The 487,587-nt window shown below is 34.2% G+C and overlaps 4 protein-coding genes, 5 long non-coding RNA genes and 4 other non-coding genes across 40 annotated transcripts; 8 read left to right on the forward strand and 5 right to left on the reverse strand.

Annotated features, from left to right (window-relative positions):
- Window positions 1-41,438: 41,438 nt before the first annotated feature.
- Root (ciliary rootlet coiled-coil, rootletin) lies at window positions 41,439-146,482 on the forward strand. 16 transcript variants are annotated; one of them, XM_074136213.1, is made up of 41 exons: window positions 47,958-48,185; window positions 49,464-49,604; window positions 51,566-51,747; window positions 55,611-55,736; window positions 60,997-61,103; window positions 64,428-64,704; window positions 68,610-68,885; window positions 77,664-77,808; window positions 78,497-78,651; window positions 92,905-93,168; window positions 93,612-93,852; window positions 116,066-116,155; window positions 118,030-118,236; window positions 119,281-119,468; window positions 120,656-120,821; window positions 120,892-121,101; window positions 121,804-121,950; window positions 122,029-122,207; window positions 122,313-122,424; window positions 122,521-122,757; window positions 124,209-124,345; window positions 126,001-126,161; window positions 126,260-126,390; window positions 127,397-127,564; window positions 128,058-128,252; window positions 128,749-128,925; window positions 129,012-129,194; window positions 129,276-129,468; window positions 130,094-130,277; window positions 130,528-130,703; window positions 130,795-130,980; window positions 131,075-131,319; window positions 131,584-131,799; window positions 131,873-132,190; window positions 132,286-132,620; window positions 133,611-133,755; window positions 133,848-134,036; window positions 134,137-134,430; window positions 134,998-135,275; window positions 141,233-141,353; window positions 141,698-146,482. In XM_074136213.1, the coding sequence occupies exons 13-41, from the start codon at window positions 118,045-118,047 to the stop codon at window positions 141,953-141,955; spliced, it is 5,721 nt and encodes a 1,906-aa protein (XP_073992314.1). In that variant the 5' UTR covers window positions 47,958-48,185; window positions 49,464-49,604; window positions 51,566-51,747; window positions 55,611-55,736; window positions 60,997-61,103; window positions 64,428-64,704; window positions 68,610-68,885; window positions 77,664-77,808; window positions 78,497-78,651; window positions 92,905-93,168; window positions 93,612-93,852; window positions 116,066-116,155; window positions 118,030-118,044; the 3' UTR covers window positions 141,956-146,482. The 16 variants fall into 16 exon arrangements, with proteins under 16 accessions (XP_073992310.1, XP_073992314.1, XP_073992306.1 ...); XM_074136209.1 differs by lacking the exons at window positions 47,958-48,185; window positions 92,905-93,168; window positions 93,612-93,852 and adding exons at window positions 41,439-41,661; window positions 42,511-42,630; XM_074136205.1 differs by lacking the exons at window positions 92,905-93,168; window positions 93,612-93,852 and having other exon boundaries at window positions 51,566-52,729.
- On the forward strand, window positions 42,829-44,977 carry LOC141458352 (uncharacterized). The gene has a single exon (XM_074136223.1). The coding sequence runs from the start codon at window positions 42,950-42,952 to the stop codon at window positions 44,552-44,554; it is 1,605 nt and encodes a 534-aa protein (XP_073992324.1). The 5' UTR covers window positions 42,829-42,949; the 3' UTR covers window positions 44,555-44,977.
- Window positions 95,518-107,080, reverse strand: LOC141458353 (isocitrate dehydrogenase [NAD] subunit gamma, mitochondrial-like). 3 transcript variants are annotated; one of them, XM_074136226.1, is made up of 8 exons: window positions 106,856-107,080; window positions 103,377-103,548; window positions 102,986-103,113; window positions 100,433-100,575; window positions 98,732-98,851; window positions 98,425-98,564; window positions 98,088-98,248; window positions 95,518-95,749 (listed from the first exon to the last, which is right to left on the reverse strand). In XM_074136226.1, the coding sequence occupies exons 1-8, from the start codon at window positions 107,018-107,020 to the stop codon at window positions 95,726-95,728; spliced, it is 1,053 nt and encodes a 350-aa protein (XP_073992327.1). In that variant the 5' UTR covers window positions 107,021-107,080; the 3' UTR covers window positions 95,518-95,725. The 3 variants fall into 3 exon arrangements, with proteins under 3 accessions (XP_073992327.1, XP_073992325.1, XP_073992326.1); XM_074136224.1 differs by lacking the exon at window positions 95,518-95,749 and adding an exon at window positions 95,817-96,582 and having other exon boundaries at window positions 106,856-107,078; XM_074136225.1 differs by lacking the exon at window positions 95,518-95,749 and adding an exon at window positions 95,818-96,582 and having other exon boundaries at window positions 106,774-106,998.
- On the forward strand, window positions 99,809-99,927 carry LOC141459018 (5S ribosomal RNA). The gene has a single exon (XR_012461363.1). It is a non-coding gene; the product is annotated as a 5S ribosomal RNA (ribosomal RNA).
- LOC141459030 (5S ribosomal RNA) lies at window positions 111,026-111,144 on the forward strand. The gene has a single exon (XR_012461367.1). It is a non-coding gene; the product is annotated as a 5S ribosomal RNA (ribosomal RNA).
- On the forward strand, window positions 114,535-114,653 carry LOC141459041 (5S ribosomal RNA). Its single transcript, XR_012461370.1, has one exon. It is a non-coding gene; the product is annotated as a 5S ribosomal RNA (ribosomal RNA).
- On the forward strand, window positions 118,417-118,535 carry LOC141459008 (5S ribosomal RNA). Its single transcript, XR_012461358.1, has one exon. It is a non-coding gene; the product is annotated as a 5S ribosomal RNA (ribosomal RNA).
- Window positions 146,483-148,702: 2,220 nt separating the features above from the next.
- LOC141458356 (uncharacterized) lies at window positions 148,703-153,195 on the forward strand. The gene is made up of 5 exons (XR_012460898.1): window positions 148,703-148,963; window positions 149,048-149,188; window positions 149,696-149,802; window positions 150,896-151,049; window positions 151,639-153,195. It is a non-coding gene; the product is annotated as an uncharacterized lncRNA (long non-coding RNA).
- On the reverse strand, window positions 153,132-160,257 carry LOC141458357 (uncharacterized). The gene is made up of 3 exons (XR_012460899.1): window positions 160,033-160,257; window positions 153,668-153,850; window positions 153,132-153,265 (listed from the first exon to the last, which is right to left on the reverse strand). It is a non-coding gene; the product is annotated as an uncharacterized lncRNA (long non-coding RNA).
- A 22,697-nt stretch (window positions 160,258-182,954) lies between these two features.
- LOC141457966 (uncharacterized) lies at window positions 182,955-191,034 on the reverse strand. The gene is made up of 5 exons (XR_012460681.1): window positions 190,612-191,034; window positions 185,207-185,385; window positions 184,666-184,901; window positions 184,095-184,329; window positions 182,955-183,272 (listed from the first exon to the last, which is right to left on the reverse strand). It is a non-coding gene; the product is annotated as an uncharacterized lncRNA (long non-coding RNA).
- Window positions 191,035-210,603: 19,569 nt separating this feature from the next.
- On the reverse strand, window positions 210,604-485,009 carry LOC141457941 (tyrosine-protein phosphatase non-receptor type 13-like). Of its 4 annotated transcripts, none has more exons than XM_074135343.1 (13): window positions 484,830-485,009; window positions 249,656-249,964; window positions 237,079-237,275; window positions 234,254-234,409; window positions 232,807-232,959; window positions 226,773-226,936; window positions 221,748-221,875; window positions 221,118-221,243; window positions 220,872-221,041; window positions 218,473-218,724; window positions 215,988-216,143; window positions 215,394-215,504; window positions 210,604-214,154 (listed from the first exon to the last, which is right to left on the reverse strand). In XM_074135343.1, the coding sequence occupies exons 1-13, from the start codon at window positions 484,915-484,917 to the stop codon at window positions 214,143-214,145; spliced, it is 2,022 nt and encodes a 673-aa protein (XP_073991444.1). In that variant the 5' UTR covers window positions 484,918-485,009; the 3' UTR covers window positions 210,604-214,142. The 4 variants fall into 4 exon arrangements, with proteins under 4 accessions (XP_073991444.1, XP_073991443.1, XP_073991446.1 ...); XM_074135342.1 differs by having other exon boundaries at window positions 210,604-214,309; window positions 484,830-485,006; XM_074135345.1 differs by lacking the exon at window positions 484,830-485,009 and adding an exon at window positions 364,030-364,409 and having other exon boundaries at window positions 210,604-214,309.
- On the forward strand, window positions 364,483-368,216 carry LOC141457964 (uncharacterized). The gene is made up of 5 exons (XR_012460679.1): window positions 364,483-364,596; window positions 364,987-365,064; window positions 365,737-365,929; window positions 367,517-367,732; window positions 368,082-368,216. It is a non-coding gene; the product is annotated as an uncharacterized lncRNA (long non-coding RNA).
- On the reverse strand, window positions 368,344-377,795 carry LOC141457963 (uncharacterized). Of its 8 annotated transcripts, none has more exons than XR_012460673.1 (6): window positions 377,354-377,795; window positions 372,412-372,578; window positions 370,684-370,936; window positions 369,803-369,912; window positions 368,551-368,727; window positions 368,344-368,481 (listed from the first exon to the last, which is right to left on the reverse strand). It is a non-coding gene; the product is annotated as an uncharacterized lncRNA (long non-coding RNA). The 8 variants fall into 8 exon arrangements; XR_012460674.1 differs by having other exon boundaries at window positions 370,688-370,936; window positions 377,354-377,794; XR_012460676.1 differs by lacking the exon at window positions 370,684-370,936 and adding an exon at window positions 369,649-369,721 and having other exon boundaries at window positions 377,354-377,713.
- Window positions 485,010-487,587: the final 2,578 nt, after the last annotated feature.

The following is a 487,587-nucleotide window of genomic DNA, read 5'->3' on the forward strand; positions in this document are numbered from 1 at the left end:
TTTTAAAAATAAAAATATTTATTTTTTCCCCAGTGTGCAAAAAAATAAATAAGTGAACTAAAATAAACTCTTTTAGTGAGTTTGTACAGCAAGGGTAGTTTGTATTTACTGAGAGAACAACACAAGTAGGTAGATAGAGTTCTGAGTAAACAACGGTATATCTTTTCTAAATGAACTCTAAACTTTTTTAATGAGTTTTAAAAAAAGCTTTTTTGAAGTGCAAAAATAAAATGAAAATGTCAAAGGTAACTTTTTCTTTTAATACACCGAATCTTCAATAATTTTTGTATTCCTGTTTTTTGGAATCAGATCTTTCTTTTTAATTTTTTTTTTTAATATACCAAAGAATGTCTTAATAAATGAATACATTTTCTATGAATTCATTACCCAAAAAATCTGGTGGTGCCTTTCTGCTGTTCTGATACAGTTGTTAATAACACATCTACCTTCAAACCTGGTAGTTTTTACTAAGAGTTAGCTTGCTTCAATATTACACATTTAGAGCAAGATGGAAAGTAGTCTCGAAAGTTGCTAAATCTCATCCACAATAACAAATCAGCTGAAAAAATTAATTAATTTATTTTTAAATATGGCCACAAAATTCGTTTAAAGAATTGCGATACTCATATTGAGCTAAGCTTATTTATTTCTTGTTGTCAAATGTTCTCCACTCGTTTTCTCTTCTAGTACGATTGCAGTTTCATTCCTCTCATAGTAGAATCCCTTGATGGAAGAAGTGTCTTCCACTTTCCTGGAATTCTAGCACCAACTTCTAAAAATGAAGACACCAGAAATTAGTGCAATTTCAGTACAATCAATTCGAGCAGGTACAAATCACTTTCGAAGTTGGAGTGCCTAAACTCGCGTATCCGGAAAGCCCTTAGACTCTGCAAGACAGTTATTAATTCAACAAGAGAACATTTCCAAGAGTGCACTCTCAACGATAGGGCACTGTTTCTTCCCCAGACCTTCCATCCATTTTGGAAAAATCTGTGTGACACTTTAAAGAAAATATCTAGTATGACGCTAGACGAGAAAACTTAAAACTGGCCAATTCTATTTTCCTGTACCTACTCTCACTTAAGTAAAATAAAAGGAAGTAAAAAAATTAAAACGTTTAAAGGTAAAGAACATTAAAGTATTCTTTGAACAATGTAGTGGAGTGGGCGTGGTTTTCTTTTCTTGTTTTTGAAAGAACGTAGCTAAAAAACAGTAGCTGCAGTGAGCCAAATAATGCTTTTGTGTGTGTGTTTTTTTTAAAGAGGAAAACGAGCTACAATTAGTGCAAATGAAATGGGTTTTTCTCTTTGTTATCTTTCCTTAGGTTTTTCCCTTTCATTTCATTTTTGTTAGCACCCTGCTCACTTCCTTCACCATCAACGGGGGTGGTTTCCTGTTCTTCGTTTTACTCTGGAAAGTAATTTATCTCCCAGATAATAGATGTCGTTATGTATGTAGTGAACACTGTTTCGTTTGTCTTACAATTATTTTTTTTCTGAGTTTCTAACTTGGTTAGTAAAATCTTGTAATACTTGTTGTTAGCAATTTGTTCAAATTCTATTCTATTCTATTTTCTGTTTTCGATTTACTAGATTAGATTAGATTCAAGGAGCCACGGTAGCCGAGCGGTTATAGGCTAGACCCGCAAAGCTAAGATGTATTGTTGGTTTAGTGGGTTCGATTCCCGGTCTAGTGGCCTTGGATTTTATTTAATGGTTAATGTGAGAAATTTATAGTAAAGCATGTTAAGCGGTTATAGGCTAGACCCGCAAAGCTTAGATGTACTAGGTTCGATTCCCCGGTGTCTAGGCCTTAAATTTTATTTAATGTTTAAAATGAGAAATTTATAGTAAAGTATGTTTGCTAGTCGCCTCCGTCCACGACACCTAATTAGTAGTTGGACGTTAAGCCCCGCCTGAAACAATTGGCGATTACTTTACTTTTAGATTAGATAGGGAGTAGAAAGCCTATCAATGCTACCTAGAGGATATTATAATACCCAATGGCTGAACTCCTCTTTGAGGAGAATACCACCCCTGTTTGCTTGATTAGAATTATGGTTCTAGGGCAAAATATGAGGGTAGATGTTTCTTCTAAAGTTTAGCTCTTCAAAAATATTCTTTTTCCATACAAAATCGGCACAGAATATCCATTCTCAGGTACATTTAATGCTTACGATTCTTTAGTTTACTTCACTGGCTCGTCTTTAAACCCTCCTATCATCCGGAATGGCCACTCCACTTTGCTAGAGTTTTTCCGTAGTGAACTTTGGTTAGCTGCCTAGCTGTCAGTTATGTGAATCTAAGGATGTATCACCCACAGATCTTTAGATTCAATTCTAATTTTTTTTAAAAAAAATGTTAAAATTAATTAATAAAAGTACAGAGCTCACGTTTTCTTAATTTTCTTCTTCTTTACTGGCACACAGTCGATCATTAAGGCTGTAGCCTACTTTAACCTCCACTGCCACTGGGTTTAACTATATTGTTTTCTACAGTTTTCCAATCGTGATTCGCGACAGGTCTAAAAAAATTTCTAGACCAAAATTCTAGCAGTAGCTTCTGTCCTTTCAGAACTGTATTCTATGCCCAAGACCATTGATGATCATTGGGAGAAACTAAGGGGACATTTCTATATGCTCAGAACTTAATTAACTCTCTACCTTTCTGGAACAGATTGCAAGCATGATATTTGACAAAATATTCACGCAGTTTTAAGCTACTAGAGAACAATTGTCTTTGCCTGGATATTGGGACACTCATTAGCACAGGGAATAAGTCTTGTTAAGGTATTAAACATGGAGTAAAAGAGATTCATGCTGCCAATTCATGGTGACCGATTGTACTAAGAGATTATTTCATTAAAAATTGTGGTGGGACGAATGGATCTCTGTAAGCTGCATCAGAATTAACCGTGATCAAAAGGCTTTAGTTGGAGGAGGGGTGATTAGTGGAGGTTGGACGATTGCGAATCATTCATAAAAGGATAACCTATGAATATCTGAGATGAGTACAGATGTGGTCCCGATTTGTCGTTCACATAGCCCTTTTTTTTAATCTATGGTTGCCATTATCTTAAAATCAATTAAAAGATGTAATCAATACTCATGGTACAATGCTATAAAAAAACGGACAATAGTATTGAAGTTTGAAATCTGAGGAAATTAAAATGTAAAAATTGATTAGTTAAAAAAAAAAAAGTTGGGTACAAAAATAGACCGGAGCAAGAAGCGATCCAACAAGAATGAAGTGTCAAATCTCTCTCTCCATCGCCTGGTCTATCAAAGCCAACTTCTAAATCAATAGACTGGAAAAAAATCGGTTAAAGAAAAAAAAAATGGGTAACTTTTGAGCTTGTCCAATAAAGTGGAAACCATTCTTCCAGTCAGTTTCCACAAAGTCTACAACCCCCCATCGTCCAGCGACTTCCACAGTATCCCCCCCCCCCGGGGGGTCTCAAGAGAAACCTTCTCTTTAGTACTCAACAATGCATGTCAGTCCCAATTTTTATTATTTTCGTCAGAATACAGTTTATTGAGATTCTTTATTTACTTTCTCTAACTAATATGCTTGAGAAAGAGCTAAGATAATATTTCGTTTGACTGATAAAAAGTCAACCTTAAGATTCTGGTTAATATCACAGAAAATGTTAAACAATTATTGGATTTTTCACTTTCTCAAAACAACCATACTAAATTAAAATATCTACTATATTTTGAAAATTTGATTTAAGGCAAGAATGGCGGTTGGACTAACCTCTAAGGTCCCATCTTTAAAAAAAAACAACAAAAAAATGTGTCAAGTTTCAAGAAGTACATTGCGGTAATCGTGTGAGTTATCCACTACAGATTTTTTTGTATAAGATACAAGGAGATGGTTCAGGAATGCAAGTGCAAACAAGATTATCTTATCATGTGCATCCTCACAAGGGTATATTGTGTGCATATACATACTATATCCAACCCAAACCCCTGCTGACGGAGCAGACGACAACAACATCTGTCCACGTCCAACCAACTCCAAGAATGGAATCCTAAAAGAGAGACGACAGTTGGATGAATAATTATTTAAAACACTATACTATAATATTAATAACACTCCAGTATGTAAATTAATACTCCCATAGTATTATGTAAATGTATCCAGATGTGTTATGTAAATGGAAATGTATTTTAATTTGTACTTGTAAATGGATTATCTCTCAGATATGAGGTTACAGTTTAATTGAATTACATCTACCATGGGATAACCCATGGCCATGGGTTATTTCAACCAATATTGGGATTGTTAATTAGAACCGCAATTCCTGTGCAATGACTGCATGTGGTTTTGCATCCAGAGTTTGCTGAATTTTTTTTTTTTTTTTATTGCTTATTTAGCTATTTTAGTCCTTTTAATATGATTATTTATTTATTTATTGAAAGATCTGTACTTATTAATATCACCTGCATAGTGATGAAATTCTGGCGCTTAACTATCACCACGAGTTTGAAATTTTCTTGGATCTAAAATAAAATTTGCTTGAACAAATCTCTAAAAAGCAAAGTTGCATCTCTGTTCAACAGCTTTTATTTCTTTTTAATATTTATATAATTTGGAGATTTGCTTACAAATTCAATCTCTTTTATTATTCACAGGTGGTATAGCCGCACGTTAAACTTAAATGGCACTTTTAAAAAAAAAAAAAAAGGAGCTAATCCTCCTCCAGAACTGCTTTATAAAAGGAGCTTTATGAAACAACTGTAAAGAGAGAGAACTTAAAGGAATGCTAAAAACCGTTTTTTGATGAAGTATTCTTTGTAAAGACCCACCCACGGGTAACAAGCCTCTTCTAGAAAATCATATTTTATAAGTATTTCTTCGGCTAACTAGCCAGTTAATTAATTTTTCGTACTTATAAAGTAGGATCATAACTGGTTGGAAGGTTGATAAATCCTGAATGGAGGAGAGTTTTTTAAAGTGGGCCAGTTATACGAAGAAAAAGCGGCCCCGGTGGGGGGGGTCTTAAAGTTGAACGAGTTTAATAACTGTGAATCTGGGGGGGCCGTGATTTTGGCCCAAATATAACTTCTTGGTCAATCTTAAAACTTCTAATTATACATTCCTTTATGTACTTGTATTTTATAGACGGAAAATTGTTCTCCAGTTCTCTATCTCAAGTTATATAAGCAGCAATAGACTATAATAAGTCCCCTTAATAAGTGCCCTTGGCTAATAAATTTATTATTTCAGTCTTGATTAATAAAATTTCTCTAATAACATTATTTGAAATTATTTAATTATGACGTTCTTAAAATTTATGAAAATGATTTCGTCTTATCATAAAGTAGTATCATACTTACATTAAATGTGGGTAATTTTTGAAATTATTTGCTACAATAAAATTTCTTAGGAATCCTAAATTACTGCTATAAAACAGAAAAGTTGCTATGCTGGCAAAATTTTGCTTTATTATGTTAAGTAAAGTCTGTGCATTTTTCAAGATATGTATCGAGGATTTAAACTTAAGGAGTTGAAAAATATAGGAAGGCCTTTGAGACTGGGATGACTTAAAAAAGAAAAGAGGCCAAAAGATATTGGCGGCGATGGACAGGAAAAAACCACTTCAACTCATTGTAGCAGTGCGAAATGCGAGAGTCGCTGGAAATGCTGAAAATAAATCTTATAAAGCAGTTCATGAGACGCTTGACCTTAGCTTCAATATCACCAGAATGACCGCGTCATACACTAAGCAACCATAGTGGAAATGGGGGAAAATAAGAGAGGAAACTAGGAGTTGCCGGGGTCTTAATTGGAGGAAAAAAGGTGTCAGGGAACTATTAAAACTGCTTTAGGATATGGATGGAACGACGAGAAATTTGGGAAACATGGTTTTTCCAGGATAAGTTTTGATCAAAAGTGATACCAAGGTTTTTCACAGAGGAACAATATTTTATTGGGATTATTATAGAGGAAAAGATTAGGAAGAGGAGCCAATGATTTAAGGAGTGGGTTGGAGCCAATAACAATAGCTTTGGTCTTTTCTACATTCAGGGTTAGCTTATTGTTCGGGGCCCATGCTGAGATATAATGACTGAAACTGGCATTAATTTTTCATCCTATTGAAACTATGATTCAGTCTCCAAAAATAATGAACAGTAATTATATTTATCCAAAAGGTGGGAATTTAAGCTTGCCAAGTATATGTCAAAAGTGGTGAGCAATTTAATTGATAACTAATCCATGTATCTCTTGAAAGAATTTGGAAGATTTTTTTTTGAAGGTACAAATGTTTATTTTTCATGTTTTTTTATAAAAAGTGAAGCAGCAGAGTGGATACTAAGTAAAGTAATCGCCATATTTTGTTTTCAGGCAGAGTTTAAGGCCCAACTAGCAATTAGGTATCGATGGACGGAAGCGCATGCTGTATAGTAAAAGTAGCCATACGCAGGATTTAAACTGGGGATCTTCCACTTACAAAGCCACGCTCTTCACCACAAGACCAACACTCGCCCCGGATATTTAGTACTCAAAGAGTCATTCTCTCTCTCTCTCTCTCTCTCTCACTCTCTATTAACTTACTCTCACTAAAGTTTGTCTGGCCATCACTAAATAAAGATGGGTTTGTAGCAGCCACCCCGCCAGTGAATGTTCACCAGCCCCGTTATACGGTTCAACGATTTAACTTTGATAATGCCCCAACCTCCCTTTGTGGGTTTCAACCAAACGTAACTATAGAAATTTTCAAAGAGGAAGAAAAAGCCTAAAATATTTGACGTTTTTTATTTATATACATTATAACAAAATATGTCGGACAAAGTTAAGTCTAAACCCAAAAACTTAATCTGGGATTAACTTTGTTAACAACTTTTTTTTTTTTTTTTGCTCAAATATTTATTTATAGCCTTCACTTTGTTTTATTAATAATTTATTTTTATTAAAGAATTTATTTTTATTTGTTTCTTTCTTTTACTTTTCTTAAGATGAAGTGAAAATTTGCTATCAAGAGTGGTTTATTAATTGAGGTCTGCGTTGTGTACATCCATCCAACGAAATTCAAAAAGGAATAAGCACCAGAATTTCAAATCTGATATTTCGCTAAGGTGCTCCTAGAGTGCACCACAAGTAGATTTTGATCAAAATCCGTATTAAACAAAAGTTAATATTTTAATAGATTTTTTAAAATTTTTTGGTGATTTACTTGAAAGACTGGCGGAAAAGAGGCGCCACGGTAGCCTCCGTTTTTAGAGGCGACGACCCACAAAGTTAAGATGTATTGTTGGTTTAGTGGGTTCGATTCCCGGTCTCTTGGTCTTGCATTTTTATTTATTGCTTAATATGAGAACTTTGTACTTAAGTATGTTTGCTCATCGACTCCGTCCTCGACACCTAATTGGTGGTAGTTGGACGTAATGCTCGCCCTGAAAAAAAATAGGCATTACTGGACTGGCGGTAAGGATTCATCAGTGGCCTCCTTATAAAAAGTTATATTTCTGTTTAAATCATTTAAGGCTTTTATGGTTCTTCATCAAAATATTTACTTAAATATTATTCTCAGATTTATTTCATTGAACTGCCAAAATTTTGTATTTTTGTTTGCCCCCCCCCCCGCAGTCACTATAATTGAATTGTGACTTTAATATTGGTCACTAATTTCACAATTAAATAATTCTATTACATGTCTTCTCTTATATCTGTTAATAGCGGACTTGGCGGGGGTCAAACTCTGGCTTCTGCTGTACAGAATCAACAGCACAATCAATCTCAGCAACAGCAACAACAAACTACCCAACAACAGCAACAATCATCTCAACAACAACAACATGCTAATCCAAATCTTAATCATAAGACAAGGAATCAAATTATTGGCAATCAATTACAATTGCAACAACATAAAATTGATTTTTTATCAACTACGCAAACAACAATGAGAAGGGCGCCAGTAAATGTGAGCAATTTTTTCCATTCTTTCTCTCACTCTCTATTAATGTTTTTAAATTTTTATTTAATAAAATTCACAATTTTATTGTTTTTAATTTGTACTTAAAAACAAGCAATGGCTCATTAAAAACAAAGAAAATTTTTTTTTAGAAATTCCAGAATTTATTATTCAAACTTGAAAAGAAATTTATAACTTCTTCATTTCGTTTTACACAACTTTGAGGACAAAAATACACAGCTGTTATATTTCTTCAAGTTGTTGATTTGGGTTTTTATTCTGACTTTTGTATTTCCCCTTTTCTTTGGTGCTGAGCAAATATACATCATGCCAAAGCAGCTTTTTTTATTTATCTGAGCAAATTCAGAATCTATAAAAGTTTAACTTTCCATGCCTTTCTTAAACAACTGGTAATTCAACAGCACCCAAATCATCTTTGAATGATAGCATTGATGTCAGTTAGGAGATTTAGCGTATCCTCCATTTCTAGGTCAAGCTTTACCAGCTTTAATGTCTTCTTAGTCGACATTAAGTCCGGCTGAGGTATCCCAATGATCCTTGAAGAAAATTTGCGGAGCTTCTTTTTTACTCCGGCCTAGCCTATATTATTCTCTTCACCTCAGATCTCTGTTGGGTATATTTGCCTTGAAGATATACCCTCAGTCATGGGGGATTGATCCTGAACTTCTCTAAGGGATCTCTTTATCCGTCCCACAAAAAGGGTTTCAGAGCTCTGTATGGCCTTTTCTTAACACCCTATGTTTATATATCTTCTTTGCTCAAGTCATTGAGCTTGCCAAGCACATTTTAGTAGCAGTATCTTATCTAGTTACGAGCCCGAACTTAGTGGCTTTTCAAACCATAAGGTGCAAAGGTGTATGAACGGAGATATTAACAACCTATCATTAAAACCAAATTATGCGTCTATATATTTGATATTTTCAAAAAACCCTGCAAGTTGTTTCAGCGACTTCATACTTTAGCCTTATAACTAAATTTTTCAGAGGGACACCCCTCCCCCGGTGCCAGCACGAACAAGACCTCCTGCAACCACCTGCACCGCCCGTCAGCGACCGCCTCCTCCACCAAGACCACACAGAGTGACAGTCGATCCGCCTCCACCTTCTACAGCGATAACAGCTCCATTAATCAAAGAAGAAACAAATAAGAACGTAATACCACCACCAGCATACTCAGAATTGTATCCGCCGATGACTTCGCAAACTATTTTAAGAAGATATTCCCATGGACAAGTTCCGCCAGATAATAGAGATGAAATCCATAAATTACCACCGCCAAGGCCAAATCCACCGAATAGGAAGTTTTCTGAAGGTAATCTACCGGCTGATATAAATTACAAGTTCAATCATAAACGAAACGCAACCATAATCTTACCTCCACCCATCCAAACGGATTTCCACGCTGAAGAGCCAGTTTCAAATCTCACTGAAAGTGATAAAATCTCCGAAAGACAAGATTCAAATGTGTCTAGTGATAGTTTCTCACAAACCTCTTCACCTAGTTATACAACTAAAAGTATGGAGGCCCCTCTTTTACCTGGTATCACAATAAAAGGTGGTGGACGTAAGAAGAAATATCACAGTGAACGGATAAAAGATGTAGGACCTATTAAATTTGAAAGGGATCAAAGCGTTGTGGCTGAAGCTTTAGAAGATCCAAACACTTCACCGATAACAAAGAGTCATTCAACGCCAGCCAGTCTGCAGACTATAGTCAGATTTCATAATGGTTCAAATATGTCACTGCATCATAGGGTAAGTTTCGAAATTCTCTTTTATTAAATATAACCTTATAAACATTAACAATTATTAACATAGACATATATCTTTCTGGGGTAGAGAGAGAATTAATGCCAACTTTCTTTTATCCATGGTTTTGTCCTGTTATGATAAAATCCGCTCATAGGCGTCGTCAGGAGTTCCCCTAAAGCCTTGGAACTTTAAAGCATGGAGAAACATGGAGAAATTAGCGAAAGAAATCAAGTTTCCATACAAATGGCACCATAACTAAAATATCGTGTTTATTTTGAAGGAAATAAACAGTGTTGGACCCGTTTAATGTGCTATTACATTCACACCTGTATATGCTCATTCAATACCTTTGACCAACATCTAAACTACTAGCTAAAAACATTACACGACTCTGGTGAAGTAAAGTTTCAGGCTTGAAACTATCTCATTTTATTAACTAAGTAGTGAATTATTTCAAGTAGCATGTATGCTCCTAAACAATTCATTCTTGTCATTAAGTTGCTTGGATTATCAATTGAAAACAAAATGCTGTTTTGATGATTTGGAAGTTTTTCAAGGCCATCTTTCAGGTTCCTTATTAGATTTCTTTTTTGGGTATTGTAACGTGCACTCATGCTGTACTTAATGACTTCATCTTGGATTGGTTTGATGTTTTCGCTGTCTTTGAAGGTTAGGAACTCTGAAAGAAATCTTAACACCTTCCATTATCTGTTATTTAGACATTAGAGTGGTTTAGTCTTTGCAGTCGAACAATAATTTATTAAGCATAGTCATTTTTCAGTTCTTAAAGTTTGTTCTCGATCTAAAGGATCTCGTTATCGTCGAGCTTTTTAATACGATTGATAAAGTTCAACTGCCAACAAAAAGGTTGAGCTGAAGATTCAATTAGTCAACGGCAACATTCAAGCGCAATCCAGCATTCAAGGAGAACAGTAAGCTGATCTCTCTTCTGAGGGAAGTGAGCTAAACTCGGGAATAATTTTTGTAAAAATACTTATTTTAAATTTCATATAAAAAAAATATTTTTTTCTAGGAAAGGTTACTTTATTATATATTTGGTGCACCATTTGCTTGGGTTCTCGATCTAAAATTCATACAATATGTTGTATACATCGGAAAGCATCGGATCTAAAAATCAAAATAAAGAAGAGTTATGGAAATGGAATGTTTTGTCTAAGGGATGTGTTTGGATCTCACCACCAGCCGTTAGATATTTGCAATGCTAAACGACATGCTCAAGGAGAATATCCAATCCCTGCCGGGGAGAAACATCCAACATGTCAGCATTGTTGTTTTGCCTATTGGGAGGGTTTTCTGGTAGAGTAGTTTCGATTAAGAAATCCTTCTTAGCTAGGAATGTTATAAAATCAAAATAAAGTTTCAAAGTGATAAGTCAAATCCAAATATGAAACGATGGCTAATATACAAGCAAGAAAGATTGTTGCCAATTTCAGTTAGTTTCTTTTTTAATTGCTGCACGGTACTACACTTCTTGAAACAGGACTTGAATCTCATCAATAAGTTACTTTATGATACTTTATGTGTTGCTCAAAAAGACATAAACAGTGGCTCAGTGACTACACTTTTAATATTGTAATGCGGTGAAAACGAAGCTGATTTAGTGATTCCATGATCGGAGGAATCGGTGAAAAATAAGACTATATTAAGTCATTTAAAAGAATCATTTTTACATTTATCCATTCGCATACAAAGATTTTGCTGAATCAATTATCAGACAAACATGTGTGAGGTAACAATGTAGGAAATGAAATTCTTTCACAATTTCAATGTTCAATATTTTTTAATAATGCTGTTCTCTTTCTTTAATGGCATAAATACAAAATTATTACATAAATAAAATAAATAAGGTAATTCATATAATAAAACATGATCCGATGTGACCATAAGGGTACAGGGCGTTAACCGAGATTGGCGAATGGAATGTTAATTATTTTATCATTAGAAGGCTATTTAAATTATTAAATAAAATAAAAAATATGGATAATAGAATTTAAACAAACCTTTATTGGCTTTATTGGGTTCATTATATTTGGCTCTCTGTGAAAATTTGTCACGTTCATTATATCTTTGAATTACCCATTCATCGTTCAACCCATTTAGGAATTTCCTTTCCCTAATTCAGGCAATCTGCTCATTCTCCTTGTTTCCCTATTCACGACATTTTAGACTGCCTCTAACGAAAAAGCTGGAATATTTTACCTCTAAACTGAATTAGCCATTCTTATATCTCGTATATTCTGGGTCACCATGAGATGTGCTAACTTTGTTTTAGATTCATTGATCTTATTGTTATAAGAAGGTTATGTTTCTTCCCAGCTTCTTCTTCCAGTTCCTCCTTGGATCGCTTTGTCTCTGTCTGTAATCAGTACATCGTCTTCTTTTTAGGCCAGGTGTTTGCGTTAGACTAAATTAGATTGTGCAACCTGCGTTAGTTCATTTTCTATGTGTAAATCTTTTTTCTAGGGAGCTGAGATTGAATAGCGGCTCTCGCTGTTTGGAGCCTGCATTTACTCTTTACGTGACAGTGTATTGTATACTTCCTCTTTGTAAGATAAGTCGCAAGAGTCTCTTTGTATTCGGACTAGCTTTCTCGGGGATCCCAAAAACGCTGGTACTCCATACATTACAGCACACTGTAACATTACATTCTCAAGTCATCATCATTATCTATCCTCTTCTACCGCCTAGGCAGTGTTGAGGCCTTACATAATCTTTTCCGTTCACTCCCATCCCTGGCAAGCTCCTTCCCCTTCCTCCATTCTACTCCCTTCTCCAACAGGTTCTCTCTTATTACTCTTAAGACTTCCCTAAAATCTGCCTGAACATGAAATGGTAGTTAATCTTCTTTCCAGAATACACACTGGTATTCGACAATTTTTTCAGCTTATATCATCAATTTTTTGTTTTGTAAATGTTTTAAATTGAATTAAAAATTTTCTTATTAAATACTTCTCTTTAATTTACAAGAATTCCGATAGAATGAAGCAAGTTGCCAATATTACCCATCTTCTAATCGTATAAGCATTTTATTCTGTGAGGGAAGAGCCAGTTTAAAACGGTACAGAAATGATAAAATGTTTACCTTATAATTTTTTCACTACTTTTCACACTTAAGTAATAAATATATTCATTTATTTATTTTTTCATTGAAAAAATGTTACTTTGTTGTAAAGCAGATAATTCAAGACATGAGACGTCCATCAAATCATTATATAACCAATGGAAGATTGAAATTCCAATTCGTACAAGTCTTATTAAATGCACTGGCAATCATGATTATCGCCGGAGGTTTTGCATTATATTTGAAAGGTAATACTTTATAACTGTATTTTCAGTTACTTATTTTGTGCAATATATGCTGAACATTACATTAATCCATTGATCATTGCTATTTTTCAGCTAATCCTAGAACCGTCAGATATGTAAATAATACCATAACAACCACAAAAGTGACATATGTCCCGCAAGATGCAAATCCAGCTAGAGGTTAGTAAATAATTCTTTTATAATATTAATTTTTATTGAAAATATACAGTTTTATAATTAATGTGATTGTAAATGAATATTTTCCTTTAGACTAGCAATTTTTAAGGTATAATTAAGGTCCCATAGAAAACTTATATTGGGTATTTACCTTTAAATTAGCCCAAGAAAGAACTCTTGAATAATGATCTGAATTCATCTCAAAGAAATAGAAGAAAGGGTTTTAATTGATAACTGAAAGCCAGTCTTTTTTTAAAGGCGCTTCTTTCACATTCCTCTAGATCTCAACGCTGCCCGACCTGGATTGGGATGAGCTGCATTAGTTATTGTTGAAGCGTGAATGGATTCATTAACAGATGGGTTTTGCGGTCTTAGTGTACGGTAAAATTGGTGGAAGCTTAGCAAGGACCAATACGACGAAGGACTTTAGGATGCTTGAGCAGGATCGAAATTTGCAGATTTTATTACACTATCATTTACATTGATTGTAATCAAGGTTTTAGAATGGGTGGGAAAATTATCTGTCATTACTGTATCAAGAGTGGACCATGGAAGAAGCTTCTTATCTGTCATGCCGTTGTGGAACAGCTCTTAATTAATTAAGTGTAAATCTTGAATAAATCTTAAGAAACAATACTTAAGAAAATTCAGTAAGTGTTGACTTAACTTAAAACTAAACTTTGTAAACACATAAACCAAGAAGAAGAAGAAAACAATTAATAAATGCTCTTTAATCAGTTATCCTTCAGTTCTCAGAGCACTAATTTAATTGATTATGATTCACTGATTGTTACAACAAATGAAGGGTCATAATGAAATTAATAAATCTAATGAAATAAGCTGTTTACTTTAAATATAAACAAGATAATTATTATGCTGTAATTATGATGTATATAATTAAGGAATGTCTACATTAATAACACCAAGTCGTCAATAGACTTCAATTATAATTAATAAAAGGTTGTATATCAAGTAAGGTTGCCTTGCAAGGTTTTGTTGGCTAGATAGTTTAAAGATATTGTCTTCTATTTTTACTGCTTAGGTCCTAATTACTTCTCAAAACACGCCCAAGTAATTATACTTTATATATAACTCTCCTGGACGTAGAAGGTTTTTTTTTTTTTTTGTTTTTCCCAGAAGTTGAACCTCAAACTGATCTAGAAACAGTGAAAACATATTGCAATAATAGGAAAAATGGACTATTATTCAAAAGGACTCTATCCTCTGCTCTCTTCCCAATTCAAATGTTAATCAAACTTACAGTTTTGGTTTGAATCCAAGTTTGAAATCTTGGTAAGATTCTTAAGTATTCTTGTGAAAAAAAAGATGCCCGGATGTACAGAACATGCTTGAAGTAATAGAGATTAAAGGTGAGGGCGGGGAGTGCTTTGAAGGTCGTTCAGCGAAGTTGTCTCCAAGGGTTTCTTCTAGGTTCATAAATGAGTTATGTACTGTTCAATGGGTTCCTAGAATAATTACAAGGGAAGAAGATCAAAACGAGAGCTGAATGGATGATCTGTGTGTTGTAAAGAAAGAAAGAATCCTGGCCGAGGCTATTTGAAAAGCTGGGAATAGTAGCAGCGGAAGTTATTTTTGAATGAGGAAAAGGCTTTCAGGATTAAGGATTTCCAGAAAAAGTCGGCGAGTATGTTGAGAAGGGGGGACTTATGATCAGTGTTATAGTAGACGATGCCTCAAAGTGGAAACCTGTCAGTGTGTGCATTTTATTTTATTTTTTTTATTCAATCCGGAGGCACACCTCAGATCTGTTCCGGATATAATTATCTCAGCGTGCCTCAGACCAAGAAGGCAGTTTGTTCAGAGCGTAGCTCTGTAATAAGTAAGCACATAAAATAAATTATTACGAAACATTTTTAATTTCAAAAACGTTTAAATTATCGTGGAAGAAAAAAATATATACATATAAACAAGACCTTGAAGTAAAACTAAATGTACAAATAAGACAGAAGAAAGTAAAGAGAGAAATAACTTTTGCAGATTGCCCTTGTAATTAAGAGTTGCTATTAAGAGGGCTAGGATGCTGGAGGGAGGGCCAGAGTACAAGGTAGTTATGTAGGTCGGGAAGAGAAAATAAACAACTAGGAAAGGGTGGGTGGTGATGAAGAAGGGAGTATGTTTAATTAAATGGCTATACTAATGAAAGACTCTTCATTTAATCAGCTACAAAAGTGTACAACCGCTGGCCACTAGACCGCAAGCTCTACTGATATTTCTCTAAATTTACATTCTAAATTACATTCAATGGCCATTGGTGAAATATTCAAAGCAAGTACTCTGTCTCTCCTTCCCTAAGGGGTTGCCTCAACAGATCTTTTAAGGTAGTAAATGCACAAACAGCACTCACTTTGGATTGGTTTATTTCGTATTACATTGATACAAAATTTTAATAATTTCTCTCTTTCTCATTTTAAGCATCTCTAAACAAAATCTGTACTTATATAGAGAAAAAAAATCTTGTGTCCCTAATGGTCTTTGCAATATTTTAAATATTATTTATTACCTGTATAAAAAAAACAGACGTAAACCTCATCAAAACATTGTGATATATTCTTAATCCCTGTCAACTAATTCACTACACATTTCTTTTTTATCTGAAGCATGTTGTTGCACTTAACTGAAAGCCCCCAAAAATATTCAGTTATCTTTAAAATAATCTTTTAAATACACATGATCAGCTTAACAAAGAACTTACTTACAAAATTTTCTTCGAGAAATGATGGGGACGTTAAGACATACACTGGGCCAAAAAAGTCTGTGAACACTAACCTAAATTTTATTACTTTTATTATTATCTTATTAGAAACTTCTTTTATTTTCAAATGAAATATACTATTCGATAGAGAGAAACCAGAATTTTTCATTTTATATTCAATCTTTTATTTTTGTTCAACAGGAATATCACAATTAAATGTTTAACAAAACAACACCCCAAACGAATGCAAAAAAAGTCTGTGAACACTTTGCAGAAATAAATCATTCTTACACATTGTACGTGAATTATAAATTTTAAAAACTTGTAGGACCTCCTATGTTCCTAATCACTTCCAACAAGCGAGCTTTCATCGATCCTAATAATTTTGTGGTCGTCAATGTTGGAATTTTATCCCACTATTCTAAAATAGCGTTTTTTAGTTGTTCACGGTTTCTTATTCCTCGTTTCACGGCTGATTTCATCCCACAAATGTTCTATTGGGTTAAGGTCTGGCAATTGTGGAGGGGTGTTTAGGCGCCAGAGTGTATTAATTAAAAGTCATTCCCGAGTTTTTAGTGCGGTATGTTTCGGGTCATTGTCTTGTTGGAAGACAAACGTTCCCTCCAACCCTAATTTTTTTGAATTTTCTTTTAAATTGCGTCTTAATATATCCACATACACATATTGGTCCATCATACCATTAATTAGATCTAACTTGCCCACTCCTTTAGCACTCATGCACCCCACACCAGAATGTTGCCTCCCCCATGCTTAAAAGTAGGCTTCATATTTTTCATTTTCATAGCTTCATTTCTTTTTCGCCACACTTTTTGTCGTCAATCAGACCCACATACATTGAATTTCGACTCATCTGAAAAGATTACGGTTTCCCAGAAACTAGAAGGCTTAGAAACATATTCATTCGCGAAATCCAATCGGCGGTTACTATTTATTTTATTGATTAAAGGTTTTTTCCTCGGGACTCGACCGCAATAATCGTATTCATGTAATTTATTTCTAATTGTCTGTGGTGTTACGCTTACACATAACCACTTGATAATTCTTGACTGATTTTTGAGCGCTTGTCCTGGGTTCTTCTCGAACAGACTTCAGAATTTGCAGTTTATGAAAGGAATTAAGTTTTGGTGGCCGTCCACTGCGTGGCCTACTAATCACATTTCCGTACTTTTTAATTATATTATGCACCGTTGAAGGGTTTTTTTGAACTATCTTCCCTATTTCTCGAATACTTTTTCTTTCATTTCGCAACGTCACAATAAGTTCTCGAATTGGTCTGGGAACTTCCATATTAGTGGTTAAATATGTACTAATTAGATTATTTATTCACAAAACTGACTGTAGTGGTTTCTACAATACAATAGAGAACTTTGAAACTTTATTCAATCGTTTTTCTGTTTGTTATCTTAATGTTTTTACATATTTATACAGCTGTTCACAGACTTTTTTTGCATTCGTTTGGGGTGTTGTTTTGTTAAACATTTAATTGTGATATTCCTGCTGAACAAAAATAAAAGATTGAATATAAAATGAAAAACTCTGGTTTCTGTCTATCGAATAGTATATTTCATTTGAAAATAAAAGAAGTTTCTAATAAGATAATAATAAAAGTAATAAAATTTAGGTTAGTGTTCACAGACTTTTTTGGCCCAGTGTATATTACATTCGAATAGGAGAAATTAAGATAATATTTCAACATTCTAGTTTGAAAAGCAATTTAAGGAATTAAAAATTCGTTAGCCCTTAGACACAAAAATTTATTATAAAAATAGAGAAATTGAACTCTGCGTTTCTATTTTAAAGTTTATACATATATAAAAAAAGAAAACTGTAGACTCTGTTCGTGTCTAATTAACCAAGCTTTCTAAGCGCAAATTAAAAAGAAGGCATTCTTCCTCTCAAGAATCAGGACGTAGCAATTCTAATCCTCTTCGTTTCTCATTAAAAAGGAACTCTATATAAACTGGTAAAGAAGAGGAACCTGATTTTAAATCTAGTAAGTATACAAGCCACGGAATACGATGTGCAATTTCCTTTTTAGCTTGGTGGCTGAAAATAAATTTTCCTATTCAATTTCCGCTTTTGTTTCCGTTGTTTCCAAACTCACATTATTCTAGCGGAAAGAGGATGATGTTCTCATTTTTCTTCCTTTTTTTTTTTTTTGTATCAAGTACTCTGTAAACAACATACATGATTTTCCAAATTGAATTGAAAACCAGAAATTACCTTACCACATAGCTTCATAGTTATAACAGTACTGTTAGGTTTTACTAGGTGATAGAAACGTAAAATTATCTGGTTCGTTGTGTTCAAGTATGCGGAAAATGTTTCGAAAAATCACTGTTGATATTCCATCTAAATAAATAAATGGAGTGCCGTTTTGATATGAATATGGTACATCGACCATACGTACTCGTACATTCACAAGTAAACAGCTCATCACCAATGTTATATACGGAGAACAAATAAATAATTTTCGATGGATAATTAGCCTTGTTTTAATACTTTATTTTAAAGAAAACAAAAAAGAAATGAACAACCTTTCATATTTCATCCGGTAAGTTATTTTGAGTACGCCTACAATCTAGTGTCTTGAGGCTACTGCTGGTCTTAAAAAGCTTCTAGCAATGGTTCTTGGTTGGAGTCTTTTCGCTGTTTGATTCATTAAAGAAACCATGCAGTTGACTGAGAAGAAAGAAAGCAGTTTCATCCAGTAGGTTAAAAACATGTCTTGTGCATTGGCGTGTCTTGTGTCCTTCTGTATGTTTTAGATTTTATCGCTAAATCTAGATCGTAAGAGGGCGTAATTATACGGATTTACTTATTTTTATTGATAACGCTGATTAGTGAATGGGCTAATGGGTCAGTAATTAGGACAGTTTTTTCTTCCTTAAAAAACGTCTTGTTTTAAGAAAATGTGGCAATTATTGTCTTAATAATTACACAGTGATTGTTAAACATCAGATTTAGTTCATCATTAAGTAATCACGTATTTTTCAAGCGTGACTTAACGTCCAGTAACCAAATTTATTATTTAATAATTTTTGTAACTATAATTTTAATATTTTATTTTTTTTTAGGTTTGTGTCTACCAGTGATAGTTCCTTTTTGCATACAACATAAAGTACCATATAATTTTACAATGTTTCCGAATTATATTGGACACTTTAATCAAAGAGAAGCCTCTCAGGTAAAACTCCCTAATAAATATGTATTTATAAGAGTAACTGTTATTTTTTTTAAAGTAATTTCTGATGATTGTTGTCAATTTAATATTTGAGATACATTTTCGTAGTTGTTAATTTTTGAAATCTTGTAGTAATTTTATACAGAGTAGCAAATCTTTTTAAGAATCTCACCAGAAATGTAGACGATAAGTTCATAATTTTTAAAATAATAACCATCTAAGTATTCAAGAGTATTCTGGTCCATGCTTAAACCCCTAGAATACTGACAGTTTGAAAACAAAGACGTTCGTGGCATTCCTTTTATAATTTTGGAACGATTCTAATTCCTGATCTAACTTAAGATCAGGTTGTTTTTGAAAGAGCGTTATAATAATTAAGGTGCATTCAAGTAAAAAGACATTCCCAATCCTCATGTAGAGTAATCTACAGTAGGTTTTTATGCCCTAACCCGTTGTTATTTGCCTAATAAAAAGGTGCGTATCATTTTATTTCCATTTTAAATTAAAAAGCATGTTGTAAAACATTAACTACTTATATTTGCTATGTGGTTTCCCAGTTTTAACTCTCAAATTTTGCACCCTTGTCATCCACCACTATGTTCTCACTGGACTTTGCTGCAAAGACATCGATCCAACGCGTAAAAGAAACTTGGATCACAATTTTTTTCTGTATAGATTCCTACTTTTGCCGGACACATTTTCTTGTCACAATAAAAGAGAGATCGAGAAAGTTTATTTAAGGCTGTATTCTCAACGTGAGAACGTATTAAACCTAACGTGATGTGCACTTTAGGAAATGGGAACTTCTTTCAATTTCAATTAGTATCGGTCGGTATTTATCTCTATAGATAGAATTTAATAAAGAGGATACATCTTGGCAGCTGTCTGACCGCTTTTTCATACATCGTTTTTTATTCTGGCTTTTTCATAATTCTCAATTGTAAAGTTAGAATTAATATGTTAGTTATATTATTGAAACAGTTTTTTTTTTTTTTTTTTGTGAATTTATGATGTTATTGAATATCACAGGAATTAGAAGTTTACGATGCCGTGGTAGATGTGAGGTGTTATGAACTGGCTGCATTGTTTCTTTGTTCTGTGTTCGTACCAAAATGTGGACCAGAAGGGCAATTGGTGAGACCTTGCAAAAGTCTGTGTACAGGTAAGTAACTTTAGAAACATCTTTTGGAAACTGGTTTAGCATTCACTTTAATAGAAATTTTAAGGAGTGGCATTATCTAAGTAAATGTATCTAATGACTACATTATCACTTTTCCCTAGAAACTAAAAGAAGATGTGGTTTCTTCCTAGAAGTATTCGGTCTTACTTTACCAAATTATCTAGATTGTGATCTGTTTCCCGAATCTGAGGATCAAAATGTTTGCATTGGACATAAAGAAGTAAAATTAGCTGAAATTAGAGCCCAAAGACCAGGTAATAAAAAAAAAATCATTTTTTTATCCTTACTTAGAAATCCAATTTAAAAAAAGGCTATAAATGTTTTAACATGATTACTTTTTTAAAAAAATAGTATGCAAAAGTGGATTCCAGTGTGACGTGAGAAGATGCATACCTTCTGATTGGAGATGTGATGGTCATGTGGACTGTGAGGACCAATCAGATGAATTAAACTGCAAGAATTGTGCTCCAGGTAAAGATTTCGGTTCCATTATTAAAAAATTTTAATAATTTGTATGTTGTAATAAAAAATTATCTCCGCTGTTACGATAGTCATCAGTATTGATTAAATGTTAGTTTAGATTCTGTAAGGGGTGTTAACTAACACTGAGGTAAGGTGTTAGGATTCCACTGGTAGAGTAGGAAACCATACAATTTACTCACACTTCAGGAGAGATTCTCCTAATTAACGTTGAAGATTTAGTCTTTCTCTTTTTTGCCTCTCTCTCTCTCTCTATATATATATATATATATCACTAACTCTTCTTAAGTCTACAACAGCCAAAAATAAGCATTGTTACCCAGAGTAGCTTATTTATAGGGATCATTGATTAAAAAACCTTAACGAATAGATTTATTAAGAACTTTCTACCATGCCATCGACGAGGCGTTTACCAATCACCAATTCTTAGCAAGCCAATTATGAGTTTTGTTGGCTAAAGAGATCTGTCTCAAACAAGGAAATCCTTCCGTTTCGTTGCCTTTATAACCTTTATATGTCATTATTTTAGCTACTTCATTTTGTCAGAGTTGCCTCATCAGTTATTAATTGACTTATTAGGTATTATTATTTCAAGAAAATGACGAACCAGATACTACCATACCCCGGCTAACGATCTCAGCAGCACTGACGACTATGCTTGAAATACTTCGACTATCTACCGCTGCTTGGACAGATATTAAAGCTCAGTGTTGCCCTTGTGATCCATTTCCTCTGCATTTTGATTCGTGGAAATGTCTTTATTTACTAATTAGTATATCCTGACATTTTCGGAATATCTTCTAAGCATCTTTACGATCTTAGATCATCATCATACTCACAATGATTTTATGTATCATCTTTACGTATTTAAGACTTAAAAGGGCATTTGCAACACTTAGAAGCTTGATTAAAGAGATGGATAGGATAATAGATTGATTAGTTTAAAGTCTTGTTTTTCCAAAAATACGTTCGTACATGTATGTATACAAGACTCGTCAAAAAAAGAAACCAACGCTACAATACTTGACCAAAAACGATAAAAATAAATGGAAACCATAGGAATATAAATATAAATGAAAACAAAAAAATAAGTGCAATTCGGGAATTATATTAAAAAATTCAAATTATTACTTAAAATAAATTTTTGGCTTAGTTTTAATGGATGGATTAGATTATATTTGTTCAAAATCAGAAGATTCAGCTTTCTCTTAAAGTTTTTAAAAGATGACAGTTTACTGGAATGTGGTAAGATTTTATAAATTTGTACAGCATGGAGTAGCTCGAAAAAGGACAGATTGAATCCTTACTTCCTTGTTTTTATACAGACACTGTTTTATTTGTCAACATTTCATTTTTATACCTAAACACCGGCAATGCTAACTTATAAATGTATAAAAGTGGAAGTGTCAGGCTTAAAAGTGACTTTTGTAACACTCCTTCCGATTAGTATTAGGCTTAATACCAATCCATTTCTTCTGCATTTTAGATAGCCTTGTATAGTTTCCTAATTTGTTTCCTAATCTATATTTATAGGTAAAATACATTGTGGCGAAAATAATTGTATCGAACAGAAACATATGTGCGATGGAGTGATGAACTGTCCTTGGGCTCAGGATGAACGAAATTGCAGTAAGTTTTTTGTATTTATTCTATTAAAGCAGGAGGCCTCCATAAGTATTGTACTTTGCTAGATGTGGTAAAGCTTATTTACCTAAATATGTAGACGTTCAATTATCTTATTTAGTAAACAATATAGATGAACTGTCCCCTACACTATTATTATTTACATATTTTACGTTAACTGTTTATTTTATAACAGTGAGATTAAGTGAACGAATGGGAGATGAAGCACATGGAAAACTGGAAGTATTCCAGCCGGAGTTACAGAGCTGGAGACCTGCTTGCATTACAAACTGGGATCCAGATAACTCGCCGAAAGCTATTTGTAATTTTCTTGGATATGCGTAAGTAATCAGGATTAATTTTAATTTAAGAAATTCATTGAAATTAAACCGTAATTCGGCCATTTTAGTTTACCAATACAGTGCAAAAACGTTTGGCTATCGTTCCAAGATTTTAACAATCTTTTCTTCACATTTTTAGGGAATCTAATACAAGTCATCTAGCGTTGAAAGGCAGCAATAATGTTCCGCTAAGTAAATTCAGAGACGTAATGCCACGAAGATCCCATAAAAAGAAGAGATCAAATCTTTTGAGTGAACTAAGATCTTGTCCTAGCCCAAGAACGGATACATATCGAACGGTTGATTTATCTTGTAAAAATATTGGTGCGTATGTTGTTGAATTTTTATTTACTTTTTTTTATAGAAAGAGAAAACCTGTTTTCGAAAAAGAAATAATTCCACTTTTTCTCCAGTTTGCGGACAAAAACGTGATTATCAGTCTGCTAAGCCGTCTAAGAGAATTATCGGTGGAACAGAATCAACTCCTGGTGATTGGCCATTTTTAGCCGCCTTGTTAGGTGGTCCAGAACAGGTATTTTATTGTGCGGGAGTACTCATATCTGATCAGTGGGTACTCACAGCCTCTCACTGTGTTGGAAAGTAAATATCTTTACTAATAATCTATTTAAAAAGTTCCCTAATCCTGACTCTAATCTGATTAACTATTCTTGTTGCTAACCTAGTTTCAGTCATGGTGAAACATCTGGTTGGACAATTCAGCTAGGCATAACTAGAAGACATGCTCATTCATATTTTGGACAAAAAGCAAAAGTAAAACGAGTCGTACCACATCCATTGTACAATATTGGCATAGCTCATGACAATGATGTTGCACTATTCCAGGTATTTTTACGAAACTTTTACTTTTTGAAAGGATAAATTATGTCTGTTTATCATCGCAATCAAATCAAAATAGTATGTGAAATTGATAAAACAAAAAAGAAAGTAAAAAAAACAAAAACACTTTTCGTGCACGACAAACTTTGCGAGACAACTCCACTAAAAACTCTGTAAGAGACTGATGCCTCTTAAATGTTAAAACCCTTCATACCCTTCTCAAGTATGTTCAGTAAGATCATTGTCCTAGCATCACTAAGTAAAGTGTTAAACGGATAGCTCCAGAGTGAATAGTTTGTTTTATGGGTAAAGCAGTGTATTTTAATTTAATTTAATTTTTAATAGCAGTGCTATTGGAATTCTTCAGAAGTCTGGAGGAAGTTTCTTCTGGTTTTAGTGCCAGTATATGGTGGGAATTTCGGTAATTGAGGAGTGAGGATAGGTTGGCCAAATTAAGCGCCATCTATCCTGCATTGGTCTCCCGAACTTGCTGCTGTAGGGGTGTCTTAGGATATTAGGCTTCTAAAAATAAACTACTTTACAGCATAAATCCTTATGGATTAACTAAGGTGGTTGTGCGGCAATCTAAATACCTCATTGGAGGTCCAGACGGAACTGATAGTTTCCATATATTTTTTGGCCATCTCCAATCAGGTATTTTTGAAGAATAGTAATGCAAAAATTGATGAACTTGCGCATTATAGACAGCAGCAACATCTCCACCATGGAAAGTTAATGGAACTGAATGAAAAGTAAGAGAAACATTTCCAGCCAGCGAGAACTCAAATCAATCAGTTTAAGGTAGCTCAAAGACCAGATCGCCAAACATTTTGGATGCTAACACCTTGGAGTTAAACAATTTTAATTGGCATTCCTATGAAATGACTTATTTTCCTTTAATAAACTATTATTTGAACGGTTATCAGCTAGTGCATTTATTCTTCTAATTTGAAAGTTAAGTTAATTGAATGTTAAAGTTGCTACGTACATTATAATTTCATCAAAATTTTAACATTTTTCAGCTACAACAGCGGGTTACCTTCCATGAACACTTGTTGCCCGTTTGCTTGCCACCGCCTAATCATGATCTAAAACCGGGAACCATGTGCACTGTTATCGGATGGGGGAAAAGGGAAGATACGGACAGTAAGTAAAAACAATATTCTTTTTTTTATTTATTTCCTTTGGAGAAGGTATCATGGATCTAGTTGTTTGTTAATAAGAAAACATTTGTTGTTAAATTAAGTGTAAGAAATCATTTAAGTAGAGCCCTTAGAAGAAAAACATGGTGGTTTTCTTCTAACTTATGACACTTACTGTACTCATAGTGGTCTAAATTTATTTGAAATTACGTATATTTTCCAGGATATGTTCAAATTTAAATAAGAGCGAAGAAGTGATCAGGATTTCCTCTAAAGCGCCATTTTTATTAATTATATTGTCTTGCTATTTGCATAATAGTAATATTAGTGTAAAATGTGAAACTAAATGTCTACATTTGGAAAAAATCGACTTCAAGATTTTCACGAAAACGACTTTCGTGATTATATTTAAACTTTGAACAGAAAAAAAAACACCTTATGCATTTTGTCCTTTAAAAAAAGAAAAATCGGTTATTTCTGGGAAAGAGAGTGAGGAAATTTCCTCTTAAGTGCCAAAAGTAAGTACCTCATTTCTCAATATATTGATCACTCTCGAAAATGGTTTTTCCTTGTTTTTCCTGTAAACTTCATAATAAACATCACCATACTTATAAGTTAATAACTTTTTCTATTATTATTTATCTATGGAAAAATTGTTTTACGGCAGTTTTCGGTATAGGGTGGGGGAAGATTGTCTTGTTACAATCCAGAGTAATGAGCGGTTACAAACACAATGTAGATAAAGATTAAATATGGCTCAAATATTCACAGTTTGTTGGAAATTTGTAATATAGATCCTTGAGAATAGTAGAAAGAGAAAATGATTAACACTAGATTTTTTTTTTTAGTGTCAGAATACGAAGCCTCAGTGAACGAAGTTCAGGTACCAGTACTAAACAGGACAGTATGTAACAAATGGCTTGAACCTAGGGAACTGAATGTAACGCAGGGTATGATCTGTGCCGGATATGAAGCTGGAGGCAAAGATGCGTGTCAGGTAAGTTAAAAACTGATATATCATATCCCAGTATTTTTGTTTTTCCAATTTAACTGGACAACTGATTCTCTACAGGGTGACTCTGGTGGGCCATTACTTTGTCGTACCCCAGAAAATCCGGACAGATGGTTTGTTGGTGGAATCGTCAGCTGGGGTATTAAATGTGCTCATCCAAGACTACCTGGTGTTTACGCCTATGTACCTCATTATGTTTCTTGGATCAAAGAACAGGTAGCACTTTATTCTACTGATTAATTTAATAATTGTAAAAATTCTTCCATATCATTTATTATGACGAATAAAAAAAAGGAATAAACAAAACAAATCTATTATAATGAATGGCCACATATCAATGAAACTTTTTTTTTACTAATAAAGGAAAAAAACTATTCTATGACACATCACAAGATCATTGTTTTGGCTTTAAAGTAATAAAAATGTGAAATAAAATATTTATTCATTGTCGGCAAAAATATAAATATATTTCAAATGGGGGCAACGAAAAAAAAATACCTTGTACTCTAGGGTACCCACCAAAGAAAATTAAAAATGTTCATTATTATTATTTTTTGTTTCTTGTTATGACACTTGTAACGAAATTGTTTGAAAATTATAGACAATTTACCAGCGAGACGACTAATAATAAGGAAATCACTGTAGTAATAATAAAGGACAATAAATTGTTAACATCTGCACAAATTAGAAAGGTCATAATAAAAAAATAATTTGACAATACTCTCAATTTAATGACAATAAAGCGCAAAATTAATTTCATGAACTTTGCGCTTTATTGAAGTAAGGACAATAAATTTTAAAAAAACACGATTGAAATAAGAAGACATAAATGAATCATGCAAAACGAACACAAAAATCTATTATTAGAATGTAATAAATTCTTCTTTCTTTTTTTTATTACTCTTTTCAATTTTATTTTTTAGGAGTAAAAAAAATTGCAATTGAGATAAGGTTTTTTTTTAGGATTCCATCCTAAAATATACTGCAAATGACAATAAAAGAAAACAATTATTAATTGCATTAATTAAGGTTAAGGAAAAACAAAAATATAACAAAGAATTTTTCCACGGAAAGGTGAAAAAAGAAAGTTCTTGTCTCCCTGTTGTTGTTAGAAAAACGAATTTTTCTGATTAATAGCGAAGAAGTTATTGAATTTTCTTTGTTTTTTTTTTTTTTTTGCATTCCTACTTTTCTTTTGAATTCATTGAGGCGGTATCCATTTCACTACACTATCTACATCTGGAAAAAAAAGTTCTCTCGTTACTTAGCACTGTTAACACTGAACGTGAATGCTAACACCAAGGAAAATGAAGAAATGGCAATTTAAGAGCACCCAATGGCCTTGAATCTCTGCGCTTCCAGACTTACGTTTATTAAATCTTTATAATCCTCTAATATCATAGTTGATTGCGTTGCTACAGCTAAGCTTATGTCATTATAATCACTATGTCCATGGGTTCTTGAGGTCAGAATGGAGAATATCGCAAATATAACGAGTGGCGAAGATCCTGGTTCTGGTAAAGTGAGGTGGCTTCCAAATTAGCCACTCTAGGAGTTGACACAATGAATCGATCATTTGGCTGCAATTCCATGGGACCAGGAACTGCTTTAGTCTATAGCAATTATCTCAATCTTAAAAGCCCTTTAATTTTTTTTTTCCTAGAAAATATGTGGCAAGAACATTGTTGACGTCTTAGAATTATGTGAGGAAATTGGTGCAGAAAGAAACTAAATATGATCTGAGCGTTGCATTCGTTGGTCAAAAGTTGTGGTGAACTCATTTTGCTGTTCTGAAAATGCTCTTTATTTAACACACAGGTTTATTCCTACTGATTTCCAAAGAGAAGAAACCGAATCTAGTTCTCGAATGACTGGTATGTTACTTGACGCTGCAAGAAGGCTGCATTCACTTTAAATTGCCCTAATTCTGCGTAGAAAACTGGCTAACCCAAGTTATCGATGAAATTGGGGGACATAATTTTTATGTTATCATCTCTTCCCGTTCTCCCATAGAATCCAAATTGCCGCCTCATATGAATTTATTACCTCTTAACACTTATTAGTGTAAAAAATTGTCAAAGTTGGGTGTTTTTCAACGTTACGCTTTTTCGTGCACTTTTTGACGATCAACCCTTATACAACTGTCCTACCGGACAGTTTTAATAGAATACCCTTTTTTTTTGTCGGAGACTTGAAAAGATTCCTGCATTAGGGAGTGAAAAGAACAATTTTTAACAAACAAATTTTAAGATCTTTTTTTTTGTACAAAATTTACTGAAATATAAATTGTCAAAAATTTTGTTTCATTTAAAATAAAAAGTACAAGTGGAAAAATAATTTGTTAATATTTAAAAAAAACTTAGACAATAAATTTAAAAAGAAAAAATTTACTTGTAACTTCCAGAAAATGACAATACTTAAATGTTTAGGAAATCAATTTTATTATTTTCCCTTCGTAGTTTTCCCCTCATCGAAAAGATCAAAGAAATTGATGTTAAAAAGTAAATTGACAATAATATTTAAGTAAAGGAACTAATTTATGGGACTAGTTGATTAATAAGTAATTTAGATATGTTAGAAAAATGAAAACATGTCTTCTTGTGTATGTAATGTGTATGTATATATGTACATAGACAATAATTTCAAGGCATAAAATGTACATGTATAAACACAATTATTCAATTTTTTTATTTTTTGGTTTATAATAGTATCATTTTTAAAGAAACAGATGCGTGTCCAGAGGAAATTAACAAAGAAAATAACTAACATAACAGAAATGTTTACAAAATTCAAGTCAAAAGTCTTTATTATGTAAAAAAAAACCAAAAGTTTTTATGTAGAAATAAAATGAAATAAGTTACCGCAAAACATAAAGTTGCATTCTAAAAAATAATTACAATAACTAATGTTTTTATTTAGCCATGAAGTTGTACTCGTCAAATTAATTATTTTTAAAAATATAATATTTTTAGACAAACGTGAAATTCCATGCAATAACTGTACCTCTTTTCTAATTGAAACAAAAACAAAACAGTACGTTATGTGTTATGTAAAAAAAAGTATATTTAAGTTATGTATGAAGTTTTTTGTTAATTAAAATGAATGCATTGATGGCAAACAATGAAATTAATTAAATCTGGGTACGCTACTGAAATTGCTCAGAAATTTTTGGTTTATGGCTTTGTAATTTTTTCTTTTTCTGGTTAAAAAACAGGTAAAGAATATATTAATAGAAAAAAAAAATACATAGTAGTGAGTTTGGTTAGGCTAATAATATAAATTTCAAAAAAAAGGCTCCTTTGCATGAAAGAATTTACTACCTTTTGTTAAAAAAATTTAAAAACCAAAAAATGGGCTGTTACTTTTTTATAATAATCTCTTTCTTATGAGCAAAATAATATTTTCTTAACTTTTTTACATAATTATAAATAAAATATATCTTAGACTTTACTTAAAAAAAAAAAACAACAAAATAAATTTGATGTTTTTGCTCAGAAAGCGTTCTTCAAAAAGTAAAAAAATCTAAATTTAAATTTCTTCCTACTGGTGGGTTTTATTTAAAAATAGGGAAAAAAATAAAATAAAGAAACAACATTACAATTCCCTTTTATTTCTATCATTAATCAAGAATATCTTAAAACTTGAATCATATCATTCATCATAAAGTTTATGAATCAATCATATCATGAAGAAGAGTCAAGTTTCAAAATTTAAAAAAAAAATTAAGACTAAAATCTTAAAAATCAATTAATTTTGCTCTTATTTCAATAAAATTAATTTCTTGTCTCTCTCTCTCTCCCGAGTAAAAAAGCTATTCTGTTCCTTGTTTTACAATATCTATTTGATAGAATGGTTACGTTAATTACAGTGTTTTTTCTTTGTAATGTAAATTTTCTTGAACAAATCTCTTGTAAATCAATTTATTGGCGTGATTTCAGGATTGAGCATTTACTGTATATGTTGTATTACGCAACGGTTTAGGTTTGCTATTTTTTTTTTTTTTTATTTCCTGTTACTGTACTAAGTAAAAGGAAATATTTCAATTGGCCGCAAAGTTTTCTGATTCCTTTTACCATGCAGTAGAAATACTTACTTTTTAAGAACTGGTTAAACTGCTCGAGTTTAACAGTTTAAATATTGATAACAGCGTACCTTCCACCAAAGCCCTCGATTTGTTTTTAGAGGTTTAAACCTTCTAAACATACACTACTTCAAGGTGTACCTCAAGGTTCTTCCCTATCTCCCACCCTCTTCTCAATTTACATCAATGACCTTCCTCTTTCCATCTCTCATTCCCAGTATCACCTCTATGCTGATGATTTTCAGATTTACGTATCCTTTTCCCCATCGGATTTGTTTGAAGCTGTATTTAAACTTCAAGAAGACCTCAATAATATCTCAGCATGGGCCATGAACAATAAGCTTACCCTGAATGTAGAAAAGACCAAAGCTATTGTTATTGGCTCCAATCCACTCCTTAAATCATTGGCTCCTCTTCCTAATCTTTTCCTTTACAATGCCCCAATAAAATATTGTTCCTCTGTGAAAAACCTTGGTATCACTTTCGATCAAAACCTATCCTGGAAAAACCATGTTTCCCAAATCTCTCGTCGTTCCATCCATATCCTTAAGCAGTTTAATAGTTCCCGTCACCTTTTTCCAATTAAGACCCGGCAACTCCTAGATTCCTCTCTTATATTCCCCCATTTCGACTATGGTTGTTTAGTGTATGGCGGTCTTTCTGGTGATATTGAAGCTAAGCTTAAGCGCCTCATGAACTGCTTCATAAGATTTATTTTCAGCATTTCCAGAGACTCTCGCATTTCGCACTGCTACGATGAGTTGAAGTGGCTTTTTCCTGTCTATCGCCGCCAATATTTTTGGCTTCTTTCCTTTTTCAAGTCATCCAGTCTCAAAGGCCTTCCTATATTTTTCAACTCCTTAAGTTTAAATCCTCCATCCATTCCCGTAACACTAGATCTCGCTCATCTGATCTCTATATTCCCTCTCACCGTACCTCATCCTTTGACAAGTCCTTCCTAATACGTGCTACCTCTCTCTGGAACTCCTTGCCTTCATCTGTCCGCCATGCTCCTACCCTATCCATCTTTAAATCCCGTCTATTCAGTTATCTACTTTCTATTCAGCTTCCTCCAAAATTCTAATTGTTTTAATTTATTTCCTTAATTTCGGCTGTTATTTTTATTTTCACTTTTTGTAAATACTTATTTATTTATTTTCTGCTTAATCACAGGCCAAACTGTTAAGGCCTCTATTTGTTCCTGTATTTATTCTTAGGGGACAATTGTCCCAGAATAATAAATTTCTTTTCTATTCTATTCTATTCTACTTTTTTACTTCGAACCATTTAAGCCAGAAATATATGTTCAATTCTGGGTAATAGAAACGAGGAAGAGGATATATTATATTTTATAGCCATATGCCCTATTTAAAAGAATTTCGGTTGAAATTTATAAAAAAAAAAAAGGCATATTGACTTATTAAATGGTAAGGATTGAGACAATCTGGTTAAGTTTGCTAAGACAGGATGGAAGTATAGATATTCTCTGATGCAGGAATTTAATTATTGAATTATAAATATAAGTATTATTTTCTTTTTGGTTTTTTGTTTCTTTATTTTGTTGAAAAAAGTTATGGGTAGATAAAGGGTAATATTGTAAGAAGACATCTTCCTCCGACGGTCATGGACCAGTGTGGTATGTCTACAAGAATGTATTTTGTTTTTCATTTATTTTGTATTTTATTTCTGAATAATTATTATTATATGTTCAATTTTTTTTTGTTTAATCAAAAAACAGATTCTATTGATGTAAACTCAATCCTGGAATTGACCCAAAAAAAAGAATTAAATCTTTTTTCATCGAAACTAAATAATATAACTAATATTTATTAAATGCTTTTGGTAAAATAAAGTAGCAAAAAAAAATTAATTCAAGTTTAAAAAATTAGAAAATAAAAATGGATCTCTTTAAAATTTACCAGAATCAGTTAAATAAAACTAGAGATTACCTCAAAAAAATTTTAAAATAATTAAATAACTAAGTAATTAAAAAACACATTTTTATTTTATAACAATTCAATCGGAAATAGACACAATTTATTCTAGCAGCAGTACAAATTAGTACAAAATAATTATAGCAAAAATGACATTAATTTAAATATTTTAAAAATATTTGTAGCATTTAGACAATAAATTATTGCAACAGAAAAAAGAAAACGCTCAAAAAAAAAGTAATTTATCTTTAAAAAATAAATAAATAAATAAAAGAAAAATATAAGTTAAAGGTAAAAAAAAACAAACGTAATAACTTTTGAAACACGAAATATATACATATATTTCGAGCAAATAAGAAATACCAAGTTTTTATTTATTCTAATATTTATTAAATGTTAACCAATCATAGTAGTTAAAAGATTAGATCATTATTAATGATAATAATATTATATTAAATAAGTATAAATAATTGTTTTTGTTTTTAAATGTCAAAAATAATTTATTAAAAGATCTAATATATAACTATTATAAATTAACGCACAAAATAAATTCAATGAAACAGTTGGGAAAAAGTTAATTAATTGATAATTATAATGATTAATGAACAAATAATTTCTTGAAAAAAAATCTATTTTTTCTAGTATGTCTCAATGTGTGTAAGTGTATATTTAAATGTAATAAGGGACATTTGTTTTTTTTTGAAATAAGTTATTCTAAATTTACCATTGATTGATGTATTAATTTTCAAGAATTTAATATTATATTTGACTATTATGTGAAATAGTATGAGAATGTGCAGTTTTTAGAAGAACTTGATTTGATATCGCATTTTTTTTTTAAATTTCTTAATTAGGTAAAAGATTAGGTTTTGCGATTACGGCAAATTTCAAAGTTTTGAGTATTCAGCGGTAATGCCCGTTTTGAAGTCCCACTAAGTTCGAAAAAAAAATGTTTATTTTTTATTGGCTTTTCGTGTACGAGTTTTTTTTTGTAGGTTCAGACCAATCATGGGGACGTAATTGTAACATTTTTATCATCAAATCAGCTGAGTTATATATTTTTTTTAATGGAGGATTTGTTCATTTTACTGAAGTGGCTCATTTTTTTTTTTTTTTTTTTTAGAGAAGTCTAAACCCCACCCATTCTGCAGAACTATCTTAATAATAATTTTTCCTTTTTTAAATAAAAGTTATTGATGAACATTTGTTCAAAGAAAGTGGTGCCAGAGATTTAAAATTAAAATTAAAAAAAAAAAAAGAAATCCATAAGTTTTTAAAATCGTTGAAGAATTTGGATCACTAACGGAATCTGAAAGTGGAAACCCTGGGGTATCAAAAAAAAAAAAGAAAAGCAATATAAAAAATTTCAAGTTTACTGCAGTTTCTCCTTTTTTTTTTGAAGTATTTTGTTCATCCCAATTACTTGTTCAATTATTTGAAAACCAATTTCTGTTTTCTCACTAAGGGGACCTCAAAAGGTTATTTTGTGGAAAGCTCAAAAATAGAAAATTTGTATACGGCTGTCCTTCCTTGCAAGCAGTAAGATAAAAGTGAAATAAGGAAGTTACATCTCGTAAGTTCTTTTGTTTTTCCTGTTTGCATCGGAACACGTTCTTAAAAAATGTGAGATCAAAAAAATAAAATATTTTCTTTTCTCTCCCTTTATTTAAGTTTTTCTTATTACAATTTAATTTAGGGAAATTATAAGAAATAATACTTAAATATACATTAAAAACTATTAGTTTAATCAGTAAAATTTTAAAAAAATAAAAACAGCTATATAATTATATATATCTATATAAACCAAAAAAATTAAAATAAATGTGTGGTAAATGTAATTGTTTAAAATTAGATGAAATGTTTAATGAATAACAAAAGATTTTCTTTGTTTTCTTGTTATTTGTTTAATTTGAACAAAGAATATTTTTGTGTATGTACTCGTAAAAGAAATCATACTTTTAGCCCGGTCTCAGAGATATATATATATGTATAAAATGTGTAATGCCTTAAATGTTTTAAGAGAAGAATATGCTTACATTAAAAATTTAAAAAAATCCCTCTGTTGAAAAAATACAAATTAAAAACGGAGAGAAATTTTTAATGTAGAGAAAAAAATTAAAGCCAGTTCAAATATTTTTTCTCAGCCATAAGAGTGTTTAGCTTAAATATCTGTATATTTTTTTGTTATTAGACTAAAGTGAAAATAACAGTTTTTATTTTTAACAGAACAGGATCTAAATATATTTTATAATATAGTTTATTGATATATTTATTTGTATAAAATTATGATTAACGAAAAAGAAAATTTATAGAAGTGATCCATTTATGAGAATGTTTATGTTAATGAAAAGATTCTTTATATAATTAATACTTTTGTTTAACTTAACTAAGAAAAAAAAAAGCTTTAACTGCTTACTCTTCTTCAGTTTTAGATTGAAAAATAATATTGGATGTGGTTAGTGAGTTGTATGTTTAGTAAAAAAATTAATAATATAACATTTCTAGTTAAAACATAAGTGTATATTAGATAATTAAGAAAATTCTGTGTATAGTTTTGTTGTATAAATAATACCTTAATGGTATATTATGATAATTAGAGAAATATTTAAAATACTATCGCGAAAAAAACAAAAAATATGGGCATTCTCTATTTTTCAAATTAGGACTTATATTAATATTTCTCTGGCTCACTATTTAGGTATTTAAATAAACAAATCTTCTTCTTCTTCTTCTTTTTGTCTAAAAATACTGACACGGTTTTAGAGAATTTTTTTTTCATCGGTGTAATTATGAGCAAGAGATAGTTGGTTAGTTTTTTCACACCAGTTCAGTTTGTAGTCAACCTGAGAGCAGCTTGTTTTACCTTCGCTGGTGTAGAAAGCTTTAGATCATGAGGCCATTGTCAAAAGACGTCTATTTTGGATTAGGTGGAATTGTCTAAAATAAAAAAAAAAAAAAGATTCTAGAATTCTGGAAGTGTGGCTGTGTAGGTTAAAATAATGTTTTCTGTATCGAGTTATAGTGATTTGGTTGGACGCTAAATATATTCCGGTAACTATGAAGTATTTTAGATTGTAAAGATTGATTTTTTGGTTGACCTTGTCTCAATTTCACTCTTAAGTTTCAAATTAGATGTAAACAAATTAAGTCTTTTGTTCGTCAGTAGAGATATTAGAACTACTGATTTTAAATCGGTGAAACCCTATCTGCCCTTTTAAGTCTTGTTTTGAGGATTCAAAGAAAGTCTTCGGTCCAAGTGAAGCTCAGAGAAGCGAGCGAAGTTAATAAAAAAGATGAAGGTATTAGGTTATTAAAGATGTATGTTATGGCATTGGAGAATGCAAGTGATGTTTTTTAGACATACTTTCATTAATCCTTAATTGCCCATTTCTTGGAAGCACAGTTCTAAGGAGGTTTGTTTGCAGGTTTCGATGTGCTATTGCAGGATCATAATTGGCGTATGTGAGAAATGTAGTATCAGGATCGATTTGTATGTCCTAGCGTAACCAGAGTGGTGAACTGGTCCCAGGATGCTGCCATATGGAACTTAGCTTCAATATTCTTGAATGAGGTGAAGAATGATCGATCCTATTGGTGCTCCAAATTTCCTTTCGAACAAGTAAGCTTTTTTTATAAGTCCATGGTGGCTGGCAAAATATTCTTGAGCTTCCATTAAAGTTCAGTATGCAAAATGTGATCGAAGGTCTCTGCTGTAGATCGAGAGCTTTCTTCTCAAGAATGGTTGCAATGACATCCATACATTATGTTGCCGCAAACTAGAGTAGTGTAGTCTAAATCCTAGCTGATGGTAGAGTACAGCTTCAAATTTTTCTAGAATTAGAAGGATATGTTTAAGGGATTTTACGAAAAATTCAACGTGAACTATAGTAAGGCGAAGGGTATTTATGGGGTTTATTAGAGTTGGGGATGAGACAAACTACGGCTAACTTCCACAAAATGGGCAATTGCCCATTGAGGATTCGAAGAAAGTCTTCGGTCCAAGTGAAGCTAATTCACTAAATCTAATTCGATTGTTCGGAGAATCGCGTTTTGTACGATAGGTTAGCAATACCACAGCTCTTCTTTTTTTTTCGCGAAGAATGGTTGGAGTCACAAGATCAAATTTAAGCGCCTTCTTACATGAGAGATGTTTAATGACGTGTTGAACATTGGAAGGTGTAAATTGTTTGAATGAAGAGCAGTGTGTGAAATCAAGATCTTCTAGAAAAGTTAAAAAATTGAGAATCGAGCATTCAGAAAGTGGAATAGTTGAAAAATAAATACAAGGAACGAAGCTTTATTGCAAAGGATCCTTTTTTGAAGAACTCCAGAAAGATTTGTCTTTGCCACATCTTACGTACTTACCTTGTAACCTCAACATCGCAGTACTCTGATGTCTAATTTGTACCACGGTATAGAATGATTATTTTGTTTGATATGTTTCCTACACTACTCTAACCTCTACTAACGAACTATTATGAAATTTGGTAATTCTTCTTAGTTTTGATTTTTGTAGGGTTATTGATGTAGGTTCTCGCAGAGATGGTATCCTTTTTTTTAATTGTTTTTATGCAATCTGTTATAATTGTAAAATCCAGTATCAAAGTCTACTTATGCCTCTGCCTTAAAAATATGAATGAAGCTCAGAAAAATCTATCGGAGTTCTTATTACAGGCTTAAGCTTGCTTGAAATTGAAGACTAGTTGGGTTGTAATCCTAATGCTCTTGAAAAATGTTACAATTTTCACAATTAAGCAGGGGATTTATTTATCGAAAAGGGCCATCGTCCTGCCACCTTTAACATTAACATAATCCAGTCATCCATATAGAGGATTTATGGGTTTAGAGCGTGACATATCCATCATACAACCAATATCCACCATTATCCACTTAGGCCAGCAAATTCAGGAAAACAAATTTATCATCCTTATTCTTAATTACCTTTTTCTAAAAGTCGTTCTTCTGATAGTGAGGCGTGCTATGGATTGATCGGTGGTAAACGAATTGTTAACGATTTGACATTGAGGGAAAAATAAAGAAATTTTTCTTGATCTTGAAAATGCTCATATCTCCACTTATTTATGTATATAAACAAAAAAGTTTTTTTCGCATTGTGGCTCCAAAATTGTGTAGTCCAGTGCTCTCGGAGCTCCGTCATTTATTTACTTACGCTTAGCTGGGGGGGGGGGGGGCACCTCAGATTAATTTGTTTTATGATTACAGTGGAGTCTTGGTTATCCGTCATGACCGGGACCGGACACGGGACGGACAGTCGAATAGGCGGATAATGGAAAAAAAACAGGAAAATTTCCAGATTCTTTTGTTCAACGTGTATAAAACTTTGTAATTAACTGGTATACATATTTTATACGTTTATACGCTTAAGCCTTAAAGTTCAGGTATCTTTCATTATTCAATTCATTCTATTGTGTATTAAAATTAATGAATACAATGTCTGCGACATCTAATCGGTTTTGTGGGCGGTTTTGTTTGTGGTTGATCTCTTTAGGAAAAAAACCCACAAACTGTCGAATGATGGACACGAGTATGTACCTAAAAGACAAAGGAAAAAATCTCAAAAGAAAGTTTTCTTTTTAAAATAATTTTTTGGGTTTTTTTAAAAAATTTTAAATACTGAGGACGGTGATGGTTAATTGGAATAGACGGATAAAAGGGTGAGGGATAACCGAGACTCCACTGTATTTTAAAAATTGAAATTAGAAGAGCTTACAGCCTGCTTTGTTTTGTACCTCTTCCCGTTTCTACAACAAAACGATGCTCCTTCTTTACTCTTGTTCTTAATTAACCAAAACTTTAAGTAAATAAATAGTTTAAAAAAATCTTCTCTACACTTCCATTAAGTACTAATTATTTTATATACTACATAAAAACTTTTTATTTTTATAGTGCAAAATTTTTAGATAAATTTTTGGAAATGCATATATTATGAAAAAAAATGAAAAACAAAAATGGACAATAAACCTTGTTGAAAAGGTAAAACATTGGGACAATAAAAAAAAACCAAAGCTTGGTAATATGGAGCTTTATTTATTGGAAGGCTGTTCATGCATTTCTAAACCAAATGTTTAAAAATAAATAACAATTATATAAAAATAATTCAACAAAAGAACAAACAAACAAACAGTGCTTCCTTCTTTTACGCTGTGTTCTATCACAGTTATTAAATGTAAGCTGTGTAGAAAAATATTAAATGTATTATGCAAACAAACCAAAAACAAAAAAGAGAAAAAAATAAATAAATAGAAGAGAATTTAGAAAATAATGTAAGTATAAATAAATAAAGTTGAGTGTGTGTTTGCTTTATATAAATATAAAAATAAATGTAGGAGTCTCTGTCACGCTTCAGCTTCACTATGTGATAAAATGAATAGAATCTATATTTGTACATGTATGTTTAATTATAAATAACAATGCAGAAAAAGTGTATTTATTTTCTTTATTTTATTTGTGTTGGCTTTAAAATTACTAATTTATTACGGATTTTTTTATATATATATATATATATATATATATATATATATATATATATATATATATATATATATATATATATATTAAAACTGTCCGGTAGGACAGTTGTATAAGGGTTGATGGTCAAAAACTGCACGAAAAAGCGTAACGTTGAAAAACACCCAACTTTGACAATTTTTTTCTCTTTTTCTATAAAAGATAAAATTCCCAAATTTTCTTTAAAATAAAGGGCAAATCCTCCTTTATGACTGTAATTTTTTGCAACAACCCAGATCTAATATATTAAAACTGTCCGGTAGGACAGTTGTATAAGGGTTGATGGTCAAAAACTGCACGAAAAAGCGTAACGTTGAAAAACACCCAACTTTGACAATTTTTTTCTCTTTTTCTATAAAAGATAAAATTCCCAAATTTTCTTTAAAATAAAGGGCAAATCCTCCTTTATGACTGTAATTTTTTGCAACAACCCAGATCTAATAGGTTTTGAGAAAAAAGTTGCTGAAAATGAGCAAAAACGGCTTTTTCAAAAATTGTTGTTGTTCTTGTTCTTGTTGTTCTTCTTCTTCTTCTTGTTGTTGTTACCTTTTTTGTAAACAACGTAGCGCCTAAACGCGTGAACCGATTTTCATGAATGAGGTGTCATTCGATTCGGAATTTTATGTAGATGTGCCTTTTGGGGGTCTCGGCCCTGTACATTGAATGGGAGAGGAGTTAGCCCCCTTTATGTAAGGCCCCCTCCAAAATTATTATTACTAATTACTCTGTAAATCTTGGCCCGATTTTGATAAAATTTGGTAGGATGATAGGGTTAGGGCTCCCCTACCTAACAATAAAGCGACGATCTGCTCTTACACTTGTTAAGGGGAAGTATAGCAATCGTTTCAAATTATCGACACGTGAACCGATTTTCATGAATGAAGTGTCATTCGAATCGAAATTTTGTACAGATTTGTACTTTAAAAGTCTCGACGCTATGCCTCATAAGGAGGGGAGTTCGCCCCACCCAAATAAGGCCCTTTCTGAAACTATTATTACCAATATTTCTACAAAGCTTAGTCCGATTTTGATAAAATTTAGCACGAAGAAGTGATTAAAGCTCCTCTATGTGGCTGTGAAGTGCCATCATGCTCTTACACCTACTAAGAGGAAGTACTGCAATCGTTAAAATTATCAATGAGTGAACCGATTTACATCAATGAATTGTCGTTCGATTCAAAATCTTTGCCTTTTAGGGAGAAGTACTGTAATCGCAGTTTATTTTTCTTGCTCCTCTTAAAAGGAAGTACTGAAATCGCAGTTTAATTTTGCTATTTACGTACAAATACCTTCCTATTTTATTCAAAACGCTTTCTCAAAAAAATGGTTATTGAGGATGGTTTGGGGACCGTAACTATAATCATTCTTTAAAAAGATCTCTCCAGTGGTAGTTACGGTTCCGATTTAACACCTTATCAGGTTATAATGATAGAATACCTTATTCCAAATTTTAAAAAATCTGTAAAGCAGACGTAACTTTGCAAATAGACAAAAAGGAAAATCTATCCAAAAGGTACAAAAATCTCCTTAACAAAAACTTACAGTTTTAAAAGTTAAGTATAAGGGTTGATTAAACGCCAAAAGGTACACAAATCAGCAGTTCCCAACATTTCATTAATACTTCATTGATATAATTTAAGTAATTTTACTGCATTAACTTTTCCTTCACATTTTTTAGAATTTATTAGATGTCACAGACCCTTATGCTGGCCAGTTCATTCATAATATTTTTTTATTATAATTATGATAAAATGAGTGATGAATTATTCTGAGTAGTCACATATACATGCATGTTAAAGTAGAAAAAAACAAAGTTAGAGTCGGCCACTTTTTAAATTTCAATCACGGAGGATTCAAAACAATATTTCAGTCTTAAATTCGTCTTACCGAAATATTCGTGAGCACAAATAACATACATTTAATAACAAGTAGATTATTCAACAATATTTACTCATTTCTCAATTGTAATTTAATTTAGTCCCCCTAATTTTACTTATGGTAAAATACTGGAATAATTAGCTGTCCTAAAAATATGCATATCTTTATTTTCTTTATTTTATATTACATATATATAACATTGTGGGAAGAACACCTAGATTGAGAATGTAATTGAAGAAAACTATATTATTTGCGATAAAGCCAGATTATTTATTACTTATTATTACAAACGTTTGACTACAACATAAAATAACAATTACTTTAATCGAAGAATGAACTTAAACCAATGATTTTTATTTAAAAATAAAAATAAATGCATAAAATTATTGATGTAAAAAAAGTTTATGAATTTTTTAGCCTCTTATTTTTTTTATATTTTTTATAACGTTTTCTTTTTCACCTGTGATTAATAGTTTGATTATTATAGATAAATAGATATTACAGTCAATCTAAGTTAAATGGTGTGCTACTTGAGTAAATATTTTGTAGACGAAAATGGCCAGCATAAGGGTCTGTGACATCTAATAAATTCTAAAAAATGTGAAGGAAAAGTTAATGCAGTAAAATTACTTAAATTATATCAATGAAGTATTAATGAAATGTTGGGAACTGCTGATTTGTGTACCTTTATATATATGTGTATGCAATTTTAAATTTTTTTTTTGTCTCCCTTGTAAAGAGAAAGAGAGAAAAATAAATTTTGTATTCAGGACAGTTTTTCTTTGACTTTATGATTGCCTTTTGCTTATACTCGTGAGAAAAAGCTCTACCGAAATTGGGGGGGGGGGGGTAAATCGAAATCCAGTAATCTTGTTCACTCGAGTTTTTGGGTAGGAGGATATTTAAGCATACGTGATTTTAATTTCGGTTAAGCTATAAGGATGGCAGGAATATAGGAGTACTGATCCATCCATTAGTTGTAAGTTTATACGTAAATAGTTGTAGAGGGATGAATGTGTGAAACGAATGTATTTATAAGTAAGAATGGAGAGTGAGTGATATTCTAGTGATAAGCACCTAGACGATGCTGGATGTATAGCGGAAGCCAATGCCTAGAAAAAAGAAAACAAATTTAAAGCATCATTGATTTTAATGGACTTCGACGCATTTAACCAGTTTCTGTTATCTTTTTGGTATCAGAAGGCGCACCACCTCATCTAAAAAAAAATTCCAAATTATTAATGATTCTAAAACATTTCTTTTATACAATACAGCAGTGTTGTTTTCAATTTAACATTTTGAGAAAACCATGAAACAGCTCTCTATCAGTCAGCGAGTTTGGCTAATTAAAGAAACACATTGGAAGTCATATTCTCTAAACATACTCATCTATCAACCTATGAAGGATGGATTAAAATCCAGAAACATAAAAAACAGATGCGCCCTTCGACGGAGAATATCAGCATCAAATATTTATTACTACTTTAATCGAACAATTTTTTTCTAAACATCAGGTAAGAAATGTTCATTTTTGTTTTGTTGTGTTTTGGCAGGCAAATAGAGATCTACAATAGTTGTAATAATATAATCCTGGATTACGCGGAGATCCGAGTTCAAAATTCAGCTGCAGGCCTCTAGGTTTTCCTCTTCCTATGAGGTTTCTACAACTCTCAGACAGTAATGTGTAACGAGAGAACAGGATGCTAACGGAGTATATTGAAAAAGACTCCGGATGTCAATTATTTCTCAATTTTTACGATTATTCTTGAAAAAGTGTGTAAAGACACTCTGTTATTTATACTACTTTCTATTACTGGAATAAGAGCAACACAATTAAGAAAATAAACTACTATTTTGCAAAATTAAATGAATCTAATTGAAGTATTATTTTATTTAAACAAATTACAATTAATTCACGTATTTAATTTCATCACATCAACTAAAATTACAAAAATTTGTATTTTAACATGGTCGTTGATTTAGTTCATTGTAGCTCGCATCTGACTGTTTCGAATTTCTAATACAAAATCGATGAATGAAAAGAATTTGTTAAGAATGGCTCTCTAAAAGGTTTACCAGTAAAGGAGTCTTGCATCACAGCATCCCTTGAAGTCTAATGAAATGATTTACACTGATAAATTATTAAATGATTTTGTTGAAGCGAATTTTAAGAGATTAGATGAACTAGCTTCGATAAAACTGAAAAAAACAATGAATTCATTCAATAGGGAAACGCTTTCGCTTCAGCAATATGTACTAAAACGTTTGAGAACTCCTGTTCATTTGTTAGATTATCTGGTAACTTTTCGTTGTTCCAAAACACAGACTATTGAACTCAATCAACATACGTTTACTTGTTTCAGTGATCACTTAATCAAGAAAATGCGATCCCCAACTTTTACAAATGTAAATGAAAGTAGAAAAGTAAGCGCTACAGATGCACAGGTGTACTTTAAATATTGATAACTCAGGTTCAAGGAAAGGTAAGTTGTTTACTTGTTAGAAATTTTATTTATAATAGAATAACTGTGCAAACAATCGTTTGATCTTTTGGACTTGCACTTATGTTTATAATTGCTAAATCTAATCACCATAGTTTGAAGATAGATACAAAAACAAAACGGAATATTGCATAATTGAGTGGTGGAGAAAAGATAAGTCATTAAGAAAAAAAGGGGAAAAATTAAGGAGGGGTATGGGTATAGATAAGATTATGGCGAGCGTTTAGATGAAGTGAATGTATCGGGGATACATCCAGTGTCAAAACAGTTTAAGTGGCTGTATAAACAGGATCCGGGTAAGATGCCAGCCTGTGCGGATGAAAGTGTTGGTCGATTGTGGCGGCCGAACAACGGCGGTTCGACGCCGCCTTCACCTTCCACACCAATCTCATGTTCACCGCCTCCTAGACTTCTTCGTTCTTCATCTTCCACGTTTACATTGTTGGACCGGCGTTATCTTACACCTTCACCACCACCACCAGAACCAGATCATGGTATATTACAAAACCTAATCGGTTGGTATCCAACATTTATCTTAAGATTTTCCCGCAATCTGTTAGCCACTTTTATCTACCTTGTGTGGAGTCAAATTTTTATGATGGGACCAACTTTATGGTTGTCCGCTTGGTTGTGGATCTTTTGGAAATGTGTACAACTGCCGTTATCAGTTGTTAAGTGGATACTTACTTTAATTATTACACCGGCCACAGAATTGGCTCGCAAAAAAAGGACTGTACTAATCAGTGGCGGAGGTTCTGTACAGACTTTACATCTGGCTAGAAACTTTTACTGTGCTGGTGCTAGAGTTGTTGTTGTGGAAGTTGAAGGTCTCTTTGGTTTGACTAAATTCTCTACAGCTGTGGACAAGTTCTACACAGTACCAAAACCGAACGGTGATCGGGCTGAAGAATACATAGAAGCACTGAAGACCATAGTAATGAAAGAAAAAGTGGCCTATTTTATACCAGTCTGTGTCACAAATACAGCTTATTATGATGCACTAGCCAAACCGCATCTGGAACTTTTAGGTACAACAGTGTTTTGTCCCGGATTAAAAGAAGTCTGCCTATTGGATGATGTGATGGAACTTTTAAGAAAGTGTCAAACAGAAGGTATGTCAACACCAGAATATTATCCAGTTATGTCGAAAGAAGATATCTACAGACTATACGACGAGGAAGTGTTAAAAACTGGCCGCCATATAATGTTCAGCTCTGGACCTCTCGGCTGTAGAGATAGGATGAAAATCTTATTGCCAAATGTAAAAAGAGAATTCAAGTCGCCACATCATGTATCAATGCACAGGCCATGGGTTATCGTCAAGGATTACCCTGGAGATCATTTCATCACTTGTACAACGGTTAAAGAAAGTAAAGTTGTGGCAAATGTAACCTGTCGTGTAGAAGGTTCAGCCGGTCGGCTTGTACCAATGGAGCATAAAGAAATTGAATTGTGGTTGAATCAATTGTTTTCAAAATTGAAATTTACTAGGCCAGTATCCGGTCATATGAGTTTTAGATTCGTTGAGTGTACAAACAGTGGTAGTGTGGTACCGATTGGTTGTAGAGTGGGCGTCTCACTTCCTTATATCTGTCATACTAGTGTGCACGCAAGACTTGTCTGGAAACCGTGTCGCCACTTTACTAGACAAGCTTCTGGTCCACTGGTAGCACCGCAAGGTCGTTATTGGATGCATGAAGCTGTCATAGACACGCTGAAACATCCCAGTGTCCAAGCAGTGAGCAAACTGATAGGTACAGTCTTAGATAAAAGAGAAGCATTATTCTCTTACTGGGATCCATTGCCTTATTGTGCTTATTATCACATTCAATTACCATTTACAAATGTCCAGAGGATCATTCAAGGACAAAATAATAATAGGCGACATAATTTCCATACGCTGTAGGTAAATTTTTTGAAAGATTCTCAAATAAATGACTCTTAAATGTGTGATAATTGTGCGCATTAAACAGATCTTTTCTCAGTTTATGTGCGCCCGTAAAACATTTTTCAAAATACTAGTGCAACAAAAGACTGAATCTATTTTCTTTTTCTTTTTTTTTTAATGAAATTTAAGTTTATATTTTGAATGGTAGATGAATGAATGTATTTAAATTGATTATGGATCAATGTGAAAAATATTAATTAAAAGAATTATTACATACTTAATTTTTATTATTGTGATATGAATTTTTTTGTACATAAATAAATATATTTTTTGTTAAATAAATTCTTAGAAGAAAAGTTTAATATTTATATTTATTTTCTAAAGTAGTTTGTGGTCTGGTTCTATTCCAAGTTTATCGCTACAGGGTCAAAATGGCTTGACTTCTCACCTTAATATCATTTTGATTACTTTACTTTATTGTCAACAATAAATTTTGTAAAATATTCTTAAGAATTAAAATTTTTAAAAGAAGTAACTTAAATTTAAAATAACTTCACAGTTTTTGGTTACCTGCTTAGTAGTTCTCACAATAACTATGATTATTGGTGGTTTCATTCTAAATTTCTTAAATAATCTTGAATTATATTTAACTCTCCATTTACCTGTTACCACTGTTCGCTATCAGGAAAAACAAACAAATTATTGTCTATCATCTATCATAATAATTATCTATCATGCAGAAAACTAATTGTAAAAATATTTATTTCGAGGCGCGTGCCCTAAGGCATAAGACCTACGACTTAGAAGGGTCTCTTTCCAGTTCGGTAGTAAAGCCTGTCACTCCTAGAAATTCTACGATCAATCCTCACAATAGTTACCTTTAAACCTACCAATCTCGTTACAATACTTTTAATAAATCCTTAATGGCAAGATTACAAAATGGTCACTCTGAATCTTATCCACTTCAAAGCTACTTCTGCGGTACAGAAAGCATGGACATTCTTCAAGGTAATGTGCTTACAGACTCTGTGAACTTCTTCTCTGATCTTACGCCTTCATGTTGAATAAATGACGTGCTCCAAGTGTATAGCAGTATATAGATTTTTTTCTCCTACACCACTTCCATCATCAAAGTTTGCTTAAAGATGATTTTTCTTCCGTATTCAACGTTTCACTTACAAACTACAGTTAATTAATGGATCAAACAACTGTAATGATTGAACTACATTGATTAAATAATTTAATAGTAATACAATTCAATAATGTGAAATAAAAAAAAGAAAGAAAATACGCTGGCATTGACAGATGCTATCAGAAATCTTATCCAGCAATGCAGAACTTACTTCTCTTCATTTGGCGCTTTTGTTTTTAATCCTGGTAATTTTTTTTTACTATAAGAAAGAAATTCCAATAGGAAGGCGATTATCCAAATAACAAGAATCTTTTGATGAGTGACAGGGTGAATGAATAAGCTTGCTAATATGCAAGTTTGCGAACAATAACTCCTATTTCATGTTTTAAAAGCCACAGATATCAGCTTACTTAGTTTTCTTGAAAATAGCATTATAATAGCAGGAACTTTGCAAGGTTCATTCAATAATTTAATCTCACAAAAGTTTCACACAGTTCAGATACAATTAAGAGTATAAAACTTGAAAGTTCTTTCTCTTAAACTTTAAAATCTTTTCAAAATTAGGAGAGTCGTAAATAACGTAAAAAAATTGAACTCATGAAGCTTGTCTTACTTTTCTCCAGTTTCATATATTTCGGAGGAAACGTATCTTGCCTTTTTAAACTCTTTAATTTAGTGTCCTAGATTTTTCCAACAATTATGTATGTATATACATAGTTCTCGAAGTACAAGTTACAGAATATTACATACTTCGAAATTGTTCGCTACTTGTTTACATGATGTTTAATCTGTGCTGTAGATTGACATTATTTTTAATACTTTTTTTTTTTATAGTATACTCGTACTTCACTTTGGGTAGAACCTTTAACAACCTTATGTTTTTCGCTATTGTGTTACCAACCTCGATGAGCTAAAAACTTGTGAAGCGCTAATCTACAAGATAAGCAAGTACTTTTACTAGGTTGTTAAATGATCTGTGATTTGCAGTGCACGTCAGGATACAAAATTAGAAAACTGATCATTTAATAAAACATTTATTCATAATAGGTGTACAAGTATAATAGTATTACAAGAATTAGGATTTAAACTAAACATTCTTTGCTAGTGATATCTTAAATTAATTCTTAAAAAATTTAAATAAATGGTTAAACGCTACCATTGTCTCGTCGCAGAATTGCTGGTGAAATTGTATTTAGTCCTAACCACGCCGAAAGAAGATAGCCAAAAACCTCTTGGAGAGACCTTATTTTGACAGAGAAGCGAAGTGAAGAGCCTTCGCTAGTCTTTTTCTGCTCCCTTCAATCTGTTAGATAATAGTTTTTTTTTCTCTTTCACATGCACTATTATTGAATTAGGTTTGATTTCTCTATAACACAGTTTGGCCTTCGGCTATTATCTCTGGGATTTCTTTCTTATAATGTAAAGGACTCCTCTCTAATATATCTGCCACAGCAAGTTGCGCTAGACTGACTTCAAGAATAGTGTGAGAAAGAGGCGCTAACATTTCATTCCGAATCTCTCAGGTTTCTAGAATATCTTAAAATACAATAATATATTAATACGCAAATAGTATATAATCTTGCAGATCACATTCCCGTAATCACAGTGCTAGAGGGGTAGTTCGGATTTACTTTAAAGAATCATTTTAATGAAATGAACGGAAAATTGGCTGACCGTAAGTGCATTCAACCAAACAAATTTTTGTAGATTTCAACAGTTTTTCCGAAAATTAAAGAGAATATATATAAAATTAAATTCAACAAATCTTAAGTTTCATGCAAAGAGATAACCCGGCGAGTGTTAACACCAGGTTATTCAAAATCCTATGCTATAGCTCTATTCAAGATAGTTATATATGTGAAGTTCTACAAAATGTACCTGTTTTGCACCAACTCCTTAGATTCCTAATTTACACTGATTTGTTAATTATGCATCTTGGATATAATAATTTATTAAAAATCGTCGAAATCTAATAAATTTTACTCTTTCCAGAAGAGGTTACTTAATCAGGCTTTATTAATCCAGAGTCTTCAATTAAGTGCTTAACGTAACTGTTGTCATTATAGTTCTGGAATAGTGTTCTAAAAACTAAAAATATAACTAAAACGAAATAATCAAATCGACTAATGTAAATGAGACAAAGCAACAAATTTTAAGCATATATTCACGGTAAATGTCAAGTTTAGGTGTGAGATATAACATATATGAGATGTGTATTATAATAATTAAGTATTATAATACAGTAATAAATTATGTCAGCTGGTAAATATGAATGACGTAAGGTCTTCAGCCATGCAAATTGCCGCCATCATTATTCAAAGTTTGTCTTCCATTGTCCGTCATACTTCTTTACGATATTCAATTATGTTTAATTAGAACGATTTTATCTTACAAAAGAAATTGTTTTCCTGCCTAAGAGTGTCAACTTGTAATGGGTTTTAGGCATGTAAAAAGAATTTGAATTAACAACTAATTATTATTTGCTAAACAATCAAGTTTGGATCTTAAAATATAAAGGTAAAAGTATTCTATTTATTTAGGCAGATAAATCTAAACTTTCTAAGTTCGTAAAGTGCATTGTATATACAATTTGTGGAATTATTTTTAATCACTATAATCCGTGGATATTCTTATTATAATACACCTCTCATATATGTTATATCTCACACCTAATCTTGACATTTACCGTGAATATATGCTTAAAATTTGTTGCTTTGTCTCATTTACATTAGTCGATTTGATTATTTCGTTTTAGTTATATTTTTAGTTTTTAGAACACTATTCCAGAACTATAATGTTCTTCGAATTTAATGTAGAACAGAATAAATCTATTTAAGCTTCATTCATAGGTATCCACATCAGTGTAAGTGCGTTTTATATCATAGTGCTGTATCATTACAGGGTAGAAGTGCATGTTAACTTAGTTCCGATATCAAATATGGTATATAAGAAAGCAAGTAGGCTGAACGGAATTTTTTGTGTACAATTTTGCCTTAACAAAGAAATTTTACAGATTTTTCCCTTGATTTCGTAGCATCCTTTTTCTCCATTCTCGATCACATTACATTGTTTAGGCTTTTTTTTTTTTTTTTTGAGTACACATTCGTTTTCTTTCCTTTTTTTACTTTTATTTATAAATAATATGCATTATTTTTATCCTTGTTTACCAAGTTGCACTCCATTTGATAGTAATAAGTATTAAAAATTCGCCAATTTTGAATCTTTCTTATGAAATCTTGTTGTACCGTTCGTGTACGTGAGTTTGAAGTCTGTTAAGAAGCTCGTACTATTGAACGGTTCTCTTCTAAATACAATTTTGATGTTCATCAACGAGATGTTCTTTGTTTACTATTTGTCAGCAATAATGAATAAATGTCTATACATCTGCAACTAATTGCTGACGTGAGCACATGGCTGTTTTTATGAAAATTATCGATAGTAACTGTAACACCTACTGGTATCAGTACAACATTTAGCATGGTAGCTTGAAATTCATTTTAGGCTGCTATTCACTTTATTGGAAAAGGCAGCATGTATTTTATGAAACAATTACAGTTGGTTTGGAATAATAGACCGAAAACTGCGAGTATATGAATTTAAATGAAAGTACCCCATTAATTAATGGATTTTTCATAATTATTCTTCTACTTGGTTCTTTCTACCAAGGGTAAATTTATTTCTTCACTGTGAGAGTAAGGACCTACAGTGCTGATTCCTTGTGGTTCTTTATTGTTAATATATTTAATAATAATTTATTTTAATTTTTCTTCTTCTTGGATTTATTTGGCGATAAAGAGTGCGGTGGCTGCAGGACTTGGAAGAATAGAAGACGTGCGTTTATTGGCCAGACTGTGGATGAGGAGTTAAATAGGAATTAAAACTGCGTGGATAATCTAACCAAATGAAAAAGAACATTTGCACTTGGATGATGAAATGGTAAACATATATTTTTATTTGTTATTTATGTATAAACATGTTCAATATTTCTTGTATTTCAGTACATTTCATTACATCACTTTTTTTTTTTAAGTATGGAAACTGGACAATAATCAAACATAAATGAGATTATCCTCAAAAATGTTTATCTGACATATTTAATGGTTATATTTTTAAAAAATACTTAAGAATTTCCGCATTTTAATTAGCCAAACATATTTTTTCAATTAATTTTCGGTAGATATCTCTGGTATTGCAAAACCTCACTCAGAGTCCTTTGCCCTGTGTCTAATAATTTGTTTATTCATTTTTTACTTTCAAGTGTAATAAAAAAAAAGAACAGACGAGGTCATTCGGATTTTTTTATTAAATTAAGTAATTAGGCTAATCATATGTATACTAATTAATTTTTATTTCAATGTAATAAAATGTGTAATGGGGTTCAAAGTTTAAATTGCATCAGCAATTAAATTTGTAATGATTATTTGCAAAAGTTATAAAATTAGTTTGCTAGCTAAAAAATTTCTAGGTTCATTTAAGTAGAGTGGAAACCCAGGCTTGAAGTTTTCACTGATGTAACCTTAGCAATAAATGATTTCTTGGAAGGGGACTACAATTAAATTGAAAGTTTATAGTACGGTGGTCACCTAGGTATCAGCCACTCTTTGAAAGCAGTAGGGTAACGCTTTGAATGAGGAGATCAGTGTCCTCTTAAGGCATGCACCTTATCCTGGGCTTGCTGAAGGTGACAACTTTACTTCTCTAATTTTTGTTTTTTACTTATTAATCAGCACTTCCACAGTCTGGCCATCAACGCAAGTCTTCTATTCTTCCAAGTTCTGCAGCCAGCACACTCTTTATCGCCGTATTCAGCACCGTTCAACTGGGTTTTTGTCAAGACAAAAAAAAAGAAAAAAGAAAGAAAACTCTTGCATCACCAGGTTAAACCATGCTCATTTCAAAGATTGGATGAACCATGATATTTTACCTAGCTAAATTAGTCTTGAAAGTCTCGTTGAAGTATAAATAAATAGTATTTGGTTGGGTTTAGTAATGAGCCTTCAGATTAAAAGGTTTAAACGGAAGTAAAGATGGTTTGTGATTGGAAGAAATTGCAAAAGTGGGATTCTCTTTTTAGATCGCGCAACCTGTGGGCGTTGAGCAAAAAACCTAGTCCGTAATAATGAGTATTTCTTACCGACAGGCTATGAAAACTTGACATATTATGAAATACCATGTTATAACAAGATATGAAGATCCAAGCCTTATTAGGTTCAAGTCTTGGGTCCTTGAGCTTCCTATTAATAATAATATTAGTATTAGTAATTATTAGTTTTAATAATATAATAATAATAAAGGATCCTTCTAAGCGAATTTTGCAACTTAATTAATAGTAATTTTGTAATTCTGATTTCTTAAATCGTTTCAAATCTTGGATTCTCTCTTGGTTTTGCTCTTGCACCTTCTCTAGTACTCAGTTTCTACTATACTTAACTTACCGTTCTCCCTCTGGTTCTATGAGATTGCTCAAGTCTCGATGCCGTAGAGGGGTATAATCGCGACAATGCGATAAAACATTTTCTTTATAGCTTTTTTTTGGTGATGAACTGATCTCCAATTTTCTTTTTTTTCCTATGAAGTGTATCACAATTTAATTACTTTTCTCTGAACTTTTTTTAGTAACTTATAGATTTAAACCTACCCTTTGTGGGGGGGGGGGGGGGGGTGGAGGGGAGTAGTTTGGAAAAGAAGACTTTTGTGTCATAAATTGAATAAACATAAGAATGACATAAATTTGTGGACCCTCTTTCAAATTTATGTCATTACAATCTTTCACCATTTATTTTGTGAAATGTACACATATTTAAATTTGTTTTTAGGAAAATCCATAAATTTAGATTTAGTGTACTTGCATTTACTTACGTACTTACTTATTTACTTCTAAGTTTTTTTTTTTTTAGGCATTAAAGACGAAAGTAAAAGGAAACAAACAAACCTTGATTTGAACACAAGTTTTTCTCGTCTTTTCATCTCACCGGAAAACTAATCAAGTTTTTTTTGGTCTTTTCCTGGAAAAAAAAGAAAGAAAAATGGCCTAGTGATGGAAACAGCAGACAATAGAGTGGAGGGTGATGGGAAAAAAGCAAGTAGTCAGGTTGTTTGTTAAGAAAGGATGGGCGTTTATATCGACAGTGCGAGAGAGAGCGGTGAGAGGGTAGGCTCTCTGGAGTCAGGTAGATGTGCGTACCAGTTCACTGACTGTCACTGGGCCAGCAGTCACGCAGTCACTTCTCCGGGCACTAATCTATATGGCTGTCACAACGCACAGCCTTAACTATCGCACGCAGTACGCACATACACGCATATTATCTACCATCTTTCCTATTTCTTCTAGCAGCCTTTATGTATGTCTTCAGCCCAGCGCACTAGGTTCTCTGACCTTCTCTATTCCATTAGCAACCATCTAGAAGCTATGCCTTCTACGATCATTACGAAAATATATTTCCATTTTTTCGCGTGATCTAAGAATATATCTATTAAGATATTTGGAAAATTAGATATGAAAATAGAATTATAATAAATGTTCCTTTTAAATAAATATAGCAGTAGGATTTTCTTTTTTTTTTCTTGAGGGGAGAGGCTCAGGACCGTATTACTCTGGAATGGTACCTTAGAAGGATAATGTGTTCCACACAATCAATCTCCCCGAAGAGCGTTACTCTATTTTTCGTAAGGAAATGTTTACAATTCAAATACAACTTATAGACTAACATTAGTACAACGTGGTACAGATAGCCATTTTGAAGAAAAGCTGAACAAAAAAGTAAAAATTCATTTCTGGTAGAGGCGTTTTGATGAATAAGTTCCCGTTGGTTCAAACTGGTCCAACCTAATCGAAAAAAGATTTTAGTTATTTTCGAATTTTCGTCTTTGAAATATATTATATGTGTAATATAATAATAATTTTTTAAAAACTACTTTTTCGTGATCAGGACACCCTTGACTGTATTTCGAAAGTTTGGCATGGTTGCAGTACTTTCCTTACTTGTAAAAGTAGAAATCACTTTTTATTGTGACAATAGAGCAACGTGGACTTTGCCCACAAAGGGGCTTCAGCAATAAAGGTTTGAAGTATTTTTTTTTTTTTTTCTCAACAGATCTGGCATCCTTTTGCTTTCACATAATGTAGTTTGTGGTTAGAAATCTTTTGAAGAGTTGGAAGAGCCGTTTATTCGATTCATTTGGACTAAGTGCATTGATCCGAAATGAGGCTTTGTAAAAGCAATTTTGAACTTAAAAAAAAAAAACACTGTTTCACTGCCAGGCCGAGATCGTTTCTTGCCTGCACTTGCATCACCCAAAACCAGACGTACACTTATAAAAATTTTATTTCCTGTACAGGAAGTGCTGTAAAGTAAATATCGAAATCCTCAAAAGGTGTAAGAGGTAGTTTTAATATATCCTAGAATAGTTTTTTTTTTAGAAAGCTCATTTTACGGTTCGCTGTATATACTATAACCAGAGAGTATAAAATGACATTTTCTCTCTAGAATGGCCCATTTCCGTGTTACCAGAAGCAATATTAAATCACTTCCTGTGTAATAAAAGTTTGGGGTCCCCACCCAAACTTTCAGCTACAAAACAAATCAATAATAAACTGTATAAACAGTAAAACTATTATTAGCTATAAAGAATAAATGTAAACAAAATAACATTTTGTATTAATTTTATATTGTTAATAAGAATTATCATTTTTCAAATATAAGACTGAATATGCTATAATTTTAGAAAGGGTTGAGTCTTTAAGGTAGCATCCAGGCGACCGTATTGTCAATAACCTAAAATAGACTCAATTGAAGAATTTGACAGCAGGAGTATGGAAAATTTTATGGATTATAACAAGACACCAGAAAATTCTGATTGTACACATGAATGGAGCATTGCACCCCGTTCTCTTCAAAAATATCATCCTAGTTTTTTAAGTGGGAAATAAAAAAGTGAATGTGGATAATATGGACTTTAGAAAAAATGAAGAAAATCTCCTACCATCCAATGTAAATGGTACAACTATCCCATTTGCAGAAACTGAAGTAGGTTCAGGCTAGAAAATATAACAGTTTTATTATATGTTAGAGAGAAAGAAAAAGAGAGATTTTAAGTTTTTAATATATTTTTTATTAATTTTATCTATGTATCACACAATCCCATTATAATGTAGAGCCTAATCTGCTATTACATAATATTATCAACATCCTCTGATACATAGAACTGACCTACAGCTACTCAAATCTAAAGATAGGAACAAAAAAAATACAAAAAGTTTGGATATAAATGTTTTGTATTTACAAATTAAAAACGTTGAATAACGGAGGTTGGGTTTTTATGTTTTAATTGTAAAGTGAAGAGAAAGAATTTAATAAATTCTTTAAAAAAGTATAAGAGAAAAAGAACACCGTGATGAAAAATAATAGAATAACTAATTGGAAACACATTGCTCTCGTATGGAACAATTAACTGTGCCTAGAAGCCCTTCTAAAATTCTAAAGATGACTAACCGATGTAAGTTTAAAGTCAAGAACGTTCATCCGTCTGTAAAGCAGTTTAGTTTTCGAGATAATTTATAAGAACAAAGTGTTAATGTGCTGATTTAGAATAGTGTTGAAAGGCTCCTCCGTACGGGGATAATTGTCTGCACTAGAAATATACTGTTCTCAACACTTGGATAATAAGAATATTCTGGAGTCTTGAGATAATTTATATCATACGCTTGTGGTCAAATACTGAAAATAAAGGTCCTTATTTTAGGTTATTATCAATAAGGCCACCTAGGTTGTAGCTTATAAACTGCCTCTCTCTAAATTATAGTGTTTTCAGTCTTACATTTGAACATTTATAATTTTTATTAAAATGTTATTTACATCTTAAGACTGATACGCAACGTTCAGAACGCCATCGTCAGAAGTGCAAGTGGCAACGTGAATTCTGCTCTTCGTAGCCTTTTAAGACATTCAAATTTAAAAACTTACCTGTGAAGTTCTTACAACCTCTTGGACGATACCATTAAGAAGTGGGTAATCAATCGGACACTAATTAGAAGGTTAAGGGACGAAAAAATTAGTTCCCTTGTAATTATTTCTTATTTATTTTAAGAAATATTACAAAAAAATTAAAATATCGTATTATATCTGAGAAGTAGCGAATATTTTATTTATTCTTATTTTTTGAAAAATAAATTAGCTATTATAATTATGTAAGTGAAAGAGATTCCAATATCGGCATTCCCATATCTCAAAATTCTTCTAGTTACTGTACCATTTCTGATAACCCAGAATGACTTTATTTTGACCTCTGCCAAAATTAATTTTTAGAATTAATATGCAACAACTTTAAAATTAAACTATTGCCAAATTTAATATAAATTCAGAATAGGGCATAAATTTCTGGTAACTAGCTTTTTTTTGTTCTTGACTTAGTATGAGTAAAATTGATTACATTGTAAATCAAAATTGATTACATTTCTGTCCTACAGATGGAAACAGTTGTGGCGAAAGAGGCTGCTCAGTTCAAGTAGTTCCTGAGATGTTTTGAAAGTATGAATTAAGAGCTAGCAATTACACCCATAGATCTCATACATAGTCCGTTTTCTGTAAACCAATTTTTCGGAATAAGTGAACCTCCAATGAAAATTCGATTTCGAAAATTGCCGGTTATCACAATACTTTCTCTTAATTGTTAGAATAATAACAACGGGTTTGCCATCTGCATCTTTTTCTCTTTCACAGCTGTAAGATATGCGCAAATTCATTGGAGTTTTGTACGAATTGGGTCTTGCAGTTTCATAAAACCAATACTTTATGAAGACAATTTTTAGATTATATTCATTTAGCCATAGAATAGAAATAAGAAATGATATTTATGTGATGTGAAATGGAAATTCAAGAAAAGCTAATTTTCAGTAAAAATATACGTATATGTAAAAAAGTGTAATTCCTTGTTGTCGTGCAGGGATGGCGGTTGATTGGAGAATTGAAGGAGCGGAGTGGTGATGATAGCTGCTATACTATGTCTTTCATCACGTCGGCATTGAAATGTAGATAATTCTAAAGGATGCGTGATCGGCTTGGAAATATAGTGAGTATAAAAGAAAAAATAATATTTTGTAAAAGAAGTAATATTACAGAAGCAATCGAGAGGGCAATTCTTTCGCAGTTACTATAACAATAATTACAAGTTCAAAAAAGTCTGGTGAAAATACTTTTTATGCGTTTTATGTAATCAAATTTTGTTCTAAATTGTGTTGATTGGCTACACTGTTAATCACAATTATACAACGCTGTAGGATGTATAATGTCACTGCTTCCTCAGAACCCTGCCTGAAATCTGTTAGGTTGGAACAACGTTCTGATCGTCAAGGAACTGCAGCTTCTTGGTAGTTAGCAAGCGATCTCTCCTACAAAACATGATGACTGTCTTTCACAATGAAGAACGTTTTATAAAACCCTAAAAGGATTCCACAATTACTTTCAAGAGTTTGTGGGAGTCACTTTTTATGTAGTATGTACATACATACATAAAGAAGCATTTTATTCTATTTTCCATTCTTCTTTTCATATCACATTCTGCTCCCAATCTGAGATTTTGAAGCATACTACCTACGGTAAATCATTCTAACACCTATTTCAAAACAATCTCCTTCAAATTCTGCAAGTTAAACGTATGACTTTGCCTCAGGTGCTTTACAGACCAGATAACGGGCTATCAGATTTCTTTTTATTTAGGCCCCCCTCGTAGCCATTAGATCTCAGCCTCAACAACCTAAGAATCAGGCCTCAGCAACATAGTAAGACTGTTTCATACTTTCAAGTCGAAGAGGCATACATTTTGTCAAATATTTAGATTAAGATATCTCATTTTCTTAAAGAAATATTATTTAAATTTATCGAGTAGTAAATGAACAGAAAAGAAATAAGATTTAGTAAAGAAAACTGTAAATATAATATTTATACTAAATATTTGTTCTAGTAATTTGTCGCCCAAATGTCCGGCGCCTTCTCGACTATCGCGCCCAGTAGGCCATAGTTTATTGTTATCCATTGTTACCGGTAATGAAGACACCCATGTTAGTTGAATATTAACTAGTAGAATTTCTCTGCAAATCAGATTTATGTTTGTTATTGTGTTTTTTAAAGATTAATGGTATAATGACGATGCCGAAATTTCAATTAGTTCCCCCCTTTTGCTTATCTACTAATCAGTATTCTTTGGTATCTGAAAACTGCAAATTTTATAATGCAGATAATTGTTAAAATGATTCACTATCTAAACAGTCCAGCCTTTACTTGCGATAAGAGTTAAGGAATATACAAAAAAAAATATATAAATATACAGAATCTAAATGTAATTGGGTCATCTAAAATTTGATCCCTGTAAAGTTATAATTTTTATTTTCTAATTTATCTGTAAGGTGAAAAAACTGGATATCATTTGATAGTAAATTTAAATTTTCATTATTTATTTATTTTTAGGTTTACGTAATATTATGAGATTGTTTACTAAATTTTCTCTTCTACTTTTCGGATTAACGTAATGTTCAAAGCAAACGTTTAAAAGAAAATGTTAATCAACACCACCGAAAGGTTACAATGCATGGCTCCTAATCGTAAGATAAGTGCTGTAAGTTGTTTTGTCAGTGTCAGCAGATATCTTACCTAGGGCCAATGAATCGCTCACAATTATGATACGTTTATATTCTGAGCTTTTGGTAGCTATATTCCTGAGCTTTTGCCAGCTCAGTATTCACCTATATGAGCTACAAGCGAGCCTTGTTATCTCTTGAATTGAAACTGAAGTGTCTTCATCATTGCTTCATTAGCAGTGTTGAGTGTTTGTTCATGACCACTCCTAAAGACCTTAGATCTTGGCCTTCAGGTTATTTGTGTTGTTCCTTTCAATTAATTTTGGTGACATCTCACCAGGATGCAATGCGATGTTATTTTAAAGTTTTTTTTTGTAGACATTTATTCTAGTAATTCCATTAATAAGAATGCCTTGTTTCTTAACTTAAATAAAAGCATAGAAGTGGTAAGAAGCCAGCATAAAGTGGCTAAATGTAGGGTTCTTCATGGAATAGGTGTAGCCACTCATCTCAAGCTTGTGTATTTTTGTTTGTTTGTACGTAGTAAGGAAGTTTAATGGTAAAGATATCCTCTCCTTAAAATATGCTTGGCTAGATATACGACGGAACGCCAAAATGCCTGAAGTAGTGGCTAGCCTCTCATTTTATTTTGAAATGAAAATGTCTCCCTCATCATTCAAGAAAAAATGAACTAAAAAATTAATAATTCCAAAATATGCGTAAATAATAAAAAAAAAAAATCCCAAAACAGAAATAAAAAAGATTTATTCAAAAATAACAGCAAACATAATGTCTAGAAATAAGATTATTTTATAATTCCAAGAGAAATAATCTAAAAGAAAAATGTACTTTGCACTCTTAATTTAATTAAATATTAATTTCTTTTATTTACATAATTTAGAAAATATTTATCATCGTGTATTATTTCTGTGTATGACGTGAAAGAATCATTAAAAAGGAAGATAAAAACAGATGACTACGTCATAAGAAATTGTGATGTCATATAATTAGGCTGAAGAAATTGTGATTGAAGAGATTGCATTTTGGGGAATTTATTATCTAAGACTTGGAAAAGAAACAAAAAAAAAATCAAACATATGAACTCAATGTTTCAAAACTCTTATGCCAGCAATTTCTTGACTTCGAAGAATCTGTAGCAATCTTAGTTGACACCCTTATTTTTATTTATTTTTAATTTGTTATTCAGGTAATGAAGTGGTTGGTACATTACCTTAAATTAGGGGGGCAAGTTATAATTATTTATACAAGAAAAGAACATTTTTACAATTTATAATAATTTATTAGGAACAAAATAATTTGTTTTTACAAGTTATAATGATTTATAAACAAAGAACATTTTTACTATTTATAAAAAGATGTGTTAAATTTTCAATTTTGAAAACTTCACTCTTCGAAATTGTTTGCAATCACATGAAATTTCAAATGTTGGAACGTAAAGTGACGACGATCTGGGCGTAAGATGGACTTGTAACGACTAAAAGATCGTTCAACATCTACAGATGTTATAGGTGCCTTGCTGAAAGAAGTTATCTCGTTGGTTGTAAAGGGTACACGATATTCTGAGGTGACTTCTGTTCCACTGATAATATCAGAAATCTGGCAGATGGTCTCCCACCCTTTGTTCTTGCTCAGTACTTCTACCAGTTTTGATCTGATCAGATCTCCCTTACTCCCAGGTATTCCTTCCACCTTTTCGATGACTTTTTTAAAGTTGGACACGTTTTCTGTCAGTCGAACATTTTGGGACTCAAGTTGGGTAATGGCTTGTGCAAGAAATACGCAATTGTCAGAAATGAATGCAATGTCGTTCCTTAAATTAGGTTTCTCGAATAAAGACTTGGCTGTATTTATCGCTACTGCTTCGTCTTCGAGATGTGAAAGGACATTCTTGATTTTATTGTAGTTTTCATAGTAATACTGAGCTGCTTCCAGCCAAGTATCCCATCTTGTCAATATTGGTTCTGGTGGAAGGCACAAGTCTGGATAGAGATCTTTTAGCATTTTAATGCGACTTGGTGCTTTTAAGAACTCTTTTTTAACCGAGGAGATTAAGGAATCTACGTCACTGAACAAAGATCGGACAGTTTCTGCTACTCGATGCAAGGCATGAGCAATCCACGTCACTTGAATTATCTTAGGATAAAATACCTGAATAGATTGCCCAGCCATGACCATGTTGGGGCAGTATCAGAGAGAAACAAAAGAACTTTTTCGTTCAAAACTCCACTGGGCCATAGGATATGCATTGAGGCATCGAAGAATGGTGGAATGATTGCATTTTTCGAGAACCTCACAGTTCAAAAGGAATGGCTTTGAATCCACATCAGCATCACAGTCAAGTTTTCCAATACCTGCATTGGCAATATACCTGCCCTCAACGTCAGTGGTTTCATCAATTGACACCCAAATCGGTCCATCTTTGATATGTTCTCGAATTTTGTGTTAGTGTATCTTTATAGATATCTTCCAGGTAGTTTTTCCGCAGAGTGCTCTCGTCAGGCATTTTTTTCCCAATATAGGTCACTAAGAATCCTTTGAAATGAGGATTTTTAAGTTTGTGGAAAGGGATATCTGCTCTAACCAAAGCCCGACACAGATCTGTACTCAGAGTAGACTTACTTGATGATGGAGATGTAAAGGAAGGCTTGATAGGACGTCCTCTCTTTCTTTCTGTTTTTATACTCTATGTGCGATCCGGTGGCAATATGTTGGGTGACTTGGGAACGTTGAGAGCAAGAAACGCGCTTGTCACAAGCTGTGCAGTACAAAATGTCTCCATCACTTCGAAAAAGTTCTGCTGGAAACTCGCGAAGATATTTAGCAACCAGTTGTTTGTTTGAGGCCAATGTTCGTGGCATTTCACCCAAAAAAGAATACACTAAGTGACCGAACGAAATGAATTGGACACTTCAACGAACGAGCTGAAAGAACAGACAACGTCAGACAACTTCAAAGAACTAACAAGTGCCCGTCACTGTTTAGCAGCATTCTGTGTAAATTACAATAACCATTGTACCCACTGTGATTCACAGCCCTACAGTCTGTGGTTCTCAGTTCCTGTCAACCACCTCCCAATTATGAAAATATGCCCAAAATGAAAAATTTGAAAAAATATGTACATATTTTGATTAAATATGTAGAAATATTTATTTATTTTAATCAAATATGTATAAATATGCGATAACATCCAAATATGTGAAATAAAAGTAGACTCAAACGGCTTAAAAAGTGTCAGTATGAATACTTCTAGTTGGAAAACGTCTGTAAATTGCCTAGAAAAAAATATGTAAATACATACGAATCCGTTCCCTACTTATAAGAACATCCAGAGAAAATATTTTAAACAAAAGTGACAAGTATGCGATACGCTTTATGGTGAGTATATCAAATTTAATAGTAATTAAAAACGGATCTCGTTGGAGCCGTTTTGGAGCAAAAAAATATTTCAGTAAAACTTGTACGTTCCATAAGTTCCAGTAAAAAATATCATATATTTGGGTACAAACTTATTTCCCAAATATATTTGAAAAATACGATTAAACGTACAACTGGGAAAGGAAGTGTATAGATTCCCTCTAAACTGCATCTTTGCTTCTTTTTTTGTAATGTACGGTCGTATCTCTTGTGTATTCCGGAGGGTAAATGTGTAAATTCTGATATTCTGCTTTTCTGTAAACTTCTTATATTTATTGCATTCACATGGATGACTAACTACTTTTTTTTATTATTTTCTAGAAAAAAATAATTGTAAAGCCAATCTTTGGAAGGAATTGGAGAAAGCATCTGTTTCCGTGTAATTAACGGTGTTTGGAATCTTGAGAGTATTAGTAAAAGAAATATATGTGAGTAATAATAATAAGAAGCTGTCTTTATTTATAAATATACATAAGGACAGATACCCTTAGTATAAAACCATCAGGGGAGAGGGGTATTTTTATTAGAAAACAGAAAAATATAAATAATTTTTTTTCCTATAAAATAACTTAAAATAATTTTCTGGTCTAAAATAAACCTTATGCTACAATAATACAAAACTAAGTAGAAACTTAAATAAAATTAAATTCAGCCACAAGTTGTTGCCTATACTTAAGAGCCATCCTACAATATTTCGATACTAAATCCCACTTCTTTCCGTTTAAGTATTCCTCTAATTGGGCCATTGACAAAAAATCCTTATTAAAATACAATCATCTGAATTCTTTTAATATGGGACAAGTCGCCATAAAATGAAATATAGACTCTAATTCTTTTGTGTTACACATTAAACATTTTTTTGGAATCTCACTATTGTATCTCTTATAATTTAAATTTAATAACTCGGCTCTTATCTTTATAATTAGGCTTATATCATTTATATTGAAATTGTTATTAAAGTAAGCTGCTTCATCTTTTAAATTATAATTTAATAGCTTATAAGTCTCACTAAATAAAGAATTCCTTGCCTTGATACCAGCTGTTTCCACAATAGTTAACCTAATTCTGTCTCTAAGTTTTACAAAGAACTTTTTCCATTCGTTATAACTATTGTTTTTGAAATCATATACTAACCCGTACTCATTATTTACATTTTGAAGCTCCCGATACCAATATACACCTCTCTTGATAACCTCAAGCGCCAGGGGCTTCGGATATCTGTCTTCTGGTAGGATTGAAACTTTAATTATATAATCATGATGGAGCTTTAATGTGTAGAGCTATATTGGCGGAATCTGGGTTTCTAATATTATGGCATTATTCGGTGTATTGTGAGGTAGTTGCAATAATTTTTTGATAAAAAAAAGCAAATAACCGGTCAACCTGGTGATATTTCTTCCCGCCCCCACACCTGTGCCCCATAACAATTCATGTGAGTATTCAAACCATATTTTTATTCTTACCAATTTATGCACAATATAGTTGAACACTGAATATTTATTCACGTTTTATTCGGTATCTTCCAAAATCTTTAGTAAGATTGGATGTAAAGGAAGTACAAGATGGTATGTCCAAGGTAAAAAGTTAGATACTACTATCTCTGCAAGAATATTGATAATGTAGAATTTGTATTTGCCATATTATTTAATCACATTATTTATTGATTATTATATTTATTTATTTTTTTCTCTTTAGTTACAATATCTATAACATTGCAAACAGTTATTATTGTACCTTTGTTTATGCACGCGTGTTTATTGTATCCTGGACCGGTTTCGGACTTTCAAACTAGATTAGAGGTAGAAATATCAGTTTGATGTAGATTTTCAAACAGTATTTATCTTCGCAGCTAAAGTTTCAAAATTTCTTAAGTATTCAAACGTTCAAGGAAAACACCGCTTTATTAATAATTATTTGTAGGAGAAAAAAACGTTTTGCAATATTCTCTTTTTTAAAAAAAATCTGTATTAATGAACATAATTAATGCAAGGCCTCTTTCCTTATCTAAACTGTCTCCGAAGAAAATGAAAACAAATGTATGTATTTATTAGAGGGAAACAATCTAATCTTAAAATGGAATTTGAGGCAAAAAAAATGTTAATAACTTGCCCTCAATTTATGGGCAAAAAGGCAATGAACTATAACAGTTAAGAAATAATTTTTGATAATTAATCTAATCCCTAATTAGGAAAAAGATCTCTTGTGAACAAACACAATTTTCTCTTTACTATAATTTTTCTTAACTAAAATATATTTTTCTCTGATTAAGTGGTAAAAACTTATCCGTTCTTACCATGTACGGTTGCCTTCTACGAAGAATTGTTCAGGTTCCAGTTAGAGTGAGAGGAGATCTGGTTATGGCCTTCTACTTTGAGACTGTTTAATATCACTTGGTGATGCCGCTACCACTGTTTTGGATGAGCGGTTTCGTAAATCCTCGGTGAAACGGTTTTGACTCGGTTCAGCTTGACAGGTTGCGTTGAAGGTGATGAAATCGTTTGCTTTCCATCTCCAATCTGGTATTAGAATGTTCTAAAAGACTAGGAGAGCTGATTGCTTTTAAGATGATCTTCTAGACCAGCATTTCCCAACCTTTGTTTGGCTCGCGTACCACTTGGTAGTACCTCATGCTAAATTGTACCACTTGGTAGTACCTCATGCTAAATTGTACCACTTGGAAAAATGATTGTATTTCGTGAAATTTCTTATTCCGAGAGTTCTATTTTATTATTATTATCTTTATTTGTATAGAGATACAATGTATCTGCTACAAAGGGGTTCATGTTCACTTTATAAACTTCGTAAAGTGTAAGATCTTGGTTTTAACATTTTTTTTAAACAATTAAAAATTGCGTAGGTACATATTTTTCTCTTCAAAATTATTAATTAATTTACAAAGTTCTTCTTTAGGATTATCATATTTGAGCCCCAATCTTCTAAATTAATTTCTTTTAAGCATTCAACTACCTGTAAGTACCAGTTAAATTTAATGTTGCTTGGATTAGAGCTTACAATCAGTCTCTTTAAGCAGATTTTTACATAGTTATCATTTAAGTTCTATTCCAATTATCATTTGTGATTTCGGGTTTTGAAAAATACTCCATGAAAGACAATTTTAATTCTGTTAAATGTATTATATTTTGTGAATGTAATTATTTAAATCAGTTAAGTGCAAATGTTTCCTATTTTATTATAGAAATATTAGGTTTGTGATATTTATTATTCTAACGAGCAATTCTAATTCTAGTTTGGGGTTTTGAAATTCAATTATCATTTGTGTTTTCGGGTTTTGGGAAAATACTTCATGAAAGACAATTTTAATCCTGTTAAATATGCTATTATATTTGCTCGTATATCTTGAGACAGACTAACCTTATTACCCTACATACTAACAACTTTACTGTATAATATTATTAATTAAAATAATTTTTATGAATTATAGGAAAGGAGATTTTTATGCTTTGATTTTTTTTTTTTTTTTTAAATTTTTTATGTCCGCCATTACTGTTTATTTTTTGCGTACTACCAACCAGCAACTGGCGTACCACAGGTTGGGAAACGCTGTTCTAGACTGGTTACCGGGTTACGTAAGGGGTTACTGGTAACGAGAAACTTGACAGGCATACTTCCTTATTTCCCTTCATCGATCCCCCGTATATGTTTGCGGGTGTAACTGGCCTCGCAGCATACATCCTTATGCTCTGTGGGCTATTGTGAGGCGAAAATACTGATACTGTCTTTTTTTTTTTTAGAAACATGTTGTTCCAGTCTCTTGCGGTTGGTTCCCTCGCTGGGCAATCTAAGATTAAGAAGCCATTTCTTATCTACGAAATGAGGCTTAATACTCGATCCTTTTTTATAAAGGTTGTGAGATGAAAGAGTAACCACCCATCCATCTTTTACAGCTTACAGTTACAGATAAAAGGACTACTTCCGAAAGTTCTGGAAAGAATTTATGGGGAAAAAAATCCCATTCAGTGTGATGCAGATACCTCGTTCTCTTGTAAATCTCTTTTAGGTAGGGGAAAGGTTGGTACTATAAACTTAATGTAATAAATTTTATTAGAGGATGACTAAACAGATAAACAAAGAGGTAATTTAAGTTATAAAAACAATAATATTAATAAGATCTACACAGCTAATTGTAGTTATTTAAATTGAAGAAGGTCGGCCGGTCAATTGGTACTTATAATTTTTGTCTTTTTAATCTAGAAAAAAAAAAATAATCTACACTTATATTAAAAATAATTTTTTTTAGAGATAGGAGAAAGATTTGTTTGGAAAGTTTGCGACGTAGAAAAACCAGGTTTGTATTGAAGTATGGTTTCTTAAGAATTATCGTTTGTAGAACTGGTATTCTTTTCCACTCTTGTATTTTGAGTTGTCGATTCAACATTTTTGCTCTCTTTATCGCTCTTGTAGGTCCAGTATTCCCCCCCCAAAAAAAAATTGACCCAGATCATTTTATAAGAGTGCCCCTTAACATTCGCAAGGTTCGGGGGGGGGGAAGTAAAATGTAAGGCACTCACAATAAATTTGGTTTTATTTTTATTTTAAAACTTGATTTATGCCACTATTTTTTTTTTTTTGCTTTTTTTTGGCATTGGCTTTCGCCATACAGACAGCATCGTCTAGATGCTTATCACTAGAATATCACTCACTCTCCATTCTTACTTATAAATACATTCGCTTCACACATTCATCCCTCTACTATATCCAACTATTTACATACAAACTTACAACTAATGGATAGATCAGTACTCCTATATTCCTGCCATCCTTATAGCTTAACCGAAATTAAAATCACCGTAATCCTTCTCTAATCATTTTCTTGCATTCATTCTACAACTTTTAAATACCTTCATATTTCATTGCTAGCTCTGCTATAGACTTAAGCACATTGGTGGAAAATATAATGTCTTCGTAGCGAAATGGTGCATCTAAATACCTGTATATATCGTCAAACATTCGTTTCCTTTCTACCACATAACGTGGAAATATCATTATTACATGTTTGAAATCCTCCCCCTCATTGCAATGTACGCAAAGAGGGGAGGACCTATTGTTGATCCTGTATAGATACGATACGCACACAGCGTGGTTCGCTCTCAGCCTGCTTATTGTCGTAACAACCCATTTATTTAGTGACAGTTCCCTTAAACCAAGGTTGTCTAGGTAACTGATCTGCCATAGTTTTATAGAATCTCCCTTTATCACCATTATTGTAATCTGTCTGCCATTTTTTTTTTTTTCTCACTTATCAATTGATAGCTAAATGATTTTAAGATTAGTTGGTTACACGATCTGGCCGACCTTTACCAGAGAAATCTATTTCGACAGCTCGAAGCTTTTAGATTTGTTTTTTTTTTTTTTTTGGTGAGGGTCCAATAATAAACCCTCCATGTGTAAATTTGTTTGTTTGTTATTGTTTTTTCCGGTCTATTGTTGCCGTTAACTGACTTCACAATATGGAATTCATCACATTCTTAAGACTTATATTTAGGACTTTTTTTTTTTATGTAAGAATTTAACCGTTTTGTTCAAACCAAAAGAAACAATAACGGGTTACGTGAGGGATTACGGGTAACGAGAAACTTGACAGGCATACTTCCTTACTTCCATTCATCGATCCCCCGTATATGTTTGCGGGTATAGTTGGCCTCGCAGCCTACATCCTTATGCTCTATGGGCTATTGTGAGTCGAAAATACTGATTTAAAACACAATTTTTATTTATTTATTTGTTATATTACACCAGCGCCTAGATACGCCATAAGTAACAATGACAATAACTGACCACTTACAAACTCACTAATTGAGGGGAAAAGTTACCCAGTGATAATCACTCCCTAAGTCATCACCCAGGATTAGCTACTCTCTTCAGAAGAGAGAAAATCGCGAGGCCACTGACGTTTCAATCGTCTGGGAGGATGATCTGGATGGTGATGAGATGATAAATGGCGGACAAGAGGATTGGAATGAGAGTGGAAGTTCTGATGAAAATTTTTATAACGAGTTCGTGCAACCTGGACCTACAAATGGAATTTACAATCATTTAAATACAGATTCAACATAAAATTAACCTAATTTCATAAACATTTTCTTTAAATGCCATTCTTTATGCACACAAATGATCTCATATTGCCCAGAAAAGTAGTTTTCGTTAAAAATGTGGAATTAAAATAAAAATACTAATTATTATTTTTTATCAATGATATTAATTAGAATTTTTTTATTTATAGTTATTTATAATAATAATCAGCAGTTATATCAAATAATAATCAGACGAATAATTAGTTATAATTGCGCTTTTGAAATTTTCATATCACATACAGTTAATAAAATACTGATAAGCTATTAGAACAGTTTCTCCAGATTCCAAGGGCTTTTCAATGATAAACTAATTAGCTAATATTTAATTAGATTAGATTTTTATTTCATCAAGATTTTTTGTTTTTTATAGTTTATTAATCATAGCGCACAAATTTATTACAATTTATTGTTAAAGTAAATTTTAAGTTTTTCGTACTACTTTAAGAGAAAATTAACAATCGTTTAAAATACTTTATAAAAGAAAGCTTTGATTCTATGGACGAAGTAATAACAAATCAAGTCACTATCAATTGAAGAACTTGGTGCAAAAAGGAGTTATCTACATTTTTTTCAGAAAATGTGTTTAGTGGCGCCCCCTATTGTATGTTCAATTCTACTTCTTTTGGTGCATAAACGAGTCTTTATGCAGACTTGTTTATTATTACTTATTCTCTAACCTAGGTTAGATTTGAAGCAAAAATGAGTTTTCTACAACAGTTAACTTTCTATTACATTCCTTGGAAAAAAAAAAATTGTTAGGTTTATTTAATGTTTATATTAGGTAGATATTATCATTTTCATTTTTGACAGGCATAATAATATATCTATCATTCGCTTCGACAAGACACAAAATGCCACTTAAAAGCTCAAAAAATCTGTTGACTAAAGTACCTTAATATGTACTCAAGTATTACTGAAAATTATGATTTTGGTGCAAAAAAGAATTAGCTGCAATATTAACATATAGCAAGCTTAAAAAATGCCCTAGAAAGTTCAAATTGAACCCCAAATGACCCCATCACAATATATTAACTAACCCTTACAGCAGTCACAACAAAAGAAATACATCTTAAAGCATATTTAGTATTTTGTGCCTACTAAAAATTTTAAAAAACTGAAGATAACTCCTTTTTATGGTAAAGTGCCTTGCAACTTCATCTTTCCAGGAGTTTTCCTTACTATTGCTAAGATGGTACAATTTAGAACATATCATCCTGGACTAATTCTCAAAAGAATTACCAGTATTCCTTATTTGATGAGAAATATCTGCATATATAACTTTACAAAATCGTCAGGAGATTTGTTACGAGTTTACTCTTCCGACTCCCGTTGAAACAGTAGGAGCTGTTTCTTCTAAGGCACCTCTGAGTTAGTAAATCCTTGAGTGGAATTCTATTAGCAAAACACAGATTCTCAGTTCTTTTGTGATTGTAATTGCTCAGGCAGTTGTAGCCTATCCCTTGTAGTTGAGCATCTAGAGTCATTCTCTCTTTTGTTTGTTTTTCCGTCTTATTTCTGTGATCTTCATTACACACTTAACCCTCAGAAAGGTTCTGGTTGCATAAAAGAGTTCGCTTTCCTTCTCATTGCCAGGATATTGAACTTAACAATAAAGTTGAGCTTGCTCGTATTACTGAACTGTTAATACTGATGCTAGAAAAGAAAAGTTCAATGGTGGCTTGATCCTCATATAGAATAATTATTTCCTTTAAGACGAACCAGATGCATCGTCCAGTTGCATAATGTACTGGATATCAGGTTCAAATTAACCTCAAAGTAATAAATTGTTCTTTAATAAAATAACATTCAATCTATAATAGTAATTATTAAATCTGTCCGCAGGTGCTGAACAAGTTACTAGATGGATAATAAGGAAAAATACCATTAATATCAACACTGACAGCTCATTGTTAAGGTCTAAAGGCAGTAAATTCTATGGTGCTAATAAAATCGACAAACATGTTCTTCAGTTTGACTCCAGACGCCGACTAAAACTAGTCTTAGAGTTTTTAATACTTGTGAAGTGATTTTTTTTTTTTTGCTGAAGAATGCAATCAAATATATCTAAATCTTCAGAAGAACAACAATGTCAGCTGTTGGATTTTGGTATTCTCAAAGGTATCTTTTTATTTTATCTCATTAGTTTTCTTATTCTCAAAATTCAAGGAGTAATTTCTTATTTTTGAATTACTGAAACATTAATGAAAAATATTTTGAAACTCCATCTTAATTTTCTGTTCGTGTTTTCCTCTTGATTATAAGCAGAATTCAGCAAGAATCTTTCGTCATTTTTCTTGAAAATAGCTTCAAAGATTTTTTTATCGTTATTACCTATCAAGGTTTTATACAGAAATAAGCATATTCAACAAAAAGACATTTTATAAATAAACAAAAATCGACGATTCGATGACAAGTATAGTTTAGAACTTATTACACGTGACAGCTACGGCAACGCTGTAGAAGTGCGTGCTCATCCTTCACGAACTTTCAATACCGCCGCTTTTTACCCCACGTGGGACCACGCAAATTCCATTTTAAGACAGCGCACTTTAAGTTCTTGCGTTTCTTTACATTGAACCCTCTTTCTACGTCAGCTATTGAATAAATACAACTACACAACGATCCACTACTTCTGATTTATTTGTTCTCAACAATAAGAGTTAGGTGACACGAACGCACTAACGGGGGTGGACTATAAATATCAGAGGGTTAAAGTTCTCATATCTCATGATTTAGTTATATTTATACATAGTATTCCTTTAATAGATTTGTAATAATAGATCTTAGTTGAATTTTCTACCACTGATAGGCACTGTTATCTTTCCAATAAGGGAAAAGCTTCCTTCTAATCACGCATGTTAAGAGTTGCAAAGGAAATTTTAAAAAAACATTGTGGACAAGTACTTATAATTCGTCTACCAAAGACCATCCAGAACAATTCAATAAATCTGTCAAAAGTTTATGAGTTATACTTGGATAAAATTAACTATCAATCTCCATACCTTATTTTAAACGAATTTATTTTGGCTTTACTAAAAATAATGGCTGATTTAGCTTACTTGTAATTGCAACAACAATCCAGCTGTAAACGACTCCTAGGCATCTTCAAGTTTTATGATGACTAATTACAATTGATTTTGATTATATATCCAAATTACATTTTTCACATGGTAGTTAGTTAAAAAACTAAGTCAATGTTTTATTATTAGTTCTTATTACGGTTGTTTGTAATATTCTTAACCAACTAACATGTAAAAAAAAAAAAATGTCGAAAGTGTAATCAAAACCAATTTACATTGTTAACTAGTCAACCTAAGCCATAGAAAGAAGACACATTCTAGGTAAAAGCTTGGCAAAAACAAGATAGACTAAATTAGCCACAATTTCCTACTCTCTCGGATACAATTAGGCTTAAATCAATCAAAAACTGGTTTGTAAGTACTGGTTGAAGTTGCGACCGTAAGCCGATCATCGTGATAATCTTTCTTACCCAATTATTCTGCATAAAATTACTCATGCTGTTTATTCATATCTTATAGTGAGATAACCATGTACTATACTTTATTTTCATTTGTATCTTTTTTTAAAAAATATTAACCACTGTTAATGTCGTTAACAGTTCGTCATCTTATATTACTTTAATTCTAGAATCTACATTGACGAATTATGCTAACTAAGCACCACACAAACTTACGTCCAAGTCTAATTATATTCTATAAATCTTACGAACTCTTTGCTGTAACATCTAACGGGAGCCAGTGGTAGATCTTTTAGGACGCAATGAATTGGGACTTAATGTCTCGCCACTTAATATGAACATCTATTCTAAGAAAAATTATCAATGTATTAAAATTAATTTCCAATAAATTTACGAATTAATTAAAGAAAAGACAGATTAGTAAAAAGAAGGAGACAGAAAATGATAAAAGTCTTGATCCATATTATATTTTGTGAACCTTGTACGTATATATAATATTCTATTTAATCATCTTGACTCATCAATAATGGGCACAACTGTTACTAAATTGCAACTCTATCTTTATTTTATTATATTTTTTTGTATTAGTTTTATTGTATCCACATAATTGGTTCCTATTTAATGATAATATTCTTGATTATTAAATTTCTTTCTTAATTTTACTTCACGGTGAATGAGACATTTCATCATTCACCTAATCTTATAAAATTTACAGATTAATTATTATTATTATTGGCCATCGGTAGGGTCCGGTTCCCCATGGAATTCCAGCCATAAGTATTATTGAATTTTATCCTGTGATGGTCTTATAGGTAAATACCCCCTCTTCTTTCAAGCTCCAGAATCTTCCTCCTCTTAGTCACTGTTGCGAGATGATCCCTTCTGGCCACAGGGAACCAAATATCTCAAAATCGCCACCTCGGAAGGCTTATAGATAGAAATTTGCTCCTCATCTTTCTTGGAAAAGCCTAGGTTCTGCGTCGATAATTAATCACATCGTGTGATGGATGTTTCCAAGACATACTGTGCCCTGTAAGAAGGCCAGGGTTTAATCTGGTTCCTATGTTAAATTCATGGTTTCTTCTGTATTAAATTTACTATATTTACTTGCTTTTTAACTGTATCTAATTCCTGGAGTGGCCCTCTAGGATATGTCGTGTTCCTTCCAAAGTCATTGAGATCACGGCTCTGAGTTCATGCCGTGCTGGAGCCATCTGAAAATTAAATGAAACCTCTATAGGATGAAAAAATAAATGCCAGTTTCAGACGTCATGATATATTTTTATTATGCCGAACTTTCGACCTAGAGACTAGGTCATCTTCAGGGCTAATTTACAATGTAATATTTTTACATCATTAAAGGGTTGGTGTGTCTTCTGTCTTGTCTGTTCCTGGACTGGCCAGTCATTTGATTAGTCATATAATTAATTATTTATCACAGATTTTTTAGTTTGCACAGATTCAAGTAGATAATGCTGATTAGCCCGTTATCAATTTTGCTACAAATTGAACTCTTTTGAAGATAAACTATCTTTTAAGCAGATATCCCCCATACTTTGAGGCAAATTATTTTCTGAATTTCGCTCTTGATCGTGCGTGTTGTTGGCGGAATGACGTGCCACTTTAAAGAAAATGGTTTAGTTGGTAATATTTGTTCTTTATTGAATATTGGGGAACACTTAAATATATTTTTTAAAAAAATTGAAAATTTATTAACACCACTTGGCACCTTGGTGTAATAATCATGCAGTTCAGTTTTCGAACTCCATACTAAAAATTTGGTCACGATAACAAAAACTCCAGTTAGTGGCGGTAAGAGAAAGAGAAAGTCAACAGAGATAAGAATAGAAAGTAACTACGTGACGTTGCACACATAAAATTTGATAAATTAGATATAAAAAGACGTCATCATCTCAATTGTTGTTATTAAATAACAACCTTACTCTTTGAAATGAGACTAATTATCTATTGGTTTTTGATAATGATAATTTAATAGTAAATACGATTCAAATGTGAAGAAAAAGGTTAGTTTGAAGTTGTGTGGAGTCTAGATAAAGTACTGAACTGGGGTAGCATAAAGATTTACTGTAATGTCAGTAGAGTGGTAACAAGTAGAGACATGCTCATGGCTCCCCCCCCCCCCGTTAATAGATAAAATAATTACGTGTCCATTTAACTAACTTTATCATGACACTGTTCAATTAGTTTTCGTGCTCTCTCGCTAAGTTTACTGTAGACAACAAGCGGCTTTAGTATGGGTAGTTGCAAGTCTAACTTGAAGTACTTATTTCCTTGTTACTCGGATGATATTTAAATTGGACATTAAACACATTGTATATTTTATTGTTTGTCATTCTGTCGCTAATTATTATATTATATATTTTTTAAAATTATGTTTTAACTAGAAAATGCATGATTTTAAAAACTCTTGAATATGATCTGAAACGTCATACGATTTAGCTGTTTTATTATAGATTAAAGAAGGTGTGGCTTAATTAAGCCAGCTTTAGTGCGACCTAAAAGCTCTAATCTTTTCCTTTATAATATCCCAATAAAATATTGTTCCTCTGTGAAAAACCTTGGTATCACTTTTGATCAAAACCTATCTTGGAAAAACCATGTTTCCCAAATCTCTCGTCGTTCCATCCATATCCTAAAGCAGTTTAATAGTTCCCTGACACCTTTTTCCCAATTAAGACCCCGACAATTCCTAGTTTCCTCTCTTATTTGTCCCCCTCCATTTCGACTGTGGCCGGTCTTGCTGGTGATATTGAAGCTAAGCCCAAGCGCCTCCATGAACTGCTTCATAAGATTTATTTTCAGCATTTCCAAAGACTCTCGCATTTCTCACTGCTACGATGAGTTGAAGTGGCTTTTTCCTGTCTATCGCCGCCAATATTTTTTGGCTTCTTTCCTTTTTCAAGTCATCCCAGTCTCAAAGGCCTTACTATATTTTTCAACTCCTTAAGTTTAAATCCTCGGATACATTCCCGTAATACCAGATCTCGCTCATCCGATCTCTATATTCCCTCTCACCGTACTTCATCCTTTGACAAATCCTTCCTAATACGTGCTACCTCTCTCCTCATGGAACTCCTTACCATCATCTGTCCGCCATGCTCCTACCCTATCTATCTTTAAATCCCTTCTATTCAGCTTCCTCCGAAATTTTGTTTTAATTTATTTCCTTAATTTCTATTGTTATTTTTATTTTCACTTTTTGAAAATACTTATTTATTCATTTTCTGTATAATCACAGGCCAAACTATTAAGGCCTCTATTCGTACCTGTGTTTATTCTTAGGGGACAATTGTCCCAGAATAATAAATTTCTTTTCTATTCTATTTTGGCATTCTTAAGTACGGGTGTTTCTCAGTAAAATGGGCGTCTATAAAATGGACACTATGTGTTGAACTAGAGTTGGTCTGAGGATACGCTAAAACCAAGGTTGTACACAACTACCACTGCAAGCCTCAAGTGTATAGTTTAGATATAGAAGGTTGCTTGTGTTATTCTAGGATTTTTTATAGTTCCAATTTCCATTACGTTTTAGCTGGTCCACTTCCCGTACAGGAAAATGTGGGGGTTATAAAATTGAATTCATGAATCCTCTTCAGAAACAACTTAAGCCTTCATAGTTGCACGAAACATAAAACTAGTATTTTTTACTTCTTAAACTGCTCTCTCAAGCAACCAGTTATGTTGTTTAACTGCAATTTAACCATTCCATTATAAACTTCTTAAAAGTTTAGCTTAATGGGAGCCACGACAGATGATGAATCCCCGTAAAAGATGATTAGATGGTTTGTAGGACGTTTTGGGAAGAAAGACCCCCGAGTAGGTGACGTCCTACGTGGTAAAATGCACTGAAGGAGGTTCAGATCCTTGTTAGATCTTAGTGCAATGGGAGAGGCATTTAGGAAGAAAACAAAAAGAAGAGCAATATTGACCGAATGACCTAAATTCAGTTCAAATCAAGTAAAATGACATTGAATTTCCTTTAACGGATCAACTGTATCATTTTTCCTCTCTTTTTAATTTTTTACTTTGCATTTAATAAAAGTATTTAGATTAATTTTGATGATGGATATGAAACTGATAAAAGTATTTATTTTTATGAATACTTAAAATTAATTGCCACTAAATATAAATGACATATCATATTTCTAAAATATGAAAATAATTCTAATCTTCAAATATTTTTGGATTGAAAACAAAAATTAGACATTCAAAAGGATTTCCTAATTTTTATTTTGCTAATTAATGATCTTAGAGATTATGATTGTTTTATTTGTTTGTAATTAAATAAAAGCTCTCTCTATTCACACTCTGTGAGCGTGTGTGTGTGTGTGTGTGTGAGTGAGTAAGAAAGAGCGAGAATATATTGATGAAATTGTTGTAATTAAGAACTAATCTTAAAACAAGTAATTAATATTATCTCGAAGTAGACTTTGCTCTGTGAATTTATAGATAATAAAATTTTATTTAAAATAGAATAACATACAGATAATTACTGATTTACATGGCTACCATAGTGGGGAGATTTTTCCGAGCACAGCTATTGGAAAAACAGTTTCTCTTTATTAAAAAAAAAAAAAATCTGAAAATGAAAATAAGAAAAGTTTTCCAATAATGTGCATAGAAAGTGTAATTGCAATGAGTCCATCTGGTGTTTGCATTTTCAATACAATCCTCTTAATAGTAAGTTAGTCGTATATTTATGTCAGTATAAAGTCCGTGAAGATTGGCAATTCAGCCTAGTCACCGCGGAGTAGGAGATATGTTCTTTTGCACCCTTAAGTTGGAGCACCACTTCAGTTCTGACTGTTTGATATCTCTGGAGTAAAGCTTGTGGGAACTAGTTTTCCTCCTTTAAAAGTGTCGGGTCTCTACCACGCTCTCATAGGAAGAAGGATTTCAATCCTGTGGGTGTGTGTGTTTTTTTTCCCTCCCATTTCTCACAAGTCTTCACAGGCTAACCGCTGCACAGCAGTTGTGTTTCCACAGTTTGCAGTGGTGTAGTTGTTAACATTGCTCGGTGTTTGGATGAAGGATTTTGTGTTAATAAAGGCTCTTGTCCTTGAGTTCTTATTGAACTTTGAACATATCAAAACAGTGCCCACATGATAGGCGGGAGAACCTCCTGAATGTCATGTTGAAACATGTTGTACTTGCCTCGATTCTGATAGGTTTTTCAAATCTCTGACTTGGAGTATTTTTTTTTCTTGGTTTGCGTATTTCTCATTAACTAATAACATTTTTTGATCCTGTCATACTACGGGATAATTTTTGCAAACTGACAGAAGACACACTTCTGTTTAAAAGTTGATTTTGATCATTCTTTGCTGTGGTCTTTAAACGTAATCTACTGAACGCATTATATACATGCAGTTAGCATATCAGTTTCTAAAGGAAATCGTTTTTTAATCAGAACCTTTTCTGAAAATGTTACAATGACGCTTTTATTAGCCCTTACGGGATATTACGATAGATTGTACCACATGGTCGCAGATTGAGATAGCAGCATTTCAAATAAACGTGATAAGCTTTTTTTAAAATTGCTAAAAAATCTTTGTATTAATTTAAATAGGATAAATTAATCTCATTAATCCCCGATTAATAATTATGAATTATTTTTTGTATAATTATTATTATTTTTTTTTTATCTCAGACAATAACTAGAGTGCACGGACTAACATCTTCATATTTTATGACGTAACTAACACTTCACTCTGTCTAGACAAACCTAATGTTTTTATTTCTTTTGTTATGTATCTGTTTTGTTTTCAACATTAACTATTACACAATTTTATTTCCCTTTATAACTAACTTTAAAAAATATATATATATCTATCCGTACGATTAAGAATTTGTTTCATTTATTATCTTACGTCGTGAAGTGTCTTAAATATGTACCTGGACATTTTTAATCCTTTAAAGTGGATTTTCCAAATTTATAAGTTCTGCAGTATCCAGTAGCTTGACTTAGATATGAAAAATAATTATTTTCGTTCAGTCTGGCTAATCATGAGAGTATATTAAGTTCGTGTCGTTTCTTCTATCACAGGCTGTTGATTTGTAAGATTTAAAAAGGATATAGAATTGATGTACCAATAATGTGCCAATTCTGGGGATCACCAAGGGTTCAGTTCGTGAGGCTCTCAGAGATTGGATCTGGAGAGAGCATGAAAAGAACTGGGTGATGCTTCCTGAAGTCAAACACGGCAAGAGGGCTATGCCCTTGCTGTGTAAACAAAGAACCAAAGAGACTCTGTGTCTGGGCACGGTAGGTTCAGAAAGCACCTGCACAAGATAGGGCTTTTTAGCTCGGAACCATTGAGCAGACTGTGCCAGTAAGAGGAGGAAACGGCCTCTCACCGGTTAGAGACTGCGCTACGATATCTTTGGAACTCTGAGGCCAAAGAAGATTGTAGCGCAGAAGGAACTTGTAGAGAAAGTCCTCAACCTTTTTAGTAGTGGAGGTTTCATCTACTAGGCTTGAAAGGGGGCTGGCATAATAAGCCTCTTGTGGCTGCGGTGCCGTGGGGGGCATGGGTCCCGTTCCGCCTTTCAAAATCTAAAAATGTACCAAACAATGGCGTAACATAAAGCATTCTGCAGGACATGTGTAGTTTTGAATTCGGAGCTTCACAGAGATGTGAGAAGTGTAAAAAGCTTGCCCCACTAGTGATTCTTATTTTGAGTTTACGGTTTAAAAGACGATAAATTTAAAAGAGAGTTGGGAGAGATGGGATAGTTGAGTTTTGGTTGGTTTGGTAGGTTTCAAGTAAGGCGCCTGTCTAGGCCTCTAAATATTACTGATTCATTTGCTGTTTTATGTGGCACTTACGGTCTTCAATGCATCAAGTTTGTTACCATTTAATTGCAGCTTCCATATATTAAACCAGATTTACCTAAATATTTCGAAAATTTAGCAGAAGTTATTGAATGGTTGATAGGGTTATTAAAATTTCATTTAATTCAATTCTATTACAAAAAACGACAAGCGTAAACCACTTATTTCATATAATTATTATTATTTATTAAACAATGTTCCTCAATATACCATTTTTATGAATGACAGTCTAATCTATAAAGTATGAAGATTATTGATTTGTTCGCGGTAAAAAATAAATAAATGAAATATTATTGAGTGAACATCATTAAAATCATTAAATGCTTACTGTAAAAGCATTACTCTCATTAAAAATCATTCAATCAGTTTAAATATAAATAAATGAAGATGTTAAATTCATTACGAATGCATTTATTAATTTCATTAAACCTATTGTTATGCAGTTGACTGAGTTTGTGTATAAAATTAGCCTAATCCTTGAATTTTGTTAATAACAACAAGGCTTAAATTATAAAAGCACTCCTCCTATCTCGTTAATTGATTATTGTTATTTAATTTTCAGGTCATAAACAATTTTTTGGATGCATTTTATGATTGAGCAGCAACTAGGGTTTAAGAATGGTTAAACCAGTTCTTGAAACACAGCTATTAAAGTATAGTCGAATAGAAATGAAGGGAACCAAATCAAAGTACATTTTATATCAAAGGTATGATTCAACTTATATTAATAGTTCGTATTTGCTGGAAGTTGTGAGCAAATCGAAGGATTTCATGGGGAAATATGTTTCGTAAAGGGACAGTGCGATAAAAATCTCTCGGATCCTTATGTTTGGTTTGTTTCAAATAAAGATAATACTTTTAGATAATTTAAATCGCACATGAACCGAATATCTACGAGTATTGTCAGGAAATCTTCCAATGAATTTGAAAGTTAGCTATGTGGTCATAAATTATTTTTTGTGAACGGGAGAAATAATGAGTTTGGGAGTGATTACAGTAGCTTCACGACTTTGGCTTGTTGGTGAGGGTCACCGACAAGTTTTAGCCTGAAATGGCCAGGGTTAAAGGATTATTCCACTAGCTAAGCTAGTGACTAGGTAAGAAGGTAATAGTTTTCGTTGAGGCACATAGGAAGCGATGGAATACATCACTTTCTGTGAGCTGTTAGGAGCTCCTCAAAAGCTTACTTATCGATGACTTTGTTTTAGGCATCATTTCCTGTCCTCTTTGCATATCTTTTGCTTAAATCCTCTCTAATTCTCTAGGAAGTTGTGCCCTACAGATTTGATGGGAGAAATTCCTTGTTTTCAACTGTTTCAATAAAATATGTATCTATAAAAGCATATTAAAAATTGAGAAGAAGAGTTGGTGATAGAAACGCATTTTCATGTTTAGATACGAGCGGCGGATTAGAGTGGCCGCCCCCGGACCAGGTGGGAGTGGTTGAGTGGGGCACTGAGGGGCGGTGTAGGCGGCCGCTGCCTCCAGCTCTGGCACACCTTGACTTGCTGCAGTCTCCACCGTCACTTTCGCCCACACACATGCCCAGGGTAAGATTGTTTACAATAAATATATACATTTATATGTTCGTAAAGTATTTGAAAAATTGGGGAAAACTAATTTTTTCTTTTAATTTTGATCTGGAAAAAATAACAATAAATCTAATGGAGAAACGCGTACTCAATGTTCATTTTCTGTGAACTTCACAGTGATACAAATTCCCGTCGAGTCTGGAAGTTTTAGCTATTTTTATTTATCTTCAACAGTCTGAAATTGGTAAAACCCTAAATTATATTAAGAATGATGGTAATCTAAAGACAGTTTCACGGAAAATCACTTAGGAAATGATGTCTTCGGAAAAGTAATTCTAATCATATGGATTTAGATTATATTGGTTACTATTTTTAACAGTTTCCTAAGCAATTGTCAAGTTCGTACTTTTCTTGATTGTATTTTTTTTCTTTTCTGATCCTGTATCTAGTATCCTGACGTAGCACAAAACAAACAGCACAACATACCAATATAAGCAATGCTTATCTTTGCACAAAATCAATTTTTATGGTACTCCAAAGTTTTCTTAGCCTTCAGAGAGGAGCTTTGCGAAATCATCGAAAATTTATTTGTGTAAACTTAACGCTTAACTAAATGGTCATCTTCCTGTTATATTAATTTTGGTAAAAAACAATTCCTGTACAGTTTTTTTTTTTCTTTTTGTTTTCAAAATAACATATTGAAATCAATCGTCATTCTTATGAACCAATAAAAAAAATTCAAACCTTTTCGTTTCCAACAACTGTGGATGATTTCACCCTTAGAGAAGGCTGTGGAATGTCGTTAAAGTTCCTTATGAAGTGACACTTCAGTTTCATTTTTCGAGTCTACCACTTGTATTAACGATAGTACTCAAATATATTCGCTAGAAATCGTTTGTTTGAAGGAAATCGTTCAGGTGTAGTTGTTTGTCTTCTTAGATTACATTTTCAACCTTAGGCTGTTTACCAAGACTCTTGTCCTAGCATTTCTTCACTTGCCTCTTCCAGCCTTATCTCCATCAAATATCTCATCTCTGCAGCATCGATCCTACATTAATGATGATTGGTTACGTTCAAGTTTCCTATTATGGCGGTAATTTGAATACGTATTTTATTTTTCAATTGTTGAACTGGTTATTGTACTCTAAATAGACAAATTTGGTTTTAAGTCATTCCTCTCCTTTTTGTAAATGGCAACAACGGATTCTATGAAACTTTTCCTATTATTTTTAATCATAGTTATACGCCTATCTTCATCATTTGAATAATTTTTCTGGGATAAATTGATTTTTAAAGGATTCTCTGGGATTTATAACGTGCTGTCTCAGAACAATGCACGATTTTCGTAATGTCGTTGTAATATTAAGGTTGTAATGTATTTTTGTTGAGTAACAATTAAAAAAAAAAACAATTCCTAAAGTAATAGATCTAATGGTTTCTTTAGAATCAGTGTTTACACAGTAATATTTAAAAGTTAGTACTGATCAGCTAAGTCCAAAGGCTAGGTGTGTTAGCTGGAATAGCCGCAAGTTTTAAAGATCTTTGAGGAGGTGGTTCCTTTCATTAAGGAGGAATCTTAACTCCAACTTTATTAAAAGGTTCTCTAAGTCAATATTAATAAGAATTTTATTATTAATATTTTAAAATGTTGGTACATGTTCTATCATGCTAAATGTTGTCCGTCAGTGATTAAGTAATGTTATATATTGATAGCAAGCAACACCGACGACCATTTGTTGCTAGTTCCAAATATATGTTCAAATAGGACATTTTTTGGAAGTTCTAGTAAACTTTTAAGTTGACAGCTTTCCTTCAAACGTTATGTCCGCGTTTTATTCGCCGAAAAATTCAATAACCTTCTGTTCAATACGGGATGAACATTTTTTTTTTTTTTTATCTTTCCATGGTCCACCGCTCAGAACCGCTTATGAGAACAGGTCTCTCAGTGTTTTATAAGTCTCTTGACTTTCATGGCCTTAGAAAGAATAAAAAAGAATCCGGAGAGGCTTCCTCAGGAAGATGTAGCATCGAGTAGGGAAGCAAAAAATTTCTAAACAAACTTGCTTTCAACAAACGGGAGGAATTCCTTAAAATCCAAAGCCCTTCAATGAAAAAAAAAAAAAAAGGAGTTGGGCGAAAAAGTTCGCATTTCCCACTCTAGTCGAAGGATCTAGGATACTGCTTTCTGTTTTCCTCGATTTTCTTTAAAAGTCCTCAACAATTTCTTTAAATTGATTTTTGGTTTAGTGGTTCATTTTCAAGACTTTTTTTTTTTGTGGCATAAAGCGTCGTTCACATGATAATGTAATTGACACTTTATTTAATATCTTAGATGAAATACTAAAAGATAAAAAATGAAATTGTTGAATGTGCAAAAGGAGAATCTAGTGAGTGTTTGGTATCAGAATTGTTTACTAAACTATCCTAATTTGTTTCTTATTTCTTGTATAAAACTAACCTAAAAAGTACATTGTTTTTGTGCTTGTATATAAGTTTAGAAGAACTAGAGTGATATAAAAATAATGCCTTGGCAACCAGGTGAAGAGTCGCTCTCCCCTGTTGAGTTGATCAATTCTTAATTCTATGAACACGAACATCCTCTAAGTTTCTTTCCTTACAGTTCTTCCTCACATAGCTGGGCAACTTTTGCTACCATAGCGATGTTTGTCCTGATTAAAAATAAATATGACGTATATTGTTAACAAAACATATGACTTTCTTTTACTGCGATAGGTGAAGATGATTAACCATTTCGAAATTGGGAGTTAAGATTTGAGAAACTTTGCAGTTGAATAAAGTGGTTTTTAGAAAGGTCTGTGGGTAAAATGTGAACAGTTTAGCTTAAAGAATACCCACTGTGTTTATACATCTTACGGGATCTTGGGGTCCCTGCAGGTATCCCAGCCTAACAATGCGAATACCACTTAAAAATTGTAATCAACCTCCAGCACTTAAACAATGACACGTAGTGTTTTCAGAGCAATGTTGATGTGGGCAACTATTTCGGTTTAGCGAACCCACAAATAAACTCTAGCTCACCATATCTCTCTCTCTCTCTCTCTCTCTCACTCACTCACTCACACACACAAGCACAAACTTGTGTACTCCTCATTTATTTAACAAACACCGGTACTTAAAGACGCCTCAATAGATGTTTTTTTTTCGTTTCAGAGGTTCTAAAAATTTGTGGGACATGAATACATTAGCAATTTGTTAGATATAAACAATAAAAAGATTAGATGGACTTTATAAAACCAGCTTATATGACTTACATTACCAATTCTATCTGCCAGTACCAGTATTCTTTTCATTGCCATTTAGAGTAAATCTAAATCCAAGCTAAAAAGTCTATTAAAGCACACTTAAGAGAAAAGCTAAGTTTTGTAAACCAATCTGGAGTTAAAATCTGTAGGATAGATTAGATTAGATTAAATTTGGGCGGCCTCAAGGCCTACGCCACCTCGACCCCCATGGATCAATTGTGGCTCCCCGACTTTAGAACTTGCCCTCCAGACCCGTCCGCTTAATCAGACTCTTAATTCTGGAGAGTGGCTCCTGGGTAAAGCTCTCAGGCCTTGGGTTTTCCTCCCCGAGAAGTAACATCCTTAGCCATACAAGCCCTTATCTGTGGGAAAAGAGCAACTATATTTATACTTGAACCTTTTCATTTTCCGTGTGGCCTTCAGATTGCTTTCGCAAATTGTAATATTCATAGTAATAAAAATAATACCATGCGATGTTATTAATGAACTATTTAGCAGCTGTTCTTGATTTAAATAACAACTTTTTCCTTCACATAATTGGATGATAACGTTTCTATTGAACCGTTTCCTTGGTCTAATGAAGATAGGATTAGTTAGTTATCAATAAAATATATTATTTTTCAATTTATATCAATCGTATTTAAAATCAATTAACTTAAAATTTTCCATAAATTTATCTATTTAAGAAAATATAGGAAAGTATCGTTTTTAAATCCTCAACAATATTAAGATCTCTGAAGCATAAAACTGATGGTTTCTTCTTCAGTGAAGGCACCACTTTGAGGTGCCCCAAGAGAGCTTCTATAAATAACCATCAATAGTCGTAGTTTGGAAATTTTGTAACTTAAAAACCTAAATTTGTAAAAAATTAATTACAAAATTATTATTGGTTACATTATTTGGATTTCTCAGTTGCTCTCAGACATTTTACCACGGCTGTCTAAAATTTTTAATCTCTGATTGAAATAATTTTAAGTTTTTAAGACGGCCCATTTCTTTCAAAAACTTGACTAAGTTTGGGATTTTGAACCCGATTTTCATAAAAACCACTTGGGAATGTAGAAAGTATTTTTTGTTTTCCCCAGGGTAGGGCTTTTTCGAAAAGTCCTACTCTGGGATGAAGGATTTTTTCTCCAATCTTATTTAGAAAAAACAAATTTGCTGGCGCTCGTCATGTTAAACATTTCTCACCATACTAATTGAGTTGAACATATTACTTAAGAAACAATGGAATTATAAAAATCATTTTTTAATAAAATCTTAGTTTTTTAGTTACTTTAAGGTACAGTACGCTTGAAAATAAACCTAGTGAGATTCTAAATATCCCCAAGTTGCAATAAAAAGGGAAACAAATTTTGTGGAGATCATAGGAGAGTTCAATAAAACGGGGAACTCTTGAAGGAATTTTAATTAAACAAAAGGAATTCTACTGTGCCTATTTTTTCTTTAAAGATGGCTGAGCTATCTGCCACAATATGATACTTTGCAGAATATGTACGTAAGCCAAGTAATTTATGTATTGCACTCTTTATTGTTACAAATGATAATAATTTATTTGATTTCCGATTAATATGCAAATATATTCCACTACCCTTCCTCTGCTATCAGTTTAGCCGTGTAGCTGAATGCACTGTTATCTAATCTAGCGATTATTTGTAGAATTATTAGGAGGGAAAAAAATCGAGAGGATTTTATATGTCTATTTACAATTTAAAATAACACTTGTTTATGATCACATTGTTGATGTATATTTATTTACTACAATACAATAATACAATAAAAAAAAAAAATAGACCAATGGTTGAAGGCCAACAATTTATATAAAGAGGCCAATGACCGTACCCGTACTACTTCTATTCAGAAAGGAAAACTGTTATTCCCTAATTTTCTCTTAATCACGCTTCACCAGCTGTGATCGTTCCCACAGCTTTGCTTTTAACCCTTTCCCTTTTTTCCAACTAATTCCCGGTAGCTAGGCTAGAGAATCTACGCATCTTGGCCATACAATAATTAATACCACTATCTAATCACCTATAACCCAAAATCTATATTTTCCAATTAGAGCCAACGCTAAAAATGTTCCTCTTCCCCTCATTCCAGCCTGCTTTAATGAGGTTATCAAACTCTGACTGTTACCAGATACGTGTGAATTATAATAGTTATTTCCTTTTTAGTAATAAACATGAACACTAATACATCAGTTGACTCGCTATTATAGATCAATCATTGGTGGTATACGGCCAGACAGTTGTTGGATATTATGGGTGATATTTTGGAGAAATACTGTTTGTAACAAATCTTACTGTAAAGATTATTGCAATCCCTTCAAATTATTTAAATAAACGTTCAAAAGGAATACAAATATTTTATAGACATTTCGCCTCAAACTGTATCTTCGTGAATGGATAATGTCTTGCCTAGGTCTAAAGTCTGTGATGCTATCTTTGTTGTATTTTGGATAAGCTTGCTAGGAAATCATCCTCTAAAAGGATTTATATCTGCACTGGAAGTCAGACTGTGCTGTGGGCATTAAAATTTCTTATGTCTTCGGCTCGAAGTTGGTGGTAGATTGTTGAAGGAAACTGGAGAAAGTAATAAGGATGTCAGGGGATGAGGTTAGAAAATGAGGAAATAGATAGATAGCCTTGTCCAAATTAAGTACCTCATTCCTCTAAGTTAGCCCTAATATGGAAGGAACTTAGCTTAAGGCTGATTTAGATGGCCCAATTTTGACGATCATTACGGTTGTTTCATCAGGAGTTTTGTTAATTCGTGGTCAGTGAAATGGTCAGTTCATTTCAAAAGTGGAACCGAAAGAGCGTTCCCATGCTACAATGATTCGCACCTATCTTCACGTAGTAAAATGATATCTTTATTTGGCAAAGGAGTAAAGAACTTTAAACATCTTCCAATAATTCAAAATTTAAGAAACTGGAAATTGCGAGTTACAATTACTGTTATATTTTTTTTTTTTTTTTTTTTGGCGCATTAACAGCTGAGGTTATTAGCGCTCGGAGCTTTTTTCAGTGCATTGCCGGCCTCCGGACAGTGTTCTCTCGTTACAGACAACACTGTCCATCACCGGACAGTGAGCTGTAAGAAGCTCCTAGGAAGAGAAAATCTAAGGGTTAGCAGCTGGATTCGAACCCGGGACCTCCGCATGGGAATCGAGTACGCTAACGCCATAGCTAATCCCTCCCCTAATTACTGTTATAGTTATTATTATTATTATTATTATTTTATTTATTAATTTTAGGCGGAAATTGGGACTAAGACTTTGAACTTAACTGGTATACTAGAGGAATAAATGGTACTTACCATCTTCTACAGCGTTTTACATGATAAAAGAAACTTACAAATTAATTAAAATTGTTACTAAAATGTTCATTTTGAATGAGACAACTTGTCAGTTTTTACGACCGCTGTACTTGCCATGGCGAGCCATATGTAAAATTATTTATTTTTAAAAATTAAAGGAAAAATTTATTGTTTTATATAGGGTATCCATCAAATATTTAAAACAGATAAAGAGGTCATTAATAAACTGACAAGGGAGTAACTAACAAATTATCAAATAATAATACAACTAGTGTCCAATGTCCACTGAAATATGATTTGATTAAACATTGATCCGCAAGCAATACTATCTTTGTAAACAGTACACCGTTTTCTTTCCTAGTAAATATATAAATACTATAAATAATCTATGAGTATTGTTTCAAATTAATTGTCCGTGAAATGGTACAAAAGAATTTATTTTTAATTAGTTATAAAAAAAAATATTACTGTTTTAAATACATTAAGATGCGTTAATTGATTTGAAGTACATTCACCGCGATGTTTCACCGGACACAGCCGAGCACAGGGTAGTGTTATCTCGATACTGGCAAATCTCTGCACTGGACAATTTAGCAGTACTGAATCCTGAGAAGAGACGGTCTCATCGCACCTCGGAACTGGAATACGGCTTCTTGCCTGCTGAACTACTGAATTAATATTATTAACTAACATTATTCTAAATACGTCCTCTAGTGATTGTAGCCATTTGACGGTGGGCAATCGAATATAAATTCGAAATATAATTAGAAGTATTAGCTTGCCAGGTGGGCAGTTAGTTAGTTGCCCCAATGTCAGAACAGTGTCGGACACTCATTTAGTATTTTATTGCGATCAGAGTGCCACTCCACTCCTAAAGAGAGGGCAAATCGGTCTATTCAAACCACCCCCAATCCGATACAAGTAGGCGTGTAGAAAATCGTGAACAGTGTGGCTAATCTAAAAAAAACGCCACTAAATTGGTTTCGGAGCAAGTTAAAGGGAATGTGATAAGAAGGTTCTCATAGCGAACTCCCGCTTCTCGGATGGGAGTACTGAAGACACCTCGATCTTTTTCAGTGTCGTTTAAGTGATCCTATCGACGTTGTAGAACAGAGGTGGAGCAGTGGATTTTGAAAGAACATCGGAAACGGTGGAGATCCCGAACTGACTGCCGCCAGGCTAAGGAAATCCTTGGCCTGTCAAGAACGGATATGGTTGGTTTTAGCAGGTCCCGGATCCGCCAGTTGGTTCAGGTGTTGAGTGGACATGCGAATTTAGCGTATCATCTTTTTAAATGCGGCCTTATCCAGTCGCCAAATTGTGCTGGCTGTGGTGAGTCCGATGAAACTGTGAGGCACTTCGTTGAGGTGTGCCCAGTTTATTCTAAAACTAGATTCTTCGTCTTCGGAAGGTCAAATGTCTCCCTACCGGAGATTGTAGCATCTGGTAATCTTAACGAACTCTCTAGGTTTATTCAGTGCACTGGGCGATTGATTCGTCAAGCTCCCTAGTGCCCTGTTGCTACTTTTTTAGGTTACTATATTAGCATCTGGCAACTTTTAGCCGGATTTGTTTTTCTTTTAAACCCCGGTATCTCTCATGAGATGAGGGGTGGGCGGGGAACAATGGGCATTAGGATTGCCTGCGTTCCTTCCCCTTTTTTTTGGTGGAACCGCCCGTCTTAAGCAATCTAATCTAATCTAAGTAATCCTCTTAAGTGTTCCTAACTGCATCACTTGCGGCTGCATTTTTTGGGATTAGTTTTTTGATCTTCCTATTCACACGAATCTGCCAGGGAGATTCATAGTGCTACTATCATCCTAGCTATCATCGACAGTGCAATTATCGCGCTGTAATCGTATTATTCATTTCGATCGATGTAGAGTACAGCACACTGAATGGCTGATTTGACATGATTTAAAAAATCACATAAAAGTAGGGGGCCAGTTTCCCAACTTTGTTTTACTATTTTTCCCTTACATAGCCAAATTAAAAAATTCTTACCCTTAATATTTAATAGCTGTATTTAAATAAAATCTACCGCATTATCCCTAACATATAACCTACATTTTCTTGTTATAACGTAATCTTTTTTTTTATTTTATTTTATATTATTTTTGGTGAATCTGGTGATCACGCGAGATTAAAAAAACACCGAAGAAAGAAACGTGATTCAAGCAACGTACACTCTTCACAGACAGAATAAAGGGAACTTTGAACGTCTGACCCAGAAACTTACATACACACGCTCCTCACATGCGTCAAAACCAAATATTGTAGACAATTATTTAAAAATTTCCAGACTATTGTCTATTGTCCTTGCACTAATTTCGAACCTCTTAATTAATTTATCATTGATAATGTCTATAGGAAATGTACTGTAGTTAAACTGCAATTATGTTTATTACTTCCTGGGTTTCTCATTTTTATAGTTATGAACGTGTCTTCTTTTTTCGTTTTTGTTTTGCTGTTGTATTTTAGATCATTAATTAATAATGAATTAACTCGTTCTATAAAACTCTTGAAATACAGCCTCCAATCTCTATCCAAAAAGCCTCTCCAATTCCCTCAACTTCTACCACTTCCCGATAATCCTGTCCAGTATATTGTTTCGAAAATGCCGACGCTAGTTCGAGTCCCCCCAAAATGTGCTGGACATCCTTTTCATATCAATTTTATTGTAAGAAGGTGAGTTTAAAAACAAAGTGAATACCTTAAATTTTAGTACATTTTGTGTATCGTCTATAATTAAGAGGTAATGCACACAGTCAGCTATGCAACCTCAGCAAAATTAATTAATAGACACAGATAATTTAAATTATATTAAAAATAATAGTCACAAACTTAATGAAAAAGGCAGTGTCAACAGCCGCCATTAATGTCACCTTAATTTATAACCATTACTAAGTATAAACTCTGCAAGTAATGTATTGCAACTTCGTCTTTTTACAAAAGCCTAGGTTGAAAGATTTACAATAGTGTCGAAGTGTTGTATCCTTTGTTAGAAATGCTTTTTCAAGGTCTTCGCCCAATATATAGAATTTCAAAACAAGCAAACAATGAAAACGTCAAGAAATAAGCGCCATAGAAATGTGCACTACTTGTAAGTTTATTAAGTATTTTTAGTTCGAATAAAATTACTCATACAGATTTAGTAACTAATTTATAACTACATTTTTAAAAATAGTTTTGTAAAGTTAGCGAAACAAAATTAATATTAAAAATTACTATTAAGTTTGCTTTTAAAACTTCTTGTGAAGTCTGGAACTTTTAATGGGCGATTTTTTTAATTAAACAACTTATTTAACAGAATAGATGAGCTTAGTAGATCCCGGTTTTGAAACCTGTAACCTATCCTTAAATTTACTCGTATAACTTACTGCCCTTACTTTAGAGTTTTTATCGAGTGAACCTTGTTCGGTAGCCGGCAGCAGACAATGAACTCAAGCGTTGATGTGCCCTAATAAAAAAAAAAAAATAACTGCTTCTAAAGATAAATGAGATACTAGACATTATGAAATTAATTCTTTTTTAGAAGATTGTAGAAATAATAATTTACTATTTAATAGTAAAAGTTATAGGAAAACCTGACATGCTACTGTCACGTGTATCAGTGCTGATAAGCGTACTTCGGTCCTTGATCTATCATCTAACTGGACATATCATGTTAATTAGTCTACGCTTTATTAATAATGATAGCTACGCTTTTGTGTGAATTCATGGGAAGTTGTTAACCAACTTCCTGCTGTGATGTCAACTTTTTTGTATAATAAGAGCGTAGAGCAACCATTCGTCTGATTAAGAATTCAGATGAGCTATATAATTTAAATACTGCTGATATTCATTTATCTGATTTAGTTGGCTAAAGTAAGTCTTTGATAACTTAGGAAAGGTTCACTTGTAAATAAAGGAGAGGTTAGTGTTATTTTTTAATGCAATGCGTTTTCTATAGATGGAGTAGGCGAAAACTAGATTTACTGGTGTACATCCCTAAAGTAGGTTATTAGAATCAGAGATTTCATTTTCCTTGAGAGTTTGATACGTGTCAGTACACGATAATGCCAGTCAGTACTGGGCATACGATAGTGTCTAGTTCAGTGGTTCCCAACGTTTTTATGACCAGGGACCATTTTAATATTTTTTTGTTAGCAGGGACCACAAGGTTTACTTTAATTAACATTGCAATTATGTTTTCAGTTATATTAATGTGCTTTTTGAGCTTGCATTTTCTTAACAAGATGGGGTAAACCTGGGATTGATCAGATTGCTTAAAGCGACACGCATATCATCATTTGCTTTTAGTTGACTCCTAGACTTGTTTTTAGGCGCTCTCGCTCGACGTCCTACTCACCGCGCTGTCGCCGCACCCGCGGCCGCATAAATCAAATAAATATAATTTTAAAAATGTTAAGTGTTTCGTGGACCATATTTTAGTTCTTGCGGACCACAGGTTGGGAACCACTGGTCTAAATAGTAATTCAAAAAGATAGACTGGGAAAAGGTGTGCCTACCTAGGTTAGTAGACCGTTTAGTCGAGAGGCTTACTCTCAAAGAAATGCTTGGAAGATTTGGGACTCAAGGATACTCTTACGGTATAAGACAACCGGAAGGTTGCTTCTGGAGAAGGGCCTCACAGGGGTTTTTAGGAGTATGGGAGAACTTGAGCTTTAAGAACTACATTAGGCTCAGGTCCCACGTCTTTCAGCCAAACCTAACAGTAATACCAAATCTAAATTTTTATCAAATGAAAGAAAAAAGAGAATTTTAAAGGTTGTTAAATATTAAGCAATGATTTAGGTATTTTTCAAAACAACACAAATGTTAAAAAAAGTTTGATTGTTAATAAAAATTGTAGCACCTATCAAGAGAAATTTCGTAATTATGGTTAAAAAAAAAAAAAAAAAAAAAAGTAAAAGTTAGCCAATTGGGAAGAGACACGCTATCTGTGTGAGTCGGAATAAGTTTTAATACGTACTGAAGAAATAAAAACTGTTCTAGAAGCGTGAAGAGAAAGAGGCGAACATTAAGCGCCAATTATTGGTATTACCGAACTTGGAGTGAGATAATGGGTTTGAGATTCTTGTTGAAAAAACACAATGGGAATGAAATGAATATACAACATTCGGGTTTTGTTCTACTCACTTCTTTCATTGAATAAATTTCTTAACTTACAGATAACAGCGAGAGGTTCTTTTTAAATCAAGTTTTTTCACGGGAATATTAGTAATTAAGAAAAATTTATCACTTTCCCTTAGAGGCTTTACTTTAGCTGGAAAAATAATGTCTTTCAGAGCAGTAGATTTTCACCTTTTTAATAGAGTTAGCTTTTCTTTGTTTGTTTGTATGTATTTCTTAATATTTGTTTGGTTGGTTTAGAATTTCAGTAAGAGCTTTTTTTTTTCATGTTATCTCTTTCCACTTGGCAGTCTAGCTAGCCACACTTCTATGGACTCTATGGGCATCCCAGCCACACAACCCCAAGTAACACTCAATACTGGATACCACCCAACACTCTTCAATGCACACACGGTCTGTAAAAATAGTTTGGCAACTATTTGGGTTTGGCGAAGCCATAGGTAATCTCTAGCTAATTATCACTCTTGGTAGGTGTCTACTTTTTACAAATATATGTGCAAATCTGGCCACTTCAGCTGGGGTTATAGTAGATCTTTTAAAATAGCTATCCTCATTTGAGACCTAATTTGACCGCCATCATTTCCATGTTATGAAGAGATAGTTTGGTCTAAGGGAGTTAGATATCTAGTCCTGGATGTACACTGATTAAGTCTAGGCTATTGCGGGAAGCATCTTGAGAATGGCCTCTCGGCAATTAGCAATGGTGATCCCTTCCGACTTTGATTAAAGACGATGACCAGATGGCTGATCCGGGGAATACCCTATTCTAATTACTTAGTACCAGCATGTATTCTATAACTTAGTCCAACTAACTTAAGAATTGGTATATCTCTTTGGAGACGGAAGGAAAAAATACGCAAAAAACGACGACAGGAAAAATTGTGGTTTTTGTAGAAAGATTTTTTTTCCTACTAAACGTGCTTGTTTAATATGTGTTTTTTATTTTCTGATATAATCTAAAAACCAAACATAAAATCGCAAAGTTTAAAAATCAAGAGTCGCATTATAGCTGCTGATACAATGTGAGATAACAGGTCTTGTGACTGGCATTGCAATGAAGAAGAAGAAATGTCTTTATTACCAAAATTTAGTATATACAATATTTACATTATAAAAAAGGAAACAAAACCAAACATAAACTTTTTTCTATACATCTTTCAAAAATTAAAAAACTACTAAAATTAAAAAATCACAAAAAGAACATAAAAACTTAATGTATACAAAATAAAGACAAAAACACTTGGTCCAAGACCGTCAGTGTGGAGTCTGGGGAAAATTCTAATTAATATTTAAAGATAAAAATAAAAAAAAGTAAAATAAAAAGAATACCCATCTGGATTATACAATCTTTCAATAAATTTGAATTTACAGAATTTATGACTTGAATAATAAAAATAAAAATAACTATTGATTTACTTGTCTAAATTCAGTGTTCATTACGAGATTGGTGAAGGTTCGAATCATTATTATTGCTCGTATTAACATCTCCGTTATTAATGGAGTTATGTAAGAAAGTGAAGAGAGGTTAGGAGGAATGGCATACTGTGCTTTAGGAGAGACCTAAGAGCTCATCAGTTTTAACCTAAGGGCAAAGGCTGAGCTAATAAAGTTTGCCAATGCTAGCCAATTTCTACCATTCAGGAATTCTAAAATAGTTGCACTAGAAAGGGAAGAGGTACCAAGCCACTTAGTACGAAGACCACCGAATACCGGACACACCACTAGGAAATGGTATAAGTCTTCAACTTCCTCTCGGTTACACAGCGTACACTTCATATCGGAAGTCCTGAAGCGTTTGTAATTAAGCGGCAAAACATCTGCCCTTGCTTTAAAGATCCACCTTGCCTTATAAAGTTGAAGATCATTGTTCAGATAGGAATTGTTTCCCAAATCGAACAAGAGCTCACAGTAAAGCGAAGAGAAGCTAGTCTCTAAAGTTTTTTGCAGAGCTTGCTTTTTAAAATATTTCCGAAGCTCATTAGTTAGCAATATAAAGCTATTCCACCATAGATCAGTGTCGTTCAAGTTGTCTAGGTTCAGATTTACCTCCAAATTTACCATTTCTGCATATCTGCTAACTTCTTTAAACCAGAATAGATTTCTTTTAATTACTTCCCTGGCCAAGAATTTTGGGTATCTGTAATTTGGGAGATCAAGAATTTTGAAAATATATTTAAAGTGGAGTTTAAGAATATAAATAAAGACAGGTGAGAGGCTTGTTTCAGTGCAAATAAAGGCGGAGGAAGTGTATTTGGGTACTCTGAATAACTTTTTGATAAAGAAATACAGCAACTTTTCGACCTCATCGAAACGCTGCCAACCCCAGACCTGCGCCCCATAACAGAGTACAGATCTGCTGACGCTGTTAAAAATTCGGACTTTGACAGGGTAGGAGATGTCATTGTTCTCGATCAACTGAAACCAGACAGCATTTAAACTTGCTTTCGCATTGCAATGAGATCTTTATAATCAGATGTGTATAGCATCAATAGAATATAACCTCCATAGTGCACCAACAAAACCACTAATTAATTAATCATATCTTCCCCCACAGCATCTGCAACAGTCTTCTTCAAGTTCTAAACTCTGAAGTTAGCATTAGCAGCCTAGACTATTGTGTGCTGATGTTCTTTTATACCAGGAGTAACTGCATTGAAGACCATTTCCTGTGAAGGTGCTTAGAACAGTGTAACTGCAGTGGCTGCTTTCTATGTGCTTCCTGGAGTGGATAATTTAATTTGATGGGAGTCTAGGCGAGATAAGCCGAAAGAAATGCTTTCGTTCAGTAAACAGTTTACTTCTTGATGTTGGTAGAAAGGTAAATAAAATTCTGTAAACTATTTCCGACTCCTTAAAAAAAAAAAAAAGACTAATTTTTTTTTTCTGCAGTATGCAATTCGTTCAAACCTGTTATTGTTAATTGTGCGTAAAGAAGAAAGGCGTTTGCTGGTTGCGTGGGAAGGTGATATTTAAAGAGCGTTCCTCTACTAATAGAGGAATTGTCGTTTAAAGCGAATGTCCCAAGTTGTAAGAGTTTCCATCAAACTAGCACAATGGTAAACCCTGTTTCTCACGCTAATAGCCGGTCTGATTTGATGGCTGTTTTATTTATTCAGCCGCTGTGTTAATCTTTCTTATTCTCCCTGTTTTTTCCTTGAATATTTTCTTATTGTTTTAATTTATTTAATTTCAGTTTTAATTAATTCTCAGTTTTACTAAGCTGCATCTCGATTTTATAATCACATTAAATTCTGTTTCCAGGGAAATGTATTAGATCAGTAGTAGAGCTTGCTTCCGGTTTGAATCCAGGTCATGTAGTGTTAACGTCTTCCAACGAGATTTAAGATCTCACTGTCCAGTGTTTTCTGGAAAAGAAGAACAATGCCCTGATGCCGAGAATATGCATGGAAAATGCATGATATTGGCGCGTACTTCAGTTTGAACAAAAGCAACAAAAATCGTAAAAGATGCACGATTTTCTCCTATTTCAATTTCCACAGTTGTAAGTAACAATTTTTTTTCAGACTTGGAATTTTTTTTCCTGAATATTTAATTGCTTTCAATAAAGAATCGTAAAGTATGTAGTTAAATAACTACATTAATATTATAGAGCTACTCTAAGAAGAACGCTGGTTCTTCGATGTATCTCTATTCAATCATATCCTTCCTCTTCACTTTGACGGTGATCTCCTCAATTCTAAGCATGATTCCGAACTGGATTGCAGGAGAAACTGAATTTGTTTCTTTCAATTTCTCTTCAAAAGCATTTTCTCTTAAGAGGTCTTAATATGCCACAACACCTCTTAAAATTTGGCCACTCTCTGCACTATTATTCCTCTCTTTTCTGCTTTCAATCCATCGCCATACGCGACAATCTCTCAATGCTAGTTTTTTTCGGATTATGCCATTTTCTTAGTTATAACGAGAAAGATTACTGAAAATTCATCTCTCTCTTTCTCATTTTCTTATTGTTTTTTTCTGGTCTAGAAGAGTTTGCTTTCATTTCTTTCATCAAGTGTCCATTCTTTGCGTTGTGACCCATCGTTTGAGTTATGAGTACTGTTTATGTGGTTATTTCGTTCTTCAGTGGATATTGCTACTTCGTGGGTACAGAGTTTGGCTATTCCATGACCCTTCTTGCGTTGATGATTGTTTTCTTCATTTGTTTTTCTAGGACTAGTCATCTGTTCTAGCACTGATTCTCCTTTCTTATCCATGGCAGAGTATTTATTTGTTCCGCATTTCTGTACTTGCATTTATCCTGTAAAAGTAAATCTCTTCTAAAAGCTTTCTCACAAGCTCTCTAGCTTATTCGATCTCTTGCTTAGATTAGAGTAGGTTCTTTTTAAATCAAGTTTTTTCACGGGAACTATTTCTATACTTGCATTTATCCTGTAAAAGTAAATCTCTTCTAAAAGCTTTCTCACAAGCTCTCTAGCTTATTCGATCTCTTGCTTAGATTAGAGTAGGGCCGCCTCAAGGTCTACGCCACTGCGACCCCTTTGGATCTATTGTGGCTTCCCTCACTCTAAAGCTCACCCTCCAGACCTGTCCTTTTAATCAGATTCTTAATGCTGGAGAGCGACTCTTGGGTAAAGCTCGCAGGCCAAGGTTTTTCCTCCCCGAGAAGTAACATCCTTAGCCACACGAGCCCGATCTCCCGCTTATCAGTCGTCCAATAAATTAAAGTAGTATTAGGCCACTAGGTTTTTTCAATGAAACTCTTATTCTTGCGAAGTTCATCGGCCAATATTTCAAGTTGAAATCAAGTTTCATTTTTCAACATTCCTTTTTTTGTGTCGCAGAAAACACCTTATCATTTAAACTTAGCTTATCATTCTTTCTACTTCATTAATAATACTAACCTTATATTTAATACTTAGGATTCAAATAAACGAAAAGTCGGGAATTGTTGTTTGTTTATTTTTGATCAATTCCTCGCTATTTGAATCCTAAATATAAATAGTTTACAGTCACTAAATGCTAATACAAAAACAAATATTTTTATATTTAATTTATTACTAATTAAAAATGATGACAATACATACTATGAACTTAAGGATTCGACTAGTTTTACTATAAATAGGGAACATTTAAGAATGGAATTTAAATGATAAGTTTTAATTATGATTTGTTACAAATGTACAAATTGATAGTTACAAATATTTTTCTTAAAGCTTAAAAAGTATATTATTTTTATTGTAATTTAAACAGTTCATTTGTCCACCGAAGTTAGCGCCACAAACTAATTCTGAGTGAAATTAAAGAGCAGGACACATTATTAGCTGATGTGAATTGTCCAATGATTTTCTCCTGGCATTTTATTATATTTTCTTAAAACTTGCAAGAATTACATAAGTTTATATTTTTTTTACTTAGAAAGCAACGTATCTCGAAAGCTGTAACCAAGAAAGTAATTAGTAGTCTCAAAAAATAAGAAGTATTTCATTAACTTTTCCTCAGCCTTACATTTCATTTTGGCACGAAACTTCCTTTTATCTATATCACCAGGATATTTCCGTCGGATGTATATGTTGTATGTATAACTCGTGGTTTCGTGGATATTGGCCAGGTTTATTTTTTTCATACTGAGTGATTCGCAACGTATGTTAGCTGCTTCCGATGTTATGTATATTTATTACCAATAGAGTTCTTACCATATTTTCTAATTTCATAGCTGTTATACACGGTATGAGCTTAAGTTGATACTTAAGTGATCTTGCGGATTGTGACTTAGATGAACATTTCGTACTTTCCGCACTTGTACCCCCCATGTGAAGAATCATATCATATTTATCCCTGTTGATGGACAGAAATCAATACTTCTTCGTTTAGAAGATATTTATTTGTTCTTCTAGGAAGATCCTCTATCAAGAAGCAAGCCCTGATTAATTAAATAATCCCTCTTAGCCATTGCAGAAATAAAACAAAAAAGTTACTACTTCCATTGGGGCACATTTTTATTCACATTTAAACATACACGATTTTATACTTTTGGTGGTGTAAACAATTTATCTTTCTTCGGATCATAAGGCTCCGGTTTTGGAGGTGTTGGTGGAATTTTTGGTATTGGATCATATTTACAATGTACCAGTTTAGCTAAGTTTCTTAATTTCTGTACCAAGTTGCGGACAAATTCCCTTGTTGTAGCTTTACCGCCAAGATCTATGGTTAGCGTTTTACCCTCTATGTAAAGTTCGTTTAAAGCTTGCCGGATGTATTCGGCTGGTTTCTAAACAAAAAATTAAATAGAATTCAAATTGAGTACAAACTTAAAATTTATCATCAATCTAAGTTGCAAAATTGAAGTTGTTTCATTTCGCTTGTATGAAGGGCACTATAACATATATACATAGTAGAGCTGTTTGGCCGCAGTACAGAGTACCTGGTAACAATGTGCTCGAGTATCTAGATAGAGCTTACACTCGCTATGTGTGAGTTGTTGTGAGGTGCTAATATTGCATGGTCCATTTTGTATTGTTAATTTTTTCCAATAAAACAAAGTATTTAAGATTCACGTGTAGTGTAACTAATGTCTCGTCACAGTTAAGAGTGAAATGTCTGGCTTCTGATTGGGTTGCAAAGTTTGGCCTCCACCATTCAGCTGTATAGAACTAATTCTGGTTTTGTAAATGAATATTGTGTTGTACAGGTAGTAATTTTGTTTTTCAACAAGCAATCCTCTTTGTTGTTGAAATCTAAAATTTATAAAATTTGTCTTTTAAAGTGTTTTGTGAAGTAAAGTAATTGCCTATTTTTTTCAGGCGGGGCTTTATGTCCAACTAACAATTAGGTGTCGTGGTCGGAGGCGACTAGCAAACATACTTTACTGTAAATTTCTTTTATTAACCATTAAATAAAACCCAAGGCCTAAGACCGGAAATCGAACCCACTAAACCAACAATACATATTAGCTTCGCAGGTCTCGCCTCTAACCGCTCGACTACCGTGGCGCCTTAGAGTCTTTTGTGAAAAGGTTCTAAGTGAGGCGACAGTCGGAGAAGAGTCCAAGGGAGCGAGTCAAAAGACTTCTTTATGGGTGTTGTTTGGTTAAAGTAGTCTATAGGACAACGGTGTCTGACGTAAAACGTTGTGAGAATGTCAATTGAATACACATGTTCACATAGATTTTTGAACGGTGATTTTAATTCTACTTTTTCGGCACTATTGTTAGAATTACATCATTATCTGCTTATGAATAGTCTTTGTATAGTTTGTAATGTTCTCAGATGATCAGCATTGATGAGATATCTAAAATTTGCCAGTAAAAAAAATAGGACAAAAAAGTTATGGCTCATCTGTCATCTCGGTCACAATGCTGCAAAGCTGCCTGCCTTTTAGAACATTTGCTACTCTTTGTTGTGAAGGAGCATCTGCTAGAAATAAGCAACAGTCTGAAACAGGCAAAGTTGACTGAATAGGGTAGGAACCTTGAGAACTACGCCCCTTTTTTGGGTCGGTCGTCCATTTGCCTCAGCATTCAATGCAGCGGCTCCATTTTCCAGAACTCTTTTCGCTACTATTTCCCATCAGGGTGTCGTAAGTAGTACTAAACATTCAACAGTCTTTATAGGAACAAATAATTTTTACAGCTAGTTGACTGATCGGACAGTATTTCTTCTTTTAAAAAATGAATTGATACAAGACAAACTGTACCCAGTAATTAAAATCTACCACTTAGGCATATACTTGTCTTCACTAATCCTTCATATTGGCCGCTCCAAACTGTATACTCACCTTATGACCTAAACCTTCAAGCGCTAAGACGCCGCTCATAATAAAACCCGTCGGGTTAACTATATCTTTTCCAGCAATATCCAGGCCCCTACCTCTGTAGGCTGGTTCGAATATCATGTACCTTTCTCCTACATTGGCTTCAGCAACTAACCTAGCACTTCCTTAAAAAAAAAAAAAGGAAGTATAAGTTATAAAGGCTTCTTTGTTGTAGAAATATTTGTTCAAAATTCTTCGGGACTTGGTTATGTATTGTCTTTTTGGAAATGGAGAATTAGGTTATCTAGACAAGGTTAGATCGTTGAATTTCTTTCAGAGATAACAAAAAGTAACTCATTACCTATCATTCCAAACAAAATAGAGACCAACATGGAGCCGAACACACTGTTAGTGATGACAATGTCCCATGCGTTCTTATTCTTCAGCAACATCTTCAAACCGTGGTTTACAGTATGTTTCTCACCTAGGATATCTGGATACCTAGAAATGTATATAAAACCGTGTATATATACAATAAAGCTTGAATACTAGCCTGCCAATTGTGTGCAAGCCTGGTATGGATTACCTTTGATGTTTTGGGTTTGATTTATTACAATAATATAGTTCAATTTTTAATATTAATAATAATTTCTATTCTGACATCTTACTTATTAGCCACTTCATCAAATGCTTCTCTCATGAGGTTCTCCGTCATAGGATTGACATGCTGATTGTGCAGTAAAGTCACTTTACATCGATTATTTGCAATTGCGTAATTAAACGCATATCTGTAATTGAAAAAGTTAAGTAGTTTATTTAATAGCTGATTTTCCATTATTAATTTCTTACTATATTAATTTTAGTTCTGTACTCATAGCATCTCATATTTAGTTTTTAATGGGACAAAGATCTAAGTACATAAGCTGGTATTAAACTTTGGGTTTTCAAACTTTTTGTATCGAAAAATAAGATTATATGTAGATATTATCAATACTACATGATTACTACTCAACTTGCTTACTTTATCGTTAAGATCCTCGCGATTAGTAAATGCATTGTAACTTAAAACTGTCATTACTTTACCACCTTGAACCCCCTATTTCGCAATGTCACTTTGTCTTGTTGCCCTTTAAATATCAAACGGATAATCTGATATATCCGTTTCTCTATTTTCCGGGGACCTCTTGGGCAATTTTGCTTGCTTTAGTCGTGCGATAACCTCTTATAGAAACAAAACGTTCAGTTACCTTTTCGATTGATTATTTATGTAAAAGTAACTAAATACATTTCAATAGCCCCAAAATCGCCAGTAATTTAATTGGAAGCGTTAATTTTGATACAATATTTTTTTGAGTTTTTTTAAGCTTTACAATGTGATAAAGAAAACCTATCTCAAGTCATTCATTCATTTCCTTTATTAAAAGGACTTTTAGCCTCCTCTGCTTGTCAAACTTAATTTCAAGGATTTTTGCTGCAAAGTGAAACGTATTAAGTTACTTAGTTGCTAGAATGCTCAGACAATATTCCAGCATCCAAGCTCTCCAGGAACTAAGATAAAGCTGAAAGCTTACATTACCTCATTATTGTAACATTCACTGTGAGATACAAGGTACTTTCTGTTATTTGCAAGTATTAATTAGCTTATTTTAATTTAAATGTTAAAATATTGCTCAGTAGAAATAGTTGATTGTCTATTCTATTTGTTGGAAGTACAGCAATGATGTCAGACTTATTGAATAGCTTTAGCCAACGGCCATACCATGTTGAATACACCGGTTCTCGTCCGATCACCGAAGTTAAGCAACATCGGGCGTGGTTAGTACCTGGATGGGTGACCGCCTGGGAACACCGCGTGCTGTTGGCATTCTTTTTTTTAGAAACATTTTGTGAGTAAATAAATATAAACAAGATTCAAAGGTTTTTTCTGTAAAAAAAATTTTTAGTTACATTTTGATTAATCAGATAGGCATCTATTCTTGATTATTAATTTGACTAGAGTTGAGTTATATAGTTAATTTTATCCGTCGCTTTCATGTTAGTTTTTTCTATTTCAGAAAGGTAATGGATTTTAACCTTTATGAGAGGTTGATTCATATTTTGGTGATGAGATTTTGACTTCCACCATGTTTCTGTCGTACCAATAAAAAAGAAAAGAAAAGTGTATACGATAAAAACAATGAAGTCAACGTGTGAACACCAAACAGATAAGTCAAACGTGACGATGTATGAGAATCTGTTACTGTTCAGAAACAAACAAACCATTCATGTTACGATTTGAGAAATCAATAAAAGATCTTTATTACAGATCAAAGTAGAGACATTTTTTTTTTTTTCTAGCAGGAGAAATACTAAAATAAGTTGAAACCTACTCGCAGACTCTCTTGGTATTATAATAGGTGATGATCTGTACGTTTTCCAAGACATTCCTTACTGGTTCATGTTCAAGTAGAGCGTATTCGCCTTCAGTATTCTGTCGCATCACAACGATATCCAACTGTTTGTGCACTCTCATCTGGAAACAATACAAACTGGTTGCATGAAGTAAGGGGATAATTTAAAAATAAAATAGGGTGTAGATGACATCAAATAGAGGAGGAACCCAGTTTTCATCTTTAATGTTCGATATTTCTGGAAGATGAGTTCCTAACGTGAAAATATAGATTCTTTAATCTTATTTCTAAACAGATTGTTGTTGTTATTGGTATATTGTCTTTTTTAACACTTGATTCTTGGAGTATAATTTTTACAGCAATTGAAAGATCTTTGCTTAAGTTTCTTCAATTGACGTTAGAGTAACAATGGTTTTATAAATTGTAATAGAGTGTTCTCATACTGCTACAAGGGAAACTCTCCTTTTTGGCAAAGTCCATGATTTCCCAAGCAGTTCGTATCTTGTGTATCACATCCTCTGATCTGTGGATATTTGTGTGTGTGTTTTTGTTTTTAACTATTGGAACGTATATAAGGTAGGATATAAGAGGCTGTTTCCTCCTCTAGTTCTATTCTTATGCAAGCTTTGATAAAAAAGAAGAGATAACTCCTAACACGAACGGGAGAAGCAATAGAAGTAAAGTTTTGCTAAGAACGCTTTAAGTAAGATTAAAATAGAGTTTATTGAAACACTTCCTGTAACTTCTGTTAAAAACAGAAACTTTAATGAGTTTCGATGAAAGGGGGTCAATTAAAGAAAAAAGTATGTTTGACCCGATTGTGAATAGAGAGCATTTCCAGTCGCTTGCCATCCACCTACTAGGTAACTATACTCTTAGCTTGAACCCGCTCGTATACTATGGTGTTTCATTCGCTCGAGTCTGGTGAGTTTGATAATTTATTAATTTGTAATTTATCTCATTAGGTAAGGAATGTATTAAGATCACGTCAAATTTTCTTTTTCGGCTTTTCTTAGAAAATACTTCTTTTTTTGTTTAAGTCCCCTGAATTCAAAAATGTGGTTTTTAGAAGATGATTCTCCTGAATCGTAGGAAGGAACTTCATATTTAGAATTGAAAACAAACTCCTAGCTCAGACAGATGGGCAAACATTTTTAGGGGCGGTCCAGAAACTAGAAGGAAACATCTTGACGGGCTGTAATAATTTTTTTATTTAAACAAATACGAGTAAGTGATTAAAACATTTTTATAATATCAAAATTAAACTAATGCGAAGTACGAGGTGTGGATATTAAATAACGAGACTATTGCTGTAAAACATTTTATTTTGAATTTATACATATTTAGTTATTATCACCTTCAATACACACCCCTACCCTATCCCTACAACGCTCCATGCGAATTTACCATTGCTCAGAAACAGTGCTGGAAGTCTTTTTCTCTGAGCTCCTGCATGACGCGTGCCGCTTTTTCTTTCACAGCTTCAACGGACTGAAATCGTGTTTTCCTTTTAATGCAGATTTGACTTTGGGGAAGAGATAAAAGTCACATGGGGCCAGTGGAATAAGGCAGATGGCCTAAAACTGGGATGTTTTACTTGGCTAAAAAAGGTCTTGACAGACAATGCAGTGTGAGCCGGCGCGTTGTCTTGATGGAGAACCCATGAGACTTGTTCTTCCACAAATCGGGTTGTTTTTTACCTTACCCTTTCACGAAGTTGAGCAAGCAATTATAATCGATATTTTCATCCGTTTTGGACGTGGAAGGGCGACCCGGGCGATCATCATCTCTGACGTCTTCTCGGCCATCTTGGAAACGCTTGAACCACTTGAAAAACTCGCGCACTTGTTAAATATTCATCACCATATAAACTTCTTTTAATAAAAGATAAGTTAAAGTAGCGGTTTTATCAAGTTTTGATGTGAAATTTCACGACAATTCGTTGCTCTACTACACCTCTTACAGAAACGACGGTTCTGGTCAGACAGATTTCTCTACCAAGACGTGAGACGCTGCGATCCGAAAAAGAAGGCCTTACGCTGCACAGCTGTCGGTCGTTAAGATTTGGCGCATGCACAGTTTTTCTGTAGCAACATCAGTCTCGTTATTTAATAGTCACACCTCGTATGAATTTGCCTTTGTTTTGATAATAGTTCGCCATAATTTGGTTCAAATCGTTCGCGCAAGTTTTAAGCCAGCTGACGCAAGTAGTAGCGGTATCATATATAAATCAAAATTCGCCATATTCCCCAATTTTTCAAATCGAATTAAAAACTTGGAATTTTTTCATTGCAAGAGTAATTGACCTTTCATTGGGCCGTAGTTGACCTATCACTGTCCTAGTTAATGAGCCCTTTTAAATGTTGACGCGCCTTCAATTTAAAATAATAATTATAATATTTTGTGAGACTTTAATCAATTTATGGAAGTCTTACTTTTGATTAAAATTAAAAATTTAATAAAATTCTATAATTAAATTTATTTTATAAATTTTTAAATTCTCATTTCAAAAGGAAAAGAAAATAAACCTACCCTATTCTCGATGCCGGGAAATGATTTACATTCAATGACGTCAACAAATAGATCCATATCTTTTTTTATTCTCATATTTTTTGGCTGTGCCAAAAAAAGTTCAGTACTACTTTTTGGTTCTATATTCCCTTCAAAATTAAAGATAAATTAGTTAAGAATAAGAAAATAATTTTAAAAGTTGGTTTAAAGAAAATTTTATTTGAATTAAGATTAGGGAAGACGACTGATTGTGCTTACAAACTGAAAACAACAGCATTCTAAAACATTGTTCCAAGTGGTAATAAAAAAAAACCTTGCCGTGCATATAGTAATAAAATTCAAAATAGCTACCGGATATTGAAATGAGTCGTTCATTTTAAAATTATCTTTACATATTTGAAATAGTTTTTACCTTTTATAGCTACACCATTTCTTTTTATTGATTGTAACGTGTAATTATATTCTTCTTCATTTCTTTCGGGATGAAGAACTTCATAGCGTAGAGGTGCTCCTGCACATTCTAGCACTTCAAACATCACTTCCGCCAGTTCTGGACCTGTACCAACTCCGGGCATTACCGTTACCTTAATATCGTAAAATTAGTTGTTTTTTTTTGAAAATATACTTGTGTCCAAGTGCTGGATAGTTGTATTGTTTATATCCGTCGTAATTCGCATGTTTACGAGGGTCGTTTGAAAAGTCCGTGCAAAGTCAGAGAGATAGCACCACTGGCGCGTATCGAAGTTATGTTTAGTTAGTAGCATCTCTTGGAAGAACACACACCAAGTTTCAGCCAGATCGGTCTATTTCTTTGTGTTTGGCATTCGTTTGAATCGAGGAAGTCGAGTGATTTTCAAAAAATGGACGAAAAAGAATTTCGTGTGTTGATTAAACACTACTTTATGAAAGGCAAAACGCCTCAGGAGACTAAAGAGAAGCTTGATAAACATTATGGTGACTCTGCACCTTCGATTAGAACAGTTTATAAGTGGTTTCAAAATTTTCGTAGTGGCCATATGGGCACAAGTGACGCTGAACGTTCTGGACGCCCTGTTGAGGTTACTACTCCAGATATCATTGATAAAATCCATGATATGGTGATGGAAGTGAAAGTGCGTGAGATTGCTAGTGCTGTGGGCATCTCGAATGAACGGGTACATAATATTTTGCATCAACATTTGGACATGACAAAGCTATCCGCAAGCTCACGCTTGACCAAAAACGAAATCGTGTGAAGTGTTGCAAGGACGGTTTGCAGCTGTTCCAGAAGTATCCGCAGGACTTTAAGCGTCGTTTCGTCACTGTGGATGAAACATGGATACATCACTACACTCCTGAGACCAAAGAACAATCTAAACAATGGGTTACCAAGGGGGAATCTGCGCCAAAAAAAGGCGAAGACCGTTCCTTCGGCCGGAAAGATTATGGAGACTGTCTTTTGGGATTCGCAAGGAATAATCCTCATCGACTATCTGGAAAAGGGTAAAACTATTACAGGTGCATATTATTCATCGTTATTGGACCGTTTGAAAACCGAGTTGCAAGAAAAACGCCCACGATTGGCCCAGAAAAAAGTCCTTTTCCATCACGACAACGCACCAGCTCACACCTCACAGCAGTTGTGGTCGCAAAATTAATGGAAATAGGGTTCCAACTCGTTTCACATCCCCCCCCTATTCTCCAGACTTGGCTCCCTCGGACTACTATTTGTTCCCCAATATGAAGAAATGGCTGGCGGGAAAAAGATTTTATTCAAACGAGGAGGTGATTGCAGAAACGAAAGGCTATTTTTCAGACTTGGACAAATCCTATTATTCGGAAGGGATCAACAAACTAGAGCAGCGATGGACGAAGTGTATAAGCCTAAAAGGAGACTATGTTGAAAAATAAAAAAGGTTTACCCCAAAAAATTAAGTAGTTTTTATTTTTGCACGGACTTTTCATACGACCCTCGTATATATGTATATTTCTGACGTGTTTCAGATTTTCAACTAACATCAGTGGTTGATTCAACAGTATTTATGTAGACTCTATACTGAATCATCAGTAGTTGTGTAGTGCGTAAGAGGAACATAATTTTGAGTTCATCAAAGTGATGAATCAACCGTAATAATAAAATTGATTAAAAATTCGAAACCGGCTCAGAAAATTGGAGAACCAATTTATGAACTTTGTTGCTCAACTGATAATAATGATTTATTGTCACTAAGATAATATTAGAATTTATTTTAATTTTTCTTAAAGATCGAATTGGAGTGAATAAATGTTCCATCATTAGACCAACGCTGTGCGCTAATATCAATAAAATTATTTGGGGTTTTAAGGATAGAATTTGTAAGAAATGAAAACAATCTCCGATGTTTTCATTCAGAAGTTAAGCGCGTTTGATGTGTACACACGTCAAACCAAATCTCTATTACGGTGCGTTTGACGTGTATACTCGTGAAAAATGTAAAATTGCCATTAACTATAGAAACTCGAAATTTTAATAAAATACACTGATTGAGAAAATTAACGCACCACCCTTATTTTTTTTATTATTTCTAATTTGTGCAAATTTTGGACTTTCAAAATATTGTTGGCTGAAAAAATAAGCCATTAGTAACTATGGCCATCAGAAGAATTTAGGCCTATTCTCACCTCATCTGTAAAGAGAACTCTCTTCCAGTTGTCTTAAGTCCAATTCACATGTTAACGTACAAACTGAAGCCTGGTCATTTTGTGAACTGTGGTAAGGAGAGGGCCACGAGCAGGATGTCTGACTCTAAGGTTACTTTCATTAAGTCTTCTTCTAACAGTCCTGCTGGAGATGGAAACATTTCGGACTTGCCTTATGAGACTTTTTATCTCATTTCTCGTTATGCTCCTGTTTCGCAAAGCCTGATGCCGGATGTACCTATCGTCTCTCTCTCTCTCTCTGCTGTACATCTCTTCTTGAATGACATCTTGTCTCCATAAATCGCTTTAGACAAGTGATGTACGTCCAAAACAAAAGCGGAAAATTATTTAATATTAACTAAACAAAAACTGAGTGGTGCGCTAATTTTGTCCACCAGTATACAATAAGAATTCTATTTGGTGGGATGTTTCCTTAATCTTACCAATAGAACTACGGTAGGAGCCAGCCAAATGATGTGTGGTTGGTACATGTTTGGTCTCCGCATTAGAGATTGGGGAATTACGCACACAAATAGAAGCTCTCAACCTTTGTGCAATGCCCGTATTTACTTTTTAGATAGAGATTCAGGACCTCAGTACGAGCATGATTTCATTTTGCACAGAATTCAAAGCTCTTTTCTTCCTTGTAAAAAAGCGCTTGGCGTCCCTAGTTAACTAGGAGCAATGCATACGTGAAGAAGCGGTACAAGATTTTTGAATGAGCACAGAATGCTCTGGTAATCTCAAGCCCCAAGAGAGATTGCAGAAAAAGTCGCTTGCAGTGACTATTATGACGTTGTTAACTTTTGGTTGTTTTCCCTTTGCGTTCGACACGTGTATACACGCCATTGTCTGATTTTAATTCCGCGCTTAACTTAAAGAGCAAATCTTGGTCACTATAAATCATTATCAGTTGAGTAACAAACTTTATAAATTAGTTCTCAATTAAGTACTTAATTAAGTAATTAACTTAGACATGTCAGTGTGCCCATTCAAGAAATCAAGATCTCTGCACCCTCCATTAATGTATATTACATTAAAGGGAATGTTCTTATGTTGGAAATAAAACTTGAGGTCTTTCTGTCTAACAGAACACATCGCTAATATAAAATTACTATTTTTTTTAAATATAATTAAAATTCTTCTATAACCTGTGTTAGTCTGAAGAGTTATTGTTTAAATTAGTCTTAAAATTAGTTTTATATTGTTTCAATAAGGATTTTTTTAATTAACCGTATTCCATCCTCCGGTTTTAGTTCTTGGACGAGATCCTCTTACTGAGTTCTCAAAGTGTGGATAGAAGAGTGGTTTCTTCTCTAATTCAAATAAATTGCGTGAAATCGCGTGAAACCGAGGAACTGCTGGAGCTTTTTTTAATAAATTAATTGAACCAAACATTTTTGTTATTTTTTTTCTAAATTTTTTTCTTGTCAGAAAGTTTCTATGGATATAAATATTCTAGATAATAGTAATTTCAAAGTATCAAAAAAATTTAAATTACAGCTTTTATCTGAATATAATAATTTCTTGTGGTAAAAGAGAATGAAGACTAGACTAGTGGGAGCTTGACTCCCTTTTATTTGCTTTGGATTTAATTGTTGACTTAGTGCATACTGGTTTTTGTAAAATTGGACATTCTTTTCTAAATACTAAATTTTGTCAGTATCTCATAAATGTCTAAGTGATTTCTGTTTGATAGTATCAACTAGGACGCCAATTTTCCTTGCCAATTGAATTTTCACAGCAAATAGTGCAAGAAAAAAAACATGTATTTTCTTTAACTATATTGGTAAAGGATTACCGTCCATCTGTAATTTCTACATTCCTTCATGTACGCACTCTAAACCTGTCCAAATCCTGCTTCCCATCCTAGAGAAGTCACTAAGAGAAGGCAGATTGTCATGGAGCCTTCTTTTCGCCCCTCCCGGGTTCCCTTGACTTTGACTTCTGTCTTGATCCAGGTTATCTCTTACCTTATCTAGCGCTGCTACCAAATCCTCCTGCTTCTCTCTAAATTCTTCATCTCTTGGTTAGTTATAATTTAGATATAGTTCCTCTTCTTATATTTATATGATGTCTTCTTCAATATGTTTTACCTCCTGGCAGTTCAGCCTGTGTTAATCTACCCAGACGTGGTCTAGGTTTCGGAACCACGGATCATTATTATCTTTTCTGCCCATGTAGTTTATATTTATCAAAAACCTTTGCCGTTTCTTCACTAGTTTCTGTTGCTTTATTTTGTTTTGTTAGTAATTTCACCGAAATTCGGGCTGCTCCGCTGAACTGTTGATTTACGTACATCGTGACTTTTTTTTGGCATGTCCCATCCTATAATCATTTCTTATTAAATCTTCTTCATGGAAAATGCTAAAGCGGCTTTGACTGGGAATAATTTAAACTTAAAATTAGGATCTCCTGGTTAAGTACTCCGTTTAGATAATTCAAAGGGCAAAAAAAACAATCTTTTATTGAAATTTACAACTGTAACGATTGTTGCAACAAGCAACTGTGGTACATGATAAAAATAATATCAGGATATACGAGTGGAGAAGACCCCCCCCCCCCCCCCAAGTAGTGTCACTCCATTATCGTGGACCATATGTTAATCTGCTGTTATGATGACAGTAGATCGCGAGGCCATCTTCTCTTCAATCTTCTTAGAGGATCACCTGATATTGCAGAAGAAGATAGTTGTTCTATTAGGATTAGAGGGTTAGGATGAGTTGATGTAGATGAATGAAATTTGAGAAAATGAGTTTCAGCAAGATCTTTAATGAAAGGGATTTTGAGGAAAAAAACAAATGTAAATTAAATATTCAAACTTAAATTTAATCCTGTGACAAAAGAATCGTTTTTTTTTCACCTTTCTTTGACATTTACTGCGTCAAAAGAAAAACAAATAAAATATACTAAATTCTTTCAATTTTTACAAATATAAATAGTCCACTCAAACAAACAAAAAAGGTAATAGTTTGAAACTTCTTTTTAAGTGAAATACTTTTATTTACTTTTTGCTTTCTCTGAAACAAAACAAACAAGTAGCTAATGACTACTATAAAACTCTTCTTAAGTATTGACAGGTGTTGTAAATAGTTTGTGAATCGATAATTTAACACAGAGCTAGGAAGTGATATCACTGGCAGAATGTTTTTAGCAATGAGTTAGAACAGAATGTATCATTAGTTACTCCAAGTTTAGTTTCTGTACTTGTATGCACTTTTATCTAGAAGGTTTGCACAGCACATGGTCATTTTTCACCAAATTTATAGTAAGTTTTATTACTTGTTTGATAATATAATTTATTTTGCATTTTTCTAAATTTTCATCACTTTTTTAAAAGTAACTTGGTAAAAACTTGTTGCCTGTTACCATGAAACATCATTCATTGATTGGTCCTTCAATCTTCAACTTGATAGTCTCTGCTTTTAATATAAATAAAACTTCATTAACCTGATTAATTGGTCTTATAGTTTCGTTTGCTCAAAACCAAAAACCTATCTTAAAATTAGACAATAGAAAAACCAGGTTTCAATTGTTAAAGACCATGAACAGACAAGACAGAAGACACACCAACCCTGAAATGTAATAGTATTACTTTCTAAACTAGCCCTGAAGATGACCTAGTCCCTAGGTCGAAAGCTCGGCAAAATAAATTTTACCCGACTGAAATGACATTTATTTTTTCATCCTATTAAAACTATGAATCAGTCACTAAAAAGAATGAACAACAATTGTTAAAGACCTATGTATAGATACTATATTCATGTCGACCTTCATTAGTATGATATTGTATTCAACACAGCAACAGTAATTTTATGAAACTTATAGGTCTTCTGAGTAGAAATGCTAAGAATGATCACGAATATCTCCAAATATTAAATGTTGTACACAACAGCACATACGAACATTGAGTTTTGTATTGAGCTTCGAGTTTGTCTTTAGCCATATGACGACCTAGGTACACTTGGACATATCAGCACATACATTAGTGTATACGATTCTCCTGTTTAGACACCATCTAAGCATGCCACATTAATCCAATAGTTTGTCTTACTATGATCTAATCTTACTAGTCTTACTCTTCTAATCTGCAACTTCCATATTGAACACCTGTCTCCGTAGTCTCCTTCGCAAGTTAGAACACACCAAACTGATCTAATATTTTTACACTGTAAAATTATTATTGTAATTTTTAAACTGATCTAATATTTTTTTTTTTTTGGCATTGGCTTTCGCCATTCAGCCAGCATCGTCTAGGTGCTTATCACTAGCATATCATTCACTCTCCATTCTTACCTACAAATACATTCGCTTCACACATTCATCATTCTACTATATACTGCTATTTACATAAACTACTGCTAATGGATGGATCAGTACTCAATATTCCTGCCATCCTTATAGCTTAACCGAAATTAAAATCACCGTAATCCTTCTCTAATCATTTTTTTGCATTCATTCTAATCGACTATAACTTTTAAATACATTCACATTTCATTGCAGATTTAAGATTTTTTTTTTTTTTTACTCTACAACCAAATCGAATCACTTTTAATATTTACATTTCCGAATTCCTGCTAACTATTTCACACATATTCAATGTTCCCATAATTCGAATACCAAAAAAAAAAGACCTGTCTAATAGGATGATGCGTCGTCTTACCAAATCAATGGTTCATTAAAACGATATTCACATGTTTTAACAAGCCTTCGTAAGAGTGGACAATTTTCCGCAAATAAAATGTATCTGGCATGTTAGTTAGCTTCTTACATTATTTAATTATTTTTTTAATGATTTAAGGCGCGTCAACATCTAAGATTATTGGCGCTCGGTGCTTTTTCCATTGCACTGCCGGCCTCCGTACAGTGTTCTCTCGTAACAGACAACACTGTCCATCATTGGGACAGTGGAGCTGTAAGAAGCACCTAGGAAGAGAAAATCTAAGGGCCAGCAGCTGGATTTGAACCCGGGACCTCCGCGTGGGAAAACAATACGCTAACTCCTTAGCTAATCCCTTCCCTATATTTAATTATTATTTGGATGTTTGTATAATCACTATTACTAGATCAAATTTCGGATTCTATTTTATTCTCATTGTGCGCGCTCCAAAAGCTCCTTACCATTGTTACTGGCATTTATTTTATAGAACATGTTTTTCACCTCGCTAAATTTAAATTATTTTACAAGATGCAACTTTTATGTTTATTTTAGGCCCTGAATTTACTGCTGCATTATCTCATTATTGTAACATTCACTGTGAGATAAGGTACTTTCTGTTATTTGCAAGTATTAATAAGGTTATTTTAATTTAAATGTTAAAATATTGCTCAGTAGAAATAGTTGATTGTCTATTCTATTTGTTAGAATTACAGCAATCATGTCAGACTTATTGAATAGCTTTTGCCAACGGCCATACCATGTTGAATACACCGGTTCTCGTCCGATCACCGAAGTTAAGCAACATCGGGCGTGGTTAGTACCTGGATGGGTGACCGCCTGGGAACACCGCGTGCTGTTGGCATTCTTTTTTTTTTTAGACATTTTTTTAAAATAAAATTAACAAAAACTATTCAAATGTCTCTGTAAAAACTGTAATAGTTTCTAATATTCTCAAGTAAGGTAGTTAAACAAACACCTATTATTACTCTTTTGTCAGACTAGTATTTGTAAAGTAGTATCGTTGATTTTAATGCTTGCAGCATTCATGTTTTTCCTTGTTCAAACTGAATTCGAATCTTCATTCATCTTCGGAGGTTGGTTCATCAGTTAGATACACTTAAACAAGTTTATGTCCCCCACTTTACTAGCTGACTGTTGATTATTATCAGGAACTGCGGACCTAACCACGTTTTCAGTTTCAAAAGTTACAGCAACATTATTAATCATCCATTAAAGAATACTATGCAACATTCGTTGTGCCAACGAAACTATTGCGAGAGAAACTGCTGCCATTGAGATAGTTTTTCTAACATTTGTAACCCAGCAAATAATCTATTTTATAGATAATCCTTTTTTCTTTTAAGAAATTGTTTTCTGAAGTTTGAGAACACCTTGATTGTGCGCATAAAAAGGTACCTTGAGTTGTAGTAGCAATATCAAGAAACTCCAGGACAACGCTAGAACAAATTTCTGAGACTCGTAACAGACTGTCCACGAGGCACTAGAATTGACTCATTCCACGGAGACTGCGTCCATTATCCCCTGGTTCACTCCTATATCCAAAAATCGTCTGCTCAAACTCCTTTCCACCCTTTACTGTCATCATAATCCACTCTGCGCCGCGACATAGCCTCCTACAGATCCTTCAATTCTCTACAGACACAAAAGAATAAAACAGATACTCTAACTCTCTACACTAACTGCGGGTTTTTCCTCTCCTTTTTTCCCTACATTCCTATCCTACTCTCTTAACCTTACTCGTTCCTCACTTGTTAAGAAGGTTAAAATGTATTATACTTCTGTATTTATTTTATGTATATAGTATATTTATAGAATTAAATATTTATTCATTCATTCAGGTACCTTTAGCAACTCGAATAAAATATTATTTCTAATGTTTACACAAACGTACAGAACAAGTACTATATTGTATTAATTTTATTTGATTATTTTTACTCAAAATTTTACGATGAATTAACATTTTTGACTAACACACATATGGAACATGTAACCATCCTGACTCAGTCAACGTTTGAAATGGATGACGGCAACGTTAGTCGAAATCTCTTCATCAAACTGAATAATCTGTGAGGTACTAATTGTTAGAATTAAAATATTTAATTCTTATGCATTTAAATCACAATCTTGTTCTATAATTAGAAAATCAATACCTCAATAGTTCTTCAAAGAGAAATTAGATATCGCTATCAATAAAGTACTGCCATTTCATACACTCGGTTCTTGCAACGATGAACGCAGTAATTAATCAATTAGTGTGTGATAAGAAGAGGTCAGATCACTGGGCAGTAAGGTCGTTGTTATATTTTTGCATCAATATCAGTTGTTTTATGAAAATATAAACTAACAGAAGATTAAAGGATCATTTTTATCATTTGATTAATTGATGCATTATTGTCAATAAATGTGTCACTTTCTACGAGCCGGCTTGGGTTTGCCCGGTACAAAATTTTAAGATTAAGAAGGGATTAACTATGTGGTTAGCGCATTAGATTTCCACTCGAAGATGTTAGGTTCGAATCCAGTCGCCGGCACTTACATTTTCTGTTCCTAACAGCTCATTCTCCGCTGATGGCAGTGTTGTCTATAAGGAAAGAACACTTTTTAGGAGGATGGCATTGTGTAGAAGAGGTTCAGGGCGCCCCTAAGATGTCCCAGTGCCTTAAATCAAAAATAAAACTAATAATTTATGGACCCTTTTCACTTCCCTATTATGTGCAGGTTTCTGCTACTACAGAAATAGGGTGACGCCAACTATGGCCTTGAGTCCCGTATGGAGGTTTCTGTTTTATTTTTAATACAATTTTTTACCGAGTACTCATTCAAATTATTCTTAAATGACGCCACAATTGAGATCTTCCAGGTTTGGTGAGTCACCTTTATTTCGTTGGGAGAGGTTGAGATGTAGCCAGACGATAACATGTGAGCTATGATTATTGCAAATCTATTATCTTTGACTATTGACAATTATCTTTAGTTTGTGGCTATCTGCCTTCGATCAAAAGCATCATTTAATAAAGTGAGATCGAAAACACTTCCCTTTCTGTTGATAATTTTTTTTTTTTTAATAAAATCTCAGGTCTACAATCTCGGAAGTGATTGGTACTAAATAGAACACCAAGTATGGAGCTTCTTTTGGTTTTTCATATCTGAGGTTTTCACACTATATCTATCTAAGTACATAAACCAGCACTATACTTCTGTCATGCTTAGACATATAAGTAAATAGCTGGTACACGTATACTAGTCTACTTTTCTTGAGTTCCCTTTCTCCTGCGATGTATTATTTACTTTAGTACATGCGCTTTTCATGTTTCCCAGTTACTATTTATAGTTTTCATGGATCTAATAATGCTGACATTCATTTCGTTCTATTACTGTAGTAGACCTTCTCGCTAGTTTAGCATTATGTTCACAGTTTGTAAGTAATTTCATCATTCCTCTATTTTCTTGATTAATTAATTGATTATAGATTACAGAGGAAGTGGCTCAATAAAAGCCTAATCCACTGCGAGATCAGAAAAGTATTATGGCATCCTTCAGAGCAGTCTGCGAGTCCGCAAGCAACTAATAAACTCCTTCGTATTTCATATTTTCTTCATTATTGGTGGCACTCACCTTCAAAGACAGGCTGCATTACGCATAACGTTATTTTTTTAAGCTTTACAATGTGATAAAGAAAACCTATCTCAAGTCATTCATTCATTGCCTTTATTAAAAGGACTATTAGCCTCTTTGCTTGTCAAACTTAATTTCAAGGATTTTTGGCTGCAAAGTGAAACGTATAAAGGCTTAGACAATTCATTCTTTCTACCCTTCTTTGATGTTGCGTTTTATTAGTTACTGCGTTCCAAAATATTTAAACTTTACTTAATTGCTAGAACGCTCAGACAATATTCCAGCATCCAAGCTCTACAGGTACTAAGAGTAAGACATCTTAATTTTACTTCGTGGCTGTGGTTTTCTATTATTTAAAAACTGTAGTTTCTGCTTTTCGATAAAGCTGAAAGCTTACATTACCTCATTATTGTAACTTTCACTTCACAGTGAATATTAATATATTAATTCAATATATTATCAATATTAATTCTCACGATACAAGGTACTTTCTGTTATTTGCAAGTATAAGGTTATTTTAATTTAAATGTTAAAATATTGCTCAGTAGAAATAGATGATTGTCTATTCTATTTGTTAGAATTACAGCAATGATGTCAGACTTACTGAATAGCTTTTGCCAACGGCCATACCATGTTGAATACACCGGTTCTCGTCCGATCACCGAAGTTAAGCAACATCGGGCGTGGTTAGTACCTGGATGGGTGACCGCCTGGGAACACCGCGTGCTGTTGGCATTCTTTTTTTTTTTTGGACATTTTTTTTAAATAATTAAACAAAAACTATTCAAATGTCTCTGTAAAAACTGTAATAGTTTCTAATATTCTCAAGTAAGGTAGTTAAACAAACACCTATTATTACTCTTTTACTGATAAAATTAGCACGTCTGAACTAGTATTTGTAAAGTAGTATCGTTGATTTTAATGCGTGCAGCATTCATGTTTTTCCTTGTTCAAACTGAATTCGAATCTTCATTCATCTTCGGAGGTTGGTTGATCAGTTAGATGCACTTAACCAAGTTTATGTCCCCCACTTTACTAGCTGACTGTTGATTATTATCAGGAACTGCGGACCTAACCACGTTTTTAGTTTCAAAAGTTACAGCAACATTATTAATCATCCATTAAAGAATAATATGCAACATTCGTTGTGCCAACGAAACTATTGCCAAAAAGTTTTGGCAAATAGTTATTGCGAGAGAAACTGTCCGCAAACCAGTTTAAGTTTATTAAATTTATTTCCTTATTTTTTATTTTATGCCTTAAAGTGTAGTTATTTTGTTCAAAGGAAGAGATCTACAAAGTTTGAAATAGTTGTTATAGAAATACGATAGTTGATCTGAAGTGGATGACAGTTGTTACATGATAGAAAGTTCTTTTACAATGTTTTGACAAACATGCAAAACTTTTGTCTCACGTCATTTTCTTGTTATTTGCTAAGTTCTTTTTTTTTCTATATTTGATTTAACATATTTCTAACTAGCAATGTTATTATCATTAAATTTATCATCTGTTATTCGTGCAAATAACTTTCAAAATCTAGTTTTTGTATTTATTTGAATGAAAAAGTACGTGCTAATTTGAGCTAATCTTCAAATAGGGTTGAACTAAATTCAATCACATCATTGCATGTAATGTTGTGAATAATAATTCAAACATAAATTGTAACGTGAGAACCTTATTTACTTCGTCCATAAACATTTCAGAAAAGTATAAATTTTTGTGCTGTTTTTGTATAATGCAAATTGAAATTATATTTACCAGATTTCATTATTATTATTCTTCAATAAATATAAAATAAATTCATTTAAATACTCTTTAAGTTTGGCACTACTCATTTCCTACTTTCAGAAGTCAGTAGAGATAGAACGTCTGAAGTCGACGTATCTCTTTTGATTTTTCTTGTCCTGTATAATTGATTTTATAGGTGAAATCCCCTGGGTTTTTCCATAGTACGTATCTTAATAATATGGAAATAGCGACATTTTTTTCTGGCATCCCCTTACGCTTGAGTAATTATTGAATTCCGACGTGGGCCACAACTCCCAAAATTTAATTATTTACCTAAATAAAGTGGTGTCTTGGTTTTTTTGATTTAAGTTGAAATTTATTTTTCAAAATTTATTCCTTTTGTTTTATTTTGCTTTCAGTTCACAAGGAAAGATGGGACAAGCTCCGAAGGGCACACATTGGAAAGGAAGAGACCCCCGTTTATTAGACCATCATTCATCAAAAAAGAAGTAATATATTCTCTTGTTATAATTATTTTTAGTAAGCACAATATGAACGTGAAAATATTAAACACATATTAGATCAAAAACGTTTTATTGTTACTAAAAATTTTTATTGTTTACATACTACAAAATACAATTAAAAGATTATTGAATTAATCTAATTAATAGGCTGTTGGCTATGTTCATAGGATTATCAAAATTAGGCTGAAATATTTCTTAGTACACGATTAGCAACTTAGTTTCCGATCATCTACAGTATCTTGGGAGTGCTTGGTTGGGTGATGTTTTCATTTCTTCATTGTGTAGTACACCTCATCGCTTTCTGTAGCTGTGAACTGCGCTGGTTGTTTCTTTAGATGCACCTATACAGTTGATAATGTAGCAAGGATAATCGACAAGTATCAGTCTTAATCTTATTTCTTGAAATGGTTAATATTATTCGGTACTGAGTTAAAAAAAATATTCTAAGATTGTCTGCAACAAGAATCTATTAGTGAAAACGGACTAAGTCCGTAAAACCCAACAGATTTGTGACGAAGTAATAGTTTTGTTTTTACTCTCCAGTTCTTACTAAGAAAGATTTTTCATTTCCGATCTAAATCCAATTCAGAGAGTGGAGTAAACAAATTAATTTTTTTTAAAAAGAATGTAAATGTTGCGTTTTGATTGCAACTTAAAAAGAAATATTAACTTCAGTAGAAAAATTAAAGTTAATAAATCCTATTGGTGTATTCAAGATTACTAATAAAGCTAAACGGTTACATTCCAATAGTTCTCTCAAGGATATAATGTCGAAAACATGGCTACGGTCGCCAGGCAACACGTAAATCTAACCTTGTAGTAAACATAACCTTCTGTATTATTTAGAAACATGACTGACCTATCTACAGAATCAAATTTGTTTAGAAAGTAGTGAGTTCAATGAATCTTTCACTAAAATTTATACAAGATGCAGTACGCCAATTGGTACATTGTATGTAGTAAGTTTTGTAAATTTTGTGTTTTTTCTTTTGATAAACGTTTAAAACCCTTAAAAACCTAAAGTTAAAGTTATTCTCATACTGTAAGTGATGGCACATTTCTTCTTTTTTTCTGTCTCAAGCTGCATGCAAGTATTCCCAGTTTAAAATCAACACTATCTTTTTAACGTAGCTTTAATTTTCTTTATTGATTATTAAATCGGGTATCTCAATAAGATACTAATATAAATGACTCATACATTTGTATACTCTGGTTGTCTTAGTTACTTCAGTGCCAAATCTTATGGAACCTCTGATCACTTTACTTGACAAGGTTTATTATTATATTCATAACTTTTATTGTAATACAATCTCTTACCTCAGAATGACGCAAAATAATGTTAACAGAATAAGGCTTGTTTCTTCTTCGTAGACATTAAGTAATTGAATTTAGCCACTTGACAGAAAGAAATTAAGAACCGTTAGTGACGATAAGTAAAAATAATAATGATTGGCAGGTTTGTTCTGTTCGTTCTTATATTAAATACTACCTATTCAACTTTTACATTACAACTTGATATTACTAAACCTCACGTGAATCGCTCTTATCAGCATCCATGTTGCCCAGTAAAATTATATTTTTGAATTTATTGATAAATAAAAGAATATTGAATGGTTAAAATTGTTCTGTTAATAATACAAATGACTTTTCCGTTTTTGGCACCTAGCAACAAGTCAAGATCTTAACAATTTGTCATCTAACATCCGTTTTCATATTGACTCATAATCAATACTATATTCTTTCAGTTCTTCGTAGTTACTAATATACATACAGTCGAAACTCTGGCGTACAAACATTTAAGCTGTATGAGTTTTTTGATAGATTCATTGAATATTGAAAATATTTTGTGCACTTTTTAGCCTGGGCGAACAAGGATGGACGGGGCGTCTCGTTCTGGAGGCAGTATCGCCGGAGATATTGAAACTGCTCCAGAGTATCTCTCAAGACAAAACATAGATCTGAGACGCCGGCTGGAGGATGAAGCTGCTACATATCGTCGAAGACTTGAAACTTACAAGCAAGCACAACAACAGCAGGCTGCTTTAGTTAGTCGATTACAAGCAAAGGTATCGTTATTGTAATTGATAAATGGTGTATAAAAAGTTTTTGTTATGATGTTTTTGGTTTTCATTGAAGCTATTAATTTCTAATGGAGTATAGTGCAGTGGACATTCAGTTTTCTTTAATTTTTGCACTATTTATCTATTATTATAGAGTAATAATGGCGTCTGAAATTATGTATTGTCGCCAACGGCCATACCACGTTGAATACACCGGTTCTCGTCCGATCACCGAAGTTAAGCAACATCGGGCGTGGTTAGTACCTGGATGGGTGACCGCCTGGGAACACCGCGTGCTGTTGGCATTCTTTTTTTTGTTCTCCTTTCTTTTAAGGGAGAATTAACTGAAATTTTTTACAGAAAATGGATACTTATTTTTCCCCTTCTTATGAAAGGTCGTGGAAAACTTGCTCAATGCATTACTAACTTTCGGACAGTTTCCTGTTGTTAAGATGGTTCAAATAGAGTGACTATGACTGCTTCAAGTAGTGCATTCTTTACTATTGTCAAGGAAAAATGTTCAGGATAGAAATTCCCTGATTCCCCCCGCTAGGTTAAGTAGAAGGGCAGGGTAGCTTTTGAACATCCCTTTTGATCCACTCAGTTTCTTGATTATTTGGGAAATAGATTTGATGTGAGCGTATGTTGCCTAAGATGATTTATTTAATGGGTGTTCGTAATATTACTGTAGTGATTACAAATTGAAATAAGAAGTTACCTGCAGATATTTTAGCAGCTTTAATAGGTTTGTTCCTGTATAAATTCTCGTTAGTTCCAACACCTTACTTTTTAATAACAGAGACTTTTTCCCAATTTTTGCAAAAGAAGCATCTGGATCGGTCTAAACATCCATTATATTTACAATAAATATATTTGTAATAAGATTTTCAATTGTCTACTCTTTTAACCACGTCTTGGTTTATTCCAGATGCTTAGTGGTTTTATTATTCAGATTATTTTAATATTCCGATGATATTAGCTTCGTTAGTCTCTACATTAAGACTTAAACCAAGATTTTATTTGTAAAACTTCCTTTGCTCTGGTCCGTAGGTGCTACAGTACAAACAGAGATGTTCCGAATTAGAAGGTCAAATGGAAGAGGTATTAGACAGACCTCCAGTGGTTGCTCCGCCTGGATCAGCACTCGAAGCTGCACAACTGCAACTAAGAGAGCTACGAGAAGAAAGAGTGTCCGACTTAGATACTGCCCTCAGAGCTTTACACGAGGAGAAAAGAAAGTAAGTTTTATATAGGGAACGTTTTTATTCTTTTATCTATTCTTGTTAGAAATAGTCTTTAAAAAAGGTGTTAGTAGTTGCTCTACGTTTCCCTAAGATTTGTTTAGTTAGGGATGTTAATTTTAGGTGTCGTTTAATTAGCAGTTCAAAAAAAAATGCTGTACAGTTACGTTTTTCAAAACCGTCAAAATAGAAGATCAAGTTTAATTATCTAGTAGACAGTTTGTTTCATTTATTTTGCAGATATTGTTTCTACTTACTGATTCAGGGTAATATTCCTATTAGCCATTAATGAAAATCATAGCCTTTTTCAACTTTGTAACCTTGAAAGTGGAAAATTTGATGGGAAGAAGGCTTTGCTACTTTTGTTTTAACCATGAAACCATGGAAGTGGTTCTAGCATTACTTAATGAAAAGACTACCAAATGAGTAGGGATTAGCTATGCGGTTAGCGTGTATTGGATTCCCACGCGGAGATCCTGGATTCGAATCCAGCTGGTGTTTAGAGATTATGGAAAATATTGTTTGCTCTTAAGCCAAATGCAAATTCGACAACATTCAAAAATTACCAGTCACCTGAGTATAATAACCTTACCACTTAGCATAGCATAGTAGCAGCACTTGTAAACTATTTACGTATGATGAATCGCTGTTTGGCAACAAGTTATATGTATCTAAAAATGATATCATTGACAACTAAGTATCATCAAAACAAATACAATATTATTTAGAGTATTTTCGTCGATTATCGGCAAATTTGTTTACAATCTATGCCAAGTTTAATATTTATTCTCATGCACAGTCTCAGTGTTATAAGTTAGGTACATCTTAAATTGAAGGACACTTCTCTTGCTTAAGATTCAACGAAAATCTAGTAAAAATTAAAGACATTTTCTTACGTAACAACTAAGCCCTTCTAAAATCAATTCATTACATTTTGCTCAAGTCTTTTTAAAGTTATCAGAACAACTAGCATTTTAGTGTTAACATCCTAAAATATTGTAAGAAATAACATAAACGCAATTAAATTTTCAATAATAATATAAAATAATAATTAAAAAAAAGAACATGCAAGCTTATTAATCTATTCAGACAGACTCTGAACATATGGATCATTGGATTTAAATTCTATAAACTGTTATAGAGTAATAATTGATTTGTATAAAAATATAGTTACTTGAATCTAGAACAGAAAAAATGGCCCAAATAAATATGACTCTGAGACAGCAGCTGGAAGAAGCTCATGAAAGTAATGAAGCTTTAACATCAGATCTTCAGAAATTAACTAGCGATTGGGAGGTAATGAGGGAAGAAATGATTATCAAAGAGGATGAGTGGAAAGAAGAAGAACAGGTGAGATAATTTTATTGTTCCTATTATTAATTAATTTTTGTTTTTCCTAAGTTATGGTTGTTTATTTTAGTGTTTCAACGATTACTACTCTAATGAGCATGCTAGGCTGTTAAGCCTTTGGCGCGATGTAGTCGCTATGAAAAGACAATTCACTGAGATGCAATCAGCAACCCAAAGAGATCTAATAAAAATGAAAGCGGATTTTTCAAATACAACCAGAGATCTGATGGACAGTTGTACTGGTATTCATGTGAGACAATCTAGATACCATTTGGCAGAGGTGAGCAGATTTTATTAATGTATGTATTACAACTTTGTTTTATTTTCACTTACTACTCGTAAGAAGTATCTGGTTCTATAAACGTGAAAAAGTGTCGTTCTATATGCGTTCAGCGTGTCTCAAAATCAGAAGAAAAAAAATCTCGAGACTGTAATAATCGGAACACCGTAATAAGTTTTGGTCAAAATTGAACTCCTGGAAGTGACGTTTTATTGAATCGGATTTTTCGTTTTTTTTTAATTTTCTATGGAGTCTTCACTTAAATCTTTTAACTTTCGCTTGAAACACAATCCCATAAAACTTTCTCACTGGGCATACCTTGGGTTGGAGAGGTAAAAGCTTAAGTTGTGAGAAACTTTCATAGGAGTTTTAATTTTAAAGAAATGTGTTCTTTTGTGTTTTTTTTTGGATTCAAATCTTTCAAATTTTGGGATATTCATTTAGGAGCGGGATGAATTTAGCTTCCTTAAAAAGGGCTATTTCATTGAATGTACTCGTTCACTTAATAGTAATTGCTTTACCACTCATCATTCGATTGGATCTTGATCTCCTTGAATAATTCTTTTAGTGATTGCAAACTGTCTCTCAAGTGAGGGTCGGATACTTCGGGTTTGAAATTAATTTTTTAAAAATTGATTTTAAGGACGTGTTCATACCACAGATATTGTAATTATTTTTATTCTTGTACGTTTGAAACTAAAGGAGGAGAGTAAACAACAAAATGTTGAAGAGATCACACAGTTGAAGGAAGCGTTGTCACAGTTGAGAGCTGAAAGGGAACAGATTGCTTTGGATGCTAAAATCAAAGAAGAAAAGATTCAATCATTGAATAAGGATTGTCGAAGCCTAGTTAGTTGAATTGATTTTTTTTTATGAAATAATTGCTCTTATATACCATTCTGGTGAATTCTAATTGCCCAATTTTAGGAAGAAAGATGTACAGCAGCCGAATCCACTATTGGAGATGTAACTAAGTTACAAGCAGAATTGGAGTTGTTACAGTCGGCTCTTAGAGATATAGCTCATGCTGTACTTCAAGATGCTGAAACTAGAGATCCTGACACCCATCATGTTCATTTAACACCATCACAGCCTCTTCCACCTAGGTTAGGACGCTATGTACAGCTTTTTCTTTTAATTACTTTGAAACTTTGAAATCTTGTCCCTGTTTAAAGGAACTATAGTGATTTCCAAAATTTCGTTCGTTTTAGATCTCCTAAAAGAATTCAGAGAACACCCACATCTCCTATGTTTGTTGAAAGCACGATATCGGCTGTACAAGCAGCTTTGCATAAAAATCAGTTGCAAATTCATGATCTTCAGGTAATTTAAAAAAAATCAAAACAGAAACACGAGTTCAGTTTAAAGCTGAAAACAGTTATTGTACTAATCTTTCTGTCCTTATTGTTTTAAATAAAGGTAAAATTGGCCAGTTGCAAGGAACAGTGTTCTACATGGAGAAAACAAGCTGAAACTTGTGAAGAATCTCATAAAACGCTTGAAATTAGATTAGCTGAAGTAACTGCACAATTGGACACTACTAAAGCTTTAGTAACACAGTTTACACAAGAAAAAGATATGCTGCTTAAATCTTTAGATTCGGCTAGAGCAGAGAAGAACGCCTTGGACAAGAACCGTATCGAAATGAACGCTATGGTAAAGAGAAAAAAAAACTGCTGCATGCTATAGAATTCTGTGTTGATATTAGCTTTTCAGTCGCCTCTCATCTCAGCTTTAATTTTCGAAATAGTTTTTTAGTCGGATCAACCTGACATTTTGTAAACATGACGTTTATGCATCATGTTTGATGATGCATAGAAATCTTAAGCTAATACAGTCAGTGACATTGTTAGAGAGTAGTTTCTGTTTTTGGATGCATCTTTGCTTTTCATATTATAGTTTTATTTGAGATTACGTAAGTCCATATCACGATGGAAAACTAAATATTTCAAGATTATTCAATGCCGTTGGTTTTATTCGTCACATCATGTTTATTTTGTTTATGACCTGTTTCGGGTTTTCACTCTTTATAACAGGTTTCACCACAACTTGATTCATCAGTTTGCTGTGGAGAATTTGAATTCCACATGTGTTTCGGTCATTCATCACACTAGTTGACCAGTCTCTGCCCTAAACTGATTATTCAAGTTCTGATGTTCGGATAAAAATCCGTAACCGCTCAGAAACATAAAAACACAAGCGTTCCACGTCTGATAATAATCAACGATATTATTCAGCAATTTTGGACCTAACCATATTTTCAAGTATAAATCACCATCATCCATCGTTACAAGAACTCTTTTAAGTTCTATCTGCTGCTGCTTTTCAGTGTATGAACACCACCACGGCAGCTCACACCTCCCAACTCTTCGTGATTTGCTAAGCTTTTTAGACCTCACCTTTTGCTAAAAGCTACATGTCACAAACCAAATTGGAGCCTATTTTCGTTCCCATAAGTGGCACTTACTGTTGCTAATTTTTTTTGGAGGCCTTCAGTCTCGGTTTCTAATGCGTTTTGGGTTGTAAAGTTTTCTGGAATGATTGTGGCTTGAAATTTAAGATGTTAAGACGAAACTATAACTAGAATAGAATTAAGTATGTATATTTGTACTTTCTATTGTACTAGAACTTTTCACAATTCTCCTGCGGATCATATTACTTATCTTTTATCCTTGTTAACTCTTGTTCTGAAATTAAGAACCGATCAGAGTGATTCTATTCACTTTGTTCACTCTGCTGTTTCTCAATAGCAAACTCGTTGTTCATAGGGAGAGAGGCTTTTGTCCGTTTCATTTATTTTTATTAACTATTCAGAACTTATGACCTATCGGCTAGGTCATCTTCAGGGCTTGTACTGATTAAGAGGTCATAGACAGTAGGTCGAAAGCTCGATTTATTAAATACAATTATGAGTAAAACTTAACAATAGTTTCTCTTCTTTTTAGATGCATAAATTAGTCACCAAAAATTAATAAATAAATGTCGTAGTTCTAAAAATACGTTATTATAAATGTTTAATCTTGTTTAAAAGATTTAATTTGATTTTTAACATTAATGCAATGTAATTTACGTTTGATTGACTGATTTATTTTGTGATATCTAAACAGCTAGACAGTATAAACACGGATTACGAAAAAGAGAAGAAATTGACTGGTAAATTACAGAAGATAGTGGACACATTAGAGGATGAAAAATCTTATTTATTGGGGGAAATTGAACAATTGAAAAAGGAAGCTGGAATAAGGTACGTATTATTTGCTGAACAATTTTTATTTGTAATTAATTAACAATTTCATTTGGTAAATACCAATTTTTTGCTTTCTCTTCCTATTGTTGGTAAGAGGCCAGTATAAATGATTTTATTTTTTATTTTGTTATAGTTCAACAATCCGATTAAAAAGTAAAACTGATAATCTGATTTGTTGTGAAAAAAGAAAATCTTCTTTTACATTGTGCGACAAGTTTGATTAATATACGACTGCTAAACAAAATAAAAATAAATAAAAATTATCAAGATATTTAAATTGGTACTTGATTTTCGCTTTAATCATTTTAAAATAAAAGTTTTTGTGTACCAAATATGTTTTATTAATTTATTTTTAAGAAATTTTTTAGGTTTTTCTTATTGATAGTTTAATTATAAGGGAAATTTCAAAGTTATATGGATAATACATCGCGCGGAGTTAATTAGAAAAGGAACTTGTCGGAAAAGAAGTCGGTCTTTGAACAGCCTCCGAAGTTACAATTTGGAGCTAGCGTTGCACACAGTGTTTTCACTAATATTATTATTAGTATTGGTACACCATTCATTCTACTTTTCGAATACTTTGTCCTAAATCATTCTCATTATATTCCGAGGGGAGATATAGATTCAATAAAAAAAACAATGGCGCATGAATGAAAATTAGAACATTTGTTGTAAGACAACTACGTGGTATTTAATTAAATATTTCATTCAGAAATACATCTCAGCGTCTAAAAACTTTCTTTCCAACCTAATAGTAAGAGAACTTACCGCGTAAGTGTAGATTTTCAAGACTGTAGAGTTCAAGTTTCGTTTTGAGCTCCCACAGTACGAAAAAAGAGGTATTTAATAATTGGTTTATTGAGTTGTTTATCGTATGTTGTTAGATAATGTATTGTATTTGGCCAGTACACCTCAAAAATTAAGAATCGTTAAAATTTTGAAAATTGATACTTAGCTTAGGGAGACAGAATGCTAAGGTCTGTAACTTTTAATTAAAAAAACTTACCAATCTATTTTTTTTTTTGTACTTTTGGGAATGGATTATCCTTCTAAAATATCGTATCAGTTCAGGGCATAATATTAATTAGAAATTAAATATTTTGTCAAAATTCCAATCAAAATAACAACTTTACTCAATTGTAGTAAAGTTAGTTCCAAACTTTTCTTTTTTTTTAACTTTGTATTCAGTAAAAGGATCAAAACGTTTCCCAAGTAGCCCATTTTGACTGGGTATCTTTAAGCTCGTCTCTTTAAAAGCCGTTCTAGCATTTGTATGGTTCTTAAGCCTGATTAATATTTCGGGAAATGAGATCATACTTATCACCTATACTAATGACAGTTCCGAGTTGGACTAAAAATCAGACCTCCGTTAAGTGCAAATGTGCTATATAGATTCTCGTTTTGATTTTCTGGATAGCGTCAAAAAGTTCCCATTTAAGGTACAACTTAATTTAGACTATGACACTTGAGGGAATATTAATTTTAGAGTGGCTCTGGGTGGAACTAGATGTTACGCATTCCTTTAACGGTGTAATTTTATTCCAAGTTTAACTTTATTGTATTTAAGAATATTATGGAAGGAGATGTTAAGTTTTAAAAGTTTTGTTGATTTGTTAAATTGTCAATAATTTGTCTCAATATTTTTTTCGCAGAGAAATGAATTTACAAGGCGAAGAGGATAGATGCAGCAGGTTAAAAGAAGAGATTCTAACACTAAGAGAAGAATTGAATAAAGCGTATCTAGCTAAAGATCTTCTGGAACAGCAGAAATCAGAAACTGATAGTCTTCTTTCACAGATTGATAAAACCAGAGGTTAATTGTCTTTTTAAAAAAATTTTCTCTCCAATAATTCACTTGATTTATTACATTTTTATTTTTGTGTAAAAAAGTTAAATAAATTTCTTATACAGGTGACATTGAATTGGAATTGGAACAGGTACTTCTTGAAAAGTCTGATATGCACGAATCTTTGGCTAAAGCTGAATCCCTCGCTGCAGCACTGGAGGCGGAAAAGAAGAAGCTGCAAGAAGAAATGAAAAAGGTTGGTAGATGTTAATTGTTTGGTAGGTGAAAATGGACTGTTGAAAGAAAACAAACATATACTTCTTTCTTTTAGATCGATCTTGTTCAATTGTAATCTTGATCTGACTTTAAAGTAATCCACCCCAAAAATAGTTTTATTATGTCCATTGACAGCAAACCCCAAGTACTTTAGGCTGTTTCCAAAATATCTAAATATCTTTTGGCCCAAACTTATGAGCTATAAGTTATACGACCCCCGCATTTCGCCACTGCTAGCGATGAGTTGAAGTGGCTTTTTCCTGTCTATCGCCGCCAGTATTTTTTGGGCTTCATTCCTTTTTCAAGTCATCCAGTCTCAAAGGCCATCCTGTATTTTTCCAACTCTTTAAGTTTAAATCCTCGATCCATTCCCGTAATACTCTGTATTCCCTCACACCGTACCTCATCCTTTGACAAATCCTCCCTTATACGTGCTACCTCTCTCTGGAACTCCTTGCCATCATTTGTCCGCCATGCTCCTACCTTTTCGATCTTTAAATCCCGTCTATTCAGTTATATCCTTTCTATCAATCTTTCTCCGAAATTTTAATTGTTTTAATTTATTTCCTTAATTTCTGTTGTTATTTTTATTTTCACTTTTTATAAATACTTACGTATATTTTCTGTTTAAGGCCAAACTATTAAGGCCTCTAATTGCATCTGTTTTTATTCTTAGGGGACAATTGTCCCAGAATAATAAATTTCTTTTCTATTTTATTCTGTTTTTCTATAAAAAGATGATGTTCCCTGCGATCCAGCCAACTCACTTTTGTTTCTAAAGTGTAGGATTTAAACTCTTTATTAGTATCTTTTTTTGCCTTAGAATTAGCTTATTGTCTTCTTATGCAGAAAGAGAAGACTTTAAATTTCCCATTTGTTACAAAAAAGGGACTAGCAAATAAGTATAGGCGTGGAAGAAAATAAATCAATCTTAGTTGTGTAGCATTTTCTAATTAAACTAAACATTGTTTTATTTCCTTCCTTAGATTTTAGAAGAAAGAACAGCTCTTCAAAATCAAGTAGCCGATCAAAACAGTGACTTAGCTTCATTGAGAAAGGAAATATTACAAGCTGAACAGATGCGACTTGATTTGGATTCTGAGAAAGTGTCTTTACATGAAAAATGCAAATTCTTAGAGATGGAGAAAGAGAAAGTAATTTAAATTTATTTAATTATTTTTAAATTCTCGTAATAGGTAAGAAAAGTATCTTTAGTCGTGCCATGTTTAGAGATTTCATTTAGGTACCTTGAGTCTGATCAAGTGCTATTTAGAAGTGTGTGTAACCACAACCGAAAGTAATATTCACACGTGGATTATCTTTCTTTGAGATTTTTTAAAAAAGTAATCCTTCTATTTAAATTTTCTAATTTTATTGCACTAGTTTTGGTCTACAACTTTTTTTTAAATTAATTTTTTCCAGGACAATTTGATTAAATTTCCACATTACTTAATGGGGTTTTCACTTTTTTAGAAAATGCCCCTAAGTTTTCTCTAAACTTCGTATTTGTGTCAAAAGTTTAAATTTGATCAATTATCCTGAGGAAAATTCTTTTTGTGCAAAATAAAGTTTGTTAAATATTAGATAACAACTCGACCATTGTAGTAAGAAAACTAAAGTTATAATTTAAATTTCATCAATATTTAGGTTGAACTTGAACTTGGACAAGTAGCACGAGAAAGAAGTGAATTAAGTAATCAGCTGGCAGTTGCTGCAAGAAAACGGGAAACATTAGGAGAAGAAGTTTCGAGAATTAAACAACGTTTAGAACAAGCAAATGAAACAAACGCCAGGATTAACAGAAGTTTAGAAGATCTTGTAAAAGATGCGGAAAATAAACAGGTAAAAAAACCGTAAATAAAGTAAATTGATGTTAAATGACCCTATAATGAATCGTTCGAATTTTTATATATTTCTACTTTTGATTAGGAAAATTTTGTGTTTCGTTGCAATCGCTATGTTGCGATATGAAATCTTTTTACCTGATATACCCTAAAATCATGAGTAAAAACAAAATTTCTTGACCTAAAGGCAGATTTTCCAAGTTTTTTTTTAGTTTCACGAAAAGGGCTTCCGCGGTTTCTTTAGTCCTTTGAATTCCTTACTACTTTAGTAAGGAATTTTCGCCGAGAAATGTTACTATATGTACTTCTTTGCGATTGTCGATACCTCACAATAGAGAATGTCCATTTCGTAGGTTTCTCATTGATGTGATTCTCCTATATATTGAGTAAAGAATTCCCATGTTCTAAAGAAAATTAGTTATGAAAATTATAAGAAGAAAATTTGATAAGAGCAAAGTTAAATCCATATTTTTTTCCCCGCCTTTTTGTTGTAGGTACTGTTGGAGGGTCATGAGAAAGAAATTCAACGACTACAAGAACAAATAGCATCAATGAGAGCTGATAAGGAAGCATTAGAAGCGACTTTATTTGATTGTCAGACCAATGTGGAGAATTTAGATACAAAAAGAAATCAGTTAGAAAGAGATCAACAAGAATTGTTGGTCTATCAGGTAGGACTCTATTCTGTAGCTTCGATTTATACAATCGTGCTGTAATTTTGCAATTTATAATTTATAGTATCCTTATTTTTTTGTAGGAATCATTGAAAGGAGAAATCAGTAAACTAAAATCAGACTTGGAATCATCAGAGAAGAAAGCACAAGAAACAAAAACTGCTCTACTTCAGCAGTCTGGTTCAATGGAGGGTGAATACAAGCAGACGATTGCTAATTTAAAAAAGAAAATGGACGAAGCTGTTGCTAAACTTAGTGAAGAGAAGGTGTATACTTTAATAATCTAAAGTATTCATTAAAGTTAAAAAGAAGAATAAAATACTAATAATCCTTTGTTACTTTGTTAGGAACAAGTGAGAGCTGCTTTAGAAAAGAAAGCATTAAGTAGTTTGGAAACTTTAGCCAATGAAAAAGATCAGGAGATAAAACAACTACTGGAAAGGATTGCTGCTCTACAGCAACAAATTGAGAGTACTTGTCAACAACATGAGGAAGTGCTGCTGCGGGCTGAAAGTGAAAAACAGCAAGCTTTATTGATTGGTTAGTTCTTACTCAGCGGTTTGTTTTGAAAAAGTTATCGTTCTTATACTTCATCTTTCATTTTTATCCGAATTAATCTTAGTTTTTGCGACGAGATCTTAAGATCTATTAATGGTGACCTAGAATTTAGAAAGTGACACTGGTTAACGTTACCGCTTTATGTGTAACATAAACCAATTATTAAATCATACACGTAAAATACTTTATACTACACGTCTATGTTCTACAACCATGTTCCATCAGCGGCGCCCAAAATGAAACTGTGAAGTTTATTATATTAGAGTTGATGCATTTTAAAATATTTTTGGACTTTTTTGTAAGAACTATCTGTATTTTTCCTTATTATGGAATTCCATTCTATTTTACTAAAGCAGAGGTATTGTACCTACCGTGCTTTGGAATTCTCACAAACATTTTATTTTTTTTACATACAAGCTATCTATTGAACTGTATACTCGTATTTTTTAATAATAACATATGCAATTTAAATTGATTTTTAACTAATAAATTATGTCTACTATACGTACTATTAGGTACGAGTAAATGATATTGAGCAATTTCAGTATCTTACTGATATAATACTTTTTATTTTATTTTAAAGTAAACAACTATATTTGACTTGCAGCTCAGCAAGACCATCAAGCAGTTGTGGAAAAATTGGAAGAGGCAAAGAGAGAAATCGAAGCAGAACGTCAAGCACACGACCGAAATAGAAGAGACGCGGCTGTTAGAAGTGAACAAGATAGAGCAACAATCAACTCGTTACGAGATAGTCTTAACGCAACTAATGCCAAACTAGATCAGCTGAGGTTTGAAGATTGTCTTTTTCAGAAACTTATTAACGTAAATATGTTTTAGATTTTATTAAATGTTTTTCAAATCCATTTGCTCTACTGAAAGTCACAAAAAAAAATAGATAAATAAGTAAATATTTAGACCAAGGTTAAGAAAAAAAAGAGAAGATTTTATACCAAATAGTAATTGCAAAGGAGTGTTGTACACTATTGAAGATAAATAATAAAAAGTGATGGATTGATATCTGGTCTTATTTGTTTACAGAGTAAGATCAGAAGAGGAGAAAGGTATGCTGGAAAATAGATGGCAGGAAGTATGTAAAGAAAGAGATTCTGAGACTCAACATTGTGAAGATCTCAAGCTGCAATTACATCTTGCTGAAGACAAAGTGGATGCACTACAAGTTCAGTTAAATGATACAACACATAGGCTAAAAGATGGTAATTATGTATAAGAATCTTATATATCTTTAAGCAGTCATTTACCCTTAGAGCAAAATTATAATTTATTCAAAAATTTATTTATTTTTAGTCGAGAATACACGAGATAGCTTGTTGAAGGAATTGACTGATGTAAGAAGGCAGCTTGCTGATGCAACTTTTGAAAAAGAGAAATATAGCAGCTCAAACAAAGAACTCCGAGAACATGTGAAGAGAGTTGAAGGACAGAAAAGAGAAGGAAATCGTTCACTGGAAGAAGCATTGCAAAAGATAACGTGTAAGTGGTAGCTCAAGTTAGTAAAGAAAGTTCGTAACTGATGAGTGAATTGAGTATTTTCAAATAATTTATTTCTTAAAAAAAACAATTACAGCCTTAGAAGACGGCCGAAGAAATCTTGATGTTGAACGTGGTCGCTTGCAGACTTTAGTGAGGGAACTTGATCGTTCATTATTGGAGCACAAACAGCAGTTGGCAAGTCTGAATGACGAACTATCTCAATGTAAAGAGATGATTGGACAGAAAACTGCGGAAGAACGCCAGTTACAGGCAAGAATTAATTCTCAAGCTGAGGAAAGAGATCGTGCCCAGCAACAAGTTCATCAGCTTTCTAAGCAGGTATTAACTACTTCGTTTAGTATACGAGTATTTTTTTCACTTCACTTCAACTTTATTTTTGTTAGTAATCAAATTTTCGTTTTCAAAATTAAATCATCTGCGTTCCAACAACTTTAAGTTGCCAATTGATTTGTATTCACCGTTGAATGCGCCTCTCTGTTTATATATTCTTCTGTAGACTTCTTTACGTGTGATTAACTTGTGTAAGTTCGGTCGGCATAGTTCTTATAAGCTCAAGTTGTCATTGCCTATTGAAAATGTTAGGTATTGGAACTGGAAAACGCAATTGAGACTTCTAGAGAGGAAGCAGCTAAAAATAGGAACAAAGGAGATGAAGAGGAAAGAAGATGGCGAGAACGAGAAGAAGAATTATTGATGAGATTGGAAGATAGCAGAGCTGGCGAAAGGAAATTGCAGGATCAGTCGCATAATCTTGAAGTGTGTCTTGCAGATGCCACTCAACAAATTCAAGAGCTGAAGGTTAGTTTTACTTATTTACTTATTTATTATTGAAATTGATCTAAGCATAATTTTCCATTTTATCTAACCTTAGGCCAGACTTGGAGGATCAGAAGGCCGAGTAAGGGCTTTGGATGCGCAGCTGCAACAGCTTGAAGGCCAAAAACGTGAAGTGGAGCAAAAGCTTACTAGTATTGGTTCTACATTGCGTAGAATTGCTGGTATCCAATTAGATGGTACGGTGAACTTACCATACAAACTTCTTTCTCCTACTAGAAGATGGAGTCCTGTAAGGGCTGCTCATCAAGAAACTTCTGATGGTTCAAGAGTACCAGCCCATGACGTTGTTCTGGACGTTGATCCGGAATGGGTAAGAAAAGGAGTCAGAACATTGATGCAACAAGTGGCACAAGTGAGTAATTCTTTAGAATTTAACAATTTTATAAAAATATATCCCTTTCAAGAACTTTCATTATCTAAAAAGCAATATTAACAATAAAATTTCAGGTTGAACGTGAAAGAGATGATCTGAAGGCACAAGCGGGTGAATTGAAAAAGCAAATGCGCTGTCAGACTGATGAATTGACCCGTACGGAATCTAAATTGAATGCTACACTAGCCGCTTTACGAGATGCTCAGGAAGAAAAAGGCAGTCTAGAGGCTAGACTTGGTCAGAAATCAGCTGCATTACAATCACAGTTGGAAGCTATGCAGTGTAAATCTGAAGAATCTCAACATTTACAAGATCGATTGACAGCTGTTGAAATGGCCCTCAGAACTTGTCACGAGGAAAAAACTTCGTATGAGGAAAAACTGGAAAAATTAAGACAACAGGTCAACAGGTATGAATCGATCTTAATATTTTGTTTGACCACTCTTTTATGTAGTTCTTTGTTGAAGATATTATTATCACTCGGTTTGTTTCTTTTCTTTTGATTTTATTCTTATAAACTCATGTTTCTGCACAACCTGGGCTAGAAGCTTACGTTTTGAAGAATTATTTGTTTTGAACCTATGGATAGTAAGGATCTATTCCAATTCCAACAGTGATGGACTTAAAAACCTACGACTTAATAAAAAATTACTTTCCTATATTCAATTATGAGGAAATTATATTAAATTTTGTACTTATTTTCGCCAATCAGAGAAATCGTCTGAAAATTTACGAAAGAGGAACCAAATTTACAATATTTAGTTTCCTAGCATCAGTCTCATGATTCTTATTCCTCATTAATAAATTAATGTTATTATTTGAATTATTATTATTATTGTTTTCACATTGACTATTGTGGCCTTAACTGTGGTAACTAACTATAACCGTATACTGAATTATATTTGTCACTAAAAAAAAGAAGTATATTTTCTTTATATCTTCAATTGTTAAGTAATGGGTTCATTATTATCTTAAATTTATTTTAAAAAGTTCAAATTTCAATCTCTGCTGATTGAAAAAATTACTATCACCTGATTTGTAACCTATTAGTACCTTCCCATGTACTGGTCAAACCGTACAAGCTCTCAATATTATCTCTCTACAGAGACGATTATTTCACTGAAAATGCATCTAAAATTAATTCATATGCAGAAAATTTACTAAAATAATGGGTAGATACTAATCAATTACGTAGATTACATACCTAGCCAGTTATGGAACGAATTTTAAAACATTTGCGATAAATATCACAACAAAAAAGTAATAATTTGAAAAAAAATTAAAATATATCTTAGCACTTTTAATGTGTTCAGTTAAGTTATCGAATTTTTACATTTCGAAAGATCAAGTTAAGCCAATGTACCCAACTTCTTTTACTCCTTACTTTTATCACTTTTAGATGTGACAGTGAAAAGAGAACTCTTCAGGATGATCTAGCCAAAACTGAAGCCAGAGCAACCAAATTGGAACTACAAAGGATGGGTATGGAAGGTGATATCCAGCGGTTACAGTTGATGTTAACAGAAAAGGAGGCTGCTATACAGGTTAACAAAAACTAATCATATCTTCAGGTGTGCTTTTTTTTTTTATAGAAATTTGTTTTCAAAATTTCTATTCTGTAATTATTTGTTAATAGAAACTTCAAGAGCGTGTGGAACATGAAAGTAGCACAGTCGCTGAACTTGAGGAACGATGTGGTTCTCTGAAGTCAACAGTTGATCAGCTCAATCAGAGTCTGGAGAGAGCTGGCAGTACTGAAAGAGAGCTGAACAATGAGATACATAGTCTGCAGAAAACGTTAGCCGATGCTTCATCAACTTCACAGGCAAGTACAATTATTTAGCCATTTAATTCAATCAACACTCTTGAATCTCTTTTGAATAATTTATTTAAAATAATTAACTTACTGCTTTCTTGTATTTTAGTCGAACGTAGAAAAATTGAAATCACTACAAAAAGCCGTTTACAACGCTGAAAATGAAAAACGAGTTGCTGTTGAAAGATTGGAAGCTGCACAGTCTAATCTAAATGAGCTACGTCGAAGTTATCAGAATCTTAAAGAAGTTCATTCACGTCTGCAAGCAGAAATGGCTCAATGTGAGGTAGAAAAGTCCTCTTTAGAAGCTCAGCTTAGGATGGCCAATTGGCCAAATGATAATGAAGAACTGAAGAGACAAGCTTCAGATTTAAATATTAAATTAGATACTCTTCAAGATAAGGTAAGTCTGTTGAAAACTTGATTTTTTTTTGGCATCCAATATTTCACTTATGGAGATACGAGTACTGGTAAGTTTAAAAACAAAATTTTCTCGGGTAATCTCAGAAATTGGATACCCTAATCATTGATCGTAGCTCCCACAGAAACCTTGTAAAGATAAGGTAAAAGAACTGTTCTCTTTTAAAGAACCTCCTTTGGACACTGGTGCCTAAAAAATACTTTAAAACCACTTTGAGTAGTTTAAACTCGTGTTTGGATTATTTTTTTTAGTGCTTGAACCACTTCTACGTAGGTTTGTTTGTTACTGTGAATGTTTGCTTGTCTGGGTTGGTATATGTCGCTCATTTTTAGGTACATTTCTTGTTGTTATTCTGTCTGTTTTTGGTTTAGTTGAAACTTCATAGGTGTCTTTTCTTTTAAAGAATTTTGTCCCAATTGTTCTTATTAAACGTTCTTTGAACCATTTTTGTTCATAGAACGTTCATTTTTAGAGGCTAATGGTTTCTTATTGCTTAAACAATTTTTTTTAAATCTTACGAGTATATTTATAATAATATTTTTATTTCAGGTGAGACAATTAGAATCAGAAAAACGCAGTTTAGAAAGAAAATTACACGCTTCAAGGAGTAAAAGTTATGAACGTGGTGAAAAAGGATCAAGAGAATGGGATGTCGGTGATAGCGTAATAGGAATGGGAATAGGTGGTGGTGGAGGAATCGGCGGAAGTACTAATTTACTGCTAGAACAGGAGAATATAGAATTGAAGGCAAGAGTGAGATCATTGGAGGCAGAACTGTCTAAAAAAGAAGCTGAACTGCTTAGATTGAAATCTTTAGATTTTAGCAGGTAATCTTTTTTTTTTTTTAATATTGAAATTGAAAAGTTTATTTACAATTTAAGAACAGTTGTACAAATATATTTACAAAAGGAGGTTTCAGGCTGCAGTGCCTATATACTCTCCACAACTTTAATATTTACATTGGTTAATAAGTTGAACTTACTACTAAGGCAAAAAAAAACTTTAAAAAAACCTTACTATATACAGTTAATTAAAGCAAGATATGCTTAAACCTTTTATGCTTGTATTTTTTAAAACTGAGTGAGTGAACTTAAGTTTAAGTCTACAATACTCTTTATATGTGGGTAGTGACTATGTGTACAGGAAGTTACAAAGTTTTCCATAGCATTGTAGATAAATGTGGACACGCTGGCAACGTCAAGTGCTACATGTATGTAGTCTATGGGTGTCCACCCTACCCGTGGGGTTCCCGGGTTAGAATAGGGCCTCAGTGTCTTCCGCTCGCCGTAAGAGTCGGCTAAAGGGGCAACTGTCCGTTGACCTAATCCTTTGTCCTGCCTTTGTCTTTCTAAAGTCCCATCCTTATCTTCATCCCATATTCTTCTCCCTAGCCTTTTCCCTTGATGACCCATTCCCCAATCCTTTAAAATTTCCCACCGGCCCGCGCCTGCTCGTGGTGGCGTTCCCCGGGGCGGCTGCTCGCTTCGCGCGGCGGGCCTCCCGCCGGAGGGTACATCCTAAAACTGGGGTTTACTTGCGTCCCCAGGCCGCCGGATAGTACAGTGGCCCGGGCCGGATTAGCCATCACGGCCTGGCTGCCACATCAGCCGGTGTATAATCTCGTCTGTAGCGGTAGTTCCGGATGGCGACCGGGTAGGGGCCTGCCGTTATGGGCGGGGGGCTCTGTTCGAGGCCACCGGCCGTGGGCGCGTCGCGCCTGGGGGGTGGTGGGTCCGGGGACATGGCGTTCTCGGGGGCTGGGCGTCGGGCCGGTTTTTTCCTTTTCTGTTATCGTTCCTTTCCTTCTTTGCCATTTCTTCTTTTTAAATAAATATAATGAAGAGCACAAATAAAAAAATTACGGTTAAAACGCAAGAAACAAATGTTGAGGCTACCCTAGCCCAAAAAAGTAGTAAGACGCTAAGTAGCGTAGACATGGGTAGAGATTTTCCGTCAACGAGTGATTACAGTCCTTTCCAGAAGAGTGCCAAAGTAAAAAGGACACCGCCTGCGAATACACTGCTTAATTCTGAATTAAGCACTGATGGAAAAAATTCGTATTCGAGGGATTCAAGCCCTGAACCTTCCCCACGGAGACGGGAACCACGGTTTGTCTCACCGGCAATTTCCGGTGTGCTGGCGGGCGGCCCGGTTGGGTCTCCGGAGCAGGCGGATATGGAGGATGCGTGCAGAAGGGTTGATGAAGAATTGAAGCGCATGCGCGGAGTCATTGCGAAGATGAAAGGGGCGGCAAGCCGGCAACGCAATATGAGTACGGACGTCAAGGATGGCTTGTTGGAAATTGAGGAGTCGGTCGAGGTCGTCCAGGCCCTTAGAGGTTTCTGGAGTGTTGCTTTGCAACGTTTGGTCCGTTTGTCGCAAGCCAAGCTAGACAAGCCTAAATCGAAAGATATCGTGTCCGTGTCGACACAGACACCGTTGGCAGACAAAGGGTTAATTGCTACACAAAATATGAGGGTAGCAAGGAAAGTTGAGGTTGAAGTGCCCCTGGTCGATTTGGGAGAGAACACGACTCCAAATGAATGGGTCGAAGTACGCCCTAAGAGAGTCCGGGCCCCTCGGAAGGGTGGGGTGAGGGAGGAGGAAAATAGGATGGAGGAGGCTGGTTTGTCCGGGGAAGTGGGAAAGATCCCCGAGAGAGCTAATCCAAGGACGAAGAGGAACAGGAGAGAGAAAGGACCGCCGAGAACGCGCCCGGACGCGGTGCTAATTAAGCCTGCAGAGGGCAAATCATATGCGGAAGTGTTGAAAGAATTAAGAGAACGAATAAAACCGGAGGATGTTGGTGCTGAGGTTAGTCGCATCAGACAGACTAGGGCAGGAGATATCCTGGTAGAACTAGGTGCCGAAACTAAAGATAAGGTAGCTTTCGGGGCAGCCCTTAATGCTGTACTCCAGGAAAAGGCAACGGCTACTTGTCTGGAACCTAGAACCACAGTAGAAATACGGGACTTGGATGCCCTTGCAGATGAAGAAGAGATTAGGCACGCAGTTGAGCAGCAGGTAGGCGGAAATCCAGGCGATCTTAGAATTCACCTGACGAAGGCGAGTAGTAGAGGTCTGAAGGCGGCGATTGTCCAGCTCAGTGTAAGAATAGCGGACAAACTGGAAAAAGAAGGCACACTTCGGGTAGGCTGGGTAAGGTGTCGAGTGAGAAGAAGAATCACAGTCTTGAAATGCTTTAAATGCTTGTCATACGGTCATATGTCGGCAGCTTGTGCGGGGCCGGACCGCAGCAATTTATGTTATAAATGTGGTAATGAAGGGCATTTGGCTGCCGTTTGTACGGCAGATATTAGTTGCATGCTGTGTCGTAATAGGGGTTTGGAGAATAAAAAGTGCCAGCACATACTAGGTTCAGGTGACTGTACTGTGTTTCGGCAAGCATTAGAACAAGCTAAGAAGAAATTTGCAATAGTATGAGAATCCTTCAAGGGAATCTCCATAGGAGTAGGTTAGCTGATTCGCTTTTGGATCAGCTGGTTGCTGAGAACGAAGCAGACATATTACTTCTTTGTGAGCAGTATAGAGTTAGGGACACCGGTCTTTGGTATAACGATTTGTCAGGCACAGCCGCAATTTGGATTCCTAATCAGGGGAGTTTTCCAATTGAGTCGGTGGGTAGAGATAACGGATACGTGTGGGCGCGGAGTCGGAATATCACCTTTATTAGCTGCTATTTCACTCCTAATGAGAGCGTACATGAATTCAGGAGGAAGTTAAACTCCTTGGAGGATGATATCCGAGAGATGACTGGCCAAATCATTGTGGTCGGCGACTTTAATGCTAGGGCGGTAGACTGGGGTATGCCTGAGACGGATATGAGGGGTAGAAATATTCTCGAAATGATAGCCAGAACGAGACTGGTTGTGCTTAATAAAGGGAACGTGTCTACATTTAGGCGTCCGGGTTATTTAGAAACAATTCCTGATATCTCCTTAGCTTCGGAGAATCTGGCATCTTCTGTTGAAAATTGGAGGGTTATTGAAGAAATTACTGGGAGCGACCACCAATATATCACGTTTAGAATAACACAAAGTGTGGATAGGATATGGAAGCCAAAGGATAGTGTAGGCTGGAATCTAGATAAGATACATGAAGAGGTTTTCTGGAAGGCGATTGAGGACGGGATGACAGAAAGCAATCCGGTTAGTGAGGAGGGTAGAGTTGGAGCTGAGGCAGTGGTTACCTTAGGCATGAACATTATCTCGGAGGCGTGTAACCAATCAATGCCCAGGAGAGTTTGTTGGAGAGGGAGGCGGCCAGCCTATTGGTGGAACTCGCGAATTGCGGATCTCCGTAGGGATTGTATTAAGAAGAGGAGGAGGGTTCAACGAGCAAGAAGAAGGCCGACAGCCGCATGCCGTGCAGCTGAATATAGAGAGGCGAAACACGAGCTGCGGAAGGCAATTTACCTGAGCAAAAAACGCTGTTGGGATTCTCTCGTAGCGGAAGTAGACCGAGATCCTTGGGGTTTAGGTTACAAAATCGTAACTCAAAAGATTGCCGGCTTGAAGAAGCAAGCGGTCTTGGATGCGGAGGCTATGGAAGGGATTGTAAAGGGTCTTTTCCCCACACACCCCGAAAGACCAGAGAGATTATTTGAAGCTCCTATGAATATCCCGTTTTTTACGGAAGAAGAAGTCCAGGATGCAGCGGTTACTTTGAAAACCAAGAAGGCCCCAGGCCCGGACGGCATACCCAATGAAGTTGTAGCAATGATAGCACGAGGAAAACCAGACATATTGTTACAAATGTTTAATGCATGTTTAAAATCCGGCATATTTAGTTATAGGTGGAAGATTGCCCGGCTAGTTCTAATTAGCAAAGGCAAGGGAGGTTCACTCCCCTCGTCATTCCGTCCGCTATGCATGCTGGATACGGTAGGGAAGCTCTTTGAAAAACTTATTAAGCTAAGGCTTACGGAAGAAATTTGGGAAGCAGGCGGTCTATCACCCAGGCAGTATGGCTTTAGACCAGCTAGGTCTACACTGCAAGCAGTAGAGGAGGTTGTAAGGGCGGTTCAAAGAGCAGAAAGTCGTAGTCAACGTACGCGGAAGATAGTATTGCTAGTCACGCTAGATGTCAAGAACGCGTTTAATTCCCTCAAGTGGTCCGACGCCCTGCAGGCACTTGAGAGAAATTTCCATATTTCGCCATATTTATTGAGGGTTCTCGACGACTACTTCAGAGATAGGTCGCTAGTCTATCAAACAGAGGCAGGTCCTAAAATCATGACTGTCACAGCGGGAGTTGCGCAGGGGTCGATTCTAGGCCCCGATATCTGGAACGTCACTTACGACGGATTACTGCGGTTAGAAATGCCTGAAGATACGGCATTAATCGCTTACGCTGATGATGTCGCAGCGCTGATATCGGTGCGTAATTTAGAAAAAGCGCAAACTAAGTTACACCAGGTTATGCGAAGAGTGAATGGTTGGATGGTGGAACATGGACTGGAGTTAGCTTTGGCTAAGACGGAGGTCGTCATATTGACAAAGAGAAGGATCAACCCGTGCATCCCGTTCTATGTTGGTAGGGAAGTGGTGTCTTCGGCTAGAGCGGTTAAGTACTTGGGTGTAACCATGGACGTTAAGCTCAGCTTTGGAAGACATATCCAAGAGGCTGCCGATAAAGCTGCGAGTGCAGTAGCGCGTCTGTCAAGGTTGATGACTAACGTGCGAGGTCCCAGGGCGAGTACTCGCAAAATATTGATGAGTGTTTCCCACTCTGTGATGTTGTACGGCGCAGAGATTTGGGCAGGAGCCTTGCGAAAGAAAATGTATAGAAAAAGGCTCGCGCGGGTGCAGAGACTCGGCGCACTCCGGATTGCCTCTGCTTACCGCACCGTGTCGGAGCCGGCCGTCTTGGTAATAGCCGGGGTTATACCTATAGCCCTCCTAGCTCGGGAGCGTGCAAGAATCTATGCTAGACGGGGCGAGAATAATCGCGTGGATATAGCTAGGGAAGAGCGAGAGCGTACCATGGCAGCGTGGCAGGAAGAGTGGGATGCGGAGCACCGAGGCCGCTGGACCGCTATCTTGATTCCAAACATCGAAAGCTGGGTTGGTAGAAGCCATGGTGAGGTAAATTATCCCTTGACCCAAGTCCTTTCTGGACACGGATTCTTCAGAGATTATCTGAAAAAGGTAGGTAAAGAAGAGGTATCGGCCTGCTTGTATTGCCAAGCTCCACGCGACGATGCTCGGCACACGGTTTTTGAATGTGAAAGGTGGGCTCGACCCAGAAGTAACCTTGAGCAGGAGGTTGGGGAACTGGTGCCTGGAAGATTTGTCCAGACTCTGTTGAGTAGTCGAAACAACTGGACAAAGGTTACTTCCTTTGTCCGGGAGATAATGTTTACTAAACGTGCAGAGGTGAATATGGGAGAAGGGGCCCGTTAGGGCTAGGTTAAGGAGCCTAGCCTGATGCAGTGCTGAGAAAGCGAATCCAGGCTAGGCTCAGGTGTATGGGGGGGGGGGTTTTAGCCGGTAGGCATATTTATATGGAGTCCGGCACATTGATGTGCGTAAGTAGCATTTCCCCCCTCTTGAAAAAAAAAAAAAAAAAAAAAAAAATGGGTGTCCACCCGGAGATATGACCCAACCAGCCTTAAGCATTTGTTTTGAACTCTTTGTAACTTAAATAAAATTTCTACTTAACTATTCACTTTTCTTCAATTCTTATTTTTTGAATTAGATATTAATTATGATATTAAAATTAGTGTTTGAGATATTAACAGAATGTTATTTGAACATTTAAGATGTGGCAAAGAATGGAGCAGCGATGTTGAACGATATAAATCGGCTCAACTTCAGACTGAAAGGTTACTTGAAGCCAGGGAACAATCACATCGACAGCAAGTTCTACGACTTGAAAATCAGGTACATTATTATTTCTTGAATGTAGAAATTAATAAATTAATATACTATTTATATACGTAGAGTTGGATGTTGAAAGTAATGCACATCTTTTTGCCTGAATAAACCAACTTAACAGGAGAGTAAAAACAAAGGAACTTTTAATTCAACATATGAAATGCCTAATTTTTTAATGCTAATTGAAAACTATTTCAGTTTGGGTTTAAAGCAACAAAAAATTGCGTAGCCTTTTTGTTTAAAACTGATTTGTTACAGTCAAAATCTGTTATTTATTACGGCATCGTCTACTGAGGTCATTAGCACCCATTTATACCCTATTTCATTGTGTAAATGTTCAATTTTTACAGATCAAAATGCTACGTGATCAATTAAACCAAGAAGTGAAAAGGAGACAGATGTTTATATTGAGAAGCGGTCAGACTGGACGAGAAGTTCAACAGTTACACAGAGCTTTAGACACATCACTGCGTAATGTTTCACAAGATCCAGGCTTAGATGCGTACGCTTTGGAGTCAGAAACTAGAAAATTGGATACATCTTTAGCAACTGTAGGTAGCCAGCCAATCGCCCTGCCACCTCCACAGTCAAGATCATCGAGAAAGTGAAACAGAAGGGAGTAGTAAAAAAAAAAAAAAAACTTTGCTAGGAAGGTAACTTAAAAATGTTTTAAACAGTACAAAGAAAATTTTTTTAAGTTCTATCTTTTTGATAAAAAAAGAATCTTTAAAAAAATATGGGGGGCTGATAAGGGAGTAAATTTTACTTACAATTCACTGCCAATAGTAAGGCTGGACTTAGAGGGGTATCTCTGGTATTTTTTTAAAATTCATTTTCAGAGTTTTAAAACAAAGAACAGCATTTTAGATTTAAGATCCATTTTAAAAAGCCTAACTCTTGAAACTCACTTCTTTCTTTCGCTAATCCTTACCCTCAACAATTGAAAAGAAAAAAAAAACCGCTCTTTCCTGCGTAGCCGTCGTCCAATTTCGAAATCCTAACATACATGCAGCATCCCTTGCCACACTATCCTATCCCAGCGCAGCTTTGGTCTACTTACTCTCCTGGATCCTTCTAGTATCTTGCTAGGAATTTCATCTTCTCTCATCTTAGCTACATGTTCTGCCTCCATGTATTTTCTACTTTTTGACATTTTATTAGCTACTTAAACCGAAATAATAAGAATATATAGGTTTGAATATATAGGTTTCGTGACCGCAAATTGTTAAAGATTCAAGATTGGCGAGGAATTGGTCAAATAAAAAACAAACTCGTCTTTTTGCCAACGTTTCGACAAATATATTATCTTCTTCAAGGCGTGGCTATGCGGGTTGGTTGAATTACAGAAACTCAAATATTAAGATTCCTCACGAATAAGACACTGTGGAATATAAAATTAATCCATTATTAAGTAATATCCACATAAGACATCTCAAAATTTAATAGAAGGTTGTTGAATAATGTCAAAATTAAATGTTCCTTCCCCAAACAGCAATTAAAAGGAGCTTAGTTGAAAGGGTGAACTTAGCGAGGTAAATCAATTCCTCATGTCCTTTTATAGGTAGCTTCCCTAATTTTTGAACTCCGAAAAAATTATTTAAAATGTTAACAGATATTTTAATTTTTAAAACATCTTTGAAGCCTAAATTGAAAACGTTATAAATACGGCAGTTGATGATCAATTTCGTAACGTTTTTATCTACCTTCAATACATGACTGAATTCTCTTCGTCCTCGAAAAGCATCATCATCTTGGTTTACTTTATTTTTTTTTTTTTGACTACCAAAAGACTTCGGGTAAGAAATATAAAAAACTATTGACTTCTGTCATTTAAAGAATTTTGTTTTTTCTTTATTAAATTGTCCTTTTTGATGGCGTACTGTAATAATTTGCTTAGATCTTCACTAAGAATTTTAGTCTTGGGAAAGATTTTAACTTTGTTTTTGTTTTTTGGAACTTATCTATTTGAGGCCCCTTTATTGTACGCGTTTAAGAATCTATCCTGAGCTTGATTGTCTATTCTTATAAATCATAATTATTCAAGCTCTAATCTACATTTTATTTTACAACTTATACTTAAGTATTTAAGGGGGAATAAACTGTGACTTCATTTTTATTAATAAATCTGCATTTATAGAACCATTCCGTCCATGAAATGCCTTATTTTTCTAGTTTCTTTTTTACAAGGGTTATATGAGAAATAATTTTATAAATGAGTGCCAAAATTTTAATTAATTTAAAATTGCAGACTTTTCTGACTCCCAAGTAAGGATTGATTCTATTTTATTTTATTTTTTTTTCCGGCGCGTCGAAGTTTATGGTCATCAGCGCCTATTCCTAGCTATTCCCCTTATCTGTGTCTCATCCATAGACTATAACATTGGGAACTATCATTTTATAAGAGTTTTTTTAACGTGTAAGACAGAAAGAAAAAGTATAATTTTTGTGTACTTTTTTAGTATAATATAATTATTATAATTTTTGTACGAATAGCTGAACGAGAATTTGTTGTTAAATAATTATATTGCTACATTTCTGTTTGTAATTAATCCATGGCAAATAGTTAAAAACGATTTTTTAGTCCAAACTAGATCTGATTTCTACAACAAAGCTCCCTCCGATATTTGGAAATCCTGCCTCCACTTGTATGTTATTGCCATCTTCAACTCGAAATTATGTAATATCTTCGTAAAGAAAGAAGTGTTGTATTTTGGATAATATTATTATTTTATTTTATTTTATATTTTTGAGTGGAGAAAAAATATATTTCATCTTCTAATGAACTTTAAGCTCCTACATTAAGCCCTCTCTCTCTCTCTTTCTTTATAATATAAAGGAAATACCTTTTATACAAATTAATACATACTGGGGATACCCTTTTTTCTTATTTATTTAATTTGCTTAAGACATTCCGTAGGATAAAAAGGAAAAATAATTTTTTTTTTAGTAAAGAGCTTTCATATTGTACCAGTTGTTTATATACATTTATACATTATACAGTATATATATATCTATGTATACTACAAAACAGAGATAACAAAAATAATAATAATAAATAATGTTATTACTGCATAGAGATTGTATTTGGTAAATTAGTGTAAGTGGTAGGGTATTATAAAATTAAAAGTGCGTTATTAATGAAAGCAATGAACTTTTCTAGATGAAAGGGTGAGTCTTGTCATTTAAAAATTTAAAAAAAACACTGGAAGGTATTCTTTAATTAGAAACATATTTATTAATTACTTTTTTTTATAAATTAATTTATTTTTATTAACATTTTTCCAATAGCCCATTAATATCACTGTTGAATGTTGTGCAACAGTGTCATTATGTAATGGCAATTAAAAAAGTATTAGTGCAATATTATTACATAATTTTTTTTAAAATTAAATTATGCTATTTTTCTTCGTCTTTCATTTTGTTTTTTTTGTATTTTTTTGAATTTGTATTTAATTAATTTAAAATTAGTACAGGGACTTAGGGAATTTATTGTTGTATTTTGGTAATAATTGTGGTGTTAATATTTTTTTTGTTTTCTTAGGAAAAAAGAATTATTTTAACCGTCTCAGGGTTGTTAAACAAAAAAAGAAAAGTATTGTGACTAAGTCCTCCCCTGATACTAGCCAATTTTTTTTTTTAATTAATTTATAATAATTAGAAAAAAATTAATTAAAAAAAGCAACAAAGGCTGATTTTTTTTTTGTGGTACTTTGTTGATTTTTTTTTTTTTTAAATCAAGTTCCAGTGATTTTCTTGCTTCCATAAATGTGATTCATTTTATGGATTTGTGTAAAAATTGTTCAATTTAATTGATTAATTTGTATTAATTGACGAAAACCCTGGGTTACGTCCCCGCTATTTTGTTCAGACAACTTCTGAGATTCTCGTAGGTTCTATTTTTTGTTTTGCACTGTTTGTTGTAATTTATTTATTGAATTATTAAAACTTATATTTATTTATTTTTACAACTTTTTACAGTATTTTTCACCCATTCTTCTTAGGAGGAGGTGAACCTTGGGTAGATTAACATCCTGTTCTATAAAATGCTTTAGCTGAAAGGGAGAGCTATTAGTGTGATATGTTACTGCTTCGTCCCCAAAAGCACTTTGCTCGGAACAGATTTGATTAGCAGAAACAAAGTAAAAAAAAAGCCTCCTCCTTCGTATAAATCAAGTTTTTGAAGACATTCTAAGGCCTTGACTCCAATGTTTTTTTTTTGGGGGGGGGGAGGGCCTTTAAAATTCATTCTGTTATAAACAGCAGCATTCTTTTGGTAAGTAGTCTATAAGCAAGTATGAGGATTTAATTTTTTGTAGAGACTTTAAACGGGAGTCGATTAAAAACATTCAACTTTAAAAAAAAAACTACGTGAAAAACTAATTTTCTTTTGTTTAATTATACAATTGTCAACTAACTTTACTGGCCCAAATCTAAAGTAAAACGTTGTTCATTCTTTTTGGTGACTGATTCATAGTTTCAATAGGATGAAAAAAGAATTGCCATTTCAGTCGTGATACATTTATTCTGCCGAGCTTTCGACCTAGGGACTAGGTCATCTTCAAGGCTGTGGAACATACTCGTATTTACAGATTGTAAACAATGATTCTATTAAAATGAATATGTATAATATAACGAAATTTACAAACTAGGTAAATAATTTTTGTAAATTTTGTTATATTATACATATTCATTTTAATAGAATCATTGTTAACAATCTGTAAATACGTTCCACAGCCCTAAAGATGACCCTAGTCCCTAGGTCGAAAGCTCGGCAGAATAAATGTATCACGACTGAAATGGCAATTCTTTTTTTCATCCTATTGTTTTACTAGATTATTACAAGCATGTTCATTTAAACAGGCTTGTAAAATAACAGAATTATTTGATACCACCCCGTTTGTGCCCAAAATTTAGAGGTGTTGGTGAATATAACTTCATGCTTATGGTCGCTTCAGTTCGCCACAGACCAGTCTCCATTTTTCTGATAGTCTTCTAAGATTTTTACTTTCATCTATTCTGTACATTTACTCAGAAAGCAAATCATGATCCTCACGGTTCGTGGAGAGGGGAGGATATCTTCTGATTTTGAAGTTTTAATTTTTTTAGAGGGTATATAAAACTATTTTCAAGCTTTCCAGATCAAACCTCCTCTGCCGCTAGATATATTACAGGCCATTAACATTACTTAATAAAGTCAAATTCTGTTTGCAACAATATGATAAAACCTTCTTTCATTATATTTTAGGGCCACGGCTCCAGAACAAGCATTAATCTGCTTAATGCTTAACCAGGCATGTATATTCCTAATTAATAAGACGTAACCCCCGGGATTCTGTTTGTGTTATTATATTTTCAGTATTCAATATTGACACATATTTAATTTTTATTTGTACAATCGCACAATTAGTAATTTTAGGAAAACTGTTCGTTTTCATTTCAAAGTAAATTAATAAAAAATAAAGCACTATAGAAAATTTTCTATGGGTAATAAATAGCTTTTATCAAACACCATAAAAATGTGTAATTAAATTAAAATTAAACCAAACTGCCTTATTTAATATATTAATATTGTATGTATGTGATTGAAGTTTTTTCCCTATATGGAATAAAAAAAAAAAAAAAAAAAAAAAATGCGTTATTTGTAGTTTATATGGTAATGATTTAAAATAATAAATATTAGACTACAAGGTTGTCTTTGTTATTTCATATATTCAGGAATCTAAATTAAAACTGTCCGGTAGGACAGTTGTATAAGGGTTGATCGTCAAAAAGTGCAAGAAAAAGCGTAACGTTGAAAAACACCCAACTTTGACAATTTTTTTCTCTTTTTCTATAAAAGATAAAATTCTCAAAATTTTCTTCATAATATAGGAAAAATCCTCCTTTATAACTGTAATTTTTTGCAACAACCCAAATCTTTATTAACTAATATTGTAGACTCTACAATTTAGAAAATATTTCCACAGCCATTACTTTTTTTTTGATGAACGATTCATTTGATCCAAATAAGAAATATTAATGGCCAACTTCAGTCATATTTTTTTCAGTAATTTATTTTTATTTTTTGCCAAGTTTTCGATCTAGGGGCTAGTTCATTTTCAGTGCTTATACTCGTCAACAGTTATAATTTGTTTAACATTATTTATGTACATTGAAGGTTGATTGTATTCGGTCCTCTTTAATAATACTGTAATACTTAATACAGTTTAAGTATTCTAAACTAAAAAAATGTAAAATTATAATTGTTAATTATGTATAAGCCCTAAAGATGATGACCTAAGTAGGTCGAAAGCTTGGCAAAAAACAAAAAAGAAGTTATGATTGAAATTAGTAATAATCTTACTTCTCTTTTGCTATTTAAAAATAAAAATCATTTTAGACAGCTCTATGTTTTTTTAATTATTACTCACAGCATTTTTACTTATTTTTTATCTTCCACATGTACACTCTCATGACTCTGGCGACCACTAGAGTATGTGAATACTTTAAAAGTCATTCTATTGAAAAAAATAAAAATGATTAAAGAACGGGTATTCACGAGCTTGTTCCTGTAATGTTGTAAGTTTTTAATATTTTACTATTTACGCAATATTTGTAAATCAAATATTATCACTTATTTATCATTATTTAATTTTACAGCAATTTATTTTAATGTTTACAATATTTCCCAGGTAAATGAATGTGACTGTGTCTTATACTTAAATAAAGCTAATAACGACGGTCGAAAACCAAAACCATCATAACAAATTAATTTTTGAAATTATTTAAAGAATATTACTCTTTTATCGGGAACAGTAATAGTAAAACTTAAATTTTCGGTATCGAGCTGAGTGAAGTTTTTAGTAAGTTGTAAAGTGATATAGTCATCCGATAAAAGTTTGACAGCAGTGCACCTTTGAGCCAATCTATTTATCACCTTCAATGTATTTTAATATTAGCATACAGTAATTGCAGTAGATTGAAGTATTAATGTTGATTGATGGATACAATGGATTAGCATGGCTGAGTATTACAACGTTACATGTGTTGACAACCTTTTACACTACATCTACAACTTATAAAAATCGTTAGTTTTTATTGATCTACTTACAGAAATTTAAGTTACGTTACTTTCAAATAGCGGAATATCAAAACATCTTATGGAGATTTATTAAGTATTTTCCTCGCTTGTTGTACCATAAGATAGTTTCATAAGATTGGTGCTTCTATTATATGTAGCTTATGAAGAGAGTGGAATTTATAAATATATTCATTTGGTATTTGCTCTATTTAAATTAAAGAATAAATCAGAAATTGAAGTTCTTATATTTAAATTAAGCAATTGGGCAACCTTATGAGAAATTCTATACATTCTATTCTTACTTTAAAATGGAAAAAAATAGACGTATTAACTTCATGCCAGTACTATCTAGCGACAATAGCTTAAACTAGAAAGATGTAATTACATAGGATCTAGTTCCAGTGTTCACCGCTAGGTAGCATGAACATGTACTTTGTCACTATTAAAATAAGCATTAAATAACCTCCTAACAAAACAACTGTCCGCCCAGTCTGTGAGGTAAAAAAGCTTTATTTATTAAATGTTCTTTACCCACGTTGATAAACATTTTATAAAGGTCAGTATTCCTCTAAAGAAAAATCAGTTTTTAAAATTCACTCTTTACCTCTTAATTTGATGTTTTTTTCTTTATGATTGATAGTTTTAAGTTGATGCTGCTGTAACTAAGTCAGTGAGAACTTTACATACCTTAGAAAACTGATTGTATTATCTATATGCATTAAGCGACAACTTCTTAAGAATGTACAAAACTTGTTTTTGCATCATTAAGGACTTCTTGCAGGTAAGCAACATTTTTTGTGTATACTTTTATTTTTAATTGCGAGTTGATGTGATTAAAAGTGTTTATGAAACTGACATGTTTCCAAGACAGATGCATTTTAAGTATATGCATGTAATTTTAAAAAGTTGATTTAGTCTTCATTATTTTGTTTCATAAAAATGTTTCATCGGTATTAAGTTGGTAGATTTAGTTCGTAACATGTTAATAATTTTTGGTCGTCTTTATTACTGCAAAAGTAAATTGCTAATTATGATTTGTATATGGGAATTATGAACTTCCACGTAAATATTCACATTGATCTCATTTAAAGAGAAGAGTAATCCATGATTTAGATTAATAATGTGAAGTTTAATAACGTACTAGTATTATGGACCTTGGATTTTGCAAAGTTCGCACCAGTAGTTTTCAAGTCTAACTTATTGAAAATTGATTTTTTTTCTAAATATTTGTAAATTACAATGAAAACCATTTTATAAATAGTTTATATAATTTTTATTTTTGTTCTAGTGTTCTTTCCATATTCTAATGGTAATTCTGAACTAGTTCAATACAAACAAATGGCTGGGTTGATGACATTTTATCCAGTGAAACACATTTTAACTTCTATAGCAACAGTAAGTACATGTTTTCAGCTTACAGCATGTTGTTTCTCAGTTAAGATATTATGTTGTATTATCCAAAGATAAATAATAAGTAATAGATTAGATACCTAATAAGTGCAATGATTTCCCTAAATTCAAACTATCCAGAAGTACATGAACTAAGATTTACGTCTTTTTTTTTAAAAAAAAAAAAAGTGCATGTGCTACCACTTTTAATGATTCTCTATCATCTTAGGGCTGTTCAGTGATCAACTTGGTTTACTGAAGTGAATCATTAAATGATGTACAGATTTCACTTTCATAATATTTAATTATATAATTAATCTTTTTACTTCTTCAAAACTGAAGTTTTTGCAACAATTAAGTCAAGTATCTGAAGTAGACAGATCGGGCGTGTTGTCTTCCGCTATTATAATAATAAATCTTTATTTATAATTACATTAATTAGGCAAAAATTACTTCTTGGTATAATGAATGTACGTAAAGTCACTGTGTTGGTTGTGCAACGGTTACAGAGTGGATAAATGAACTCATATACAATACTTATATTCAAATTATCGTCCAAATTGAATCCAAGCACTCTATAATGACTATAATATTCACTATTAATTAATTAAATCGTCAACGAACTTGTTTTTAAACCGTGTCTCTAAACATATTCGAATATTCTGGAAAATGCCATCCCACTCAGACACATTATTAAGTGAAAGCACAGTTTCCATATTTAGACTGTTCAATACTTTTTTAATATAGTTAAATCCGCTACTATAATCCATTTTATTATTTTGAAGGAGTCATTTCATAAATTATACATGTAATTCTTGTATCTTTATTCCAATCTCATTTGTTAAAAGATTATTCTTTAAATCATCATTGAAGTTGAAATATGGCTCATGTTTTTGGAGACTGAAATGATAAAAAAGGGAGAAAAACTGTTTTCAAAAACTGTACACTGGTAATATGTCTGAAATTGGCGATAGTTTTTCTTCCAATTATAATTGATGTTAATTTCTATAATTAAAATAAATAATAATTTCTATTATATCAAAGATTTGATTCTGAATAATCGCCTAATTAATGTATTTCACGAAATTTTAAATTGCAGATATATTAAAATGTGTACAGAAAATTCAAAGTTGTAAAAAAGCAATAACTGCAGTTAGGAGCTCTCTATTGGCAAGAACGTTAACTACTCAGCCATCTGTAGTTCTCAAGTCTTCCACTAGATCGCTTAGGTGTATTGATGGCTTTAGTTCCATGTATGACAGTTAATTTAATTATTATTTTTTGTATTAGATTAGAGTATAATTATATAACTAATTAATGTAACGGCAAACTAATTATTGAATAATTAGAGAATAATAATTAGTTTCAAATAATAAGTTGAGTTTGGGTTGATTTTTTGTTCTTTTAAATCAAAAGAATAAGTTTTTGTTTTATTTATTAATGATTTAGAGTTGCCCTAATTCTCGGCTAACCCTGTAATATGTAGTATGGTTTTATTCATACTTGTCGTAAGTGATTCAATCAGTAAGTATTTTTATTGATGTTTGTAAGTGGTAAATGACTAACTTATCTACCCTAGCAAGTAGTGCCGACAACCTTTCAAAAAGTTATTTTAAACGTTTCCCAGACAGGAAAACATTACTAAAAGAGGTTTGAATAACGAATAATTTTTCCCCATTAATTGTTATCCACATTTAAAAAGAAAATAAAATTATATTGTTGATTCGCAGTAACCGTTGGACTCTTCTTCACATCCAGTAGCACATCTGTACTAAATTTAAACTAAATACAATAATAAACTCAATTAACTCTGTATTATATGGAATAATGTTTGTATTGCAGGTTAAAAACACTGGAGTTGTGGTGATGCTGCCTTTTTGTTAAAGACAAAAAACATTCGATTATAGTGGAATTATAAAATTCATTATGATTCAATATTTTAAATTTATTTTATTATGAATCAATTATTTTTTTTTAAATGTATGCTTTTGATGTCATTATTTAGTTAATTGTAAGATTTATGCTAGTTTAGTTGCAAATTTTGTCTTTAAAAAAAAAAAATGCATAATTTTTAATAATACAATAAGAAAAACTTAAATAAACTGTAATTTAAACATTTTTCTATTAATTTACCTATATTTTATGTTAATTTATTATTTTTATTAATTCTGTGAAAAAATTAGTAGGTAACGGATTTATTTTAATTTAAAAATTGTTCAAGCTCAAATATAACTTTTTCTAGGGCAGGTGCTGCTTTCTGGTAGCTAATCACAAACTAACACTGTTTTGTATTTCATTGTTTTTTTAATTAATCATACGTTTTAAACGTTTTTTAATATTTAAATAATTATAATTACATGGTTTTATGTTATTATTAATAGATTTTATTAAAAAGAAGCTGCAATAAGTTGTATTCGCTGGAAAAAAAACAATAAATAAAAGTTCCTTCGATAGGGGCCATTTTGACTTGGCTTTTATAAAGCAAAGTTAAATTCGCAGGGAGCGGAGGGTGGGGCGTTTATATTTTATTAATTTGTACCATCTGCTCACTGCCGCCACTCTGATTATTCTTTTTATTACATTTGTACCCCTCACTGATTTCAAACTTACACATTATCTATACTCTTCAACAAAACATTTATCATATTTTATTTTCAAATAAGTTTGACATATATTTGGAAAGTTCGACTACAAGAGCAGTTGCGGTCTCCACCATCTAGATGATCATTTTTCAATTTAACATATTTATTTTCAAACATTTCAGACATATTTAAAAGAGACCGACGACAGAGTATCCTCTCTCCTTGAAGTCTCAGAAGATACTAAAGGAAATTTATTACAGTTTTATATTTAAAAGTCCAGTTAGTTTTGCCCTCTGGTGGCGCTTTTTAAAACTATTATTTTTGGAGACCGACGGAATGTCCTCTTCCCTTAGACTCATAGATGATACTGAAGAAAATTTACTGTTCTATATATAGAGGTCCAGTTAGTGCTGTTACCTAGTGGCGCTTTTTGAAAGTACTATTATTACTTTTTTTTAGTAAGTGCTGTTACCTAGTGGCCATTTTTCAAACTATTTCTTTTTTTATTCTATTTATATTTCTTTCCAACCTCATTTAGTTGATTTTTGTTTTTTCTATTTTGGCATTTTAATCACTTTTAATATTTTTTATATAAATATAATTTAAAACAATTAGATTAGGACAAAATAGGTAAATAAATGAAGACTTTTCTAAATTAATGAGTTTTCATTTTATTGTTAGCAAACTTAAAATAACATTACAGCTAATTAGATTCAAAATTACAATACAATTACATTTTACAATTGTGTATTCGTTTTTATAACTCATTTATTAAATAAACGTTTTGTATTTTTCTATTGGATAGATGTACTACAATGTATTTTTAATTTTGGCAAAATTTGATGAGACGTTTTGCAGGCACTACTCCAGTATTCGCTGTTTTAATTCTGAAATCAACATTATTCAATTAAAAAAAATGTTTAATTTCTAGTTTTAAGAAGCTTTTTTACTATTATACATATTTACTGCTGTAAAAATTAAAAACAAATGTAGTTAATAATAAATTTGTATTTCTATCTGAATGAATACTAAACAGCACCTAACACCAGTGTCTAAACTGTCAGGGCAGAAGACACAACACTTCGATGTAACAATGTAAAAAATATTATGACTGCTAATAAGTAAGTATAAGCCCTGAAGATGGCCTAGTCTCTAAGTTGAAAGCTTCGCAAAATAATTAATAAAGATTATTGGCAATAATCTTTCTCCCTTTAGGATTAATGGATCAGTTGACAATATCAATCGATCAATTAACAATACTTTAATTATCAATAAGAGATAATACTAACTGAATTACAGCTCTACAAGAATGTGTGGTAGATGTTCTAAATTCCTTTTAATGAGCAGAATGTAGAAGTGGATGCGAATCACCTCAACTTAAGTTGGGAAGTGCTGCTAGATGTAAAGAAGGGTCCTCCAAGGCTAACTGCGTGCCGGCGAACGGCTAAAAAGGGCCGAGGGACGAAGGCACTCTATAAAGGAAAAAAGAGAACTAAATTAAAAACATGGTACACTTACTAATAAACACAAATAGTTCTTATCATTAATCTTGAAAACTATTTTTGTGAGCAATTTTGTTATTGCGACTTAGCAGACTATGAATGAAGTTGAAGTATGGCTCTCCACAAGAGTCAATTACAATCATATTTCTTTACGATTAGACTGCACATTAAAACAAAACCGTAGTTGGTTAATAATAAATTTTTACCCCTTTATGAATTAATTCTAAACAGCACCCGATTGCCCAATATTCCCAGTATCTAAACTAAACCAGGAACTAATTCCCAGTAATTAATTCCAGTATCTAAACAGTCAGGACAGAAGACACAATAATCTTAGATGGAACAATGTATCAACACATATAATTGATTTATTGATTAATTGATTATTATTGCTAATTTGGCTTTAACCACTGATATACAATATCTTATCTATTTTGCACTATTTACAGCAATCATTATTTATAAACATCAATTTACTTTTCATTCTACTCTAAATTACAGCGGAATTAAAACAGAGAAATAATTTGGGCACTTCATTCATTCAGCCGGATATTTTCTATTATTATAATTATCATTATAAATTGCATGCCGCCCAAGAAACTAGAGGAATACTTTTCTCCTAAGGCTTCACGTCAGGAAGGTATTAAGAGAACTAGAAGTTCTCCTGAGCTGAATCGAAGTGTTAGTAAGAAGCCTTTTCTTCTCGAGGATACAATGAGCTCTACTTCTGGTAATTGTGAAGCTGACAATCGCTCATCGAGTCAACTAATGAAGCTTATATCAGAGATGAACGAGAAACTATCAATTTTGCCTTCTTTGGCAACTAAAGAAGATATTCAACCTATATTAGAGGAACTAAATTCTCTTAAAGAAGAAAATAGGTGTTTACGTAATGACATTGAAACTCTAAAAAAAGCTAACCTGAGAAATGAAAAACTTGTGGAGGACTTAGAACTGAAATTTCGTTCCAATAACCTGATATTCCGAGGATTAAAAAGTTCCGACAACGAGTTCAATAAAACTGTTGTTGATTTCTGCCAGGAAATTTTAAAGGTAGAAATAAATCCCAACTGTATAAATGTACTTCCTCTAGGTCCCAGAGATGCTGCGAACAAACCTTTATTGGGGAATTTCTTGCGTCATCAAGACAAAACAGCTATCATGGGAAAACTAAAAATGCTAAAAAATACTGGCTTTACAGTGCATCAAGATTTTCCAGAAAGTGTGAGGAAGAAGAGATCAAAGCTTCTGCTTTTGAAGAAAGAAATTTCAAGAATAAAGCCAAGTTTAAGGATGACAATGAGGGCAGATACTCTAATTTTACAAGGGCACAAGTTTAACTGGTGCGATATAACCGGGCTTCGCTCTTATTCTGGCGAGGATGGTCTTAAGAAGTTAAATGACCTTTTGAATTGGGATTTATCTCAATTTGTTAACGCTCTGCGCTCTAATTCTCTTCCTAAGGACTATTTCTCTTCTGCTCAACAACCTCAACACTGCGGGATGGCAGATCTTCCAAGATTATCCTGAGAGAACACCGTCTGCCAGAAGTTTTCCCCAATCGAGACAGGTACTTTTTTAAATTGTATTAAAGTGTTATCATATAACATTGCTGGTTTGAAAAGCAAAGTGAATAATGATTTATTTTTAAATTTTGTAAAGAATTATGATATTTTTTTTCTGTTTGAAACATTCTTGTTGGAGGGCAAGTGTTCGTCTTACAGCCGATTTTTCTGCGAGTATAATTTGAGTTGGGTTCCTGCTTTTAGGTCCTTTAATAAGGGACGAGCAAGTGGAGGGGCGTTGTATGGAATTAAAAAAACATTTTCTTCGGATTTTATTTGTTTCTCTAAATTAGAAAATGGAGTAATAATATGTGTTAAGTGTCCGGATCGGAATTTTGTTATAATTCCCACTTACTTAGGTTGTGCAACTTGGGATGAGGATTTTCTTAAATTATCACATTATCTTGAAGATTCTCCAAATGTCTCGGTCATGCTGATTGGGGATTTTAACGCGCGGATCGCAGATCAACAGCTACTGCCTGAGGAATTACTTATTGATAATATTTACTGCAGCCGCGCTCGAAATTCTAAAGATTTAATATGTAATAATAAAGGTCATAAGCTGTTGGACTTATGTGATAGTTTAGGCTTAATTTTTCTGAATGGTAGATTTCCAGGGGATGCGGAAGGGGAATTTACATTTGTGGGGGGTATGGGAAGCTCAGTGATTGACTTTTGTTGTGTTTCCTTAGAACTTATTCCTGTGGTTACTTCTTTTTCAGTTCAATGCGAAACCTTTTCTGATCACTTCCCTATAACCTGTAGCATATCGCTGAGTTATAAGTGTAAAAGTAAGGGTACAGTTCTTCCGCTATGCTCCAGATTGTTTTGGCATAATGCCAACTTAGATTCCTATAAAAATTCTCTGAAAAATCTCACCCTAAATCTTGTTGAATCTTCAAATGACACCCAGGGATTTGTAAACTCTTTAACGAGTTTAATTCAAAAAGCCTATCCCTTACATAGTTCTCGAATAAATATACAGTCAATTAGACGCAAACCTTGGTTTGAATTTTGCTGTTTTCGAGAAAGAGGGAAAGTATTTAATTTGTTAAATTTATATCGTAAAACTAACTCCACTCTTGCTAAGGAAGCGTACTGTAAGGCGAAAGCGAACTTTAAGTTGTTGTGTAAGGAAAAGAAAAATGAATTTTATGCTTCTATAAATTATCAATTGAAATCAGTCAAAGATACTAAGCAGTTATGGCATTTGATTAATCACATTAGGGGTGCAAATTTTAAAGTTAATAATGATATCGCGCTGAGTGAGTGGGCTGCCCATTTCCGATCGTTACTGAATCCTGTCCCTCATCCTTCACCAACCTTGTATGCTGAGCCTTGTTTAAGCAACTTAATTTTGGATGCACCTTTTTCTAATGAAGAGTTGGACATGGTCTTAGCTAACCTAAAGGACAATAAGGCCCCAGGATATGACAGGATCAGCTATGAATTTTATAAAAATGCTCCTTCCTCCTTTCATCAAAAATTGCTGTCGCTGTACAACTATATATTCGAGACTGGGTCAGTTCCTCCTTCTTTTGCTAGGTCCCTTATTTTGCCGTTGTATAAACATGGAGATATCAACGATGTGTCTAACTATAGAGGAATATCGTTTCTGGATTCTATATCCAAAATTTTTTCTGGACTGTTGTTAAGGCGGTTTGAATCGTTCATTACCAGTTACAATTTATTAACTGAATGTCAAGCTGGATTTAGGCGTGGTTACTCCACAATAGACAACCTTTTTATCTTAGTTAATCTTATTAAACTAACGTTTTCACAACCCAAGAAAAAGCTATATTGCTTTTTTGTGGACTTCAAAGCCGCCTTTGACTGTGTACACCAACCGTCTTTATTTTATAAACTTTATAATTTAGGTGTGTCCACTAAGTTTATTAAAATACTGCAAAATTTGTATCTAGCCTCTCAGTCTGCAGTAATAGGAAGAGATGGAGTATCAGAATTTTTCCCTGTAAGTAGTGGAGTCAGGCAGGGTTGCTTGCTTAGCCCTATTATGTTTTCGGTATTTATAGACGATTTACCTCTGTTCCTTGAGGGTGGAGTTCGAGTTGGTGATGCCAAAATAAATGTTTTAATGTATGCTGACGACATTGTCCTGATAGCAGACACCCCCCTCCTCCTACAGAGAAATATAAATATATTAGAGAGCTACTGTGATCAATGGAATTTATCCCTTAATCTCAGTAAGTCCAAAGTTTTAGTGTTTCGAAAGGGAGGTCGTTTGGCGGCACGGGAACGTTGGCAGTATAAAGGTAAGGTAATTGAAAGGGTAAAAAGATACAAATATTTGGGAGTTACTTTATCTAGTCAGCTCTCTTTTCAAGAACATCTTAAAGAAAAAATCTCTACCGCTAAACTTGGTATTAATACAGTTTGGACTAAGTTAATTTCGCAAAATGAAGTTCCAATTCATGTTAAGTTTCAGGTTTTCAAGTCTGTATCCCGTTCTATTGCCTGTTTTGGCGCCCAAGTTTGGGGTCATGAAAGGTTCGAATTGCTGGAAAAATTTCAGCGTTATTTTATCAAAAAAATATTTCTTCTTCCAGCCTTTACTCCCAACTTCATGCTCCATATTGAGACCTCTCTAGATCCAGTGTTTTTGCATACTCTGAGGCTTCATATAAATTATTGCCTTCGTACTTTGGATCTCCCTTCTCATCGTTTGCCCAAGGTGGTGGCTCAGGAGGTGGTACGACAGAGGGTTTCGTGGTTCTCGTCTTGGATCTTATTGTGCCAAAGGTATGCGGTCAACTTTGACTCTCAACTGACGAATAAGCTATTATGGCGTGGGCAGCTCGATGATCTGCTTTCAGCAATAAAATCGTCTTACATCGCAGATTCTCTTAGTCGTGCAAAGAGTTCTGAACAGTTTCTATTGTATAGAGCTCTTATGGAGGTTGAGGAGGAGCCCAGAAGATTTTGCGCGCCTCACTCTGATGTCAATATGAATTTGTCCGATTTGAGTCTATTGCTGAAAATTAAGGGTGAACTTTTGAAGCTAAATTCGGTTCCTTGTATAGAGAGGGATTATCAGGAGGAATTATGTAATATGTGTTTTTTCAGTAAAGAAAATCTTCATCACTTTTTAGTAGAATGTCCCGCTCTAAGTGATTTGAGAAAACGGTTCCTTGGTAGTGCCACTCTTCAAGGGAGTGACATAGTGCAGATGTTATCCTCCAAGTCGTGTAAACCTTTGCTTGAATATACTCGTAGGGCTATGGTTTTGAGGAAAAACTTGACCTCCTAATACTTCTCATGTTTATAACTTAAGTTATAAAGTTCATTTATTTACTAATATTTTCACTTCCTTATTTATATTTTAAGCACTTCATATAACTTCAAATTATTTCTATCTTTCTTGTATTTAATCTCTTATTTAAATTATTTACCTCCCAGTAAAGATCACATATGTATCTGATAATTATTTACACTATTCTTTATTTAAAATCCAGTATTTAATTTTAGTTAATTTTATTGAGCAGAGTAATAATTTTTTATTGTGAAACAATTAATTTTTTCTTTTACTTTGACATTAATTGAGTTAATCTTGTTGAGATAATTTGTTATTTCAATGTCTAGCAAACTCTGGCAGACGGCGTTAGCCATGCCTATTAATACTGTTATAATTTTCTTTATTTTTGTATTTTTTGTACTTTTGTATTTTGTAAATAATATAATTGCATGAGCCCTGAAGATGTCCTAGTCCCAGGACGAAAGGTTGACAAAAAATAAAAAAATAATGACTGAAATTGGCAATTATTTCTGTAATACACATATGATGAATTAAATAAATTAAACGTTATGTTTCAAATAATACATAGAAGGTGAATAAAGATTAATATAACTTTAAGGGGGCATTAATACAAAAAGCAGTTCATTCATTCAAAGCAAAAGCTCTATCCATCAGAACACGTTTTAGAAATTTATGAATTTGAAACATATTACTGTGATATCGCTTATCAGATTTGAAAATTTTATTTGAAAGTTTATGTTACATTTTACCATGTTTCATCTATTAGTTGTGTCTAGCCCTGTCAATGTTGTAATGAAATCCTGGAAAGAGATTACCAAAAATATAATTATTTTATTTCCTTATCATAACAGAGGAAGCTTTTAATAACTAAAACAGGAGTTCCATTTAATATCCTTTCATAGAAATTATTAACAATCGCAGGATGTAATTTTTAACGTTTCCTGTACTCTTCTAATGTATCATTTTATTTAAAGCCAACCTGAATTCATTGCCGACCACTAAGAACATCCGCATAAATGTAAATATTGCAATTTATCAGCAATTATTATAAGAACTACTTCTGAAAAATTAGAAGCTTGAATTTTCTTTGAAGTAACCCTAAATGGAGAAGGTAGAAAAACAGTTGACATTGAGTGGTTTAGGTTTAGAATTCAGCAACTAAAAATCTCTGAAAATCCACTTTCTCCCACCTCTATAATTTTTACAACCATAATTTGACAAATCTTCTGGATAGATAGGCACGATAGATTAATGGCATTATTTCTGAAAGTACACACAATAATTACAATTTATGAATTACGCATTTTACTCACATGGATATATCCGTCAGCCAGGAAAATTTGCTGAAAAGTAAAATTACATCTCTTGAGTTTACTAAGAAATAAATTAATACAAAATAAAAATAACTATACCTACCATAAAGCTAACAAAACAAAAGCTGTTTAATTTCTAAGGAACATAAATGCAATGAAAAACTCTTATGAGGAGATGAAAAAGAAAGAAACAGAAATTAGTTAATATTTGAAATGGCACTACAAACTTCCCATAATTCTCCACAATTTTTCCCAGACTTTATCATTTAGAATTTGAATTACTACTTCTTGTGTCTGGTTAGTCTTATTGAAAACGGACTTTCTAAATTCATTCAACAGCGGGCAGCTTGCTATGAAGTGGTTTGTATCTTCATTCTGGTTTAAATCACACAGAGAGCACCGTTATTCTTTATTTACCATATGTCTTACAATTCAAATTCAGTAGATCGCCTCTACACTTCATTACATTTAAATTTGTACTCAGGTAATTAACATTATTATTCAATTGACTGTAAAGACCGTGATAAATGCCTTTTGTTCTTCGTTCAATACAAGACTTGTTATACCTGAAAGCGAACCTTGCTACTACAGTTGTATTTACAAATTCCTTCATTTTTCCTGGATGCGCGACAAGTTACGAGAGGGGTTATATTCTCTAGTTATGTAGGTGTTCCCAGTTCTATTTTATCCTATTTAACTATTTTATTTTTCATTAATTCCATCATTATAACAAATCTTCTTGATAACTCAGAAGTTTTATTAAAGCTTTGGTTCCATTAAAATATCTGTAAATAAACAAGGTGGTAAAATATTGTGTTCCAGAACATTTGGTTCTTCAAGAATTCTTTGAACAAATCTAATAAAACATTTAGCGAGATGACTCTATACTGTGTAACTCCAGATTTTATTAAATATAAGTATTCTATCAAATAGAACATTCATTTTTATTGAAATCGATTAGAGAATTGATTTTTGAGGCATACCTTACACATAGGATTAAATAAATCGATATTTGTTTAAAATTCACGATTTTTATTTAAATATGTTTAAAACATATTTAACCCTATAGAACTTACAATAAGAAGATTTTGGTAAAGCTTACAATTTGTCGTTAAATACGAATACAAAGAAATGATTCAATCTTAGAACAATAATAGCTTTTTTTTTTACTATTGTTACAAATATAATTCACAAATTCATCTTTGCTTTTAAGCTCAGTTTGATTTTGTTTGATGATGAACCATCAAATTGAAGCTATTTTGGTTAAAAAGATGAACCAGAGTTGAGCGGAGAACACTGTCTCCCTCTTTTCCACCAAACTTTACAAGTATAAATAAAAAATAACAAATTTACATAGAATTCGTAACTATTATGAAATTTTATTAGATATTAGACTGCTTACTGTTCTTGTAGATGATGGTAGATCACATAATTGGAAGGTATTTGGAACGAAATGAGATCCCTGATTCTCATTTCTTTGTAGGTATATTAATATTCAGGATTCTGGATGGTATATTATTGTTAAACATACATTAATTTGCTCTAAAATAGCTATATTTATCAATCAGAAAAGTAAATATTGAACGTATGTATTGAGTATTGGTTTTTGAGCTATCTTAGTGAACGGAACATCACATTTAGGGTCTTAACTGTTCTTAAGCTTAATATAACATGTATAAACCATGTACATCACAAAAGTAAAACCTAAATTTAGTTTTTTTAATTAATATTAACCAATAGAAAAGAAACTGACTGAGTGCACTTGCAGGTAAAAGGAAGAATGGGCAAAAGGCTGATCTGAGTTATTTAAAAAATGGCTCACAGGTAAAAATCTCTGCCTAAACTTAACCATTATTCTTTAATAAGATGCAAAATTCAATTATAATGCGTAAACGATCAGTAATTGCGATCTAAAATTTCATTATGAAAGAACATTGACGTAACTAGGTTTTCCACTCTAAGGCTGACATATGAAACAATTTCAGTGCAAGATTAAGATCTTACCACTGATGTAGAATTACAGGCAATGAAGATTTTATACAAATATTAACTTAAAAGGTGAAATTATTTCATAGGTTCGTGGAAAATTGCCTGGTATATGGGTAGGTCATAGGTTAAGTAGTTATTACGGATTTTCTTAAAAACGGCTTCAAAGATTTTGTTCAAACTTTGTGTGCTTCTTATTAAGGCATTATTACATAAATTATATTGAGAACCGTATTCCGAAATCTAATTTTGAGACCACTTTTGGAGTACACCTTCAGCCCTAGGTCTAACTCGTAAACTAGCATTTAAATAAAATATTAAGTTTTACCACTAATTTATTATTAAACATTACCTATTATTTTATTAAAATTCCAAATTTCAAGAAAATCTATCGAGCAGATTTTCAAGAATTAGCAAAAGAAGGTCAGAAGTACAGGAGCTCATTTTTGCCCTAAAAAACAATTTCTAGTGGAAAATAAATTTTTAACAATTTAATTCAATTTAATAATTTAATATTCTCTCATTTTTTAAAAGAAAATAATTAGTATTATTAATTTTTAATTGGAACTACTTTTTGTATTCTTCCGCAGCACCACGTGCTTACGAGTGACGTCATAAAGTAGTCCCAAAATAATTATTTAAAAAAAGACTTTAAAACAATTATTACTGTGGGAAAATCATTTTTTTATCTAAATTAACTTGTTATTAATCCATTTTAAACAGAATTATGCTTAAATTTGATTTTATAAAAAATCCAAGTTCAAATATGGCGACTAACGGATTTTTGCTCAGTCAGTTGCCATTGTGCTCCCGACCAGTGAACATCTATGCTGTTCATGTAAGTAAGATTTTATTATTTTTTCAATTAAATTCAATCAAATTTTTATTAAAATTAGTAGAAAATTAAATTAGTGATGCAACTATATTAAATTTACTGAGTTTTAGATACTTTTTTATTAAAAAATTAAAAAAATTGAATTAGCACGTGGTCGACCAATGAATCTTGCATGCCTGGACAAGCAATGATTCTTATTTCTTTTATTACTTTTATAATTCACATTATTAATTTTTACATTTTAACTTCAAATTAATTTTTATTATTATTTTATTTAATTTTTTTGTTAATTGATTTTTTTTTAAATCTGTGGTTATTTCTAAAATTTATTTCAGACAGTATGTACATAAGTAAATATTTAAATTAAATTTTTGAATTTGTGCTTAGTTTTTTTTTTTTTGCAACTTCATTATTGAAATAGCGCTTTGCACCTTGGGATATTTCTTTACAACTTTGCTAAAACAACCATCAATAGTCCAAATTATGAAGTAAGGAGTCACCCAGAACTTAAATTTTAGACAAAAACAAGTAAGTAATAATACTCATTATATTATTGAATAAGAACTGCCAAGTTAAAAGTTTTAATAGAAATTCAATTAGTTTAAACTAAAAATAATTAATGAAATGATTTAAGAATTCAAGTGATACATGGCTACAAACTATTGTAGAATTTTTTAGTGTGGGAAGTTTCAATTTAGATTTTACACGAAATTTTACGGAATTATGAAGCCATAACATAAAGTTAGATATTATCTGATAAGTATTTAAAATTTACCTATGCATTGAATAAAAAGAAAGATAAAAATATCTTAGATTTAAAAAACACTAAGTGAATTTATAAGATTTTTATGAGAAATGGGTAAGTTAATTACTTCCAAAAGTTGATCTAAAGCAATATCGAGGTTTCCAGTTAGTACATTGAAAGTTATTCCTATAACTTATTGTCATTACGAAATTCGGTAGACAAAGGTTTTTGGGGAGCGAAAACTGATCTCTACCTCCTCGAGGTGCTCCCTGGGCAACTACTCCCGGGAGTAGGCTAACAGAGACAGTACACTTTTCCAACCTATTAAAATAATTTTTTTTCCAAATTTAATTGAAAGCTGCAGAAGATAAAAGTGTTATCTGGTGCAGTATCGCGAACGTTTGAGATATCTATATCAAAACTATTTTTATTAACTAATTGTCATCCATGTAAAAAACTTAGTTTTAAGAATTGACTCTATCATAAGTGGCTATACAAACTGATAGATGGCCTAGTTTTATTTACAGGATTAGTTGTAGTTTAGTTTAAGTAATGCATTACTTTTAGAGTAGCTAAAGAATTAAGTATTAGTTGTCACATAGGTCTAGTTTTAAGAATTAGTTGTAGAAATAAGTATAGTTTTAAGAATTAAATATAAAGTAGGTGTAGTTTTAAGAATTTTTTATAAAAGTAGCTATAGTTTTAAGTATTAGATATAGAAGTAGGCAGTTTAACAAATTAGTTATAAAAGTAGCTATAGATTTAAGAATTAGATATAGAAGTAGGTATACTTTTAAGAATTAGTTATAAAAGTAATTAGCTTTAAGTATTAGATATAGAAGTAGGCAGTTTAACAAATTAGTTATAAAAGTAGCTATAGATTTAAGAATTAGATATAGAAGTAGGTATACTTTTAAGAATTAGTTATAAAAGTAATTAGCTTTAAGAATTAGATATAGAAGTAGGTATAGTTTTAAGAATTAGTTGTAGAAATAGGTATAGTTTTAGGAATTACCTATAAAAGTAGGTATAGTTTTAAGAATTAGTTGTAGAAATAAGTATAGTTTTAAGAATTAAATTTAAAGTAGGTAGTCTTAAGAAATAGTTATAAAAGTAGGTAGTTTTAAGAACTAGATATAGAAATAGGTATAGTTTTAAGAATTAGTTGTAGAAATAGGTATAGTTTTAAGAATTAAATTTAAAGTAGGTAGTCTTAAGAATTAGTTATAAAAGTAGGTAGTTTTAAGAATTAGTTGTAGAAATAGGTATAGTTTTAGGAATTACCTATAAAAGTAGGTATAGTTTTAAGAATTAGTTGTAGAAATAAGTATAGTTTTAAGAATTAAATTTAAAGTAGGTAGTCTTAAGAAATAGTTATAAAAGTAGGTAGTTTTAAGAACTAGATATAGAAATAGGTATAGTTTTAAGAATTAGTTGTAGAAATAGGTATAGTTTTAAGAATTAGATACAGAAGTAGGTATAGTAATAAGAATTAGTTGTAGAAATAGGTATAGTTTTAAGAATTAGATATAGAAGTAGGTATAGTAATAAGAATTAGTCATAAAAGTAGGTATAAAACTAGGTATATTTAAGAATTAGTTATAAAAATAGGTATAATTATAAGTATTAGATATAGTTATAAGAATTAGATACAGAAGTAGGTATAGTTTTAAGAATCAGTTGTAGAAATAAGTACAGTTTTAGGAATTAAACTTAAAGTAGGTAGTCTTAAGAATTAGTTATAAAATTGGTATAGTTTTAAGAATTAGTTATAAAAATAGGTATAGCTTTAAGAATTAGTTGTAGAAAAAGGTATAGCTTTAAGAATTAGATATAGAAGTAGGCATAATTTTAAGAATTAGTTATAAAAGTAGGTAGTTTTAAGAATTAGTTGTAGAAATAGGTATAGTTTTAGGAATTACCTATAAAAGTAGGTATAGTTTTAAGAATTAGTTGTAGAAATAAGTATAGTTTTAAGAATTAAATTTAAAGTAGGTAGTCTTAAGAAATAGTTATAAAAGTAGGTAGTTTTAAGAACTAGATATAGAATTAGGTATAGTTTTATGAATTAGTTGTAGAAATAGGTATAATTTTAAGAATTAGATACAGAAGTAGGTATAGTAATAAGAATTAGTTATAAAAGTAGGTATAGTTTTAAGTTTTAGATATAGAAGTAGGTATAGTTTTAAGAATTAGATATAGAAGTAGGTATATTAATAAGAATTAGTCATAAAAGTAGGTATACTTTTAGGAATTAGGTATAAAACTAGGTATATTTAAGAATTAGTTATAAAAATAGGTATAATTATAAGTATTAGATATAGTTATAAGAATTAGATACAGAAGTAGGTATAGTTTTAAGAATTAGTTGTTAGAAATAAGTACAGTTTTAAGAATTAAACTTAATGTAGGTAGTCTTAAGAATAAGTTATAAAATTGGTATAGTTTTAAGAATTAGTTGTAGAAATAAGTATAGTTTTAAGAATTAGATATAGAAGTAGGTATAGTTTTAAAAACTAGTTATAAAAGTGGGTATAGTTTTAAGAATTATTTATAAAAATAGGTATAGTTTTAAGGATATTGATGTACCAGATATCCGAGTATATTGATAATCCGAAAACGTCAAAATAATTCGGTATTAAATATCCACCGTCCGAGTTACTATTTTTTTTTAAAGAGCTTATAAGATAACTCGGCGCGGAGCGTCTACGGGCTTTATATCGTAAGTTCCAATGCAATACAGAAACGGTATATGTTCCTATATTCTTTATGAGGAATGAATTTAAATTTTACATAATTTCTAGGTGTGCTTTTATTTATTATGTTCAACGTTTTTGAATTTAATGTTTGGGATAATTTTTCTTTCTGTTGAGAGCTTAATGTTCATGGACTTGTTTTCGCTGCAGTAGATTAACAATCCAGAGGGGTTAATCTCTCAATAGATAAAATCCTTTTGTTTTAAATTCAAAACGTCTGAAGTAAGATAAAAGTATAATTTTATTTTATTTTTTTAACGGTTTATGTAAATTTTAAATGAATTACTTATCCAATATTTAGAAGATCATGTACCTTTACAAACAGTTAGTCGACAACAACGCATAAAGAGATGTAATATTTTTATTCTTCTGAATACATTGACCTTGCGTGTAAATAGAACACTAATATTAATTAGTAAGAAGAACCACAAATTTGGAATCTCAATGGAAGCCTTAAGCACTTAGTTGGGAAATATAACCTGTCATATCACAACAAACCATATCTTAGGAATCACAATAAAGCTTTATGTAATTAGTTTGGCAGGATGCATCAGCCATACAACAAGAAACCATATCTTAAGAATCAAAATGGATCGCTTAAGTATTTAGTGATTAAGTATCTAGTATTAAGTATGTAGGTATTTAGTTTATAAGCTACCTTAGTTGTAAGTTGGGCAGTATACCCCAGTTATATCAGAAGAAACCATATCATAGGAATCTCAATGGATCTCTCCAGTATTTAGTATTTAAGTATTTAGTATTAAGTATGTAGGTATTTAGTTTATAAGTTAGCTTAGTTGTAAGTTCGGCAGTATGCCCCTGCTACATCAGAAGAAACCATATCTTAGGAACCTCAATGGATCGCTTCAGTATTTAGTATTTAAGTATTTACTATTAAGTATGTAGGTATTTAGTTTATAAGTTAGCTTAGTTGTAAGTTGGGCAGTATGCCCCTGCTACATCAGAAGAAACCAGATCTTAGGAACCTCAATGGATCGCTTCAGTATTTAGTATTAAGTATGTAGGTGTTTAGTTTATAAGTTAGAATAGTTGTAAGTTGGGCAGTTTGCCCCTGCTATATCAGAAGAAACCATATCTTAGGAATCTCAATGGATCGCTTCCGTATTTAGTATTTAGGTAATTAGTTTATAAGTTAGAATAGTTGTAAGTTGGGCAGTATGCCCCTGCTATATCAGAAGAAACCATATCTTAGGAATCTCAATGGATCGCTTTCGTATTTAGTATTTAGGTAATTAGTTTATAAGTTAGAATAGTTGTAAGTTGGGGAGTATGCCCCTGCTATATCAGAAGAAACCATATCTTAGGAATCTCAATGGATCGCTTCAGTATTTGGTATTTAAGTATTTACTATTAAGAATGTAGGTATTTAGTTTATAAGTTAGAATAGTTGTAAGTTGAGCACAATGCCCCTGCTGTATCAGAAGAAACCATATCTTAGGAATCTCAATGGATCGCTTCAGTACTTAGTATTTAGTATTTTAGTATTAACTATATAAGCAGCTAGATTATAAGTTAGCTTAGTTGTAAGTTGGGCAGTAAGCCCCTGTAATATCACAAGAAACCATATCTTAGGAATCATAATATTCGCATTAAATGATTAGTTTGGCAGGATGCATTAGCCATACAACAAGAAACAGTATCTTAAGAATCAAAATGGATCGTTTAAATATTTACTGTTTTAAGTATTTAGAATTAAGTATGTAGGTGTACAGTTTATAAGTTAGAATAGTTGTAAGTTGGGCAAAATGCCCCTGCTATATCAGAAGAATTCATATCTTAGGAATCTCAATGGATCCCATTAGTATTTAGTATTTAAGTATTTAGTATTAAGTATGTAGGTATTTAGTTTATAAGTTAGCTTAGTTGTAAGTTCGGCAGTATGCCCCTGCTACATCAGAAGAAACCATATCTTAGGAACCTCAATGCATCGCTTCAGTATTTAGTATTTAAGTATTTACTATTAAGTATGTAGGTGTTTAGTTTATAAGTTAGCTTAGTTGTAAGTTGGGCAGTTTGCCCCTGCTATATCAGAAGAAACCATATCTTAGGAATCTCAATGGATCGCTTTCGTATTTAGTATTTAGGTAATTAGTTTATAAGTTAGAATAGTTGTAAGTTGGGCAGTATGCCCCTGCTATATCAGAAGAAACCATATCTTAGGAATCTCAATGGATCCCATTAGTATTTAGTATTTAAGTATTTAGTATGTATTTTGTTTATAAGCTAGCTTAGTTGTAAGTTGGGCAGTTTGCCCCTGGCATATCAGAAGAAACTTATCTTAGAAATCTCAATAGATCACTTCAGTATTTAGTAATTAATTATTTAGTATTTAGTATGTATTTAGATTATAAGTTAGCTTAGATCTAAGTTGGGCAGTTTGCCCCTGGCATATCAGAAGAAACCATATCTTAGGAATCTCAATGGATCACTTCAGTATTTAGTAATTAATTATTTAGTATTTAGTATGTATTTAGATTATAAGTTAGCTTAGATGTAAGTTGGGCAGTTTGCCCCTGGCATATCAGAAGAAACTTATTTTAGGAATCTCAATGGATCACTTCAGTATTTAGTAATTAATTATTTAGTATTTAGTATGTATTTAGATTATAAGTTAGCTTAGATGTAAGTTGGGCAGTTTGCCCCTGGCATATCAGAAGAAACTTATCTTAGAAATCTCAATGGATCACTTCAGTATTTAGTAATTAATTATTTAGTATTTAGTATGTATTTAGATTATAAGTTAGCTTAGATGTAAGTTGGGCAGTTTGCCCCTGGCATATCAGAAGAAACTTATCTTAGGAATCTCAATGGATCCCATTAGTATTGAAGCATTTAGTATTTAGTATGTATTTAGTTTATAAGTTAGCTTAGTTGTAAGTTGGGCAGTTTGCCCCTGCCATATCAGAAGAAACTTAGGAATCTCAAAGGATCCCATTAGTATTTAGCATTTAAGTATTTAGTATGTATTTAGTTTATAAGTTAGCTTAGTTGTAAGTTGGGCAGTTTGCCCCTGGCATATCAGAAGAATCTTATCTTAGGAATCTCAATGGATCCCATCAGTATTTAGTATTTAAGTTTTTAGTATTTAGTATGTATTTAGTTTATAAGTTAGTTAGTTGTATGTTGGGCAGTTTGGCCCTGCCTTATCAGAAGAAACTTATCTTAGGAATCTCAATGGATCCCATTAGTATTTAGTATTTATGTATTTATTTTATAAGTTAGCTTAGTTGTAAGTTGGGCAGTATGCCCCTGGCATATCAGAAGGAACTTATCTTAGGAATCTCAATGGATCACTTCAGTATTTAGTATTTAATTATTTAGTATGTAAATATTTAGTTCATAAGTTAGAATAGTTGTAAGTTGAGCACAATGCCCCTGCTGTATCAGAAGAAACCATATCTTAGGAATCTCAATGGATCGCTTCAGTACTTAGTATTTAGTATATAAGTATTTAGTATTTTAGTATTAACTATATAAGCAGCTAGATTATAAGTTAGCTTAGTTGTAAGTTGGGCAGTAAGCCCCTGTAATATCACAAGAAACCATATCTTAGGAATCATAATATTCGCTTTAAATGATTAGTTTGGCAGGATGCATTAGCCATACAACAAGAAACAGTATCTTAAGAATCAAAATGGATCGTTTAAATATTTACTGTTTTAAGTATTTAGAATTAAGTATGTAGGTGTACAGTTTATAAGTTAGAATAGTTGTAAGTTGGGCAAAATGCCCCTGCTATATCAGAAGAATTCATATCTTAGGAATCTCAATGGATCCCATTAGTATTTAGTATTTAAGTATTTAGTATTAAGTATGTAGGTATTTAGTTTATAAGTTAGCTTAGTTGTAAGTTCGGCAGTATGCCCCTGCTACATCAGAAGAAACCATATCTTAGGAACCTCAATGCATCGCTTCAGTATTTAGTATTTAAGTATTTACTATTAAGTATGTAAGTGTTTAGTTTATAAGTTAGCTTAGTTGTAAGTTGGGCAGTTTGCCCCTGCTATATCAGAAGAAACCATATCTTAGGAATCTCAATGGATCGCTTTCGTATTTAGTATTTAGGTAATTAGTTTATAAGTTAGAATAGTTGTAAGTTGGGCAGTATGCCCCTGCTATATCAGAAGAAACCATATCTTAGGAATCTCAATGGATCGCTTCAGTATTTAGTATTTAAGTATTTACTATTAAGAATGTAGGTATTTAGTTTATAAGTTAGAATAGTTGTAAGTTGGGCACAATGCCCCTGCTATATCAGAAGAAACCATATCTTAGGAATCTCAATGGATCCCATTAGTATTTAGTATTTAAGTATTTAGTATGTATTTTGTTTATAAGCTAGCTTAGTTGTAAGTTGGGCAGTTTGCCCCTGGCATATCAGAAGAAACTTATCTTAGAAATCTCAATGGATCACTTCAGTATTTAGTAATTAATTATTTAGTATTTAGTATGTATTTAGATTATAAGTTAGCTTAGATCTAAGTTGGGCAGTTTGCCCCTGGCATATCAGAAGAAACCATATCTTAGGAATCTCAATGGATCACTTCAGTATTTAGTAATTAATTATTTAGTATTTAGTATGTATTTAGATTATAAGTTAGCTTAGATGTAAGTTGGGCAGTTTGCCCCTGGCATATCAGAAGAAACTTATCTTAGAAATCTCAATGGATCACTTCAGTATTTAGTAATTAATTATTTAGTATTTAGTATGTATTTAGATTATAAGTTAGCTTAGATGTAAGTTGGGCAGTTTGCCCCTGGCATATCAGAAGAAACTTATTTTAGGAATCTCAATGGATCCCATTAGTATTGAAGTATTTAGTATTTAGTATGTATTTAGTTTATAAGTTAGCGTAGTTGTAAGTTGGGCAGTTTGCCCCTGCCATATCAGAAGAAACTTAGGAATCTCAAAGGATCCCATTAGTATTTAGCATTTAAGTATTTAGAATGTATTTAGTTTATAAGTTAGCTTAGTTGTAAGTTGGGCAGTTTGCCCCTGGCATATCAGAAGAATCTTATCTTAGGAATCTCAATGGATCCCATCAGTATTTAGTATTTAAGTTTTTAGTATTTAGTATGTAAATATTTAGTTCATAAGTTAGCTTAGTTGTAAGTTGGGCAGTTTGCCCCTGCCATATCAGAAGAAACTTATCTTAGGAATCTCAATGGATCCCATTAGTATTTAAGCATTTAGTATTTAGTATGTATTTAGTTTATAAGTTAGCTTAGTCGTAAGTTGGGTAGTTTCCCCTGGTATATCAGAAGAAACTTATCTTAGGAATCTCAATGGATCACTTCAGTATTTAGTTTTTAGTTTGTATTTAGTTTATAAGTTAGCTTAGTTGTAAGTTGGGCAGTTTGCCCCTGCCATATCAGAAGAAACTTAGGAATCTCAATGGATCCCATTAGTATTTAGCATTTAAGTATTTAGTATGTATTTAGTTTATAAGTTAGCTTAGTTGTAAGTTGGGCAGTTTGCCCCTGGCACATCAGAAGAATCTTAGGAATCTCAATGGATCCCATCAGTATTTAGTATTTAAGTCTTTAGTATTTAGTATGTATTTATTTTATAAGTTAGCTTAGTTGTAAGTTGGGCAGGTTGCCCCTGCCAAATCAGAAGGAACTTATCTTAGGAATCTTATTGGATCGCTTCAATGTTTTGTATTTAATTATTGAGTATTTAGTATTTATTGTGTAAGTATTTAGTTTATAAGTTAGCTTAGTTGTAAGTTGGGCAGTTCGCCCCTGCCATATCAGAAGAAACCATATCCTTGAAATCTCTATGGCTGCTTTAAGTAATTAGTGGGAAAATATAATCCAGTCATATTACCAGAAACTATATCTTAGGAATCACAATATATGCCTTATGTGACTAGTTCGGAAAAATACATCTGCCATATAAGAGGAAACCATGTCTAATGAATCACAATGGATCGCTTACGTATTTAGTGTTTATGTATTTAGTATTAAGTATGTAAGTATTTAGTTCATAAGTTAGCGCAGTTGTAAGTTGGGTAGTTCGCCCTTGCCATATCAGAAGAAACCATATCTTACGAATCTCAATGGATGCCTTAAGCAATTTTTCGGGCAGTATTCTCCTCATTAATTAGAAGAAACAACATCTAAGAATGTTAATTGATCGCTTCTGTATTTAGTGTTTAAGCATTTAGTATTAAGTATGTAAGTATTTAGTTTATAAGTTTGCTTAGTTGTAAGTTGGGAAGTATGTCCCTGCTGTATTCAAAGGAACCATATTTTATGATACTCAATGGATGCCTTAAGTAACTAGTAGGGCAGTATGCCCCTGCCATTCTATGACGGGATATTATCATTTTATGCTTCAGGATATGACCTGATTCTTTGGGGAGCATAGCTTTTCCCAGCAACAGGTAGTTCTCTGGTGTCTGATTGTTTCTGCATTAATCGCTTTGCAGTCAGTCCGAAATCTTTTGGGGTTTTATTATCGTAATAATAATTGATTCACTTACTTTTACAAACTTCTATTATAATCTTGCGTTTTAATAATTATTATAATTCCACTTATTTTACATTTTCATATTCAATTAATATGGTGTAATTAACAGCATGATAATAATGCATGAAAAAATTCAATCATTTCACTAATTGCATGTACCCTAATCACTTAAATGAATACATGGAATTATAATTATTTAAAATCTTTTAGTGGTAACTATTAATGTTAAACTATGTTTTTCTTTGGCTTTTTAAGGCCAACTGTGAATCAATTATAGAGACTAATAAAATATTGTATTAAATTTATTTCGTATCACATTCTGCACAACACCTCGTGACAAAAAAACGCTAGCTCCGATTTTACACATTACACGATTAGGTTGTTTTTAATTTGTCGTTTCTACGTTTATTTGTTTAATATCTGAGGTTTTTGTTGTTAATGGTCTTCTAGTTGTTTCTTGAATTTTGTTTTCTTTGTTTGTTTTGCATACTGGTTTTTCTTCAAGTCTGTATCTTTTTGTAAGGCCAATTTCTCACTAGTCATAAAACCCTTCTTTTCCGAACGCCTTTCTGATTATCCCCCTTTTTCCCTAATTGCCCTAGGTTTACGTCATTCGAGTTTCTGGTCTATGCAGACAGATCTCCCTGTATTTCCCTCAGTCACTAAACTATTTATTTACCTTTTTTCCTTATCCTCCAATTTTCCCCAAACCCATTTTTACAATCTCCATTGTTTGGAGTTCTACATAACCCTGTGTCTGCTTAATAGACCATGTAGAATGCGGATATGGGTAGAAAGGCGTTCTTTGGGGAGCGAAAACTAATCTCTACCTCCTCGAGGTGCTCCCTGGGCAACTACTCCCGGGAGTAGGCTAACAGAGACAGTATACTTTTCCAACCAATTAAATTAAAATTTTGTCAAAATTTAATTAAAAGTTGCAGAATATAAAAGTGTTATCTGGTGCAGTATCGCGAACGTTTGAGATATCTATTGAATATCAAAACGATACAAAATAAACACTAGGATATTCTTTTATTAACTAATTCTCATCCGTGTAAAAAAATTAGTTTTAAGAATTGACTCTATCATAAGTGGCTATACAAACTGATACATAGCATAGGTCTAGTTTTAAGAAATAGTTGTAGAATTAGATATAGTTTCAAGAATTAGATATATAAGTAGGTTTTGTTTTAAGAATTAGTTATAAAAATAGGTAGTTTTAAAAATTAGTTATAAAAATAGGTCTAGTTTTAAGAAATAGTTGTAGAATTAAGTGTAGTTTTAACAATCAGATATAGAAGTAAGTATAGTTTTAAGAATTAGTTATAAACATAGGTAGTTTTAAAAATTAGTTATAAAAATAGGTAGTTTTAAAAATTAGTTATAAAAACAGGTCTAGTTTAAGAATTAGATATATAAGTAGGTATAGTTTTAAGAATTAGTTATAAAAGTAGGTATAGTCTTAAGAATTAGATATAGAAATAGGTAGTGTTAGGAATTAGTTATAAAAGTAGGTATAGATTTAAGTACTAGATATAGAAGTAGGTATAGTTTTAAGAACTAGTTATAAAAATAGGTAGATTTAAAAATTAGTTATAAAAACAGGTCTAGTTTTAAGAAATAGATCTAGAATTAAGTGTAGTTTTAAGAATTAGATATATAATTAGGTATAGTTTTAAGAGTTATTTATAAAAGTAGGTAGATTTAAAAATTAGTTATAAAAACATGTCTAGTTTTAAGAAACAGATGTAGAATTAAGTGTAGTTTTAAAGTTTTAAGATTTAGATATATAAGTAGGTATAGTTTTAAGAGTTATTTATAAAAGTAGGTAGTTTTAAGAATTAGATATAGAACTAGGTATAGTTTTAAGAAATAGATGTAGAATTAAGTGTAGTTTTAAGAATTAGATATATAAGTAGGTATAGTTTTAAGAGTTATTTATAAAAGTAGGTATAGTTTTAAGTATTAGATATAGAAGTAGGTAGTTTTAGGAATTAGTTATAAAAGTAGGTATAGATTTTAGTACTAGATATAGAAGTAGGTATAGTTTTAAGAATTAGTTAGAAAAGTAGGTAGTTTTAAGAATTAGATATAGAACTAGGTATAGTTTTTAGAATTAGTTATAGAAGTAATATAGTAGAAATACGTATAGTATTAAGAATTAGTTATAAAAGTTGGTGTAGTTATAAGTGTTAGATATAGAAGTAAGTATAGTATTAAGAATTAGTTATAAAAGTAGGTACAGTTTTAAGAAATAGTTGTAGAAATAGGTATAGTTCTAAGAATTAGATATAGAAGTAGTAATAGTTTTAAGAATTAGTTGTAGAAATAGGTATAGTTTTAAAAATTAGATATAGAAGTAGGTATAGTTTTAAGTACATTTTAACGCCATCATATTAGTTTATATTTAACGAATAAGCTCAGTTGTTGTGTGATTAAGTTTTAATAGATAATTGCATTAAAAGGAGTAGGGTAATTTAATGTTTTGGGTTATGTTTTCTTTCTGTTGAGAGTTTAATGTTCATGGACTTGTTTTCGCTGCAGAGATTAACAATCCATAGGGAGTTAACCTCTCAATAGATGAAATCCTTTTGTTTAAATTCAAAACGTGTGAAATAAGATAAAAAAAATTTCTAATAATTTATGGAAAATTTAAATGAATTACTAAACAAATATTATAAGCACTTGTACTTCTACAAACAGTTAGTTGACAACAATGCATAAAGAAATGCAATATTTTCTTTTCGTGTATACATTGACCTTGCGTGCAACTAGAACCCTATTAATAATTAGTAAGAAGAACCACATCTTTGGAATCTCTATGGATGCTTTAAGTAATCAGTTTTGCAGAATGCATCCACCATATTTAAGCATTTAGTATTAAGTATGTAACAGTTTAGTGCATTACATAGCATAGTTGTAAGTTAGGCAGTATGCCCCTGCTACATCAGTAGAAACTTATCTTAGGAATCTCAATGGATCGCTTCATTATTTAGTATTTAAGTATTTAATATTTAAGTATTTAGTATGTAAGTACTTAGTTTATAAATTAGCATACTTAAAAGTTGGGCAGTATGCCCCTGCTCCATCAGAAGAAACTTATCTTAGGAATCTCAATGGATCGCTACAGTATTTAGTATTAAGTATATAAGTATATAGTTTATAAGTTAGCATAGTTGTAAGTTGGGCAGTATGCCTCTGCTACATCAGAAGAAACATATCTTAGGAATCTCAGTAGATCAATTCACTATTTAGTATTTAGGTATTTAGTATTAAGTATGTAAGTATTTAGTTTATAAGTTAGCATAGTAGTGAGTTGGGCGGTTTGCCCCTGCTACATCAGAAGAAACTTATCTTAGGAATCTCAATGGATCACTTCAGTATTAAGTATATAAGTATTTAGTTTATATATTAGCTTAGTTGTAAGTTGGGCAGTTTGCCCCTGCTACATAAGAAGAAACCTATCATAGGAACCTCAATGGATCGCTTCAGTATTTAGTATTTAAGTATTCAGTATTAAGTATGTAAGTATTTAGTTTATAAGTATTTAGTATTTAAGTATTTTGGATTTAAGTATATAGTATTTAAGTATTTAGTATTTAAGTATTTAGTTTATAAGTTAGCTTAGTTGTAAGTTGGGCAGTAAGCCCCTGTAAGAAGAAATCTTTCAGAGGAATCTCAATGGATCACATCAGTATTTAGTATTTAGTATGTAAGTACTTAGTTTATAAGTTAGCTTAGTTGTAAGTTGGGCAGTTTGCCCCTGCTACATAAGACGGAACCTATCTTAGAAATCTCAATGGATCGCTTCAGTATTTAGTATAGAAGTATTTAGTTTATAAGTTAGCTTAGTTGTAAGTTGGGTCGTAAGCCACTGCTACATCAGAAGAAACCTATCTGAGGAATCACAATGGATCGCTTCATTATTTAGTATATAAGTACTTAGTTTAGAAGTTAACTTAGTTGTAAGTTGGGCAATTTGCCCCTGCTACATCAAAAGAAACCTATCTAAGGAATCTCAATGGATCGCTTCAGTATTTAGTATATAAGTATTTAGTTTATAAGTTAGCTTAGTTGTAAGTTGGGCAGTAAGCCCCTGCTACATCAGAAGAAACCTGTCTATGGAATCTCAATGGATCGCAACAGTATTTAGTATTTAGATATTTAAGTAGTTAGTATATAAGTACTTAGTATGTAAGTTAGATTAGTTGTAAGTTGCGCAGTTTGCCCCTGCTACATAAAAAGGAACCTATCTTAGAAGTCTCAATGGATCGCTTCAGTATTTAGTATAGAAGTATTTAGTTTATAAGTTAGCTTAGTAGTAAGTTGGGTCGAAAGCCACTGCTACATCAGAAGAAACCTATCTGAGGAATCACAATGGATCGCTTCATTATTTAGTATATAAGTACTTAGTTTAGAAGTTAGCTTAGTTATAAGTTTGGCAGTTTGCCCCTGCTACATCAGAAGAAACCTATCTAAGGAATCTCAATGGATCGCTTCAGTATTTAGTATATAAGTATTTAGTATATAAGTATTTAGTTTATAAGTTAGCTTAGTTGTAAGTTGGGCAGTAAGCCCCTGCTACATCAGAAGAAACCTGTCTATGGAATCTCAATGGATCGCATCAGTATTTAGTATTTAGATATTTAAGTAGTTAGTATATAAGTTCTTAGTTTGCAAGTTAGCTTAGTTGTAAGTTGCGCAGTTTGCCCCTGCTACTTAAGAAGGAACCTATCTTAGAAATCTCAATGGATCGCTTCAGTATTTAGTATAGAAGTATTTAGTTTATAAGTTAGCTTAGTTGTAAGTTGGGTCGTAAGCCACTGCTACATCAGAAAAAATCTATCTGAGGAATCACAATGGATCGCTTCATTATTTAGTATATAAGTACTTAGTTTAGAAATTAGCTTAGTTGTAAGTTAGGCAGTTTGCCCCTGCAACATCAGAAGAAACCTATCTAAGGAATCTCAATGGATCGCTTCAGTATTTAGTATATAAGTATTTAGTTAATAAGTTAGCTTAGTTGTAAGTTTGGCAGTAAGCCCCTGTAAGAAGAAATCTTTCAGAGGAATCTCAATGGATCACATCAGTATTTAGTAGTTAGATATTTAAGTAGTTCGTGTATAAGTACTTAGTTTGTAAGTTAGCTTAGTTGTATGTTGCGCAGTTTGCCCCTGCTACATAAGGAGGAACCTTTCTTAGAAATCTCAATGGATCGCTTCAGTATTTTGTACATAAGTATTTAATTTATAAGTTAGCTTAGTTGTAAGTTGGGCAGTAAGCCCCTCCTACATCAGAAGAAACCTATCTGAGGAATCTCAATGGATCAGATCAGTATTTAGTATTTATGTATTTAGTATCAAGTAAATAACTATTTAGTATATAAGTTCGTATAGTTGTAAGTTGGGCAGTACGCCCCTGCTACATCAGAAGAAACTTATCTTATGAAGCTCAATGGATTGCTTCAGTATTTACTATTTAAGTATTTAGTATATAAGTATTAATTTATAAGTTAACATAGTTGTAAGTTAGGCAGTATGTCCCTGCTTCATCAGAAGAAACCTATCTAAGGAATCTCAGTGGATCGCTTCAGTATTTAGTATTTAAGTATTTAGTTAGTTATAAGTTAGCTTAGTTGTAAGTTGGACAGTTTGCCCGTGCAATATCACAAGGAGCCATATCTTAGGAATCTCAATGGATGCCTTAAGTAATTAGTAGGCCAGTTTGCCCCTGCCATTCTACGACGGGATATATTATCTTTTTATGCTTCAGTGATATGACCTGATTCTTTAGAGAGCATGGCTTTCCCTAGCAACAGGTAGTTCTCAGGAGTCTGATTGTTTCTGCATTAATCGCTTCGCGGTCAGTCGCAAATCTTGAGAGGTTTTATTATTAATAATTGATTCACTTACTTTTGCATACTTCTTTAATATTCTTGCGTTTCAATAATAATTATAATTCCACTTATTTTACATTTTCATATTCTATTAATATGGTGTAATTAACAGCATGATAATAATGCATGTAATTCAATCATATTAATATGGTGTAATTAACAGCATGATAATAATGCATGTAATTCAATCATTTCACTAATTGCATGTACTCTAATCACTTAAATGAATACTTGGAATTATTATTATTTCAAACATTTTTGTAGCAACTATTAATCTTTTTCTTCGGCTTTTTAAGGCCGTGAATCAATTATACAGACAAAATATTGTATTAGATTTATTTCATATACACATTCTGCACAACACCTCGTGACAAAAAAACACTAGCTCCGAATTTACACATTACACGATTAAGTATTTTTAATTTGTCTTTTCTACGTTTATTTGTTTAATTTCAGGCTGTGGTTTTTAGTGGTTAATTGTCTTGTAGTTGTTTCTTGAATTTCGTTTTCTTTGTTTGTTTTGCAGACTTTTGTTTCTTCACGTCTGTATCTTTTTGTAAGACCAGTTATCATCCACTAGTCCAAAAACACCTTCTTTTCCGAACGCCTTTCTGATTTTCTCCCTTTTTCCCTTATTGCCCTATCCTTTACGTAGCCTAGAAATCTAGGTTTACGTCATTCTAATCTCTGGTCTAAGCAGGCAGATCTCCCTGTATTTTCCTAAATCATTTATTTACCCTATTCCCTTCTCCTCGAATTTTTCCCAAACCCATTTTTAGAAACTCCATTGTTTGGAGTTCTCCGTAACCCTTTGTCTGCTTAATAAACTATGTAGAATGCGGATATTTGTAGAAAGGCGTTCTTTGGGGAGCGAAAACTGATCTCTACCTCCTCGAGGTGCTCCCTGGGCAACTACTCACGGGAGTAGGCTAACAGAGACAGTACATTTTTCCAACCTATAAATATTTTTTCCTATTTTAATTAAAATTGTAGAATATAAATGTGTTATCTGGTGCAGTATCGCGAACGTTTGAGATATCTATAGATCAAAGGTATACAAAATAAACACTAGGATATTCTTTTATTAACTAATTCTCATCCATGTAAAAAAATTAGTTTTTAGAATTGAATCTATCTTAAGTGGCTATACAAACTGATAAATCGCACTAATTTTAGTTACAGTATTAGTTGTAGTTTAGTTTAAGTAATGCATTAGTTTTAGAGTAGCTAAAGAATTAAGTATTATTTATCAAAATAGGTATAGTTTTAAGAATTATATATAGAGTAAGTATAGTTTTAAGAATTAGTTATAAAAGTAGGTAGTTTTAAGAATTAGTTATAAAAGTACGTATAGATTTAAGAATTAGATATAGAAGTAGGAATAGTTTTTGGAATTAGTTATAAAAGCAGGTAATTTCAAGAATTAGTTATAAAAATAGGTATAGTTTTAAGAATTAGTTATAAAAATAGGTATAGTTTTAAGAATTAGTTATAAAAGTGGGTAGTTTTAAGAATTAGTTTTAAAAGTTGGTATAGTTTTAAGAATTAGATATTCTCGTACAAGTAGGTATAGTTATAAGAATCAGTTATTAAAGTATATTTTAAAGAGCTTAAAGGATTAATCGGCGCGGAGCGTGTTCGGGAAGTAATACGGTGTGGCAAACGGAACTGAATCGGTTACCGGTGTTTTTCGATAATATGTAATCTCTAGAAGAATTAGAAACGACATAGACGGAACCATTAGTTAGCTGTTATTAATGTGCTAAGCAGAACTAGGCGCAGAGCAAGTAAAGTGTTCTAATTTAGTGAAATTGTTTGTTATGCTTCGAATTCGTTCCTATATTTTACAGTTTATGTTAACAATAAGAAATAGTGTGGAAATTTTTGAGCAGTACCCCTTGCACCGTGTAAGAACAATTCCTTATTCATGATTGGTCAGATGGGCTTTATTATGTCGTAAGTTCCAATGCAATATAGAAACGGTATATGTTCTTATATTCTTTATGAGAAATGAATTTAAATTTTACATAATTTCCAAATGTGCTTTTATTTATTACGGTCAACGTTTTTGGATTTAATGTTTTGGGACATATTTTCTTTCTGTTGAGTTTAATGTTCATGAACTTGTTTTCGCTGCAGTAGATTAACAATCCAGAGGGGTTAATCTCTCAATAGATGAAATCCTTTTTATAAATTCGAAACGTGTGAAGTAAGATAAAAGTAAAGGTGGGTTAAGAATGATGTGTTAACATAATGATAAGTTTACAAAAACGAAGTCTTTATTTAACTTATCATGATCGGATTTACCGTTTTATAACCCCTGATAAGTCTGGAGAACCTTGTCTGTGATTGAATTGAGAAGTCTCTCTTTTTATTTATTAACCTTAATAAGAAAGGTTTCTAGATCATGCGAAAGTTAGGGTAAACCCGAAAAATTTGCATTAATCGATACGAACGTCAACAAATTATCTCAAAAATATAAAAATCTGGAGGAACCAAACGTTATTTTACGATTAGATTCCTTCTCGTTATATCTGTATATCTATATCTCTCTTCCTATTGTTCAGATTTATATGAATTGTTCACTGAATTGTAAAGAAAAGTTGGCTCTATAACTGATATAAAAAGCAATGTTTTAGTGTTTAATGAAATATTGAAGGTTAAATTTTTGTGATTTTCAATTTCGTTCAAAGTTCAAGCCTTTGTATCCCTCATCGTATTGTTCAGATTTCAATAAATTCTTTAGTGCATTGTAGAGAAAAGATCGCTGTATAACAGACATAAATCGCAATGTTTTAGTGATAATGGTTAATGAAATATTGAAGGCTGAATTTTGAATAAGAGATATGGCTGTTTTCGGTCTTGACGCTGATCACAGTTAAGGAGTTCCACCACGTGAGTAAGTCTCCTCCTCTAAAACTACAAAAATGGTCGGCAGAGTTTGAGGGTGTGCGTGTGAAAGATTTAAATTCAGTAAAAATGGTGGGCAGAGTCATGAGAGTGGGCATGTGAAATAAATAAATAAAAATAGTCGCAGAGTCATGAGAGTGTGCATGTGAAAAATTAAAATTCAGTAAAAACGGTCGTCAGAGTCGTGAGAGTGTGCTTATAGAAGAAATAAGTAAAAATGGTCGGCATAGTCATAAGAGTGTGCAAGTAGAAGATTAAAAATAAGTAAAAATAGTCGCAGAGTCATAAGAGTGTGCAAGTAGAAGATTAAAGTTCAGTAAAAATGGTCGGCAGAGTCTTGAGAGTGTGCGTGTGAAAGACTAAACATCAGTAAAAATGGTGGGCAGAGTCATGAGAGTGGGCATGTGAACTAAATAAGTAAAAATGTTGCAAGAGTCATGAGAGTGTGCATTTGAAAGAAATGAGTAAAAATGGTCGGCAGAGTCGTCATGAGAGTGTGCATGAGAAAGATTAAAATCAAGTAAAAATGGTCGTCAGAGTAGTGAGAGTGTGCTTGTAGAAGAAATAAGTAAAAATGGTCGGCAGAGTCGTGAGAGTGTGCATGTGAAAGTAATAAGTAAAAAATGGTCGGCAGAGTCATGAGAGTGTGCATGAACAGCAACGCTTGCCATCTAGTGGGAGTGGCATTTGCTGTTGTCATGGTGATCTGGGAGTGGCATTGTACTGTGGTCGTTGTCATGGAGATACGACGCGCCGCCATCTTGCCTCCAGAGGGTATATAAGAAAGTTCGCGGCGCGGGCCGGGCCGGGTGGGGCGAACATTTGCCTTCTGACCGTCGAAGCGACAACATCTCCATAACCATTACACTACATTATGATCTATTTTGGGAGAGAAGTGACAGATGTCTAACTAGATAAGATATAGTTTGGAGCGACGAGCGATATACCCCCCTGCATCACTCAAGTCGTACTGAAGAGAATTTGTTAATGTATACGTATATATAGAGGACTAGTAGTGCTACCTGGTGGCAAATTTTGGAACTAATTCTTTGTTTACCTGTCAAGTGACAGCTGCAATTTGTTTACATACAGACAGCAGTGCTATCTATTGGCAAATCTTGGAACTAGATTTTTACTTCTCCGTTAAGTGGCGCTCTCTAACGGATTTTTTTGGAACTAATTTTCATTTTTACGTTTTTCTTCCTAATTTCTTTAATTTTTTGTTGTTTTTCCTTGTTTTAAACATTTTTTAGCACTTTTTTTTTGCATTTTACTAAATAATATATGTATTTATGTCCTATAATAGAATGTTAATGTATATATAACATAGGTATGCCAATAAAAAGACTTTTTTAAACTAATTAATGGTTTTTCTTTATTCTGCACCTAAATAATACATTTTTACAGCAGTACAAAATTCGAGTAATTATTTAGATTGTGATATTAACAGCATGCACATTACATATTACAACTAAATAATACATTTTTTAGTAATTGTTTTATAGCATTAGTTGTTTGTATATTCATATTGGATGTTTTCTCAACGTCAGTTTCATTTTATCTTGATTTGATGGACAGTTACGCAGGAAGTGCTCCCAGTACTGGCTGTTTTCAATCTGTAAATCATCATTATTTAATGAAATAGTGTTTATAAAAGCAAATCTTGAATAGAAAAGCGTTCTATTCAATGGTATACAATTTAAAGTCAACGTTTCTAAAGTTACATTTTTATCCTACAGGAATTCAAAGAATAAATTTGAAAAATCGAAATAAAAAATAAGTTTAAATCTTTTAAACGAATCAGTCTTTTAGAATAAACTGTTAGCATTATAGAATATTGTGATAGTAAATTATTTAAACTTCAATTACTTTTATGTTGCAATTTACACTTCTAGTCAAGTTACCAACAAAATAAACAACTTTTAATTTCATTTCCATGAGAAAAGTTTCAATTTTGTCCAAAGTCATTTGGACTTTAATAATAAAAGCTGCAGAGATGTTTGTGACAAACTATTGATGAAGTATTATTTATAAATAGATGTGACTGACTGTATTTAACTAAAGCTTTTGATCAGTACATTAAAAGAAATTTTTAAAGAACCTAAATCTGTTGGTTCAATGGAAATAAAATACACATATTTCCAAAAAATACGCAAAACGATGATCATTAAGATTAATTTCATGGAAAAATTAGCGCCACATTTATAATCTTCTAATATTATCATTCTAATTTCTAATTCTCTTATCTTCTAACTTTTTCATGAAAATGAATTGAAAAATGTTTAGCTCCAATAGTTAAAAATAGGGCGATTTGATTGAAAAAATATCCAGAATTCACATGCATGTTAGAAGTGGAGTTTAGATTTAATCAAATTAAAACCTACTTCCAACAAAAATTAAACTATCTTTTTCAGATTCAATGTGAAAAAATTACTTACCTGATAAATATTTTGTAATATAGTTAGATAAGAAATGATAGGTAAGAAAACCCGAAGAACAGTTCCACAGGCAGAATGGTAGGTAGATATCCTTGACTTCTTTATATAACGAAATAGAATGGATGAAAATCGAAATGCTGCTGCATGAAATGAATAGAGGTAATCATTTCAGATGAAAGATGAGTGTTACTGTGCTCAACCTGGTCCAGCGTTGGAAGGCCCTTGGATGAAAGCACTGGAAAATGGAAATAAAATTACATCAATAATTATTATTTAATTCACACTTAGTATAAGATTATGGAAATGGGAGTATTTTTCTGTTAAACTAAATCACTTATCCGCAGTTCCAGACCGTAACCTAAATAAACCACTGCATAAAACTGCATATTCAGTTTTATTGAAGATAATGTACTCTTTGTATAAGATGATTAACTTTTTTCAAGATTATAAAATGAATGGCTAATTTGCATTAGTACAAAAAGCTAATAAGAAGAAAAAGGAAAACTATTGGAAAAACCTTCACTAATCACGAGTAATTTTCTGATCGATATATTTAGTAGAATAATAATACCTATAAAAACAGTCCCAAACAGGGAGAGTGGTAAGTAGATTTCCTTGACTTCTTTATTCTCCAATATAGACTTGATAAGTATCATCTAATATTATCGGTGTGCTGCTGGATGTAAAGGAATTATTTCCAGATGAATGCTGAGCATTACTAGGCTGCAAATAGTCCAAATGTTGAAAAGCACTAGGAATAGATAGAACGCTCCTGACTGCAGTTAGAACTGTATCCATTTCAGCAGGCTATTAAACCACAAAATATAATGAAACTATAGTTCTTACTTTTGGGTACTTTAAACTTTAATATACTATAAAATAAATTTTCATTAACGAAGTTTATGCTTTGTGCAATAAGACAAGATATTTTGGGATTCGCAATTTATAATAACCACATGTAAAATATTTTAGGTACAATCACTAAAACAAATTACAAAAAGTTATCTTCACTATAATCCCTTTTATATTTTGAAGAGTTTGTAATGAAAGAAAGTATTATTTTTAAAACATGCTTACATATATTGAATATTGAATTGGTAATTGAATATTACCTGAATGTAAAATGATTGGCTGATTTTGTTTATCGTAGTACACTATTTGTTGTAACCCTCACAGGTTACAAGACTTTTATACATTCCAGACGATGATTATTCGGTTTTTAAACAAGCTAGTTGGTTACCTCTACTTTATGCTCCCAACTCACACACACTCGCTGACAGAGCAAGGTTTCCTAGTATTACAAGATATCACATAGTGTATGATATTTAAAAAATTAATACATTTTTTTTGAAAAGTGAAATAAAATTAATTAATGAAACCTAGTATATATTTAAGTCTTGGGTATTTCTGTTACATAGATAATGTTTAGAAATGTATTTTACATGAGGGGGCACGCCTTTTGCAAGCAGAAAACACTGAATGATATCAAACTCAATTGTACTGGAGATAATTATAAAAATCATTATTATAAAACAATGATAAACATGTAATTAAATACACTTCACAAATAATGCGTAAATAGTAAAATCTTGAAGAAACGTTTAACATTAAAGAACAAGCAACGTGCTTAAATAATAACGTGTTTTATTTAATTTTCCCTATACTGGAGAATTTGCTCAGCTGACTGTGTGTTTGGTACAGAATGTCTTCAAATAGTATGTCCAAGTTATATTTAATTTTGATCGCTATTAATTTTTATACGAATAACTTTGTGTTTGTACATTTCAATGTTTTGTAGGATATCTATACTTCTTCCATGTGTTACAGCATCATTTGTTGATACTGTCCAGTTGGTTGATAAGGTGATTAGCTTAAGTTAGAGTCCCGTTTTAATGTATTTTTACCTGCGAATGTGTTCTTTGTATCTGTGTCAAATTTTTTCCCGCTTTGGGCAATATATAGATATCACATTCTGGACAGATTAATTTCTAAACACCGTTGTTGTAATGAGAGTTTCTGTTTTGGTAAGTGCAAGTGTTAGACATCTTAATGGGTTTGTATAAACTTTAATTTTCGTTTATTTTTATTTAAAGTGAACAGTGTGCAATCTGTATGTTGATAAACCATTATTGAAGAGTTATTTCCTTTCAAGTTTATTCTTTTTGTGTACCATGCTGGGTAATAGAGAAATAAATTGTTAATAGCATTTTTATTAGTTGTTTATTGCACTCTTTGTGTTCCAGAGTTTTATATTTAACATTTTTGGAATCCCTTGAGGGGAAAGCAGGAAAATGAGTGCACACTTTTTAATATCAACAAAGAAAGATCTCAATGGAGAAGGCTGTTCACAAGGTCAGCAAATGAAATTGAAAAATTGTATAACAAAAAAGACGATGAACGTTTGCAATTGGAATTGAAGAAATTAGAGAATAAAGCTAATGAGTTTTTTTACATCAGATAATAAGGTAAACAAAATTTTATTTGCTGAAAGTGAAATTACTGATACTGAACAGATGACTGTGGAATAAGACTGTAGAAGTTTATCAAAATGGATTTGTAAGTTTAAAAAATATAATTGAAAAAGAATAGCTAAGAAAGAATGATTCAGATTAAAAATCAGATCAATTGGCTGGAAGTGTTTTTAGCTCTACGAATAAATAAAAAAAAGGCGTTTTTTTTATCGAAATTAGAGTTGAATAAATTTAGTGCAGATATAAAAGAGTGGATTGGTTTTTGGGCGCAATACAAGCTACCCACGAAGAACAAAGAATTCGATGGAAAAAGATAAGAAACAAGCCATTATTTACTCCTCCATCATGTAATTAAAGAAAACTGTGCAACCCAAGTCTGACCTGTTCATCCCATCTAATGGGTTACCTATCTTTAAATAAGTGCATAGGGAAGGGTTTAAATTTTGTTTCTCAGATTCTATCTATTTTGTTGCGTTTTAGATTAAATAAAATTGGTAAAATTTCTGACATAAAACGTGCTTTTTTACAGATTTCATTGCAATAAAAACAACATAGAGTACTTGCGATTTCTATGGAAAAGTGAAGAGAAAAAATGAAATGCTACAGACATTGTAGGGTGGTGTTTGGCGTTGCATGGAGTCGCCGGTAACGGAACAGAACTACTTCACAGCATCTACGCCGACAACTGCGTCAAAAGTATTAATACTAAGGAATCTACTTATCCCCGATATTGTGAGTATAATGGATGAGGGAATGCTTAAATCGAGAGGTTGGGCACGATCTTAAAAATAAGTGCAGGTAAACCAAGTGTGTTACAAATGTTTTATCAATGATTTGGGGGAAACAAGAAGCGACGACACCCTTTCTATTAACTTAACATAAATATAGAAACTAAAAAACAACTTTATATTTTACAAAATATTTGATCCTATAAGTTTTACTTGCCTAGTTACACTAATTTCTAAATTGGTGTTACAGAAGCTGGAATTTATGGAAAATAAAATTAAGTTGGGCTCCAGTTACCAACTGGAGTAGCTAATCGAATTAAAAGGTGGTTGAGGGTTGCATCATATCTCAGATATTCAAATACAATACCTCGATGGCTTAGAAATCACGAATCTGTTGAGGACAGTATTAATATATTCGCAGATGCAAGTAAATCTGGTTATGCAGCTGCAGTTTATTTAAGAAGCGTTTCTAATAATAATGAAGTTAATATAAATTTGGTACAAGCGAAAACTAGAGATGATCCCTTAATGCACCCCAGAGATCAAAAGATTCCTGAGGAGAAAAAGATGTCTAAAAGGAGTTGAACCATCAAAGTTCCTCAACATTTTTTAAATTCATTGTTGGGCAATCTTATGTGTAGATTTATTTTGACTTAGACCAGTTTTACTTTACTTATTAATTTCATGTTTCATTGTTAAATTCGATATCAGTTTTCAAGTATTTTGATTGTGTTCGTATTAATGTTTATAATTCTCCAAACGTTAAGGTGGGAAGATGTTAGAAATCTTAATGGGATTGTATAAACTCTAATTTTCATTTAAAGTGAAAGGTAGTATGTTGATAACCATAACTGAAGAGTTGTTACCTTAAAGTTCTATTTGTGTACCACAAATGTGTGAATAGAGAAATAAATTATTAAAAACTTTTTTATTAGTTGTTTATTGCACTCCGAGGGTCCAGAGATTTATATTTTAAAGGAAGTATCCTGTTGATCCTAACCGCGGTTTTGAGGCCTACCTTTTTTAAAGATTACGATGGATGGTTTATTAGTTTTGGCAATGTTAGTTTTTACTTAGTTTAGTTTTAACGATGTTGGTATTGTGACCGATATTTGTGAATATTATTCGAATGGTGTCCAGTTCTCGCTTATAGTCGTTAAGTGCAAGAGGTATACTTAACAATCAGTTTGCCAGGTATTAGAGGGCGGCTAGTTTATATTAAGCAGGATGGAGGGAACTGCTGTGTATAATAGTGTTAATGAACATGGGCTTTCTTTCGATTGAACATTGCGTATTTTAATTTGTTGTCTTTTCGAGTAAGTAGGATGGCCCTGGAGGATTTTGCTATTCTTGAGTTTTCTTGTGTTACAGATCATTAACATTTTAATGTTAATAACACAATACCTCCCTCTCGCAGCCAGCAAGTGTAGGCTGAGAGGCAAACATAGTTAAAATCGAATTCGCTACACCAAACTGATGAACCCTTAATAATGGTGGTTCAATGTAATGTGTTACGTAAGACATATGTTACATAAGTTCATGTAATTGTTATTTAAAATGAATTTCTTTTCGAAGAATATGATTTCAATCACAACTTGGTAAATTTTTCTAAAAAATAAAGAACTGCACTTGAAATTGCCTTGAATACACTTAATTTAGAACTAAACTATATTTTTCTAGGTGTTATTGCCATCATATAATGCCACTTCTCTCTTCTGGCTTGCCTTTCCTTGCTCTTGAAAACTATAATTTTCTATGTTTTTTAAAAAATTAACGACGACTATGTTCCAATTATCGTAGTAGACAGATAGGTGTCATTTTTTAATAGATCATTTTTTTGAAAAGAATACCTGTTCGATGGCAATAACGCCAAGTGTGCATATCCTAAAGCTTTAATCGTAGTACCCTCAACCATCCTGAAGGGAATAAAAAATATCATCAAAAGGCCCCTGTTCAACAACATAATATAGGCTCAATTTCTCTGGAGGACATCCCGTAGGAACATCTTATTTAGGCTTTATTTTGTTAGCATTATTATGATTAATATCATTATTTGATAACCTTAATAAAGAGACGAATAACTTCTTGTATTGTAAAATTATCTTTAAAGGGTGAATGTTTATACAAAAATTTCTCGTTAAGTAAAAAGCACTTTATTATAACTCTCAATATTTTTACACATAAATAAAAAAAAAATTGTAAACTGTTTAAGATTCTTAAAAGTAGTATTTTGTTTTTCTTTTTAACGTGGATACCCTTCAAATTAACATCTTAACTTAGAATTTACCCAACTAAACTAATTTATTTAGAACACCCCAGGTCCCGCCGTATAACTTTTGCCGGCCCTTTCCAAACAAGAGTTCGAAGAGGAAGATGTTTAAGTACAATTGGTAGATTACAAGTAGAGGTAGCTGGCTTTCAAGCTCAACTTGTCTAGGATACATCCAAAAGTTAACCTTCTATATCCCATTAAGTATTATCACTAAAACTTCGCTGTTTATACCAGTAATACAGCTAACTATTCCCTACAATTCGGTAAAGAATTCATTGAAATCCAAGCATTTCGATCAGAGATATAAACTTTTAAATTTGAACCAATTTGAAAACTACAATACTTTAACCTTCTATATCCCAATAACTATTATTACAAAACTATTGTAATTAATAACAGTTATACAGCTAACTATTTTCTAAAATTCGATAAAGAAAATCATTGAAATCCGATTAATACGAAAAGAGATCGACGAGTGAAATTTGAATAAGTTTGAAAACTTAATCGAAAACATCCAAAATTTAACCTTCTATATCTCGTTACCTATCAGCACTAAAATATCGCAATTAATACCAGCGATATAGCTATCTTTTCTTTATAATTCGATAAAGAATTCATTAAATTGTAAACACTACGATCAGAGATATAAACGTTTAAAATTTGAACGAATTTGAAAATATCCAAAATTTCTCATTCCATAATTCATTAGGTATTACCACTAATACATTGAAATTAATACCAGGGTTAGTGATAACATTTACCTTAAATAAGTAAGGAATTATTGAAATATATTAACAATACGAATTATTGAAATGTGAATGAATTTGAAAGCCATAATCATTCAACCTTCTATATCTCATTAACCAATGATACTTAAACATTGGGATTTATACCAGTTATATATTTAACTTTTCTCTACAATTCGGTCAAGAGCTCATTGAGTTCTATGCGATACGAAGAGAGATACAATCGTTTGAAATTTGAACGAATTTTAAAACCACCAATATTCAACCTTGTTAATTCAAAAATGTGTAATGAATACTTACGGTAAAACCCATTTTGATCGGAACGTGGAGCGTAACGTGACAGAATCAAATCGTAAAATAACGTTTGGTTTTCCCCAATTTTTTATATTTTTGAGATAATTTGTTGACGTTCATATCGATTGATGCAAATTTTTCGGGTTTATTCTAACTTTTGCATGATCTAAAAACCTTTCTTATTAAATAAGAGAAAATTAAATATAGTAATAAATAAAAGAATATATGGACCGTTTATTTTGAAAGTGATGTAAGTCCATTTTCTTTTATTTCGAGAAAATTAAAGGTTAACATATCTGTTAATTATAAACTTTAGACAAATTATATAAAGTGTGGCAATGTTTCTACTGTTTTATCAATATGTAATTTGGTTATATAAATTTGTTTTAGGCGTATTTTACTAAACTGATGTATACTTACGGGCTGCCAATGGACTTACACCACTTTCAAAATTAGCCAATTGTAAAAATCGTTTGATTTCAATTTTGAATAATCAAATAATTTTCAATTAATAATATACTAATAAATAATAATAATATAATAATATTTCATGTTAATAAATAATAATATACTTCATATTAATCCAATTTTGTTTACAAATAATAATGACACGACATAAAATAGAAGTAATATTTTTAATTTTAGACGCTAATTACATTGTTAAAATTACAAGATATTGACAGTGTTTAATATAAAACAAATGTAAAATAACAGGCTACTGATCGGCAACCATCTGCTAAGCCGCCTACCTCTGTCAATTGGACTTGCAATTTCATTTACCGACCAATTTTAAATTCTACAAAACATGGGAATTTTTTAAGAAATTAAACACGGACCAGTTATACATAAAAAATTAACGTAAAATTAAGCATGAATTACGTGATATCTCATTTTTTTTTCAAAAAAGGACTTACACCACTTTCAAAATAAACGGTCCATATATGTGTTTGTCATAATTGGTATAACAGCATACAAAACATGGTTTTACAAATGGTATACAAATTTTCGGGGATGATTTTGACAAACTGCCTAGACGCAGCTAAACGACTAGTGATGATGGGGATCTTAAATAGTTGTAGGCATCACAAACCATTGTAACTGTCTACAGTTACAAGGGCTGCAAATGCTAAAATTTGGTACTGGCTCTGTCAGCCTGCTCATAAGAGCAGTTTACCGGGGGGCACTACGAGGAGGTAGAGCTCAGATTTCTGCCCCCCCCCCCCAAAAAAAATAAACCATTCTTGCCTAACCATATTCCAGCCAGTTTTGACCCTGAATAGTGCAGAGTTGCAGATGCCAACATTGTGACATACACTTCCTGCGAAGGATCAGGGTGAAAACCAGCGATTAAAAAATACGATTAACCGAGGTTAACCTCGAAATTACAGAGGGGATTTTGGCATGAATGGCGGAATAAGGGATAAGTCGCGTTTGGGAATTTAAAGGAAGGGAGGACATCAACAACCAAGAATACAACAAACAACTCAGAAGACTAAACAACAAAAGAATAAAACAACCCCTATAAAATTTTAAAATATGTACATACATAATAAAAGTAGATATTAGAAAAAATTATTTTTCTTACTTACAGTAAGAAAACAGGAGACTTACAGGAAGTGACAAATCATAGAAATGAGAAACGATTATCCCTACATAACACGCAGTTAGAGAGCAATTTTTTGCTAACAGGGATGTAAATCGGCAGCCTTGAATTTGGGCATTAAAAATCTTAAAGCTATCTTTACGTAGAACAAGATATGAACTTTCACAATAAATGCAAGTAATACAGAAACCATACGAATAAAAAGATTATATAAACTCAAATTCCAAACCTAATCACATTATTAAATTATGCACACGGATATTTTCAATTACATTTTACTCTTACCACCAAACTGGATCAATTAGTTCTGGACTTCGGATTCAAAATCTTCCACTTCCTTTTTTTTTTTTACTTCTAAAAATCTTAAAGACCCTGTAATGAGGTGACTCAGGCTCCACGTAAAAAGATAAAATAAAAATGGAATCATGTTTTCGAATTAATGGTTTGAAAAGTGTACTGTCTCTGTTAGCCTACTCCCGGGAGTAGTTGCCCGGGGAGCACCTCGAGGAGGTAGAGATCAGTTTTCGCTCCCCAAAGAACGCCTTTCTACCCACATCCGCATTCTACATGGTCTATTAAGCAGACACAGGGTTACATATGTAGAACTCCAAACAATGGAGTTTGGGGAAAATTGAAGGCCAAGGGAATAGGGTAAATAAATGATTTACGGAAATACAGGGAGATCTGTCTGCGTAGACCAAAAACTAGAATGACGTAAACCTAGATTTCTAGGTTATGTGTAGGATAGGGCAATTAGGGGAAAAGGGGGATAATCAGAAAGGCGTTCGGAAAAGAAGGGTTTTTGGACTAGTGGGAAATTGGCCTTACAAAAAGATACAGACTGGAAGAAAAAGAAGTCTGCAAAACAAACAAAGAAAACAAAATTCAAGAAACAACTGGAAGACCATTAACAACAAAAACATCAGCCTGAAATTAAACAAATAAACGTAGAAAAGACAAATTAAAAATACTTAATCGTGTAATGTGGAAATTCGGAGCGAGTGTTTTTTTGTCACGAAGTGTTGTGCAGAATGTGTATATGAAATAAATCTAAAAAATATTTTATTAGTCTGTACAATTGATTCACAGTTGGCCTTAAAAAGCCGAAGAAAAAGATTAATAGTTACCACTAAAATGTTTTAAAAAATTATAATTCCAAGTATTCATTTAAGTGATTAGAGTACATGCAATTAGTGAAATGATTGAATTTCATGCATTATTATCATGCTGTTAATTACACCATATTAATAGAATATGAAAATGTAAAATAAGTGGAATTATAATTATTATTGAAACGCAAGAATATTAAAGAAGTATGCAAAAGTAAGTGAATCAATTATTAATAATAAAACCTCTCAAGATTTCCGACTGACGGCGAAACGATAATTGCAGAAACAATCAGACTCCTGAGAACTACCTGTTGCTAGGGATTTCCATGCTCTCTAACAAATCAGGTCATATCCTGAAGGATAAAAAAATAATATCCCGTCACAGAATGGCAGGGGCATACTTTCTTACTATTTACATAAGGCCTAAACTAATGACTAAATCCAAACTGCCCAACATACAACTAAGCTAACTTATAAACTAAGTAATTAAATACTAAATATGAAACGATCCATTGTGACTGCCATATTATGGTTTCTTCTGATATGGCAAGGGCATACAGCCCAACTTTTGACAATGCTAACATATAAACTAAGCTACCTTATAAACTAAATACTAAATACTTAAGTACTAAATAATGAAGCGCCCCATTGAAACTCCAAAAATGTTGTTCCTTTTGATATAGCAGGGGCACACTGCCCAACTTACAACTAAGCTACCTTATAAACTAAATACTTACATATATACTTAATACTAAATACTTAAATACTAAATACTAAAGCGATCCATTGAGATTCCTAAGGTGTGGTTTTTTTCTGATATTGCAGGTGCATACTGTTCTTCTAATTACATAAGGCATTGAGTGAGATTCCTAAGATATGGTTTCTTCTGATACGGCAGGGGCAAACTGCCCAACTTACAACTAAGGTAGCTTACAAACTAAATACTTAAGTACTAAATACTGAAGCGATCCATTGAGATTCCTAAGATAAGTTTCTTCTGATGTAGCAGGGGCATACGGTTCAACTTACAACTATGCTAACTTATAAACTAAATACTTAAATACTGATGCGATCCATTGAGATTCCTAAGATAAGTTTCTTCTGATGTAGCAGGGGCATACTGCCCGACTTACAACTATCCTAACTTATAAACTAAATACTTAAATACTAAATACTGAAGCGATCCATTGAGATTCCTAAGATAAGTTTCTTCTGATGTAGCAGGGGCATACGGCCCGACTTACAACTAACGTAACTTTTAAACTAAATACTTAAGTACTAAATACTGAAGCGATCCATTGAGATTCCTAAGATAAGTTTCTTGTCATGTAGCAGGGGCATACGGTCCAACTTACAACTACGCTAACTTATAAACTAAATACTTAAATACTAAATACTGAAGCGATCCATTGAGATTCCTAAGATAAGTTTCTTCTGATGTAGCAGGTGCATACGGGCCGACTTACTACTATCCTAACTTATAAACTAAATACTAAAATACTAAATACTGAAGCGATCCATTGAGATTCCTAAGATAAGTTTCTTCTGATGTAGCAGGGGCATACGGCCCAACTTACAACTATGCTAACTAATAAAATAAATAATTATATGCCTAATACTAATTACTTAAATACTAAATACTAAAGCGATCCATTGAGATTCCTAAGATATGGTTTTTTCTGATATTGCAGGGGCGTACTGCCCTTCTAATTACATAAGGCATCCATTGAGAATCCTGATAAGTTTCTTCTGATGTAGCAGGGGCATACGTCCCAACTTACAACTATGCTAACTTTTAAACTAAATACTTAAGTACTAAATACTGAAGCGATCCATTGAGATTCCTAAGATAAGTTTCTTGTCATGTAGCAGGGGCATACGGTCCAACTTACAACTACGCTAACTTATAAACTAAATACTTAAATACTAAATACTGGAGCGATCCATTGAGATTCCTAAGATAAGTTTCTTCTGATGTCGCAGGGGCATACTGCCCAACTTACAACTATGCTAACTTATAAACTAAATAATTATATGCCTAATACTAATTACTTAAATACTAAATACTGAAGCGATCCATTGAGATTCCTAAGATATGGTTTTTTCTGATATTGCAGGGGCGTACTGCCCTTCTAATTACATAAGGCATCCATTGAGATTCTTGATAAGTTTCTTCTGATGTAGCAGGGGCATACGGCCCAACTTACAACTATGCTAACTTATAAACTAAATACTTAAATACTAAATACTGAAGCGATCCATTGAGATTCCTAAGATAAGTTTCTTCTGATGTAGCAGGTGCATACGGCCCGACTTACAACTAAGGTAACTTATAAACTAAATACTTAAGTACTAAATACTGAAGCGATCCATTGAGATTCCTAAGATAAGTTTCTTCTGATGTAGCAGGGGCATTCGGTCCAACTTACAACTACGCTAACTTATAAACTAAATACTTAAATACTAAATACTGAAGCGATCCATTGAGATTCCTAAGATAAGTTTCTTCTGATGTAGCAGGGGCATTCGGTCCAACTTACAACTACGCTAACTTATAAACTAAATACTTAAATACTTAAATACTAAAGCGATCCATTGAGATTCCTAAGATAAGTTTCTTCTGATGTCGCAGGGGCATACTGCCCAACTTACAACTATGCTAACTTATAAACTAAATAATTATATGCCTAATACTAATTACTTAAATACTAAATACTGAAGCGATCCATTGAGATTCCTAAGATATGGTTTTTTCTGATATTGCAGGGGCGTACTGCCCTTCTAATTACATAAGGCATCCATTGAGATTCTTGATGAGTTTCTTCTGATGTAGCAGGGGCATACGGCCCAACTTACAACTATGCTAACTTATAAACTAAATACTTAAATACTAAATACTGAAGCGATCCATTGAGATTCCTAAGATAAGTTTCTTCTGATGTAGCAGGGGCATACGGCCCGACTTACAACTAAGGTAACTTATAAACTAAATACTTAAGTACTAAATACTGAAGCGATCCATTGAGATTCCTAAGATAAGTTTCTTCTGATGTAGCAGGGGCATACGGCCCAACTTACAACTATGCTAACTTATAAACTAAATACTTAAATACTAAATACTGAAGCGATCCATTGAGATTCCTAAGATAAGTTTCTTCTGATGTAGCAGGTGCATACGGCCCGACTTACAACTTTCTTAACTTATAAACTAAATACTTAAATACTAAATACTGAAGTGATCCATTGAAATTTCTAAGATAAGTTTCTTCTGATGTAGCTGGGGCATACGGCCCGACTTACAACTAAGGTAACTTATAAACTAAATACTTAAGTACTAAATACTGAAGCGATCCATTGAGATTCCTAAGATAAGTTTCTTCTGATGTAGCAGGGGCATACAGTCCAACTTACAACTATGCTAACTTATAAACTAAATACTGAAGCGATCCATTGAGATTCCTAAGATGAGTTTCTTCTGACGTAGCTGGGGCATACTGCCCATCTTACAACTAAGCTAACTGATAAACTAAATACTAAATACTTAAGTACTAAATAATGAAGCCTCTCATTGAGACACCAAAGATGTTGTTCCTTTTGATATAGCAAAGGCACACTTCCCAACTTAAAACTAAGCTAACTTATAAACTAAATAGTTGCATACTACGTACTAAATACTTAAATACTAAATACTGAAGCTATCCATTTAGATTCCAGAGATAAGTTTCTTCTGATGTAGCAGGGGTAAACTGCCCGACTTACAACTATTCTAACTTATAAACTAAATACTTATATGCTTAATACTAAATACTTGAACACTAAATGCGAATGCGATCCATTGTGATTCCTAAGACATGTTTTCTTCTTATATGGCAGATTCATACTGCCGAACTAATTACTTAAGGCATATATTGTGATTCCTAAGATATGGTTCCTTCTGATGTGACAGGGGCATACTGCCCAACTTATAACTATGCTAACTTAACAACTAAATACTTACATAGTGAATAGTAAATACTTAAATACTAAATACTTAAGCGATCCATTGTGATTTTTATGCCATGGTTTCTTACATTACTGATGCATCCTGCCGAACTATTTACTTAAGGCATATTTTGTGATTCCTAGGATAAAGTTTCTTCTGATATTATAGGTGTACATTTCCCAACTGATTACTTAAAACATCCAGTGAGATTCCTAAGATGTGGTTCTTCATACTAACTTTTATTAGAGTTCTATTTACACGCAAGGTCAATGGATACACAAAAATAAAAATATTACATTTCTTTATGCGTTTTTGTCGACTAACTGTTTGTAGAAGTACTTGTGCTTATAATACTTTTTTTAGTAATTCATTTAAATTTTACTTAAACCATTACAAATATAATATAAGAAGATACTTTTATCTTATTTCTGTTTTTTGAATTTTAAAGTAAGGATTTCATCTATTGAGAGATTTACCCCTATGGATTGTTAATCTCTGCAGCGAAAACAACTCCATAAACATTAAACTCCCAACAGAAAGAAAATATATCCCAAAACATTAAATTCCATAACGTTGAGCAATAATTTTTTGAGTGAAGCTGGCTTAAGCATCCTTTTTTTAAATGATATTATCTATTAAAACAGAATCTCACAACTCCTGAGCTTTTTCATTGAATGTAAACCGATACGATGGCGTTAAAATGTGCTTAAAACTATACTTACTTCTATATCTAATTCTTAAAACTACCTACTTTTAAAACTAATTCTTAAAACTATACCTACTTATATAACTAATTCTTAAATCTATCCCTACTTTTATAACTAATTCCTAAACTATACCTACTTCTATGTCTAATTCTTAAAACTATACCTATTTATATAACTAATTTTTAAATCTATCCCTACTTTTATAACTAATTCTTAAACTATACCTACTTTTATGTCGAATTCTTAAAACTATACCTACTTATATAACTAATTTTTAAATCTATCCCTACTTTTATAACTAATTCCTAAACTATACCTACTTCTATGTCTAATTCTTAAAACTATACCTACTTATATAACTAATTCTTAAATCTATCCCTACTTTTATAACTAATTCTTAAACTATACCTACTTTTATGTCGAATTCTTAAAACTATACCTACTTATATAACTAATTTTTAAATCTATCCCTACTTTTATAACTAATAATTAAACTATATCTACTTCTTAAAACTACCTACTTTTAAAACTAATTCTTAAAACTATACGTACTTCTATGTCTGATTCTTAAAACTATACCTACTTATATAACTAATTCTTAAAACTATACCTACTTATATAACTAATTCATAAAACTATACCTACTTCTATAATTAATTCTTAAAACTACCTACTTTTAAAACTAATTCTTAAAACTCTACGTACTTCTATGTCTAATTCTTAAAACTATACCTACTTCTATATCTAATTCTTAAAACTATACCTACTTCTATATCTAATTCTTAAAACTATACGTACTTCTATGTCTAATTCTTAAAACTATACCTACTTCTATATCTAATTTTTAAAACTACCTACTTTTAAAACTAATTCTTAAAACTATACCTACTTATATAACTAATTCTTAAATTTATCCCTACTTTTATAACTAATTCTTAAACTATACCTACTTTTATGTCTAATTCTTAAAACTATACCTACTTATATAACTAATTAATAAATCTATCCCTACTTTTATAACTAATTCTTAAACTATACCTACTTCTATATCTAATTCTTAAAACTTCCTACTTTTAAAACTAATTCTTAAGACTATACGTACTTCTATGTCTAATTCTTAAAATTATATCTACTTCTATATCTAATTCTTAAAACTACCTACTTCTATATCTAATTCTTAAAACTATATTTGTTTCTTCAACTAATTCTTAAAACTATACCTACTTCTATGTCTAATTCTTAAAACTATACCTACTTCTATATCTAATTTTTAAAACTACCTACTTTTAAAACTAATTCTTAAAACTATACCTACTTATATAACTAATTCTTAAATTTATCCCTACTTTTATAACTAATTCTTAAACTATACCTACTTTTATGTCTAATTCTTAAAACTATACCTACTTATATAACTAATTCATAAATCTATCCCTACTTTTATAACTAATTCTTAAACTATACCTACTTATATAACTAATTCTTAAATCTATCCCTACTTTTATAACTAATTCTTAAACTATACCTACTTATATAACTAATTCTTAAATTTATCCCTACTTTTATAACTAATTCTTAAACTATACCTACTTTTATAACTAATTCTTAAATTTATCCCTACTTTTATAACTAATTCTTAAACTATACCTACTTTTATGTCTAATTCTTAAAACTATACCTACTTATATAACTAATTCATAAATCTATCCCTACTTTTATAACTAATTCTTAAACTATACCTACTTCTATATCTAATTCTTATAACTATTACTAATTCTTAAAACTACACCTACTCCTACATTTTATTCTTATAAGTATACCAATTGTGACAACTAATACTTAATTCTTTATCTACTCTAAAACTAATGCATTACTTAAACTGAACTACAACTAATACTGTAACTAAAATTATTGCCATCTATCAGTTTGTATAGCCACTTATGATTCTTTAAATCTTAATTAATCATTAAGAATTGATAAGTCAATTCTTAAAACTAATTTTTTTACATGGATGAGAATTAGTTAATAAAAAATATCCTAGTGTTTATTTTGTATAGTTTTGATATATATTTCTCAAACGTTCGCGATATTGCACCAGATAACACTTTTATCTTCTGCAGCTTTTAATTAAATTTGGGAAAAAAATTATTTTAATAGATTGGAAAAGTGTTCTGTCTCTGTTAGCCTACTCCCGGGAGTAGTTGCCCAGGGAGCACCTCGAGGAGGTAGAGATCAGATTTCGCTCCCCAAAAACCTCTATCTACTGAATTTCGTATAACTCATAGGAATAACTTTCTTTATTAATGCAATGTACTAACTGAAAATCTCGATATTATTTTTAAACAAGAATCTAAAGATGATTGCTTTAGATCAACTTTTGGAAGTCATTAACTTCATAATTCCGTAAAATTTCGTGTAAAATCTAAATTTAAACTTCACGTAATAAAAAATTGTAGCCATGCATCACTTGAATTCTAAAATTTCATTAATTATTTTTAGTTTAAACGAATTAAATTTCTATTAAAACTTTTAACTTTGTAGGTCTTATTCATTTATATGATGAGTATTATTACTTACTTGTTTTTGTCTAAAATTTAAGTTCTGGGTGACTTCTTACTTCCTAATTTGGACTATTGATGATTGTTTTAGTAAAGCTGTAAAGAAATGTCCCAAGCGCTATTTCAATAATTAAGTTGCAAACAAAAAAGCACAAATTAATTCAAAAATATTAATTTAAATGTACTTATTTAAAATGAATTTTAGAAATAACCACAAATTTTTAAAAAAAATCAACAAAAAAATTAATTAAAATAATAATAAAAACTAATTTGAAGTTAAAATGTAAAAATTAATAATGTGAATTAGAAAAATAATAAAAGAAATAAGAATCATTGCTTGTCCAGGCATGCAAGATTGATTGGTCGACCACGTGCTAATTCAATTTTTTTAATTTTTTAATAAAAAAATATCTAAAACTCTATAAATTTAATATAGTTGAATCTCTAATTTAATTTTCTACTAATTTTAATAAAAATTTCATTGAAATTAATTTAAAAAAGAATAAAATCTTACTTACGTGAACAACATCGATGTTCACTGCTCGGGACCTCAATGGCAACTGACTGCAAAAATCCGTTAGTCGCCATATTTGAACTTGGATTTTTTATAAAATCAAATTTAAGCATAATTCTGTTTAAAATGGATTAATAACAAGTTAATTTAGATAAAAAAATGATTTTCCCACAGTAATAATTGTTTTAAAGTCTTTTTTTAAATAATTATTTTGGGACTACTTTATGACGTCACTCGTAAGCACGTGGTGCTGCGGAAGAATACAAAAAGTAGTTCCAATTAAAAATTAATAATACTAATTATTTTCTTTTAAAAAATGAGAGAATATTAAATTATTAAATTGAATTAAATTGTTAAAAATTTATTTTCCGCTAGAAATTGTTTTTTAGGGCAAAAATGGGCACCTGTACTTCTGACCTTCTTTTGCTAATTCTTGAAAATCTGCTCGATAGATTTTCTTGAAATTTGGAATTTTAATAAAATAATAGGTAATGTTTAATAATAAATTAGTGGTAAAACTTAATATTTTATTTAAATGCTAGTTTACGAGTTAGACCTAGGGCTGAAGGTGTACTCCAAAAGTGGTCTCAAAATAAGATTTCAGAATACGGTTTTCAATATAATTTATGTAATATTGCCTTAATAAGAAGCACACAAAGTTTGAACAAAATCTTTGAAGCCGTTTTTAAGAAAATCCGTAATAAGTACTTAACCTATAACCTACCCATATACCAGGCGAATTTCCACGAACCTACGAAATAATTTCACCTTTTAAGTTAATATTTGTATAAAATCTTCATTGCCTGTAATTCTACATTAGTGGTAAGATCTTAATCTTGCATTGAAATTGTTTCATATGTAAGCCTTAGAGTGGAAAACCTAGTTACGTCAATGTTCTTTCATAATGAAATTTTAGATCGCAATTACTGATCGCTTACGCATTATAATTGAATTTTACATCGTATTAAAGAATAATGGTTAAGTTTAGGCGGAAACTTTTATCTGTGAGCCATTTTTTAAATAACTCAGATCAGCCTTTTGCCCATTCTTCCTTTTATCTGCAAGTGCACTCAGTCAGTTTCTTTTCTATTGGTTAATATTAATTAAAAAAACTAAATTTAGGTTTTACTTTTGTGATGTACATGGTTTATACATGTTATATTAAGCTTAAGAACAGTTAAGACCCTAAATGTGATGTTCCGTTCACTAAGATAGCTCAAAAACCAATACTCAATACATACGTTCAATATTTACTTTTCTGATTGATCAATATAGCAATTTTAGAGCAAATTAATGTATGTTTAACAATAATATACCATCCAGAATCCTGAATATTAATATACCTACAAAGAAATGAGAATCAGGGATCTCATTTCGTTCCAAATACCTTCCAATTATGTGATCTACCATCATCTACAAGAACAGTAAGCAGTCTAATATCTAATTAAATTTCATGATAGTTACGTAAAGTTTGGTGGTAAAGAGGTAGATAGTGTTCTACCGCTCAATTCTGGTTCATCTTTTTAACCAAAATAGCTACAATTAGATGGTTCATCATCAAAGAAAATCAAACTGAGCTTAAAAGCAAAGATGAATTTGTGAATTATATTTGTAACAATAGTAAAAAAAAGCTATTATTGTTGTTCTAAGATTGAATCATTTCTTTTTATTCGTATTTAACGACAAATTGTAAGCTTTACCAAAATCTTCTTATTGTAAGTTCTATAGGGTTAAATATGTTTTAAACATATTTAAATAAAAATCGTGAAGTTTAAACAAATATCGATTTATTTAATCCTATGTGTAAGGTATGCCTCAAAAATCAATTCTCTAATCGATTTCAATAAAAATGAATATTCTATTTGATAAAATACTTATATTTAATAAAATCTGGAGTTACACAGTGTAGAGTCATCTCCCTAAATGTTTTATTAGATTTGTTCAAAGAATTCTTGTAGATCCAAATGTTCAGGAACACATCTAGTCTACAATATTTTACCACCTTGTTTATTTACTGATTTTTTAAGGGCAACCAAAGCTTTAATAAAACTTCTGAGTTATCAAGAAGATTTGCCTTACCTTTAATATCTCATCCCATACTAGACGACATTCTTCTCCGTTCAATGTACCGCACTGAAAACATAATTACGGTTTTTACTCCTCTATCTTTGGTACGGATGCGGAGAGCCAATCATTTTAACTTAGATTTCTTTGGCACTGATACACAAAGTTTTCTAAATAAAGCCAGGTGTCAACTATTTCTATTATTTATATTATTATTATTGTTTCTGTAAATTGGATTATTGATCCCTTTTTTATTTAAAATAAAATAAAAATACAACTGTAGTGGCAAGGTTCGCTTCCTGGTATAGGGAAAATGCACTGAACGAACAACAAAAGGCATTTATCACGGTCTTTCCAGTCAATTGAAATATAATATTAATTACCTGAGTACAAATTCGAAATTAAATAAATTTTTCCTTTAGATACTGGTGCAAACTTTCATTATCACTTGTGAGGCTGTTCTTTCAGTTAGATGTTAATCACTTAATTCGCAAAGCATTTTAACAGAAATTAAAACCCTTTCTTCAAATGATTTAGATCTTTTCCTTTATGAATAAGTTTTAATTTTATTGAAAGAAGGTTATATTTAGATTGAAAATACATCATAAATATTGCTTCAGGATTTTCATTCCTATAACACTATTAAATAATTTATTATGCTAGATTTTTTAATATTTAAATTATTTAATCCATGGTATGTATATTACAGAAAAAATGGCCAATTTCCGTCTTATTTTTTTGTATTTTTTGTCAACCTTTCGTCCTAGGATTAGGTCCATCTTCAGGGCTCCTGCAATTATATGTGTTGATACATTGTTCCATCTAAGATTATTGTGTCTTCTGTCCTGACTGTTTAAATACTGGGATTAATTACTGGGAATTAGTTACTGGTTTAGTTTAGATACTGGGAATATTGGGCAATTCGGTGCTGTTGAGAATTAATTCATAAAGGAGTAAAAATTTATTATTAAATACGTTTGTTTTTAATTTGTATAAAAGTAAATAACAATTATAGTAAGGAAAGCTTCTTAAAACTAGAAATTAGACAATTTTTTTAATTGAATAATGTTGATTTTCAGAATTAAAACAGCGAATACTGGAGTAGTGCCTGCAAAACATCTCGTCAGACATTGCCAAGATTAAAAATACATTGAAGTACATCTATCCAATAGAAAAATACAAAACGTTTGTTTTATAAATGAGTTATAAAAACGAATACACAATTGTAAAATGTAATTGTATTGTAATTTTGAATCTAATCTAATTAGCTGTATATGTTATTTTAAGTTTGCTAACAATAAAAAGAAAACTCATTAATTCAGAAAAGTCTTTATTTATTTACCTATTTTTTCTTAATCTTAGTGTTTTAAATTATACTTGTATAAAAAAAAAAATTAAAAATATTAAAAGTGATTAAAATGCCAAAATAGAGAAAACAGAAATCAACTATGAAGCTGGAAAGAAATATAAATAAATTTAAAATAAAGAAGAATTGTCAGCGCTACTTGCTAGGGTAGTAAGTTAGTCGTTTACCACTCACAAACTTCAATAAAAATCCTTATTGATTGAATCACTTACGACAAATATAAGTCAAACCATACTACATATTATAGGGTTAGCCGAGAATTTAGGCAACTCAGAATCATTAATAAGTAAGACAAAAACTTATTCTTTTGATTTAAAAGAACAAAAAATCAACCTTAACTAAACTTATTATTTGAAACTAATTATTATTCTCTAATTATTCAATAATTAGTTTGCCGTTATATTAATTAGTTATATAATTATACTTTAATCTAATACAAAAAATAATAAAGTAAATGTCATACATGGAGCTAAAGCCATTATCAAACCTATGCGATCTAGAAGAAGACTTGAGAACTACAGATGGCTGAATAGTTAACGTTCTTGCCAATAGAGAGCTCCTAACTGCAGTTATTGCTGCTTTACAACTTTGAATTTTCTGTATTTCAATGTACCTGCAATTTAAAATTTCGTGAAATGCATTAATTAGGCCATTATTCAGAATCAAATCTTTGATATAATAGAAATTATTATTTATTTTAATTATAGAAATTAACATCAATTATAATTGAAACAAAAACTATCACCAATTTCAGACATAAACACTATACAGTTTTTTTTAAAATACTTTTTCTTCCTTTTGTATCATTTCAGTCTTCAAAAACTATGAAGAATCAACTTCAATGATAATTTAACGAATAATTTTTTGATAAATGAGATTGGAATAAAGATACAAGAATTACATGTATAATTTATGAAATGACTCCTTCAAAATAATGAAATGGGTTATAATAGCGGATTTAACCAAATGAATAAAGTAACGAACAGCCTAAATATGGAAACTGTGCTTTCACTTAGTAATGTTTCTGAGTGGGATGGTATATTCCAGAATATTCCAATATGTTCAGAGACACGGTTCAAAAACAAGTTCGTTGACGATTTAATTAATTAATAGTAAATATTGTAGTCATTATAGAGTGCTTGAATTCAATTTGGTTGATAATTTGTATATAAGCATACGAGTTCATTTATCCACTCTTTAACCAACACAGTGACTTTATGTACATTCATTATACCAAGAAGTAATTTTTGTCTAATTAATGTAATTATAAATAAAGATTTATTATTATAATAGCGGAAGACAACACGCCCCATCTGCGTATTTCAGAAACTTCGACTTAATTGTTGCAAAAACTTCAGTTTTGAAGAAGTAAAAAGATTCAAGTATATAATTAAATATTATGGAAGTGCAATCTGTACAACACTAATGTTTATAACTTAATGATTCACTTCAGTAAACCAATTTGATCACTGAACAGCCCTAAGATGATAGAGAATCATTAAAAGTGCCAGCACATGCACTTTTTTTTTTTTTTAAAAAAAAGACGTAAATCTTAGTTCATGTACCTTCTGGATAGTTTGAATTTAGGCAAATCATTGCACTTACTAGGTATCTAATCTATTACTGTATACTTATTATTTATCTTTGGATAATACAACATAATATCTTAACTGAGAAACAACATGCTGTAAGCTGAAAACATGTACTTACTGTTTGCTATAGAAGTTAAAATGTGTTTTTTACATCAACCCAGCCATTTGTTTGTATTGAACTAGTTCAGAATTACCATTAGAACGTTGAAAGAATGCTAGAACAAAAATAAAAATTATATAAACTATTATTTATACAATTGTTTTCACTGTAATTTACAAATATTTAGAAAAAAAATCAATTTTCAATAATTTAGAATTGAAAACTACTGGTGCGAACTTTGCAAGTTCCAAGGTCCATAATACTAGGACGTTATTAAACTTTACATTAATTTAAATTTCATGGAGATTACTCTCCACTTTAAATGAGAGAAATGTGAATATTTACGTGGAAGTTCATAATACCCAAATACAAATCATAATTAGCGATTTACTTTTGTAGTAATAAAGACGACCAAAAATTACTCACATGTTACGAACTAAATCTACCTACTTATGACCGATGAAACATTTTTATGAAACAAAATAATGAAGACTAAATCAACTTTTTAAAATTACATGCATATACTTAAAATGCATCTGTCTTGGAAACATGTCAGTTTCATAAACACTTCTAATCACATCACATAAAAGTATACACCAAAAATGTTGCTTACCTGCAAGAAGTCCTTAACGCAGTAATGATGAAAAAACAAGTTTTGTACTTTCTTAAGAAGTTATCGCTTAATGCATATAGATAATACAATCAGTTTTCTAAGGTATGTAAAGTTCTCACTGATTTAGTTACAGCAGCATCAACTTAAAACTATCAATCATTTATAAAAAAAAAACATCAAATTATGAGGTAAACAGTGAATTTTAAAAACGCATTTTTTTTTAGAGGAATACTTACCTTTATAAAATGTTTATCAACGTGGGTGAAGAACATTTAATAAATAAAGCGAATTATTACTTTTGCTACATGATAAAGAGAATATTTGGACAAAAATGAATTATTTTTTAACCTCACAGACTGGTCGGACAGTCGTTTCGTTAGGAGGTTATTTAATGTTTATTTTAATAGTGACAAAGTACATGTTCATGCTACCTAGCGGTGATCACTGGAACTACATCATGTTTGTAGTTCAAGCTATTGTCGCTAGATAGTACTGGCATGTCCTTAATACGTCTATTTTTTCCATTTTAAAGTAAGAATGGAATGTATAGAATTTGTTATAAGGTTGCCCAATTGCTTTAATTTAAATATAAGAACTTAAATTTCTGATTTATTCTTTAATTTAAATAGAGCAAATACCAAAACAATATATTTATAAATTCCATTCTGTTCACAAGCTACGTATAATAGAACCACCAATCTTATGAAACTATTTTAATAATTATGGTACAACAAGCGAGGAAAATACTTAATAAATCTCCATAAGATGTTTTGATATTCCGCTATTTGAAAGTAACGTAACTTAAATTTCTGTAAGTAGATCAATAAAAACTAACGATTTTTATAAGAAGTTGAAGATGTAGAGTAAAAGGTTGTCAACAAATCTAACGTTGTAACTCAGTCACGCCAATCCATTGTATCCATCAATCAACAGTAATAGTTCAAACTTCTACATAGGTGCACATTAACAGATCGTTCTGTATTAAAACACAAAAAAATTGTATTGAAAATATTAAAAAAAGAAATTTTGAAAAAATGGACTTAGTGTTGTATACCTCCGTAATACTGATATGTATAATACATATTAAAACTATATGTAATACACTTTTAGTAATTGATTTATAACAAAAACTATTTTACATTTTAACTGGATGTTTTCTCAACGTCTTTTTCATTTTATCTTCATTTGATGGACAGTACTGCAGGTAGTACTCCCAGTATTGGCTGTTTTCAATTTGGAAATCATCATAATTCAGTTAATCATGAATAAATAAACGTTCTATTCAAGATACTACAAATAAAAATCAAGTGTTTTAATTAGATGTAATAAATGATTGATTAGGCTACCCGATGAACAGCTCCACTAGTTAGTATTATAGGTATATAGATTTCCTTATTTGTTTTTTGACTAGAATGTAGAAATAGATCCGAATTACCTCAACTTTTGTGTGACGTACAGAAGGGCCATGATTGGTACTGCGAGCTAGAGTATGGTGACACGGACCTAATGTCAAAGACACTGGATAAAGAAAACAAAATATACATTAATAACACTGGGAGCTTACAAATTAATACTAGTTTTTACTAATGTTTATTTTTTTAATGAACTTTTGATATTAAAAACGATGTGTCTTGTCCTCTTAAAAGTCCAATTTAACAGAACACATTTCAATATAATATTAAATAACCATTAACAATGTAATAATAATACCAACGTTAAACAAAAATTGATCATTTAAAAGTTGAAATGCAATGAAGGAGATTCAAATTAAGTGAGGTTCGTTTCCGATATTATAGTTTTAAAGTAACAGACTTTAAGTAATTTATCTTATAGTAATTTCCTTAACAGAAACTTACAGTTTTTAAAGTTAAGTTTTTGGGTTGATTAAACGACAAAGGGTATATATAGGGTGTCCGAGGGAAGGGATTAGCTGTGTGGTTATCGAATACTAGATTCCAACGCAGACATCACGGGTACGAGTGAGTACAACTATTGACCCTTATAATCTCTCTTCCTAGTAAGCTTCTTACAGCTAACTGTCCCGTTATGGTCCTTTAACGAGAGACTTGCAGGACAAAACTGAACACACGAAGAGTTTTAAGTACGACCCTTGACAACAATCCTAAACAGTAATTCCAGAAACAGCCAACTTGATCATACCTAACAATGAAGCAGCACTCTTCGTATCCATGAATCCCACAGCTCCCAATTTGAAAGCATTCCCCTAATTCCTTATTCAAAAATGGTTTTTAGGAACAATGAAAATGGCTACCAGGAGGCAGGCAGCAGTTTTGATTTGCTTCCAAGGATTTGTCCCAAGTTTTTGTTTAAAATTGGGCATTACTTTTACTTTTTTTTACCTTTATTATAAATTTTATTACAGTTAATTTATAATAAAATGTAGTTAACCAAAAACCTGAATGTTCAACAGTACCTGGATAGGTTACCGTCTGGTAGCACCGTGCGCTGTTCGCCACCGTTCAAATGCCAGTGGTCATGAGGCGTGGGCTCCGAAAGCTTTGATTGTTAATTCGATTCTTGCATCTTGGACTTAATTAACATAATTTGATATGAATAATTATGAGTAGTGCTTTACCTAGGGTGCGTTCCACTTGGCAACCACAACGACCAAAACATACTTTCAGGCGTTCCACTTGGCGACCGCGGTCGTTGTTGTCGTGGCGAAAACGTCACTAATGACGTCATTATTTTCGCCCACAACGCCCCACCTTAAAAGCTGGGTCGAAGTGGGCGTTCAGAGTTGGCGCAATTTTTAAAACAAAATATGGCGACCGAAAAAATTATCTCATGTAAATGAAAGTATTATTTCATGTAAATAATAGAATGTGTTTCTCGAAAGTCTACAAAAAATAAATAAATAAATAATTACTTATCCCTTTACATACTAAATCACTGAATAACACAAAATCATTTACCTGAAATAACTTTTAAATTCTTCATTTGAATAAAGATCAATTACTCTGATAGCTAATAATACGTGGCCTAAGTTTTCGCTTTTTATCATTGCGATTTTGTAAAATTGCATTCCACTCTAATCGGAACTAGATAAAGAACTTTCTAAAGCATTAATAATAAATATCCAACTGTTGCCACTAAAGACACTTTAATTTTATTTAAATGTAAATTTTATAAATACTCCAAAATGCAATATAAAAAATTGAATTATATATATTCTTTTAATATAAGTCAGCTTTACCAATAATTAATAAAGTTTATTATAAATTTGCTTATAAATGGGGTTTAAATTAAAAAATAACCTCAAGCTTCTAACTTATTTTCGAGGCCGCCACATGTTTACATGAACGGTTAAAACGCCCACAGACCATTCCACTTGAGTTTTCGATCGCAACGCTCACAAGCAAGTGGAACGGGCAAAATCGCGGTCGTGGTCGTTGCGATCGCCAAGTGGAACGCACCCCTAGACGCCTTCGTCCTCCGACAGCTGTTTGGTAGAGCCCGCCTGAAAAAGGTAGGCTTATTCTTCGTTTCTCCCCCTTGTACGTCGAAGAAACTTGTTAAGTAAAACAGCCACACCCCTCACGGCGGATTAACTCTCAGATCAGAATCGATTTGGTTTTGTAGCTACTATGTGTTCAATATACTTCGGAGTGCATAGACCTCTCCTCTTTTACGTATTTTCTCCACTCATCCAAGACAAAAATGTTGCCCCGGTAGGCCAAAAAGGGATAAGGTTTTTTTTATTAGTCTGGGATATTGCACAATGTGAAGAAGGGCAGCATCTATGATAAACAAGTTGAACAAAAACAAAAATTCTTAACAATTCTATTTTTAATTTTTATAACATTTTTTTTTACATGTTCAGGAAACTACTTTTGGAATTTATTATGCAATAAAAAAAGAAAACAAATCACAATTTATTAATGTATATTTCTAAATAATTTTTAAAAATAAGTTACTGAATTATCTTTACTTTTTTAAAAAGTAAAACTGTACTACAAAGTAACGAACGTCCTCATCGACTACTTTATAAGGCATATCCATAACAATTAAATTTGTGATTTATTAATTTTTTTTTTTTATATTAGGGTTAACATTTTTTTTTAACTTTTTTGTCAATACCTAAACTAATTAAACCCTGTTATTTTATTTGTTTATAATTATTTTATTTGAAACTTAAGTAGAGAATTTTAAAAACCTAAATGAAACTTGTAATTTTTATTACCTAAATGCAATGAAAACAAAAATTAGCGATCTTTCAGTGAATGTATTATAATAAACTGGTTTTGGAATGCTGTACAAATTGTAACTTTTTTCAATTTTAATTTTTTAGTTATATTACAAAATGGCTGGAAATATTCAGCAGCAAGAAATATTTTTCTTTTTAAATATATATATATTTAGACAATGTAACAATTTATAATTTTAAATATTGCTCTAGGGGACGAAAGCGCTTTTTCAATTTTATCCTCTTTCTCTTATTTAGTATCTTTTTCTTTTTTTGGTAACATTGAACCATAAATGTATGATTTTTTTAAATCACAAAATAAAATATTTTGATAGTATACAATTTTTTAAAATAAATTTACTTTTTGATTGTTTGTTACCAATTTTTTAATAATAATAATAGAAAAAAGATGGGAATCAGTAAATATATTTTAACTTAAATCAAAGCTTACTTATACTTATTGTGTTACAATATTTAGAACATTGTTTCTTAAGGAGAAAATTATAATAATCTTATTCTACATAATGGAAATGGTAAGACGACAATTTTAGATTGTTCTCCCTTTAATTAAAATAAGCGAAGAATTAGGGGTTATTGTACCATTACAATATTCTTAAAATGAATTTTTTTTCAATTACAGAAATTCATAGTTTACTTCTTTTCAGCTTCGACTCTATGCTTTGAGATGAAAAATCAACACTGCAGTAAATTTGGCTTAATTAATTGCAGCAGACTACTATTTATTTCAGCAAAACGACCGTAGGTGTTGACCCGTTCGTATTCAACTCAACAAATTTTTAAAAACTTCCAAATCACGTATCAACATGCTACAAAATTTGTTGAAAAAAAATATTGAAACTCAAATGGATATTTGTTTTATCTTTTGTTTTTTTTATAATTCAATTTTTCCTAATAAATATTTTAGAATATAAAATCAAAGATGTTCTTATTTTCCTTACTCCTTCAAAAAATAAAAATAAAATAAAATAAAAGGACAAAGCAAATAAAGTTTTTGCACCTGCAGATTCATTGCAGTGAATTATTGGAGCGATTCGTTTCAATATTTTATTACCCAATATGTTCCAGGTATGTGTAAAATCATAGATGAAAATAAAGTGTTGGTAGGTCCTAGATTTGATTAAAATTGTGGTTTTTCTAAGGGAGGTTTGCTGCTATCAATCTTTACCTAAAAAAAATGGCTTACTACATCTCAGCCACCAAAGCCTAAATGAAACAATAATTATTGTACCAAGAAAATGGAGGAAACTTAGATCTACCTTCTAGCTAGACTTCCATTGTTCTATAATTTATAAGCACGGACAGGGACATGAGTGATATCACAACTGAACGCATGATGGATGCTTCTAACATTTAGAAAGAAGTAAGGGATGTATGTACGCTCTCTCGAAAGCTTAAAATCATTTCTTGCAGCAATGGCCAATTCGGTAAAGATCGTAAGATATGTTTCAATCAAGTCTGAGAGAGAGAGAAAAAAAAAAATGTATGATTTGGCAAACTTATAAGAAAGAATCTCCAAAAGATACGAGAATATTCCAACACAAACTTTGATGAAGTTGCACTTAAAAACATAAGAGACGATATTCTCAGGTTTTCTGGGTGCCTTTATTATACATTAATGTTGATTTAACGAGAAAGTTATAATGATAAAAAAATAAGTCTAGATACTTATTTTAATGAACATCATCAGGGCAATCTTCTCTAACAACAATTACAAGATTTTGAACTTTTGATCATCCAAAAGAATATTCACACGGCTAGCTAAAACACATAATAAGTTTTATGAAACTCATGATCAAAGTATCCATTTTCCGGGCAGACAATCTGCTCACGCAGTGAAAACACTTCACAGACCTTTCAAAAACAATAACCCGTAACATTTATAGGGAGAACATCCTAAAAAGAAATTTTTTAACCTAAACAACATAATTGACTTGAAATATAAAATAAAACTTACCACCGATTTACATGGAACTTTTATAAAATTAATAAATTTTATACAGTTCTCATCATATACACAAAGTATGTATGTCTAAAGTTTCGATTAATTAGTTAAATTGTCTTGTAAGATGTAAATCAACCGGACTTGGGTACCTGGATAACGGCAACAAAAGTACGCGTAGCTGGCTAACCCTCGTATTTCTTGAAAATAACCCTTAAAAAACTATATAAATACTTTTCCATTTCCTAGCACGAAATTAATCAAATATTTAGCTCAGAGCAAGATGATACACAAAGGAAGTACTTGAAATGTCAAAACTGTTCAATTAACGACGACTTCATTTTAAGTCCACGGCCAGTGGGAAATTTCAACATGACGTAGACGTGAAGTCCTATATACTTCGTCGTCTTAATCAAACACAAATTAACTTTTACTGATTTCTATCTATAACAAGCTTTACAATTAATCTACAAAATCCATGTAAATCGGATGATAAATTTATTCTATTTTTTCCCCCTCCAAACAAAACATTTTCCACTAATTTTGATAAATAAATATTATAACTTCAAATATTTGTAATTGACTGATTTTCTCCACCACCCATTATTAATTACAAGATTTTCCTTCTTTTTAATAATGAAAAACGAGAACTTTTTTCCGTGTTTAAATATTAGTAGCTATATAATGTTTATATATATTATTTTTTTGTCTAGGCAGTAAAATTAATAGGCAGAAATAATTAAATATAACATTTAATACATTCCCTTTATGATAAGTTTTTTTTCCAGCCTATTAGAAATTTTGCCTAACAGCTAGAGAAAAAGGTATTCTAATTTTATGTAATTATTTTTATTATTATTTTCATTTTCTTTTTTAAATTATTTAATAGGCTCTAAAAATCTTGATGTTTACAAGTAGGAAACAGGCCCTTTCTTAAATTTAATATTATTTATTTTAATATAAAATTTCTGATATAACATTTATATTTATAATATTGGAAAAATCAGTCTTTCATTAATATGAATGTATGGTAAACAAATTACAATATTATTTATATATATAATATATTTTTACTTTTTATTAAAAAGGGGCTTTTAAAAATAAAAGTTTGGTAAATTATAAAAACTAGACTATACACTTCTCATACTTTTCTTGATTTTTTTTAGACACTTACCTATAAAGGAAAAATTTCATCAAAAAATATATTATTTCCCGATACAAATATATTTGTAGAAAATAATAGCTATGGCATAAATTGGGGTGTAGTACACTATTTCAAACAAAATGATTTCCACGTTTTTTTTTTTTTCACTCGGTTGTCTGTTTTTCCTGTAAATGATAATTAAAATTTCCAATTAATATTATTGAATAGAAAAAAAACTTTTAAAAGGGATTTTCAAATATAAACTACGAATGTGGAAGACGGGTATGTTGTGTCACGTGAGAAGGAGTAAGGTGGGAATAAGTTGTCAGTCTTCCAGACAGTTTTCCGGTCAGTATCGTAATCTCCAAGCAAGAGATATTATTGTCCATTGAGTAATGGACAGTTTATCAACCAACTGAAAGATATTTTTAGTGAATGAAAGCGTCAATTCATCCGAAATTTTTGGACTGAACTTGGGAAAACTTAAGACGCTTTTATTCTGACAAAAAAAAAAAAACAAAAAAAAAACAACCCTCAAATAATTGATTGGATCAAAAACTTACGAATGACCAGGAGAGAATAGTCTAGAAAGGTAACTAGTCCAAACTGCGAGTTTTGGAAAGCGAGTACTACAGAGAGCCCGCATAGTTTTACCAGTGTTGAAGGAGGATATACTTTTTTACTTTCTTGATAGCAGAGGGATGTGTTTAAGATCCAAATTATCTAAATTTGTTGCTCCACTCACTTTTCAAAGAGCCTACGTGGCAGCATTGAAAGCAGAGAATGTTTCTCTCTTCCTAAAACTTGCATGAAGAGCCTTATAATTAGTATAACTGTCCTCAGAACTCTGGTGTGCATTTCGAGTTTCAAAAGGAAATTTTGATCCCAAAAATGCTACTAGCTAGCTTCCCCCGCTCTTTCTAAAGCTTTACTGGAAAACCTGGTGAATTCCCAGGTGTTGTAACGAGATACATCCGAGGCATCCCAGGGAAACAGTGAGTACGCGCACCAGGGGTAGGATTATCTTTTTTCCTCTTTGCCAAAAAAAAAAGACCCCTAGTTTTCGGGGAAGATGAATTGTTCTTCTGAATATTCTAGTGGGGATACTGAGAATGAATGGTCTCATAAAGTTTATATTTGAATGAATTATTATTATTATTATTGCTATTAAAATAAGTATTACTATTATTATTGTATTGTACTATTATTAAAATTGTATACTATTGTTATTATTGTATTATTAAGTATAAAATAAAAAGTTTTTCAAACCTGATTTTGTTTTGATCTTCTTAAAAGTGTTAATGATATGCTACCTCTTATCTTCCTTAATAAATCAATGACGTCAGTGGTTTCCATGCATTCAATGCTTTCATCGTTAACCTGTGAAAAACTCTCATAATATGCACTTACATAACTTCTTTTTTATTACTGCATTACATATCCCAATCTAAGTATATGAAATGCACTTTGCGTTCAAGAAATATTCTGAGTGAAAAAAGAATTGCTTTCTATCCATGCAGATTTTAAAAAATATTAGTAGGTACTAAATTTTTTTTTAAAAAAAAAGCTTATAAGATAAAATTTAAGTAAATATCCTAGAAAATATGTCAAGTAAAATCCACCACTTTTTCAATAGCATTTTAGTTTAACATCATGTGACGTGCAGCTTTATAAAACAGTAACGAAAACTATAACTGCCTCACAACGGAATACTAAGTTTGAGCTTCAGGAAATTATCGCTTTGGAGATTTTCTGTTAGCACAACTGCACTAGATTACTTTTCATCAATATTTTTATTCATATTCAAGAGTTTCCGTAAAATTTGAAAGAAAGTTAAAAAATTATATTATTAAAAGTACTCACATTTATCAATCTATCACCTATTCTCAGCCGACCGTCTCTAGAAGCTACACTATCTGGATAGATGGCACTTATCACTGATCCTCCTCCTTCGGCACTTTTCTGTAAACTGAAACCAAGTCTACTGTTCCAACCACGGTTCAGTTCAACAAGTACCACCTGTAAAAAGGAAAAGAAGAAAAAAAAGGAAGGTTATGAAAGCTGGTATGATAGATCTTTGTTTCAATTTCGTTTTTTAAAACAAAGTGAATTGCTTTTACCAAAATGTAAACTTAATTTCTGTATTGATAAATACGACTCTAAATAATGGAAGAAATGTATCTTTTGTCAGAAAACTGTTAATTTCGTTTGGTGACTGATTTATTTATACAGGATGTTCATTTTAAGACGGCTCAAATGCATTTCATGCTTAAACGGTTAATCTGAGCAAAAAATGGTAGAGGATAAATTTGTTGCCCGTCACCTCTAGTTTCAGAATATGTGACTTGATTTTAGATTCCTGCCCGCATACGCAGCTGACACGCGACCAAAAGTGAGGGTTAGCTGTTGACCCCCATTTTCATATACACAGTTTTAAAGAGTATAAATAGTAATGAAAGAAACCGGAAACCGCAATTCGATATTTTCAAAATTAAAGGTGCTAGGCAATTTCATTATTCAACTTTATTCAACTTGTGAAGCATGTACTGTGCCTTCAAAGGTGCCTCCTCTGGCTCGTAAGCCAGGTTAGCCAGGAGGTTATCAACTGCTCTCTGTATCTGAGGAGGCACCTTTAAAGGCACAGTACATGCATTATTTGGTAAATTAAGGAATAAATTTGATCCTTTACATGAAAGATATTGATCACTTAAATATGTGGCAGGAAGTTTCCAATTTTTTTGGTAATTAAACGCAACTCTCCCAAAATTACCAAATAATTATTAAACCTTCTTGTTTGTAACAGATGTAAAATTATTTTTTAGCCATTTTGGGTATGTTTGAGAACAACTAAAGCTCTTAACATTTGATTTTTCTTAGAAAAATCACTCGGAAAACGACTTATTTCCTGATATTAAGAAAAATACTAGCTTTACGGCCTTGGCAATATTTTTAGAAGAAAGGGGATGAAAAATACATAAAAATGACCTATCGCGTGCTCTTCTTTCTCTTTGATAACAAGTTAAAAAATTGAAATATGATTAAAAATACCAGAATTTGAAATGGCCTAGCACCTTTAATTTTGAAAATATCGAATTGCGGTTTCCGGTTTCTTTCATTACTATTTATACTCTTTAAAACTGTGTATATGAAAATGGGGGTCAACTGCGAACCCTCACTTTTGGTCGCGTGTCAGCCGCGTATGCGGGCAGCAATCTAAAATCAAGTCACATATTCTGAAACTAAAGGTGACGGACAACAAATTTTTCCTCTACCATTTTTCGCTCAGAACAACCGTTTAAGCATGAAATGCATTTGAGCCGTCTTAAAATGAACACCCTGTATATAATGCGAAGGAAAGTTGATTGCCAATTCAAATCATAATTTGTTTTATTGCCAAGCTTTAGGCCTAGGGACTAGATCATCTAAAGGAAATAAGCTTTTTAACAACAGTCATTGTTATACTTTAAAACTAGTAAGTGTTAAGGTAAACACGCATAAAGTAAAAAACAGTTTACATTTAAAAATGTGGCAAAAGGTCTTCAGTGCTGGATAATAGCTAAAATTATGCATAAACAATCAGTCATTCAACAAAAGATAAAAACTCAAACCTGTTACGATTTTAGAATAAGCCCAGAAGATGTCCTAGTTCTTAGGTCGAAAGCTTGATATAAATAATAATAAAAAAAATAGATGAAATTGGCAATGCTATCCTTTTACAAACATTTTTGAAGCCACTTCTTGAAATTTCGATTTGACTTAGTGACCGTACACAATAAGTATATTCCATCATAATACGATTTTCCTACACTCTTTGAATTTATTTAAGTTCTAATTTGGGGAGATTTACACTGAAAATACTAGCAACAACTTGTAGAATGTGTAAAAACTTCGTCGATAATTTCACTACCATGAATGGGCGCCATAATGTAATCAGCTGACAGATTACAGTCAATGCTTTGTCCACTCATACTTTGAAATTACAACTGATCATTTAATAGTAAATGTTTTAATTTAAAAAATAAAAATAAGTTTCTTCCAATCACGGTAGGTAAAACCCCCTGTTAAAAAAAAAACTTCAGCTTTGAATACATCAAATCTCGAAGAATCTAATTTTAGACATAGTTTTTTATTTTGCAAAATGTTATAATACGCTCTGAAAGCATCAAATCACATCACGTAATTTTTTTCTTTTTTTAAATAAATTTAATATTTTTTATCTGTCCCATAAAACAAAATAATTGTTATTCAAATACACTTTTTCCATTTGATTAACCGGCATTAACCTTAACTAACTAAATGTTAACCCTGTAAACACAACACTAAACAAACAAAAACCCAAAACAATAACCTGATACTCTTGCGGTTGATCAATTGATGAATCATGGTCTGGAATGTCAGGTTGAGGAAGATTAGCTACCACCATTTCCTGACTAGATGAGGCGACCGTAGAATGCGTTGACTGGCCATCAATACCAATACCGCTATTATTGTCATCATCTTCATCGCCAGTAAAAAGTACACCTTTCCATTTCAATAAACTTTTAGTACCTTCAACTACGCTAGGTATGTCTTGTTCTGAACAACCGCTTTCACTGATTTCCTATAAAACATTCAAAGAAACTAAAAATTAAAGTGAATACCAAAAATATTTGAATTTTAACATTAAATAGCTTTTTTAAAAAAAATTGTACATTCTTTAGACAATGTTTACTTCTATCCATGTGGTTATCAGTACTGAAATGGGCAGCAGGTGCTGATAGATCACACATCACCATTATGAAAATATCACACAGGAGAGGCCCAATCAAAATCAATTAATTTATCAAGTCGCACATTTTTTTTAATTTCATTAGTGGTATTCAGATTTCTCAAAATTTGCAATCGGCTACTGATGAGTATCTCGAGATAAGAATTTATTAATTTCTTTTGCCATACTTAAAAAAAAAAATCGTAATTACCCAGAAATACATACTTTATATGGATATTAAAGGAAAGGGGAAATAAGCAATACAAATTCTGTAACATTCTGTACATTTTTTTTTTTTAAAGGTAATTTCATTATTATTTTTTTAAAGATGCATCAACAATTGAGGTTATTGGAGCTTTTCTAGTGTGCTACCCGGTCTCTGGGCAGAGTTCTTTCATTAAGACAACACTCTTCATCACTGTGAGATGCAAGAAAAATTCCTAAAGAGAGGAAATCTAAGGGCCAGAGCCAGCCTTAACCACTTAGCTTATTATAATCGCTTCTCTCATAATTGATGCTTATTGTTTTTCCGATGCGTATTTAAGAATGAGATTAATTCTTTACAGAAATCTGTTTTGTACTCGATAAATAATATGTAATTTCTGTTTTAACATATCTGACTTAGTAACGTTTAACAGCTAATGAACAAAAGAGAAGCGATTATTAATACTATAAATACTTGTAAAGTATTTACGTTACGAGGATATACTTTACAAGTTACCGTTAATTGGGTATTAAATTTCTTACTTTTGTATTTATATATGATAATTCTATTTATTTATACATATATATAATTTTTTTTGCCCTATTTTTGGCATTGGCTTTCTCCATATAGCCAGCATCGTCTAGGTGCTGCTTATCACTAGAATATCACTCACTCTCCATTCTTACTTATAAATACATTCGCTTCACACATTCATCCCTCTACTATATACAACTATTTACATACAAACTTACCAACTAATGGATGGATCAGTACTCTATATTCCTGCCATCCTTATAGCTTAACCTAAATTAAAATCACCGTAATCCTTCTCTAATCATTTTCTTCCATTCATTCTAATCGGCTATAACTTTTAAATACATTCATATTTCATTGCTGGCTCTGCTATAGATTTAAGCACAAGATGTTGGTGGAGAATATTATGTCTTCGTAGCGAAATGGAGCATCTAAATACCTGTATATGTCGTCAAACATTCGTTTCCTTTCTACCACATAACGTGGACATATCATTATTATATGTTTGAAATCCTCCTTCTCATTGCAATCTACGCAAAGAGGAGAGAGGACCTTTTTGTTGATCTTTTGAAGATACTATTTATATATATATATTAATTATCATTATCATTGTACTAGTTCATTCTCAGTCACTGAAAATATAAAATATATCAATTTTTTATGAATCAATTTTAGTTCTTTTATTTACCCTACATTATACATACTTTATAAGAACGTACGATGACACAGGAAGCGTGTAAAAGGTTGGTAAGTATTTTACACTCCCAAAAAAAACCATTCAATTTTTAAGGAGGTTACATTTTTAATAGGTAAATAATTGGTCCTAACACAACATTGAAAATGGCATTTAAAGGAAAACAAACCGTACTCTCCTGCGTAGAAGAAAATAGATAATTAAAATTTCCAAGGACAATATTTAAAATAAAAAGTTAGATAATACGATAGTTGCACGTAACAGTGTTCAAACTTTAAATAAAGAACTTGTAAAACACATTTTTGAGAAACTCTTAATGTTGAAGTTGATCGATTTGGACCATGAAGTTATTATTTCCGTCTCCTCTGGTGACTAAGCAAAATCTCGTTGTCTTAATTATGGAGGATGTACGACAGAAATTTGGATAAACACTTCTTTTTTTTTGCACTCACGAAACGAATACTTCCAGTGAATAATCAACACGAATGCAATACTTTCTGTTACGACGAAGGACAGAAGAAGATGAACTAATAAACTATGAGAGATGAAATAATAAACCAAACTTACATGAGCAACAAGAGGTTTAGAGAGTGGCGGATTGGCCGATCTATAAGCTGGGTTTCTGTAAGAAAATCCAGTATCTGAATCTAAATCTGAAGAACTTATTGGAGGCATACTGACTGGCTCCGAAGGGGGCGGCTCACTTCCGCTCAATGCGGTGGCAACTAGTTCTTCCTCTGGAATAAATAGAGCAAGGATCAGTTTATGGTAAATAAATAAAGGAATAATAATTGTAAATAAGAGAAACTAAACCTGATGATTGGGTAGCTAAATTTGGCGAAAATGGTGAATTTGGTTTCTTATCAGCTAAGTTAAAAGCTAACTGATCTGGTCGCCTTGGCTTGTCATCCACAGAACTATCCAAACTGTCTATACTTTCTGTAAAAAAAAATATGCAAATAAATATTATTAATTTTAACAATTTGGCAAAAACAAAGTTCGAGAGACCAAGGCTCACGAAGGCAGCTCAATCCAAAAAATTGCGAAAGGCTGTTACATCTTTACTGGATGTAAATTGCATCTTTTTTTCTTTGCGAAATCCTAAAAAAAAAAAAAACTACAGTAAAAGTTGTAACTCAAGAGGAGTTTAGCAGTATGGAAACGAATAAAAGAAAATTGGTATGAACACTCTCATGACTTCATCTTTTAATTGCCATTCTATAACTCCGAATTGTTGTTTTCATTTATTTATTAACATTACTCATTAATTACCCTGTTACGGCGGAAAATCAGTGAACAATAAGAAACCCGTTATACACCGCGTAGTATTTCCTGCCACTCGTGGCATTCTAATTTCGAAACTCAAAAATAAATTCAAATATATACATTAATTCCACTTACAATCAATTTACAAACCATCTGTAACAAAATTTATTAACATACCTGCAGGTGGCGGAGTACGAGTTAATCTTCTTTTTCTTGGCGATGATCCTTTACTAGAACCAGAAGAATCGTGCGGCGATTGTGATTTTTTAACTGCTAACTCACTTAACATATCCTGGGCTTCTTTCCTAAAAACAAAACCAGACGATTAATTTAGGATTAATTTGAAATTAAATAAAAGGATTAATAGATACGTATTTAACCAATATTAAGAGATACAATGAGATTAAAATTTAAAAACACACTTTCAATAAATCAGCTAATCAAAATATTAAACAATCTTATCAGTAAAACTGTCAAAATTTATTAAACATTTTAATCCCAGTCAAATATTTTTGCTGCCAAATTGCATATCAAAAATAAAACGTTTCTTTCTTTTTTTAACAACATTTTAAACATCGTGCGACTGACTGAGGTATACCTACAAGATAGTACTTACATAAAGATACCGCAAACTTATGCAATAACATAATTAAACTCCCGAGAAACGTGCAAGCAACTAGCCAAGTGAAACAACAACTGCACAAGTCTGTCTACACAACAATTCTTCCCCAGCTATTATTACGTACACTGTTCACTTTAACGAGAAAGAATGAAGCTTATACTAAAGTGCATCACAACCACAGACGGAGAGAGAGAGTGAGAGAGAAGGAGGGGAAGAGAATATGGACTGTGGCCTTGACTGATAGAAAAGTTTTTCAACAAAACCAGTTCCAAAACAAGATATGACTCATATTTTGCAAATTGCAAGTTTTGTAATTTGTTTTTCTGTCTAAATATATACCTGTAGGTACGTCTTCAAATTTGTAAATATATTTTTACATAATTTAAACTACTTTTTTTTTGTTTTAAATATACAATTTTTTAAAATTGTATATGATATATACGGATGCAAACACTCTTATTAATAATGCAAGACTCATACAATAACTTAGAAATTAATTGAAAATACGTGATATTTATCCAAATGATATGCATACATATTACAAAAAATCGACTTAGATCTAATAAATTAAGACCCGGCTATCCTTCAGAGCATTAAACAAGTAAATATCCACCGCAACGGATGTAACACACTGAAAACATAAGAAGTAAAGTTGTCCATACCTGAATTTGGAATTAAAATTACCTAGAAGTGGCTAAATATTAAAAATGAAGTTTCTTTATTGACCAAATACAGTGTATGAATCTGTTTCACGAGATATAGTATGTTTTCCTGCAGCCCTCAGGTACTGATGAGGAAAAACTTGAGTTTCTTTTCTTTTAGCCCTTCCTCCTTCGCCTGCACCGCACAAATGCAGGGCCTAAAACTGGTAAATAAATGGAGAAAGACTGGTTTTTAAAAAAATGCTTCGGTCGAATCTCACTGATGAAAAAACACGCTGTACTACAAGAAGATGCTGTTTAAAAACAAGATATCAATTAATTTGCCTTAATTATACTTAGCTAGACTTTGTATGATGTGTAGAATAGAATAGATAGATTAAATTAGGGCAGCCTCAAGGCCTACGCCACTGCGACCCCTTTGGATCTATTGTGGCTCCCCGACTTTAGAGCTCGCCCTCCAGATCCGTCCGTTTAATCAGACTCTTAATGCTGGAGGAGCGACTCTTGGGTAAAGCTCTCACAGGCCTTGGTTTTTCCTCCCCCGAGAAGTAACATCCTTAGCCATACAAGCCCTTCGCACAGACACAACACGTGTGGTGCCGTTGTACGATGTGTAAGGGACGTGTACCACTTTTTAGCGGTATGTCCTAAAGATCCTGAGAGAACAATATGGTTAGTGAGAGCAAGTCACAAATTTTTAAAGGAAAAAACAAAAAATCATTCAGAACTTCAGCGGAAACATATTTTGTGTTGATTATTTGAAGGTTTAACTCCTAGATCAGTGACGGCGAACCTATGACCCGCGGGACAGACACTGACCCACAATTGCTAAGCAACCATTTGTTTGTTTACGCGGGTTGGTTTAGATTTTCTAATTGTGTGGATAATTTATATTCTATCCGTATATTTTTTCAATCATGCATTGACAGAAAAGCAATTTAAATGCTCTCTACAACCTTAAAGTTTGATCATTACAGTTCTAAAATGCAAATGACGACAAATGCTTTTCTAAAATAAAGTAAAAGGTGTTTACAAAATATCAAATAAAATGTATAATTTTACTCATATTTTGTTTGTTAAAAAAAAAATCGACAACCCAAAGCAAAATAACCATATTTAGATTTTTCTTAAGATAAAACACACTTTTGTTCAGGTTTTGTTCAGTTCAGTTTGTAAAAAAGAGACTTCCATAGCACTTGTTTCGTCCCGTTTCACACCGTTAAGCCAACTGAATTTTAAAGATGTTTAGTTTTGAAAATATTCAGTTTAAAATTTTTTAAGCTTAACTCTTGTGCAAATGGGCGTTAGTGGTGACCCAAGAGCTAGTATTAAAAAAAAAAAAAAAAATGAACAAAATTTGACCCACGTCTCAAAAAGGTTCGCCATCCCTGCTCTAGAGCAACCACAGAAACTAGATTTTTTGTTTTTAACATACCACTGTAACCAAAATAGTTTTTTTTTGAAAATAAAAGCAGACGTTCTTAAAATATTCCAAGCAATTCCAGGTTCCAGATGATCTTGAGAGAAATACTCATGACTGAGGGTTTATTAAGATCTCCTAAACACTAACGCTTCTAGGATTCATGCTGCTTAACCCTGGTCACTCCCCGCTAAATATGAATGAAACTCAATTTGAATAAAACTAAAGGAAGGTACAAAAATTTGTTCCTGCTTACAAAATAATATCATTCATAATAACATTGACTTCTCTTTTTAAATTATTATTGTTAGCAATAACTGTTATTATTTAATACATACGCGCAATTAAAAGAAGACCTTGTTTTTTTAACCAATCAAGGCTATAAAAGTGTTCAAAGTAAATGATGTATCGATTTTTTTTTCTAACAGAAAAATACCGCAAAAGTCCTTGAATAATTTTAAAGAAAACTATTATTAGAAAAACATTAAAATTAACATCTATGATTAATTTCTTAATTACAAAAATACATTAGCAAAAAAATAGTACATTAATTGTGTCGGCTGTAAAATTTTGTTCACTTAATTATAATGATTAGCCAAGGCAAGAAGTAAAGTGATAAATTTAACTTACAATTAAATTGAATTTTCATTTAAAAGAACTGGACAATATTTTAAGTCAAATTTTAAAACTGAAAATAGGTTTTACATAATTTTATAAGTCAATTCTTTTTATGGCACACATTCTTAAATTTATCGGTTTGAAGTCTCTACAGAAAGAAGCTAAGTTGCGATACCGAGACCCTGGGCAGTGGGAAACTAAAACTGATAATTCGCAGAAACGACTTGTAATAAAATTCTGAACCTTACAAAAAAGAGAGGATTTCTCCTTTCATACCTACTCAGGCCTAACCAATAACCCTCACATCTTTTGTGTGGCAGGCCATGGGAATAAGGACACATCCTGGTTCTTATCAAATGTAATCTTGAATCAGATTTGTTGCATATTATTCTTTAAGAACAAACATAAAGCCACTAAAAGACAAAAAATAATTTGTTTGCAATTTAATAAACACTTTTACCGATCTATTTAGCTTCCAAGGGATATTACTATTTATTAAGGAGTAGAATACTATAAAAAGAATACATAACCATCGTATTCCAAAAGAATAAACTGGTGAAATCATCCATCGTACCACTGTAAAACCAAACATCATCCATCGATAAACCAGTGATTCGGTACAATTGTTTCCACAAAACCAGTTACAAAAACGCTGTCTTGAACTCAGTTAAAAATCCTAAGAAATTCTAAGATTAAAAACGCTAATTGTTAGGACCTCGCTCTCGTCATGCCCTCGTAAAAGCAAGATCGAAGGGATATTCCTTTCTCAGGTAGCAAGAAGTGTCACTCTACAACTCAGAAAGCTCCATGGCCCAATATTAAAGAGCACAGCAATGATGTGTTGCAAAAGCTTCTAACCTGCTACTTAAATCCTCTTAAATAATCAAACAGAATTCAAATTGATGACTTGAAGATAATGAAATATACGAGGTGTGGCTATTAAATAAAGAGACTGATGCTGATACAGAAGAACTATGCATGCGCCAAATCCTAATGACCGACAGCTGTGCAGCGTAAAGCCTTCTCTTTCGGATTGCAGAGTGTCTCAAGTGTTTGTAGAAAAATCTGTCTGACCGGAACCGTCGTTTGTGTAAGAGGTGTTAGTTTTGTTTTGCCGAAAACACATGTAGCAGAGCAACGAATTGTCGTGAAATTTCACATGAAATTGGGTAAAACCGCTACTTAAACTTATCTTTTACTAAAAGAAGTTTATGGCGATGTATGTTTATCACTTGCGCGAGTTATTGTGATTGGTTCAAGCGTTTCCAAGATGGCCGAGAAGACGTCAGAGATGATGACCGCCTGGGTCGCTCTTCCACGTCCAAAACGGATGAAAATATCGATTATAATTGAATCAACATTACTACCGTGAGGTGCTTGCTCAACTCCGTGAAAGAGTAAGGGAATAAAACGACCCGATTTGTGGAAGAACAAGACCTTAGGGTTCTCCAGCAAGGCAACGCGCCGGCTCACACTGCATTGTCTTGTCACAAGACGTTTTTAGCCAAGTTCAACATCCCTGCTTTTAGGCCATCCGCCTTATTCGCCTGTCCTGGCCTCCCATGTGACTTTTGCAATGTTCCCTAAAGTCAAATCTGCATTAAAAAGAAAACGATTTCAGTCCGTTGAAGCTGTGAAAGATCAAGCGGCACGCGTCATGCAGGAGCTCACAGAAAAAGACTTCAAGCACTGTTTCGAACAATGGGTAAATTCGCATGGAGCGTAGTAGGGATAGGGGAGATGTATATTGAAGGTGATAACTAAATATGTATACATTTAAAATAAAATGTTTTACAGCAATAGTCTCGTTATTTAATAGCCACACCTCGTATATCTAATAATTTAAAAAAAAAAACACTCGAACAGAAAATCCGAAATACCTGAGTATAGGCTTGAAGGTCCTATGGGAATGTGTTGGCGAATGGGTGGGCAGTGGTGTTTGTACAGGATCTCTGTAGAGTCTCAGTCTCACCAGGTCTCCACATTGACGTAAGAACGCCACAGCCTCTTCATGACTCAGGCTGGACATTTCCACATCGTTCACCTAGATTAATTTTTGTTTCAATCAAAGATTAGAATTCAAATTTGATTTTTATACAAATACAAGGTTTGAGATGATTGAAAACAACAAGTACTTCATTTAGTTTTGTTGGGCCCTTATTTAAAATAATTGTTTTTTTTTTTTTTTTTTTTTTTTTTTCTTTTTTTGGCATTGGCTTCCGCCATACAGCCAGCATCGTCTAGGTGCTTATCACTAGAATATCACTCACTCTCCATTCTTACTTATAAATACATTCGCTTCACACATTCATCCCTCTACTATATACCGCTATTTACATAAACTTACTGCTAATGGATGGAGCAGCACTCTGTGCTCCTGCCATCCTTCTCGCTTAACCAAAATTAAAATCACGTAATCCTTCTCTAAGCATTTTGTTCCATTCATTCTGATTCGGCTATAGCTTCTAAATACATTCATATTTCATTGCTAGCTCTGCTATCGACTTAAGCACATAAATGTTGGTGGAGAATATAATGTCTTCGTAGCGAAATGGTGCATCTAAATACCTGTATATATCGTCAAACATTCGTTTCCTTTCTACCACATAACGTGGACATATCATTATTACATGTTTGAAATCTTCCTCCTCATTGCAATCTACGCAAAGAGGAGAGGACCTTCTGTTGATCCTGTGTAGATACGATCCGCACACCGCGTGGTTCGCTCTCAGCCTGCTTATTGTCGTAACAACCCATTTATTAGTGACAGTTCCCTTAAACCATGGTTGTCTAGGTAACTGATCTGCCATAGTTTTATAGAATCTACCTTTATCACCATTATTGTAATCTGTCTGCCATTTTTGTAGTGCTGCTTTTGCAATTATACCCTTGATATCGGTGTGTGGTAATTTATAATTAGCCATTTCCCCACTATTGGTGGCTTCCTTTGCAAGTGTATCAACAATTTCATTCTCTTTTATACCACAATGACCTCTTACCCACAAAAAATTAATGCAGACTCCCTTCTCTTTAAAGATGGCAATAGTTTCTACAATCTCTGCGATAATGTGATTCATTCCTGCAGACTGGTTGTGTATATGTGATAATTTACACAACGCACTCTGGCTGTCACTAATAATGGTATATTTTTTCTCCGACATCGAATAAATATATTTTAAAGCCGTTAAAATAGCAATTAGCTCCGCTGTATAGATGGACGCCTCATCTTCTAATTTAATTATCGTAAAATAGTTCCGAACCGGATCATACACAGCACTTCCGACTTTATTATTGATTTTGGACCCATCTGTAAATAAACGATATGAGCCCGGATAATGGGAAGAAATGTAATCTTCGAAGGCCGCGGTTCTCATCTTTTCCGGTACCTTTATCAAGTCGAAGGAAGTGTTAACACTTAATTCGCTCAATAAATGTTCGTATTTTAAGTTGTACACATCTAACTTATTATTAGAATATACCTTATCTCTAAAGGTAGAGATTCTAATAAAACTTTCTGTGTAAATGGGGCCTTTCTTTTTTGTCCAATATTTGTGAGTGAGGACTTCGGTATTTAATTGGCTTATTTTGTTATAAATTATTCGGTTCGTGGCTAATTTTTTTAAGACATATCGATCGGACAGTACTTCTATTCTATAAGCGAGCGGTAATTCGCCAGCCTCTGCGTACATTACGTCCACAGGTGTGCTGTTCAAGATTCCGAGACACAATCTGATACATTTATTTTGTAGTACGTGAAGGGGTCGCATAACATACTTGCAGGCCTGACCGTACAGAAAACACCCGTAATCCAGTACCGCTCTTATTGTGGCCCTGTAGAACATTAGGGACACCTCCGGGTCCGCCCCCCACTTCCTATGGGAAAAGGCTCGTAATGTGTTGAAGTACTTTTCTATTTTTAGTTCCACGGTTTCGATGTGTTTTTTCCAATTAAGTACTTTGTCCATTGTCAACCCTAAGAATTTTGCGGACATTTGGCATGGAAATTTCCAGTTCGCCAGTACCATCTCACCGGAGAGGCCCAATCTCCTCTTTCTAGTAAAAGGGCAGAGAACTGATTTTGGTTCTGACAGCGACAGCCCGTTCAGAAGTGTCCCGGATTTTAGGTTTACCATAACTTCTTCAAGCGCTTTTTTGTTTTCAAACAAATCGATATACATTTTAGGTCACAGAAAATCGAAATAAATTTTTAATTATGATAAAAATTAAAACAATGTGAAAGCTGTAATTTCTACAAATTAAAGTAATAACTGAAATTGCAAAGTTAGCAGGGAACTTGCTCATTACAGCTTTGTTCATTATTGACATTAAAACTGTCCGGTAGGACAGTTGTATAAGGGTTGATCGTCAAAAAGTGCACGAAAAAGCGTAACGTTGAAAAACACCCAACTTTGACAATTTTTTTCTCTTTTTCTATAAAAGATAAAATTCCCAAATTTTCTTTAAAATATAGAGCAAACCCTCCTTTATAACTGAAATTTTTTTGCAACCACCCAGACCTAATAGATTTCGAGAAAAAAGTTGCCGAAAATGAGCAAAAACGGCATTTTCAGAAATTGTTGTTGTTCTTGTTCTTCTTCTTCTTCTTGTTGTTGTTACCTTTTTTGTAAACTACGTAGCGCCTAAACGCGTGAACCGATTTTCATGAATGAGGTGTCATTCGATTCGGAATTTTATGTAGATGTGCCTTTTGGGGGTCTCGACCCTGTACATCGAATGGGAGAGGAGTTAGTCCTCTTTATGTAAGGCCCCCTCCAAAATTATTATTACTAATTACTCTGTAAATCTTGGCCCGATTTTGATAAAATTTGGTAGGATGATAGGGTTAGGGCTCCCCTATGTAACATTAAAGCGACGATCTGCTCTTACACTAGTTAAGGGGAAGTATAGCAATCGTTTCAAATTATCGACACGTGAACTGATTTTCATGAATGAAGTGTCATTCGAATCGAAATTTTGTACAGATTTGCACTTTAAAAGTCTCGTCGCTATGCCTCATATGGAGGGGAGTTTGCCCCACCCAAGTAAGGCCGTTTCTAAAACTATTATTACCAATATTTCTATAACGCTTTGTCCGATTTTGATAAAATTTAGCACGAAGAAGTGATTAAAGCTCCTCTACATGGCTGTGAAGTGCCATCATGCTCTTACACCTACTAAGAGGAAGTACTGCAATCGTTAAAATTATCAATGGGTGAACCTATTTACATTAATGAATTGTCGTTCGATTCAAAATCTTTGCCTCTTTGCCTTTTAGAGAGAAGTACTGTAATCGCCCGTTTATTTTTCTTACTCCTCTTAAAAGGAAGGTCTGAAATCGCAGTTTAAATTTGCTTTATACGTACAAATACCTTCCTATTTTATATAAAAAGGCTTTCTCAAAAAAATTGTTGTTGAGGATGGTTTGGGGACCGCAACTATAATCATTCTTTAAAAAGATCTCTCCAGTGGTAGTTACGGTTCCTACTTAACACCTTATCAGGTTATAATGATAGAATTGCTTATTCCAAATTTAAAAAAAACAGTAAAGCAGATATGTAACTTAGCAAAATAGACAAAAATGAAAATCTATCCAAAAGGTACAAAAATCTCCTTAACAAAAACTTACAGTTTAAAAAGTTAAGTATAAGGGTTGATTAAACGCCAAAAGGTACACAAATCAGCATGTACCCAACATTTCATTCAAGCTTAGTTGATATAATTTAAGTAATTTTGCTGCATTAACTTTTCCTTCACATTTTTTAGAATTTATTAGATGTCACAGACCCTTATGCTGGCCATTTTCATCTACAAAATATTTGTTCAAGTAGCACTGTAGATTGACTTTAATATCTATTAATCTATAATAATCAAACTATTAATTACAGGTTAAAAAGAAAACGTTATAAAAAATAAAAAAAATTACGAGGCTACAAAATTTAAAAACTTTTTTAAAAAAATGCTTACACCAACATACATCAATGATTTCGATTATTTTATTTTTTATAAAAATCGTCGGTTTAAGTTCATTCTTCGATTAAAGTAATTGTTATTTTATGTAGTAGTCAAACATTTATAATAATAGGTAATAATTATCTGGCTCTATCGCAAATAATATAGTTTTCTTCAATCACACTCTCAATGTAGCTGTTCTTCTCACAATGTTATATATATGTTATGTAATATAAAATAAATAAGTATTGCATACTTTTAGGACAGCTAATTATTCCAGTATTTTACTATAAGTAAAATTAAATTACAATTGAGAAATGAATAATTGTTGTTGAATAATCTACTTGTTATTAACTGTGTGTTATTTGTGCTCACGAATATTTCGGTAAGACGAATTCAAGTCTGAAATATTGTTTTAAATCCTCCGTGATTCAAATTTAAACAGTAGCCGACTCTAACTTTGTCTTTTTCTACTTTAACATGCATGTATATGTACAACTTCAGAATAAAGGGCATATTAAAGATAAATCAGAAGAATAATTTGGAATAGAGTTAAAATAAAGTACCTATTTAAAAACGAAGATATAATATACATTTTATCATAATTATAACCAAATAATATTATGAACGAACTGGCCAGCATAAAGGTCTGTGACATCTAATAAATTCTAAAAAATGTGAAGGAAAAGTTAATGCAGCAAAATTACTTAAATTATATCAACTAAGCTTGAATGAAATGTTGGGTACTAGCTGATTTGTGTACCTTTTGGCGTTTAATCAACCCTTATACTTAACTTTTTAAACTGTAAGTTTTTGTTAAGGAGATTTTGAATAATAATTAAAAAAATAAAACTCTTAAATGATATTGGAAGTGTGCTTGAGAAAAGTATTCAACAGCTTTTCCGGACAATAGCTCCAAAGGAGGAGAACCCATGAACTTTCATGGGAGATGACTTAACAAAGTAGTATAGAAGGAAATTAAAAGGCACATCAGATGGCTAAACGAGGATGCAAAACGGGGCAACATATGGGAACTTTACCTCTCAAAAGCACATGTTTTCTAATAATTGGCGAGATGCCCTATGAACTCTACCAATCAAGAAGAAGGGAAAACCTGAGCTATTCAGTTGAAACGGTCTACCCCTTGTAACCTGCCTTGGACGTGTATTCGGTGCAAATTTTAGATTTTCTACCCAACGATTCTTCGTGTATTAGCAGAATGTCGTCAGGATTTAATTGAGTAACGCAAGGACGGACGTCCAACTAAATCCTGAGACTTCGCCAATGCATTTTTGTACGGAATTGAAAAGAGAAATATGAAAAATTCATAACCGTCTTCATGTTGAGTTTGAAAATGGAGAATCGCGGTATGAACTACTAGGAAATCCTCGGCGAAGTTTGTGGAGTTGGAAGGATGACCATCTAGCTAATAAACTAGGTTCCCACAGCCCAGTTTTGTACAGCAAGAATATCCTCTTTGATAGATTCTGCAAAAAAGAATAATGTAGGGTGCGCTTCATAGCCTGCATTTCCAGTGAGTTCTGTAAAATGGAAGAGGAATGTACAGTACAGAACGCTTGAGAAGGCCAAGTGATCCCAAAGGACCAGAGAACAGGGATGTACGTACATTTCGTTGCTATCTTCACCATGATGAGGGGGAACATTACCACTGAATCAGTAATACCTTCATCTGTCTTGTACCCTGAGAAGGCGACCACCATTGTCCATCTAGATTAAGCTCTGCCCATCAAGACATTAGATTACATATAAAACAGGCAGAAGGGTGAGGTTACTTAACAAAGTAAGTCCACGTTAACGATGCGCAATGGGAATTTTGTACATTCTAAGCGCATTAAACTCACGAAACTGAAGACACAAACCAGAAATCACAGCTTTTAAGACATTAGATGAAGCAATTTATTAAATATTATATTATTTCAAATTAAATACACAATAAATACTAACAGCCACAATTTTATCGCCAGGTCTGATTCTTGGATCGGACAAGGCTGGCTCCCTTACTAAAGCTCGAACATAATGCCCCAGTACGCTTTGGTCTTCTTTTCGTAAAGTGAATCCCAATGAACCATTCACTTTTTCCATTAGAATTTCAAATTCCTGTAAAAGAAATAGATTATTTTTGTAAGAAGGTAAAGCTCTTAAGCTCTATGTATATTTTGTAGCGTTACACTTTTTTTTCCACATATTCAAAAACTCTATTCATCTTTCTAGAAGCCTACTTATGTTTAATCTGTCACAAAACCAAGACAGGAATTACCTATCCTATTAACGTCACTGTGCCAATAATAGCTGCAAGGTATTTAAGTTACGTTTCTATACGAGATGTCTATACGAAAACAAGTGCTGCATTACGAAGTGCCTACGCATTTCACTCGGAATGCGAGCATAAAATGATTTGAACGACGTAAACGAGGAAAGCGAGTCGCTTTCCTGGACAACATGGCATATTTAAAGACTGCCATCATGAATCATCTTCTTCTTCGAATGCTGTTAGCAAATATGCCCGGTCCAACCTCTTCCAGCAATTAACAATTGTCAACGGCGTCACACATGCCACTTTCCGCAGTGCAGTGTCAAGCTCTGAATTTATTGGAGAATGAATGAGCATTAATGACGCGTGCAACACGTTACAACATCCAAATCAAATTTGTGCATTGTTTGCAAACATATTGACCGCCTGCTCTCCTTCATTTCCAACAGAGCTATGGAAGAAACATAAATCGCACATGGCTGAAGATATTTTCCGTCGAATGTGCAAGGAAAATTCAAATATGAACTTAGATTTCACAGCTGAAATCTACAACGAAGCCGTTGACAATGATTTGAGCTTAGAAATAGCGAACAAAGTTCTCTATCAACCGGGAATTAATGCCTTCACCGAACCATCTGCTGCCGCTTCGTTCGATGTAGAATTGCGTCGTAAACATAATTACAACAAGAATTATCTTTTGTCGTATGTGCAAATATTCAAATATTCCTAAGTTAACGCTTGAGCCAAAAAAAGACATTTACGAACAAATAGTGCTGACTGTCACTAACGAGGTTGGAGAAACCTTCTTCTTTAGACTCGCCAAGAGGAACTGGTAGAAAAATTTCTAACTAGATTGATTCTGACAGCAATTCGATCCTAAAATGACAACCTTAGTTACCGGAATATTGTCACTGTAACCAGAGTAAGCCACTGCAACGCGTGCAACTGGTATATTATAAAAAATATTTAGCATAAAACAAAAAAGATTCTGAAAGCTACAATGTGGCAGCCCTAAAAATTTGGCTCTCTAGATCGCCTACAGTTAAAGGCCGACCCTTAACACAAAAATAATAGAAACTCGAACATTTTAATACTGTCAAAGTAAGCGTGTTTACGGTTTTTAGAATTAAATGAACATACCCCATAATTATCATGATTCAAGCTCGACGTCGAAGGAGGATCTCTTGGAGGTGGTGGTGGTGCTACGGTATCCGGAGGTGGTACAACAGGTTCTGGAGGACGACAGACGGTCAATTTAACCTCCGCTGGTGAAGAACGTAACACTTCTAACGCCTCCTGTAATGCACCAAACATAATAACATTTGAAAAAAAAATCAACCAATGTTATTAACTCGTTGAATGCTGGAACAAAACTAAGAGTAATTAGATTTAATAAAAATAAAAATAACAGGATTTAATGTTATCAAGGAATGCGCTGATGCAGCGGTGTGTTTGCATGGGAATTGCAAGCTCTGATTTCAGAATTATTAAATACGCAGCTCTATTTCATTATTTTAACCTTTGATAAATATTTGGCTTAATCTTATTTATTTTCCCACAACCCAAGACTGAAAACAAATGGGAGACCTTAATGATAATGTAGTACATTTTTTATTTTTTCGTTCAACAATAAAGAAGAATATAAATAGTTAACAATTTCCATAAAAATGTTAAAAAGAAAAGCAATACATACCTATTTTCAATTTATGTTGCCACAAATAGGGCACACGATAAGAACGTTTTAGAAAACGATCTACATATAAAACAATATAGTAATAAATAATTTTTGTGAATCGATTGATGTTAAGCAATTTGATACCATAAACTAGCTAAAGCAATTTATACAATCTATTTACAAATGCAGCAATCATAACACGCTGTTTTCCATGTCATTCCTGATAGATAAAATTGAATAGCTGAAAACAGTCGATTTTCACGAGATTAGGCTTCCAAGAGGAAAAATAAAAGAAAAAAGATAAACATCGAAAAGCAAAGATCTGAAATTAGTGATAGAATTTCAATTTTTCTTAGTATGAAATATGATGAAAACTGGTTTGATTATATTTTTTGTTCCCAAAATTTCTAGATATTTTTGCCTAATCATGGTTAGACAATTCTGTGGGATCAAATATGATTTACTACCTCATTTTGTCTAAGATATCACAGTCAAAGAAGATTGTCTTTAAATTTTCAACAGGTCTAAGTTGACAGTATCATTAAGCATTTACTAACGAATGTCACAAATAATAAGTTTTTACTACTTACCAAACAATTCAATATGGACAAATGCTTTATTCTGTAAAGTTATTGATAATACGAACACGGTGATAAGTGTTGTTACGATAAGTACGTGCAACTGTACACGGAGGTTATATAGTCCACAAAATTAAAACCTGATGCCTGTTATGGCGGCAATATATGGCGGTTTTTTTTGAATGATTTTTATTGAGTTATTTGTTTGTTAATGGTCCAATGAAATTAAGCAAAACATTTTTTAATATAAAGTAAACCGTCCACTAAATAAGAAACTGAAATATATCTGCAGAATATCGTACCATTAAAGATAGTGCCATTATCAGCTAAACAAATTTAGGCATCCACATTTTTGAGTTAGCAACGATGCTTTTAATTATCTTTGGGGAATATCGAGGTGCGGTCATCAATAAATACCACTTTTTTGTTTTATACCAACGTTTCGGTAATTTTTACTACCTTCTTCAGGGTATTATACAAAAGTTTAATGTAGAGCTATATCATCATAACTGTTGATAATGTTGTTAATGTTCAGTGGATGATAACATTAGGAAATTTCAATTTGTTTAGATCAACAGCCAACTCTCAAGCACTTGTCCCAGTGCTAATTTCACCACTCTCAAGCAAAGCTGGACGTAATATTGTCTTCTGCAGCTGCGTTGGACTTATGGTTTAGTTAGACATGCGAGTTTTAGGAATGACTTTCCTCTCGATGAGATCTGCTCTGTCTCCTACCTACTTTCGTGGACACAATCTGTTGTGTGCCCACACGCTGTTTACTTGGTTATAATTCCAGTGATCCATTTCTAATCTTCTGAATAAAAGAAAATATTGCCACATATAGTAACTGGCCCTAGCCAGTTTGGATGCGAAATCAGCTCAGCGTGCTGGCTAGCAACTACAAAAATTCAGTCAGGTTATGTAATACAAGTTTTGCAAGATCAATCCAGTAGAGCTGCCATTATCTCTCTTCAAAAATTAAATATTTTTTTTTTTGTTGGCTTGGAAGTAAGAAAAACTTTGTAAATGTGATCCATCTAAAAGCTAAACTTTCTGAGTAGAATTTGAAAGGATGAGCCAGAGCCAGCTAGAGGGTGGAAAAGTTTAAAACGACAGCTGTAGTCTTTCATCATCACCTTCCAAGATGTTACATGTTTGCACTACCAAAATAGTTTTCCTTAAAATTTTCTCGAACTTTTCTTTCTTCCCCCCAAAAACTACATGCAGGTGTACACACACGCTTAAGTTATAATTAAAATAATGTGTATGTGTTTCAAAATTGGATTCACAATTAACGAATTGAATTCTTCTAACGCAAAACCACTCGGGGGTCTTTCATTTATTAGAATTACTTTTTATTCGTTAGAAAACCGTTGCAAAGTATGTATTTCCGCCTGTGTCCACGGTCCCTAATTGGTCAGTGGATGTTAAGCCCCTCCTGAAGAAGAAAATGGCGTTTTCTTTTACTTTGGAGGCCAATGCTAATAAATGGATTGCGTAAGTCTGTAAAAATGTGCAATGGTGTGAGTTAGCGTACGCATGATGCTGTGCTGCACCCTTAAAAACTCTTCGCATACTGCATTTATTGGTCCAATTTGGATGGTCTAAGTATATTCTAGTATCTGCACATCCTCAAGACTGCCACAACCACTACCTCTTATTTTCACACTGAAATCAGAGATGTCTCTCTAAAAAAAAAAAATGATACTAACATAATTAGTGAGACCTAGAAGTGGAACGCCGCTAGCGGCTAGGATAATATCCCCAGGATTAAGTTGTCCTGAATGGGAGGCTGGCTGGTGTGGGAACAGCCGTTTTATCCTAATCAATCCTGGCCAGGGTTCCCCACCGCATACGCTTAATCCAAGTCCTCCGGAACCTTTTCGTACAACTACGGTGAAGATGGAATCTGGAAAAATAATACAAATAATATTTAAATTAGATAAATAGATAATTTTGTTGAGCAAAATTCAGCACCTAACTATAAATACATTTTAGTTGTATAATAAATACAATAAAAAGATAAATAAAAAATATTCTTACAGAAAATACATCACTAAACATCTCTCATGCAACTGTCCTACAGGACATTATCAATCCCCAAAGAGTTACACTCCTAAATTTGTTCCTTTCTTTTTATTATAATTATTATCTCCCTCATTTATTTTTATTTATTTATTTATTTTATTTTTTCCGTTATGTTCACGTAGACCCTTATAAAAATATATGCCCTAACGGACGGAAACTGAAACTATCCATTTGTACTTCTTCTATTTCTTCCGTTCAACCGCAAAGATTACTCTTAAATTGAAGTGTTTTACATATTTGAAAATATTATATATATATTTTTTTTAACCTGCACTTAAATTTTTCAAAAGACAATTTGGGTCAGAAATTTTTTTTAAACCTATCATGTTGAACGAAACTTAGTTGACCGAGTTCTCAGACAATTGTAATTGCTCAAAGTTATCAATGGAAAATACATAAAAAAAGTATCTGAAATATAATTATTTTAGAATTAAAGGCTTTAGTTATAACCTGGTTTACATATTAGTTACACATTTCTCCGATAGGTAGCTGAAGTTTCATCGCCCTAGCCAAACTTTGTGAGAACCAATTTAAATTTATATCAAATTGGCACAAAGGAAACTTGGCCAACTTAAAAGTCATTCTATGATTATTTAAAAGCACAATAATTAATCTTATCAGGCTGATTCTTAATACTGAGAGAGTTTTGTAGGTATACAACAGATAATCTTAAGTATTACATTACACATCTCGGAGGTATGCAAAAAGGGAGAAACAGCAAATAGCTTTAAGAATTTAATTTTTTTTTTCTACCAGGATGACAAGTATAAATGGAGCACAAACTTCTGAACCAATTCAACATAGACAGCAGCTTATGAGTTGAAAACAAATATTTTTGGTAAATAACTGTTCCAGAGGCTTATACTTTTCTTGAAAATCTGCCATTTCTCATTTATCGAAAGGAAAACTAAACCACAGTATTAAGAAAAATTTTCCTCTAATCTAATTTTGAGGCAGTATTCAATGCAAATTTTAAAGCTTTTGCTATGGCAACCCTAAGACTTTTCATTAAATAATATACGTATTTATTTTATTATTGCTAACAGATCAGAAAGGTATTCTTGTGGGAGGTCACTCAAATTCAGAGAGATGGTGAGGAGGGATGCTGAGAGAAAGAGAGAGAGAATAAATAAGAGCCGACGTCACACAATAAATCAGCTTTATTTTACTGCTTTTGTTTTACAATGCTTATTGAAATGCTTTTTAGCTTAACATTATGTTTTAACTAAAGCATCCAAGTTTATTTATTTAAGGAATGGCGGTTTCCTTAAACTAAAATATTTACAGTTGATGGGCATCTACTTTATTTTCTTAAATAAACGAACAGAAAAATATCGAGTAGATGGACTAAGAAAGAAAATGAGCTAAAAAGGAGACCAAGAGAGAAGTTGTTGGGAAAATAAAGTTGCAGGAAATGATAAGGAGATACCCAAATAATCTTCGATGTGTGGTTTCAAACCTGATCCAAAAACTCTTGTGAGGGAAAAGGAAAAAAAAAAGGCCCTTGAAGGTAGTACGATGTGTAGACCAAAAAAAGCAATCTTTACACCGGAGGACTTCACTGACCATCGCAAACGGGTATAAACTGAAGTTGGGAGTTACAAGAAGGGATAGCATGGGAGGAGGTAGGTAGGTGCTGCGTCTAGTAAAGTGTCTACACAGGGAGGGGCAGCAACAGGAGCACACTTGCTCCCGAGGGTATAATATTTAGTAGCCCTCTGGGAGCTGCTGAACTAACTGGCCCTGTAAGGTCTCGGGTAACGAGCCCACCAACAGTATCTAGGGGCGGGACCCTTCTGACCTTCTTGTTGTACGCAAACATCTGTCAACGTCATGTAGTAGCCTATACCCTCTCTCTTCGTCCTCTTGGATACTTGTTTTCATACTCCATGATACTGAATATCTCACCATCCTTCATATCGCTATTTACACTTTCAATTTTTTTTTCTTTTATATTTGAAAAGTATTAGGTACTTGACAAAATTTTATTTAATTGAATTTTTACTTGACATTTATTCTATAGGCTACTTTCAGAGCTCTATATATTTTTAGCGAATAGAATCTTTGCTCTAATTGCCTTCTACATACACGCAAGTTCTAACTTGCTTTACCGTTAGGTTTTTCATAAAAACATTCTTGATAGCTCTATCCTAGAAATCAGTACGAACAAAAAGAACTTCAGCCAAAAAGAAGATCTACAGAATTCTGAATTCGCACCTAAGAATTACACCTTCAAATTCTATATTAAACAAGCGTATGCTCTTTTTAAGCCTACTTTGTACTTCTTTAGTATTTATCCTTCCTTAATTTGTGCACACCTTGATGCCAACAAAATCTTCTGGAGATAAAGAAGTTCTGATCAGAACTGAAGACATTTCCAGCTAGTGTTGTTCAAGAACTAAGCTATAAAGCTACAAAGCCTTGAGTGCTCGAGCTCTCAGAGCTGAGCGGGTGGTTTGAGTTACAGCTCGAGCTGAAGCCTCACAGAGCCTCCAAGGCTCGACTCAAAAGGCTCGAGCTTTTTGTTTTGTTTTTTATATGAAGCATTTTATTTGTTCTAATTAATAAATTCATTTCTTAAAATAAAATGAACTTATAGCAAGCTAATGAATTTTTCAACTTATTTTTGTATAAATGAATACATAATTTCTAAAATGTTTCGTTGTTCATTGAAATTGATTAGTCGTCATTCCTTAAGAATTTTAAAAGGCTCGATACTTTATGAGCCTTCAACTCCAGGTTTGTGAGCTTCCAAACGGCTCGAGGGCTATAAGGCTCGAGCTCTCAAGGCTCAAGCCGTAAAGACTCGAGTCGAAGCTCGACTCGGTTGAGTCTTCAACTCGAATTTCAACTGAACAACACTTAAATGTTAAAAATATGTCAATAATGCTATAATTATCTGGAAGCATAAGCCCTGAAGATGACCTAGTCCCTAGATCAGAAAGCTTGGCAAAAAGAAGCATAACTCATCTAGTAATGGTGTTAATTCCTGTTTTGACCGCTAGTTTGAGCCACCTGCGAATTTTGAGCTTTCATTCATATAAAAAAAATCCTTCAAAATGAAATAGTATTTCATTAACAAATTAAATTAAATGAAAACAAAACAAAAAGTTAAAAAAATACTACTAAATAAATGAAATGAGATTTTATTCAGGATGAAGAGTTAGGTTAATTCCATTAAGTAACCGAAAAGTGTGTGGGTTTTCTAAATTGGAAGTTTTGTTAATGAAATGGGGCTTAGGAAATTAGAGGCGAGAGGGGGAGAGAGAGTTCTCTGTAGTTTGTACTTTCAGTTCCCACACCATCCCACTGTGGTTTAACAGAAAATCCACTAGAGAGCAACCTGAGGCCAAATGTAGACTAATGGAGTGGAGTAGAGAATGGAGTCTGGAAAGTGGCTCTAATGGGGCGCGCCATGCTAATGTGGCAGAATTAAAGAGAGCTAATGCAATACTAACATCTGATCGAAATGCCCCGAAATAAAGATAAAACTAATAAACATTGCTCTTCCTAATTAATGAACTCTTATTTCGATTTTGTAGTGATAGAGAACGTTGCAAATACCTTTCTGTTACTCTTAAGAAATTAGCAGTAAAGCGGCATTACAACAGGCGCCACGATAGCCGAGCGGTTAAGAGACTAGACCCGCAAAGCTGAGATGTATTGTTGGTTTAGTAGGTTCGATTCCCCGGTCTCTAGGCATTGGATTTTATTTAATGGTTAATATGAGAAATTTATATCAAAGTGTGTTAGGTGGTTATAGGCTAGACCCGCAAAGCTAAGATGTATTGTTGGTTTAGTGGGTTCAATTCCCCTGGTCTAGTCCTTGGATTTTATTTAATGTTTAATATCAGAACTTTGTAGTAAAGTATGCTAGCTAGTTGCCTCCGTCCACAACACCTATTTTGGTAAGAGGTAAAGCCTGCCTAGAAAATAGGCATTACTTTACTTTTACAAGTTAATATTTGTGTTGCTTACCTACTGTACATATTGCCCCTTATTCGCTTTAGAACTCTTGTTCATTGGATGTAGAACCTGATATAATAATAAATAGGCGAGTTGTGCTTAGTGATGATGCATGTTACAAGAGAAGGTTATACTTTGTAGTTGTTATAATCAGATGCTTTGAGATATGGAATGTATGTAGTAGCGGCAGCCTTTTTGATTTTTGACTTTTTTTTTATTATTACATGGTTATATATTTGGATAAATTTGTTTATGTGTGTTCTGTAATTGAGTAATCCATTTTGAATAGAACGAGTACCTTACCAGTGTTCTGTTTATTTTTCAAAAAATTGGAATGTTCATACATAGATCGCGGTGGGTTCCGGTTGATCTTGGCAGTTGCACAAATGCGATATATCTGAACATAAACCAAAAGGTGTACATGTATATAATATTGAAGGCAACCCATTCTTTGAGTGAAAACTCCAACAGTTTTTGAGGAAATTTACACATGTAATTTCCCAAAATTCAGTTTTTTTATTTTCCTGCATCTCCAACAGTAATTTGAAGATAATCAAAATACCATTGATTTTATCCGTCGTTGCACGCATGTTTCTTGAACCCCGGACCTGGTTTCGAGCTTAATGACAGATATCCGGCACCAGAAGACCTAACCACATTTTTAACCAAAATACTGAACCTAACCTATATATATATATAAAAACAATCCTAACCTACCAAATTTTACAATTCAAATACGAGTGTCATAATATCGTTGCATATTAACATATGTAACATGAATAGAAGATAAGAGCCCCATCTACAGCAAATATTAAATACTGATGCTGATAAACATCTTTTTCTTTTTTCCTTTTTTTTTTTGATGCAGCTATAAAAAAAAGAAGATAGCAATATTCTTGTGTATAAAAGCCTTGCTATAACAGCAAGAAAGGGGTTATAAGGTTATAGAGGAAATGAAATATCGAGGATGTGCTCTCTCTCTCTCCTCCGCTCTCCTAGATCCCATTTCCTTTAAAGCACACACACGTATAGTGGCGGTGTCATGGGTACGGAGGTAGTATAACAAATCTGCAGCTTCAAAAGTGTGAGATTATGTTAATGGAAGAGCTGACACACGAGAACGTTGCTATGGAGATGATGCTGGGCCATTATATTCCTCATCATCTACCTATTTCTTCTCATGGATATATAATTTTATTAAATTATAACATCTAAATATACGAGGGTCGTTTGAAAAGTCCGTGCAAAGTCAGAGAGATAGCACTACTGGCGCGTATCACGATAACCTCGGTTATGTTTAGTTAGTAGCATCTCTTGGAAGAACACACACCAAGTTTCAGCCAGATCGGTCTATTTCTTTGTGTTTGGCATTCGTTTGAATCGAGGAAATCGAGAGATTTTCAAAAAATGGACGAAAAAGAATTTCGTGTGTTGATTAAACACTACTTTATGAAAGGCAAAACGCCTCAGGAGAATAAAGAGAAGCTTGATAAACATTATGGTGACTCTGCACCTTCGATTAGAACAGTTTATAAGTGGTTTCAAAATTTTCGGAGTGGCCATATGGGCACAAGTGACGCTGAACGTTCTGGACGCCCTGTTGAGGTTACTACTCCAGAAATCATTGATAAAATCCATGATATGTTGATGGATGACAGAAGAGTGAAAGTGCGTGAGATTGCTAGTGCTGTGGGCATCTCGAATGAACGGGTACATAATATTTTGCATCAACATTTGGACATGACAAAGCTATCCGCAAGATGGGTGCCGCGATTGCTCACGCTTGACCAAAAACGAAATCGTGTGAAGTGTTGCAAGGACAGTTTGCAGCTGTTCCAGAAGAATCCGCAGGACTTTAAGCGTCGTTTCGTCACTGTGGATGAAACATGGATACATCACTACACTCCTGAGACCAAAGAACAACCTAAACAATGGGTTACCAAGGGGGAATCTGCGCCAAAAAAGGCGAAGACCGTTCCTTCGGCCGAAAAGGTTATGGCGACTGTCTTTTGGGATTCGCAAGGAATAATCCTCATCGACTATCTGGAAAAGGGTAAAACTATTATAGGTGCATATTATTCATCGTTATTGGACTTTTTGAAAACCGAGCTGCAAGAAAAACGCCCACGATTGGCCCACAAAAAAGTCTTTTTCCATCACGACAACGCACCAGCTCACACCTCAGCAGTTGTGGTCGCAAAATTAATGGAAATAGGGTTCCAACTCGTTTCACATCCCCCCTATTCTCCAGACTTGGCTCCCTCGGACTACTATTTGTTCCCCAATATGAAAGAAATGGCTGGCGGGAAAAAGATTTTATTCAAACGAGGAGGTGATTGCAGAAACGAATGGCTATTTTTCAGACTTGGACAAATCCTATTATTCGGAAGGGATCAACAAACTAGAGCAGCGTTGGACGAAGTGTATAAGCCTAAAAGGAGACTATGTTGAAAAATAAAAAAGGTTTACCCCAAAAAATTAAGTAGTTTTTATTTTTGCACGGACTTTTCAAACGACCCTCGTACAGTGAATTGTGGCCGGGACAGTTACAATAAATTGTAGTAACGCTAGAATAATTGAAATTAACCATTTTGTAATCCATTAAAATTTTAATTGAATTAAACAGATTTTCTTTTCATTTATAATAAATAGGATTGGAATTTCTCTTGAAGTTTTCCTAGAAGATTTTATAGAAGAATATTTATAGCAGGAGATATAGTGAGCCTGCAGAGAGAGGACTGCAAGAAATATTTGCTTAATAGAAATAGAAAATGCAGCGCTCATTGGAGAGCAAGCATAAATGCGTTAGGAAAGATAGTGAAAACGGTTAACACCCACACCATAACTAACAAACGAAGCTGTTACCACACAATAACAGCAAACGAAGCTGTCAACTTTTCATGAAAATCTTAATTAAATTTAATGCACTTAATGTTCAGAGAGTAAATAATGTAATCAAAAGTTAACTAGCAAAGTTTACGAGGTTTGACTTACAATAAAAAATTTATGGTTTGTAAATATTCATCATTACTGGGGTTTATACACAAAGTTTGTGGAGCGGCAGAGATCAGACTTCTGTTATGAGGAGAGTTTAATAATGGAAGGCAAGCGGAGGCACAGCGGAACTCCAGGGATAATAGACAGGAGCATAAGTGTCAGGAAACCAAACTAAGTGAGCGTGAAGTTCTTATTGATGATGTAGACAGAACGGAAGCAAGTGGAAAGAGCTGGGGAGAAAGAGTTGTTGTTGTTGTTGTACATCAACTTGATAACCAGTAGGAATTCATTCAGGTAGTAGTTTGGAAATGGAGAAGCTGGCACAGATAGTAGTTTGGAAATGGGGAAGCTGGCACACCACAACGCATACTTCGGGGTGAATGAATTAATGAATTATTCTTGAATGAAAGGGTATTCATCAGAAAGACAAGGTAATCTGGGACTATTACTATTAGCCAAAACACACACCATAAATCTGTGTACTATGTAAATACACAAGTGCATCCATAATACTAACAAACAATCAGATATCCCCAGAGCATGGCTTTCCCCTCTAAACAGTATGGGATTAATTTTATTAACAGCTCTTTTCACCAAATCGGAAATCTTGCTCCATTGAAAAGAAAAAAAGGAAGCCCACTGGGTGTTAGTATGCATATAGCCAAAGGGTTTGCATCATCACCCATCATCATAGGACACGTGACCTGCTTACGACTCACAGGTACACACTACAACAGTGCAGTTGCTCTACACTTTTAGAAAGCTCCATTAGCCTACACTGCTCGTAAGCCTTTTTTAAAGCACTGCTATTTTATCATTTCCCAAAAGTCATTCGAAAGCTTTTGAATAATGTAACGATTTTTTTTTTTTTTTTAAATCAACTGAAATTTTTTTTGAACGCAATTCCCCTTCAATTTTCTTTAATTTTGGTAAGTATATTAACCAAGTAACTAAAAGAAACCTATTTTTGAGGACAAGGGATACCAAAGTAAAAATATATTTAATGAAATAGATCCTATATATTTCCAAATATATTTTTATCTGCGATAGATTCAAGAGGACTACAAAATCTGCTGAAAGAGCCACCGCATTACGCCCCCCCTGCCGGGATTCTATCTGGCGCCCACCACTTCCTATTGCCTCTACTATGGACATGTTTTATATCATACGGATCATTGAATCTATTGTGAACTCTCCACGGCTATGTACAACCATTGAGAATTGTGCGATGGAAATGGGTATATGACTAGTGTACAGGCAGAAGATTTTCCACAACTAAACTATTGAGAAAATCTTTTTCCATGATATCCTAAAACCCAACAATGGCATCCACAAATCTCCTCTCCTTCTATATTCTTTGGAAAATCTGCTCCATCAGTGCCATTTTCACTGCAGTTATTATTGTTAAAAAAGAAAACTTTATTTGTCTCCTGAATTTCACATCCTCTTTCAAAATTTCCAGTAATTTCTACAATACAATAAAATTTCATTGAAGCAATATCTGTTCCTCTCAAATCCTGTTATTTGTAAAACCTTTTAAAAGAATTGTCATGATGATGAAACATGTGGTAAAAAGGCTTGGCCTCAGGCTCCAGTGAATCCAAAGTATGCTGGGAACTTTCTGGGAGTCCAAAAACTTTCATCAGCTTTACGAACGGATCAAAGGCAATAAAGTTACAGAGTCTTCCCAGAGAGTCCGCTGTATGGGATAAAAGATATGGGGTTCTGTGGTTACCGCTGGGATAGTTTTTCCAGCACAGCAATCCTAATATTTCGCTGAAAATGAGTAGATAACAAGAATCATGAAGGGGATTAACTCCAGTCGTTAGCCTGCTGATTCCCACACGGGGATCCCTTGGTGTGAGGGAATGGTGAGATTCTTCCTTCTAAACTACCATTTCAGTATAATGTACGGGGGTTCCGTGCTTTATATTTGGGGGGGGGAGGAAATTCCCGAAACGGAAGCACAACTGTTATCGTATCAGTTAAACGCCATATTCTTTCCTTTCCATTTGTAACGCCAAAAACCAAGATCGATTATCAAGTTACAAGAGGTCTGCGACCTTTCATTTTCAGGATCCTCTTGTAAAAACTATATAACTAGCAGAATTCATTTAAGGTAGTAGTATGAAAATGGAGAAGCTGGCACAGATAGTAGTTTAGAAATGGAGAAGCTGGCACACCAAAACGTGTACTTCGGGGTGAATGAATTAATGAAAAAAAAAACCAAGATCGATTATCAAGTTACAAGAAGTTCTGCGACCTTTCATTTTTCTGGGTCCTCTAGTAAAAACAGATAACGGCCGATGATAATTCCAAATTCCATCAGAAATTGGGACACTTTCCTTAAAAATTAGGAGGGGGGAAAAAAGGAAGTCGAATTTAACTGTCTCGTTTTTTTTTTTTCTCCTTCCTAAATTAAGTGAAATATTTGTTGTGTAACTACACAACTCCAGAATAAGTCGAGTTCTAAGTTTTGACATCAAGTAGTTTTGTCCATATTTGTGGTTTAGGATAATAAGTTTTTGTGTTAACATCATCACGGACCAAAATCAGTCGTTTGTGATTTATATACGTATATGGAATATTCTATTGTTTAGTTCCCAATAAGTTTGGCATTTACATTCATTCTCCCATTGTTTTTTCTGGGGGAGTGTGGGTGGTAATGGGAGTTCTCCTGCATTAACTAAAAAGGTCAGAATCCTCGCTTTTCTCCGGGACCTAAATTATATATATTCTTTACTTCATTACTAACAAATAAATAATAATAAAAATTCTTTGCAACTTCATATTACACAAAAAAATATTTATATTAATGTTTGTCTGTCTGTATATATGTTCAAATTAAATTCAAGTCTTTACTTTTAAAATATATTTCTGTTTTGTCTTTTTTTTTTCCTTTAACAATACCTGTCCCCGTTTTAGCTCATATTACCTTTTATTATCTTTATTGTTTGAACTGTAACTGAAATGAAATACTGGGAACCTTTTTCTTTTTAGAATTCCAGCAGAGAATGAAATATTTGAAATATGCCTTAAGGAAGGTTGATATGAAAAATATTAGAATGGCTACAGCGTAGGAAAAAATAAGATGGCTGCAATGTTTAAAGAACATTTATCAGAATTATGAATAAGGACTTATAAAAATTACCGATTTTTTTCAATGAACTGGGATAAAACTATTCGTGAAACAGTGTAGTGACAAGATCCGTACTCTAAACACTATAGTTTAAAATTAGTTAGCATCAATGTGTAGGTAGGTAGGACTCAATTATCAAGATGATTACAATTTGCATACGTTTATAATACAGTTAATGTGGAAGACAATAATAATGGTGATCAATTATTCAAGCATGCCAGTGTTGATCTACATAATGGTTGTCAACGTAAGGATTAGTTGGCTTGACTGTTGTCAACATAGGGGCCAACCATCAACAAGAGAGACATTAGAATCTAAATCTTTATTTATCATGGAAGAGCTTAGTATGCCTACGAAACAAGCTCATAAAAAAATTGGCTGAAAGTGATGAAGAACCAAGCAAGCAACTGTAAAGTCATAAAAGACCAAGAGAATCTGGAGATTGATGAAGTACCCAAGAGAATCTGGAGATTGATGAAGGACCCAAGAGAATCTGGAGATTGATGAAGGACCCAAGTGAATCTGGAGATTGATGAAGGATCAAGAGAATATGGAGATTAATAAAGGACCCAAGAGAATCTGGAGATTGATGAAGGACCAAGTGAATCAGGAGATTGATTGAGGACCAAGTGAATATGGAGATAAATAAAGGAGCCAAGAGAATCTGGAGATTGACGAAGGATCAAGAGAATCTGCAGATTGATGAAGGGCCCAAGAGAATCTGGAGATTGACGAAGGATCAGGAGAATCTGGAGATTGATGAAGGGCCCAAGAGAATCTGGAGATTGATGAAAGGACCAAGAGAATCTGGAGATTGATGAAGGACCAAGTGAATCAGGAGATTGATGAAGAACCCAAGAGAATCTGGAGATTGATGAAGGACCCAAGAGAATCTGGAGATTGATGAAGGACCCAAGAGAATCTGAAGATTGATGAAGGACCAAGTGAATATGGAGATTAATAAAGGACCCAAGAGAATCTGGAGATTGATGAAGGACCAAGTGAATCAGGAGATTGATGAAGAACCCAAGAGAATCTGGAGATTGATGAAGGACCCAAGAGAATCTGGAGATTGATGAAGGACCCAAGAGAATCTGGAGATTGATGAAGGGCCCAAGAGAATCTGGAGATTGATGAAGGACCCAGTGTATATGGAGATTAATAAAGGACCCATGAGAATCTGGAGATTGATGAAGGACCAAGTGAATATGGAGATTAATAAAGGACCCAAGAGAATCTGGAGATTGATGAAGGACCAAGTGAATCAGGAGATTGATGAAGAACCCAAGAGAATCTGGAGATTGATGAAGGACCCAAGAGAATCTGGAGATTGATGAAGGACCCAAGAGAATCTGGAGATTGATGAAGGGCCCAAGAGAATCTGGAGATTGATGAAGGACCCAGTGTATATGGAGATTAATAAAGGACCCAAGAGAATCTGGAGATTGATGAAGCATCAAGAGAATCTGGATATTGATGAAGGACCAAGAGAATCTGGAGATTGATGAGGGATCAAGAGAATCTGGAGATTGATGAAGGACCAAGAAACTGCAGACTCGCGAGAAAAAAAAAACAAATTATTGAAAAGTTACAAATTTAATTGGATCGCCTCATCTTATTAATATTATTATATTAATTATACTTAATAATAATTGTAAGGATAAAATTTGAGACTAAATTTTCAAATTTGGATTTAAAACAGCAAACCGGAAGTGCCATTTTAATGAATAGAATTTCCCGTATTTCAAGATAATCTCATAAAACGGCTTCAACGACTTTTACTGGAAATCCTATTTCATGGAAATTTGGTTAAGGCTAAAATTTTGTAAGAAGATTCTGTTGATTCTTTTTCAAGTGATAAGAATAAGATGTGACTCAAATGTACGCAGTTTGAAGACTATTAATGGGGTTTAGAACTTACGGAACGGTAGTAAGATAGAGTCGTGCGTGTTTTAAGAGGAAGTAAAAATGTTCTTCCGTTTAGAAACTTAAAAAGTACTGTTTGTATGTTCGTGCGTTTTTTGGAAGAGATCCATGAAAGAGGCAAAACTACTGAAGTAAAAGTAGTGGAAAAATAAAACAAGGATTTTTTTACTTACTTGCATTGATGAACGGATACTTGTTGATATAGTGAGCATGATGTACTGGACAGGCTGGAAATGGTGGCGGTGGAGGGTCATCCGGTGACCTCTCGCTTCCATATCCAAGATCCTCCACTCTGGTGGTGGTGGTGGCAGCCTTGACGTTCGTCTCGTTGTTATTATCCAAATCTAGATGATTTGGCAACGATCCGCACAGTTTGTACTTATCTTGGGGTAGCTTACCAGCCAAATTCCCTGAACTCTGCGATCTTCTCTTGCTCAAGTTACTGCCCATCTCACTGGGGGCGCCACCGCTCCCACCCACCCCTGTTAAACAGAGAATTTTTTTTTTTTTTGTTAAATTAGATATTTTATATATTTTATATATTTCAAAATGTTGAAATCTAGCACCAAGAAAAATAAATACATTTTGCAAGATTTCTTCATTAGAAGGTACCAAAAAGTAGATCAGTAAAAGTAAAGTTATTGCCTATTTTTTCAGGCGGGGTTTTACGTCGAAATACCAAATTAAGTGTCGCGGACGGAGGCGACTAGCAAACATACTTTTCTGTAAATTTCTTTTATTAACCATTAAATAAAATCCAAGGCCTAGACACCGGGAATCGAAACCAACAATACATCTTAGCTTTGCGGGTCTAGCCTATAACCAAACATACTTTACTGTAAATTTCTCATATTAACCATTAAATAAAATTCAAGACCTAGAGACCAGGAGTAGAACCCACAAACCAACAATACATCTTAGCATTGCGGGTCTAGCCTATTACCGCCTAACACCAGTTCTATCATTACAGATGATTTTAGTAAACAGTCGTAAATTATTCGGCCGCGGCCAAAACAAATCTACATAATTATAACCCCCTCCCACTCTCTCTCACTCCCCCACCACATCACATATCCCCTCCCACACTTTCCCATTTTGTATGTAAATATTTAGCTATTTCGGTGATTAAAAATTATCTTTCTGGCCATTTAACAGAAATTGAAAATAAAATTTACAGATAGATGATTAATGCGCGCTACTCAGTAAATCGATTTATTTTCATTTTATTTTTGGCTTTTTTATGTTGTCACATCTACTTTTATATTTTTTAAAACAATTATTTATCCATACAGAACCGACTAAAAAAGTAATAGGTAGGTAGGTACTAAAAATATGGTGGAGAAATGCTGTCTGAATCTTGAGGCGCCACGATAGCCTAGTGGTTAAGAGACTAGACCCGCAAAGCTTAGATGCATTGTTGGTTTAGTGGGTTCGATTCCCCCGGTCAAGGCCTTGGATTTTATTTAATGGTTAAATACTACGAGAAATTTATATCAAAGCATTTAGGCGGTTATAGACGAGACCCGCTAAGATGAATTGTTGGTTTAGTGGGTTCGATTCCAAAAGTCTAGGTCTTGGATTTTATTTAATGGTTAAATACTACGAGAAATTTATATCAAAGCATTTAGGCGGTTATAGACGAGACCCGCTAAGATGAATTGTTGGTTTAGTGGGTTCGATTCCAAAAGTCTAGGTCTTGGATTTTATTTAATGGTTAATATTAGAAATTTATAGTAAACAATGTTAGGCGGTTATAGGCTAGACCCGCAAAGCTAAGGATGTATTGTTGGTTTAGTGGGGTTCAATTCCCCCGGTCTAGGTCTTGGATTTTATTAAACGATTAATATCAGAAATTTGTATCAAAGTATTGTAGGAAAATTGTATCAAAGGCGGTTATAGGCTAGACCCGCAAAGCAAATATGTATTGTTGGTTTAGTGGGTTCGATTCCCGGTGTCTAGGCCTTGGATTTTATTTAAAGGTTAATATGAGAAATTTATATCAAAGTATGTTAGGCGGTTATAGGCTAGACCCGCAAAGCTAAGATGTATTGTTGGTTAGTGGGTTTGATTCCCGGTCTATAGACCTTGGATTTTATTTAATGGTTTATGTGAGAAATTCATAATAGTAAAGTATGTTTGCTAGTCGCCTCCGTCCTCGACACCTAATTGGGTGGGTAGTTGGACGTAAAGCCCACCTGAAAAATAGGTATTACTTTGCTTTACTTTTTTACCGTCCCTCTTGGGCCATTTCTTCAGGAATATCGGCGTCCTTAACAGGAATCGCTCTCTTACAAATACCTCAAAATAAAGTCTATTCCCAAATACCAGTCACCCCACCCCCCATTTTGCGAATTTCATCAATTTGGACCGAATTATAAGGACATTTAACGTTCTTAATATCATTTCTACTACTCACCCTTTAGACCCTTAAAGGGAATAACCTAATTATGTCCTGCCATTAAAGTTATCCCACATTGAATTATCCTTCGCCTTTTTTTTCCACCCCATTTCTGTGCGCCAGTTTGCCTACGTCATTTTCTTTCCTAATTTTTTTTTTTTTTTAAAGTTATCTTACAAAATTACGTCTAGCCTTGTCTCATCTTTCTTTCTATACTTGCTAACTTAAGTAGACGGCCATGCTTCTTTTTTCTTTACTTCCCTCTTTTTCTAACTTCCTGTTCAGTAACTTTCCTTATTTTTGGCAGCTTTCACACCATCTATTGAGATTAAAAGAAAGCCAGGAAGTGTAAACTTTGTTAATGAAAAAAAGAAGATACACTTTGTTTCACAGCCATCTCTATATCTTCTTTTCCTTCCAGCTTCCACCCTCTTTCTCCATTTTGTGTTTGTGAGAGTGTGCGAGAGAGAGACAGATAAAGTGAAAGATGACGGAGAGAGAGAGTTTCAATTTAACGAAAGATGATGGACTATATTAAAAAGTTTTTTTTCGTCTTCAGATCAACTTTTTCAAATTTTCACTTCCTCTTAATAGGGGTAAGACAAAGTATTGTGATCATGAAAAATAACCGGAATTAAGCCTTCACTCAAATTGAGAAGAATCATGAGTTTAATTTTTATATATAAAGTTTTAATTAATGGGAATTGTTGGAGTCGCTTTCGTTAGAATCTCCAAAAACTGGTAAATCCATTCTTTACAGGTAAAAGTTTGAACTTACCTGTGATTTTTTGGATAATCAGATATAGTAATCATTGAGGACTCAGCGCATACTTCCGGTGAAAATTAAATTTTCCGTGATGAATTCGGTGAAAATGCCATTTTTAAATTAACGCATGATCCCAAGACTTCCCTTAACCTAGGAAAGAGAAAATAAATATTTCATTTTCTTGATAACTCTCGCTTTTCTCTCCCTCACTTCTTGACAGAGAGAGAGAGAGAGGGGCCACATTACCACTTCCGGTTTTAGATTCATATCACAGCTTCATAAACATGTTCTTGGCAACAAAAAGATCAGGGAACAGTATGGTGCAAAAAAGGGAGACTGAGTGGAAGTGCTGAATTTGGTAAAATACTTCATCCTAGAATTCATCTGGGTACGTTTATATCGAGGAAGTTTTTCCTCTTATACAATCTAAAGAAACGTTTTGTAAAGATGATCATCGGTAGAGCGGGAGAAGAGGGAAATAAAGGGAATCTCCATATTTTTCTGGGAGAAGAGGTCTTGAAAAAAAGAAGTCTCAAAGGGAAGACAACATGGAGTTAGCGTATTCCCTTGTGATTTTTGGCGCTCGTGCGGGTACTCCAGCCTAACAACACCATCTAAGACTCTCTCGGTTGACCGTTCATGCTACAAGAGAATGCTGTCGTAAATTTGCAAACATCTTTGCTGAATAGTTTAAGTAGCCAAGTACTAGTTTTTACCATTATAAGAGAGGTGATTTGGCTTCAGCTTAACAAAATAAACTGTCTAAATGCTATATCTTATTCACAGCAACTCAGTTCAGCATCACTTCTTGATCTTACGATTATATCAAGTAAAGCATGCAATCAATTGTTACAAGTGCTAATTGTTTCATTTCCATTTGTAAGTATTAAATACCTACTGTAACCTCATCATCAAGGGAGAAGGTATTACAAGGCACCAATTGAAAGGAAGTCTTCCAAGTATCATGTGGCTGGGTTGTTGAACTGGACCGGAAAGGAAGGTGTTGAAAACTTGTGCAGTACAGACAATTTCGAGGAAAATACGAGAAAACCGGGACCGAACGGATGAAGTAATAAAGCATTCCTCTAAGTAGGTGAAGAGAGGTAACAACGTCTTCTGAACCGTTCCCCCACGTCCCCCATCACTAGTGAAAGGAGTACGTGCGAGTGTAGGTAGGAAAGGAATTTGATTTGATCTTGAAATGAGATAAAGCGGTGGTGAAGCACTAGAACTCCCCTACCTCTGGCAACATCGGCACACGTCTTACCGTAGGCCCCTCCACTCCTGGAAGAGGGACCTGATGACAACGGAAATTCTAGAACATTCTCTCTGCCTTTCCTACGTCAATATAGGGGAGATGACGTCTGTTTTTTTTTTACATTACACGTAATAAAAAAAAAAAGGAATCAATTAGTTTCCACTATTGTAAAGTTGCGGTTTTTAGTTTCGAAATATCCGTCATGAGGTCCAGGAATCAGAAGATACCTCCCAGTAACCAGTCAAGGCACTTCTAGCGGAGCGAGAGGTCCTGCAATCAGGGCTAAACCATTCCCTAGCACCAAGACACCTCTGGAAGTGACATTACTCTTTCAAAACCTACGTAAATATCTAGAGGCCTGCAGACAGGAATGACGGACCGGCAGATTAGCGTGAACACTTCCTGTTTTTTCTCAAAAACAGGTTAAATAACCTCCTCTACAACCTATCGTGTTGTAAGGACTACTTACTCGGGGAGGGATCGCCTGCTACTTTGGAGTTCTCCAGACGAAAGATCTCTGTTTGTTCCAACCTTTAGTAAGGGCTCCATTTAGTACATTGTTAAGTTGAAATTCACGCAGGAGCGTCAAGATTTCTGAGGAAATGGGCTACACCAATTTTCCTGCGGATGTTCTGTATGAATGCAAATAGAATGCCGGCTATGGTGCCCAACCTGGAAGCTTCCTACCGACAAACTGAAAACTAAATCTTCATAAGGGAAGTTCAATATTATAGTCACGGAATCGCTAATGGAAAGATCGTCAGTGACTTCAAAAAGTTAATTTGAATTACTAAAAAAAGTAGTTTATAAGGAAAACGGAAATAGAAATGGAGGATCTAAGAAGTTAAGTGCAGTAATCCCCCCTAACTGTCTTCAGACAAAATATATGTCCCTTCCAGAATCCTGTTATTCCCCTGGCTAGTGGGTAAGAACAACAAGTAGGACAGATATCTTTGTGGTGTTCACCAAAGTCGGGGTGGGTGGGGGTGGGACGACTCCAGCCACCTCAGCATAGTGATTCTTGGTCACAATAATTCTTCTTTCAAATACCTCACAGCATCACTTAGCCAGCCGGGACGGCTTTTCCCCTATCCCTATTTCAGCACTTCAGAGACCCATCCTCAGGATGGCCAATAAAAATTTATTGCAAACCAAGTTTTCCCCAATTTATCCTCCTAGAAATCCAATTCTTCTCCAGATACATCTCTTCCAATATTCCCCCCTTACTCATCCCTTATAAATCTAGTGCCATGGTTTTTTTTTACAGGCGTAGACAGACACTCACATAACTTTTTCCTATTGTTCACTATGTTTTTGTTCACTCATTTTTCTCACAAATCGTGCATGAAAATGAACAATCAGAGTAGCCAATCCGGAAATTGTCCTTAAATGAATTAAAGTAAACAGAGAAAAAAAAAACATGGCAACCATTTTTTTCTCTTATTTGGAAGAGCCATCCTCACAGAATGTTGGGATTGATTGGTGAATTGCATCAAGAGACTTCCAGTTGACTGGGATAGTTGCGAGGAGCATTGTTCATGGGGAATGTACCCCCTAATTTGAATCCAGAATCCCTGGATTGTAAAGGAATCTTTTTTTTTTTAATATTGCTAGGAATGGTGTGTTGGCATAGGAAATTTGGTTATTCCTATCAGCTGGCCCCCAATCTTTTATTTAAACTTTGTTCCTATCACCTGGAGTACCTGAAGTGAGAGCCTCACCTAGTACCAAAGAGAATAGTACTCCCCCAATCCTTTATTTAAACTTTGTTCTCAACACCTGGAGTACCTGAAGTGAGAGTCTCACCTAGTACCAGAGAGAATAGTATTCCCCCAATTCTTTATCTGTTCCAATCCTTTATTTAAACTTTGTTCCCAACACCTGGAGTACCTGAAGTGAGAGAGAGAATAGTACCAGAAAGAATAGTACTCCCCCAATCCTTTATTTAAACTTTGTTCTCAACACCTTGAGTACCTGAAGTGAGAGAGAGAATAGTACTCCCTCAATCCTTTATCTGGATCCAATCCTTTATTTAAACTTTATTCCCAACACCTGGAGTACCTAGTACCAGAGAGAATAGTGATTCCCAACACCTGGAGTACCTAGTACCAGAGAGAATAGTGATTCCCAACACCTGGAGTACCTAGTACCAGAGAGAATAGTAACACTTAAGAGGAGTCGTGCAGCAATGTGCTTCAGATCTGACTGAGGTAAATCTGTACTAATGGGACAATAAGAAGTTTAAAATGAGTCCGAGGAATTTTAATAACATCCTACACATTGTTGGAAGAAAGAACTGAGAAGGTGAATGCCTTTGATTGAAGGTTTTTTTTTAAAGGACACTACACCGAAGGATTGAATCAATGAATTCTGGAAATGAAAGGAAGATGTGAGAAGCAAGCTGAGCCTTAAGTACATTTTACTAAGAAGGCCCAACTACTAGATTAGAACCAACATCAGCTGCTTTGCCCTTCATTTGGATCCAAAAAACAATATTACTATTTGTTTTTTGTTTTATTTTCATTTAATCAGAATCAGAATCAAATAAAGAGAGAAGACTTTTCCAGTTTTAAATGAGAAATGTGAAAAACGGAGGTAAGGGGAAAAAAAAGAAAAGAAAAGGGCCTTATCCCTTCTTACGCTGGGGATACAAATAGAAGGAAAAGTAAGCCGAGACAGCTGTACCAAACATGGTAGAGGTTATGTTCGTTTACAAGTGAACATTTATTTGCTTTCAATTCCCCCAGTGGGCTGGCTTGGACAAACTACCCAGGCTTTACCCAACCAAAGAACCCATCATCAAATACGGAGAAGAAAACTGTTTGGCCAAGAAGAAGTAATTCTATATGTGGATACTTTAAACAAACATGACTTTACCAAACTTTTACAAATTAAAGTCCCTCTTTTCATGTTAGAACTTGTTCCTAAACCTGTAACTTTACTTTTATATTCATTAGTAAAGTAAAGCGATGCTTCGATTTAATTGATTTGGTTCTGCGCCCTTCGTGATGGGGTTAAGATTAGAGAAAAGAGGTGATAAGTAATGATAGAAGTAACAAATAATAACTGAAAATGAGATAAAACAATACTTCTCAGAATTCTGTACAATACTATTCTGTGCAAACTGAACCGAACAATGCTAAATGTGGATTTGAAGCCGTGGGTTGACTAATCTAGAGCGTAGTTTCTGCTCTGAGAGATATTGGAAGACTTCCTAAGTGGATGGATTCTTGGCCGTTCTAGACTTTTATGGTTCTCCTTGGTATTGGCGGCAGGGATATCTCCTTGGCACTGGCGGTAAGGATTTCACCTTGGCAGCAGCAGCAAGGATATCTGCTTAGCAGCAGTAGCAGCAAGGATACCTCTTTGGCACTGGCGGCAAGAATATCTATCTCCTTAGCAGTAGCGGCAAGGATATCTCCTTAGCAGCGGCAACAAGGATACCTCTTTGGCACTGGCGGCAAGAATATCTATCTCCTTGGCAGTAGCGGCAAGGATATCTCCTTAGCAGCAGCGGCAGCAAGGATACCTCTTTGGCACTGGCGGCAAGAATATCTATCTCCTTGGCAGTGTCGGCAAGGATAGGATATGACTGTTATCTCAAAACTCTTCTAGCTGACTGCTACTTCCCCCTAGTTCTACCGCACTGTTAGAAGACTATATAGTCTTCTTATATCCCTAACTACTTCTCTCGCCAATAATATGCATACGCGCTCTCCACCACACATAAAAAGTACCTATAGATTGAAAGCAAAAGCAAAGACTAAAGATATTCGTCTATCTAGTAAGCGAAAAGAGCAAAACAGCTGTTTATAAAACTAGTGGATTTCAAATCCCACTTCAAATAAAATACTAAACCCAAAAGTCCCCTATTTTTGTACAAATTCCTGTCTCTTCTCTTTCATTCCAAGTCTTCTTCTTCCTTCTTCTGAGGCGGCTCCTTGCACCACCTTCTGATTGTAGTTTAGTTCTACTTCTACCAATAGTTTTTTTTTTTTTTTTCATTCTGCCTGTGTCTCGTGGACATCCCCCACTTGGTTCGGATTCCACGCTGGCTGCCGTGTTCCTAAAGCGGGTTAGCTCAAGTGTCCAAACCATATCTCGTAAGCTCATTTACATTCTGGCCTCTTACCTTGGTATTTCTAAGAGAAGATTAAGACATTCTATCAGCTGGCCCCAATAATCCTTTATCTGTAACATGGGAAGCTTTGTTCCCAACATCTGGAGTACCTGAAGTGAGAGTCTCACCTAGTTCTAGATGGAATAATTCTAGAATACTAGAATGTAAGATAAGTTACATTCTAGTTTCCCTAATATCTCTGCAGCCAGTTTTTAAGGTTTACTTCGCTTTCAATCAAGGTCTCTACTTGCAGAGCCTACTCGGCGGTAACTTGTTCATGTTCTTTTCGTCTAAATACCGAATAAAAGTCGTGGATAAAAATGTTATTATATTTCTCATAAATCATTAGATAAAGTCTAAGGTCAAGACCAAGAATCCTGCACTGAATTTTAAGAAAAACGGATAAAACGGAAGTGCGTCTTAGTTTTATTTTCACAGCTAGCACACTTTCCAAAAATCCAAAAATTTGCTATCCCTAACTTCCTCCACTTTTTAAAAAACCAATCACTTTCAATTTAGAGACATTTTTCTCCAAAACTTAATTCTAAAGAGAGTCTTAGAGAATGTTAAAGTTTGATACAAGTTCCAAGAATTATTGAGCACATTACCTGGCAGTAGGACTACTCATAAATCTTAGTAATACAGGAGTTAAGGCAAGATTTATCGTTTTGATTACTCCGAACACCAGAAAAAGGGATAAATAATACATTTAATGGACAGTCCTTACAAAATGTAGGGGAACAAAGCTTTATCCCATTCACAGAAAAGATATATTAGCACACATTAATACTCGTGAATACAAGCTAGGCTTATTAAAGCCCTAGTTTAATTCTACTACTGGTTGTTTCCACACAACATCGTTGTTTTATTCGTATCCATAACGTTCTTTCATTTTAAGCTCATTTATCCATTACTTATCTACATCTGTGTTGCATGTTATTTACATAGAATGATGTAGACAAGAATATTGCCAATTTCAATTTTAATGTTATATTTTATTGTCACGCTTTCGACCAACAGACTAGAAACATCTTCAGGGTTGTGGACCAGAAACAGATAACCATTTCTCAATTATTAGGATTAATTAATGATATTTTATTTATTTTTATATTGGACTCAAAACATGAGTTTACAAACATGTTTACACATCTAAAACATGAGTTTAGATAACGTGAATTAGGGCAATCCTCATGAAACCCGCCATAAGTTATTATTCATAAAAATTAATAATCATTTTAAACTTAAAACCTCTTATGAGGAGTTAGTTTGAATTACTTGGGTATTAAGCCTAAAAGTTCAAAATCACTTAGTTATTTGGAACTTTCCACTCATAATAACAAGTTTGTTACAAGCTCTCCTCTGTTTGAAATCTGTTACTACACATAACATATATATGCCGTAAAGTTCATTGACTTACAACTTTACCAACACCCACATATAAGCCCGTAGTGTGATGTAATCAAGTGCAACTACGTAATGACGTCACAAAAACCTCTTAATCCTAACAACTATTTTAATTCCCATCTTATAAGACCCGGATATTGTTAAAACATATGTTAAAACATCAAGCAATTGTTAAAACATCAAGCAGTACAAATGCGAGATCTGGTGGTATTAAGAACCCGAAAGATGATAGTAACTTCTAGCCATAGCTTTAATCTTTTGTCAGGATTTACCTCATCATAATCAATATAAAATGGAAAAACTGGAAAAGTTGAAAATCTTCGAGCATTGTCGTAATGCAATCCAATTTCCCAAAATCTTCTCAAGAAAAAAATTCACTTGTGGTTTTCTTTTGAGGTCTGATTGATTCATTTTAAGGCGTTGAAAGTGTATTTATTTCTATCACTTCCTATTATTATAGGAGTAAAGGAGTTTAGATTTACAACAGCAGCAAGAACCAACAACCAAAATAGAGATATTTTTGGAGGTTGTACGCGTTACAGAAAAGAGACTGTGCAATATACTGTGACGAGTGAACGAGAGATTTGTACAAAAGTTTTAACCACCTATCGATTTATATTGAATATCATGAAGCTGTGGGACGAAGAGGAATGGATAGAGAGTAAATCCACGATACAAAAACAGATCGAACAACATACAGAACCCGATCATACATACCGGACATTATTTATTATGAGCATGAGTTAGTTAGTTAGTAGGTAGAAAAGGGGGAATCATGCACAGTATTTGATAACATCACCACATGCGTCATACGCTTACCCATATATCCCCGCCGTTTGTTTGTTTGTTTGTCAGTATGTGGGTTTTGATAATTTTATTCACACATACTAACCATACAATGTTGTAGGAAGAAGATCATAGTTGTGTGTGTATATATATAATACAGTAAAAGTAGTACCCAAAGCTCACTAAATCAAACTGATAACAGCTCCCTTACCGTTCTCAATTCTCCCGTAATCCACCATTTAAACCCACTAAAATATCTAAATACTCAAGTTTATCACTTAGAACATCATTCCCCAAACTATTACTCATCTGTTATCGATATACTGATAATTTTCAAATATTTCCTGTACCTATTCCTGTTATAAATTTTCTATTGTGCCCATGGTTACATAGAGATTCCATAAGCGTAGATCAATCAGTCTAACAAATGGATCTCTCTATTATTCATGATTTATTTCTAACAGCTGGCATCATCCCCTCCACCACCCTCCTGAAATCCGTATAATGTTCTCCGCACGGTACAACTCCTGACCATCACCGGACAGTGAGCTGGTAAAAAAACTCCTAGGTAGAGAAAATCCACTAGGACTTTCAGTATACGCTAATCCTCCTACCTCTTCAAATTTTTCAATTTTTTCTTTCACTTTCTCTTAGTAGTATGTATTTGGGCGTTCTGAGTCATTTTTTTTTGCGCCGAAAGTGATGACGTCACAAGACATAACCCTCATCCTAATTTTGTGGTCCAAATGGATGAGGGGGATAGGGGCGTGACGCCACCACTACGTCACAATACGTCACTATGACGTTACATGATAAAGGTATTTTTCCTTGTAGCGCATCTCCAACGTCACAAGGGAAGTCCTACGTCATTATGACGACATACCCCTCATGTGGTCAAAAATGGATGAAGGGGTTATGGGACGTGTGATGTTACATGAACAGGGTCTATCATTTTTCCAGGTCCTACGTCACACACACACATCGCTCTTATCATATTCATATCACATCTTGTTTCTATTTTTTAGCAATGAGATTATTATTAATTGTACACATTTTTTAATTCAATATTTAATAGGACTCATTAAATTTGCTTTCTACACGTGCATCTAATAAAAGTTACACAGTCAGAAGAACTTTAAATTTAAATACAATGAGAGATCAGAAAGTCCATTTCCAGATTTATCTAGTAGTAAACTAGAACTAGCACTTTCCAGGCCAGTAATCTATTTACTCCATCCCTGGAAGGCTATTGTTTTCTAAAGTTTATAATAAAGTTTTATGACGTAAACACGACTTATGAATTACACAAAATCCAAACTTGACTTAAACTTCTAAAAAAATGGATCATCTAATGAAAATTAAGATTTTTTACGGATGTCTCAAGTCAACTAAAAATTTCTAATTTCTTTACACGTAGGGTGAAGGGACCAGTAATTGACTGGGCACCAGTAATTGACATACCAGAAATAAACTGGTATTATAAGGAATATGAGTCGTTTTTAGTGGTGATTCTTTCAATTTCGTTATTGAGAAGCTTTTGGGCAGCAGTTCCAGAAAAATATTAATTATTGGAAGGTTCCTTGGTATCAGTGGAAGGTTATTTGTGTTAAAAGTTCAAAATCAAGGAAAAATCAAGCCGTTGCTAAGGAGGATTGATAAGAAAATAATTTTTCTTTTTTCTTATTTTTCGTTTATTTGTTCATGTATTCGTATGGTTATCAATGTTCTGTTATAATTAGTATTACTTGTAGATTTCATTTATGTAGTTTTTTTTTTAATTATAAGAAGCGCTGAGGATTAAAATGGGGCTGTCAATCACTGGTCCTTGAAACGGCAATCTGCCCAGTAATTGACATGTATGTCAATTACTAGTCCTACAGCTTTTTTGTTTGAGACCAGTGATTGACTTCCTGGGAAAATGGTACGATAGGTTGATAAATTTTATTATAATTAAAAATTCAATACATTGTAAAATAAAATCATTGATAAAAATCGGCAAAATAAATAGTAAAACTTCCAACAAAATATGTTTAAATTAATGAATTAGCAAATGTACGCCTTATTTCAAGAGGGCATGCAGAATGATTATTCTGTAGAGAACAACAATGTATGAACAACAAACTGGAATAATCGTGATCGCCGAACAGCTTCACGAGGCCTACGTGACTAATAAATAAAAACGACGCCCACTTATCGGAGTTGGAAAATCTCTCATTCTCCCTCAGTTTTGGGTCCTAGCCACATGACAAAGAAGAAAGGGAGGAAATGGCTAAACCATAGAATTCCATCAAAGGAAACGGCCAGAGGAAAAGTGAAGCTTCCTCAAGAGAAGTACCAGGTGCGAAATCAAACATACGTGGAGAAGTTGGTGACTTTGTGATGTTACACATTAATAACATAAAAAAGATTGTAAGATCTATTGTATTTACCAATTGACAGACATGTTGTCCGAAGACGAATATATAGCATCCCATAGGCTAAATAGGCTAAACTGTATTAAAAAAAAATGAAATCGGTATGAAAACCATTTTTAATTCCTAAACACGTGAAGGTTGGATCGCCCTATACTACTTTATGGAGAACGATACCAATTTAATAAAACCGTTGATTTGTGAGGTTTTCAAATGGCTTGTGATTTCAAGTGGCTAATTATCAATTACATAAGATATATTATGATGTTCATTTCCTATGGATTCCGAAAGAATATTTAGTTTTTTCATTCATTTTTTCTTTTATGGTGTGCCTATTTTAATAACACATATTTTTGTCAATTGGTTACCTAGTTATGTGAATATCAGTGGTTTATTTGTAGGTATGTGTATTTTAATACCTATCCTTTCCAAGTTAAAGAGTCAATAACAGATATATATTTTTTAATCTAGTTTTTTTTTCATTGACGTTTCATTTATTTATTACTGTTACAAATGCGAATGCTTACAACCTGTGGCGGGACGCGATGAACGTGCACACAATGTATAATATACATGTGCCCAAGAGGTAACTCAGTAATAATAAACAATAAAATACTGAATAGATGCAGAAAGTAAGAATGAATTACATTCAGATAGTTTGGTTTCGAAGCAAATGACACTGGCAGCACAGATTGTGGAAAATATTAGCGAAGCGCTCCAAAAGAAGGGAAGCGTAGGAGAAATTTGGTTCACTAGAAAGCACCAACAACTCGAACACAAAGTCGCGTAGTTGCGATCGGTAGCAGCGTTATAGGCGGAATGAATAAAACAAGGATGTGACCACATAGTCTAATCGGAAGTAGAGTTTGGTAAAGTGAGAACCAAAAAAGTTCCAAAAAAAAAAGGTTTAAGTAACAAAATATTTAGCGGAAACTTGAAAGGATAAGAAAGCGGAAGGGTTGAGAGAAAGAGATAAAAGCGAGCCGACAGACATTGTGTACGATCTAACAAGCACGTTAGCTAATATCTCCTTGGTACTACTGAAAGTAAGGGCTGTTCTTCAAATTACCTGTCTTGGTTTAGATTTAATTAAAACTGTCCGGTAGGACAGTTGTGTAAGGGTTGATCGTCAAAAACTGCATAAAAAAGAGTAACGATGAAAAAATATTAGATTATTTAGGTTTGCCTATTTAAGAACTGATTGTAATTAATTATGAATAGACTGATTTTTGTTATAAATCCAATTGAAAAAGTGATTTAAGTGGTTTATTTAGATTTAAAAGTGATTCTGAATGCATACCTTATGTCGTTTCATGAATATATTTGTATGTCAATTACTGGTCCCACTCCATGTCAAACACTGGTTCCACCGAAAATTCGCTATGTCAATTACTGGGTCATTGACATACTTACAAAAAAAGTCATTTTTGGTTGACATAAAGATCGAATTTACTGCATTTAAAATATTAATAAAATAAAGTACATCCTACTGGAGCGGTACAATTTTACAACCTACACCTGGAGCCAAAATAACGGAAGTTATTCTATCTTAAACTCGAATTTTTTCTTAAGCAGTCAATTACTGGTCCCTTCACCCTAATTGGTTTTGAAAAATTGCATTAGTGTTTACTATTATACAACGAGAATAACAATGCAATTTTTTATTTCCGGTCATTGTTAGTATTTTAGGGAAGGGAGCGGGGATCATCCTTTTGTTTTATTGGACTTCACTATTTTGGTGTAATATTTACTTCCCTGTTATATTTCCTTCTTGAAGATTGCCCAATCGGTGGTGAAATGGTTCGACGAGATATGAGGGGGCCCCTTTGACACGATGGATCGAGGGGCCTCTCTCTGTAAGGGACTGAAGGGGGCTTGAATTATGTGACCCCTGTATCTTTCAGACGGGAATTCTAGCAACTGGAAACCACCTTTAGTCTGGTTCAACCTTCTAACAGGAAATACGTATCAAGGCTAAGGAAGTTTGGGTAATGCTTACCGATAGCTGTTGGGCTGCCAATAAGGCGTTGATTAGCTCACACATACTGTTTGGAAATATCTTAACAAAACTCACAAGACTTGGGAAAAGATGATGAAGTTGACCTACTTTATGGAGGGCGGGAGGCCAAGACATGTTCGGGCGAGATCAGAAATGATAAAAGCAAAGCTTTGGAGAGCCTAAACTACCCTTCGGTGAACAACAGGTTCCACAAGAAAGTATTTAAGAAAGAGCAGGAAGCTTTGGCTGCAGCGATCTCCGAGGAATAGGCAAAGATTTGCTCGAGCAATTATATCCGGAAGAGTAAAAAAAAAAAAAATCGGTATGAGTAACTGTGCATGTTAGACGAGTTTCCTCTCAGAGCGTTGCCGCCGCAACCCTGCAGATTCTGCAAGGAAATGGACCAAACTCTTTAATTTTAACCTCCTCACAAGGAACAGCTCATATTTTTTTGGTTTTTGTTCAGAGAAGATTTACACATTCCTAGCTAGTTTTCCTAGCCTTGGAAGGGAATGCTACAGCGAGCGAACTAATCTTCCCAGTAGGAGGAGGGAATAATAGAACTATGAAGTTCACAAGCCCTACATTCCCAACCCAGAAAGGGAAGAAAAAAAGACCTTTTTCAAGTAAACACACAATAACAATACCTGTGGTCTATTTTGGGCTATTCAGGAAGTTGTGCCAATCCAGGATAAAATAAGTTAAAAAGGAAGCATTATTTATATTTCACTCCCAGCAAGTATAACTTGAACAACTTATCGACACCATTTTGTTGACTTCGTTAGCTTATCGTCTTTATATTCAGCCCATCATTTGAACATCGTTTCATTTGTGGCATTATAATTCGTGGCAATTTTGTTCCACCATTCTAAATTGGCTGCAAGATAACAAAGACTTCGTTTACTTTTTTTTTATTGCTTCTAAATTATGAGTCATTTCATTGAATAATAATGACGGGAAACTGAAAAAGAGCGGGAAACAATAGCAGCTGATTCCTCTAAAAATTAGGATCTCTTATGAATGAATGCACCACTTTTATTAACGTATGGGAATAATTTCTTTTAATTTTTTTAATTAATTGTTTACAAATTAATTACTGTGAAAATAGAAATTACAATTTTTGTATGCAAACTCACGTGACTTCCTTTCTACTACGTTTATTTAGGTTTTAAACGGTTTTTTTTAACTCCAAAATTTTTATTAAACACATTACACGGAAATGAGAAAAGTAGAGTGTGGGGAGACAATGGCCCCTCCCACATCCGTTCTTGTAAGTGCCCTAAATAAAAAGTTTATTAGAAAAATAAAATAAAAACTAATTTTATTAGCCCCACACTAGACTAAAAAGAACAACAGAACTAAACAGACGCTATCGACTACTTAGTCGATAGATCAAAACTCTCTCTAGACAACAAAAGACTGATTTATACTTCTATTTTGAAAATCCCATCTGGGCGTATGGAATAGAGGTGTAGGGTTCAACCAAACGCTCCAATCTCCAAAGGAATCAATCTCTTCAATCCAAAATCCTTCGAACTATTGTACAGCTCCATTTTATGTCTCCAACCTGACTACACACACTGACCTTCAACATTCCTTTTGTCACCCAAAGTCGCAGAAAACACGATACAGATAACTCCACTTCAACCTGCAATCTCGTATAAATCCTCTAGCTCCATAATCTCTGCTTCTAGAACTCTTCCTGATAACCGGGGGACAAGACGTCTTAAAAGAGACAGTGTGGCCTCGTGATCTCCTCTCAAGTGAAGAGAGTGGTCCTGACAGTCTAAATGTTTTGGGAGTGTTACCACTGCCGGTAACTTCTCCACTCGTCACCTTATCATTTATTACTCTATTCTATCATTGTTACTTTTAGCACAATAACGCGCTGATTGTAGCACAATAAACGCAAAAAAACAAAAAAAATTATTAGTTTTTTAGAAGCCGAGCTACAGTTAAGAGGAGAAGACCCGCAAAGCTAAGAAAAGATGTATTGCAGGTTCTGTATTAGATTTTTCGATCAAGCCGTTTTTGAAGAGTCGTTACGTTATTAAAACTTAAAACTAGATCTTAGTTAACTCCATCTATGGGGGGGGGGGGGTAACAGCAGGCACAGTGGACCAAGGTACTTAACCATTTGTGCCCCTTAATATATATAAAATTTTTAAGGGGCCACTCAACAACAACAGTTAAAATGAGCTAAATCATGAAAGGCCCCCCCCAAAAAAATACCATGTTTACGAAATAGTTAAAAACCCTCCTACTATTAAATTACAGATTATTTTTTCTTTCACCACCCTCTCTACAAACCACTAATTCTCCCCAATAATAAGCGGTGAACTAAATTACAGTTGTATAAAATAAAGTACAACATATTATACATATATCGAGTTTAAATATGAGTTATTCCCAAATATACATAATATACAACAGCTACTTAGGAGAATTATACATAAATACAGACATGGGTATAAGATTGAGTGGGGTTTATGAATACACCAAAGTATATTACTCTATTGTTTTTACACTATGGACCAAAGAGGCTCAAAACACAACAGAGTACATAGCCCACAATATACAGTATTAGGTACTACACAGTCTTATTTACATGTCTTCTACTTAACACATATAAGTAGTGTTATATTAATACAATGTATTTCAATAGATTCTTGCTTTTAATCAATCTAAAACATAGAATATATAATGCGAAATGCAATCGTTAACAGTAAATCATGACCATAAAAAATCTGTTTTGAACTATCACAAATTCAAATGCAAGAAACGTTGGTAACAATTGAATTTATATTTAGTTTTTTCAATTATCTTCATTTTTTATTGGCAATAAAAGTAGAATATTTCTGTGATTAAATCAAATGATTTCAAGAAGCTGGATTATTCCGGTTTATGTAGAAAGAATATAAATGCAAGTGAGAATGTTCGATTCCAGACTCCAAGTAGAATGTTCCCACTGAGTTGGAAGATCAACAGGCAACGCGAACGCTATTGTATGTGCTACAAATAATAGAATTCATTTTCCGCTACAATATCGATGTATTGGTGTATTTACCCACTGTCGTCGTATCATTGAATAGAGAGTCACCTCCAGCTGACGGTAAACATAAATGAAAACAACAATAACCTCTCTCTCCTTACCGTTGGGGGGGGGTAACAGCAACAATATTCAGCAGTCCAAGGGGGATCTATCGCTAGCGGGCGCTTAGTGAAACGTGACCAGAACACAGAACCAAGGAAACCTAGATATCCCCCATTCTAACCGGTTTAATATTGAGTCTTTCACTCATGTTTCTTTTTTCTTTACCCCTACGGCTATTCAAAGAAAAAAGCTTTATCACAGCCTTGAATCATTTCTCGATCAGCTGGGGTAAAAGTTATTATGATATTTTAATTTAGAACTCTCGAATAATGTTCTGAAAGATAAATCATAGTAATCATAGAGATTTATAAAGGAGCCCCGACAGCCGAGCGGTTATAGGCAAGGCCCGCAATGCTAAGATGTATTGTTGGTTAGTAGGTTCGATTCCCCCGGTCTCTAAGCCTTGGATTTTTTATTTAATGGTTAATATGAGAAATTTATAGTAAAGTATGTTAGGCGGTTATAGGCAAGGCCCGCAATGCTAAGATGTATTGTTGATTAGTAGGTTCGATTCCTCCGGTCTAGGCCTTGAATTTTATTTAATGGTTAATAAAATAGATTTACAGTAAAATATGTTAGGCGGTTATAGGCTAGACCCGCAAAGCTAAGATGTATTGTTGGTTTAGTAGATTCGATTCCCCGGTCTCTTAGCCTTGGATTTTTATTTAACGGTTAATATGAGAAATTTATAGTAAAGTATGTTAGGCGGTTATAGGCAAGGCCCGCAATGCTAAGATGTATTGTTGATTAGTAGGTTCGATTCCTCCGGTCTAGGCCTTGAATTTTATTTAATGGTTAATAAAATAGATTTACAGTAAAATATGTTAGGCGGTTATAGGCTAGACCCGCAAAGCTAAGATGTATTGTTGGTTTAGTAGATTCGATTCCCCGGTCTCTTAGCCTTGGATTTTTATTTAACGGTTAATATGAGAAATTTACAGTAAAGTATGTTTGCTAGTCGCCTCCGTCCAAGACACCTAATTTGGTAGTTGGACGTAAAAAGCCCACCTGAAAGAATAGGCATTATACTTTACTTAACAGATTTACAGGTTTTGAAATTCTGTTATGGCCCCAAAAAGTAATGTAGAAATATAAAATTTAAAAATAGTTCTAAAATGCCAAACTATTTGCATTGAGTGTGTGTTAAGTTGAGGGATTCTCCAGGTCACAAGACACATGTTGGTGGGACGTTCCCATCTGTTTTGAATTAACCAGCCTTCTTGAAATACAATTATTGTTTGTTCCAAGAACCTTAGGTTTTGCAGATCTCCTAGGTTGTTAAATTTAACTCCTGGCAAGATGGAAATATTCAAATTACTTTCTACCTTTAGCCCTTATACACCCTGTTGGAAACCTGTGCAGTTCAAAGATTGTGAATGCCAATGTGTTAGGTAAGTGCCATCCCTATTAGGGTACTTGCCATTTCTCAGGACAAACAAATATTCAAGACTCCTCAGGACTACAACAACTGGACAGAAAACAAAAATGAAATGTAGTTTTCCAAAACTTTAAAGGCTTTCCCATTTCCATGGAAACCATACAAAAAAAAGAAAGAAATACACGATTTCACCTTAAGTTTTAGTCTCTCAAGTTAGTAAAAAAGAGGATTCTGTCTACAAATAAACCATACTGAATCTAATTTCTTGTAATATAGAATATTCTTGTAAGTTACCAACTTTTATAATATTACAACAAGCAAAAACCTTCTAAGAAAAAAAGAAAAAGGAAAAACTAATATTAAAAATTAGATCAGGAAGTTCTAGAATATAACTTAATAATTCAGTTTGATCAAAAGTGGTGTGTGTGTGTGTGTGTGTGTGTGTGTGTGTTTAGATTTCATTTCCCTTCTTACTTCCTTATCCTGTTCAGTAAATGTAATTTTTTTACGATACCGACTTAGAAGGAAGTTTACAGCAAACACTGGCCGGTAACTTCCAAGAAATAACTTCTTCTCCTGATGATCCTAGTAAGCATACCAGGGAAATCATCAAGTCGGGATAGAAAGTTCTGTTTTACCACCACTACCACCACCTCCCAATCTTTTTTTTTACTTGATTTGAGTTTAAGTTTGATGTGAATAAAAATTACGTTGTACTTCTTGGAGCTTTTTTATTTTTTTGCAACTCCCTTCCCCCCAATTCATTTTAAGGTTACGTCACTTGACTGACTTGAATGACGTTAATTAGAATGTGTTGCTTAAATTCCGAGTTCGGCGGAAATCACTTGACCGGGAAGTTAAAATTTGAAATTCATACTAATTTCTTTAAAAAAAATAAATTATCAAATTATTTTATTAATAATAAGTTCACCAGGTGCTTCGCGTTGCAGACAATATTGCTACCTCCCTCGAGCGAAAGCAGTATTGCCCGAGTGTTTTCCTTGACGTTGCTCAGGCGTTCGACAGGTTGTGTGGCACGAGGGACTACTGTTTAAGCTGAGGGAGATTCTTCCTCATACGTACTACCTCATCCTCAAATCCTACCCGAAAGATCGATATTTCAGAGTCAACTGTGGAGCAGCAGACTCTGATGATATCCATCTAGCCCGAGCTGGTGTTCCTCAGGGCAGTGTCCTAAGTCCTCTTCTTTACTCCTTATCTTCAGCAGATATACCTCAACACCCAAATACCATTCTCTCCAACTTTGCTGACGATACAACAATCTTGTCTCCTCATTCCAATCCTCTTATCGCTACACGAGCTCTACAAACACACATCAACCACTTACAAGGGACTGGCTTATCAAATGGCGAATCAAAACTAACGTTACGAAATCAAAATTTATAGTATTTACTCTTAGACGGAAAATCTTACCTCCCATCATCTTGAACCAAACTGTGGACAAAATGCGCTACCTTGGACTGCACCTAGAAGCAAAACGGTTGACATGGAACCCCCATACTAGACTGGAAAGAAAAGAAACTATCCAACGCTACAAAACACTGCTCGCCAGACTACTTGACAACCTACATAACAAAAGACTCTTATATCAACTGTGTACTGCGACCTATTTGGCCATACGGCATCGAAGTATGGGAAATCGACTAAACCATTCCAACTCACTACGCCTCCAGACATTACAGTGCAATAAGGGTGCCACGGTAACCGAGCGGGTTAAGAGGCGAGACCTGTGAAGCTAATATGTACTGTGTTACTGGGTTCGATTCCCGGTCTTAGGCCTTGGATTTTATTTAATGGTTAATATGAGAAATTTACAGTAAAGTATGTTTGCTAGTCGCCTCCGTCCACAACACCTAATTGGTAGTTGGACGTTAAGCCCCGCCTGAAAAAATAGGCGATTACTTTACTTTACATTACAGTCCAATAATACTTCAGAAAACTTTTTAACGCTCCGTTCTATGTACGAGTATCTAACCTCACCCTATCCATAATGACCTCAAAATCCCTTTTTCAATACAGATCTTGCTAACACTCGTTTTCTTAAAATTTTATTCCTCTACAGCAGCTCATCCTAACCCCCTCTCATAGAACAGCTATCTTCCCCCCACATTACCAGGTAATCCTCTAAGGAGATTGAAGAGAAGATGGCCCTCGTGATCTACTCTTATCGTGAGAGCAAAGCACGTTACTGGAGTGGCACCACTGGGTGCCTTCTCCACTCGTGATTTTCACGTAATTTTTCATCAGGTACCACATTTGCTTGTTGCAACAATTGTTGCAGTTGTAAATTCCAATAAAAGATTAAAAAAAAAATAAATAAATAAAAAGGTATTATTAATATAAAATATTTATGTATTCGCTAATTTTTGTCCATATTTATATATCCAAGTTATTAAAATCGGTTTAAAGTTAATGGACAAAATCACTGGACCAACAGATATTACCACCAAACTCTAATTAAAGTGTCCCCCCCATATATCGAAGAATGATTTATATAGGATCCACTGGGTTCCTCCCTTTGGCTTCCGACCACTCCCCCCCCTACACCACCACACAAAACCAAAACAATCTGTGATTAATATACGTGCACCCATACTCGCAAAAAACCTGGACATATACACATTCTCCCAAATTGTTGAAAATTCTCTTAATCGATTAATTAACATTTCAAAATGGATTTATATTTATTGTATCAATTAATTAATTGTGAACCTGTTGATGTTTTTTTTAAGAAAAAAACAAAAAAGCGAAAGAGAATCCCTCACATGACATCCTATTTCCACATGTTACGTAATAACATTTTGTTCAAAATATGAAAAACTTAATGACATATTAACATGACCAAAATTTTCAAAATCCACTTTTCATCGGTCTCACGAGAAGCGTAGTTACACCGATACTTCCGGATGTGAAGTCATAACGAGGAAAATCAGCCAAGTGATTTGGCAAACGTTCAGCGGAAGAGTAAACTGGAAGTAGATCTTCAGGAAGCGATGTTTCGCGATTGGAGGGGGGATAACAGAATCTGATTCGCGACAATCACTTCATTCATAATCATGTATGTCTGTCATACGTCACATACTGTTTATATGACAAGACACGGGGTATGAATTATGTATGGATTGGGTTAAATAAATAAATAACGGAATTCCCCTTTAAATAACTATTCAGCAGGGGTTATGAATTATGTAAAGAGAATATTTAAGGGATAAACTCTGCAGGGTTCTCTGTATTCTGAAGTGAATCCCAAAGGAGTGCACGCACGCTAGTAAGTAAGAGGCTGTTCTTCGTAGAGACGCCATGTTACCGAGATGTTTCCAAAATGTCCCACACAAGCTCCCTAAGGTGGGGCTACAGCAGAAAACATTGACCTAGAAGAAGACCCCTTTTCTTATCTAGTAGGATGTACAAACACCTTGCCGCAAATCGATAAATGATTCCTTTATAGAACGCCATCTTTCTTTACTCTGAAATAGGAGTTTCTCCGAGAGCATAAAAATATTTTGTTTTGAAGCTCCAAAAAAAAAAAAGAAGTAATCGATTATTTTTTCAGGCGGGGCTTAATGTCCAACAACCAATTAGATGTCGTAATGGGTGCAGAACTTTACTCCACTATTAAAGTTTTTTCTAACAAATAAAAAGTAGCTACACGCGGGATTCGATCTAGGGATCTCCCACTTACGTACAAAGCTACGCTTACATTACCACAAGACCAAGAATCGCCTCAGAATTAAAGCTCAATTTGAACACAACAGGTAAATATGGGCTTTATGAAGTGGGGTGATTTAGTAGATTGTCTTGAATTATGGTCATCCCCTTGACGTTATTTTCATGATGGATACTCTACAGTGTATGTGAAAATAGATGTCAAGCTGTGAGCTAGCAAAGAATCTGTCGGAGAAGAATGTAACAAGTTTGGAGACGAAGGTCATGATGCGAAGTATTTTGATTACAGTTCAGATTGGAAGGCGCTGCTGTCCTGTATACTTCATGTCTACAAAGATCTTTAGTTTGATGTACCCACAAGTCTTAGAATCTGAAATTGGACGATCTAGAGTGGTAAGGCAGAGTGTAGTCGCGTGAAGTCGAGTCTTGTGTGAGGGATTCCTTGCTAGTCTGTAGTCTAGGTATGTTCCAAGATGGCGTACATGTTTGGTAGGAGGATGCGAGATTATTAACAAATGTCTTGTGAAAGGATATGGATTATTTTTTCTAACAAAACTTATTTTATATTCATTATTATTCAAGGAAGCTTCAATGAATTGGTCCAGGCGCAGGGATCTAGTAATTTATTTGACAACTATCAAGATCCACATTGATCTCGACAACCAGGGCTAAAATATTGAGATAAATGATACAGTAAAGTTAGGATATATAGGGATACACTACTATACTGGAATGTATCCAAGTTATTCCCCATGGTGTGAAAGAGGTAGGGTGGGAGAGAGGGGAATTGTCAAGTGGAGAGGCAGTTTAACAAGAGGCTGGGGTTCCAAACACTGTATATCACTATCCTGTCGGTTCATAGCAACAGCTAAATCATTCCCCTTTCCCGGATTAGAGTGCGAAGGTTGGGAGAACACATCATTCCCTGACAACCGCAAGGATTATCCCCAAGTCTAGGATAAGCTGGTTCCTGAGAGTAATTTTTTTTTTTATTATTGTATCCCTGATCGGTTGAGGACTTTCTCATCCATTATCAGATTTAGGGTAAATTAGTTTTATGTAGGGATTTCGACTTCATTTATTAAGCTACGCTACCATCTCGCATTGACTCGCAAACCAAGGCTCTGTGGATCTAAAGCCACATCGACGTTTACGACTGTTATGACTACTTTACTAACCAAATTTTCGTATTAAAAGACTGCTATGTGATTCTAAGCACTATATGCTGAACTAGACGCTAAATATGCTCTGTGCTTCAGCCAGAATATTAACTAAGAAAACTGACGTAATCAAATAGGATTACCGGAGCATCAGAGCTGGTGGATCCCACTGTGAATGATATCAGAGGGATTTCCATACAGATCTAATAGTGGAAATGTGCTTCAAACTTCGCCTGTCCACATGATTATATAATACTTCCACAACGAAGGCGTCTCCGTCGACAGTATCCTGAACCTTCAACTATCCCATTGGAGATAACTCGTATCTAAAGTTACAGGAACTTAAACTGTTTATTGACCGTGACTACCATCAATTTTATGATTGTTTAAAATACAAGTCTGATTAATGCCTGATTTTTGTTTTTTTTTTCATTCAACAATAATAAAATACTGATGTAAATTAGCCATGTTTAGACAGGTATTAACCTGCTATGTGCCACAATAATTGACCATTTATAATTTGCTATGCGCACAAATTACTCTAATTTGGTAATAGTAAATAAATTATTGCATTTGAGAATACCTCGATTAGAGGCTAGACCCGCAAAGCTAAGATGTATTGTTGGTTTAGTGGGTTCGACTCCCCGGTCTTAGGCCTTGGATTTTATTTAATGGTTAATATGAGAAATTTATAGTAAAGTGTGTTAGGCGGTTATAGGTTAGACCCGCAATGCTAAGATGTATTGTTGGTGTAGTGGGTTCGATTCCCCAGGTCTAGGCCTTGGATTTTATTTAATGGTTAATATGAGAAATTTACAGTAAAGTAAGTTAGGCGGTAATAGGCTAGACGACCCGCAATGCTAAGATGTATTGTTGGTTAGTGGGTTCGATTCCCCAGGTCTAGGCCTTGGATTTTATTTAATGGTTAATATGAGAAATTTACAGTAAAGTAAGTTAGGCGGTAATAGGCTAGACGACCCGCAATGCTAAGATGTATTGTTGGTGTAGTGGGTTCGATTCCCCAGGTCTAGGCCTTGGATTTTATTTAATGGTTAATATGAGAAATTTACAGTAAAGTAAGTTAGGCGGTAATAGGCTAGACGACCCGCAATGCTAAGATGTATTGTTGGTGTAGTGGGTTCGATTCCCCAGGTCTAGGCCTTGGATTTTATTTAATGGTTAATATGAGAAATTTACAGTAAAGTAAGTTAGGCGGTAATAGGCTAGACGACCCGCAATGCTAAGATGTATTGTTGGTTTAGTAGATTAGAAACCTGGTCTCTTTATTTAATGGTTAATATGAGAAATTTATATTAAAGTGTTTGCTAGTCGCCTCCGTTGGACGTAAAGCCCGCCTGAAAAAATAGGCAATTACTTTACTTACATTTGAATACCTAAAAATCAAATTAAATACGTGTTATAACACATAACTTTATTTTAAATTAATTTTTTTAAAAAATCTGCTTCATATCAAAGTTTACAGAACTTATTTTACTCAATACCTCAGAGGTATACTTTTTTGCACATAGCAGAGACAATGACGATATTTAAACTACGACCAGAGAAAGTCGGGTATATTCGCCCATAGATTCAAGAAGGAAGCGGTGAATCACTAGTTTAAACTAAGCATTCTAGAGTAAAGGAGCAAGGAGGTATACAAGCTTCCTGTAGAACCTGGAATGGTCTACTAAGACTGGATTTGGCAGGTAATTGTGATCAGAGGACAACCATACAAAACACAGTACCAGTGGTATTGTGTATGTTCTACTACTGGCCGTCCTAGTCAGTCAGTATATCTTGGAAGAGTTTAGAATATTGCCTTCTCTCTCTCTCTCTCTCTCTCTCTCTCTCTCTCTTGGGGGGTATAATAAACAGGATCTGGGGGGTCTCTCTTGAGTCAGTGGGTTCCTCTTGGTTGTGAGCGTTTCCCCCCCCCCAGACACAATGTTCTTCTCTTAAGATTTATGCCTGACAGTCTTATTTGTTGAAATAAACTATGCTCGCTTCCTCCAATTCCTCTTTCTGTGTTCCCCCCCCCCCCACAGTGAAGTTCTGTGTAATATCATTAGCTGAACAATACAATAAATCAGAAAAACAACCCCCCCACCCGGCTGCTCTAACTAGAGCTATTCCAAGTTTGAATTCTGAAATGAGTATTGCCCTACAAGGAAATACCCCCTTTAGAAATTCCTGGCTTCTGAATTATGCTGTAATTTTTGCCTTGGCCACATTTTGGGGGGCCGGATGTTATTGAAATTTATGGGATATTCATACTAGTTTGTGGTATTCTTTCTAAATTTTACATTTACACGCATTCAGTGGTCTTGTATTGCTCGCTTGAATTTGTTACCCCTATCCTGAAATCCTAACTTTTTTAGGAGGTACCAAAAATATTATGCACAAAACTTTTCACATTTTCTAACAAAAATTCCATTTTCATTTTTTCATTTTACAATGTGGCTCAATATAGCTGCTCTTGGACGCTAACCACCTGGGTTCTATCTTGGGCGCGGGATTCACAAACGTTTAGTTCTTTCAAAACTTGCTCTGCACGCTGATTTGGCTTCTATTCTGGGGAAGAACAATTGGTTTCCCTACTCGTCTGAAGAGGTTAACAGTTTCTTGGCGATCATATCATCCTCTATCCTCTAAAGATTCAAGTTAATAGCCACGAATGCCCCTCACACGGAAGTCTACTTTTTTTTTAGCCACCATACTTAATCTTCCCTCCTTCCTGGTCCTTCCCGGTCACACGCCGCCCTTCTCCAACCACACTGCACGAGTCGTGCTCTAAATCCCACAGCCTTCTCCCATCAGGATACCGCTTTCTTTGGACCACCTAATATCCACCCCATTCGGAGTGTGTGACCTAACCATTGCTGTCTACCAGGCTTTACACAAGGCAACCCCTCAGAATTTTGTAAGGCGCCTTATTTCCAACCAAGATTCCCTGATATATCAACAGCCTGTATAGTTCCTTTTAAGGTGAAGTAATTGCCTATTTTTTCAGGCAGGCTTTAGACTACCAATTAGGTGTCGTGGACGGAGGCGACTAGCAAACATACTTTACTGTAAAGTTCTCTTATTAACCATTAAATAAAATCCAAGGCCTAGACCAGGTGAATCGAACCCATTAAACCAACAATACATCTTAGCATTGCGGGTTTAGCCTACAAACCGCCTAACATACTTTACAACAAAGTTCTCATATTAACCACTAAATAAAATCCACGGCCCACTAACCAACAATACATCTCAGCTTTGCTGGTCTAGCCCCTAACCGCTCGGCTACCTTACTCTTAGTTCCTTTTAACCCTGATTGCAACCAGCACGAAACTAACAATCTGCTGAAAGCTTCTCTAGCGATTTTAGAGAGAATAAGTTATTAAAAATTTAAAGTGAAATCAATTAGTTTTATTAACAAAAAATAATGCTATTTTTTTTGTTCTCTACCATTTTTGATTTGATTAAATTTTACTTTTAAAAGTGGGGCTTCTATTCTGGGATGCCAGATACATAACATAATAGAACTTAATATGGCGATGCTCTCTCCCTTTCGTATTTTGGGTGGGTGGCTAGTTTGGAGAGTGAGAGGGAGGGGTGGTGTGACGAAGATTACAACAAGAGAGTTGGTATGTGAGTACTTGGTATTTTGGTATTTGGTACTCATCTGTGTGAGTGAGTAAGGGATAGGATATTGATATTAATGGTTTTGTATTAGAGTGTCAGAGTGGGGGCGGGGGCGGGGTACAGTAAAGTACCACAAGGGCTGAAAGGGTGTGCCAAACACACACACAGCTACCTAAATATGGCCGGCCAGATCGTAATGGTTTCCATTCTCCACCGCATATAACCAGCTTCCATAACAGGTTTACCAACCAAACTTGGATATATAACATTACCAACTATGCTTCCCCTTTTCATGGTGGTTGCTTATTTCCTTCTTGGCAACATGGCTCAAATTGTGTTTAAGTCGACCGACTTACTCGACGCTCAACTGGAAACTTTGAAAATTTTGTGGACGTTAATTTTTTTTTTAGAAAGAGTTTTGTCCGGAAGTTCTAGTTTAGAGGAAATATCTGTATGAATTTTATTAATACTATAATAATTACTTATACAAATTAATCTTAGATTTGTTTAAATTTTGTCCTCACACTCCTAGACAAACCTAGATAAATTTTCTTATCAAAGAGAGAGAAAAAGTTAAGATATCAGTTTGGGCTTTACTATTTTCTAAGAGCCTATAATAAAATAAATAAATCTTTGACTGCAATAATAGGCTGGTAACTAAGTTCAAAATAGATTGATGAGAAAGCTAGTTTAATATAACAATTGATGGAAAATCTGAGTAAATTGGTAAGAACTTTAAATATACGGAAATACCTAATTAAGTTTTAAATGAAGACGCTAGAGTTCCACTTCCCGTTAGTGGACGCTCGAGCTGTGCGTTAGAGAAAAAGAGATATCAAGAACGTTACTCCAAAATATATCTTCTTACTTCCGGTTAGTGGACGCTTGAGCTGTGCGTAAGAGAAAAAGAGATATCAAGAACGTTACTCCAAAATATATCTTATTCCAGTTAGTGGACGCTTGAGCTGTGCGTGAGTGAAAAGAGATATCAATAACGTTACTCCAAAATACGATATCGTATACCTCGTATATCTTACTTTCGGTTAATGGACGCTCGAGCTGTGCGTAAGAGTATAAGAGATATCAAGAACGTTACTCCAAAATATATCCTACTTCCAGGTAGTGGATGCTCGAGTTGTGCGTAAGAGAAAAAGAGATATCAAGAACTTTACTCTAAAAGATATCTTTTAAAATTCAGGTGAACATCATATTCATTCATTCGTACTTCCTTCCTTCTGTAGTATACTCAATTTCGTCAAAATTTGACACTATCTAAATTTACTATTGACAAGGATGTGGAGACTTGAGAAGACGATGCTAAGTTTTATTGACGTCAACACTCAGTATTTCTAAAGATGGAATTGGCAAAGTCCTCCTCGTTCCCATTTGCTGACAACATAAAAAGTTCGTGCAACTTTATGCATCCAATTCAATCCTGAAGGAAGAAAAGAAATCTTCCTGTATATAGACAGAGACGCCTGGTTTGACAGAAGTTTAACAGATAAAATTTTCTTTTTTTTTTTTTTTTTGAAAGACGGTTGATGTGTCACTCAATACAGATTTTTCCCGCGCGAGGGTGTGGGGGATAGAATTGTGGTGAAGTAAAATAAAAGTTAAAAAAAGGGAAAAAAAGAAAAGCGGAAGGAAAAGAAAGAAAAACAGGACCAACAAAAGCACCAATACACGCGCACATACAAATATACCAGAAGAAAGAAGACAATTGGGTTTTCCAAATGAACGGACTCACACTGAAATAAAAGGAAGAAAAAAGGAACATTTAATATTTTTCTCTTTTGAATAAATTCTCTCCACTTTTCCGACAAAGAAAAAAAAAAGCCTCATCTCTGGGAAAATCTACTTTCATCTTGATTTACTTTTTATTGTCTGTTTGTTGTTCTCTTTTCCCAAAGAGACCACACTTCTTTACTTTTTCTAAGTATGGAAAAATGTTGCAATCATGGCAAAATTTTCCAAGTTTTGATGATCATCAGTTTTTCCCCCCCTTAAATCACACCATTTTACACATGTAAAGATCTGCCATTTTCTGCCATTTTACGTGGAACTAGGGGCGTGGTGTGACGTACATATAGGGGGTGTGGCTAGTTATGCATATCTCACTTCTGATTGGTTCTTCCATGAACCTACTTTTTACACCTCCATGTTTCATTTTTTAATTTATGTTTCTGATTAGAAATTAAACAAAAACCTTCTTAGAAAACTTCCATCTTCTAAAAAGAAGAAGTAATATTAACCCTTCGAGAGAACATCTAAGGTAGTTTATTTAAGGTTTAATTTTTGGATTCACTAATTTTAATCTACGAGTTGTGGCTATTATAAATATCGAGACTGACGCTGCTACAAAAGAACTGTGCATGCGCCAAATCCTAACAACCGACAGCTGTGCAGTGTAAAGCCTTCTCTTTCGATTGCAGCGTCTCACGTGTTTGTAGAGGAATCTGTCTGACCGGAACAGTCGTTTGAGTAAGAGGTGTTAGTTTCGTTTTGCCGAAAACATGATATACTACACATGTAGTAGAGCAACGAATTGTCGTGAAATTTCAAATGAAACTGGGTAAAACCGCTACTGAAACTTATCTTTTACTAAAAGAAGTTTAATGGTGATGAATGTTTATCTCGTGCGCGAGTTTTTGAGTGGTTCAAGCGTTTCCGAAATGGCCGAGAAGACGTCGGAGATGATGACCGCCCGGGTCGCCCTTCCACGTCCAAAACGGATGAAAATATCGATGACGTTTCTAGCCAAGTACAATATCCCAGTTTTAGGCCATCCGCCTTATTCGCCTGACCTGGCTGGCCCCATGTGACTTTTATCTGTTCCCCAAAGTCATATCTACATTAAAAGGAACACGATTTCAGTCCTAGATTCATATTTCATACCTAGATCACAATAGAAAAGTAAAGTAAAATAATTAGTTCATAATGCCATTAGAAAAATTTATTGATAAGACACAGTTCAGTGTAGTATATCTCGGTCAGTGTGCGCTTGCGCTATTGGGAGTGAGAGATTTCATGCTAGGGCCAGAGATGCCGAACGTGTTAAGGGATAAATGTGTCTAATAAAGAATTCGCAGACTAAGAAAGTGGAAGGTAAGACAATAACCCTTGAACGGCGCCCTTGGCTTTGTCTCACGTTGTGTCTGCTGTGTATTTAAGTAAAAAGGATTACCGGAAGAAGGGTGGACAACTTAAAAGATAAGAAACAAAAAAAAGGGAACACCAATGAGGAGGGGTAGGTAGAGAGGGAAGAGAGTCCCCATTTAGTTCTGGGTCAGTGCAATAAGATTGTGTGTATAAATCTTTAGTGTTCTAACATCTGAAGAAGATTGGGTCAGCCGTGTGTAATAGATTGTGCAGCACACTGGGAGCTCCAGCGGCTACTGGAAGATGTAGGTTCTCTCTCTCTCACTCTTTCTCCAGATCTTCTAATGCTCAGGGCTGGAACCTTCTTCTTCTTCCTCCTTTTACTACTTCCAGCACGCACTTGGGAACACGTTCAGCCGTCAGTAAACACAAGATCTTCTCTTTTTTTTTGCGCTTGTATTGGCTCTGACCAGGGGCTGCCGCTAGCCAGCCAATCTCTTCACCACCCTGTTTCCGTTTTCCACTTGGACGCACATCAACCGGGAGAGAGAGCATCATCTGTATCTTTCTCGCCTCTTACACATTCCTGTTCTAAGTGTTTTTTCTTCACCCAACGTCGCTTAAGTGTTTGTATACAAATTAAATACAAATATTTATCAAACTGTGAGGGGGAGGGGGCTGGTTTGGTCCTTATCGGCTCCAATTTATTTAAACACAGTTTGGCCAATCGATTTTCCAATAAATTTTCTTCGTAAAATAAAATCTGGAGTAAAAACTGGCAGACACACACACACACATTCAAAAAGGATTTCCTTAGATATTCGTCTTTACAACCCGCTTTTCTTTTATCAGGAAATCATTACTAAATTGTTCCTCTTAATCTATGGGGCATCAAATCTTTTATTTTTATTTTTTTGGACTCACGAGATCTCAAAAAAGGGCTATATCCGGTTAATGCAGGAAATGAGAAAATTCACCTTAATCCCAAAAACTCCTTTTATCTATAAGAGAATTTAACTCTTAATATCTGAATAGGAAGAAAAAATGATTGCCATTTCAGTCGTGATACATTTATTATGCCGAGCTATCGACCTAGGGGACTAGGTCATCTTCAGGACTGTGGAACATGTTTACAGATTGTTAACAATGATCCTATTAAAATGAATATGTATAATGTAATGAAATTTACAAAAATTATTTACCTAGTTTACAAAGTAAATATTTTTACATTACAGGGTTGGTGTGTCTTTTGTATTGTCTATTCATGGACTGAGTATGATCGGTCTGTGATATGTGTTAGGTTGTGTGGAAGTCAGTGTTGCCAATTGTCAAGTATTTTGTAGTAAGTTTGCGTAGAGTAAAGTAGGGTGAGATGGCCCCCATTTTATTTGGAGGGTGCGAGCAAATTTTTGGTAAGGGCTAGGCTTACTTGATTATTATTTTTGGAAACATTGTAAATGAAATTGCACTAGTAAAAAAATGTAAATTTGGGGATGGTATTTCTTGTTGGTTTGGATTTCTTTGCTAATCTGTTTTTCACAATAGCAATGTGCTCGGAAGAAGTTAATAAAGTGGCAACAGACTTGGCTCGTTTTCTTGCAGAGACGATAGTTTGGGTGTGGGATTAATACGATCTCAAATTTTCTTCAGTATAATTTCCGCGGTTTGTGTTCTGTCTTTTATGCGTAATTGGCATTTTTCTGCAGTGAATTGGATACTGAGCCAAACTATAACAGAAAAAAAGTAAAAATAATTGGCCATCTATCCCTACTGTTTGATGGCCATCTGTCCCGAATGCTAGAGGGAGATGGCCAACGTGATAAACATAACTCAACGCGTACTTTTTGACAGTTTTAGAAGTTAGGATTCATTAATGTATACTGCACTTTCCTAATATGTAGAAAACAACACTAAAATTTCGACACATACATTCGCTGCAGCACGCAATATGCAACTATCATAAAATTTTTTGTTAAGACGATGTTTTTATTCTCTGAGTTAATTAATAACGCTTTGACGCAGACCAAAATTTACTCACTGTAGTCCAGACATGAAGGTTCATCACTGGAGAGGTCACGCAGCGCCGTCGGACGACATTTCGGTTAAATTTCGGCTGTTGGCCAACTCTCCCGATTGGCCATCTCACCCGACTTTACCCTATATGTTGTTTAAATTGTTCGTGTCTGTTTTGAAATTTAAAGTTTGCTGTGGCGACCCACTGTTGGCACGAGACGGCCTCGGGCTCCTCCGAGGCGAAAATGTGTTTTAGTTGATTTATTTCTATTTTTATTTTTATTCATTTAAATATTATACACATGTTTTTTTGTCAATAAGACACATGTAAGTATGTACGAAGTTACGAGAAATACATCGTTAAAGATACATATTTGTGGTTCTTATTTTACGCATAACCACAATGTCTTAGATATGTGTATCATTTCTAGCACATTCCTTTTTTGTGTGTGTTGGTTTCTGATTTAAGTATCTTTGTGTTTGGGGAAATCGAAAGTGTGATGATTTTCTGTGCTGTGTGTAAGGAAAATTGTTAACAACCTGTAAACATGTTCCCCACAGCCCTGGAATAAGATGACCTAGTCCCTAGGTTGAAAGCTCGGCAGAATAATCACGACTGAAAACTGGCAATTATTTCTTTTCCATCCTATTGAAAAGTATGAATCAGTCACCAAAAAGAATGAACAACAATTAATGTCTGAATATTATTCGATTAGTCAAAAGAGCTAACAAAGAAGTTACCGAGATTTTTTTTCCCAGTTTCTTGTTTTGTTTTCCATCTATCTTCGTTTATTTGTTCATCCCAGGACCTTGGGCAAAGAAAGAAGACAAAAAAGAAGTCCAAAAAGAAGCCTAAAAAAAAATAAAAATAAAAATAACTGCTGATGGTATGATTCGAAAATTGAATTACACAAAAGCAAATTAGAGAGGAGGATAAAGGAAACGACAATGTGCAAAGATATGTGTTTTGTTAAATCCCACTTTTTTTATGAATTTTTAAAAGAAAAGAAAAAGTTAACAGTAGAAGCTCGAAGAAAAGGACAGCGTGATGCTATGAATTATTCATATTATTGAAGCTTTTGTGTTTAAAAAAAAAAAAAAAAAAAAAACGGATATAAACTACTCTCTCTGTAGATGAGGAGTAGATATTCTCGGAGTCACGTGCAACGTACTATAGCATTTCGACAACTGGCAGACCTTGAATGGTACGAGAACCCGTCTACTTCAGCAGTTTTATACTTATAAAAGCATTTTTTATTTTTTTTTTTAAAATGAAATTCGTTATTTTTAGAATGGCCTTAAAGCTAAACCAGACTGAAGTACTTTTTTTCTGAAATTTATATACTTAATTCTATCAAAGCATTCTTTCCATACTTTATCAAGAGTTCTCTACATCCGCTGGCAATTTCTCTAGAATCTCTTTAGGAGTTTTTACACCGCTGGTGGGTCACTATTTGAAATAAAGTAAGTGCCTGGCAAAATATTCTTGTAGATATAATAAGGATATCCTGTTTTGAGTTGAAGGTCAGATAATAAAACGGATATCCTTTTTCACTGATAGGACCGAACGGAAACGTATAGTTTTAGAAAACTTCCTCCTAATTTTTATGAACATCAAATATTTTTTTTTTGTTCATACACAGCACACGTGTTTTTTTAAGAATAAAACGCTTTTCAGATCAGGGTTCCTTAAAAAGCACGATTTCTACCCAGAGAAAATTCTGGTACTACCCAGAATGGTGAGCATTTATGTTATTTAGTCACTCATAAGCTCTAAAAAAAGAGGAAGATCAAGAGAGACCATTGGCGTTTCAGCCGACTGAGTGGGTTATAAAATTCTCTGAGAAGAAACTAGAATCTTAAATTTTACCCAGAGAAAATTCGGGTACTACCCAGAATGGTGAGCATTTGTAATTATTTACCCCACTCATAAGCTCTAAAAAAAAAAGGGGGGAAGATCAAAAGAGACCATTGGCGTTTCAGCCGACTGAGTGGGTTAAAAAATTCTCTGAGAAGAAACTAGAATCTTAAATTTTACCCAGAGAAAATTCTGGTACTACCCAGAATGGTGAGCATTTATAATTATTTAGCCCACTCATAAGCTCTAAAAAAAAAGGAGGAAGATCAAAAGAGACCATTGGCGTTTCAGCCGACTGAGTGGGTTAAAAAATTCTCTGAGAAGAAACTAGAATCTTAAATTTTACCCAGAGTAAATTCTGGTACTACCCAGAATGGTGAGCATTTGTAATTATTTACCCCACTCATAAGCTCTAAAAAAAAGGGGGGAAGATCAAAAGAGACCATTGGCGTTTCAGCCGACTGAGTGGGTTAAAAAATTCTCTGAGAAGAAACTAGAATCTTAAATTTTACCCAGAGAAAATTCTGGTACTACCCAGAATGGTGAGCATTTATAATTATTTAGCCCACTCATAAACTCTAAAAAAAAAGGGGGAAGATCAAAAGAGACCATTGGCGTTTCAGCCGACTGAGTGGGTTAAAAAATTCTCTGAGAAGAAACTAGAATCTTAAATTTTACCCAGAGAAAATTCTGGTACTACCCAGAATGGTGAGCATTTGTAATTATTTACCCCACTCATAAGCTCTAAAAAAAGAGGAAGATCAAGAGAGACCATTGGCGTTTCAGCCGACTGAGTGGGTTATAAAATTCTCTGAGAAGAAACTAGAATCTTAAATTTTACCCAGAGAAAATTCTGGTACTACCCAGAATGGTGAGCATTTATAATTATTTAGCCCACTCATAAGCTCTAAAAAAAAAATGGGAAGATCAAGAGAGACCATTGGCGTTTCAGCCGACTGAGTGGGTTAAAAAATTCTCTGAGAAGAAACTAGAATCTTAAATTTTACCCAGAGAAAATTCGGGTACTACCCAGAATGGTGAGCATTTGTAAGTATTTACCCCACTCATAAGCTCTAAAAAAAGAGGAAGATCAAGAGAGACCATTGGCGTTTCAGCCGACTGAGTGGGTTAAAAAATTCTCTCGAGAAGAAACTAGAATCTTAAATTTTACCCAGAGAAAATTCGGGTACTACCCAGAATGGTGAGCATTTGTAAGTATTTACCCCACTCATAAGCTCTAAAAAAAGAGGAAGATCAAGAGAGACCATTGGCGTTTCAGCCGACTGAGTGGGTTAAAAAATTCTCTGAGAAGAAACTAGAATCTTAAATTTTACCCAGAGAAAATTCTGGTACTACCCAGAATGGTGAGCATTTATAATTATTTAGCCCACTCATAAGCTCTAAAAAAAAGGGGGAAGATCAAAAGAGACCATTGGCGTTTCAGCCGACTGAGTGGGTTAAAAAATTCTCTGAGAAGAAACTAGAATCTTAAATTTTACCCAGAGAAAATTCTGGTACTACCCAGAATGGTGAGCATTTATAATTATTTAGCCCACTCATAAGCTCTAAAAAAAAAGGGGGAAGATCAAAAGAGACCATTGGCGTTTCAGCCGACTGAGTGGGTTAAAAAATTCTCTGAGAAGAAACTAGAATCTTAAATTTTACCCAGAGAAAATTCTGGTACTACCCAGAATGGTGAGCATTTGTAATTATTTACCCCACTCATAAGCTCTAAAAAAAGAGGAAGATCAAGAGAGACCATTGGCGTTTCAGCCGACTGAGTGGGTTAAAAAATTCTCTGAGAAGAAACTAGAATCTTAAATTTTACCCAGAGAAAATTCTGGTACTACCCAGAATGGTGAGCATTTATAATTATTTACCCCACTCATAAGCTCTAAAAAAAAAAAAATGGGAAGATCAAGAGAGACCATTGGCGTTTCAGCCGACTGAGTGGGTTAAAAAATTCTCTGAGAAGAAACTAGAATCTTAAATTTTACCCAGAGAAAATTCTGGTACTACCCAGAATGGTGAGCATTTATAATTATTTACCCCACTCATAAGCTCTAAAAAAAAAAAATGGGAAGATCAAGAGAGACAATTGGCGTTTCAGCCGACTGAGTGGGTTAAAAAATTCTCTGAGAAGAAACTAGAATCTTAAATTTTACCCAGAGAAAATTCGGGTACTACCCAGATGGGTGAGCATTTATAATTATTTAGCCACTCAAAAGCTTTGAAAAAAGGGAAGATCAAGAGAGACCATTGGCGTTTTAGCCGCCTGAGTGGGTTTTAAAACATTCTCTGAGAAGAAACTGAGATTTTTTTTTTTAGAATGGAGCATTGGTTACTCAACAAAGATCGGCGGTGTTTTGTGCGATTGTGAGGTGGATTCTATATTGTAATGCGATAGATTTTTGGAGGAATGCTTGGTAAAAACCAAAGCACGTTTTGTTGTGTTATTGTGGTTGAACTGCCTGAGTTTAGTAAAAGCTCAAATGAAAGCATTTCTTCAGCGTTGAACAATTATTCAATTAAGTTATTCAATAATTAACACACAGTTGATAATACTCTCCAATTATTTTTTGATTAGGTACTTATTTAAACATGGGAAAAGGAAAACACAAAACAAAATTATTAAGAACAAGGAAAAAGTAAGACCGGAGGCAAAACAGCAAGTGTTACAAAACGAAATTAAATTGTGCCGCAAGCTTTCAAACGAAGCGAGAGCGAAGTTAATTATGAAGCCTGAGGAGTGAGCCGGGGTGGGTGGGGGTTGAGGCGGGGGAAGCAGTATTAGCTAGCTCGCTTACTAGGGACTGACATGCGTACGTACAACACTTAGCTTCCTCTACACACTTTGCAAGGTTTATTTAAAACTTACAAAGTACTTCTAAGAAGAATGTGTCATCACAAGTGACGGCGGCAAACAACTGCCATGGATTATACGTAGAAGCACTTCCTTTTCACAGAAAGTACACGGGGGGGGCTTCCTTCCTCCCTCTCATATGTTATTAACAACACCGTTTTGCATGCAAAATGTTTCCCCAATTTTAAACGAGCTAAACCATGTAGAGCTCTAGCTGTAGTAATTTAATGTAAGATAATCTTAGTAGAAGAAAAGGAAAAATTGAGTGAGAGAAATTTAGCTACATCAAATTTTTAGAATCTAAATTGAATATATTTGACACCCACAACTACTATTTAAATTTTAACTTCAAATTTCAAATTAGCACTAAATTTTGTTGGCTGCAATGTAGGTCTTCCTTTAATTTTATTCAACTTAGAAATTTTATTAATTAATTTAATTATCACTAACATCAATAAAAAAAAATATAGTTCAATCCTATCTGAACAAAAACTTGATTCACAGAACAATAGACAAGAACAAAACACAAAAGTAGAACAATCCTGGCAAAATAACACGACTATTTCCCCCCACTACCACCACCACCGCCCGGAATAATCCAAGGGAAAGAGATCATCTGATCTGTGATAGTTTTCACAGCACCGGTGGGGCGCACTCTGTGAAAAATATTGAGCAAGCTTTCTTGTATCTTGTTTTATCCACACAATGATACAACATGGTCACCATGGGAATAATAAAAATGATAAAATTTATAACTTCAATAAAGAAAAGAAAAAGAAAGAAAAAAGAAAAGTCAGAGGAAAATGCACACGATTTACTTACACAACCTTAATACAACTATTAAAATCCGAATTTTTGAAAAATAATTTATTATACTGTACAGGCGAGCGGTTATTATAGGCTAGACCCGCAAAGCTAAGATGTATTGTTGGTTTAGTGGGTTCAATTCCCACTCTCTAGGCCTTGGATTTTTTATTTAATGTTTAATAAAAGAAATTTACAGTAAAGTATGTTAGGCGGTTATAGGCTAGCCCCGCAATGCTAAGATGTATTGTTGGTTTAGTGGGTTCAATTCCCGGTGTCTAGGTCTTGGATTTTTTATTTAATGTTTAATAAAAGAAATTTACAGTAAAGTATGTTAGGCGGTTATAGGATAGACCCGCAATGCTAAGATGTATTGTTGGTTTAGTGGGTTCAATTCCCGGTGTCTAGGTCTTGGATTTTTTATTTAATGTTTAATAAAAGAAATTTACAGTAAAGTATGTTAGGCGGTTGTAGGCTAGACCCGCAATGCTAAGATGTATTGTTGGTTTAGTGGGTTCAATTCCCACTCTCTAGGCCTTGGATTTTTTATTTAATGTTTAATAAAAGAAATTTACAGTAAAGTATGTTCTGCCGTCCATACCTTATTGGCAGCTGGACGTAAAACAAGCCTGTAAAAATAGGCGATAAAAAAATTCTTGCCTCAACATTAGACATTGGATTTACACCAATCAAATATCTTCTTACGATGCACGCTTCATAACATATGAATGCCAAAATGAAAATGGCGTAAATTTAGCACCACAACAAAAAATAAAATATCTTTTATTAAAAAGAAATAAAATTAATTATAAAAGCATGTATTAAAATTTGCAGAACATACTCTGCGGTAAAAGACGAAAGATTAATAATTGCTGGAAATCACATTTTGACTCGTGTTTAACATTTATTGTCTGTGAGGAGGGGGTGGAGAGACACTGTCCTCATCTCCCGGTCCGTTTAAAGGTTAATCTGGAAGGATTTTTTTATTTATTTTTTTAATTTCTCTGTTTATGCACGTCGTAAACAGACAATATAAAATGCCAAGCTTTATTGTCGGCAGAAAAATAAAAAAAATTATACAAGTACGCACTAGCCCATTTTACAGAAAAGATTTATCATTTTTAATGCTGATTCTACTTCTTCTTTTACACTCTTGATACTTATTCCAGATATGAAGATGAAATTACTAAATAAAGCGAAAAATTTATTACAAATCTCAAGAACCAAAGACATTTCCTGTTTTTTACAACCTCAATCAGGAAAAAAATATTGTAAACATAACATAAATCATCGCAATTTAATAACAGTTGATTGTAAGTCCAAAGAGTTCAAAGTGGTCCAAAATAATGATCTCGTGTGAAAGTGGCCAATAGCGTAGAAGGAGGGGCAGACAACCCAAGATTGCCCACTGACAACGCCGACCGATAAAGGAAATAAAGTGGGGTTAAGCATCATCCTTAAGTGCGCTGAGAAAATTGGGAAGTTCTGTTTTAACGCTTGTAATCTATCACTTCCGGTAAGTGCTTTAAAGTGAAAGTGTCCCGACGATGAAATTCTACAAAGAAATAAGACGGATAATAGTTAGAAAGATTTTATGCAAGTAGCAACCGTATCTTCTTGTGTATCTATATCTTTATATAAGGGGGAAACTGAATGTACACGCAGTAGGTTTTTATCTGCCCTTTTATCTCTAGTTGTACAATAGTACAGATTTACTAACTTTCTTATTTATTAGCAAATAATACTCAACACAACGACAATACATTTTAGTATCTCACTAAAAGTAGTTCAATTTCCATTCTACTATTGGAAAGTGTTTTTAAAGACTATTGAGTTTGGGTTAAAAATTAAGTGTGAGAAAAGACTTTTATTAGTTTCTTTTACAAAGATGGAGATGAATAGAAAGTTAAGTTCCGTTAAGTCCCGCATCGGACCAGCTGAATCATCAACTTCAAATCTATTTGCATAGAAGTAAATTTAAACAGCACAAATTAAGACAAAAATTACAAATCAGAGAAGGGCACTGATTAAAAAAACTTAAAATTAGTTAACATTTCATTAATTACATTTTTTAATTTTTATCAGAATTTAAACGTCAGCATAAATTAAGATTAAATATGGTATTTAATTAAAGCAATAAAAACTCTTGACTCAGGATGAAAAGTAATGTAGGCATTTGAATGACTGTAGATTATAAGAGAAATCCGCTTTAAGTTAAAAGATGTCATATCATTGGGTGTGTTCCGATATTATCTGTTCCTGTTTGTACAGACTAATAGAATTTAATAAATAAAACTAAGTTGGTTGTACTTAGTGATGAGCTTGGAGTGTCTAATGGATTCGGTAAGAGCTTGGAGTGTCCAATGCATTCGTTAAGAGCTTGGGGTGTCCAATGGATTCGCTAAGAACTTGGAGAGTCCAATGATTCACTAAGAGTGTCTAATGGATTCATTCGCTAAGAGCTAAGAGTGTCTAATGGATTCATTCGCTAAGAGCTAAGAGTGTCTAATGGATTCATTCGCTAAGAGCTTGGAGTGTTCAATTGATTCGCTAAGAGCTTGGTGTGTCCAATGGATTTGCTAAGAGCTTGGAGAGTCCATAGATTCGTGAAGAGCTTGGAGTGTCCATGGATTCGTTAAGAGCTTGAAGTGTCCATGGATTTGCTAAGAGCCTGGAGTGTCCATGAATTCGCTGAGAGCTTGCAGTGTCCAATGGATTCGCTGAGAGCTTGCAGTGTTCAATGGATTCGCTAAACCAATTTAGTAGTTGTCAAAAGAAGATTTATAGCAAAGCCACATCGTAAACAGAAATAACAAAGGGGAAAAAATAGAATTACAGTAAATAAACAATTTTTGGGGTCACACTTTGACGTTGGCGCTTCTTTCCCAGAACAAACCTTTAGGAGAAAAGATAACAAAAAAGAAACGGGCATGGGTCTCTTCTCTTCTCACGAAGAAGAACTACAGCCAAAAATAGAAAAAAAAGGGTTGCGGAAAGAATGATGAAGAACCTGGATGCAATGTGCTGTGTGGTACACACAATGGGAGATATAGAAGAGAGAGTCTGGAGAAAAGTTGGCAGCAGTTGGGGGTACTGGAAGTCTGGAAAGGAAAAAAAAAACCGCAAACTCCACCCTGTAAATCACTTTACCATTAATCTTTGCCGACCTAAATGTTGAAATCTTCTATATATATATTGAGAAGTGACTCTCGGCAAAAAGAAACCCATTATTTCTTGGTTATTCTCCTTTATTGGAATTTATTTATTCTATTTGTGTATTCTTATATTTAGAAGTAAATAAAGGAGAAGGAGGAGTCTTCGTTCCGTTATATCGTAGAAGACATAATTTCATGCTTACGCGCAGGGGTATGCAACAATGTACTTAATTTTTTGAACCGTTAACCCAGAGAACACTTGGAGGACAGTTACCTTCGGATTGGCCAACTCATAGAATACCGCAAAGGAACTTGCAGTAGTAGCCAATAAGCTCCCTAACCGCATAACCACATGTGAAAGGCACATTCTCAAAAAGAACATCTTAAGACCTGCGGGGTGTTATGGATCAATAACTTGGAATTCAACATTTACAGTTGGAAAAGGTTTTGTAGACAATTCTCTGACAGAAATCTAGGAGTTAAAGGAACAACTTGTATTTAATGAAATCCCTTATTCTTTATCGATTATTTTTCTTGTAAAAACTCCAAATCGATACTGTAAACGATTGCAGTACATCCTCTAATGACGTGGAGGGGAAAGCCAAAAAAAAAAACAACAACAAATTCAACTTCAATCTCATGGGACAAAGGGAAAAATTCCGAATTTTCACAACACCACAAAATTAGCAACAGTTTTCATAAAATAAGAAGGAAAAAGTTTTTCCACACTATTTTCTTTTCACAAAGACTTCTTTTCCAACATTCTATTTAATGTCACTTTGTCTAGAGAGATATAACGGAACAGATGCCAACTTTCTAGAGAACTTTTACCCATCTTCAATTTTAATAAAACTTAGCACTTAAATACAGTTTTAGTATATCCATACCCCGCGCGTTTAGTTGTTCACAGAAAACCATTGTACTAACAAGAATAGAAAGACGACAAAGAAGAAGAAGAAGAAGAAGTGAAAGATGTTGGGTGGGTGAGGGAAGAGTGGTTAAAGAAGAGAATGGAAACTAAAGTTAGTAAGGCTTCAACAACCTGCATGTACTTAAGTTGGCATTTACTCCACTGTTCAAACAATGGTTTCAAACTTATGTTCCAATAGTTATTCAACGGCACACTTTAATATACGTAACTCGAATACAATATGATAAAAATCTGGCGTGGACCCACTTTTCCCTTTAAGTTTAATGTTCGAAACTTTAACCACCGAATTAGGTCTCGTGGATGAAGGCATTAAACATTAAATAAAATCCAGACCACGAATCGAACCCACTAATCCAACAATACATCTTAGCTTTGCGGGTCTAGCCTATAACAGCCTAACATACTTTCATATAAAGTCTCATATTAACCATTAAATAAAATCCAACGCCTGGAGACTGGGAATCGAACCCACTAACCAACAATACATCTTAGCTTTGCGGGTCTAGCCTATAACAGCCTAACATACTTTCATATAAAGTCTCATATTAACCATTAAATAAAATCCAACGCCTGGAGACTGGGAATCGAACCCACTAACCAACAATACATATTAGCTTTGCGGGTCTAGCCTATAACAGCCTAACATACTTTCATATAAAGTCTCATATTAACCATTAAATAAAATCCAAGACCTAGAGACTGGGAATCGAAGCCACTAAATCAACAACACATCTTAGCTTTGCGGGTCTAGCCTAAAATCGCCTAACATACTTTACTATAAATTTCTCATATTAACCATTAAATAAAATCCAAGGTCTAGAGACCTGGGAATCGAACCCACTAAACCAACAATACATATTAGCTTTGCGGGTCTAGTCTCTTAACCGACTAGCAAACATACTTCTCTACAAGGGAAATTTGTCTCTTCATTTAGCTAAAGTCTGTTCACTAGTAATATAAGCTAATTATGAAGTAAATGAACCCCCCCCAAAATTGCCAAATTACAACATTTTTGCGGTTCACCAATTTAATTTGGTAAAACTAGAGCATTTTTTTTTTTTTTTAATTTTAAATTCGTGAAGCAAAGAAGGCATTTTCAAATTAGTGTTGAAAACACCAATTTTCTGCGATTCCCTGATTTGTTTTAACTAGTCACTTAACTCACTATAAAATAGTCACTAAACTCAATTTAAACTAGTCACTAAACTCAATACTAGTCACTAACTCACTATAAACTAGTCACTAACTTACTATAAACTAGTCACTTAACTCAGTGAAAACTAGTCCCTTGACTCACTCTAAAATTGTACTTAAGTTTTCAATTGACATTACAATGTTTTTACCTACGAAAATGGGCGTACCAAATATTAAATTTAAATCATCTGAAACTACTTATTATCATCACACAATTAGTTGTAATTTTAATGGATGAAAATGAGGGCAGAATAATAAAAGTAACTGTTACCGTTACAGTAAGCTTAAGCGGGGGCGCTTATCAGTGATCTTAAGGACTGTTATGATTACGAGGAGCAGTTGGTGGCGAGCGAAGATTTTAAAGTGAGTAACGTTGTATAAGTGGAGCCAGTTAGCGCCTACATTATGCAAGAACGTTTTCACATACACAATTACAACTGAAACGGGGGAAACAATTACGTACTGAGAGATAAACTGAAGCGCGTGAAGTCACCACACTTACAGACGAAGCCGAACACACTGTATCTTCCCTCTTTTAGTTGTACAAAAAGGGAGTGTACAATGTTTTTCTTTGCTAGCCAGTCTCCACTTCCATCTCTCATTCCCTTCAACCAAACTTCCTTGCCCTGTAATTGGTACACGTGCTAAGAAATTTAAACTAAAACCCTGGGTGTAACCTCCTACAACTCAAGGTTGCACAAAGGATATAATCCTATGAAAAGTTCTAAATCCTTTAATTACTATTCGCCTAATAATCCTCAGTACTCTTTAATTGTAGATATCTTGTTTATTGTTACTCTGAGATTCATGACGGACATAATTAACGTCTTCTCAGGTATCTTCAGGTGAAATCCTATTATTTCACCTAAAAATATTTCTAAGCACCGTATCAGCTTAAACTTACCATGTCTTCCTGTTTCAATTTTTAATAGCGGAAAGTGTTTTTTACTCTCTGCAGTTTACTCTTCTGGTGAATCTTCAGTCTTTACGAGAATGTATAAAGTAGATTTCGCCATCTTTAGATTTCAAGGAGACTAACAACTAATAATCCTCAAATGAGACTTAAAAGACTGGTATGTATTATACAGTTACGCTGTTCAATCATCAACACTGCAACTGTTTCTATTGTTGAGAAAAAAATATATTCCATCAACATTAACAATTCTTAATCAAATTAAAATACAGTTAACGCTTACCAAATTGATCTGTAGTAGCAAAAAAAACTTACCTGTAACAAATTAAAAATACAAAATTAATATAAAAATAAGAAAAATCGATAAAGGATCATAAATTGCAACAAATTATAATTAATACTCAAATCGATCTTTTTATTGTGTAGTTTATACTAGTACCGCATTACATGTATGTCAAGCGGGGTGTAGTATTACCAAACCCTAGTTCCAAAATAGGTTTCAAAATTTGTTGCACCAACTTCTAGCAATTTGTGTTCCCTTTTATATTATTATATTTAGATTTTTATAATTTTATTTTTATTTTTTATTATTATTTATTATATTTATACCTAGAAAATAAATTCTTTAGAACTTAAAGGTACTGTTTGAAGTGGCAGCGCAAAAATCACCAGTTCCGGAAGAGCGGATAGATATTTTGGTGTTTTTTTTTTTGGATCTAATCTTAAGTGATATTAACGTCTAGATTATGGACCACAATGCTGAACAAAGGATAAAAAAAAGGATACTGAAAGCACATGCTGCTTTAAAGTTAATTTTTCAATATTGTTTGATTGCTTAATATACAAACTATACTCAAATCTATGTGGACTTACGGATTAGAGATGTGGGGTTCAGCCAAACCTACAACATACGAACAGTGCAGGACATTTCAGTCAAAACTACTGCCGACAGATAGCTGACGCTCCTTTCTACGGTGACTAACCTCACTCTTCAAACCGACCTCAACATTCCCTTCATAGACCAACTCGCCAAGTCTAAATATCAAAAATTCCATACTACTCTCTCGACTAGCTCTAATCCTCTTGTACTGTCCTCCTCTCGCTTCCTCTGACATCCCTAATACTCCTCGCCGATTGAATCGCCAGTGGCCCCGCGACTTCCTTACAGTCTGAAGAACTAAATCTCTCCTCTCTCCTACTCACATTCTCCTCTCTCCTATAGAGAGTGCTGGGTAGTTTCTCTCCTCCCGCACCAGTTCATCACTCTCTCCATATTTACAGATTGTAAATTACAAAATTTAAAAAAAAAATTGATTATCGATAATACATTCTGCATAATTTCATTAAAATTTCATAACGAATTAAACGAAAGAGGAAGTACGAGTACGTAGTGAGAACCACAAACTATTTCAAGGAAGTGGAACGCAGAATGAATGGGTGAAAGAAGGAGGACTGCCACAGAAGGACAGTGGGAAGAAGACTGCTCCAAACAATGGAAACTATTTCAGCTGTAAGACAGTTTGGAGCTTACAGTTAAAACAGACAGGAGACAAAGTTTAACACAGAGATAACAGCGCACACAATGGAAATCGTTCAAACAGGAGTGACAGGGAGATTTGGACTTGAAATGTCGGGAGAACAAATGTCGAACGAAGAGCGTAAAATTGTCACGTGTACTGGAGTGGGCATATTTGTTTTTTTTTTTGAGATGATTGAAGAATGCAATCTACTAAATATACACAAAGGCAGGCTCGTGTTGAAAAGAAGAGGGCCCCCACCCCCCCAGTCAGACAGGAACAGACAGGAAATCATTGTGGGGGTATATCCATCAGCCAATAACCTATAATCTATTGTTCCGGCCAGTATGGCCTTTTCAACATCAGTTATACTACCTTATCTAACCTAATTCGAGGATTTAAACTGTTATACTGACCTACTGTTGTTTTTTTTTGGTTCGCACTCTGGATAACACTATAGAAGTGTGGTTAACCAAATTAAATCTGGTTATGTTGAATACCATGAAGGAAGTAAGTAGACTTTGCCGTCGAGATAATATAGTTATTTTCTCGTTTTTTATTTGCAACTTCAGATGATAAAAAATTTAATGTGTGACATTCAAACGATTTTATTACTTTCCCATCTACTCTACAATGGTACGGTGAGAAGTTCTGTAATCGCAAAAATAAAACAAATCAAGCTTTGATCCCGAGTTGAATGAATAAAGTAAAGTCATCGCCTATTATTTCAGGCGGGGCTTAACGTCCAACTACTAATTAGGTTTCGTGGACGGAGGCGACTAGCAAACATACTTTACAGTAAATTTCTTTTATTAACCACTAAATAAAATCCAAGGCCTAAGACCGGGGAATCGAACCCACTAAACCAACAATACATCTTAGCATTGCGGGTTTAGCCTATAACCGCCTAACATACTTTACTATAGATTTTTCATATTAACCATTAAATAAAATCCAAGACCTAGACTGGGGGAATCGAACCTACTAAACCAACAATACATCTTAGCTTTGCGGGTCTAGCCTATAACCGCCAAACATACTTTACTATAAATTTCTCATATTAAACATTAAATAAAATCCAAGGCCTAGAGACCGGGGAATCGAACCCACTAAACCAACAATACATATTAGCTTTGCGGGTCTAGCCTATACCCGCCTAACATACTTTACTATAAATTACTCATATTAAACATTAAATAAAATCCAAGGCCTAGAGACCGGGGAATCGAACCCACTAAACCAACAATACATATTAGCTTTGCGGGTCTAGCCTATAACCGCCTAACATACTTTACTGTAAATTTCTCATATTAAACATTAAATAAAATCCAAGACCTAGACTGGGGGAATCGAACCCACTAAACCAACAATACATCTTAGCTTTGCGGGTCTAGCCTATAACCGCCTAACATACTTTACTATAAATTTCTCATATTAAACATTAAATAAAATCCAAGACCTAGACTGGGGGAATCGAACCCACTAAACCAACAATAAATCTTAGCATTGCGGGTCTAGCTTATAACTGCTCGGCTACCGTGTGCGCCTCAGAGTTGAGTGAATATAAAAATCCACTAATTGGGCAAACTAAATACATCTTTTGTTGGGTGGTGGGTGGGGATTTTTAGTTGCAGCCTTCTCAAAAGGTTTAGATCCCTTCCCCCACAGACAAAAATAATTTTAATGGGGGGGGTTCCGTAGGGGCTGTGAAAGTTATTGCTCAACAATATCATTTTACATGACTGAACTTTTTAATATTAATATTGAATACAAACTCATGTTTTTTGTATATATATATATTTTTTTTTTTAATAATAAAGTTTTAAGTTTCAAGTAAATTTAATAACAGGAAATCTGGCGTTAAAAGGAAGTCTCATACGTGTGTTATTTTTGTGTGTCTGATCGATTTTTTTAAAAAAAATTATTTAATGACATCATAATAATGAATCCACAAATCAGGGAACATATGATTTTATCGAAAAGTAATCGATTATAATTCGTTAAGACTCAAAAAAACAGCTAATGATTTGACTGGGAAATTTTTGTCATTGTTCCCTTCTCTAGGCTGCATAAAGGTTACTGAACTTTGTTGAACACAATAGATCGAAATTCAACAATTTGCATTGACCTTTTTTTTGTTTTATTTTTAATTTTTGTCATTGTTTTTTACCTAATTGGTACAAGGTATTTCTCTTTTTCTTTCTATCTGCTGACACTGACACATTCTCATGTAGTAATACACATGTATATTCATTAGGTTTTTTGAGTGTGTGTGAGTGTGTGTGTGTTTAAAAAAAAATGAGGTGTCACATTAATGAATGGAAACTTACACAGGTATTGTAGGCGACTAGAATATTTTGCTTTCAACCTTCACCCATTAATAAAATGACAATGATACAGGAATTCTCCTTCTCTTACAATCAGCTCCACCCCTCTCAGTCGCACACACTATATTATACACGTCACAGGTAGATTATACAACAAGTGAGGCCATTTTATCGAGTAGACATTAACCAACGCATTACTGTCTTACAAACATTTGTAAAACACTTAACATTAAACAGGTACCCGTAGATGGGGGAAGCTAAAGCTAAGCCCTTCAAAAACCAAAATATTTTCTCCCTTTGTAGGGGGTTCCAAAATGAAGAAAGACCGATAGATCGATAAGGAAGACAGATCGATAAGTAAGCTCAAGAACGCGATATACACGTAACATTACTTAAAAAGCAAAAAAAAAAAAAAAAAAAAACGCAAAGCATATGAAACCTCATTTTACCTCAACGAGATTAAAATTGAAAATTGCTTTCCTCCAGAACTGCTTGCTGATAATCTGGATTTTCAGGATCTAATTAATTTTAATCAGAAGAGAATGAGAAATCCTGGATTAAACTGAACGATGCTTGTTTGAACCCTACAACCTTTAAATGATCCAAATTGGAAGAGAACAGCCAAAAAGCAAATGCTATTGGTTAAGTAGATAAATTAAGTTACGATAATTAACGACCTAATTTAAACTTAATTAGAAGAAATTAATTTTAATTTCACCATTTAATTAGTAGTTCTAATTAAAGGTTAAAAATTTGAACTTAATTAAGTACTGCAGCAATAATTTTGTAGTAGAAAGTCCAAAACCTGTTTTTTTGCGATTTAAATTATCTCTAATTAAATTGTAAGTTCATCGAAGGTTATGCCAATTGTATAACGTTCTAATTATAACGATTGATTAAATTAACTCCAAAGAATATGTGAGGTTAACGGAGACGATAAAGACAAATACAGAAACAGCACTTTTCAGGAAAGTCTGATTTCAACTCTTCGCTTTCAAGAACTCCTTGCAGGATGAACTGTCCTGGAAATAGTTTTAGATGAAAAGTGCCGAAAAGTGGAAGATGGTACAGAGAGAATTGGCATCACGATTTCATCAGCAAAACTCTTAAATCAATTTCTGAACTCCTGGAACCCAGAAATGAATCCTTAAGGAACATCACCATCAGAGTTTTATTTTGGCCATTTTCATGATTTTTTATTATTATTTTTGTCAGGGGTTTCCTTAATCTTGAAATAAGTACGTGATGCGTCAATTTAATGATTTTTTTTTTTTTGTCATGCTGAATACGAAAAGATCATCGAGAACATCTTTACCATCAATCTCTCTCTTCAATCTATCTGAACCACAATCCTATCCCTTCGGCCGTTGAAGTCTATTGATGTTATCTTGGATTCGACCTTGAAAAATTCTTCCCAAGAACTTCCATACTCTCATCGCAGGTGACCAGTACTTGAAACTTTCGTTACTGAATGGTCAAAAAGGTTACTCCCAAATTGATTCTGCTGGATTAGAAAAAGAAATTCTATCCAGTCCCTTACTAGTCCCAGGTTCTGGGACATATGGTCTTGAAAACTGAACGGTACACAGTTAAGCGCTCCAATCTTAACCGTATCCAAATTCCTCCAAGCCAGAATTCTGTACACCATTGGGTAAACACCAATCCAAAACTGGCCACACTGACCTAAAAATCCTATATCTATCCTTTGATCCAGCCCAATACCGTTACACCAAATTTCATTCCCAACTATACAAACATTACAACAACTCGTTCATCCCATACAACCTGTCCAAAACATTAGAAGGGTCTAATATTTTTCGATATAAAATCAATCAAAGAAAAACTGGGATGAAATCCAATCTTAACCGTATCCAAATCCCTCCACCAATCCAGAATCCTGTACACCATTGGGTAAACACCAATCCAAAACTGGCCACACTGACCTAAAAATCCTATATCTATCCTTTGATCCAGCCCAATACCGTTACACCAAATTTCATTCCCAACTATACAAACATTACAACAACTCGTTCATCCCATACAACCTGTCCAAAACATTAGAAGGGTCTAATATTTTTCGATATAAAATCAATCAAAGAAAAACTGGGATGAAATCCAATCTTAACCGTATCCAAATCCCTCCACCAATCCAGAATCCTGTACACCATTGGGTAAACACCAATCCAAAACTGGCCACACTGACCTAAAAATCCTATATCTATCCTTTGATCCAGCCCAATACCGTTACACCAAATTTCATTCCCAACTATACAAACATTACAACAACTCGTTCATCCCATACAACCTGTCCAAAACATTAGAAGGGTCTAATATTTTTCGATATAAAATCAATCAAAGAAAAACTGGGATGAAATCCAATCTTAACCGTATCCAAATCCCTCCACCAATCCAGAATCCTGTACACCATTGGGTAAACACCAATCCAAAACTGGCCACACTGACCTAAAAATCCTATATCTATCCTTTGATCCAGCCCAATACCGTTACACCAAATTTCATTCCCAACTATACAAACATTACAACAACTCGTTCATCCCATACAACCTGTCCAAAACATTAGAAGGGTCTAATATTTTTCGATATAAAATCAATCAAAGAAAAACTGGGATGAAATCCAATCTTAACCGTATCCAAATCCCTCCACCAATCCAGAATCCTGTACACCATTGGGTAAACACCAATCCAAAACTGGCCACACTGACCTAAAAATCCTATATCTATCCTTTGATCCAGCCCAATACCGTTACACCAAATTTCATTCCCAACTATACAAACATTACAACAACTCGTTCATCCCATACAACCTGTCCAAAACATTAGAAGGGTCTAATATTTTTCGATATAAAATCAATCAAAGAAAAACTGGGATGAAATCCAATCTTAACCGTATCCAAATCCCTCCACCAATCCAGAATCCTGTACACCATTGGGTAAACACCAATCCAAAACTGGCCACACTGACCTAAAAATCCTATATCTATCCTTTGATCCAGCCCAATACCGTTACACCAAATTTCATTCCCAACTATACAAACATTACAACAACTCGTTCATCCCATACAACCTGTCCAAAACATTAGAAGGGTCTAATATTTTTCGATATAAAATCAATCAAAGAAAAACTGGGATGAAATCCAATCTTAACCGTATCCAAATCCCTCCACCAATCCAGAATCCTGTACACCATTGGGTAAACACCAATCCAAAACTGGCCACACTGACCTAAAAATCCTATATCTATCCTTTGATCCAGCCCAATACCGTTACACCAAATTTCATTCCCAACTATACAAACATTACAACAACTCGTTCATCCCATACAACCTGTCCAAAACATTAGAAGGGTCTAATATTTTTCGATATAAAATCAATCAAAGAAAAACTGGGATGAAATCCAATCTTAACCGTATCCAAATCCCTCCACCAATCCAGAATCCTGTACACCATTGGGTAAACACCAATCCAAAACTGGCCACACTGACCTAAAAATCCTATATCTATCCTTTGATCCAGCCCAATACCGTTACACCAAATTTCATTCCCAACTATACAAACATTACAACAACTCGTTCATCCCATACAACCTGTCCAAAACATTAGAAGGGTCTAATATTTTTCGATATAAAATCAATCAAAGAAAAACTGGGATGAAATCCAATCTTAACCGTATCCAAATCCCTCCACCAATCCAGAATCCTGTACACCATTGGGTAAACACCAATCCAAAACTGTCCACACTGATCTAAAAATCCTATATCAATCCTTTGATCCAGCCCAATGCCGTTACACCAAATTTCATTCCCAACTATAGAAACATTACAACAACCCGTTCATCCCGTAAAACCTATCCCAAACAATATAAGGGTCTAATATTTTTCGATATAAAAAATCAGCACCCCAAAAAATGGGATGAAATCGATGATTCCCCAACAACGAGAAGTCCCTTTGTAAACCCAAATCCCCCTTTTCACATTAAACGATCAGTAATGAATACATAAACTTGAATACATACTATATATTTACAATATTTATTTTCAGCTACCTTCTTATTTTTCGAAAATACAGTATTCAAATTTAACATCTTACAGTATATTTCCCTTGGGAAATTTTCACTGCTCCACTGCTCTGTTCTACAACGTCGATAGGATACAGGGATAATGGGCTGAGGAGTCATTGTTATCATATTTCCGGCAGTAAAAGGAAATGTTAATAAAAACGAAGAAAACTTTTTTCTTTTTTTTTTTAAATAGATTATTCTGAAATTTCAATTTCATTTATTTTATTCATAAAATTCAAAATTGGAAATAATATTTGAATTTTGTCAAATTGAATATTAATGGAATTGGCTCTTACTAAATTGATTTGCAGCTTTCCTTTACCTCTCATCAAGATCGACTCTCTTTTAATTAATAATTGAATAGATTAAACAAGAAGGTTGTAGCCAACGATTTCCCACGGGAGCTTTAAGTCCACACTATCGTTAAGCTCCGTATTACTTTAGTAGTGGGGTAAATTGGGTGCCTTTATAAATCGACTTGAGAACCTTACGATTTCATTATATATCTCTTGTTAATAAATAAATAAATTCAAAAAAAGGTTGATGCGAGTAAATTAGAATAGAAAATTGATTTTCCGATTTTTCACGTTTTCATTCAATAAAGTATTGTAAAGAAAATTTCAATTTCCACTCCAACTGAAAGACACTTTTTTGGGGTGGGGATAATTTGGAAAAAAGGGTGTCCAAATAGTTGGACTAATTACAATTATTCGTACAAATTCCTGGACCACTTCCCTTCAGACCATCAACCAATGATGAAATCGAAGCCTCTTAAAACCACACTCCATCAACCAATAACATCGAAGCCTCTTTATAAACCACACCCCATCAACCAATAACATCGAAGCCTCTTTATAAAGCACACCCCATCAACCAATGATAACATCGAAGCCTCTTATAAACCACACCCCATCAACCAATGATAACATCGAAGCCTCTTATAAACCACACCCCATCAACCAATGATAACATCGAAGCCAATAGAAACCACACCCCATCAACCAATGATAACATCGAAGCCTCTTATAAACCACACCTCATCAACCAATCAGCCTACTACCAACGATTAAATGTGTAAATAAATGTAATTTTTTTTATTTTTTTTTAATTTAGGGTGCAACAACATCTAAGGTCATTAGCACCAGGAAGCTTTCTGAAATGCCAGCCTCCAGACAGTGTTCTCTCGACATAGACTACCCTGCCAATCATTGGACAGTTAGCTGTAAGGAGTTTCATGGAAGAGAAAAACCTAGCAGCTAGCAACTGGATTCAATCAAGGGGATCTCCGCGCGGGAATCCAGTACGCTAACAAACCAAGCCCTATAAATAATAATTAAAGGCATCATAGCAACAGGATTCAATCCAGGGATCTCCGCGTGGGAATCCAGTACGCTAACAAACCCAACCCTATAAATAATAATTTAAGGCATCATAGCATCAGGATTCAATCCAGGGATCTCCGCGTGGGAATCCAGTACGCTAACAAACCCAGCCCTATAAATAATAATTACAGGGCATAATTAAATTTCTAAAGATTATATTTTATCGTTAAAAATTGCAAATTAATAAATTAATCGATAAATGCAAACTGCTGTAAAGCAGTGGTTCTTAACCTTTTCATAGACGCGGAACACAATTATATGTATATATTTTTCTCGCGGAACACTAACATTAAATAATTTGAAATTCGGTATTTTGCAAGAACTTAAAATTAAATTCAAATTAAAAAAAAAAGGAACAATTTTTTGTTTTCGTATCTTCACTAAGTTTCTAAATTTCAATACATTTAAAATTTAAATTTCGCGGAACACTTGGACCATATTCGCGGAACACCGGTTAAGAACCACTGCTGTAGAGTATAGATAGAAAGTTGGATGGGTAGCGATGACCTCGGTAGAAGCTTTAGTATAAGAACACGTTTATTGGTTGTTACTATAATTCCTCATTAATGTCAAAAGACGTTTCCTGGAGCCGCCTCTTGAATACATTATCTTAAGTTGGTTCCTCACTGGGTTGGAGGGGGGGGGTAGTTAAGAGTAGGGAAAGCTCTGTAAACAATCTCTACTTTACTAAAGTAGATGCAATATTGGGAGGAAAATTCAATATGGAGACTTTCCATCAATTATTAACATCTCTTATCTCTCGTAGGAAGGAAGTAGAGAGAGAGTGAGTGAGGGGGGATCATGCATTTTGAAAGAAGCTTCCGATATGGACGGAAATTTGAAACTCTGTAATTCATTTGTACTTCTACGGAAGCAAAAACTAGTATGATGTATTGTTGGTTTAGTGGGTTCGATTCCCCGGTCTTAGGTCTTGGATTTTATTTAATGTTTAATAAAAGAAATTTATAGTAAAGTATGTTAGGCGGTTATAGGCTACACCCGCAAAGCTAAGATATATTGTTGGTTTTGTGGGTTCGATTCCCCGGTCTCTAGGCCTTGGATTTTATTTAATGGTTAATATGAGAAATTTATAGTAAATTATGTTAGGCGGTTATAGGCTACCCCGCAAAGCTAAGATATATTGTTGGTTTAGTGGGTTCGATTCCCCGGTCTCTAGGCCTTGCATTTTATTTTTAATGGTTAATATGAGAAATTTACAGTAAAGTATGTTTACTAGTCGCCTCCGTTCACGACACCTAATTTGGTAGTTGGACGTTAAGCCGGCCTGAAAACTTCATGCATTTTGAATTTTTACCGGAAGTACACGTATTGAGGTCTCTCGTCACATGTGAACAGTCACATGAAGTTGAAAGCCTCGTTCATCTTCTTCAAACTAAGTATTTTTATAAACAAATTTGTCTGCTCAATAGTAGTGAACAGTTTTTCAGAAAATTATTGGAAATATTTTACGAAAATATCTATAAAAACGTTAAAAATCAATAAGAGTAAAATGGGCACTTCTAGGACCAAAAGATAATCCACAAAATTTGGGCATTTGTTAACACAATAAATCTCCATAATAATATTTTACAGATAAAAGCAAAAGCCTATAAAGTAATGGTTGCTCAAAAGGCGAACTCGTCCACAGAAGTGGTTTTAGATTTCAATTTAGTGTGCATGTGTGGTGCGTGTTTGAGAGAGAATCTATGAAAGTCTGGGAATGAACAGGGTACTTTCAAACCGAACAATGGAAGTGGTAGAAAGCACTTCTCCAGTTAGAGAGCTACCTGGAGACAGTAAAGATTCCTACGAAAGAATATCTTATCAAGGACTGGCCAAGATTTACTGGATGAGTCCAAAAACTGTTATTATCGTTTATTATAGAGAATAGAAGGAAACATTCGCTATACCTTTTCTTAACCTACCAGGGCAAGTAGTAATTTTCTGAATTTTCCAGGAACATCTGGAGAAAAATCTGGTGGAAATAAAACTTACCTAAATCACTCATTAAAAAATATTTATCAATAAATACTTATGGAGATAAGCAAGTGAATTTTCATTTGTGATTGGTAGATGAATTAGTAGTAGTTGTAAATGCAATTTCAATTGCAATGTTCATTAATTTAAATCAAATAAGCGGAAAATTAGCAAGCACACATGTTGTACAATTACCGGGCGGTTTAGGTCTTTTATCCAATCGGCACAGCAATTTGTTACAATCAGTTGTAATTGTAATTGTAATTTAGATAAAATTAATGTACAGCTGTTGAAACAATTTCTGATCACATTTAATTATAATATTTTTTGAAATAGGTTTTGAGAATGTAATTAGTAAAATTGTAATATAATAAACTCTTTTTTATTGATCTTGGGGCTAGAAACTGAAAATAAAAAAAAAACAGTATGCGATCTTTCAAGGAGGAGGCTGTGATCGCGTAATCGTCGCGTAGATCGACACTAATGCGCAACAGCTTGGTCACCTATCTAGTAGAGTCGTAAGAGTGAAAGTATTGGAAACGTTTCGATTTTTGAGTTTTCACATTTTTCATTGGATACATCCGTTTCCTGTTTTCTTTCTTAAATTAGAAGAATGGACGGCAAAATGTTTTCTAAACATACTGCATATACGAAGGGGAATAAGGCGCAAGAGTATCCCCGAGCGGTTATAGGCTAGACCCGCAATGCTAAGATGTATTGTTGGTTAGTAGATTCGATTCCCCGGTCTCTAGGCCTTGTATTTTATGTAATGGTTAATATGAGAAATTGATAGTAAAGTATGTTAGGCGGTTATAGGCTAGACCCGCAATGCTAAGATGTATTGTTGGTTAGTAGATTCGATTCCCTGGTCTCTAGGCCTTGTATTTTATGTAATGGTTAATATGAGAAATTGATAGTAAAGTATGTTAGGCGGTTATAGGCTAGACCCGCAATGCTAAGATGTATTGTTGGTTTAGTGGCTTCGATTCCCAGGTCTAGGCCTTGGATTTTATTTAATGGTTAATATGAGAAATTTATAGTAATAAAGTATGTTACTAACATACAGTAGTACAGTAACTGTAGTACAGTAACATACAGTAAAGTATGTTAAGGCAGTTATAGGCTAGACCCGCAAAGCAAAGATATATTGTTGGTTTAGTGGGTTCGATTCCCCCGGTCTCTAGGCCTTGAATTTTATTTAATGGTTTAATATGAGAAATTTACAGTAAATTATGTTAGGCGGTTATAGGCTAGACCCGCAATACTAAGATGTATTGTTAGTTTAGTGGGTTCGATTCCCAGGTCTAGGTCTTGGATTTTATTTAATGGTTAATATGAGAACTTTATAGTGAAGTATTTTTGCTAACCGCCTCCGTCCACAACACCTAATTAGGTGGGACACAAATCACGCCTGCAAAAATGAGGCATTACTTCACTTTTAAGAGCCTATTCATACACAATACATCACAAACACCCTAGAAAGCAAAGAGGTTCTTTCTGTGCTAGCCCATTCTATCCAAAAGATGCCCATTTTGAAACTAGGCTTCACCAACGCTACCGGCCAGGATTTTCTAGACGACAACCATATGTGTTGCACGAATACTTGTAACTTATTGAAAGATCTTAACAGTTAATATCACAGAAAAACGATCTTCTGTACAAAGTGAAACACCTAGAACATTAGAAAATTAGAGAGTAAACGTTTTCACTACCAATGCTTTTTAAAAAGTAGTTGCCGGATATTGCTTTCCAATTGTCTGTAGTTCCGGCAAAAGAAGAGTTGTTTTGTAAACAATGAATTCACTAGAATAGAAAATACGCCGATCTTGTCTTTTATCTACATTTCACCACTAATGTATTCCTCACGAATAGTTGAGGGAAGGGGGGGGACGCAATTAACTGAAAACATCAATTTAAGGATATTGTAGAACGTTAGTGACCTGAAATAACTTCAGCAGTAATGAACTTCCGCTCGATAGACAACAGATATACCTATCTTCCTATTGTCTCACTGTTCGACTTCCTTTTTTGTGATTTCCATTTAAAATGGAGATTTATTATTTTTTTTCTTACGATAATAGATCCAAAAAATAAAGTTACATTTTTTTGGACCAAAATATCTGGTTCCAAGTAAGACTCACCAGAAGAATCATATCACAATGGATGATAAACCTCAGTGGATCTTGTAAAGATTGCTGGTATTAGCCACAAAACATTAAGGATAATGGTACAATAAGCCTATTTGGTAGCTATCCTTTGAGACACAAATCTAGCTCTAGGTTCTAAGCCAATCTAACTGATCAGATTTCCTGAAACAGATTACCACTCTTCTAACACCATCCAAACAAATCCACTTACCCACCATCCAGTATGAGAATGAAGAAATCAAACTTAGCCTTTAAGAAATTAATTTTGTTTTATTATTAACATCTAAAACAAATAACCGTAATAGATACTTCGCTAGAGGAGTAAAAATTAGTAGTTTTAACTTGCAAAGAGTTACCAGCGTACAGGAAACATTGAAAAATAAGGAATATAACAATCCTCTCTATCCGAATTGAGTAACCAAGTCGGTTCGATAAGATGAAAAAGAAGATTACATTAAAGTAGCAATCGATTACTTTAATAAGTGGCAAGTCAATCCAAGGTTAGTTCTATGTAACATAAAGTGAGATTTACTGTTTGCATAAGACCAAAACAATTACAAATAAACTTGAGTAATGTATCCTTAAAATGGGATCTTCCTAGTCCAAGAACGTACTACAACTGGTTGAACCTGGTTAAATGTCAGTGTAAGATAGACCTAAATAAGTCTAGTGAGTCGTTAATCTGGTTAAATGTGAGTGTAACGTAGACCTATATACCTAATTAAATGTGAGTGTAAGGAAGACCTACGAGGGTCGTTTGAAAAGTCCGTGCAAAGTCAGAGAGATAGCACTACTGGCGCGTATCGAGGTTATGTTTAGTTAGTAGCATCTCTTGGAAGAACACACACCAAGTTTCAGCCAGATCGGTCTATTTCTTTGTGTTTGGCATTCGTTTGAATCGAGGAAGTCGAGTGATTTTCAAAAAAAATGGACGAAAAAGAATTTCGTGTGTTGATTAAACACTACTTTATGAAAGGCAAAACGCTTCAGGAGACTAAAGAGAAGCTTGATAAACATTATGGTGACTCTGCACCTTCGATTAGAACAGTTTATAAGTGGTTTCAAAATTATCGGAGTGGCCATATGGGCACAAGTGACGCTGAACGTTCTGGACGCCCTGTTGAGGTTACTACTCCAGAAATCATTGATAAAATCCATGATATGGTGTTGGATGACAGAAGAGTGAAGGTGCGTGAGATTGCTGGTGCTGTGGGCATCTCGAATGAACGGGTACATAACATTTTGCATCAACATTTGGACATGACAAAGCGATCCGCAAGATGGGTGCCGCGATTGCTCACGCTTGACCAAAAAACGAAATCGTGTGAAGTGTTGCAAGGACGGTTTGCAGCTGTTCCAGAAGAATCCGCACAACTTTAAGCGTCGTTTCGTCACTGTGGATGAAACATGGATACATCACTACACTCCTGAGACCAAAGAACAATCTAAACAATGGGTTACCAAGGGGGAATCTGCGCAAAAAAAGGCGAAGACCGTTCCTTCGGCCGGAAAGATTATGGCGACTGTCTTTTGGGATTCGCAAGGAATAATCCTCATCGACTATCTGGAAAAAGGTAAAACTATTACAGGTGCATCGTTATTGGACCGTTTGAAAACCGAGCTGCAAGAAAAACGCCCACGATTGGCCCACAAAAATGTCCTTTTCCATCACGACAACGCACCAGCTCACACCTCAGCAGTTGTGGTCTCAAAATTAATGGAAATAGGGTTCCAACTCGTTTCACATCCCCCCTATTCTCCAGACTTGGCTCCCTCGGACTACTATTTGTTCCCCAATATGAAGAAATGGCTGGCGGGAAAAAGATTTTATTCAGACTATGTTGAAAAATAAAAAAGGTTTACCCCAAAAAATTAAGTAGTTTTTATTTTTACACGGACTTTTCAAACGACCCTCCAATATAAGTCTAGTGAATCGTTAATCTGGTTAAATGTGAGTGTAAGGTGGACCTACATAAGTCTAGCGGAATCGTTAACCTGGTTAAATGTGAGTGTAACGTAGACCTATATACCTGATTAAATGTGAGTGTAAGGAAGACCTATATAAGTCTAGTGAATCGTTAATCTGGTTAAATGTGAGTGTAAGGTAGACCTATATACCTGTTTGAATTTTACTGTAAGTCACACCTAAATAAGAATAATGATGCATTAACCTGGTTAATTGTGAGTGTAACGTAGACCTATATAAGTCTAGTGAGTCATTAATCTCGTTAAATATGACCGTAAGGTAGACCTACACAAGTCTAGCGGAATCGTTAACCTGGCTAAATGTGAGAGTAAGATAGTCCTCTATAAATCTAGTGATCCTCCAACAAGGTTAAATCTGAATTTAGAAATGGCATTTTAGTTTACAGAAATTGCCACTAGAGTTCTCCACCAGATGGAGTAAAAAGTAAGCTTACCGCCTACTTAATGGCGGCTTACAGGCCTACAATATGCCCATTCCTCTTGTATCTATTTCACGATTAAACAATACAAATTCTCAACTTTTTTGTTACTGTTGACTATTATTGTGTAAAACATGAAGTATTATTCCAAAAGAAATATTATTTATCATATATTTTAAGAGAAAATTTTTTTTTGCTTAAACCAAAAGTTTATCAAATACCTATGGGAGAAATGTTGTGAAAAAATTTTAAATTAGTTATTTCATTGAAATTATAGCAGTAGCCAATCACAATGCAGTACGGTTGCAGACGGTGGGCGGGTCATGCCCACCTCTAGCGTCATCACTCCCACCACTAGTATAGCCACGCCCCGTCCAATGATAACGAGTCATGGGTGTGTCAAAGCGTATTAACAATGGCACTTCAATGCTTTTCACTTATTTTTCTTAATCTATTATTATTTTCTCATATTTTATTAACTTTTTTTTTATATTTGAGATATAATAGTAATCTTATGCTGATATTGAGATATAATGGTAACAAATTATTGGAAATAAAAATTATTCTCAATTTTCAAGAAATTGTTAATTAAGTTAAGATAGTTTTCGCCAGCATTCGACAGTTTCACTTTACTTTCTCACGAAAAGAATCTCGTATGAATACTCACATGACTTTTTCTTACTATAATTTACGAATATAATTGAATTTTATTGTAACTTAGAATTGCTTTTAAAAAAAAATGTTTCAATATTATGTTGATAGAGTGCGACACATTCCCACTGAACCAAACTATTAATTAAGACAAAGTAACAAGCCAAACTGACATTTAAGCTTAAGTACGCCATTAGATCAGCTTCAAATGAATCCGTTTGGCGAATTCATAGTAAATTACAGAAAATAGCATAGAATAGAATAAACAGTGGGCAAAATAAGACGTGAAAAATAATATCCAGTTTCTCCATGAAATAATGAACAGCTCATTGTTCTGGAATAAAACAATAATAACTAGAATAACATTCAGAGTTAAAATTCTAATAGGACAGAATTAAATAAAAAGAATTCAAATAACAAGAAACAATAATTATTAGATTCTTTTTAATTTCCGCACAGCCTGCAGGCTACGAGCACAATTTTGCCGATAATACCAATTGTAGAACAAAACAACCCGTAACTAATGTGTCCATCGTTGTGGGTTGCGTGTGCGGGTTAGAATGGAGGGCTCGTATGTCCCGAAATATAACAAAACAAGATAATGATGTCCTTTAGGGTTGGTCCTGTCTAAACATTACATAGCCCCATTCACGTACTAGTGTATCTTGTTTCACTTATTGTGGATGTTGACTTTTTAGGCAATATAAGGAGGAAAACCTAACATCACTGGACTCCCTTACAATGAATTTTCTTGTAAGGTACCCTTATTTCTATGAAAGTTTTAAGCAAAAATCGTTTTCCCAAACTAACTAAAAATGGGAAAATCTATACGTTTACAAGAAAATTAAATTAACTTTCTTTTAATTTACTAAAGTAAGACAATTAAAAACGAGAAAATTTTTGAAAGTATTTAAACCGATTACTTCGGATATTCCAAACTGAAAATGTGTAAAAATTCAGGACAAGTGTTAAAGCATAGTAAAAATAGGGAGAAACAAAGAGGAACTCCTGACACCCCCTCACACGAGAGACATCAATGAGAATTTGAGCACTTCCGCAATACATCTGCAGGAAAAAAAAAACATCAATGCAGGCCTATTTATTAAGAGAAAAAAAAACCTTAGGAAAATTAAAAAATCCATAGCTATCTAGATTAACAGTTTTTCCATAAGCCACATGAAGAATAATAAAAGCAACAGAACAAACAGGAAACAGAAGGTAGAGGAACAGACAGGAAAGAGAAATGAGTAAACTATCATTAAAGAACCACTCAGTGTAATTAAAAAAAGGAAGACGTTTGTAGCAAACAGAGGAAGAGAGAGAGAGCAATATGAAGATAAAAATAAACAGGAAGCCAGGAAAAATAGCTAAACAACGTTCCTGTTTGGACGAGAAGAATTATGGAGGAAGCGCAAAGCGTATACATAGCTCTTACAAGTTGTAAGGTATCCGAGAGCTAATAAATGCCAAGGGAAATAGAAGCCCTTAAGTGTAGAGGGCTGTATACACATTTAGTGTTCCCTCATTTCTCCCTTTTCACAATTTAAAATTGGTTTGGGGGGGGGGAGGAAAAACTGGTTACAACATTCTGGTTATGTTTGTCTTTTTTCAATAAAATTTAACACAGTATATTTAACGTTTTTTAAAAAAAATGTTTTTTTACAACGACGTTTACGGTATTAATTTAATGCTTATAATACTTCTTGTAAGGCGCCACGATAGCCGAACGGTTATAGGCTAGACCCGCAATGCTGAGATGTATTGTTGGTTAGTGGGTTCGATTCCCTGCCTAGACCTTGGATTTTATTTAATGGTTAATATGAGAAATAGTTTATAGTAGAGTATGTTAGGCGGTTATAGGCTAGACCCGCAATGCTGAGATGTATTGTTGGTTTAGTGGGTTCGACTCCCGGTCTCTCTAGGCCTTGGATTTTATTTAATGGTTAATATGAGAAATTTACAGTGAAGTATGTTGTTAGGCGGTTATAGGCTAGACCCGCAATGCTGAGATGTATTGTTGGTTTAGTGGGTTCGACTCCCTGTCTAGACCTTGGATTTTATTTAATGGTTAATATGAGAAATTTACAGTGAAGTATGTTGTTAGGCGGTTATAGTCTGGACCCGCAAAGCTAAGATGTATTGTTGGTTTAGTGGGTTCGATTCCCCCGGTCTAGACCTTGGATTTTATTTAATGGTTAATATGAGAAATTTACAGTGAAGTATGTTGTTAGGCGGTTATAGGCTAGACCCGCAATGCTGAGATGTATTGTTGGTTTAGTGGGTTCGACTCCCTGTCTAGACCTTGGATTTTATTTAATGGTTAATATGAGAAATTTATAGTAAAGTATGTTGGCAGTTATAGGCTAGACCCGCAATGCTGAGATGTATTGTTGGTTTAGTGGGTTCGACTCCCGGTCTCTAGGCCTTGGATTTTATTTAATAGTTCATAAAAGAAATTTTACAGTAAAGTATGTTTGCTAGTCGCCTCCATCCACACCTAATTGTGGTAGTTGGACGTTAAGCCAACGCCTGAAAAAATAGGCGATTACTTTACTTTACTTTTTACTTCTTGTATTTTGAAAATTTTCATTTTTTCTAGCATATTTTTAATTTCCTAAGGGAGGAAGGAGATATTAAGAAAACTATGGAAAACAGAACTACATTAAGGAAGGCTATAAAGTAGGTACTATCACAAAATTATAATAAATAACAATTTTTTTACTTTAGTAGACGGCATGGGCCTGAGGCAGATGACAGCCTGTGTAGGTTCTGTCAGGAGGAAGAGGAGGAAACAGCACTGCGCACGTATTGTGTCAGTGTGAGGGACTTGTCTGGGGCTAAGGATGTTACTTCTCGGGGGAGGAAAAACCAAGGGCTGGAGGAGCTTTACAACAGGAGTTGCTCCCCAGAATTCAGGAGTCTGATTAAACGGACGGGGACTGGAGGGCGAACTCGTAAAGTTGGAGGGAGCCACAATAGATCCAAAGTGGTCGCATTGAGTGGCGTAGGCCTCGAGGCGGATCTAATCTAATCTAAACTACTTAAGTAGATTTTTTTGAGGGGTTTATTTTCACCAATTAGCGCATCCCGCTGCTCAAAACCTCTTCTCCCTTCACAGCTTAAGCTCCTGCCGATGAAAAGCTCAAGGCCATTTTTTCCCCCATACCGTCCATCCAACTGTTTTCTTGATCTATGTACCTTCTTTTCTTATAGATTTTCTACTTCTCTCTTCCGGTATTTAGTAAAATGATTTTTTTTTTCTCGGCCATGTTTAATCCAGACCTAATCCTAATGACCCTACATACGAGGGTCGTTTGAAAAGTCCGTGCAAAAATAAAAACTACTTAATTTTTTTTGGTAAACCTTTTTTATTTTTCAACATAGTCTCCTTTTAGGCTTATACACTTCGTCCAACGCTGCTCTAGTTTGTTGATCCCTTCTGAATAATAGGATTTGTCCAACTCTGAAAAATAGCCATTCGTTTCTGCAATCACCTCCTCGTTTAATTTTATTTAATTTAATTAATTTTGAGACCACAACTGCTGAGGTGTGAGCTGGTGCGTTGTCGTGATGGAAAAGGACTTTTTTGTGGGCCAATCGTGGGCGTTTTTCTTGCAGCTCGGTTTTCAAACGGTCCAATAACGATGAATAATATGCACCTGTAATAGTTTTACCCTTTTCCAGATAGTAGATGAGGATTATTCCTTGCGAATCCCAAAACAAATAGTAGTCCGAGGGAGCCAAGTCTGGAGAATAGGGGGGTTGTGAAACGAGTTGGAACCCTATTTCCATTAATTTTGCGACCACAACTGCTGAGGTGTGAGCTGGTGCGTTGTCGTGATGGAAAAGGACTTTTTTGTGGGCCAATCGTGGGCGTTTTTCTTGCAGCTCGGTTTTCAAACGGTCCAATAACGATGAATAATATGCACCTGTAATAGTTTTACCCTTTTCCAGATAGTAGATGAGGATTATTCCTTGCGAATCCCAAAAGACAGTCGCCATAATCTTTCCGGCCGAAGGAACGGTCTTCGCCTTTTTTGGCGCAGATTCCCCCTTGGTAACCCATTGTTTAGATTGTTCTTTGGTCTCAGGAGTGTAGTGATGTATCCATGTTTCATCCACAGTGACGAAACGACGCTTAAAGTCCTGCGGATTCTTCTGGAACAGCTGCAAACCGTCCTTGCAACACTTCACACGATTTCGTTTTTGGTCAAGCGTGAGCAATCGCGGCACCCATCTTGCGGATAGCTTTGTCATGTCCAAATGTTGATGCAAAATATTATGTACCCGTTCATTCGAGATGCCCACAGCACTAGCAATCTCACGCACCTTCACTCTTCTGTCATCCATCATCAACATATCATGGATTTTATCAATGATTTCTGGAGTAGTAACCTCAACAGGGCGTCCAGAACGTTCAGCGTCACTTGTGCCCATATGGCCACTCCGAAAATTTTGAAACCACTTATAAACTGTTCTAATGGAAGGTGCAGAGTCACCATAATGTTTATCAAGCTTCTCTTTAGTCTCCTGAGGCGTTTTGCCTTTCATAAATTAGTGTTTAATCAACATACGAAATTTTTTTTCGTCCATTTTTTGAAAATCACTCGACTTCCTCGATTCAAACGAATGCCAAACACAAAGAAATAGACCGATCTGGCCGAAACTTGGTGTGTGTTCTTCCAAGAGATGCTACTAACTGAACATAACCTCGATACGCGCCAGTGGTGCTATCTCTCTGACTTTGCACGGACTTTTCAAACGACCCTCGTACTAGATTGTGACGAGAAGAATTATGGATCAGAGTAATAGCATACAAGTTTTCTTCTTCTACTTATTTTCACGCTCCCATTGTATTACCATCGGGAAATTGTCAAAGAGAAATAGAAGGCCGCGCATTCGACTTTGTCACAAGTAAAAGGAAATGAAAGTAGAAATACAGCATTTCCGGCTTACGGATTTTAAACTACATTTTATTGCCAAAAGCGATGATCAATTGTAATAAATCAGTGACGTCAGCAATATTTCCTTTTAAAGAAAAAATAAATAAATGCAAATACTAAAATTACTTCACTTTTTTTTTACTACAATTTAGCGTTAACTCTAAAACTTTAACAAGCAGTATTGCATGCATTTCACGTGTTGGTTGTAAATATCAATTTACCAGACATTTAATCCAGGTTATAACCTGGGCAATAAAAACGTAAACCGGTTACAGGGCATAAATCAAACGTACAGAATGCCATAAATTTAACCTGAAATATACTTAAGCTAATATTCTGTTCCTTGTTCAATAAAATAGTTTAATGGGTGTGCAAAATGTTAGCTGGAATTTTAATGGCTTAAAATTTCACTTTGATATTGAAAGCACCAATAAAAAGGAGCTTTTATAAATTTTGATGACTAAATTACACAAATAATTTTCCAAATTTTCAACACTGTCTTCCTTTTTGGCAGAGAAAGTACAGCCATCTTACAGATTGGCTTCTATTTTTAGATTTTTGCAAGAAGTATGTGCCTCCGAAACCTGGACAATCACGAAAGCAGATGTAACAACGCCTTTTAATATTCAAAAAGAAAAATACTGCCGTAAGATCTTCGGCCCACACACAATACGTGAGAACACGACTTGGGGTCGCAGAGAACAAACAGAGAGAGAGAGCTGTATGCTCTGATCTTGAAAGAGCCGCGAATATTATAGCATTAATTAAGTTAATCAGGCTTAGATGGGGGCTGGGGGACATGATGCAAGAATATCCCACGAAGAGATTCCGTACAAGCTTCTACAGGGAAAGTCTCTGACCACAAAAAGAGAGTTGGGAGACCCAAAGCTAAGATGGTTGGACACGTGTGACGCACGATGACCCAGGCAGTTATTGCGTAATAGGAACTGGATGGGGGATGCAAGAGAAAGAGGGAGTGACTGGCGGAGTAAAACTGAGGAGGCCATGGACCCAACTAACTGGGTTCTAGTGCCATTGAGAGAGAGATAGAGAGAGATGTTTCCTGCGTACGTAGAAGACGTAGAAGATGAGCTAATTATTGCTTAGAAAGGACGACAGCAATAGTAGGAGCATTTTTTGATGGATTCGAACAAGCAGTAACAAGTCGAGACCTGAAGATAAATAAAAAAAAAAAAGCCTAAGCGCGCTTCAAGGCTCCAGAGTCTACGGGAAGAGCAGCCAATTCCAGCATCTTCTCCTGATGCTAAGATCTTCGGCCCACAATACGTGAGAACAGGACTTGGCGTCGCAGAACAAACAGAGAGCTGTATGCTCTGATGAAAGAGCCGAATATTATAGCGTTAATTAAGTTAAGATGAGACAAAAAAAAATTAGGGACAAGATCGCTGAAATAAAAAAAAAAGAGATTAACTGCAGGAAACAGGATGTTTGAATGCGTCACAATAAGCTTTGCGTTGCAAGTCTTTATGACGCCCGTTGTATTATTTATAAAACAATAGTATAGCCAGTAGTGATGTAGGGTAGCCTAGACTGGGGCAATGACGCAAGAAGGAGGGGAATGCTTAGAATATGGAAGCCCCGCATAGACATTAACGGTGGTGAATGGATGATCCGTAAGAATGAAGAACTCGGAAGAGACTAAAATAAGAAGAACCCCCCCAGATTTAGTTTCTTGTTTTCAAGTAGACTGGTTTGGCCATGTGGAGCGGGATGCCCCAAAACATCGAGTACCAAGACAAGTTTTTTTAAATATGGACACCCGAAGGGTGATATAGAAGAAGAGGTCCGTTCCAGAGCAAGATGGTTGGATGATGCAGAAAGTGTGTGTGGTGATTACTCCAGATTTCCCAACCACATTCTTTTTACCTGGGATGGAACATTCAAGAAATACCTTACCACAATTAAAGTCTCTTAGAGAAGAGCAGAATACTTGGGAGAGGAACAAAAAAAAAACGACAAAGGCTGTAAAAGAGAACTGCCAATACCAGATAAGGAAGATAAGATTAATAGTGTACCCGGACGTGTATCGGGTTGAACGAAGAAGATGGAAGTATAAAATAGAATAGACAATATCGGCACCCCAACACAGGACGACTAGATCCAGAGAACGAACAGAACGTTCTGTATATAGTATTCCAGACACGTAGAAATGGGCGCAGAATTAGTACGTGATGGAAATTCATTAAAACTGGCGAAACCACAACAAGGAGAAATGAGGCGCAGCCCAAAATATCCTCTGCTCCCTCATCCAAGACTGTGGGGGCTGATCTACCAAGAAGACCCACCCGGCAGCTGCTCTAAAACTCTTCCTCCTCCATGCGCCTCTTTAAAAACACCAAGTAGTAGTAGTAGTAGTAAAAAAAGGAAGTGCTTCAAAAGCAAGGAAAGCGGATTTCATGTTTCCTACTTCCTGTTCCCACTAAGTATCTACTTGGCACTCCATGGCTCCCCGTCCGCGTGGTCTTGGCTTTTACCATTCTACGCTAAAGTTTCCTCGTACCATTTCATTTATAACTTTAACATTACTAAAACAGTAATATTTTTTGAAAATTTGGTTAGGGGTCCGCCGCAGTGCTGGATATTACTGATCTTTGATTTTATCGGTCGTAGCACGCATCTTCATTATATCCCTGACCGGTTTCGGATATTCATCCATCATCAGAGTTAGATTAGATGAGCTTGGCGTAGGGATTTCGATTTCACTCCAGTTTCCGTCTCGCACTATACGTTCTATTTGATTAAGGGAGTTTAAATGGTGAATGAGTAATATTCAGAATGTTGATGAATCGTAAAACATGTTCTAAATAGAATGAAATAAATCAATCGGTAATAATAATCAATGATACATTTTTATCCAATTAATTTTGTGATCATATATCCCCGTCGATGGATGCCAATGGCGGCCGAAATCCGCCAGTAAAAGACAGATGCATAAAATTGTAACTAAGTCAAGTAATGCTGGCCGTTCCCCAATTAGGCCCCAAACTCAGCGGCTCAGAAAAAAAAAAGGATTAACGATGCAGTATGGATCACTGAATGTGACACAATGATGCAGTATGGGTCACTGAATGTGACCCAATGATGCAGTATGGGTCATTGAATATGATACAATAATGCAGTATGGGTCACTGAATGTGACACAATGATGCGGGTATGGTCACTAAATTTGACACAATGATGGATGCAGTATGAGTCTCTGAATGTGACACAATTAAAGACACTTAGCTGTTCAAAAAAGTAGTCGTAATGGAAATGACTTTATAGCCTTTCACTTTCACAGCAAACACAATGTGCTAGCTAAGCAAACTTGCCATTTAAGGAAGATATGGCACATATGACTAAAGACAAATGAATCACCACCTAGCAGCGATATATTTATGTGAGATAATACTGGGGGACTGAGAGCATAACCTTGAAGATTTATTCTCATGTAAGGCATTTTTGTGGTTATAATTATGCATGTGTAGGGGAAAAAAGGTTACTTTACTCACTCGCATAGACCTTCTTTTTTTTAACTATTTCAATTTTAAATCACAGACACGCGTTTAAAATTAGTACTTCCGGTTGGCGGAAGTTTCCTAATAGAAGATATTTAATTAATTTCCTGTACGTAAAAAGAGATAAATTTTTTTATTGCTTTTACTACTCAGTTTTATAGCTATCTGTAAAATACGTACAATAAATGCATAAACAAATCACATGATGTAAAAACAGGCCGGCATTGCCGATGATGCATAATGCAACCGTAAGCGATACAGGAAGGGAGAAAAAATCAGCTAGTGCTGCCATTCTCGCGGGATTGTTTAGACCAACATCGAGAACTTTCTGCTCCTTCTGAAGAGGCTTTTAACAGTACGAAGAAAAAAAGAAAAGAAGAAAAACACTATTTTTGTGTTAAATTTTCTTTTAATGGAGAAATCTGTGAGTGCTATATTTTCAATTAGAAAAGGCTACCGGAAGGATATCAATGAATCAGCATGTTTTACCTCTGTAGTCTGACTAGACTACAATGTAAACTAGTCACTTGTACGGAATAAAATAGAAATCAAAGGGCTGTTGCAATCTTTTAACTTTTTCTTTCTTGCACTGCAGTCTCTTAGCCTTCTCAATTTGAGGTTTCGAGACTTATTCAAGGTTTTGCAGGGTAGGGTATTCAGCCTCGAAACAAAGCGTGCATCTTGGATTTTAAAGGTTTACTGCCTTTCAATCTCCAAGCAATCTCCAAGAGATGGTGGTAGCCCTTGGGTGTGCAGTTGTATGTGCCTTAGTGTGCTTGTTTAGGTGAATGTACTGTGTAGTGAATGTGCACGGATGGAGTACTGCACCGCTAGGAACCCCTGGAATTGCAACACCCTGGAAGCTGCAAGCAACAGTCAGCTTCTTAAATCAACATTTTGTTTTGGAGCGAGCAGAAGAAGTCTGCAAGAAAATTCGACTCCAGAAATGTTGACCGAACATGATGTTTTCACCAAATTTAAATTGGAGGAGTGGCGGAGCAATGTACGTACATCTCTATACCTGCTGAGTAAAGCGTATCTTACTGGCAATTCGAATTGATCATCGACAAAGCTGAGGTACATTGGGAGTAAGGATTTTCTCCTAAACTGGAGGGGAGAAATACCACCAACTGTGGAGGATGTATGAAAATTCAAAAACGATGAGAAAATTAATGAGAAATCCAAGTGATATGGAGGGGAAAATAATCAAGGTTATTTGAAAAACAAAAAAATTGTCCTTTTCCACCCCACTCCTTCCTGGAAGATAAATACTGATCCAACAGGATGGAAACTGACCAAACCTTCAAACAAGGAAGGAATCTAGAATGAAATGTTTCCAACATTTTAATTTTTATAAGGCCGTGAAAGTTGGTGATGATACTACGAGGGAAGCTGAGGGAGATGATACAAGGAGCGGCGGCGCCTATCTTCTGCCATCTTTACTGGAGTTTGTAACAACTTTTTTTGTAGATCCATTCTTCAGCATCAATTTTTTTTTTTTTTGGTTAGTTTCTTCTTCTTCTTCTTTTTCTTAATAGCACCCCTTTCTCAATCTGCGAGGTTGGCTGGGGGTTCTCTTAACCACGGAGCTTCATTAACTCTAAAGAACCTCCTTTTTTCCCCTTGCTAAGCTAAGTTATCTTGGGAGGTAAAATGGGAATGGGTCATTGAAGTTAAGTGGAATGAATTGTACAGAGTGAAAGCTTGGTAAGTTGCCTGAACTTAAAAGTACAAATTGCTACCGTTTACTTTTTCCACTCTCCCCCTTGCTTGAAAATAAATTCAAGTACAGTAATTACTTCCAAACTCTTTTCCACCTCTCGTTATGTTAATATTGGTCATTAAACATTTTCTTTTAGGGGAAAACCTTATTTCACTGAAACTTGAAACATGGAAACAGCAAAAAGTATTTTTTTTTTTTTTTTTTTTTTTAATTTATTTGTTAAGTTACACCAGCGCTAGATGCACTATTAGTAACAATGTCAATAACTGATACCACTACAAACTCCACTAATTGAGGGGAGAAGTTACCCAGTGATAACACTCCCTAAGTCATCTCTAGGATTAGCTACTCTCCTCAGAAGAGAGAAAATCGCGAGGCCACTGGCGTTTTAATCGTCTGGGAGGAAGATCTGGATGGTGATGAGATGATAAGTGGCGGATAAGAGGATTGGAATGAGAGTGCATGTTCTGATGAAAACTTTTATAGCGAGTTCGTGCAACCTGACCAACAAACGGAATTTCCAGGTCTGTGTGGATGGTTAGATTAGAAACATAAAATGGAGCGTTAACGATAGTGCGGAGAATTTTAGACTGAAGAGATTGAATTCGTTGAAGATTGGAGCGTTTCGTTGAATCCCACAGTTCAATACCGTACGTCCAGGCGGGTTTTAGTATGGAATTGTAAATCAGTCGTTTGTTATTAAGTGAAAGTTTTGAACGTTGGTCTAGAAGTCTTTTAAGTAGTCGATAACGCCTGTTAACTTCAGTTCGTTTCAGTCGTGTGTGCGGGTTCCAAGTCAGTCTTTTGTCTAAATAAAGCCCAAGATAACGGACAACATTGGCAGGAGGAATTGGAATTGAGTCATAGAAGATCGGAGGAAGAGTGATGCGGCGGAGAGTAAAAGTAATATTTTGAGATTTGGTTTCATTTAACTTGATTTTCCATTTTTTAAACCATTCCTCAAGAGAAAAGAGATGTGTTTGAAGGTTTCTATGTGAAGTTACCGGATCAATGTGAGGAGAAAGTATAGCGGTATCATCTGCATAAGTTAGAAGTACAGTTTCAGGATGGATTGGTATGTCTGCTGTGTATATAACATATAGGATAGGTCCTAAGATGCTTCCTTGAGGAACACCCGCTTCAATGCGATGTTTAGCTGAATACGATGTCCCGATTTGAATTTGAAAATGACGATCAGACAAATAGGATTTCAAGATGAGGAAGTGAGTGAACGGAAGAATGCCCTTGAGTTTCCAGAGCAAGCCCGGGTGCCAAACCCGATCGAAGGCTTGCTTCACATCGAGAAAGACACCCGAGCAACACTCTTTCTTCTCAAGGGAGGATGAAATCGTGTCTACCACTCGATGGCACTGTTGTACAGTAGAGTGTTGTCGCCTAAATCCAAATTGATGGTCTGGAATAATTTTAGAGGATTCGAGTATGGGAAGAATTTGTTTTAAAAGAAGTTTCTCAAGAATTTTGCCAAGAATTGGCATTAGACTAATTGGTCGGTAAGAAGAAGAAAGATGAAGTGGCTTGTTAGGTTTAGGAATAGGGTAAATTAAGGAGGATTTCCATAGAATCGGGAAGTAAGTTGTTCTTAGTACTGAATTGTAGATAGTAGTTAAGAGGACTATTGCTTTTTTGGGAAGACGTCGGAGAATTTTAGCAGTTATGAGATCAGGGCCAGGGGCTTTCTTAAGAGAGAGATGTTTAATGATAAATAGAATGTCAGAAGGAGTGAAATGTTTCGGTGGTAAGGAGAGAGGAAGAGGTAGGTCAAGATCTGATCGTAAGGATTCGTGGAATGAAGTATTGATCATATCTTGATGAGGGGTAAAAACTGAGGAAAAATGAGAGGCAAACAAGGAAGCTTTGTCTTCGTCAGATGCAGCCCAAGAGCCGTCAACACGACGGAGAGGTGTTGGAGTGGTTTTGTAAGACAAGATTTTCTTAGTAGCAGTCCAAAGCGAGTTGTCTTCCGTAGTTAGTGTTAGTGTGTAGTCTTGGAAACGTTCATCCTTCAACTGTTTAAGTTCAGTTTTAAGTTGGTGCGTTAGTCTATTGTAGAGTCGTTTGTCAGATGGATAGCGAGTTCGTTGCCACTTAGCTCTTGCACGTCGTTTATCCATAATAAGAGTCCGTATAAACAAAGGGATATTGGATGTGCGGGTTCGTTGTTGTTTAGTGTGGTGTAAAGTTGATTGTCTTATAGATTCTTGTATGGTTTCAGTAAATTGTTCTACCGCATTGTCAATGTCTTCTTTTGATTTAAGAGGAATACGTAAGTCTATGTTACTTTCTATTTCAAATTGAAATTTTTCCCAATCTACGGGGCCTGTGATGAGAGATGGTTTGGAACGTCTGTGGATGGGACAAGTGTCGAGAGTAATTAAAACAGGGCTATGGTCTGAAGAAAGTTCTGTCAAGGTCGAAACTTCAAAGTAGTGAGCTACCTGAGAAAGTATGAAGAAGTCAAGAATGTCAGGGAGTTTGGATAAGGATGTGGGCCAGTACGTAGGTTGGTTAGGTGAAACAATGTTGTAGTTTTTTGAAAAAAGGACATTCATGAGTGTACGCCCGCGTGGGTTAGTCGTGCGACACCCCCATTGTTGGTTTTTTGCGTTATAGTCTCCTCCTGCAAGAAATTTAGTTCCGAGAGAATTAAAGTAGGAGATAAATTGTAGCTCAGAAATAGATTTATTCGGCGGACAGTACACTGCAGCAAGATTAATTTTATGCGGATGAGTGAACAAGGAGATTGCAGAGGATTGAAGGTAGTCTGTAGCAGATGAAGGGAGAGCATTATGAAGTAAGGAGTTTCTGACCAATATTGCCGCGCCACCATGAGCAGTATCATCAGGATGATCGGTCCTGTATGTCTGATAGTCTGAAATGTAAAAGTGTGATCTACTTGTAAAGTGTGTTTCCGTCAGTAGGGCCACGTCAATGCGTTTGTCATGTAGCAAAGTATTAAGTTCGTCTCTGTGGGAGTTCAACCCATTCGCATTCCAGAGAAGGATGGTTAAAGAATGTTGTGTTGGAGAGATCATGGTTTTATGCCTGGAAGGAGGTGAGTAATAAGAGTGTTTAAGAGGCTGATGAGAGGAGTGAGGAGAGTTTCAAATCTCTGGAAAAAGGAGTTCAGTACTGAGGTTATATCCGGTTGTGCAGGTGATTGAGGATGATGTGAAGGATGTGCAGTTGATTGAGGAGAATGATGTGCAGGATGTGTAGATGATTGAGGAGAATGATGTGCAGATGGTTGATGAGAATGATATGAAGGATGTGACCTCGCGATTTCTGAATAAGAGAGCCTAGCAGTGGAAGTTCCATTGTAATAAGGTTGTTGTGGTTGCTGCTGCGGAGGTTGTTGCTGTTGCAGAGTTGATGGAAAAACTGGAAAGTCGCTTCGGGAAGAGACTTGAGGAGGTTGCGTCCTAACAGCTGCTCCTTGGCCTCGAAGTTGGATTCGTTCTCGACGGATCCTTTGCAATTCCTTGTGAACTTCGCATCCACGGTAGCTGGCAAAGTGCTGTTTGTGGCAGAGTGCACAGGTAGGCGAAGTTTCTGTGTTTTTGTTGCAGTTTTCTCCGAAGTGGGGCCCTGCGCATTTGACGCATCTCGGAGAGACATGACAATATGTGCGGGTGTGCCCGTATTGTTGGCACCTCTTGCACTGGGCAATTTCCTTTGTTTTATATGGCTCCTCCACCCGGACAATTGTGTTCAGTATCTTGGTGAGGTTAAAAATATTTTTGTTGTTACTGTCTGGTTCTAGATCTATGAAGAATAGAGGAAGAGGAGTCTTCTCGATCGGGCGCCTGACGTTGCTAACATTTCGTACTCTGAACCCTTTAGATTGTATTTCCGCTTTTATCTCTTCAGGCGGTATGGAGTGGTGTAAATGGCGCAGAACGACTCTAAAGGCTTTGTCTTTCTTTAGTTGGTATGTATGGTATTCAATATTTTTTTCGTGCAGGTACCGAATTGTTGCCCTGAATGTTGCAATGGTGTTGGTTGAAACCAGAATATTGTCAGTGCGTGCTTTACATGTGAAATTCTCTGCTCCAAGGAGTTGTCTGAGTTCGTTGTTGAGCGTTATATAGTTGGAGATTTTGTACAAATAGATAGGAGGCGGTTTGTGCTCGGGTTGGTCATTGACTTCTGGCAGAATATTAAATTTATTAGGTGTCTCAAAATCTGACACAAACTGTACTTGTTGTGGAGGTGCTGATGAAGTTGTTGCCGGTAAGTTAGGCATAAAAGCTGTTTGGTTTTGTTGCGGAGTCTTGGAAAGTGCAGAGTTAGATTGACGTGTTAAAGGAGGTGAAGTGAACTGAGAGATTTTATTTCTTTTTTTCTTTTTCTTTTTATCTGGAGAAAGGTTAATACTGTTTGAAGTTCGTTTAGATCGGTTAATAGAAGAAGTAGTAGATTCGCTACCAGAGATGGATCCTCCGATGTCGGTCTCGCTTAGATCCATGTCTAAGCCGCCGAGGAGGTTAATATTTGTAGTTTTTCTTTTCTGTTTGTTCTTAGCAATAATAAGTAAATAATTAGGTTACCTCACTTCAGTTGGAATTTGCTTTGTAACTTCTTACTTTATATCGGGATAGGAAAGGGTGAATTTATTTAATAATTAAAAAACCACTTTCAAATTATTATTTAATAACAAAGTTGGTCATTAAAAGTCTTTATAAACTAATAAAATTGTTCTTTAAACACACACAAAAATTTCTAGCAAGTTGTTTACCAAAAAGTATTTAAAAAAAAAATAAAATTGGTGTTTCAGGAAAGGGGAAGAGCTCAATGTTTGATCTTAGGATCAAAACCAGCTGCCGACCTTAAGATTTTTCTCTTCCTAGGAGGAGCAGCTTCTTACTACAGCTGACCGATGATCGGTAAACAACAAGCGGAGGGAAGAACTACAATGACCACAGTGGAAGTGGATCTTTTTAACCATTGGACTCAGGGAATTTGTTAACCAGCAAAAAGAAAAGGTAAAGGTAGCCAAGTAAAGCACTGGAGGACCTCAACCTTCAACTTGTATCAGTCAGGCGGGCTTTACGTCCAACTACCAATTAGGTGTCGTGGACGGAGGCGACTAGCACAAACGTACATAACTGTAAATTTCTTTTATTAACCTTTAAAAAAAAAGGCCTAAGACTGGAAATCGAGCCCACTAACCAATAATACACCTTAGCTATGCGGGTCTAGCCTATAACCTCCTAACACACTTTACTATAAATTTCTCATATTAACCTTTAAATAAAATCCAAGGCCAAAGACCGGGAATCGAACCACTCTAAACCAACAATACATCTTAGCATTGCGGGTCCAGCCTATAACCGCCAAACACGAGCCACAATAGATCCAAAGGGGTCGCAGTGGCGTAGGCCTTGTGGCCGCCCTTATTTAATCTTAACCGCCAAACATACTTTACTATAAATTTCTCATATTAACCATTAAATAAAATCCAAGGCCTAAGACCGGGGTATCGAACCCACTAAACCAACAATACATCTTATCATTGCGGGTCTAGCCTATAACCGCCTAACATACTTTACTATAAATTTCTAATATTAACCTTTAAATAAAATCCAAGGCCTAAGACCGGGGATCGAACCCACTAAACCTACAATACATCTTATCTGTGCGGGCTAGCCTATAACCGCCTAACATTCTTAACTATAAATTTCTCATATTAACCATTAAATAAAATCCAAGGCCTAAGACCGGGGATCGAACCCAGTACCACAATGCATATTAGCTTTGCAGTTTTTTTTTTAACGTCCAACTACCAATTAGGTGTCGTGGACGGAGGCGACTAGCAAACATACTTTACTATAAATTTCTCATATTAACCATTAAATAAAATCCATGGCCTAGACACCGAGAATCGAACCCAGTACCGCAATACATATTAGCCTCGCAGGTCTCGCATCTAACAGCTCGGCTACCGTTGTGCATGTTTTTTAAGAATCTCGGCTTGAAAAACTGGGAAGTGACCTTAATGAGAGTGACCGCTAGGAAAATGACAAGAAAAAAGCGTCAAATCCCCTCTCTCCAAGGGGATAGGCTATGGGATTCCCTCCTTATGAAAAAAAAAAAAGTGAAAGAACACAGGACTTCCTCCCAGATCTGTCTGAGGAACTAAAAACTGTAAGTGAACTGGTTTCGCGTTGCTTACATCCTGGGAAAGACACTCTAGAAGAGAGAAACTGGGTTATGTAGTGTGGATATATCCTGCAGGTTATGAGTGAAGATCGGGAAGGCACCAAATGCATTCTTCCCCAACAGGATGAAATCGCGCTAGAAATCTGCACACAGTTTCCTTCTACATTCTTGTAGACGGACGATTGGGTGAGAAAAAGCAATAATTATTAAAACCTCTTGTCAAAAGTTCATCAAAATTGCAATTTACTTGTGGTTTAAAGAACTTTCAAATCTATTCCAGTTGGATTCTAAATCCTTTCACAAAAAGGGATTTAAGATCTTTTCCCCCTTTTCAAGAGTTTTCGTTCATCTGGTTTTTTTTTGGGGGGGGGGGGAGACGTTCCATCTTACACTAAATTTCTGCTTAAAGTACTGCAAGAAGAAAGAAAGAAGAAAACGGAAATAAAGAAATGAAACCAACAATACAAGTAGGATCCCATGGCCGTGAGGGCACTGGAATTGATGTCACCTTCTAAGAGGAGCAGGGGGAAAGGCAAATGGGGGAGACCTTGTCAGCCTGTTTAGCCTCACCGAACTGTACGGGGGAGACAAGAGTCACATTATTTTTGGTGCTCACCAATTTAGAGTTTTTGCCCCATTATTTAAGTATTATTTAAATATAGACCATATTTTTAAATTTATGGGCTTCAACATCGGCTAGCAATATGCCAACAAAAACTATGGGCCGACGTATATTTTTTTTTTCCCTCCCCCATCATGCATCATAATTTCCTTGTATAATATCCTAGAGCTTTTCCGCTCTATGTCATAGTCGAGTAAATCTTCATTAATGAATAAAACCGCACACCATATAGGGGACACCCACCAATGGGGAGATGGTGCCAAGAATTTTCCATCTACACTGTCGCATAATTCACGCATTTGTACATATATTTGTCAGAGTGAGTGGGGGGGGTTGAAAAATTTTCTTCAAACTTGGTCTTTTTAAAATAAAATACTGAAAATACTGAAACTGAAAAAAATCTGTTCGGCCGTTTTACATCAAATTTAGAATTTTACTTTTACATACTTAGATTCTTATTAATTACATTGCAGATTTTTTTTTAATGGAAAAACTCTTTTAAAGCCCCCAGCACCATTAAAAAAAATATACAGTGTGTATGCGGAGGAGTGGTCGAAACTTCGGTAGGTGATTCAGCAGCTCAAATGCAACAAAAAATATTCTATTCATTTTGGCCCGATTCTCAATAGTGTCCCAAGATATTTGCATTTTTAACTTTTCCGGTCGATATTCGCGCATTTTTCCGCCCATAAAAACGGGCCGTAACTTTTCTATCCTTTATCCTACAACAAATCTGCTAGGCACCTCCCTATTGTACTTTTTTTTTACTTTTGTGTTTTATTGCTACTTTATTTTGTACTTCCGTTTTATTAAATATTTATTGTTAGAAAACTAAAATCGTTACTTTTCTTTTTGTTCCTTCTCCAAATAATTGACATTTGAGAAAATTAGTAGGGAAAAGTAGGTTACGCAAAAATCCCAGTTTTCTGCATTTACAACCCCTCTGTTCGGGGTAGGGTTTTATTGAAAACCGAAAAAATCCATATGGTCTTAAAGCTCAATAAATGCCGCAACTTTTTTTTGCAATTAGGTGACTCCTTGATTCATTAAATCATTGAAAAAAATAGGCAGTTGAAAATTTTAACAAAAATCATCGAGAACGAATTTTGTAGACAAAAGTAAAAATTTCATTGTTATAAGAAACGTTTTGAGGCTCTGTATTGAGCAAATTTATAGGGAAATTTAATGCTCTTTCGTTTAGGAATAAGCAGATTTGTTGAACGTTAAAAGATAGAAATGTTATAGCCGTTTTTATGGACGAAAAAACGCGAACATCGACGGAAAAATGCAAATTTCTTGGACACTATTGAGAATCGGGCCAAAGTGAATAGAATATTTTTTTGGTTGCATTTGAGCTGCTGAATCACCTCCCAAAGTTTCGACCACTCCTCTGCGCAAACACCCTGTATATACTTGGGAAAAATTTCTTGAATAAAAGATTATAGTCTACATGGATGCTGCAATCAATGTACCAAAAAAAAAACAAAAAAAAAAAACAAGAAAATCAATGCGAGCATAATCGAAAAGATCGCAAACAACTGAATTATCGATCTATCGTATTTTTATTGGAAGCTGAAAAAAAAACATCGCACATATCAAGATCAATTGGTAAAAATAGGTAAAACTTCGATCTCTAGGGAGACTCTCAAAACGGATATTTTCAATAACCAGATCACATGATTGCAGTGCTTTTCTCTCATGGGTATTAAGAGACGGAAAACAAAAACAAAAAAGAAAGAAAAAACATAAAACACGACTTCCGGAAGGGATGAACACTGTAATGGAAGGAAGAGACACTCAAGATGGAAGAAGAGTCGTCACTAGTTCCAGCAGACTGCCTACCACCAGGTTGGTTTTTCCTCTGTGCACATTGTCCAAAAAAACATTTTTGTTCTCCTGGTGTGAATAATTCATTAGAAGCAGGGTGGTGGGAGACAACAACAACTACAACTACGGCGGCGGCCCTCAACAACCAGTGTCGGAGGGCGAGGAGGAACAACAATTTGTGGCCATATCCTCTTTGGTTGGCTCTACCACACCCGGGGCGGGCGGCGTCAAGGTCTCGTTTTTTCCCCTCCTCCTCCACTCCAGCTTTTTATTCCCGTCTTTCCCCGTCGCCACACTTTTTTTTTTTTTTTAACTCATGCTGGAGGCCCTTCTTATTTCCGGTCCTTGGTGAATTGCTGGAAACCAAAGGAGAAGGGTCTCTTCCCTTTTTTCTTTTTTACAAAAGCATTTTCCCTATCTACAGAGAAGTTTTTCGGGTCAAACTTTTAAATTTTGAGGAAAATAGAGGGAGATTTTTCATCTCCCCAATCCTCCTATTGGTCCCCTCGTAAGATCCACTCAGAATTCCATGGATACACAAACTAGATCGGTGCTGAAGAAGCTCATTAATATTACACAGGTGTCAGAACTTTGCAAAAATAGAGGGTGGTACTTTAAGTGTGCATTCCAGAATATTTGTTTTTTAGTTTTCCACCTCATCATTTTAAGCAACTGATTTAATCCTCCTTAATAATAATGTAAAACCCTAAGACCCGTACAATTCTACTGAATTAGCCCTTAAAAGGAACGTTCAGGGAAACCTAAGCACTAGACCTGTGGGGTTAGGAAGGTACCTGCTTTAGAACTCACAATTGCTAATGAGTAGGTAAAACATTTTAAATAACACAAATACACACCATGTAATCTCTCATTCTCAGTGATATCCAGAGTATTTGGAGAGAAGCTTCCGAGTTTTCCTTCTCCGTAATCTACCCCTGGATTATGAATGAATGCCCTACACCGTTCTGGGATACAATTAAAATGCGTCCAACGAGAGGGATGAATTAAACGATAAAAAAGTAATAATGAATTTAGTGAAACAAAATTTCAGAGTAGCAGCAGCTAGCTAGCTGAAACTAGATATAACGTCTATAAAATGGAGAATTTATGTCTGTACATAGTAACTTTAGAAAAAGATCTGGAAGAGATGGGACAATTCGGTGATTTGAAAGTGTAATGCTGGATAATTATACGCATGATTGGCTAAGACAGCAAGAGTTCAACTGCCTTCTTGATAATATTAAAAAAAAAAAAAAAGGAGAAGAGAGACGGCTTTGTTTTAAGTTGTGAACAAAAGAAAACTAACTTAGGTTGTACTTAGGGGTAGTAATTGCAAGCACTGCAAACTATTGACTTACATCAAGAATGGTGCGGTTTAGAGAATGTTATTACTAACAATTAACATTACATAATACATATTGTATGCATAAGGGAGCCTTATATAATACACTTATAGGGGGGGGGGAACATTAGGTCTTAGGAGTTACGCTTTGTACAGCAATGTACAACAAGAATCATGCACTTGGTGGCCGCGAGAATATATTCACAGAGTAGAGCTACAGCCGAGATAAATCCTGCAAGTTTTATAACCATAGAACATCACTTAACGAGAACTTCTCTCAGTTCAATGCTAAGGACATAAAGCATAATTGAAATAAAACATATTCTGTAATCATTCTTAAACCGTAGTGGATGGTGTGACGTAAAATAAATCTTGAAAATAATTTATTTTTATTTTTGCATAATTCCATTCTTTATTAAATACCTATGGCGGAAAAAATAGTGAAAAAATTCTAAAGAACGTTTTTGGTAAGATTATTAGGCCTAAAAGATCTTAATGGTGGAACGTAGAATAGGTAGGTGGGCGTGTACATATGTGTGGTTTCCCCCTACCAACCTACGATTCTATTGGCCAGTATACACGCCCACAGGTCACTAGTTCGATCCGCCATTAGGATTTTTAATGCCATTTTTTTCTAATTAAACAATAGTTTAGAATTTTTTTACTATTTTTTCCTCCGTAGGTATTTCACAAAGAATCACTTAATGCAATAAAAAAATGCATTTCAAAAACTAATGTAATTTCGAACTTAACTGTTTTTTTCGACAAAATACTTGAATCAAATATAAATTAGGCACTTGATAATTGAAATAAAACATATTCTGCAATCATTCTTAAACCGTAGTGGATGGTGTGACGTAAAATAAATCTTGAAAATAATTTATTTTTATTTTTGCATAATTCCATTCTTTATTAAATACCTATGGCGGAAAAAATAGTGAAAAAATTCTAAAGAACGTTTTTGGTAAGATTATTAGGCCTAAAAGATCTTAATGGTGGAACGTAGAATAGGTAGGTGGGCGTGTACATATGTGTGGTTTCCCCCTACCAACCTACGATTCTATTGGCCAGTATACACGCCCACAGGTCACTAGTTCGATCCGCCATTAGGATTTTTAATGCCATTTTTTTCTAATTAAACAATAGTTTAGAATTTTTTTACTATTTTTTCCTCCGTAGGTATTTCACAAAGAATCACTTAATGCAATAAAAAAATGCATTTCAAAAACTAATGTAATTTCGAACTTAACTGTTTTTTTTCGACAAAATACTTGAATCAAATATAAATTAGGCACTTGATAATTGAAATAAAACATATTCTGCAATCATTCTTAAACCGTAGTGGATGGTGTGACGTAAAATAAATCTTGAAAATAATTTATTTTTATTTTTGCATAATTCCATTCTTTATTAAATACCTATGGCGGAAAAAATAGTGAAAAAATTCTAAAGAACGTTTTTGGTAAGATTATTAGGCCTAAAAGATCTTAATGGTGGAACGTAGAATAGGTAGGTGGGCGTGTACATATGTGTGGTTTCCCCCTACCAACCTACGATTCTATTGGCCAGTATACACGCCCACAGGTCACTAGTTCGATCCGCCATTAGGATTTTTAATGCCATTTTTTTCTAATTAAACAATAGTTTAGAATTTTTTTACTATTTTTTCCTCCGTAGGTATTTCACAAAGAATCACTTAATGCAATAAAAAAATGCATTTCAAAAACTAATGTAATTTCGAACTTAACTGTTTTTTTTCGACAAAATACTTGAATCAAATATAAATTAGGCACTTGATAATTGAAATAAAACATATTCTGCAATCATTCTTAAACCGTAGTGGATGGTGTGACGTAAAATAAATCTTGAAAATAATTTATTTTTATTTTTGCATAATTCCATTCTTTATTAAATACCTATGGCGGAAAAAATAGTGAAAAAATTCTAAAGAACGTTTTTGGTAAGATTATTAGGCCTAAAAGATCTTAATGGTGGAACGTAGAATAGGTAGGTGGGCGTGTACATATGTGTGGTTTCCCCCTACCAACCTACGATTCTATTGGCCAGTATACACGCCCACAGGTCACTAGTTCGATCCGCCATTAGGATTTTTAATGCAGTTTTTTTCTAATTAAACAATAGTTTAGAATTTTTTTACTATTTTTTCCTCCGTAGGTATTTCACAAAGAATCACCTAATGCAATAAAAAAATGCATTTCAAAAAATAATGTAATTTCGAACTTAACTGTTTTATTTCGACAAAATACTTGAATCAAATATAAATTAGGCACTTGATAATTGAAGTAAAACATATTCTGCAATCATTCATAAACCGTGTGTCGGCCTACTGGTTTTAAATATAAGCTTATATATGCAATTATACTAAAGATGACCTTAAATCGACGTCTGGTAGAGGCAGGAAGTCATGAAACCCTTTTTAAGTATTTTTTTTTTTTTAATATATGGTAGAATAAATATTAAATGGGAAACATCATTCAGAGATTTATGTACATGGAACGATTCATCGATATCGCTCAATATTCAAAACATGCACCGTTACAATTTATATTTCAACAGATAATCGCTAAGGCAAGCTATTTAGTATGCAGTAAAGTTATTCTACTTGCTTGTTGTTGTACATAAATAATTTGATTAAATTAAGGAGCTGGGGGCTGGCTGAGGGGCTAAAATAACCGGCTTCCATTAAATGTAACACTATCAACTAGGTCACCACCTCCTAGTACCTTCCTAAAACGCTATCGTAGTCGTCGTCGCCGTCGTCTGAGAGGTTATGTAATGGATAAGAGGTTGTCGTGAATAATGGAGGGGTGGAGGGGATTGCATTTCTGTTGTTAAGTTTGTCCTCCATTGATTTTCTTTTGGAATCGATAGTTGGCAGCGATGAGGATAGTGAAGTGGGATACACAGAAGGGCATTGGAACTTAGGGAACATTCATTTTGTCACTGTTTGTGTGTGTGTGTATATATATGTTACTTTCCCTTAACCCCAGGGAAGCTTTGCGATCTATTTAAAGATAAGTTAAAATTAAATTAAGAGTTTGAAATTCAGAGTTTTGAAAAGCGGGAGTTCGAAACGGCAAGAATAGCAATAACAGGAACTCTTTTAAAAATCTGTTCTCCTGATTTCTTTTCAAACTGATTCAAGGTATCTCACAAAACATGATTTCCTGTGCAAAAGTCTTCAGTGAACAGAAGAAGTAAACGAGTGGAGAAGTTACCCAGTAGATAACACTGCAAGACACAGAACTATTTGAGTCACTCTCCTTCACCAGAGAGAAGGAATTCACGGAGGACAGTGTTTCAAGACGTCTTGTCCGGATTGCCAGGAAGAGTTCTTAGAAGAAAGATTTCGAGCCAGAGGATTGCAGGTTGAAATGGAGTTTCCTGGTATCTGGTTTTGGGGCGTCTTGGGCGATAAAAGGAACGTTAAGATCTGTATCCATAGTCCGGCTAAAAAGGAGCCTTTACTATAGCTCCAACTATTTTAGATTGAATTCTTTGGAGAGATTTGTGCGTTCGGTTGAACCCTACAGCTCTATTCCATACACCCAGATAGATTTTAAAATTGTAGCATAAATTAGTCTTTTTTTTGTCTAGAGGCAGTTTAGATCTATTGCCTAGCTAGACTTTTTAGTTATCTATAAGGTCAGTTCAGTTCTTTTAAGTCGAGTGAAGAGGATTCCAACAAAGTCTTCAGTCTTAAATAAAACCTAAGGAAACTTTTGAGAGAACCGAAGTCCGTCCTTAGGCCCCACGGTAGCCGAGCGGCTAGAGGTGTGACCTGTAAAGCTAATATATGTATTGTGGTACTGGTTCGATTCCCGGTCTTAGGCGTTGGATTTTAATTAAAGGTTAATAAAAGAAATTTACAGTAAAGTATGTTAGGCGGTTATAGGCAAAGCTAAGATGTATTGTTGGTTTAGGTGGGTTCGATTCCCTGGTCTTAGGCCTTGGATTTTATTTAATGGTTAATATGAGAAATTTACAGTAAAGTATGTATGCTAGTCGCCTTCGTCTACGATACCTAATTTGGTAGTTGGACGTAAAGCCCGCCTGAAAAAATAGGCACATTACTTTACTACTTTACTTTTACTTTACTAAGTCCGTTCTTAATCCTTAAAATGTCGTTAAAAGAATTATTCTACTGAACATAGTAAAGGTACTAAAGATAAAATCCCAGAAAAGTAAACAATCCCATTATATAACATCCGGTACATTACGCGCTCATTGCTTAGAATGCTTAGCTATTATTGTTAACATAAAATGCAAGCCGTAATTTGTAATCATGTTTTAGCATGCATGTACTAACCACAAATTACACTCTATATGGCACTGCATGCATACTACACACCAAGTATAATAATAAGCATTGTCTTAATTTGAATTATCGCACACTGTCTGAATTGCATCCCCGCCTAACATTATACCATATTATGTCCAATTTAAACGCGGCTCACGTTTGTAAATCTATGTAATATTATTAATAATTGATTTTTTATTATTAGACCTGTAGAGGATCTTGGCAATGGGGCAAAATCCGATCTGTCGTAAGGTATTCCAGAAAAAAGCTAGTTGGAGCGGGCCTCCATCAGCAAGAGTATGAGGATCTATCTTACATCTCGCACCTTTCCATTTCGAGAAGAGGTGGGAGCAAAGTCATCATCAGTACATCAGCGCGAATGATGCCTAGGAGCAGGAAAGGGTTCTTGGCGTGGATGGAACAAACAGGGGGAACCCACATTTCTTCGGGAGAGCCTGGGCAGTTACGGGGTCTAAATATCAAGAGAGGGCAATGAAGGAAAAAGATAAGTTTGCTCCTGGGAGTATAGTATCTTGATGGGGAGCAGAAAACAGTCCTTGGCGTGGATGGATTGGAGAGGGTGAGCCCTCATTCTTTCTGGAGAGCCTGGGCAGTTCCAGGATCTAAATATCAAGAGAGGACAATGGAGGGGTGAGTTTGCTCCTGGGAGTATAGTATCCCCTATTGATGGCTCCCCACTTCTCCATCAAAAAAAAAACCTTTCCTAGAGTACCTAATTGATTCATCACCTAGAGATGCTGCAGGCTTCTCTCATCTCTCACTATGTGGGTGGGGGTAGGGCACAATAGATCCAAGTCCAGATTAAAACTATTCCATCATAATTCCAAGAGAACCATTTACCTGGGAGAAACGTTTGAACAGAAAGTAAATGGTTATTAACTTCCTGGTTGTCAATAGAAGGGGGGAAAGAGGAAGGGTGTCCCCCGGAATTACTTGTGCCTGTTCAGTCAAGTTGAGTTTACTAAATCTCTTGTTTCCTCCCCACCAACGGAATATCCTACCTCTCTGGGACCTTTAGAAACAAGTTTGACAAGTTTGGGTACTTAAATATTACATTGGTAGATCCTTATTTGTTGCATGTTGCCCCAGTCCTGTTATCTTTGCCATCGGATCTTTTTTTTTATTTTATTTTACTTTCCTTTACACTAGAAGTTCTGGAATCATGACCTTTGACTTTTCGCGGGGGGTTCTCCTAACCTAAATTTTGCCAGAATAATATTTTTTTTAAAAAAACATCTTTGTACAATTAAGAATACCAATTTAAAAGAACGTTCAGCCCAATTTTGAGAAAAAGTCTCAAAAAAAAAAAAAGAGGAAAGAATCTATTTCTACCAGTTTCACTTTTTCGACTTCAGGAGACCTTCAAAACCGGATGCTTCTAGTCAAAACTCTAATTTTAGCGTTTTTTAAAGTGTCTACGAACTTTTTAGGCATAAAGTAAAGGAAAGTAGCCTACCTTTTCAGGCGGGCTTTACGAACATCTAATTAGGTGTCGTAAAAGGAGGAGACTAGTAAACATACTTTACTATTAAATTTCTCATATTAACCATTAAATAAAATCCAAGGCCTAGAGACAGGGGAATCGAACCTACTAAACCAACAATACATCTCAGCTTTGCGGGTCTAGCCTATCGTGGCGGCGCTTATTTTCTAAGAATATTATCTCTCTTTTTTTTAGAAAATACTTTTTCTCAAAATAAACTTGACCTGAAAATATTCTCGACTCTTTTATTTATTTAGTGAAAATGGGACAAACATAAGATATATTTAAATACTTTGTTATTTTATCTTAAAATAAACAAATATTACGAAACTGAAGATTGTTTATATTATTAAAACGTGCGTTTTATGGGGAAAAAGAACAAATAAATACCATGGAGTTTATAACGAGAAAATTTTGCTTTAAATTAGTAATTTTTTCAAAATAATTCACGGTGACATCCATTTTCTTGAAAAAGAACATGAAAAAAAGAAGAAAAAGTTGTTGGTCATATACGTAACTGGGTTTTACACTATATTAAGTTCAAGCTACTTACAAACATCAACTGTCATTTCATCTCCCCTTTCAGTGAAATGTCTTTAAGCACAAGGTATACAGTAAAGTATGGACGACGTCATGGTAACTAAAAGTTTCTCTAGAGCTACTCCATTTCAAAAGAGAATCTTGAACTTGAGTACGCTCTCAAGTTTTATAATACGACACACGAATGCTACGAACAAAATGTATAGAATACAACGAACAAACGTACGTACAATAGGGAGAAAATCCAAGTTTTTATTTTGTACTTCTTTTCTTTGTTATTGGCCGAAAAATTTTTCACTAAACGGGCTTCTGTTAAAAAAGTAGAAAACTGATACCTATGAGGTCTTTTGTAAGTGACAAGCGCTGTTTTCGTCATCACATAAAGTGACATCATTGACTTTTTTTTATGGCCTTCCGCTGTTAAATACTACTATCAAGAGTAACTTTAGATAAATTGTATAAACACTAACACACGCTCACTATTTATTTATTTTTGGATGGGGGGGGGGACTTTTAAGGCGCGCGTCTACATTTCAGGTCATGGGCGTTTTCTTTTTTTTTCCAGCACCCTACTCTGGCCTCAGGACAGTGTTCTTTCGTTACGGACAGTGGAGCTGTAAGAAGCACCTAGCAAAAGAAAAATCTAAGGGCCACCAGCTAAGGGCTATAAGGATTTGAACCTGGGGATTTCCGCGTCGGAATTCAGAGTATTCCGCCAACCCAATCAGCTGATCTCTACTTAATAATTCACATTATGTTTAAGTTGAAATTTGATTATGTCTTGGAGGACTTTATGATAAGTTGTCAACACCCAAGATCTCTTGTTTGCTGGTTTGAAGCCCTGGAAGTTGAACTAAATATAGTTCCGAAACGTTGCCGTTGAAGAGAAACAATATCTCACACGAACGACTGCCCAAGAACTGCTACCAAGATATATTGAAATTATTATTTTTGGGTCTCGCTTATTGTTCTTGAACTAATATTAAAGACATTTCGAGTTTAAATATACATATCTGTAACAGTGTGTTCGTTAAATGTCAGTATATGTCAATAAAGGCACAATAAGCCTCTTGTGGGGCTGCGGTGCCGTGGGGCCTAAGTTCCCGTGTCCCGCTTCTAAAATCTTATCGTCAGTTTAACCAGACTGGATAGGAAAACATCCGCCCACGAAACGGGCTCTGCTACGTGGGATCCTTTGGCACAAGACGGAAGTTTCTAGTAACTGTCCCGCTCCCTCTTCGCTTTAAGGCTCCCTAGAAAGAAGCTTAGTGCTTTACCAGGTTGCTGGAGATGTCTGATCTTTCGACAATCAATGAATACTAAACCAACCAACCAACCAATTTTTTTTGACGACTATTTCACAGCTAATAATCTCTTGAATATCTTATATTTTGTGTAACAAATATTCCCATTTCTATAATCGATCACTTAATTCGATAAATATAGTGGGTAAACTTCTTACAATACGATTACGAAATACTTCCGTACATTTAGCAACATACACAATAAAAGCATTCAATAACAATACATTACCAAAAAGAAACATCGATGTCCCAAAACAAATGATCGAACTCACCTGCAACAAAAAAAGCGGAAGAATAGCATTAGATCTGATGTCACAGTTTCCTTTTTTTATTAATCTAAATAACTTAACTTCAACCAAATAATTTATGACGTGATACTTTTAACTTAACAATATCCTGTAATTCCATTTCAAAATACAGAAGTGTCGTCCTTTTTCAAGAGCGGGAAATATTTTGGCGCATATGGTTCGGTTTATGACAATAATTAATTTTAACGGAAGTTTTTGATAATGATGAATTTTATAGAATAAATTTACACCGGAAACACGGCGTTTTGAGATCCTTCGATTACGTAAAACGCAAACAAAAAAAGGCAAAGAATCATTTTGGGAACGACTCAATCGCACGCCATTCATAAGATTCGATTCCCCCTTCTATTTGTATAATAATGATTTTATTTATTTATATTTGTTGGCGTATGTATACATACGCTACAATATTTGTTGCATATGATTGTGCACATAATTTATTTTTATATTTAAAGTGACTGAAAGAAAAATATTAGTTTTTTTGACGTAAATAATAAATCAAATTAACTACTTTAGGTAAAAAAAAAAAGCAAGACCCATCTCGAATAAACCGGAAGGCTTAACTCATGTTTTCTTAAGCTAAGCCATTAATCATTTTGCCAGTATTAGGAGAGGATGTCAGCAGCCAATCGGTCCCCACCCCCAATCACCGCGACAACCTTCTATATAGTTAGATAATGCTCAAAGCACAAGCGCAAAAGCCTAAAGCTTTCAAGGAGCCACCAAAACCTCCTGATAGGCGTCCCCGATCAGTGTGAGGGATTTTCAACGCTCCTGCTACTATATTCCTTGCAGCAGACTACCTGTGCCTTCAGAACCTTCAATGTCCTCTAAAAGCAAGCCCACCGAAGACTCTTGGCCTCGCCCTTGGCTATGCACAGATCAGAGCCCGTTAACTTTGGCCAGAATTCTTGGGAATGAACTCATTTTCGCCTGAACTAATGATTACAGCGGGTATTAACACACCATCACCACCACCAAGCTTCTTCTAAAAATGTCTTGGACCCCCCCCCCCAGAACTTGGGAAGACTGTTTCCGCACAATTGAGCGAATCACCGGGAACCTTCACCATCCGAAGGGTCTTCTCTTTGCCCGCCCACCACCGTAAACCTACGTACATGCCATCGTTCTGCCAAAAGCGGAACCTTCCATCAGTAATTTACCATACTGGACACACCCACATACAGATATACGTCACTGATTCTGATTCCAGACTACAAGGTTTTTGGATTGATAATAAAATTATTTCTATTGAGCAGTTACAAAAGAACAGACCACACATTTGAGGAATTAATAAAATATTTTCTTCATTTCAAGAAGAAGTAGAAGAAGATGATAAAGAAAAGTGATCAAAGAGATATTAAAAGAAGAATCCACAAAACTGCCTGAAATAGATTCCTCCAATCGAACACTCTTTAAACATTTAACTTTATGATACTCTTTTTTGTAAATAAAAATGTCAACGGTTTAAAATAGTTAAAATTAATTAGTTCTAATTTTTTACGTCAATGAAACTTAAGTATTATTTATTCAATTTTTTTTTACTTTTATTAGTAATTTTTATTAATTGTAATAATACCTAATCTTGCGTATAATTCTTTTCTCGATGATTTAAAATCTTACCAACAAATCAGTACAGCTTCCAGTCAAAAAGATATTCAACAAATTTTGTTGACACTTTCTGTAAAGCTTTACGTCCAACTATCAAATTAGGTGTCGTGGACAGAGGCGACTAGCAAACATACTTTACTGTAAATTTCTCATATTAACCATTAAATAAAATCCAAGGCCTAGACGCCGGGAATCGAACCCACTAAACCAACAATACATCTTAGCATTGCGGGTCTAGCCTATAACCTCCAAACATACTTTACTATAAATTTCTCATATTAACCATTAAATAAAATCCAAGGTCTAGACCGGGGGAATCGAACCCACTAACCAACAATACATCTTAGCATTGCGGGTCTAGTCTCTTAACCGCTCGGCTACCGTGGCTGTCGACACTTTTTGTTTTATGTTATCGTGTAATTACGGTCCAAAAATAGGCACTGAAATAAACTGTCTTGAACTAAAGGTCTAGAAATAGTTGAACAAACAATTAAATCCTACGATTTTGCTCAGTGTAGATAATCTAGGTTTAAGAGCCAAATTTAGAGAACAAAATAATTTTAAAGGAGACATTTTGAAAATAGTTTTTATTGGTAAACAAAATTTTCACAGCCGAAAACAATTTCAGAACATTAAATTGTTATAATAGAATAAAAATAAATATTTTTTCGGAGAATACTTATCAACAAAAGATTTTTTTTTGTATAACAATTTTTTTTTCTTTTTCTTTATAATTTACAGTTCCAGTTCAAAGAACTGGATTAACACAGGATAGGCTACACGCATTACAGGAGGATCACGTATCTAGAAAGACAGGAAGCGAATATAAACCTTTTCACAATAGAATACCGACATAAACAAAAACAACAGTTAATGGGCAAATTCCAAGATGAGGTCTAATCCACGCAAAATGGAACTGTAACAAAGAAGACATCTTCACAACAAACTGTCAGCAAAAAAAAAATAAATATTTTGTTAAAAAATTACGAAGTAACATAAAAAATTCTCCCCTGATCTAAACAGACAGACCCACAAACATGGATGGCTTACAATGCATAACAATAAAAATAATTGTTACTACAATTCTAGTGAAAATGAGGATTCTGAAATAGCTGACAATCACATTGTTGTCTTGTATCGCGTGGGTATTTGTTCGTAGTAGTGGTGGTAGCCCTCAATAAATAGACGGATAGACAGACACTTTACAGACGGTTGCGGCCTCCCCCCACTATGTACAGAACTGGAGTTAAAGGAAGTAACAGTTAAACAAAGAGAAAGACGGGAAGGAATCTGATCTCTCCCTCCTCAGCCTCTTCACCTCATCACCATACTACAATTACACCACGTACTAACAATTTCCTATCCCCGTTAATCTTTATAGGCAACAGGGAACAGTAAAAGATAAAATGTGGGGGGGCCCCTCCACTAGTCTTACTTCAAATCTTTCTGCATTCATCGTAGCCCTTAATCTGCGTACATTAGAGGCAAGGCTTCAAGAACTAGGCCACATCGTTTAACGCTGCAAAAAAAAAAAAAAAAAGAAAAGTTGTACAGGAGAAGCTCAATTACTTTTTAATAAAATAGGGAGGGAAGGGATTAGCTTAGTGGTTAGCTGGATTCTGGATTCCTGCACGGAGATCCCGGGTTCGAATCTTACTGCTCACTGTTCGGAAGCCGGGCAGTGCACTGGAAAAAGCTCAAGGCAAAAATAACTTCAGATCATGCCACCACTGGGCAGAGACAGGCGAAGGAGTTCATTAAAGGCTATTCGCCGAGGCTGACTGCAGGAATTAATCCGTCAAGGCCGCGTGGGGCTATAAGGATGATTGTAGGCCTATAAACTAGGCCACTGCAGGCTCAGGAAACATATGCATCACATGGGCCTGGCAGATGATAGTCTTTGCAGGTTCTGTTAGGAAGAAGAGGAAACGGCACTGCACGTGTTGTCAGGCTAAGGATGTTACTTCTCCGGGGAGGAAAAACCAAGGCCTGTGAGCTTTACCCAGGAGACGCTCTCCCAGCATCAAGAGTCTGATTAAAAGGACATCTGGAGGGTGAGCTTTAGAGTGAGGGGAGCCACAATAGATCCAAAGAGGTCGCAGTGGCGTAGGCCTTGAGGCCGCCCTAGTCTAATCTATCCATGTATGTTATCTAACTTCAGATCATTTCCTGCGCCCCCTCCAGAAAAAATAATAAAAGAGAAAAAAGTTGAACTTATTATATTGCTTGTCCAAGATATGATAAAAGAAGTATGACGCAGCAATTCCCATTATGGGAACAGAAGAATCTTTTTATGGAACAAGCAAATAAAGTGTTTTTCCGAGAAAATATCCAGAGCGAAAGGACATTGCTCTCCTGGAAAGGATTGCTGGAATTTTTTCTGGCAAATAAAGCATGGGACCTTATTATTCTTCTAGGCTAGGGGAGCCGGGATGGTTATCTTTGCGATAAGATGGGAATATTCTTCTCTGTGGAGCGTTGGAGAGAGGTTTTTTTTGTTTTTTTTTTAGAATCAGGAAATGCTAACTCACGGGGAATTGGTGGAATCAGGGGCAGTGGATTCCATTATTCCTGCCTACTGGTACCCCTCAGCAGAAAATTGCTTTAAAAAAAAAAAACGTGGACCTCCATAACACTTGGGGGAAGCCGTCCAACTTATAACCCATATGAAAACAATTGATCCAGACCTGCGAAGCTAAGATGCACTGTTGGTTTAGTAGGTTCGATTCCCGGTCTTAGGCCTTGGATTTTATTTAATGTTTAATATGAGAAATTTACAGTAAAGTATGTTTGGCAGTTATAGGCTAGACCCGCAATGCCAAGATGTATTGTTGGTTTAGTGGGTTCGATTATTAGATTTTATTTAATGGTTGATAAAAGAAATTTATAGTAAAGTATGTTTGCTAGTCGCCTCCGTCCACGACACCTAATTTGGTAGTTGGACGTTAAGCCTTGCCTGAAAAAATAGGCAATTACTTTACTTAACAATTGATCCAGCTAAGGAGAAGGGATAAAGAACACATAGTCGGTTAGCCCACTGGATCTCACGCAGAGATTCAGAGAGGTTCCCAATCTCCAGCAGCACCCTATCCGATTTTTCTCTTCCTAAGAAGCTACTTATAGCTCCACCATCCCGGTGATGTTTTTTTTTTTTTACAGAAATAAAGCCCCAGAGGCGCCAATGCGCCTTGAATTAAGTAAAAAAAATTGAAACTGCATAATTCTGAGACGAATTGATCATTTTAGTAAGAAATTTTGCAAGTTTCATTCGTAAATTTGGGTAAGGAAAAGCTTGTGGATGAGTTTTCCTATTAGATTTTCTTACATTAGAGTTTTTTTTTTCCAATCTAGCCATCATTATTAATTTTCATTTGAACTCTTTTTATTTTTTCTAAGAGAACTCCTGCAGCTTAAGTTCCAAAGAAAGAGAGTAATTAAAAATATATTAAAAAAAGAAAGTTTTTGAGCTGATAAAAATTTATATTTTAATCCTCTAGGGCGGGCCCCCTCCCAACAATGTTGATGAAGAGAGAATCTAGTTATTCAAAGGGGAAAGGGGAGGAATGAGAATTATAAGAGGAATCCTGGAGGGGTGAGTAGAGAAATTTTTCGTGAGAAACTCTCAAAAAGAGCAAGAGAAGATTCTTCTCCGGTTTTAAGAGATCTCTAGGGAGAGAGAGGCGGCTGGCTGAGAGAGCATAGAGTAAACTGGTTTCGCGCCGTTTCCTTTCTCAACACTCTTGGCCGAACTATGTTAATTAATGGAAAGGGAAATGGAAGAAGACTTGGCGCGAAGAGGAAGAGGTTAAGAGGCCGGATCTACTACTATCCTGGCGGGAGACTCCTCTTCTCCACTCTCTCCTCCACCCTTGTCAAGTATGTTTGTGTGTGTTCCACCTTATCAGTGACCAAATAAACTCTCGAAACTAACACGCTTGCACACTTCCGCTACAAAACTGTTATGGGCACGCAGAGTGTAACAAAATGGTGTAATTCCTTTGCTTAACTTATTATTACTCAGGAAGGTTTTTTTTAAATTATTTTTTATTTAAAGCCTCTTAAGAGGAACAACACTACTTACTTCAAACATGCAGATATTTAACTTCCTGTTTACACCGGAAATACACGTTTGAGATCATCTGCGTAAAATTTGGAGGGAAAGAAATGTATCGAGAACGTTATCTTTCAATTTAAATTAACGAAATTTAAATTGCCCTTTAGTCGAGAACAGTCAGGTCTTTTTTAGTGGGCCGGAAACTGAAGTTAAATTCACATTGCAACCTTTCTTCTACGTTTGATCTAGGTACCTCGCAATGCTTGAAACAATGTGGTGAGAGTTAACCGTTCAAACGTTTTAAACTCATCGTCTATTAGTAAACAAATTCACCGTGACCACACAAGAAACTGGCCCGTTCTAAGCACTAAGCGTGTAGATAGATGGTTTGGCTCTAAGTTCTGGATCGGGAATCTATTATAAGAAAGTAAGTCAGGTTACCCGAAACGAAGTACACAGAAAGAACTTAATGGGGGACCATCACCTTGGACATCGCTAAGTTGGTTCAGACAGCTCACTTCACCGGAGGTAAGATTCTAAGTTTTTAACTAAGCTACCAATCTTTACTCCAATGTTTAATGTAAGAGGTCTGTTCAAAAAGTATCGCGAATTTTGAATTTTCGCGGGTTACGTTTATTCGATTTTAGATTTTTTTTGTGACGTTAGGTTGGTACTCATGTCTCTCAACCATTTTGAATGTTCAGTTAATTTTTGACAGCTGCATTACTTGCACGTGTTTGTGGCTCGTCTTCGATTTTTGCCTATTCCCAAAAATATGGATCAAAGAATCTGTATCAAAAATTTGTGTGTGAAAAACAAAATTAAGTGCGCGGTCGCATTCCGAATGTTGACTGTGACATGTATTGGTGCAGCTACCTTGGGGACCGAAGCAACGGTGGTACAAAATGTTCTCAAGAGGGCCCGAGAAGATGTGTGAACGATGAAGAGCGTGTCGTGACGGACGCCGCTCGAGCACATCAACAACAGACGAAAACATTGATGAAGTGAAGAAAAATAGTGTTGTTGGCTAATCGTCATATCATCTTTAATGAAGTTGCTGAGGACCTAAACATATCGATTGGCTCGTGCCATTCGATTATTATTACCAATGATTTGGGCATGAGACGGGTCGCCGCGAAATTCGTACCAAAATTGCTCAATTTCAAAAACAACACTCTAATGATGCCGCAGCCACCCCAGATCTGGCCCCCTGTGACTTTTTCTTGTTCCCGAAGGTCCATAAAAGGACGACGCTACGCTACGATTGAGGAGATAAAGACGGCATCGAAGGAGGAGCTGAACAAGATTACAATAAATGATTTTTTTGAAGTGCTTCGAGGATTGGAAAAATCGCTGGCACAAGTGTATAATATCTGATGGGGATTACTTTGAAGGGACAAATTAGATAATCACGAATAAATAAATAATTTTTGAAAAAACACAAAATTCGAGATACTTTTTGAACAGACCTCGTATTCTAGAAAATATTAAAACCAAGAAAAATCTCAATATATAAATACCTACGTTACGTAATACCAACTTCCGTTGGTCAAAATAAAATAAGATTACCAAATTCCACAAGATCATGACCATAAAAATTTCAACGAATAAAATTCATTCTTTTAGCATAAACGATGTTGCGTAATGATCAGAGAGCCGATATAATTGGTACAAACAAACACGACGTAACAACAACTTTTCACTTTCATTATAATATTTGATGGTCAAACAGGTGTTGGAAGAAGGAATTTGGTAATTTTTAAGACCGGAACTTTTTTTTTTTTTTTTAAATAAAAACTTTTATTTCCGTTAAAGGAAAAAAAATCGCATTTTATTGATATTTTGTTTTAATTTGAGGGTGCGTCATTATCAGAAGTGATTCTGACGCCCGGAGCTCCGGACAATGTACTCTCGTTAAAAAACAACTCTCCGTCACCGAACAATGAACTATAAGAAGCTCCTAAGGAAGAGAAAAAAAAATCTAAGAACCAGCAGCTGGACCTGGATTCTCCACGATGGAAATCAGGAGTATACGCTAACCACTGAGGCTAAATAACTCCGTACCCCAAAGGGTCCTCCCTCCTCCTCTCTTATTAATGATAGAATTTGGGGATCCCTATGTCGTTGCCGCTTAAAACCTGCCGGATAGCTTTTCTATTGGGACTAAAAGCTAGCTAAGTTTTTACGATGACGTCGAGCTGCTGGTCCGTCGCTTAACCCCCTAAACAGGTGGATCTGGTTTAAAAATTCGAGGTATCCTTCCTCTAGATAGGCCACCCTTCACTACGGCTAAGAGCCCTATCTATCCTTTAAACTGGAAAAAGGGAAAAAGCAAAAAAGGTTGGGTAAAGGAGAGGAAATTAGGGATTGAAAGGAAAAGGTAAAAAGAGGTCAACGACCAATTGTCCCTTTAGGCTAGAAACATAGTGGAGCGAAGAGCAAAGCGGCGAAAACAAACACAAGTTAATATATGGGACCGCGCATAGTGGCGAGCAAAGCGAAGATATGTTAGAGCGACGCTATCTATAGAGTGTTTGTTTTCGCCGCTTTGCTCTTCGCTATCAGCGCCACTTTGCTAGCCGCTCCACTATGTTTCCAGCCTTAGTCGCCTTCTACGACAAGCGGAAAACCACTGTGGGCCAATTCTAACCCCAAAAACCCGCAGGGGGTAACGTTTTCCACGTTTTCTTGGCAAATATAACCCTTTTTACGCGGCAGAAACTTGCGAGCCTAACGAAGAAAATGGAATGGAAGATAGGCTATTGGCCTTAGAAATGGATTTCTGGAGAAGAAGTGTGAAGTCTCCAAGATATGGGCACATGCCTAATCCGGAAATCCGAAGGCGTGTTGGAATACAAAAAATGTATTCCATTGAAGCACGGAAATTAAAATGGTACGACCACTGATGCGTATGAGTGGTGAGAGATGGCCTAGGAAGATGATTAATTTCATTCCTAGTGAGAGGAGAAGGAGAGGAAGGCCTAGGAAAACTTGGATGGAGGGAATTACCAAAGGAATGGCCTTTAGAGGCCTTCGGAAAGGGCAGTGGCAGGACAAGAAATCTTGGACTTTGGGCATTGGAGATATGATTCCTTAGGAATTGTCTTTAATCTCTATTAAAAAAAAAATTTGGGGGTCAGTTGAATGCTTAAGATTTGGAGGTTTAGGTCAAAATCAAGTCGGTTAGAACCAGGAATACCCCAGAGAGTTTAGTAAATCTTAAAACTTGATATCACCCTAAACTGCACCCTTATTTTTAATGTGTGTATGCAATAAAAATAATTTAATGCATAATTTTTTTGCAAAAAAAAGTTGTCAACAACTTGACCGCAAAGTGCGGTAAGACGTTTCAATGAATTCAATATATTTTAATTGATCATTTAAACGGAAAATGGTACTCGGTATTGTGGCTATATCCGCTTAGACGATCTTCATCTTATTTGGAACTTTACTCTCAAATTTAATTCTTGTTAATATTGTAGTTAGAAAGCCAGTACAACAAACAAAGTGGGACTTTAGAAGGAACCCTGAGTCCGTCCCCTCCTCTCCTATAATTAATAATTCACAATATAGTGTAGTTTAAAAGCGGAAATAATAATTTATAGAATCGTGATTAATAAAATAAAAATAAAGCATCAGCCCAAAAAAGTAGGAAATACGATTATTTAGAAAAAGCTCTAAAGGGAATAACTATAAATTGCGTCTGGGCTTTTTATAGGCAGATCAAGCTGAGGTAGCTGAGGTGGACCCAGGAAGAAAAAAAGGAAAACAGGAAATACGACAGGACAAAACCTGCAACGAACTGACAGACAGGGGACAGGAACAAGGACGCTTAAGGTGAAGTACAGAAATCCTTCTTTTGTACTTCATAACAGGTTCTCTATTGTGTCTTCAGCCCCTCCCGTCACCCACCTTACTCTTTATCTCCCTGCAAAAAAGAAGGGAAAGGTAAAAGGAATAAAGGATAAAATGCTAAGTTTAAGAACTTTTATTTTCAAGCTTAATAACTTCCTTAAACTGCAAAAAAAAATTATTACTGCCCACTAAAACTCGGTAACTTACTGGCGCCCCACGCCCCCGTCCATAAACCTATTAACGTCGTTCAACCGTAAGAGAAATGGTACCGCTATTTTCTTTAGGTATTGGAAAAAGAAATAGAAAACTTCCTTCTTCCACCCCCACCTCGTTTCCCTACTTATAATTTTCCTCCCTTGGGGCTTCGGGAAAAATTAATAAAAATGGTTAACTTTTCCTTCCGTTTCCTTCAAGAAGAAGAAAATGTATTCCTTTTTTTCTTATTTACATACAAATAAGGGCCGATATAAATTATATTATTGGGAAATTTTACCTAATTATCCATAATAATATTAAGGCGAATATAGTATATAAAGAGAGGATTCTAGGGAAATGACAAACAAAGGGCACCCGTTAACTGCAATTAGCCCTGTACATTAGCAGGTGTTACTGAAGAAATGAGAACTATGTTGAGCTAGGGGTCCACTCAGCATTCTTGTCGTTAAGCTCCAGAAAAAGGAGCAAAGGAGCTTAACATGTATTTCCATAACAAACCAATCTCTTGGTACTAACCAAGTACAATATCTTGGAATACAACTTTGACAATCGACTAACCTGGTACCTACGTGTCAGTGTGAGGGGGGCTTGTCTGGCTAAGGATGTTACATCTCGGGGAGGAAAAACCTAAGACCTGTAAGAGCTTTACCCAAGAGTCGCTCTCCAGAATTAATAGCCTGATTAAACGGACGGGTCTGGAGGGTGAGCTTTAGAGTGAGGGGAACCACAATAGATCCAAAGGCGTAGGCCTTAAGGGGCCGCCCTATTAGAATCTTATCTTAACATGGTACCCTCACACGAGACTGTTACTGAAGAAATGAGAACTAAGTAGAGTTAGGGATCACTCAGCATTCTTGTCGTTAAGCTCCGGAAAAAGGAGCTTAACGAGTACTTCCATAACAAACCAATCTCTTGGTACTAACCAAGTACAATATCTTGGAATACACCTCGACAATCGACTAATATGGAACCCTCACGAGACTGTAAAACGAATAGACTTCATCCTGAGATACAAAATGTTCAAAAGACTGCTCCATAAACGTTCAAAATTAACTCTTAACGAACAAAAAGGCAACTTGCCCCAATAAGGGCATTCCGAGTACATCTTTACGGAAGTGCTAAAATCAAAAATTCAACATCAAACCAACTTCCCATAAATCCAGAAGAACAATAACGCTGCTCTCTTCTACATCACCAATCTTACAATACGTTCTGACCTAAATATATTGCTTTCATTACGGATATAGCTTAATCTTTCCACAGTTCCACACCAAATGTAGATAAGCCAACAACTATCTGTGATTGTCCACCAGTAAGAACTCTTTCATCAAATCCTCAACGCTGTGGTGGCCAACATATAACGCGGATTTCCATAGGCTGGGTTGCTGTTTCAAGCTTGCCATCAAGATGGCGGAACCAACAGCTTCTATCTACTGGGATGATCGGTCGTTCACACTATTCTCACGTCTTTGGGTGCACTTATCTGTGTGAGTATGGCTTATCTTTTAGGGCTAAACTGTACATTGTATATGGTAGCAAAATAAATAGAGAAGTGAAAAATATAAAAAAAATACATCGCAAATACTATGAAACCGGAAGTCTCGAGTATACACGCCAGATTTGCATCTAAACTGCGTTTATCATTTTGTCAGGAAGATAAAAACGTCGAACAGTTTTAAAGCTAAAACCAAAAAAATGTATAAAAACGGAAAGAAGCTCATAATAATGATGTCAATTTATGTGACATTAACAGAGAGAGAGGGCCGAAACTGTGTTACCAAGTACAATCTCCATATGTTTATATGCACATATATGTACGTAAAGATGATCAGAAGTGGAGGTGGGGATAGAAGTCAGGTCTGAGGTCATCAGTTGGAAATAAATCATCCCATCATCATTTATACATACGTCATTGTTGTTACTTTGTATAAATGTTTTGTGTAATTGCTTGAAAAATTACTATGGTTAAGGGGCAACTGAACTGACATTAACCTTATCTCAATCATTCCGTGTTACTTGATTCATCGTTATCAAAGCAATTGGTAATTAATTAAAGAACGCACACTTGATTTTGAGTTCAGTTCATATAAAAAAAAAGATAAATACTGGATATCTTACTTAAAAAATTTCCCTTGAAAAATATATCAAAACTAGTTTTCGAATCATCCGCCAAGAATGTAATTACATCATCCATAAAACGCGCACTACTTAACAAAAGAAGCTCTACAGCCTTTAATTGGGTCTGGATCTTGTTTTTGAAGAATGATCATCATATTTCCGTTTTATACGAGAAAATAGAAGAGAGAAAAAAAAAATTACGACAGAAACAAGGGAATAATTCGAAGATGATGTGAAGGTACAAGAGGACTTCTTATGGTAACCCCCAAATTACTGTTCATTATTTTTTGGTGACTGATTCTCATAGTTTCAGTAGGATGAAAAAAATAACTGCCAGTTTCAGTGTCTTCGATATATTTTTATAATGCCAAGCTTTCGTCCTAAGGACTCTAGGTCAGGGGTCGCCAAACTTTTTTTGATCATGGACCCCCTATACAATTTTTCGAGATCTCCATCGACCCCCATAAAAGTAATTTTCAGTTTTATTAAAATAAAACTATCTATTAGGTATACTGTGTTTGTATATTTATTTTATGATTTTAAACATTTTATTAAAGTAATTTTACATTATGTAAAAATAGTTTAATGAAAAATATCTTAATGTTGAAATTTAAATACCTTAATATTTATTAAATAATAAGTAAAGTAACTACAGGTATTGCTTCTTAATTAATGAGATGGGTGTGCCTGGTATTTCTTTGCAAGGTTCCGCTATATTGGGTTCGAAATTGTTTTTCCTTCGACCCTCCTGGCTCAGAGCGACCTCTACTTTTGTTAAATAGACCCCTGGGCAGGGCCGGATTTTCCTCTAGGCTAACTAGGCTTCAGCCTAGGGCCTCAAGATCAAGAGGGGCCTACACATTCAAATTGTTAGCAAAATTAAAATTACACTATTCTAAAAACAGTGAACACTAAAACACTGAACTGAAAATAAGGAGTAATACTTATGCATATGACTAATAAACGAACATAAAAATGTAATTTACAAACTTAAAAATAGGAGGTGAAAGGGCCTCCTCATAAGTGGAATAGCCTAGGGCCTCCTCTCTTCATCTAAATCCGGCCCTGCCCCGGGGGGGGGGGGTCTATGTAGACCAATTTGGCGACCTCTGTGCTTGGTCCTCTTCAGGGCTAATTTACAATCTAATATTTTATTACATCAATTTAAGGGTTGGTGTGTCTCTTGTGTGTTGTCTGTTCATGGAGCCTGGAGTTTTGATTCCATGAACAGACAAGTCAGAAGAGACACACCAAACCTTTTATTGATGTAATAAAATATTAGATTGTAAATTAGCCCTGAAGATGACCTAGTCCCTAGGTCGAAAGCTTGGCATTATAAAAATATATCATGACTGAAACTGGCAGTTATTTTTTTCATCCTACTGTAACTCCAAACATAAGATGACTAAGATTAACCAAATGTAGTAGTCATTTTTACAGAGAGTAAAGTATTATTTAAACAACTCCTTAACAAAAACTTACAGTTTAAAAAGTTAAGTATAAGGGTTGATTAAACGCCAAAAGGTACACAAATCAGCAAGTACCCAACATTTCATTCAAGCTTAGTTGATATAATTTAAGTAATTTTGCTGCATTAACTTTTCCTTCACATTTTTTAGAATTTATTAGATGTCACAGACCCTTATGCTGGCCAGTTCGTTCATAATATTATTTGGTTATACTTATGATAAAATGTATATTATATCTTCGTTTTTAAATAGGTACTTTATTTTAACTCTATTCCAAATAATTATTATTCTTCTGATTTATCTTTAATATGCCCTTTATTCTGAAGTTGTCACATCTTATACATGCATGTTAAAGTAGAAAAAGACAAAGTTAGAGTCGGCTACTGTTTAAATTTGAATCACGGAGGATTTAAAACAATATTTCAGACTTGAATTCGTCTAACCGAAATATTCGTGAGCACAAATAACACACAGTTAATAACAAGTATATTATTCAACAATTATTCATTTCTCAATTGTAATTTAATTTTACTTACAGTAAAATACTGGAATAATTATCTGTCCTAAAAGTATGCAATACTTATTTATTTTATATTACATAACATATATATAACATTGTGAGAAGAACAGCTACATTGAGAGTGTGATTGAAGAAAACTATATTATTTTCTATAAAGCCAGATAATTATTACCTATTATTATAAACGTTTGACTACTACATAAAGTAACAATTACTTTAATCGAAGAATGAACTTAAACAGACGATTTTTATTAAAAATAAAATAATCGAAATCATTGATGTATGTTGGTGTAAGCATTTTTTTAAAAAAGTTTTTAAATTTTGTAGCCTCGTAATTTTTTTTATTTTTTATAACGTTTTCTTTTTAACCTGTAATTAATAGTTTGATTATTATAGATTAATAGATATTACAGTCAATCTACAGTGCTACTTGAACAAATTTTTTGTAGATGAAAATGGCCAGCATAAGGTTCTGTGACATCTAATAAATTCTAAAAAATGTGAAGGAAAAGTTAATGCAGCAAAATTACTTAAATTATATCAACTAAGCTTGAATGAAATGTTGGGTACTTGCTGATTTGTGTACCTTTTGGCGTTTAATCAACCCTTATACTTAACTTTTTAAACTGTAAGTTTTTGTTAAGGAGATTTTTGTACCTTTTGGATAGATTTTCATTTTTGTCTATTTTGCTAAGTTACATATCTGCTTTACTGTTTTTTTTAAATTTGGAATAAGCAATTCTAACATTATAACCTGATAAGGTGTTAAGTAGGAACCGTAACTACCACTGGAGAGATCTTTTTAAAGAATGATTATAGTTGCGGTCCCCAAACCATCCTCAATAACAATTTTTTTGAGAAAGCCTTTTTATATAAAATAGGAAGGTATTTGTACGTAAAAAGCAAATTTAAACTGCGATTTCAGACCTTCCTTTTAAGAGGAGTAAGAAAAATAAACGGGCGATTACAGTACTTCTCCCTAAAAGGCAAAGAGGCAAAGATTTTGAATCGAACGACAATTCATTAATGTAAATAGGTTCACCCATTGATAATTTTAACGATTTCAGTACTTCCTCTTAGTAGGTGTAAGAGCATGATGGCACTTCACAGCCATGTAGAGGAGCTTTAATCACTTCTTCGTGCTAAATTTTATCAAAATCGGACAAAGCGTTATAGAAATATTGGTAATAATAGTTTTAGAAACGGCCTTACTTGGGTGGGGCAAACTCCCCTCCATATGAGGCGTAGCGACGAGACTTTTAAAGTGCAAATCTGTACAAAATTTCGATTCGAATGACACTTCATTCATAAAAATCAGTTCACTTGTCGATAATTTGAAACGATTGCTATACTTCCCCTTAACTAGTGTAAGAGCAGATCGCCGCTTTAATGTTACGTAGGGGAGCCCTAACTCTATCATCCTACCAAATTTTATTAAAATCGGGCTAAGATTTACAGAGTAATTAGTAATAATAATTTTGAAGGGGGCCTTACATAAAGGGGGCTAACTCCTCTCTAATTCGGTGTACAGCGTCGAGACCCCCAAAAGGCACATCTACATAAAATTCCGAATCGAATGTCACCTCATTCATGAAAATCGGTTCTTGCGTTTAGGCGCTACGTAGTTTACAAAAAAGGTAACAACAACAACAAGAAGAAGAAGAAGAAGAAGAAGAAGAACAACAACAATTTCTGAAAATGCCGTTTTTGCTCATTTTCGGCAACTTTTTTCTCAAAATCTATTAGGTCTGGGGGGTTGCAAAAAAATTACAGTTATAAAGGAGGATTTGCCCTACATTATAAAGAAAATTTGGGAATTTTATCTTTTATAGAAAAAGAGAAAAAAATTGTCAAAGTTGGGTGTTTTTTAACGTTACGCTTTTTCGTGCACTTTTTGACGATCAATCCTTATACAACTGTCCTACCGGACAGTTTTAATTCTGTACAATAAGGTCACAATGATCCGCTGTAAAAATATGTAAACATAACAGCAAAAAGTTTAACAATAGTATATTTTCACAAACGGTACCAAATACGAAAGTAACAATGGATAATAAGAAATAAATTGCAGAGATGAAAAATTATTTTTAAAGAATAAGAAAAAAAAAAAAACATTCAAAGAGAACTGGCCATCGCAAAAAGAGAAAGAGAACTAGCGAGAATTGAGAATAGAAGAGAGAAAGAATAAACGATAATCTAAAGAGAAAAAAATGTTCCTAGAAAGACAAAACTCCTGAAGGAAGTACAAAAGAAACGGACAAAAATACTACATCACAGACAGATAGATGATAGATGCACAAACATTGCCGGGCCTTCCTTAACTTTCAAGTCAAAAAATCCCATAATGAGGTCACTTTATACCTGCTAAAGAAAAGATGGCTACAAAGAAATTGCTGGAATTTTAGGCACAATGACAATCATTCCATAGAGACGCCAAGATTACCTTTTGGAATCTATGGATTAAAGAAAAAAAAATTTATTCAGAAGGTAACTGTAACCAAATACTAGTAGTATTATAAAATTTTGCTTTTTATTTATAGTATTCTTTCCTTTCGTAATCCTAAATCGTGTAGTGGTAACTGGTTTACCAAACTATGTTAACCGAACTTTTACATTAGCATCCGGTTTATGAAAAAAGATTTACACCAAAACAAAGAGTGAAATGGCTTTTCCGGTTGGCTGAGTTTAACCAAAGTTATTTTAAGAACTGACAGTAGGTTAAGCTGATCGTTTTTTTTTTGAGTTATGCTAACCAAAAAAAAAAATTCGAACTCACGATCTCACATACCCAAAACTGATTTTTCACTCAATTTAGGACCCAAGAAGGTAAGACCTCATTTCAGGCAATTTGTTACGACTTGTTTCCTTTTACGTAAAAAATGAAGAAAGAAGAGAAAAGAGAAAACTTAACAAAATTTTTTGAATCTTAACATAAATTCGCCCTTAAATATTTTAACTTAAGATAATCAACACAGATTCTCTTACACAATTTAAAATTTCCAGCTTCGAATCTTTCAGTGACGCTACAAAAAATTGTGTGCGTTTCAAGTAAATCAAACTGACCGGAAGCTTAAAAAAAAAAAAAAACTTCCGATTTTTAGATGGCACACTGTGCTCAAAATGCGTTTTTATTAAACGAACAGAAATTAGGTAAAAAGTAAAGTAAAGTAATGCCTATTCTTTCAGGCAGGGCTTAACGTCCAACTACCAATTAGGTGTCGTGGACGGAGGCGACTAGCAAACATACTTTACTATAAATTTCTCATATTAACCATTAAATAAAATCCAAGGCCTAGAGACTGATGAATCGAGCCCACTAAACCAACAATACATCTTAGCTTTGCGGGTATAGCCTATAACCGCCTAATATACATTACTGCATAATTTCTCACATTAACCATTAAATAAAATACACGGCTGAGAGACTGCGAATCGAACCCACTAAACCAACAATACATTTTTGCTTTGCGGGTCTAGCCTATAACCGCCTAACATACTTTACTATAAATTTCTCATATTAACCATTAAATAAAATCCAAGGCTAAGACCGGGAATCGAACCCACTAAACCAACAATACATCTTAGCTTTGCGGGTCTAGCCTATAACCGCCTAAAATACATTACTGCATAATTTCTCACATTAACCATTAAATAAAATACACGGCTGAGAGACTGCGAATCGAACCCACTAAACCAACAATACATTTTTGCTTTGCGGGTCTAGCCTATAACCGCCTAACATACTTTACTATAAATTTCTCATATTAACCATTAAATAAAATCCAAGGCTAAGACCGGGAATCGAACCCACTAAACCAACAATACATTTTTGCTTTGCGGGTCTAGCCTATAACCGCCTAACATACTTTACTATAAATTTCTCATATTAACCATTAAATAAAATCCAAGGCTAAGACCGGGAATCGAACCCACTAAACCAACAATACATTTTTGCTTTGCGGGTCTAGCCTATAACCGCCTAACATACATTTCTGCATAATTTCTCATATTAACCATTAAATAAAATCGAAGGCCTAGATCAGGAGAATCGAACCCACTAAGCCAACAATACATCTTAGCTTTGCGGGTCTAGACTATAACCGCTCGGATACCTTGGCGCCCAACAAAACATTTAGTAAAATAATCCTTGTTTAAGGAAAACAAAAAAAAAGTTTTTAAGGTTCTCCAATCCTCGAAAACTGTACTAAAAAGAGAATTTTCAAAAATCAAATTTATTCGTCCATTATTTGTAGAATAAAGAATTGAATAAATTTAAAAGAAAGAGAAATAAATGAAGAACGTTCAGTAAACAAGAATTGCATCCCAAGAATGAAATGTGAACGGCGAACGGACGAATGACATTTAGAGAGACAAAAGAGAAAGGAAAGTGAACAACACAAATGAAGGGGGTAATCAAGCGTACTTTACAATCTGGAAAAGGAATCTTGAAAAATTGTATTCCATTATTTCATTATTTATATATTTATTTCAACTTATAAATATTTTTATTTGTTCCATTTATACTAAGGGTTACAGGAAGCGTAGCAATAATCTTGGCAAATTTGTGATTTCCAGTTTTTTTATAAAGGAAATTGTCTTATTAAAAGTCTGTGGGGTGCGTGGTCCAAAATAATTCAAAATGAGTAATCGCTGATTGTTCTTGTGATTCGAAATTGGGGGGGGGCCCGAACAAAAAAAAAGAAGTTTGGGATAAAAACGAGAGAATTAAAACTGAACACGGAAATTTAATTTTACGTTTTTTAAGGTGTGCCACAACATCTGAGGAGTTTATTATTGGCGGCCTTCGCCCAGTTTTCCCTCATTTTTTAGACAACACAATCTCCTGCGAAACACCGGGTCATTCAAGCTATAAGAAGCTCCCTAAGGAGGAGGAGAAAAATCTAAGGGGTCCGCCCGCCCAGCCGAGCTGGATTCGGAATCCACCGGGATCAAACACGTTGGGGAATCCAGTATTCCCTATCCCCATTTAATGAAGTTACCCGGATTTTGGTTCTCCCACACTGTCTCCCGCCACAATTTCCTTAATACTTCCAGCAAATGTTTTAATCAAACCTATTTCCGGTTTAAAATTCAATTAGGGCACTTCCCTGTAGAAAGGTTCCCTATGGAAGTCCCAATTTCAATGTATCAACATATAAGGATGGGAAAAAAGAGATGCCAATTTCAGTCATATTTGGTACTGTGCCGAGCTGCCGACTTAGGGACTAGGTCATCAACTTCAGGGCAAATCGTCTTATTCACTGAACTACTTTCTAAAACGAAAAAAGAAAATCTCGCAATTCCTAAAACCCTACAACATTTCAAGTAATGAACACCTAAAAAAAAGAGCATAATATACAAAATAAGACTGAAATTGGAATCTTACTTTTTCATTCTACTGGAACAATGAATCAGTCACCAGAGATAATGGAACAGTAATCAATATGTTGGGTTTATAAAATCAATAAGGAATAAGTAAGTACTCAAAATTCTAAATTTGAAGGGAGTGGGCTCCCAAGTTTTAAAGGGAATTTAAAGTGAAAGTCATGTTAAATGTCCAAGATAGAAAGAACCAAAGCTTACCATTATGAGTTTGTAGAAAACTAGCAGCACTTCTTAAGCAGATCATAACTTTTTATAGATTAAAAGTTTTCCATTAAACTGTTTTTCACAATTTTCCCCCTCCCCCCCAAAAAAAGAAAAATCACAATGAAAATATCACTTCACTACACACAGAAAACTAGGAAAAATAAAGGGCAAATATTTTTCTTCCTCTTCTTCCTTCGCCAATATTTACATATCACGCAGGCACAAACTATCAAAAATAAAAACAAATATAAAACCACAGTAAAAAGGACTCTTTTTTTTTAGAGAGAGACAAGTTACCACAAGTCGTGTTGCTGGGCAACAAGAATGCAGGAGAAGAAACACTGCGACAATAACACTACTAAAGATAACTAGCACACTCCTTGTAGGCAGTCAGATAGTAACTGTTGTGTGCTGCAGAAGAATGCTACAGGGGGAAAAGACCAGCTGAATGGTAAATACCTGAAGTGAGAGAGAGAGACTGATAGAGAGCGACAGTCCCACTGAACACCAACGTTTCTCTTGCCTCACTCTTGCTCCTTCTATCTCTGTTGCAATTCCCATCCCCACTTCTTCATTACTGCTACACAGTCACTCACTCTAGTTTACAAATGCTTGTACTACTATAATAATATCTGTGTGTTGTTAAAAAAAAAACCGAGCGCAGCGTGCCTGGCTGGCTGGAGTCTCAATAGTCTGCCAGCCTTAAAGTCGTCCCCCCAAGTCACTGTCTCTGTACCACCTTCCACAACAAATGATCTGCTTGAACACACTTTAATCATCTGTCCTTGGTGTTTTACGTCATCTCCGGTTTACTCTTCTTCAATTCACAAAGTTAAGAGAGGAAGTATACAGCAAGCGCCAAAATTTTTGTAAAATCGTGAATTCATCTTTCGTCTGTGCGTGGGGAATAAAAAAATCTAGAGTAAAACACACGCACAGATTATTTTCGATTTTCTTTTTTCACGACTTCTAAGTTTTGATCTTATATATTTTCTTCTAGCTCGAAAAATCAAAACGTTTTATAATGCTTACTAACATTATCCAGTTTGTAAAATCGTACTCAACGCTGAAATGAAACATTTAAAGGGAACAGAATAGTATCCTGTTATCCCACTCTAGAACTGTCCTAATACAAATATTCCTACAAAAATGTTTACAATAATTCCTGAACTTTCATTTCAGCGTTGAGTACGATTTTACAAATTGGATAATGTTAGTAAGAATTATAAAACGTTTTGATTTTTCGAGCTAGAAGAAAATATATAAGATCAAAACTTAGAAGTCGTGAAAAAAGAAAATCGAAAATATAAGGAAAATCTGCGAGTGTGTTTTACTCTGTTTTTTTTTCATGCACAGACGAAAGTTTAATTCACGGTTTTTACAAAATTTGACTCTTGCTGTATTATAAAAAAAAGTTTGTGAAGTTTAATTTAGAGCTACGAGTACAACGAGTATCAACAGTGATAATGATATACTCGCAAACTTTTTTTTTTATAATACCCTGAAGAAGGTAGTAAAAATTACCGAAACGTTGGTATAAAGCAAAAAAGTTGTTTTTATTTAAGACCGCACCTCGATATTCACCAAAAATCATCTATCAACAACGGTCGAAAAAAACCAAAACCATCATTGAAATTAATAAAATATTATACACGAGTGTATAATGTAAATGCACGGAAAATCTAGATGAAAGATGAACAGGCTATTGAGTAACGTAGTACTTCCAGAATTTTAGCCCATTCAATGGACACGCAAAAATCCCATTTCTACCTTATAGTGGTGTCTCGCTGAACAAGGATTGACGTCCACTCTTTCCAGAGAACTTCTCTAGCCCCAATCCAAGGCGTCATGCGTCCCCGCTTGCCGAGTAACGGATGGCGCATGTTTGAACTTTAACGAGTAAACAGGAGCTTTCTAGGATACGGGGACAGATTAGAGAAAAATAACTTTTACTGATTTAGGGGGGAAGATATTTTTGTTTTCCTAAGGCAATCTTATATAGAAGGTGTTGGTGGAGGAGGATGCGTTGTGTCTTGGGAGGTGAAGGGTGTTAAGACTTCAGGGAATATAGTTGATCTCATTTTGGCTCCCTCAAATCCCCCCTGGAATTCTCCTAGAAAGTGGTGGGTGGATACCACGGTGTACCCCTTTTCTAGAACACTCCCAGCTTCCTAATTTGGCGGGAGGGTCAATTTTTAATGTATTCCTTTGTTGGACCTATCCTCAGAATATCAGGTGTGGCAGAGTTGGACCAGACATCGATTATCCTACCAGCTGAAAAAAATAGAAAATTTGACACAAACAATTCTTTCATTTTTAGGTTCTTAAGTCGAAGTAAAAGTTGTGATTTACAGAAATGTATTCTTTTTCATCCATATTTTGATTACCCTAAGTGATAATATTCGGCCGATTATAAGACAAATAAAATTATGGTTTCTTATTAAAATCACAACAATATACAGGGTGAACCAGTAAGTATTGTCCATAGGCCTACTGTGGTGTAGTACATCTAAAGTGGAGTTCAATGACGTATTGGCCAACTTCATATTTTCCTCTGTTCTTGAGTGACGTCACTTTAAAGTTTTTTTCTAAAATCATTACTTTTTCCCAATAAAAATGTTATTATTACTCAAAAAGTTTTAGTCCGAATTCGATTCTGATGAGTCGGTTAGAAACACAGATAATTTTGCTAAAAATTGATACCATTTTGAAGCATAAGTTATTCTCTAAACAGCCTCAATCTTCCTCCGGATGCTAGAAAGATAAAAGTTATCGAAATTTTTAAGAAAACTCATTCGGCTCTTACGTGATCATTATCAGACCTAGGTGCTGGCACTTTCTTGTAAAAGTTTCCTTATTTAGTGGGCTTTCAAACGGTATAACAAACGGCTTTCTTATAAAACAAACTTAATTTCTCATACGAAGATAAAAGGAATCCTGGAAAATGATATACCGTTTGAAAGCCCACATTACACAAGGAAACTTTTACAAGAAAGTGCCAGCACCTAGGTCTGATAATGATCACGTAAGAGCCGAATGAGTTTTCTTAAAAATTTCGATCTTTTATTTTTCCAGTATCCAGGAGGAAGATTGAGGCTGTTTAGAGAATAACTTATGCTTCAAAATGGTATCAATTTTTAGCAAAATTATCTGTGTTTCTAACCGACTCATCAGAATCGAATTTGGACTAAAACTTTCTGAGTAATAACATTTTTATTGGGAAAAAAAGTAATGATTTTAGAAAAAAACTTTAAAGTGACGTCACTCAAGAACAGAGGAAAATATGAAGTTGGCCAATACATCATTGAACTCCACTTTAGATGTACTAGTAGTGTAAAACCATAAGATTTCCAAAAATGGCACTTTAGAGAAAGCTCAAATCTCCCCACCACCTCTGGTAACCCCATTTTAACCCTCGATAAGTGGATAGAAACTTAAATTCCACTAAAATAGAGCTTCAGAGATAAATCTAAGCCAGTGCCTTCTCTCAGAATGGCCCTTATTTGTTTTTTCTCTATAAAAATTTATCAAATCAAAGTTTTAGAACAACACATTTGTGTGGAACCAAGTTCAATCGTTGGGGGGCCTTTTATGATGAGAAAAGTTTGAGGGATAATAAACTAGAACAGTATTACTTTCATCCCAGCTTACTAACATATTCCATGAAGATACTAGAAACGAAATGGTAAGTTAGTGTTCTTTGTGGTTTTCCATTTTTTAAGTTGGAGTATTAACTCACACCATTTAAAAAAAATAATTTTTTTTTAAACTCTAGGGATTTCAAAAGTTTCTGTGAAAAAAACCATTACAGAAACACTGATCGCGATACTTCTTTTTTTTCGAGAGATAAGAGAAAATGAGTGAAAAAAAGTTTTCAGTAAACCCCTAAGGAACTCATTCGTAACCAAGCAACCAAATTCAATGAACTAAAAGCTGAACAGAGGGAAGTTTTATATGCCTTGGTCTTGAAGGTTATGTACGCTAAACTGAACAAAAAATGATTAGCAACAGCCTGGCTTAAATCTCCTTCCCAGCGGTTACCGACCAGAAGGCCGCATCTCCCTAGAGGGTCGACCCTATTACAGGGAATATGGCCCGTTAAAAAAAAATTAATAAATAAAAATAAACAAATCTGACAAGATGATCTCTTAATCGGCTTAGAATGCGGAAATATACTTTCCTAAATTAGTCGTAGCTGTAGTTGTAATTTAGCTCGTTAACTGGGAACACAAAACAAGCAAAAAAACAGAACAACACTGCATTCTCGTTTCCCGAAACTATATACATCCTAAACAACCAACCACCTTACTCAGGAACATCAAAAAGAGTTCGACATAATGGAAGTGAACGAGACTGGCATTGACATAAAATTGAAACATAAGACCCCCTCCGCACTGGGCCCCTTCTTTCAAAAAGAGCTTTTTAGTAGAAGGAAACAATATATAACATTTTCCCTGAGGGTCCAGTCGCCAAAAATAATTTTACTTGAAAAACGTCTATAACAAAAAAAAAAAAATTATAGACTATTGTATCTGTATTAGAGACTCTTCAAGAAAAATTAAAGACACTTGTGAGAAAATTGCGAAATTTTTACAATTACAACAGTAAATTTGCATCTCTGTTTGGTAGATTTCAGTCAATACCTAAATATCAAAAGTGACAATGCATTGAAACGAAATATCTAAGGTTATCTTGCTCCTTCAAGATATTCTTTTTAAACTCTATCATCAAAGAATGAACAATGACATAAAATTCTGCAGCATCTAATTCTCAACAGGAACCTTTTTTTTTTTTTAACAAAAATCATTTCTTTGGTACACAAAAAGTTAATACAATTGAATAGAACCATTACATCTACTTACTGCAGGTACTTGTGCAACACAAGTGTAGTTTCTCAAGCATTTTGAACAAGAAATTACAAAAATAGCGAACCATTTTAGGAAAATAAGACAAACAATCAATGTTTAAAACGAGCAAAAGTTGTGAACTACTAGTTTGAACTAAAATTATAAAATTTTTTTTAGCTTTAATGCTATTCACAGTAAAAATCTCGTTCACAAAAACTTAACAGTTAAACGACAAAAAGTACACAAATAAACAAGTACCCAACATTTCAATAATACTTCAGCTCGTAATTTCAACCATTTAAAAACGTTTGAAAAAGCTTATATATTTTTATCAAATTTTATAACAATAATATGATATAAGTAATTTTAGTGCATCAAATTTGCATTAATATCGTTTAGAATTAGGTGACACTGACCCTTATGTTAAGATTAATTAAACTGTGAAATGCACTTCATGTCTGTACTTAGCTATAAACTATAAAAATCCTATTTCTATATTACGCCATTTTGGCTAAGCCCTATTTCTGGATGTATTGAAATTAGAATTATATAATATTAAATAAGAAAAAAGCTACACATACATCCAAAATTTACACGAAGATTATCCAAAAAAATGGAAGTTAAAAAACGAATTACACTATAATGTTAATTTACTGTTAAATTAAACATACCTTTTCTTTTTTATATAAGGGCGTTCAACCATTTTGATTCCTGAAGTACTATTTCTTTGATTCACTACACTATTATGAATAATATTCATTAGCACATAACTATTAGATATTGTTAATTTTTCAATACTTTTACAATATATTTCAATTAAAACTAATAAGCAAACAGTTTTTACCAAGAAAAGCACAATCACTTTCTTGAAGTCACATTCCCACATAACGCCACGAAAAAAGATGAACTGAAGAATGACATCATCACCAATGTCTTATATATTCATAAATCATAATTTTCTAAAAAAGTACACTTATTTATCTAAAATCATTAACATTTTTTTTTTAATTTAGGTTTTCACAACGCCACAATTTTGAATCTGAGTTCCTAAATTTTTATTTTTCATTGTATATACAAGACTTATTAGCAATTTGCTTGCCCTCCATTAATAGGCCAGTAATGTGACGTAATCAAAATAAATATGTCCAACTCTAGAAGTACAAGAAGATAACAACAATTAAAGCGATGAACTAAGGATATCTACCATAATCAACTGAAAAAATTGAAAAAGACACTAAGTAAGAGTTGTATTTAAAACAGTTAATCAGATTATATGAGATGTAAGCAATTAAAATGTACTTAAGTTTCATAAGATCAAGAATAGCAAATTAAATCCCAATTCAAAATAAGCCATGCAGTTAATTATAATCCATCTTAAGTATACTTACTTTTATTTTCTAAGAACTCAAATGAAATGAATGCTTTAAAGTCATTTCCCTAAAACAACACTGAACTTCTAAATGCACAGATTTATCAAAAAATCATTTGTTTCCTTTGGGCGTTACATAAAATTATTTGCATTCTTTCTCGAGTAAATTTTGAACTAAAGTAAATAACATAAGTTTTGTTTGTATCTTTTACAATGTAGTTAAAACATGTTTAATTTTAAACGTACCTTGTGTTCACAGATATTTCCGGATGAATCCATTTTAAGGAATTCTCAAAACAATACTAAACTCAAAAGAAGTGGATTTCTCCTTTTTTGAGTAAGTTCACTTGGAATAATTATTTAGAAATCACTTTTAAGTTTTTGCTTAAACATAGATTCTGCTGAATTCATTGCTTATTCAAAAAAATGAGATAGTTTTCTAACATCAACTATCTTATCTTCGTTCACAAAACAATTCCTGAATGGGAAAAAAACAATTTCAAAAGCTTTTGAATTATTTTAAAATCCTCAAGATGATTGATTTTTGTTGGATTTATCATTTAAAGAAGTAAAGAAAGAAAGTAATTAGGGGAACAAATAAGAATGTACTTGTAACATACCTTAAAATATTGTTATTTTAAATAACAGGAATTATTCCTAAGCGTTATGTAGTATCATTTTTAAGTTTAATGTATCAATTAAACGATAATTTCAATCAAAAAATCATATAGAGCAATATTGCTTTATAAATTGTAAACAGCAAAAGGCAAGTCACAAATTTATAACCTTAAAATTGTAACAAATGAAAAACCTCAGTCATTTTTATTCAAAAGCAATTATTTATTAACCATCCATCCAGGAGCGTCATTTGTAAACATATTTTGTGTATGAAATGTGGAATAACCTATGTAAATTTTAAAAATCAACTATCCTTTGCATTTATTAGGGTTCAATAATTGGTTTTGAAATAATAAGCTTAATTTATGTAGTGTTGTTATTTTATTTTCAGGGCTGATACATGATAATCTAACCAAAACGTTTGAAAGGAATGTACAGTAACATTTAAAGGCTAAAGAAAAGGAGATTTTAAAGTGATTTTGGACTCAAGAACATTTTTAAAATTTTCGTTGTTCACAAAAGTTGATGGATTTACTTCCTTCTGCAAACTAATAGGAGAATTGGTTTCGCACCCTTCAATACAGGTAAATCTAAATCCCATAAACTTAATTGAAAACAAGAAATTCTCGCTGAAAAGCATTCCACTTTCAATGAAATCCATCAAAAAGTCAATTTTATCATTCTTAAGCTTTATTTAATTCTCTTAACCACAAGTTCAAACGCATCACTTACAAGCAGGGTGTATGAATTTACTTAAGTTTGTATTTCTTTCTTATAATGTGTGTTCTCTTTAAGAGTAGAGGATTAACAGAAAGCCTGCCATTCTTTTCTGTTATATGCCTTTGTTCTTGCTTTAGTCCAAGTCTTACTTTCTTTTCTTCAAACTTCAGGTTAGTCTTCAAGGTTATCCTCCCTTTATACTCTTAAGTCTTCTACCCTAGACCCTTGCCATACACGCTCTTAACGTACTTTAGTTTAAACTCTTCACCTTTAAGATTTTTCTATGTTTGAAACAATTACTGTTGTACTGTAAGCAACAATATAGTTTTTCAAGATTCTGATGAGAAAACTTCTACGATTAGATTGACATTTATTGGCGAACAATTCTTCAATGAGTGTAGCAAGTTAAAGCCACAAAGCCTTCGCTAATTTACAAAATCCAAGGCTTCACCTACTAGTCATTTTTGTTCTGATATTAGGTCTTACTAAAAGATCTCCTCTCGTTAACAGCCTTTCCTTCTTCTCCTGACATAGTTAGTAGCTCTAGGCTAATCAATCTTACCCTTTTAAGGTCATTAGGTTAGGCTGAATAAACCTTTATAAATTACCTGTACTGTAAAGAGCTCAGACATTGCACTTATCTACTTTCTGTTTTTCAAGTTGATGAGATGATATGTTTTATTCCTCATTTATCATTGTTTTCCGTGAGCTGGTTACTCTTTGCAAGTTTAAAGTATTACTCCTCCAGTAAACTTATGGCTATTTGTTTTATAGATTTCAATGACAAAAATCCTATTGTTCATGATGCCCCCAACAAACGATACGTCATCAGAACTTATTCCAAAGACCGGTTTGCGATAATCCTCAACCACTCTCCTAAACAATATATTGAGATATGGTCAAAGGGAGTCAACCTCACAATTTTTGGAGTGGGTCTTTGGAAATAGAAAGGGAACAATAGTTTGAGATATTTCAAAAGTTTTTCCCAATTCTTCAAGCATTTTCTACAATTGATGGCACTCTTATTAGTAGAATTAAGATGCCGAGTTTTAGAAAAGTGATAATATTGATGGTGAAGAGGCACCAGTTAAGCAAAATGAAGATGAATTGGCCCGAACCTGGTTCAAACATTGGGCAAAGTTGTGGTTTTAAAAAGTTAATCACTTAAAAAATTTAATCGTCACAAGTGATTAAAACTGAATTTGGAATTTAAGTCAATCAAGTAAAATTGAATTTGATTATGATTATTTAATTTTAATTTGTTTATGATTAAAAATTTTAGTTGAATTTAATTCAATCAACTAATTTTAGCCGATTAAATTTTAATTTTTAATCAAGATTAAAATTAAATTTCGTTTTAATTCAATTGGAATTTAATAGATCAAGTTTTTGCCCATATCTGCTATTAACATCAAGGACTTAATGAATTACGCATATTGATTGAATTTCAGAGAGTTCTACGGATTCCTAAAATTTTCAAAAATCTTAAAAGAGATAGTTTTACTTAAAGCTCCTCAGAACGCTGCTTGATTTTCAACTTCTGTAAAATATGAATGGACGACTCATGGAGATTCTAGATGCGGAAGAAGCTGTTAAGCAACTATTCTTTTTGACTTGCACGAATTTTATAAAAGATTGAGCTGATTGCTTTTCCAACCAATATATTGGTAATATGAGGCTTTAGAAGCCAAATGTAGATGTGAATACCAATATGTTAAGTTCTTCCATTCCATCGAAAACAATTACACAGTTTCTAGCTGTATTTATCGAAATAATTTAATTGCTTTTGAAAATATTTATTAATCTTTACTTAATACTAACAAATAGATTGAATGGATTAACAAAATTGATCTTAGCTTAACTATGTTTATGTTGGAACTGATGGGAGTTATATAACAGGTTTAACCCTTTGTCATAGCCTCTAATTCATAGCCCCATTTAGGGTAACATCAGTTCCAACATAAACTTAGTTCCCCATCAGTACTTCCCAAGTAATATTTTTATTATTTATTTCAGGCTAGCTAACTAACTTCAGATCTGATATCGTAGACGGAGCCAAATAGCTGACATGCTTTAGTCACTTTAAATAAAGTAACTCAATTTATAAAGAGCAAATATTTTTAATCAACATTAATAAATATTAAAAGTTTTAATAAAATCATTAAAGAACAATAATAAATTTAAATAAAAAGAATATATGCTCAGATTCAAAGTTGTTTAAATTATAAGGAATAATTTAAAGAATAAAAATTCTGTGAGTTCATGTACTTTTATATTTCATGTACATTTTATTTGTCTTATAATTTTTTTCTGAAAAATCCTCAGGCTTTTCTTTAATAAGGTAGACGATCCAAACCAAGAAAAGTTCTGATGTTTGTTTACTCACACAGTCAATCTAACAGATTCGTTTAAATATCTGGAAAATAAATTATTTATAATATAATAAATAAAATATTAATACAAAAATAAATACAATGTTTCTAACCTTGAATTAAAGCCACCTGTGTTACTTAACAAATGTGTTTTCCAGGATTTAGTGGCTTACATTTGACAGGAGTTCTGACAGGTGTAATCAATTTTGGTTAAGTCAACTGCATATTAAAGGAATGAATCTTAGGGCTTCCATTTAGAATAATAATTTCGATTCCAGGTAAAGAAGTAGCTGGAAAAAAAAAGTTCCGAGGAAATTTACTGTCTGGAATAAGCTACTGGACAATATTATCACTGCTTCTATGTCCTTCTTTTAATCCTCCGATAATCGCCCAAATATTGGCGGAACACAATCATATCTTGCAAATACTCATTTACAGAATCCAGCAAAAGCTAATGGGATGGATTTATATGCCGCATGTAGGCCACAGCTCATCATTCTCCAGGTCCAAAACCTTTCTCAAATAGTACCAAAATCAAGGCGCCAAGGTAGCCGAGCGGTTAGAGGCGAGACCAGTAAATCTAGTATGTATTATTGTGGTACTGGGTTTGATTCCCGGTCTTAGGCCTTGGATGATATTTAATGGTTAATATGGGAAATTTAAAACAGTAAAGTATGTTTGCTAGTCGCCTCCGTCCACGACACCTAATTGGTAGTTGGACGTTAAGCGCCGCCTGAAAAAAATAGGCGATTACTTTACTTTTTGCTTTTACTTAGTACCAAAATCTAGGCGCCAAGGTAGCCGAGCGGTTAGAGGCGAGACCAGTAAATCTAGTATGTATTATTGTGGTACTGGGTTTGATTCCCGGTCTTAGGCCTTGGATGATATTTAATGGTTAATATGGGAAATTTAAAACAGTAAAGTATGTTTGCTAGTCGCCTTCGTCCACGACACCTAATTGGTAGTTGGACGTTAAGCCCCGCCTGAAAAAATAGGCGATTACTTTACTTTTTGCTTTTACTTAGTACCAGAATCTATTTAGACAATCGCCGAGTCTTCTATTTAGTATCCATTAGAAGAATATTCCTTTCAATCAGCTTATGGACCCTCGTCCAGATTACTGCGCCTTTTATTTAAGCTCTGTAATATTAAAGAAATTCCCAAGTATTACTTCTAATTTTATTAGTTTCCTCTGTTAATTGAATATTTACCAACTCTTTAACATCCTTTTTAGTTCTAATGATTACTTTACCACAGCAGGATGTGTTCCTAATTTCATAATTCCTGAACAGTTAAATAATATTTATATCGAAAATATTGCCAGTAAAGAGATGTTTACAAAAACAAGATAAAGTTATTACTAACATTATAGTTCAGATATATTTTCATTTATCTTAGGCACTGCAGTGATGTTACCAAATACACGTTAGCTATTCTTAATGTTAGATCCTTTAGACAGCATATCAACTCTATTTCTGAAAATATCGTAGTAAATTTTTACTAAAACTCACGAATTACGGCGACATTTTAACTAATTTTCTATAATTCTAGATGGTTGCGTATCAAATTACAGATGCCATTTTTAAAGAAAAGAGAGATCAAAAACTAACAGCAGCATATTAACAATCTAATGATGCAATTAATACACAAATTGTAATTTTAAACCTTTTTAAAAACAGACAATTAATTAACCTTAGACACTGCAGCAAATGTAGAAATGCCCAAATCATATAATTATTGTTATTTTAAATAAAAAGAGATGGTAGAAATCAAAGGTAGCACATTAACTTTTTTTAAATCATATAATTGATGCTAATTTGAAGAGGCTCCAGAAACCAACGACAATTTATTGACAAATGCTGCAGTTAGCTAATCACATAGTTATTGATATTTTAAATAAAAAGAATGTTTTAGAAACGAACGTCCAGCATATTAACTCTAAAATCTTACTTTTGTGGTTACATTAAATAAAAAGAGAAACCATAAACCAACGGGCAGCATGCTACTCTCTCTAATGTTACTATTAATACACAAATAGTAATTGTAAATATTTTTAAAAACTTATGAATTCTTTTTCAACATTAATTAACCTACGGCACTGCAAACGTAGCAGCAGTTTGCAAATCACAAAATTGTAGCTGTTTTAAATAAAAAAGAGAAACCATAAACCAACGGGCAGCATGCTACTCTCTCTGATGTTACCATTAATACACAAATAGTAACTGTAAATATTTTCAAAAACTTACTTACGAGGGTCGTTTGAAAAGTCCGTGCAAAGTCAGAGAGATAGCACTACTGGCGCGTATCGAGGTTATGTTTAGTTAGTAGCATCTCTTGGAAGAACACACACCAAGTTTCAGCCAGATCGGTCTATTTCTTTGTGTTTGGCATTCGTTTGAATCGAGGAAGTCGAGTGATTTTCTAATCGTGTGAAGTGTTGCAAGGACGGTTTGCAGCTGTTCCAGAAGAATCCGCAGGACTTTAAGCGTCGCTTCGCCACTGTGGATGAAACATGGATACATCACTACACTCCTGAGACCAAAGAACAATCTAAACAATGGGTTACCAAGGGGGGAATCTGCGCCAAAAAAGGCGAAGACCGTTCCTTCGGCCGGAAAGATTATGGCGACCTGTCTTTTGGGATTCGCAAGGAATAATCCTCATCGACTATCTAGAAAAGGGTAAAACTATTTCAGGTGAATATTATTCATCGTTATTGGACCGTTTGAAAACCGAGCTGCAAGAAAAACGCCCACGATTGGCCCACAAAAAAGTCCTTTTCCATCACGACAACGCTCCAGCTCACACCTCAGCAGTTGTGGTCGCAAAATTAATGGAAATAGGGTTCCAAATTGTTTCACATCCCCCCTATTCTCCAGACTTGGCTCCCTCGGACTACTATTTGTTCCCCAATATGAAGAAATGGCTGGCGGGAAAAAGATTTTATTCAAACGAGGAGGTGATTGCAGAAACGAATGGCTATTTTTCGGACTTGGACAAATCCTATTATACGGAAGGGATCGATCAACAAACTAGAGCAGCGTTGGACGAAGTGTATAAGCCTAAAAGGAGACTATGTTGAAAAATAAAAAAGGTTTACCCCAAAAAATTAAGTAGTTTTTATTTTTGCACGGACTTTTCAAACGACCCTCGTACTTACTATCTGGTGCAACAGTCCTTAAAATAGGACCTGGACCTCCTCAACCAGCTGCCCCATCCGCTCCAGTCTGCGGCCTTAAGGCCCGACGAAGGTCTTCCTCCACATCATCCACAGCCATCTAAGTCGAGGGCGCCCTCGAATTCTTCTACCTCCTGGGTTTTCATTTAATAGTTTTCGGAGCACCATTCCCGCAGGCATCCTCTCCACGTGTCCCAACCATCTCAATCTCCCCTTCTTTATTTGGGCGACTATGTTTGGTTCTCCAAACAATTCCATCAATTCGTGGTTCAAAAACTTACGAATTCTTTTTCAACATTAATTAACCTATGACACTGCAAACTTAGCAGTTGTTGTTTTAAATAAAAAAAGACAAGCCTTAATTAATTGACTAGAACCTGTTACACTTTTTTTTTCGTACAAACATCTTTATCAAATTGGTCTAAAGCTCAGAATTATTATTAAACTTCGTTTGGCCTTAGACTATAATGGCAAATCATATTATTGTAACTACCTAAGATGGTATGAGACTTCTACACATGGCAATAATATCAACAGTATCCTGTTATTTCCATAATCATGTTCAAATTCATCAATAACATAGAATAATCATTAAACATTAGTTAGATTTATTATAAATGCAGATGAGATAGCTACCTATAATAATACATATTATAGATATTTTGGACAAACATAATGGCCAGAATTCAACAGCCAAAATCAACAACACTTAGCTTTGCAAATATCATTGTCTGCAAAATTTATCTGGAAACGCAATAATTGGAAATATTAAAAATTAGTTGCACTGAAAACTTACTATAAATGAAGATACATATATTAGCAAATCATTCAATTGCTGACATGTTAGATAAAAAGGAGATGCCAATGATTCAATGCCAGACCTTTATTTGCTCTTAATCTTTACTTCTATAGAAATTAAATCTTGAACAGCTATTTATTTTCAAAGATAATTCACAAATTTATCTAAAACAAAGAGTAATTATTAAATTTTAGTTAGAAATAAACTCACTGCAGATGTAGATATTTGTAAAAAAGCATGCAATTGTTGGACATCATGAATGAGTGTTAGCAAAATTAATTGCATCATACTGTTACTGCATTTATCATTTATCAATTTATGCAAAACTCAGAATTATAAATAAAGTATATTTGCTCTTAAAGTAAGTATAATTGTATTATTAGGCAAATCATGTATTTGCCACTATTTTGGCCTCAAAAAAATACATCAAAATTCAAAGATAGAACACTATTAACTCAGTTACTGCAATTTTCATCAAAATATAAATAGCAAAATTTACTCTGCAATATAGAATACTGGTGAAACTTCAATTGTTCAGCTTAATAAGAAAGGTAAATGTGATTGAAACACTTTTTTTGATGGTGCTTTGAATGAAAAGAGATTCCAGCATTCAAGAACTTCTTAGACATAATAGTCAACAAGATTGTCAGTGCGAGAAACTCGTATGGCTAAGGATGTTACTTCTCCGGGGGAGGAAAAACCAAGGCCTGTGAGCTTTACCCAAGAGCCGCTCTCTAGCATCAAGAGTCTGATTAACAGGACAGGTCAGGAGGGTGAGCTTTAGAGTGAGGGGGAGCCACAATAGATCCAAAGGGGTCGCAGTGGCGTAGGCCTTGAGGCCGCCCTAGTTTAATCTATCTATCTAGTCAATAAGATTCTAGGTGGTTATTGTTAAACATACTGGTTTATCTAAAGTACAGTTTTCATGAATATATTGATAACGAAAAAGGTAAATAACTGATTGTTATTACTGGGTCTTGATACTAGAGCTAACTTAACGAAATGAGCATTGAATTTAAGGCCCTTTATCTTAATATAACTTGTTTCAACCACAAATAATAGTTACATTATAGAAATGGATGTTCAAAATTACGTTTTTTTTAAATAGATATTAAACGTAATTGAATGATCTCATAGAAAATGGATGTTTAAGTAAAATTTAAGATATTTTAGAAGAGCTTTTGGGTCAAATTTTTAGTTTACTGTTAATCATTACAGGTTAATATAATGTAAACTTCAATTATGATGTGTCATTAACATATCATTAAATGAAGCTGAAATTTGATTCTAAAGTATAATAATGAAAACTAGGCTTTTCCACTTTAAGTGATAACTTTTAAAATGCAATTTTATTTTAAGAAACGGTTCTACAACTACTATAATTATAAAGGGTATTAAAGATTTAGTAAAAATACTCACTTTAAAGAGAAATAATCGAATAGATTTGTTAAACTCGCCAAGTGAAAATTGTAGGTATTAGGTTAGTTTTTACTGCTTTTCTTAAAAATGCCTCAATCAATTTTCTTTAAACTTTGAACAATGTTTATTTATGCAGTTTTCTATCTTTTTTAATGAAAAACATTTTCTGAAATATTATTTAAGGACAATTTTGGGGTAGAGAAAGCCCTAGGCCTAATCTGTAAACTAGCACTTTTAAATAATATCATGTTATACCACTAATTTGATATTAAAGATTATTAATTACCATTAAAAAATTCCAAATTTTACGAAAATCTATCGAGCAGATTTTCGAGGAATAGCAAAAAGATACTCGAAAATATAGATGCCCATTTTTGTCGTGAAAAAATTGATTTCTACTTAAAAATCAATTTCTAAAATTAATTTCAATTTAAATCCTTCAAATCGTAACAATTATGGAAAAATAATATTAAATATTATAGATTTTGAAAAGGAACTACTTTTTTCCGGAGCAAGAGGATTTTGTATTCTTGCGCATGAATTTAGTGTTAATACGCGTGACGTCATCAAGTAGTTCCAAATTAATTATTAAAAAAGAGACTTTAAAACAATTAATTGTAAGGTAAAATCCTACTTATAACAAAATTTACTTTATATTAAATAGAATTTAAACAGAATTTGACTTAAATTTGATTAAAAAAAAAAACAAGTTCACGGGACTACTGATTTTCCAGTCAGTTCAGCTTGAGATCTCGGACCGTGAACATGTAGCTCCCGTAAGTAACATTTTATTATTTTTTTAAATAAATTCGATAAAATTTTAATTCCATTTAATAGAGTGTTAAATTAGTAATGAAACTGTATAAAATTTATAAAGTTTTACTTAATTTTAACCCAGTAATTAGAAAAAAAAAGAAAATTAAAATAGGAATATGGCCGACCAATGAATCTTGCATGTCTGGACAAGCACTTATTTTTGAATTCGCTTTTCTAATTTCAATTTATTGTTAATTTTAACAATATAACTTTTGTAATTAATTATCCAAGACTTTTAATTTATATAATTTATAATTTTTTTTGTTTATAAAATATTTTTTAAAAAATTAATTTAAATAATTTTTTAATAAATTAAAAAAAATAATTTAATTTAATTCATTTTTAACAAATAGTTCCTTTTTTAATTTATAAGAATTTTCTTGAATATTTTTTTTTTGGATTTTAATGAAATTTAAGCAGAAATTTGAAATGTAACCGAATTTTTTTGAAGACGTTTTTTGAATTTTGAAGATGGTTTTTTTCAAGTTGGTTAGATTTTTTAAAAGATGCATTTTTGTAACAAAATTTGAGAGAATGAGCCTTAGGTTAATTTTAATAATAAGATATTTTGAAAGTGTTAATTCTTTATTTAATGATTAATGCATTGCTTTATTTGTTTTTTTTTACTAAGCCAAAGGTTCTTCCAACCCTTCCCATGAAATAAGTAGCTTTGTACCCTTTGGGCATTTCAACCTTCTTGCAAAACAACAGACAAGGCTCCGGATTATGACACAATAGGCAGGCACCAAGAGCTAGCAGACAATTGTCTTCACTTCCTTTGGAATTGTATAGCGTAGATTTATTACATTTTGAACAAGTACAAGTAAGACTTATTTTATTTTATTTTTTAATTAAAACAGCTTGGTTAAATTTTGAATTTAAATTAAGACAGTGTTATTTGAAATGAACTCATGGAATGGCGTTAATTATGTACGTTGCAATCCACAAATATTTAAAGTGGAAAGTTTTAAATTACATTCGGAGTTATTTATGAAGAAATTTAGCGGCACAGTTAGAAGATATATTCAGACATGTTCCTGTTTTAAAATGTACTGACTTAAACTTTTTTAAAAAATTTATTAAAACTGGATTTTTAAAAGAATCTGAAAGCAATTTAACACAGATAATTAAATGAAGTTGATTTTGGTTTGCAATTTAGATTTTGAAGCGATAGATTTTTAGTTTGTTTTTCTTTTTTTTTAAAATACGATAAACGATAAACAATAGAAGGGCTTTACTTTAGGTTTAGGTTCTGGAAAAAAAATATTTTAAATTAAGCAATGAATTGATTTTGAAGAAGAATAAATATAATTATATAAGGGCAATGATTACTAGGGTCTGAATTAAGATTAAATGAATGACTCCACAAAGTTGAATTTAAATCATTTGATGCTTATAAACAAATAAAAAAAAAAAAAAAAATCAACATTAATTTATAGTGGAAAGCAAAATTAGTGATTTAAGTACATACATTTTTGAGTATAAGGCAACAAAAGTTGCTAATTTAAGAAATCACTTATAAATATTTAAAGTTGAAACCCATAAATTCGTAAAAACACTAGTTTCTAAGTGATTTTTTGGACAAATTAAGATATCCGTGATTGAAATGTATCAAGAAATTAGTTAAAAGCTCAAGTTTTTACCCATAATTTTCAAAAAATTATCGGAGAGGAAGGTGAAAAATCTGTGTAAGAGGAGCCACACTATAAATTATTTGGAATGTAGAAATCTGCTTCAAGAAAATTTTTTATATTTTTATCATAATTTTAACAAATCATGAGAGCTGATGGTATATTATTTTTATTCTATGGATGAATCCAGTAAATTTAAATTTTAAGAAGGCTAAAATGAGTACCAATGATGGACTGTTTTTTACTAGTTTTTAAAATTATATGCCACATTTATTTAATCATTTCATGTTTATATATAAAAATAAATTGCAATTAAAAGTGATTATTTTATTACTACTTCCTATGTCATTAAATCAATTAACTGCACAGGTAAGTTTACAACCAAATACGGTTAAAAATGTTTATTTTATTACCACAAAGAATTGGTTTTATAGACACTGAATGGTATAACTTTTGGAAGAAATAAGATTTGAAGTGAATCCGTTTTACAATTTGAATAGTTTTGCAAGTATTTATCTGCGAGAGACTATCACTATCATTTTAAGAATAGTTTAAACTCTCTTCACACTAAATTTTGGTAAAGAATTCATGCTGGAAAATCTTATTTAACAAAATTATTCCAGTAGCTATAAAATTTAACCTATAAGGGATTGCTGAAATTTGAATTAGTTATGCGACCTATTTCTTTAAAGTTGAAAGCAATTTTGTTTTAACTTGAAGAATCGTTTAGACGAAATTTTCAAGTTATAGATTTCATTAATTACGAGAATTAATGTATGCATATAACTAATAAGTTACACTACGGTCAGATGAAAAACCTAACACGTTTATTGAAACAATTTTACAGGAAAATACTTTTGATTAGGGAGCTTACCCCGTTAACCTTAACAGAATTGTTTTATTTTAGGGAAAACCATTTAAAAGAAAAGGCAAAGCAAATTGAAAAGAAGATTAGTAATTTAAGTTTTCAAGATTTTTTTTTAAAGAGAAACTTGTATTGCAGTAAGAGAACTTAAAAGCGTTCATCTTTTTCTTTTCAAGTTCGATTTTTGCTGTTAATTAAACTTACTTACTTATTATCCTAGGGTAAACGTACATCACCAAGATAGCTTGGTGTGAAACTATGTAAGAACTGTAGAACTGAGCACTCTAAATTAAACCAAAATCAAAAGGAGCACATTTTGAAACAACACAAAAATCACTTTTTTCACAAGAGAGATATTTCAAAGAGAAAAAGCTAACCAGATCTCTTCTAACTTTTCTGGATTTCTATTAGAAGCTTAAAACCAAATATCTAACCAAAAAAAACTTCAACAGTGAAAAAAGAAAACTCATAATCACTATTTAAGGAATACTCAGTTTTCTTTCCTCACCTTGAAACATGTTTTCTGATAGCGTTAGCCGACATTACAAATTAATAAAAGGTCTAGAAGTTCCCGCCCATTCTTATAGAAAAACAGTGTTGCTGATAAAGTATTTCAATTTAATTAAAAACAATTTTATAAATAATTCATGGTAATAATTATTAAATTTTCCCCCAAAACACATTTTTATAAATATTTCTAATGGGTTAGCTTTTGTAATGTAGAAATGATTTCTTTTATTGTTTTAACCTATTAATTCGAACGAATCCTGGTGAAATTTTAGAACTTTGATTCACTTTGAGTTTGATTCGTTAATTTTTGCCGATCCATTATTAGCGTATACTGGATTCCAACGTGAAGATGCTGGGTTCGAATCCAGCTGCAGGCTGTTAGAATTTTCTTTTTTAAGGAGCTTCTTATAGCTCACTGTCCGGTGATGGACAGTGTATTGTTTGTAAAGAAGGAATTCTTTCTGGAGGCCAGCAGTGCCATAAAACAAAAGCGCCTAGTGACAATGACCACAGATGTTTGTCGCATCTTAAATTCAAATAAAATAAATAAATATCTGCTGTCAAACTCTCTAGACTTTCTCCTACGGCAATATTTAGATTAGAAAAGGGTACAGGGTGGTATTGGTCCCCAGGGAGTGTTACAAACGGGCGGGTACTTGTCCACTACCAAACCCTAGAGAGAGCACAAGTCCTAGCTCTTCTACAAGTGTGTGGGCAATGAAATCCTGGTATAAAGGTGATTGCTAAAAACACTGATTTCTTCCGTCGTAGCTCCTATGCATTTTAGGACTTTAATCCATCTTCAGCGGATAATCAATCAGTGGTGTAGAGTATTTGACTTCAACTATATTTCTATTTCACATTACACTTGCTGACTCTAGTGGGAACGTTTGGGTATTTCCTTTTCCCCAGGGCATTGTGGTCACTAGAGATTTAGTGTGCCGACCTCAACGTTTCTCCTTTGTAGTTTATCTTCCAAATTTTATTGTAGAATCCCCTTTTAGGAATTTCTTTTAGTACCTGCTTAAGATATTTATGCGAAACGCAAACATGGGGAGCAAAAACTGATCTCTACCTCCTCGAGGTGCTCCCTGGGCAACTACTTCCGGAAGTAGGCTAACAGAGACAGTACACTTTTCAAAGCTAAACATCAGCTTTGACGAATATATTTTTCCAAATTTAGTTAAATTAAACTTAAAAAATTTACTAATAATAAATACTGTAATTGTAAGCATTGAAATCAGCATTCCACTTCAAAGCATTATGTAACAAAAATTACTCCCGTAGGGGTGGAAGTGGACTAGCCACTTCTTCAGGGATCTTGGCGTCCCTGCGGTTACCCTAGCCTAACAACATGAACAACTTTACCCACACACCACTAATACAGAAATAGTTGATTAGTACAAAACTGTTAGTGGGTTTAGCGAATCCATAGGCGAATACTAGTTCATCACATTCTCGAATCACATTACGCGCATGTACCTTACAAACCAAGCTATTTATTTATGCCCTGAATTTATGTCAAATACATAATTTAGTATTTTCTTTTCTAGTTCTTTTTATTAAAACTATAATAATTTAGTTTTGCGCCAATTGTAATCTGGAAAATATGTAAAAGAAATAACTTTTCTATCTTGCTTATGCAATTTAAGAAAATGATTATTTTCACAGTTATAAATCACAAAGCTGTACAGAAAATTTAATTATACTTAAGTTTCTTGTATTCATTTATATAAATAATAAAAAAATCATAAATAAAACTTTATAACAGCCTTGAAAATAATAATAATAATAATAATATATATGTCGAAATGTTATCATTGAACCATTTTTGAACAAAAGGATTTGACAGAGCTCTCAGGTCATTTAAAAAATCAAATATTACTTCACTCCAAGATTAAACTTAAACACAATGACTATTTCTAGTTTTTTTTTTCTTCTAGGGAGTGCGGGAGTTTAAAATCCCCGGGAGTGTTTGCATCAGGGAGTGTATTCTGTCCGGGAACACTTTATTAACTTTATTACGGTGGTGATCTCTTTTAACCTGTGCGCAAACGAGAAACCAAAAACTTCGGTTATATTCCAAAATTCCGTCACAAGACAGTAAAAATATCGCCAGTTTCTTTTACTTCCGTCGTTACAATCTTTTAAACAGTGTCCAGTGTCCAGTGTTGATGATAGAAGAAGACATCGATGGATATGTTACTGCAAGTTGATTTTGGTACATATCCCAACCGACAGCGAAAAAAAGGTAGGGCGAGGAATTAATTATGTGGTCCATATTTATGAAGGGAAGTATCTGCGTCATTCCAGGGAGAATGGCACAGATGCTGTTTACTAATCTCTTGTCTACGTAATAATTTTTTTTTCAAATAATACTTATAATTCCATTTATTTGTTTTTTCCATTTGTTCCTTACATATTTACCCTTGGGATTTTTACAGTTTTTACACACACAAATATTCAGCAATTTATTTGTTATATATTATTTATTAATAGTTATTTATTATAAATATGTATTTTTACTATCTCTGTGACCGGAAGGAAACTGTTGTGAGATCATGATCAATTTTCTACTACGAATTTTTATAGGAAATATTGGTTTTAGGTCAACGTGAGTTCGGAAAAGTGTTTTTAGAAACGGATGTGTGTTTTAAGAGAGAGAGAGAGAGAGAGCGAGAGAGGGAGGGTGGGAGAGTGAGAGAGAAAAGAATTATCTTTAAAACAAAAATTACAGGAAGCCGAAACTGTATAGATGGAGGCGATCCCAGCGATCTGACTGGAAGCAAGCGTTCCAAAATATTTTTTTGGGAAATGCCACATTTCCAAATAAATTTTCAATTACTTTTTTTTTTTTTAGGAAATCTCAAGAAAAAAGAAAATGCTTCTACGATTTTCTTCAAACCATTTACGCACACAAACAAACACATTATACTCATTTAAAGTCTATAACTTTTACATTTACTTAAAAACCATTTCCTTCGGGAAATGATTTTAATTTTTTGGGACAAGGGATTTACACAGATAAAAAAAACATAACCGGAAACAAAATAGGAACAAAATTTTTGCATGAGATATTATTTTGCATGAAATTAAAAAAAAATGACACTAGTCATTTTATTTAGATATAAATGGAATTATAATTATTTAAAACATTTATATGGCCACTTATTAATATCCTTCTTCGGAACTTCAAGTCCAAGTTGAGCAGACCAGGTCAGTCAATTTTTCTGCATGTCTACTTAGCATGTTCTTTAGTGCATGACCATTTCTAGAATTTTCAGGAGGAGATTTTCATCAGTAGGTTAGGATATAATTAGTTAGGATAGAGTTAGGATGAAGTTAGGATATAATTAGTTAGGATAGAGTTAGGATGAAGTTAGGATATAGTTAAAGTTTTCAAATTATTTTCAAGTATATTTTGAATATTAAGATTAGAGTTTCATTTATTTTGAGTCAGATTTTGCTATTTAAATTAAAAAAATATAGGATAGAGTTCATTAAAAAAAGTAATCAGTTTTTTCAAGTATATTTTGAATATTAAGATTAGAGTTTCATTTATTTTGAGTCAGATTTTGCTATTTAAATTAAAAAAATATAGGATAGAGTTCATTAAAAAAAGTAATCAGTTTTTTCAAGTATATTTTGAATATTAAGATTAGAGTTTCATTTATTTTGAGTCAGATTTTGCTATTTAAATTAAAAAAATATAGGATATAGTTCATTAAAAAAAGTAATCAGTTTTTTCAAGTATATTTTGAATATTAAGATTAGAGTTTCATTTATTTTGAGTCAGATTTTGCTATTTAAATTAAAAAAAATATAGGATAGAGTTCATTAAAAAAAGTAATCAGTTTTTTCAAGTATATTTTGAATATTAAGATTAGAGTTTCATTTATTTTGAGTCAGATTTTGCTATTTAAATTAAAAAAATATAGGATAGAGTTCATTAAAAAAAGTAATCAGTTTTTTCAAGTATATTTTGAATATTAAGATTAGAGTTTCATTTATTTTGAGTCAGATTTTGCTATTTAAATTAAAAAAAATATAGGATAGAGTTCATTAAAAAAAGTAATCAGTTTTTTCAAGTATATTTTGAATATTAAGATTAGAGTTTCATTTATTTTGAGTCAGATTTTGCTATTTAAATTAAAAAAATATAGGATAGAGTTCATTAAAAAAAGTAATCAGTTTTTTCAAGTATATTTTGAATATTAAGATTAGAGTTTCATTTATTTTGAGTCAGATTTTGCTATTTAAATTAAAAAAATATAGGATAGAGTTCATTAAAAAAAGTAATCAGTTTTTTCAAGTATATTTTGAATATTAAGATTAGAGTTTCATTTATTTTGAGTCAGATTTTGCTATTTAAATTAAAAAAATATAGGATAGAGTTCATTAAAAAAAGTAATCAGTTTTTTCAAGTATATTTTGAATATTAAGATTAGAGTTTCATTTATTTTGAGTCAGATTTTGCTATTTAAATTAAAAAAATATAGGATATAGTTCATTAAAAAAAGTAATCAGTTTTTTCAAGTATATTTTGAATATTAAGATTAGAGTTTCATTTATTTTGAGTCAGATTTTGCTATTTAAATTAAAAAAATATAGGATAGAGTTCATTAAAAAAAGTAATCAGTTTTTTCAAGTATATTTTGAATATTAAGATTAGAGTTTCGATTATTTTGAGTCCGACTATTGCTATTTTATTAAATTATTAACTTCTTGATAATTTTATTATAAATTAATTGAATTAAGATTCTAGAGTTTCTTTTTGCTTTAATTTTTTTTATTAATTAGGAGAAAATAAATCGCGTAGTAATATTTTAAAATTAAAGTTTAGAAAAGTAAAAGATTAAAGCTTTAGGTGCCTTAAGGCGAAGATGGGCTAGCTGATTCTTCAGGAACTTGACATTAATACAGCTCAATTACAAATTACATTCACATTTTCACCAACATTAAAAACATTTCACTAACATGGATTTCTATTTGGCCACCGGTTTTTATAGCCTCCTACACATGTGCAGGTTTCAACTTAATGGACTTGTACGACGGATATTCTTTGTAAAGAGGTCTTGGTAGCCTCTGATCTAGTTTGCTCGGACTGTTTCGGATCGATCACTCACTGAGAGTAAGCCACTTTTCTGTTGTCGCTCTGGGCAAATAAAGTAAACTTAATTCGTGCAGTTTGATGCGGCAAGTTTAGTTCAATATCAAGTCAATTATCTCAAATCATCTTCTTCGAAATTTTCTCCTGCTTTCACGAATTTCCATGCACTTCGCGAAGTAGCTCTAGATGATCTTTTATAACAGTTTAAAAGCTATCACGATGAGCTTTTTCCCCAGATCTAAGAAACCATCTAACTAGAACCATGTTCCTTATTCTCCCACTGATTGTACCAGGATTTCTGTTTCTTCATCTTAACATTCTGCAGTGCGTATTTTCTAGTTACAATCACTCGAGTCATATACTTGGTCTGAAATTTATCAATAATTTCTTTTTACAACGTTATTTCCGCCCGTTTACTTCCAAAAATAAAATTCTTCACTTTGTACGGATCATCTAACACTTTTTCCGGTTTTTAAGAAATGACGTCACTTTATAGCAACTCTGGAGGGATGTAGAGCTTTTAAAGCTTTCTTACTTATAGAATGGTACTTCTGAGTTTCGTTTCTGCATTTCTTAATTTTTAGACCTTTGAAATTCTTCTTGGTCTTAGCTTTAATTAGCTTTTTATTAAACCTTTCCAAGCTTGATGACACAAGCTGTTGACGAGGAAGGTTTTTTTTTATCCCATTCACACTGGAGGAACAGCTGTGTCCACCAGTTCGGTGAATTGCGTTGATGAGTTGTCCATCGTGTTAAATTGATCATGTTTTATCCTGCTTCATTTAACTGATCTGGGAAATCGCGACCCCCTCCTCGGCTAACGCAGTTCAGAACATAATGCACTTTATCATCATACACAAATTCACGTAGACACCTTCTTGTTTCTCTGTAAAGAGTACAAGAAATACCTTTTTCTCTGTTTGCAGGTAGCCCGGGAGTGTTAAAGTTTCGGGAGTGTTTAAGTTCCGGGAGTGTTCACGACGGAAGTGTTCATGATCGCTAATCAGTGCATAAAATAAAAGTGATACAAGTGTTGTCCATAAATTCTACCGCATTTTAAAACGTTTTGTGATCCTTTTTTGCGTTATAATTTTTTACGTTAAGACCAGACACTTCCTGGAGTGGAGAAGACATCGATGGATATGTATCTGCAAGTAATTAGTGCATATCCCATCCTACAGCAATATCAGGTAGGGCGGGGAGTTGATAAGTGGTTCATATTAACGTCGGCATACTCTCGGAGAGCCATTCTTTGGGGATGGCTCCTCTACGACCTGCGACAGATCTATCGTATAAATAAATAATTCATTAATCATAATTATAATTCCAATTATTTTGTTTGTTTTTTCTTTGTTTCACCTGTTTAAACTTTAGTGCGTATAAATTTGTGCCCACACAAATTTATACGCACTAACAAATATTTGCATGATGTTTTAATGCATGGAAAAAAAATGACACTAGTCATTTTATTGAAATAAACGGAATTATAATTATTTAAACATTAATATGGCCACTGTTAACATCCTTCTTCGGAACTTCAAGTCCAAGTATAGCAGACGAGGAAAGTTAATTTATATTTATTAAGCATGATTATTCTCTTTTAATATTTATATTATTTCATATGTATTTATGTATTCGTTGGGACTTTATTGGGGGACGTTTTAGTATATAAGACGATAAAACAAAAAGATATTACGCTATCGTATTCAACGTTGTTTCTAATTTCTGTTGTTGTTAGTCGATTCTGTGGCTGTTTCTTCCAGTTTGGTGTCTTCCAGGTTGTTAGTTTGTTGCAGTTCTCCAGCACTCACTGGATTCGTAGTTCTGTAAACCCTTTTTTTTATGGTGATCGCTCGATATGGTGCCCATCGCTTGATCGGGTCCATTTTATCCACACCCTATCCCTTTTTCCCTACACACGCGATCTCCACAAAAATAAGCAACACGCTTTCCCAACCATTCCTGCCATTCCTACCCCCCAAAGACCTGGATGATTATTATATCCGTTAACGTGGATCTTTGCTGGTTTTCGGCGCCCCCTTCCCTCTTCGCAGGAAATGCACAGAGATTTGCTACTATGCCTGCTTGATAGAGGTTTTCAAAACCAGCTGCCCGTATTGAATACGGGCTTTTAAAGGCGGCAGGAAGGATTTTTTTTTTGGGGGGCAAAAATCTGAGCTCTACCTCCACGAGGTGCCCCCCGGACAACTGCTCCCCGGAGCAGGCTAACAGAGCCAGTAATAAACTCCCTGAAGTTTACCTCCATTGGTCCCTGTTAGCTCTGCATGCCAGGGTTGTTTTTGCTCCATTTCACAAACGTTATTAGTGTATTTTCCACCTTGTATGGTCCATTTTGAGGCTTTCTCGTGTACCATTCTTGTTTATCATCTCAGCAACCAACTCCCTTACCATCAGTTTCCCCCCCCCGGCATACCCATGTCCTCATCATATTAAAAATATCTCAAACCCAGACAATGGCTTCCTTAAGCGACCATTGTCTGTCCGTAGAATGAAAGTATCTCTAAAAAATTGTAACTGCACATCTTCTGAACTGTTTCAAACGTTTCTAGATCCATGAAGGTCTTTAAAACAATCAACTCAGGTGTTTTACATACACAAAGATCGCTCAGTACTTCAGGGCAGCTTCCCAAATCTCTAGGACAGAAATTTCTACTTGCACAACACTTTCACCAAATTATTCCTATCCCTAAATTAACTAATGAATGATTCATGCCTACTTGAAATGCCTGCGAAAAAAAAGTAATTGATAAACTACAACCCAAAACATATGTTAATAACATAATTATAATATTAATGAACGTGCATCTATTTAATTAATTATTATTTTTTTGTCTTCTAATTTCGAAGTTACTATTATAATAGTGGAATAACCTCATCATCATCTCCTAATACAAGGTTATTAACATTAAATTTCCATAGTGGTAATTATTTTTTTCTATAGTTGAAGGGGCGGTTATTCCCGTATAATAATGGGGGCTACTTTACATTTTTAACAGCTCGGTGAGGAGGCGTCGAAAAGTAGAGCTCCTAATGACACCCAATTTTGATATAAAATTCCTCTTAATTATATTGAATTAGATCTTCTTCAGTAAAGTATTCGAAGCGCGAAGACTACTTGCTTTTTAAGTGAAGGTGGTTCAATTATTTAAAAAAAATAATAAAATATAAATTAATACGGAAATTTAGTTGTAAGCCTTGAAAGAGCTTTAATTAAGTCACTTTTTTTGTTTTAAGTAACTTAAATCAAATATGCATTATTTTTTTTTGGTTTTCTTTTTTGGCATTGGCTTCCGCCATACAGCCAGCATCGTCTAGGTGCTTATCACTAGAATATCACTCACTCTCCATTCTTACTTACAAATACATTCGCTTCACTCATTCAACCCATACAAACTTACATACAAACTTACCAACTAATGGATGGATCAGTACTCTATATTCCTGCCATCCTTATAGCTTAACCGAAATTAAAATCACCGTAATCCTTCTCTAATCATTTTCTTGCATTCATTCTAATCGGCTATAACTTTTAAATACATTCATATTTCATTGCTAGCTCTGCTATAGGCTTAAGCACATATACATATGTTGGTGGAGAATATAATGTCTTCGTAGCGAAATGGTGCATCTAAATACCCTGTATAGGTCATAACACATTCGTTTCCTTTCTACTCACATAACGTGGACATATCCATTATTATATTGTCCTGAAATCCTCCTCCTCATCAGCAATCTACGCAAAGAGGAGAGAAGAGGACCTTTTTGTTGATCCTGCGAAGATACGGATCCACACACACACCGCGTGGTTCGCTCCTCTCAGCCTGCTTATTGTCAGTTATTAGTGACAGTTCCCTTAAACCATGGTTGTCTAGGTAACTGATCTACACATAGTTTTATAGAATCTTTCTTTATTACCATTACTGTAATCTGTCTGGCCATTTTTGTAGCGCTGCTTTTGCAAATTGTATACTTCATATCGGTGTATTTGGTAATTTATAATTAGCCGTTTCCCCCACTATTGGTGGCTTCCTTTGCAAGTTTATCCACAATTTCATTTTCTTTTATACCACACAATGACCCCTTACCCAAAAAAAATTAATGCAGACCCCCCATTCTCTTTAAAAAATATGAATTTTTTAATTGTTTTATTGGAATTTAAAAGTTTCATAAATGCTGCATAGACTCTGCAATAAATTTTACATAAAATATACTTTTATAAAAATAAAAACAATCCATTCGTTTTTTTAAAAAAAGTAGTTTTAGTTTTTCCGCAAACTATTTTACATTTTATTGGCCCACAGCACAAGTTCTAAGTTTTTATAAAAAAATAACTCGGAGACTTTTAATTAAGCCCCAGCGTTATGCGGAAAATGGTTTCATAATGAATGAAAAGTCTTACGAAGAAGACTTCATAAGCCGTAAAAAGGAAAAAAGAAAAGCCAGTACTAAAAGTGAATGAATTTTCTTTTAGTTAACTGTATATACATTAATTTTCTTTTTCTTGTAAAAACTAGATATTTTTGGTACATCTACACCGTAACTATGTTCGCTAATCGCTAGTCTATGCGAACAGTTTTATAGCTAGCTTATGTAATTATCATTAATACTGGTTAAACTCAATTTAATTTTTAGAATATCTTTAAAAAAAAAAAATGATAAGTCGCAGTAGCTTAAACTTAATATTTCCGTTTTGGTACTGTTCTCGTTTTCGCTATTCAGGTTTCAGTGGAAATCGGTTCGAAGATCGTATTTCTAAATTAATCTGGGGTCTCTATAAAGTGTAAGTACTACGGACCACAAGTGGTAAAAATCTGCTGCATATTTCAAGATATTCAAGATATTGAGTTCAATAATGATACTATAAGAAAAGAAAACTGCATTTTACTAGCCAATAAGAAGAAAGAAAATTGCAAAAGAAAAAACCAAGAAACAAGAATTATCTCTAAGCAGAGCCTTAGTAGTTGCAGCAACAGAATAACCCACTTGCATAATAGTATCTCTTAAATGAATGTAGCCGTGTCAAATAACGGTACCATCTTAGACGACCCTGAAAAACACCTGCAGTGAACAGTGTTAATGAAGTCATAAAAATTTATAGAATTTAGAATATAGATCATTTAGAATAGGAAGATAATAAACTTGTATAAATTTTTGATTTTCTGGCATTTTATAAGTTGGCACAATAGTCTTATGGAATTTCCGTGTACACGTCACCGGAAATCTGGTGGTCAGAGGTCGCGAAAATCGGTTATTGGTAAATATCTTGTTTTCTTTGCTCTAAATGACAAAGTTATTACAAAAGTTGTAGAGCTAATAATGCAATGTTAGAAATAGGCATTAGTTCAATGTATACATAAAAGACCGAATATTTTCGTAAGTAAAGGTTTAGAAAATCAAAAAATACATAATCTCCGTTAGTTTATTCTGGAATTTCCATAATTTCTGTTTCTAACATTGTATTTTTAGGTCGACCGTAAATTATACACATTAGGTCGGCTAGTTTTGGATACTGTAGTTCATAAAATAGGGAAAAATACCAAATCTTCATTAGTTTTGCTGTAATTTCCTTAATTTCTGTTTCTAACATTGCACTTTAATGCCAAGAGTATATTATACACATTAGGTTGGCTTGTTTTGGATGCAGCAGTTCATAAAAAAGGGAAAAAAAGTAAATCTTTGCTAGTTTTACTGCAATTTCCTTAGTTTCTGCGTCAAAGATTCTATTTTTATGCCAGGGCTTGATCATACACATTAGGTTGGCTAGATTTGGAAGTAATAGTTCATAAAGTAGGGAAAGATATAAAATCTTCATTAGTTTTGCTGGAATTTCCATAATTTCTGATTCTAACATTGTATTTTTAGGTCGACCGTAAATTATACACATTAGGTCGGCTAGTTTTGGATGCTATAGTTCATAAAATAGGGAAAAATACCAAATCTTCATTAGTTTTGCTGGAATTTCCATAATTTCTGTTTCTAACATTGTACTTTAATGCCAACCGTATACTATACACATAGGTCGGCTAGTTTTGGATGCAGCAGTTCATAAAAAAGGGAAGAAATAAAAATCTTTGCTAATTCTACTGAAATTTCCTTAGTTTCTGCGTCTAAGATTCTATTTCCATGCCAGGGCTTGATCATACACTTTTGGTTGACTAGTTTTGGATGCAGCAGTTCATAAAAAAAAAGAATAAATACAAAATCTTTTCTAGTTTTACTGTAATTTCCTTAATTTCTGTTTCGAACATTGTATTTTTCGGTCGAGTCTATATGATACACATTAGGTCGGCTTGTTTTGGAATGTACAGGCTTAGAAAAAAGGGAAAAATACAAAATCTTTCTTAGTTTCACTGGAATTTCCTTCATTTCTGTTTCGAACATTGTATTTTCAGGTCGAGCCTATATTATACACCTTAGGTCGGCTTGTTTTGGAATGTACAGGCTTAGAAAAAGGGGAAAAATACTAAATCTTTCTTAGTTTCACTGGAATTTCCTTCATTTCCGTTTCGAACATGGTATTTTTGGTCGAGGCTACATTATACACATTAGGTCGGTGTGTTTTGGAATGTACAGGCTTAGAAAAAGGGGAAAAATACTAAATCTTTCTTAGTTTCATTGGAATTTCCTTCATTTCTGTTTCGAACATTGTATTTTTAGGTCGAGCCTATATTATACACCTTAGGTCGGCTTGTTTTGGAATGTACAGGCTTAGAAAAAGGGGAAAAATACTAAATCTTTCTTAGTTTCACTGGAATTTCCTTCATTTCCGTTTCGAACATGGTATTTTTGGTCGAGCCTACATTATACACATTAGGTTGGCTTATTTTGGAATGTACAGGTTTGGAAAAAAGGGAAAAATACAAAATCTTTCTTAGTTTCACTGGAATTTCCTTCATTTCCGTTTCGAACATGGTATTTTTGGTCGAGCCTACATTATACACATTAGGTCGGTGTGTTTTGGAATGTATAGGCTTAGAAAAAGGGGAAAAATACTAAATCTTTCTTAGTTTTGCTGGAATTTCCTTCATTTCTGTTTCGAACATTGTATTTTTAGGACGAACGTATATTATACACATTAGCTCGGCTTGTTTTGGAATGTAGAGATTCAGAATAAAGGAAAAAATACAAAATCTTTCTTAGTTTTTCTGGAATTTCCTCCATTTCTGTTTCGAATATTGTACTTTTAGGTCGAACGTATATTATACACATTAGGTCGGCTTGTTTTGGAATGTACAGGTTTAGAAAAAAGGGAAAAATACAAAATCTTTCTTAGTTTTGCTGGAATTTCCTTCATTTCTGTTTTGAACATTGTACTTTTAGGTCGAGCCTATATTATATACATTAGGTCGGCTTGTTTTGGAATGTTGAGATTCAGAAAAAAGGAAAAAATACAAAATCTTTCTTAGTTTTGCTGGAATTTCCTCCATTTCTGTTTCGAACATTGTATTTGTAGGTCGAACGTATATTGTACACATTAGCTCGGCTTGTTTTGGAATGTAGAGATTCAGAAAAAAGGGAAAAATACTAAATCTTTCTTAGTTTTGCTGGAATTTCCATAATTTGTTTTTCTAATTCGCCAAATCTATCTGCTGCAGCTTCGTTCGATGTAGAATTGCTTCATGAAACAAATTACTACAAGAGTGATCTTTTGTCGTATGTGCAATCAAATATTCTTAAGCTAAAGCTTGAGTAAATAGGTATTTATGATCAAATAATGGAAACTGTCATTAACGGGGTCGGAGAAATCTTCTTCTTAGATGCGCCAGAAGGAACTGGTAAAACTGGTTCCTAATTAGATTGATTCTGGCAGCAATTCGATGCCAATATGACATAGCCTTAGCTCTTAAAGTCGTCCGGAATAGTTCCATTTTTACCAGACTGTGTGCTACAACAAAGCGTGGCGTTTGTATCAACTGAAATTCAAAAATGAAAATACATGTTCAAACCTGCATAACTTTTTCTCTAAATTGATAGTTCCATTAATTGTTATTAATTATTAATTCTCTTTGATGATTTATTTGAACTTTACACAGTTTTTCATCTGTTACAATTTTCATTGATAAATGGAAAATATAAAAGCTCTGAAGCAATCAACTTTATGCATTTAAGTAAAGCTAAAATGCAAACAAGTTTCAATGCAATCATAAAAACCAAAAAAAAGTTGATATTTATTCAGTAATCCGTCCAGTTCGCCTGAATGGCTGAACTTAATAGCATACAAAGAACAAAGTACAGCGGCATTTACTTGTACAATACATTTCAGTATTTGCCTGTCACAGATTTCAAGCTGTCATGAGCAACAGTTGGATGCAATATAACAGTAATTGCTATTATACGATCTCACATATAAGACCAGCCGAAAATAATATCTAATTTAATGTTACGTTAACGTGTTATAATACGAATTAAGTTTTTTTTTTTTTTTAATTATAAGGCGCTTAAACATCTGATATCATTGACGACAAGAGAAAAGTGAAAAAGCCATTCAGTTATTTGTTACTTCTGGTAGTGCCATTTCCTTCAGACTTGGAATAAATTGACTCTCTTTTATCCTTTACCCACCGCGAGATGCTCTTAGTCCAGGGTTCTCAGGAAAATAATCTAAATCATCGTTTCCCAACCTGTGGTACTGAGTTCCCAACCTTTGGTACGCGAGTTGCTGGTTGGTGGTACGCGAAAAATAATCAATAATGGCGGTCATAAAAAATTAAATAATAAAAATATCATCATAAAAATTATTCTAATTAATAATATACAGTAAAGTTGTTAATATGTATAAGTAATAATGTTGGTCTGTCTCAAGATATACGAGAAAATATAAATAGCTCATTTAACAGGATTAAAAGTTGTCTTTCATGGAGAATTTTCCCAAAACCCGAAAACACAAATGATAATTCGGATTTCAAAACCCCCCTTCTATAAAGAAAATTTAGGAAAAGCTACATCATTATCGATAAAAGATAAAGTAAATTTAATAGAATTATCATGTGACAAGAGTTTGAATGATAACTATGTAAACATCTGCTTAAAGAGTCTGGATTGTAATGAGTAAGCTCTATCCAAGCAACATTAAATTTAATTGGTACTTACAGAAGTAGTTGAATGCTTAAAAGAAATTTGGGCACAAATAGAATAATCCTAAAGAAGAACTTTGTAAATTAATTAATTTTTGAAGAGAAAAATAAGTATGCAATTTTTAATTATTTAAAAAACGTGTTAAAACTAAGATCTTACACTTTACAAAGTTTATAAAGTGATCATGAACTTGGAACTCCTTTGGAACAGATACATTGTATCTCTATACAAATAAAGATGATAATAATAAAATAACACTCTCGGAATAACAAAGTTCACAAAATACAATCATTTTTACGAAGTGGTACAATTTTTAGCGTGATGTACCACCAAGTGGTACGCAAGCCAAAAAAGGTTGGGAAACGCTGTTCTAGATCATCATAATGATGTTGATCACAGTGTCCATATTGAGTCAATAAAAGATATCGATGGAGGGTGTTATCAAAAAAAATAAATAAAGTGAAAAAAATACCAATCGTTTAAGTGATGCCTCCTATCAAGGGATTTCTTGATTGTTAAGTTAAAATCCGTCCCATTGATTGGCACCTTGTCGAAAGATTCAAGAGTTTCCAGGTTCTGGTGATTTCTCGTTTTTCATACAGAAAGAAAATTTACTCAAAGAGAATATTACCTGTGAAAACCCGATATTTGGAAAGTTGGGCATTTTCACCATAATTTCCTTACTTAATTTGGGAAGGAGAATGTAATAAAATAAGAAAAGTAATTTCAACTTAATGAAAAAATATCTAGGAGCCTTATTTTAATAAAAACAGAATTTCTTAAATATAAGAATTTATACTAAAAGAGAGTATCTTGAGAAAAAGAAAAAACTATTATTAAAAGAAGTTATAAATTAATATGTCTGCCACAATGGAAGAAAGCAATAACAAAGAGACAGTGATTGTGAAGTAAACTTAGAAGATAGGAGAGTGATGAAAGAAGCTGGAACAGTTTTTCTAAATGGACTAGGTTTTTCCGCAGGAGGAAGGGAGTAAGTGGGAAATGTTTAGTGATTATGATGATTGTGAACGGAATGAAAGAAATTGAAATGTAAGGAGTGTACAACCCCCCTGGTCTATTTTATTCTCATAGAAATAGAAAAGAAATTTATTATTCTGGGACAATTGTCCACTAAGAATAAATACAGGAACAAATAGAGGCCTTAACAGTTTGGCCTGTGATTATACAGAAATTAAATAAATAAATAAGTATTTACAAAAGTGAAAATATAATAAGTGAAAATGAAAGTAAAAATAAAATAATAAAACAGCAGAAATTAAGGAAATAAATTAAAACAATTAGAAGTTCGGAGGAAGCTGAATAGAAAGTAGATAACTGAATAGACGGGATTTAAAAATGGATAGGGTAGGAGCATGGCGGACAGATGAAGGCAAGGAGTTCCAGAGAGAGGTAGCACGTATCAGGAAGGACTTGTCAAAGGATGAGGTACGGCGAGAAGGAATATAGAGATCAGATGAGCGAGATCTGGTATTACGGGAATGTATCGAGGATTTAAACTTAAGGGAGTTGAAAAATATAGGAAGGCCTTTGAGACTGCGATGACTTGAAAAAGGAAAGAAGCCAAAAAATATTGGCGGCGATAGACAGGAAAAAGCCACTTCAACTCGATCGTAGCAGTGCGAAATGCGAGAGTCTCTGGAAATGCTGAAAATAAATCTTATGAAGCAGTTCATGGAGGCGCTTAAGCTTAGCTTCAATATCAACCAGAAAGACCGCCATACACTAAACAACCATAGTCGAAATGGGGGAATATAAGAGAGTTTTATTCCGCAAAACTTCCGCACAAAAAGACATGGCCATCATGGAACTTGCTAGAGATTTTTATGGTACAATAGATCTGTTAAAAAAAATAAGAAGGGATTCTGTGTCTGTATCTGTACAAGGTATTCTGTACAGTAATTCATCATTAGATTTCGTTTTATTTCTTAATGTTTGCTTGTTTTTGTTTTTTTTAATACAACTAATCATTCGCCAAGTTTTTGTATTATCCTTGGTGGTGGCTAAGGGTTTTATCAAAGTGGTACTTCCAACATCTCCAGGAGTCTATGGCCTTTCTATGGTCACATCTTTTAGTTAGAAAACGAGCAATTGTCAGAAACTATTGAAGTAACATCAGTAGAAGTACGTAGATGTTTGATTTATCAGTTTCACTTAGATAGATAGATAGGTAGATAGATAGATAGATAGATAGGTAGATAGATAGGTAGATAGATAGATAGATAGATAGATAGATAGATAGATAGATAGATAGATAGGTAGATAGATAGATAGATAGATAGATTAAAACTGTCCGGTAGGACAGTTGTATAAGGGTTGACCATCAAAAACTGCACGAAAAAGTGTAACGTTGAAAAACACCCAACTTTGACAATTTTTTTCTATTTTTCTATAAAAGATAAAATTCCCAAATTTTCTTTATAATATAGGGCAAATCCTCCTTTATAACTGTAATTTTTTTGCAACCACCCAGATCTAATAGGTTTCGAGAAAAAAGTTGCCGAAAATGAGCAAAAACGGCTTTTTCAAAAAATGTTCTTGTTCTTGTTCTTCTTCTTCTTCTTGTTGTTCTTGTTGTTACCTTTTTTGAAAACAACGTAGCGCCTAAACGCGTGAACCGATTTTCATGAATGAGGTGTCATTCGATTCGGAATTTTATGTAGATGTGCCTTTTGGGGGTCTCGGCCCTGTACATTGAATGGGAGAGGAGTTAGCCCCCTTTATGTAAGGCCCCCTCCAAAATTATTATTACTAATTACTCTGTAAATCTTGTCCCGATTTTGATAAAATTTGGTAGGATGATAGGGTTAGGGCTCCCCTACCTAACAATAAAGCGACGATCTGCTCTTACACTTGTTAAGGGGAAGTATAGCAATCGTTTCAAATTATCGACACGTGAACCGATTTTCATGAATGAAGTGTCATTCGAATCGAAATTTTGTACAGATTTGTACTTTAAAAGTCTCGACGCTATGCCTCATAAGGAGGGGAGTTCGCCCCACCCAAATAAGGCCCTTTCTAAAACTATTATTACCAATATTTCTACAAAGCTTAGTCCGATTTTGATAAAATTTAGCTCAAATAAAGTGGTTAAAGCTCCTCTACGTGGCTGTGAAGTGCCATCATGCTCTTACACCTACTAAGAGGAAGTACTGCAATCGTTAAAATTATCAATGAGTGAATCGATTTACATCAATGAATTGTCGTTCGATTCAAAATCTTTGCCTTTTAGGGAGAAGTACTGTAATCGCAGTTTATTTTTCTTGCTCCTCTTAAAAGGAAGTACTGAAATCGCAGTTTAATTTTGCTATTTACGTACAAATACCTTCCTATTTTATTCAAAACGCTTTCTCAAAAAAATGGTTATTGAGGATGGTTTGGGGACCGCAACTATAATCATTCTTTAAAAAGATCTCTCCAGTGGTAGTTACGGTTCCGATTTAACACCTTATCAGGTTATAATGATAGAATAGCTTATTCCAAATTTTAAAAAATCTGTAAAGCAGACGTAACTTTGCAAATAGACAAAAAGGAAAATCTATCCAAAAGGTACAAAAATCTCCTTAACAAAAACTTACAGTTTTAAAAGTTAAGTATAAGGGTTGATTAAACGCCAAAAGGTACACAAATCAGCAGTTCCCAACATTTCATTAATACTTCATTGATATAATTTAAGTAATTTTACTGCATTAACTTTTCCTTCACATTTTTTAGAATTTATTAGATGTCACAGACCCTTATGCTGGCCAGTTCATTCATAATATTTTTTTATTATAATTATGATAAAATGAGTGATGAATTATTCTGAGTAGTCACATATACATGCATGTTAAAGTAGAAAAAAACAAAGTTAGAGTCGGCCACTTTTTAAATTTCAATCACGGAGGATTCAAAACAATATTTCAGTCTTAAATTCGTCTTACCGAAATATTCGTGAGCACAAATAACATACATTTAATAACAAGTAGATTATTCAACAATATTTACTCATTTCTCAATTGTAATTTAATTTAGTCCCCCTAATTTTACTTATGGTAAAATACTGGAATAATTAGCTGTCCTAAAAATATGCATATCTTTATTTTCTTTATTTTATATTACATATATATAACATTGTGGGAAGAACACCTAGATTGAGAATGTAATTGAAGAAAACTATATTATTTGCGATAAAGCCAGATTATTTATTACTTATTATTACGAACGTTTGACTACAACATAAAATAACAATTACTTTAATCGAAGAATGAACTTAAACCAATGATTTTTATTTAAAAATAAAAATAAATGCATAAAATCATTGATGTAAAAAAAGTTTATGAATTTTTTAGCCTCTTATTTTTTTTATATTTTTTATGTTTTCTTTTTCACCTGTGATTAATAGTTTGATTATTATAGATAAATAGATATTACAGTCAATCTAAGTTAAATGGTGTGCTACTTGAGTAAATATTTTGTAGACGAAAATGGCCAGCATAAGGGTCTGTGACATCTAATAAATTCTAAAAAATGTGAAGGAAAAGTTAATGCAGTAAAATTACTTAAATTATATCAATGAAGTATTAATGAAATGTTGGGAACTGCTGATTTGTGTACCTTTTGGCGTTTAATCAACCCTTATACTTAACTTTTAAAACTGTAAGTTTTTGTTAAGGAGATAGATAGATAGATAGATAGATAGATAGATAGATAGATAGATAAATAGATAAAAAACATACTTTATTATCATATTTACAAAAAAACAAACATAAAAATTAAACATTTGAATTGTATGAATACTGACATGAATACAATCGTCTGTCAGGAAATTGTGGCTAACATTTTAAAGGAAAAACATTTTCAAAGCTTATAATGCTACAAATAAATAAAAATCTTTTCAATTTAAGGAATGGGAATCGGGCTCTAAAAGAAAGAACTAGTTAATAATTAAAACTGTCCCGGATAGGACAGTTGTATAAGGGTTGATCATCAAAAACTGCACGAAAAAGCGTAACGTTGAAAAACACCCAACTTTGACAATTTTTTTCTCTTTTTCTATAAAAGATAAAATTCCCAAATTTTCTTTTAAAATTTAGTGAAAATCCTCCTTTTTAACTGTTATTTTTTCTTAAAAACATAGATTTATTAGTTTTTGAGAAAAACGATGCGAAAAATGCGCAAAAACAACATTTTCAAAAAATGTTCTTGTACTTGTTCTTCTTCTTGTTGTTACCTTTTTTGTAAACAACGTAGCGCCTAAACGCATGAACCGATTTTCATGAATGAGGTGTGTCATTCGATTCAGGAATTTATGTAGATGTGCTTTTTGGGGGTCTCGACGCTGTATATTGAGTGGAAGAAGAGTTAGCCCCCTATATGTGAGGCCCCGTCTAAAATTATTATTACCAATTACTCTGTAAATCTTGGCCCGATTTTGATAAAATTTGGTAGGATGTTAGGGTTAAGGCTCCTTTTTGTAACAATAAAGCGACGGTCTGCTCTTACACCCTTTAAGAGGAAGTGTGGCAATCGTTTCAAATTATCAACGCGTGAACCGATTTTCATGAATGAAGTTTCATTCGAATAGAAATTTTGTACAGATTTGCATTTTAAAAGTCTCGACGCTGTATATGCAATGGGAGAGGAGTTAGCCCCATGTATGTATGGCCCCTTCTATAACTAGTATTACCAATAACTCTGTAAATGTTGGCTCGTTCTTGATAAAATTTGCTGATTTGTGTACCTTTTGGCGTTTAATCAACCCTTATACTTAACTTTTTAAACTGTAAGTTTTTGTTAAAGAGTAATAATATTAATAATAATCAAAACTACCTCCGAGACATGGGTTGGTAATAATATTTAATAATTGAAATTTGCCACTAGAAACATTCTATATGCCATAGATTCTTTAATATAGGCAATTAATGGCAGCCAATTAGAGCCATTCAACAGCAGAGAATCATTTCACCTTCTTTTTAAGGTCACCTTGTCAAAGAATTTCTTTCTTATAAAGCCCACAATATTCTACAATGACCAAGAAAGTGAAATACATCTTCGATTGACGCCCATATTGCACTTAATGAACCTTGTAGTTTCTTTCCTTGAATATATGGCATATAGTTTAGGTCAAGTAGCTCTTCCTCAAATCTTCATAATTAGACCCCCCGCTGTAGGCATCCAAATCAATATAAGTGGAATTTACTTTGAAAGATAACTTGCTATAAATTTTATGGTACATATTATTAAGAGCTTTAGAAATGTTAAAGTTACTTAATATAGTAATGATTCATAATCTTGTTAATTTCTGCACCAAACCTGTCAGGAGACTGGAAATCTAAACTAACCTCACGATCCAACTTTTGAAGCCAATTGGCCAAATCCGGTTTCACTTAATGATAGTATTTTTGAAAAATCATAAGTTTACTGTAGGAAGAGAGAATTGTATTTCCTTAAAGTTTGCAGTTTTTTTTTTTTATCGCAAGATATTTAGAAGATCCTCGTCAAAGCCACAAGCCAAATCGAAGTATTAGTGATTTCCTGTTGAAAAGAGTATTTCAATCCAGTTTGTCTTGGCCCTCCCCCCCTCCATCGACAGAGCTTTCCGCAAAATGCAGAAAATAGAACTCCTTTATAACGGAAACTACAGTAATTCATTTATACATTTCCTAGTCGACAAAAGATTATTTAATTAAATAGAAAACAACATGTTGGACCTTAGGGCAAACACGTTCCCGCAATTATTGTTTTAATCAATTTCCTTTTTTTTTTTAACTGTTTGCAAAACAATAAATTATCTCAAAAAGGAAGTTTTCTAGAAGTTTAATTAACATCCGGTATATTTATTACAGAGGAAATAGATAATAATTTCCATTTCCTAAAAAATAACATAAAGGAGAATAAAAAAAAAGTTAGAGAATTTCACTTCTTCTGGCCCTTTGATTGAATTTAACAGTTATGCCCTTCTTCAAAGGAATTCTCGAGTATTCTTCTACTCAAGAGATGATCAATATAATCAAAATGAAAATAAGCGTATCGCATTTCTCGTAATAAAAGATGATGTAGAAGTTTGTCTGTTTATTGATTCTTTTTTGTAATTTTTCTTTTTAACAATTCTTTTGTTACACGGCTTTCTTGGTTTCTTTTAATCTGTTTTAAAGAAATAATAAAACAAAATAAAGGATCTAAATATTCAGTTATTTTCTAATATTGCATTTTATTGTTTAATTTCTTCTCTAACCTTGAAACTTAATACTGTTTTATACTCCTTCAAGGACAGCTAGCATTTATTCTTCTCCGTCTCTGTCATCCTTTACTCTCTCTCTCTCTCTCTTTCTTCCGCCGACCAACAATCTCTCGACGTGTCTGTGTGTCTGATGTGTCTAGTTAACGTTCACTGCTTTAACTCATTCAACTTTTTACGATCTAGTAATGAAGCACAGTTTCCTGTATTCGTTAGTAAAGAAACCTGTCAGATTATCAAGTTAAAGATTAAGGATTAATTGGGGACCAAGGATTAATCCCGTGATGTATAGGATTAATGTCTACTTTCTGGATTTATCAGTGCGAGGCTTCTCTTCTAATGTGACGTTTAAACAATCCGGGCAACTCCTAGTTTCCTCTCTTATTTTTCCCCCATTTCGACTATGGTTGCTTAGTGTATGACCGCGGTCTTTCTGGTGATTTCGAAGCTAAGGCTCTATATCAAGCGTCTCCATAAACTGCTTCATAAGATTTATTTTCAGCATTCCCAGAGACACTCGCATTTTGCACTACTACGATGAGTTGAAGTGGCTTTTTCCTCTGTCGGTAGCCGCTAGTATTTTTTTTTGGCTTCTTTCCTTTTTCAAGTCATCCAGTCTCAAAGGCCTTCCTATATTTTTCAACTCCCTTAAGTTTAAATCCTCGATACATTCCCGTAATACCAGATCTCGCTCATCTGATCTCTATATTCCCTCACACCGTACTTCATCCTTTGACAAATCCTTGATAATTCGCGCTACCTCTTACTCCTTACCTTCATCTGTCCGCCATCTGCTTCTACCCTTTCCATCTTTAAATCCCTACTGTTCTACTCAGCTTCCACCAAAATAATAATTGAATGCATTTATTTCATTAATTTTAATTCTTATTTTTGTAAATACTTGCCTATTTTTTGGTTCATAAATATAAGGGTGTACACGGAGGAGTGGTCGAAACTTTGGGAGGAGATTCTACAGCTCAATTGCAACAAAAAATATTCTCTTCACTTTGGCCCGATTCTCAATAGTGTCCAAGATATATTTGCATTTTTAACTTTTCCGTCGATATTCACGTTTTTCACCCATAAAAACGGCCGTAACTTTTCTATCCTTTATCCTACAACAAATCTACTTATTCCAAACGAAAGAGCATTAAATTTCCTATAAATTTCATTAATCATTGAAAAAATACTAGACATTAAAGTAAAACATTTCATTGTTTATAAGAAACGTTTTGAGGCTCTGTATTGAGCAGATTTATAGGAAATTTAATGCTCTTTCGTTTGGAATAAGTAGATTTGTTGTAGGTTAAGGGATAGAAAAGTTACAGCCCGTTTTTATGGGCGAAAAAACGCGAATATCGACGGAAAAGTTGAAAAAATGCAAATATCTTGGACACTATTAAGAATCGGGCCAAAGTGGAGAGAATATTTTTTTGTTGCATTTGAGCTGCTGAATCACCTCCCGAAGTTTCGCGACCTCTCCTCCGTATACACCCTGTATAAAAAACAGGGCAAACCAATGAGGCCTCCAATTGTACATGTATTTTATTCTAAGGGGACAATAGTCCCTGGATAAGAAAAATTATTTTCTTTCTTTCAAAATAAGATCCTGTGCTTTATCTATTACTTTAAACGTGTTGCTAAGAATTCCTAGTTTTTCTTAATAAATTTTCCACTTTTATGGCGGTTTTCTCTAATTCAGTAACTGGGAAAATGACATAATTTAATTACTACGCATTTAATTCGGAATTAATCAAATAACCAATAAAAACAGTAAAGAAATTATAAATTAATAAAAAAATTAAAATTTAAAGAATTGAGTTGTTATGATAAGCATTATCTTTAATAGTCTTCTTAAAATAAATAAATAATTTTAGTTGAAAGCCTCTTATCTTAAAGTAATCAATTCTTGAAATTGGATAAATTTTCTTTGAACAAAAATTGGGTTCTTTAATGTTAGCAGCAACGCAGTAGAACTTTGAACAGGTTTTTGAGTCAAATCATTACTTTAAACCGGGAAATTTAATGAGCCTTACTAGTAAATCTCTTAGGCTAAGTCTTCTTTCAAATATCTGGCAATGAAAGATAAGGGTATTTCGGTGAGCTGTGGGTTGCTGGCTCCTACAGCTCCTCCTATAGGTTCCGCTGAACATTCTTGGGCGTATGGTTTCATGCGACAGGTTTCCTGAGTGTTGGGGTTTTTTAAATGGATATCTTAAACAATTACCGGCGATGGCGGTAATTCCTGAAGTTGAGTGCAATTCTTTTTTTGCTTTAGTACCATAACTGCTATTTAGGGCGTCATTTTTTTTTTTTTTTTTGGAACTCTATATTCTTCAATAAACTGGTAAAAAGTTCTGGTAGCATGTCAGAGGAAATGATCTATAGAATTTGGGTGATAGGTTGCGAACTCCTAGTGTGTAGCCGTAATCCATTAGACCAAGTGGTGCCGAAGATGTAAGAAATTATTAAATTTAGAAAGGAGTTATCTAGAGTAAAGACAGATAGGATGAAGTAGGAAAAACATACGACACGTGGGCGGAAGAAGGGCATTGGCTTCTGAAAAGGGCTGGAGGTAGTCTCCTGATAAGGAGCTTTTTGTTAGCGATAACGTTAGCCTTATAATTTACAAAGCACATCCCATGTATATATCTATATATTTCAACCTATTTATCAATAGCTATGGTAAATATAAGGAGAGAGGGTTGCTTTTCATGCCTCAGTGCAGAACTCTGACGGTGTGAACTGGTAATAAACCAAACCCATCCCTCTTTTACATTTACATGGGTGAGTAAATAATGCAATACCCATATCCTACTCCTTAACAAAAACTTACAGTTTTAAAAGTTAAGTATAAGGGTTGATTAAACGCCAAAAGGTACACAAATCAGCAGTTCCCAACATTTCATTAATACTTCATTGATATAATTTAAGTAATTTTACTGCATTAACTTTTCCTTCACATTTTTTAGAATTTATTAGATGTCACAGACCCTTATGCTGGCCATTTTCGTCTACAAAATATTTACTCAAGTAGCACACCATTTAACTTAGATTGACTGTAATATCTATTTATCTATAATAATCAAACTATTAATCACAGGTGAAAAAGAAAACGTTATAAAAAATATTAAAAAAATAAGAGGCTAAAAAATTCATAAACTTTTTTTACATCAATGATTTTATGCATTTATTTTTATTTTTAAATAAAAATCATTGGTTTAAGTTCATTCTTCGATTAAAGTAATTGTTATTTTATGTTGTAGTCAAACGTTCGTAATAATAAGTAATAAATAATCTGGCTTTATCGCAAATAATATAGTTTTCTTCAATTACATTCTCAATCTAGGTGTTCTTCCCACAATGTTATATATATGTAATATAAAATAAAGAAAATAAAGATATGCATATTTTTAGGACAGCTAATTATTCCAGTATTTTACCATAAGTAAAATTAGGGGGACTAAATTAAATTACAATTGAGAAATGAGTAAATATTGTTGAATAATCTACTTGTTATTAAATGTATGTTATTTGTGCTCACGAATATTTCGGTAAGACGAATTTAAGACTGAAATATTGTTTTGAATCCTCCGTGATTGAAATTTAAAAAGTGGCCGACTCTAACTTTGTTTTTTTCTACTTTAACATGCATGTATATGTGACTACTCAGAATAATTCATCACTCATTTTATCATAATTATAATAAAAAAATATTATGAATGAACTGGCCAGCATAAGGGTCTGTGACATCTAATAAATTCTAAAAAATGTGAAGGAAAAGTTAATGCAGTAAAATTACTTAAATTATATCAATGAAGTATTAATGAAATGTTGGGAACTGCTGATTTGTGTACCTTTTGGCGTTTAATCAACCCTTATACTTAACTTTTAAAACTGTAAGTTTTTGTTAAGGAGATTTTTGTACCTTTTGGATAGATTTTCCTTTTTGTCTATTTGCAAAGTTACGTCTGCTTTACAGATTTTTTAAAATTTGGAATAAGCTATTCTATCATTATAACCTGATAAGGTGTTAAATCGGAACCGTAACTACCACTGGAGAGATCTTTTTAAAGAATGATTATAGTTGCGGTCCCCAAACCATCCTCAATAACCATTTTTTTGAGAAAGCGTTTTGAATAAAATAGGAAGGTATTTGTACGTAAATAGCAAAATTAAACTGCGATTTCAGTACTTCCTTTTAAGAGGAGCAAGAAAAATAAACTGCGATTACAGTACTTCTCCCTAAAAGGCAAAGATTTTGAATCGAACGACAATTCATTGATGTAAATCGATTCACTCATTGATAATTTTAACGATTGCAGTACTTCCTCTTAGTAGGTGTAAGAGCATGATGGCACTTCACAGCCACGTAGAGGAGCTTTAACCACTTTATTTGAGCTAAATTTTATCAAAATCGGACTAAGCTTTGTAGAAATATTGGTAATAATAGTTTTAGAAAGGGCCTTATTTGGGTGGGGCGAACTCCCCTCCTTATGAGGCATAGCGTCGAGACTTTTAAAGTACAAATCTGTACAAAATTTCGATTCGAATGACACTTCATTCATGAAAATCGGTTCACGTGTCGATAATTTGAAACGATTGCTATACTTCCCCTTAACAAGTGTAAGAGCAGATCGTCGCTTTATTGTTAGGTAGGGGAGCCCTAACCCTATCATCCTACCAAATTTTATCAAAATCGGGACAAGATTTACAGAGTAATTAGTAATAATAATTTTGGAGGGGGCCTTACATAAAGGGGGCTAACTCCTCTCCCATTCAATGTACAGGGCCGAGACCCCCAAAAGGCACATCTACATAAAATTCCGAATCGAATGACACCTCATTCATGAAAATCGGTTCACGCGTTTAGGCGCTACGTTGTTTTCAAAAAAGGTAACAACAAGAACAACAAGAAGAAGAAGAAGAACAAGAACAAGAACATTTTTTGAAAAAGCCGTTTTTGCTCATTTTCGGCAACTTTTTTCTCGAAATCTATTAGATCTGGGTGGTTGCAAAAAAATTACAGTTATAAAGGAGGATTTGCCCTATATTATAAAGAAAATTTGGGAATTTTATCTTTTATAGAAAAATAGAAAAAAATTGTCAAAGTTGGGTGTTTTTCAACGTTACACTTTTTCGTGCAGTTTTTGATGGTCAACCCTTATACAACTGTCCTACCGGACAGTTTTAATTTACTGGGATGTTTATTAATGGGTGTTGTTGGTCCTGGATATTATCATTCAAATATTTTCTGGATAATTTTGGTTGCATTGAACCAAATATTTTGATTTAAAAAAAAAATGGTCTCCAGCTTCCCCCCACCAATTCATCTGCGGCCATAAATTTTAAGGTTTGAATAAAATTTTATTTATATTTACATATATAACAATATTGGGATATATCGCGTCTTTTACTCAAAATACTCGCATTCACGTGAATGGCAAACATCATGCGACTTTGCAAGGTGTCTATTTCCGTTTTTTTTTTAATTCTATTTATTTTGAGCCAAAAAAAATAATGTGTAAAGTAATCGCCTATTTTTTTTTCAGGCGGGCTTTACGTCCAACTAGCAAATTAGGTGTCGTGGACGGAGGCGACTAGCAAACATACTTTACTGTAAATTTCTCATATTAACCATTAAATAAAATCCAAGGCCCAAAGACCGGGGAATCGAACCCACTAAACCAACAATACATCTTAGCATTGCGGGTCTAGCCTATAACCGCCTAACATACTTTACTATAAATTTCTCATATTAACCATTAAATAAAATCCAAGGCCCAAAGACCGGGGAATCGAACCCACTAAACCAACAATACATCTTAGCATTGCGGGTCTAGCCTATAACCGCCTAACATACTTTACTATAAAGTTCTCATATTAACCATTAAATAAAATCCAAGGCCCAAAGACCGGGGAATCGAACCCACTAAACCAACAATACATCTTAGCATTGCGGGTCTAGCCTATAACCGCCTAACATACTTTACTATAAATTTCTCATATTAACCATTAAATAAAATCCAAGGCCCAAAGACCGGGGAATCGAACCCACTAAACCAACAATACATATTATCTTCGCAGGTCTAGCCTATAACCGCTCGGCTACCGTGGCGCCACTTTATGTAGGTACTTCTGTAAGTTCAAAGAATAGAAGAACTTCGAAGCCAATGTAGAAAAGAAAAGCTCGGGAAAATCACTACTCGAAAGTAGTAACCCCACTTAGTAACCCTTGTGCATAATATATATAAGTGGCCCAAGACAGTACATTATACTGGAACTGGAACTTGAGAGGGATGCCTGCAGACTCTCCTGCTCCCCCCCTCAAAGTCCCCTTAGAAAATAGAATTTTTCTTGAAAAATGTTGGAAAATATGATGAGAAAGGAAGTGGTTGAAGCCATGTTTGAGATAATCATTTCATTCATTTTTTTTTTCTTTTAAATGATACTTCCCAATTGAGGGAATTTTGATCTTGTAAGTTATAGTTGGCTCTTCTGTTCGGATCCTAATCGAATTATCACGTTTTTTAAGCTTCCTGTGATTTCTTAACAAGAAACATTTCGATCGCCTTTTCTGGAAAAACATTTTTTTTTTCGCGTTCCGGAAATCTATTATTTATTTCCTGTGAAAAAGTTTGGCTCATCCGCAGTTTTTTTTACTCAGCAAGTGAGAGAAAAGAAAAACAATCGGGGGCTTAATTAAGATTTGTTTTTAGATAACCAATTACTCGGAAATAACTTTTTTTGAACATAAGACTACGCTTAATGAAAAATCTACTCTGGTTATAGTAGACATGTCAAAACATGTCAAAAGTTTTTTGATTAATTTACTTAAATTAAAATATAATAAATGCATTAAAAAAAACGACTGAATTACAAATTCTAATTTGTATTTTGAATGAATGTACTGGTTGTTTGTTCAATGAAAACGTGATTGGAATTCTAAAAATTGATTTATGAGTATCTGATGGCGGCAATTGATGTACACACATGTATACAACTGCTGTATTAATGTTAAGCCTTTTGCATATTAATTATATCACACTATCGATTGTTAATATCAATTAATTTAGTCTCTTTTTTTTTATATTTTAATTGTTCTTAATGCATCAACTCTCATTGCATTATGCAAAAGGTGATCGTCAAAAGGAACAAGGGAGAATTGATAAAACCAAGTTCTCTTCAGGAGGGCCCTTTTTGAAGTTTTTTTTTTTTGGGGGGGGCAGATATCCCACCCTATCCTATTGGGCAGATATCCCACCCTATCCTATTAAAGCAATATCTTCCTTAACGTCTTCTACTGACACTTAAAAAAAAAGGTAAAGAAGTTTTGATTCTGTTGTACTAATTATTAAAGCTTGAAAATGAGGAGAATCTTACCAAAACTCTGGAGATTGCTCTGGAGGACCCTTTTCAAGACGGAGACAGTCATAAGAGATGTCTAGATCAGTTAAGAAAGATAAAAAGATCTGATTCATTCAATAGTCTTGAGCTAAAATAAGTTGTCAGGTTTCTGAGGAGGCGGAGAAGAATTTTAAAGTATAAGAAGATGGACTGCTATGCCATCATTGAGACATGGGTCAAGGTACTTGCGGACGCTGAAGAAATAAACTAGATCATATTCTGAGTGATTAATTTTCTTTTATAATAAGAAAAAGGATGTGATAAAAAGTAAAAATTAATACAAAGAACTGATTTAAAAAAAAAAAAAATGAAAAGAAAATATGATAAAGACATTTAAAATAGGTCAGACCGTTTTTTTTTTTTTAAAAGTAATTGAACGTTTTACAGAATTTGTCCTCAACCATCCAGAAGAATGTAAATAATCTGAATGAAACAAATGGGAGAAGATTGGATGGAGGAATGAAAAAACAGCCCAGGACTACAACCAGTTTCCACCGTAAACTCCTGGAATATTAATAATTCATGGGAGTTTGGAGATATGGCAAGTGGAGGCGGTGGATTGGAGGCGGCTAAAAGACCACCATCCCAAAAAATAAAAAAATAAAAGAAAAGAAGGTCTTCTAGTGTTCTTGCCGACAGAAGTGGTGTAGACCTCTTAAGGAGTATTCAGAACGTCTCTTAGTTTTGTGACAGCTCTTCTTCTTGATTATCCTTTTTACCATTTCTCTTTCTCTTTTTTACACTTGTTTCATAAAGTGTTTACCTCACACTTATCCATTTTTATCTTTAACTTCGTTATTGTTTGCCTTATTTTTTTTTTTTTTTACTTTGTCTTCTGGTGAGTAGGAATTGAGGTCGTCCAGATTTTATATTTCGTGTTTCTGGAAACCATTCACACAGACTTAAACATAAGGACTTCTTGTCAATAGTTAAGACGACGGTTGTCTTAAACCGAGTTTTGTATGCTCAAAGTAACATTATTTTGAAATACTATTTTCAAATAAAAAAGAAAAGAAAAAAAAGCTTCTCACTTCCGGTTGGAGAAATGGGTTTAGCTTCATCCATTAATGGAGTTCATTGGTGTGGACAATATGATTTTTTTGTTTGTTTATATTTATCTACATCACACTGCACATGTAGCTTGTGGAATTCTGATGACTTTAGAGCAGAGGTCGCCAAAGTGGTCTATATAGACCTCCAGGGGTCTATTTACAAAAGTAGGGGGTCCAAGGAAAAACAATTTCGAACCCAATATAGCGAACCTTGCAAAGAAACACCCATCTCATTAATGTCAAATTACTTTAATAAATGTTTAAAATCATAAACCACCGACCATGTGCGGTACCTTAGAATGTACCTAGACAAGAGACTTACCTGGAACCCCCATACGAGACTTAAACGTAACGAACTAAACAAACGATACAAACTTCTAGCCAGACTACTTTGACAAACGCTCAAAACTCTCACTACAGAACAAACGACGACTCTATACAGCTCTTCTTACACCAATATGGACTTACGGAATCGAACTTTACGGAACAGCTAAAAAATCAAACATCAATAGACTGCAAACACTCCACAATACAAAATACTCCGCCGCATAGTAAGACGCTCCCATTCTATGTTAGCAAGCACACAATAAATACAGATCTCCAAATTCCACTCATCTCCGAACTTGCCAAAATTGGATATAAAAATTTTCATCAAAAACTCTCACTTCATCCCAACCCTTTAGCTGCAAACTTGCTCCCTCCAATCCTCGAAGACGGCTGAGGCGCCGATGGCCCCGTGACCAACTGGGTGACTAATGGCGGCCATCACTGGATGACCGTCATTCACGTCTACCACGCTATTTATTTATACACTTATCGCATTTACTTATTGTACCCTTTAGGTACGGGTGTAAATTTCAATAAAAGGATAAATAATAGATGAAAAAAAAATCATAAAATAAATGTGCAAACACAGTAAGTACCTGATAGGTAGTTTTATTTTAATTAACTGAAAATTACTTTTATGGGGGTCGATGGAGATTTCGAAAAATTATATAGGAGGTCCATGTATAAGTTTGGCGACCCCTGCTCTGGACCAATCAGAAAAAAACATGCTTTCTCTGACGAATTATTACTACTGAGACACATGGCGGATCATAGTTCCCCAAAGCAATGCTGCCAAAGAGTGGTTATTGGTATCAACCCCCCTTGAAATTTTCCAGAAGTTCTTTAAGCTCCTGCTCTTTAGAGACGTTTAAGACGTGTTTAGCGAACCTTGATCTACCCTCTCATGAAGACTTTGCGACGATGGAAAACAGGTCTGGCTACTTCCAACCTTCGCCTAGGTCTTAGAGGTTTATCATCTTAGAAGAGAAGAGGCGGCTTATTGTGGACGACCCTTGGGAAGTTCTCTGTTAGCAGGATAAATCTCTCTCCCTTTTTACAAGGCACAGGATTTCCTACCGGTCGCTTTTGCTTGTTGCTTCTGTCTAACTGCCAGAGACCATTCAACGCAATAAGGTATCAAATTAACGTTGCTATCCTGGCTACAGATGCAAAGAATAAATTAATTAGAATGACGAAGAAAACTATACACAGTATGAATGAAAATAAAGAAGAACTTCTAGAAAATAAAATAAATGAAAATAGACAAAGAGATAAATTTGGCTTCCATCTTATGAAGATTATCAAACATTAATTAAAAAGATAAAACCGGGTAGCGCACTTGGAAGGAGATTCTGTGTTGTTGAGGTAGAGCGTAAAATGTACGTGCGGCGGCAGAAGGAGTTGATGGAAGTCGGGAGGTTACACGGGTGGCAGATGGTAGGTGGTTATGCAGGTAGGGTGGCCATGAGAGATGCCAGAAAGTTAATTAGAGGTCCAGGGATGCTGGCAAAGGGATGGTATTCTTATTAAAAAGATGACAAGCTAAGAGTAGGGCGACTGGGTGGCGCTACCTACTTGCTAATACACTATTTACTGCCCCCTGCTGCGGCTCCGGGGCTCTTATCATCAAAATAGGGATGGAGATATTGCAGAGAAGCCAGAAGTACATCAAGGGTTCTTATATTCTTCCCGTACACCCTTCTTAGCCAACATATGAACATTATATTTCTTCCTCATTTTTCATTTGTAAACATTAGTTTTTTTTTTTTTTTTTGTTACGTTCAATGGTAATGGAATTCTTTCATTTTTGATGGCTGACACCTAGATCGCGTCAGTAAGAAATCTTAGAGTGCAGCATCAAGAGTAATCATGTCCGGTTTTTTAAAAAAATTATTAAGGAAATAGTCTGCGCTTTAGAGGAAAGCTCAAAAAGCTTGGAAGGAAGATGACCAGTCTTAATGAAGGTTGAGCTTTTTTCGATGTGGTTAAATTTCGAGTCGAATTATTCTAATAAGTTCTAGAAGACGAAGATACATACGTCATATTGCTAGACTTGCACGACATGTCTCCACACATCTGCTGGAAATATTGGCCATAATATTATTCATTGATCTGTCACTGAGCAGCTCTTTCAGTCATCTCTTTACCTGTCAAATTGTACGGCGATCGCTAGCTTGCGATTCTTGTGGGTGGCTTCCATTACTTACAGAATAAAGTACTGCGGAAATGGTTGCTAATGCTGTTTGTTTAGCCACAAAGACCTATAATGACCCTACACATCCTGGAAGGCTGAAGCACTGTAATTTTTTTGAAGAATTACTTATATTTGTGTTCTTTATTCTATTGAAAATTATTATTATTATCATATTCCACGAATAATCTCTTTTAATTGGATGTATTTCTTGAGTTAAGATGGTTGAAAACGGAAATAACTACTATGTCTACACAAAATGGAAATGCAATGTCTGTAACTCAGTTAGAAGTTAGATTCGATCTTTTTAAAAGAAAGTGAAATGACGTTGAACACAAACATGCAATCCTTTATTGCAGTCCCTGAATAATTGGGGTTAATGCCCTAAAAAATGGTGGTGGGATTTTTCAAATTACCTTTAAAAAAAAAAAAGGGGACCATATTGTTTCTAACAATAGCGTGCAAACTAATCTGTTAACTCACCTTGTTTTAATGGTAGAAATGCACAGGACCTCCATGTACAAATAAAAAGAACAATATGAAAATTAACAAGGAACAAAAGGGAAAAGAACAATACATGGATTAAGGTTAAAAGCTATAAAAGGAATGAATAAAAAGAAAAACGTAGCGCAGAATAAAACTACACCAATTAGAAGAGCAAATTCGTATTATCAAGGCTTATCTACAAAAATGAACGCTTCTTCTTTTTGTAAATCAATCAGATAATCAGTTGTCGGATAAGCATTCAAAGTAGAACAATTCTACAATTTAAGAGACAAATTTCCAAAAAAGGAAAAGCTTGAATACACATCAAGTCCAGATATTTTTTTTTCTGGCATAGAAATAGAATCTTAGACGCAGAAACCGGAAATTCCAGTAAAACTAGCGGAGAGTTCTATTTCTTCCTTTTTTTATGAACTTCTACTTCCAAAACTAGCCAACCTGATGTGTATGATCAAGCCCTGTCATAGAAATAGAATTCTAGACGCAAAAACTAAGGAAATTCTAGTAAAACTAGCGATGATTTCCATTTCTTCCCTTTTTTAAGAACTGCTACTTCTAAAACTAGCCGACTTAATGTGTATGATCAAGCCCTGGCACAGAAATAGAATCTTAGGCGCAGAAACTAAGGAAATTCCAGTAAAACTTGCAAAGATTTCCATTTCTTCCCTTTTTTATGAACTGCTACTTCCAGAACTAGCCAACCCAATGTGTATGATCAAGCCATGGCATAGAAATAGAATCTTAGACGCAGAAACTAAGGAAATTCCAGTAAAACTAGCAAAGATTTCCATTTCTTCCCTTTTTTATGAACTGCTACTTCCAGAACTAGCCAACCCAATGTGTATGATCAAGCCCTGGCATAGAAATAGAATCTTAGACGCAGAAACTAAGGAAATTCCAGTAAAACTAGCAAAGATTTCCATTTCTTCCCTTTTTTATGAACTGCTACTTCCAGAACTAGCCAACCCAATGTGTATGATCAAGCCCTGGCATAGAAATAGAATCTTAAACGCAGAAACTAAGGAAATTCCAGTAAAACTAGCAAAGATTTCCATTTCTTCCCTTTTTTATGAACTGCTACTTCCAGAACTAGCCAACCCAATGTGTATGATCAAGCCCTGGCATAGAAATAGAATCTTAAACGCAGAAACTAAGGAAATTCCAGTAAAACTAGCAAAGATTTCCATTTCTTCCCTTTTTTATGAACTGCTACTTCCAGAACTAGCCAACCCAATGTGTATGATCAAGCCCTGGCATAGAAATAGAATCTTAAACGCAGAAACTAAGGAAATTCCAGTAAAACTAGCAAAGATTTCCATTTCTTCCCTTTTTTATGAACTGCTACTTCCAGAACTAGCCAACCCAATGTGTATGATCAAGCCCTGGCATAGAAATAGAATCTTAAACGCAGAAACTAAGGAAATTCCAGTAAAACTAGCAAAGATTTCCATTTCTTCCCTTTTTTATGAACTGCTACTTCCAGAACTAGCCAACCCAATGTGTATGATCAAGCCCTGGCATAGAAATAGAATCTTAAACGCAGAAACTAAGGAAATTCCAGTAAAACTAGCAAAGATTTCCATTTCTTCCCTTTTTTATGAACTGCTACTTCCAGAACTAGCCAACCCAATGTGTATGATCAAGCCCTGGCATAGAAATAGAATCTTAAACGCAGAAACTAAGGAAATTCCAGTAAAACTAGCAAAGATTTCCATTTCTTCCCTTTTCTGTGAACTGTTACTTTCAAAACTAGCCGACCTAATGTGTATGATCAAGCACTGGCATAGAAATAGAATCTTAGGCGCAGAAACTAAGGAAATTCCAGTAAAACTAGCAAAGATTTCCATTTCTTCCCTTTTTTAAGAACTGTTATTTCTAAAACTAGCCAACCTAAGGTATATTATCAAGCTCTGGCATGTGCAAAACTTATTTACATATAAATAGCTAGTTATTTTAGCGAGATTAGTTGGACCGCTTGTGTAGATACATTCTAATCATTTAACTATCCAATTTGAAATATATATAATGATTAATTGCTTCCTTTACCACAGCTTCATCACCGCTACTCCTTGCTATTGTATCTTGTTAGAATTTCATTATCCAAGATAATTACTATGTTTAATCTTAAAATTTGAAATTCAACATCTCTTAAGTTATCTATTTATGTATACTGAGTATTTTGTTATTCTCGCCTTGAATAGAATATTAAAAAAATAACAAAAATCGATTTTGTAAAGGTAGCGTTTTTGTTTCATTATTCAAAATCTACGAGTATTACTGGATGTCCTATGGTGGACATCGATTCTTAAAGTTTCTTCGATTATTTTTTCCATATTAGAGTAAGAAATTTTTTGTGTGTTAAGCAGTTGTTATCAAGTTGAAGAGGTTCTTTTGATTTAAGTAGTACACATCTGTTTAAAGGAGTTTGTTTTTTTAAGGTTGCTAGGTTACGGGAGTTTTTTTTTTGGTCAAATTCCCAACTGATCAACTGGCCAGGAATGGAGCCAACACTCCTTTCATCGGTCCGAAGCATGTCCTAGGGATCACCAAGTGCTCGTTTCGTGTGGCTCTCAGAGTTCCAGGATCTGGAGAGAGCACGAGATGTGTCCAGGGAGTTAATCACAGCAAGCACTATTTTGCTTGCCAGATTCTGTGTAAACCATAAAAGAGCCAAAGAAGAACCTGTGTTTTTGGATAGGAATCAGATTACTCTGATTGCACGCCTATTAACAGGGGCATGGTAGGTTCGGGAAGCATCTGTTACAAGGCCGTTGTGCAGATTGTGTCAGGAAGAGGAGGAGATGGCCTCTCACCAGCTGTTCGATTGCGTAGCGATGGTAGCGCAAAAAGGACTAGGTAGGAAAAGTCCTCAACCTCTTTAGTAGGGGGAGGTTTCGTCTATTAGATCCAAATAAAGGGGAAGACAGAATAAGCCTCTTGAGGCTGCGGTGCCGTGGGGCATGGCTTTCGTCCCTTTTCTAATCTTAATCTTAATCTTAAGTAAAATTCCCATATATACGAGTATAACTTTTTTGATTAGTAATTCTTAATGTTTTTAGTTATTTCTTGGTTCTTTATGTTCTTTCTACTTAACCATTTCTGTTAACAGTGGTGGCAACGTGTTATTTATGGATAAAAAAAAAACTAGAATATAAAAATGGTAATTTGAAAATCATTCACCCAGTCAATATTTTATCCTATTTCTAAGTTAAGCTTAAACTTAACTTATAAGAGCTTATTTGCTCCTATTACTGTTTAGAAATTGGAACTACATACTAGAAGGAAATTGCTATAGAAAACCTTTAAACTTAGTTTTTCCAGAACAACCCTTTCAAGTATATTGGTATTACCAAAAAATAAAAAGAAGAGTCTCAATAGAAAATAGAGATGTACAATTTTCTTGAAGTACATACAAAAGAAAATTGCTGCACCCATAAAAGAAAAAATAATTGAAAACCCGCACAATTTTACAGAATGGTTGGGAAAATGGGAAAAATTAAACAATTCAGCGAATTGCTTAAAGTAATAAAGCCAAAAAGTAGGCAGCTGGCTGGCGGAAGCCATCTTCATCAAAAAGAGTGTTTTTTATTTATCTTTAAATTTTTGCTGATATTGACTTTTATTTTATTCTCCCAGAATGTATCCCCTCCTCCCTTCTTCTTTGTGTGCGTGTGTGTTAACCGATATAAGAAACATAGCTTTTACTTTGTTACTAAGAGTTTTCCTTAGGTTTTTCTTCTTTCCGCCAGTTGGTCGTAAAAAATCAACAGCTGTAAAAAACCAAGTGACGTCTTTCTATTCACTTACATTTCCGGCGGGTATTTCGTGATCTGTAAGAGATTGTAGTCACATCTCTGCCATAAAATAAGATAAGACTAACATATATACTTATATTTTTTTCTTTTTGCACCAAGAAATATATGTATTTCTTTTTCCCAGTTCCGGTATGTTCCTTAGCTAGTAGAACGTCAAAAAGAAGCCATGTTTTATTTTTTTTTTGTTAATGAAAATATCTTGAATGGTCGTTTATGGGTTTTTTAATTACTTTGCTGTTCTCTTCGTCATGATTATTGATGTGAACAATGTCTCTGCTTGAAAATAGGGCTATTTCCATTCACGCTAAACTATGTACTTGTATCTTACAGACGTAACTACATCTTACAGTGGTAAGTGCTATTCAACCACTACAATGATAGAACTATATCGTTAATTTTCTTGAACCCACAGAGCTAATGGGCCTTGAAGACCTAACTGTAGAAAAGACTTTTCTTTTCTTTTTTTTTGGGGCCTTCTTAAATCAGAACTTAGTTTCTTGAGTGTCGGCCGATCAGCTGGCCTGAAACGGGAGCTAACACTCGCATTCATTGGCCTGAAATCTGTACTGGGAATCACCAAGGTTGCAAAGCTGTTCAGGTGGCTGTCAAGAGATTGGATCCACAGTGTGTGGAATTGAAATCAGACCGTTGACGTGTATACACGTCGAACGCAGCAGGGCAAAAACAACCAAAAGTTTACAATAGTCGTAAATAGTCGCACTGCAAGCGACTTTTTCTGCAATCTCTCTCTGTGGGCTTACAGATTACCAAATCTGTGCTCATACCAAAAATCTATGCACCGCTTCTTCATTGTATGCATTGCTTTAGGTTAACTAGGGACGCCAAGAGCTTTGCACAAGGAAGAAAAGAGATTTTTGAATTCTGTGCAAAATGAAATCATGCTCGTACTGAGAGGTCTGAATCTCTATCTAAGAGGTAAAAATGGGCATTGCACAAGGGTTGAGAGCTTCTATTTGTGTGCGCTGATTTCCCAATCTCTAATGCGGAGACCAAACATGTACTAACCACTTATCATTTGGCTGGCTCCCACCGCAGTTCTATTGGGTAAGATAAAGGAAACATCCCACCAAATGATATTCTTATTCTATTCTTATTAAAATTTCAAGTTTTTAGTAGTTAATGGTAATTTTATATTTTCCACAACGAGTGATACACGTCGAACGCACCGTAATAGAGATTGCACAAGGGTTGAGCACACACTTAACAGGTTAATGCAGGAATGGAGGATCTTCTCCCTTCTAAGAACCCTTAAGGGGAACAATGGGCATTTTGGGTTGCCTGCGTTCCTTTCCCTTTTTGGTGGAACCGCCCTTTTAATACAAGAGCCCTTTTGTACCTTTTTGTTCTTCTTTTACCTATATTTCCTTATTTACTGGTTGAATTCTTTTACTTTAAAGAGTAAAGAGAGTCGTGATTAGGGAGAAAAAGATAATAGATGAGATAACAGGGATGCGACTATTCTCACTATAATATTTTAACTGTCAAAAAGAGATTTTTTATTTTTCTTAAAACTGTACCTTGTTTTTATCAGTGACAAGAAAAGATATGATTAAAAGAGACTGATATCTTCGAATTCTTAAAGTTCTTGCTTTGTATCCTGCCAGAAGAACACAAGGCGATAAGAACAGAAGAATGGGGGAGGTAGGGTTCTTAACTGGATTGCTGGAAGAGCAGAAGATAGAGTGGGAAAGAATGTTTGCTAGCTTTGTAGTCGCAAGGGTGTGACATTGCAATGGTTGGTCTTTCTTTGGGTACCTCGTTTTCTATCAACTTTAATCCATCCATGTTTTCTCTTCAGGGTTTTTCTTTTCTTTTCTTATTCGTTGGGAAAAATATTTAATAGAGTTTTCTCATCTTATTGAGAAAGAAAATAGGTCCAAAATTTATCCAAAAATAATAATCAGCAATAAGGAGATTTCCCCATTAATTTTTGCAGTTTTCCATAAAAAGCTCGATCATCTTGAACCAAACTCCTGTACCAACTGTGGACAAAGTACCTTGGACTGCACCTAGTCAAACGGTTGACATGAGATCCCCATACTAGACTGCAAAGACAAGAAACTAACCAACGCTACAAAACTTCTCGCCAGACTACTTGACAAACGATCTAAACTCAACATGCAAAACAAATGACTTTTATAATCTACAGTTACTGCGACCTATTAGGTCATACGGCACCGAAGTATGGGGGATCGACTAAACGTAACAGTAACAGTAACAGTTCGTAAAAAAGGGAAGAAATGGAAATCTTTGCTAGTTTTACTGGAATTTCCCTAGTTTCTGCGTCTAAGATTCTATTTCTATGCCAGGGCTTGATCATACACATAGGGTTGGCTCGTTTTAGAAGTAACAGTTCATAGAAAAGAGAAGAAATGGAAATCTTTGCTAGTTTTACTAGAATTTCCCTAGTTTCTGCGTCTAAGATTCTATTCCTATGCCAGGGCTTGATTATACACATTAGGTTGGCTAGTTTTGGAAGTAACAGTTCATAGAAAAGGGAAGAAATGGAAATCTTTGCTAGTTTTACTGGAATTTCCTCAGTTTCTGCGTCTAAGATTCTATTTCTATGTCAGGGCTTGATCATACACATTGGGTTGGCTAGTTTTGGAAGTAACAGTTCATAGAATAGGGAAGAAATGGAAATCTTTGCTAGTTTTACTGGAATTTCCTCTGTTTCTGCGTCTATGATTCTGTTTCTATGCCAGGGCTTGATCATACACATTGGGTTGGCTAGTTTTGGAAATTACAGTTCATAAAATAGGGAAGAAATGGAAATCTTTGCTAGTTTTACTGGAATTTCCTCTGTTTCTGCGTCTATGATTCTGTTTCTATCCCAGGACTTGATTATACACATTAGGTCGGCTAGTTTTGGAAATTACAGTTCATAAAATAGGGAATAAATGGAAATCTTTGCTAGTTTTACTGGAATTTCCTCAGTTTCTGCGTCTAAGATTCTATTTCTATGTCAGGGCTTGATCATACACATTGGGTTGGCTAGTTTTGGAAATTACAGTTCATAAAATAGGGAAGAAATGGAAATCTTTGCTAGTTTTACTGGAATTTCCTCTGTTTCTGCGTCTATGATTCTGTTTCTATCCCAGGACTTGATTATACACATTAGGTCGGCTAGTTTTGGATGCAGCAGTTCTCAAAAAAGGGAAGAAATGGAAATCTTTGCTAGTTTTACTAGAATTTCCTTAGTTTCTGCGTCTAACATTCTATTTCTATGCCAGGGCTTGATCATACACATTAGGTCGGCTAGTGCAATAAGCCCGTCTGTAATAATAAGCATTACTTTATTTTTTCTATCTCTATTCTTCTTCAGCTCGACTTTCTTTCTCGAGGAGGAAATCTTGCAATGCTTCATTTCTTAGAGTGTTTTCTATATCTAAAGAAAGAGAATATATTTTAGATCGTATCACATTTGCAAAATTAACTTATAAGGAATATATTTTTCGAATTTCCTGTACAAAGAGGAAATGTTATTAGCGGTTATTGGAAATGTTATTTTAAGGAAATCTCTTTCATCCTTTCTCAATCTCTCTCTCTTTCTTTAAGAGTTTGTAATGACTGCTAAAGCAGAAATTATTTTAATTTCTTCCGTCTATTGCAAAGAATGACATCATCTAACGAAATAAAACTCTCTAGTGGAATATTAAGATTTTTTGAATATTTATGTGTCCACTAATATGCTTGACTACATCATTTAGAATTTAAATACAATCATGAGTCAGAAGTTGCCTTTATTTTCTTGGTCCAGTTATGATACAACTTGTTATTTATTTTGACCTTTAACAAGAACTTTATTTAAATTTATTTATTTTTGAGTCATCAGTTTCTAAAAAAGATGAATAGTATTTTGTATAAAGGCATTAGATTCCTTTACTCTCATTTCCTTGACAAAAATTTATTATTTATTACACGATATTAGCAAAACTGATTCTGCAAAAATTAAATAATCACGCTAACAAGTTCATCTTCGTTAATATCGTTTCTGTGAGTTTTTTCTTTTTCTAGGGCTTAGACAGATTATACTTTATAGTAAATGGATGTTATTATTTATAATTATAAATAATCATTGGTGCCCATGATAGCCGAAAGGTTAGAGCCCGGAAAACTGGAGATGTTTTTCTGGTTAGTAGATTCGATTTCCGGTCTCTACGGTTAATATGAGAATGAAAATATGTTTGTTGGTGCCTCCGTCTACGGCAGCGTTTCCCAACCCTTTTTTGGGCTCGCTACTACCCACTTGGTAGTAGGTAAATCATGCTAAATTTTACCACTTCGTAAAAATTGATTGTATTTCGTGAAATTTGTTATTCCGAGTGTGTTATTATCTTTATTTGTATAGAGATGCCAATGTATCTGTTACAAAGGAGTTCATGTTCACTTTATTAAACTTTGTAAAGTGTAAGATCTTAGTTTTAAACCTTTTTTTAAATAATTAAAAATTGCGTACATATTTTTCTCTTCAAAATTATTAATTAATTTACAAAGTTCTTCTTTAGGATTATTATATCTGTGCCCAAATCTTCTAAATTAATTTCTTTTAAGCATTCAACTACCTGTAAGTACCAATTAAATTTAATGTTGCTTGGATAGAGTTTACACATTACAATCCAGTCTCTCTTTAAGCAGATTTTTACAGAGTTATCATTTAAGTTCTGTCACAAATGATAATTCTATTAAATTTTCTTTACCTTTTATTGGATAATGATGTAGCTTTTCCTAAATTTTCTTTATAGAAGAGGGTTTTGAAATCCGAATTATCATTTGTGTTTTCAGGTTTTGGGAAAATACTCCATGAAAGACAATTTTAATCCTGTTAAATGTGCTATTATATTTTCTCGTATATCTTGAGACAGACAAACCTTATTACTTGTACATATTAACAACTTTACTGCGTAATATTATTAATTAAAATAATTTTTGACGAATTATAAGGAAAAAAAACGTTTCTATGATATTTTTATGATTTAATTTTTTATGTCCGCCATTATTGATTATTTTTCGCGTACCACCTACCAGCAACTTGCGTACCACAGGTTGGGGAAACGCTGGTCTACGGCATCTAATTTGGCAGTTCTACACAGCTGAAAGTCTTCATTAACAAACAAAACACTACATACATCTACTGCTCGACAGACCAATCTGGTCTTACGACTCGAATTATCGAGTGTATGATATTCTACTGCGATTTTTTTTTGTACGAAATTTGAAGAAAACCCTTACATCCGCTCAAGAAAACAGCCCAGATGACTGATAACATTCCGGATATGAGTTATGCGATTCATATACACGACAGAGTAAAATCTCGTACTTTTGATACCCAGCTACTTCTTCCTCAAAACTTATACTTCCGTCTAAAAAACTTAAATCCCAAAAATCTGTTCCATCATGAAAACTGAAGCTATTTTTGAGGAAAACTTGAAAAAACTCCATTCAATAGACCTTCGGTATTAAGATCGGATCTCAGGGTGTTACCCACACACTTATTTAGAGCTTTGAGAGCTTCCTATGAGCTACTATTTGTTACTGAACGGGTATTCTGGAGCTTAGAAAGAGAGAGAACATTATGATCCCCGGGTAAGCGATAAGAACAAAGAAAGGGAACGGACAAATGAATGAAAAGGTAATACCAGACAGACAATCCACGAAGTACCACATTGCAGTACTACAACTGAGGTAGATTACTTCCAACGTTGTTGTTGCTCTACAACCTTAGAAACCCTCTGACAAAATACTTAAACCCTGCCATTGTCTATTTATAAACAAAAACAAGTGTCTCTAGATTGCCACATTGAATGCAGCAACAAGAGGTTTCCCCCCCTCTAGGCCCTTTCTTTACATGCACTACAAAACAGCCATTCAGTGTACAAGGTTATCCCAATGATCCAGACCTGGTCATTTACTTGGCCAATCTTCCCCTAGAAAATTTCATGGCCGCCAGTAATTCGGTTAGAAAACAAATTGTTATTTTCCCTTCATGCTCTACCATTTCCTACTTTATCCTACCAAAGAACATGATTTAAAATATTCAACCTTTATATTGCCTATTCTTCCAGTTTTTTACAAACTGCTGTTGCCTTAAGGGTTCAATTCGTGCCAGCTGAGTCATTTAGAGCTTATACGCTTCATTTCTTAAAACCCTTGTCTAAAAAAGTAATTGACTATTTTTTCAGGCGGGGCTTTACGTCCAACTAGTAAATTAGGTGTCGTGGATGGAGGCGACTAGCAAACATACTTTACTGTATAGTTCTCATATTAATCATTAAATAAAATCCAAGGCCTAGAGACTGGGAATGGAACCCACTAAACCAACAATACATCTCAGCTTTGCGGGTCTAGCCTATAACTGTCTAACATACTTTACTATAAATTTCTCATATTAACCATTAAATAAAATCCAAGGCCTAGAGACCTGGGAATCGAACCCACTAAACCAACAATACATCTCAGCTTTGCGGGTCTAGCCTATAACTGTCTAACATACTTTACTGTAAATTTCTCATATTAACCATTAAATAAAATCCAAGGCCTAAGACCGGGGATCGAACCCACTAAACCAACATTACATCTTAGCTTTGACAGGTCTCGCCTCTAACCGCTCGGCTACCGTGGCGCTTAAAACCCTTGTCTATACCAGTTCTTAAAAATACTTTGCTAATAAGCAGCAACAAAACGAGGCTCCTATTAGATGTGTAACACTGTTTATTCTAGTCACTATCGCCAAAGACAAAGATATATCACTAACAAACCTCATAAAAGAAGGTCGAAAATGGAACCTGAAGATAATTTTAAGCAAATCAGGAAACCCCCCCCCCCCCACAAAAAACAACAACACTCCGTTGAATCCTTATTGGTTCTTACTTTGTTGCTAACTCTACTAACCATTGCACTGAGATCTCCTTGTTGCTGAAGCTGCAAGACATCGCTATGTCTGTTTTCTACGCTTCAATTTCCCCCACATTCTATCTTTTCTTTTATGAAGACCTTAGGGAATACCTGTTTTGCAATAAAAGGAATATAGAGAAGAAGAAGAAGAAGACAGATACTTCATGCAAGAATATCGGCCAGAAAGATAGAATCGGAGAATAAAGAGAATAGGTTCAAAGCCCTTCAGCGTCTTCAGCTAGTCTTAGAGCAGAAAGTTTCTCTTTTTCTAAATTGTATATTACCACGCTTTTTTTTTTGTAATAATCTAGCTAAGTAACCAAAAAGGGAAAAAATACTTCAACTAAACAAAGAATACTTTGAATGAAAAATGGAAAATTAAGTAAACGAAAAGAAAAACAAAACCGTTACACTAAGGGCGCATATATTCCAGTACGAAGGTTAGAACTAAAATACAGACGGCACTCTAGAACAGATATAATGAATATGGCCCGCAATGACTGTACCCGGGGGTCTAATGTACGAGTAAGCACGTGAGTTATTCATTTTAGGAAAAGAAGGAATGAGGCCTAAAGAGAGAGAGAGAGAAAGAGTGAGTGAGAGAATGGCAACCCCGCGCCGTCGGTGATGGAAACAAGAGAGGTTTGGCCGGCCTCCCTCGGATATTGTCCGAGGAAGTCGCCCAGAAGTAGGGGTTTACATACTATGCATACATATAGTGGATGAAAAATAAAATGACTGCATTAACCGGATGTGAACATATATCTTCACTTCCTTCTTAAAACTATGATCTTGTATACTTCGCAAAAATATGCGTTCTCTACTTTAATAAAAGGCTGGAAAAAAAAAAACGCTGGACATTTTTAGTTTTTCATATTAAATACAATAAAATTAATCTCTTAATAAAAATATTTTTATTAATATAAATGATTTATTATATTATTGCAAAATAACTTAATGTACAAAGTAAAAATAACTGTGAATATTCACATAATTTTTTCTCTTGCTACGTTCTCAATGGTTTCTAGCTCATAAAAGGTTTTTTTTACACAATCCGAGATCATATTAAATTTTGAACATTGTGTGTAAGGGAAGGGATTGGCTGAGTGGTTAGCGAATACCATTAAAACCATTTTTACAAGTTTAGGCAACCCTCTTTAAACTGACTTTACTCCAAAATGGATGGACGACATTACTTTCATGTAGGTTAGGACCGACAAATGGTTGAGGTTTAAGGAGAAACGCTTTCAAAAGGAAATGGTGTATATATATATATATACTACTTTGAGCAAGGATGGGTGAATTTTTGGTATTTGTATAACTTCCTTTTTTAGTGAAAAAAAAGAAAAGGAAACGCCATTATTCATAAGGGTCGACAGTCAAGGGTTAGAAGTCTTTAGAAGTGGAAATGTGGATGAACTTTACTGACCCTTTTTTTTTTAACTTTCGCTGGTTTTTTTTTGGGGGGGGGGATTTTTACAATGAGAATAAAGACCAAAAGCACAACCAACTACGAATAACCACAGAATAAGAATATACTACATTCAATGGACGGTACATAATAGACTACGGGGGAAAAGCGGAGGAAATTAATACGAACATGTGGAAAAATTTGTAGGTACTGGGATTGGATTTGTTGGATAATACAAAACAGTAAGGATTTTAGATAGATAGATTCTAGAAGGGCGACCTTGAAGGCCTACGCGACCGCGACACCAATGAATCTATTGTGGCTTCCAATACTCTAGAGCTCCACTCTTCAAGACCCGTCCGTTTAATCAGACTCCTAAATTCTGGAGAGCGACTCCTGGGTAAAGCTCTCACAGGCCTTGGTTTTTTTCCTCCCCGAGAAGTAACATCCTTAGCCCAGAAAAGCCCCTCACACTGACACAACACGTGAAGCAGTGCCGTTTCCTCCTCCTTCTCCTACAAAGACTATCATCTGCCATGTGCTTCCTGAGCCTGCAGAGTGGCCTGGTTAATAGGCCTACAATTATCTTTAGAGCCCCAAGCGGCCTTGACGAATAATGAGCTGATCTAACCTTAGATTACATTTGATTATTAGACTAGGGCGGCCTCAAGGCCTACGCCACTGCGACCCATTTGGATCTATTGCGGCTCCCCTCACTCTAAAGCTCCCCCTCTAGAACTGTCCTTTTGATAAGACTCTTAATTCTGGAGAGCTGCTCCTGGGTAAAAGCTCCTCAGACCCCTTGGTTTTTTTTCCTCCCCCGAGGAGTAACTTCCTTAGCCAGACAAGTCCCTCACACTGACACAACACGTGCAGTGCCGTCTCCTCCTCCTTCTCCTGATACAGAACCTACAAAAGGCTATTATCTGCCAGGCCCATGCAATGCAAGTGCTAGCTGAGCCTGCAGTGGCCTGGTTAATAGGCCTACAATTATCCTTATAACCACACGGCGTTGAACGGATTAAATTTGCAGTCAGCTTTAGTAAGAATTTTCGTCTTATTTTCATTTTAAGACTAATATGGATCTAGACAAGTGTCCTGGACAGCTGCTATGGGCCTCTTAATGACATCCAGGGTTGACAATATACGTAGGAACGCATTAAACTAATCTGAACAAAGACTGTGCTGTAGGCCTGATGTTTTATTCTTCTTTTGTAGCATCAAATTGATGAATAAAAACCTTACTCTTGTCTTAGTTCATTCTATAGGATTGCATCTTCGCTAGTCCTACTTTGTCATTTTAACTCAGAATGCTAGCACAGAATGAGTTCACATTTTCTGGTATAGAAGAGTCTAGGGCGCTTATACGTATATCATCTCAAACTCTGCCCGGAATGCTTTTTTGATAGTAAGTACGAAAAGATCAACAATTCGTTGATCGGCGTTAACATGTTGCAGTACTTGGACGTTTAAGGTGCCTCGGTAGCTGAGCGGTTAGAGGCGAGACCTGCGAAGCTAATATGTATTGTGGTACTGGGTTCGATTCCCGGTCTTAGGTCTTGGATTTTAATTAATGGTTAATAAAAAAAAATTTACAGTAAAGTATGTTTGCTAGTCGCCTCCTTGAACGACACCTAATTGGTAGTTGGACGTTAAGCCCCACCTGAAAAAATAGGCGATTACTTTACTCACTTTACTTTTACTTGGACGTTTATCAAGAGCCGTTCTTCAAGCCTGAACATTCCAGGCTTCCTAAGCATCTTTCCCAATTCTCGTACATTAAACAAGAGTGAGTATCAGTTCATCTCTTTAGCATCATCCTTTTCCTCGACAAAAGAAAACTTCAACACTCAACAGATCTCAAAAACCCTGTTTTCCCCCGAGGAAAACACAATTTTCATACGAACCCAATGGAAAGCAGCACCAATCAAACGATGATTGTACACAAAGAAAAGAGCAATTTGCAGGGTGACCCATGTCATTATTTACCTGTTTCTGGATTATATAAATATTATATACACTATACGTAGCGTGCCCATATTTTTATATTATATATATACAAGGCATGTGTGCCTGTTTTCTATTACTTCCTTCGCTACTAGGGCCAATTTCCTCGGCCATATATCAAGCCCTTTCTTTGGCAGGTGTAACACATACTACCCACTCGTCTCACCAATTTAAACCACCAGCTAACTGTAAAGACTGCCAATATGATTTTATTACACGGTTAATACTTTATTGTATTTAATTGTATTAATTAAAAGAAGACAGATAAAACAATCAGGCTACTTATTGATTACGTCTCACGCGTTCGATAATAGATTATTAAATAATTGGCCAAATGCTACACAAAATTTAGTAAAGGAAGTAAAAGTTACTAGAAGTTTTTATAAACTGTTAATTCCAAAACCAGCCAACCCAATGTGTATGATCAAGCCCTGGCATAGAAATAGAATCTTAGACGCAGAAACTAAGGAAATTCTAGTAAAACTAGCAAAGATTTCCATTTCTTCCTTTTTTTTGTGAACTGCTACTTCCAAAACTAGCCAACCCAATTTGTATGATCAAGCCCTGGCATAGAAATAGAATCTTAGACGCAGAAAATAAGGAAATTCCAGTAAAACTAGCAAAGATTTCCATTTCTTCCCTTTTCTATGAACTGTTACTTCCAAAACTAGCCGGCCTAATGTGTATGATCAAACCCTGGCATAGAAATAGAATCTTAGACGCAGAAACTTAGGAAATTCCAGTAAAACTAGCAAAGATTTCCCATTTCTTCCCTTTTTTATGAACTGTTACTTCCAAAACTAGCCAACCTAATGTGTATGATGAAGCCCTGGCATAGAAATAGAATCTTAGACGCAGAAACTAAGGAAATTCCAGTAAAACTAGCGATGATTTCCATTTCTTCCTTTTTTTATGAACTGTTAATTCCAAAACTAGCCAACCTAATGTGTATGATCAAGCCCTGGCATAGAAATAGATTGTTAGACGCAGAAACTAAGGAAATTCCAGTAAAATTAGCGGAGATTTCCCATTTTTACCCTTTTTATGAACTGTTACTTCCAAAACTAACCAACCCAATGTGTATGATCAAGCCCTGGCCTAGAAATAGAATCTTAGACGCAGAAACTAAGGAAATTCCAGTAAAACTAGCGATGATTTCCATTTCTTCCTTATTTTATGAACTGTTAATTCCAAAACTAGCCAACCTAATGTGTATGATCAAGCCCTGGCATAGAAATAGTATCTTAGACGCAGAAACTAAGGAAATTCCAGTAAAACTAGCAAAGATTTCCATTTCTTCCCTTTTCTATGAACTGTTACTTCCAAAACTAGCCAACCCAATTTGTATGATCAAGCCCTGGCATAGAAATAGTATCTTAGTCGCAGAAACTGAGGAAATTCCCGTAAAACTAGCAAAGATTTCCATTTCTTCCCTTTTTTTGTGAACTGCTACTTCTAAAACTAGCCGACCTAATGTGTATGATCAAGCACTGGCATAGAAATAGAATCTTAGTCGCAGGAACTGAGGAAATTCCAGTAAAACTAGCAAAGATTTCCATTCCTTCCTTTTTTTTGTGAACTGCTACTTCCAAAACTAGCCAACCCAATTTGTATGATCAAGCCCTGGCATAGAAATAGAATCTTAGTCGCAGGAACTAAGGAAATTCCTGTAATACTAGCGGAGATTTCGCATTTCTTCCCTTTTTTTGTGAACTGCTACTTCCAAAACTAGCCGACCTAATGTGTATGATCAAGCCCTGGCATAGAAATAGAATCTTAGACGCAAAAACTAAGGGAATTCTAGTAAAACTAGCGGAGATTTCCCATTTCTTCCCTTTTCTATGAACTGCTACTTCCAAAACTAACCAACCCAATTTGTATGATCAAGCCCTGGCATAGAAATAGAATCTTAGACGCAGAAACTAAGGAAAATAAATAACAATAAAGAGTTCTTCACTTACTTTTGTAAGTATTATCGTAAGAGGAAACCTTTTATATTAATAAAAATTAATTAAAATGTTTATCTTGCATTAAATTAAAAGCGAAATATTTAAATTAATAGAAGTTTGTGGCCATGTTTTTGTTCCCTACAGTAAAATTAATTAAAAGTAACTTTTTTATCCCACAGAGGATGCTGTTTTATAGGATTAATTGATAAATAATTAAAACAGGGATGGAAAAAAAAGAATAAAAGATTTGTTGTATTAGTAACCAAGGTAAAAGTATTTATTTTTATTATTTATTTTATTTATTTTTTTAGAAGAATAATCCAATTATTTTTAGCGACATTCACTTTTATTTTATCTGCCACATTCAGAATTTCTGCACAATATTCATTTCGGTTTCTATTAACTCAAAACTTTTTGGCTTCTTCCGTTTTTGGACAGATCAAGAACGCATTGTTCATTAAAGCTCACTTCCGTTTATATTATTTTTCTTCTAGCAATTTCTCAATCATTTTCTTTTGTTATTTCCAAAACTCGGCCACTTTACATTTCCTATTTTAACTTTAGACATCAAAATATTGACCACGATTTACCATACTTCTGCAGCTTACGAAACAGGAAGTTTGTGTATTGAAAAAGAAAATTTATTTCCAGTAATTTATCGATTTATCTTACCCAGAAATTGGCCAAAGGTGGGTTGGGGGGAAACACTATAAATTAACCCAGAATTTATAGCTGATAATTTATGGATATTCTCCCAGTGGGATTGCTGGGTCTCCTGGGAGTGGTATACCCACAATTTGGGGTATTGACATATTTGTACTAAATTAATTATAATTCTAAAGACTTGAAGGTAAAAAAGGAAAAAAAAAAATTATTATTAACCCAAATTAGACAGGAAATAACAGCACGACTTTATATTTTACTTTCCGCTTATTGGTCTTTCGTCTTAAGCATTAAGATGGATTTTAATTGTATTAAAATTAAGGTTGAATCTACCAAAAGTGGGACTCATTTTTTACTTGGTTTTTCAAACAATGTGACCTTTTAAGATTTATTGTGCCTCCTATTCGAGCTAGACGAGTCCCTACAGCATTCCCTTCTTGTTCTTCATACATCAGAGATTGGGTTCCACGTAGGGTATGCGTGAATCTACTTTGGATAATTGATAGCCCCAGTTAGGAGGAGGTGTAAATGGAGTTTGGTCCATATTTCCACGAAAAATCAGCATCCCAGTACCAGTTTCTTATAGTGCTCTCTGGAGTCGATAAAATGCTCTGTGAGAACCAATCAAAAAAAATTATTGACTCAGTTCGAGAGCTGAGACTCAGTACTTTTTTGGTTTCTGAATTATCCCGAACAGATCTTCACCTGAAAGATGGTATCCTAATAATTGAAACCTAACTTAAGAACTTCCCTGGTCATCACCCGATTAATTCTAGACTATTCTTAACCAGTTAAGCGTATTTTACGTGTATACACGTCAAACCAAATCTCTATTATGGTGCGTTCGTTGTGAAAAATATAAAATTGCCATTAACTATAAAGACTCGAAATTTTAATAAAATACAATAAGAATATTATTTGGTGAGATGTTTCCTTTATCTTACCCAATAGAACTACGGTGTAAGTCAGCCAAATGATAAGTGGTTGGTACATGTTTTGGTCTCCGCATTACAGATTGGGGAATTACGCACACAAATAGAAGCTCTCAACCCTTGTGCAATGCCGTTTTTTTACCTCTTAGATAGAGGTTCGGAACCTCAGTAAGAGCATGATTTCATTTTGCACAGAATTCATAAAGCTCTTTGCTTCCTTGTGCAAAGCTCTTGGCGTCCCTAGTCAACTAGAGCAATGCATGACGTGAAGAAGCGGTGCATAGATTTTTGAAAGAGCACAGAATGCTCTCTGGTAATCTGTAAGCCCCAGAGAGAGATTGCAGAAAAAGTCGCTTGCAGTGTGACTATTACGACTATTGTAAACTTTTGGTTGTTTTTACCCAGCGTTCGACGTGGTATACACGTCATTGTCTGATTTTAATTCCGCATACCGTTAGGGGGGGGGGTTCTTAAAAACTAAATTCCACGCTTAACTAGTTAATCTATCCTGGAGCGGAGAGGTATTTAGTCTCACCTGGAGATCTACCAGGAGAATGGAGATACTTTCTTCACAAAGTTATGCACTTACTCTCCTCCTACCCTAACTTCACTGTATTTACTTCATTTAACACTTTAAACTCGTTTACTCTGAACAAACTAAAACTTGCAAACTGACAAAATTCTGGAACAATTCTTTCCGCTTAAGTTCTTTTAATATAATTACAAAAGTTAGGCATAATAAATTAGTGAATAACTAATATTAAAAGAAAACAACTTTGGTAAAAGTTAATAGGAAAATATAAAAATAATGGAAATTACCAGATTATCTAAGTAAAAATGATTAGAATAAATTATTGAAGGAAAGATAAGAGAATAAATCAGCTTAAAACTTAAGAGCGAGAAATTATAGCCAAGGAGATGCGAGTTTTGCAAACAGTTGGGCAAAGATAAAAGAAAAACTATTGTAAATCAAACTCCAGGCAGGTTTATAGGAACTATCTAGGAATAAACAAATTGTTGGGCTTAGAAGTTATTGGTTGTTTTTTTTAATATCTTCTTCTTTACTGCTCTTCATCTACCCGAAGATGTAGAAAGTTGGTCCATCATTTCGTTCTTTGACAAAGTATAGCATTTGCTACCAGCTACCACTTCTGACTACTATCATACACTTCACGGTTATCCTTCCAAGTTAGTTTACCCTTCTTCCTCTTCGCCTTTTAGCCTTCAGAGCTTTGGTCTCAAGAGCTTTGCTAGAAAACTTGCTTCAGCCATTCTGTGCTCCGATAGTCATAGGTTGAGGAAAAACACCATGAATCATATGAAGCTGGGATTTTGGATAGCTTGTGTCAGGTTGAAGAGGAAAGCGTATAGTGCCATTCTTCAAGAGCTGATTTGGTTCAGAGTTTTTGGCTATTTTCTTAGAAGAAAAAGAATTAACCTCATGCATTAAAAGTTTTTCCCAGCAGCCCCAGCGCGTACAGAGATAATCCAACAGCATCAACAGCTAACTGTTGGATCTCGGAGCTTAAACTTTCTGGCCAAGCTTCACTAATCGGTTTGTTAAATAGCTAAGCACAAAGTAGTGAAAATTGTATCTAAAGCTCATCTAACCGTCTCCAGTACCATATCCCTCTATGAAGAAGTTATTTAACTCTAATTTGAAAGTTTTTTCATAATGCGCAGCACATCATTCCGGCAAAAGCAAGAAAACAGAATTTTCCCCACACCTCTGGAAAAAAGAAAAGCTCTAAGAAGAAAAATATTAAGAGTTTGTTACAAAACAAAAAAAAATCCCATTAGAGTAAGCTTAATTTAGGTCATACAGAAACTGGATACTATTCCCCCGCCAAAGTGAAGGGATAGTTAGGGGAGGTAGTTCAAAGCCTTTCACCAACGTCATCAATTATCAGGCTCCCTTTACTGTTGTGGTAAGCAACCAAGCTCGCCGCCCGCCCCTGTGAAAGAGTGGACGAAGGGGTGCCTAAAAGAAATGATTGTTGGGAAAGTGATTTTTCTTTCTTTCTTCAGCTATTTTCTTTCCCTGTTTTTCCTCCACCAGCTTATGGATCTTGGGAAACTTGGGAAAACAAAAACAAAATCCTATCCTATAAAAATCCTCTTGTATTTTCCAACAAGGCGGAGAGTAGTTACTTGAGAAAAATAGTGATATTGGGGTTAAACATTTTTAAAAAAGAAGTATAAAAAACAAAGAGATAAAATCTATTTCGATAAGTTTTAACTTTGTTTTTATCAAAAACCTAGGATAGACACAAAAAAAAAATCTTCTAAATTGAACAATATAGATCCCTCTATAGCAGAGGTCGCCTAAGTGGTGTATATAGACCCCCAGGGGTCTATTTAACACAAGTATAGGTCGATCTGAGCCAGGAGGTGGAAGGAAAAACAATTTCGAACCCAATATAGCGGAACCTTGCAAAGAAACCAGGCATACCCATCTCATTAATTAAGAAGCAATACTGTAGTTACTTTACTTATTATTTAATAAATATTAAGGTATTTAAATTTCAACATTAAGATATTTTTCATAAAACTATTGTTACACAATGTAAAATTACTTACTTATTTTATGTTTAAAATCATAAAATAAATGTACAAACACAGCCAACCTAATAGATAGTTTTATTTTAATTAACTGAAAATTACTTTTATGTGGGGTGTCGATGGAGATTTCGAAAAATTATATAAGGGGGATCCACGATCAAAAACGTTTGGCGACCCCTGCTCTACAGAAATACAGTAAAAAAAGAGCATGGCATAGATTCCCATAATCTACAAAACATGAGAACATTGTATTCCAAGCATTCGATCTTGTTTAGAATTAAGTCTGTTCACAAAAGAATACCGGATAAGATTATGTCGTTTTCCACGGTAGCCGAGCGGGTTAGAGGCGAGACCTGCGACGCTAATATGTATTGTGGTACTGGGTTCGATTCCCGGTCTTAGGCCTTGGATTTTATTTAATGGTTAATAAAAGAAATTTACAGTAAAGTATGTTTGCTAGTCGCTCCCGTCCACGACACCTAATTGGTAGTTGGGCGTTAAGCCCCGCCTGAAAAAATAGGTGATTACTTTACTTTACTTTTACTTTATGTCGTTTTCCAAAGTATTTTTCAAAGCACATTAAGATGGGCGTTAAAGCTCTCAGTTTCCTGAATATTTGATGATAATTAAATTTCCCAAAAATTGGCCCGAATGCGAGAGCACTAGAAGAAACTGGTACTGGGATGCTGATTTTTCGTGGAAATATGGACCAAACTCCATTTACACCTCCTCCTAACTGGGGCTATCAATTATCCAAAGTAGATTCACGCATACCCTCCCTGGAACCCATTCTCTGATGTCTGGAACAAGGAGGGAATGCTATAGGGACTCGTCTAGCCCAAAATAGGCGGAAAAATAAATCTTAAAAGGTCACATTGTTTGAAGAACCGAGTAAAAAATGAGTTCCAGTTCATTCCAACTTAATTTTAATCTTATGAAAATCCATCTTAATGCTAAAGAGGGAAACGAAGGAATTGTAAACTACTGGTTCTATCTTTTGAATTTGCACAACCCAACAACCTCAAAGGCAGCAAGAAATTGATCGTACCAGCTGTGAATTAATCTGATAAACTAGGCAATGGATAAGCGGCGAAATATCTACGAGATGTTGTTTGTTTAAGAACACTACTTCTTTACAGGAAATCAACATGTTTAGTACGCAAGTTGATTAATGAGTTGCAACATTTCAACGCTACCAGCGGAGAGAGAGAGATATACTCGTATAATTTGCATCATTTATTTTGCTAATGCTAAGAGGCGTACTAAAGCGTTAAGCTTTTACTGTAGCCGATTACAGTTGTAAACTCGGTTGCGATTTATATAAGGCAGACAGGAGGCTAAATCCCCCGATTACTACATTTGACTGGGTTGTTTGAGATTGGCGTCACGAGAGATTTTTTACTGGATCCTATTTAAAAATATAAGAATAATGAAAATACTAAAATTTGAAAAACACTGCGAACGTTACAGTTCCTGTAGCCTTACATAAAGGGGGCTCAATCCTCTCCCATTCAATGTGCAGCGTCGAGACCCCCAAAAAGCAAATCTACATAAAATACCGAATCGAATGACACCTCATTCATGAAAATCGGTTCACCCGTTTAGGCGCTACGTTGTTTACAAAAAAGGTAACAACAAGAACAAGAACATTTTTTGAAAAAGCCGTTTTTGCTCATTTTCGGCAACTTTTTTCTCGATACCTATTAGATCTGAGTTGTTGCAAAAAAAAAAATTACAGCTATAAAGGAGGGTTTGCCCTTTATTTTTAAAGAAAATTTGGGAATTTTATCTTTTATAGAAAAAGAGGAAAAAAGAATTGTCAAAGTTGGGGTGTTTTTTTCAACGTTACAGCTTTTTCTGGGCACTTTTTTGACGATCAACCCTTATACAACTGGTCCTACCGGAAACAGTTTTAATACCAGCTAGTTTTTGTTTTAAATTGAAATTTCCTTTTGAATTTACTGAATCACAGTCGTTTAAAATATATTTCCGGACTAATATAGTACGAACAAATTGACACTTCCGCAATATTATCTCTAGGAGCATGCAAAAATAAATGAAGTAAATTTTTTGTCAGAACTGTAATAGATTCTATCTTTTCTTCTGCTAATAATTTTCAATTCCAAATTGTTTTTCGTTTATCCCGAGGAGGGTCCCATGTGTAGCCCTGGATTGTGGCTACTATTGCCAATAAATATTAAGGAATATACTATATACGATTTGTCACTATTTAAGGTGTACCTTCACCAACAAATTGGACTGTGGTAGCAGTTCTTCTCTTTTTGGTAGGGACTTTAACCCTTATCGTTGGTCCCTAGGGAATATCTCGTATTCTGGTGTATGTTGAGGTCTAAGTTTGGAAGGGCTTTTCTGCCATTATTTTCTGCCAAGAAAATATAAGGTTTTTTTCTTTATATAGAGAAGCTCACAAAACTCTTATACTTCTAGCCTAAACCCAACTGGGAAGAGAGCTAGGTGTTCTTTCTATCTTTTTTTTACTTCCCTGGACCATTCTCCAGTTTTTTATACCTTTCTGGAGCAAATATATAGTATGGATGGAATATACTTTTTGGCCAACAGGGCAGTAAATTCGTTTGGCCATGGGCAAGAGCCAACAAGCGCTTTCCCAGCATAAGAGGTGTTCATGTGCTTCAGGTATGCGAGCTTACTGCGTTCAGTAATAAATTATGAAGTATGCATGAAGGCGGCCGGGCTAAGTCCGCCTCCGTTCTTTATTACTTAGATTAAATACTTCATGGAATTTCCAACTTCATCATGCAGACTTTATAACTTCATTCTAAATGTTATATTTTAATTTTTTTTGGTGCAGGCAATGAAGTCAATTTATCCATTCATAACATTTTATTGGTTGCCCAGCAAAGTCCAATAAAATTATTATTATAATTTTTAAGTAATTAAAGAAATTGTCAACACAAGATGGGCTACTAAATCAGCTGGACTCAATTCACAATTTTCTGTTTTATTTTCTATCCTAAATTGTACATTATTACCCTTTTTCAGTTACTGTAATTATCTCTCGTTTTGTAGATTGTAGATTGTATTAAAAAGGGCGGTTCCACCAAAAAGGGGAAGGAACGGCAGGCAATCCAAAATGGTTCCCATTGTTCCCCGCCCACCTATCATCTCATCAGAGATACCGAGATCCGGCTAAAGGTTGCCAGATGCCAATACAATAAACTGATAAAGTAGCAACAGGACACTAGGGAACATGGTGACTCAATCGCCACAGTGCACTGGAATATGAACCTAGAAAGTTCTGGTAAAGAATACCAGATGCCACCACAATCTCCGGTAGAGAAACATTTGACCTCCCGAAGACGAGAAATCTAGTTTTAGAATAAACTGGACACACCTCCACAAAGTGCCGCATAGTCTCATTGGACTCACCACAGCCAGGCGCAGATTGGCGAGACTGGGTAAGGCCACATTTAAAAAGATGGTACGCTAAATTCGCTTGTCCACTCAACCAACCTAAACCAACTGGCCGGGATCCGGGACCTCTCTCTCGTTTTAGGGTAACAATTAATTCCAGTCTTTAAACTATATAATATTAAAATTTATCTTTATTTTTACTATTCCTTCTAATCTTTGTAATTTACCATTCGTTTACAAGATGATATGTGGAAACGGTTAACGAATAATTAATCTATCAAGCCTACACCATTCCAATCGCAATATCCAACACGATAAATTAGGCTACATATCATTAATGAAAATTCACCTGGAAAGTATATATAATCAACGAGAGAAGCTTGGAGACGATTAATTGTCGATTTTGGACAGCTGACATTTCCACGATCCGCCGCTGGTAAAATTCTCGAGAAATCCTCTACACTGATGGTTTTACTTTGTCTTCTTCTCGGTTTTGAATTTGTATACTTCCTTTGATTTATTGATTCATCAGTTTGTGTGTATAGATGATGATGATGATGATGATGATGATGTGTATGATGGACCATTTGTAAGGTTTTTGGTCACGGTCGCAAGTGTTGGTAAGTTTTTGAAATAAAGGTAGTCTTCGGGTTACGATGGTCTCGAGTTACGACGTTTCGTAGTTACGACTCCCATTTACAGTATTATGAAAAGCCCGCGAACTACTGTACGTGTTTTGGTGGGCAGTACTGTACAGTAGTATGAAAAGCCTGCGAACTACTGTACGTGTTTTGGTGGGCAGTACTGTACAGTAGTATGAAAAGCCCGCGGTCTACTGTACGTGATTTGCTGTGCAGCGGCTCGTAAGACGGCGTCACCAGCATCCCAGTACGCCATTAACATCGTTGTCAAGATCACTTTTTGCCCTTCATTATGGCTCCCAAATATAAGGCAGACTCTTCTGTGATGGCAAAGCTCGCGAAATACTGTACGTGATTTAGTGTGCAGCGGCCACGGGACCGAGGAAGACGGCGTCACCAGCATCCCAGTACGCCATTAACATCGTTGACACGATTACTTTTTGCCCTTCATTATGGCTCCCAAACAGCAGTCTCTTCTGATGGCAGTGCATCGAAGAAAAGGAAGGCCATCACCATGGAAGTGAAATTAGATATCGTAAAGTATACTACTGTTTTTTTATTACTGTTTCATTTCATTATTAAACGTACTGTACAGTATTTTATGTGTGCTTTTTGATAATTATGTAGGCTACTGTGTTAGGATAGGCTAAGTGCTTACAGTACTGTACTGTTATTATGGTAATACAGTACTGTACTGAATATGGTACAGCTTACGTCGATAAAAACGGTTTACGTCGCCGCGTAGGAACGGATCATCGTCGTAAGTCAAGGTCTACCTGTAGGTATATGAAGAAATAAACCAGGAGTAGATATTCAATAACTATTATTGATGGTTACTCTTTGTCGACCGTGATACATCGACATGTCCGGGACAAACCTTCGACTACTACTCTAAGTATACAAATATATATTTCATAAATATTATTTAATGTAAGCGTTGGGCGTGAGTGAGAGAGAATATTTAAGTTCTGGGTCCTCTATATTCGCACATTTATTCCCCTAGTAATATTACGGCTCTCTACTTCATTCTTAGTGCACAAATATGTGTTCATAATGTAGCAAAACCATACCACCACACAAAATATATACTCTGAGTCAATTTAGGTGTACCCCGATACACATATATACATACTCTCACCAACACAAACTGCTAAATAAACATTTACAGTATACACTAACCAATATTACTAAGCTACAAATATTTTATTCCCATTTTAAAGTCTACCATTGGAATTCATTTGCTTTGAAAAATACATTAAGTTTGAATAACAACTTGTATTTTGTCATTTTAAATTTAGTCGTGGAAATTGATTGATTGCAATTAATGGTGTTACATGATGGTTTATTGTAGAATCTTGTTTATTTTTTTTTGTTCTGGGCCAGAACAAAATATATATATTATATAAAAGTAAAGTAATTGCCTATTTTTTCAGGCGGGCATTACGCCCAGCTACCAATTAGGTGTCGTGGACGGAGGCGACTAGGCAAACATACTTTACTGTAAATTTCTTTTATTAACTATTAAATAAAATCCAAGGCTCCTAGACCGGGAATCGAACCCACTAAACAATATGTACATCTTAGCTTTGCGGGTCTAGCTTATAACCGCTCGGCTACTGTAGCGCCTAAATACTCGTATATACATATTTATATAGAAATAAATATAGGTAAATATGAATATCTTGTCATAGGCCAACCATATACACCTAGTTTGGTGTTAGACGGCGGCGAGAAAATTAAGGGTAGCTCTAGTGTCCTTGGATCCTTTCTGAGTAAAGACGGTAGGTGTTCCGAGGACGAGAAAGGTAACGGGTGATAAAGGGAAGAGCAGCGACGCGGATGCTTCATTCCACATAATCTGGAACCCCACTTTGAGCGGCATTCCCCACGAAGCCTAAGATCTACACTTCCCTTGTAGAAAGCCTATAATACCGTATGTGGATCCGAGGCGGCGTGGACATTGACATCAAAAAAAGAGCGCTTTTAATTCGATAGAAATGGGATTCTTGGAGGTGATGCTAAAGGAGAACAGTCCTATTATACATCCTTTACAGATCCAGAAGTAGGAGTAATCTCATTCGCAGCCTCACGAATTGTTTTGCTAACCAGAAATTTCTGATTCATTCACAGGAATTGATGCCATGATTGAACAGTAAGAAACCAACAAACAGATGAGTCTTTTTTTTTATGTATAAAAGAGGTTAAGAACTAATAACAGATTAAGACATGCAACTGAACTTGCAACTACGTCAAATACGGTTATAAGGGGTTGGTGTCGATTACAAAGAACAAACCTGGATAGGTTAGACGAAAGAAGGCTATTGTGGTTTGGACATGTTCCAAAAAAATAAAAAGGCTCACTACTGGCAACCTGCTGGTAGACAAAGAAGTGGAAGGCGCCTATGAATAGTTGGCTAGCGCAGGAAACTGAAGTAATGATAGCGCGAGGACGACGCTCAGGATCGAGAAGGATGGCCGCAAGGAACTCTGGGAAATACCTTGGAAAGAAGAAGAAGATTTTTGATGGTTCCCTTTCATATTTTAGAACACCTCAGACCGTTGGGGGGGGGCCGGATTATAAAACAAACTATTTTAAAGTAAACAAAAAGAATACGGGAACAAATAGAATATTTCAAATAAAGAACAAGTTAATTTAAATCAACAAACTGCCCTGTATTTCTGTGGGAATTATGGTCCTGCTTTTGGCTAATGAGATGGTCAATGTCCGGTTTAGTTATAGAGCTTTGCCTTTCTTCCTAATACTGCTGTTATTTTACACTGTTTTCGGAGCCGTGACGCGTGCATCCCGCGCTTCATCGGATCTAGTACTGTACATGAGCGACGCAGCGCTTTGCGGCACCGCCCACATATAGATGAAAGACATGCCCCTTCCGGAAGTGCGGCAAGGATCGGATAAATGTCCTCAGGGGGCCGAATGTGGCCCGCGGGTTCATAGTTTGGGGGACCCCTATTTTAGAGTCTCATTTGTAATGGGATGTATAAACAAAACATAATCAAACGAGAAACGTTCACGATATTCTCTAACTTTAAATAATGATGGTGTACACGTTTTACATAAAATTGTAATATCGATTTACGGACTGCTTATCAAAACAATAAGAGCATGAACGATAATATTATTAAAGTACATGCTTTCAACAGGCATTAATATTCAACAGTTTTAGCTTTACAAAATCCTTTAAGCCGGAAATCTATATTAAGGGAGAGGGAAAGAGGAAACCAAATTTTAAAGGCACACTTTTTTTAAAATTGTTGCCTATTTTAATTGGCATTTGCTCACTCTGACTCTTTTAAGCCTAGACTTAAATTTGTCCAAGATTTCTGAAACCCTTTGATCATATAAAGTGAAGGCTTTTGCGGCAACTTTGTTCCTGAACGAATCAGAGCAGCGTTTTTATATCTTTAAGAACTCTTAAATATTTATTTTTGTATGGCAAATGTTTAACCACTTTTCTATGAACATTGAACTTCCGCCGACTTTTGGCCTGACCTGCTGCATAACCCACCTAGGGACGGAATTAAGAAGTTTTATTTAAGCAAGTCTGGTCAGGACTCTATTATGTTCAAACTAGGACAAAAAAGATGTAGAACATACAGAAAAAAAAAGGTCGCTGTTCTGAGCACAAAGTTGGTTTCCAAAATTTCGGAGCGGTGGTTTTTCTTCTTGTATTTAAACCACTTTACAGATCTCCGGGTAATCGGATACACTTTAAGAACCATCTTGGTAGATGGTCCATCATAAATAGTTCATGAGATAGCAGAAGACAATTATACTTTGGGCACAATTTGGAACCAATTGTGCAGACTGTGTCAGGAAGAGGAGGAACTGCTATTCCGAGTGCGTTGCAATCGAGCGGTTTGCGCTATGAAACCTTTGGAACGCTGAGGCCGAAAGAAATAGTAGCGCAAAAAGAACTAGTAGGGAAAGTCCTCAACCTCTTTAGTAGGGGAGGGTTCGCTTACTAAGAACTAAGAAGGAGCTGGCACAATAAGTCTTTTGTGGCTGCGGTGCCGTCTTATCTTATCTTATCTTGGGCACAATTTTATTATGAATGGATTAAACGCCCTGGAAAGATGAATTAAAAAAAACCCAAAATTTTGATATTTTGTAAATTGAACGGTTAAAAATAAGACTAGACCCAGACGAATCATGACTTGGGGCTAAGTCCCTACCATCTGATTTTTTTGTTTTGTTTTTTCTAATTAACTTAATATGAATAACATAATTATTCAAAAAAAAATTAAAAATTAATTAAACCAAAATGCATAGATCATAAACATAACTTTAATCTATTATTCACTCACCGAAGACGACTAGATAATTTAGCATACTAGATGTTAACTCACCTGAAACAAATTAATGATTTGGTTAAAATTATTAACAAAGTGATTTGCATAAAATTAGAAACTAAGTTAGTAAATTTTCTACGTGCTTGATTCAAGTTTTTTAGAGATTCTTTCCAGTGAAAAAAGAAAATGAAAATTTAGCGTATAGACTCTTAAGTTTTTTCTTCGTTCATTTTTAGTTATGTGGGAAAATTAAATCTAAAAGAACTACTCAAATCTTTCTATAGGGGAAGTCTCTATTTATTTATTTATTTATTTAGCTTCAAAATAACAATTTATAGCCAGAGTACAGCTGTTTTACAATGGTTCAGTTAAACACACGAGCAAAAAGAAACAAAATTACAGAAATGTTTATCTGAATACAAAGTCCCCCTAACGAAACAGACAAATAGCAGTTATTATATTAATCTATTTACTCACTTTTATTTATTAATTATTATTATTAACATGCTTAAGGCAGACTCAACTTCTATTCAACAACCACGGCTCAATTTCCCTTCTCAAGGCTAAACAAACTTTCAAATATAAACAGATAGGCCTAATCTGATCCAAACTGGTACAATTCAGTAGAATGTCTAATTTGTCTAATTCTGAATGTTTCCTTGTCAAATCAAACCTCCGTAAATACTTCAGTCTGTAATAAGTAAAAAAGGCACAATCCAGCAATAGATGTTCAATGGTATCCTTAGCGTTATCTGAACTGCACAGGGCACAATTGTTTTCCGGTTTAAAGTCATATTTTGTGTTATCTATTATTAATCTAGGGAATTTTTTACTCATTAACCGTAATAGGGGAAGTCTCTAGGAAATTGACTTATCATTTCAAATAACGGAAATTGAAAAATATTTCGAAAGTATCCGCTATTCAGAGAAATCTTTATTTCTTTTATCCTGTGAACTTTCTCGGGCCTGATGACAGCGTGTCGTCTTTTACACCCGAACTGGTGTACTACAGTCATCTCCTGTTTCTCAAATAGGAGACTGGAGCTGGAATAAAAAAAAACAACAAAAAACTCCTTTTGGAGAGAAAAGGATAGTTCTCCAGCCAGTTTTTTTCCATCCTTCAGGAAATCAGGTAACAGCCTCAGCCCTCTTTGAGGAGCGTAGGCTGCTAACTTTCCTGGATTTAAATACTGCCCATCTTTTCTCTTCCCCCTTTTGCTGACCTGTATGTGACAGGTAGTTCTTGCTGAAGGTGGGAGATATATCTTTCGACAGTTCTTTCTACTTTTCTATATTCGTGAAGATGCTACAAAGTTCAGAAATACACTAGAGAACTATTTCTGTTTTTTTTTTTTTTTTGGTGGGGTACGTGGTTTTCTTCGTTCGAAAATTATGGCTGCAATTTTGACCGAAACATCCTTTACAGATCCGGAAGTATGAATAAAGTAAAGTAATCGCCTTTTCTTTCAGGCGGGCTTAACGTCCAACTACCAAATTAGGTGTCGTGGACGGAGGCGACTAGCAAACATACTTCTACTGTAAATTTCTCTTATTAACCAATAAATAAAATCCAAGGCCTAAGACCGGGAATCGAACCCAGCACCACAATACATAATAGCTTCGCAGGTCTCTGGAAGAATGAGTAATCACATTCGCAGCCTCACGAATTGTTTTGCTAATCAGAAATTTTCTGATTCATTCACAGGAATTGATTCCATGATTGAACAGTAAGAAACCAACATACAGATGAGTATTTTCTTTAGATGTTATAAGAAGGTTAAGGCATGAAACTGAACTTGTAACTACGTCAAAGGAATAGAAAACAGTATAGGTTATGGGTTAGTTCAGAAACATGAAGACCAAGTAACAGAATAACACATGGAAATGATGAAGTAAAAGTTCTCCTCCTCTAGGTCGAAGAAGCCTAGTTCTGGAAAAAATGAGGATCAAGCAATCCTTGGGTTCCACTTATTTCCAGCACAAAAAAGAAAAAATGGAAGAACAACTTATTGGATCCATATCTAGGCACAGACTGGACTACTGGGAGATTGGCTTGGAGTTTTCCCACAGTGTTGGGAAATGTATGCATGGATTCTTATAGGATTATTGATTCCCAAACTATATATATCCACGGGCAGCTCTCATATATATATATATCTGGAAAAACATTTTACACGCATATGGTATAAATTGGACCCAAAACTCTATCCCTAATCTATTTCCATATATCTTTTACAATCTCTGGAACATTTCTACACTTTTTATTCAAATCAAAAACAACGCACCAAATAGGAAATACAATGTTGGGCTTTTCTTTTTTCTCTCGCTACTGAAAACCGGAAGTATTATGGTCGTATAAAGTTTTTCAAAAAACTTAGAACTTAACTTGAGTGTTTTGAGTTTAACTTAGGAGCGATTATCTCGTTTTTATAACAGGTTTCAAAACCTATAAACACTCTACTGCGATTACTTAGACTTAAAAGTTTACTCAATTTTAGAATTTGCGTATTTACCGGAAGTAGACATTTTCTGGGCTTAATTTATGGGCCATACGAGACTTAAACGTACCGAACTAAACAAACGAGAAAAAAACTTCTAGCCAGACTACTCGACAAACGCTCAAAACTCTCACTACAGAACAAGCGACGACTCTACGCAGGCTCTTCTCACACCAATTTGGACTTACGGACTCGGAACTTTACGGAACAGCTACAAAAATCCAACATCAATAGACTGCAAACACACTCCAATCCAAAATACTCCGCCGCATAGAAGACGCTCCCATTCGTATGTTAGCAATCACACACAATACATACAGATCTCTGAAATTCCACTCCATCTCCGAACTTGCCAAATATCCGATATACAAATTTTCACCAAAAACTCTCACTTCATCACAACCCTTTAGCTGCAAACTTGGTCTTCAACTACGGCTACCCTCCAATCCTCGAAGACGGCTGAGGCGCCGTTAGCCCCGTGACCAACTGGGTGACTAATGGCGGCCATCACTGGATGACCGTCATTCATGTCTGACACGCTATTGATTTATACCTATCACATTTACCTATTGTACCCTGTAGGTACAGGTGTAAATTTCATTAAAAAGATTTTAAAAAAAATTATGGGCCAACTGAAATTATGGGCTACTGAAATTATGGGCTACGGAAATTTTAGCCAAAAATCCATTTGAAGAAAATTGATGTGACTGTTTTACATTATTTAATGAAGTTAGGCACTCCCCCACCTCTAAAGCGCTATTTTTTTCGGAAACATTGCTCTAGAAAGATGAATTAGAAATGACTTTAAATTTGAAAAACAAATTACATTGAGCGGATACGATGCAGGCGCAGCAAAATTTACAAGTAAATGAAAATCTAATTCAATGATAAAACCAGAAATAAAATGCAAAATATTTCAAGCAGTGTATCTGTCATGCCAAATGGTTGTTTAGCTAGAACACTCCGCCAGATTTGCCAACTTGGCACAGCTAATAAAATATTGAATTTGAGTTTATACACTATTGCTTCTCTCCCTCTTTAACTCACGCTCTCACTTGTAATACACAGAATCAATGAGAAGCCAGCTAATTCACATTATTTAAAAATTCACCCTTTATTCTCCTAATTAATAAAACCCTAATTTATTGAACCCAAAGGGAATAAGAGAGAGTGGACTCATTTTAACCAGTTAATGAGGTCACGCTTTGAATTTGAAATTTAAAACATAAATACTTGCCCCGAATAACCAATCATAAGGGAAGCAATGCACCAAAAAAAAAGGACGCTCCGAACACCGTTGGATCACCCCTGATGTCACGCCTTTTAATACCTTTTTTTCAGTGGGATATCTTGTTGGCTTTAGTTTTAGAAGTAACAGTTCACAAAAAAGGGAAGAAATGGGAAATCACCGCTAGACTTACTGGAATTTCCTTAGTTTCTGCGTCTAAGATTCTATTCCTATGCCAGGGCTTGATCATACACATTAGGTGGGCTAGTTTTGGAAGTAGCAGTTCATAAAGTAGGGAAGAAATGGAAATCTCCGCTAGTTTTACTGGAATTTCCTTAGTTTCTGCGTCTATGATTCTATTCCTATGCCAGGGCTTGATCATACACATTAGGTTGGCTAGTTTTGGAAGTAGCAGTTCATAAAGTAGGGAAGAAATGGAAATCTCCTCTAGTTTTACTGGAATTTCCTTAGTTTCTGCGTCTAAGATTCTATTCCTATGCCAGGGCTTGATCTTACACATTAGGTTGGCTAGTTTTGGAAGTAGCAGTTCATAAAGTAGGGAAGAAATGGAAATCTCCGCTAGTTTTACTGGAATTTCCTTAGTTTCTGCATCTAAGATCCTATTTTCATGCCAGGGCTTGATCATACACATTAGGTCGTCTAGTTTTGGAAGTAGCAGTTCATAAAGTAGGGAAGAAATGGAAATCTCCGCTAGTTTTACTGGAATTTCCTTAGTTTCTGCATCTAAGATCCTATTTTCATGCCAGGGCTTGATCATACACATTAGGTTGGCTAGTTTTGGAAGTAGCAGTTCATAAAGTAGGGAAGAAATGGAAATCTCCGCTAGTTTTACTGGAATTTCCTTAGTTTCTGCATCTAAGATCCTATTTTCATGCCAGGGCTTGATCATACACATTAGGTTGGCTAGTTTTGGAAGTAGCAGTTCATAAAGTAGGGAAGAAATGGAAATCTCCTCTAGTTTTACTGGAATTTCCTTAGTTTCTGCGTCTAAGATTCTATTCCTATGCCAGGGCTTGATCTTACACATTAGGTTGGCTAGTTTTGGAAGTAGCAGTTCATAAAGTAGGGAAGAAATGGAAATCTCCGCTAGTTTTACTGGAATTTCCTTAGTTTCTGCATCTAAGATCCTATTTTCATGCCAGGGCTTGATCATACACATTAGGTTGGCTAGTTTTGGAAGTAGCAGTTCATAAAGTAGGGAAGAAATGGAAATCTCCTCTAGTTTTACTGGAATTTCCTTAGTTTCTGCGTCTAAGATTCTATTCCTATGCCAGGGCTTGATCTTACACATTAGGTTGGCTAGTTTTGGAAGTAGCAGTTCATAAAGTAGGGAAGAAATGGAAATCTCCGCTAGTTTTACTGGAATTTCCTTAGTTTCTGCATCTAAGATCCTATTATTATGCCAGGGCTTGATCATACACATTAGGTCGTCTAGTTTTGGAAGTAGCAGTTCATAAAGTAGGGAAGAAATGGGAATCTCCGCTAGTTTTACTGGAATTTCCTTAGTTTCTGCGTCTAAGATTCTATTCCTATGCCAGGGCTTGATCATACACATTAGGTTGGCTAGTTTTGGAAGTAGCAGTTCATAAAGTAGGGAAGAAATGGAAATCTCCGCTAGTTTTACTGGAATTTCCTTAGTTTCTGCGTCTAAGATTCTATTCCTATGCTAGGGCTTGATCATACACATTAGGTTGGCTAATTTTGGAAGTAGCAGTTCATAAAGTAGGGAAGAAATGGGAATCTCCGCTAGTTTTACTGGAATTTCCTTAGTTTCTGCGTCTAAGATTCTATTCCTATGCCAGGGCTTGATCATACACATTTGGTTGGCTAGTTTTGGAAGTAACAGTTCATAAAGTAGGGAAGAAATGGAAATCTCCGCTAGTTTTACTGGAATTTCCTTAGTTTCTGCGTCTGAGATTCTACTTCTATGCCAGGGCTTGATCATACACATTAGGTTGGCTAGTTTTGGACGCAGCAGTTCATAAAAATGGGAAGAAATGGGAAATCTTTGCTAGTTTTACTGGAATTTTTATAGTTTCTGCGTCTAAGATTCTAATTTTATGCCAGGGCTTGATCATACACATTATACGACTTAGAATTTATACGTTAGAGAACTTATATCACTTAGATTAACAAAACCTCCGCGGGAAATATCACTCATGTCTGTGATAAATCACTACCACTGTTAACAAAATGCAGTTTAATAATATATTTACGACAAGAAACTAAATACGCAATACTTTACAATAATTTATTAATGGAAACGGAAGACTGCTTGCTATCCAAAGTTGTTAAATATTTGGAATACTTTATGGAACCGATGAATCGTTGGCTACCGATTTCGTGAATATTAATAGGGATTATCGTTCGGTAACTGACTACGTTTTCGTTTCCTAAAATTAGCTGACGAAAATTATTAACTGAAAATGAACTTACCTATACGTATATTACTTATTTTATCGGGAAACTAGTTCTTAAATTGTTTAAAGAAAATCTGGTTAAATTTGAAACTATTTAGTAAAACACTATGTTATTTAAATATTATGTTATTTAAAGAGAAGTAATAAAATAGAATGCCTGTCATTATAAATATATCATTATTAAACAATTAATATTAACTGGACAATTTTATTGTTATCCATTTTTATGAAACTGGTAAAATTGCCTTAAATGCTAAGAAATATATCAGCCATCATGTTGTCAATTTGAATTTAACTCAATTATGTAAATTATAATTAAAACAAACATTTTTAATGAAATTAACATCACAATAAGAAGTTCATTTGAATACACGTAAAGCGATCCCGATTACTGCTATCACTTCAAATCTGTTATTGGAATAATCAGTTTTTAACTTTGATAGTAAATACAAAAACAAATAAATACGTGACCATATAACAGTTTGGACTCGAATTATAAATAGGAATAAATTTTAAAATATTTATTTAGATTCTCTTTTTTAAATACTCGTAGATTTTAATCTAGATTACAGAACTGTAGATTAGAGAGAATTATCAGTACTGTACCGCGTACCTCACATTCCTCTTCGGGGATAATTCACTGTAGGAACTTCTAGCCAGGGGATAGCAGTTTGGGTTTCCCTCGAAAGTCAAATTTTGAAAGTATTGTCTTTTACTCAAAATTCCCTAATTTGAAGAAAACAGATTCACTGACCGGAAATACTTGTTTCCGGAATATATCTTTTTAGTTTTTAGTGATGTTTCCGGAATTAAAAGTGAACATATTCAATATTGAATTATATTAATTTCTGTACAAATTCGTAAGTTCGATAATTTTTTTATTATTTTTCTTTAAATCTTTTATTGTAATTTACCCCTGCAACAGTTGTTGCAACAAGCAAATATGGTGAAAGAAAAAAGAAATAGAAGAAAATCATGAGTGGAGAAGGCACCCAATGGTGTCACCCCAGTAATGTCCCATCTCTATTTTATCAAATTTCTCCAAACCCTTTGAACGTTTAGTGCAATCCCAGCTTTCTAATTACCTCGAACAAAACAATCTCCTTAATCCACTCCAATCTGGCTTTCGTCCTTCTTATTCCACTCAATCTGCACTCTTGAAAATTACCCATGACTTGCAGACGGCTATTGACGACCAAAAACTTGCCATCCTTATACTCCTAGACTTTTCCAAAGCCTTTGATACCGTTGACCATCATATCCTGTTATCTAAACTACAATCCCTCTCTTTTTCCAATAGCACCCTCCGTTGGTTCCAATCCTTCCTGTCTAATCGTTCCCAATTCGTTGTCACTCCCGATAGTAATCCTTCTTCACTTCTTCCTTTGTCACGCGATGTACCTCAAGGTTCTTCCCTAGATTGAAAAGACGGGGCGGGACCCTATCCCCACGGCACTGCAGCCACACGAGGCTTATTGTGCCTTAAGGTTCTTCCCTATCTCCTACCCTCTTCTCAATTTACATCAATGACCTTCCTCTTTCCATCTCTCATTCCCAGTATCACCTCTATGTTGATGATTTTCAGATTTACGTATCCTTTTCCCCGTCGTATTTGTTTGAAGCTGTATTTAAACTTCAAGAAGACCTCAATAATATCTCAGCATGGGCCACGAACAATAAGCTTACCCTGAATGTAGAAAAGACCAAAGCTATAGTTATTGGCTCCAACCCACTCCTTAAATCATTGGCTCCTCTTCCTAATCTTTTCCTTTACAATACCCCAATAAAATATTGTTCCTCTGTGAAAAACCTTGGTATCACTTTCGATCAAAACCTATCCTGGAAAAACCATGTTTCCCAAATCTCTCGTCGTTCCATCCATATCCTCAAGCAGTTTAATAGTTCCCGTCACCTTTTTCCAATTAAGACCCGGAAACTCCTAGTTTCCTCTCTTATATTCCCCCATTTCGACTATGGTTGTTTAGTTTATGGCGGTCTTTCTGGTAATATTGAAGCTAAGCTCAAGCGCCTCCATGAACTGCTTCATAAGATTTATTTTCAGCATTTCTAGAGACTCTCGCATTTCGCACTGCTACAATGAGTTGAAGTGGTTTTTTCCTGTCTATCGCCGCCAATATTTTTTGGCTTCTTTCCTTTTTCAAGTCATCCAGTCTCAAAGGCCTTCCTATATTTTTCAACTCCTTAAGTTAAAATCCTCCATCCATTCCCGTAACACTAGATCTCGCTCATCTGATCTCTATATTCCCTCTCACCGTACCTCATCCTTTGACAAGTCCTTCCTAATACGTGCTACCTCTCTCTGGAACTCCTTGCCATCATCTGTCCGCCATGCTCCTACCCTATCTATCTTTAAATCCCGTCTATTCAGTTATCTCCTTTCTATTCAGCTTCCTCCGAAATTCTAATTGTTTTAATTTATTTCCTTAATTTCTGCTGTTTTATTATTTTATTTTTACTTTCATTTTCACTTATTATATTTTCACTTTTGTAAATACTTATTTATTTATTTAATTTCTCTATAATCACAGGCCAAACTGTTAAAGCCTCTATTTGTTCCTGTATTTATTCTTAGGGGACAATTGTCCCAGAATAATAAATTTCTTTTCTATTTCTATTTCTATTTCTAACGTGCTTTGCTCTCACGATAAGAGTAGATCACGAGGCCATCTTCTCTTCCAATCTCCTTAGAGGATTACCCTGGTAATGTGAAGGAAGATAGTTGTTCTATGAGAGAGAGTGAGGATGAGCTGCTGTAGAGTGGAATGAAATTTGAGAAAACGAGTGTTAGCAAGATCTGTAATGAAAAAGGGATTTTGAGGTCATTACGGATAGTGTGAGGTTAGATACATAGAACGGGAGCGTTAAGAAGTTTTCTAAAGTATTATTGGACTGTAATGTCTGTAGAGGCGTAGTGAGCCATAAAATTTAAATTTTGTTCCCTAAAAAGTAATTTTCAAAATAGAAAAATTAAATCGTAATTTTTATTTTTGCGAATTACTAATTTCGCTGTATAAATTATTACATTACCCAGTATTGCTTGATAAATGATGGCAATTCTCTGAGGGTTCAATTTAATTATTTAATCAGTAGGGTGTAGGGTATAGGGCAATTAACCCCAAGTGCTTTCAATTTGAGGGCTGATCTGTTTGCACAATTAGAAATGATTGTACAGACGTCATGCTTCCCTAACTAATCCACTAGCTAAATACAAGTTGAATAATTAGTAATACATATGTAAATAAATAGGATATTAATGCATATCTGATGCATTTTAATTTAGCATAAACCACCTCGGTACAAACTGTATAGTTAATAAATCTTCTAATTACGTTATGCCTAAATATCATGCTGGAATAACCATGGTATAATTTAGCAGCTCCGTTCTAGAGCTACTTCGAAAAACATGAGGAATTCCCAGTTATAGTAATATTTAAAAACTTATCATTAAAAGAAAAAACACTTTTCCGGATATGATGCACGTCAAACTTGCATTTCCGGTTCAAACTATCCATTTTTAGCTTTCCAAATCTCTGAACCCGAAGTATACCATGTTAACTGAATGGTTTTCCCCAACTTTGACAAGATCATAAGCTTTTCTTTTGTATAATTTTTCCTGTCCTTGTCAGTGGCTTTCATTCTTAAACCTGAAACTCCTTTAAGTTTACAAAATTCCATTTTTATTCAAAATTCCAAACCATATTTTCTTGACTTTTCCACTGTTTTTATTCAATATTTTCTTTCACCCTTTTATCAAGAAAAAAAAAAAAGAAAAGAAAAACACATGAACAAGAAAATTAGCATAAAGAAGCTGAAAAAAGAAAATGGCAAGCTTGGAGAAAAAATATGATCATCATGGCAATGGGGTGGAAAAAACCTCGAGAAGAAACACACATATATTTCCCAGTTAGCTTGGTGTTGCAGGGTTCCAGAAAGTTGGGAACATTGCCACTTCTTTTGCCGGACGATCCCGCGAGACTTACGCACTCTCTTTCACGGCTCTATGCTGTACAGTTTTCTTGCAAAATCTCGAGCGGTTTTCCTGCAAGTTTACTAAACCCCCCTCAACCCTAATATTCGTCCTAAATTATTACTCTAGTTTATAAATTTAGTTTATCGAAAAGTAACTCCTAGGATTCCTGCGATCTCCGTATACACGTACATTGCAGACATACATAGCGACTAATAAGTTATACCACTTAATTCATTTACCTAGAGTAATTCATATTCGAACAGTTTTAAGGACATGTTTAAGAATAATATTTCAGTATAATGTACGATTTCACAAAGTTTATTTCAAGACAAATTTGCGAGTTACTCTTAGAGAAACACGTACGAGAATTTACCCCAGTTCCACTTTATTAATAAATAATAAAGTTAAAAAAAAATAAAAAAAAAATATTCTAGAATAACATGGACTGGTTACATCCAAAACTCATTACGATGTATTCACATGATGAATGATTCTGGGTATAATTAATGATCTGACGAGACTAAATCTTGCTAAAATTAATGATCTACGGGAAGATCATCAAAATTTACATAAAATACTTTCTGAGTCTAACAATGGTATTTTGTTTTTCTATCTGCTCTATTTTCACTAGAATTTCTTTAGTTTCTGCGCCTGATTCTATTTTCATGCCAGGGCTTAATCATACACATTGGGCTGGCAAGTTTTGGATGCAACAGTTCACAACAAAGGGAAGAAATGGGAATCTTGGCTAGTTTTACTGGAATTTCCTTAGTTTCTGCATCTAAGATTCCATTTTTATGCCAGGGCTTGATCATACACATTGGGTCGGCTAGTTTTGGAAGTAACAGTTCATAAAATAGGGAAGAAATGGAAATCTCCGCTAGTTTTACTGGAATTTCCTTAGTTTCTGCATCTAAGATTCTATTTCTATGCCAGGGCTTGATCATACACTTTGGGTCGGCTAGTTTTGGGAGTAGCAGTTCGTAAAAAAAGGGAAGAAATGGAAATCTTTGCTAGTTTTACTGGAATTTCCTTAGTTTCTGCATCTAAGATTCTATTTCTATGCCAGGGCTTGATCATACACATTGAGTCGGCTAGTTTTGGGAGTAGCAGTTCGTAAAAAAAGGGAAGAAATGGAAATCTCCGCTAGTTTTACTGGAATTTCCTTAGTTTCTGCATCTAAGATTCTATTTCTATGCCAGGGCTTGATCATACACATTGAGTCGGCTAGTTTTGGGAGTAGCAGTTCGTAAAAAAAGGGAAGAAATGGAAATCTTTGCTAGTTTTACTGGAATTTCCTTAGTTTCTGGGTCTAAGATTCTATTTCTATGCCAGGGCTTGATCATACACATTGGGTCGGCTAGTTTTGGGAGTAACAGTTCATAAAATAGGGAAGAAATGGAAATCTCCGCTAGTTTTACTGGAATTTCCTTAGTTTCTGGGTCTAAGATTCTATTTCTATGCCAGGGCTTGATCATACACATTGAGTCGGCTAGTTTTGGGAGTAGCAGTTCGTAAAAAAAGGGAAGAAATGGAAATCTTTGCTAGTTTTACTGGAATTTCCTTAGTTTCTGGGTCTAAGATTCTATTTCTATGCCAGCGCTTGATCATACACATTGGGTTGGCTAGTTTTGGAAGTAACAGTTCATAAAATAGGGAAGAAATGGAAATCTCCGCTAGTTTTACTGGAATTTCCTTAGTTTCTGCATCTAAGATTCTATTTCTATGCCAGGGCTTGATCATACACATTGAGTCGGCTAGTTTTGGGAGTAGCAGTTCGTAAAAAAAGGGAAGAAATGGAAATCTTTGCTAGTTTTACTGGAATTTCCTTAGTTTCTGGGTCTAAGATTCTATTTCTATGCCAGGGCTTGATCATACACATTAGGTCGGCTAGTTTTGGGAGTAACAGTTTACAAAATAGGGAAGAAATAGAATATCTTAGGAACGGAATAGATGGAAATGGAAAAGGGAATGAAAGATAGTCCTGTGTAATGAAAAATAAATCAAATCTATTAGGTATAATACCGTAGGGAGAAAACAATAAACTAAATGATATATTTTATTGTATTGATAAGAGTTACTGTTATTTCTTGATGTGTTTTTGATTTACTGTAATTGTATTGTTTGTGAACTGTATTATAATATTTCAATCTATTTTTCTAGTGTTTTAGTTGATATTTCAGTAAATTTTTATCAAATTATATGGGCTATTGGTACTATTTAAAAATCTAATGCCATTAGTTGAACTAAATCATCAACTTTGCGGATTCCAAGACTGATGGACAGACGTTTGTTTTGGACGATTATTTCAAATTACTGATCAGAAATTGATCCTTGTGGTAGATGACTCCAGGTAGCCTTGTTATTCCTTGTGTGGGTCAACAGGAGGTTTAGTGTAAAGGTAAATATCCATTTGTTTCATTGCGGGCCCGTTGGATCTCAAAGGTTTTTTTTTCTCTATTTAGTAATGTTTTCCTTCCACCATCTTTTCCCTTATTCTAAAAAAACAAAAGGGCCCTCTTTTGGTCTAAAACTCTGACAACATAAAAACAAACCTTCGTGTGAATCACTCAGCCCTTTTTTTTTTTTTTTTTTTAGAAAACCCTAATTCAAATAATGCTCATCCTTCGTACCATGATGCTGCGCCCTTCGGAAAATCCCTTGCTGATAATCGGCTCAATTCTATGCATTGTTTGAGTTGTTATTTTTCTCATTTCCTCTCCACTTATTTTCTCATATTTACACAAAACTTTTGTTGCACGAACCCAAAACATATACAACTGATATATGTATGTAACTCAATTTAACACAAGAAGTTTGTTCTCAATAATTAAGTTGAACTGAATTCACAAATAATATGGTTTACAAGGATTTTTTTTTTCATAATAAATGTTACAGATGTTTATCTAAATCCTCTTTCTCCTCCTAATGAGATTAGTTCAAATTCACTGAAAAAAACATGAATTTTAGGTCGAATTTCTGGTTCTTTTAAAAAAGCTAGTCTTAACAGTTTTTCGTTAAACTATTCATTGATCATAGTAGAGTGATAATAGTTTTTTTAAGAGACTGATTCATGAATCCAAATTGAAGAAAGATTATTACCACTTTTAAGGAATAATTATTTTGCCCAAGCTTTCGACCTAGATCATTTTAAAAGCTTACACTTATTAAAAATTATAATTTGAATGCATATAACTTGTATAGATTAGATTAGATTATATAAATACTGTATTTTATGTATTTACATATTACAGGGGGTTCTGTTTGTGAGTTAAACTTCATTAACAATCTTGTTAGTGTTCAGTAAACAAATAATATTATTCCTGCTGTTACAAAAATAAATTATACATAAATAAATAATATATAATGACAAAATAATTAATAATTTAAAATAAGAATGGAGTTCACCGTCTCACTATAAACAATCCTTAATGTTCCTTAAAGAAAAATAATAATAAAATACTTATACAACTTGTATATGTATTATGGTTTCTGTTAACAGGACTTTACAGCATGCAATGCAAAACAGATCTATTGTATCCTACTCACCGGATGTGAGATCCTCAACAGTTTCAGCGTTGATCTGAAACAAAATTGTGGGAGCCGTGATCTGAGTGTGTGTGTGTGGGGGGGGGGTGTCAGATCCACTTCCCGTACCAAGGCCCAATGGAATTTTGCACAGGAGAATGCCCTAAAATTGGAAGAAACCGGGAGGATTCTAGGTAGGGTAACCATGGTAACGATCGGATGAGCCTCCAAAAAAAAAAAAGAAGAAAATAAGGATGGGAATTATTATAGGGAGTTACTCGTTCTCTTTCTCAAGCCAAACGTCGAATTTTTGTTTGGCATGGATTTACAATCGACTGCCTATTTCTTTTTTTTTTTTTTTTCGGCTTTACATTGACATGACCTTAAAAACCTGGGCGCCACGGTAGCCGAGCGGTTATAGGCTAGAACCGCAAAGCTAAGATGTATTGTTGGTTTAGTGGGTTCGATTCCCCGGTCTAGAGGCCCTGGATTTTATTTAATGGTTAATATGAGAAATTTACAGTAAAGTATGTTAGGCGATTATAGGCTAGACCCGCAAAGCTAAGATGTATTGCTGGTTTAGTGGGTTCGATTCCTCGGTCTAGAGGCCCTGGATTTTATTTAATGGTTAATATGAGAAATTTACAGTAAAGTATGTTAGGCGATTATAGGCTAGACCCGCTAAGCTAAGATGTATTGTTGGTTTAGTGGGTTCGATTTCCCGGTCTAGAGGCCCTGGATTTTATTTAATGGTTAATATGAGAAATTTACAGTAAAGTATGTTAGGCGATTATAGGTTAGACACGCAAAGCTAAGATGTATTGTTGGTTTAGTGGGTTCGATTCCTCGGTCTAGAGGTCCTGGATTTTATTTAATGGTTAATATGAGAAATTTACAGTAAAGTATGTTAGGCGATTATAGGCTAGACCCGCTAAGCTAAGATGTATTGTTGGTTTAGTGGGTTCGATTCCCCGGTCTAGAGGCCCTGGATTTTATTTAATGGTTAATATGAGAAATTTACAGTAAAGTATGTTTGCTAGTCGCCTCCGTCCACTGCACCGAATTGGTAGTTGGACGTTAAGCCCCGCATGAAAAACTAGGCGATTACATTACTTTACCTCAAAAACCTTTTTTTAGGACAAATTTTTGTATCCAAAAACCCCATTATTACCATGAATTACAGAAATATTTCCTAAGGTTTACATTTCTTGCAGTTCAGGCTGAACTGTTAAATTTGGCCATGAATGTACAATCGACTACCTATTTCTTTGTTTTGGTTTTCGCTTGAAATGACCTCAAAAACCTTTTTTAGGACAAATTAATGCTGCAATCATATTTCTTCTTTTATTAAAAGCATCTTAGGAGCACCAGTATATCGGTTCATTACAGATCATGTCAGCTGTTCTACTTAAATTTCTGCGTCTAAGATTCTATTTCTGTGCCAGGGCTTGATCATACACATTAGGTCGTCTAGTTTTGGAAGTAGAAGTTCACAAAAAAAGGAAGAAATGGAAATCTTTGCTAGTTTTACTGGAATTTCCTTAGTTTCTGCGTCTAAGATTCTATTTCTATGCCAGGGCGTGATCATACACATTGGGTCGGCTAGTTTTGGAAGTAACAGTTCACAAAAAAAGGGAAGAAATGGAAATCTTTGCTAGTTTTACTGGAATTTCCTTAGTTTCTGCGTCTAAGATTCTATTTCTATGCCATGGCTTGATCATACAAATTGGGTCGGCTAGTTTTGGAAGTAACAGTTCACAAAAAAAGGGAAGAAATGGAAATCTTTGCTAGTTTTACTGGAATTTCCTTAGTTTCTGCGTCTAAGATTCTATTTCTATGCCGGGGCTTGATCATACACATTGGGTCGGCTAGTTTTGGAAGTAACAGTTCACAAAAAAAGGGAAGAAATGGAAATCTTTGCTAGTTTTACTGGAATTTCCTTAGTTTCTGCGTCTAAGATTCTATTTCTATGCCATGGCTTGATCATACACATTGGGTCGGCTAGTTTTGGAAGTAACAGTTCACAAAAAAAGGGAAGAAATGGAAATGTTTGCTAGTTTTACTGGAATTTCCTTAGTTTCTGCGTCTAAGATTCTATTTCTATGCCATGGCTTGATCATACACATTGGGTCGGCTAGTTTTGGAAGTAACAGTTCACAAAAAAAGGGAAGAAATGGAAATCTTTGCTAGTTTTACTGGAATTTCCTTAGTTTCTGCGTCTAAGATTCTATTTCTATGCCATGGCTTGATCATACAAATTGGGTCGGCTAGTTTTGGAAGTAACAGTTCACAAAAAAAGGGAAGAAATGGAAATCTTTGCTAGTTTTACTGGAATTTCCTTAGTTTCTGCGTCTAAGATTCTATTTCTTTGCCAGGGCTTGATCATACACATTGGGTCGGCTAGTTTTGGAAGTAACAGTTCACAAAAAAAGGGAAGAAATGGAAATCTTTGCTAGTTTTACTGGAATTTCCTTAGTTTCTGCGTCTAAGATTCTATTTCTATGCCATGGCTTGATCATACACATTGGGTCGGCTAGTTTTGGATGTAACAGTTCACAAAAAAAGGGAAGAAATGGAAATGTTTGCTAGTTTTACTGGAATTTCCTTAGTTTCTGCGTCTAAGATTCTATTTCTATGCCATGGCTTGATCATACACATTGGGTCGGCTAGTTTTGGAAGTAACAGTTCACAAAAAAAGGGAAGAAATGGAAATCTTTGCTAGTTTTACTGGAATTTCCTTAGTTTCTGCGTCTAAGATTCTATTTCTATGCCATGGCTTGATCATACAAATTGGGTCGGCTAGTTTTGGAAGTAACAGTTCACAAAAAAAGGGAAGAAATGGAAATCTTTGCTAGTTTTACTGGAATTTCCTTAGTTTCTGCGTCTAAGATTCTATTTCTATGCCAGGGCTTGATCATACACATTGGGTCGGCTAGTTTTGGAAGTAACAGTTCACAAAAAAAGGGAAGAAATGGAAATCTTTGCTAGTTTTACTGGAATTTCCTTAGTTTCTGCGTCTAAGATTCTATTTCTATGCCATGGCTTGATCATACACATTGGGTCGGCTAGTTTTGGAAGTAACAGTTCACAAAAAAAGGGAAGAAATGGAAATGTTTGCTAGTTTTACTGGAATTTCCTTAGTTTCTGCGTCTAAGATTCTATTTCTATGCCATGGCTTGATCATACACATTGGGTCGGCTAGTTTTGGAAGTAACAGTTCACAAAAAAAGGGAAGAAATGGAAATCTTTGCTAGTTTTACTGGAATTTCCTTTAGTTTCTGCGTCTAAGATTCTATTTCTATGCCAGGGCGTGATCATACACATTGGGTCGGCTAGTTTTGGAAGTAACAGTTCACAAAAAAAGGGAAGAAATGGAAATCTTTGCTAGTTTTACTGGAATTTCCTTAGTTTCTGCGTCTAAGATTCTATTTCTATGCCATGGCTTGATCATACACATTGGGTCGGCTAGTTTTGGAAGTAACAGTTCACAAAAAAAGGGAAGAAATGGAAATCTTTGCTAGTTTTACTGGAATTTCCTTAGTTTCTGCGTCTAAGATTCTATTTCTATGCCATGGCTTGATCATACAAATTGGGTCGGCTAGTTTTGGAAGTAACAGTTCACAAAAAAAGGGAAGAAATGGAAATCTTTGCTAGTTTTACTGGAATTTCCTTAGTTTCTGCGTCTAAGATTCTATTTCTATGCCGGGGCTTGATCATACACATTGGGTCGGCTAGTTTTGGAAGTAACAGTTCACAAAAAAAGGGAAGAAATGGAAATCTTTGCTAGTTTTACTGGAATTTCCTTAGTTTCTGCGTCTAAGATTCTATTTCTATGCCATGGCTTGATCATACACATTGGGTCGGCTAGTTTTGGAAGTAACAGTTCACAAAAAAAGGGAAGAAATGGAAATGTTTGCTAGTTTTACTGGAATTTCCTTAGTTTCTGCGTCTAAGATTCTATTTCTATGCCATGGCTTGATCATACACATTGGGTCGGCTAGTTTTGGAAGTAACAGTTCACAAAAAAAGGGAAGAAATGGAAATCTTTGCTAGTTTTACTGGAATTTCCTTAGTTTCTGCGTCTAAGATTCTATTTCTATGCCATGGCTTGATCATACACATTGGGTCGGCTAGTTTTGGAAGTAACAGTTCACAAAAAAAGGGAAGAAATGGAAATCTTTGCTAGTTTTACTGGAATTTCCTTAGTTTCTGCGTCTAAGATTCTATTTCTATGCCATGGCTTGATCATACAAATTGGGTCGGCTAGTTTTGGAAGTAACAGTTCACAAAAAAAGGGAAGAAATGGAAATCTTTGCTAGTTTTACTGGAATTTCCTTAGTTTCTGCGTCTAAGATTCTATTTCTATGCCAGGGCTTGATCATACACATTGGGTCGGCTAGTTTTGGAAGTAACAGTTCACAAAAAAAGGGAAGAAATGGAAATCTTTGCTAGTTTTACTGGAATTTCCTTAGTTTCTGCGTCTAAGATTCTATTTCTATGCCATGGCTTGATCATACACATTGGGTCGGCTAGTTTTGGAAGTAACAGTTCACAAAAAAAGGGAAGAAATGGAAATGTTTGCTAGTTTTACTGGAATTTCCTTAGTTTCTGCGTCTAAGATTCTATTTCTATGCCATGGCTTGATCATACACATTGGGTCGGCTAGTTTTGGAAGTAACAGTTCACAAAAAAAGGGAAGAAATGGAAATCTTTGCTAGTTTTACTGGAATTTCCTTAGTTTCTGCGTCTAAGATTCTATTTCTATGCCATGGCTTGATCATACACATTGGGTCGGCTAGTTTTGGAAGTAACAGTTCACAAAAAAAGGGAAGAAATGGAAATCTTTGCTAGTTTTACTGGAATTTCCTTAGTTTCTGCGTCTAAGATTCTATTTCTATGCCATGGCTTGATCATACACATTGGGTCGGCTAGTTTTGGAAGTAACAGTTCACAAAAAAAGGGAAGAAATGGAAATCTTTGCTAGTTTTACTGGAATTTCCTTAGTTTCTGCGTCTAAGATTCTATTTCTATGCCATGGCTTGATCATACACATTGGGTCGGCTAGTTTTGGAAGTAACAGTTCACAAAAAAAGGGAAGAAATGGAAATCTTTGCTAGTTTTACTGGAATTTCCTTAGTTTCTGCGTCTAAGATTCTATTTCTATGCCATGGCTTGATCATACACATTGGGTCGGCTAGTTTTGGAAGTAACAGTTCACAAAAAAAGGGAAGAAATGGAAATCTTTGCTAGTTTTACTGGAATTTCCTTAGTTTCTGCGTCTAAGGTTCTATTTCTATGCCATGGCTTGATCATACACATTGGGTCGGCTAGTTTTGGAAGTAACAGTTCACAAAAAAAGGGAAGGAATGGAAATCTTTGCTAGTTTTACTGGAATTTCCTTTAGTTTCTGCGTCTAAGATTCTATTTCTATGCCAGGGCTTGATCATACACATTGGGTCGGCTAGTTTTGGAAGTAACAGTTCACAAAAAAAGGGAAGAAATGGAAATCTTTGCTAGTTTTACTGGAATTTCCTTAGTTTCTGCGTCTAAGATTCTATTTCTATGCCATGGCTTGATCATACACATTGGGTCGGCTAGTTTTGGAAGTAACAGTTCACAAAAAAAGGGAAGAAATGGAAATCTTTGCTAGTTTTACTGGAATTTCCTTAGTTTCTGCGTCTAAGATTCTATTTCTATGCCATGGCTTGATCATACACATTGGGTCGGCTAGTTTTGGAAGTAACAGTTCACAAAAAAAGGGAAGAAATGGAAATCTTTGCTAGTTTTACTGGAATTTCCTTAGTTTCTGCGTCTAAGATTCTATTTCTATGCCAGGGCTTGATCATACACATTGGGTCGGCTAGTTTTGGAAGTAACAGTTCACAAAAAAAGGGAAGAAATGGAAATCTTTGCTAGTTTTACTGGAATTTCCTTAGTTTCTGCGTCTAAGATTCTATTTCTATGCCATGGCTTGATCATACACATTGGGTCGGCTAGTTTTGGAAGTAACAGTTCACAAAAAAAGGGAAGAAATGGAAATCTTTGCTAGTTTTACTGGAATTTCCTTAGTTTCTGCGTCTAAGATTCTATTTCTATGCCATGGCTTGATCATACACATTGGGTCGGCTAGTTTTGGAAGTAACAGTTCACAAAAAAAGGGAAGAAATGGAAATCTTTGCTAGTTTTACTGGAATTTCCTTAGTTTCTGCGTCTAAGATTCTATTTCTATGCCATGGCTTGATCATACACATTGGGTCGGCTAGTTTTGGAAGTAACAGTTCACAAAAAATGGGAAGAAATGGAAATCTTTGCTAGTTTTACTGGAATTTCCTTAGTTTCTGCGTCTAAGATTCTATTTCTATGCCATGGCTTGATCATACACATTGGGTCGGCTAATTTTGGAAGTAACAGTTCACAAAAAAAGGGAAGAAATGGAAATGTTTGCTAGTTTTACTGGAATTTCCTTAGTTTCTGCGTCTAAGATTCTATTTCTATGCCATGGCTTGATCATACACATTGGGTCGGCTAGTTTTGGAAGTAACAGTTCACAAAAAAAGGGAAGAAATGGAAATCTTTGCTAGTTTTACTGGAATTTCCTTTAGTTTCTGCGTCTAAGATTCTATTTCTATGCCATGGCTTGATCATACACATTGGGTCGGCTAGTTTTGGAAGTAACAGTTCACAAAAAAAGGGAAGAAATGGAAATCTTTGCTAGTTTTACTGGAATTTCCTTAGTTTCTGCGTCTAAGATTCTATTTCTATGCCATGGCTTGATCATACACATTGGGTCGGCTAGTTTTGGAAGTAACAGTTCACAAAAAAAGGGAAGAAATGGAAATCTTTGCTAGTTTTACTGGAATTTCCTTAGTTTCTGCGTCTAAGATTCTATTTCTATGCCATGGCTTGATCATACAAATTGGGTCGGCTAGTTTTGGAAGTAACAGTTCACAAAAAAAGGGAAGAAATGGAAATCTTTGCTAGTTTTACTGGAATTTCCTTAGTTTCTGCGTCTAAGATTCTATTTCTTTGCCAGGGCTTGATCATACACATTGGGTCGGCTAGTTTTGGAAGTAACAGTTCACAAAAAAAGGGAAGAAATGGAAATCTTTGCTAGTTTTACTGGAATTTCCTTAGTTTCTGCGTCTAAGATTCTATTTCTATGCCATGGCTTGATCATACACATTGGGTCGGCTAGTTTTGGATGTAACAGTTCACAAAAAAAGGGAAGAAATGGAAATGTTTGCTAGTTTTACTGGAATTTCCTTAGTTTCTGCGTCTAAGATTCTATTTCTATGCCATGGCTTGATCATACACATTGGGTCGGCTAGTTTTGGAAGTAACAGTTCACAAAAAAAGGGAAGAAATGGAAATCTTTGCTAGTTTTACTGGAATTTCCTTAGTTTCTGCGTCTAAGATTCTATTTCTATGCCATGGCTTGATCATACAAATTGGGTCGGCTAGTTTTGGAAGTAACAGTTCACAAAAAAAGGGAAGAAATGGAAATCTTTGCTAGTTTTACTGGAATTTCCTTAGTTTCTGCGTCTAAGATTCTATTTCTATGCCATGGCTTGATCATACACATTGGGTCGGCTAGTTTTGGAAGTAACAGTTCACAAAAAAAGGGAAGAAATGGAAATGTTTGCTAGTTTTACTGGAATTTCCTTAGTTTCTGCGTCTAAGATTCTATTTCTATGCCATGGCTTGATCATACACATTGGGTCGGCTAGTTTTGGAAGTAACAGTTCACAAAAAAAGGGAAGAAATGGAAATCTTTGCTAGTTTTACTGGAATTTCCTTAGTTTCTGCGTCTAAGATTCTATTTCTATGCCATGGCTTGATCATACACATTGGGTCGGCTAGTTTTGGAAGTAACAGTTCACAAAAAAAGGGAAGAAATGGAAATCTTTGCTAGTTTTACTGGAATTTCCTTAGTTTCTGCGTCTAAGGTTCTATTTCTATGCCATGGCTTGATCATACACATTGGGTCGGCTAGTTTTGGAAGTAACAGTTCACAAAAAAAGGGAAGAAATGGAAATGTTTGCTAGTTTTACTGGAATTTCCTTAGTTTCTGCGTCTAAGATTCTATTTCTATGCCATGGCTTGATCATACACATTGGGTCGGCTAGTTTTGGAAGTAACAGTTCACAAAAAAAGGGAAGAAATGGAAATCTTTGCTAGTTTTACTGGAATTTCCTTAGTTTCTGCGTCTAAGATTCTATTTCTATGCCATGGCTTGATCATACACATTGGGTCGGCTAGTTTTGGAAGTAACAGTTCACAAAAAAAGGGAAGAAATGGAAATCTTTGCTAGTTTTACTGGAATTTCCTTAGTTTCTGCGTCTAAGATTCTATTTCTATTCCATGGCTTGATCATACAAATTGGGTCGGCTAGTTTTGGAAGTAACAGTTCACAAAAAAAGGGAAGAAATGGAAATCTTTGCTAGTTTTACTGGAATTTCCTTAGTTTCTGCGTCTAAGATTCTATTTCTATGCCAGGGCTTGATCATACACATTGGGTCGGCTAGTTTTGGAAGTAACAGTTCACAAAAAAAGGGAAGAAATGGAAATCTTTGCTAGTTTTACTGGAATTTCCTTAGTTTCTGCGTCTAAGATTCTATTTCTATGCCATGGCTTGATCATACACATTGGGTCGGCTAGTTTTGGAAGTAACAGTTCACAAAAAAAGGGAAGAAATGGAAATCTTTGCTAGTTTTACTGGAATTTCCTTAGTTTCTGCGTCTAAGATTCTATTTCTATGCCATGGCTTGATCATACACATTGGGTCGGCTAGTTTTGGAAGTAACAGTTCACAAAAAAAGGGAAGAAATGGAAATGTTTGCTAGTTTTACTGGAATTTCCTTAGTTTCTGCGTCTAAGATTCTATTTTTATGCCATGGCTTGATCATACACATTGGGTCGGCTAGTTTTGGAAGTAACAGTTCACAAAAAAAGGGAAGAAATGGAAATCTTTGCTAGTTTTACTGGAATTTCCTTAGTTTCTGCGTCTAAGATTCTATTTCTATGCCATGGCTTGATCATACACATTGGGTCGGCTAGTTTTGGAAGTAACAGTTCACAAAAAAAGGGAAGAAATGGAAATCTTTGCTAGTTTTACTGGAATTTCCTTAGTTTCTGCGTCTAAGATTCTATTTCTATGCCATGGCTTGATCATACACATTGGGTCGGCTAGTTTTGGAAGTAACAGTTCACAAAAAAAGGGAAGAAATGGAAATCTTTGCTAGTTTTACTGGAATTTCCTTAGTTTCTGCGTCTAAGGTTCTATTTCTATGTCATGGCTTGATCATACACATTGGGTCGGCTAGTTTTGGAAGTAACAGTTCACAAAAAAAGGGAAGGAATGGAAATCTTTGCTAGTTTTACTGGAATTTCCTTTAGTTTCTGCGTCTAAGATTCTATTTCTATGCCAGGGCTTGATCATACACATTGGGTCGGCTAGTTTTGGAAGTAACAGTTCACAAAAAAAGGGAAGAAATGGAAATGTTTGCTAGTTTTACTGGAATTTCCTTAGTTTCTGCGTCTAAGATTCTATTTCTATGCCATGGCTTGATCATACACATTGGGTCGGCTAGTTTTGGAAGTAACAGTTCACAAAAAAAGGGAAGAAATGGAAATCTTTGCTAGTTTTACTGGAATTTCCTTAGTTTCTGCGTCTAAGATTCTATTTCTATGCCATGGCTTGATCATACACATTGGGTCGGCTAGTTTTGGAAGTAACAGTTCACAAAAAAAGGGAAGAAATGGAAATCTTTGCTAGTTTTACTGGAATTTCCTTAGTTTCTGCGTCTAAGATTCTATTTCTATGCCAGGGCTTGATCATACACATTGGGTCGGCTAGTTTTGGAAGTAACAGTTCACAAAAAAAGGGAAGAAATGGAAATCTTTGCTAGTTTTACTGGAATTTCCTTAGTTTCTGCGTCTAAGATTCTATTTCTATGCCATGGCTTGATCATACACATTGGGTCGGCTAGTTTTGGAAGTAACAGTTCACAAAAAAAGGGAAGAAATGGAAATCTTTGCTAGTTTTACTGGAATTTCCTTAGTTTCTGCGTCTAAGATTCTATTTCTATGCCATGGCTTGATCATACACATTGGGTCGGCTAGTTTTGGAAGTAACAGTTCACAAAAAAAGGGAAGAAATGGAAATCTTTGCTAGTTTTACTGGAATTTCCTTAGTTTCTGCGTCTAAGATTCTATTTCTATGCCATGGCTTGATCATACACATTGGGTCGGCTAGTTTTGGAAGTAACAGTTCACAAAAAAAGGGAAGAAATGGAAATCTTTGCTAGTTTTACTGGAATTTCCTTAGTTTCTGCGTCTAAGATTCTATTTCTATGCCATGGCTTGATCATACACATTGGGTCGGCTAATTTTGGAAGTAACAGTTCACAAAAAAAGGGAAGAAATGGAAATGTTTGCTAGTTTTACTGGAATTTCCTTAGTTTCTGCGTCTAAGATTCTATTTCTATGCCATGGCTTGATCATACACATTGGGTCGGCTAGTTTTGGAAGTAACAGTTCACAAAAAAAGGGAAGAAATGGAAATCTTTGCTAGTTTTACTGGAATTTCCTTTAGTTTCTGCGTCTAAGATTCTATTTCTATGCCAGGGCTTGATCATACACATTGGGTCGGCTAGTTTTGGAAGTAACAGTTCACAAAAAAAGGGAAGAAATGGAAATCTTTGCTAGTTTTACTGGAATTTCCTTAGTTTCTGCGTCTGAGATTCTATTTCTATGCCATGGCTTGATCATACACATTGGGTCGGCTAGTTTTGGAAGTAACAGTTCACAAAAAAAGGGAAGAAATGGAAATCTTTGCTAGTTTTACTGGAATTTCCTTAGTTTCTGCGTCTAAGATTCTATTTCTATTCCATGGCTTGATCATACACATTGGGTCGGCTAGTTTTGGAAGTAACAGTTCACAAAAAAAGGGAAGAAATGGAAATCTTTGCTAGTTTTACTGGAATTTCCTTAGTTTCTGGGTCTAAAATTCTATTTCTATGCCAGGGCTTGATCATACACATTAGGTCGGCTAGTTTTGGGAGTAACAGTTTACAAAATAGGGAAGAAATAGAATATCTTAGGAACGGAATAGATGGAAATGGAAAAGAAAATGTAAAATAAATCAAATCTATTACGTATAATACCGTAGGGTGAAAACCATAAACAAAATGATATATTTTATTGCATTGTTAGTGAACTATATTATAATATTTTAATCTTTTTTTATAATTCTTTAGTTAATTTGTGCTGTAAGTTTTATCAAATGAACTATATTATAATATTTTAATCTTTTTTTATAATTCTTTAGTTAATTTGTGCTGTAAGTTTTATCAAATGAAGTACAAACTTCAATTTCAAAAACTGTTCACTGACAATAGATAGATATTTCAGTTGAATAATAAAAAAAAAATAATCCAAGCTTAAGCTGTGATTAAGTCTAACAATCAACAGAAAAAAAGGACTAGATTCCGTTAGTCTTTAGTTTTCCATACTTACAGGAACAAAGGGCAGTCTAGTGCCACTTGTGAGAAAAGCTTTAAAGTGCATGTACTTGAAGCTTGGAGAGTTTAAAAAGGTTTTCTATTTTTCCTCAAAGTGGATACATATTTATTTATTTATTCATTTTTAATGATGAGAAAGATTTATTGGCGTTTTTAGCCACGGAATGTATTTTTTTGGGATTGATTTCTTTATTATAGATCAGAAATTTTGGCTACCTTTGGTCTGTTTCTTTTATTTCTTGGAAAAACTTTTATAACTTCTCTGTTTAATCAGCTGGTTTTAAGCGATCAACAGCTGATTTATTGATTTTCTTTTTAAATAAAACGACATCAAAGAAATTAGTCCTAGCTTTAGGTACAAGAATCAGAAAAGATTCTTTTGCGATTCAAATGAACTAACCGTTCGTCCCTTGCTTTGGATCTCCGTGAATAATACTATCGCTTTTTAAATCTTTGTCTCTCTGTGCAACTGAAGAACAGACTCTTCCACATCGTGGTCCTTTGGGCAACACAAATTTAATTTGTAGAACGGAACTGGGTGGGCGGTAGCTATGATACTGAACGGAAAAAGTCTATCCCCCGACCAACCACCACCTCGTCTTCTATATAGCACAGCCTTAGTTGATGTTCATCATGCAGCATTTCTTCCTTTTTCTGTTGTCGCTTGTCCTAGCCATTGATCTTCTGACTCTCCACCTTTTCTTCTTTCTGTTCTTCTTCTACTTCTTCTTTTTTTTTTAATCAAGAACTAATGAAAAGGTGCCTCTATTAATTATAGTTCCCAGTTCTTTTAAATATTAGGGCATTTGCTTCCACTTTGAACTAAAAGTAATTCAACCTTAACCACTACGTTTCTAATTGATTTTATATCCTCTTGGTGAGTGTGCAACTAAAGAAAATCAATACTTCTTTAGTCAGAAAAGGCTTTACAACCATAATGAGCTTTTTAAGCCCTTAGAAAAACGTTTATTATTATTATTTTTTTTACTTAGACATGCACTTACTTTTACTTAACTTTTTGACAGTTAAAGATACATCATAGCACACAATTTATCACGTCGGAAGTGGACAAAGAGATTGTCAACTCTCGATTTAGAAGATCTTGATTACCTTTCTACGAAGAAGAAACGGATTGGTTTTGCTGCATAATTCTGGATCAAAGACATTCATAAAGTCGAAGACTTTGCTTAAGAGTTCATTAGATAAGACAGGGATAATGACAACGTTTTAATGAATCTTTCTTATCTGCAAGGTTCAACTATTTTATTAAGGATGTGGCAGAACAATTTATGTTAAGTTGCTTTAAATATATAATAATTGGAGCTCTGGCGCATACATCAAGCTAACATATCAGTTTTCTTTCACTTGAGGCTCTTGGTATCCCTGCCCAAAACAACAACCATTCACTGGACATCTGTTTTACAATCAAACGACATTACTCGTATATAGGACATACAATGAAATGCACGATAAAAGGACGATATCTGGGTAAGAGAACCAGATAAAAAAGGAGATCTCTTCAGTCCTGAATGACTGAATTACCTCCTCCTCCTCTACAACGGAACTTGCTTACCACAACAGTCCACAACAATAATTTTGGCTGATTCCTCTTCTGTCTCAGAACCTTTCCCATTACAAGATAATTACCTAAAGTGGAGGAGAGACATTGATGATCGAATTGATTGGAGTTCGTAGCCATGACAGTGAGGTCATTACTCCAACAGCCAGAAACTGTTTTCCGGTGCTCTACAGAAAAGGAAGTTTGTGTACCATAAAACCCTGAATAAAGTTTCTATGCTGCATTAACGTATAGGTAAAACGGTTTCTGAATCATTTGTGGTAAAGAGTAGATGAAAAAATGCTCTTTGAGTAACTACCCAGAAGCCGGAAGGAAATAAGGCAGGAGGGCTCAGAAAAATATCATTTTTATATTTTTTTTTACAATTAGAGTTCCTGTAATTTATGTAAATAATCTCTGAACTTAGAATGGACCATAAATAGTTAGGCTGTTAGGCATTACAATTTCCAAAACTCTTAAAGGCTAAATTCGAAACTCATTCCTTAACACTTTAAGGAACGTAGATAACGGAAGTAGCAATATTTTATTTGGATAGGCGTCGGAATTATCAAAGGTCTAGGCACCAACATCAGATCCCTTGGGACGTGCCGTAAGGGAGATTCATGGTAAGGGAATTGGGTAGCTCTATGTGGAAAACCTTGGTTTTACGTTTTCATGTTTGGACATAGAATTTCCAAAAGAACGTTGTTAGCGAGCGCCTAGGAATATACAGCGTGGTTTCTTGTCCAATCATGTTCACCAAGTAGTTTCACAAAGATAAAAATAAATGAAATGAAGATAAAGATTGCAAGATATACCAAGCATGGAAAGGAGGACCTGTTTTTATATGTACATCCCAGTCGGATATCCGGGATTATTTTACTCCAGACTTAAAAGTGCAAACCGGGGGGGGGGGAAACTTTAACCGGATAGAAGTATTGATAACTCTAAACTTACGCCAAGTTCTGTAAAACTTCTATCACAAGAAGTCGCTTTATGAGCTTCTTCTATTTTGTAGATAAAAATCTGAAGTTAGAAGTTGACGTTACAAGCTACTTCCACTTCCGTTCTTATAATCCACTTTCTTCCTTTAGCATCAGCAATCTTTCTTATCTAGAAGGTTCAACTATATGTTATTAAGGATATGGTGGGACCATTTATGTTATGTTGCTTTAAATATATATATTTTCGGAGCTCTGGCGCATACGTCAAGCTAAGATATCAGTTTTCTTTCAATTTCCGCTCTTGGTATCCCTGCCCAAAACAACAACCTTTCACTGGACATCTTTTTTTTTTACAATCAGACTTTACTCGTACGTAGGACATGCAATGAACTGCAGCGTACGTACAACTATTTACACTTTATTACAAAAAGTATTATGATTTTGTAAGTAATAAGAATGACTGAGGATCTCCCACTTACAAAACCACGCTCTTGACCACTAGACCAACACCCCCTGGCAAGATATTCTTACCGCAATCATAGGTAAAGAAGTCTTGCATACGCGGGGTACATTAAAATGATGTGATGATTGCTTTTATTTGATGATAAAACAAATTTATGCCTGATTCACCCAGAAACCATTACATTACGTACAATACATGTTTTAAAATCTTCAATTATTATTATTGTTGTTGTTCTTGCGTTACAAATAACATTTTTTGCAGACAGAGAACCTCTCAAAACGTGTATTTCTGGTTGGAAAATTAATATTGAAAACCGATCACGAATAAGATAAAATTGCAAACTTTGATCTTAAATTCTCGACTAATATTAGGGATATCGAAACGGGGTTAACGTCATTTATTCACAGTTTTTTATGTAGTTTTCATAATCCTTGTCAAAACTAGTGGTCCTTATGGAACCCCGATCAGGTTTTTGGCCGTAACTCCGCTAAAAATGAAGATACATCATCGGGGGTGGAAAATTTGAAAACTAGACCAAAAAACACATATAGTTTACTTCGTGGGTTTTTTTTTCGAAATTCCGCTTTCCTAAAAAGTTATTAGAAAATCTGTTCTAGAGAGTAGGTCTACTAAGATTGAGAAAAAATCACGATTCTTTACAAACAGATAAGAAATCAGTTTGTGAAGTCATTGAAAAAAATAAAATATATTAAAAAAACTCTTAATCTATAATTTCATTGATCATAAAAGCAATAAAACAAAGATCACCCACCTCCACTTTCGGTAATGGGAAAGGTTTTCTCAGGCTGGAGAAGGAATCAGCAAAAATTATTGTTGTGGACTTTGTGGCTAGCAAGTTCCGTTGTAGAGGAGATCCCTGGGGAGATCTCCTTTTGATATCTGGTTCTCTTACCCAGATATCGTCCTTTTAAAACTTGGCTAGTATTTTGCAGCAAAACCAATCCGTATCTTCTTCGAAGAAAGGTAATCAAGGTCTTCCTAGTCGAGAGTTGATTGCCTCTTTGTCCACTTCCGACGTGATAAATTGTGCTATGCTTCTTCAAGACACACACACACACACACACACGACTTTCTCTTTTACTACTCACACAAACACATAAAAACTATGAGCGAAAGACCAATTAGTTCGAAACCATATTTTCAGATTCGTGAAAACTCGGGAACAAAACATAAAAAAAAACATCTGGTGCGATTAGAATCAATTTCTTACGAAGAATCAGAAAGAGGAAGTCAAAAAAAAGAAGACGAAACTAATTCGACCATACACTATGAATAAAATTAGCATTTCCAGATTATTTTTTCCTGTTAGTTCGTCTGTAAAAACACTTAGGTTTTTAAACAGCGGAAACTACGAATTATTATTAGGTACCATTACCGGATGCAATGTAGTAGTTATTTTCGTGTGTCTACTAAAAATTCTAATGGACTTGTTTTTAAATTAATATAAAAGGAAATAAAAAAGGGATGTTCGTTAAAAAATTAAACTTTTCATTCATTTTTTCCTGTTATCTGTTTTCTGTTATTTCCGCTTCATTGATCTAGATTAAATATATTGGTAAAAGAAATGAATGAATGGAATTCATTAGTGGAATTGCTTTTTTAACTGAAGTTTTAAAAAAAACTAAAAATAAATGTTTTCATAAACTTTGGAAAAGTAATTTTTTCTTTTTTCCAGACCGGAAAAAGCAGCGTCCAGCTTCCTTTGCTCTGGACCAGCTTATCGTCGTGTTACATGGTCTTCCTGTTAGGCCGTCACAGGGTATCCCTTTTCCTCTCTAACCTGCTCAATATCAACAGGTGCTGCTCTCCCAGTGATCTCTGCAGTATGCTCACCTCTCCGGGGTGTACAGCCTCTCTTCTCTCTCTATCATCTATCTCTCTCTTGGTCTCCCATAACTGGTAATCTATATTAGAAAGTATAATGTGGGCGCATCTTCAAAAGCTGTAACTTTGGGAGAACTCTGTGTTTCTCTTCTCCACCCTAAAAGGTTCCTCTTCTCCATCTTGTCACTTCCTGTACCGGAAGGCGAATAGATCAGATAAAAGTTTTACCCCTCTGATCACTATTTTACAAATAAAAACTCTCAACCTTTACCACTGATTTACCTCTGAGGGGGGGGCTTGTCCTGGCTAAGGATGTTACTTCTCGGGGAGAAAAAAACCAAGGCATGTGAGAGCTTTACCCAAGAGTCGCTCTCCAGAATTAAAATTCTGATTAAAAGGACAGGTCTGGAGGACGAGCTTTAGAGTGAGGGGAGCCACAATAGATCCAAAGGGGTCGCAGTGGCTTGGCCTTGAGGGCCTCCCTAGTCTAATCTAATCTAATCTACCACTGATGACCAATTTTTGCCATAGTTTTGTTCTTTTTTTTGGCCAAGTCAATCTTTATGTTCCTCTTGTTCTTCACGCCGAAAGATCTTGGCTTAAATTTGCTTTCCAGGGCGACCAGCTTCTCGCTAAACTTAGTACTGGTGCTTAAACTATCTCACAGTTAGCCCACTTACTACAATTGGGATGTGAATTACAGCAGAGTCGTAAATCGTCGTTTAAATGACTTTTTTCCATCCCTAATAAACAAAGAGACCCTTTTTCCTGGATGTCTTTTCTACTCTAATCATCCTAATTGAACTAAAATAAAAAGGTGGCGGACTTTGGTCACGAGAGACCGATATGCACTACAATCTTTGTTAGAAACTATTGGTTGACCACCACAGTGCCAGGTAAAGCCTTGCAGCATCCCAAGGTGATGAAATAATTTTTAAACTAAATGTCGAGGAGTAGAAGTGGCAGCTGATGGTTGGGGATAATTCTGGAGTCAGCCCTTTCCTTCACCCATAGCAATACGAGGGGGTACCCAAAAAAAACCGGAATTATTTTTTAAAAGCTATTTATTTACAAATTTTTTACAGAACAACCTTATCCCCTTCAAAATACTCTCCATTACAACTAATACATTTGTCCCACCGGTGCTTCCACTGTTCGAAACATTTTTTGTAGTCATCTGTAGAAATGGCTGACAGCTCCTTCTTCGTTTTTTTCTTGACCTCTTCAATGTTGTCAAATCGGTGACCTTTCATGCCCTTTTTCATGCGTGGAAATAAGAAAAAGTCGCACGGAGCCAGGTCAGGCGAGTAAGGTGCGTGGGGCAGCGGAACCATGCCATTTTTAGCCAAAAACTGTGTAACAGAGATGGCTGTGTGTGCAGGTGCATTGTCGTGGTGGAAGAACCAGTCTCCTGTTTGCCACAAATCGGGTCTTTTTTGGCGAACACTATTGCGCAATCTTTTCAAAACTTCCAAATACAAGGTTTGATTGACGGTCTGACCTGGGGGGACAAACTCTGAATGGACTACGCCTTTGGCACCAAAAAAGCAAATCAGCATTTTTTGATGTTTGACTTGACTTGACGACATTTTTTTGGTCGGGGTGAAGATGACAGTCTTCCATTGGCTCGACTGTTGCTTTGTTTCTGGGTCATAACCATAGCACCATGACTCATCACCAGTAATGACCTTTGACAGAAAGTCTGGATCAGTTTCAAGCTGTTGTTTCAAAGCACGACATGTTTCAACTCGATGTTCTTTTTGATTGTCAGTCAGAACTCGAGGAACAAACTTTGCAGCAACCCTTTTCATCCCCAAATCTTCCGTTAAAATTCGCTGAACCGAGCTCCAAGATAACCCACTACTCTCTGACAGTTGATCAATTGTCTGTCGACGATCTGTGAACACCAGCTCTCGAATTTTTTTCAACATTTTCGTCGATTCGGGCAGTTGATGGACGTCCAGAACGAGGTTTGTCATCAATCGACATGTCGCCATTTTTAAACCGAGTAAACCACTCGTATACTTGAGTTTTTCCCATAGCGTCATCTTTGTAAGCTGTTTTCAACATTAAAACACTTTCAGCAGCATTTTTGCCGAGTAGAAAACAAAATTTCAGAGCTGCACGTTGTTCACTTAAACTTGCCATCATAAAAAACGAAAAAAGAACAAAACAGCGCTGGTAAAAACAATCACTGCAGATGAACAGAACAAGCCAGGCAGACAACACAGGCAGGACTGAACTGGCAAGGAATTGCGCTATACACATCTAGCGGCAGAAATGCGTACTACATAAGCTCCATGCGCGGCAACGCAATTCCGGTTATTTTTGGGTACCCCCTCGTATTCTGTGTGTGGCCAACCTGTTCTCCCAGAGAAAATTTAGCCATCTATATTCCGCTTTATCACTTGGTAATCTCCCAGAGGCAATGTCCCCGAACGCTTGCTCAAGTATACCGAGGTTGGTTCCTTCCAATTTCAAAAAGAAAAAAAAAAAGAAAAAGCTCCTTAGTGAAGTTCTACGGTGGTAGTTGGATATAATCTCTCCTCTGGTAAGAGCATCAGAAAATCAGGTAAGAGGATCAGCAAGCTGATCTGTAAAAAAAATCTTCCTCAGATTTCCAAAACTGGCCCCCCTACAGGAGTTTGAACTCTTTGCTTTTGGACAGCTACCACCTTTCGCTGTATTTTCTTCATGGAGTCCACAAAAGTCATTCTTCTTCCAGCTCTATATTTCTCTATTCCCTTAAATGCTTTCTGAAGTACCTATCCTCGCTTCTTCGGCGAGTATTAGAGGTTCAGCTTTAAGAAGAGTTTTTTAATTGTTATCCTCCTCCTCTTCGGCGCTACCGTCCTAAAAGGACCAGGGCCTCCTCAACCAAGGCTCTCCACTCAAGAGCCTTCAGTCTCCACCTTCGCACACCCATTTTCCACAAATCCCCCTCGACGTCATCAAGCCATCTCATTCTTGGCCTACCTCTTATTCTGCGTTGCCTCCGGGCCTTCCATATAAAAGGCGTTTAGGGATTCAGTTATCCACCATCCTCTCCACATGTCCTAACCAACTTAATCTTCCTTTTTTTAATACATTGAACGATGTCTGCTTCTCCATACAGAGTTTGCAGTTCCAAGTTGGTGTGGAATCTCCATCTTCCTCCCTCGTTCACTGGACCATATATTTTCCTCAATACTTTACTTTTTAATCGTTATACAAAACCTAAATTTTTCCAGAAGGAATTTGGTTAAACTATTTTGTGAAAAGTCCTCATTTTCCAGGAACTTTTACAGAATTTTGGGACTTTTCCCATTAAATAGGAGTGATGGATAACTCTGTTTGCTTTTACTTTAAAGAATTACTGTTTTGGTCTTATCTTTAGGGGGATATTTGATTTTATACACTCATAATATGTTGTCACTAGATAAGATAAAAATATCAGCTTAAACGAAAACATCTGTAAAGTTTGGACATTTAATATTATTAAAAACTATAAAATATTCTTAAAGATTAAAAATATAACTCAAAAAGCCGGAAGGAAGTGTGACCCGAAAATTTTAGTGAAATTAAATCTTAAAAAAAATTTAACCTCAGATACAGAGAGCAGATGATAACCACCTGACTAAACTGGCTTGCGAGCCAGAGGAGGCACCTTTGAAGGCACAGTAGATGCTGCACAAGCTGCGTAAAGTGCATTATTTGATAAATTAAGGAATAAGTTTGATCCTTTACATGAAAGATATTGATCACTTAAATATGTGGCAGGAGGTTTCCAATTTTTTTTTTAGTAATTAAACGCAACTCTCCCAAAATTACCAAATAATTATTAAACCTTCTTGTTTGTAACAGATGTAAAATTAATTTTTAGCCATTTTGTGTATGCTTCAGAACATCTAAAGCTCTTAATAATTGATTTTTCTCAGCAAAATCACTCGGAAAACGACTTATCTCCCGATATTAAGAAAAATACTAGCTTTACTGCCTTGGCAATATTTTTAGTAGAAAGGGGATGAAATAAATACATAAAAATGACCTATCGTGTGCTCTTCTTTCTCTTTGATAACAAGTTAAAAAAATTGAAATATGATTAATAAATACCAGATTTTGAAATGGCCTAGCACCTTTAATTTTGAAGATATCGAATTGCGGTTTCCGGTTTCTTTCATAACTTTTTATACTCTTTAAAACTGTGTATATGAAAATGGGGGTCAACTGCAAACCCTCACTTTTGGTCGCTCGTCAGCCGCGTACTGCGGGCAGAAATCTAAAAATCAAGTTTCATATTCTGAAACCAGAGGTGACGGGCAACAAAATTTTTCCTCTACCATGTTTTGCTCAGATTAACCGTTTAAGCATGAAATGAGCCGTCTTAAAATGAACACAATCTGTATATAAATAATTATAGTTTTCACTATCCTTAACAAAATTCAAACTAATCATCAACTAATTAGTTAAGAGAAGACCATTAATATGGGAACATCAATAAAATTAATTAACTACTTGCAAAGTAGAGAATTTACGGAGAGCTTAATTTGGACAGGTTGGAACCGGAATTAAGTTGAATAATTTTGCTTAGCAAAGTATTATACATATTTGTGTTTGCTTTTACTAAAGCTGTCAAATAAACTGGGTTATTAATTACAGGTAACTTTTACTAAAACTATTATAATTAGGGAATGACTTATTAAGCTAATGTTTGTTCAGTTAATTGTATGTATTCATATCAGTTTATGTATTGTATTTACATTCTAATTAATATAATGAATGAAATACTGTTGATGTATTCATTGGTGCTTCATTTCAATAAATGAAATCATATCCATTCATGTTTGGTATTGCCATTCATAAACTCAATGATTCATTGTCGTTCATCTTGGAACGATTTCGGCGGCCTGGTATTTAACAAAACGAAGGAACAATGTAAAGTAATCGCCTAATTTATTTTTGCAGACAGGGCTTAACGTCCAAACGACCAATTAGGTAAATGGAAGAATAGAAAGAGGAGCGAAAGTAATTAGGAGTAGAGTAAAAGTAAAGTAGTAAAAGTAATGCCTATTTTACAAGTTATTAATCTTCTTTTTCTTTCATCACATTGTTGGTTTAGTTCCATCTTTTCTCGGTAAAGAACAAGGAAGATTCCCGCTCGAAGTGCATTGAACAGTATCCAATCCAAATTATCAAAGCAGCTGCCAGTCTAGCTTAGTGAGTTAGACTAAAATTTGGCACTTTCAAGAAGTACGATGGACTTACTTACAAAAAAAAGAAAAAGTAAAAGGAAATGAGAGAGATACTTGCACCCATCGAATGGTACGTTACGCAATTTCCGCCTAATAACTAGGCATAATAATTTGGCGGAAATAACTTTGCCCAGCAGCAATATGTCCCCTCCTTACAGGAACAGGTCAATTCCCCAATCTCACCGTGCTTTTAATTAAGTAATCACATTTCCGTGCATAACCGGATATAGACAAAGAAATTCTAGGCTAGTTCGTGTTTTAAATAGATTTTAAGTGGAACTAGAATAAATTAACTTTTCTAGTTTTGAAAGTAACAGTTCATAAAATAGGGAAGAAATGGGAAATCTTTGCTAGTTTTACTGGAATTTCCTTAGTTTCTGCGTCTAAGATTCTATTTCTATGCCTGGGCTTGATCATACACATTGGGTCGGCTAGTTTTGAAAGTAACAGTTCATAGAAAAGGGGAGAAATGGAAATCTTTGCTAGTTTTACTGGAATTTCCTTAGTTTCTGCGTCTAAGATTCTATTTCTATGCCAGGGCTTGATCATACACATTGGGTTGGCTAGTTTTGAAAGTAACAGTTCATAGAAAAGGGGAGAAATGGAAATCTTTGCTAGTTTTACTAGAATTTCCTTAGTTTCTGCGTCTAAGATTCTATTTCTATGCCAGGGCTTGATCATACACATTGGGTTGGCTAGTTTTGAAAGTAACAGTTCATAGAAAAGGGGAGAAATGGAAATCTTTGCTAGTTTTACTGGAATTTCCTTAGTTTCTGCGTCTAAGATTCTATTTCTATGCCAGGGCTTGATCATACACATTGGGTTGGCTAGTTTTGAAAGTAACAGTTCATAGAAAAGGGGAGAAATGGAAATCTTTGCTAGTTTTACTGGAATTTCCTTAGTTTCTGCGTCTAAGATTCTATTTCTATGCCAGGGCTTGATCATACACATTGGGTTGGCTAGTTTTGAAAGTAACAGTTCATAGAAAAGGGGAGAAATGGAAATCTTTGCTAGTTTTACTGGAATTTCCTTAGTTTCTGCGTCTAAGATTCTATTTCTATGCCAGGGCTTGATCATACACATTGGGTTGGCTAGTTTTGAAAGTAACAGTTCATAGAAAAGGGGAGAAATGGAAATCTTTGCTAGTTTTACTAGAATTTCCTTAGTTTCTGCGTCTAAGATTCTATTTCTATGCCAGGGCTTGATCATACACATTGGGTTGGCTAGTTTTGAAAGTAACAGTTCATAGAAAAGGGGAGAAATGGAAATCTTTGCTAGTTTTACTGGAATTTCCTTAGTTTCTGCGTCTAAGATTCTATTTCTATGCCAGGGCTTGATCATACACATTGGGTTGGCTAGTTTTGAAAGTAACAGTTCATAGAAAAGGGGAGAAATGGAAATCTTTGCTAGTTTTACTAGAATTTCCTTAGTTTCTGCGTCTAAGATTCTATTTCTATGCCAGGGCTTGATCATACACATTAGGTCGGCTAGTTTTGAAAGTAACAGTTTACAGAAAAGGGCAGAAATGGAAATCTTTGCTAGTTTTACTAGAATTTCCTTAGTTTCTGCGTCTAAGATTCTATTTCTATGCCAGGGCTTGATCATACACATCAGGGTGGCTAGTTTTGGAAGTAACAGTTCATAGAAAAGGGAAGAAATGGAAAATCTCTGTTAGTTTTACTGGAATTTCTTTAGTTTCTGCGTCTAAGATTCTATTTCTAGGCAAGGGCTTGATCATACACATCAGGGTGACTAGTTTTGGAAGTAACAGTTCATAGAAAAGGGAAGAAATGGAAAATCTCTGTTAGTTTTACTGGAATTTCCTTAGTTTCTGCGTCTAAGATTCTATTTCTATGCCAGGGCTTGATCATACACATTGGGTTGGCCAGTTTTGGAAGTAGCAGTTCATAGAAAAGGGAAGAAATGGAAATCTTTGGTAGTTTTACTGGAATTTCCTTAGTTTCTGCGTCTATGATTCTATTTCTATGCCTGCATTTGATAACACGATGTAGTCCTGATTTAGGGATGTTGTAAAATATATCCTATTTAGAATTCTATGAAGTACTTTTTCTTCCTTTTTCATCCTGATTTTTATTTTCCTTAGTTTTTTAAAAAGTGCAATAGTTTCTTCCATTAGTATAGTTTTCTATTGCATTTTCCTTGGGTCAACTAATTTTGTCAATTGTACACATTACTTTACCATACAAACACATTTATTTCTTTTGATTGTAACAAATGCTAGGGAAGTTCCAATAGGGGACTTGGCCTTCTAGTTAGCCATCCCTTTTGAACTTTGTAACAAAGTAATAATGGAACAAAAAGGGTCAAAGAAAGAGGGGTGAATAGGGGGGTCCGATCCCTTTGTATTAAGCTAGGAAAGAAAGGGTATAACACAGCTAGTTACAGAACTTGTGGACCATCATGTGTGGCGCTAACAACTTCCTATTTATGACGTCATCTCCAGAGAAAATGGAAAATAACGACCTTAGCTATTTTCTTTACCAAACTGAACTCAATTTAATGTACTCTAGTTAAGGACATTAAAGAGTATTTAGCGGTTTTGTTCTAAATTACCCAGTGTTCTGGATATTTGTGTCAAGAAAATTTTCCCTATCTTTCCAAATGTATCATGCTTTTCTTCACATACTTGAGGAAAATTCTAACAACTTTTCCTCTTCACTTCTGGCACATACTTCAAAAACAATTGGTGTAATTTTTTCCCGGACTGCAAGTTAATTAAAGAATGTATTAGCCACTTTTTCAGAGATCTTGGTGTCTCTAAAGGGTTAAATTCAGTGTTCAACAAAAGTATTACCTCATCTACTTCCTCTTTAACATGGTGCTGGTTTGGGGCACTGAAATCACTGAAATAGAAGAATGAAGAAATATGTTTCAATTTTTTAGAACTTGACTTCTGTTCAAGGGCATTACCAAGTCTGACCTGGAAAGCCAATAAACCATGAAATGGCCGAAAAAAATGTAAATTTAAAGAAAAGATATGGAAGTTGGCATGAAGGTCTCCAAACAAGACATTAGATGAAGATGTCCAACAGGAGGGAAGCTTCAAGTATAAAACGGAAAAAAAGATAACACAATATATCAAGAGATGAAAGAAAGGAAATCAACATCAGAATGCCTGTTACAGGGAGTTGTGGCACAGAAGTAAACATCAAAAGGCATGAAGGTGAAATCAATTGTGGAAAATAATGGCAAGACAAGAAGGGGATATAGACACTCCAGGTCAGTGGTGGAATTAAGGAGATCGTACAGGAAGCTAAGGGATTCAGTCTGTGGAGGGGAGACAAAAAAATTGGTGAGGAGAAGACCAAGAAAGGGAAGAGATCAGCTCCAATGGTTAGTGGATACTGGATACCCGGGTTTTGATATCCCAGCTTTCTGGCCCCTACAATTTTCTCTTCCTAAGAGATCTTCTTACAACTCACTGCCCCAGTAGTGTTGTCTGGTAACTAAAGAACACTGTCCGGAGAGTGCATTGGAAAAAAGAAAAAGCTCCGTGGCACCAATGACTGTCAAATCTTGATGCGCCGAAAATTGAGGGAAACAAAAAAAAAAGGAAAGGACTCTTAGCACCTGGATGGAAGGATATGAGAGCAGTTCTCCCAACTGGAGAGCTAGAACAGTGTATGTTGGACAATGAGTGACAGGTAGGTTTTTTTTTTACTAGGAAAAACACCTAGGGGTGGAAAAATCGGAAGACAAATTTTTTTTTCAAATAAATGTATGATAAAGGTTAATGGAAAATCTGCTTCTTTTCTCTTCCCTCCTGGCAAAGAATCTTTTAAATCCTGTGACATTAATCTTTCTACCGAAGATTGCTTCAATTCCAGTCTTATATTTTTCAAGTCCAAATCCTCGATCCATTCCCGTTAATACTAGATCTCGTCACCTCTGATCTCTCTATTCCCTCACACCGTACTTCATCCTTTGACAAATCTTTCCTAATATGCGCTACCTCTCTCTGGAACTCCTTACCTTCACAAATATCTATTACAACGACAAAATTTCATTGATAGCATTACCAACGGATATGGCAGCCTGACAAAGTTTCCATTTCTTCAGCTATGATCGAATGCCACGCCCACATAAAGAAAAAAAAAATGGAGTTCCCAAGTTTGTCAATAAAAATATTAATCTTGCAATAAATGGGAGAGTTAATTTTTTATGTAAATTTAATTACAGTAAAACATTGCATATTAATGAAGGGGAAAAAAATCTTATCTTGCTTATTATCCTTTTTAATAGTCTATTAAGGAAAATGAGAGGAAAAATGAAGCGTTAATTAAGAAAATGATTTTTTTAAAAGGAAATTTAGCAATTCACGAACATCTGGCCTGTTCAACAAGTTTCCTTTCTGGGATGCTTTTCATTTCTTCAATCTTCATTTAATAATTTAAGATTTAAGGGCGTTTAATTTTACAGTACATTAAGGGGTGGAAAATTTAGAAGAAAATTTGTTTTCCGCCAAATAAAGGATAATGGAAAATCTGCTCCTATTCTTTCCTCTCCTGGCAAAGAATCTTTTAAATCCTGTGACATCAATCTTTCTATCTACGATTGCTTCAATTCCTGTTTACTGTTGCCAGTATTTTTTGGCTTCATTCCTTTTCCAAGTTATCAAATCTCAAGGACCATCATTTTCCAACTCTTCAAGTTCAAATCCTCAATCCATTCTCGTAATACTAGATCTCGTTCCTCCTGAACTCTATATTCCTTTACATCGTACTTCATCCTTTGACAAATCCTTCCTAATACGTGCTACCTCTCTCTGGAACTCCTTGCCATCATCTGTCCGCCATGCTCCTACCCTATCTATCTTTAAATCCCTTCTGTTCAATTCTCTTCTTTCTACCCAGCTTTCTCCGAAATGAATGCATTTATTTCCTTAATTTTAATTCTTATTTTTGTAAATACTTGCCTATTTTTTGGTATAAAAATATATAAAATACAGAACCAACCAATAGGGCCTCCAAACTACATGTTTTTATTCTAAGGGGACAATAATCCCAGGATAATAAATTTACTTTCATTCATTCATTCCTCCAATTATAGCGTACTCCTAGATCGCCTCTCTAACGTCGCTGATGGACACTTTTACAGAATCCTGTTCATTACATTTCTTCTTCCTGCTTCTCCCTCAACACAGATTTCCACCTAAAATTATTTATTTTTGGACTTAGAACTCATAAAAAGCAATGAATATTTTGGAGTGGTACAACCAGGCGATCTAGTAGAAAGCTGTGAGATTCTTTGATTGTGGAGTCCATTCTTGAAGTTCTTGGATCCTAGGCGATGCTGTAGAAGAGATCTTTTTGTGTGTGTGAGTAGTTGAACACGAATGAAGTAAGTTCTTATTAGAATTGCCTTTTATAGTCCATTTCATCATCCAGGATTCAGACGGGAGCTATGAAAAAGGTGTTTGGCGATAACAGAATTGGGAATAGGTGAAATATTTTCTGAAAATCCAGAATGTACAAGCAAGGATGGTTCAGATTGTCGAATAAGTGCAAAGCCTATCGATAACATGGAAAAACCATCACAAAAAAAATTAGCAATTATTGGTTCCAAAATTGGCTGAATACGATTCAGTCCAAGAAAAAACTCAGTCAGTATCGATAGTATTGCTGTCTGTAGACTTAATCCGTTCAAGGCCGTGCAGCTATTAGGATGATTGTTGGCCTATTAACCTGGCCCACTGCAGGCTCAGTAAACACATGCCTGTGCATGGGCGTGTCAGATGGCTCTAGCCTTTGTAGGTTCTGTCAGGAAAAGGAGGAAACAGGCACTGCACGTGTTGTGTCAGTGTGAAGGGGCTTGTCCTGGCTAAGGATGTTACTCCTCGGGGAGGAAAAGACCAAGGCCTGAGGAGCTTTACCCAGGAGTCGCTCTCCTGAATTAAGAGTGTGATTAAACGGACAGATCTGGAGGGCGGAGCTCTGATTAGTGGGATCCATTGGGGTCGCGATGGCGTAGACCTTCAAGGCCGCTCTGCTAGAATCTATCTATCTATGGATGGTATTCTAAAAGCGATAACGCTCAAGAAAATTAATAAATACAAATAAACCAATTAGCGAATAAAATAGAAATGAAGGCTACATTTTTATTTTTCTTAATATTCACTTTTAAATGGAAATCGGGAAATGTATCAGTTGATTGATGGAAACGTTTTCAAAAACTGATCAAAAGATATCTTTTTATCTCAATTGGTAAAATAATTAATCAAAAGATTCGAAGGAATTACTTTCTTTTATTTATTTCCTAATCCAATCAATTCGCTCCAATTTTTAATGAATCACTTTCATTTTAAAAAATACGAAGCTTAATCGAATAAATATAAATGTGGTAGTTTTCGCAATTTCCCCCCCCCCCCCCAATTGCCTGTAGCAATTTTCTTTTTTGTACATAACAAAGGTCCTAGGTTTTCATTTTTAAAAAAATTTCCAGGAAGAGTGATTTTATTGGGGATAACGTAAAGGGATGTGAGGAATTTGTGCCCTTAAGGCTTCTGCAATTATACACGCTACTATCAACCGGATGTATCTATTAAAAACAACTAACCATTCATTAGGGTTGACGATTCTTCAGGGATTTTGACTTCCTTCGGTTAACATATCCTAAAAAGGAAATTCCTTGACTGATGCAATCAATTACAGTCTTCCTTCCGTATTTTTTATCCCCCAATGGAAGAATGTACGTGTCTAACATCCACATAGTACTTAGATTAGAATGGAATAGAATGTGGGAAGGGACCCAAGCACCAAGGCACCGCAGCCACAAGAGGCTTATTGTGTATTTTGGATCTAGTAGACGAAACCTCTTCTACTAAAGAGTTCGAGGACTTCCCCTACTAGTTCTTTCTGCGCTACTGTCTCCTTTGGTCTCAAAGAGCCAAAGGTTTCATAGCACAACCGCTAGATTGCAGCGCAATCGAACAACCAGTGATAGGCCGTTTCCTCCTCTTCCTGCACAACAATCTGCACAACAGTTCCGAGCTAATAAGACCCACCTTGCGAAGATGCTTCATGAACCTTACATGCCCTGTGAATAGGCCTGCGATCAGAGTAATCTGATTTTTGCCCAAGCTTAGTGTCTCTTTGGCTCTTTGTTTACACATCCAGGGCATAATACTCTTGCCGTTGTTTAACCCCAGGACACATCACCCAGTTCTATTCATGCCCTCTCTCTGCAGATCCAGTCTCTGAGAGTCGCACGAACTACAACACCTAGTACTTCGTAGATTACTTAAGCAGCATTTGCAACTTTCCTGTTAAAGAAATACCAAAGTTGAAGCCTCACCCCGTAGGAGAGGGAAGTGGTCTAGCCACTTCTCTCCAGGGATTTTGGCGCCTCCTGCGGGTAATCCCAGCCTAACAAACACGAACAACACTTACAATAACACCTCTTAACATTTTCATATGCAGACTCTAGCTCATCTCTAACTAATACACACAAATATCTACAAATCACAGAGGAAGCTATATAGGGAGCGATTTACGGGGTTTCGCCTCTTCCCCTATATTCAATAAGTTAACAGAACTTCAGTTAAAACGGAAGTGGCATTGTACATAATTTTTATTTTTATTTTTTGGCAGAGGAAGCATTGATATTGGTTTCACCAGGAATCTGGGTTTTGAGGACTGCTGAGGTCCTTTTTGAGGTCAAAAAGTAGTTTTTACAAGTGGTCTATATATTCTAAATAATGTTTGTAAGCCAGTACGTATAAATATAGATGTAACACAAACTATTGACTTGATTAGTATGCTTGATTGAAACTTTTTAATTGAATAATTGATTGGGCATTGGTACAATCATTCTTATCATGGAGGCAGCGGTCTCAAAACGACTGAAAACCAGAGCGCACTCCCTGAGACTGAACTAACAAACAAACAAAACATTGTTTGTACTCCCTGAGACAATTCGACCAAACTGAAGTGGAAATTTCGACTGACTGAATCAGCATGATTGAAGCTGAGATTTATCTAGCCATTCTTCAGCTTCATTCATCATTCATCAGTCTTGTAAAAAAAAAAAGAAACGTCCACCCCCTAAATTGATATTCTAAAGGAGTGGCCTGATAGAGCTTGTAAAAAAACACCCTTAACAATTCGACTAAATTCTCAACCTTGAACACAATATCACCCCTAAGTAGGGCGGCCCCAAAATAAAATTATCGTTAAGGGATAAAGGCAAATATTCTTCTCCCTTCTCCACTCTGGACCTCAAGTTCAACAGAATATCTAATCGGTGATGTGACAGTTTTAATTGAAAAACATGAACGTGGAAATATGAGATAAATTTTAAAAGATTAGTCTTCTATTTTTGAGATATCAGCTGACATAAAGTGGTAATATGAAGGTTATACAATGTTAAACAATATGGTGAAATATTTTTAACACTTCTTTTTATTTTTCTGTATTTAGTTAATTTATTCTATTTAAATAAGGTGTAAATTACGGGCAATTTAGCTGACCTCATTTATTGAAGTGAAATTTTTTTTAAATTAGCTGAGATAAAAATTAAAATAAATAAATACATATATTTGGAAAACTTAATTAATTGTGTACCTTTATATAACTTTTGTTAACCATTATCCAGTGCTAACATGTCAAATTTTATTAATTAGAAGTATTCACTTAAATAAATATTTTGAGAAGAACTCATTAGGTGAAGAATATTTTTTAGAATGCAGCTCAAAATGCCAACTTCCGTGATTCATTCACATTTCTAACTCCTGATTGGGTTGCGAACGTACAAGTTTGTCTTGTGAACATTGTGCACTTAATGGAGGTCATCTGATTTCGAAAATGGTCATTTTACGTCTGTGGAGCCCGTGAAAAATCTTAGTTTCGTAATTAGCCGAAAGTTCAAACGCTTGGATTTCCACAATGAAATTATCAATTTACGATCAAAATCCCTAATCAGAAGGGCCAGAAGGTGATTTGACTGATGAAGAAAACCACTTCACTGGTAGGATACAGAGAGATACTCCATGTGGAGGAGAATGGGAGTGATGGAGATTTAAGGAGTGGCTGAGAGATCGCCAAAATTTGCTACAAATACATGGGTACTGTCCAGGATGAAACCAAAGCACGAAGATAAAGGACCAGAATAGATGACCTGGAAGGCCAGGAGGCGTCAGAATAAGAGGTAGGCCAAGAATACGATGGCTTGATGGCGTCGAGTGGGATCTGAGGAAGGCGGATGTGCGAAGGTGGAGACTAAAGGCTGTTGATAGACCTCAGTGGAGAGCCTTGGTTGAGCAGGCCTTGGTCCTTTTAGGACTGTAGTGCCGAAGAGGAAGGATAGATGACCTGGCTGTTAAAGGTGGTGCTGATGAAAGAAGGCCGAAGCTCTCATTGATTCACTAAAAATGAAAGCATGCTAGGGGATATTAAAGAAAAAAGAAAGAAAGATACTTTGCAAAACGGCACCATAAAGGAGGTGGTTGGTCCATTGGAGGATATCCAATGAAGAATATCGGAAAGAATTGTACTGCCCTATATTAGTTCTAATAATGCATCATTTTCCAACAATAGTTGTCTGGGATTAATTACACAGGAATTATTAGTTTTTACAAATATATTTACGCATGTAGTGGAGTGCTTTGTTTACAAGATAATAGTTCTTTTGATTGTTTTATGGGTTCTAAAAAGCCTGTATTGGCATAATATAATTACCAAATTATCAATTAAGTTGTAAGAATTTATATTTTTATGGAAATAATCGTATAATTTGAACTATAAAAGCGTGGAACTCGCCTGACGATCGTTTGATCAAGGCGCTAAATGTATGAAAACCAAAATAAATGTAACAAATTATATTCTAATAAGTAAAAATAATAATACAATGAAGAATATCTATTAGCATGCGCTACAAGAAAGAGGATTAAGGTGGCTGGGAAATCCTAATTTGAAGTGCATATTGAGGAGGTGGACAGCAAGTGCAGTGTAAGACGGAAACATAACTAAAGTCGATAGATCTACCAATAAAACTGATTGATCTACTTCTGAAAATGGACGGAAAGAGACCCAATAAACTAAGACTACCTGCTAAGATGGATAAAATGGAAGATATTATCCAGTACTGTGGAGCTAATCACATTTTTTGAAGACCGCTGTTTTCCAAGGAAAGCGGAACTATTTAGTTAGCAAAATAATAAGAAAATCCAGTTGAAAAACAAATGTCTGGAAGCAACTTCCTGATAACAAGTTCCAAAAAAAAAGGAGACCTTAAGGCTTTGAGTGTCATTCGCTTTATAGGAATTCTGTAAGATTTACGCTGCGTGGTTCGAATTACAAATCATGTGAAAATCATCTTACAAGAAACTGGGTAGAGATTCGAGGAAAACAAAGATGATCGGGAGGAAATAAAGTACTTTACATACCATAACAAGTACCATAACAGTATCTCCACGGTTTGTACCAATAATGCCAGTTTCTTCTCTGCAAATATCTAGTCAGCAGCTCTATCATCACTAAATAGATTTCTTACATAATACATAAATACACTCAAAAAATTTGTAACACCATATGAAACGCGCACATCACTGAAGTGTGACACCTCACTCAAACACACCTGCCGTCTGTTTACTCGTTCATCCCCACCTCCGACGACTAGTAAACACTTGAAAAAGTACTGATATGTGTGCACCTTATCTCAAAATTAATGTATATACACACGCACAATTAATTCTGTGATAACATTAAAATATCCACGTTGACCAAAGTAGTGGTAGGGATGATGTTAGTACATTGTGGTTGCCATGGTTATGTGAAAACAAATTGATCCAACCCGCTTACTGAGCCCCTTTGAATGGAATATCGATTGGGTAAGAAACTTATTCCTAACTTTAGCTGGCATTGCTTCCTATGACGTTCTATAGTTAAGTTCCTGCTTCAGGAGTTTCGTGGAGCAAACCAATCCCCTCTTTGCTGATGAAATTCTGGTAGAACCTGATTCAGAGAGAAGAAGCACCAGTTCTACTGGCAGAGAAGAGTTCGCGAAGAAAAAAAAGAAGCTGTTCTTAAACACAGAAGAATCTAAATGAAGGCAGTGATAGAATTGGTAGGACGCTTGGTCCTGGATTCAGTCATGATTCCAATCTTCATGATCAGAAATGAACAACTGCAGTCCTCGAAAGACTGTTTGTTGAAGGATGTTCATTTAACGATACAGCAAGTACCTCGTTGAAGTAGAAGTAAAAAGCTTCAGGCGTTACCATTTCCGGAAGTTTTTCATAAACAATGCCACTGATCCGCAGATAATTGTCATAATCTACTCTGCTGTTTGTTTTCTTCAAGATTTCCTACTGTAACCACAACACCTTCACTCTTCGGAGAACGACTTATCCTATAGTGTTTTTTTTTTTCTAAATGGTAGAATTCTTCCTTCTGTGGATAAAAAGTTCGCTACTTGGGACTCTGTTTGGACAAAAGACTCACTTGAAATGTTTACTTGCTAAACTTAAAGTGACAGGGAACTAATCCGACGTCACAAACTGCTCTTACTATTACTCAGCAAACGTTCTTACTCTAGACTAGCCAGGGGTGGCGAACCTTTTTGAGACGTGGGTCAAATTTTGTTTATTTCTTTTCAGTACTAGCTCTTGGGTCACTAATGGCCATTTGCACAAGAGTTGAGTTTAAAAAATTGTAAACTGAATATTTTCAAAACTCAACATCTTTAAAATTCAAAGTTGGCTTGACGGGTAAAACGGGACGAAACAAGTGGCTATGGAAGTCTCTTTTTTACAAACATAACTGAACAAAACCTGAACAAAAGTGTGTTTCATCTGAAGAAAAATCTAAATATGGTTATTTGCTTTGGGTTGTCGATTTTTTTTGTAACAAACAAAATATGAGTAAAATTATACATTTTATTATGATATTTTGTAAACACTTTTGCTTTATTTCAAATATACTACAAAAGCATTTGTCGTCATTTGCGTTTTTAGAACTGTAATGATCAAACTAAAGGTTATAGATAGCATTTAAATTTTTTTTGTGTCCGATGCGTGATTGAAAAAAATACAGATAGAATATAAATTATCCACACAATTAGAAAATCTAAATCAACCCGCGTAAACAAACAAATGGTTGCCTAGTAATTGTGGGTCATTAAAAAAGCTTGCGCGGGACATAGGTTCGCCATCACTGCTCTAGACAATAAAGTGCTCATCTACAACACTATACATACTGAAACGTTTGTGGTCTTGCGGAATAGAAGTGTGGGGCTCCTCTACCAAACGCTCTAACTATAACTGACTACCAACACTTCAATCCAAAATTCTTCGCAGAATCACCAATGTTCCATTTTACATTTCTAACCAGACCATCCTCAAAGATCTCAGTGTTCCTGTTGTACGCCACCTCATCACATCTCGGTACCGACAATTTCATAACTCTCTTCCTCTCCACTACCATCCTTTAATCCAAGAACTTTCTTCCCACTCCATTCCTGGGAATCCCCATAGAAGACTGAGGACGCCAGCGGCCAAGAGATCTACTGTTGCAGTAAAATTGGTCTATAATTTTTAGTAAATTTGTATGTATGTAAATCCTGTCTCTCTTCTCATTCAGTCTGTCAACATTCTTGTCAAGTCAACATTATTAAAGCTGTTAGTAAGCATAATCTATCTGAATTATGCTAGTGATAACAAACATTCCAGTAAGCGTTCTAAGTTTGTGGAAAATTTTTCTCAGTTTTCAAAATTACAATGGAAAAATCAAGAGATTTTATCAGCAAATTTCTTGATTAAATTTTCCAAATTCTGCAGAGTTATTCAAATATTTTCAAAATAATTACGTAATACTCTGCTACAAATAAAATGAGAGAGAAAAATTAAACGCAATTCTACAAAATAAAGAATTACCACTGTTAACTAAATAAACTGAAAACTACCCCGCCCACTCCCTTGGCCATTCCAAAGCACGCGAAGAAAGCAAAAGTTAATGAAGTACTGCTTTACATGGTTATCTTGCTCATTAAGTTAGCCTCCGCGCCCTGGCGGCGTGATCATCATCAAGCAGCATCATCACTTTCGCCGCTCTTGATCAACCCATCATACTCATCATGATTTCCAACAGTTCATTGCCTCAGCAATTCTACCTTTCTGTTTAACAAAATTTTGTTATTATATCTAA

This window comes from Rhodnius prolixus, unplaced genomic scaffold (genome assembly GCF_049639745.1).
Source record: "Rhodnius prolixus isolate KJV_2025 unplaced genomic scaffold, Rpr scaffold_5, whole genome shotgun sequence".
In the NCBI taxonomy this organism is placed as follows: Eukaryota; Metazoa; Arthropoda; class Insecta; order Hemiptera; family Reduviidae; genus Rhodnius; species Rhodnius prolixus.

Excerpts from the sequence above, each read along its gene's own strand:
- LOC141458352 (XM_074136223.1), top strand. The coding sequence starts at position 42,950 with ATGCCAGCCTGTGCGGATGAAAGTGTTGGTCGATTGTGGCGGCCGAAC.
- LOC141458353 (XM_074136224.1), bottom strand. The coding sequence starts at position 107,020 with ATGTTTGGTTCAATTAATTTATTAAAAAAAGCTCCAGCAGTTCCTCGG. Across the intron at positions 103,549-106,855 it reads AAACCGGAGGATGGAATACG|GTAACGGTAATGCCCGGAGT; the intron begins GTTAATTAAAAA and ends TACGATATTAAG. Across the intron at positions 103,114-103,376 it reads AAATGGTGTAGCTATAAAAG|GGAATATAGAACCAAAAAGT; the intron begins GTAAAAACTATT and ends TTAATTTTGAAG.
- Root (XM_074136202.1), top strand. The coding sequence starts at position 108,834 with ATGCACTTTTATCTAGAAGGTTTGCACAGCACATGGTCATTTTTCACC. Across the intron at positions 126,162-126,259 it reads ACAGATTGATAAAACCAGAG|GTGACATTGAATTGGAATTG; the intron begins GTTAATTGTCTT and ends TTTCTTATACAG. Across the intron at positions 129,195-129,275 it reads CTAAACTTAGTGAAGAGAAG|GAACAAGTGAGAGCTGCTTT; the intron begins GTGTATACTTTA and ends TTACTTTGTTAG.
- LOC141457941 (XM_074135342.1), bottom strand. The coding sequence starts at position 484,917 with ATGATAGAGCTGCTGACTAGATATTTGCAGAGAAGAAACTGGCATTAT. Across the intron at positions 234,410-237,078 it reads TTCTAGGTCTCACTAATTAT|GAGGCGTTAGAAGTGTTACG; the intron begins GTTAGTATCATT and ends GGTGCATTACAG. Across the intron at positions 232,960-234,253 it reads TGAATCATGATAATTATGGG|GAATTTGAAATTCTAATGGA; the intron begins GTATGTTCATTT and ends TTTCTTTTACAG.